This window comes from Stenella coeruleoalba (genome assembly GCF_951394435.1).
Source record: "Stenella coeruleoalba genome assembly, chromosome: 9".
Classification (NCBI taxonomy): Eukaryota; Metazoa; Chordata; class Mammalia; order Artiodactyla; family Delphinidae; genus Stenella; species Stenella coeruleoalba.
Genome location: NC_137155.1, coordinates 2,568,613 through 3,145,328, shown reverse-complemented (window position 1 = coordinate 3,145,328; position 576,716 = coordinate 2,568,613). Strand labels below are relative to the sequence as shown.

Genomic DNA, 576,716 nt, shown 5'->3' with positions numbered 1-576,716 from the left:
AATATAGATATAGAGGATTGTACTTAAGGGCCTCGCACAGTGGTTGTACATCATTGTCAAGTGGAAAGTAATTAGGACAAGGAAGCTGCATACCTGGTTCTACGGGCTGAGTGTTGATAGAAACGCATCCTTGAGCATCTCTAAATCTGAGATGCCTGAGTCCAGCCTCCTGCTGATACATTGCCAGGCACGCTTGATGTTTTAATACAGGTTTTATGATTATTTAGGGTTGGTGGGGTCAGCAAATCAGGAAATGACATCTATTGGTAAGATCGTTTGTTACTCACAAATCCCAAGAGAAGGGGACATTCCACAACACGGGGGGCCACCCAGGGAAGCACCAGGGTTGGTCAGGACACAGAGGAAGTGAGGACAACTGGGGGCAACTCTGACTTCTCCAAGAAAGAATGGGGCGAGGCAGGGTGAGCAAGCTTAGGATTGTCTAGTTCAAATCATTTCAGCGGGTTCTAAGGCATGGGGCTTGTCCCTAGTTGTCTGGTACTTGGCCCTGGGGTGATTAAGGCAGGGGATGGTGGCCCAGAGGGTGAGATCCCAGGGGAAGAGGTGGTGGGGGTGTGGGTTCTGCACTGGTTGATTTGCATATGAAAGGCTTGTATCTCTAGGGCTCCCATATCCCTGGGGTGTGGGGATGGAGCAGTCCCTCCAGGGTCAGCAAGGCCCCAGATGCCAAAGCAACAGAATTTTGAAAATAAAAGACATGATTGATACTCACAGGATGGCTGGTCCACCTTTAACACCTGCAAGCGTGACTTGCAAGTGTCACCCGGGGCCCTTCTACCAGGTGAGGAGGGAGGACCGGTGCTGATGGTAGTGACCAAGCTCTGCAAAGAGCTGATGACCAAAGCAGGACCAGCCTGTTCATCTAAGATACCCAGGGAAGAACCTGTGCTCCTCACCACCAACATGTTTCATTTCCCATTCTTGGTACCTGAAATGCACCAAGGGTGTTCTCTTTAAAAACAATAATGTTGGGCTTCCCTGGTGGCGCGGTAGTTGAGAGTCCGCCTGCCGATGCAGGGGACACAGGTTCGTGCCCCGGTCCGGGAAGATCCCACATGCCGCGGAGCGGCTGGGCCCGTGAGCCATGGCCGCTGAGCCTGCGCGTCCGGAGCCTGTGCTCCGCAACGGGAGAGGCCACAACAGTGAGAAGCCTGCGTACCGCAAAAAAAAAAAAAGTAAAATAAAAAAAATTTTTTAATAAAAAAATAAAAACAATAATGTTGTGTGGATTCTGGAACGTGTACCCACACATAGACCCTTGCTCTCTCTCCCAAACCCCTCCCGAGAGGACTCTCACAGTGTCATAAACTGGAGAGGTGGCTGGAGCCCTCCCCTGCAAGGATCTCCAGAATTTTGAAGCTTAAAGTTCTTGTGAAGACTTGTAGGGCAGGGAAGGAGGCTGCCTTCCCCATTGTCACAGGGTCTGGAGAGACCAAGGGCTCAGCACCCAGAAGGAAGCTGCTCAGCAGAGCTGGTCTAGGATCAGCTCCAGGCTTCCTGAACATCCCAGGAAATGTCCTCTCTTATACTGCACAGACCAGGAGAAACTTGACGCCAACCACAGCCTCTGCCACGGCGCCACTGCAGGGTATTTCTGAAATAGATCCTGCCCCTGCTCCTGCCACTGGGAAAGGACTCTCCCCTGCCATCAGTCACACTTGGAGGACCCCCAAACCTCTGAATCAGAAAGCAAAAATGAACCAAAAAGGCAGCCAATCAGCCCATAAGAGGCTTCCATTTTCCTTCCAGCCTAGGAAGAAAACAAACAAAAATTATCTTTTCCTCCCCCTTGAACCCACCCCTGCCCCAAAGGTCCCAGTGGCCTGAGCAAAGATGCAGAAGGAAAGGAGAAAACCCACATCATATGAGGCTCACTAAACTGAAGGGAGGCAGACACCCAAGAGATTGAAGCAGGTCACAAGGAGGATGCTGCCACCAGGGATGCAGAGCCCCACCCACACCCACCCCTGTCCCGTGAAGCATCTGAGAACACAGGATGCCAGGTCACACCCTCAGGGGTTCTGACTCAGTGGTGTAACTGCAGCCTGAGTGTCCCCCCAGGACTCCAATGTTTAGGCCAAGTCGAGAAGCAAATATATAGGAAGATATTGCAAAACATTATTTCTGATTTTTTTAATGTAATAAAGGAACTGGAAAACAGAATCAACAGCAGTGAATCAGGAATTTGTAATCAGGAGGGCCAAAGGGGTTACTCCCTCACAATAGAACAAAGCATATTGAGAACAACGAATCATTTTCACTTATTTACTAAACGCTTATCTAGCATTTAGCGCGTAAGGCACTGTTATGAGTGCTTTACAAATATTCACTTGATTACACTCGAAATGAGCCTATGGAGGTTGGTCCTACTATTCCGCCTTTGATAGACTAGTGAACGGCTGTTGGTATTGGGTAAAGAACATCTAAATAGTTCAACCTAATTTAAACATCCAAGCAACGTGAAGGAAAAGCTGATACCGCAGAGAGCCGCACCTCAATCTTTAATGTGCACCCGGGGCCCTGGGGTCTTGTTATAAAGCAGATTCTGATTCAGGAGGTGGGGCTGGGGCCTGGGATTCATCGCCTCTCACAAGCTCCCTGGTGCTGCTCCAGAGGGAACAAAGAGAAGCATAATTTGTGAATAACAGTGGTTCAGAGAACAGAACAGAAAAGAGACAAAGAATAGTAAAAGAAACAATAGAAGGAAATGTCCCCGAGCTGAAAAAAGACTTGAATTTTTAATTGAGAAGACTCATTTTCAATTAATCCAAGGATTAAGGAAAATGAGTGTCCCCCACCAGCATCCAGAGTGACTGGACTGCTTACAAAGTAAAAGGCAAGAGGCTGGCGTGGAATGCTGACAGGCCACCAAGGCTGACACTGTCATCAAGAGCTGCTGGAACACACCTGGGGACCTGGGAAGAAACCTTCATTATCCAAACATCCTCTTTCAAGGGAAACGCTGCAGCCTGGCAAGGATTCAGAAAGAAGGGGCTGCTCATTTTCTAGGGAAACTTCCTGTGGAAGTGCTCAGCCCAGGGAATAATATTCATTCAGGACAAGAACCTCAAAGCAAAAGAAACCAGAAAAAGCAGAGAGCTTTAAAAAATAATGAATTTTAAACAGAAAGTCGTAATGACCTGGCTTATTGTAGGCAGTCAATACTTAAATGAAGAAAATTACACTTCGTATTTCAGCAAGAAGGTGAAACGAAGGGGGTAGGTGAAGATGGGAAGGGGTGTCAGGTTTTTATTTTATTTTATTTCATTTTTAATTATTTTTTATTGGAGTATAGTTGATCTACAATGTTGTGTTAGTTTCAGGAGTACAGCAAAGTGAATCAGTTATACATATACATATATCCACTCATTTTTAGATTCCTTTCCCATATAGGCCATTACAGAGTATTGAGTGGAGTTCCCTATTATCTATTATCTATTTTATATACAATAGTGTGTATATGTCAATCCCCATCTCCCAATTTATCTCTTCCCCCCTTTTCCCCCCTTGGTAACCATAAGTTTGTTTTCTACATTTGTGACTCTACTTCTGTTTTGTAGATAAGTTCATTTGTACCACTTTTTTAGATTCCACATATAAGTGATAGGTTTTCAATCGGCACCTTGAGGAGAAGCAGTGTGGCTCACCCAGTAACAGAGGGAAGTCCGAGGTCAGGCCCAGAAAATCAGAGGGCTTGTCTCTTTAGGAGTTTGATGCTGACTGTTTCAGAGGCTCACTCCCTGATGCAGCATGACCTTCCACCCTCTGCTTTATCATCTCAATAGATGCAGAAAAAGCTTTCAATAAAATTCAACATCACTTATGATAAAAAAACTCTCCAAAAAAAAACTCTCCAGAAAATGGGCATAGATGGAACCTACCTCACTATAATAAAGGCCATATATGACCAACCCACAGCTAACATCATACTCAACAGTGAGAAGCTAAGATCAGGAACAAGACAAGGATGTCCACTCTTGCCACATTTATTCCACATAGTTTTGGAAGTCCTAGCCACAGCAATCAGAGAAGAAAAAGAAATAAAAGGAATCCAAATTGAAAAATAAAAGTAAAACTGTCACTGTTTACAAAGGACATGATACTATACATAGAAAATCCTAAAGATGCTACCAGAAAACTACTAGAGCTCATTAAAGAATTTGGTAAAGTTGCAGGATACAAAATGAATACACAGAAGTATGTTGTATTTCTATACACTAATATCTTGTCTTTGGTTTAACTGAGTATGATGGTGAAGGAGAGCTGAGGTCCCTTCACAACGTAGGTTCCCAGCAACCTTCACCTTGCTTTGGAGGAAAGCAATCTTAAGAAGCATTCAGCTAGTAATGGGTCTGACCCCAGTTTTCTGACTGATTCTGGGAATCTGATTTGGTGCTTTGGGAGCTGGGCCCATCCTCATGATACAAAGCATCTCTGTGGCTGGACAAAGAGAGCCAGCAAGAAAGGAGTGGACAGACAGCCTAGGTCACAATATTGTGCCAGTGACACTAAACAAGAATGAACAGAGCTCTATTACCCACAATAATTTTCTTTCTCATATTTTTTCTAATCATAATATTAAAAAATGAAATTTAGAAGTTCACCTGTAGTTCCACTGCTTAGCACAAGAAATAATTTTTATACTTACCTTTAAATGTCTCCACATGTACACGTAGTTTTTCCTTAAGGCATACTGAATTACTTTTGTTTTATTTCACCCCTTTTCAGGTTCTGACCCAGTTATTACATTTAGCACTTTAATGACTATATAATGCGCTATAATTTACTTATCTAAACCCAGGTTACTGAATATTTATACTATTTTCGAAATGGAGTTTTGCTAAGTTGAGAAATGCAGTGACAGAGAATAAAATGCTTTAACTGGAGGATTTTGTTGGTCCTGGGAACAAAGCCAGCACATAGCTGGGAAACCAGTGTAAGAACACTGAACATGAGAGAGCCAGAACCTGGCTGAGGCCCTGTCACAAGAGGCCACATCTAGATGTGGCCAGGTCCTGAGGCCATTGTCAGAGAAAAGCGTGGGTGAGGGAAGGTGTCAGGAACTGGCTTGGGAAAGTTAGAGCAGGGCCCTGAGAGAGTTGGCTGGGCTACGGGGTTGGGTACCTATGAAAATTGATGGTCAGGACGGTAAGCAGTTTAAGCTGGACCAAGTAGCCGGGCCCAGCTGGGCCTTCAACAACACTGTACTTCCTTTGCACCCTGGAGGGCAGGCTGCAAGCCAGATACACAGACACCTGCGCAGACAGCACCCATCAGCAGAGGCGCCCGTGTGTCCACCCTGCAGCAGACGTGAGCACGGCCAGCCCACCCCCGTAGCCCTTACACCAGCCCTGAGGGAGCTCTTTAACTCAGGATTTACCACCATACAGGAGGATTTGTTGAAAACTGCTAAACACACGCAATTGGATAAGAAAACCAGGCAGTTCAGGGTATGTTAACTTCTCTGTGACTATGATAATTCTTTGACATTCACGAAGGTTAGGTCCCAAGACTTATAGAAATCCCCAAGTTTATGAACCCATCAATGCTCGGACTGTCTTCTGATTTTCTCTGGAAACCGATTTCCGTTAAGAGCCATTTATTTCCTGGGAATTGTCTCACACTGCATGCTAACCATCTGTCAACTCTTGTTAAGTTTTATCTCTCACTTAATGAGCACGGGGCAGAGTTGGCTGGAGATCTTCTTCGACAGTTTCACCAATCAGTTGGCTGTCACTCGTGGGCTGGTGGCCAGAGTGAGGCTGGGTCCTGAGTCCTCCCAGCCCTCAAGGCTGGGGCCGTGGGGGTCCTGGCCATTCTGGCAAATGCTTGTGTTGTAGCCCCGATTAGATGAGAGATCCCCACCGCCCAGGCTGAACCCCAGAGAGCAGTCAGACAGGAAATACTGAGTCTGTGTGTGAACAGGAGCTCCCCTAGGACCACAGAGCAGAAAAACAGAATCTACGACAGGATGAAATCTAAGAAGCCGCTTCAGTTCCAGTCAGTACCAAACCCATTCACATAGTTGTTCTTCTTCCCAAATAAGCACAATTCGTGTGTTTTAAATCTGCCAACCCACTTTGAACTTTCTTTTCCTTTTTCACATTGCTTGGAGTAAGGAAGATGGGTAAATTTTGGGAAAATAACTCCTTACCCATGACTGCTGAATTCTTTGCTAAAACACAGGGCTGCCCTCCAGCCAAGATGTGTTCACTGTGTGTATGTAACCACACCCACCAGCCAAGACACACCACCTGGGGGCGTTGGAGACATTGCAAGTGTTCTTGACATGAGACAAAAAGCTTCAAACGAGAAGAACGCCACTCTGCTAAAGGCAGAACGCCCACACACCAGGATGTGGTACCATACTCTGGGAAACCAGCACCCACTTAGAGAGCCAGAGCTGACCCCAGGTAAGCAAAATACCCAATGTCTGGTCCATCCAAACAGGCCTCCTTGCGAAGGATTGCACATCACTACCCTTGCCATTTCCTGGGAAGTCTTAGCCCTGCAACTCTGCAACGTGACCCTCACCCCATGACCCCTCAGACCCTGCAGTGGTCCCTCGGTTAGGTCTGTTGGCCCATTTTGTGCTTGACAGGGAAACACAAGCCGTGGGTGTTTTAGCAGAAGAGGCAGAGTGTGCAGTAACCCCATAACATCATGACACCCAAACTCTCTGCTTCTCAAGGCTTAGCGAGCCTCCGTTATATAATAGCAGATACAATGATAAAATAGTTACTGTTTATTAACTGCTACTTTGGTGTAGTTACTGTTCCTAATATTTTTCATACTTTCATTTATATCTTGATTGTTTATTATGTGGCACATATATATACAATGAAATATTACTCAGCCATAAATAGAAACGAAATTGAGTTATTTGTAGCGAGGTGGATGGACCTAGAGCCTGTCATACAGACTGAAGTAAGTCAGAAAGAGAAAAACAAATACCATATGCTAACACATGTGTATGGAATCTAAAAAATATATATATATTGTACTGATGAACCTAGTGGCAGGGCAGGAATAAAGATGTAGACATAGAGAATGGACTTGAGGATACAGGGCAGGGGAAGGGGAAGCTGGGGCAAAGTGAGAGAGGCGTCGACATACATACACTACCAAATGTGAAATAGTGGGAAGCAGCCGCACAGCACAGGGAGATCAGCTCTGTGCTTTGTGATGACCTAGAGGGATGGGATAGGGAGGGTAGGAGGGAGGCTCAAGAGGGAGGGGATATGAGGATATATGTATACTTATAGCTGATTCACTTTGTTGTACAACAGAAACTAACACAGTATTGTGAAGCAATTATACTCCAGTAAAGATCTATTAAAAATAAATAAATAAATAAACAAATAAATAAGAAAAAAACACAGTAGGAATTAGATTAAGATTACTTAAACATAAAATTACTAAACTTTATTCCTGGGGAGATGGGGGAGGGGTAAATCTTAAAGGACCCAAAGGAGGATTCCTAAAGGTGGAAAAGATACTGATTCCAGGCCTAGGCTGGTGTGGTCAATAGTCCCAATTTTAGGAGGGCGGGGGGACATTGTATTAATTTCAAAACAATATTATGTTACTAAATATGTGTTTAAATAACAGCCACAATGCATATTCCAAGAGTTTTTAGGCCGTTTAATCCAGAACATCTGTTAAAAACAAGAGTTTGGGACTTCCCTGGTGATACAGTGGTTAAGAATCCGCCTGCCAATGCAGGGGACACAGGTTCAGGCCCTGGTCCGGGAAGATCCCACATACCGTGGAGAAACTATGCCCGTGCACCACAACTACCGAGCCTGCGCTCTAGAGCCCGTGAGCCACAACTACTGAAGCCCACTTGCCTAGAGACCATGCTCCACAACAAGAGAAGCCACTGCAACGAGAAGCCCGTACACTGCAGCAAAAAGTAACCCCTGCTCGCCGCAACTAGAGGAAGCCCACGCATAGCAACAAAGACCCAACGCAGCCAAAAATAAATAAATAATAAACAAACAAATAAATAAATAATTGTTTTTAAAAAAGAGAAGAGTTTGATTCCAAACACTGCAGCAGCTCTCCTGGGATTTAATGAGCTCCTGTGGGCCCTCGTTGGACAGTGATGACCAGCACAACATTGTATTGTACGTGTCCTGTGCTGCACAGCCAGAGGGGAAAGCAGAGGTACCTCTATTGATTGTGATTTTGCAGGGTCCTTCTTGGGTTTCCTTCCTCTGCCCTGTTTCAAATACTGTTTTTCCACCAAAGCTATCTCCCAGACACACTTTCTTCTCCATTTAGATGCTCTCCCTAGCTAATCTCATGTCTTCCATGACTTCATATACCAATACTTTGTATGAAAGTACATCCTAAATAAAGAGACACACTCCAGAGCTGTCTCTTGAGCTCCCAACCCTAACATGCAACAACTTAGCGGACATCTCTCTTTGGGTGCTCCATAGGCTTTGCAGTCTCATCACTTTCCCTTGAAAAACCATGACCTTGTTTCTGTCGGGTCCACCTTATTGAATTGTACCCACTTTACTAAGGGTGGAAATCTGGAGTTATTGTTCTCTCCTGCTTTTCTCTACCTCCCACGGTTACCAAAATCTTGCAAATTATACATCTCTCAAAGCTCTGCACTTCTTTGGTCTATTTAAACTGCCCTAGTTCAACTTTTCATCATTTCTCCTTTGTTAACTCCAACAGACTTTTGACATTTCTGCTCTTTTACAACCTTGAGCTCTCCAAATTGCCAGAATGGTGCATTTACTGTATTGCAGATCTACTAGTACACACTTATTTAAAATCCTCCTCTGGAGCCCCAGAGGCTTCAGAATAAAATCTGACATCCTTTGTCTGACACGTTAGAACCTTCAAGATCTTGTCCTGAGATTCTCTGTAGCCTCATCTTTATTGTAGCCCTCCTCCTAAGGGGTTAAGCTCTTTTCATCTTTCAAGACTCAGTTCCTCTCTCTTCCCCCACATCTGCACTGACTTTTCCTCTAATAAGGTGTGGTTATGTCTACTGATGAGCAGTTGAAAGTAATTATGAGCTATGTGGAGCAGAGAAGGGCAGGAAGCAAGTATCCCTGGACCTGAATTACATTTGCCTCTGACTGCCTGACCTGGGCTGCAGAGGATAACAGGGTCAATCCATCAGTTAGACATAAGGATTTTAAACATATATGCACCTAACTACATATCTTCAAAATACATGCAACAAAACTGACAGAAAAGAAGGGAGAAATAAACAATTCATCAATAATTGGAGACGCCAATACTCTGCTTTCAATAATATATACAACAACTAGGTAGAAGGTTAACAAGGCAATAAATATTTGAACAACACAAACCAGCCCAACAGATATCTATAGAACAACAGCAAAATACATGTTCCTCTCAAGTGTACATACAACATACTCCTGGATAGACCATATGTTAGGACATAAAACAAGCCTCCATAGATTTAAAATGTTTGAACCCATAAAATGCATATCCTCTGATGACAGTGGAATTAATTAAAAATTAACAACATAAGAAAATATGGGAAATTTAAAAACATATGAAAATCAATGAGTCAAAGAAGAAACCACAAGGAAAATTAGAAAATACTTTGAAATAAGTGAAAACAAAATAAGACATAGGAATATTTATGGGACTCAACTAAAGCTGTCCTTAAAGGGAAACTTATGGCTGTAAACACTAGTATTAAAAAAGAAGAAAGATCTCAAGTCAATCTCACCACCTATCTTAAGAAAACAGAAAATGAAAAACAAATTAAACTCAAAGCAAGCAGAGAAAGAAAATAATGAAGGTTAGAGAGGAAATAAATAAAATAGATAGTAGTAAACAAGTAGATAGTTATTGAAACTAAAATTGTTTTTGAAATGATCAACAAAATTAAACAACTTTTAGCTAGACTAGAACTAAAGAGAAGACATTTCTAATGTCATAAATGAAATACGAGCCATCACTACTGACCATACATAAATAAAAAGGATCATAAGAGAATACTGTGAGCAGTTGTATGCCAACAAATTAGATGACCTAGATGAAACAAATTCCTTAAAAGACACAAACTACTGAAACAGCCTGAAAAAGATGTGGTTCGTATAAAAAATGGAATATTACTCAGCCATATAAAAGAACAGAATAATGCCATTTGCAGTGACATAAATGGACTTACAGATTCTCATACTGAGTCAAATAAGTCAGATGGAGAAAGACAAATATCATATGATATCACTTATATGTGGAATTTAAAAAAGGGTACAAATGAACTTATCTACATAGAGAAGTAGAGTTACAGATGTAGAAAACAAACTTATGGTTACCAGGGAGGTGGGGGGAAGGATAAAATTGAGATTGACATATACACATACATATATATATACACAGATATATACATTTTATACATAAAATAGGTAACTAATAAGGACCTGCTGTATAGCACAGGAAACACTGCTCGATACTCTGTAATGACTTATATGGGAAAATAATCTAAAAAAGAGTGGATATATGTATATGTATAACTGATTCAGTTTGCTGTACACCTGAAACTAACACAATCTTGTAAATCAACTATACTCCAATAAAAATTAATTTAAAATTTTTTTAAAAAAATAAAAAGGAAATTTGAGGAGATCTACAATAAGTAAAGTGATTAAATTAGTAATTGGAAAAACTAACCACAAAGGTCCAGAACAAAATGTCTTTACTGGTGAATTCTACTAGATGTTTAAAGAATTAACATCATTCTTTTCACAAATTCTTCCCCAAAAAATAGAAGAGGCAGAAGCAATTCTCCACTCATTTTATGAAGTCAGTATTGCCGATACAAAAACCAGGCAAAGACATCACAAGAAAAGAAAACTGCAGAACAATATTCTTTATGAATATAAACACAAATATCTTCACCAAAATACTATCCACTTGTATCCAGCAATATACAGAAAGGATTTCACAACATGACTAACTGGGATCTATCCCAGAAATCCAAGAAAATTTAACATCCAAAAATCCAACATAGTAATTAATGTAAAAAAGAACAAAAGCATTATGTCAACAGACACAGAAACAGCCTTTGAAAAATTCCAACAGCATTCCATAATAAAAGGTTTCAACAAGTTAGGAATAGAGGAATTTTTTCAACCCAATAAGTTCATCTATCTATTAAAAATTAATATCACAATTAGTGATGAAAGGCTGAATGCTTTCCCCTAAGATTTCACCACTTCTATTCAAGACTGTACCAGGCAGGAAAATTAGGCAAGAAAAAGAAATAAAAGGCATTCAGATTACAAAGGAAGTCAAACTCTCTCTATTCACAGCTGGCATAATCTTGTACTCAGAAAACCCTAAGAAATCCACATTTACAGAATTTAAAAAACTATATAACTAATAAATGTGTTCAGCGTGATCGTCAGATAGATCAGTATACAAAAATAGAATACAAGAATATGCAAAAGCCGATTCTACTTTTATGCACCATAAAAGAATAACCTGAAAAGAGTTAAGAAAATTGTACTTATAATAGCATAAAAAAGAATAAAATTAGAAATAAATATTTTTAAGTGCAAAACTTGTACACTGAAAATTACAAACATTGTTGAAAAAATTAAAGATTTAAGTAAATGGGAAGACTTCCAGTTAAATCAGTGAGTCTTGCTGTTTCCTGGTTCCCTTGGAGCTCACAGCTGCCATCAGCCACGGCCAAGGTTTGCTCTGCAGAGCTGTTGCAGCACAGTCAGGTTTGTACCTGCACCTGCATGTGGACAGCGGGGTTTGAACGTGGGACTGGAGTCAGAGCCTTGGCCTTGGCCGTCTTGATACATGAGGGCTTTGAGTAGAAGTTTTAAGGAAGGTCATGTGACGGTTACTGAGTATTTATCATTCAAACAATGAGCAGGTATATTTTTTGAGCGTGGGAATGCCAATAGGTATAACACCACAGCCACTTTAGTGCTGTGAGCATGTGTGGATGAGAATATGCAGGAGGACCAGGCCGATTATGTGGTGTCAAATTAGACTTGGCAGGTCTTTCTAGCCTGACAAGGAGACCATTATATTACCTGAAAGGGCGTGTGTTTACTCAGCGGTTCAGATAATGCAGAATGAACCAGAAGCTGACAGTTAGTAAACAGCACAGTGCTTTCTGCAAGGAAGCTGGCATCATACTAGGATCTAAAAGTAGAAATATAATGTGCAAAACAAATGCCCTGGATCCCAACTCAGAAGCATCTCTGTCTCCCACTCTGCTTCCCGGGACCACTTACTGCCTCAGCCTGGCCCTCCGCCAGCCCTCACCCAGACTGTGGAAACTTGGTAATTGATCCTCCGCCTGCATTTGTAACCCTGACGCTGGTCTTCTTGAGACAGGCTGGGACCTGGGACCCTTTGCTGCAGTGCTTGCACCTGGGAAAACGTCTCCTTGAGCAACAAAATAAGGGACTAAAAATAACTGTGTGCTTATACAGTTGGGGCAAATTCTGGACAACAAGATACAAAGAGACCAAAAAGCCACTTCTGAAGAGCCAAGAGCAAAAACAGCACATTGGGAGCAAAAGCAGGGCACTGCGCACGCCCCTGCACACAGCACCACTAAAGAAGCGGGGCAAAACACGTAAGCCACCCCTCCGGCCAGAACCCTGGGCACACCCCTACCCTCACCCCATGTAAGGAACAAGCTTCCCCCCCCGCCCCCCTGTCAGGGAGCAAGCAAGCCAGGGAACCTGTTGTTTGTTCTCGCTCCCCGCTGCGGCAGCAGGGGCCCCAATAAAGCCTTACCTGAATTTCTTGTCTGGCCTCTGATCAATTTCTATTGCTTAAGGAGGCCAAGAGTGCTGGTAGGTAACATTCTTACAACCTCTAGAGACATCTGCCTAAAAGGAATGGTGTCCATAATCCACAAGATCATGTCTACACCACAGGTGAAGCTCTTGCTCTCGGCATCCCCGTCGGGCCCCCTCGAGATGCTGTCTTGATGACGTCTCTTGCAGCTCTGCAGCTGGTCATTCATTCACTGACCACCGCCAGGCACCATGCGAAAGGGCTTTCATCTTCCCATACTGTCCCACATGACAGGCAGGTTCATGTAGATAGAAGGAGTGGGGCTGTCCCATCCTGTAGCCACACCTGTGCCCTTGGCAGGCATCACACCATCCATCACCTGTGCTCTCTGGGACCCGAGTGACATTGAGCACCCTTGCTCCCCTCCAGATGCATCCAGGCTCCTTCTCTGCCCAGAAAACTCCTTTCGAGGCCCAGCTCAAACGAGCTTTCCTGTGACCCCTCGCTGACCCCACCAAAGCTACAGCTGACCTTCTCCCATGCTTGGATCGTGTCCCCCCACAATCGGGACCACCTCTGTCACCTTGGGTTACATGGGCTCAGAACCTCTGGACCTAGGCCATTTCTTTTTCATCAAAGTGTGACGTGTAGTGGAAATAGAGTAATGTTTTTGGAAGAAGTGAATGAAGAGATCATTCCAACCTCTTATCACTGATGAGATCTTCTTGGAACAGTAGCACTACCTTGAAATTTATAATTTGGAATATGACTTTTTCAGATGAAGGAATTCATGAGTCTTAAAACTGAAATGTACTGTACAGGCCTTATGTATAAATTCCTTTATAAAGCCTCTCAACCTGTTTGAGAATTTCCAAGGATGGGCTACTCTCCATCCCACAGGGCAACTCATTCTATTTTTTAAGTAACTCTGGCATTTTTCAGTTCTTAGAATGCCCTGCACACCTTCCTACTTTGCAGGGATGCCTCCTAAGCCTGAGACCTCCTTCTCCCCATGAGACTCCTCTCAAAGACAACTTGTTCAGGGAAGACTTTCCTGACCTTGTACGCAGGTCAGGAGTCTCCATCACAAGTTCTCAGAGCTCTCTGCGCTCCCACTTCACAGATTTACCACAGAAGCAAACCAATAAAACATGTAAACTTGGTTGATCATTTTGGTTTCACTTAGACTGTAAGCAGGCCCAGGTCGATCTTAACCACCACTGTGTGCCCAGGTCTGAGCACAATGCTTTGCATCCTGTGTTCACTTAATATCTGTTGAATGAAATGAATGACTAGGTAATGTCATCTTTTGAAAGTTGATTCTTATATTGAGCTGGAAACTACTTCCTCTTCAATTCTTACTGTTATGGACTGCATGTCTGCATTCCCCCCAAATCCATACGTTAAAGCCCCAACCCCCAAGGGGATGGTACTAGGAGGTGGGGCCTTTGGGAGGTGATTAGATTTAGATGAGGTCATGAGGGTGGAGCCCCCACGATGGGATTAGTGACCTCGGAAGGTGAGAGACAGATTGGAGCTCTCTCTCTCTCTTTCTCAGTCAAGTGAGGACACAGCCAGGAGCCCGCAGTCTGCAAACAAGCCCACAGTCTGCAAATAAGGAAGAGAGTCTCACCAGGAACTGAATTGACCTGCACCCTTGATCTTGGACTTGAAGCCTCCAGAGCTGTGAGAACTAAGTTCCTGTCCCTTAAGACACTCAGGTTATGGAATCTTGTTATACAGCCTGAACGGACAAGGACACTTACCATTGGTCCTATTTGTCAAATTATCCTCCAACAACAAAGACACCATTACTGGGGAGCTGGCCCTGTTGATTCAGTTTTTGGTGGGGTCAAAGCTGGGAGGGCAAATATGTCTTGTTCTGATTGGAGGGTATGTCACATATTTGATGTGATCTGAGTTCCCACTTGCTTTAATCTGCAGGAATCAGTGTTCCACCCAGGATGTGGTTAACTCAGGATGACACCTCCAGGCCAAGCAGCCCAGAAGACCACACCTCAAACCACTGGCTTTGCCAAGGGAACCAGAGCCAGCTCCAGTGTTCCTGGACATGTAGGCTCATGGAGAGAGGCTCTGAGTGCTGGATCTGTCTCTGATGAAATGGCCCTCATTTAAGGACTGGAGGAGTTTTTCTGGTCAGAAACCAGCAAGATCGAGCTTTCTAGAATGTGTGCAGGCTCTCATTTTTCTCCCAGGATTCTAAAGGCATTGTGGTCAGGTAATAAGTCCTGAAAGAATGCTTACACTAACATTGCACGGAAACAATAAATGTTTATGCTCAACATCGCTAATTATTAGAGAAATGCAAATCAAAACTACAATGAGATATCACCTCACGCCAGTCAGAATGGCCATCATTAAAATGTCTACAAATAGCAAACTCCGGAGAGGGTGTGGAGAAAAGGGGACCCTCCTGCACTGTTGGTGAGAATGTAAGTTGGTGCAGCCACTATGGAAAACTGTATGGATGTTCCTCAGAAAACTAAAAAACTTAAAATAGAACTACCAAATGATCCAGCAATCCCACTCCTAGGCATATATCCAGACAAAACTATAATTCAAAAAGACACATGTGCCCCAATGTTTACTCACCAAGGGCTCTGTCCCCCTCACCTCTCTCTCAAGATGCCCTTCTCTGATGATGCAGTGTGTGCAGCATTTTGGATTTCCTTAACAAGCTCACCACACTGTTACTTCTCAATGTACTACAAACCGTGGCTTTTTATACATTCTTCTGTGTTGCTCCATCTCCCAACTGTAAATCACAGGCACCTCTCTCAAGCCAGCTTTTCCATGATTAGCTGTGTGATCTCGGGGGAATGTCTTGAAGTCTCTGACCTTAACTTTTCTCACCTGTAGAATGGGAATTAGGATACCTCCTTTTCAGGATCCCTGTAAAGATTATGTACATTGATGTTAAATCACTCAGGCCCGTGTGTGGCACGTAGTAGACCCTCAATACCTCAGCTGAACATGATATTCATCAGTTCCTATTTCAAAACAGAAGTTAACACTATGGTCACCCCGGTCCTGATGTCAGTTTTATACTCAGGAGCCTCTCAAAATGATTTAAGTTTTTAAATTCTTAAAAGAATCAAAAGATGAAAAATTCCTGTTTTTAGATGTTAAAAACCCTAAGGACACACCTGGGAACTCATGTGACTGTCAGCTCCCCTGCAGGTTCCAAGGATCTGGTGGGAATCCAGGCCAGGCTGGAAGCGCCAGAAGGGGAGAGCTGGGTATCTCCAGGAGGATGGTTAGAAGGATCGTTCACACTCGCGATTTAAGTCCTATATTCAGCTTTTGTGTGTTCTGAGCAGATGTGGCTTTGTCATTAGGATCTTAGCCTTCTTGTGGTGTCTCCTTCTGAAGGACCTTGGACAGAGGCCATCCTGACGCTCACATCTCTCTTTGCTGTGCTTTAGGCTGGAGGATGACCCAGCGCCAGGAGCATTCCCGGGGGAGGTAGGACAGCACAGCATCCTGGTGGGTCTCAGAACCTGGGGTCGTGGGCGGCCCCTGACAGGGTGCAGGGTCGCAAGGAGGATCAGGAAACTGGGCTTAGGGTTCCAAGCAGCACATCCACAAAGTGGGGTCTGGAAGTCTATGGAGGCTATCCGAATACCGTTTCAAATGTGCATTTCTTAGGAGTATGAAAGTAACATACAACGTTTTAAGTACCTTTGGAAAATACAGAAAAGTGTTTTTAAAAATGCAAAGACCAGGGCTTCCCTGGTGGCGCAGTGGTTGAGAGTCTGCCTGCAGATGCAGGGGACACGGGTTCGTGCCCCGGTCCGGGAGGATCCCACATGCTATGGAGCGTCTGGGCCCGTGAGCCTGCATGTCTGGAGCCTGTGCTCCGCAATGGGAGGGGCCACAGCAGTGAGAGGCCCACATACCGCAAAAAAAAAAAAAAAAAAAATGCAAAGACCAAATGAGACCCACCACCTGGAAATAACCACTGTTAAATTCTACATTTCTTCCCAGTGTGTTTCCTCCTCCCCCCCATCTTCCTCTCCCCACCCTCTTCCCCATCCCCTCCATCCTCCCCCTCCCTCTCCCCCTCCCTCTCTTTCTTCTTCTCTGTGAAGGGAAAGGTTTTCCACTGGACTGCCTCTTCAGCTAGGAAGTTTCTGGTGGCAGTTTTACCTGTCCTGGGGATACTTTTCATGGCTGGAGAGATTTGAGGATGTCAGGGTTGTTGCTGGCATTCACTGGGTAGAGGCCAGGGATGCAGCTGAACATCCTACAGAACACACACGTGCACACACACACATGCGTGTGCATGCATACAGACCAAGGGTTTATCTGGGCCAAATACCAACGGTGCCAAGGTTGAGACCCTCTGTCCTAGACTGTGCATTGGCTTCACCTGGCAGGACTATTAAAGCAAGGCTGCTGGACCCCACCCTAGAATTTCTGGTTCAGTAGGTCTGGCTGGGACACAAGTTTTTCATTTCTGAGCAGCTCCCAAGGGGTGCTGGCAGTGGTGGTACATACTGACTAGTGAGGAAGAGCGCAGGAGGGTAAATTTAGGTTCTTCCTTCAGTTCCCTCCCCAAAGACAGGAGGATAGAACTGCCCTGTGAACAAGTGCGGCATCCAAACATCCACCTTTCTCTACTGGGTGGGGCTGGTGGGTTAGAATCCGCCAGCTTCTGAGGCCGGCCTCCCTCTGCTGCTTCCTGGTCTCCATGGTGTAAGGCATCAGCTCTCCTCTGGCCCAAGTGGAGGTGATGCCGTGCTCTGCAGGTACCACCCATCCAGAGGGTTTTTGTCCCCCCCCCACCTCTGTCAACCTGGGTGCGACGAGGAAGAACCCACCTGACTCAGAGCCCAGCTCGGTTCCCATAGGCCCAGTCCTCCCACCGTGAGCTCACGTCCCCACCTCTTCCAATGTCAGCAGATCTCCCGTGAGTTTCTGAACTCAAGCAGGAACAGGGGCAAGAGGGGTAGGGTTCCCTGTAAGCTTCAACCCAGGGGTTTTTGACTGGAAACTGGTAAATATCCATGCCCATACCCCGAGTTGGATGAGGACATAGGTGGGGAGGTACAGGCCTGATTCTTCAGGGACCTGGAAGGACAGGCTTCACATGGAGCTCAGGGAGCTTTACCCTCCTGCAGGGGCTCCAGCAGCCTGATGGGACCAGAAGCCCTGGTCCCTGGGTATGCCTGTAAGAGGCACCTGCCTGTTTTTAAAAGGTACAAACTTTTAAAACACTGGACAAGCAATTTCTACCAAGACTGAGCCTATGAGGTAAGACAAAAATTAGATTAAAGCTGGACTCAAAACAGACAACAGGCTTTTGAGCCATTGGCATGGGAACTATTTTTGCTCTCTTGAATGTGTTTTTCAGCCAGGGCTGCAGACTCAGGCTTTAAACAGCAGTGGTGGTTCATTGCCAGAAGGTCTGCAGAGACCCAGCTCTGGCCTTCAAATCGCCACATCCCCAGTGCCAATTCCACAGGTGAGCCCCAAACGCCTTCATCACTTCTAAAATGTCTTCGTGTCTAGGGAGGATGCAGCCTCCCCTACCCGCCCCCGTCCTTGGGTTTGTCCACAGACACTTAAAGTCATGCTGGCCTACAAGAGCTCAGCAGGATTGGATTGTTTTTTAAAGAAAAAAACAAATAAATAATATTCTTTGGACCAGTCTTTGGGTTTTAAGGACTCAGACAGCTCAGTCATCAAGGAGTGATAAATGTTGTCGTGGAGCAGATAATGACACAAAGCCTGGATTGTACAGGAGTATGATTTTTTTTTAATAAAGTGAAGTAATCACCAAAAGCTAAAGGAGCTCTGGGGAGAGAGTGTAACTCACACATCTTCTCCAGGAATCCTGCTTCCCCAGGAAACCATGAGAGGCTGGGGTGGGTTGAAACTTGATTTTGTCATTGGAGTCAGGAAAGAAGCAGTCACGGATGAAAGGAAAGGGTCTAATTAAACTGTAGGAAAAAGAGGAGCCCCATGGAGAGAAGGGCTATGAATGCAGGGCAGGCTCCAGGCCCCCCAGAGAAGGAGGAAGCAGGACCCCTCCAACCTGACGGCCATGCTGTTTAAGAATCAGAGACGGGCAGGATGTGGCTGCCTGAGGGCCATCGACAGGAATCCAGCAGAAAAGAGAGATCAGGTCCCAAGGTGAATGAGAATTAAGCCCTCCATGGGACCCCAGGAGGTGGAGTGACTGCCAGTGAGTGTTTCTGTCTCAGGAAAGTCAGGGCAGAGGCGACGGGATTGGTTTGGATGGTGATTGTTTTTGGTAGACCCAGAAATTAATGACTCCATATTTTTTCATCTTGGGGTATCCATAACATAAAGCCTAGAAGGGAAACAAATATCTAGACCTGAAAGCAAAAGGAGGGTTTAAGGGAAGAATAGCACTGCAAGAAACCCACCACCACCATAGCCCTGCAGGAGGGATGGAGTTGGCATGCAGGTGAGGTGGAGAGAGGGCAGGTGACCCCACGGTTTGGCTCCTATGACAGTTTTTCTCCTTAACAGCAGGCTTGAGGGACTGCCCCACTCCCAGCAGAAGGGCTGCTCTCCACGGAGGGACTCAGAGGCCCAGCAATCACCAGAGCTGCAGAAGGGTGTGGAGACAGGATGCCCTGGAGAAGACCACCACTGTTGGGTGATATGACCTCATCCAGGCCACGTCCTCTCCCCACACCAAGTCCCTTAGAACTCACCCAGTACTGCAAGGGAAGGAAATAATTCGGGATTATGTTGGATCTGCAATTCAAGTTTTTAAATGGGTAAGATTAGAATGAGGTACCTGGAAAGCAGGAGGACCTGCCTGGATGAGCAGGGGAGGGTGGTGGCAACTCTGACAGCAAAGACAAAGGGTTTTCATATGTCACCCTGCCAGGTTCTGCTTGTTCAATATGCAGGTGATTCTGGATCAGGAACTACAAGTGTCCTCATCACCTTTCTCATGACATCTTTGGCTGAATGCAGAAGGAAAAGAGGCTAAGACAACACATTAGAAAAGTGCCAGAAGCTTGGAATAGTACCTCAGGGAAGAGGAAATGTAGTGCTTTGTGCTCCGAGAGAATTTGTGCTAACATCAATCAGCGTGGAGACCGAGGTCAACCTGGGCAGGAGTGGAGAGGACAGGGCAGCAGGAGGGAGCTTGGAAGAGCACTCATAACCCAGCCGGTTCTGTCTGGAAAGAAGAGCTAGTTGAAAGTGCTCCTTGAGATTAAGTTTGTTGACCCGGAGCAATTCTAGACCATGATCTGGTCAAAGGTAACCATGGTCCTGCAGGCAGAAGTAAAATAGAGGTGAAAATTGCTGAGTTTAAGTAGGTAAAGAACATGCATTCCCATAGACATTAATGGTGCAGGGTGAGAAGACAGGGGTCCTTTCAGACTCCTTAATAAATGTAGGCAAGTGACTTTAAGGGTGTTTGGTGGCAGGGAGGAGGGAGGGATGGCAGTCCCTGAAATGGGAAGAAAGGGTCTTTTCAGAGGCAGGAAGCACCCTAGAGATTGAAAGGGGAAGCTAGGAGGACACCATGATTCCTACCAGGCTGTGTGTAGATGGGGTGTAGAGAAATGGTCAGACATCTCCAAAGGACCACCAAGAAAGTGGGGTCCTCAAAAGCAGTGCAGTTTCCATCAAGACAAGCGCTGGGAGAAGCATGCAGCTGTTACCCAGCAGGACCCTGTGGGGACCCTTCCAGAGATAGACTGCCCCCCCCACCATACCATCATCCTCCACCTGCATCTTGTTTGTAGAAAAACTTTAGCCTCCTAGACCTTCCCTGGGTCCAAAAAATAAATTTAATGAAAGTGAGAAAATGCAGAAACAAAGGAAAACAGTCAAGCAAGACATAATAATAAGATTTTAGGCATTAAACAAAGTCAAAGACCTTTAGTTCCTCCTCAAAGGCTATAGATAATATCCTGAGCCATATTCTTTGAGTTGTTTTTCAGCTACTGAAACCCCTACTGGGTGGGAAATGTTAACTGCATGCTGTCCACAAGCACATAGACCCCAGACCGGTTGGAACCAGAAGGTTGATGATGTTGACTCCTGATTACCTTACCACCAACCAATCAGAAGAATGTCCATGAGCTTACCAAGCACCCACAACCCTCCTCGTCCATCCTATCTTTAAAAACCTTTCCCAGAAATCCAGCAGGGAGTTCAGGTCTTTTGAGCACCAGCCACCCGGACTCCTTACTTGGTGCCTGCAATAAACGTTGCACTTTCCTTCACCACAACCCGGGGTCAGTAGATTAGCTTTACTGCTCAGCAGTGAGCTGACCCAAGTTTGGTTCAGTAACACAGGGACAAAGATGAAGAGAGAAGAGCGTTGCTGTCATGCACAGTGGCAAGGTCAGCTGTGACAGCATGCATCATATGGAAGAAGTCTGGAAGTGTATGGAAATAAGGGGACAAAGAGGATTGAAGAGCAAAGGAAATTGCATGTGCAGAATCTTCCAAAGATCTGAGGGCTGAAGGGCTAACATGTTATCCACAGGCTCTGAGCTCCACCCCAGACAGGTAGGGCTGGGACCCATCACAGGGAATTGTAACCACGGCACCCTGTCTACTGCCATGGGGGAGAAGGGCTCAGGGTCTATTTTAAGTTCACTCAAAGTTTAAATGGTGGAGATCCTTTTGGCTGGAAGAGTCAGGACATGTTACTTCTCAGTCTGACAGCTCCTTTCTCCCCGGGCTTCTCCCTCTGCAGAGATGGCTGAGCGACATCTTACAGCAGAGTTGAGCAGTTGATGAGTGGAGGTTCATGTTATAAAGGAAACTTCCAGAGTTTAAACTTAGTATGGACAGAAATCATAATAATCACAACTTTTCTCTACCTTTTACCATAGAGACATATATACAACCAGCTTATACACAGCCTATGAATCAAAACACCTTTATGTTTTTTCCTAAGACAGTCTGCCTTTCAGAATTGCTAAGATTGGCAGTACCTTTATATCAGTAGAACAGTGACAGCCCCCATTTACCGAACCTCACAATTATGTCTCAACACTTCACTGTTCAGATGACCCCACAATAACCCCATGAGGTGGGTCTGAGTCTCCCCATTTTACAGGTAAGAAAACTGTCTTATTTTCCACAATCATACAGCTGATGAGTGCCTCCTAACTCAAAACTCTATTACTCCTCTGTTATTTTTCCTCTATATTTCTAAAATGTATTGCCAAGGAACTCTTCCAACTGTAATTTGAAATAAGAAGAAAAAAGTCTTTTTCGTTTGAAATATAGTCTAAGTCCTTGAATGGGTTATGAAAGACATTAACCCTAGGGACAAAGAAATTGATATTCCCCATCTGTTGAATCACCGTCTGGAGGCTGAGTGCACCTTGCCTCCACCTCTTTGTGCCAAGTGTGAGCACAGAATTATGCTTGCAGAGGACAGGAGCCATTCTCCTCCCCTCCCATTAGAAGATATTCACATTCACATTCTCTGCAGATCTGCTCATTTGCAAAAAGTGTCTTTTCAAACCATTGCAGATAGAAGTATCTGTTTCTTTCACAGCCAAGCAATAAAGCCAGATGATATATCTGGAAAAGGCATTTCATTGAAAAGAGAAACAAAGACATTCAGATAGCCCTCAAGCAAGAGGCTCATTTCTAGAATATCTAAGGTTGTGTTTATCCTTCTGGGGTCTATGTGGAAATCACTGACGCAGAAAAAGTGCTACAAAGAAACGCTCTTGGCTTTCTCCTCTGCTTTCCTCTGGCTGGATGACCACAATCGGGGCCTGGTTTCAGCTGTGAAATTTGGTAAAGCCCATTTCACCCTCCTTCATCCTGATTTTCCTGGGATTCCATCCTAATTCTCCAATGTTGTAATTATATACAAGTGCGCTGGCCTGGTAAATTCACTCAATATTTCAGTTAGTGTCACCCGTAGCACAAATCCCTCAGGGACTGAGGTGCAGACCCCCAGCTGACACGCCTGCATGGGCCAGGGAGCCAAAGTCGAGGGAAAAGAGCCAGCAGGCAGCTGTGGGGTGTGCATTCCTGTGAGACCATCTATTCAACCTCCTGTTTCTACTGTGAATGATTTGATTTGGGGGCTCCATCTCCACGACCCCTGGGGGAGCTCCTATGTGCTCCCCACATGGTTGGCTCTTAATAAATATGCATTAAGGATGAACAATGAACAAAAGGACAAAATGTCCACAGTTAATAAAAGGGAGAATTTTTGCCTCTAATGCGACCTTGTGTGGCACAGGCCAGGCCCGGGAGAGGATTGTCCTTCATCTCTGACCCCTGCACCACCGCCCTCCCAGGTCTGCTCTGCGGGGCTCAGAGTCCTCCCCACCAAGCAGTCATCAGGCCCAGCCAATCGCTGGTGAATGTCCTGTCCCTGGCTTTCAGCCATCGATCTTCATTTCAGAGGAACTCATGCATCCCTCAGTAAATGCACCAGTCATAGTCGCCTTGGCCAGACCGTGGGCTGATCTAGGAAGTGGACCGGCCATTCACCTCTGCTTTTTTGAGACATAAAACACGATCTTTAGACTAAATCCTGGTGGTCCCTCTGGCTCTTAATTAAACTAATCCTGATAAAATGGAAAGCCTTTTCCCAATACTCATGAATATTTGTATTTAAAACAATACAATATAAGGTCCCAGGGGCTGGGAAGTGGCAGTCTTTGGGCGTCTCATGGACTGGTGACAGTCACACCTGAGTCACAGGTGGAGGTGGCACTTTTCCAGCATGAATCATCCTCTCCTCAATGTGGCCAGCAAATCCCTGGGACCCTTGTCTCACCTCTTTCAACTGTGAAATACAAAGTGAACTAGAACAACCAACTGGGATTTTGTGCTTGCCCGCTCAGAAAGGACGCTGAGGCAGAGATGACAGAAGCTCTGAAGGAGCTACAGCTGGAAATGGGATTGCGGCTGCCAGGTCTGTCCCCTCCACTCCCTCCCATCCTCTCCCCACCTCTCTTCTCTGATTTTCTCTGCGTGGTGCCATTCCATAAAAAAAATTCTCTCTCCATGTCGTGGTCAAATGGTCCCTAGCAGCTTCTGCATCATTTTATTCCAGATTAGCAGCCCCTTCTAATCATCCTTCAATATCTGTATCCATTTATTTAACAAACAGTCACTGAAAACCTCTGTTCCAGGTGCTTGGACTATGTCAGTAAAGAAGAAAAGGGCAAAAAATAGAACTAAATTTCATGGGATGAGACACATTGGCCTTGTTAGTTTTATTTTTAATTTTTATATCCTTAGCTTTATTGAATCTTTTTAACAGCTCCAAGAATTAAAAACATTGCACCAAGAAGGACAAAAAAGAAAGTTAAAGCAAAGCCAGTGAAGGCCCTTGGGGCCAAACACAGTATGTGTTAGATTAGGATTCTGGGGAGTGTTTCATATGCTCCCTGGCCAATGGACCAGTCCCTTGCTAAGGATGCTGTGATTGGCCAGTCCTGGGACTTATGTCCATCCTTGAGGTGTAAGAATAGAGAGAGTTACTAAGACTCAAAGCCCTACCAGGCACAAGGAATTTGAAAAAAGGAAGTAAAAAATCGAATGTGCCCAGGACATCACATTGTTTCCTAACCCCTCCCCTCCTCCGGGCACCGTGCACCCCTTCCTTGTGTAATTGCACTCACCTTTCCTAGGGCTTGAGCTCCTATCCCCCCTCCCTCCCCCCAACCGTGTGTAACTCCTGCACCCACACAGTTGACGGATGACGCTTGTCTTCAGGACTGCTGGACATCCTTAGACCTGGTCGCCCTTCAGCAGCACTGTACCCCCGTCACTGGACTTGGTTGCAATGCAGAATTGCCTGCTTCACAAGCAGAAAACTGGAAAGCCCAGCCTCTGGCTTCCATCTCCTATCATTTGCACATATCATTCCTATCAGCCTTGTTCTGGGAACTCCACAAAACTTTATCCTAGTTTCCTAATCTCGATAATAGGCCTGGGTTCAGTTGTCAGTGCTATCCAGACTAAACCAGAGGCATCACTGCTGCTCTGCCCAAGAGCACCCATTATGTGCCCAGGTCACCCGCCTGTCCTCTGTGTCTCCCCAAGACTTCTTGGGTATCATGAAGAGACACTGGGACACCCCCTACTTCTTCTCTGCTGTCTCCTGCTCCTTCCCTTCCCCTTCCTTTCCTTCTCCCTCCTCCCTCCCTGTCCCCCCTCCCCCCTCCTCTTCCTTTCCCCTCCCCATCTTCGCCTCCTCCCTCCTTCCTCACTAGGCACTGTGGAAGCCTCACCACGGCCAGTTCTCCAGGCCTGGTGTCCCTCTATCCTCAGTGCCCGCCCTGGGATGGCACTGGACATGACACGCCCCTTAGATAGTTGTCTGCCTGGTGAACCGACCGAAAAGGTAGTGCCCCTCGATTTGTTTTTGTTGTTGTTGTAGTTGTTTTTTCACAATAACTTGTATTTTATCAGGAAAAGCCACTTACAGTCACAGGTATTTCAGAGACTGAAGCAAAGTGTCAAGACAAACACAAAAGACCCCCGGGATGCCAGCAGCTGGCTTCGGCCTCCCGGACACTGGGGAGCCCCTCCATAGCTGACTGGGTTTGCTTGGCATCGGGAGGTCAGGTCTGGGGCCACCTCTAGCACCCCTGTCATTTCAGTGGGCATTCACCTGTTCTCTCTCTCCCTCTCTGGTCATCTCAGCAGAAGCAGCTGAGTCCTCAGCAAGATAATTCCTTTTTGCAAAAGTTCCACTTGTCATGAAAGCCTGATTTCAAAGGAAAGCCACATGCCAGTCCCTGATGAGACAATATTTACAGGCACAAACCTTCAATAAACACATGAGAGGGAAAAGTATACCTGTCTGGCATGACCAAATCAAGCTCACCTGGTTTAGAAGTGGAGTCAAAGGAAAAGAGAAGCTGTTCTCATTCCTGTACTAGGTCTCAGATGCCAGGAATAGACTGCATCTCATGAGTCCAAGAAGGGAGGTGGGCGGGAGGCAGAGAGGGCAGAGCCAGGACCACGGAGGAGCCATGTCCAAGGATGCACTGGACAGCCACAGCTCCACTAAGCTCTGGCACAAAGATATAGGATGAGAAATAATTGGGACTCAAATTTCAGTATTTAATTCTTTGCATTTTGCATCACAACGTTATCAGTCTCCCAGGTGCCCTTGACTTCAAGTATGTTTCCATGGAAGAGTCCGTCAGGAGAGAAACAAGGCAATGAGCCTTCTTCCTCTCTTGATGCAGGATGACCAACCCAGTTAGACCTGGACGTAGACCAGCCCTGCTGCCTTGGCCACCAGCTGCCCCCAACCCTCGCCTCCATCTCCAATCATCCACATCCATGTTTGCTTTCTAAGGCATTTGTTTGGCAAATCTCATGTTCTCTAGACATTTTTAATTGGGTGTAGCAGTGTTGGGATTTCCATACATGCAGGATGAGTTTAAGAACATCACTTCCCCATCTTTAAATAATTTTACCTTCAATGTCTACATCAGCTGTTCCGAATCTGTGTTCCTAGGAATATTAGTGTCAATAGATGCTTTAAGAGAAAGACAGGGAGGGAGGAAACAGGAGGAGAACTGTTTTATAAAAAGGGATTTTATTGTTAACTAAAGACCCTGTCTCTTAGAGACTAGAGAGTCACACTTCTACGTTTGCAAGGTAGAGGCACTAAAAACCCTGTGCTAAAGAAATCTGTTAAGAGTTTACAAGCTGCATAGCACAGGGAGATCAGCTCGGTGCTTTGTGACCACCTAGAGGGGTGGGATAGGGAGGGTGGGAGGGAGACGCGGAGGGAGGAGATATGGGGATATATGTATATGTATGGCTGATTCACTTTGTTATACAGCAGAAACTAACACACCGTTGTAAAGCAATTATACTCCAACAAAGATGTTAAAAAAATTCTTTATTAAAAAAAAAAGGTACCACTTTCTGCTCGCATAACACTTACAAATAGAGGAACAATCACAGACCAATTAAAACCAAAAGGTCCCTGGCATTTGAGGGTAATATGCACTCACCTATCCTTACACAGAGGAGAGAACCATCAGAATTGTGCAGAAACTGAGCTGAAAATACTAAAGAGAACTAAACTTCTGCTGGGTCTTTATAGATCTATGTGGGTACCAAAGAGATTCTCTAATGAGTCTGTTGCTTCTGTACCGCTAGACCCAGGACACAGGCTGAAAATCAGATGAATGTAAGAGATCATCTCTTTTGTGAGTGTTGCAGTTAAGAAAATGATATAATGGTTCCACTCAAACCCTACATATAGTTGTCCCTGGGTGAGGGGTGTGTATATGTGTGTTTGGGGTAGGGGTGTTTGATTCAAAAGTTAGCTATCAGGTGATTTGGAAGGTTGGGGAGCCATATATGCACCTCCTAAAGTCAGGGAACCTCAAAAATGCCCACCTTGAACAAGGTACCAACACCCATGTAGTGCATTATTGTCAACTGGGGCTCAGCAAACTGTTTAAACAAAGAACCAATTAGTACATATGGCTTTGCAAGCCATGTGATTTCTGTTGCAACTACTCAACTTTGATGGTGTAGCACTAAAGAAAATCATACACAAATGAATGAGCATGGTTTTGTTTCAATAAAACTTTATTTACAAAACAGGTAATGGATCAGATTTGGTCTGCCGGCCATCGTTTTCCTCCCACCTGTGGTAGACCAGAGTGGTCCACTAAAATTTTCTGTAATGATGGAAATATTTTCTGTCTGCCCTGTCCAATGTGGTAGTCACTAGCGACCTTAACTATTGATCAGCTGAGGAGCTGAATTTTTAATTTTATTTACTTTTAATTAATTGAAATTCAAATAGTTACATGTAGCTACTGACTGCACTCTTCAATGACCAGTGCAATTTGGGACTGAATAATGTGGTATAAATACTTCCTGTGATCTCTCGTCCCACCAAGGCCTGGACGTGAGAAGACTGAATACTTAGGTTAGAATATCCCCGATAATTAGGAGGAAGATTGTTCAGCACAGGCCTCTGAAGAAGGAAAGGGTCTCTAGGAAGAACCTAGACCTTCAAATAGAGGAGCAAGAATTAAGGTGTTCAGTCAAGTTTCCTTCTAAGGGTTTAACTTGGAACCCATATGAAGAAACAATTCAACTGCTTGTTTGTTTTTTCTTTTACGCTATCATTCCTTTTACTCAAACTCTTCTCTCCCGGGAACCCATATACCCATCACGTCAAACCGTATGATGGTGCTGTGAAGGCCGTAGGGTAGGAAGGTAAAGTGGGGCAGGACCTGCCGCAGTTTACCCCCTTCTGATGGTCACATAAGGGAACAACCTCTGAGAGGGGGAGATCAGAACCCAGGAGCTCTGGCCCGGAGGCTGTGCCGTGTGGACTCTGGACCAGTTGGGGCTGAGAGCAAGTGAAGACGTCACAGTGAGGAGTGACTGGGGAGGGAAGGAGGAGTTAGTTGACAGAGAGCCCAGAGCCTCGTGGAGGCTGATGCTTGGTTTACGTGTCAGGTAACATCCCAAGGTACTGGAGTCCCGAGGAAAATGCTTTGGGCAACACCTCACAGACTCACCTATTACACACTTAGAGTTAGCACCAGGGTCCTTAGGGAGGTGGGAGAGGATATAAAGATCATTTTCCTCTACTTAGTCTTAGAAACTCAAGGTCATTACAAGGACACAAGTGGCCCCACAATACTCCCTTCCACCCTTCTCAAACGCTCTCTCTTTTTTCCCCTGGCTTCTCCCCTCTGGCAAAAAAAAAAAAAAAAAAAAAAAAAAAGGGCAGTGATCACCTCATCTCTGCCAATTACAAAGCCAGTGGAATGTCCAGCGTCTGGAGATGACACATTTCCATCGTAAGCCTGGCACTGCTGTCATCATGTTGGCCTCCCCACAGGGTTCTGGCTTGAAGCTACCCCCGGGGGCCTCGCCCTCTCAGCCCTGCAGAATCCTGAGATCAGTGTGATGTTGTGGCCTCAGCCCTGGAGCATCCTGTCTTCAGTAAATACTTCTCGCGTCCTGCTCTCCTTCCAGCTTGGTCTCTCTTGCCCCTGGATATCAGACTTTGACTCTGCCTCTCAACAGTAAAGACACGTCACCTCCACCCCTAGATGGCTCTGCCATATAAGAAGAAACACACAAACACACAAACAAAAAGCCTCCTTCTTCCCTCAAAAAGTGGAACACGGGTCCCCCGTGAACTGACCCCACGGGCGCCCCACATGCGTGGACCAAAGACACTACAGCACACAGTAGTAGTAGGAAGCCCATGTCTGGAGTGAGATTAGACAAAAACCCTCGTCCCATTTGGTAGGAAGACTTTCCCATGAGCTGGAATTCAATGTTATGCATTTTCACTGCTTTAGTTTTGTTGTTGTTGTTGTTGTTTGTTATTGTTTTTGTTGTTTGGCCGCACAGCTTGCAGGATCTTAGTTCCCCAACAAGGTATTAAACCTGGGGCCCTGGCAGTGAAAGCACCAAGTCCTACCACTGAACTGGCAGGGATTTCCCTGCCTTAGCTTCTTAAAAGCTTTCTACTGGGCTGCATTTAAAGAGAAAAGTTGACTTCAAACCGATGTTGACCCATTCAATTTATGCAGTGAATACTTATTCCGTGTCTACTGGCAGCAGACTCTGGGCACCCAGCAGTGAGAATGACTCCGACCTGCCCCACAAGCAAATGGTAAGAGTGTGAAGTGGGTTCACGTCTTAGGCCACCAGAGTGTGAAGTGGGTTCACGTCTTAGGCCACCAAAGCTAAACTGTATGGTGGTCCATCTGGTGATAACTTATTGAACAAAGAAGCCTAAAGCCAAAGATAAAATAAAGTGTCACAGTTATAATTAATTACAAATAACCTCTGTAGAGTGAGAGGTATAGTTCATTTTGGTTAAAAGTCCTAAATTCAAAGGCTGGCTTCTCCACTAATGGTTATGACTATCATGGTATGTCTCAGAATGGACCATAATAACTCCTAATTCTCAAAGCTGCCATAAACAGTCAGTAAGTCCTGACAATGGATTCTCAAGTTATGTAAAAGGAAAGAAAATCACCAGATTTTTTTTTTGGCTGCACCATGCAGCATGCAGGATCTTAGTTCTCCGACCAGGGATCGAACCTGTGCCCCCTGCAGTGGAAGTGCAGAGTCCCCACCAGGGAATTCCTGAAAATCACCATATTTTAATCATCATGGTAATAATTGATTTAGGCAAATACTGTGATTGAAAACTAAAATAAGATTAGTGGGTGCAAGTTCAATAAAGGAACAGGGAATTTATATAGCCTCAAAATATCTTTAACAAATTACTTAAACAAAAAACAATAAGTAGTACTTTTGAGTGGAGAAACAGGATCAAAATTAACGTCACCAATGTTGGGACAAACCAACGTCATGAGCCCTGTGATATGATACACCGAGAAGGATACAACATCACTTGTGAGATAATCCCGCCCAAACACACACTATCTAAATACCAGGCAAACACACACGGAGAGGGTATTCTAGAAATAACTGGCCTATATCCAAAAATGTCAGTGACATAAAAGACAAAGGCTGATGGCCTTTTCCAGGTTACAGGAGTCTAAAGAGACACGGCAACTCATGGCACTGCATGCATCTGGTGGATCCTGGGCCAGCAGTTAAATTGCTGTAAAAGACATTTTGGGACAATTGCAAAACTGGAGCATGGTTTATACTTTTGATAGTAACATTGTGTCAGTGTTAAAATCCCTAAATTTAATAACTGTACTGTGGTCATGTTAGAAAATGTCCTTGTTCTTGGGAAACACACTGAAGTATTAAAGGATAAATGATGTGATACATGCAACTTACGCTCAAATGGCTTAGGAAAATTAGATAGACTAGATAGAGAGATAAACAGATAGATAGACAGATGATAGATAGGAAAATACATAGATAGATGATAGACAGGTAGATAGATAGATAGATATAGATACATAGACAATAGATACATAGATAATAGATATATAGATAGATGATAGATACATAGAGGATATATAGACATAGATAGATAGAGATAGAAGAAAGATAGATAATGCAAAATACTTACAATGGTGAATCTGTATAAAAGGCACACAGGTGTTCATTATTCTACTATTGCCACTTGTCTATAAGTGAAATTCTTCTATAATTTAAAAGGGAAGGAAAGTGGGACTTCCCTGATGGCACAGTGGTTAAGAATCCACCTGCCAGTGCAGGGGACCCGGGTTTGAGCCCTGGTCCAGGAACATCCCACATGCCGAGGAGCAACTAAGTCTGTGCGCCACAACTACTGAGCCTGCGCACCTAAAGCCCATGCTCCACAACGAGAGAAACCACCGCAATGAGAAGCCCGCACACTGTAAAGAAGAGTACCCCCTGCTTGCTGCAACTAGAGAAAGCCAACATGCAGCAACGAAGACCCAACACAGCCAAAAATAAATTAATTAATTAATAAAAAGTAAGTAAATAAAAGGGAAGGAATGAAAGACTACATGTCAAACATCATAGAACTGGTTCTTATGAAACTGAGTATTTTTTTCTCTCTCTGAGTCTCCGTTGCTCCCATGAGCCCAGTGGGGAAATAATAGCACGCCTCTCCTGGGCTGGTGAGGGGGTTTAGCTGCAACGTGAGAACAAAAATTACAGGGTCTCACACGTAATAATGAGCGTTCAGCAGATGCAAGTTGACTGTAAAATGTTGAGTAATTACCCCCACAACATAAATAAAGGAAAACTGGAGGATTACATGCAGCTCAACCTTTGTTACTAAAAAAAAAAAAGAGTACTGTGCACTCTGACTGTGCTGGTCCAGGTGAGAGAGGTTGTCTTTGCTTTCCCTTGGCTAAGATGTTTCCTATCTTGGCCCAGTTTTATTCTATGTACAAATATGTGTTTGTGCCTAATGCTCACTTCAAGAAGTGTTCAACATGTGAGCAGCCTCTAAATTAAAATAATAACAACAAAACACAGATGTGCCGAGCTTGACGTCGAATCACAGCTATGTAGAAGACGCGACATCAATCCAAACGCCCATGTCCTTGCCAGAAACAGTACCGATGTTTGGAGAATGCATTCTGCCTGGGAGCTTTTAGACAATTAAATAGAGAACAAGATATATTTCTCAAATATGAAGGAGATGAAATACAGCAAGGACCAGCATTACCGGGAGCCGAGATAGGCAGGCAGAAAAGTGAAAGTGACAATTACATAGAGATTTCTGAGTCCAGCACTCGGAAAGGAAAGACCATTCTGAGCCTGATACCTGGGAGGTACGTGGCACACCCACCATACGAGGTGATGCCACTTCCTCATTTTCTAGGTGAGGAAATAATATTCAGTGTTACATCTTTGCTCAAGCCACGATGTTCACTTAAGCAGAGGTCTCCTAGCTTGCAGGGCAGTTTTCTTTTTCTGATGTCAAGGTGAGGTCGCTGAAATCCATGTGCGCTCTAGTTTGAGCTCTGAGCTCACTTCCCCCAGCATCCCTTACCCCTCCTCAGTACTGTATTGCTGATCTGTTTCTGCTCCCAAACAGAAGGTGGCGCTTGGGAAGAATTAGGGACCTATCTCATCCAGGTTGCTTTATTTGCCTCCAACAAGTATTCCTGGAGGTAAGAACCAAATACAGAGAAAATAAGACTTCGATGGATTGGGGAGATTTGAGTTATTGGCCCCAGCTTATGTACCACTGCTGACTTTGTTATCCTACAATGTTGAAGAGCTCTGTCATGTAGTCATTTAACACTTGTATTTCAGAACTGCTAAGGGGTGACATCACTCCAAGTTTCCCCCAAATACCTGGCCCTGAGAAACCCTCTGAGAGCTAAGAAAAAGCAAAAACAAGGTGGTTCTGGACCACATGACCATGAGACAGACCAGAATTCTAGAGCCCAACGTCAAGCCACTGAAGGTTTCCCAGTCACCTGAGTGACACTGTTTCTCATGAGATGGTAGAGTCCTCAGCAGTGGAGAATGAGGGCTGGTGGGTAAAACAGACGAAGAACCGGAAGTTATCCAATTGGAAATGTGACTTGGAATAGTTTTACTGTTCTAATATGCAATGTTAATTCCTTTTGAGAGTCGCAAAAAAATCTTCCGAAACATTCAGGAAGGCTAAGAACATAGTCAATGCACAGCTGTTTTTCGGGACAGAATTAATCCACACGGTGTTTTGCAGGATTCCAAGAGTTTGATTAAACATCAGCTCACTTGTTACTCCCACAGGTAGAAATGACTGCCTTTTATGAGAAAACTCGGGTTAGTAGATCAGGCTCAGAGGCACTCAGCTGGCCAGCCAGAGCCAGTGTTCTGTGTCCATTTCTTTCTCCACTCTTCCTTACTTCCTGGTTCTCTTGAAAGAAACTTTGACTAAGTAAAACTTCAGCTTTGTTCCAAGATAATTTGCCCCAATTGCTGTCTTTATGTTAAATCAAAACATACCTTGGTTGCGTTTTCGACACTCAGGGCAGGATGCTGTCACCCTGTGCCTCCCAGTCTGTCCCTTCTGGAAGAGGTTGGCCACTTCTGTATGAGAAATCTTGTCGTACCTCCACCCCATGACAGCTGCATGTAGAAAAACCGATTACTCCTGTTCCCCCCATTCATTTAAATCCTCTGTGGCATCAAATATTTTTTAACTGACAATAATTGCCCTTTTCAGAATAAAGTAGCAGCCACTGATGGGCTAGGAGGGCAGCAGCTCCCATTCGTTCATTCATCTTGACTAATTAGCCATGAGCAGCAGAAAACAGCCCCATGCAAAAGACTGAGTTTGATGTGTTTCTCAAATTTGATTGAACGCAGAAGCGCAACTTTGAAGTATCCATCTTGTTGTCAAAATGGTAATCATGACACAGGGCTGTCTTATTACACAGAGGCAGTGCCAGGCGGTTACAGACATGCAAATGACGGACTCTACGGATCTTCTCTAAAAATAAGCAATCCACCTGCTGGTGCCACTTACGGTCTGTTTCTCAATGTTCCTGCAGTCTTCTCAAGATGAGCAAAATAAGGTTCCTGAAGCAGTTAGGTGACCCTGATTCCCAAACACAGGTTCCAAATTCCAGATCCAGTGGTAAATTAGACTGTCAGTTCTAAGGTCTGGGTGGATGTGTTGCAAGGCAATAGACAACCAGCCCCTGGGACGGTGTGCTGACAGCTCTGCCCATGGAAATGTCCGCCTGAGGTTGGCAGGGGGTCAGGCAAGTAGATGCAGTGCATCTTAAAGGTGTTCCCTATGGGGCCGGAGGGACCCATGTAAGGGGATGACGCCTCGTGGGTCAGCTCCCTGGGGCTGCAGTAACAAAGCAGCACAGAGCGGGCGGCTTAGACCACAGGGATGCACTGTCTCATGGTCTGGAGCCCAGAAGTTCAAGATTGAGGCCTGAGCAGGGTTGGTCCCTCTGGAGACTGAAAGAAGAGCCTCTCTCCTTGGTGTGTAGATGGTTTTCCTGTCCCCTGTCCTCATGCCGTCTTCCCTCTGTGCTACCTGTGTCCAAGTTTTCCTAGAAGTCATCTTAGATTAAGCCCCCCTAGTGACCTCATTTAATTTGATCTCCAAAGACAGTCACATCCTCAAGTTCTGGGGTGGGTGGGACTTGGACACAGGAGTTTGATGGGACACAATTCGACCCCTATCCTATACCCCTGATGTGCCTGCCTCACTGTTTGGTGAGGGATGGGTGGCCCAGTGAGCAGGCAGCATATTGCGGGAGAGAACCCCCAACCAGTGTCTTAACAACCAGCTACAAGTCCCCTCGGGGACAGGGCTACTCTCTGTAACTATGCCCAGTGAGGGAGAGAGCCTAGGAAGGGACGACAGTCTCTCCATCCCTGTCCTTACAAGCTGGCTTTTGAAACTGATGCCACCATCATACAGGGGTGACATTCACACCTGGAGTCAGAGCCGTGGGTGAGCTGTCTGTGGATGAAGCCCCTTTCCTGTGGTTGGTTGGGTTAAAATCTGCAATACCCTTTCTTCTGTCACAACTGCCCTTCTTGTGAACCCAGAGGCTGTCCTGTGATGACCATCTGCAAAATTTAGAACAAATGTGTGTCTGTGGCTATAGCAATTATTCAAGTGATTAAAAAATAATACACGCTTTGCTGAAAGATCAAACTTGGAGGGAGATCTTTTATTTTTCTTTTATTCACAATTTGCGTTTGAACAGATATAAAGGATTCCAGTCTTTCCCTGATGTCTAAGGGAAGTGAGGGCGCTTGAACATCTGACGTGATTAGATTGCCTTGCAGGTCACCTGCAATTTGGGAGTGTGTGCTTTCCTGCTGGTGGTCAGGGCCTGTTTCCACCAATACTTGAGATTTAAGATGCAGAGCTGGAGACAGTGTAAGAAAAGTGGGTCCTCTGTCCCTTGGCTGCCACCTTCCTCTCAATGGGACTGGAGGTGGAGGACAGCGAGACAGGTTCAAGCATCCACGAGGAGTACAAGAACTATTTCTTGGGCTTCCCTGGTGGCGCAGTGGTTGGGAGTCTGTCTGCTAATGCAGGGGACACGGGTTCGAGCCCTGGTCTGGGAGGATCCCACATGCCGCGGAGCGACTAGGCCCGTGAGCCCCAACTACTGAGCCTGTGTGTCTGGAATCTGTGCTCCGCAACAAGAGAGGCCGTGATAGTGAGAGGCCCACGCACCGCGATGAAGAGTGGCGCCGGCTTGCCACAACTAGAGAAAGCCCTAGCACAGAAACGAAGACCCAATACAGCAAAAATAAATAAATAAACTCCTACCCCCAACATCTTCAAAAAAAAATAATAAAAAATAAAAAAAGAACTATTTCTTTATAAGAGAATATGATAATTCACATAAGCTCAGAGAAAATACTGCAGACCCTAGAAATAGTACAAGATTCGAATAAAATTGTAGTCAAACTTTAGTCCAAATCACAAACAGGTACTCATAAGGAAAGTGACATAATGGAAATGTAGCTTATCCTGGTTGGGTTTCTAAAAACTGGACTGAAACTTGGGGAGAAGTGAGGACCGTTATTCCCGTCTAGTTCTGGTACCTACTAGAGCTGGGGGCCGGAGCCTCACCCAGCATCTCTGGGCCCCAACGTCCTCCCCAGTAGCACAGACGTGGCACTTTGTATGTGACAGGTGTGTGCCAGGAACCAAAAATGCGTTCAAGGAAATCAGTGATCAAAGAAGGGAAACAGCATTCAATCATACATGTAATCAATATCACTGAGTCAAATATTGTTGTAGGCATTGGAATACATGAGGGCACAAAATAAAGATCTTGGGAAGCTTTATAATGCAGTGGCAAAGATGATGGACAGCAAAGCATGGGCCCGAAGAGGACACTGGGTGTTGAAGAGCTGGGGTCCTTCATTCATTCAACTGGCTTCAGCCAGAGCCTGGGAGCCCGCCAAGCCAACTCAGCCCCGTACCGGGGACACAGTGAACAGAGGAAAGACCCTGCTTCTGCCCTGTGGGCCTTAGACTCTAGTCGAGAAGGTAGATAATTAAATAAACAATTAAAGCTAAGTATGAGGGAAGGGATAGTTAGGGAGTTTGGGATGACATGTACACACTGCTATACGTAAAATGGATAACCAACAAGGACCTACTGTATAGCACAGGGAACTCTGCCCAATATTATGTAACAACCTAAATGGGAAAAGAGTTGAAAAAAGAATAGATACATGTGTATGTATAACTGAATCACTTTGCTGTACACCTGAAACTATCACAACATTTTTAATCAACTATACTCCAATATAAAATAAAAAGTTAAAAAAATTTAAAAAACAAAGTATGAATCACAATTCAACTTAATTTTGATGTCAGAAATCATGATACTTAAATGACATGACAAAGCACCTAGCACAGAGGAGGCACTCAGAAAATGCTTGTTATTTTTAATAAACTAAACAGCTTCCCGTGTATGTGGAGAGAACTTATAAACAACAGCAAGGTGTAACGATTTCAGGAGCAAAGCAGGTTAATGCGGGAAGTCATGATGGATCACGTAACCTTGAGTTAAGTACACAATACTTCATTCCCATCTCTGTGGACTCCTATTCGTCCAGCCCAGACTCACTTTTCTCTCCTAATTTCACTGTCTAGGAGAGCTCATTACGAGATTTACCAGATCAGACCAAATGTTTCTTTCCTGAATCCATCTCATTACGTTTCCAGCACCCCGGGTACTGCCCTAAACATTTGAATTTCATCGCTTCCATTAATGCAAATAGAATCTCATCAAGGTCTAAAGAGTCGTAGGAGAGCTGAGATGGAATGTCTTCATGTGAATGCAGAAGACGGCAGCATCCCCTTGGATATTTCCCCATTTACAATGTTTCCTTCTGTCAGAGATGAAATCATCAGTGCCAAGCAAAATGAATGAATCCCTTTCAGATTCTCTAAGCGCCTGAAGGAGCCCGGCTCCCTTAATTCAACTTCAGCCCCGTCCGATGAGATGTTCATGATGAGATGAGGAAGGCGTGGGTAGCAACCTACAGAATTTCTAACTTTCAAATGTAACTGATACTCAAGCCAAAATGAAGAAGCATGAAAGAGAAAAGAGTAATAAACAGGGAGAGATCCCTGTCAAAAGCACAGGATGAGTAAGAAACCTCCGCTACTCCATAAAGGGGCTGCAGAGGTCCAGATTAGAAAGAGTAAATGTGGGTTTGAATACTCGTCTCAGTTTTTACCAGCTGAGAGACCTTGATCAGCATCTCTTTATCTCTGTTCTCCATCTGAAGAACAGGGATAAGAATCCTGTTAAGAGATGCAGGAGGATTGAGTGATGGCAGAATAGATTAATGCTTTGCACAGGACATGGAGAATGGATAAAGTATTATACAAAGAACCAGAGATACCACAGGGATTACATTTGTATTAGAATACACGATGAAACCTTCTGCTAATAAATTCTAAAACTTAAGTGTAATGGACAATTTTTGTAGTAATGCAAGTCAGTACAACTTATCTGAGAAAAAGCAGACGGACAAAATAAGTTAATTATTAAAGAAATTGAAAAGATATTCCAGACTATATATACATTCATATACACTCATACAAACACATACAAGGAGTCAGGAAAGTGTTGATTCGTTTCTTATACGAACTGAAATGAGAATTTTAAAAGGCTAAAAAACACCCAACTCAGCTATTATTATTATTCAGCTATTATCATTATTCAACTATTATGAGCTTAATACAGAATTTAAAAAGATAGTGCAAGAGAACATAATTAGAGGTCAATCTCTTTAGGAGCAAATAGGCGAAAATCCTAAAATAAAATTCACAAATTAGTTTCAGCAATACAATTAATTATATTAAAAAAACATGCTGACCGAGTAGGGTCTCTCTCAAGAACACAAAGATACTTCAACATCCAAATCAATTTCAACAATACTCTCTAATTGCAGATCAGGGGAGAAAAATCTATGATTGTTTCAAATGATGCAAAAACTGGTGACATTTAATGTTTATTTATGATTCAAAATGCACTTTGCAAGCAAGCTGGAAATAAAAGAGATTTCCTTAGCCTGGTAAGTGATCGCTAACAGAAACCCAGAGCAAATACTAATGGGAAAACATTAGATATATTCTATTTAGAGACTAAACAAAAAAAGGATGCAAATTCTCACCACTTCTATTCAACATTGTAGTGGAGATCCTAGTCAATGCAATGACAATTTTTTTAAATAAAAGAAGAATTAGAGATAAATCAAACTGTCTTTATTTGCAAATAACGTATCCTTATTTGTAAATAATATGGCATCTCCAAGAGAGTCAACAAAGAATGTATTAAAACTAGTTAAAAATAAAACAGCAAGATACCTGGATTTGACAAAGATTCTCTCCTTGACCAACCTCTTTGTAGTGTCCCTGAACTTTTTCAACTAGGTCTATTTCCAATTTCCTCTTCGTGTTGTCCAATTTTAGCAAGAGTCCTGATAAGTCCCTTTAACCACCATCCCTCATCCTCCACATCTGACCAACCTCCATGTCTGTTGAATCCCAACCTTCCACTTTACTCCAGGGGACGTCTGATCACCCTTGCCTGTCTTCAGCAAGAATCCTATTAGGTCGTTTTAGCCAGAATCCCGCTTGCCCTTGTGTTTCCTTTTAGTAATTTTCCGTCCACTGACCCCCACTCTGTTCCTTGCCTATAAATTCCGATTTGCCAATGCTGTATTCAGAGTGGAGTCCAATTTCTTTCTCCCACTTCAATACCCTGTTTTGGTGGTCCCTACACCCATCGTGATAACTGCCCTTTGAATCAAATCTGCCTTGCCATGCATTAACAACAAGTGGCATCAAATATTTTTTTCTTTAGCCAATATAAGATCAACATACAAGCATTAGTAGTAGCCCAGTTCACCAAACAAAAGTTAAAACACAATAAAATTCTAAAATACAACTTCATTCACAGGAGCAACAGGAAGTATAAGGCATTTGGAATAAATATTTTAAAGATATTTAGAAATTTAACTTAATTATAAATCTTCTCTGAACAAAAAAGAAAACTTGTAAAAATATACTTATATCTTTATAGCTGTCAGTATAATTATAGAGGTAGACACAGAGGTGGATACAGAGGCAGAGCAGACACAGGACAGAGGCAGTACAGATGTGCAGAGAGATAGATACAGATGCAGATGTGGTATAGGTACAGATGTATATGTAGTTATACGTGTAGATAGATATAATTAAGGGGAACACTAAAAACAATGAAGATATCAATTCTTCCCCCAATTTATCTATACATTAATTACCATTGTGGCCAAAATCCAAAAAGTTAATTTGTGGAATTTGACAAACTAAAATATATAGTAAGTAAAGAGCCAGGATTAGCTAAGATGATTTGAAGAAGAAGCATAAGGCTGTAGGACTTTCCTTATAAACTATCATCTCATTATTACAGTAAAAAAAAAAATGTAGACTAAATCGACAGAAAAACAACACCACCAGAAACACCATAGATATAAAATATTGAGTCATGGTAAAGGTGACCTTACAAGTAAATTGGATAAGGATAATTCAAGAAAGTATGCTGGGAAATTGATATTCAAATAAGAAAATATATAGAGTAACCCACAACATACAGAAAGAAAATTCCATAAAGTCCTACACATGACAAAAAAACCCTCCAAATTGTCAGGAGAAAACAATACCATTGTGACTTCAGGCAGAGAACAATTTCTTTAAAAAGATGCAAAAGGCACAAACCACAAAGAAAAGATGAGTAAATATGATTATACTAAATTTTAAAATCTCTGTTCAGCAAAAGACGAAGTAAGCAAAGTTTTAAAAATAAGTTGCAAACAAGGTTAAAAAGTTTAAAAATCATATATATTGAGAAGAGCTAATGTACAAAATATGTAAATAACTACATGTTACATACAAATTATATCCAAAAGACAAACAACCCAATGAAAAATTGAACAAATGATATTAATCAACAACTGGTAATGAAAAATTGAACAAATGATATTAATCAACAAAAGAAGAAATCCAAATAGCTAATAAACATGAAAAGATGCAGATAATATAAATAATAAGTAAAATAATAATGTACCATTTTACACCCATGAATTTGGCAAAAATTCAAAAAGCCTGGTAATATCTTGGAGAGGATGTGAAGAAAGGATGCTGGTGGGAAAGTAAATCAATGTATCATTTTGGAACCAGTTTGAAGTGATATAACAAAGGTGAATATGCATATGACTTTTACTTTATAATTCCACTTCCAGTATTTATTCCCAAATAACTTTTACCTGTTTGCTCAAGGCAGTATGAAGAATACTATTTTATTTTTTTAATCCAAGTATAGTTGATTTACAATCTTATATTAGTTTCAGGTATACAACATACTATTCATTTTTTATAGAGTATGCTCCATTTAAAGTTATTACAATATAATGGCTATATTTCCTTGTGCTGCACAATATATCCTGGTTGTTTAATTATCTTATACATACTAGTTTTTATCTCTTAACCCCCTACTCCCGTCTTGCCTCTCCCCACTCTCCTCTCCCCACTGGTAATCACCAGTTTGTTCTTTATATCTGAGACTCTGTTTTGTTTTATTCATTCATTTGTTTTATTTTCTAGATTCCACATACAAGTGATAACATAGAGTGTTTGTCTTTCTCTGTTTGACTTACTTCACTTAGCCTAATATCTTCCAAGTCCATCCATGTTGCTGCAAATGGCAAAATTTCACTCTTTTTTATGGTTGAGTAATATTCCTTTGTACATATACACACCACATCTTCTTTATCCGTTAATCTGTCAATGAACATTTAGGTTGCCTTCATATCTTGGGTATTATAAATAATGCTGCATTGAACATTGGGGTGGATGTATCTTTTTGAATTAGTGTTTTTATTTTCTTTGGATATATACCCAGGAGTGGAATTGCTGGGTCATATGGTAGTCCTATTTTTAGTTTTCTGAGAAACCTCTATATTGTTTTCCACAGTGACAGCAATAATTTACATTCCCACCAACAGTGTACAAGTGTTCCCTTTCTCCACATCCTTGCCAACATTTGTCATTTGTAGACATTTCGATGATGGACATTCTGTCTGGTGTAAGGTGATATCTCACTTGTCGTTTTGATTTGCATTTCTCTGATGATTAGTGATTTTTTGTTCGTTTTTTGATATTGAGTTGTATGAGCTCTTTGTGTATTTTGGATATTAACACCTGATCAGTCATATTATTTGAGAATATTTTCTCCCATTCCATAGGTTGTCTTTTCATTTTGTCAGTGGTTTCCTTTGCTGTGCAAAAGGTTTTTATTATTTATTTATTTATTTATTGTTGGCTGCATTGGGTCTTCACTGCTGCACGTGGACTTTCTCTAGTTGCAGCGAGTGGGGGCTACTCTTTTTTGCGATGCACAGGCTTCTCATTGCAGTGGCTTCTCTTGTTGCAGAGCACGGGCTTTATATGTAGACTTCAGTAGTTGTGGCACATGGGCTCAGTAGTTGTGGCTCATGGGCGCTAGAGCACAGGCCCAGTAGCTGTGGTGCACAGGTTTAGTTGCTCTGCAGCATGTGGGATCTTCCCGGACCAGGGCTCGAACCCATGTCCCCTGCATTTGTCAGCGGATTCTTAACCACTGCACCACCAGGGAAGCCCCTGTGCAAAAGCTTTTAAGTTTAGTTAGGGCACATTTGCTTATTTTTGCTTTTGTTTCTTCTTGGGGGACAGATCCAAAAACATATTTCTATAGTTTATGTCAAGGAGTGTTCTGTCTATGTTCTCTTCTAGGAGCTTTATGGTTTCAGGTCTTAGATTTACAGCTTTAGTCAACTTTGAGTTTATTTTTGTATATGGTGTAAGGAAATGTTCTAATCTTACTGTTTTACATGTAGCTGTCCAGTTTTCCCAGCACCACTATTGAAGAGACTGTCTTTTCCCCATTGTACATTCTTGCCTCCTTTGTAGTAGATTAACTGACCATAGATGTCTGAGTTTATTTCTGGGCTCTCTATTCTTTTCTTATTGATCTATGTGTTTGTTTTTGTGCCAGTACCATGCTGGTTTGATTACTGTAGCTTTATGGTATAGTCTGAAGTCAGGGAGCATGATACTTCCAGCTCTGTTCTCTTTCTCAAGAAAGACAAATGCAAGACAGCAACAATGATCAAAGGGAGACTCTCCAGTGCAGGAGGAGGGAAATGCACCATGATTGTTAATAAAAGCAAAATAAGTTATTAGTAAATTAAGGAGAAAAAAAGCACATATCAGCCAGACCTGTATATGATGAGAGGAGGAAAAACAAATAAACAAGGAGATTGATGAATGAATAAAGAAATGGATTATGACAAAGCCAGTGGGGTAAAATGCTAATTGAGGAAAATAAGTACTGGATGTGTGAGTGTGCTGTACAATAATTTCATCTTTTCTGTATGTTTAAACTTCCTTATAATAAAATTTTGAAAATGAAACAAAGAGAGAAATAGGAAGAACATCTAGAATATTTATACTTTCCTGGTAACAAAAATGAGGGCAGCAAAAACAAAATGCTTTTACAATGAGTTGAAATTGTCAGGAGAGAATCCCAGGTCTCTCCTGCCACTGTTCTTACCTGGATAGAAGTGATCTATGCAGCTTCACTACCTGTTTTCCCAGAGCATGATGTTCACCTGTGGCTCAGTTTCAGAGCAGAGACTCTTTTGCTGCCACTATTACCTCTTCATGTCTCTCACCCTTTGGTATCTTAGCCCAGTCAGAGGGCACCAACTGGAGCCCAAGAGGACCTGTCCCTGGAAGGTGCTGAGAATGAATGAGGACATAAGTCAGTGAGAGAGATGATGCCCGACTTTACCATATAGCCTGGGAGCCAGGAACCACAGAGTGGATCTCAGCACAGAGCTAAGCAGGGTATTCAAATCATGGAGATCTGCATGAAACCAGCTGCCTTGGGTGGCGATAGATCTCAGACATGACAGATTCTGTAACAGGGAGAGTGGTTTCATGGATCTGGAAGCTACCATCACCTCGTTTAGACCTACCTCCCTAAGCTGAAATTTTTTCTCTCCTGGGTATTTTGTTTTTGCTTCCACGCCTCTCCTCCTGCTCCTCCCTGTTTCTCCTCCTCCCTCTTCTCCCTCCTGCTCCCTCATCCTCCTTGGGCGTCATCTCCTCACTCTCTCCCTCCTCCTTTGTCCTCACCCCTCACAGTCAGCCCCCTAGCCTGCTCTGCTGCACAGCCCCTTCTTTTCATCTTGTTCATAAAATAATAATGAGAATCACAAACCGAGAAGAGGGAAGGTCTCCAAAGTATTCACAATTCACCGAGAACACAAACACACCAGCAGGTTTGAAGTACGGATGGCAAGACCTTGCATGTTAGTTTGATAGAAAACTCCTATTAACCAAATCCAAGGACAGGGCAGGAGCCCGGAAGGTAATTTTTAATTAAAGGAACTTTATCAAACCTCTCTTCCCAGATGACAGATCCTGAGCCAGAAGCAATTAAAAGATCAGGGGAGGAAAAGCACAGTCCCATAGGAACCCTGGTTTCCTTTCAGAAAAAGGGGTCAGTGTGGTGCATTTGAAATAGGCTGATGCCCTCATAACCATCAGAGTTTGGCTGCTCCACCCCTGGGCCCCAAATAAACAAAGACTCACACCCCTCTCCTGAAGACAGCTCTGAGCCTGGTGGACAACATGACATCCACAGGGTACGTTTTATGTTGTACGTGGGGATCCTGAGGAGAAGGAGACTCACTACAAGCCTCCGTCACAGGCTTCCCTGATGTAAACACTGTGATTCTGGATGCACTTCTGGCATCTGCAAGAATTTCTGTTCCAGTAAATGGGAACTATCAGTTACTATTTGGGGAGGATAGTTATAACTTAAAGGGTGAATGAGTTTGAAGTTTGATACTAGTCCCCTCCCCTCCCTAGCCTGGTCCTTGTCATCACACAGGGTGGGGGTAAATAACATAGAGGGCACTATCGAAAGGTCAAGGGCAATGACAAGGGGGCAGAGGGACGGTGCCTGTAGTGAGAGACACTGGCCACTCCTTTATGACTGTTCGTTCACCTATTTTTTTTTCTTTAACTGAAGTATAGTTGATTTACAATATTTCAGGTGTACAGCAAAGTGATTCAGTTATACATCTATATCTGTATCTATCCTTTTTCAGATTCTTTTCCCTTATAGGTTATCACAGAATATTGAGTGTAGTTCCCTGTGCTATACAGTAGGTTCTTGTTGTTTATCTACTTTATACATATTAGTGTATATATGTTAATCTCAAATTCCCAATATATCCCTCCCTCTCCCTTTCCCCTTTGGTCACCATAAGTTGTTTTTTTTGTTTGTTTGTTTTTTATGTCTGTGAGTCTGTTTCTGTTTTGTAAATAAGTTCATTTGTATCATATTTTAAATTCCAAATGTAACGATATCATATGATATTTGTCTTTCTCTGTCTGACTTACTTCACTTAGTATGGTAATCTCTAGGTCCATCCATGTCGCTGCAAATGGCATTATTTCATTCTTTTTTATGGCTGAGTAATTTTCCATTGTATGTATGTATATATCTTTATTCATTCATCTGTCAGTGGACATTTAGGTTGCTTCCTCATCTTGGCTATTGTAAATAATGCTGCAATGAGCATTGGAGTTCATGTATCTTTTCGAATTAAAGTTTTCATCTTTTTCGGATCACTTACTTTTAACAAAGGAATGTGTGGGGGTGTGTGTGTATGTATTTATATGTCAAACAGGCTCCTGCCCCTATTGTTGAAGTCCAAAGGCGATCACTTACATTTTTTGGTGTTGTTACAATTATAATTCAGAGTTCTTTAAATGTATTGGGTTGGCCAAATGTTTGTCCATAAGATGTTACAGAAAACCCTGAATGAACTTTTTGGCCAACATATACTGTTATTTTTGATGCTTCTGTTTTAAATATTATTCTACTGTGAAGAAGAGGATTTAAATCCCTATTTTTCTGCCCCATAAACACTCACAGAGCTCTCCTTCCACTAGTCCCCCAATGTAGTTATAGCAAAAATTGTGGTTATCCCAGTACCTATTTACTTTTTAATGGATATGTCATTAGTCGCAGCTGAGCCATGGAGTAAGAGTATGATTATGTGTCTTTTCCAGTACAAGTTGTGTCTCCCAAGAGTAATTCTCTCTCTTTCTTCTACTCTAATCCTCTGCTTCTTTCTCTCCTTTTCTCTCACTTGAGAAAAGGAAATTTCTTAGTCTTCTTTGTCCATCATTAAGGTATCCCCCAACTCTCACACAGGAGGACTAGTCCCTTCTCAGTATCCAAGCATCCTTCTATGTGCGTCATCCCTGGGACTCTCTCACAGTCACTTTGAGGATTCCCTTCACCTCCCCTGTGAGGGGTCCCCATGTGTTTCTTGGAGCCTCTGCTGCCCTCATTACTGCTTATGTCCTCGATAATGTGGTAGAACACATCTCCACCAGCTTCCTGAGAAGACATGAAAGCTAACATTTTTGAGATTTATATGCCTGGATATATCTTTAATCTCCTCCCACACCTGTCTGAACACTTGGATCTAAAATTTCTGATTTGGAAGACATTTCCTTCTGAATTTATATGCCATTTCTCACTGTTTCCAACAAATACTTCTGCTAGTTTCCAAGCATTGTTGGGAAGTCTGGTCCCACATCTACCTGAATCTGTGAATGTGAGCTGTATGTGGGCTAGTGAGGATGTGGATGTGTGTGTCTGGGAATTTCCACAGTCACTTTTCTCCAGTGCTCTGAACTGTCACCACCCTGTGACTTGGTGCAAGTCTATCTTCATCCCTTTTGCTGGGCATTCAAACTGAAGACCTATGTCTTTCAGTCTGGAAAGTGCATTGAATCATTTCTTTAAAATGAGTTCTTTCCATTTTCTCTCCACTTTCTCTTTGGAACATCTATTGTTTGGATATTGGACCTCCAGAACTTAAGCTCCAGTTGTTCTTACCTCTTCTGTTTTAGTTCTACTTTTGGGGACAAAAGTCTACCTTTGACTCTATCTTCCAGCTCTTCTACTTCATTTTTCATTTCTGATACATTTTTTCATTTCCTGGAGACTTTTTTGTTGTTCTCTGAATTTTTTAATAACCTCCTGTTTGTATGTCAAAGATGTCATATTTTCTCCTCTCTGAGAATATTATAGATTTTTTTCAGGTTTTCAATTTCCTACATATTTTTTGTTTACTCCAAATTGTCTTTTGTTTGCTATTTGTCTTGTTTTTATGTCTTTCGAGTTAGAGATTTTCTGCAAATATCTGTATCTTCTTGACTGGCTGTTCATATTTATTGGTGAGGGTAAATATCTCATCCAAACTGCCCTCTTTGTGGATGGCATTTATCTTTTGGTGGGTTCACCAAAGAAGACCTGACTTGACCATTTTGGTGGGTGACCTCCATGTGTCAGTGTCTGCAGGGTTTTCTCATTGGTTGATCAGTTTTTCAGGAGAGGAGTTCTTTAATCTCTACAGGGAAATGGGAGTGGTAGAGAGTTTGGTTCTTTGTAACCCTAGGCATTGATGGTTTTCACATTCTGGGAATATCACATTGTTTCCTACAGATTTTCACTTGGCTCCTTCTCCTGCAGTTTCCAGAGCAGTACCTCTGCCTTCAGCAGAGCCTGGGGACCCTGTCCAGAGTCCCCATGACTTATTCTTTTTTTTTGAATTTTATTTTATTTTTATACAGCAGACCTCTGATTTATCCTTTACAGAGCAGCCAAGTCCCATATTCTATAAGGTTAGGGAGAGGTATTTGCCAGGCTCCTTGAGGTGGGAGAAGGATTCTGGAGGTCTAAGTGCCTTTTATACACATTAAAAATTGTCATTTTACCCCACCTCCAGTCCTCAGTTTTGCAAGTGCTTATATTCTGCAAATCCTGAACTCCTGGGATTGTAAAAATGAACTCACTTTTGCTGGGCTTCACCCACTGCTAACTCAGGGTCCAAAGTCTGCAGTCTTGCTAAACTTGTTTCCTCTCATCCTTTACATAAATGCTTTATGTTACTTCTAGTATCTTCTCATCCATTCTCTTAGACCTTGTGGACATGTGCCTTTTAAAACTCAGTTTACCACTACTATGTATAAAATAAATAACTAATAAGGACCTACTTATAGCACAGAGAACTCTACTCAATACTCTGTAATGACCTATATGGGAAAAGAATCTAAAAAAGAAAAAGAGTGGATATATGTGTATATATAACAGATTCACTTTGCTGTACACCTGAAACTAACAGAACATTGTAAATCAACTATACCCCAATAAAAATTTTTAAAAATTAAAATTAAAAGAAAGAAAGAAAATAAAAATAAATAAATAAAAATCAATTCACCATATTGACGGTATAATTTTAGGAGGAAACAGGTAAACCCATGTGTTCACTCACTGTTCAGGAACTACTACTTACTTGATCTGTGTACTTAGTAAAGATTTTTAATCTTTCTGTAACTCAGTTTCCTTATTTCTAAAATGGAGATAATAATAATATTAAACTCTATACAGTGATTTTAAGGATTAGGTGAAGAATACTTATAAAGTACTTGAATAGGAAATTACATAATCTCAGTCACTAGGGCAGAAATGTGGGTCAAACATTCTGAGCCAATCCAGGTAGTTAAAAGACTTCTCAACGCATTTTCCTTCCAATACAAAGGAGGAGGAAGTTTCCAACATTTTTTTTTATTTATGGAAGTTCAGAGGCCTGTGCATGTAAATAGAGGAATAAATACAGAAAAGTATCTCACTTAATATGCACTCTATCTACAACCTGGAGACACATACAAATATTTTATTTTAAATGTGGATGGGAGTCCTAATGTTTCTAGTAACCAAGGGTTATCAAGTGAAAGTTAATGGTGTCACACTCCAGACTTCTAATTGAGCATATATTTTATGGTACCACTGGTCTCTTTATTGGCAAGAGAATAACAAAAAATTCCAGAGCATGGCTCACAACCTAGGTTCAAATCCTTGTTCAGCCATTTACTAGCTCTGTGAGTTTTGGTAAATTACTTCCCTATCTATGCCTCCACTTCACCACACGTAAAACAGCGAGCACTGTAACCCCTGCCTGTAGCCCCTGTGGGGTTACATGAGACAGTCCGCAAAGTTCTCAGAACTCAGCACACAGGAAGCTCTCAAGAGCAATCAAGCTGCAGTGTCATTTCAGTTTAATGACCATAAACAGAATTCTAAAAACATGTATAATTTTCACACAAAACTTTGATTTTCTTAAGTTTATCTGTTCTAGAATGTTCACAGTGTGTCACAAACAGAAGTTCAGGACAATTTATCAATAGGTGGTTTGGAAGGAAATGTGGCATTTTCAGAGGACAGAAATGTGTTCTCTGGTCCTGCAGATGTGGCATGCAGTGGTCAAGGTGGTGATGGAGAAAGTGGATAAATGTGATAAACGTGAGTGAACGGTCCCACGGCAAACACCCGGCCAAGTGAGATGTCGGCTGGACTGGGACTTGGGAATTCTTTCTAAGTTTGTCTTCGTCATAGGAGTAAGTTTATAAAGTTGGACAAGCAGGTGCAGAAGACTCCAAAAAAGGCTTTGGACTCAAAAACACCAAGAGGAATCCATGCTTCTAATTGAGAAAAATGAGACAGAGATTTAGGAAGGATAGATGGAGAACACATGGCACAACATCTTAAATGTTCAGAAAACAACCAATTATAAAAGTGGTTGTCAGACTCTACTCCCAGGGGCACAGGGTCTCTGAGCTGCTCCGAAGCATCCTGCCCCCAGAAGGCAGTAGTAACATTCTTGTCGCTGAGCACCATCACCAGGTTGACCAAATTGTCTTTAAGTTTTCTTCTCCTAACATACTAAAACTTTCTGTGACTCTTCCTGTTTCTCAATTCCAGCCTTCCTGGATGTACCCCCAGAGCCAAAATTAAGCCAAAATTCCACTGAGCACCGGACACAGTCACTAAGCAGCCCTGGCTCAAGGCATAGCTTCCCCCTGCTGCCCACGGCTAGAATCTCATTTCCAGGGCATCTTCACTTTTGTTGCATCTGGGTGGGAAACCCTGCCTTGTTCAAACATCTCTTAATTGACTGACCAAATTTCAAGCTAAAGCTTTCATTTTAACATTTTTGCTTATTTCTTATTATAAAAGTAACACATTGTCATTTTTGAAAAACTGCCAAGTATAGAGAAACACGAAGAAGATTTTCAATCCCCTCCAGAGATAGCCACAGTTAATATTACCTAACTTTCCAGTAATTATTATCTATGTTTTAATTAACTTGGGGTCCTGCTGTGTGTACTTACCATATAATGAACATTTCCTGTGTTTTTTCTCCTACCACACAGCTTCTACTGACCATATAGATCCCATCTTCTGTATATGCCAAAATGTATTTAACGAATCCCTCTACATGGAAATTTCTTATGTTTCAGATATTTCATCATGATGAATAAAGCTGAAATATTTCAATGTCTCCTTTCATGAAGGCAACATCTCCTAGGATTACCCAACACTCCACATCACAGTACACCAAAACACTGTCAATACGCTCCACAGTGGGCGGCATGGAATTGGTTCTTTGGAAATAGTTTATGAAAGAATTAGAACGGTTATGATTTTAAATGGCTAATACTTTTAAAGATGTTTGAAGTAGGGTGAGCTGTATTCATTTACTTGGAAATGTCATTTAAATGAACTTCCTCATTCACAAAAAATGTCAAGGAGTGTTAGGAGCATTTTACTGCACAGTATCCAGTATAAATGAAATTAGTAACTACTAACAAATAAGTTTTTTGGGTTTTTTAAATTTATTTATTTATTTTGGGCTGTGTTGGGTCTTCATTTCTGTGCGAGAGCTTTCTCTAGTTGTGGCGAGCGGGAGCCACTCTTCATTGAGGTGCGCGGGTCTCTCACTGTCGCAGCCTCTCTTGTTGTGGAGCACAGGCTCCAGACATGCAGGCACAGTAGTTGTGGCTCACGGGCCTAGTTGCTCCGCGGCATGTGGAATCTTCCCAGACCAGGGCTCGAACCTGTGTCCCCCTGCATTGGCAGGCAGATTCTCAACCACTATGCCATCAGGGAAGCCCCAACAAATAAGTTTTTTCTTTTTATATTTGTTATTACTTTTACTCTCCAGAAAAAAAAAATTGGGAACAAAAGAAGGTCAACACAGGCATAAGTACATATGGACAGTTGGAGGGCAAAAGTAGTTTATTTCAACCTCTCTCATTAGTCATACAATGAAATTGAGGTTAAAAGAGCAAATGACTTACCCAGGGTCATAGGCAGAAGCACAGCCGAGGTTAGAGCTTCAGACTCCAGTATTTTGAACACAATTTTTATTCTCTATAATGCTGGTTTTGTCAAAACCATGTGCACGCTGACTCCCCAAAAAATCCACCAGAATTAGTATTCATTCATCAAGCAAAGGAAAGTTTATTAGCTCCATTAAGATGAGGGAGGATACCACTTTTCCAGAACTTAAAGGTATCTGAGAAGGAAGTGATCAGGAGAGGATACTTACAGGGTTTGGGGTAGGTCTTTCAAAGTGAGGAATTAACTGTAAAGGGATGTGGTTCATGCTTTAGGATTTTTTTTTTCACTTTTTTCCAAACTTTTATTTTGAACATTTCCAAACATACATAAAAGTAGAAAGAATAATACAATTAATATCCACGTAGCCTTTATGTAAATACATGGATTGTTATATGCTAGGATTGGTGAACACGGGGAGGGAGGATCTTCAGCCCATCTTGATAAGTAAACTATTAGGTGATAAGTAAACTGCTTGCTGAATAGTCTTGAGAGAATAGCTTTTTGCCCAGATGAGCAAGTTCTTTTCGCATAAGAATTGGTTTACAGGAAATTCTCAAGGCAATCTGAATTATTGATTGGCTTACAACCTTATCTTTCCAACATTCCCAAGAATTTCCTGGTGCAAATTGTTGAGTTCCGTGGTCACATGTGGTGGTCATGGTGCTCAGTCCTGAGAGTTAAATTATGTGAATGCATGTGCTTCCAATTCTCAGTCACTTCAGGGAGGAGCCTGTAGTGGAGACTCAGTCTGGTTACTTGGCCATCTTAGGAGAAGGGGTTGCCTCAAATGGAGGAATCTGTCCTAGACAAATATGCAAGTGTCAGAAGAAACTTGTACAGTTTCTGCTACCCCAGCAATTCCTACAGAATCAAAGACTTGGAAGAATACAAAACATGGAAAGGCCGTTTCCTGGAACTGACCTGCCCTTCAGCGATTGTTCGAATCTAGAGGGCAGGATGGAGGCAGTTAAGATGAGTCACAGTCAGTCATGTTCATCTAACCCCTTTCCTCCAAACTCCATTAGTTAAAAAAAATTTTTTTAAGTGTCCACTGAATTTCAAGCACTTAGGTAAGCATTAGGATGTGCCTTACAAGGCTGTGATGTAGTAAAGTGGACAGAAAGATATGTAAATAACTCCATCTCATGGAGGGAAGTCATTAGAAAAGGTCTTACAAAGGAGATGACAGTGTTATGAGCTGAATGTTTGTGTCCACTCAAAATTCATAACTGAAGTCCTAACACTCAAGATGATGGTATTTGGAGATGGGCCTTTGAGAAGAGATTAGAGTTAGATGAGGTCATGAGGGTCAGACCTTCATGATGGGATTGGTGCCTTTATAAGAAGAGGAATATTTTCTCTCTCTCCTCCTTTCCCTTCCCCTCCCCTCCCTCCTTCTTCTCTTCTCTTCTCTTCTTTCTCTTCTCTTCTCTTCTCTTCTTTCTCTTCTCTTCTCTTCTCTTCTCCTCTCCTCTCTTCCCTTCTCTTCCTTTCCCTCCCCTCCCCTCTTCTCCTCTCTCTCTTTCTCCTTTTTCCTCCTCCTCCTCCTCCTCCTCCTCCTCCTCCTCCTCCTCCTCCTCCTTCTCTCCCTCTCTCCCACCCTCCTTCCCCTCTCCCCATGGGCATACACTGAGGAAACGCAGTGTGAATACACAGCAAGAAGGCCGCCATCTACAAGCCAGGAAGTAGTCCCTCACCAGACCCTGAATCTGCTGATCCCTGATCTGGACTTCCCAGCCTTCAGACCTGTGAGAAATGAATTTCTGCCGTTTAAGCCACCCAGTCTATGGTACTCCGTTATAGCAGCTTGAGCTGACTAAGATAACATTCAAACTGGGTCATAAAGGATGATGGATTTTGCCTGGTGAAGATGGAAGGGAAGGTCATTTCACAAAAAGCATATGCAAGTGATCTCCACAAATGATGAATTCTGAGAACACTGTGGAGGATAAAACATGTGATGAGTAGCAGAGCAAGATGAGGTGGGAAAGGTAAGTCTGGACTGTGTCTTTGAGGGGCTTCTATGCTCTCCTAAGGAATTTACTCCTTAAGCAGAAGTGAGATAGTGTCTTTATTGGCATATAATTGCTTTACAATGATGTGTTAGTTTCTGCTTTATAACAAACAAACAGAGAAGAGATAGTGAAGATTTTTAAATCAAGATTTGATCTGAGTTTTATTCTGATGTACTTGGCACCTTGGTGGAGGATTAAATAAAGCAGGGGACAGAAAAATTGCCATTGACCAGAAAACCCAGATGCTTCACAAATGAGGGAATGGGCTGAAATCGACCTCTGATGGATAAAAGAAACAGAGGGGACACCTCAGTCCCCTGAGCCTCAGTCGTTTGGCTGCATTTTGCTGGCACCACATGAGAAGTACGTTAAAACGTCAGTTTCTGACTCAGACGTAGGGGGAAATTTGGTCTTTTAAAAATGCCCTTCAGCACGGTAAATGAGAAAATTAAGAATCAAAACAAATTTTTCTTATGCAACTTGCTTTGTTCCTCAGTGACCTAATGAATTGTTTGTCATTCCTTGCGGAATCACTCATTACATTACTGTTTAGGTCAACCTGACCTTGGATAACAATGTTTCAAGAGTGGGTTCTCATCTTGACAATAAGCAATCGTCCTTTTTATTTAGAGCGAGGCACCATTAGTAGTCACTGAGGTTTAGATCTGGAAATGGGTTAGACTTTTCTGAACCCCGGATTCAAGACTGGCATCTTCCAATAAGCCTGGGATCTACTCAGACTCCTGCCAGTAGAGTGCAGGGTAGTGAGAAACACCAGGAAATTCTGAAGTGAGAGACTCAAATGCAATCAAGAGAAGCTGTTCTAGGCAGTTGACTTAAAGGAGAGAGTCTTCAGTCATCCCTTGTTGAACTATATTCTTGCCTTTGGGTCTCCTGGCTCTTGTAATTTTGCTTCTGAATATGTTGCATGCTCTTCCCATATTCTGCTTGTGATTGGGCTCTAATGAGTCTTCAGTGGATGCTTAAGATTGATGTCATCTTGAAAACATGTTGGATATTCACAAAGACTCGTTGTGGATGTGTCTCCACAGAGATCTCCTCAAGTGAGTCTAACGTGTACTACTGATTAGAAATCTCACCTAATCAATAGCCTTCAAAGGAAGACTTATAGGAAACCCAGACACTGCAGACAGCCCCAGTGTTAATGGGCAGCTGCTATGTCTTACCTACTGTAAGATGTCAAGGAACCACAAGGTAACCCACTGAGATTCCTGAGGACGTATAAATTTCCAGTGAATGCAGGGTCGTATTTTAGTCATAGACTTCCCATTTCTCATAAAAGTGGCCAGCCACTCATGACAGGCTGAGTGCTATCAGAGTAATGGGAGACTCGCTGAACTGGAACTAGGATGTAAAATAATGGGATGGGGGATTCAGGTCTATAAACTGTTGTGCAATTTTAGCTCTTCTAGACTGGTCTTGAGAAGTTCATAGCTTCACTCTGCTGCTTCTGGGCATTATAAGGTCAAGAGTTGTCCAGCTGTCTATCTTCAGTACATTGCCTAAGACCTGGAACAGAGCAGGCTACTAAGCAGAGATGCTGAATGGTTCTGGGGCTGGTATACAACTTTGAGTTTGGACAGCCCTTGATTTGAACTCTTTCTGAAAGATGAACTAATTTTTTTTTTCTTTTTTTTTTTTTTTTTGCGGTACACGGGCCTCTCACTGTTGTGGCCTCTCCCGTTGCAGAGCACAGGCTCCGGACGCGCAGGCTCAGCGGCCATGGCTCATGGGCCCAGCCGCTCCGCAGTATGTGGGATCCTCCCGGACCTGGGCACGAACCCGTGTCCCCTGCATCGGCAGGCGGACTCCTAACCACTGCACCACCAGGGAAGCCGAAGATAAACTTATTTTAACTCTGGGTATTTGACCTAAGACATACCGGTCTCAGTTTACCCACTTATAAAATGGGAATGATATTTTCTACAGAAGTCTTACGAAAGTTACGTATAATGCATGTCAAGTACTTTGAAAAAAGTTAGAATGATTATTTATTGTATTCATTCTAGGCCAGAGAATTTAGCTGAACGACCTGGAGATACCAATTCACTGAAACTGAGGTAGTTTCTGTTTTACAAAATGACTTTTTAAAACAAATATTTTTAAGTTATTCTTCATAACTCTCAATCAGGCACTCAAAAACAATGCAATCAATTTCAATATATGTAAGAGGTTTCTTTGCAGACGGCTCTGTAGTCATCACCCCACCAATATGACTCATATTTTTCTCTGGCAAGCATGTGGTCCAAAATAAAGTCAAATGGACACAAATGTGTCTGGCAACAGAGTGGCCACTGCAGTTTCCAGGATGCAAGGCACTGTAAATACGCTGAATGACCAAGCTAGAATTGCTATCAAGTGTCGTTCAGAATACATGAGCTTATGACTGTTACAAGAAACAAAAAAAGAAACAATAAATCAAAGCCCCTGGGGTAATTGTTTTGGACTTGCTGAGCCCTCAGCACTTGGGGAATGGTCAGCCGTTGGGATAATGCATGGGTTTACCTAAAATTCCAAAGTAGGAGGTTTTACCTCATAGGAATCGATTCGCTCCAGTCTCCTGCCTTTCCAAATAGCATGCTATTGGAAAGATGCAAATAAACTTTTAGAAATTAGGCCCTTGATGACTGAATTTAAATTGAGATATAGCGACAAGATTCTTATCCATTAGCTTCAATTTATTTTGAGAAACCTGGCTTAGAAATGCATAGCTGCAGCCTCCTCTGGCATACAAATAATTGATCTTTTTCTCATCACTAGAGCTGTATATATTATCTGCCTATCATCAAGGAGAAGAGAGAGCTGCAGTTGAAGGGCAATTACTTCTAATGCTGGCACTGGACTTCAGCGGTCAGAACTTCCCACAGCTACTGTGGAGCCTGTGTTTTAAACTCCACCAAGCATGTGCATGTCTTAGTGTGTGAAGTAGGTGGAGCCTTCACCTCTATTGCACAGATGAGCAAAATGTGTCTCTAGGAAGTTAAACAGCTCATCCAAGGTTACTAGAAGCAGTGAACCAAGGAATGCAGACCTGGAGCAAGCTGAATCCTGTTGTTTGGAAGAAGAGCTGCTTGAGACTCAGTGATGAGATGAGAATAAAAGAGCCCAGATGTTGACAGAGCCCTTTGCAACGACAGCTGACGTCAGCATTCTCTCTCCACATATGGGATTGGCTGCTAGTAGGAAACCTCCCAGACGGATCTCAAGTCTAGGACTGGAAATGGATCCAACAGCAAGCCCACCCTTTCTATCTCCTGGGCCCCTAGGAGAACACGTCCTCCACCACACTCTCTCATTTTGGTGGAGAAACAGGATGGAAAATTGTACCCTCCTTTTAACAGTATCCATATTGAGAAGTGCTAGTAGCTGTTTTAGAAATGACTGCATTTATTGGGCTTAGTTAATCCCCCTCTGGGTTCCCTGCAGATGGGAGAAAAGAGCTTCCCTCTGAGGTCACAGAGTGTCAGACGTTTAGAGGTTTTGCCAAGAAAAAAGAACACCAGAATATTTTTCCCCTAATTACCAAAATTACTGTAATTCACAAAATAATCTGAAACAGCTGGTCATCTCTTCAGAAGACAATGTCACATCATCACATAAAATCAATGTGTGCCAGGATCCCTGCATTTGCCTCTTCTTGCCTGCATTAACTCACAGTTGGAACAAATAATAGAAATAATAGATTGTCACCTATGTATGGACCACAGCCTTTCTTTGTCATTTGGTATATTTTACAGCTGGAAATGTTCACAAACTTTTAGCTGGTAAAAGAGAAAAGGCATTTGAAGACTTTCTATATGAAAATATCCACGTCCTCCTGTAACTATGAGAAGACAATTGGTAATTTTTCTCAATTTCTTTAGATCAAGATGATTTGAAAATATTGAATCAGGAAGGATTGTGAGTTTAGGGGAAACGAATCCTGGATCCTGCCCCTTCTGAGGCTCTGGGATATTTCTCGTACCTGGATAAAGGTAAGATGGGGGTGCAACGTAGGCAGCAAGAGAGAAGCAAAGTCCGTTGAACAGAGACCTTCATTCTGGTGTCCTGCAGTAGTTAACTGAGGATTAGAAGATGCTATCTGGACAGACATCTCCATTATAGTCAAAAGCTTTGTTCATGACACCGATAGAAAATGTCAAGAAATAGACTAGAAACTTCTGCCAGCATCACGGGTGCAGTTAGCACTAGCTCAGTCCAGGGAGGCAGAGCGGCAGGACTGCAATTGTAAATATCTCACCAGAAAGATGAAAATCAAACATGCCATGCGAAGCCTCTGCACACAAGTCGCGAGAGAGGGTGCAGGTGAGGGCAGAGCAAGGAGATGGAGCTGCAAGAAACTAAGGGTTTGAAACTCAAGGGAGGTTGGGGGGCCCGGAGGTGAACATATGTTCAGTGTGGTCACACGCTGATGGGACAGGATCATCTGTTGTGGCCACCGGGTACCACTGCCCTCGGGATGAAGCTCAGAACTGCCTAAGCACTCACCTTCCCCCTCCAGGACAGTCACCCCCTCCTGGTCCTGGGCGGGTCACTTCTTACATGCTGCCTGCCCACTGAAGATCAAAGGACCATGTGATTGTTTAATCAAAATCTTTCTCTTGTATGGGTGTCTGAATGGCTATGTGGATCACTTTGGGTTTATACTTGGCCTCACTGAATAACAAAGAAGTACATTTATACTGCAAACACACATTCATGGAAAGGCATACTTCTGCCTCTTGCTTGATCAGTCCACTGAGGTCACTGCCTGGCTGCTGCAGAAGGTGGCCCTTACTTAGTTGCCACAAATAGGGCAGCACCCAACAAAATTGTAGAGAGAATTCACAGGATCCACTATTCCTAGAAGTCTAAACTTTAAGAATCACGGAAACAGCCTACAGGGTTCCCAGAGAAACAGAGTTAGGATGGTTCCAAGGTAAAATTGTCAGATGTAGCAAATAAATGTCCAGATAAAATTTTTTTGAGAATCTAAAATTATCCCTTATTTTATCTTCAATTGATTTTTTATTGAAGTATAGTTGGTTTACAATATTGTGTTAGTTTTAGGTGTACAGTAAAGTGATTCAGTTCTATATTTATATGTATATATCTATATTCTTTTTTATATTCTTTTCCATTATAGTTTGTTACAAGGTATTGAATATAGTTCCATGTGCTATACAGTAAATCCTTGTTGTTTGTTTGTTTTGTTTTGTTTTGTTTTTTTCCGGTACGCGGGCCTCTCACTGCTGTGGCCTCTCCCGTTGCGGAGCACAGGCTCCGGATGCGCAGGCTCAGCGGCCATGGCTCACAGGCCCAGCTACTCCACGGCATGTGGGATCTTCCCGGACCGGAGCATGAACCAGTGTCCTCTGCATTGGCAGGCGGACTCTCAACCACTGCACCACCAGGGAAGCCCTGTTATTTGTTTTATATATGGTAATGTGCATCTGTTAATCCCATATTTATCCCTCCCCCACTTCCCCTTGGTAACTATGTTTGTTTTCTATGTATGTCTATTTCTCTTTTGTATATAAATTCATTTGTACTCTTTTTTAGGTTCCACATATAAATAATATCATATAATATCTGTCTTTCTCTGTCTGACTTACTTCACTTAGTATGATCATCTCTAGGTCCATCCATGTTGCTGCAAATGGCATTATTTCATTTTTTATGGCTGAGTAATATTCCATTATATATATATATATATATATATACATATATATATATATATATATATGTATATATATACCACATCTTCTCAAACAAATCATCTGTTGATGGGTGCTTGAGTTATTTCCATGTCTTTTCTATTGTAAATAGTGCTGCTATGAACATGGGGGTGCACGTATCTTTTCAAATTAGAGTTTTCATCTTTTCCAGATATATGCCCAGGAGGGGGATTGCTGAATCATACGGTAACTCCATTTTTAGTTTTTTAAAGAACCGCCATACTGTTTTCCAGGTAAATGTTAATTTCTGTACACAATTTGCCAGTATAAGTTTGCACTAAATATTCATGAAGCTAAGTGTAAACACACAGTGATGGGCAGCAGCATTGCACACTGTTTTTCATGTGGGAAGCCTATTCCATGGTGACGATTTTGGACACAAAGAACACACACCTCCCCCCCACACCTGGAGACCTGGTTCCCTCATCACTAACCTGGCCAGGGCAGCTCTGCCATCTACCTGTCAGGAGCTACACCAGCGTATCTTCAAACGTGAGCCATGCATAGCTAGCAGTCATGGTGATGCATCTTCAGATGTGACCTTCACCAACTTTTTCAGATTTGACACCCAATTGGAGGGCCCCAAAACGTTCCTGTGGATGGCTGCCAGCCTCAGGTGCCTGATGCGCTGGGATGATGCCTGAAGGACTTGCAAATCGCAAGCACACCCCTATCTATCTTTTGTCCCCTTCATATTCAAGCCAAAGAGCTCCATTTCAAACTTCAAATCTTAAATTCTTTCTTCAAATAAAAAAAAAGAAAGCTTAGCAGAGACAACAGATTCTGAGGGAAAGACTAAGCTAACCAACCATTCCATTCTGAAAATCCTCTGTGCTTTGTGTTTGAACCACTGAGGGCAACAGAAAGCTGCAAATTCTATGTGAACTGGCTCCTGTTCCTTCCAGAGCAAACACACGCACGCACATGTGCACAAACACACACACACACACACACACACACACACACACACACACACACAGGTTTATCCTTGTAGTATCACAACGTAGACAGCATTGGGTCCTCAACTCCATTTTTTTAAATTAATGACCTTTCTATTTTAGAGAAGTTTCAGGTTCACAGCAAGACTGAGCAGGAAGTACGGAAAGTTCTTATACATGACCAGTCCCAGCAAAGCCTCCCTATACTACCAGCATCCCCACTAGAATGGTGCATTTGTTACAATGGATGAACCTACACTGACATGCCTTTGTCATCCAGAGTTTACAGTTTGCACCATCCCTTCCTCCTAACTCCTGGCAACCACTGATTTTTTTTTTTTTTTTTTTTTTACTGTCTCCATCATTTTCCTTTTACAGCATATTGTATACTTGGAACCATAGAGTATGTAGCCTTTTCACACTGGCTTCTTTCTCTTAGAAATATGCATTTAAGGTTAAGTCTTTTCATGACTTGACAGCTCATTTCTTTTGGATGCTGAATAATATTATTGTCTGGATTGACTACAGTTTATTTATCCATTCACCTACTGAAGGGCTTGGTGGCTTCCAAGTTTTGGCAACCACTCATAAAGCTGTTACAAAAATCCACGTGCAGGTTTTTGGGTGGACGTAGTTTTCGATTCATTTGGGCAAATACAAAGGTGCATGATTGCTGGATTGTATGGTAAGAATATGTTTCGTTTTGTAAGAATCTGTCAAATTTTCTTGCAAAGTGGCTGCACTATTTGTAACTCCTGCCAGCAATGAACGAGGGCTCCTGCTGTCCTGTATGCTTGTCAGCATCTGGTGTTGTCAGTGCTTTAGATTTTGGCCATTCTAACTCTTAGTGGTATTTCATTTTTTATTGAAGTATAGTTGCTGTACAATATTATGTAAGTTATAGGTTACAGGTGTACAATATGGTGATTCATAATTTTACTCCATTTATAATTATTATATATAATAATTATGCTCCATTATACTTATACTCCATTTATAATTATATATAAAATATTGCCTTTTTTCCTAGTGTTGTGTAATATATCCTTGTACCTTATTTTATACTTAATAGTTTGTACCTCTTACTTCCCTACCCTATATTTCCCCTCCCCTCTTCCTTCTCCCCACTGGTAACCACTGGTTTGCTCTCTATATCTGTGAGTCTGCTTCTTTTTCATTATATTCACTAGTTTGTTGTATTTTTTAGATTCCACATATAAGTGATATCACACAGTATTAGTCTCTCTCTGTCTGACTTATTTCACTTAGTATAGTGCCCTCCAAGTCCATTCATGTTGCTGCAAGTAGCAAAATTCCATTCTTTTTTATGGCTGAGTAATATTCCATTGTATATTTGTACCACACCTTCTTTATCCATTCATCTGTTGATGGACATTTAGGTTGCTTCCATATCTTGGCTATTGTGAATAGTGCTGCTCTGAACATTGGGGTGCATGTGTCTTTTAGAATTAGTGTTTTTGGCTGTTTTGGATATATACCCAGGAGTGGAATTGCTGGGTCATATGGTGGTTCTATTTTTAGTTTTTTAAGAAACCTCTATACTGATTTCCACAGTGGCTGCACCAATTTACATTCCCACCAACAGTGAACGAGAGTTCCCTTTTCTCCGACATTTGTTATTTATATTCTTTTTGATGACAGACATTCTGACAGGTGTAAGGTGATGTCTCATTGTAGTTTTGATTTGCATTTCCCTGATGGTTAGCAATGTTGAGCATCTTTCCATGTGCCTATTGGCCATCTGCATCTCCTCTTTAGAAAAATGTCTATTCAGTTTTTCTGCCCATTTTGTAACTGAGTCATTTGCTTTTTGATGTTGAGTTGTAAATCTGTTGTATTTCTATACACTAACAACAAACTAGCAGAAAGAGAAATTAAGGAAACAATCCCATTTACCATCACATCAAAAAGAATAAAATACCTAGGAATAAACCTACCAAAGGAGGCAAGAGACCTGTACTCAGAAAACCATAAGACACTGATGAAAGAAATTGAAGAAGACACAAACGGATGGAAAGATATACCATGTTCTTGGATTGGAAGAATCAATATTGTTCAAATGCCCATACTACCCAAGGCAATCTACAGATTCAATGCAATCCATATCAAAATACCATGGTCATTTCTCACAGAATTAAAGCAAATAATTTAAAAATTTGTATGGAAACACAAAAGACCCTAAATAGCTGAAACAATCTTGAGAAAGAAGAACTGAGCTGGATGAATCATGCTCCCTGACTTCAGACTGTACTACAAAGCTACAGTAATCAAAACAATATGGCAATGGCACAAAAACAAATAGATCAGTGGAACAGGCTAGAGAGCTCAGAAATAAACCTATGCACTTATGGTCAATTAATCAAAGGAGGCAAGATTATACAATGGAGAAAAGACAGTCTCTTCAGTAAGTGATGCTGGAAAACTGGATAGCTACATGGAAGAGAATGAAATTAGAACATTCTCTAACCCCAAACACAAAAATGAACTCAAAATGGATTGAAGACCTAAATGTAAGACCAGATACTATAAGAGTCCTAGAGAAAAACATAGGCAGAACACTCTTTGACATAAATCAAAGCAATAGTTTATGGATCTGTTTCCTAAAGTAAAGGAAATAAAAGCAAAAGTAAACAAACTGGACCTAATTAAACTTAAAAGTTTTGCACAACAAAGGAAATCATCGACGAAACAAAAAGATGACCTACTGAATGGGAGAAAACATTTGCAAATGATATGACTGATAAGGGATTAGTATCCAACATACATAAACAGCTCATTTTAAAATTTATTTGCAATTCCCTAATGACATCTGTTGTTGCACATCTTTTCATGTGCTTATTTGCCATCTCTATATCTTCTTCAGTGAAGTGTCTTTTGCCCATTTTTAAAAATGGTTCTTCATTTTCTTATTGTTGAATTTTAAAAGTTCTTTGTATATTTTAGGTAACAGTCCTTTATCAGATTTGTCTTTTGCAAATATATTTTAACATCTTTATTGGAGTATAATTGCTTTACAATGTTGTGTTAGTTTCTGCTGTATAATGAAATGAGTTAGCTATATGTATACATATATCCCTATATCCTCTCCCTCTTGCATCTCCCTCCCACCCTTCCAATCCCACCCCTCTAGGTAGCTACAAAGCACCAAGATGATCTCCCTGTGCTATGCAGCTGCTTCCCACTAGCTATCTATTTTACACTTGGTAGTGTATATATGTCAATGCTACTCTCCCATTTTCTCCCAGTCTGTGACTTGTATTTTCATTCTCTTCACGTCATCTTTCACAGGGCAAAAGTTTTTAATTATAATGAAGTCCAGCTTATCAATTCTTTCTTTCACTAATATTGCCTTCAGTGTTGTATCTGAAAAGTCATTGCCATATATAACCAAGTTCATCTAGGTTTTCTCCTGTGCTATCTTCTAGGAGTTTTATATTTTTGAGTTATACATTTAGGTTTATAAACCATTTTGAGTTAATTTTTGTGAAGAGTGTAAAGTCTGTGTCTGGACTCATTCTTTTGCATGTGGATGTTCAGTTGTTCTGGCACCATTTGCTGAAAAGATTATCTTTGTTCCTTTGTCAAAGATCAGTTGACTATAAATAAGTTCATTTGTATCAGTTTTTTTTAGATTCCACATATAAGCGATATCATATGATATTTCTCTTTCTCGCTCTTCACTGAAACTATCACAACATTGTTAATCAACTCTACTCCAATATAAAATAATTTTTTTAATAAATAAAACACAATCACAAACATCAGTTGACTATATTTATGGCGCTCTATTTCTCAGCTCTCTCTTCAGTTCCATTGATCTGTTTATCTCTGCTTTCCCCAACACCACACTGTCTTAATTACTGTAACTTTATAGTAAATCTTGAAATCCGGTAGTGTCAGTCCTCCAACTTTGTTCTTCTCCTTTAATACTGTGTTCACTTTTCTGGGTCTTTTGCCTCTCCATATAAATTTAGAGTCAGTTTGTTAATATCCACAAAATAATTTGCTGGGATTTTAATAAGGATAGTGTTGAATCTATAAATCAAGTTGGGGAAAACTGACATCTTAACAATATCCAGTCTTCCCATCAATGAACATGGGATAACTTTCCATTAATTTAGTTCTTGTGTAATATCTTTCATCGGAGTTCTATAATTTCCCTTATGTAGATCTTGTATATATTTTGTTAGGTTTATACAGAAGTATTTTCCTTCTTTTTTTTTTTTTTTTGCTTACTAATGTAAATGGTAGTGTGCTTTTTACAATTACAAATTCCACATGTTCATTCATGACATGTAAAAAAGGCAATTGACTTTTGTATATTAACCCTATATTCTGCAACCTTCTGTAACTGCTGATTATTTCTGAGAGTTTGTCTATTCTTACAGATTTTCTACATAGATGGTTATGTCATCTGTGAACAAAGACAGTGTTATTTCTTCCTTCCCAACACATATACCCTTTATTTAGTTTTCTTGTCTTATTGCATTAATTAAACTTTTATTATGTTGTTCAAAATCAGTGGTGAGAAGACTCATTCTTGCCTTGTTCCTAGTATTTATAGGAAAGCTTTGAGTTTATCACCATTAAGTAAGATGTTACATGTACGTTTTTTGTAGATGTTGTTTAACAAATTGAGGAAGTTCCTCTTTATTCCTAGTCTGCTGAGAATTTTTATCATGAATAGGTGTTGGATTTAGCCAAATGCTTTTTCTATTGCGTTGGCCAAAAGTGCCTTCACTTTTTTGGTTATATTTTTAAATTTATTTATTTTATTTATTTATTTTTGGCTGCATTGTGTCTGCGTTGCTTTGCATGGGCTTTCTCTAGTTGTGACAAATGGGAACTACTCTTTGTTGCAGTGCATGTGCTTCTCATTGTGGTGGCTTCTCTTGTCATGGAGCACAGACTTTATGCACGCTGGCTTCAGTAGTTGTGGCTCGCTGGCTCTAGAGCACAGACTCAGTAGTTGTGGTGCAAGGGCTTTGTTGCTCCGCAGCATGTGGGATTTTCCCAGACCGGGGCTCGAACCGATATCCCCTGCACTGGCAGGTGGATTCTTAACCACTGTGCCACCAGGGAAGCCCTATCTTCAGTTTTTAAGGAAAAATAAAAGACACATTTTTCATTTTCACCAAGAATTATATTGAACAATGAATTCACCCTTTTGTTCCACTACCTTCTGCCGGTTTTCAGGCAACTTCATAATTCCATCTTCCCAAAACTTTTTATCTTTTTGAGCAAAGAACTATTCCACGTGCCTTTTACAGTCTTCCGGGGAATTGAATTTTTTTCCATTAAGAAAATTTTATAAAGACCTTTAGGTCTTTATAAAAAAAGACCTTCAGGTGGAAACCTGAAAGTACAATGTCTGGTGAATATGGCAGATGAATCAGAACTTCCCAGACAAGCTGTAACAGTTTTTGCCTGGTCATCAAAAACATGTGGTCTTGCATTATCCTGATGGAAGATTATGCATTTTCTGTTGACTAACTCTGGACACTTTTGTCGAGTGCTGTTTTCAGTTAGTCTATTTGGGAGCAGTACTTGTTGGAATTAATTGTTTGGTTTTCTGGAAGGAGCTCATAATAGAGGACTCCCTTCCAATCCCACCATATACACAACACCACCTTCTCTGGATGAAGACTGGCCTTTGGTGTTGTTGTTGGTGGTTCATTTCGCTTGCCCCAGAATCCCTTCTGTCCCACGTTACGTACAGTATCCACTTTTCATCGCCTGTCACAATTTGTTTTAAAAACAAACATTTTCTTTACATTTAAATAGAGAATCGCATGCAGAAATATTGTCAAGAAGGTTTTTTTTTGCTTAACTTATGTGGAACTCAAACATCAAAGCAATTCACATAAGCTGATGCAAAAGATTTTCGATGTTTGATTTGGATATTTTGAGTATGTCAGCTATCTCTAACATAGTATAATGTTGATTGTTCTCAATTAATGTCTCGATTTGATTGCTATCAACTTCAACTGGTCTACCTGACTGTGGAGCATCATCCAGCAAATCTTCAGCATGAAACTTCCCAAACCACTTTTGACATGTTCAGTCAGTCACAGCACCTTCTCCATAAACTGCACAAATCTTTTTTGCATTTCAGTTGCTTTTTTATCTTTCTTGAAATAATAAAGCATAATATGCCAGAAATGTTGCTTTTTTTCTTCCATCTTCAGTATTAAAATGGCTACACAAAAACTCACCAATTTTGATGTCTTTTTTTAAATGCACACTGATATGACAGCTGTCACATACAATCTAACAAAAGTGTTTCGAATGACGTTAAAGACAGCTAAGTGCTACTAAAGCCATCTTATGGAAAAAAATGAACAAAACTTTTGGCCAAACCCAATACATCTACTGATATAATCATGTGATTTTTACTCTTTAGACTGTTGATATCATGGATTATATTAACTGATTTTCAAATGTTGAAACAACCTTGCATATTTGGGATAATTTCCACCTGGTCTTGGAGTATAATTCTATTTCTACATTTATTGGATTTGATTTCCTAATATTTTGTTGAAGATTTTTGCATCTGTGTCCATGAGAAATATTGGTCTGTAGTTTTCTTGTAATGTCTTTGTCTGATTCTAGTATTAAGGTAATGCTGGCCTCAGAATGAGTTAAAAGTAGTCTTTCTGTTTCTATTTTCTGGAAGATATTATAGAGAATTAACATTGTTTTTTCCTTAAATCTTTGGTAGAATTCACCAAGTAACTCACCTGTCTGGTGCTTTCTGATTTGGAAGGTTATTAATATTAATAAAGTGCCTATTCAGATTTTTTATTTCTTCTTGTGTGACTTTTTGCAGATTGTGTCTTTCAAAAAGTCCATTTCATCTAGGTTATCAAATTTGCGAGCATACAGCTGTTCAGTATAATTTTATTGTCCTTTTAATGTCTGTGAGATCCATAGTGATGTTCCCTCTTTCATTTTTGGCATTAGTAATTTGTATCATTTCTGTATTATTCGTAGTTTTTAGTATGGCTAGAGGCTTATTTCATTGACTTTTTCAAAGATCAGCTTTTGGTTTCATTGATTTTCTTTATTGTGCTCTTATTTTCAAATTCATTGTTTTCTGTTCTGATTTTTATTATTTCTTTTGCTCTGCTTATTTTGGTTTAATTTGCTCTTCTTTTTCTAGTTTCCTATGGTGGAAGCTTAGATTATTGATTTTAGATTATTCTTTCCTTCTAATACAGGCAGTCAATTCTGTAAATTTTCCTCTAAGCAGTGCTCCCTCTGCATCCCACAAATGATATGCTGTATTTTCATTTTTATTGATATTTTCATTTTGTTCAAAATATTTTAAAATTTCTCTTGCAATTTCTTTTTTGACCCATTTAGAAATGTGCTGTTTAATCTCTAAGTATTTTGGAATTTTCCAGGTATTTTTCTGTTATTAATTTTCTAGTTTAATTCCACTGTGGTCTGAGAGCAGACATTGTATGATTTCTATTCTTTTTTAATTTGTTAAGGTGTGTTTTTGACCCAGAATGCAATCTACCTTGGTGATTGTTCCATGTGACTTGACAAAAATGTGTAATCTTCTTTAGTTGGTTGAAGTAGTCAATAGGTGTAAATTATAACCAGTTGATTGATGGTGCTGTTGAGATCAACTATGTCCTTATTTATTTTCTGTCAGCTAGATCTGTCCATTTCTGATAAAGGAGTGTGGAACATTCCAACTGTAATAGTGGAGTCATCTTTTTCTCCTTGCAGTTCTATTAGTTTTTGCCTCACATGTTTTGACACTATGCTATTAAATGCATACACATTAAGGATTATTATATCTTCTTCGAGTGCTGATCCCTTTATTATGTAATGCCTCTCCTTATCCTTGATAACTTTCCTTGCTCTGAAATCTGCTCTGTCTGATATTAATATTGCTACCCTCACTTTCTTTTAGTTAGTGTTAGCATGGTATATCTTTCTGCATACCTTTACTTTTAATCTATCAATATAAGTATCTTAGTATTTATATTAGATTTCTTGTAGACAGCGTATAGTTGGGTCTTGTTTTTCATCCACTCTGACAATCTCTGTCTTTTAATTGGTGATTGAGACCACTGATGTTTAAAGTGATCATTGGTATTGTTGGGTTAATAGTCACCATATTTGTTACTGTTTTCTATTGTAACCCTTGTTCTCTGTTCTTTTTTTTTTCCACCCTCTTCCTTTTATTGTTTTAATTGAGTATTTTCTATAATTTTTATTTTCTCTCCTTTTTTAGCATATCATTTATACTTCTTGTTTTTATTTTTTGTAGTAGTTGCCCTAGATTTTCCAGTATATATTTATGATTAATACAAGTCCACTTTCAAATATTAATCATAAATATATACTTGTATTATATAAACCAAACTTGTATTAATACTGCTTCATTAGTAGTGCAAGTACCTTATAATAACAGAATATTCCTAGTTCCTCCCTCCTACGCCTTGTATAATTGCTGTCATTCATTTAACTTATATATACGCATACATAAGTAAATGTCTATATGCTTATGTGTATATATATGTATGTATATATGAATGTATGCATCTATATGTGTGTATGCATATAATATATACACATAGCCTACATAATCAAACACATTGTTGCTACAATTTTGATCTGTTAAAATAAGAAAAATAAAAGTGTTTATTTTACTTTCACTTATTCATTCTCTGAAGTTTTTCCTTTATTTAAGTAGATCCAAGTTTCTGACCTATTCATTTCCCTTCTCTCTGAAGAACTGCTTTTAATATTTCTTGTAAGGAAGTTCTACTACAAACAAATTCCCCCAGTTTTTGTTTTTCTTAAATAGTCTTCATTTCCCTCAAGATTTGAAGCATAATTTCACAAGATACAGAATTCTACATTGTTGAGGTTATTTTCTCTCAACACGTTAAATATTTCACACTGCTCTCTTCATGCTGCATCGTTTCTGGGGAGACATCAGATGTAATTCTTATCTTTCTCTTCTATAAGTAAGGTGTGTTTTTCCCTCTGGCTCCTTTCAAGATTTTTTCTTTATCATTGATTTTCTGAAGCTTAAATATGATATGCCTAGGTGCAGTTTTGGGGGTTTTGTTTTGTTTTGTTTTGTTTTGTTGTATGTATCCTGTCGGGTATTTTCTGAGTTTCCTGGGTCTGTGGTTTGATGTCTGATATTAACTGGGGGAAACTCTCAATCACTATGGCTTCTGTTTTTTTCTCTCTTCTCCCTCCAAGATATTCCTATTATGATTTTGTTACACTTTTTGTAATTGTCCCACAGCACTTAGACATTCTATTCTTGTTGTTGTTTTCCAGTCTTTTTTCTCTTTGCTTTTCAGTTTTGGATGTTTCTATTGTCATTACCCTCAAACTCAGAGATTCTTTCTTTAGCCATTTCCAGTTCACTAATGAGTCCATGAATTTCCAGTCCATCAAAGGCATTTTTCATTTCTATTCCAGTGTTTTTGGTCTCTAGCTTTTCTTTTTTATTGTTTCTTAGAAGTTCTATCTCTCTGCTTACATTACCCATTTATTCCTGTATGCTGTCTTATTTTTCCATTAAATCTCTTAACATATTAATCATAGTGTTTTTAAATTGTGCTTTGATAATTCCAACACTCCTGCCATATCTGTCTCTGGTTCTGATGTTTGCTTTGTCTCTTCAGACTGTAGAGACTGTGTGTGTATCCTGCCTTTTAGTATGCTTTGTCATTTTCTGTTGAAAAGGGGATATGACATACCAGGTAAAGGCAACTGCAGTAAATAGGCCTTCAGTAATCTGATTAAGTCTCAGTCTCTTGATGACCCTTAGTCCCTGGACTGTGAAATTCACCAGGGCTTCTCAGGTCTTTTGTTTTCCCCCTTAGGTAGGACAGAATGGGGACTGGAGTTGGGTGTTTCCCTTCTCCCAGGTAAGCTAAGCTCTTAGGTTATGATAAAATAGTTTCTTTTGAGGGCAGACCTTGTTCAGGAAATCAGAATGCTCTGATGTATTTCAGAATGATTCCTTTCCCTCTTTCTCTTCTGGGAGCACAAGAGAATTTTTCTCCAGTAATTTACTATTAGGACGTGGTAGAGCTCCTGGCAGTAACAATCATACGATCGTGGGAGCCCCCGTGACTGGGGCCTCCTGGAGTTTTGAACTCTCAGGTTGCTCCCTCTGGTCCTCCAGCAATTCATCACTTACAGTTCACATGTTCCTGCCCCATCCCTGGTGTCCGTGGAGGTTTTAGCTTTGGTAAGTTGTGATTCTCTGTCCCCATGATAGGGACAGAGTAAAGGGACAAAGTAGGTGATTAAATAGTTAATCCCACTAGGGGATTGTAAGTAGAGAGGAAAGTATGGGAGACTCCTGTAGGTTAATGAGCACTCAAGAAAGCAGGCTTGGGAACTTCCCTGGCAGTCCAGTGGTTAAGACTCCATGCTTCTACTGCATGGGGCACGGGTTCGATCCTTGATCAGGGAACTAAGATCTCACATGCTGTGTGACACGGCCAAAAATAAAGAAAAAATAAAAAAAGAAAGCAGGCTTGGTTGGCAATAAAACCAAGCAACAGAAGCATGAGACATACCCCAAAACAATAAAACCATGATGGCATGAGACCTACATCCTGCCCAGTGAGGTCAGTAAGTTAGTGATTCCTAGGACACGCTCTTCTGCACGCACTAAAAACAAAAATATAGGGAATAGGTGACATGATACTGAAACCTGAGATGATTTACCATATTTTAGTATATGTTACTGACTTTTGCTCATTTCCACAGCACCATGAGAGTCCCGGCTGGGCCATATAGAGTCAAAAACTCCCCCGCCCAACGTGTAGGAGGAGTTAATGATGGAAGACCTGAAGAACGAGGAAGAAGGTAGTCTTCTCCCCCTCCCCACTTTTCCTTTGATTATAAAAATGTAGCCCACTAAGTTCTCGGGGCGGCACCCCCCTTGTCTGCCCACTTATACCTCTCACAAACCTCCCATGCTAATAAACTCTTCCCTTACCTGTCACTCTGCCTCTTGCTGAATAATTTCTTTGCCAAGACAGAAGAACCCATGCTCTACTGAGTCCTGAAACATGTCCTGCGGTTTCACCCACCTGTCAGGTCTCTCCAGCTTTGGGGGCAGCCGTTTGCCCTGTGACCTCACTTCTCTGACAGATCTAAGAAGAGTTGCTACTTTTTCTATTTGCTCAGCTTTTTATTTGTTGTTGAAATGGAGTGGTGACTTCTAAGCCGCTTACATGTCAGACCATAAAACAGAAGTCAATTCTTTTTAAGGTTAAAGACTATGTGAAAAAAACTTGTATTAAAAAAAATTCTCTTAAAATATTGATTACTCTGAGGCTCAGGGCGGCCTGTCTAAAGTCTTTAAGAGAGAAAAACTGCTTTGAGCTCAAGCAGGGAAAATTGACTCTTCTGACATCCTTTAGAGGTTCGTTTAATAAAACATGAGAGCTGCCCCATCCTTATGTCTCCATCTTTACATAAACTGCAGGAAACGTAGAGTTAAGTGTCCATTGCATCAAGTAGCTCTTCCTAGGGTGGAATTTCAGGCAGAGGTCTCTCTCCCAGGGTCTCCTTTCAAATGCACTCTTACTTCTTTTCTCCCTGAGGCAATGATTTCCTTCTTATAATTTGCCTCAAGAGTTTTGCTCAAATTGGTCTGGTATAAATACTCATAATCTTTGAAAAAGCCAGTTCTCTTTTTAAGATATTCTCTGGATAAGCTAAGAGTTCTTCAAGAAGATACTTAAATAAACCAGTGGTGCTTCCAGAGACACCAACAGAGAGTTTTCTCTGCTAGTAAGAACCATCAGAAGGCAAGTGTTTCATCCCAGAAATTAAGGTCCACCTAGCTGAGGCTGGGCCACCAATGAGAATATACAGAAAGGAGGGCAAACTCCTTTAGTGCCAAAGCGCTAAGCTGAAAATTTGTATTAACTGACCTTTAAAGAAGAACCTAGCTAACTAAGAACACTTTTCACTAAAAGCCTCAGTGCAGCACCACGAAATTCCATGATCTGGTTCAATCCTCGGCAGGCGCGCTGGGACCTGAGTCCTAACGGACCCTGACAGTGGTGTGAATGTCAATTCTGGTCTCTGGAGAAGCATTTCAGAAAGGGTCCCTCACGAGTCAGAGCTTAAAATAAGCACGGGGAAAGTCAGAGGGCCCCCGTTCTTCTGGGGGCTCCAGAAGGACACACACACAGATTCTAGGCCCCGTGGAGACCTCAACCTGGTTCTAGCTCCTGAGAGAGGCCAGCAGACATGTGGCCTCTGGCTGCCAGCACTGCCTGACACAGCATCCTCAGCTAACCTCAAGCCGGGATTCTACCCAAGACGTGGCCTCTGGCCTGGCCGAAAGACACACGGTCTTTGGAGTTTTAAAGTATAACAGAGGATAAATGAGAAGGACAGAAGGACACCCAGGGGGGATCGTTCTCCGTGTGCAGTTCCCAGACCACCACCTGTTAGAAACGCAAATTCTCCAGCCTCATCCCAGACCTACTGAATCAGGAACACTGGGGGCTGGCACGGAAACTGATGTTCTAACTGTCCTCCAGACGGTTCAGAGCATCTGCCTGGGAAGCCCTGCTCCAGGAAAACCCGCTCTCACCCCTCCATCCTGGGTCTCCCCACCACACCCTGAACCCTGAATGCTCCCCAGAGGGGCAGTTCACTGTGGAGACAACTTGTGAGTCTTCCCCCAGATGGCAGCTCCCCCACTTCCTGGTCAGGGACTTTGGGGTGAGTGTCTCCCCTCTCTGATAGCCGGTTCCTCTGCTGCAAAAGTCAATCCCTAGTGGGGTTACATGGACAGTCATCAAACTAATATAGGCAAAGCTCACTGCATGTAACAGAGGCTCACCTAATGGTCATTATTTCCTTGCATCTAAAAGAACTACACAGCCCCTGTTCTATTCTGACTGTACTATGCATCGTTCAACACCCATCACAAATGCGATTCTTTTTTCCCCTTGAAGATTTCCTAATACTCCAACCAGAATTTATTGCTTCCCTTTTGGGGACCCCGCCCGCCGGAAGGTTTTTTCACTTCTATTAGATCCTACTTGATCTGTTGTCCTGAATGTGGCTCTCCACTTTTGCTCCTCAATGAAAGCACAGCAGAAATGGGAGCCCACCACCTCCAGCCCTGTGGAACCCCGGGGCCTTGACCAGAGCACTCAGCCCAGAGCACAGAGGTGTTCTCTAACACCTGTTAGTTTGCGATATTTGCAGTACAATGTAAAGCCCAGGAAGACACCCGGTTCCTGCTTCAGTCACCTTCCTTCTGGTCGGTGGTAAGGAAAACACGGAGTGTTTGCATACAACTCCTCAGGCACAAATATCTTCCACGTCCCTCTCCAGAATGGGGACGGTTGTCTAGCGAACATGAACCTCTCAACCGAGTACATCACTGCTACGGGCCCGATGTGTCCCCAGATTCATACGCTAAAGTCCTACCCCCTGTATCTCAAAATGCGGCTGTGGATTTAGGGCCTTTAACGGGGTAATTCAGTTAGACTGAGCTCTTTACGTTGGGCCCTAGTCCAATCTGTCTGGTGATTCATAAGAAGAGGAGCTGAGGACACAGACACACACAGAGGGACAACCACGTGGGGACACCGGGAGGAGATGGCCGTCTACACGTTGAGGAGAGAGGCCTAGGGAGAAACCAGCCCTGCCCACACCTGGATCTCAGGCTTCAGCCCCAGGCTGTGAGGAAGTGTGCCTCTGTTTTCAAGCCGCCCCGTCTGTGCCATTTTCTTATGGCAGCCTCAGGGCACTAGTGCAGCTCTGTCTAGGCGCCCAGTGACACCCTGACCAACACAAAAAGCGGGGCCCAGGGACGAAGAGACAAGCCCAAGTCTCCCAGGAGGGAGGATGGAAGTGAAGGAGGTGGGTCTTCCTGATCTGATGAGAGGGAGGAGGGGGCTCAGGGAAGAAACCACCTCTGGGAGGGACTGCCAGCTGCCAGCAGGACGTGGGACCATATCACAAAGGAGCTGGGAAAGAGTGGAAGCTCTGGAGGCTGCTCCATCCAGCTCCAAAATGGACTCCCAACCCTTCCCAAATTCTTATGGTGAAGCCCTAACCCCAGTGTGATGGCATTTGCAGGTGGGGTCTTTGGGAGGTGATCAGGTTTAGGGTGGGCCCCATGTTGGGATTCGTGCCCTTAGAAGGAGATGGAGAGACTGGAGCTCTTTCTCCCTTCCCCGTAAAGACACGGAAAACCAGGAGGCAGGGCTGCACCAGGCTGGATCTGCTAGCACCTTGATCTTGGACTTGCAGCCTCCAGAACCACAAGGATGTCTGAGGTTTAAGCCCCCATCTGTGGGGTTGTTATCACAGCTGAGCTGATGGACGGATTTCTCACCCAGGTCATCACACAGCCCTACCTGTCCTCTCTTGGAGGTTTTACCACACATGTTGTTCAGGGTTTCCTCGAGCTTCAGCGGCCTGCTCTGGACTCAGGTCTGTGCACTGGTGCTGGGGAGAAGGACTGCCTATGCTCAGAGTCGCCCTATTCACTGGTCTTCAAACCAGTGTCCACCCTGTGTCCCCAGAGCTCTGATCAGGGAGGCTCTTTGGTTCCTTGCTGGAGCCCATCCTCATCGTCTGCCTTTTGGACAAATCTTGACACATACAAGGACAGATGAAAAAATCAGTGAGAAGTAAGAACACCCCACTGCATTCCTGTTAGATTCTGTATGCTTTTCTGTGGACTGGTGACAAGGTTACTTAGGACAGGGTGGGGGAGGGGTGCATGGCTGGGGGTGGGATACATTTAACCAATGCTAAGGGAGAAGAAAACTTCTTAGATAATCCCGCCAGTGAGGCCCAGCATGGTCACTCTGGATCACCTGAGAAGAGGGATGTTGGTACGAGGCTGAAAGGGGCAATGAGGCCTTATCTCAGAATCAAAGACTGACCCAAATTTAGCAATATTTTAATCCCTATTATTTCTGTTATCAGAATGGGAGAAAAAGTTCAAACCAAGAGTGCATGGATGGACCTAGAGATTATCATACTAAGTGAAGTAAGTCAGACAGAGAAAGACAAATACCATATGATATCACTTATATGTAAAATTTAAAATACAGCACAAATGCACTTCTATGAAAAAGAAACACACTCACAGACATAGTGAACAGGCTTGTGCTTGCCAAGGGGGAAGGGGGTATGGAAGGGGGTGGATTGGGAGTTTGGGTTTAGAAGATGCAAACTATTATATACAGGATGGATAAACAAGGTCCTACTGTATAGCACAGGGAACTATATTCAGTATCTTGTAATAACCTATAATGGAAAAGAATCTGAAAAAGAATGTATATATATATATACGTACACCCATGTGTTTTGCTGTACACCTGAAACAAATACAACATTGTAAATGAACTATACTTCAATTTTAAAAAAATATTTGATTGTCACGTTCTTGACCTTCCTCATTAAGAAAACAAGCATCACAAGTGTTCAAACTGAGCCCAAGTGCCTGTCTAATTAGGGCACAATCACCAGGCTATATACAGGGAGATTATATATATATAATATATATGTATATTATATATATATATATATACACATATACACACACACACAGAAACACATACAACAGGAAGATATATAGGTATAACTGTGTGTATACATACATATAGACACATAGATAACATACAGGTACGTATATGTTACATATAGGGTATGAATGCACATATCGTAAAAATGGAATATACACTTGGTTAAAAACAATGGAAAGATAAACTTACAGCCTAAGAAGCCTCCGGGGAAGAGCTCCCCAACAGAAGGAAGGAGACATCGTGTGCTGGGCTGATACAAAGGTGACAGGCCCCACAGCAGCACAATGTCACAGACATCCACCTTGGACCTGGCCACCCTCCGCTAGGGAGATTACCTCAGTCACACGGGAGCAGAGGGTGATGGGAGAGTGCACATGGCTCGGATGACAGCAGCCAGTGTCAGGGGCCCGAGAGGATGGCCTGGGTCTGGCCCAAGGATGCGGCGCACCCGCCAAAGGAAGAGTCCCTCTGGATGCGCAGTGTCTGCCCAGGATGGCCATCAAGTCAAAGAATCACACCCTTTTGTGTGAGAGAGGGGTGTGAACACCCACACATACATGTGTGCACACACTAGGCATTGTACGTTACAGGGACACACCCACGCATGCTGCACCTACTCAAAAGCAATGGAAGAGAAGCCAAACTCAGGTCCAGCACAGAGCATCCTTAAGGGAAGGGGGAGCACAGAAGACAGATTCTGAGCACGCCTCCTTTGAGTTTTAACTTTGGAATCATGCAAATATTTTACAAAGCCAGAAAACAAAACTAAATATAAAGAAAGCAATCTCTGAAAATTGGAAAACCACCCCAAACAAATGGAACCTAACTGTAATTGTGATTGGTGGCATAACTATACTGAGAAGAATTATTTCAAATGACTAGAAAACACATTATTTTTGCAGCCTCAGTGGGTTAGCGCCTAAGAATAAGAACTACAAAAAACAGCTTAACATTCACCAACTTTACTGTTAGTAGAAATGTTGATATTTTTTATATTTTATATTCATAACTGTATATATTACGTAGTAGGAAAAAACTATTAAGAACTTTTATCAATATCATTAAAAACCAAAATTCAAGTGAAACAGATTCAATTATAATATCAAAGAAGTAAAATAAAATCCTTGTGATGTTGGGCTTGAGTTGGAAATATTAGGAAGAACTCCTGAGGTTTTCTTCTCCTTCTTTGTGTATTTCCTGGCTCTGTGTGAAAAGCCTGGAAGCAGTGACAACCCAGCATTCGTGAGCCCCTCGGGTGCCCAGATGGTCATCTAGAAACACATTTCTCACTCACAGGAAACCCAGGGGCCTGGAAGAGAGAAATGGCTGGTGCAGGAAATGTATGAAAAAAGCCTGAATGATCTCACTGCATCAGAAAACAAAGATGTTACCAGATAAGTAGGGCCATGTCAAAGGACAGAGACGTTTTCCTGCAGGGGTTCCACTAAGAGACAATGTGAACTATCAAAAGGGATAATAACTGCAATGAATTGGAACACATCAGTTAGGTAAACACACACACACACACACACACACACACACACACACACACATGCACACACATGCACACACATGCTTATATATACACCTCACTTGTTTCTGACCGGAGGCTGCTAGGGCAACAGTTCATCATTACAAAACTGGTAAAGAGAGTCAAGCAAGTATATTGTCTGTCCCAGGCAAATTGTAGTTCAGGGTAACCAGATAATTGTGGAGGAAAAGTCATTCTGTATGGAAGGATGCTACATGGTCATCCAGGATGAAATTTAGAATTTGAAACGTCACCCCTGTGAAACCCCTAGTGGTGTAGACGACCTGGGGCCACTGTCATCCAGAGCTGCTCAAGTCTGATGGAGAGGATGGTCAGGACGCTCATACTATAAATCAGAGTGACACCTGAACCCACCGACCCTTCCCAACATCACCAAAGGGACAAGCAGAGCCTGCGCCTCCAGTGCAACGAGGACACAGCCCTGCCGATGACTCCGTCGCTAGAAGCATCAGCGTCTACACACACCTGTAACCGTCACCACACCTTTATGGGAAACAAGGCTCCAAAGGGCATTTTGCCTAAGATGGGGGGGACCTGGGCTGGATCCTGGCCCAAGCAAACCAAATGCACAGAGACTGTTGTGACATGAGAGAAAACTGAACATGCTGTGAATGTAAAGTTCTACTGAGAAATTGCCATGAAGAGCTGTAGGAGGTGCTGAGGATACACTGAAAGAAAGAAACTTTCTGTCTACTGCAGATTTCTAGTAAGATATTGATTGGTGAGGTTGGTGAGATAACTCTGGGATTTTCTAGCCAAAAAAAAAAAATTGAGGATATCTGAAACAGAAATGGTAACGTTTGCTGCTGGGTATCATTAAAAATCTGCCAAAAATTAAAATTAAAAAATAAAAAACAGAAGAGACAGCCTCAGAGGGAAATGTGTCTCTCGCTAACATTGTCTTCTGGCCGAGACCCTGGACTTCTGGCCAAGGCCTTCAAGGCAAGGGCTTAAGATAAAGGGCAAAATCACACATGGGCACTTTCCTTACCATCTCAGACACTGGGAGGTGCCCACATTGGTTGGGAGGGGCAGGTCACTGTGCCACTTGGACATTCCTTCTCTTGGGACACTGGATAAAAACAGTGTTCTCACCAGCACACTGGACAGGTGGACATCCGGGGCTACACAAAGTGGGCCAGAGGAGACCACACAAGACTTGGGCGGTAAGAGACCCTTGGCAGGTGTCAGACACCCTCTGTGACAGCACGGAGTTCGTGGTGACCACAGTGCTGTGGCATTGAGCCTGTCTATGTTGCTGAGAAATCAGAGGAAGGTTTCTGAAAGGGTGACGTGTAATATAACACCTGAAAGATGAACAAGAGTTCAACAGGACAGGAATGAGGGAGGGGGATCTGGAGAGATGTGTCCGATGGAAAGCAGCTCGGGGTAGCTGAGTCATCTATTTTGAGGTGGAAAGTGACAAAAATCAAGGTTGAATATAAACTATAAGAGATTTTCCATGTCATTCCCCCAAAATGTGAATTTTATAGAGACAACAATGCACAGGCAAGGAAGGTTTGTCATCAGGGGGATAGCAAAGAATCACACCTAAGAAAGATCATTTTTGCTGAAGTGTGGGCAACGGACAGGCTGGCGTGACGGCTGGGGCCAGGGGAGAGCACGGAAGCCGTGCAAGTGAGTGACCTTGGCAGGCGGTGACGGTGGCCAGGTCACAGGAGGAAGATGCAGCTAAGCGGACACACGGGAGCCACAGGAATGCTGTACAGCTCACAGGTGTTCATCCCTTGAATCAGCTCTACGATAACGGATGAATTAGAGAAGAGAATTAATGTTACACGGATAGCTGCCGGTTACAGCATCAATGAACAAGAGGAGACAACTCTGTAAGAAACAAAAGGTGACACTCTAAGAAAAAGCCTTCTGCACCAGCCCCATGCTGCTTTTTTGAGTGGCATTGTTCTTCTTTCATCCTGATGAGCGTGAGTTAAGAAGTCTATGCTGACGATGATGCTGGTGGTGTCAGGAAAACAGAAGCCGTCCTCTTGCTCAAAACTAGATGTATAGTCATTTTCACAATGTGGATTCTTCCAATCCAGGAACATGGTATATCTCTCCATCTGTTTGTATCATCTTTAATTTCTTTCATCAGTGTCTTATAGTTGTATACAGGTCTTTTGTCTCCTTAGGTAGGTTTATTCCTAGGTATTTTATTCTTTTTGTTGCAATGGTAAATGGGAGTGTTTCCTTAATTTCTCTTTCAGATTTTTCATCATTAGTGTATAGGAATGCAAGAGATTTCTGTGCAATAATTTTGCATCCTGCCAGTTTACCAAATTCATTGATTAGCTCTAGTAGTTTTCTGGTAGCGTCTTTAGGATTCTCTGTATATAGTATCATGTCATCTGCAAACAGTGACAGCTTTACTTCTTCTTTTCTGATTTGGATTTCTTTTATTTCTTTCTCTTCTCTGATTGCTGTGGCTAAAACTTCCAAAAGTTTACTGGGAAAGGTTAGTTAGTATGGCAGTAAAAAAGGGATTTCTAAGTCAAAAATTTGAGAAACGCCAGAGATGAAACCCCCATCGTGAAAATTCAAAAAGCACATTAGCCAATGACAGTGTCTAAGAAGCCAAAGCAGAGAAAGATATAAGCCTTTTGAACTTTGTTTGACACAGACTCTCCCAGGCTTCTTTGATTCAAAACGATTTTTCACAAACCATCTATTAGCAACCAGCAGACCCATTTTTTCACAGAACATCAAAAATGCTACCCTGAGATGGAGGAGATTAAGCCATCCGTATGCCCATTTTACAGATGAGAAAATTAAGGCTCAGAGAAGCCACTTGACCAAACTCAATGTCACTTAAGAAATGCTGCTTGGATTCAAGGTTGGAACTCAGGATTTCTGCAACCAAAAATTCTCCCTTCTCTCTACCACAGTATTTTCATGGCCCATGAGTCAATTCTGCAAATTTTTCATACATGAGAATTTGCCACAGAACAGGACAGGAATGAGGGAGGGGGATCTGGAGAGATGTGCCCGATGGAAAGCAGCTCGGGGTAGCTGGGTCATCTATTTTGAGGTGGAAAGTGACAAAAATCAAGGTTGAATATAAACTATAAAAGATTTTCCATGTCATTCCCCACAGGCCTGGTTCCTGGGCCCTCAATCCTTCCACTCACAAAACCGGGACCTCTGGATAGCACCTTGGCCACCCCATAAATAACAGGCTCACTTTTGGCTCATTTGAACCCCCCCTAAGACAGACCAGAGAACCAGGAAACACTAGAGTCACACAAGGGCTCATCACCAAGTTGGGGATGCTGGCCTGGCCTTGGACTTGCTTCCCAGTTGTGACAACTGGGCTTCTGTACTCAGGTGCCAGGGACAGGGCTCTGGCCTCAGAGCCTGGAGCGGATCCTGTACTGATGGCTGGTCCAGAACCCCAGATTCTTATGGAGAGGGTGCTCAGTCTTGCCCTTCCCAGGAACGCTGCCCAGGCATCAGAGCTGAGACCCAGCTCGAGGACGTCACACCAGTGACCAGCCTTCAATCGCTCACCCCAGATTTCTTCAGCCATACTCTCCTATCAGCTGGACCAACCATCATGGACTCTAGGATGTCAGAGATCAAGAGCTTGTCCATGTAGTTAATCGCTACGCCCTCCAGTTATTGTGTTCTCCTGCCCAGCTAAATATTCCTTCCACTTCCTCCAGGATAAGTTGTTTCCCTATGTCCTGACTCAACTGCAAAAGCAAACCTGGAGCCTGCCAATAAAAAGTCCACTCCTCTGTTCAGTGAACAAGGTGCCCAGAGCCAGTCTCTCCTTTAACAAGTGCTGAGCGGTTCCTCTGTCTCAGCACCGATCATTAGAGCGGGGCGGGGGGGCAGAGGCCGGGACCAAGTGCCTGCTCGTATGAATTAACATGTAACAGGAGCTGGAAAGGAAACCCACGCAGGGTGAGGGCAGAGAGAGTGACCGGGATGGACGGGCTGTCTCACGGAGCCAGCGTTTTGAGCAGTGAAAAGATGTGATGTTTCTGAAAGGTCACTTTTTCTGGTATGGACAGAAGGCCTGAGTGACGAGAGGCCTTCGGATCCAGGAAAACCACGAGGGTCCCGGAGTCAGCACTTACGATGGGGAAGGATAAATGGATGGGTGATGCTGCCACGCCTCAACCCAGGAAAGTCCAGCCAGGAGGGGTTGGGGATCCAGGGTTCAGAGAGGACTAGACGTCCAGGAGAAAATGCGGGGCACACTCAAGCTGTTAAAAGATAACCTGAGGCATATTCAAAATTTTAAGAGTTTATTTGAGCAAAAGTGGATTCGAATCAGACAGCACCCAATCTAGCAGATAGGAGGGAGGTCCGAGCTGCTGTTGATTTTATAGACAGAAGGGGGCAGGGACAAGGAATTATACTTGGCAAAAAGCTGGGTGGGTTCTGGCAAGGGGATGGTTCTTCCTTTAGGGGCCTGTGAAGCAGGTGACCTCACCTGTGCTGATGAGGTGATTCCTGATTGGCCGGTTTAAGGTTCCATTTCTGGAAGAGCCGAACTGCAATAAGTCTCAGTCTGGTGACTTGGGGCTTAGCATAAGTGACTCCATTTGGGGCCCGCTGTCTCGTTTTTAATAATCCCAGTTCAGAAGGGAAATTAAGTCAGGGCTAGAGACAGAATTTGGAGGTTCCATGGGAAAGGCATCCTGGGGACTGGCCACTGTGATTCAGGGAGAGACTGAGGATGAAGAAGAGAGCTGACAGGTGAGATGTAAACCCGAGAAGTGCGAGTTCTCAGCAATTACAGGTGATGGGAGAATAAGGAGCCACTCCAGGAGCCTGAGACGGAGCGGTCGAGATGCCAGGAGAGAGCTCGGGGGAATCCAGGGGCGGGGAATGATCAGTGCTGAGCGGGTTCTTGGATCCCTCGTCCATAGTGACGGGACAAAGCAGGAGCCCAGTGGAGGCAAGAAAGAATGGGCGTTGAGGAGGAAAATACAGAAAAAGTTTTCCTGGGAACTGCCGAAACTGAAGGGAAACAGAAAGGCAGGGAGTTCACAGCTGTCTGTGCACCTTTTTGGGGTGGGGGGCGGGCATGTGTCCATGCAGGAGCCAGAGTGGGGTCATTAGCAGACTCATGCTCTCATAGGCCAGAGCCTGTGGTACCCAGAGCATCGGGGCAGTGGTGGGCTTTCCATAGGGAGGGGACCCACGTGGTCACTGCTGAGACAGGCTGGAGCCTGGGACCTGGGACCCTTTGCTGCAGTGCTTGCACCTGAACAGACATCTCCTTGAGCAACAAAATACAAAGAAACTCTAAGGGATTAAAAATAACTGCATGCATGCACAGCTGGGGCAAATTATGGAGAAAAGATACAAAAAGACCAAAAAAACTTAACTGCTGCTTCTGAAAAGCTGGGAGCAAAATCACGGTGTCGGGAGCAAAAGCAGGGTAGTGCACGTGCCCCCTTCACACAACATCACCTAAGGGGTGAGCAAACAACCTAAGCCACCCCTCTGGCCCGACCCCTGGACACACCCCTACCCTCACCCCTGTGTAAGGAACAATCGGGAACCTGTTACTTGTTCTCACACCCCACTGCGGCAGCAGGGGTCCCAATAAAGCCTTGCCTGAGTTTCTTGTCTGGCCTCTGATCAATTTCTATTGCTTAAGGAGGCCCAGAGCCCTGGTTGGTAACACTGTGACCAGAGGGAAAAAGGGCCAGAGGCAGAGGGACAGACTCCACGGTGAGCACATGAAGAGCCCTCTTCCAGCTGATTTTATTTTCTTGTTGAGTGAGGACTGGCTGGAGGTTGGACACAGAAGAGGCTTGAAGCCCTCCCCTCAGGGCTGAATGGGGAGTGGGTAACCCACCTAGGGAGATGGAGGGGGTGACCGCAGGTGCTGAGCCCACCAACCCTTTTGGAACAAGGCACAGGTCTCTCCGTGATCTCAAGAGCATTTTTACCCTAAATGCAAAAAAATACACAAAAGCAACAAGGAAAGATCTTAAGGCCAAAACGTTCGAATTTGTGACAGTGAGGATAAACTCTCTCTGGGTACATTTCCAATAGATGCCCACTGAGCAAATAGAAAGGAAACAAAAACAGCAAACATTTGGCAAATCAAAAGACAACCTAGTCCTGTTTCAGTCTTAATAGCCACCCATTCCTTCTGCGTTCCTTTATCTTTTTCAAAGATTTTGAAATAGAAGACCCTATATCCGGCGTTTTGTTACATTATGACTACAGCTATCCAAGGTGACATGCAAGAGAGCAAGGCATTACAAACACTTAAAAATATGCATCTGTAGCAGGCGAAAGGAAGTCATTTCATTCTTTTCCAGCCTCATAAGAAAGGAGGCACTTGGTTAAAAGGGTCATTCTATCACCAAGGAAACAATAACCTCAGACGTTCTAACGGATACCTGCCTCTCTTCCCAGAGCTCGGAGCACTTGCCCACGTGGTCTAATTTATCAGTGAAATAAGGCAGGAAGGGAAGTTTCAAGTCTGTTTTGCAGATGGAAAATGCATAATGCGAAAGGGCTGGTATCATTAAACGGCCTCTAACTCAGCGACACAGGACGTAAATGTCTGCAGAAGTGGGATTTTGAATCCAAAGCAAACAAAATGAAACGGTCTTTAGCTGGAAACCAATCTTTCACTAGCCATTTAAAATACATATTTCTGTTTTCTTCCTATCTAGATAAGTATTCATATTTTATATTAATCAGGTTTTATTTCCTTATCAGTCACTGTTCTCTACATTCCAGAATTTCCTTGAAGTGACAGACCAACACCATAGAGAAACACTGATTGTGATATGCCTGAAAGGAGTAGGTCCCCAATTCAAAAAGCAATTATTCTCATTGACATCTTATTTGGCAGGAAGCCAGGAGATGGGCTCTTGTCTGCATTAAGAGTCCCTGGTAATGACAGGGCCGAGGGAGAGAGGATGGTCCCCCCCGGAGGCACCAGCAGCCTGGCCCGGGCAAGACAGCCGGCTGCGACTTCAGCCCAACCTTGGCTCTCAAGTCCCAGGCTCCTGACTGTAAACTGAACGTGTGCCTCCAGATCCAGTGTGGTCAGATCTGCCCATTTTTTGAGAGAGAAAAAAGGGAGGAATTTAGGATGACTACATGAAATCTCTACGTTTGTAAGTACTGTCAACAATTTCAATTTCTTTTCAGTTCACTAAAAAGTTCAGTTCGGGTTACATGGAACACGTCTGCAGGCGGAATCTCATGGGGCGCCCAGCTTGCAGACGCTGTGTTAGATCTATGTCCAGATCCAGCACTGATGCTCGTCGAGGTGGTGGTTTTCTTCTAGAATCAGACTCTGGTAAAGGGAGCGATGGTGCCCCCTCATGTGGCATGAGGTGGGACCGGAGAGCTGGCTCCACGGCGAGGCCATGTCACCTGCCACACTGCCACCTGGATTTCAGTGGGCATCCCCATCCCAGGTGGTCTCTGCCCTGAGTGTTGGGGTGGGAAAACGATGCAGAAAAGGAGGCTTGATGGCTCAGATGAATATACTTCCTTTACCTGGTGCTTTAGTTCAGCCCCCTGGCGCGGGCCAAGCTGGCTCCAGCTCAGTGGTTTACTACGAACATCTCATCAACTCTGCTCCACTATAGAAATGCAAGGGGCGTGGGAGGCAAAAGTATCCGAAGCGAGATGGGACCCCTGCAGCCCCAGCCTACCAGAATGGTCCACCTCATATTGTCACACGGATGAAAACGTAGACTCAGAGCAGACCCACCCTCCTGGATTCAGTTTTGCTGACCACCTCCTGGGCGTGGCTCCACCCATGTCTGAGGGTCATTAATTCCTTCCTTCATTCATTTACACAGCCTGGGCCAGCCTCACGGCCGGCGCTCAGAAGGGCTCACGCTCTGTTTAATGTTCTGCTGGCATCACCTTGAAACTGAATAATTTTACCTTCGAACCTGTTTTTTGTAGGTGAAATCCACTGGGGGATTAAACAAGCTCGTGAGCAGAGAAGGTATGAGAAAGGAACAGGCTTCTATGTCTGACCGTTTCACTGCACTTAGCCCTTCCTTTTGAGCAGGACCCACATTTACATTCTGCACTGGCCCAAAAATTAGGGACCAGGTTCCGCCTGCAGAAACTGCCTTGTGACGTTGGTCTCTCTTTATAAACACCTACACAGCCTTTGGGCAGTTCCCGCCATCAACTGTAATTTCATATCCTCCTCCTTGAAAGTGTACATCTCTCTAAAAGACCATTTTAAACCTGAGCTCCCTGACAGCTTTGCTCCGTTCAGGATCAGAAGGTCTCCGTCCTCCCTCTCCCCCACCCACCATTGTGTCCTTCACCTATCCCCGCCCTGGTCAGCGAGACGCTTCAGGGAGTGAAATAGGAGGGGCGGGAGACAGAGGGATCCTCACCACTGGGCAGGATTCAGCCGTCTCTGAAGTTCCTTTTCTTTTCAGAGCCCAGTTCAGAGTGAGTCACAGCAAACTTTTATTCCACGGGCTTCTCGGGTTCCTCCTAGGGCACCTCCACGTGGGTGTGCGGACTTCACGGGGTACCCTTGTTTCCTCCAGACTCCCCTGTGCTGTGTTCTCTGTGTCCAGAGCGGCCTGCACTATTTCTGTTTCCTTTGTATCTCTCAGGAGTCCTGTCCAGGAGCCCGAGCTGTGCGGACAGCCCTCCACATGGCCCTGTCCTCACTCTCGCCATCCATGGTTGAGACAGACACACTGATGGTGAAGAGCCCAATTCAACTCTTGTGTAAGCCAGTAAGTAGATAGATAGATAAATAGATATAGAGAGATAGATTAGATAGATAGATCGATAAAGTTAAATGGGAGAAGAAATGTTTTTTTAAAAAGCCCTGGGCTTCCCTGGTGGCGCAGTGGTTGAGAGTCCGCCTGCCGATGCAGGGGATGCGGGTTCGAGCCCCGGTTTGGGAAGATCCCACATGCCGCGGAGCGGCTGGGCCCGTGAGCCATGGCCGCTGAGCCTGTGCGTCCAGAGCCTGTGCTCCGCAACGGGAGAGGCCGCAGCAGTGAGGCCCGCGTACCGCAAAAAAAAAAAAAAAAAAAGCCCTGAGGTGACCCCTGCCACCGCAGGCCCAGCCATTTCAGTAAGGAGCACCGATCCTACAGCACGTGGACCCAGGAGGTGCTCTACCAAAGAGCCTCGGGGAGCTTGGGACCCCGAAGGTGTGTACAACCTCTGGTATGTATGTGTGTGCGTGTGTGTGTGTGTGTGCACGCACATACACATTTTTCTAGAATCTGATATTACTGAATACCAGGAACGTTCCAGACCCTGGGCTGTGCACAGTCCATGCAGAAAATAAAGGGTGAGCACAAGCCTCAATAAACACGTGCTGACCCAGCCCAGAGGTAGAGAAATCTGGGTACAGAGCCCTGGCTTTATTGTGGTACGCGGGCCTTTCACTGTCGCGACCTCTCCCGTTGCGGAGCACAGGCTCCGGACGCGCAGGCTCAGCGGCCATGGCTCACGGGCCCAGCCGCTCTGCGGCATGTGGGATCTTCCCGGACCGGGGCGCGAACCCACGTCCCCTGCATTGGCAGGCGGACTCTCAACCACTGCGCCACCAGGGAAGCCCTCAGAAGACTCTTATCAGCAGCTCCATGGTTGTGGGAAAGAAAGTCCCATAACTTCTCTCAGGCTGTTTCCCGTTGGTTAAACCGGATGTTAACAAGCATCATAGCCCCTTTGCCTTCCTCCTAGTGAGCTAGCTTCACGCCTGTGATCTCCTGACACCTGCGGTCTCCAGCCGTCCTAGTGGTGACCTTCCTAGGAAAGCGCTGAGGGATGAAATCCTCTAGCCAAGTCGAGCTGCATTTCAGCCAGTAGTGTAGGTGCCTTGTAAGCAGGGCTGCTTCCCCAGAGCCACGCACGGCTCCACCCTCGGTCAGAATCCCTGGGTCCTACCTGCGCCTCCCAGACCACCGGCATCACCTGGAAACTTGCCAGAAACACTAATTCCAGGGGCACAGCTCCGACCAACAGAAACAGAAGCCTGGGGGCTGGGCGTAGAAGCCTTGATTTGAGCCAGTTCTTTCCGCAGTGCTGACATTTGAGGCTCAAACCACAGTTCTGATAAATCTCCTCGCCTCACCCCTGCACATTCTTTGTCTTCCCTCGGGGCTCAGTCAGTACCGCCTTGTTGGAGGCTATCTAGGCCTCCCCAGCCCTGTCGACACTCAGGGAAATCAACCTCTCCCCAAAGCTGCCACTTGGCTCTGAGACCTGAGGACGAGAAAACACTCAGCGCTTCTGAACTGCTTTGTGCCGACCACGCCCCTCGTTCTCAGGGATCCTGTTTCATTTACCTGCCTCACCTTGGTTCAGGAAGGATCTGACACAGCTTACAACGATTTCCATAATAAACGAGAAAATACAGGGTAGCAATTAGGTGCAAAGAGTAGGACAGAAGGAAGAGTAAGGCTGCTCCAGAGCAGGCTGGAGCTGAAGCAGTTTCACACCCAGCGGTATCTGTGGCTGTGGGCAGCCAAGTACCTGGCCCTCATCGTCCTGCAAGTGCCTGGCCTGGAGAGGGCACCGCGATAGGATCGCCAGGGTCTGTCAGCTGCTGGCCTCAGACCCTGGAGAATCTCCTCTGTGGCTCTGGTGAGAGAACACCGTGCAAAATACTTCATCCCTCCTTCCTGTCCTGTGCCCTCACCGCCCAGTTACTGATTCATGCTCTTTCACACTCTTATCTGAAAGTATTAAAATGAGAATAATGAAGTGAGTGGATTTTCTTTTCTCTGCTCCCTGCCTAATTCCATACGCTTTTGATAAATTTCCAGGTTTTAACCTGAAAGTAGATTTTTCAAAATGTACTTCCCGGGACATATCTTTTCAGGCTGAGCCTAAGTTCAGTCTAGACAACGAATGCATTGGGCTTTTAATGAGGAGGCTTTCAGGATTTACGCTTTGTAAGCAAGATGTTCTCTTATTTATAATGCGTGTGGGCATTTTTCTCATACATTATTTCAGTGAAATACACTGTAAAGGAGAAATAATGGAATCCAAGAGATAAAATATGTCCTCTAAGAACCTGCAGGTTAAATGTGGATCTGTACATGTTTGGGTCTTTATTTAAGTGGATTCTTTCAGGCTGATGCATCTCCAAAGCTTCAGTGCTATTTTCTTCTCTCTAATTCCCTCATTCTTCCTTTGGGGTAACTCAACCCCCATGTTGTAATGCGTATACACAATCCACACCTGGAATGGGGTTACGGTACTCATGGGAGGTTTCCACAAGCCAGATAATAAATAATTGAAGGAGTTAATGAATTAAAGATTATTAGTAGGTATCACTTAGAATCATCTTCCTTTATTTTTTGCTTCTTATGTACATTAACTTTTTAGCCCCCAGAGTTAAGGAGTTCCAATAGGGCGTCTACGAAAGAGAATAAGTCTGAAAAATAGAGAAGCAGAAATCACTTTAACTCCCAATCTGTTTACCCACTCCAGAGAAGGAAAGAAAATAAAATACTAATCGTTTTTAAGGTTATGTCTGAATAACGGCCTCCGTGTGAAGACCTGCAGCCCCATGGAGCCTCACCCAGGGACGTACACAAATTTCACCAAACATCCTTCATACAATCAGACTTCCAATCCTTGTAGTTTAGGAAAAGATATTTTTGTTGAACAAGCGATTAAGTATTTCCAAGCGAAACGCTTCTTGAAAACATAATTGTGCTGTGTCCAGGTTTGGGGAAGCCTTTTCAGGATTTCTGTGGTTCAGCAGTGACACCCAGTGGCTAGAGGCACATGTAGGCTGCAGGAATCTCTCCTTTACCCCAAATTAGTGAGAGGAATCACGAAGGGTGAGGATCGAAGACTCCATGGGAAAGAAGGTGACAACTGCAGGCTGGGTAGCAACGTGGGGGGCATAGGGACACTCTGGCCTGAGGACACCGGCACAGGCTTGGTCCATCCCATTGTCAACTTCCCCAGCAAGATCCGGAGAGCGTGGGGCCACAGGAATGATACCTGCCAACTGGGTATAGATGGGACCCTGGCAGGTTGTCAGTCCTGGACCAAACCGCAGCGGTCACCAAGGCAAAGTGAGGTCACGTGACACACACACTGAATCAATCAATGATTCCATGGAGCTGGCACATGGAATCAATCAATGATTCCATGGACCTGGCACAGGTCTCCTAGGCCAGCTGTGTCTCTCCATGACATCAAACACATGACAATAAATTGGAGGGAAGATGAAGGAGTGTGTAGGAAGACGTCAGAGCATGCGCCGATCTTTCTGGAGTTTTAAAACTAATATTGAAATACTTCACACTGAGAACTAACGCAGTCCTACCTGTAACTCACAACAACTTGGAGATAAAATCAAGTGCAAGGAATGGTTTGTTCCTACGCTAAAGTGAGGGTAGAGGCCTGACATTTGGGGCAAATGCTCAGGGGGCTCTGGAAATTCTCAACAGTAGCTGCTAGTTGAGGATAAGCTGTTCTTCCTCAGGAAGATTGACCCCTGACTCAGAGTCAGGAGCGTGGAGTCTCGGCTCCAGCCCCAGGACACGTTCACCGCTCCACACCTCCTCTTAACTTTCAAAAGATGGCCTGGGGCTTCCCTGGTGGTGCAGTGGTTGAGAGTCCGCCTGCCGATGCAGGGGACACGGGTTCGTGCCCCGGTCCGGGAAGATCCCACATGCCGCGGAGCGGCTGGGCCCGTGAGCCATGGACGCTGGGCCCGCACGTCCGGAGCCTGTGCTCCGCAACGGGAGAGGCCACAACAGTGAGAGGCCCACGTACTGCAAAAAAAAAAAAAAAAGATGGCCTGATTTTTTAATCTGCAAAAGGCGAGGCATTGCAGGGGGTGTCGATGTGAGTTCTACTGCCTATTAATTGTGTAAGTTTAGTCAACTTCCTCAAACCTTCTGAAAGCCAGTTTCCTAATATATATTTTAAGATAATAATAATACTTACCTCAAAAAGTGATGCTACACCTAATGATATAAGCAAATTTAAAGTGCCCAGCACTTAATACAGAATTATTTTCATTCTGACATTTTATTACAAAACTTTTCAAACATCCGGAAAAGCTGAAAGCGTTTCACAGTGAACACCCGTATTGATCATCGTCTAGAGTCTGCAGTTCACATTCCACTGTGCTTGCTTTATCACTTACCTCTCCATTGATCACTCCCCTACCCACACACCAGTCCATCTTATTATTTTTTGATGCGTTTAAAAGAAGCAGACTTCAGTCCATTTCCAAATGTCATTCATTAGAGTGCAATATTTATCTGTGGCCCATTTCATTCTTTGGAGGTAAAGTTCACACACAATGAAATGCATACATCCTGAGTATATCATTTAATGGGTTCTAATTAATGCTCACCCCCTAAGCCCAAGCCCCAGTCATGATATGGAATACTGCCATCACCCCAGAAGATTCCCTCATGACGCATTCCAGTAAACCCCTGACCCGCCTGCAAGATGCAGCCACTCTTCTCATTTTCTTGGCCATACATTAGTCTTTCTCCCATCCAAAACTGACCCAAAGTGATCCAGAACCTGTGTCACATAACTAAAGATCTCGTTTCCAGGTGACTTTCATATAATAACGAAGAGTCAAAGGGTTTTATCCCCAAATCTATGCATTTTTCATTATTGTTTGCACCTTGCTTTCTGAGAAACGTCGCATCAATAAAATGACAAGATACATTTGGAACGATCGACCCAAGAATCATTTTGCACCAGCAGTGAAAATTCTCACCACAAGATGGCAGCAGCAGCGCATCATGTTGCTCCACACCTGCCACTGGGACCCACCAGCTTTGGGATTATCAGGCTTGCATTCCGTACTCACAAAGCCCACTTCCGTTAGGAGCAAGGGGCCAACAATGAAGAATAGCACCTGTATTTAGGGACGGCATTTCTAAACAGGTAAATTAAGGGGAACCAAGAAATCCACAAATGAGGCTGGTTAACATATGAGACATCCCTGAGACCAGGCCTCTGGTTACCCCTGGGTCTCTTTGGTCAGCTTCAGGTGGGGCGTAGATGTGTTGATCGAAGCTGCCGATGACACAAATCCAAGCGCTGATTACAGAGCCCCAGTTACAGAATCAGTTACCAAAAGCTGTTGATGTTTAACGGGGATGGAAGAAAAGATCTTCACCGAAGCGTCACAGCTAACTGCCGGCATCCGGACGAGGTGGTGGCCTGCAAACCACCTCTTCATCCTGGCTCTCAAATTCCAATTTGAACGGACAAAGGGATGCGAAGGGCTGAGAAACAGCTTCTGGACTAGAGAGCCAGGAATGGTAGGATCCACGTCCAAAACACACTGAAGAATAATGCAGAGCAGGAAGGTCCTAGGGGCCAATGCAACACTCCCTAAATTTGTAATAAAGTTTGCAGTGTTTTGGAAACCAAGAAAAGGTCATGCCAGTAGCCGACGGCATGACTGCAGAGGAAAGAACTTGAAGAACTAGAGCAAAGGGAATCTACGGAGCGGCCAATGCTGGCTCGGATGTAGAAGGCCTGTCGATGGTTAGAGATAGTGACCAGTGTGAGGGGCACCTGTTCCCCTTTAGTCTGTTGCGTCCCCTTTCCCTGATATGTTCACAGCAGAGACATCCACATGCTGGAGGCAATGTTAAGGAGGAGAATCCAGACGACAGACAATGGTGAGAACTTTGCAAAGTGCGGGACTAGTCACACTCGAGGCTCGCACCACGACTGGGGTAATAAAAAGAGACGACCCAGCAATCCCACTACTGGGCATATACCCTGAGAAAACCATAATTCAAAAAGAGACATGCACCCCAACGTTCATCACAGCACTATTTACAATAGTCAGGTCATGGAAGCAACCTAAGTGTCCATCAACAGATGAATGGGTAAAGACGATGTGGCACATATATACAATGGAATATTACTCAGCCATAAAAAGAAATGAAATTGGGTTATTTGTAGTGAGGTGGATGGACCTAGAGTCTGTCATACAGAGTGAAGTAAGTCAGAAAGAGAAAGACAAATACCGTATGTTAACACATATGTATGGAATTTAAGGAAAAAAATGTCATGAAGAACCTAGGGGTAAGACAGGAATAAAGACACAGACCTACTAGAGAATGGACTTGAGGATATGGGGAGGGGGAAGGGTAAGCTGTGACAAAGTGAGAGAGTGGCATGGACATATATACACTACCAAACGTAAAATAGATAGCTAGTGGGAAGCAGCCACATAGCACAGGGAGATCAGCTCGGTGCTTTGTGACCACCTAGAGGGGTGGGATAGGGAGGGTGGGAGGGAGGGAGACACAAGAGGGAAGAGATATGGGAACATATGTATATGTATAACTGATTCACTTTGTTATAAAGCAGAAACTAACACACCATTGGAAAGCAATTATGCTCCAATAAAGATGTAAAAAAAAAAACAGAGATGATTTCCCGAGGTGCTCAGACATGTAACAATAACACACAGGAACGAGGTTCTTATATTCTTCTACTTATAAAATCCATCAGATGATGATGTATTGCATATTGGAATCGTCTTGCCCAAGGCTTCTTAGAGAGCAAGTCTGTTGAAACTGAAGTCCATTCAAAGTAGCTTGTTCATCCAAAGCCCTGGGGGAGACACATCTCAGCACAAGTGCCCTTTCACCGATGGATACAAACCCTAATTGCTTGCAGCAAGCAGTAGTCAATAATGTTAAAATTACTTTGATTCCTTGGGCTGACGAGATGCACATATTAAAGATCTCGGTAATTAAATATACAATGTCAAGTCAAATAATCATTTGAACGAACAGGGAGCAGTGAGGACCGCTGGCCCTCATCAAACCCTTCCAACTCCGACAGTTCATTAATGAAGACAAGGGACAAACAGATTCAGGGGTAGACAAATGGAATATGTCGTGTTTAGGGCAGAAATCTTTGTAAAGGTGAGAGTTTTCTTCTGCTCTTGTGGAAACCCTCTCTCACTGTGATTTTCACTGCAGCTCCTGACGGTGCGGATTCCTCTGGGAAGTTGGCCGGATTTCCTGGTCTCTCCTCGGCAAGGACCAGCACCGGGGTGGCGTCTCATGGTACCTGCAGCCCGGGAGGGGTGGTCAGCGCCCACGTCACCGAGGAGGAAACAGAGCCCCAGGAGGCTCCTCCTGCCGGCGGTCCTGAGGCCTCCTGATGCCTGACACTGGGCTGGGGACACATCTGCAGCCCCAACCCCCCGACAATAAGAAAGCCCAGGCTGAATGGGAACAGATCTCTCTAAACCACGCAGCCCGCAGAAGGGCCCCAGGCACTTCTTAACTTCAGCTTCCAACCGTGTTGTATTTTTCCTACGAGGTATTACCATCCTTAAACATACTTTGTTCCACTTCTTCCTCTGTACGTCGTACTTTTCACGTGCAAAGTATCCTGCAACGATTATAATAAAATAACCTCCTTTGTTAGGGCTCCAAGTCCCTGCTTTCTCCCTGAAAGTGTCTTGATCATTTTATCCACTCTCCCTTTTCTTCAGCCCTAGGAGAGGTTCCTTGTGAGCCCGGCCCCTGCCGGCCAGCACACTGCAACCCCCTCCTCCCCCCGGGTTCCCATCAGCTCCCTTCAGCACCACTCCACCCAGCACCCTGCCATCTCTCTGTCCTGCTTGCCCACCGTGCCCTAAGCTCTGCTCACCTCTGCCTCGGCAGACTGGCCCCGCGAACCTGCTTCCTCCTCCTGGAACTCACCTAGGCTACATTTGTCACCCCCTTTGCATCTAGGGGGCGTGGGCCCCCAGCTGGCAAGGAGCGGGATGCTGTAGGATTTGCAGTGAAGACGTGCGCGGCCTCCCCAGCCCCGACTTGCCCTCCTGGGGCGGGCGCGGGCCAGGACTTCAAGCATCTCCCGATGGGTCTAGGGGGATGAGGGATGCTGGTTCTGGCCACCAACCCCTCCTGGATGGGACACTGCACTTCCCTCTGTCTCCTCTTTCCTCTTCCGATTGGCTCTTCCTTGTGACACACAAACTTACCAACATCTTTTCATCCTAAGGAGAAAATATCTCCTCTGGATCCTTATTTTCCCTCAAGTTTCTGACTCACTTTTCTTCATTGTCAGCATGAATAAGTTACGAGAAATACCCTCCGAGCAGCTACTTCTGTCTGTTCCCTCCTTAACCCTTTGCCGTCTGGCTTCCATCCAACCCCCTGATGGAGACCCCATAACTTCTCTTTCAAGGGTCTTCCGTGGCCAGGAGGGCCTTGCAGTCCTGATCTTTCTGACCTGCCTGTCACGTCGCACAAGGTCCACCAACCCTTCCCTGAAACGCATGAGGTTCTTCACACCTCACCCGCTCTTGACATCTATTCTCTACGACAGCTTTCTTCTGTCTCATTTTTTTTCTCCCTCCTCTAAGACTTGAAACTTTGAATTCAGATAGATACGGCTCAAGTCCTGGATCCTCCCGGATGTGTTTGACCTTCAGCAAGGTACTTAAATTCTCCGAGCCTCTGTTTCTTCGCCTGGAAACTGGGAAAGATAAGGGAACAGGTATAAAGCCTTCAAGGAGAAAACAAGCAAAATGTGTCGCGGAAGGTATGCGTAGTAAGAAGTTAATTTCCTGCCCATCCATTCCACCTCCATCTCTGTGTCCCACAGACACCCCGGGACAGTGACATTTAGTAAATACGTGTGAACCCACATAGAATCAGGGCTCCTGCATGATGATGAGCTTCTGGCTAAAAGTGGAGAGAACAAAGTACCACTGTGGGAGCCAAGTTTCTCACCAGGCAAATTCCTTGCAGATTTCTCATCTCTAACCCTTCTTCCTTTGCACCACCCTGCCGTACCCCCAGACAGTGTCTGCAATCCTATGTGTTAGCAGGCGATGGAATCCACAGACATGGGAGCTTAAATGGGCTTTTCAAAAACAGCGGACAGCTCAGATGCGCCTGTCAGGGCTAAAGAGGGAAAATCTTGTTGGTCCTGCTTGCAAAAAACAAACAACGAAACAGTTTTAATGAACATTGTATTCTTGTATAAATGGTACAAAGTTGATAATGTTACCGTATTCAGAATTTATAAGTTGTTTTCCTTTGACACAGAATTTACATCCTTGTGTTTAAACCACTGAATCGCCTTGATACTTTGTTATGGCTTGTAGTACAATCTTAGCATTAAGACAGCATCGCAAATTCTTAGAAATCAGGACCACGAACGAGATTGTTCTTAAAAGCTAACTCTGGAAGGAGAAATGACTCACCTTTCATGTTTCTCAAAGTTCAAAACTTGTTTAGTAGCGCTTTTAACACAAGGAAAATTGTGTTCATTTCCAATAAATGTCAATGTTCTCCATTGAAGAACTTGTCCATCTTTAAAATCCTTTTTGAGTTTTATTACACAACAGATGTGAAAGCACCCTGGAGCACTAATAAAAATAACTGTTCACAGTTTTATTGATATATAATTCACATGTAATAAATGTCCCCATTTAAAGCGTACAGTTCAACGGTCCTTAGTATATCCACAGTTGGGCAACCACCGCCACAATCTGATTTTAGAACATTTCATTCACCTCAACATAGACCCATTAGCATTCACTCCCTGTTATAGGTTAAACTGTGTCCCCCCAAAATCGTGTGTGGAAGCCCTAATCCCCAGCACTTCAGAACGTGACCTTATTCGGAAATAGGGTCTTTGCGGTTGTCATTAATTAAACTGAGATATTGTCGTATGTCTGCGCCCTAATCCAACACGACTGGTGTTCTTATGCAAAGGGGAAATTTGGACCCGGGCACACACACAGAGAACCAGGTGAAGAGGAAAGCAAAGATGGGCGTGACGCTTCCACAGGCAAAGAGAAGCCAAAGAGGGCCAGCAAACAACCAGAGACTAGGCCAAGAGCATGAGACAGACGTTCCCGCCCAGCCCTCAGAAGGCAGCAACTCTGCCAACAACTTGAAGTCGGACTTCTAGCCTCCAGAACCATGAGACAATACATTTCTGTTTCTTTTAAGACACTCAGTTTCTGGTACTTTGTTATAGCAGCCCTAGCAAACTAATACCGTCCTCCTTCTGCCTGTACCCCATCCCCACACCAACCCCCGGCACCCCCTAATCTACTTTCTGTCTGTAGTTTTGCCTGTTCTGGACATTTTGTATAAATGGAACTGCATACTATGTCGCCTTTGGGACTGGCCTCTTTAGCACAATGTTTTATGTTATTCAGTAGAATGTTTTCAATCATCATGAACGCTGCAGCACTCCTGTCTTTCTCACTGCCAGGTTATATTACATTGTATGGGTATGCTCACTTTGTTTATGCATTTATCAGTTGATAGACATTCAGTTGTTTTCACATTTTGGCTATTATGAATCAAACTGCTATGATCATTCATGAACAAGTTTTTTGTGCGGACGTGTGTTTTCATTTCCCTTGAGGATATATCTAGGAGTGGAATTTCTGGGCCATATGCTAACTCTTAATATTTTGATGAGCTGCCTTAGTATTTTCCAAAGTAGCTGCACAAAGTTTCCAATTTTTTTCACACCCTCGTCAACATTTCTTATTATCTGTCTTTTATATTTTAGCCATCCTAGTGCATGTGAAGTGGGATCATTGTATTTTTTTTTTTTTTTTTTGCACAATACGCGGGCCTCTCACTGTCGTGGCCTCTCCCGTTGCAGAGCACAGGCTCCGGATGCGCAGGCTCAGTGGCCATGGCTCACGGGCCCAGCCGCTCTGCGGCATGTGGGATCTTCCCAGACCGGGGCACGAACCCATGTCCCCTGCATCGGCAGGCGGACTCTCAACCACTGCACCACCAGGGAAGCCCTCATTGTAGTTTTGATTTGCATTTTCCTATTGACTAATGCTGTTGATCATCTTTTCATGTGATTATTGGCCATCTGAATATCTATCTTCTTGGAGAAATGTCTATTCAAACTCTCTACACAATTTTTATCTGGATAATTTTATTATTGAGTTTTAAGGGCTCTTTATATATTCTGGACATAGATACTTTATCATTTACGTTTTTCAAATATTTTCGCCTAGTCCTGGTGGTGTCTTTTCACTTTCTTGATGGTGTTTTTCGAAGCACAAAAGTTGTTAATTTTTATAAAGTGTAATTGGTCTGTATTTTCTTTTGTTGCTTGTTTTTCATATTGTATCCTAGAAACTTTTGTCTGACCCAAAGTCATGAAGATTTGCTCCTGTGTTTCTTTTAGGAGTTTTATACTTCAAGGAGCTTTCAATGTAAGATGAAAGTTCTTACATTTTGCTCCATAAATCACCTACAGTTAATTTTTGTGTATGGTGTAGGGAAAGAGTTGAAATTCAGTCTTTTGCATATGGATATCCAGTTGTCTCAACACCATTTTTTGAAACAATTGTTCTTTCTCTGATGAGTTTCTTGGCATCATGCTAGAATTCAATTGACCATGAATGGTTGTAAACGGTTTGTTTCTGGACTCTCAGTTCTATTCTATGCCAGCACTACACAGTCTTAGTTACTATAGCTCTATAGTAAGTTTTAAAATTGAGAGACCTCCCTGGTGGTCCAATGGGTAAGACTCCATGCCCCCAATGCAGGGAACCTGGGTTCGATCCCTGGTCGAGGAACTAGATTCCGCACGCATGCCACAACTAAGGGTCTACATGCCATAACAAAGATCCCACGTGCCGCAACTAAGACCCAGCGCGACCAAAACAAATAAATTGTTTTTTAAAAAAACTAGTAACTGTGAGACCTCTATCATTATTCTTCTTTTCAAGATTGTTTTGACTATTGTGGGTCTCCTGCATTTTTATAAGAATTTTAGCACCATTTTCTCATTTTCTGCAGAAAAGCCAGCTGGAATTTTGATACAGATTGCATTGAATCAGTATATCAACTTAAGGATCATTGCCATCTTAAAAATATAAAGTCTTCTGATTCATGTTTTGCAGTTTTTGATGTACAAGTTTTACACATTTTGTTAGATTTATATATAAGTAATTTTTGATGCTACCTAAAATGGAATTTTCTTAATTTCATTTTCAGATTGTTCTCTGCCAGTAAGTAGGAATATAATTGATTTTTTATATTGATCTTATATCCTGCTATTATGTGGAACTTGTTTATCACTTCTAATTGTTTTATATTGGATTCCTTAGGATTTTCCATATAGAAGACGGTGTCATCTGATGTGTAAAAATATAGTTGTTGTTGTTTTTTTCCTTTCCAATGTGAATACTTTTTATTTCTTTTTCTTGACTAATTGGCTGGGCTAGAACCTCCAGTACAATGTTTTACAGAAGTGGTGAGACAACATTCTTGTTATGTTCATGATCTTAGGCAAAAAGCCTTCAGTCTTTCACCATTAAGTATGATGTTAGCTGTGAATTTTTTATAGGTGCCTTTTATCCGGTTGAGGAAATATCTTTCTATTCCTAGTTTGTTGAGTATGTTTATCAATCAGGAATAGGTGATAGATTTTGTCAGATGCTTTTTCTTCATCTGGTGAGGCGATCCTGTGTTTTTTCTCCTTTATTCTGTTAATATCGTGTGTAACACTGACTAATTTTCCATGTTAAACTAACTATGTGGGCACATCAAATTAACCAGCATTGATAATATGCTCTACCTTGTGTATATTTTACCATAATTAAAATTTGTTTAAAGTTAAAAAGTATCAGAGTCTCCAGAGGGGATAGAAAACAACTGAAAGATAAGTGAGGAAAAGTCTATTCCAAGAAGGGAGGAATCAAAGACAAAATGAAATTGTATTTAATATTTTTCTCTGTAACCCAAGACCACACACACTATACTGTAGTTCCATTCCTCCATGATATACTCATGCCTTTCATTGCTTGTTTAATATTCTTTGAAAGGGAAATACAAATTTATGCCACAAGGTTCAAAAGAGGCAGGTGAGTGCAAGGGAAAAACCAAGTCTCCTGCCGACCAACTCCCCCAGCCCAGCCACAGATACCTGTCCTCTCAGAGTTCACTTCCCCAGCTTAGAATCTCGTGGTCAATGCATTTCTCGGTGTGGTGGTCTTCATTCCACTCCCAGGACACTGCTTACCTTTCCTGGAAGATTTTAGTTCCTGGTCCATTGTCCCTCCTTCTGAAAAGATCCTTGGTGACTGTGATATCCACACAGATGCTCTTTCTGTAGGCTCACCTCTCAAGCCCTAGACCTCCTTCCCTCCAGGGGTCCTGTCTTGCACCCCACATAGCACTCACACCCAGGCTGCACTCCTCTGTTCCTGCTGTAGCTGCGGTCCCTCCATCGTGGGTGCCGTCATCACCACCTCTTCCTGCTCAGTCCCTCTGTTTCCTCTCCTGCTGCCCTTGAATGGAGTCCAATGTTCGTTCCAAATCAGAAGCACATGTATACATGAGACACAAAGCACTCGATTCTAATATTGTCTTTCTCCCCACATTGGGTAAGACCATGCACCAGGGACCAGATACTCCCTTAGAAAGGGCGACTGTGGTTTTATTTCTGGAGCTGGCATGTGTATGCATGTGTGTGTGTGTGTGTGTGTGTGATCTTCTGTGACTCTCTTCGGTGAGGCAAGGTGCTGAATGAAGGCATCCATGTCACCATCCCCTTTCCCCATGCCCATGCATCTGTATTTAAAGTCTTGGTTTCTCTTTCTGGAAGGTGTAGCGACTCTTTCAGAGGGAGGGCAGCCTTCCCACATGCAAACTAAAGACTTAGCAGCAGCAGCAACAATAAAAACAAACAAGAAAATGAACAAAAGCACACATTCATATAACAGACTGCCCTGCATTTTTGGAGTTACAGCAAATATGGGATGAACAGGCTCAGACCCACTTGAAGGACATCTGAGCTACCGCAAAGAACCATACAGCTTCATCACCCCTTCCACTGAGTCTAATTGGACCCCACCCTACACGGGCCGAAACACCCCATTTCCCCACCCCCGTTACCCAGAAGGACCAAGTTTCCCCAAATCCTTATTTTGTACCATACACCTATATTACATATATCACCTTGTTCATTTGCATAATTAAAAAGTCTGTTTTCAGCCTGCCAGCACTGTCTGATCCCCTGCAATCCCAGAGCCGCCTAAACCTGTCAGTCCCTTGATTCAACCCAGCCACGTCTTCCTAGTATGCCTAGTATTGTGCGTATTGCTTCCGGGAGTTTGGATTTCATTTGAGAGCCTTACGTGGGTCTGTAAGTCCGGCATGACCCAAACTCTGAGACTCCCAAGAGATCTCCCACCCCTCTACCCTCACTCACTCAATACCAGCCCAGCTGGCCCTTTTCCTGATCTCAAAAGCACCAGACACATCCCATTTTGAGATGGACACCCACAGCAGAAAACTGCAGCCAGCTCTTCTGTCCCTTGGCTTTCTCTCCAGTCAAGTTCTCACTCTGATCTCAGACTAAATTAGCAGACACCCTCCAGCCACCTTCTAGAGCAGTCTCTTGCTTGGTTTCCTTTGAGCACCTAGCAGTGTTTAAAGTTATCCTCTTTGCTTATTAATCTGCTAACTCTCATTCTCCCCTCTAGGAGTTCCATGAGATAAGAGACCTCAGCTATCTTTGATTCCCAAGCATAAAACAGTAGCTTGCATATAGTAATTGTTTAACAAACATTATAGGATGAATGAATGAATGAATGAATCAGTGAATGAAAATGGTAATTTCCAAAGGGAATGAATTGGGAATTTAATTTTTCACGTGAAGAACTACATAAAACTGAAATTGTACTTTGTTTTTCTGGTATCTTTCCTCCCTATCAAGGAGTCAAAGATTCCTCAAAGATTCTAGAACTTTGCGTGATTCACTTATATTTTGCGCTAACAAAGTAGGACTTTGGTAGCTACAGCTATAGAAACACAGGTAATAAAAACTTTGAATTTGGGGTCTGAACTTCGCCCATTGGTGAACTAAGTGACCAAGGATGACCTGCAAGTGATATAAAAATCCGGACATAAACAGGTGTGGTGACCAGAGCTCTGAACTGGTCCCCAGTGACCACACCCCTCTGGAATTTCCTCCCTCAGATCATGGGCAGGACTTGGAACCGCTTTCTAATCATAGAATACAGCATGCAGAGGTCACTCCTGGGATTATGTCTTGTGGCAAAGGTGAAGGTATTTTGCAGGTGTAATTAAGGTCCCTAATCAGATGGCTTTGAGTTAATCAAGAGGTCACCTTGGGGGTCAGAGACTGAGCAGTTGGACTCCCTCTCCTGGTGGACTTGAAGAAGTAAGCCCCCGGGAGTGCCACAGCGGCAAGGAAACGATTCTGTCAACCACCAGTGAGCTTGGAGGAGAAGCCCAGCCTCAGACGAGACCCCAGCCCTGCCAACACCTTGGTCATAGCTTCTGAGATCCTGAGTGGAGCAGCTAAGCCACCTCCGCAGCAGTAGCAGCAATAAACACAAACAAGCTAATAAACAAAAGCATGGACACTTCCGATCCATGGACGCTACCAGCTAGTCAACTTGTGTGGTTGAAGCTGCTACCCTGTGGTAATTTGTCAGCTAACAACAGAGAACTAATGCAAGAGTGGTGAGCGACTCCGTGCCATTACAGCGAGAACAATATTTTAACATCACAAACTCACGTGTGCAACAGTACACGGTTCACAATTCAGCCCCTCCTTCAAGCACCCATCTTGCCCGCTGAAGGGAAATTAATATCTGGACTTTCTTCATCATTTTCAAAGGAAAACTCGGGCACGCTAGATCCCCCAATTTCACCCCAGAGCACCCTAATATTTTCAGGGACTGAGGAAGCGTAATAGATGGAGGTGGGCAATGGGGAGGGGGGATGTCCTGTATCAGTCTGGTCCTGATATCCAATCACACGTGGACCTAGGTGTGCCCACCTCCCCCTGATGGCATCCCCTGGGGGTGTCCTCTTCGTGGGACGTCTAGGCACACCGCCCACCCTGCCTCTCTGACAGCACCCCTGCATCTCTGCACCGAGGCTCACACATGGGAAGCGTGGACCTTCATCTGCGGCCGCAGAGCACCGTCCAGGTCTGCTCCGCCCGCCACACTATCAACCACCCATGCCCACTGCCCCTGGGCATTGCAGGCCCCTTGGGTCCCCTCCCCAGGCACACTGCCCAGCTACCCATGCCTCCTTTGGGAATGAACGTCCTGTGAGTAGGAGATAAAGCCTTTCTTGACCTGCTAATCTTCTCCGTTCCTCTTCAGGTCTCTTGTCTTCCTCAGTCAAGAGAGTAATGTTGATGCCTTTATAAGTACAGAAGGGAAAAAATAACTTACTCAAAAAGTGTTTGTAGTTTTACACCAGACCATAACATTGGAACTTTAAGGACAAAGAATGTGGTGTGGGGCTTCCCTGGTGGCGCGGTGGTTGAGAGTCTGCCTGCCGATGCAGAGGACGCGGGTTCGTGCCCCAGTCCGGGAAGACCCCACATGCCGCGGAGCGGCTGGGCCCGTGAGCCATGGCCATGGAGCCTGCGCGTCCGGAGCCTGTGCTCTGCAAAGGGGGAGGCCACAACAGTGAGAGGCCCGCGTACAGCAAAAAAAAAAAAAAAAAAAAGAATGTGATGTATATATTGTCTGGTCCACCAACTTCAACAACAAACAAAATGCAGCGGCTCAGACACAGCGTGTCTCTCACTGATGTAACATCTGCTGTTAGACATTAATCCAATCGCCCTGGTTGTTCACTGTGCTGACTCAGCATACAGGCAGCCCCACCATCCCCAGCGCCTCACAGGAGCTAGCTCGCACCAGCTTACAAAAGCCAGCTATTAGCATCTCCTCCCAACTCCATATTCAGAGACAACTCATGAGTAGCTTGAAACTGGCCTTGCTGCAAGTGTTGACACCATGAAATTAGCAAATGTCACCAATCATTTTGATGGTGTTCCCCAGAGGGCTGGTTGTTCAACATTTACCAGCATACCCTGACCATCAATTTTCAACATATAGCCTCTGAAGTCACCAGCTCAGAGGAAGATCGATCCAGGGAGAAACACACCAGCTCTTAAAGGATTTGACCTGGAAAAGACACACTGTTCTGGTAACTGGCCACAACTAGTCACATGGCCCCGCCTGACTGCCCAGGATCTGGGGGGCATGGAGGGATATGTGGATATTCGGTGAGAAGCAGGAGCCTCCATCATCCTGTGGAAGAGCAGAGCACAGAGAAAGACCACCAGCTCCGAACAAGAAGTTCCATTCCCTTGCACCATGGGGAGGTCTGCATGGACTTCTACGGAAGCACAGAGGAAGATGCAAATTATCAAGAGACTTAGAAGCTACATCAGCGATTTAAAAATATAGAAAAAAGTGGAGGTTGTTTGTGACAGTTGTTTTAAGAGTTTTAAAGAAATCTCATTTGTACCAAGGATTCGACTTATTATAGAAGACTGATTACAGGGTGAACGAAGGGGGTGTTCAGAGTTGAATTAACTGTTGGGTAACAGCTCAGTGCTGGATGGAGATAGAATAGAAGCAGGGCACAATAGTGGGCAGTGACCAGAGGAAACTAATGTAGGTCAGCTGGTCAAAGAAGGCCTCACCACGCTAACCCATTGTGGGGGAAGCTAGTAAAATAGTCTTGTTTAGACTTCAGAGACAACAGTAGGCCTTTGACTAAACAAAGACCCTGAAAGAGCTACATGCCAAACCGCTAGACTACATGCAGGTCAGCAGAAACGGTGCAAGGAAGTCTTGGGAACCAAAAGATAAAGAAGGGAGTAAGTCATGAAGCTTCCTGGGCCTTGGGAATCTGGCCAGTTCCCAGGGATCAGCCATTCTGAGACTTACAACTAAAGTATCAAAGCGGTTACGATAACAGCCAGAGCTGCATATTTTCACACAAGCTGATAATGATCAGTTTGCGGCTTGGCATTAAAAGCAGGACTCCTTTGGGCGGCACTCTGAATTGTCACCCGTGGGGTGGACGCACCACCCGGTACCTTCCCAGCTGGGGCTCCAGATTGCTGTTCCAGGGACTTCCCAGCTGCTGCTTGGATCTGTAAGTAGGTGTCGGCCCAACTTGGTGATGTATGCCCTGTTATATATTCTGTTAATATTCTTATTCCTTTCCCTCTAATAATTGTATATTGAAATTTATATACTCTATTAATATCCTTATTCCTTTCCTTTTAATGATTGTATGTTGAAATTAAGTTAAATCACCTTCTATTGAAGATTTGATTAAAACTGTTTATTTGTGTGAGACGAGTGGTTATTTTGCCGGCGAATCCCACGAACCTTAAAACAGAAAGCAGGCTTTCGGAAAAACACCCTCGAGTGGTAGGAAAGAGCTAATAGAAAGAAGTTTCATAAGCATGAGTGGACGGGCGTTCTACCACAAGTCATGTCTCTACAGGGTAAATAATGTTATAATAGTTAAAACCATGGGTCTAGCTGGGGTGTCTCCTGCGGTGAGGTTGCAAAGGGGATTCATTGTTTTGTTCAGAGTAGGGACCTGCATCCACAGAGGAGTGGATAAGGAAGAGGTGGTACATATACCCGACGGCATATTACTCAGCCATAAAAAGGAATGAAATCATGCCATTTGCAGCAACATGGACGGACCTAGAGATGATCATACTAAGTGAAGTAAGTCAGACAGAGACAAATATCATACGATATCACTTACATGTGGAATCTAAAAACAATGACACAAATGAACTTATCTACAAAACAGAAACAGACTCACAGACATAGCGAACAGACTTGTGGTTGCCCAGGGGGAGAGGAGGTGGGGGAGGGATGGAGTGGGAGTTTGGTATTACCAGGTGCAAACTGTTATATATAGAACTGTACAGCACAGGGAACTATAGTCAATATTCTGTGATAAACCATAATGGAAAAGAATATGAAAAGGAATATATTTATATATATATATGTATGTATAACTGACTCACTTTGCTGTACAGTACTAATTAACACAACATTGTAAATCAACTATACTTCAATAAAATAAATTAAAGAAAAAAAAAGAGTAGGGACCCAGATATATGGGAGGCTCCAGGCTACCGTGGTCAGCGAAATGGTCATTGTAATTGGGGATAATTGGGGAGGGGGATAGATTTTGGAGATTGGAAAATGGGAAGTTCAGAAAAGAGAAGGGAAAGTGGAGAACATATGGTCGTAGGAGAGATAAAGAGGCAAAAGAAAATCAAGTGTTCAGCCCACAGCCCTGCCCTGCAGTGCACGGAAGGGGACGGGGGCACCCTGAAGCCTCGCTGAGTGTAGCTGAGGATGTCCCGGCAGCCTCACGAGGCCGGGCCGGGAAAGAGGGTGAGAAATAAACTGCTGGTGCCTAGGAATCTTCCCGTCATCAACGCCAAGGTGGTAGAACGACTTCTACTCAAATACACAAACTACTGAAACCTCCTCCTGACCAAACATGGGACGTCTGTGTTTTTGCAGAGTCAGGAAAGGACTGAGGTTAAGACTGATCGTGTAATCAAATAGGTGTAGTTGTATTATTTATGACTCACTTATTGCGTCATCCAAAATAGATTGAAAGTCTCTCACGGTCTATTTGTCCATTGTTTGCTATTGCTTATCCACCACTCCGCTGGTGATTAATGTGTCTTCACGATCCTGGGAACATTAGGTGCTTCCTCTCTCCCAGGGCCCAGAACCACGCGCTTCTGTGACCGGGAGGGAACCCAGCGTCCACGTTGCCCTCCAGGGTTTTCATGCTCAGACGCTGGTGGCCACCCTCACCGGGCCCTTGACCTGGAAGACCGTTAACCCAGGGGAGGACACGGGTAGATTGGCCCTAAGGACCCGGTCCTGGTCCCCCTTCGACAAATGAGATATGACTCCTGGAGAATAAACAGCTAAAGAAAGCAAAGTTAAATAATCATGTAAGAGACAGGAACTCTCTCCATCTGCCAAAGAGATGAAAATCAAACAATCTGAAGATATTTGAACTTATCCCCCCTTGATGGAGTGTTTATTGTCATCTCAGCCAGCTCTGAGCACTGGGGATGCAGTGCTGATCTAAAGCACTGCCGTCTTCGAGCTTACATTTTACGAGGGAGAGAAAAACAATAAATAAGTGTATTAGTTTGCTAGGGCTGGCATAGCAAAGTGTCACAGAGTGGGAGGCTTAAACAACCGAGATTGATTGCCTCAGAATTCTGGACAGCAAAAGTCAGAAATCAACGTATGGGCAGGGCTGGTTTCTCCTGAGGCCTCTCTCAGCTTACAGGGGGCCATCCTCTCCCTGTGCCCTCTGCGTGTGTCAAATGTCCCCTTCTTATAAGGACACCAGTCATATTGGATTAGGGCCCAGCCTTGAGACCTGATTTTTAACCTAATAGCTCTGTAAAGACCCTATCTCCATATACAGTCACCTTCTGACTTCAACATGTGAATTTGAGGGGAAGGTGGACACAGCCCATAAGGATGAGTAAATGTATTAATAATATATCAGATGATGATAAATGCCAAGCAAAAAGTAAAACTGGGGAAGGAGATTAGAGTGCAATTTTCAATATGCTAGCAAGAGAAGATCTCTCCGATAAGGCAGCTGGAAAAAAGAACAGGAACACACACAGAATTGCAGAAGGACTAGCCATGCAAAGGCAGGAGGTGAGAGTACCCCTACTGCTTTCAGGGAAGCGGGAGGACCCCCGTGGCCGAGCTGGGTTCCTGGAGTAGGTGACAGTCACGGGCTGCAGTCTGCCTGCACCAGCCAGCGAGAGCCCACCAGTGAATGTTTTAGGAATTTTGTGTGCAACTTGACACGCCTTGGTAGCTGGGGTCCCCACCCCCCTACCTGGGGAACCAGGTGTGAAACATTCACAGCACAACTGTAGATAAGGCAAGCCTGGTGAGAGGTGCTGCCAGAGAAAGGGCTGGAAGGAGGTGCTGAGGGCTGAAAAGCATGGCAAGGACGTGGGCTTTTATTCTGCGTGAGATGAAGGATTTCTGGAAGGATATGAGTGGAAAGGGGACAGGACTGACTTTAGTCTGGAGCTACCAGCAGTAGCCTATGGGAACCCTCTCCAGGGATGAGCAGGTTCCTGGGGGTAACGGGAGGTGTGAGATGGGCGTTGGATAAATACTTCCGAATTTTAGAAGAGAGGTCCGGATACACTCTATATCAATCACAAGATGCATTGCCTTTAAATGCAGAATAAAACAATGGGACTTTTAATATAAATCAAGATCAGGACATGCTCTGGTGGTTGTGTTTGCCACTATCCATCACTAGAGGGCAGTAGAAAGCAATATTTTCCTACTTGAAGCAAATCTGATAAAATAATGAATATTAGGCTACAGGGCTTCCATTAGTGGCCTGCCAATGCAGGGGCCACGGGTTTGAGCCCTGGTCCAGGAGGATCCCACATGCCGCGGAGCAACTAAGCCCATGCGCCACAACTACTGAGCCTGCGCTCTAGAGCCTGCGAGCCACAACTACTGAAGCCCATGTGCCACAACTACTGAAGCCCGCGCACCTAGAGCCCGTGCTCCGCAACAAGAGAAGCCACCGCAGTGAGAAGCCCACGCACCTCAACGATGAGTAGCCCCCGTTCGCCGTAACTAGAGAAAGCCCGCACGCAGCAACGAAGACCCAGTGCAGCCAAAAATAAATAAATAAAATAAATTTTACAAAATTAAAAAAAAAAAAGGATATTAGCCTACAGAGTCAGGTGCTCTAATGCAGACCGGCTTTTCCCATCAGAGGCTGTGTCAGGTGACCCCGGCACTCTCCATCATGGGGTCATTGATGTCCAGCCACCACAAGGAGGGAGATTTGAAAACCGACATGTTTAAGATAAGAGGAAAGGTCATTCTTTGCTTGAGTTAGACCCACTGTTTACTCACTGTATTTGCCTAAATGGTAAGCAAAATGGTGCCTATTTCTCCGTGAGTTAATGTGCGTGTCTGTAAATGCTAAGGAGCTCAAGGCAAGTACTGTCCCTGTGTCCTTGACATGGGGCGGGGCGAGGTCCCAGCATGACTGAGGCCCTAACTCACCTTTGGAGCTCTTCCCACCTGGTTACAGGTTTCTGGAAAGGACAGAAGGGGCGGAGGAGAGGTGACGTTTTTTCCAGGAGAGCTGTCAGCTCAGAGGCCACATGGAGGGGACGAATACCAGGTCACATCACCAAAGGGGAGAGGGATGGGGTGGGACAAGTTAGGGGTGTAGGATCAACAGATACAAGCTCCTGGGTATAAATAGATAAGCAACAAGGATTTACTGTACAGCACAGGGAGTTACAGCCACTATCTTGCCATAACTTATAATGGAGTATAATCTGCAAAAATACTGAATCACTCTGCTGTACACCTGAAATTATCACAATGTTGTAAATCAACTGTACTTTGATCAAAAAAAAAGAAAGTTCAGCATGAGTGAGGAAAGGAAGCAATGAGGGGAGGAAGTCTTACAATTACAGCGTGATTATCATGTGTGGGAGAACTAAAGGATGAGATTGATTTGACCAAGATCCGGGGTGAGGGCCAATGTCCTGGAAGGGAGAAACCCTGAAAGGCAGGCCCTGCCACCTCCCACTGCAAGCAGCAACCGCAGGCATCACCACGCCCCCTGGTGCCCTGGGACCACCCTCGTGATGAAGGGGAAAGAGAACTGGTTCTCCCAGCCGTGCAGCCCAGACACTAGCCCACCCCCTCGGTGACCTGGGAGGGATGTTTTCTCAGGGAACAAGGGAGAAAAACACACAGTGATGTCCTCCATCCAATCTGAGGGTCTCTGTGCCTGGAACCCAATGCCTGTGCCTACACAATGGTATTTAGTTATTCCTCATAGAAGATGCTAACAGCAAAAGACATATGCATTTTTATAGAGAGAAGATATGTATCTTCATTTTTCTCAAATCCCTGAAAGGTACCAGCAATACTATTAGACAAACACAATGTTTGTTTGCTTTTTACAAACAATCAAAGGCACTGACGCTTCTGTTGTGCTCTGGAAGAAACAAAACTTTGTATCGTTGAATATTTTTTCTTAAGATAGAAGAAGGTACAGATTGCTGTAAGTAAAACATTTAAAAGGTGGTGGATGTGGTATCTATGCGCAGGCATATACAGCAGATTGGAAGGAGCAGAAAAGCACATTATTCATTGTTTCAGGGTTTACAGCTTGTGTAATAACAAACCAGTCTAATTGTTTAAAACCTTTTTCGTAGCAGAAAAGTATATTCTCAAGTGAAATCTTGCCCGGAAGCCCCATGTATGAATTCATAAAAGGTGATGTTGCTTGGACAGGACCAGGGAGGGGCCCGAGTCTCTTGTGTTCAGCTGGTTGTCACCCATCCCCCATCCCACCTGGCTGTTGCTGAGGCTCCAGCTTGCAAACTTTTTTTCCCTTAGACACAACATGTATACTTTGGCTAAAAAAACAAATTTTCTTAATGCCTGCATAATTTTTTTAAGTTTAATCTTGAAAAATATACAGATTATTTCATAGTCCAAACCATCAGAGCCTGGGAGTAAATGAGAAGTGTTTCTGTTCCCATAAGCAGACAGGGATGTCAAGAATTCTACTTCATAGCTGTGGCTCAGCCAACAGTATTGCAAGCTAGCACCTAAAAGCCACACCCTACTAGAGAATGGACTTGAGGACACGGGGAGGGGGAAGAGTAAGCTGGGACGAAGTGAGAGAGTGGCATGGACATATATACACTACCACACGTAAACTAGATAGCCAGTGGGAAGCAGTCACATAGCACAGGGAGATCAGCTCAGTGCTTTGTGACCACCTAGAGGGGTGGGATAGGAAGGGTGGGAGGGAGACACAAGAGGGAGGGGATATGGGGATATTTGTATATGTATGGCTGATTCACTGTGTTATAAAGCAGAAACTAACGCACCATTGTAAAGCAATTATACTCCGATAGAGATGTTAAGAAAAATAAAAATAAAAGCCACACCCAGCATTCCACTGAGATTCCTCATTTCATTTCTGCATACCAGTCACTAAGGTTGTAAATGAACAACCCGTTCTTCTTTCCCAAATCTGTTCACTTCCCGCCAGCATCAGCCTGCCTGCCCTTCTACAGCCCCTCACCACGGGGCTCAGCTGCCCCGTCGCTGGGCTCATCTTACCCACATCCTGAAACGTGGTCCCTATCAAGATGCTCCCTTGCCCTGACGTCTTCAGAGTGCCTGCCTTCTCCAGGGTAGGGTCCAAACTCCTCTGTCCATGGACCAGGCTGTCAATCACATTGCCCGGCCACTCTGAGGTCTCACTAAGGGCCCTCCTGTTTATTTAGACACATCAGCCCAGGTGGAAGGTCAGCAATGTTTCAAAGCCAGAGAAAAGGAGGAGGGGTGTCCCCAGGCTGGGCTGGACCAAGAGAAGTGCTACTCAGTCATATGGGAATGCAGGAAGGAACATGGGTCTCTGAAAGTCTTCTCAAGGGGCCAAGGTCACTGAGGGCAAAAAAACACAGGGAACCAGCTGCAAGGGCAGACAATGGAAACTGAAGAAGGAGGCCAGAGAGGGGAAGGGAGGAGAGGGGCTTAGCACTGAGCCTGCACCTCAGAGCTGGTGTGGCAGGTTGGTACTAAGAATAGAAATGAGGAACCTAAGCAGAATTCAGCCACTATGGGGGGAAACGGGTCCCGAAGGAAGGTGATGGAGCACGGGAAAGTGTCCATACAGTGCAGCGCATTGCCGGAGCCTGCCTGGAGGGACCTGTTGAGAGGGACCGGGGTGCCCTCAGGCCCCAGAAAAATGTGAGCTGCTCCCACCACCCAGGGGACGTGGCTCTCTAATTGTCGCTCGGTTTCAGATCTTCCCCGGTACCAAATTTCCATCAGCTTCCTCAGTGTCTAGACCCAATTAGAACCCTCCAGCCTGCATGGAACCACACCAAAGCATGCCTTCTAAGGGCAGAAACTTCCAGCATTCCACAAGCCAGAGATACATGACATATGAAATGCATCACATCAAAGAAGTTAAATTTTATCTCACCAGATGGGATGTTTGCAGAACCATCCCAGATCTAAGCTAGAGCACAGAGCTCAGGGTTTATCAACCCAAACACGAGCACTAAGCTCCTGAGTATAGGTGTGGAGTAAACGGGGCCAAAGACTGAACCCTGGGGTCCATGGTCAGAGAAGCAGCAGTGAATCAAAAGCCTGTGAGGAAACTAATGAAGAGGGGGCTGGAGAGCGGGGAGATGCGGGACCCGGTCCCACAGACGGTGGGAGCAGAGCACAGGGCAAGAAGCGTCCTCACTGTCCGATGGCCAGGGAGCTGAAGGACACTGAGAATTGGAAACAAAAGCCCAAGGGCCACATGGCTTTCCAGTTTTTGTTTCACGTGTGAATTTTCAGTAGAACAGAGAGGGCTACGTGATAGGGAGGGCTTGGAGAAGGGAAGGATGCACAGAGATAACCAGTCAGTGTCTGGGGACCACATGTTAAAGATGTCAAGCAACAACAGGAAGGCGCTCAGAGGATGGATGTCCAACAGCCAAGCATCGTCCGGGAAGAGAGGGTGTTACACCTGCACGGCAGTGCATGGCTGGCCACTTGTGAGCATCCTCTCTGGGTTACCGTGCTATCAGAGTGTCTTCTCATTCTGGGTTTCATCCTCAGCTCTTCAAGTAGAAGCTCAATGTTTTCTGGGAAAACATTGATCAAGGACAATTTCAAATTCACTAAATTCTCAAGAGCCAGATGTAGAAATCAAGATATCCACGCATGCAGTTATGATGAGCGTGAATCATCAGGAAAGGGCAACTAAACCCACAGTGAGATTCCTCTATAAACACATCAGGATGGTTGAAATTTAGAAGACTAACAGTACGGTGTACGGGCGAGAATGTGGATCTCTCAGATTCTGCTGGTGGGAAGGTAAATTGGTACCGCTTCTTGGAAAACTGTCAGCATCATACCTGAACATATGCCTCCTCTGTGACCCAGCAGTTCTGTTCCCAGATGTAACACTGAGATAAATGCAAGCTCATGTCTCCCCAGACACATGCCCTGGACTGGGCACAGCAGCTTCATTCATAGTAGCCGAAAACTAAAGTCAAGTCAAATGTGAGTCAAGGGGCTTCCCTGGTGGCGCAGTGGTTGAGAGTCTGTCTGCCGATGCAGGGGACACGGGTTCGTGCCCCGGTCCGGGAGGATCCCACATGCCGCGGAGTGGCTGGGCCCGTGAGCCATGGCCGCTGAGCCTGCGCGTCCGGAGCCTGTGCAGTGAGAGTGAGAGGCCCGCGTACCGCAAAAAAAAAAAAAAAAAAAGTGAATCAAGAATAGACTAGATAAGCAAACTGTGGTGTATTCACACATCTGAATACTGCAGAGCAGTACAAAGAATAAATGGCCGTTACTTACAACTCTGGATGAGACACACGACTCCGTGGTCGAATCTCACAGCAGGAAGAAGCCACACACAGAGAATACATAGTGTTTCCTCTGATAGGGAAGGAACACGGAGAGATTACCACAATTCTAGAAGTGTATCTGTTCTATATCTTGGCCTACAGTATGCTACCATAGGTACACACAGTTACAAACACTCACGAAGCTATATATCTAAGAATTGTGCACTTGACAACATGCATGCCGCATAATAAAAATTAAAAGAAAAAAGAAAAGCACTTAATCAGATAGTGAGTAGAATTTGTAGAGTGAAACAAAGATTTTATTAGATGAATGAGATGGATGTTCTCTTTGGAAACAGAAAAACAGAGCACTGAAGAGATGAAGGTGAAAACTCTCTACCGCATCAGAAGCTCCTTTTTGGAGAAGCTATTTCTGATCTAGTCTGATGTTCCCAGTGCCCAGAAGGGTTTCTGGAACATGGCAGGCACTCGGTAAATATGTTGGTAATTAATAAACAGAATTAATAAACCAAAGCTGTTAGAAAGGAATAACTCAAAGCAGCCGCACTTCGAGATGAAGACGTTAGTTGAAACCAATAGTGGAAACAGCAGCAAAATAGTGCCTTGGTAGCGGTCTCTCACTCTCCCCTTCTCTCTTTATATATTTCTTTACATTTTTAATATTTTAATTTTATTGGAGTATGATTGATTTACAATGCTGTGTTAGTTTCAGGTGTACAGCAAAGTGATTCAGTTATACATATACACATATTCATACTTTTTTAGAGTCTTTTCTCACATAGGTTATCACAGAATATTGGGTAGAGTTCCCTGTGCTATACAGTAGGTCCTTCTTGGTTATCCCCTTTTTTTTAATGACTCTACTCTTCGTGGTAGAATTGAGGCTCAAACAGTTTGTTTTAATTTTTATAAGTCTGATACATTTGGGAAACCTTGTAAACTAAGTTTTAATTCAATTAGGAAATCCTGGACTTTTGCCAAAATTGGCAATTCCACAATGAACACTGGTAAACTGAAACTACTGCAGCTGATGGATAAAGGCTGCTTTGTCAAACGTCTCCACCTTAGTGAAACCTGCCTAACAGGTAAAGGGTGGAAACTTGGATGGCAAACACTTGCAAGTTGCCAGTTTCAGGCTGTTACAGAAAATGGTTATTGAAGCCAGTAGAGGTGGAACAGATTCCGAAGTGAGTTTTCCCACATGCTGCTACTTGGGGAAAAAACATCTCATCCAATCCAACAGGCTGTGAAGTGTTGCTTTATGAACTGAACTATTGCCCTGCCATATGCGAAAGCCATTTCTAAATGTTACCTTCATTTTTTACCTTCTTTGGCTTCAGATTCCAATTGTAAAAACTTAGGGAGCACACCTCTCCAGTCCACTCAGGAATAACAGGGACCATCACATAAGGCAGGGAAGTAGGGTTACAAATGGGTCTTTTCTCACGGGACTAGCACAAGAGAAGCATGAGCATCCTTTAGTGGCTGCCTGAAGTGGACACGCCGAGGCTCAGAGCAAATCTTTGCGCAGTGGATGGGTGCTGTCCACAGAAGCAGCAGGGCTAAGGAAACCGCCGCTAGTGCAAAGAGGACCCGCCTAGACTCAGGTAGCATCACGGCTCAGATGAGGGAGGTGGGTAGGCTGGTGTGTGGCCTCACCAACTTCTTTCTCCACCCTAGACTCACCTCAGTGCAGGGTCATATGATCACCCTTTGAGCGGAAAGTTGTATGTGTGTGAACTCAGCACTGATTTGTTTCAGGAAATGGTTCCTTAAACGATGCAGTATTTTGCTCCTGTTAGAAAGCTTCCATACAAAACAAACCACACCCAGAAAAATGGAGTCAGAGGCAGTTGCTGGTTCTGTGAGCGAGGCCACCATTTCTCCCGGAATCTTGAGCCTACTGGTCAGGACCCTTGCCATCTCCACGTGGAGCTGGAGAAATCTGGCCAAATCTGACCTGTGGCGTTCCTTTTCTAGACCCTATGAAGTGCATGCATGCTGCTTGTATTAACCCTTTCCACACAGGTGGGAGAGGCACCAGAGTCTGGTGCATTCAGACGTGTCCAGTCCTGCGGGCAGTTTCTGCAGACACTTGTGTTCACCATTATGTGTTGGTTTTACTTGCTGAACCATCAAGATCTAATTTGCATGCTCTCAGGAGCATCTCGCAGACAGCACCCTCTTTCCTACCCACTATTTCTGGTCTAGGCTGCCACTAACTTGCTAGGGGACCACGGACAAGTCGATTTACTTTTGGACCAAAGCTACGGAATCTATAAGATTTTAGCATATAGGTGAGATTTGGACACCATGCTTTCTGAGCTTACCTGCGATCAGTGATTTCAAGAAGAAAGGAGCCTAAACCTGGTGCATTCTGGTACACAGTAGAGCTGAGGTCTGCACGGAGACCCCTGGAATTGTGGCCGATCCTCTTCTTCAGACAATTCCCTGTGAGCGTTCCACTCAGACTCACCTCAGCTCAGGTACATTGCACATGAGGACATATATATCTTGCCCCACAAAGGTTCCTTAGAGCAGTTTGGCAATTCACAGTTTACAAAACTTACTGCTTCATAACGATTGTATATGGAATTCATTAGTATTGATTTCCATTTCATAGACTGGGAGAAAAAGGAACCTCAGAAGTTGGAGTGATGTGCCCTAGTTTCTGTCTCTGATAATTACAATCTGTGTGTCAAACCAGGAGAATTCAGACTTCCAGCCAGTGCTTTTGCCTGGTAAACAGAGTGCCTGTCCTTAAGTTCCAGTTGCCTGGTCACAATTTACAGGCAATGAAGCCCAATTCATTCAGGTACAAGTCTGCCTTAAATCGTATTAATGGTATGTACAGCAAACACAATTTAACACCAAAAGATACGAATTGCAGCTTAGTGTACATTCTGCATGTGTAACACACAAGTGGGGCTGCCCTGTCCTCGGGAGAGATTTGCTCCTGAACGAGGAATTCCTGCCCAGGTCTCCAAGCATCGCAAGTTTCCGGAAGGGAAAGGATGCCAGGGCAAACCTAACACCAGGGATCCCATCCGTTCTTCCTCGTGAATTGAAACCCAACGCCTGTCTCACCACCCACACCCCACGATCCTTTTCCTTATTTGGGAGGCGCTATCACTGCTCAGGCTGAAACGTGAGCACGTGGCCACTGGACAGGCTGTATTGTGTGTCATGGGAACATCAGATCCAGAAAGCGACCCTCGGTGCTGTATGCCCGCTGTTCTGTGGGCTCAATGGGAAACTCTGACTGGAGGCCGCCGACCTGGTGGAGTTTCAGGGTCCACGTTTGTGGTCATGGGAACAGGGAACGGGTGGTGTTGTTGCAAAGCAGTTATAGCTGAATCATTCAAGAAGCACGAGACGACGTGTTTTTCTCTTTTTCCTTTTAACATCAATGTAAACCAACTGGTTAATTAATAACTGCCTCCGTCCAATCAAATCTATTCCTCTTTTCTTTGGAAACGTGCCTAAACGCACATGCATAAGAGGAATGGAGTTTAATGACCATATCTTTGACCAGAGAAGCCAGAGATCCTATGTCCCCTTATCTTCTCCAATTGCCTTCCACCAAAAGGAAGAGGGAGACAACTTCTAAATATGCCCATTCACAAATATGTCTAAAATAAAAACTGAATGTAAAGATTCGTGATGAAGCATCCTTTTAGTGAAATAACTGCAAGAAACACACATTTCCTTAAGACTATACTTTGGAAAGGATATGCAATCACAAGACCCCACTGGTATCAACCAAAAGATACAACTTCTTATGCTGTAATGGGAAGTGATTGCCCACGTCAGGAATTAGTGGGGTTGAAGTGGGAAAATCTTCCAACATCTGTAAAGAGCTGAGGACAGAAGCTGGGAAACGAGGCAGAGGTCAATGACTGTCACCTGTATGACTTTTTACCTTTTGCTTCCAAGTCAAAATATTTGCTAATACTTTCAGTTATTCATATTTCTTAGGAAAACATTATATTCACATAGTAATTCATGTATAGGTGTACAAAGAATACAAGTGTTCTAACCAAGTCTCTATTATAACTTTATTTTTCAAATTATTCCACCCATCAAGAGTCTTTGCATCTGATTGACCAGCTATGTGAAGGAAGCTAAAATGTCTGTCTCTGATATATGTAGCATAAAACAAGGAATTTTTTGTGTCTTTTATTGCAGGTTCCTTAATTTACCAACATATTCATCAGTATGAACAATACATGTAATCCCAGCGTGAGTCCCTGAGAGCAATGGGTTTATTAGCCCATTTTACAGATGGGACCTGAAGCCACGTGAGTACCTTGCTCAGGCATCCAGGTGATGGGAGCCTTTTATTCACACACACCACCTGCACACACGTGCCCCCGGCTGGGTACAGCCTCACCCTGGAAGTTACACTCAACTGTGCAATCATTCTAAGATTAGTATTTTAGAGGAAAACTATTAATTTGGGGATTCTGCGTATCTCCAGCTACAGTCACTTTCTCGGCCATGAAGCATGCACCCCATGTGAACGATGGAATGAATGAACTTCCAAATAATTGAAGCAGAGATGGGAAAGGAATCATACTTGTTTCTTCAATGTGTTCACTGGAAAATGTCTCTAAAATACACTCACCACCTTTGTTCCTTCACTGAGAAATGAAGAAGGCTGAATCTTCGTTGATATTTTCAAGTAATTTTTAAATAACTTTAATTTTGTAAAAAAAAAAAAAAAAAAAAAAGATACCTAGGCATAATATAGATATCTAACAGTACAATAATTTTTAAAAGTTTAAAATCACCACAAATCTCGCTGTCAGAAGTAAGCACTCTCAACATTAACTCTTTTAAATCTCTCCCTGTGTGTGTGTGTGTACACACGTAGGTAGGTAGGTAAATGTATATATAAAGTTACACACATAGGATCATGCTGTCAACTATAAACTGCACTTTCCATCTCCCTCTAAATCCCTTAAATCATGTGCTGCGGCAGCTGCTGACTTTCAACAACCCCTGGAAGGCGTTCAGGTGGAGAGCAGAAATGAGGCACTGTGCTCTGGGGAAAACTGGAAGAACACATCTTCAGACAGTTAGATTAGTTTCAGGAGAAGATTTTATGAACCTAATTCTTGCACCTCCTCATGTCTAGAAAAGCACTGAAATCCCTCATGGTGATGTCCACTCCTCACGACTAGCAGTAACCTGCACGAGATTAGTGGAAACCTTCTGCAGAAAGTATGTGCTTGAGGGCAGGTACTCCCCCTTCACCAAAATCACACGTTTACTGACCTTCTCCCCTGCCTCTCTGGAGCAGTTTCTCAGAGCTATCTGAGCTGCTATCTCCCAGGCTATAGTCCTCATTTTGTCCCAAATAAAACTTAACTCACAACTCTCACCTTGTACATTTTTTAAGGCGACAATGCTCTTCCAAGTTATTAGAGAGGCATAATAGATATAATATTATAGTATAATATCATTAAAATAATTCAATGAAAGAATTCTGTATGCAAAAAGCCTTATTAAATGGCCAGGTAGTGATCCTATTTCAAAGCTAACAGATTATTTCACCTTGGATTCTAAGGCATGTGCAAATTCTCTAATGGAAATCTATTGCTAAGGCCATAATAACATAATACAACCATTTCAATCTGCAGCTGCCTGTTGGAAGTTGGTTAGAAGTTATATGAGATATTAAAGATTTATCAAAGTGCAGATGTTAAATTAAAAAGGAATAACCTAATATTCTTTAAAAACATCCAAATAGCATAACTGACTAGTGTTAATGAGCTTAAAATACCAGCCTTCGCTGTTTATGAAAGGTCTACGTCAGGCTCCAAGTATGCCTTGTTTCATCCGTACTGATATTTCATAGCAAGAAAGCTTTCTTTTAGAAGGAGAAGCAGCCTAAGTCCTACCTGAAGCCCCTGACTCCCTTTTCTAGTTTTTCTCTCCTTTTATTAAGAGTAGGAAAACTTTGTTTTTATTTTAATTAATTTCCACTCTTTTCAGTGGAGATTATATGGAGAGAGAAACTGGCACATTTTTTTTTTTCATTCTTCCAACTCAGGAGGTCAGGAAGAGGGAGAGGGAGGGCTGGAGGTTGCAAACTATGGAATTATTGCAAACTATGAAAATGCAAATTATGGACAGCTTCTTTGTCAACCTAATGACAGCTGGCACCTTTTTTGTATTTCCATCTAAATAGATCGAAGCTTGGGGAATGGGCTTTACATGTGAAACAGATACAAGAGGACCGTGGGTTCTGAGCGCCTCAGGTGCACAGCACGGGGACCACTGCTTTAGCCCTGGGGTTGGAGCCCCGCCCCCTCACTTGAGGCTCTTCTCCCTTGAGACAGTACTGATCCCCATACCACCCGGTGAACGGCACCGAGGCTGGTAACCAGCTTGCAGGTCTGGAGTCCCCTGGACCATCAACACCTGTCAGATGGCAGCGTACCTGGAAACAAGTAGCTTTTGTAGGTGGGCCCTGCCCCACAGCTGCCATCCACATTCTGTCATTTCCCCCAACAGAGAGCAGGAGAGAAGAGGGCGCTCCGATGTAATCATACAACCAGGCAAAGGGGTTCTTTCCAAGGTGAGAGGGCAGCATCTCCATGGCCAGCAAGGGCAGGACACGGCACCAGATGGCGAGCCCAGGGCAGAGGCTTGGGGAGGAAGACCATCAGGGAGGTTTCTTTCTTTCGCCTGGTTTACTGGAGCTGGACAGCTGCTCCCTCTGCCCCGTCAGTGGGAGCGGTGATGTTTAGCATCAGGCCCTTTTGTACCAACTGGTTTCCTGATGACGTCTGAGAGCTCTGACCTCAGACACTGCTGTCCAGTGAAGTACAGAGAAGTCATCTGCTGATTTGACTATACTGTCCGACTCTGAGAAAACATTTACATTTTACACTGGCCCAGAAAGCTAATGACGCTTTGTTTTCCTGCTTCTGGATTGTTCTTCTCTACGAGTTTACATGGGTCAGCGTTACACCTTCAGAGAACTGACAACAGAACCAAATCACACACGCACGAGGCCTACCATCTTAGGGTATAATCTTAGGGTTATGTCAGACCACATTTCTGCCCTGCCAGAAAGATCAGAATTGATCTTCCTTTCAAAAGGCTTTCTGGGGGAACCTTCATTCCCTACGTTAGCAACTTTTTTTTTTAATTTTATTTTATTTATTGTTTTATACAGCAGGTTCTTATTAGTTATCTATTTTATACACATCAGTGTATACACGTCAATCCCAATCTCCCAATTCATCACACCAACATCACCCACCGTGGCTTTCCCCCCTTGGTGTCCATACGTTTGTTCTCTACATCTGTGTCTCTATTTCTGCCCTGCAAACCAGTTCATCTGTATCATTTTTCTAGGTTCCACATATATGCGTTACTATATGATATTTGATTTTCTCTTTCTGACTTACTTCACTATGTATGAAAGTCTCTAGATGCATCCACATCTCTACAAATGACCCAATTTCATTGCTTTTTATGGCTGAGTAATATTCCATTGTATATATATGTACCATATCATCTTTATCCATTCGTCTGTTGATGGGCATTTAGGTTGCTTCCATGACCTGGCTATTGTAAATAGTGCTGCAATGAACATTGGGGTGCATGTGTCTTTTTGAATTATGGTTTTCTCTGGGTATATGCCCAGTAGTGGGATTGCTGGGTCATATGATAATTCTATTTTTAGTTCTTTAAGGAATCTCCATACTGTTCTTCATAGTGGCTGTATCAATTTACATTCCCACCAACAGTGCAAGAGGGTTCCCTTTTCTCCACACCCTCTCCAGCATTTGTTGTTCGTAGATTTTCTGATGATGCCCATTCTAACTGGTGTGAGGTGATAGCTCATTGTAGTTTTGATTTGCATTTCTCTAATAATTAGTGATGTTGAGCAGCTTTTCATGTGCTTCTTGGCCATCTGTATGTCTCCTCTGGAGAAATGTCTCTTTAGCTCTTCTACCCATTTTTGGATTGGGTTGTTTGTTTTTTTAATATTGAGCTGCATGAGCTGTTTATATATTTTGGAGATTAATCCTTTGCCCATTGATTCATTTGCAAATATTTTCTCCCATTCTGAGGGCTGTCTTTTCATTTTGTTTGTAGTTCCCTTTGCTTTGCAAAAGCTTTTAAGTTTCATTAGGTCCCATTTGTTTATTTTTGTTTTTATTTCCATTACTCTGGGAGGTAGATCAAAAAAGATCTTGCTGCGATTTATGTCAAAGAGTGTTCTTCCTGTGTTTTCCTCTAAGAGTTTATAGTCTCCGGTCTTACATTTAGGTCTCTAATCCATTTTGAGTTTGTTTTTTGTATTGTGCTAGGGAGTGTTCTAATTTCATTCTTTTACATGTAGCTGTCCAGTTTTCCCAGCACCACTTATTGAAGAGACTGTCTTTCCTCCATTGTATATCGTTGCCTCCTTTGTCATAGATTAGTTGGCCATAGGTGCATGGGTTTATCTCTGAGCTTTCTATCCTGTTCCATTGATCTATATTTCTGTTTTTGTGCCAATACCATATTGTCTTGATTACTGTAGCTTTGTAGTATAGTCTGAAGTCAGAGAGTCTGATTCTTACAGCTCTGTTTTTTTTTTCCCTCAGGACTGCTTTGGCTATTCAGGGTCTTTTGTATCTCCATGTAAATTTTAAGACTTCTTGTTCTAGTTCTGTAAAAAATGCCACTGGTAATTTAATAGGGATTGCATTGAATCTGTAGATTGCTTTGGGTGGTATAGACATTTTCACAATATTGATGCTTCCTAGCAACTTTTACAGTTGGGAAATCAGTTGTTCCACAATGCAAATTCTCCACTGTGTTCTGAGTCAAAGCTTTTCTGGTCTCTAAGCTAACCAAATCCAGTTGGTTAATGATTTTGGTGGTTTTCTGCTACCTCATTCATAGGCTAAGAAGTGCTTTAGTCTAACCATTGGCTAAGAAGGATTTTTGAAAGGGTGAACTTTGTGCTCTGTGAATTAGAGCACAATAAAAAAGTACAGAAGAGGACTCCCCCCTGTACACACAACTAATTAATACATAGGAAAATATGTATTTATATAAATATGTAAATATATAAAATCTCCTCTATACACACACACTACTTATTTACTTCCTTGTTTTCTAGTTTATTTGGCTTTCAAAGGAAATATAATGCATATAATGAACATGGCCTCATAGCCATGTCAAGCCTTTTTGTTCTCTTACATGTCATAACTCCCATCTGTAGCTCTCTCTACTTACCCTGCCTGAGTTCTGCATGTTCTATATTTATAATTCACTCTTTATTTATATTGTCATTTACTTTCCACGACGCTAAAGAATTCACTGATTTACTTTGCTCGCTTCTGGTATTTATCTTCCACGGTATTGTTATCCAAACAAACTTGGGTCTGCTTGCCTGCATGCAGTAAAGCCAAGATACGACCCCGGGTTGTGGTGAAGGGAAGTACAGGGCTCTTTGCAGGCGTCCAGCAAAGAGTCAAGGGCGGCTAGTGCTTCAAAGGCCCAAACTCCCTGATTAGTTTCAGGGAGGCATTTTAAAGGCCAGGTGAGGGAGGGAAATAAGTGATCAGCTTGGGCACAATTCTCAGACTGGTGGATGGTGGGGTAACAGGGCAGGGTCACAGGAGTTAACATTATCAGTCCTCAGTCTCTGGTAGGTCTAGGGCTACACCTTCATGGTCATCAAGTAGTTGATTTCTTCCATTTGCTGGGGGTTCTAGTGTCTGTAAAAGAACTCAAAAATATTGTCATGTATATCCCTTGAGGAGGAGCCAGGACCCTGCTTTAATCACTGCATGATTGTTTCTCCTCTGTCTTTCCTTTGTTTCTACATCCCCTCCCTTCCCTGATTAGCAACTGTTTGAATCTGCCCTTTGGAATTCAGGGAAGGTCTAGGAGGCCAAAGCCTTTTTCCTGCAAACAAAAAGCAGGGGACACAGAAAAGCTCTTGCACCCAGGAGGGCCTCACAGGATCCTGCTCTGTGTCAGTATTATTGATGCAAAATCGTGTCCTCGTGCTCAGTACCTCTTGGTTATGTAACCACTCACAAGAAGGGCAGCTCAGTCTGTACCCCTCCTGGACTAATTTTGAGAGGCATGCTGTCCTCTGTCAAGTTGCCACACCTTGCCCCATCCCCCTCCATTCAGCCCCATCACATCCCAGAGTCCGAGCACCTGGGCACAGCTGTGAAGAACCGTCACGTCTGGGATGCTGGGCACACAGCACCAGCTCTCCTGGGCTCTCATCTTTGCTCTGCTCTTGTCTTTGTCCCAGTCAGTTGACAAACTGCTGAAGAACAGGTTGTATTTTGTACATTCTTCATATTTCTCTCTTTCTCTGAGACTCTCCTCTACCCATGGAATCTAATCAATGAACGTGGCCACCATTTGCCAAGGTCAGTTTAAATTATAACGCTCTCTTCTGGGGCCCCGTTTGTCCCCGCCAGCTCTGTATCAGCTACACAGGTACAAAGCATGTTTTTCCATTCCATCTCACCCGGTTCATTGATAAAGATGTTAAACAATACTGGGCCCAGACCCAACCACGGAAGAACAGCTGTTCTGTGCTCCAGGCGTCACTGATCCATTGATAGCCACTCTGGGTACACTGCGACCAGTTGCACCATGTTGCTTGCAATGCATTTTTTTCCCTTGCAACCCGACATACCTATCTGGAAAGAACTGCTTGTTCAAGGGATTTCAGAAGTAAGATACAAGCACGAGTGTGATATAGGTCAATATTTAACAGAACATTCAATAATTTGCCACGTGAAAGAAAAGAACCATAAGCTTTCATTCACGTGTCTTGCACATAAGAGAAAATATGGCCATTAATTGCCCAGCAAGGGCAGAGTGCCAAACAGCCCAATCTTTCCTCTGCGCTATGAACAAGCCCAGGCTTAGTCACCAGCTCCTTGCGACACGCACATCGTGACTTTGAAGGACAGGGCAGAACTGACAGCTGTCACTCACAGATCCTTCACTTTACAGCAGTTTTTGTAGTTGGTACTGCTCACCATCAAGCCACTCATAATTCAACTTGCCTGGCTCAGTGGCATCTTCCCCATTTGAACTCCACCTTAAAATAAAACCAGACGCCAACAGGGCACAAGGCTCGGTGAAGAGAGTTAGGTCCTGGGAGTAAGGATCTTCTGAACAATGTCAGCCAGAGTTTGACTTTTACTTTACGGTTGACTCTGAGTCGCACAGTGGGATGAGGTCTGCCAGTGGTCGATTCACCCTTTCTTGGAGACGTCCAGTCCCGAGAAGGCTCACACACTCCCCAGGAGCCCTCCCCATGGAAAAGCCCATCGGCAGTGCCATCTCCTTCACCCAGAGCTGCCCAGTTGGCCAGGCGCGGCCTCAGGTCCCAACAGCATCCCTGCTGACTGTGTGAACTCCGACAATGATTCAACACCCCGATTTTCTCATCTGTAAAAAGTGAGTAAATCATTACTTCCTGGAAGGGAGTTGAGTAAAGTTAATATGATTTCAAAAATGCTTAGAATGTCATCTGTCACGTATTCATCAGTCAGCTTAAAAATTCCAGAAGTGTTTGGTATTCTTGCGAAAAATGCCTTCATCTAGTTATGAGAAAACATCAGACAAACCTGAACTGAGAAACATTCTACCAAAAAAAATTATAATGGTACTGAGGAGCTGTCCCATTGGAGGAGGCTACAGTGACAGATGCAGCGTGGGAAGCAGATCGGCTCCTGCGATAGAAAAAGGACATCAGGACTTCCCTGGTGGCGCAGTGGTTGAGCGTCCACCTGCCGATGCAGGGGACGCGGGTTCGTGCCCCAGTCCGGGAAGATCCCACATGCCGCGGAGCGGCTGGGCCCGTGAGCCATGGCCGCTGAGCCTGCGCGTCTGGAGCCTGTGCTCCGCAACAGGAGAGGCCACAGCAGTGAGAGGCCCGCGTACTGGGGAAAAAAAAAAAACAGAAAAAGGACATCAGTGGAAGAAGGGTGAATTTCAACTAAAGTCTGTAGTTGAGTTGATAGATTGCGCCAGTGTCAGTTTCCCGGTTTTGCTAATGGTACCATTTTTACATTACATGTTAACCACACGAAACTCTCTGTGCTGTTTTTGTTGTGTTCTTCTAAGTTTTAAATTATCTGAAAACATTTCAAAATGTTATTTTTCAATGTAAAATAATCTTAAAGTTCTAATCAGTTTTTGTAATCTGCATTTGTTCTTGAGACCTTCTTTTACATTTTCATCATTTTAAACACAAACATTTTTAGAGAGGGCTGCATGGGAGAGGAGGCCTGAGTGCTGAGCTCGCTTTGCCCAGAGCAGGTCACTGTGCCCTGGGCGGGGGCAGCTGTCTTGGAGGCCGAGAGCTGCGTGGGGAAGCAGGGTGAGTGTCTGGGGCAGCCAGCGGCGACGACTCGTTCAAGGAGGGTGGTTCCAAGGGAGAGCCGAGCGAAAGGGCTGAAGCAGGATGGGTGCAGTGTTTCATGGACCACATCCTGACCTGTAGGCCTGCTGATTGGAATGGTACAGGACAAGAGGAAATGTGATGATAGAGGGAGAAAGCAGGCAGGAGCAGAGCCCTGGGCAGGAGAGAGGTGGGCCTTGGGAGCCCCAGTGTCCTCTCTAACAGGCTCATAGATACAGAGGCGGCCCATTGAGAGACTGCAGGGGATGAGAAAATGCTTTTCTGATTTCGCGTGTTTCCTCATGAAATGATGAGCAAGGTCATCAACGAGGACAGGAGCAGGGGGTGTTGGGGGAGACTCGGGAGATTCAAAAGGATGCGAAATGGTCCACGGAGGGTGAAATGGTCCACAGCGGGTGGGCAGCGCATCCATCAGGCAGATACAGCATCAGCACCAGGGCTCCCCTGTGGTGCGTGGCCCTAAATTCAAAGGAGTCCATTCTCCCTGGTAGAGGGTTTTCTCCAGCCACTCTCCATTTCTTGAGTGGAGGAGACACAGAGCCAGGGCCCCTGAGGTGGGCGGGCAAGGCCAGGGATGCAGCCCAGGGCAGGAGTGACTCCGGCGCCTATGGATTCAGCTGAGCGCAAAAGGGAGGCTGGCCAGGGTGTCCAGGGCTCAGAGGACACGCGGCCTGGAGCGGCGAGCCTGCTACTTTTTAACTGCAGACATTGGGCTTGCTTTCCCGTCCCCCTCCCCCCACTTCTGATTGGCCACGTGAGTCACACCGAGCATCCTTCACCTGCGAGTCTCAGAACAGGGAGACCAGGTAGGTGGAGACGAGGCAGCACCGAGGCATCAGGTGGGCCATCGGGGGATGGGGGTGGGGCAGCCAGCCCACGTTGCTCCCATCTCTTCACGCACTCCCCGCCTCAGGCCTCGTTCCCCCTCTTCCACCTCATCCCTGGCTCTGGAGACGTGGCTTTTTAGTTCCATCATCTTGGGCACCTCAATCGTATTTCTCCGCCAATTCCTTGGCCTCACAGTTCCATTTCCCAGAGGTTTACACAACTTGGGCTTTTTTCCTCTAGAAACCAGCTTCCAGAACCTACTTTCGGCTTCACAGGTGGGTCCTGGGGGTCTGATATGCTGGGTGACTCACCCACTGCCCCGGCCCCCGCCCCCCTCCCCGCCCCTGTCCACCTTGGGGCAGCCCCGCCCCCTTCGCAGCCCTCCAGAGCCCAGCTCCGCCAGAGCATCTTCCATTTCTTAGGGAGGCCAGACAGAAGCTGACTTTCTTCTGTCCTCTGTGGCAAAATTAAAAAGGAACTTTTAGATTTGTCCTACAATGCGGCGTGGACTCCTAAGGTTGCACTGAGCTCCAGATCTAAAATCCGTTGTGAATGTGTGCCTCATTGTGAGGCTAGCCATTGGTCAAGAAATGATCCAGGCAAGGTGCCCCAGGCTGTTGGGGTCTGTAGCCCCACATGACCCTTAGAATTCCTAAAAAGGACTTCCTTTGTGTGAGGGCAGCAGGATGTGGATACTTTCCTTTGTCTCCCCTTGCTTTCCACAGTCCCTGACATGTAACGGTATTTGTGGTACATTTTTATCGAATAAGCAGAGAAGATGCCAAAAAGGAGCTCATGAATGTATTGTTTGAGCCCATGGCTGGTTCCTACAAAGGGCAGTGAACATGGGATGTCTCTGGCCGATTAAGTCAGGTATAAAGCCTGGGGCTTCTGCAAAGAAAATGTGAAGGAGTGCCAGAGCAGGACACAGATTTAAGGAATTCCAGGAGGCCGCGGTAAAAGCCAAATGAGTCCCCTGAGTTGGAGTGGAAACATTTTCCCCCAAGTGTCCTCTTGCTTAGCTCCATCCATCAGAGACAGCTGGGACAATCACAGGGCAGAGAACGTGGCCACCGTTTCTATGTCCCTGCCCCAGAATCACCCCCAGACCTCAAGCTCACAGGCCCCCTCCCTTGGCTGGAGTTAGGTTGGAGTTAGGGTTAGGGTTGAATGCTTCCAATTCTGTCTCTCCAGCCTCCACGTTGCCACTAAGGTCCACTCAGAGCCACTAGAGTGGGTGTCACTGTCAGCCTGGGGCTCCCCACAGCTGTGCTTACTCCATGCACAGATTCTGAGCTCCGACTTCTAGAGCCGCTTGGGATAAACCCTCTGCAGAACAAGGCCCAAGTTCTTAGAGGCAACAACAGGCATCCCGCAGAAAAGCAGGTACACCCCCTCAGTTTACGTCCGAAGCATTTCACGTCTCTCCTCCTTAAAGCACTTTCACTGTGTTCCCATGGAAACACTGAGAGGTCAGTGGCGATGCCTCCGTCCTCTTAATTCAGAACCTTCATTCTGGTGCCTCCAGACCTGACCGCCTCCAGATGTCTTCCCTATCTCCCAGGGAAGACCAGGGATGCAGGGAATCTGAAGGCCTGTGTAGGGTGGCCTTCCCTTTGGGCCCCGTGCTCGCACAGCCACCCTCTGCTAGACTTCGATGGGACATAGGGAGTGTACCGACACCCCACTGGGCTGAGGGCTGAGGCACAGGGCACACCAAAGGGCCATGTGTCTGTAATAAGGACACACCCAGGGGGAGACCTAAACGGACACTTCAGCCATGAGCGTCACCCACAAATCATCCTCCTGAGACCAGGAGAAGGGCACGTCCTGTAAGCCTCCTCAAAGAAACCTGCCAGGTGTTTCCTCGAGGGACGCATGGGTTGATGCCGCCTAGCTCGCTGCCATCCTTATGGAGACACAGATAGGCAGGTGATCCCCAGATATCACAGGGAGAGCAGCTGGGAGGGGGCAGCCCATGGGGCAAGCCGTCACGCTGTTGGGAACGGGCACACGCAGTCCTGAGTTGAGGTTGAGCCCCAGTTGCGCAGGGCGACAGGAGCAGAGGGGTGGGAAGCTGTGGCAGGCTGGCTGAGACCCTCCAGGGAAGGAGGCGGGCCGCATGTGAGCTAAGCCAGACCACCAAGTTGCTGTCTTCCCTGGGCGCCAAGGCGCAGGAACTTGGTTCTCATTTTTCCTTAAATTCGTGTGGAAACTGTGACCATGTCAGGATTCGAAAATGCCGGCAGGCACCTCACACCCACCCTGGGGCCCCTTGCCCACGTCGCATTTTGCGTGCAGTACGTGGACCCCATCCTCATGTATCCACCAGGAGGCTGAAGCTCGGGACCACTAAGACGCTCCCCTGGATAGAGCCCCAGGCCTGTCTGCTCTCAGTCCAGCAAACAACAAGAAAGGCAGAGCCTGAGCATATGTTAAGCAAAGTACACATGAAATATCAGAAGTGAGTATGAGATCTGGTGCCAACTCAGAGATAAGGGCAGGAAACCTTTGAGCTCTCAGGAGTTGTGAGGGCCCAGGAGGGCTCTCTGGACTTTGATACGAATCTCCTTTTTCTTTCCTTGGTAACAGCAGATTTCCTTTGAGGAGTAGTTTAAACCTACATTTATAATTAGCTGGATATCAGCCCTTTACAGGGGATCGTTGCTCAAGTGAGTCTCAGAACTTGAAGGAAGGGGTGGATGGCGTGTTTGCTCAGTGCCTGGCTTCCTGGGTGCTCTTTCACCGGGGCCACGTGATTTCCCTTGACCTATGCATGGTCACAGGAACCTCTAAAGGGGAACGCTTTTGTCTACAGCATTCTGCTGTCTCAGAGATGAAAACCGGCAGCTTGGGATATATTTCACCTTACAGGAGGGTTTGGTTCAGTCCGTAGAATGTTTTCTTAAACAGCTTTACTGGAGGGTAATTGACACACAATAAACGCATGTGTCTCAAATGTACACTTTGACGAGTTTTGATATATATATACACCCATGAAACCATCACTGTGATCGAGGTGAGGATCTAGCCCATCACCCCTAAAGGCTTCCCCGGCTCCTTCCCCTTTACCTCTCCCACCTCACCTGCTATGTCCAGGCTACCACTCTTCTTACTAACAGTACAGATTGATTTGCATTTTCTAGATTTCTATGTAAATGGGTTCATTCAACGTGTGCTGAGTTTTTTTTTTTTGGGGGGGGGTGGTTCTGTCTTCCTTCACCCAGCATAATTATGTTGAGAGCTTTTTCCATGTTGTAGCATATATAAATAGTAAATTCCTTCTTATTGATAAGTAGTATTCCATTGTGTGAATATACTGTAATCTGTTTTTCCATTTACCTGTGGTGTGGGTTGTTTCCAGGTTGGGGCTGTTACACATAAGGCAGTTTTTTTTTTTAGCATCTTTATTGCAGTATAATTGCTTTACAACAGTGTGTTAGTTTCTGTTTTATAACACAGTGAATCAGCTATACATATAAATATATCCCCATATCCCCTTCCTCTTGCGTCTCCCTCCCACCCTCCCTATCCCACCCCTCTAGATGGTCACAAAGCACCAAGCTGATCTCCCTGTGCTATGCGGGTGCTTCCCACTAGCTATCTGTTTTACATTTGGTAGTGTATATATGTCCATGTCACTCTCTCACTTCGTCCCAACTTACCCTTCCCACTCCCCATGTCCTCAAGTCCATTCTCTACGTCTGCATCTTTATTCCTGTCCTGCCCCTAGGTTTTTGAGAACCCTTTTTTTTTTCTTTTTAGATTCCATATATATGTGTCAGCATACGGTATTTGTTTTTCCCTTTCTTACTTACTTCACTCTGTATGACAGACTCTAGGTCCATCCACCTCACTACAAATAACTCAATTTCATTTCTTTTCATGGCTGAGTAATATTCCATTGTATATATGTGCCACATCTTCTTTATCCATTCATCTGTCAGTGGACACTTAGGTTGCTTCCATGTCCTGGCTATTGTAAATAGAGCTGCAATGAACATTGTGGCACATATGGTCACCTTATCTTTGATAAAGGAGGCAAGAATATACAATGGGGAAAAGACAGCCTCTTCAATAAGTGGTGCTGGGAAAACTGGACAGCTACTTGTAAAAGAATGAAATTAGAACACTCCCTAACACCATACACAAAAATAAACTCAAAATGGATTAAAGACCTAAATGTAAGGTCAGACACTAGAAAACTCTTAGAGGAAAACATAGGCAGAACAGTCTATGACATAAATCACAGCAAGATCCTTTTTGACCCACCTCCTAGAGAAATGGAAATAAAAACAAAAATAAACAAATAGGACCTAATGAAACTTAAAGGCTTTTGCACAGCAAAGGAAAACATAAACAAGACCAAAAGACAACCCTCAGAATGGAGAAAATATTTGCAAGTGAAGCAACTGACAAAGGATTAGTCTCCAAAATTTACAAGCAGCTCATGCAGCTCAATAACAAAAAAACAGACAACCCAATCCAAAAATGGCCAGAAGACCTAAACAGACATTTCTCCAGAGAAGATATACAGATTGCCAACAAACACATGAAAGGATGTCCAACATCACTAATCATTAGAGAAATGCAAATCAAACCTACAATGAGATATCATCTCACACCAGTCAGAATGGCCATCATCAAAATGTCTACAAACAATAAATGCTGGGGAGGGTGTGGAGAACAGGGAACCCTCTTGCATAGTTGATGGGAATGTAAATTGATACAGCCACTGTGGAGAACAGTATGGAGGTTCCTTAAAAACCTAAAAATAGAACTACCATATGACCCAGCGATCCCACTACTGGGCATATACCCTGAGAAAACTATAAGGCAGTTTTAAACACCGGTCTGTAAGTCTTTGTGTTGGCATATGCTTTTATTTCTCTTGGCTAAATACCTAGGTGTGGAAAGCCTGGATCATACAGATCTTTAACTTATCAGTAACTTCCAAACTGCCGTTCTGGTAACTGTATCATTTTACATTCCCACAGGAAGTAGATGAATATTCTAGTTACTCCACATCCTTCCCAATACTTGGTATGGTCAGTCTGTCTAAGCTTTGCTGTTCTAATAATAGGAGTGTAATGGCATTTCATGGTGGTTTTAATTTGTATTGTGGTTCTAATGACTAACATGGATTTTGAGCACCTTTTCATTGCTTATTGTCAATCCAGGTATCTTCTTTTGTGAAATGTCTATTCGAATCTTTTGACTCTATTTTAATGGGATTGTTTATTTTTCCTATTAATGTGTTTTGATATACATATATATAAAATATACTGCATATCAGCTTTTTTTTTTATCAGATACGTCCGTTGCCAGTTTTTTGTCCCAGTCTGCAGTGTGTCATTTCATTCTCCAATGTCTTTGAATAAGTAGACTTTTTTTAAAAGTCCAATTTATATATTTGTCTTTTATGGATCGTGCTTTCGGTGTCATATCTACAAAATCTTTGTCTAACTTAAGGTCGCAAAGATTTTTTTCTGTATATTCTTTCAGAAGTTATGATTTTGGGCCTATGGTCTCCTTTGAGTTAACTTTTATATAGTGCACACGTTTGGATCAAAGTCAACCCTTTTGCATATGCATTCCCACTTGCTCTAGCACATGTGTTGAAAAATCTATCCTTTCTGTACCAAATTGCCCAGTTGTTGAAAATCAGTCGTCCATATACGTGTGGGTATATTTCTGAGATCTTTATTCTGTTCTATTGGTTTGTTTGTCTAGCTTTATACTAATGCAAATGTTTTAGCAGTGTGTCAACTAGAATGTCTTGATGAAATCGGATAGCATTAGTTCTTCAACTTTGTTCTTATTTTTCAAAGGTTTTTTGGATATACTGGGCTCTGGACATTTCCATATGAATTTTAGAATCGGCTTGTCAAATTCTACAAGAAAGCCATTGGAATTTTCATTGGGATTTCACTGAACTTATAGATCAGTCTGGGGAAAATTGACATCTTAAAATCCTAGTCTTCTGATCTCTAACCATGGTATGTATAGCTCTCCATTTATTTAGTTCTTCCTTAAATTCTCTAACTTTTTTTAGATTTCAGTGTTCGGGTCTTGTACCTCTTTTGTCAGATTTCTCTCTAAATATTTCTTATTTTATGCTATTTTAAATGATATTGTTTCACTAATTTCAATTTTTTATATTGTTTGTTGCTAGAATATAGAAAGACTTTTAACTTTTATATTAATCTTGTATCCTGCAACCTTGCTAAGACAACTTTACTAATCGCTTTTCTTATATAGAGTCCATCAGATTTTTTTAACATAATCATGTCTATGAATAAAGACAGTTTTCTTTTTTCCTTTTCAATCTGGATAGCTCTTTTTTCCTTTTCTGCCTTATTAGAATGCTATAGTCTCCAGTACGCCATTGCGTGGAGGAGGATAGAGCAAATGTTCTTGCTTCACTCATGATTCTAGGAGGAAAGTATTCCTTCTTTCATGATTAAGTGTAATGTCACTGCATGTTTTCCACAGAGGCCTTTTATCAGTTAAGTTCTCATCTATTCCTCATTTACTGAGCAGCTTTTTTTAAAAATCTCTAAATGAATGGATGTTTGAATGTGACCACATGCTGTACTAACCGAGATGATCATATGGTTTTTCTTTTTTATTTTATTAATACAGTGAAATACACTGATTGATTTTTTTTAAATTAAACCAACTTTTCATTCTTAGGACAAATCTCTTTGGTAGCTATGTTTTATCATATTACATAGTTTTTTACATGTTATTGAATTCAACTTGCTAAAATTTGGCTATGACTTTTTCTTTTTTTTTTTTTCTGGTACGCAGGTCTCTCACTGTTGTGGCCTCTCCCGTTGCAGAGCACAGGCTCCAGACACGCAGGCTCAGCGGCCATGGCTCACGGGCCCAGCTGCTCCGCGACATGTGGCATCTTCCCGGACCAGGGCACGAACCTGTGTCCTCTGCATTGGCAGGCAGACTCTCAACAACTGCGCCACCAGGGAAGCCCTGGCTATGACTTTTTACATCTATGTTCATGAAGGGTAATGGTTGTAGTTTTCTATCTTTCTTTCTTTCTTCTAAATTCCCTTGTAATATCTTTCTCTAGTTTTGTATTAGGCTCATGCTGGCCTCAGTGAATGAGTTGGGAAATATTTCCTCCTCTTCAATTTTCCAGAGGAGTTTCTGCAGAATTGATATTATTTCTTTCTTAAATGTTTTCTGAAACTCGCCAGTGAAACCATCTGGGCCTGGAATTTTCTTTGTGGGAAAATTTTTAGCTGCAAATTGAATGTCTTTCATAGACGGAGTTTTAGGCTGTTTCTTTCTGAATGTGCTTTGGCAATTTGTATCTTTCGTGAAATTTGCCCACTTTATCTAAGTTGTCAATTCTATTAGGATAAAGTTGTCCTTAGTGTTTATCTCTTAGTATCTGTAGAATCTGTAGTGATGTGACCTCTCTCACTCCTGATATCAATAATTTGTATCTTTTCTTTTTTTTTTTTCCTGATTGGTCTGTCTAGAGGTTGCCAATTTTATTGACCTCAAAGAATCAGCATTTGATCTCATTGATTTTTCTCTAGTTTTGTCTGTGTTCTCTTTTGTTAATTTCTACTTTGATCTTTATTATTTCAACTGCTGAGTTTACATTTGATTTGATTCCCTTTTCCTAGTTTCTCAAGGTAGAAGCCGAGGTCACTATTTCGAGACTTTGTTTCTTATCTGACCCAGGTCTTTGCTGCTATTGTCCTGAAGACTGAGTTAACAGCACCCCACAGAATCTATACAGTGTATCTTTATTCTCATTCGATTCAAAACAGTTTCCCATTTCCCTTTTGTCTTATTTAGATGTGTGGCATTTCGTTTCCAAAATTTGGGGTTTCCCAGATACTGACTTTGTCATTGATTTCCAATTAACTTCTATGTACTCAGAGAACATACTTTGTATGACTGAAAGGTTTTATGTCTTTTGAGACTTCTTTTATGATCCAGACTAGTTTTCATCTTGATAAATATCTCATGTCCACTTGGAAAGAATGTGATCCTACTGTTTTGGGGGAGAGTCCTGTCTTTGACTTGTGATGAGAAGAAAGATTAGGTAGCACATTTTTATCCCCTCCTGGGTGAAAACTGGCCATCTATCATCTGCTGTCTTTGGCCTGCCAATGTGTTTGGTATAGCCCAGACAGTGCTTTAGAATATCTAAATCATTTTAATATTTAAAAATTAGAGTGGATTCTCTGCCAAAATTCTAGCTCCTGGGATTCCAACCCTGAGCCACCATGTTAGCGGAATCCCCTGTCTGGCATATCCAATCCCAATGAAAAGCAAAAGGGAAAAGTGGAGGCCAGGTTTATAATATAATGGGCCTTGCGTGTCACACAATGTTTAGACTTGCCATTTTTTAGGCACTGAAGAGTAGTAAGGGAGAGTGATGTTGGTCGGTAACTTGAGGTAGGACATGTGTCTGGTCAGATCATTCGAAGGGAGGTAGAGAGGTTGTTGGAGAAATTTTGAGTCCTAAAGCCTTGGTCTGAACATCATGAAACGGCTGGGTCATTTTCTGGCCTAGCTCATGGAAGGAGTGGGGGACCCATCATGTCAACTGCCTCTTAGGTGTTAGACAGGTCTGGCAGGTTAAACTGGGCTGATTCCCAATGGCCTCTGGGTTTTTTATTTGCCTCTAAAAGCATCATTCCTCTGTTTATTCTTATCAACTAGAGTGCTAAGTGAACAAAGCGATGAAGAGAGAATAAAGATTAAATTCCAAATTTAGGGGCAGACGACACTGATGCTCTTCTCTCAACTTATAGGACCAAGAAACACAAGTGGACCACCTCCAGAAAGGTTCACAATGGATCACTCACTGCTGGGAGTTTAGGATTTTCCCAGTTATTGGCTCTCTTTTCTTTATATAGTAACCACCATGAAATATGCCAATGTATTTCCTAAACGTATACTCTGAGATGACAAACATTTAAACATACATGTTGTGTGTATGTGTGTGTTTTGATAGTGGTTCCAGACCAGTCATTTAGAGTCCCCACAGCCAGTGGCTTTGTTCTTAGCCACTTAGAGCCTAGATTACAGACAGAGAGGCCATTTCTCCATCTGGGAAATGTGCTTGCATTCCTCCTGGTTCTAGAACTCAAGACATTGCCTAGGGAGCTTTCCTTGCAATCCCTTAAAACTATAGAGCACTTATATTTTGGAAAGGGGTAATTCATCTCTCATTCTTCTTTCAACTCAACTACATACACTCTTGTGCAACACACACACACACACACACACACACACACTCCCTGCCAGAAACTGCACTGATCCAAAAGGTCCAACACTCCTTTGATGAGTAGAGAAGTCATGAGTTCTCCTTCTTTTCTGAAGCATCTGCTGATTTACACGTGCTGGTTAGCTATGTTCCAGCCAGCCACTTCCACTGAAAATTATGTCATAGAGGGAAATCGAAAAATAGGACAACCATAGTTTCTTTTCCATTGGGTTCTTCCTTACTCATCTATTGGTAGAAAGTGTGTGTGTCAGGAAGCAAAATAAAAACAGCAACATTAGTTTTGTTCGACATTTCCACGGCTCTCATATGAAAGAAATACATATGCACGTACAGTTATGGAATACAGATTGTGCCGCTGGACCTGCATATGAGCTAAGTTCTCCTATACTCCCGTTTAAAACTGGCATTGCACAATATAAAGATGAACGGTCAGATCCATGCCAATGCTTTAAAATTTATCATTTTTCTTTATCTAGAATGACAGTAAATAACAAGTGAAAAACACCATGACAAGTTGAGAAAGAGATCCCAGAAAAGGAAAAAGCTTTCAATTTTAGTACCTTTAAGCACATTTTCCCCTGGATTTTATACAAAAGGCCCGGCACTCTGATTTTCCACTGGGCGGCGTGCTGCAGGCCCCTGGGGGCGGGGCGATGCTTTCTGGTGGATGTCGCCGTGTTCTCACTCTCACTGCCTCTCCGCTCAGGTTTTGGTGGCTTGTGGCCCAGCTTTCTCCCATCACCCCGGTGAAGCTCATCAGACCGGGAGGCCCCCAAGCTGCTTGCACGCATCTCTACCAGTGTCAGAGCAGTAGGTCACCCGGCTTGGTGTGACCAAGCATGCCGGCTGCCTCGACCCCGAGTGGGTGTGTGGTTTTCTCCTCTTTAGAGAAGAATGACTGTAGCAATGTTGGCGGTGGCACAGAGCGCCTCAGGGCCAGATCCCCTCACTCCACGCAGAGCCACTCGGTGCTTTCATTCCTTATGCAAATGTGGGACAAGCTGGTCCCTTCGCGCCCAGAAGGGTGACCACAGTGGAACGGCCGTTCTTCCTGTGTCTTCAATCCATCGTCTTGCCGTGGTTGGAATGGAGCTGAGGATGCGTGGAGCCCCTTTGCCCTAGAATCCAGGACTCCACGCAGCTCCCCCCATGCGCTGGGGTCTGGGACGTGCCTGAGAAGAGGCCCTGAAGTTTACTAGAAAGAGCTGCAACCTGGGAAGTGCAAATGCCAACACTGTGATCACGCATCTTTCAGAGAATCCTTGCAGCCCAGCGGGGATCAGCCTGGATCAGAGGCCCGGCATCCATGTGCCGCAGAGCCCCCCAACGCGTCCAGGCTGGCAGCAACCAGTCACGGCACGGGTGGGCTCCAGCTTTCTTTGAGGTTATGATTCAACAGAGGTGGCGGCCTGAAGATGGAGAAGGTTGACTCACTGCCACAGGGGCATGTGACGCTCAAGTGATGGACAGGAAAAAATGAAAGTAATGTGTACAGAGTAGGAAACATTCCAGAGGTGACCTGCAGGTGAGAGATTCGTTAACTCAGATAAATGTCTATTTCTGCACAATTTCAGCCTGTTTTGCGTTGGCACCTGGCCTCTCTGAGAGCTCTCTCCCTATCTTTGCTTTTCTTTCAAGGAGTGAAACAAAAGAAAAGATGGGGTTGTAAAATGGAACACAATAGCCCTGCAGCATCCACTGGTCTGATACTCCATTCTGCCTTTTCGTTTTAAAAAACCCCAGAGGTGTGATTCTGCTGTGCACAAGTGAGAAGCACACAAGAGAACCCCCTGGCAGACAAGGGTGCCCCTGAGGCTGCTGCACCCCAATTGAGCTACGGTGATCTGACTCAGCAGGCAGTACGCAGCTGCTCTCGGGAGGGACGAAAGTTCAGTTCATGTCTGTTTGTGTGTGAAAAATTGCCAGTTAAATAGTGAACTTCTGTTGTGAAGACAGGCACAGGAAGCAGAGGCCCCTCTCCTGAAATGTCATTCTGTAGAAAGCCAGAACCCCGTACCAACATCTTCATCATTATGAATCTCAAGATTTGTTATTTAATGGAGGTTTCTTTTTTTTTGATACAAATAATGATAGCAAACTTTATTGAGTGCTTATTTATGGGTGAGGTAATCTTTTTGTTTTTTCTTTTTCTACTTTTTAAAAATTGAAGTATAGTTGATTTACAATGTCGTGTTAGTTTCAGGGGTACAGCAGAGTGATTCATATATATATATGGATAGATATAGATATATATAGATATATTCCTTTTCAGATTCTTTTCCCTTATAGATAGGTTATTATAAAATATTTAGTAGGGGCTTCCCTGGTGGCGCAGTGGTTGAGAGTCTGCCTACCGATGCAGGGGACACGGGTTCGTGACCAGGTCCAGGAAGATCCCACATGCTGCGGAGCAGCTGGGCCCGTGAGTCATGGCCACTGAGCCTGTGCATCCGGTGCCTGTGCTCCGCAATGGGAGAGGCCACAGCAGTGAGAGGCCCGCGTACCGCAAAAACAAACAAACAAACAAACAAACAAAAAGAATACAGAATGCATTCCATTCTCTCTCTTCTCCTTGATAAATGTAGCCCATAGACACACGAAAAAGATGAAGCTATCCCTTTGGGAAGGAGGCTATGGGTTGGCCCAACAAACTGCTAATATTCGAAACCAAAAATCAGAAATTTAGAAATGTCATTATATTTCTTTGGCTGGATCCCTCCACTCTCGAACTGTGTTAGATAACAGAGTTTTTAATACGCAGAAAAGTATGAAAGAATATGGAATGCTGTTCATCCCAGCTTTGGTTTTTGGAATGACATCAGGATGAATGATACTGAACAAATGTGAAGGATATAGTCTTACCTGTAAACTAGTATGTTCTGAACCTTCAGCTGTGTTAAAACCTGGCCAGTTCTTGAAGGCAAAATCATGTATAATGACAGAACAGACATCGGCCTAGGTCAGAAAATCCTCTTTAGTCAAAACTCCAAAGATGTGTGTCCCGAGGAGGCTCATATTTCTAGAAAACACTGCAAGGAATCCTAAACCCACATGCATAATCCTTGTGTGGCTTGCGGGTGTAGGTGTGATGTTACATAAATTCAGGGGCTGAATATCTCATCCAAGAGACTCAGAGACGCTTCCTCTTGACAAGCCACGAGGGGAAAGCACAGCTCTTAGTATGATCTCACCAGGAGAAAAATTACGACAGCTGGCAGCTAAAATAAAAACGTCGTGACAAAGTGGCAGGAGAGCCAGACCTACACATTCTCTCCATTTGCTGCTTGGCACTGAGTTCTGAACACATTTGCTGACACACAGGAAGGGCGGCAACCGCTTCTGTGTTGAATGGGTCCCAGGGCAATTGGGTGTTGGGCATAGATTAGAAGAATTGCCTTCGCATAACAGCAGAGGACACAGGGTCTTTGGTAAAGTTTCCTGGGCTTGAATCCTTGCTCTGTGCGACCTTCGGCAACTTAGTTAACTCCCCAAATTCTTAGTTTTTTCATCCCTTAAATGGGGACGACAATAGTACCTATCTTTCGGGTCACTTTAAACATCACATAATTAGTGTTGTTAATGAATTGAACACAGTGCTTTGCCCCTAGTAGCTGTCCTTAAATGGTAACTATGAATATGGTTCATAGTTCAGTCAATACATACGTGTTGTCTAACTATTATTAGAAGAGAGAGAAGACAGAAAGATGTGTGTCTTCTGGTAGGTGCCGGAGGCTGGTCCAAGAGAAACAAACCGGGGATGAGGATAGGGTTGAGTCAGCTCCCAGACTTGTGATTTTGGGGCTCAGTGTATACGAACCTCTCCCAGAGACCTCAACCAAGAACAGCCCAGGACCAACCTCCTCATGCCTAATCCAGTCGTGGGCCCATCCCACCTCCCTCGGTTCCTATTCCGGCTCCTATTCCACCAAGGGACTCGTGGTTCAGAGGCAGTATGACCCCCAAATCCCGTCCATCCCTTGAGGGTGGTTTCAGGATTCCTGGGAATCAGAGCCCTGCCCTGCATGAACTCCTTAATTGCTAATACCTGACAGAACTTTGTGGATTCCATGCCTTGGATGAATGTCCGGTAGCTATTCAGATGGAATTAGCCCTGACAAGGAACACCAGACTAGGCTCCAAAGAGCTATTTTCAAGAGCTCCTAATTAAAGAACAGGCTGCAGAAGGAGAGGACCCAAGTCTCTGAAGACACACTAGAGCTACTTCCCAATCTTCCCTGTGCTTGGCCTTACCCATAAACTACTACTTTGGAAAAAATATACTGCTTTTTTAATTTTTTTTTTTTTTGCGGTACGCGGCCCTCTCACCACTGTGGCCTCTCCAATTGCGGAGCACAGGCTCCGGACGCGCAGGCTCCGCGGCCATGGCTCACGGGCCCAGCCGCTCCACAGCATGTGGGATCTTCCCGGACCGGGGCACGAACCCATGTCCCCTGCATCAGCAGGTGGACTCTCAACCACTGTGCCACCAGGGAAGCCCCATACTGCCATTTTTTTAAAGGAGGATTAATACTCTTCAAACAGACCTTAGATTAGGCAATGATTTCTTAGATACGGCACAAGCAACAAGAGAAAAAAGTAAATTAATTGAACTTCATCAAAAATAAAATATTCTGTGCTTCAAAAAACACCATCAAGTGTGTGAAAGAACAGACATAGAAAACGAACTTACAGTTACCAAAGGGGAAAGAGGGTGGAGGAGAGATAAATTAGGAGTTTGAGATTAGCAGATACAAACTATTAGATATAAAATAAACAACAAGGTCCTACTGAACAGCTCAGGGAACTATATTCAATATCCTGTGATAAACCATAATGGAAAAGAATATGAAAAAATGTATATATATGTATAACTGAATCACTTTGCTGTACAGCAGAAATTAACACAACGTTGTAAATCAACTCTACTTCAATTTAAAAAGAAAAGAGTGTGAAACAATAACCCACAAAAGGATAAAATACTTGCAAATCATATATGATAGGGATTTGTATGTAGAATATAAAAAGAACTCTCACAACTTGAAAATATAAACAAGCTGATTTTCAAAACGCACAAAGAACTTGAATCACATTTCTCCAAAGGAGACACACAAATAGCCAAAAAGCACATGAAAAGTTGCTTAATATCATGTCGTTAGGGAAACATAAATCAAAACCACAATGAGAGGGACTTCCCTGGTGGCGCAGTGGTTAAGAATCTGCCTGCCAATGCAGGGCACACAGGTTCAAGCCCTGGTCTGGGAAAATCCCACATGCCGTGGAGCAACTAAGCCCGTGCACCACAACTACTGAGCCTGCACTCTAGAGCCCATGGGCCACAACCACTGAGCCCGTGTGCCACAACTACTGAAGCCCGCGTGCCTAGAGCCCGTGCTCCACAACAAGAGAAGCCTCCGCTTGCCGCAACTAGAGAAAGCCCATGCGCAGCAATGAAGACCCAACACAGCCAAAAATAAATAAATAAATAAATTTATTTAAAAAACCCCAACACAATGAGATACCACTTCATACCCACTAGGATGGCTATGATCAAAGACAGACATTAACAAGTGTTTCCGAGGGTGTGGAGAAACTGGAACTCTCATTCATTGCTGGCGGGGCTGGAAAATGGTGCAGCCACTGTGTAAAAACAGTTTGGAAGTTTCTCATAGGGTTAAACACAGAGTTACCATATGACCCAACAATTCTACTCTTAGGAATATACAAAAGGGGAATGAAAACATGTTCACACAACAACTTGTACAGCTGACCTTTGAACAACACGAATTTGAACTCTTTGGGATTTTTTTCAATAGGAAATGCTACAGTACTACATGATCCACAGTTGGTTGAATCCACATATGCAGAGACTCAGACACAGAGCAACCTTGTGGAAGGTCAACTATAAATTTTACTCAGACTTTCCACCGTAGGAAGGGTTGGTGCCCCTAAGCCCCGCATCATGTGTTGTTCAAGAGTCAACTCTATGTGCATGTTTTATTCATAACAGGCAAAAATTGAAAACCACTTAACATGTTCATCAGTTGATGAATCTATAAACAAAATGTGGTCTATCCATGCAAGGGAATGTTATTTGGCCATAAGAAGGAATTAAGTCCTGTCATACGCTACAACATGGGTGAACCTTGAAAACATTGTCAAAGAATCCAGACACAAAAAGTCACATTATTGTATGAGTGCATTTCTATGAAATGTCCTGAACAGGTGGATCCATGGAAACCTAAAGGTGAGTGATCCTGAGGGGGTGGGGAGACGGAGGAATAGGGAGAAAATGCTTACAGACATAAGGTTTATTTTGGAGGTGATAACCACGCTCTGAATTTAGACAGTGGTGATGGCTGGGCACCTCTATGTATAATCAGACAACTGGATGGCCACTGGAGTGTACACTTGGAAGAGGGGACTCTTGTGGCATATGAATATCTCAATAAAAATCAAGGACTCTACATGAATGTTTTTTTGAGTTACTATTGTCAATTAATAATCTCACATGAAATGCAGTCTAGTTTTAGTAACTTACCAACCTAAAAAAAGTTATTAAATCCTAGCCTAAAGCAAACTTGAAAACTTATGCAGAGAGAGTGAGCTCTGGTGTCTTGTCTTCTTATAAGGACCCTAGTCCTATAGAGCTGGGACCCCACCCTTATGAACTCATGGAACCTAAATTACCCTCTGAAAGGCTCTATTTCCAAATACAGTCCCACTGGGGGTTAAGGCTTCAACTTAGGAATTTGGTGGGGTGGGGGGGTGGGGACACACACAATTCAGTCCATAGTACATTCAAAATAAATATCCATTTTGGTATCTAAATTGGTATTGATCATATGGTACGCTTTTTATTTTTTTTAGTATTTATTACCCTAATTTTTAACATAATTTATCTAATTGTAAGTTTATATAATTTAATTTTATATTGAAGTTTAGTTGATTTACAGTGTTTCAGGTGTACAGCAAAGTGATTCAGTTATACGTGTTTTATATATATATATACACACACACATATATATATATATATATATATATTTTTTTTTTTTTTTTTTTTTGGCCATGCTGCATGGCTTGTGGGATCTTAGTTCCCTTGACCAGGGATTGAACCCGCGCCCTCAGCAGTGAAAGCGCAGAGTCCTAACCACTGGACCACCAGGGAATTCCCTATATATATATATTCTTATATATTCTTTATCAGATTCATTATAGGTTATTACAAGATATTGAATATAGCTCCCTGTGATGGGAGGTATTTAAAATTGCATAATCAGGCCCCGGAAAAACCTGGATTTGCCTCTGATGATTCTTATATTTCAGAGAGGAAACTAAATCTTAGAAAGGAGAAGAACTCACTCTTAGTAATTCCTTTAGCGAGTGGAGAATCAGGCCTGAGGCTAGTGTGTTTGAGCCTAAACCCTAGCTTCCCTGCCTCACTGGGAGCTTGTTAGAAATGCAGGCTCTCAGGTCCCACAGCCCTGGAGCCACGGGACCAAGAGCTGCATTTTAACAAGATCTCCAGAGTGTCTTGTGTGTATTCAAGTTTGGGAAACCCTGCTCTAAGCTGATCTGCCTGGGGGGTGGGTGTGTGTCATGTACATTCCTCCCCTCCTTTTCCCCGGGTGCATGCTGGGTAGCTGGAGGGACTCTGGGCATTGCAGGGACCCCACCTGGAGGCAGGGGCTGAGTGCACAGGCTGAGTGGGGTGCTGAGGGCCTTTGCTGCCCAGCAGAAAGGGGAGGTCTGGGAAGAGAGGGGGCAGCAAAGCGGGGTGTTGGGGTCAGGGCAAGGGAAGGGAGCCCCTGAGGTGGCCTCACACTCTGCTTCTCAGCAGCAGTGACAGCACCCACTCCTTCGGTCAAGGGCTGCATCACGGCCGTCCAGAGCCGTCAGGGCGGGCCAGTGACAGTCGGCACAGGGACACCAAGCATGGTGCCCAGGCCTCAGAGTGGGTGCTGAAAAGGGGCAAAGCTTCAGCTTTCCTGCCACACTTAGGAAGGTGAGACAGGCAGCTGCCAGTGTGTGTGGGAGCCTGGCCCCCACTCTGCCATCAGTGACCTCGAGATGGGTGATGGTCGCTTGAGACAGGCCAGGGTGGGAGCATTCACACAACAAAAGTTGACAAAGTTTGCAAACTGGGGCTTTTTTTTTTGAGCCATTTTAAAAGATGTATCAGCACGTCCCCCAGCACCCCATATAGAGCACTTAATGATAGTTAATATCTGCAAAGGTGCTAGTTTAGTCAGGGAAACTTAAAAGAGTGTGCTGGTAAGGAGCAGCTGGGAACCCCTGTCCCCCAGGATTCAGGTCTCTGCATGCAGGTGTGCATTTGCTGTAGAAGGTCGGTAAGCAAACCCAGGAGAGCTTCCCGCTCAGGACTCCACAAGGGGCAGAGCCCCGCCCTCAGGCTCTCAGCTATCTATTGCGGGCTCCCTATTGCTGGTACCCTGTGGCTGGAAACGCTAAACCCCTGCCTGGTACTTCTGTTTCCCTGGTGTGGCTGCATCTGGGAGGTGGTCAGCTGTTTCCAGCCTGCACACAATGGCTGGCACATAGCAGACACTGGAAAGTATCCATCTAACTGCACAGTTTTGGACCACACCTCTACATGGGTGGGTCTGCAGGGATCCTCACAGTAAGGGAAGTTTGGGTTGCGAACAGAGAAACTGGTTTCCTGCCTCCCAGGCTCTGTGCCCCTCCTTCACAGCTGACCCAGGAGACTGCCAGGCCTGCCACTGGAAGTCTCCCCTGAGGGCCTTGGGAGCTCCACCCACCATTCCGGTGGCAGGTCTGATCCTACCCCCTGCCTCCTTGTGACCTTGTTTTCCGGTCCTTGCCCTCCACCCCACTCCTGGACAGAGGTGCCTGCTGGGTTTCGGGGTCTGAGGTGCCTGGTGGCCCTCCGGGAGTCAGAGGTGTCCAGGCCTCAGGGTCCTTCCGGGCCTCTATCCCATGAGAGCAACTTGAACCTCAGCCTGGAGGTGGGAGACTGCCTCCACCTGTTAATTTTTCTAGGACGTCGACTGTCTGGCTGAGCAGCTACCTGCTCTGACCCCCTTTTCCACGGGGACACTGGGCTAGTCCTCACCCCCACTCCTTCTGCCACAGTCCCAGGCCCGCCAGTCACCTGTGAACCATGAGCGGCACTTCCTCCTGTATCCTCAGCAGGGTCCACTTCCTGGCTCTGGCCCCTCCCAGGCTGCGCTTTCCCATGTGGTGTCCAGAGCAAGGAGGGACTCCTGAGACCCTGGGGAGGAGCCCCTGACCCCCAAACCTAGAGGGGGAAGGAGTCGTGGAGACTCATTCAGTGCACTGGTTATTTTATGGAGCGCCCCCTCCACCTGCCAGGCACTGTCCTAGATGCTGGGGGTCCCGTGATGCATGAAACGGACAACGGCCCAACACTCACTGAGATCAAATTCTAGGGGAGGAGACAGATGGCCAGAAACATGCTGAATATGAGATGTACTTATATATTTATACTGCATTGATTTATAATGTATGCACCCATAATTGTTTATATACTTATATAAATATGAACAAAATTTATAAATACATTCATAGATAAGCAACATTTTGTTTATAATGCAAGCATAAACAGTTCTTTATAAATATAAGCAAACATTTAAATACATGCAGACAACAAATATATACTAAAATATATATACTATTGATATATATACAAACAGAATGATAAATGCTTGGAAGAAAAATAACTCAGGACAAGCAGAGCAATACTAAGTCTGTGCTTTCACACAGAGGGCTCCGGGAGGGCTTCCCTGGGGAGGTGGTATGGTATCTGAGCAGGCACCGCAGGGTGGGACGGTGCAGGCGGGCAATCCCGTGGCAGAGCATCCCATGCAGAGACCTGAGGTGGGCAGAGCCGCAGGGCGCTGGGCTCCGAGGCCGAGCGCAGAGGTAGGAAGAGGCTTCTGGGTGGGCGCCCCGGCCTCAGCACTTAAGGCCTTTCAGGTCCGAGCAAGGACTTCGTATTCTGTGTCTAGACCGCCCCCCGCCTCCGCTTCGTTAATGGGAAAGCTGGAGGGTAGCGGGAGGACCGCTCAGGCTGGCCTCGGGATTCCTCATCCAAGTTTAAGATCCGAAGCAGCACCTCCTCCGACACCGATCCCTGCAGGCTCACTTACTCGCCTTTTAGTCTAGTCGTTGGAACCACAGCAAAGAGTCATTTCTGTTAGTCAGACTTTCGCACTAGCCCAGATCCCTTTTGTGGCCTTGGGGTGGGTTAGGAAGCGTGTGGGGTGAAGCTCGCCAGATCGGGGGCCTCTGGCTGGCTTGCTCTGGGCCCCCCGCGGGCTACCTCTACTGGCATTTCGGCCCGCGGCCAGCACTCGGACCCACCGCGGGGCAGCGCGACCGCGGCGCCTCGAGAACAACTAGACAAAGTCGAGCGCGCGTCCACCCGAGCTCCGGGAGCACCTCCCGGCCGGCTCCAGCGCCCGCAGCTTCCGGCTCAGGACGCCGGGGCGGGGCCCGAATCTGCATTTCTAGCCGGCTCCCAGATGCTGCAGGTCAGGCACCCACTTTGAGACCCACCGCACCAGAGCTCCGTTGCCCGGATGGAGGTTCTGTTGGGTTCCAGGGCAGCGAGCCTGGCACCGCTCTCTCACTCCTCGATCGCCAACCTCAGTCCTCCCACCGGTCCGCCCACCTCGCCCTCGCCGGGCCCCGCCGCTGCCAGGTGCTTCCCCCTCCGCAGCTCCTCCCCGCCGCGGCGCGGCGCGCTCCCGGGGCCCAGAGGTCCGGGGCAAGCGGGCGGCGGCGCGGCGGCGGGCCGGGAATCGCCCCCGGGCGCCGGTGCCGCCGGGCCCCTGTCCCGGACGCGCGCCGCGGGCCGGGTCCGCCGCTCGGGAGGCGCGCGGCGGCGGCGGCGGGGGCGGCGCTCCCGGGGGCGCGGCGCACCTTACTCCCGGCGCCCCCGCCCCGCGCCGGCCCCTCCCCGCGCGGCCCGCGCTCCCGCCCGCGCGGGTCGGTTCCAGCCCCTTCCGTCGTCCCGGCCTCGCCGCTGTCCTCCGCCGGCCCGCGAGGGAGGACGATGGGTCGGCGCGGAAAAAGTGAATGAGGGCGGCGGCGGCGTCTGCGAGCGCCTGACTCGCGGGGCCACAGCGCCGCCCGCGCCCCCCGCCCGCCGGCTTCATGGACGCGCCGCACGCCTCGGCGGCCAAGCCCCCGACCGGGTAAGCGGCTCCGGGCTCCGCTCGGCTCGGACGCCCGCGCCCGCACGGCGCGCACTCGGGACGGGGGCGCCTCTCTCCGGCCCGCGGGCCCGCGCCCCGCGAAGGAAGGGGGTTGTGTACTTTGTGCTCCCGGGTCGTTGCCCGGGTAACAGTGTCAGGCCGAGGCCCGGGCGCTTTTCGCGTGGGTGCGTTTGTGGGCGCGATCCCTTTGGGGGGTCCCCGCGGGCAGAGCCCCACCGAGCCCCGAGCCTTCCTCTGCCACCCGCGAGGGCTCTCCGGGGGTGGGGGGTGGGGTTGGAAGGCAGTGGAGACTCGGCCCCGGCCCCCAGCCCTGTCGCTGACTTGCCCGGTTCCCGCCCGCGTTCCAGTCTGGTCACCCCGCACCCGGCACGGCACCCCGCCCCACCGTCCGCTCTACCTTCCCCCCAAAAGGAAGGGGAACAGGTTCCGGGCCCCCGGAGGCGCCTGGGTGCCGCGGTCTCAGGAGGGCTGTGTAGAGGGCACTGCCCTGGAGGTTCTCCTGACCGCTGCTCCCCCGCCCCGGCAGGCTTTTCGGGGCTCCCCTGCACAGGGCACAGGCGGGGCGGGCCGGGCCCGCGTCAGGGACCCCAGCATCGGAGTATAGTCGGGGCTCCCTTCCCGGCTGGCGTGGTCTTGCCCCTGCCCAAACTTTCGCAGGGTCTGTTTTCCATCCCCACACCTCGCGTGTGTGGATTGCATGTCACGTTCACATTTTACTCGCAGAAAGAGTGACTTCCTTTATACAAGAAAAACAAGCCTGCTCTTTAACCGGATCCTGAGGCGGAATTTGAACCTTGCACGACCCCACGGGGCCTGGCGGCCGCTGCGCTGCAACGTTGCGCGCTCTGCTTGCGGCTGCCTTGCTTCTCCGCGGGGCGCACCCAGGACCTGCGAACTGTCTTACTGGGCCTGGAGCAAATGTGTGATGAGTCCTGCAAATGGAATGAGTGCCTGGGGTGGGCCCTGCACCTGCTTACCGAAGGGGCCCACGTTCCCCTCTAGCAACTGGTCTCCAGCGAGGCAGCTTTGGGGACAACTAATCTCATTTCTTTGCAGTGTATCCCACTGACTCATCCTGCCCGCGTGTGCCCATAGGCCGCGGTGCTGCCCAAGTGCGCAAAAGGTTTTCAAAAACTGGCTTTTTTTTTTTTTAACTCTCCCTTTAATGCCAGGAAAAAGTGAGCCAGGTTAGCAAATCAAATAATCCTGAGGCTAAGGAATGTTAAAAAGAACTTTTTTCTTTTGCAGGGCGCTTAGTGGTTATGTAATTACGTTTGAATAAATAAATCTCCTGCAAAGAAAATACACATGGGAAATCCTTTTTCATGGCAGGGGTCATTGCAAAATGACTTAGAGAAATGTGAAACAGAATTGCCTCTAAACCTGCCGTCTTTGGAGCTTTTTAAATGAGCCTGTTTAAGGAGACGGAATCGTTTTTTGGCAAAACTACCTTAGAAATATATTTGAAGCAGAGAACATTTAAGAGGCCAGTGAAACGGTATCCAAAAACTATCTGTGAGATCCTTTAAAGGAATCTGATTGTAGAAGTGAAACGGGGAGCCCTAAGAATTGGGCCCTCTTTCCAGGCTGGTACTGTGTAAGCAAGAGGGCAGTCACCCTGGGTCTGGTTCACAGTGCTTTGCAGAGTTCTGGTTGGCCTTCATGTCCAAGTCCCCCAGGGAGACTAAGGACTTTTGCTGTGGATATGGTAACAAAAGTGAGATTGTTATCATTGATGCATTTGGTTCTGTCCCCACACTCACATCCAGAACCTCTGATCTGCTTGTTTGAACATCTTTGTCCGAGAAATGTAGACATAGTGCTTTTAAGTCTATTATTCCCAATTACTGTATCATTTGTCATTTGTTTTAGTATATTTTAGTGAAGTCAAGCAATATCAATGTGCTTAAAATCAGAGGAAAGCAATGGTCTTGGGTTTTTTTGAATGTTTTATATGATTTAGGTGTATCGGTTGCTTACCAGAAAGGAAAGACACAGATGTGAAAATTTTGGCTTTGGTACATTAGTGGTGGTAGTCAGCTTCTGTTGGTTCTTCACCGAAATTACAGTCTCGTCTCTCTGACTGGTTCCTATGTTGCCTGAGAATAAGGCAGTGCTTGCCACATACTCCGGGGAATTTGTTTTTCTCTGATACTGCCATGATTGGTTATCCAATCCCACTTTCGGTAAGTTATCACTTCTCTGCACGATAGCAGATAACTGATGTAACGCATTTGTTGTCGTCCACTGAAACTGGCACTTTTCCTGTAATGGGCTGGATGGGGGACAATGAATTAAGGAGATTTCACATTATAAAATACGGTGTGTGACAGCCCTTCTTGAGGATTACTGAAGGGCCAGAGGACTTAGTGAATGGAAACTCACCCATCGTATGTCTGCCTAAATTATTAATGCAGTTATTTGTTATCTTTGTTGAGAACACAAGTATACATTTTAGTTAGATTGAAGTTACAGGTTTTTACTAGTAACTTCATTAAAATCATAACTTAAGATGAACTTAAAACTGTCTGGGGAAAGTATTCTTTTAGGAAAGAAGACATGCAAAAACTAACAGACTTGATGTGACGTTTTAGGAATTTCAGAGCTCAGTTGAGGTATAATAATGGATGGAATATTCTAGAATGCAAGGAAAGGTAAATTACCTTTGGATGAGGTTCTAAAATATCTTTAAGTCCATTTAAGACAAAGTTTATTGGCTTACTTTTAGTTTGAGTATGTGTAAGATCCATCCCAGTAGTTGGTGATGGACACGGGGTTAACTGTCCCACTGGACCCTATATGAATAAGAGACAGGACATTGGTGAGTTTGGTAGGATACTGGTTAATTTTTTTTTTCTATGGCGGAAGCACGTATTTCTGTAGAATAAAATAGTCTCCAGTGACATGAAATGTCTAAACAGCTGGTGCCGTGGACCATTGACTGCATTCAGGCAGTATGCTGATACAAAAATCAGTGAAGTTTTCTAGTCAGTCTCATCAAAACGTGTGCTTCCTGGAGACATAGATGGTAATCCTTCTTCTGCATAAATTCATCTTTATTTAATCAAGTTATTAGAAGAAGAAATATTTGTTTATTTATTTATTTTTGCGGTACGCGTGCCTCTCACTGCTGTGGCTTCTCCCGCTGCGGAGCACAGGCTCCGGACGCGCAGGCTCAGCGGCCATGGCTCACGGGCCCAGCCGCTCCGCGGCATGTGGGATCTTCCCGGACCGGGGCACGAACCCGTGTCCCCTGCATCGGCAGGCGGACTCTCAACCACTGCGCCACCAGGGAAGCCCAAGAAATAAATTTTAAAATATTAATTCAAGTGGGTAACTTGAGCGTCTTGAGTCCTTTCAACACCCAACGTAGCGTTCAGTATAGGAGGCCGCTACTCCCGACCGTAAACTTGGGTGGCCAACTCAGCATTTCCTGCCTCACCTCTCAGGAGCATACAGAGATAATAGAATATTAACAGGTGTGCCCCATAATAACAGGTTTAGGCTTCTAGGCCTTTTCTTTTTTTTTTTTAAGGTTTCTAGGCTTTTGGCCAATGTGTTAGAAAATGTATTTACATCCTTAAAAATGACAGTGTGTCTAATTATTGGCTTCATTAAACTTTTCCCATTTAATTTGAGCTGTATTTTTTAGATGTTATGTTGGCAGTTCATTTAAGAATGTCAAAGTTATTGTTTGATATAAAGTGGAAAGGAAGCCTAGGAATTTTATTCTTTTGTAATTGTAGTTTTTCTTAAAATTTTCTTGACACGTAAGAGGAGTTGGACATTTCCCTGTTACAATAGCAAATAATCTCAGAGCACTGTAAGTACTTCTCAGTGGTTGTATAATGAAGGTGAAGCTAATATACGATTAAATTTGCTGTAATGACGTTTGTACTGTGCTGGGTTCTCCTGACTCTGGGCACGGCGGCCTGCAGCCCCTCCTCTCTCCCTCCCTGCCTGACTTTTCTGGCGCCAGCAGAGTGGATTATTATTGGGTAGGTGCAGGCAAGTGACACCCCCACGTGCATGCAGGTCTGGGTCCAGTGGCCGCTTTAATTTGGGACCTGGGAAGTGAAGTAATTTCTGAACACCCGAGAATGCTTCCTATAATTATTAAGAAAACAGTGATTATAGGCTGTCTGCACAGCAAGGAGCAGTTTAGGTTTCTAGGCCTTTTGTGCTTTGTTATTAAATTTATCATTAAATTTACATTTTTAATTGACCATCAGTTTTAAAAAGTGAGCCGAGATATTTGACACCAAAGTAACGTTTAGACTGAGGATGTGCACATTTAAAACATAGGAGCAGTTGGTTGTGATTTGGACTTGAACTAAATAAAAACATTTAGTGGAGAGGTCATGTATTTATTTTGTGTTTCCCGCACCCCTTTATTCTCTCCCCATCCGCATATAATTGTGGGGTCTGTGCATTGTACGTTTCGGGTAATTTTAGTTGTACATTTTTTTCAGTTGCTTTTTACTATAACAGAATATAGATTTGATATTTCCTGATCCACTGAAGGCTTTTATATATCTTCATCTTTGCATTTTTTTCATGATTTAAGCTATTTAATTTTGATGTATGTTATTGACATAGTGATAATCTGCCTTTTTACTCTTTTATGGTTTCCTTTTAAGCGAATTTTAAATCTCTCCCCTACCCCCCACCACTTTATACCTTTGCTTCCACTTTCACCTTGTCCTGCAGTGTTCACTGTTCAGGACCACTTGCTGGCTTTCAGCCCCTGAGTTGATGGCCGCGTCTTTTATCACTTTTCCTTCATGTTCCCATAGTTCCTTATTTTTTACCTGTCTCTTCCAGTCGTAGTATTCAACTTTTTTTCTGACTTATATCAATACTTTATATGGTTTCATTTGCTTTTATACACAGCTAATGATGGTAATTGTTTTCAAGACCTAATGGTGTTTATCCTAAAGTAGATTTTGCTACGTACTCTGGTGGGTCTCCGGCAGCATCTGCGTTTCCTCCCGTCCATCTCAGGGATGGTCCCCCGCTTCAGAAATGAGGACGCTCACTTCCCCGGCTGAGGGCACACTGCAGCCTTGAGGGTTTTCACAGGCTTCCATCTGTCCCCTAACTAGGCGCTGAGCTGTTGCTTGCCAGGACCGTGTCTTCTACAGGTCAAGTTCAATGAGAATAAATTGCACAGCCAAAATCATTTCTATTTAAAAATTAAAGGAAAAGCTTTTCAAGCAATGGCTAAGATGTATTTTATTGAGGTACATTTGATGAGACAGGTTCTCAGACCACAAACACTTTCTCACAAACCCTGTTGTAGATTCAGTCCCCACCTCTGCCAAACCACATGTTACCTTTTTAAGAGACACTGATTGCTTTAGAAAGATCATGGAAGTCCTTATCCTTTTTGGAAAAAACTGACACAAATTCCCAGAGTTGAGCCAGATAGACCAGGAGTCCTGGTTCATTGCTCTCCCCCTTCCTTCTCACTGTGTTGTCCAAGATCTCAGACGAGGAACCGTTGTCTTAGGGACACTCTCCCCTCCCTCCAGACGAGGGCAGCAGGCTGTCTTTCTCCCTGGACACACGTGGACATGCTCGCACCCTGACTGGGCCAGACGGGTATCTCCCTAATCTAGAATGCCTTGTCCTTGGTCATTAATCCTGTTTGACTTTCTCCTATCAAAGGCAGACAGGCAGGCTTGGTGGAAGGGAAACGGGCTCAGGAATAAGAAGACTTGGGTGCCGGTGTCAGTTGTGCAGGATTAAACTGACCTTCTGAGCCGAGCCTGCTGGCCTGTCCTGGGGTGGCTCCTCCTGTTTCCCAGCCCGGTGCTGTCCCACGAAATTCTGTGAGGGTTAATGATGCTCTGTATCTGTGTCCAGTCCAGGAGCCACTGAGCACTTGAAATGTGGAGCTGAATTTTTCACTTTCTTCAATTTTCATTCATTTAAATGTCAACAGCCAGGTGTGGCCAGTGGCGCCCTAGAGGGCATGCAGTTCCAGTCTCTTCTGTTTTCCCTGCCCCCTTATCCCTCCCGAACCAGACTGTGCCCTGCTTTCTCAGACTTTCTCTCTCCCCGAGGCCCGTGGGCTTTTCTTCTCCTTTCCTAGGTGGTTGCTGCCCCCTCACCCAGCTGCAGCTGGGAACTCCATCGAAGGCCCTCGAGACCCCCCCCTCCAGTCTCGGATGAGAGCCCTGACCTTCGCCTCCTGTGGCAGTGGTGATTCCCCTGTAGGAAACCCTCATGTGGGTTTCCATTTACTCGTCTCTGATCGTCTGACTTACGAGCTCCTGGGGGGCAGGGATGCTACCTGGTGATAAACTGTGTCATAACTTTGTGGCACAGGACACGATGCACAGCTGCACTTCTGTAAATGAGCCCTGCTTCCCCGTGATTCGTGGAGGGTATTGGATAAGATGAGCTCAAGACTCACAAGAGATCTAAAACCATAGGATCAGAAGTGTTCCCAGAAATTATAGACCCTTCTTTTGTCAAAACTGACTTTTTAAAAACTGGCTGCTTCATCCTGCTTTTGCCGGACTATAGGACAACAGAAAGGTCCGTTGTTACGACACCATTCAGCCCGATCCACTCCGACTGGGCTTGCCAGCTGTGCCATCCTGCGTCTGCAGACTTGAGATGTGTTGGACGTCTGATCTTGTGGAACTAGAGTGACAGTATTAGACGATGCAAAGTGATGGTGGCTGAGAGAGGAGATGAAAGTCTGTGGAAGTCCTGCTGTGGTCTGAATGTCTGTGTCCCTCCCAATTGAACATGTTGAATTCCTAACCTCCAAGGTGGTGATATTAGGAGGTGGGCTTCTGGGGTGGGGCCCTCCTAATTGGGATTAGGATTAGTGCCCTTATAAAGAACACCCTGAGCGCTCCCTTGGCCCTCACACCGTGTGGAGGTACAGTGAGGAGTCTGCAACCCGGAATAGGGCCCCCCCGGACCACGCCAGCACCCCGACTTGGGCCTTCCATCCTCCAGAACTGCGAGCAGTACATGACTGTTGCTTAGAAGCCCCCAGCCTGTGGGGCTCTGTCATAGCGGCCCGAACAGGCTAAGCCAAGATGCCGAGTCACAGGGGACCTGCTTCTCCCTGTCTGGGGGCTCTGCCGGGGCCATCTGCCCCAACCCAGCCTGAGGTGGGGGAAGGAAGGGGACGTGCCCTTTACTTTAAGGTGCCCTTTCCCTTCGCTCATGTCTGTTGACCCAGTCTTTGTTTTTATCGTTGTAAAATTTACATGCTATAGCATTTACCATTGGTACAGCTCAGTGGCATTAAGTCCATTCACACTGTTGCGCAGGCGTCACCACCTCCAGCTCCACGATTCTTTTCTGCCCGAACCGAAACTCAGTATCCATTAAACACTCACTCTCCACCCCCTTCCCCCAGCTCCTGGCGCCCACCATCCTACTTTCTGTCTCCGTGGATTTGACTCCTCTAGGGACCTCATATAGGTGGACTCATACAGTATTTCTCTTTCTGTAACTGGCCTATGTAACCTAGCAGAATGTCCTCAAGGTTCATCCATGTGGTAGCAGGTGTCGGAATTTCCTTCCTTTTTAAGGCTGAAAGTGTAATCACAGCACCTGTCAGTGGTCACTTTGGCCTCCACCACTGGCTGCTGTGAAGTATGCTCCTCTGGACGTGAGACTACAGATACCCGTCTCTGCTTTGACTCCCTCCCCCATATCCTCCCAGGAGTGGGATTGCTGGACTGTAGACAGTTCTGTGTTTAACTTTTCGGGAATTGTCGTCCTGCTTTACACAACAGCTGCGCCGTGTGGCATTCCCACCAGCAGCGCCCAGGAGCTCCTGTTTCCAGCATGCTGTCCGCTGGCTGTGTCCTCATCACCTGGTCCTTTACAGTCTTGGGGGAAGAGGGGACGGGACCAGGGAGCTTCCTGGCATCGTTGCTAGTGTGCTCGAGCCTCTGACTGTCTGTGGGGAGTGGGGGGAGCTGAGGTGAAAGTGGGCAGACCAGGCAGGTGTCCCTGCTTCTCCCCCTCCTCCAGGGTCCTGGGAGACCCCCAGTTTCTTCAGACTGGGGGCCCCGGGCGGCTCCTGGGCCTCTGCTGGAAACGTGGCCTTAGTTTGCTGAGCATCCCTCGCAGCCGTGGTGCAGGGCTTCCTCCACAGTGTGGCTGTGGGTCTGTGACAGCACCTGCTGGGCAGCTGGCATCTCTGGATGGCAGTGATACCACCCCCAGGGCCTTCCAGGAGAGCCCCATGCACCAGCCTGGCCCTGACCCCATGGCTTCATTTGGAACAGATCAGGGCACCAACAGTTTGCTTTTTACGATGTCTCTGTTCCTGCTACGGGTGCCCTGCCCACTGTGTCTTGTTCAGAATGGGCACCAGCCTGAAAAGGGGGGGGGGTGGGGGAGGCAGGAGGATTTCCAAGCCTGGGCCCCCGGGGTGGCCGTAGCAGGAGAATCAGGGTTCCCGCCTGGGAAGTTGGGTGGGTTGGGAAAGGGATGGCAGACAGGACGAGGAACCCCTGCAAAGCATTTGTCTCAGCATCTGTGCTCCATTCGGCCTTCAGCTCAGGGAGTGGACCAGACGTGCTGACCCTTCGGTTACGTGGAAGCGGCTTGAATGATGAAATGCTTAGGTAGCAAACTGAGTTAGGAGACTTGGGAAGACGGGCTGTGAGCGCGAGTGCGTGTGCACGCGCGCGTGTGTGTGCAGGGGGCGGGGACGTGATGTTTAAGCGCACTCCCAGCCCTGGGCACAGTAGCAGGCTCCCAAATCAGCTTCTGGCAGTTCTTGCAAACCTGATGTTTAGGGAGTTGAATTTAAAAATAGCTCAGGTGGGAGTGATAATACAGCAAAAGTGTAGACTTGTATTCCCATGGCCAATTCCTGAGACTTCAAACAGTGGTCGTTGTGTTGGCTGGAGCCCTATTAATTAAGAGCAAAATCCACTAATGTTCAATAAACAAGCCATTAGGTTGGAAAGAGACTGATTCACTGTGGCCAGAATCTAGACATTTGCCACTGAGAGTAGCTCCTGCCAGAATTCCCCACCCGTCTGCCCGCCCGTCTGTCTTGCTGCCTATAATTATCCCATGGAGTTGGCTTGAAAACTTTCTCCCTCTGATGCTGTGTCCAAACCCCTTCTTACATCTCAGTGGTTAACAGTGTCTGGACAGCATCACACGCAGGAGGAGTGGTCTGCAGACCTGTCAGTGGATTTAAAAAGTGGTGGTTGCCAAGGGGGAGGGGGGTGGGGGAGGGAAGGATTGGGAGGTTGAGGTGAGCAGATACAAACGATTATATATAGGATGGATAAACAACAAGGTCCTACTGTAGAGCACAGGGAACTGCATTCAATATCCTGTGACAAACCATCATGGAAAAGAATATGAAAAAGAATGTGTATATATATATGTATAACTGAGTCACTTTGCTGTACAGCAGAAATGAACACAACATTGAAAATCAGCTATACTTCAATAAAAAAAAAAAAAGCTTTTAAAGAGAGGTGTTCCTGGGGGTCATGAAGCTGAGTGTCTTTCGTGCCCTACCCGCCCTACATCACCCCCCTGCCCTCCCCCACCACTTCTCAGGTGCCGATGCCTGGTTTCCATGCAGTGACCCACAGATGCAGAGTGTGTCCCGAACGAGGTTAGGGGGGGAATTTTACCACATTCACAAAAGTAATGAAAACTAGTTTGGGAACGAGATGAATTTAAATTGAAAAAGATTTCAGTGTAAAGTATTTCCTTGTTATTCATCAATTCTTTTTTCACTGACCATCATGTTTCACGTTTTTGGAATGCTGCCTTTGCGGTTGGACATTTTTCTCGAAGGAGGAGACAGAAATGCTTTTCGCGAGGACCTGCCTCATTTCAGCCTTTTAGTCCTCCGTGATACTAATGTTTTCCAGCTGACGGGACAGGCGTCACCAGCCCTGCCCCAGGAGGCTGGACCCCCATCGGTGCTCCAAAGTTGGTGGATGTAATTCTCTCTACAGCTTATGGGTGAGATTGTCACATGGCTGAAGACTCCAGGCTGGTGTCCTGCCCCTCACCCTGAGGTCACCCACCACACAGAGTAGAGGCCTGGGACATAGCTTCCAGAGTCCCGTTGGCTAAAGCTACCATCTGGTTTACGCAGGTGATGCCCCTGGACTGTTTCCGAACCACCTGCGTTTCTCAAGGGCATTTTTCTGAAGACACGGTGCGCTTGTCAGCATCCGAGTGGCTTCTGGCTTGTGTGTGGGACCCATGATGTTACCCACCTGATGGCAGCGGTGTTGCTAGGTCTCCAGATGTGCAACCCCGAGTCGCCCGGGTGGGGTGTTGTTTTGGGAGAGGTAGGTGGGGTGGGATCCCAGCTCTTGTGGAGCACAGACAACGTGTTTGTGAATTAACGTGACGCCTCGAATGCAGACTTCTCCCCCAGCAGGACATTCTGCCGATCCTGGCTTAGGAATTCATAGACGTTTCAGCGCCTCCCTGGGCCCAGGGTGTTGACTCAGCTCACTGCGTCTTGTGCCCGTAGGTTTTGGGAAAGTGCAGGGCTCTGCCCTGCCCCACAGACGGGCTGCCCTCAAAGTAGAAGCTACGCAGACTCAGACTCACAGGGCTGGGGGTGTGATTTTCTGTGGGCGGCCTTGGCCGGACCGTGGGTCACGCTGTGAGTGCCACAGTAAGCCTGGCAGCTTTCACCGCCCACCTCCTGCAGGTGGGTGGGCGTCAGAGATGGGGGCTCCTGGGGTTAACGTCCCCCGTCTCTGGCCTCCCGGCACGGAGGAGCTAGGAGGCAGGATATTCCGGGTGGTCCTCAGGGCAGCGCTGTTGCTGCTGTGTCCTGCAGCTGGCGCCAAGGGGCCTCACAGGTGGAAAGGGTCGCCATCATCATCAGGTGGAATTGATTGAGCGCCCACCTGGGGGCACCTTAGTGTCGTGAAGGTCCCTGTACAGGTGCTCGTAGCCCCCCAGGGTCTGTGCCAGCCCATCAGTCCCCGGTGTGTTTTCTTCTTCTTTTTAAGCTTGTTTTTAGTCACACTCACGAAAATAACTTATCATGCTTTATGAAGCTTTACTTAACCTGTGTGGAATCCTTTCCATCTGTCAGTTACAACTGATAAATGACACATCCGGAGTTGGAAGAATATGTCTTTTCTCTCTTTATTTTCACTGTCGGTCAGTGGAAAACATTGCTTTTTAGACAAGACATCTGAATGGCAACCCCAGGGGGGAATTATATGTTTGGAATGTTTTCTTGCTGTTTACTTCTCATTTTCTGAGTTGAAAATGATAGGTATTCGTATGTCAGCATTTAGACTTTACCTGGCAAGATTAATGGGAAGTAATGGATGACTTGTTTTTAAACTGGGCTGGTTTTAATAATACACTCGTGTGCGGGAGGGGTGCACACTTCATTCTCATAACATTGTTATATAGGTAGGGAGTGTTTTTTTTTTTTAATCGAAGTATAGTTGATTTACAATGTTGTGTTAGTTTCAGGTGTACAGCAAAGTGATTCAGTTATACATATACATATTTTTTTCAGATTCTTTTCCCTTATAGGTTATTATAAAATATTGAGTAGAGTTCCCTGTGCTATCCGGTGGGTCTTTGTTTTTTCCATATTTTATATATAATAGTGTGTGTATGTTAATCCCATACTCCTAATTTAACCCTCCCCACCACTTCCCCTAGGGTAACCCTAAGTTTGTTTTCTGTGTCTGTGGGTCTCATTTTGTTTTGCAAATAAGTTCATTTGCATCTTGTTTTTTTTTTTTTTAGTTTCCGCATATAAACGATATCATGACATTTGTCTTTGTCTGACTTACTTCACTTAGCATGATAATCTCTAGGTCCATCCACATTGCTGCAAATGGCATTATTTCATTCTTTTTTATGGCTGAGTAATATTCCATTGTATATATGTACCACATCTTCTTTATCCATTCCTCTGTTGATGGACATTTAAGTTGCTTCCATGTCCTGGCTATTGTAAATAGTGCTGCAATGAACACTGAGGTGCATGTATCTTTTCGAATTAGAGCTTTCTCCAAATACATGTCCCGGAGTGGGATTGCTGGATCATATGTTAGCTCTATTTTTAATTTTTTAAGGAATCCCCAGACTGTTTTCCATAGTGGCTGCACCAATTTACATTCCCACCAACAGTGCAGGACAGTTCCCTTTTTTCCACACCCTCTCCAGCATTTATTATATGTAGACTAGGTAGGGAGTGTTTTTATAATGCTGAATAGGCATTGGCATGGAAACATGTTTTCATTTATTTTCTACGTGCAGAAGTGATATATCATTGGGAGAAAAAGCTTTGCACCAGGTTTCACTTACGTCCCTTTTCTTTTGTCCAAGTGTGGTAGTGACCACCTGTTGCTCTGCAGGAGGTCCTGATGTTGCAGGCTGGGGATTTTGAGGGAGGAGCAAGTGGTTTGCTGCTGTCTGGTCACCTCCATGATGAGGGTGTGGATGTAAAGAATGGCAGGTGGGACAACAAGGTCTTCAACTGCACCCTCTTGGTGCCACTCGGACCTGGGCACCCCTTCATCCTTGCTCTTGTCCTGACTGATGTGGAGATGGTGGAGCAGCCTGTGATCGGATTGGGGTCTCCCGACTGTTGGTCCAGTGAAGGATTTTGGAGGAGGTCTTTGCTCCAAACCTAAGCTGTGTCCAGCATCATTGCATGACATCCTTTACCCATTAAAGAGAATATAAAATAAATAATCTAGGTTCAGCGTGGAACACAGTCAGCGATGTCTCACATGTGTTTGATCAGCTGCTCTGCAGACTCCTCTCTGCGAGATAACACCATAGGATGATTTCCTGCAAAACATATGTTTGGAAACGAGGTAAAATACTGAGCAAGTCTGTAGATCCACTGGGGAAGGTGTCGGGAAATGAAGACACTTGGCTGATTCAAACGGAAAAACCCAGAGGATTTACACATTCCCCGGTAGAGTCAGATTCCGTAGACAATCTAAATTCTGATACGTCTGTCTATGTTTGTCACAGGAAACATCTCAGAGCTTGGTCAACCGCCACTCCAAGCTCATTAGCTTGAGATAAATAGGTGTTCAACAATATTTGTTGTTTTGACAAACTTCCTCTTGACTCTCTTTTTTTGCTACAGGAAAGTAGTGGTAATTGGGAGGTCAAACCGGCCTCTGTGTCTGCTGCTTCTCCAGCCCGGGGTGAGGGGGCTGCCCCACCACCACCTCCCACAGCCCACTGGGCCCTCACTGTGTACACAAAAGCAGATGTGCACCTTGACCTCCCTGTTGGGTTGGGATGATGGCCTTTCCAGCCCACGTTCAGCCGCATGTCCTGTCTCCAGATTCTATAAAAGGGCATAAAAAGTTTTTACATCTCTTCTCCCTGCAAGTGAACGTAAAAGCCTGAACCTGAAATTATGGTCCATTGTGTTAACTGTGTAATGAGGCTTGGGAAAACATCCACTGATGACTATAGTTTCAAACACGCTCGTTTGTGAAGTACAGGGTTGTATCACAGCAGTGGAAACAATAGCTTATTTCGAAGAATGCAGCCTCTGAGTGGTGTATTGTTGTCATAGGTTCGGCACTGCGTTGGGAGCATCGAGCCAATGATTAGGCACATGCCAGAAAATGAGTCACCGTGATGGCCTCAGCTGTCTGTGACCCCCTCTGACAGCCGCGCTCTGGCTCCTGTGTCAGGTCTTCACTTAAAATAGTAGTAAAAGCAGTAGCAGCAGTTCATGACCAGTGAACTGGAGTGAAAATGAACTCAGTTAGGTTCCTAGTTTTGAAAGCACGGTGATCACCAGAATTGGGGCTCTTCAGGAAAAAAAAAATGGTCTTCTCATTTCGCATTAGCAGTAGAACATCTTGGAGTAGCATTTCTCATCCCAGTTGACGGCTGGAAATCACGGCATCCTTGCTTTATTTAGATAACCCCTCCTTGTTCATTATGCTGGCGGCGAGGCCAGATCTTGGCCTGTCTACGTAGCAAACTGCCCACAATTATTTCATAAACATCTCTGAGCACAGGGAAGAGGACTCGGAGGGGACCAGGCCAAGCCAAGACATTGGAGAGCAGCTAAAACCAACATAAAGGAAGGTCTTGCAGCCCTGACTGTAGGAGGGCCTCTGTTTGAAGCCAGGAGATGAGGAAAAGCTGGTCAGATTTGGAGCTGGGTGGAAAAGTGGATCAAGTGTGTCTGGGTGGTGGAAGATGAGGTCCGTGTGCCAGGGGAGGGGCTGCCAGGAGTGAGTGAGGGGCCCGTTCCCACCCCCATGGGGTTAACTGGCAGGCGGACACACCCTGGAGGATGGAAGGGAACAGAGGATGGCGCGTTGAGGTGCCTGAACCATGGGTTGGGACCACAGCGTGTGGTCTGCAGGGCCAGCCCGGGGGTCTGGACTTCATCTTGAAGAACTGGGGGATCGGTCAAAGGGATTTGAGAAGAAGAGCTCCATCCCCATGGACAGAGCTTCTTCTTAGAAGATTCCACCGAGGCCAGCATGGCAGAGAAGCCAGAGAGGAAAGGGGAGTGTCTGGGAACTGGCTGGGTCAGCCAGAGGGACCATGGACCTGGCCCAGGGACCAGGTTGACCTCACCTCCAGCCCTGTGAGTGGAAAGGAAGGCTTGACTCTGGGTGCCCCGGCTCCGGGTGACGAGGCTCTGAACCCCGAGACCTGGGGCGCCGGACCTGGGCGGAGGCGGCAGAGCTGGGCAGAAAGTCACTCACTCACTCACTCACTCACTCACTCAGCTGCTAGTATCGCCTGTGGGTGAGGCTAGAGGGTGGGGGCTGCACGGGGATTGCGACAGCGGCTCAGGGAGGGCACGGGCGGTGGGGTGCTTACCAGGCACCGTTTACAGTGCCGCTGTGTGTCACCCCACTTCATCCTTCCAACAGCCCGGAAGAGGGGCTGCTCTTTCCCCTGGTTTTCATGAGGAAGGTGAGACACAGAGAGGTTAAGGAGTGTGACCAGCTAGGTGACATGGGTAACCCAGGGCCAGATGGGTGGCATGGGTAACCCAGATGTGAACCCAGGGACACAGGGCCTAGTGTAGTTCTTTACCCCTCAGTGCATGGTTCAGATATTTGTGGAAAGGTCGCTGTGGGCGCTGAAGAAAGTTCTAGGTCTCAGGGGAAGATGTGGGGCAGTTTTCTAGGAGGTGTGAGCAGCTGGGTGACGTCAGGCCCGCTGAGAAGACGCAGCTGCTTCAGGAGAAAGGGAGCCTTGGCCGAGGGTGGGCTGGAGCCGGGGCCTCTGGGAGAAGGCGAGCACCCATTTCATCCTCGAGGCAGTGGCCCCAGCCTGCATCCCGCATCACACAGGGGGTGGTAACGGGATTCGGGGAGTCAGGCCCAGGCCTGCCGAGCACGTGCTGCTCTGTCTGGCTTAGCATCAGGACCAGGCCAGCGTGTCGGCCATCTGTGCCTCAGGGTCCACGCCTTTAAGTCTGACTCGAAGGCACATATGACACTTGTAATAACAAAGGAAGAAAGAAGCAAGGCCAGTGACCCGGGGTTTGAGGGCCAGAGTTACCTATCCTGTGTCTGCAGCAGGCCTGAGGCCACTGCTCCTCAGAGCGTGTCTGTGGAGCTGTCTGCAGGGAGGGAAGCATGCAGCCAAGATGGCGTCCAGAAGCGTTCACAGCAGTTTGACCTGCTGGGACATCACAGAAGTGGCCTGGCCAAACCTGGCCACAGACCGGCAGCTCTGGTCTGTGGATGTGGTGTGAGGGTGCCTGCAGGCTTTCTGCTGTGCATTGTGTCATTTACCCCTCTCAATAGACACGTGCGTAGGTACCGTTATTGTCATCATTTCGGGGATGAGGACCCTGAATCCCAGACAGGTTAACCTACCTGCTCAGGGTTACAGACCCCAGGCCTGTGGCCAGGAAGCAACGCAATGTCCCCTCCCTGGGCACTTGCGGCTGTGGACATGTCCTGTCATTCTCGGAGCAGTTCTGCCAGCCTCCTGCTGTCCCCACGCCATCACCCCACCATCAGCAGGGCCCAGGCCCATAGGCTGGTGTTCCTTGAGACCCTCCAGCTGGGTTGGAGAGGTACCAGGCATGCTGCTGGCCAGTGCCCCCAGGAACCTGGGCCCATGGGCAGGGGGGTTATTCCTCCTGCACCCAGTTGGAAACTTGCGACCTTAGGAAGAAAGAGAGAGAGGAGAAAATCAGCAAAATCTGAGTTCCCGTAATTCTCATTGACTTACCTCTTTCCTGCCTCACCGCATTGTCAAGGCTAGGGATTTGCAGAAGTTCTCTGGAATATAGGACTTTCTTAACTGCCAACTCTGCCCCCGCCCCAGGCAGCCAGGCTCCTGGCTCAATCAGTAGGTTTTGAAGGAGCTCCCAGGTGGCTGAGGTGTCCAATCCTGGGTAAAGATTATCCGTCCCTTCATCCATCGCATTGTTCATCCTCCCGTCCAGTGTGAAAGTGAATGGCCTGAATAAAGACACTGTTTCAAGCTCTCAAGGAGCTAAAGTTTTGTTTAGTCTGAAAGAACCACATACATTAGCACGATTAGCACAATTGCTCTAATTGTTGTTACATAATTTCCTCTTCAGAGGCCTTTCTGTCTACGTTTCAATACACTTCACATGGTTTAACCCAGTTGCCTTGGAAAACGCCACTCAGGCCCAGATTGCAGGCAAGCACTCCTGCTATACTTAGCCTCTAGCTGTGAGTCATCGGTAACATCGCAACCTGGAAATGGCTATAAAGCCTTCACAAGCATCCCCCATGAAACAGAAGGCTCTAAAACCCTTGCGGGGTCACTTATCTAGTTGTTTTCCTGCAGAATTACTTGTCTTGAAACATAAATTGTTGATCAAAAAAGACATGAAATATTTAAATGGCGTAAAAAGATTCTTTGGTACAAAACCCAAAACGAAGTAAAGACAAGCTTCATTTAAAAAATGTTTTTCACCAAACATCTTTTTCATCAAACATCTTCCAGCATCTTAGGACAAACTTTTGTTTTTCTGGTCGACTGAAGAAAAACGTAAGACCTAAAAGTTGTGTGTTACGTTTTATTCGGGGATCTTACTGAGGACTATAGCCCAGGAGATCGCCTCTCAGTTCGCTCTGAGGAGCTGCTCCAGAGAAGCCGGGATATATTGGAGCTTTGGCTGGAAAAAAAACATGTAGTCAAACGTCAACAGACTAATGCTAATCACAAAATCCAGACGTCTCACGTTAATGATTTTAGTGTTTTTCCATGTATGGGAAGATGCAAGAGTTTGGGCTCATTGAAATTATTCCTTAGATTCACATCTTTACTATCTAGGAGCCAGTATCTTGTTTTTCTCCATCCTGAATCCCCTCAGGGTGGACCATGGGGGCTGCTGCAGTGGCCTGATCCCTGTGGAACTGGAATGGCAGACAACGTTCCCTGCCCACATACTGGGTGAAAATCATACATGTATGATCTACTCTGCTAAGTTTGTGTTCTGTTACCCTCCCTACAATGGGTGTTTAAAATGAAATGGTCCATTTTTACTGATATAGGACTTTTTTTTTTTTTTTTTTTTTTTTTGTGGTACGCGGGCCTCTCCTGTTGCGGAGCACAGGCTCCGGATGCGCAGGCTCAGCGGCCATGGCTCATGGGCCCAGCCACTCCGCGGCATGTGGGATCTTCCCGGACCGGGGCACGAACCCGTGTCCCCTGCATCGGCAGGCGGACTCTCAACCACTGCGCCACCAGGGAAGCCCTATAGGACCCTTTTAAAGATTTATTCATTTAATCAGCTATGATTTTCTAAGAACAAGAATTCATGAAAACTCATTCATCCGTGGGCTGGCCTCTTGGGTGTGGACAGTTTGTCCCTGACCTGACAGAGCCCACGGAGTAGAAGGAAGGACAGGCCTCTAAATGAGTCATGATGACAAATGCTATGACAGGGGTGTGTATGTACAGAGTGCTGCAGGAACACCCAGAAAAGAAGGAGCAATTAGTCCCGCTTGTAGGGCGGGGCAGAGATCAGGCAGGTTTATTTTTATGAAAGGCCTTCTCAGAAAATGGTTCTGCTGAAGCAGTTCTTAAATATAACAGGCCTCTAGACGCCTCAGCAGCCAGGAGGGAGGAGCTGTAAATATCACACCAAGATTAGTTCAGGTAAATAGACACCCAGAGGTTTATTCAATGGGGAGTTCTCTGTTCCTCATGATCAAAAAGGAGGATAAAGAGGGGTGGAGAAGTGCAGACATCTGGGAGGCTGTCAGGACCGGACACTATTCAGAAGAGTCAACACCAGAGTCCAGGATATCAGTTTGAACTGCAAATTACCTGGCTCTGGTGGCAGCTCTTGGACACGTCGTCCGAGTGGCCCTGCAGGAAGCGCGTGGCACGTGGTAGCCGAGGAGGACCCCGACCTGAGGACCCCGGGAGCGTGCAGGCACCTTGCCACCAAGCTGTCATGTTTGTTTTTCTGGGTGGGCCCTGACCTTGCACAGAAACCCCCGGCAGTCATGTGGTGACAGGGCAGGCCTGCGTCAGCGCTGCCTGCGAGGGCGGGCGCTCATCAGAGTATTTCTCTGGTCCCATTTACTTGGGGCTGTTATTTTTTTTAAAAGGGACAATTTTGATAACTTTAATTGAATAAGGGATACAGGTGAAACTTAATTCTACAGAAACTGAGCACAGACCACGTGCAAGGACAGTGCTAGGTCTGCAGGGGATATAAGAGGATGCATATATCCTGGGCTAGTAAGATCAGATACAGAAAAGATAGCAAACCTTTATTTAGACAAAGTTAGGACTAAGGTAGATCCTCACTGATGGAAAACGTAGGCAAATTGCTCCAGGTGGAGGAGGTGTATTTTATATGCTGAGAACACTGTCCTGACCTCAGACCCTGAACTCAGCAGGGAGTAACTAGCGCTGGAGCCGGTGGCCTCTGGACCTCAGTTACGCATTATCTCACTCACGCTCTTCTTCTCAGTATTTTGAAGACGAGGTTCTTTTTCGGGAATTTATTCTTTTTTCCTCTGTGCGGTTGAGAAGATGTACTGAATTTTATAACTACCGGTTGAGGTATATTTATGTACAGTCCACTGCACGTAATTAAAGCATATGGCTTGATGAATTTTGGTGTATGTTTACACCCTGGAAAACCATCACCACAATCCAGATGCAGGGTTTTTCTTTCACTTTCAAAAGTTTCCTTCTGCCTCTTTGCAACCCATCTCTCCCTCTACCTGTACCTGGTCGGCTTTCTGTCACTATAGGTTAGTTTGCATTTTCTAGAATCTTCTTTACATGGCACTGGGTGGAACACACTCTTTTTTGTCTAGTTTTTCCACTCAGCATAATGGTTTTGTTTGTTTGTTTGTTTGTTTGCGGTAGGCGGGCCTCTCACTGTTGTGGCCTCTCCCGTTGCGGAGCACAGGCTCCGCACGCGCAGGCTCAGCGGCCATGGCTCACGGGCCCAGCCGCTCCGCAGCATGTGGGATCTTCCCGGACTGGGGCACGAACCCGCGTCCCCTGCATCGGCAGGCGGACTCTCAACCACTGCGCCACCAGGGAAGCCCCAGCATAATGGTTTTGATGTTCATTTATATCTTGGTATTTCTGTGGTTTGTTCCTCTGTTGACAGGAGGGTTGTTTCCACTTATTAATTTACAACAATTTGCATGTCCGTTCTCCTGTTGATGGACATTTGGGTTGTTTCCAAGTTTTGGCCACTACAGGTAAAGCTGCTGTGAGCACTCATTTATGGTCTTGGTGTGGACATAGGTCCCTTTTCTGTTGAGTAACAACCTAGGGGTGGAACGGCTGGGTGGGGTGGTAGGTGTGTGGTTACCATTTAAGAAGCCCCCAGCTGTTTTCCAAGCTGCTGAACTGTTCTGCGCCCCACCCGCAGTGGAGGAGAATTACAGTCGCCGAGTCCGTCTTCAGTTTTCACTGTTCTGGTGTGTGCGAAGTTCATTAAATTTTAAATGTAAATTTTTTCCTGGGAGCATCAAATGTGTTAGCAGCTATTTCTTCAGTAATTGTCTTAACTCAGCGGGAAATGGAATCCGTCCAGCCAGGATCACTAGCCTCACCTGCAGGGGTGCCCTGGGCCTGGGGTACGAGGCATCCCTGTGGGGTCCAGGCCCTCTTTACGGGGGTGCAGGTGGAGTGGCTTGCAGGGAGTGTGACTAGTTGGCCCTGAGCAAACCACAGGGTGCCGGGAAGTAGCTGAATAATGCTTTCCCAGCTTCTGATTCAGCAATGTTTTCACATAATCATCATTCCTTTTTAAATAGTATCCACCTTAAAAATAGAAAAAGAGAGGACTTCCCTGGTGGCGCAGCGGTTGAGAGTCCGCCTGCCGATGCAGGGGACACGGGTTCGTGCCCCGGTCCGGGAAGATCCCACATGCCGCGGAGCGGCTGGGCCCGTGAGCCATGGCCACTGAGCCTGCGCGTCCGGAGCCTGTGCTCCGCAACGGGAGAGGCCACAACAGTAAGAGGCCTGCGTACCGCAAAAAAAAAAAAAAAAAAAAAAAGAAAAAGAGAATTTTAGACTAGATCACTTTTCAGGGCACTGCCCTAAATTCAGTAATGAACAGCAATCGATTTGAAGATTCAGCTAATTCCATTCAGTGGATGACTTGGAATGACAAAAATGGAGTATTTCTCCTTTTAAAAAATTTGATGGCAGAATTCAAACATACATAAAAGCAGAGAACAGCATAATGGGTGGGCGCAGGGGGCGGGCCCTACGCAGGTGCCCATTTGTGCCCATTATCGTGCGTTAAAAACTTTAAACTTCTGTATTATTTGGCTCGATTGTTTTATGGGCAAAGCCCTCACTTCCGTTTGCAAATCCTTCTGCGGGCATCACTGACTAATAGACAGGGTGACTTGTTCATGCCCATTATCTCATTATCATGTCTAACAAAACCAACAGTAATTCCCTACTAGCAGTGAACTTCCTGTCCTTACTTCAACTGCCCAGATTGTCTTCAAGGTAACTTGGAACAGTTACAAAAGTGATTCTTAAGCTGAACCTACTGGTTAGGACAACAGGTCAAACAAAGAGTTCGGCTGCAACTGTGTTCATTCTAGCTTATTTCCCCTGGTTCCTTCACGGCAGCATCTTCCTGTCCTTCCTGCCTCTTCTTGTCCCTCCAGCTCCCTGTGTGTGTGTCAGGGTCCCAGCCTCGCAGCTTTCATCAGGGGGTATGTGCTGTGTGCCCACCTGTGCAGGTGAGGGACCCCGGCCTGGCAGAGAGCAGCAAGGGGTGATGGAGCATGTGCTCCAGGGCGCATGGAAGGGAGGCCAGGTGTTCACGTGGACGGAGGGGTGTGGAACGGCTGAACGGGAGCTGCCAGGCATCTTCGGGGAAGTGTGGTCTGGCATTTGGTGTTATCAGTTGAATCATTAATCTGAGAGATTGGGGGGAAGCTGAGGTTGCCAGGGAAGAAGTAGTAGGGATGGCTGCACACCCAGGGCTGTGACGTCTGACCCGTCACCTCGGAGTTTTAGAAAAGGTGACGCCCATGCTTCCAGGATTTGGGGTGCGCTGGCTGCTGGGCTGAGGCAGGCTGGGAGGACAAGCACAGGTCATTCTGTGACTGACCCAGGCACGGTTTTCTCCACATGACGGCCTGAGCTGGGCCCTCTCGGGTTTCAGGGAACCTCTGCCGGGAAGGACTCTGGCCATCAATCTGTCTGCTTTTTTTTTTTTTTTTTTTGGTACGCGGGCCTCTCACCGCCATGGCCTCTCCCGTTGCGGAGCACAGGCTCCGGACGTGCAGGCCCAGCGGCCATGGCTCACGGGCCCAGCCGCTCCGCGGCACGTGGGATCCTCCCAGACCAGGGCACGAACCCACGTCCCCTGCATTGGCAGACGGGCTCTCAACCACTGCGCCACCAGGGAAGCCCAATCTGTCTGCCTTGCCTGTCGCCTTCACAACCCACGTTCCCCATCGACTAACAACCAAGAAAGGTCAGTGAGCCGTGCTGGTGGCCCTCGGTGTCCTGGCATGACTCGGAGTAGGGCACTGGCCAGTGCCACCACCGCTCCTGGATGCCGTGTGCGATCCCGTCGTGTCTGCTCAGTTGCAGGAGTTGGCCTGGCACAAATGCTGCCCCTCTGGTTCGGCTTGAAAACGTGGTCCGTCCCGGTTCCAGCTGCTGCTCCCTGGGACGATCACTTCCCCGCACTTTCTACGGTTGCTCTGACCATCTTGCTGCCCTGCTACGTGCATTTCCTCTGTGTCTCATCAGTTTCCCTGCAGCCTTGGCCTAGGGCCTGTATGCAGGAAGGTTAATGAAAACAGAAAGAGAAAACCAGGCCAGGGGATGCAGAGGGGGGCAGGGGATGCCAGCCATGAAAGCAAGTCTACGTGCAGTGAGGGGGCACGGGCTTTGTCTTTGTGTTTCTGACAAGCTGGGCAGAAAAGGAAGCCCTGATTGCCATAGTTCTCATCACTGAAAGGAAGACAAGCTCTGTTCCTCAGAGGAGGCGTCATTTTTCCTGGCACCGAGAGATCATTAATTACTCGCGGGGGTTAGTTGTGGTCACTGCTGCCCACCTACCTTCCGTGGCTTGCCGGAGATGCTCGCTTCTACCTGACACACGTTGTTAGCACACCTACTGTGTGTGGAGTGTGAGGTCAGTTGCTGGCAGAGTGGAGGAGCCTGTCATGGAGCTGGGTCACCGTGGTTGCCATGTTGTGGGTACCACGTTCCAGGCACGCGCTGACGGGGCTGTGTCTGTGCACCTGGGAGGCCATGGGTAGGAAATGGACGATCGGCCCTTCTGTGCCAGGGGACAGTGGATGGCAGGAGCGAGGCACGGAGGTGTCCGAGAGCACGGCCTGTTTCTGGAAGGACGAGAGACCTGGTTCTCCAGGGAGGAAGGATGGTGGGCTTCGTGCTGCCCATTAGAGCCCGTCCATCTGCGAGGCTGCTGAGGGGGGATGGAAGCTCATCACCTCTGTCAGCAGACAGCCCTGGTGCCATGGGGAGGGAGAGGCTGGGGCGGGAGGCTGAGGTGGGAGCTGCCGTGGAGGCCCAGGTAGAAGAAGAGGTTGTGATCGGAGCCCGTGGACAGGCTGTTGGCGCGGATGGAGACGCGTGTCACAGATAGAACGGATGGACTGGTGAGCAGGTGGGGTGACTTCTCAACAATGAGGAAGAGAACGGTGGACATTTGAGGGGCCCGTTGCCAATCCCTCTGGCCGGCACCGAGTTTCCATTGTCCACGGAGGCCCGTGGGGAGGGCAGGACGGGTCCTACTAGCCTCGTTTCCGTGTGGCTCAGGGAGACGCAGAGAGTCGTTCAGAGTCACACAGCCTCAGGCTGGGCGTCTGACCGTGAGCCTGGGGTGGTGGGCAAAGCACCGTCTGGAGCCATCGCTTTGGAGCAGGACACAAAACAGCAGCTCTCCCTTGGGGTAGGGGTGAGATGAAGGGGCCGAGGAGCCCTGGGCTCTGCACCTGGCGGGGGGGCTGCCTGTAGAGCCCCACCTCTGTGGCCTGATCCTGCTGAGGCCAAGCAAGGGGGGCGTCCCCACGGGCCGACCGCTTCACTTCATACCCACCCGCCTGGGCGGTCCCGAGGGTGCCACGGCCTGGGGGCACCGAGAACCTCTGCGACCTAGGGTTGCCAAATTAAATACGGGATGCCTGTCGTGTGATTTTTCAGATAAACAAGGGATGTATTTTAGTGTGAGTCCCACATCAGCACCGTTTATCTGACGCCCACCTGTAACAGGCAGCTGGCATTTTTCTCTGTTATCCTCCCAGCGTCAGAGAACTGGGATTACAGTCTGTAAAACCAAACCGATTGGTTTTCTGCTGTCACGTGGTACTGCTGTCACCAGGGCCCTGAGAGTGAGTGAGTGAGTGAGTGAGTGTGTGTGTGTGTGTGTGTGTGTGTGTGTGTGTGTGTGTGAAGTGAGGGCAGATGGGGCACCGACACCTGACGCTGGCCTGGAAGGTTCTGGGGGCAGGGTGGGGGAAGAAGGATTTTCCATGGACATCTATCGTGAAGACTGGCAACCTGAATCCAGCTCTTATTTTCTCTTTGTGTTTTCTAAATTTTATTTTTTTAATTCATCAGAGTCAGCTTGACTTCTTTGGTGTCCAGTTCCTTGAATTTTAACCACACGTATAGATCTGCTCAACCAGCCAGCCCTGCAACGAGGATACACAGAACAGTCCCATCACCCCCAAGACCCCCCCAGCCTCCCTTGTAGTCTCCCTGGCAACCACTGATCTGTTGTCCATCACTACCATTCTGTCTTTTGAGGATGCCGTCTAAATGTCCTCATGCAGTGAGTGTCCTTTCGAGAGTAACTTCTTTCAGCGACCGCCTCTGAGATTCGACTTCTTGCGTGTCTCAGCGGCTCATTTAACTTTCACTGCTGAGTCGTGGCCCATTGTGTGGATCCAACCCAGTTTGTTTACCTGTCCATCCATTGAAGGACATCAGGGTTGTTTCCACTGCTTTGTGATTGTGTATTGAGCTGCAATAAACGTTCCTGGACTGGGTCAGAGGGGGTATGTTTAACTTTGTAAGAAACGGCCGAAGTGTTTTCCAGGGTGGTTGTACCATTTTGCATTCCCACCAGCAAGATACGAGACGTCCAATCGCTTTGTATTCGCACCATCTCTTGGTATTTTCAAGACTTTTTTCCTGTAGCCGCTCTCATAGGTGTGGAGTGGAACCACATCATGGTTTTAACTCCCATTTGCCGAATGGCTGGTGATGTTGAGCACTTTTCATGTGTTTATTTGCCATCCATAGATCTTCTTTGGTGAAATCTCTGCTCTGGTCTTTTGACTATTTTTAATTGGATTATTCATTTTCTTTTACTGTGTTTTGAAGAGTCGTCATTTAAGGTGATGCAAATCCTTGCTCAAGTATGTGATTTGCAGGTATTTTTCTCCCTGTGGTTTGTTTTTTTGTTCTTTTAGCAGTGTTTTAGAAGATTAGATGTTTTAAATTGTGAGGAAAACCATTTTTTTGTTTTTTGGGTTTTTTTTTTTACACTTCATGCTTTAGACATGCTTTGGGTGCCATGTCTGAGAGCTGTTGCCTAACCCCAGGTCATGAAGATTTCCTCCCATGTTTTTACTTCTCCATTTAGCTCTGTGATGCATTTTGAGTTAATGTTTATATAAGGCGTTAGATTTAGATGAGTTCTTCTTCCCCTCCTTGTCGTGCTCTCTTCTTTCTCTGGCATAGGGCATCCAGTTGTTCCAACAAAGCTCTTGAAAAGACTGTCATTTGCTCCTTCTTCAAAAATCAGTTGCCCTGGGCTTCCCTGGTGGCACAGTGGCTGAGAGTCCGCCTGCCGATGCAGGGGACACGGGTTCGTGCCCCGGTCCGGGAAGATCCCACATGCCGCGGAGCGGCTGGGCCCGTGAGCCATGGCCGCTGAGCCTGCGCGTCCAGAGCCTGTGCTCCGCAACGGGAGAGGCCACAATAGTGAGAGGCCCGCGTACCGCCGAAAACGAAAACAAAAACAAAACAAAAATCAGTTGCCCATATTTGGGTGGATCCATTTCTTTTTTTAAATTTTTTATTGAAATAGAGTTGATTTACAATGTTGTGTTAGTTTCAGGTATACAACAAAGTGATTCAATTATACTATATATATACGTACATATATACATATATATATACGTGTGTATATACATCGTTTTTCAGATTCTTTTCCATTATAGTTTATTTTAAGATATTGAGTATAGTGTCCTGTGCTATACAGTAGGTCCTTGTTGGTTATCTATTTTATATAGAGTAGTGTGTATCTGTTAATCCCAAACTCCTAATTTATCCCTCTCCCCTCCTTTCCCCTTTGGTAACCATAAGTTTGTTTTCTAAGTCTGTGAGTCTGTTTCTGTTTTGTAACTAAGTTCATTTGTCTCATTGTGGATCTATTTCTTGATTCTTTATCTTTTTTAATTGATTTATACCTGTTCCTTCACCAGTACCATTGAATATTGTAGCTTTGTATTTAGCCTTAAAACAGGGTAATGTGATTCTTCCAGCTTTCTTCTTTTTCAAAACTATTTGGGCTAGTCTCATTTCTCTGCCTTTCCATAAAAATTCTGGAATCAGTTTATCTATGTCTACAAAATAAATCCTGCCTGAAATGTTGTTAAATCCGTAAGTCAATTTGAGTCTTCTGCTCCATGAACATGATATATCTCTTCATTTGTCTAGGTCTTTTTAAATTTCTTTGATGAGTTTCTTGTCATTTTCAGCATATATTGATAGATCTCATCTATGTTGGCTCAATTTAGACCTACATATTTTCCATTTCTGGAACCATCATAAGTGGAATTTGAAACTTCAGTTTCCAATTTTCATTGTTGTGTAGAAATAGAATTGATTTGTGTGTTGACCTTGTCTCCTGTGACCTTGCTGAACTCATTTATTAATTGTATGAGGTTTCTGTTTTGGTTTGATTTTTTGCAGATTCTTCAGGATTGACTATGTATGCCTAGAAAATACATATATTTTTATTCCTTTCTTTCCAATCTTTATGGCTTTCGTTTGTTTATTTTTTCTCTTCTTATTGCACAGTGTAGACTTCTGGCTTGAGGTTGACTAGGAGGACTGAGAGTCTACATCCTTGCCTTGCTCCTGATCGTAGGGAGAAAGCATTCAGCCTTTAGTATTATTTAGTATGATACAACTGGAGGCTTTTTGTAGAGGAAGCTCCCTTTACTCCTAGTTCACTGAGACTTGTTGATGTTGAGTTAGGCCAAATGCTTTTCTTGTTTTAAATTGATATGTTAATGTGGTTTCTCTTCTGTAGATGGTCAATATGGTGAGTTACATTTATTGATTTTAAAATAGTGAACCAGCCTTGTATTCCTGAGATAAAATCCACTTCGTTGTGCTGTATTCTTCTTCTTATATATCCCTGATTCTGTTTGCTAATATTTTTTGAGGATTTTTGCATCTGTGTTCATGAGGGGTATTGGTACTTAGTTTTCTTTTCTTGTGATGTATTTGTCTGGTTTGGGCATTAGTGTAATATTGGCCTCATACAACGATTTGAGATGTGTTTCCTCCTTTTCCATTTTCTGGAAAAGATTTGGTAGAATTGGTATAATTTTTTTTTCCTTAAATGTTAGTAGAATTTGCCAGTGAAGCAATACGGGCCTGAAGATTCCTTTTACATGTTCTTAACTACAAATTCAAATTTTTAAATAAGTATATTTGAATCATCTATTTTATCTTCCGTGAGATTTTGGTAGTTTGTGGTTTGGAGGAACTGGTCCATTTCACGTAAGTTGTTTAATTGTGTGCATGGATCTGTGAAGGGCATTCCCTTACTATTCATTTTAATGTCTTGTGGTTTCTATAGTGATATCTTCTTTATAATTCTTCATATTACTAAGTGGTATCTTCTCTCTTTTCTATCACTCTTGTGATATATTTATCAACTTTGTTTGCTTTACAAATTTATTTTATTTTATTTACAAAGAACCAACTTTTGTTGTCATTTTCTCTATTTCTTTGGGTTTTCTCTGCTCTAATCTTTATTGTTATCTGACTTCTCCATGATTCCGTTTATTTTCTCTTGTTTTAATTTAATTAGGTGGAACTCAGATTATTGATTTCAGACATTTCTTTTCTAAAATAAGCATTTTATACTATAATACGTTTTCTTCTGAGCACTTCCTTGTTATCATCCCATCAATTTTAATTTATTTATTCATTTATGTTCAAGTCCTTGAAACTTCCTTTTTATCCCATGGATTATTTAGAAGCATATTATTTATAATACAAGCAGTTTTCCAAGTGCTTAGAAATGTTATGGTTCTCTTTCTGTTATTGATTCTAGTCAGATTCCAGTATGGTTAGAGAACATATTTTACATGCCTTCAATTCTTTTTGCATCTGGTGAGGTTTGTTTTGTGACCCAGGAGATGTTTTATCTTGGTGAGTGTTCTATGTGCACTAGACAGCTGTTTTCTGCTACAGTTGAATGGAGTTGCAGAAATGTCAATTGGATCTGGTTGGTGGATAGTGTCATTCAGTTCTTCTGTATCCTGTTGACTGTGTATTAGTTATATTGATTACCAAGAGAGGACTGTTGTCTCAAAATTTAGTTGTGGATCTGTCTATCTCTCTGATGAGTTTGGTTAGTTTTTGTTTCATGTATTTCAAAGTGTCTTTGTTTGGTGTGTTGAAGTTTAGGATTCTTATGTCTTCTTGACGAATTGATCCCTTTATTATTATGTAATATCCCTTTTTATCCCTGGTAATTTTCTTGAATTTTCTGACATATTATCTCTAGCTCATATTGACATAACCCTTCCAGCTTTTTTTTGGTTAACATTTGCATGGTATATTTTTTCCATAATACTACTTTAACTACCTATTTCATTATATTTAAAGTAAGTTTCTTGAAGACAGTATATATTTGAATAATCCACCTTTCAGTTGAAGTGTTTAGACCATTCACATTAAATCATAGTATCAACCCATTAAATTCCATTAAACTATTTATATGAATGAAAAACATTGATCTGTAGTTTCTATTGATTTTTTAAAATTTAGGTCAACAATTTAGTTATTTTTTTCCCTTTCTTGCCTGTTTTGCATTCCTGTTTCCCCTTTCCTGACTTCTTTCGAGTTATTTGAAAAAACTTAGTGTCTCAGTCTAATTTTTCTACTGTGGTTTTTAAGTAACTTTTGTTCAATTGTAGGGGATTGAAATTGTATGGATTGAAATATACAAACGTTTCACAGTCTCCCTAGAATCAGTCCTGTATCATTTCATGTGGAATATAGGCATTCTCCATGGTTATGTGTTACATCTGTATTGTAAAAAACTCAAGAAGAGAAGAACCGCCTCTTAATGTTTGCCTACATGTTTATCATTTCTGTTGCCCCTCATGTTCCAAGTTTCCTCCTCATTGTTTTCATTTAATCTGAAGAACTTCCTTTAGCCATTTTTTTAGACCAGTTCTGCTGGCAGTGAATTCTCTTTGCCTTCATTTGAGAATGTCTTTATTTCATCTTCATGCGAGAAGCATATATTTGCTAGATATAGAAATCTGGGCTTATAATTCTTTTCTTTCAGTACTTTAAAGCGCTTTCCCCCACTTCTTTCTAGCTATTATAGTTTCTGTAGTTGTTCAGATCATTCTCATATAAGAAATGAGGATCTGTCTTGTTGCTCTCATGATTTTTTTCCTTATCTTTAAATAGTTTGGTTATAACATCCTCATGGGTAGCTTTGTTTATATTTGTCCTATATGGGGTTTACTGAACTTCTTGAATCTGCAGGCTACGTCTTTTACCAAATTTGGGGAGTTTTCTGCCATTATTTCTTGAAATATTTTCTTCTGCAATGCATTCTTCTCTCCTCCTAGGGGTCTGTTGACACACATATTAGACCTTTTGGTGTTGTCTAATCGGTTCCTGAGTCTGTGTGTACTTTTTGTCAATCATTTCTCTTTATGTTATTCAGATTGGAGAATTTATATGGACAGATACTCAAAATCAGTGAATCTGCTCTTGAGCCCATCCAAGGTGTTTTTAATTTCAGTTATTGTATTTTCAAAGCTAAGATTTCCTTTTCGTTTTCTTTGTATCTTCTGTTCCTTTGCTGAGACGTCCTATGTTTCCATTGATTTCAAGTGTATTTGCTCTTACTTCTTGGAGTGCTTTTGTGACGTTTGCTTTAAAGTCTCTGTGAAACAGCTCCGCTCTACGGATCATCTTGCCGTGGCGTCTGACGGTTGCCTTTCCCCATGTGAATTGAGATGAGTAAATTTGGATAGACTTGTTGAATATTACGTTATGATATTCTGGCTTTTAGTTAAGTCTTATGAGAATGTTGATATTTTTGTTCTATCAGGCAGTTGACTCAATTGAGTTCAGTTTAAATTTCTGCCAAGCTTTCCGTGGTTATTGTTTCAGTGTCAGTTCTGCTTACAAAGCCTTTACGATGCTTTCAGATTTTCCCCACGTTTGTGCCACCCGTGGCCAGTCTGGGCCCCGGGGGACGGTCTGTCTTACAGTCCAGTTCTCAAAGGCTGTGACTGCTGCTAAGGGTCAGATCCACATTGGTGCGGTTTGGAGATGCCACAGGGAGTTCATACGACTTCATGGAGTTTCTTGAGCTCCTCCTTTTCTGCAGTCTCTCCAGGGCTGTCTGCTTCTCTGGGCTTCCCCTTTTGGTGCTCCAGCCAGAAAACGGGGGCTTTATTTACCCGGATCCGAGGTGCAGTTCCTGGGACTGCCCACTTCTGGAGCAAAGCAGCAGAAGAACAGAGAGTGGAAAAAGCAGTGGGGTTTACGCTACCCTCTCAGAAGCACAGCTACTCAGAGTTCCAGGGTCCTTGGGCCCCCACTGTGCCAGCAGCCCTACCACCACGAGACTGCTTGGGACTGGGCTCGCGAGAGCAGGGGTGAGTGTACAGGGGCCTCCCCCATTCTCTCTGAGCACTAGGGCCCCCTCCCCTGCCCTGGGAGCAGGCACTCTGTCCATGCCTTTGTCCTCTGTACGGTTCATGCTGCATTGAGTCAGGACTCGAAAAAATGGTAAACTGAGCACCAGTTTGGTGGTATTGTGAATTCCAGGCTTCATCCCCAGTTCGCCTGTTATAGTTTATGTCTCAGAGTTCTCAAATCGCTGCTCCATGCCTTCCGGCCAGGTGTTACAGCTGCAGTGAGTGGGAGAGACAGGGCATAGAGTGTTTATTCCTTCGGAACCATTTCCTTTTTCTTTTAAGATGTATGTGCCTGGTACATCCAGACAGTGTAATCCTATTCAGCACTAAAAGGAAATGAGCTATGAGGCCATGAAAAGACATGGAAGAACCTTACATGCATTACTAAGTGAAAGAAGTTAATTTGAAAAGGCTACACACTGTATGATGCTAAATATGTGACATTCTGGAAAAGACAAAACTATGGAGAAAATGAAAAGATCAGTGGTTGCCTAGTTAGGGAGTCGGGGAGGAGAGGAGGGATGAACAGGTGGAGCTCAAAGGACTTTTAGTGCAGTGTCACTCCTCTGTGTGATACTACAACAGTGGATACATCATTATACATTTGTCTAAACCCATAAAATCTATAACACCAAGAGTGAACCCTAAAGTAAACTAGGGTTTCTCGGTGATAACGACGCTAATGCAGGTTCATCAGTTATAGCAAAGGTACCACTCTGTTGTGGGCTGTTGATAGTGGGGGAGACTAGGCATGTGTGGGGACAGGGTTACTTGGGAAATCTCTGTACCTTCTGCCGAATTTTGCTGCGAAACTAAAAACAAAGTCTATTGAAAAAGTCATGTGTCAAAGCATCTCCTATCAAAATAATAATTGTAGGGCCTAGTAAATGTAGTTGACATTTCAGGCAGTTTATTTGAAAACAGAGAGGAAATAAAATTATCGAAGAAAGTATAATGCACCCTTGGAAGTACACCCAGTAACGCCACACATTTCATTTCGTTTTTTGTAGTTAGGGCACGGCTGTTCATTCGTTTCTCCCGTACGGTTTCTGGGCTCTATCCCTTATTAGAATTACCTGGGTTTTAGTAAGTAATTTTTAAAACACTAAAACTTTATGATTTCACTAAGAATGTAAAACGTGTGCAGTGCCTTTCACATAAATTTGTTGTGCGGCCTCGCAGTAAATGACTGGGATTTTAAAAAGCTAAGCCCTGTGATCATTAGCCTCCGGGTGCTGGGCTGGTACGCAGGGTGGGGTGTGCTGGTAACCTGAGAGTGACAACAGCTGTACCATTGCTCACAGGCCCGAGTGTCTGGGAAAGGAGTGTTCCCGCAGGCGGCATGCTGCGTGGGCGCAGGGCTTGGTGCAGGGAAGCATATGAAGAGTCAGCAGCCCAGCCGACGCTGAAATCGCCAATCATCCCCATGCTGAAATCGGCAAGGAAAACACATCCCCTGTGGGGGCAGCCTCCCACCCCCAGTGCTACAGATTATAGCTATCGTTTTATTATTTTCGTGGTCACTTGGCTTTTGGAAGAGGAGTGCTTGGAAGAGGCTGAGCCGTGCTCCCTGGCTTCGGTGTCTGGAATCACGGACCCGTCTAAATATAGCACCGTTGTCTCCTGTGGAGCTGAAGGAGGGGACGGGTGGCCATAAATGGGAGTGCTCTCCCTGGGGCTGGTTCTCAGGTTGGCTAAGCTCTGGATCAAGTTCACCCTGTTCAGTGTGTGTGTGTGTGTGTGCGCGCGCGCGTGTGTGTGTGAGTTTCTGTGAATGTGGAGCTTCTAAATTTATTTATCATTTGATATGGGTATTTACGTGCTAGTGTTTGCGGCCACTGTGTTTTTGGTCCAGAGATAGGATTGTCCTTTAGGCGTCCCCAGGGGCTGCGCTTCTTGTTTTGTACATGCCTAGCATGTAGGCGCAGGAAGGAGGTCAGTAAATAACATGAAACTGATCTGCTCTGGTGTGTGGCCAGGGGTTCAAAAAGCATGTCGGAGAAGGGAGATGGCCCATCCGCGGTCCTCTCCTGATGGCTTCTTACATGGCAGCTCTGTGCTGTGTGTGTTTGCAGGACATGAGCACACTGAGTTCTTGTGGCCGCCTGGGACGGTGGCCTTGTTGTCACCTGCGTTTGATGGCACTGGGACTGCAGTGCAGAAAGAATGATGCATCTTCTCTCTGTCCAGCAGTCCATCTGTCCATCCACCTGTCCATTGTCTGTCTGTCCATCTGTTATTTGTTATTAGTTATATCCACATAGGTCCCAGAGGCAAATTAGGATCACAGAAACTTTTTTTAAAATTAAGGATGACTGACCCATAGGGAGAACAAAAGACTATATACAGAGTAAAAAAAATAATTACGTTTTTTTATCCAGAGAGAAAAATTTAAAAATACTCTTTACTCATTATACTTCTAAAATTTAGAAAGTGACCAAAACTGTTATTTAAGAAGAAAATAATAAATTATTATAAAGTTTCTCAAATTCTTTGTAAATGTTTATATCTTATACATCCTAAATAATAAAAGATACACTCTAACTCCTTTTGGAATTGAGTTCTCTATTGGGTAGGTGGGGAGGGAGCAGGAAGGAGAAGGAAAGAAAGAGGGTCAGTCTGTGGAAGGCAGGAAAAAGGAGCAGAGGAGTCTGGAGAAACACGGAGCAGCAGAGACAGAAAAACCAGGAGCCAAGAGACGGGGGAAGGGCTGGGAGGTCGGGGTGTTGGAGAGACTGAGATAGGAGGGGCGAGTGCTGGCTCTCGTGCTGGCTGAAGAATCAGATGGAAATTACCCCCAGTATCCTTTTGCGGTTCGATAGTCCTTTCTCCATTTTCTACCAGTATATTTTTTAATCAGTTATTTTGGAAGGATGTCAAGTTTATAGGAAAGTTGCGCACTTACTACAAAGAATCCCCTTCAGCACTCATCCCAGTTCCCCGGTTATCGATACTTGCATTTGCTCTGACGCGCTCCCTGTTTCCCTCCTCCTACTCACGGGCACATCTTCATACACGCACACGCTGTACCTCCCAGGCTCCCACTCGCCACAGGGCTGACTCCCAGCTCTGACACCAAGAGCCTGGTTTCCAGAACCATCCGTAGATGGACGTACTTACCCCTTTAATGCCCTGCATGTGTCCCACTCCTTCCCCACGCCAGCTGCCTCCTAGGCCATCTAAATCAATACCTTTTCAAGAAAATAAAAGCAAGGAAAGGAAGGGAACAGCACCTTTTTTTTTTTTTTTTTTGCGGTAGGCGGGGCCTCTCACTGTTGTAGCCTCTCCCGTTGTGGAGCACAGGCTCTGAACGCGCAGGCTCAGCAGCCATGGCTCACGGGCCCAGCCGCTCCGCAGCATGCGGGATCATCCCGGACCGGGGCACGAACCCGTGTCCCCTTGCATCGGCAGGCGGACTCTCAACCACTGCGCCACCAGGGAAGCCCAGAAAGAACACCTTTTAAAAAGTCTTATTTTCCAAACGATGAAAGTTGGACACATCAACGAAGGTTCAAGAGATTTTAGAAATTTACTTTGGGACTTTAGAGTTTTAGTGGGTAGAGACTTTACATTGAAATAAACATTCTGTTTCCATAATTTAGAAAATAACGCTTTATTGAGGTATAATTTACATACCATACAGTTCACCCATTTATTTCTGTGAATTGTTGCCGTCCAAGAAGCCCCAGCGATCTCAGGCAGAGGCATGACTTTATGAGCTCAGTTACTGGCTCACTTCCTGCATCAGCGTCCTTGCGGGGGAGAGGGTTCAACATGCACTTCTTGTGGGGGTCTTATTAGTGACCTTGTCCTGGGAAACCAGTCCAGGCAAGCGTGCGTGGACCTGAACGCTGCCTGCCTGCTGACAGTGAACCTGGCCAGCGAGGCGCAGAGGCCCAGCTGCGGACTTCAGGTGCAGTCGCACCCTTCAGGCTGTGGGCAGGGGTCACGGCCTTTCTCAGGCTGAATGACTGGCCCAGACCTTCGCAAGCGCAGACCTGGCAGTTTTTGACTCAGCGCAACGTTTGCTTGGACCAGAGCATCCATGGTTGTCATGGCAGCAGGGAAGCCTCACCCAGGGATCCCCATCCTGCTGGGCCTGTGGTGCGGCCCCACTGCTGCCTTTGCAGCGGTTGGTGATGGGGCCCTGCTGGAGCCATCTGGGGGGCGGGGTCAGCGCTTCTAGACGTGTCCCTGACGCAGGACCAGCCGTTCACCCTCCGCAGCACCCTCTGCTCCACTTCACCGTCCTTATCTGGCCCAGCTTCCTCTTTACTCCTGAGTCTCCGATGACCCCCTCTGCCCTGTGTGCTGGAGGCCACACTCCTTCTAGGGCTGGGGACCTCCACCCCTGCTTTGGCCCCAGGCACCTCAGGGAATGGTCCACACTGCGTCCAGCCCCTGCTTCCCTGCAGACTCACAGAAGGCAGGGGGGGTGAGGCCTGAGGGGCAAGGGCAGGCCACCCCCACTGGGACCCCCTTCCCGCAGGTGCCCTTTCCCGTGGACACTACTGCGGGGGACACTCCAGCCTGCCTACCACAGTGACCTGAGTGAGTAAAGGACATCTTATCACGGGTTGGAATGTGCTGCTCCCGGCTGTTGGCTGTCCAGCCCAGATCCTGAGTTCTAATTCAGATGGATTCCTTAGAATTCCCGCTTTCTTGTCACCAAAACGAGGTGCTGTCCCAGAGTCTGAGTGCACGTCCTCCATTATGAGCTTCACCAGCTGAGCTGCTGGGCGTTTGCTTCTTCGCAGGACACTTCCTCCTGTGTTTATCCCAGTGTCTTATTTGTAGAAACAAAGAGCGTTTCCTAGGAAAAGGAAGGGAGCTGACTGCCCTTGAAGAGTACATAAGAAGGTGATAAGGGCTTCTTTGTTAAAACAGAGAAACCCACAAATCCCTCTGCCATGGGGCGGGGACAGATGAGAGGAAAAAGAAAATACAACTGGGGGGCGGGGGCATGTTGGGCTTCAGCAGGTCATCAGGGTCCATGAACATTCTCGGAAGACAAGGAGACAGTTGCTTTTATTTTCCACGGTGAGGTGACAGCTGGAATTTCTAACCGCTGGATGACTGTTTTTGAATAACTTTGTCCTGGCCTGGGGTTGGAGTAGTGGGGGAGATGCCTGCGGGGCTGGCGGGGAGGGATGCATGCAGAATTCAGGGAGCTCCCAGCTGACTAGGTGCGTCGCAGCTGGACAAGGGCCCCCTCCCAAAGGGACTTGGGTCCCGGCAGCCTGGGCCCCTGGAGTTTTGCAAGTTTCCCACGTGACTCCCATGGGCCCCTCTGCCTGTGCCCCTGCATCTCCCAGGTCTCTGCTTGCCAATCTACTCCCGGATGGTGGGGTACTGGTTTGTTTTTCTCTGACCTTTCCTCGAGAAGAGGCTCGACTCCTTTTCTCTGGTGGAGCCTCACTCCCCAGCCCTCCCTCCCCACAGATCTGCTCTGAAAAGTGGGGAGGCCGATGGACGTGGGAGCCACACGGGCCAGGACCCGGGGGGCAGCCCAGTCCTGTTGGATGTGGCTCTGTCAGCTAGATCTGGAAGTGGGGGTAGGTCCCCCGACAGTCTAAACATTCTCGTTGTGCAAAGGGAGTCCTGTACCTAGATGTTGAGAATGTCCTTTAGCTTCACACAGTGTTACTGCAGAGGCAAATAAACAGAGTTGGTACAAATGCAGCCTTGTTCTGGCATCTCCCGGATGTGCCACCAGGCCTTTCCTGCAGCTGGGCGTGTCCTGGGTCCTGGGGTGGACCTGCCTCCCTGGCCCCTCCCGTGGCCAAGGACTGGCAGTGCCCAGTTGCTGTTATCAATGAAAAAGACAACATTGCTGCCGTATCAGTACACAAAGGGTGTTGCAGCCATCAGGCCGTCACGTTACAGCTTCCTCATCACTGAAGAGGCTCAGGTTGGGAAGAGACGGGACACCGGCCCCAGGTAGCCGAGGTGCCCGTCAAAGGGATGATTTCAGTGAGCCCGGACTCATGCATCTTCCCTTAGATGCATAGAAAAGCGCTAAATTCCTTAACTTGAGATGTCTGGTTTTCTTGAATTAACGGTAATCTTTTGATGTTCCCACTGCCTGGTCTTTGTTGCAAAAACTCCTGGATATCCTGGCTCCCCCCTTGTCTCTTCAGAGCAGTCCCTCAGTGCTACCCGAGAGCCTGCGTGCCAGGCTTAAGTGCTCAGTGCTGTCCGCTGAATAAAAGATAACTCGGCTTTTAGGTTGTGCAGGTTCTTTCGGTCGATGCCGCCATGCACCTGGAGGGTGCACACTTAGCCTCCACTCTCCGCCCCCCGCCCAGGACCCTCTGCCCGCATCACTCCTCACTGTTCTGTCGCTCGGGAATCAAAGGTTCAGGCATTAAAGAGTTGAAGTGCAGCCAGATGATTTTTATTTAATTTGTTAGTATTGGTGTTTCCCATATCAGACAAAACCAGTGCATACACAAATGCAGAGCTGAAAATCAAGTCCAGTTGTCTGCATCAGAGAAGAATTCTTTTCAATACAATTATCTCAGAGGTCCCTTAAAAACCGGACTTTAGAGAGGCAGCAGTGACCATGGACAAGAAGGGGACTGCTGGAGATTCTTGCGAAGGTCTGCTCAGCGGGAGAGGGGGCCCTAAACAGGAGGGGCACAGGCTGGGGGTAACGGTGAAGGAGGCAGTGTTGAGGCCGGGACGTGATGTGACACACAGAGTGGACAGGTGAGGGAGGAGAAGAGGGTCCAGCCAGAATCACTGTCTGGGTAAGATGGTACTTCATGGTGATGGACGTCCAGTTGCTACAGGTGGAGCAAGAGGGCTGGGTCCACGAACCGGGGTGATTCAGTGACCCTTTAAATAGAAATACCTAAAATAGGTTTTGTGAGGTGTTGGAATTCCAGAACCACTGAAGTGTTTAAGTATTTTTGGATTTGATTATTTTTTTAAACTTCACCTATTTATTTTTATTTATTTTTATTTATTCTTGGCTGCGCGGTGCGGCTTGCAGGATCTCAGTTCCCTGACCAGGGACTGAACCCTGGCCGTGGCAGTGAAAGCCTGGAATCCTAACCACTAGACCACCAGGGAACTCCCTGTATTTGGTTATTGAATTAAGTGAGTGAACTATCTTCCAATAGGTAAAATTAGTTTGCCTCTCTGCTGAAACTTCTCATTTGGATGTTAAATGCCAGGTGAGTCCATTCACTATAACTATGCCCATTTGCTTAGGATGCAAGAGCTGCCTGTGGGTGGTAATTTCCCTTCTAAAAGCAGAAGTGAGTGTTGGAAGGTAAGGCGGCCTCAGTACCTGGTTAGGGCTGTCACTGCAGACATGGGCTTATTGTTTTGGTAAAGGGGATTTTAAATAGTGGTGCCTGCCGGATTGCCCCAAACACTTTTGTGACAAGCTAGAATATACATTAAAAATTCACAACGTAGGTTAGCTTTATGTTTTGAGGTTGCATTACAGTTGCGTATGATTTGACTTTTGTTCCCAGAAAAGAGAATTCTGTTGTTGGTGGTGGTGTTTGCTGTGTGTCCCATAGATGCATGCTCAGACGCAGAGGTACAGAGAGGGGGCTCCCCGACTGCCAGACCAAGTTGTGCAGTTTCTTCCTCTAACTGCAGGCAGTGGGGCCACTGAGACCCCTGTTAGCACCCTGCCCACCTGCTTGCCCTGTGGAGACTCCCAAAGTGCAGGCTTTGGGGTGAAAACATCAGAAAACCATCACTTGAGTGGACTCCTCTGGCCCTGGGCTTGAGCGTTCAGATGTCTGAGCACACTTTCACTGACGTGTAGCATCTGGAATGGAACTCTGATAAGTCTCTTTCCTGAGTGTGTTAATTGTCCCTAATCTGAATTTTCCTTTTCAAACTTCCAAATTTAAGTGAATCTTTTTCTTCATAGCCCATGGTGGAGTGTTAGATAGCAAAAATATTTATAAATCTTATAATTTAGAATATCTTTTAGCCCTGGCTTCTCTGGAGTCGGAATCACGGAGTGGTTGAGGATGCTATTTCCCAGAGTCGAGCTGTCTGGGGCTGGACGTAAACGTACCACGTCTCAGCTATGAGACCCGGGCAAGCGACCGAAAGCCAAGCACAGCTCCCTTAGCTGTAGGACGGGGACAGAATTGACCCTGTTGGGAGAAGTTGTCCATGAAACAGCGGGGAGTGTAGGGAACTGCCGGCCTGTGATAGTGGAAACCAGTGATCTGACCGGAGTGGGATCATGATTGATCGCTTAAATGAATGAGTGAGTTGAAACTATGAAATGTTCTAAAGATATGCCTTTACGTGTATTTTGCAATCTTTAGATAGAGGGTCACACCCAGAACTCATTGCTTATGGTTTTCAGCTTCGGATTCTCTAAAACCAGCTAAGAACTTAAAAAGAATTTCGATCAAATCTGAGTGCAGTTTACAAAACAGAAATAGATCCGCAGACGTAGAAAACATACTTATGGTTACCATAGAGGAAAGTGGGGAGGAGGGATAAATTAGGAATTGGGCATTAGTAGATACAAACTACTATATATAAAATAGGTAAGCAACAAGATCCTACTGTACAACACAGGGAATTATATTCAATATCCTGTGATAAACCATAATGGAAAAGAATATGAAACAGAATATATATATATGTTTTGCTGTACACTGGAAACTAACACAACATTAGAAATCAACTTCAATTAAAAAAAAATCTGAGTGCAGAACCCTCCTGGGACTGACACATTTTTTTTTCCTCCTTAGTCCTTAGACTTCGCATCACCTAAGTAAACCAGTCATTCATTCATTCATAGCAACTTAACTTTGTTTTCCTTAAACATCTATCTTAGGTTACACGAAAATAATCATATTTTGTCTCTTTCCACTCATTATGTTCTGTAACGTATTCTTTAAACAACGTGATCAAAATAGTTAGGTCCTGCTGGGATAAGCAGTTTGGGGATAACAGAATCACCTCTTGGGTAGAGTATTCCCGAGCTGGCAGAACCGCAGTGAGCTGCTCACCAGAGGGCAGCCCACCAGCTCCAAGGACAGTCGTGTGTTTCCGAGAAAGTGCTGAGGAAACTGGATGAAGAGGCACCGGGAGAGTGAGGTTATAAAGCTGGCACGTCCAGATCCCGAGGGCTCTGTGCCCTTGAAAGGCTTTTGGATTGTATCCTACAGGTCGGCAGTTGGCACACTTTTCAAAGTAAAAGGGCCAGATAGCACATGTTTTCAGACTGTGTGTCTCTGCGGAGCCCACTCAGCACTGAGCTTACATACATAAGCGTTTAGTATGTAAAAAAACAGGTGTGGCTGGGATCCACTAAAGACGTATTATCCGATAAATAATGGACACTGAAATTTGAATTTCATGTAATTTCTCATGCCATGGAATATTCTTCTTATCTTGCTTTTTTCCCTCAACCATTTAAAAATTGTAGAAAATATTCTTAGCTTGCTGACCACAGGAAAACACAGGGGACAGGAATTTGCTGACCCCTGAGATGGGCTGTCCCTGCCGTCTGCGGCTGGACTTGAACCAGAGGAAGCCAGGTCAAGTCCACTGTTTACGCCCATTGTTAGTGTACCTGTTCCTGGACGTCTTCATCGTAGTCCATCCTTTTTAAGGACCTGGATATAAGTCTCACAGAAGGTAGGCTGAGGTTCACGAAGTTGATCGGGTCACAATACAGAGCTGTCTTTCCACCTTCTTGCCGCTTGCTTCGCCATTGTTGGCTCATGCAAGAGGTTCTCAAAGTCTGCTCAGCGCCAGCCAGGGTGCTTTTTAAATATTCAGGAATCAGACTCTACTAGGGAATCCACATTTATCAGATGCCCTCTAGGTGGTTCATAATTTATACACCAAAGCTTGTGGACCAATGCACTGAACCCCCTGCACGGCCATGAACCAGATCTGATGGGTCATCCCATGAGGATTTCTGGGACGAGGACGTCGCATGGACCATAAAGATAAATGGGATTTAGGTTGGTGCCAAGGAGGCCTGTCTATAGCTAATGAGCTCCCATAGTATCTCTACTGAAATAATTAAATTTTACCAAAAATTAATAAGACTTAAATTTTGGGATCACACATATACACACTTACAGATTTCTCAAATCTGCTAGTCTTCTGGTTTTTTTTTTTTTTTTGCGGTACGCAGGCCTCTCACTGTTGTGGCCTCTCCCACTACGGAGCACAGGCTCCGGACGCGCAGGCTCAGCGGCCATGGCTCACGGGCCCAGCCGCTCCACGGCATGTGGGATCCTCCTGGACCGGGGCACGAACCCGCGTCCCCCGCATCGGCAGGCAGACTCTCAACCACTGCGCCACCAGGGAAGCCCCTGGTGTTTTTTTAAGTTGAACAGTAAAATGCATGGTCGGCACATAGTAGTATTGAGTAAATTGCCATCACTTAATACTGAGGAAGACCTTTGGGGCTCAGATCTCCGTTTGTGTATCTTTCTTTTCTCTATTTATATTTTCCCCTTTCAGCACCCTACTTTCTCTAAAAATACTCTCCCAGTAAACTCCAGTCTCATGACACGATCTGACAACCGTTATGAACTTGACATCAGTATGTTATTTCTCCCCGGAATATTTGCATTTGCATTATCTCTATTTATCCAACGACAAACACTGTCTCTTTTAGAAGTAAGCCAAGTGCGAGCAAGCCACATGTTTCTGTCCGCTGCCAAAAATGCACCCTGCGTTCCCTGACCCCCTTTTCCCCACGAGACTCTGGAGAACGGTACTGGCACACAGTAGGCGCATCGTACCTCTATGAATGAATGAGCATATTGAGGAAGTTCAGTGCTCTAACCAAGAATGTGCGTCTTTGGAGGAGATCTTGTTTGGAAGGCTTTCTGGAACGGAACCACTGCTATTCACCACCTCAGGGCCAGTGCTGGCTCTGAGCTTTGCCACACTGGGGCTGTATAAAGAAGGCTTTCTAGAGAAAATGTTTTCTCTTCCTCTCTTCTTAAAAGGGTGCATTTTATTTTGCTCCAAGGGAGCTGCCTGTGCTCAGACGGGTGTCCAGGGGCAGCTACCATCCACAGGTTATGCTTGGCAACAGTGTTTCTAAGACAACACAGGTGCTTCCAAAGCTAAGTCCATCTCGGAGGGCGTATAAATAGACTTCAGATGGAAGTGTGCGTGTTGGAGATATTTTGGTTCCTGTCTACTTTCCTGATTTGCTGACTTGATTAAATCCAGATGGGGGAAAAGAGAAGCTGCACACCAAGGGGGCTTCTGAGGAACTCCTTCTGTCCTGTGTGGGTACAGCTGTCCACTAGCTTAGGGTTTTCTCTGGGGCTTTTTCCTACCACATCTTCATTCGGGGGCGACAGAGCATACCTTGTTTCTTGACCCAAGATTCTTTGATGGGATGGGCTGGTAGAGCTGTGAACATCTATTTTCTAACTGCATCTCGAAACAAACTAATAGTGTCTATAAAGAAACTATAAAATACTCTCCCTTTTCTGACTCTGGCTTTCACAAAGTCAAGGATTATTATGGCAAACCAGAGTCACAATTACATTTACTGTAGTTTAAGTGAAGTCTTGTCTGTTCGCCTGGAGGAAACCATGAAACAGAGGCGCGTGGAGCTCTGGGGAAGGTCTAGCCAGGTCTCCTGACCCTGAACTCCCATCCTGCCCTGCGCGCGAGCTGCCTGGACAGGTCCTGACCCCCTCCAGATCTGCACGCCTGCTCCCCTTCCTGGCCCAGCTGCTCAGACAAGGGACTCTGTGTGTGACAGCATCTTGTCCCCCATGTCACAAGCACATGACAAGTCCTGGCCTCCCTCCCATACTGAGCATCTCTCTCCTCCTTCCCTGGGGTCACTGATGTAGGACGTGACTTAGGATCCACTTGCTGTGAGGATAAAACTTCCTTCCTCCTGCCCCCTGGGTTGCTGGGAGACACAGGACCAGCCTGAAGTGACACTGAGCAATTAGCTTGTCACCAAGCCACGGGCAGCCGGGTACCCCCTGCTATCTCGTGTCTGTGCCCCTACCCCAGGCTCACTCCGATACCCCCTCACTCTTGCTTCCTTGGGATTTGCACCTAAAGTCAAGCTCTGTTTTGAGGGGAACCTAAGACACCCCATGTTCTTACTTCCTCATCTGGAAAAAGGGGTTATGATACACCTGCTTCTAGAGTTGTGAAGAGCCCATAATTTTTTTTTTTTTTTTGAGAGTTATGTTTTATTCAGCAGGGACTTTTAGGACTTCAGGCCCGGGAGGCAGAATCTCAAGTAACCCTGAGAGAACTTCTCTGAGGAGGTGAGGGGGGAGCCAGGATATATAGGAGTTTTGCAACAAAGAAGAGCCCGTAATTTAAATGTATACAGCACCTCACACACAGTGAACGCTTAACTTGGAGCTATTATTATTAATATTTCTGGTCACTTTGTGAAAGTGTGATAGGAAAGGCTATTTTTGAGGAAGACTGAAAGTTCTGTGCACACTCTGCTATTATTGGTAAATTCAGAGGACACTGCTTGGGCAGAGATGCTGTTTCCTACAGGGAATGGTTACCGTGCTGTAGGCTGTACTTGGTGAATCCTCCTTTTGGACAGACTGCTAGGGATGTTGGTGCTGCGTTCCTCCGTTCCCGGCTCTGTACCCCTTGATTGGACTAAAACCCCTGGTTGCATCCTGGGGGGATGAAGGAAACGTTTCCTTATTGAGGATGGGCAGGGATGATGTCCCAGATGCCACACAGTAGACACCCTGCCCTCTGTGGAGGGAAGCGAGCTGTCCAGGTCATCGTGTCGCTACCACTGATATCACTTGCTCATTCTTAGAGGAGCAGTCTGCAGAGGGTGGGTGTGTGTCCCAGTGGGCCTGCCTCATGATCCATTGGGTTTGGGGAAGGAAGTATTTAATTTATGTCTTATCCTTTCCAAAGTTTTATTTCTGGGCAACTTCTGTAATGTTCACAGTACACTAGTAATGTGTCTCTGTTTATAATAAATGCATATAGAAAAATGGAGCCCCTGCTCCCAGCCTGAGTGGCTTCACCCTTGTGGTTGTCTTGAGCCCACCTTGCATGTGCACATCAGGAGAGGCCGGGTGGACACCCAGACAGGGGCCGGGAGAAGGTCCTTTATGCAGTGATTTACAGCAGGGGACTGGGAAAGTGTACCAGGGTTGGCATCGTTAAAGAGGTAGAAATAGGGGCTTTCCTGGTGGCGCAGTGGTTGAGAGTCCGCCTGCCGATGCAGGGGACGCGGGTTCGCGCCCCGGTCCGGGAAGATCCCACGTGCCGCGGAGCGGCTGGGCCCGAGAGCCGTGGCCGCTGAGCCTGCGCGTCCGGAGCCTGTGCTCCGCAACGGGAGAGGCCACAACAGTGAGAGGCCCGCGTACCGCCAAAAAAAAAAAAAAAAAAAAAAAAGTGAGAAACAGAAGGGGCCCTGATGTTGAGATGTGAGTTAATGGGGAAGATAAAGAAGAGGCTCATTATACAAATTCGCCTTGTGATTCTCCTCCCGAGACAGCTAAGCTGTGGATCCAAGCAAAAAGGGGTATCTCTCTTGGTCTAAGTGTCCGTAAAACTGCAAGTTAGAAAATACATGTATGCTGCTGCCGTCCTAAAACCTCTTCATTTGTTTCTTCCCTGGGGAGTAGGGACTGTCCTTACACATACTGCACTGTTTGTGCAGAAGCGCTTGCAAGTTGCAGCCGAAAAGCCATTTCTCCCTTTGTCATTTAAAATAAGAGCCATTTGATCTTAAGGGAAAATGTCAAACATCCAGTTTGCAAGAGCAGTTTTGCCCAGAATACACAGTTAAGTTTCAGTCTGCATTTTATCGTACATTTCGTTCCCATACAGAGAATGAAATCATTAATCACTTGGTAACTCATTTGCCCACATCTAAGGTGTTTCCCATAAAATGAAAACAGGCTCACGGTATGCACCACTAGTTACATAACAAGTCAAGATTTATCTTTATGTGTAATGAATATTTGTTAAGTATCCTTTTAAATGATCCCCAAGGGAACTTGTCATATTGTATATGACTGTGAAAGAGGGTTGTGAGTCAAATAAAATGCTGGGAAACGTGCCTCCTTTGGGTCACATCTGGCCCTGAGTTTTGTTATGAGTTCAGAGCTGTGTCCTCACGTGGACAGGACACCACGGGGATGGCTGCTTCTTTGGGTGTGTGGGTGTACATACACCTGCGAATCCACACTCCTGTGAATCCACGTGGACCGTCGATCCATGTGACTCTGAACTCCTGGTTGGAAGCAGGGAGCCTGGGCCATGGAGGGAGGGTCACAGGCAGGCTGCCCGGCATAGCCAGCTGTCAGGGAGCCCCACACCCTCCTCGTTTCCGGGGCACTCCAAGGATGCCAGGGTTCTGCACGTGCATTTTTGGTCTTTGCACTGAGATGAGTCCTGTTCCCAGGGCTGGCAAGCAGGACGTCTCTCTTCCACCTGCAAGGAGCCCAGGGGCTCTGCCTGGACCTCGCTGTCCAGCCGCCACCTGGGGTTCCTCCTGCCTTCACCTCTCAGCCGCCCTGCCTGCCCTTTCCCTGTTGGGCCAGCCCAGGGTTTGGGAGAGTGGCCCTGCTCTCCGAGCGCCAATCCCTTAGGTCTCCTCTGCCTTCACAGGGCTGCCTAATCTTTGACCCCTTGTGCCTTGTCTTTGAAGTGGGGGTGGGATTGCAGACGCTGCTGGCGTTGGAAGCTGGCACGGGAGCCTGTGACTGTCAGACCCAGGAAAGTAAAGGGAAGGGTAAGAGGCTCCTCTGAGGTACCCTGCTGGAGATGAACCACACCTGGGTTTCCTGGGTGCTGCCCGCGGTTGTTAGGCACCTGACCAATGTCATGTGCCTTTCCAGGCAACTTCAAGTTAGGCACAAAAGCTGGGATGACCAGCTAGTGACGGAGAGCCCTTCCGTGCACCCCGGGCTTGGAAGGAGATAGGAGAGGCCTCAGGCCATTCCAGCCCCACCGTTGGAAAACAACGTCTGTCTGCCTATCTATCTATAGATCTAATATATTTTTCTATCATCTATCTATGTCTGTCTATCCTTCTGTCTGTCTATCTATCAGAGGGAACAGTTAATGGGCCCATCACGTCCCCTTCAACACAGTGTATTTTGTTTCATCCTATGCCCCATGCACCCCATCTGCAGTGTTTTGATGTTACCAACTCAATGTCCAGTTAAAAAAAAGCATTTGGTTCATTTTGCTTCAAGTTTTAGGAACAGCTTTTTTAAACTGTATTTTCTTTCACAATTATGTGAAACAACGGCCTTCACAGAGAGTGCCCTTGGCCTTGGTCCGGCAGAGGAACTGCAGAGTTCCTCCGCTGCGAGACCCTATCATGGTTTGTTTAAACTGCCTCCTAGGGATGGACATTGAGTTGTTCCTGCTGTCACTGTGATGAGCAGGTCCCCACAGAGCTGCCTTGTGTGCACGTCTCCTCCTGCCCTGCACTTTGATTCTGAGAATCTGAGAACCTGGGGAAGGTGTCATTTAGACCCACAGAGCATCTTAGGGCGGTTGGGCTCAGACAGCCCCGCATGGGAACCCCAGCTCCGTCCTTGACTAGTCATGTTGTCGCTGGACGGCAGTTCACCTCAGTCTCATCTTTTATAAAAATGGGAGTAATGCACCTCCCTGTGGGCTGCTGCGAGGGTGAAACGTGGAGCTGGGTTCCGGGGCCCATGTCACATGGCTCAGCATCCCCTAAACACGGCTCCTCCCCTGGTTTGGAACAGGACAGTGCTTGCTGTGTCAGAGGGCTTCTGCGTAGGGAATCCTTACAGAATGTCTGGTGGTTGCCAAAAAGGCACTCAGTGACACTGGGACTGTGTCACCAGCCGCAGTGCGATCCGGCCAAACTGGTCTGCCCGGTCCTCTCCAGGCCCTTAAACCTTCAGGAAGGCCAGGAGCTGAGACCTGTTACCACACCTGGGGATGTCTTCATCCTCACCATGCTGGGGTTTCACCTGAACGCACAATTTACCGGGAAAGCGGGGACCTCCGGCTGCTGTGTGGAAAGACACTTAGACCAGTTTACCTTAAAAAAAAAAAAGTTTCTTCTTGCCATTATGAACAATTTTTCCCGACTCATTTCCGGCATCAAGCCCCTGTTACCCTTAATCCTTAAACCTCCAAGCAGTTGGAAAACATGCCGAAGTCTTGACTGCATGACTCATTCAAGATGCTCTTGGGGTGGTGACGTGGGCCTGTCTCATGGGGATGGGTCCCCCGTGCAGTGTAGACCTGCAGCAGACAGGAATCTAAGCCGGGGTCTAGGGATGGGGGTGTGGAGATCAACTCTGCCCGCTTCTTCCGTGGCCCAGATATAGAGTGGTGTGTATATATTAATCCCAAACTCCTAATTTATCCCTCCCAACCTTTCCCCATTGTTAACCATAAGTTTGTTTTCTCTGTCTGTGAGTCTGTTTCTGTTTTGTAAATGAGTTCATTTCTATGATTTTTTTAGATTCCACATATAAGTGATATCATATGGTACATGTCTTTCTCTCTGTCTTACTCCACTTAGTATGATAATCTGTAGGTCCATCCACGTTGCTGCAGATGGCATCATTTCATTCCTTTTAATGGCTGAGTAGTATTCCTTTGTCTGTATGTACCACCTCTTCTTTATCCATTCCTCTGTCTGTGGACACTTAGGTTGCTTTCATGTCTTCGCTATTGTGAGTAGTGCTGCAATGAACATTGGGGTGCATGTATCTGTTCGAATTATAGTTTTGTCTGAATATATGCCCAGGAGTGGGATTGCTGGGTCATATGTAGCTCTACTGTTAGTTTTTTGAGGAACCTCCAGACTGTTCTCCATAGTGGCTGCACCAAAGTTACATCTTGAGCTCCAAGGGCACTTGGTGTGACCCTTGGTCATGGCACAAGCCTGTTGTTCTAGTAAGTGTCTGTCTGTTTCCCATTAGCGGGGAACTTGCACCAAGAAGGGACCACATCATCCTTGGTTGGCATTACCCAGATTCTACCCCAGAGACTGACGCATGGAAGAGAAGTAGTGAATGTCATTGGAGTAAAGGAATGAAGAAAAATCAGGCACCCTCTCTCCCTTTTCATTTTTTTTTTTTTTTGCGGTACGCGGGCCTCTCACTGCTGTGGCCTCTCCCGTTGCGGAACACAGACTACGGACGCGCAGGCTCAGTGGCCATGGCTCACGGGCCCAGCCGCTCCGTGGCATGTGGGATCTTCCCGGACCAGGGCATGAACCCATGTCCCCTGCATCGGCAGGCGGACTCTCAACCACTGCGCCACAAAGGAAGCCCTTCAGTTTTCATGCAAATTTTAGATATTACACAGTTCTATAAATAAGATATACAAGAGCCCTTTCTTTTAGTTTCTTTTAGATGTTTGAAAATCCTATATTGGTTTTTAACTGTTTAAAGAATTATACTCTTTAAAATATAACATACTCTCTTCATTTATTTAGGATAATAAATTCTAACTATTTTTATTGAGTAAAAGCAGTGACTGAAAGTGTTGTTTCTAGTTATACAAATACATTTCAAAGAGAGCAATCTTATTTCCAGGAAAAGGAGTTTCAAAATTAGCAAATAAGTACGTTATATTACAGGTAAATAAATAATGCATTTCCTTTGTTATGTCAAATACACAGTGTCCTGAAGGACTAGTTTTAAAGTTTAATTTCATTAATCAACGTGTTTCTCATTGATTATTGAGGCCTAACTGAAAAGCTTTTCTTATAGGAATAGAGAGGGGGAGATTTGATCAGATATGAATGGATTCTTAGTACTTTTGTTAATGTATATATTTTTCTTTAGATCACGTTATTTTGCTAAACACTAAAAATGGCTTCCGTTCCTTTGCTTTCATATTTTGTATAATTAATGCCAAGTATTAGCAACATTTTTAGAAAACATAATTTTAACTGAAATATGTGTTATCTATACGTTTTATACGTGTGTGTACATTATAGATTTATCTATAGTAATCCCAGAATAAATAATTGGTTGAAAGCATATTCAACCCAAATATCAAGTTTATAAGCCTGCCTTTCTTGTAAGGAATAAACCTTTGCATATTGCTTAGAAGTATTCTGGCTTTACCAGATGAATTCCCTATTTCATAAAACGGTGGTGGTGCTTTAGACGTGCCATCTTTTATCCTCCATCAAGCCAACCCAGGAGACAGGTGCATATGAGACTGCCTTGTTTGACTATGCATGGAATTGGACCTTGCTTGGTGTCAAGGTATATATGCTTTAGTGAGGGAAGGAACAGCTGTTGGAAAACTGTTAGGGTGTTTATTCAGTGTGTTGTTAGGGACACAGTTCACTTTCAGCACTGTATTCTCACCATGAGGTCCTGCAGACAAGTGGTCTTCCAGGTCCACCTGATTTGGGACATGGAACTTTCAATCTGGCTGTGCTTGCCATCTTTACTACGCCCACGGGGAAGCTCAGAGCCTTGGCTGGCTACTGTAGAGAGCTGAAAGGGACATGGCATCCTCAGCCTTGTTTAGGTTCTGTTTTTCTGGCCTTCCTCATCCCCTCTTAAAATCCTGTGTGTGTTATGTACAGTATAGTGAGTGAACCAGGAGAGTCAGTGAAGGAAACCTTATCTCTGCTGAGGTCCTGTATGTGGAGTCCCAGGTTGATGAAAAGCAGTGATCCTTCACTTTACACAATAATGCAGGGAAACAGGATGTCAGGAAGGAAATATTTCTGAGTTAAACAAGGCAGTGAAGTAATACAGCTGCTCATTAGAGCACCTATTGTCTTTTTAGCAGTTGGGGACCTTCCTCCAGTCCCATGACGCCTCTGAGCTTTTCCCTTCCCTGCTAGTCTGTGGGGATGGTCCCCACTCCTCCTGGGATCGTCCTGAGCACAGAACACACTGGAAACCAGCTGTGTGCTGGAGAAGGTGCACACAGAAGGGCTCCCTGGGGAGCTGAAAGTGAGTCTGATCCAGGTGGTGCTGCTGCTAGGGGGCCAGCTCCCCTGCTTCCTTTTCCGTGGGATTCTAGCTTCTCCAGAAACACGCAGAACCATGTTGGTGTGGTCACTGCCTTTCCATCATGCTCTAAAATTGGCTGCTGCCTGCGAGACATTGTGTGTGCTGAAAGGCCCAAAGAGTGGGCTTTTCTGACACACAAAGCCTTGCTTGTGGCACAGAGAGCTGGCTTTCAGAGGTCCTGAGGAAAGCATGGCTGGAGGGGGCTCCTGCAGGGAATTTCATGGCAAGACCTTTTGTGCCTCAGCGTCAGCCCTTTGGTTCCTTCCAGTAGATACAGATCGAGAATGCTCGTTTGTTCTGAGTCCTGGAAAGCCATACCCAGGGCGATCTGGAGAGGGAGTCGGTTTGAATGGCTGGAGTCCTGGGTGCGCTGCCTGGGAACACTCCCGCCTTTGTGCTTGGACCCGCTGGACCGCTGCCATGAAATCCCGGGGTCTCAGCTAAGCCGTGCAGCCTTCCAGAGTGCATTTCAGAGATCCTTTTCGCTGCCGGTGTGTCAGAACAAGGAGTAAAGATAGCTGCCAGACCCTGGGGGCGGAGATGGCTACGTGCCGGCGCTGGGGTCCAGGCCACTGGCCGCCTTGATGCTGCAGGGTCTACACAGCATGGGCCGTCCTGCTCTGCAGGAGCTCAGGGGACAGAGCAGGGACTGGGCCAAGATCGGGGCTGGCCAGCTGAGTGACCCTGGCTGAGTGAGGAAACCTCCCAGGCCAGCATTGTTGCCCAGTTGGTGTAGGGACAATCGTGCCCACCTTCACGTGGGGTAAATTTCACCAGGTGACATCCGCCGAGTGCTCCCAGCTGCCAGGTGTGCTGTGAGCCCCTCCGGTCCACCCTGGAACCTGCGGGCCATTTGTCCTTGCAGCAGGGAGGAGGTCTCAGCGGGGGTGGGGTTCCCTGGTCCAGCCCCCGCCATCGCCAGAACAGGCTCAGAATTCTTGTTTGTTCTCTTCCATGGCTGAGCCCGGGCCCCACCAAAGCTCTGGCATGTCACTCCATGGGTCAACCTCGCACGAGGGTGACAGGCAACTGGTCTACCCTCAAATCAGTGCGTCCCTGGACAGTGCCACTTATTACTGTTTTCTGTCGTCTGTCTGGTCGGTAATAACTTGGTGAAGAGGAGATGCAGGAAAGGCCACAGCATGGCTGTGTGACTCTTTTCCCGGAGAATGATGTGTAGAACTCCACTCGAACTGGCTGAATGTTCGCTGTACACCCAGCGGTGTCCCGGGCAATCTTACAGACATTTTCTCCCCTAGTCCTGACTGCAGTATGAGGTAGCTACGATGGTCCCTCTTTTAATTACATCTTGCATCTTAAACATTTATTTTAAAGCAAAAGAATCTGGCATATGCTAAATAGCAGGGTTAGAAATAGAATAAAATATTCAGATTGATTCCGGCTTCACACGTAGGCAGCACTTTAGTTTCTTACTCGTTTTAAGAAATATATGTTTGGCTAACAGCTAGAACTATCCACAGGTGCTTTCTAATTTGGGGCGGGGGGAGAGGTATGGAGAGAGATTGAAGTCAGTTACAAGTAGTAGCCTTTTAAATATGGTTAGAGGGCTTCCCTGGTGGCGCAGTGGTTGAGAGTCCGCCTGCCGATGCAGGGGACATGGGTTCGTGCCCCGGTCTGGGAAGATCCCACATGCCGCGGAGCGGCTATGCCCGTGAGCCATGGCCGCTGAACCTGCGCGTCCGGAGCCTGTGCTCCGCAACGGGAGAGGCCACAGCAGTGAGAGGCCCACGTACCGCAAAAAAAAAAAAAAAAATGGTTAGAGCTTTTAAACATTACTCAAAGGCAGAGAATGTATTAGACCAGCCACCTTTACCGAGGTCTGAGGACAGTCATTAGAAAGTGTAAAACAAATTGAGGTCAGCCTCCCAAGGGCTGGTTGGTGTTTTCGCCTTACATACACCCCCTCATGAGGTCAGATGGTGGCTTTGATGTTTGTGAATGGAACAGGGTCACAGAGATGACTCCGTCTGGCTGACAGACTCATGAGAGCTCAGTAGTACTTTCTGGAGAATTCTAGGCAGTCGGAGTTTCTAGCATCTAATGTGGAAGAGTCATGGAGAGGATAATTTCCACTTGATTCCTCAAAGAAAGGAAAAGGGGGATGGAGGGAAAATGGAAGGAGACCCGGGGTTACACGTGGTATTATTAGCATTCTATTTGAAACTTGGACAGTTAGTTTGTTTTGATTTGACTTAATTCAAGTTGCACATTAGATGTTGAAGTTATTGTTTTGTTTGTGTCTCCATTTACATAAATTAACAGTGTATTTTCTCTTATATACAAGTTTGCGTTTAGTTCCCAGTTTAACACAAATGGTACTTAATTCCACAATGGAAGGATTACAGTTTAATCTCCAGAAATTATATGCCTCCCATCCTGCCCTTTTGTACAAAAAAGTTATTCACAGTCTCACATCATCTATTGAAATTACTTTGCATCAGCACCCGCCCACCCCAAAGAAAAGGAAAGGGAAAAATCATTATGAACTGACATGGAACAATTCCCAGTAATCATAGTGAAATGAAAAAACCCATGGAAACCATTCATGGTGTCCTACCTTTTGTGTAAGAAATAAGGGGAAATGAGGGTACACATACATTTGCTTTCTTTGCAAAAAATTAAAATAGCAGGAAGGATGGAGGTATGTGGGGATGAAGTGGGTAACATAAAAGCAGGAGTGAGACTTTGTGAATGTTCCTTTTTATCTGGATTTGATTATGAACCACAGAGTGTTTTATGTATTCAGAGAACAAACTAGTATCAAAGAGGAAAGAAGGACATCGTAAAGTCAAATACAAACAGAAACGAATGAGCCTAACTCCATAACTTTGATAACACAACCACCCAGAATAAAGACTTTATTCTGATAATTTTTGAACAGAGTTTTCTGACTCTACGTCTTTAGTGAAATATATATTAAGAACAAAAGAAGTGGCAAAAAACTTGGGGCTTTAGCTAGTTCAGTTATAGTTGATAGTGGTGTTGCTTTTGTAATTCTGAAATGATTTTGTAGCTATTGCAGGACAGCGCAGAAAAATCAAATGTATTGATGTTAGTGGGCACTGAGTTTGTAAGTGAAGGAGGAGAGGGCTACATGTGGTATGAATATTCTCTCCCTCTCTCTCTCTCTCTCTCCATATATATATATATGTACATACATACATACATGTATACATCACTGTTTTTACAAATACATATGTATTTATATGCATAGGTATATGTAACAGTTACACTAACTGTACTTTCCAACAGTTACACTGTACTTTCCTGCAGAGATCCGTGGAGCAACAAATTGTTACAGTTGTTAAACAGGATAATCTTGTGCCAGAAAGCAAGAAAGTAGTCAAAGACGTATGGAACTATGTCAAAAAAGACCCAGAGTTGGCTTGATGGACCTTCTACTGACAAGAATAATTATAGTAATAGATGACAATGTATGCGATTTAAAAAATTCCTAAGTTCACAGTGTTACTCGAGGAAGAGAGAAGGGAGAAATGTCAGCTGAATAAATTCAGAAGAAACAATGCATTTAAACCATCTCCGTTTTGCCACTTTGAAGCAGGTAAGGATCACGAGGGGATGCTAAAATTGCTGGGTGAAAGTTTGTGGGACAGTTGGGTGTGCACACATCCTCCGCCTGGCCCCGCCAATTGCCTGCTACTTACAAAGGATAAAGCGTCACTTTGCAATGGAGCAGTCTGGGGACGAGGCCCTTAACCTGGTGCTCGTAACGCAACGGCTCCAGTACTGGGACAACCTGACATCATGTGCCTCTCGTGTAATGCCATGGGAAATGATCAATACTCCTCTGGACCATTTTTGCCAGGACAGTTTTTCATCTGAATCTCATGAGGAGGAAACAATAGGACATACTGAGAACATTCTTCAAACAACTGCAGCGAAGTCCTCTGCAGAATTCAATGTCATAATTCTAAAAGTCATGTGGAAATGCAGGGGACCCAGAATAGACAAAACAATCTTGAAAAAGAAGGACAAAGTTGGAGGACTCACACTTTCCAATTTCAAAACCTACCACAAAACTCCAGTAATCAAGCCAACGTAGTCAGACACGCGGATAGACTTAGAGCAATGGAACAGAATTCAGAGTGCAGAAGTAAACCCTTACATTTATGGTCAGTTGATTTTTGAAAAGGGTACCAGGTCCATTCAATGAGGAAAGAATAGTTTTTCAACAAGTGGTATTGGAATAACTGGATAACATGCAAAAGAACAAAGGGGGATCCCTTACTTACATGACACACAAAAATTAACTCTAAGTGGATCATACAACCAAATGAAAGAGCTAAAACTATTAAACTCTTAGAAGAAAACATAGGAGTAAATCGTTATTGGTCTTCGGTTAGGTAAAGCCTTTTTAGAAATGACACCAAAAGCACAAGCAAAAAAAATAAAATTAGATAAATTAGGTTTCATAAAAATTTTAAAAATCTGTGCTTCAAAGACTACCATCAAGAAAGTGAGATGACAACCCACAGAATAGGGGAAAATATTTGCAGATCATATAGTTGAGAAGGACTTGAATCGAACATACATGGAGAAATCTTACAACTCAACTATAAAAAGATAAATAACCCAGTTGAAAAATGGCCAGAGAATATCTGCAGACATTTCTCCAGAAAAGATGTCCAAATGGCCAATAGGCACATGAAAAGATGCTCAGTGTCATGAGCTCTTAGGAAAATGCAAACCCAAACCACAATGAGATGCCACTTCACATTCCCTGGGATGGTTGTAATAAAGACAGACAACAACAAGTGTTACAGACATGGAGAAACTGGAACCTTCAGACATTGCTGATAGGGGTGTAAAATGTTGCAGCCACATCGAAAAATGGTTTGGCAGTTCTTCAAAATGTTAAACATGGATTGAGCATCTGACACAGCAATTCCAATCCTAGGTGGGAACATAGGAAACCATATGTCCACACGAAAAAATGGACGCAAATGTTCATGGCAGCATTCTTCATCATAATCAAAAAGGAGCAGTGATACATTTGTAGGCACAAACTGCTTTGCTCTGGTCATCGTTAAAGCCACCTGGGGGGAGAAGTTCTCTGAGTGTGTATCCCCCTGTCACCTGCTGGCTGGATACAGGCTGGTGCTCTTTGGAAGGGGACAGCTTTGTGCATCAGCCTGCCAGTCCGTGGAGGCTTATGAAGGGAGTGTCGACTCTGCATTTCATTTTATTTTAATTTAATTTTGTTTTGTTTTACTCTATTCTATTTTACTTTATATTACTTTACTTATTTACTTTACTATTTTATTTTAATTAAAAATTTTAATGTAATGACTTTGTGTTATTTTATTTGAGCTATGATTGACATGCAACATTGTATTCGTTTTACGTGTACAACATAAGGATTTGATATATGTACACATATTGTGAAATGATCACAATAATGAGTCTAGTTAACAGCCGTCACTGCACGTCAGTATCATTTTGTTTCTTGTGATGAGAATGTTTACGATCTACTGTCTTAGCAGCAGTTCTGCATTTTACCTGATGGATGTGTTCCTCTTCTGGCTGGTGGAGGGCAAGGTGCAGGTCTGGTGACCGGGCAGTGATGCCTTGGAGCCCCATCGTTGGCTTTCTGATGAGTGGAGGAACCTCATCAGGGCAGCGACAAGGGGACAATAAATTAAAGTTCTTACTGAGGGCAAAAGTCAGAGCATAGAAAGGGAGAATCAGAGCACATAAGGTGGTGAAGAAATGTGCTCTGCTTTCAGCAGGAAGTTACCAACTTTATTACTTTAGGAAAACAGTGTAAAAGGAGTGGCATTGGAATCCTGTATGATGTAGTTCAGATGATCTGCCGTTGAAGAATTTAAGAAAAATTCATCTCAGGAGCCCTCGCTCCACCCTCTGATAAAGCATGACTCTTTGTGTAAAAATGCATTTGCGCTGTTGCCCACACCTAAGTTGAGACTATTTCTAAAATAAAGATAATAACCTTTATCAAATTTGTCTGCAATATTTTTCAGAGTTTGCATGGGAACATCAACTATTTTTGTTGTCAAACTTAAATTTCAGGAATTTACATAATATTTACACTGAATTCACATTCAGCTTTTTGGGCATCTGTCCTGCTGGAAGGGTGATGACGGAATTTCCAGGATGCCTTGTACTTTTCTTGTTTGCTGTTTTCACCTCACTCCCTTCCCTGTCAAAGGCTAGGGCTTCCCTGGTGGCGCAGTGGTTGAGAGTCCGCCTGCCGATGCAGGGGACACGGGTTCGTGCCCCGGTCCGGGAAGATCCCACATGCCGCGGAGCGGCTGGGCCCGTGAGCCATGGCCGCTGAGCCTGCGCATCCGGAGCCTGTGCTCCGCAACGGGAGAGGCCGCAACAGTGAGAGGCCTGCGTACCGCAAAAAACAAAACAAAACAAAAAAAACAAAACCCAAGCTCCTTTGGTTTTGACCCAATTTACTCAGCAAATGAATTCACACAGTTCAAGCTTCTTCAACATCTGTATACATCTTATATAGAACATGGGTTGCAGTTCGCTCTGTTCGGAGGTGGTATTTTTGGTGTCGTCAATTAAAGACAGCATCCGGAACCATGCCATGGTGGTGTGTTTTGGTGGTGTTTCGCTTGGTGTTGCGGACCCTGTCTGGGAGGTGGATGGTGTTGGAAGAAAGCCCAGCTTCCCGTGACTTTGGTGGTGCGTGCATGCATCCTGCTAGCCCGCCTGGGCCGGGCAGGCCCAGCTCTCCGGACGGTTAGCTGTCCACTTGGGGAAGAGGAACCAAGGAAGGTGCCCGGCCAGGAAGGGACCAGGCCTGCAGCAGCCTCGCCGGGTGCCGGGTGCAGGAGTGGGGAACACGAGGTCCCCTGGGCCAGTGAACTGGCAGTCGGAGGAGGGAGGGGAACGTTGCCTTTACCAGTGGGAGTGTCAGTGCTTGGTTGCTGTGCTGGGATTAAAATGATTCCCAAAGAAACTGGTGCGTCTGCCGGGAAATAAGCAAGAGCTGTGTGTGAAACGTGCGCTGAGCTTTGAACAAGCCCGTGAGTCACGCACACAAATGATGGAGTGTCTTTAGGCCTGTGCTGTGGCCCCGCTTCCAACGGGTCAGCTCCCCCAAGAAGGGAGCCTGTGGGGCTGGGCGTCCAGCAGAGCTGCCCTGTGCCCAGCCCTGGGAGAATTTGGTTCAGCAGCCCTTTCCGGGGGTGTGTCCTCTCACACTCTGTGGAAACACACCCGCGCGCGTGCACGCACACACTCACACGGGTAGAGTCCTAGGGAAAAGCCTAGAAGGAGGGCAAACATCTGGTTATTTCTGAGGAAGTGGATCGGGGACAGTGAGAATAGGACAGTTTGGTGTGTGTGTGCTGTGTTCTCTTTCATACTGTTTACATTTGTATGACGAGCATATAGTTAAACTTCCAAGAGATCCGATGATTGCAGCCCCTACGTATTTTGGGTGGTTTGCAGTTCACGTGTGTAATGCTCCCGACCCTGGGAGAGGGGTGACTCCCGCCACCCCTGTCACCCCTACATAGCCTCTGTGAACCCGAGGCCCAGGGTGGTGGAGGTGGAGTGACTCCCAGGCCACCGAGCCAGTGGGCGGGGCAAAACCAGAGCCGTGGGCTCCAGGGCCCGCATCACTCTGCTGCTTCTCAGGGTTTGTACCACAAAGGGTCAAAACCCTTCACCTTGGGGACAGCTTCCCGCTGGCTCCTCTGCGCTCTGCTGGCCTTGCGCCGACATCAGTTTCAGCCATGCTTTGACCATCTGTCCTCAGTGGGACCAAGCGAACTGTCCGTGCATCCTGGCAGCGTCTCCCCGGGCACAGCTGTCCGCACTTGACCTGGGCAGCCCTGGTCCCGTGCTTTCCTGTCGCTCACTCCTGGGGCCTGGTGAACTGGGGCTGCTTCCTGGGCTCTGGACTCCCCTTTGTAGCCGTCACCAGGGCATCCTCTGTGCTGGGCGTCCTGTTGGATGAGTCGGTCCACGCAGAGGTGTTAAGGCCTCAGACAAGGGCTCCTGGAGAGGAGGGGCCTCAGAAAGACCCCGGGTGCAGGGTCAGGGCCCAGGGTCGGGGCACAGCCCTCTCCCTGCCGTCAAGGGGGTCAACTGCGGGTGTCACCTCTGTGCACCTGTGCCATGAAATCCAGTCACCAGTGTCTACAAAACGCACTGGCTTAGGTCCTGGCAGGGTTTCAGCCACGTTCAAACCCCAAGTTGATGTTTTTTGTTTGTTTCTGGATCTCAGGAACCTTAAGATCATAAAATTAAAGAGCAGCAAGGGGTGGCTCTGAAATGTCATTGTGTGATTTCACAGGAGGTGCAGAGGGGGCGTGGCCAGCCCGCACCAGCCTGCACGTGAACGCAGCTGCCCAGTTCACGGCCACTCTAGAACTTTCTGGCACCTTCTCTATACTGTTCATTGTGGAGGGGAATTCAGCCAGGGCAGCCTGTGGTATCCCATGAGAGGGAGTCAGGCCCTGAAGGACTACAGGACATGACAGGGAAACCTCATGAGAACCAGCAAATGAGGGCAGTGAGGCTTCAGGGCCTCACTGTTACCTTTCCGAAATGTGTGGAATGAGGAAATATTTATTTTATACATGACGGTGTGACTGCCAGACTGTTGAACCTCTTTCTTTCTCTCCTTGTCATAATCTTACTTTGTCAGGTGTCCAGACTTCCATTTCAGAAGGCGTCTAATTTCATACTTATTTTTATGCAACATTATTATTTTTTAAATAGGAAATTAGCTTATTTCTCTGCGTCCTTGAGCAGGAACCAATTACTTAAAATGCCAATCAGAAGTTATGGAAATATAGCCAAGAAGCTGTGAACATAAAGTCACTCGGTGATCACAGATGCTTTTGTTATTTTGTTAATTTGCGGAACCCTTGAACCCACACGGGCACTCCGTGGTTGCGTTGATGGACAAGTGTAGTTCTGAGTGAATGTTGATGGACATTTTCATTTCCAACAAGAAAGACAAAGATGAAACAATGAATGCTGGAATTTCACACTTGCCTCAGTGGTGTGAGACTTCCTTGCTGAATTGGATGGAGTCTATGAATTCTACCAGAAACTTTCCTTGAACTGTTACGCTATCCACAGTGTAAAGGCTACACACAGAACACCCTTTTGTCTAATAGGCATCATGAAGATTTTCTCCATCATTTTCTTAATAAGTTTAGACTAGAGGTTGGCAAACTATGGCCAAGGGGCTGGATCCTCTTTTGGGACAGCCTGCAATCTAAGGATGTCCTTGAAATTTTTAAATGAGTTTTGAAAAAACAAAAGGTGAGTAATATTTTGTGACACAGGAAAGCTATATGAAATCCAAGTTCAGTGTCCATAAAGGAAGTTTTATGGGAACACAAATTATTCATTTCCGTGTGGTTCTCAAGCCGGGAGAGCCGTGGAGTAAAGCAATTGCAGCAAAGACCAAACGGCCCACAGAGACCCAAATATTTACTATCTGGCTGTTTCTGGAGAATGTTTGCTGACCCCGGGTCTGGACCGTCAACAGAGCAGCAAAGGGCACCCTTATCTGTAGCATTTGCCCGTTTCCGTGGTGAAGACAAGAGAGCATGGCTGTTTCTGAACGCACAGCGGGAGGAGGGGCAGCAGCCACCATCCGCAGTGGCTGCAATTCTGTGAACAACCTCAAGGGCACAGATGACAGTAAAACAGTTAGGGGGCCGTAAGTGCTGAGTGTTTCTTGCCCTTGTTTCTAATATAGTTTATTGAATCATAAGCGATAAAAATTTAATGTCTAATAATGAGTGACTGCTGGAGGCAGCCCCCGGGCACCCCTGGGGAGGGGCGCCCCCGGGATGGAGGGAGGCCGGGTGGAGGTGTGGCTCCCTCCGCCTGGGATCCTTCATGGGAGAAGGATTTCCCGGATCTTTAGGGACAAGGCAGAGATGCCGGGGATGAGAGGGGAGAGTTCTCTGCAGAGGAAAGCGTGGTGGTAAGTGATGGCCCACGGATTCAGGGTCCTGGACTGGAGCCTGGCGGCTGGGGGGCTGGGGGCTGCTGGATGCTCCCCAAACTGGATCCTTGAGTAGGAAACACAGAAAAGACTGGCTGGTGTGTATTTAAAGCCGACATATTCTTTTTCTTTGCTTTAACTTAACAAGATAGAGCATTTCAGTTTGCGGAGAGATATGGCATGAGTGTGACCCCAAATGGGTGCCCTGGTCCTCTCGCTCTGTCTCTGCAGCTGAGGGTCAGGGCTGATAGATTCTCATCCTCTGGCCATGTCGGCCTGCCAGCCTCCAGCATTTGCTGGTGTCCTGCTCTCAGGAAAATTGGAAGAAACCGAGCGTTTCCCCCCGCCTTCCCCCGAGGATAAGAAAGGTCCTGGAAAGCTGAGTTGGATGCTGTGCTTTTTTCAGCGCTGGAGGGCAAAGAATGACCCCTGTGTAGGTTACAGCTGTCTGCCCTGGGATGCAGCTTTGAGACTGAAAAGGGGCTTTGGCGTGGAAAGTGAGAAATCCGCCCCCTCTCGTTAGAGGGGCTTTCCCGGGAAGGTGCACGTGCTGAGGGCCTCTTAGAGAAACCCCAGCAAGGGCAGGGTCTTGGTCTGATGGGGCCGGGCTTGGGAGGGGGCTGAAGGGCAAGGCCCACGGAGAGGTCCAGCTGTCCCTGCTCCAGAGGAAGGACCCTCACTGCCCGAAACTTGCCAACTGTGAACGTTAGTCACAGGGCTTTCGTGTGGGTAAATGTTAGGTGACCTACCTGGGGAGCCAGGGAGGCTCTCAAAGCCGGCTGGTCATGGCTATGTGGACTCTGCCCTCACGGGGAAGTCTGACCCCCGACCTGGGCAGGGAACAGGGCCTGGAGTCCGTCCACTGTCAGCTTCGTGACCACCTAGGTGGGTGGAATTTCTTCCTCCTGCCTGACTCCCATGTGTCTGTGGTCCTGGAGGGGAGTCAGGCAGGAGTCCTGGCAGCCTGAGGTGTCAACAAAGGCACCTGTGACATCAGCCATCCCTCCCTGGGCTGCACGTTGGGGTCTTAGCAGACTACCCACAGCTTTGAAACAGAAGATGACCCTCAATCTTCTAGGACTTAACTCCTCCTTGGGGACCTGGTCATTACCTAAAGCACCCTGTAAATATTGCCCTATTCTAATACATCTTTTGTTTTCTTTGCTAACATGTTAATGTTTCTGAAAGAACGGCAGCTCTTGAAAGTTAATTCTTTTTCCCTAGGTGTCCCAGAATGGACAAAATACAATGATAATTCTATATGTTTTGGTAATACCACATTCAGGTTTCAGAAGCTAGTGACAGAATTGTGGGGATGTACAGCATAATTTGTTACTACAGCCTTTTCTATTCTATAAGTGGCAACAATGATAGAGGGACTTAGTTGATCTCCATATAGTTTAGGTGTATTGACATCAGCAAAGCTGAACTGTGAATTCAGCTGAAACATCTTAGCTGAGTTCATTTTTCAGCATTATTGCTAGCTGCATTTTAAGTGGTTTTTGTAAATTTTCAGTGTAACTTTCTGTTGAACATAGTGGGAAAACTGTGGACAAATCGTTGTGAGGATGTAGAGAAGGGTGTAGCTTTGTTCAAAAGCTTTATTTTTCCTATTAACAGGTTGGAATCAAGCTGGAAAGCATATTAAGTTTTAACTTCTAAGAGTCACTAACGAGTGCCAATTGGCTTCGCTGAGATCTGGGTAAACACTGACGAGGCTGTGGGGATTGGATGGGGGATTCTGGACCCCAGGGAAGGAGAGCTCCGCCGAGCTTTAGGTTACAAAAGACTTCGGGCTCCAGGCACCCAGCTGGACCTCTTGCTTCCTCATTTCGGTTTTGATTTGAAAGGAGCAAAGGGCAAGGAATAGCGGTTGTCGGAACTGGGGGAAGGGGCTCCTCCCAGGACCAGCTCGGAGGCCAGGTGGGCAGCCAGTATAGCGTTGGTGCCGACCCAGTGTGCGGGACAGAATGAGGTGGTCCCCAGCCCAGCACATCCCTGGCGGGCTCAGACTTCAAGAGGGAGCCGCTGCCACCCTGAGTCAGGAAGTGAGTCCAGGCTGGGGAGGGGCTTGGGGTTGGGGGGCGGGACTGGCTGCCATGGGGCTGGATCATGAGACAGGTGCGAGGTGGGCTTGTATCCCCGAGTGCGTCCGTGTGCCAGATGCCTCGGTCACTTTATTTTACGTGCTGTGCCCCTCACTGCGGGGCGGGGTGGGGGGGAGCTGCCCCTGGTCCTCTTCCCAGGAGAGGCATCTGAGCTGCAGGGGGACAGCTGGTGTGGAGCCGACCCGGGACCCAAGCGGCGCCCCGCCCCCCACCCCCAGTGCCCACATTCCTTTGTGTGGCGCTGTCTGAACTGAGGCTCGTCCGAGGGGCTGCGAGCTTGCATCTGCTACACGACAGGGTGTCAGCTGTCAGTCCCGAGCTGCTTTGTTCGGAAGGGGACAGGTGTCTAGGTTCTTTCAAGCCTGCTCGCCCGGGAGGGCAGTCCCCACCCAGCACCACTGCTCCCCTCCCTGGGGGGGCCCCCTCCAGTCCTCCCCATAAGCCTGCCGACTGCAGCCACTGGCTGAGGTTCTCTGTGCTGGAAGAATTCATCGTCTCTTCCTCTGCACATCTCATAAGATCCTGCTTTCTCCGTCTGTAATCCCCCCACGTCTGAATCCCCCGTTGTATTTTGAGTCCTTTGCAAACAGGAACCGGGTTTTCTCATTTGTAGACCTTCCCACACTCCCTGTGAGGCCTCTGCACCCCACTGGGCAGGAGGGTGAGTCCTGACTGGTCTCTGTGGACGGCCTGGCAGGTTGGAAGTTTGGATTTCAGGAAGCACCCCTTTTCTTCTCTCAGAAGACAAACCGAGCAGACTAGGCCCCGCTTACTTGAAAGAGGCCCTTGCCTGCTGGAGAGGGCAGTTCCTAGTTTGGGGAGACACCTGAGTTTCTGCTAAGTTTCTCCTTGATGCTTAGAAAGTCAAAGGCTTTTTGTTCAGCCAGACTGACGTGTTCTGGCTTTGGGGTGGGCCTGGGTGTGGAATGGTGGCCGGAAGAGCCCAGAGCAGGGGTAGCTGGGCTGGGGAGGCTGGCCGGCCCCCTACCCTGGCAGGCCCCAGGGGCTGGACCGTCAGGGCTGCCCGTGTTTGGCCGTGACCGACTTCTGTAGTGTGCTCTCCGGTCTCTCTCTTAAAGAAGGGGTCCCACACTGTGGGCCCTCCAACCAGGCTCTGCCCCAGGCCCGTGGTTTGGGAGGCTGGGAGCTGTCCTAGGTGGTGGGCAGAGGGACAGCTTTTCGAGGTCAGACATCAAAGACTCCCTTTCAGGTGCTTGGCTTTGAGTCGAGGGGATGTGATTGCTCCCTGGAAAACACGGACTTGCAGTAAAAATTCTGGTGTCCACCCCAGCTTTTCGATCTGGCGTTTGAGGTGGATGGAGGCTAAAGGCGGGACCAAGACAGATCCCCTCAGAGGTGGGAGGAGGGCGGTGGGCTAGTTCAGCGACGCAAAGGAGGACCTGCCTCCCCACTTCCTTTCCACAAGGGGACGAGACCCCAGAGGCCCCCGTCCAGCGCTGGGTGGATGGGCCATTAGCCCTGGGTTCCACAAGCATGGCGTTTCCCCACCGTCTCTGCTTCGGACCCTGGGTGTCAGGGGGCAGGCCTGGCCCCTCAGCTCTGCACCCGCCAGCGGGTGGTGCAGGCCTGAAGGTGCCAGTTGTGCGGCCTGGGAGGGGCTGATCCAGCAGAGCGTGGAGGCTCCCAGCTCAGCTTTCCCAGCGCAGGGATCGGCCGCGGGGCCCAGGCCCTATTTTGAGAAACAGTTCACAAGGAGGTTATCAAGTGTCACACTTTCAAAGGAGAATTAAAGGCACCCAGCGCTTAGCTCTGAACCCAGGAAAGGTCCCTATAAGAAACAAACTGACCCCTGGCCTCTATTTCTTTTTAAACTTTATCAAAAGTATTTTATTTTTTTTACTGTAAGTTAACAGTTTTTGTGGTAATATCTAGCCCCTAAATTTCCAAATTTAAGACCAGTCTTAATTGATATGAGCATGGTGCCCAAGTGTCACTGACATGGGTAATGCCCAGTGGACCTTCTTGGTTTTTTGTACTGCTCTCTTCCTCACAGTTAAAAATCAAGAAGCCGGCCTCTATTTCTGCCTGTGCTTTCCTGCCTTCATTCTCTGCTGTCTTTACTGAAGGCGTCTTTGAAAATAAAATAATGTCAGCCTAAAGAAAGTGCTATTTCCTTGTATTGTGGGCAGTGAAAATTCTATTTATAACAGCGGCAGACCTAAGACCGCGAGGTGAGTACAGTTGAGGTAGCAGGTACACACTTTAGGCGTTTTTATAGCAAATCTGCAGTTTGTCTGCGGGAACCTCCCAATGATAATGAAGGCGTGAAGACTCAGGCCCAGAGATCAGAGCTTCTCTGGGAGGCAGACATCAGGCGAGGGGCATCGGCGACCATGGTTGGGTGAGTTAGTGGACTCCAGTGAAGGGAGTCGGGTTCGTTTTCCCGAGAAATTCTCAGGGCTCTATTCCGTCCCAATCAGTTAGTAGCTGTGCTGAAAGCTGGCTCATCGGATTTCACTGCTTTTCAGTTATTTACAAAAGTAAGTAGAAACGGAGCAGTCGTATCAGCAAGCCAAGGGATGCATTTCAGAGCGTGTGGCGTCCCAGCTAGCTTCTTGCTCTGCCTTTTTTATCTCAGGATTCCTACTCAGTTTCGCTCTTTTTTTTCACACTTTGCCGGGAGGAACTTAATACCGACCTGCTCCTTTTTTTTCCCCACTGAAGGGAAAAAACATAGCCGTATGGCTTGTTGAAAGCCAATCACTGTCTACTTGTGACGGATGGCGTATTGGTATTTCCTGCCCCTTGCCAGCTCTGTCAGTGAATCGGGAGGAAAACCATAGGTTTTGCCATAGGTCTTTCGAGCTGAAATCAGTGCTGATTTGGCCAGCGTGTGCTTTTGGAGGCTGGTGTGAAACCAAGGGGTTTTCTGTCACGACAGATAATTAGATGTCTGTTGTAACCCCCCAAATGTGCTTAAACCATGAAGAGTTTTTTTGTTTTTGCGGTACGCGGGTCTCTCACTGTTGTGGCCTCTCCCGTTGCGGAGCACAGGCTCCGGACGCGCAGGCTCAGCGGCCATGGCTCACGGGCCCAGCCGCTCCGCGGCATGTGGGAACTTCCCAGACCAGGACACGAACCCGTGTCCCCTGCATCGGCAGGCAGGGGACACTCAACCACTGCGCCACCAGGGACGCCCAAGAGTTTTGTTTTAATTAATGTTTGTCATCGTTTATTCTGCATATTCAGTAATGGAATTGCTGTTTGTATTTATATTCTCTGATAGCTCTTGTGTCATAGACTATTTGCCGTTTCCATAGTGACGTGTTGTATAATTTATCCTGATCATCTCTGTAATTACCTGTTACGTATCACCTTGATCACTGAACTTGCACACAGCCTACCTGGTAGTTTCACAGGATATGGCTACTAATGGCCAGACAGCCCAGGAAGAAATTTAATAAACATGTAGGAGAAAGTCATAAAAATCTCTGCTGGTTTTATCCTTTGGGAAATAAGAATAGCCGTGCTACCAGACCTCGGGGACGTGCTGGGTGGTGCCGGGTTGCTGCTGGGCTCAGCTGTCCAGACCCTCAGTATGGCTCCTCCCCGATCCTTCCAGAACCACATTCAGGTGGGTGTTGGCAAATTCCAAATTCTGCTCTCCAGGAAGAAACTAGGTCTTCATGACGGTCCTTTACTTTCTTTCTTTTTTTTTTTACTGCTCTCCTTCCTTCTCATTTTTGGCCCATTCCCATTTTTTTACGAAGAAAACGATGATGGGGCTTCCCTGGTGGCGCAGTGGTTGAGAGTCCGCCTGCCGATGCAGGGGACACGGGTTCGTGCCCCGGTTCGGGAAGATCCCACGTGCCGCGGAGCGGCTAGGCCCGTGAGCCGTGGCCGCTGAGCCTGCGCGTCCGGAGCCTGTGCTCCGCAACGGGAGAGGCCCGCGTACCACAAAAAAAAAAAAAAGAAAACGATGATGAAGATGAGGGTGTGCAGCCCGTTTCTGGAACAGGTCGGACCCGTGAACATCGTATGGAATCCATCAGTCAGCGCGTGTCAGGCCTCTGCCATCCTCTCCTCCTGGACTATGTCTCGGGCAGGTCCCATAGCCTCTAGTCTTGTCGCCCACCAGAACGGTCTCATTTGTCAGATGTTAAGAAATGCAGTTCCGTAGCCCCTCACCCTGGCCTCCCCACTCACCGTGGCACCACTGGGGAGGCCGCTGCCCCGTCCACTGTCAGGCTCCTCTTCGGGCCCCTGGGTGCTGCCCCATGGCCTGGGTGCGGGGCAGACAGTAGAGGAAGAAGCCGGCACTTGTCCCTCCTGGGTGCTCTGTGCTCTTCCCTTGCTACCCGGTCAGTGCACCCTTGGGTGCAGCAGGCACCCTGCTGCCCTGTTCTCCTGTGGGGCTCATCTGTGAGTGTCCAGGGACTTTGGCCCTTCAGCTCCTGCTTCGTGGGCCCCAGCCCTGGTGGGCAGCTCCACGTCCAGGTTCCTCCCTCTGGGGGGTCGAGCCCTGCAGCATCCACCTGCCCCAGGAACTGGGAGTCCAGTCCGTAGGCTCCGACCAGTGGGACTGCAGGTTGCCCATCATTGACCCTCTCTGTCACCTGCTGACCTGGCAGCTCCGGCCAGCCTCCCTCCCAATCTCGTGAGGCAGCAAACAGGCATCATTTTTGGTTCCTGAACTTCCCCAGCCCCAGGGACATGCATCCCAGCGCTCCCGGGCAGCCCCAGGCCTGCAATTCTGCAGCTCCACGCGCGTCGGCCCCCAGCCCAGCCCTGTGGGTGGCTCTGTGGTTTGAGGCGGAGTAGCCAAGCGCCGGATGGTGGGTAGTGGGTAGGGCGCAGTGATGTCCCACTAGCCTGCCACGCTGGCGATAGAGACCCTTTGTTTCCTGGTGACATCTCTCTTCTCTGTGGAGGGGGGATGGGCAGCAGGTGGGATTTCCTCTATGCCAGGACCTGCAGGGGGACCAGAGGGTGGGGTCCTCATCCCAGTGTGAGGCATCGTGGTGGTGTGAGATCGGGAGGGTCCCACCCTGCACTATGATGGTTACCAGCTGGGGGCGCAGACACCAGGCCCTGAGCTCGGGCCTGCAGAGAGTGAGTCACTGCATCTTTATATGAGCCCGTTATTGGAGGAGGAGATGGACGCTGCATACCCTGTGCAAGGTCACGTGGTGAGCGGTGATGCTGAGATGTGAGCCTGGGTGCTGTCCACCCTCTCCCTGTCATTCCTTTGGGGTCCTCTCTCCCACTCACCCCTTCGACTCCCACCCCCACCCTGGCCACGGGCACGGTTGAGTCCTGTGACTCTCCTTCTCAACCTCACTCGTGCACTCGCCAGTGAGGGACTCACGGATGGGACGGCCTGGGTGGGGAACCTCAGCCTGTGTGCGGAGCACCAAGGTTCAGGTAAGCCCAGTGAGGGTGACCTGGGGGCGTGGCAGAAACAGTGCTGGGATGGAGGCATCGCAGGTGGAGAAGTCTGGGGTTAACCCAGCAGGCAGTGGGGACCGCTGAGGGCTTTGCACCAGGAGGGTGGTTGGAAGGAGCTGTCCTTGAGGAAGGCTCCTCTCAGACTGTGGGGATGGGACTCAAGGTGTGCAGGGCAGGTGAAGGAGGAGATTCCTTAGTGTCTACGGTAAGAGTCCCCGAGAGAGGACAGTGACCTGAGTAAGGATGCAGCAGGAGGAGACAGGCTGAGCCTGGCCAAGAGGGAGCTTGGCACAGCCTTTGGGAGAGTAGAAGGAGGAGAGGAGGGGGAGGGGAGGGGAGGAGAGGAGGGGGAGGAGAGGAAGAAGGAGGGGAGGAGGGGGAGAGGAGGGGGAGGGGAGGAAGAAGGAGGAAAGGGGGAGGGGAGGAGGGGGAGGGGAGGAGGGGGAGAAGAGGAGGGGGAGGAGGGGAAGGGGAGGAAGAAAGAGGAGAGGAGGGGGAGGGGAGGAGGGGAAGGGGAGGAGGGGGAGGGGAGGAAGAAGGAGGAGAGGAGAGGGAGAGGAGGAGGGGAGGAGGGGGAGGGGAGGAAGGAGGAGGAGAGGAGGGGGAGAGGAGGGGAAGGGGAGGAAGAAAGAGGAGAGGAGGGGGAGGGGAGGAGGGGAAGGGGAGGAGGGGGAGGGGAGGAAGAAGGAGGAGAGGAGAGGGAGAGGAGGAGGGGAGGAGGGGGAGGGGAGGAAGGAGGAGGAGAGGAGGGGGAGAGGAGGGGAAGGGGAGGAAGAAAGAGGAGAGGAGGGGGAGGGGAGGAGGGGAAGGGGAGGAGGGGGAGGGGAGGAGAGGAGGAAGGAGGAGAGGAGCGGGGAGAGGAGGGAGAGAGGAGAGGGAGGAGAGGAGGGGGGAGAGGAGGGGGTGGAGAGGAGGGGGAGGGGAGGAGGGGGAGGAGAGGAAGAAGGAGGAGAGGAGGGGGAGGGGAGGAGGGGGAGGGGAGGAGGAGGGGAGGAAGAAGGAGGAGAGGAAGAGGAGGAGAGGAAGAAGGAGGAGAGGAGGGGAGGAGAGGAGAGGAGGGGGAGAGGAGGGGGAGGAGATGACAATGCAGTAGAAGATAATGAAGCACTAACCTACAAGGAGAGGTGGCAGAGAAAGTGTTGCCTGGAGGGGCTCTTTGTCGGGCTTCTAATGTCTAGAAGCCAGCAGACTTGCACAGTCTCTGGAGGTGGTGGGTGTGAGATGGTGGCAGGTGTGGATGAGGCCTCACTGCAGTGCGGAAGCTCAGAGGACATGGCGTCTCACTGGGGGGCTCCTGGGGGGCGGCACACTCCTTGCTTCCTTGGAGCTGTGCTGCACTGGCTGTGCCTCCCCTTGCGGGGAAGGAAGTCGACCAGAACAATGGGGGCTGCTGGCCGGAGGCAGGAAGCTCAGGTGACTTTGCAGCTCAGGCAGAGCTGACTGTGGGGTCCCGAAGCGGGAGGGTGTTGTCCTGACAGCCAGATCCCTTCATCCAAGCCCACTGCCCCCTCGCTGGGACCCTTGGGCGCTGCGGCCTCGTGGCGCGTCTGCCACCTTATCTGTTTGGCAGCTCGTCTGTGATCCTGGGACAGTGATATTTGGTAGAAACTGAATATGGCCTTCAAGCCTGAGAAGCCTCACTACCGCACGGAGTGTGGCTGCAGGAACACAGCGAGCTTCTGACGACGTAGCTTTTGGGGGGAAGAAAAGAAAAAGAAAGACTCTTCAGCCAGAGAAGGTGCTGAATCGTGCCTGGGACATGGGAAGGCTTGCTTCAGGCAGAGTCAGCAAATGCTTGGTCGCACAAGGTTGGTGAGCCACGGTGAGGGTCTGACTTGTGTCTCAAAGAATAATTACGCTTCTCCCCGACGGACCACCTGCGATGTCCGTGCCGGCAGCTCCGAGAAGGTGGTGGGCGTGCTTTGTCGGAAGGAAGCGGGTAGCTGCCAGGCATCCTTGCTGAAGACACAGCTCTGCTCTTCCTCCCAGATCGTTCGGTCCTTTTCAGTTTGTTTTCTGGATTAGAAGGGTCAAGCCTGGGACCAGGTGAGCCAAGGCAAATTGATTTTGCTCCTGGCGGGGGACTCAGGAGCACCGTTTTAGCTGGCAGGCGTGGCACCGCGGGCTTGCTTGGGAGGAAGCCCTGCATTGGGTGGCACCTTAATGAATAAGTCACAGGCTGGTTGGATCAGAGGCCTCTGCATGTCCTCACAGCTCTGCTTCTCCCCTGCGCTCCCGTCCGGGGAAGCTCCAGGGACGGGCTCTTGCCTTGAGCTGTTGGGACCGCGCTGGCCGTGAGATAAGGTGCCCCCTGCTCCTTGTAAAGGGGCAAAGCAAAGCCTCCAGGAGGGGCCGGCACAGCTTGGGATGTGTGCGCACATCGCCAGGTGGTTTGGGAACCAGTAAGTTTTCTCCTCGGATCTGTTTCCTTTCATTTGATAAGAATGTTCAAACCTCAGTAAACTGGTGCAGACTATTTTTTGGAAGGAGAGATCCTTTTTCTATAACACTTAGCGATGCAGTCACTCGTGGTTTTATCTGATTCTCGGGGCGTGAGTTGCTCTGCGCAGCTCCATCGTGCAGTCCTGGCCGCCGGCTAAGTGATCCACACCCACGGGCTCTTTCTTAACTTACTGGGGGTTGGGTAACCGCTGTGGGATTCAGCTCTCAAATGCTGCTCTTTGAATATGTACTTGATGTGCACTGAGATAGCCATGTTCCCATGTACACGGGCCCGCGTGTCAAGTTTGCTGAGTGTTACGGATAGCTTTTGCTATTGTGTCTTTGAGAACCCCATCAAGAAAGCTAATCGTTTCATTTTGGGTTACTGAAAGCTTCTCCCAGCCCCAGGTCACGACGGTGAAAGTCTCTTGTGAGTAGGGGTTCTTGGTTGGTTTTGAATGCGTTTGCTGCACAAATGAGCTTTCATGGGGCACCTAGAGGAGTCAGCTTCTCCTCTGCCCTTGTTAGAGGCAGGAGGCTTGTTTTTTTGTCCCAAAGAGTAAACCTGCTAATAACAGTAAAAGCCGTTTTAACAGCTATAGTCACTGAGTGCCCTGCAAGAAACTTCCTGAGTCATCTTGTCTAATCCTCACGTGAACCCCATAATAAACACTGAAATCATTCTCCGTTTGGCTCCTGGGGAAACTGAGGCCGACAAGTGGCAGTACTTGCCCAGACAGGGTCGTCTGCTGTGGGACACACAGCCGGTAATATCTTCGCCAGATCCGCCTACAGCAGAGTGTATCACGGGGCTGGCAGGTGCTTTGCAGCTATGAAAGGGTGTTCTGGGGCAGAATTCCAAAGGACGGTGTCTCTCCGTTGCCCTGAAAAGCAGTGTTTTTACGGGAAGCCCATTTCCCCCTGGTTTACTGGGACTCTGGTGTTCCTCTCTTGATGCAGTTTCTCCTTCAGGCTGCCGCTTGAAGATGGCCTCTTCATTTGAGAATTCCGTGGGTACATGTATCTGGATCTTTCGTTGACTGTTTCCCTTGTCCTGAGTTTTGTTTTTAAAGGCAAACATGGTAGGGAAAGCATCAGAGGGACTGGCCTCATTCCTCCTTCATTAGAAAGGACTCTTGTCTAGGAAGGAATAGTACCCTGATGACGCGAGGTACTTACTGAACCCTGAGAGAAGGCATCACCGGGGTTCGAACCTGGGGCCCCCATGACTCACAGCGGTCTGCAGAAATCGCGTGCACATACGTGAAGGTGTCTTGTTGCATCGTGCCCTCATCAGATCCTGATCCCAAAGGCTCGGAGAGCCCTGAGGATTGACCTGGAACCTTCCCGCCGTCAGCCAGTCTGCCCATCTCTCCGGGACTCTGCCTCATCCTCTGTTCCATGAGGATGTTGGACACAGCCTGTGATTCGTGTGTCCTCAGCACTGAAGGACGTCCGCGGGGGCTCTATTAGACGAGGCTGGTCCGGACCCCACATCACAGCAGACTGTGCCAGGAACCTTTCCCAGCGGGGGCCTCCCGACCCACCCCCTCAACTCAGTGGCCCCTGCGGGATGCCCACCCTCTAGCACATGGCACAGAGCCTGGGCGGTTCAGCATTGGCTGCTGGATACCCTGGGGTTTTTTGTTTTCAGGAAATAACTAGGGAGAGGGCCGGGGGTGCATAGTGGCTCAGGAGGACCCGTGGCAGTGTGAACCCGAGAGAGTCCCTTACCTGTCGGATCCTCAGTCTTCCCGTCTGTACAGTGGGGAGAGTAACCCTGCATGTGCCCTTGTTGTGAGGACTGAACGTATGCATGCCAAGTGCTTGGGACTTGGCTGGCTTGTACGTCCAGAAACTGAGAGCTAAAAACCCCGGTTACTGCTGGGCTCAGAGGCGTGGGAGCTGTTACTGGAGGTTGGGGAGGGCTCGCTACCCCCTCGCACCCATCCTGCCCGCCCTCCGCAGTGCCGTGCCGTCCCCGGGTGTTGGCCTGGGTTTTGGGACGTCCACCTTCTCTTAGATGCTCGCACAACAGGGCAGTGACATGCAGCTGAATCACAGCAGAGGGGAGCTGACTCACTTGTACAGCAAGTAGTCTCTGAGTTACCTTCTCTGCTGGGACCAAGAGAGTCGTGGGGTTAGAGTCTAGAGTCGTGGCTGGTCCGTGGTCTGGTCCAAGTCCTGTGAGTGCCGACTGGGAGAAGCGCTGTGAGAGACCCTGGCCGGATGCTCTGCTGGAGAACATTCTACGGGGTCGCAGTAGGGATGGGGGAGAGAACGTTCTGAGGAGCGCGCCTTCCAGGGTGAGGAGAGGCGACAGCAGGGAACAGTGTGTGAAGCCCTCGACGAGGGAGAGCTTGCTGGTTCAAGGCAGCAAAGGAGGAGGCGTGGGGGGACCGAGGAGACGGGGACAGACAAGGTGGGTGTGCTTGCGCCGCAGCGCTGGGGGGACGTAAGCGAGGACGTGGTGGCTACTGCGATCTGTGATTTAAATGATGGCTTGAGCGTAGAATCTAGCAGAGGGAGAAGGGGTGAGGGGTGGGAAGGGGCCCACGGGAATCACGTGGAGGGGGATTTTGTCCAATTGGGATTCTATCCCAGACCACCCCAAACTTTCTGGAACTGCTCTCTTTGTGTCCCAGCCAGAAGGCGGGTCTTGTTAGCAGTGGTGTCCTTGTCCCTTGCCCCTGGCCGGGGTGGCAGGGGGGACACGCCCTTGCTCTGTGCCCTTTTGCTTCAGGTGTTGACGACCGTTGTGAAGACCACTCTTTCCTGCCCTTGCTGCCTCCACGGTATGTTTTCCCCTCATTTCTAACAACCCTATTAGCCTATATTTGGCGTCATCTTTGGGGTCTGATGTCTGGGTTCCACTTTCTCCTGGGATCTCCTGACCCATGAAAGGATAAACAGAAGGATGTTGTCGGTAGCAGCGGAAGGCCCTTCTTCTGGCCGATGCCCAGAGCTCACCTGGGCTCCGCCAACGCAGGTACTTGATGTGTTTAAACTTTCACTGAATTTCCTGAGAAAACTGTAGAATATACCTTGCAGAAGGGAAACTCCACCTACTGGGTGAATACGTTTACAAAAGAGAAGCAGTCCATCGCTTCCCTCATGCTGACCCCCTTCAAGGCTCTTTCTCGGGTGTGACCCAAGTCCCTCCCCTAAATCCAGTTCCTGAGTGGGTGAGGCTGACAGGGGTCGCGCAGAGGAAGGAGCAGCGCCAGGGACACCCCCGGGACAGGGACAGGCACTGCGGGACATGGGATGCTGAGGAGACAGGCTTGGAACCAGGCTTCTTGCCCTGTAGCCCTCGCTCTGAATCACGGCTCTCACTCCCATTCTGTGGCTGAAATCCAGCTGAAACCGCCAACATTCCATTTAAATGTGAAAAGTTAAACCTTTGTATTTCGGCTTCTTATTGTGCACATCAATCTTCTGGCTTTAAGAGGATGACCATCCTTTACATAGACACCATCTTCATGATTGCTTTCATTTATTTATTTAAAATTTTCCTTGGAGTAGAGTTGATTCACAATACTGTGTTACTCTCTGCTGTACAGCAAAGTGAATCAGTTACATATATCCAGTCTTTCTTCAGATTGTTTTCCCATATAGGCCATTACGGAGTATTGAGTAGAGTTCCCTGTGCTGTACAGCAGGTCCTTGCTGTTTATCGACTTTATATATAGTGGTGTGTATATGTCAATCCCAGTCTCCCAATTTATCCCTCCCCCCTCCTGCACCCTGGTAACCGTAAGTTTGTTTTCTACATCTGTAACTCTGTTTCTATTTTGTAGATAAGTTCATTTGTAGCCTTCTTTTAGATTCCACGTATAAGTGATATCACATGGTATTTGCCTTTGTCTGACTCATGGCTTTTATTTTTAATGCAAATAACTTAAACAGATGCCATTAATCTGCTGGATACATTTCATAATGCACCCAAACATGAAACTAAAGAGCAGTTACATGAAATCGTCCTCATTGCCTGTTGAACAGTACACACAGCTAATTAAAAGGCCAGGGTCTTCATGTCGTTCTCAGACAACAAAGAAAAAGCTAGTTGGTACTGAAGCGATGCAGGGCTTGGTCCCTTACCCCTCATGGTACAGGGGACAGAAGTCCTTCATTCTCTGTTGCTGGCATGTCCCCAGCCCCACCCGGCCCTGGTGGGGAGCAGTGTGGCAGTGAGTAGAATGCAGATGACCTCATGTAGGCTACTACTAATTTTAAAAAAATTGAAATGATTACACGTGTCAAAAAAAAATATTCTGCACTTTGGGCTGCCAATGAATCCCTTTGTAGATCTTCAGGGATTGGTATACTTTAGTTTTTAAAAAAAAAGTGTTATAGAGACAAATTTTCTTGCACAGAAGTTTTACTTAAAAATTCAAGAATTATCTCAAAAATCTGTGAAGTGTCTGTTTAAGAAGAAATAAACAGGCATCCTCAAGCACATTCTGCCCTCATCTTGTTTCTGTGCAGCCGTTGTGTGCCTTCCGGCTAGAAATGAACTTAGCACAGTACTAAGTCCGTCGCAGATTTCTTCATCAGTCAGATACCCTCTTTGGGGCGTGAGAGCCTGTACGGACACGTGACCTCTTGGGGGCACCTGCCCCTCACCGGGTCCTGGGCCAGTCATCTTACGTATGTTACCTAGTTCAAGCCTCACAACAGCGAGACCACAACATCTGCGGCTGGTCCCGGCCTCCTGGGCAGATCCCGGAGTGTTTGCTAGGCCCGCCCCTTGTGAGTGTTCAGTGCCTTCCTTGGAAAAGCCTTGGCGTATGCGTTCACACTTCCTAGGCTGCTGTGTCCACGAGCGGGCAGCTCTGAAACCAGCACTGTCAGTGTCACGAAGTCAGGTTTCTTCTGCCAGAAAGCAGGGCAGAAGCACTGACTCGGTTCCCTTTCGTGCTGAGCATGTGCTGAGTCCTCGCTGCGTGGGTAGCTGCAGGTGTAGACCCTGAGGGCCTCGCGAGCACAGATGCACGTGCTGCCTCCGCCCACACCTGCCTGCATGTCCTCACCTTCACCCCCCGCCAGCCCGGCTCACAGACATATGGGCTTAAAGGGAAATAAAGTGTCCACCCTCAGACCCCACCGGAGACCGCTGGGGACGGGACGGCCTTCCCTTTAGGGTGGGATGTAGGGGAGTGTGTGTCCCCTGGGGCTGTCTGCACACCTCACCCTTTAGGTGCGTTTCCACCAGGTAGGCCAGCACCCTAGTCTTCATCTCGGCCAGGGTGCTGACGCCAGGCACACGGGATCCTCGCCCAGGTGGAGCCGTTCTCAGAACGTCTCCGACCTTCCCGCAGTCCTGCTTCCGTAGATCTTTCTGCCCCTGATTCTGTCTGACCCCTGCCCCTCTCTTGTTTCTCATGAGGGTGGGATTTCTCCTTTGGGTCTGATGGTCAGCTGCCTTAAATTTGCACTTGTTTGTGAACTTGCCTTCCAGAGCTGTGTGTGTACATGTGTGCACGTGTGGGTGCGTGTGCACGTGTGAATCATGTGCCTTGCGAGAAGAGCCTGTTTTGTTCTTCAGCGTTCATAGGAGATGCCCGACGTCTCCCCCTCCGCACACCCAGGGTCCCTCCCTAACCCAGTCTGTGCGCATCCCCCTGCCTCACCACATGCCAGCCTTCCTGGAATGTGCCCACATCCCGGGCCCCTCCCCACCTTGGTGCCGTCAGGATGACCGTCCTTGCTGGGGACAGCCTCAGGCCCACGCTTGTCCTTACCACCTCCGTCTGATTGCTCATGTCACCACTCACACATCATCTCCTGCAACTTTGTGAACTCAGCCTAAATCAAGAGCCCTTACCAGTCCCTGCGGAGCACTCTTGCCTTCCGTGCCCTTGTGGCTGTACCATCCTTCTTCCTGTGTCACGTGAGCTGATGCCCAGCCTTGGGGACCGTGATCCCGTGGAGGGTGACTTACAGCTGTGGTCATCGATCTTAGGATGGGATGTGATGAGACCACCACATATTTGTTTAGTGGAAGACTGTCTTCCCAGACACGTGTGGCACTGCTCGTAGGAGAAGTTAAGTCTTTAGGTGTGAAGGATAATGTTTGTGATAGTATGATTAAAAGCCTGTCATTCCTGCCCGCCTTTCTCTGATGCTTCCTCCAAACCAGTGATTCCCAGATCACTGAATTCTTTGCTGCACCCACGACTCCCAAGGAGGTGACTCAATTCAGAGTCAGATTCAGGAGGCCGGCCGGCCGGCCGGGGCATTTGCCCAGAACCCCAGGCCTCCTGCACTGACTCTCAGCGGAAGTGCCTGGCAGCCTCGGGGCTGCTCCCTCCCTGGGGATGAGCAGAGACCTCGCGTCCAAGAGCTGGAGGAGAATCCAGGTGACCCTGGAAGTGACCTGACCCTGAGAACCAGGGCAGCTCGTGTCCAATTTTCTGACTCTTCGGAGAGGAAGCAAACTTCTGCTTGGGAAGACTCTTAGAAGAGAACGGTGACCCCTTCTGCCTGCAGCGCCAACAGACCCACCAAGCCAGAGCTTGCTTCACCGGCGGATCAGAACCACGAGTAGCCTGGTCTGGTTTTTCTTTGAAATTTGGGCGGGCTTCAAATTTCTTTGCACTTTGAAATTCCCTTCCAGGAGACGCTGTTCACCCCGCTTCCTGCCCGGGCTGCCAGCATGGTAAATGGGCGGGGATCCTGCAGGCTGCTCGTTCGGCGGAACGGGCACCAGCCTCGGCATCCGTGGAGAGTCACACTAGAGAGCAGAGCGCCCTTGGGACTGTGCTCAGGGAAGTAGAGAGCTGTGTGGACGTTCTCTTCTCAGGCTGCAGCCCTGCCTGCCCGGGCCCCTCCAGCTTGGCTGGGTGCCAGCCACGGCCTGGAGGTCGGTTTTCATTCAGCCGCCTGGACCCGGCCCTGGGATTTGCGCTCACTGAGCCCAGACGGTGTCAGACGCACAGCCCACACCGTCTTGGATCGGCTGCCTTTCGTTGGGGCAGCGTCTCCGCCTCCTGATTCACACTGAAGGGCTCTGGGCGGAAAAAGCCGTCTGGCAGTGCCCCCGCTGATGTGGTAACTAGCAGACATGGCCCTGACATTTGGGTCAGAACTATGTGATGGTTTTAAGATAAAACCGTGTGGAGCTCTGACTGATGCTGTTTGAAATGCCAGAAATGTTTTTACGTGATGGTGTTAAGATGGATTACCTTTGAGATGCCAGGAATGTTTTTATTTTTATTCTTTTCATCTGCTAAGTCCTTCCTGCCCGGGCACTCCCACCTGCTTTCCTGGAGGGAGCAGAGGGCAGGTGAGTGGCTTGCTCAGCAGCTCATGCCCTGAAGAGCCTCCCGGGGTGTGCCCAGGAGGGGCCAGGCCCTGGGTCCCTGCCCGGTGGGTCCTCAGACTGGGGCACAAACCTGGCCCTTTGACGGCCACACGCTCCCAGACTCAGGTGACCCCAAACGCCCGACACCCGCACAGACCTTCCAAGGTCAGCACCTCGGCTTCCCTGGACCGAGTGAAGGTAGTCCGAAGTGGTCCCTCCGGGCAGAGGAGGTCAGTGGTGCTGCGACCACGTCGTGTGGAGATGCTGCTCATAAGCGGAGGGGCCTGGGGGGTCCGTGCACCTGGGCAGCTTCTGCTCTTGAACTGGCCCGCGGTTACACCCTGGAACACACAGCCTGAGGTGTTGTGATGCTCCTGGGGTGCAGGAGGATGGGGGGGCAGCAGAGATGCCTCGCTGCCCTCGGGCCCTGCTCCCTTCAGGGCTCCCTCCCCTGGGCGGATGCAGCCTCACCCCTTCCTTCCCTTTCCTCTAAGGGGCCCATGAGCCTCCACCCCCGTCAGGTCCTGCATCTTCCGCCTTGCCCCCCAGCCAGAGAAGCTTCTCGTGGGTGGTGGGACAGAGGCTGAGGGGCCCCAAAGAAGGAGCGAGCCCTGGCAGTAAGACTCACAGTACCAGCTGATCCCATTACTAGGATGAAACGATTTCATTAGGATGAAGTCTAATTTTATTAGGATGAAAACTTAATTTTATTAGGAGGCAATGATTAAATTGTGATAAAATCACATGACGTAAAGTGTACCATTTTTGACCCGTGTTGAAGCATACAGTTCGGTGATGTTAAGCACATTCACGTTGTTGTGCAACCTCTCCAGAACGTTTTTCCGTCTGGAACCATTCAGCGAACGGAACTCTGTTAAACAAAAACTCTGTTAAACCCATCAAACAAAACTACCCGTCTCCCCCTCCCCCAGCCGCTGGTAACCACCCTTCTATTTCCTGCCCCCGTGTGAACTTGGCTGCCCTCCGGAACTCCTATAAGTGGAATCAGGCAATAGGGGTCCTTCTGTGCCTGGCTTGTTCGCTTGGCTTTATGTCCTCAAGGTTCATCCGTCTTATGGCCGGTGTCAGAATTTGCTTCCTTTCTAAGGCTGAATAATATTCCACAGTGTGTATCATCTGTTGATAGACTCTGGTTGTTTCCACCTTTTGGCTATTGTGAATGATGCTGCTCTGAACATGGGTGTACAAGTATCTTTCTGAGTCTTTACTTTCAATTCTTTGGGGTATGTACCCAGGAGTGGAATTGCTGGGTCGCATGGTAGTTCTATTTTTAATTTTTTGAGGCCCCTCCGTACTGTTTTCCGTAGTGGCTGCACCAATTCACGTTCCCACCTGCAGTGGGCAAGGGTGCTCATTTCTCCATGTCTTAGCCATTATTTGTTATTTTCTGATTTTTTTGATCGTGGCCACCCCAGTCCTGACTGCAGCTTAATTTAATGTAATATGATGGTGGTAGTTTGGGTTTATATTTTTCTGTGACTTAGTCTATTAGAACTGGAAGCCCCCAGTTTCACCGACCTGGAGACTGAGGTCCAGGAAGGAAACTCCCCTGAGACAACACAGGTGAACACACAGGACCACCTAAGAGATGCTCTTTTCTGCTGTGGCCAGGTGTGGCCTCAGAGCCAGGTCAGCCCCTGTCCAGGTGTGAGGACCAGTCACAGTGGACTGAGGGGAAACGGAGGATGGGGATTGGCCTTCCCACCTGAGACCAGGAGGCGCCCAGGTTCAGGCCACAACTGAGTTCTCAGTGCCCCTGTCCCTCCTGGCAGCCCCATCCTAAATCTGCAGACCCGTCACCCTGCAGATTGCATGCACTAACACCGCTTCCAGGGCTTCTCAGTGGCTGGGACCACAGGGGTGCCTGGTCTGAGAGCGAGGACCCCAGAGTGTCCTGAGAGAGGTCTTCAGTTGCTCCTTTCCCTCTGCCCGTACTCACTCCACTTAACACTGGGAGTGTCACTGTCATCTCGAACTCCATCCATGGGAAGCCGATTGCTGGCCGACCCCCAGGATGCATCCTCTGTGGGGCTTTGTGGAGCCTCCTGCAGGAGTCTGGGTGACGTGCAGTGGCCTCCCCACGACCCCAGCCCATCTTCTCCCTCATGGCGTCTGTGTCCGGGCATCCTCTCTCCACCCCACCTGTCCTCCACTTCAGCCCTCGCGCTGTGGACCTGGGGCTGTACCTGCTGCCTCTCCAGGCTTGCTTCTCCAACTGTTTCCCCGGATGCTGCCTCCCTCACCTAACTCCTGACTTCCCCTCCCAAGGCCTCAGGGACCCCGCTGGCTGCAGGGTCAGCCAGGTCCTCAGCGGCGTCCCACCTGGGAACTTCCTCCCGCAGTAGCTGGGCCCCTCCTCCAGACAAAACAGACACAAAACCATCCTCTGGTCCCGACCTCTTTCTTGGGGACCTTGAAAGAAGTAATTTAGGCACTCCCCAAGTATCTGTGGGATACCTGTTTGTTTAGAACCCACCTGTGCACAGTTCCCCCAACTGTAAAATGAGAGCTGGAGATCTTATCCTTTAGACTATGAGGGTCAGATGAGACAAAGTATTTATTTATTTATTTATTTATTGCTGTTGAAGTATAGTTGATATACAATATCATGTTAGTTTCGGGTGTACAGTATAGAGATTCAGTTTCATATATATATATACACACACACACACACATATATATATATTCTTTTTCAGATTCTTTTCCCTTATAGATAGGTTATTACAAAATATTAAGTTTAGTTCTCTGTGCTATACAGTAGGTCCTTGTCGGTTATCTATTTTATATATAGCAGTGTGTGTATGTTAATCCCAAACTCCTAGTTTATCCCTCTCACCCTTTCTTCATTGGTAACCATAAGTTTGTTTTCTATGTCTGTGAGTCTGTTTCTGTTTTGGAAATAAGTTCATTTGTATCTTTTTTCTGATTCCACATGTAAGTGATATGATGTTTGTCTTTCTCTGTCTGACTTACTTCACTTAGCATGATCATCTTTAGATCCATCCATGTAGCTGCAAATGGCATGATTTCATTCTTTTTTATGGTTGAGTAAGAGATAAGGCATATTTGGAAAACCCACAGCACTCTGGTACACTGTCTGGCAGTATAGTCAGCCCATCAATGCTGTTTGACATCTCGTTCTGTGATGTGCATTACAGTATTTTTTCCTCCCCCACCATACACGTTTTTTGCTCCCTCATCTCCAAAGTCTGCACATCCTCAGGGTTGCTCACAGCCTCCTCTGTAGGTGGACACCCCACCACTGCGGTCCATGCAGAGTTCTTCAATTTCATTGTTGTCTCAAGATTTTATAAGTCTGCTGAGTTCCTTGTAGGCTGAAACTGATATAATTTCACTGTTGCCAACATCAATATCAATGAGCATTTTTAAGAACCTACAAATATGAAGAGCAGTGGGCTAAATATTGAGCGTACAGACAGCCTTCGTACAGCACCTGCTGCCTTCTGGAGATATTAACTAATAGTGGAAGAAATGAGGTTCTTGTTTGCCTCATAAAGAGATTAATCACAGTGCGGGTGGGACCTCTGCGTCCAGGATCTTAGGCTGGCGACAGGCAGCTTTCCCAGCCTGGGGTCTGTACATTCGCGGACACACACGAAGCTCTGAAGCGGGTCTGATGCTGAAAACTCAGCCTCTATGGACTGGTGCCGAATCAAATCTTAGAGACAGAGTTTTGGGTGAAGTAGAAAAGAATAGGTTTATTGCTTTGCCAGGCACAGGGGGACACAGCAGGCTGGTACCCCTCAGAACTGTGTGTCCCAACCCGAGGGCATCTGGTGAGGAGTTTTATAATGACGGTTCAAGGGCGGGGGTTGCTGATCAAGATCAGGGTGTGTGCGGGGCCTGCATTCCTTAAACTGGCCTCAGGCCGGCTCTATCCTAATGGGCTTCTCTGGTTACTTTAATCTGCTCTCAGGTGGTCTCTTGATGAGATCTTCTCTGGAATGAAGAATGCTAATATCTTCCATTTTGGGGGGGTTTTAGTTCTATAAAGAGCTTAAAGATATTGTTCTGTGTATCCCTTGAGGGGGACCCAGGACCCTGCCCCAAGGCTACACTGTTGTTTCTTGACTGCTCCTCCCTTGTCTCTGCATCCCCTCCCTTCCCTGATTAGCAACTGTTTGAACCTGCCCTTTGGAACTCAGGGAAGGGCATGGAGGCTGGAGTCTGTCCCCTAAAAACAAGGCTTCCGTGCCCAGGAGCCCCACAGGGTCCTGCTTGGTTTCAGGTCCACAAATCCATCTGCACCCCAGGCAGTCACTTTTGGTGTGAAATTTTCCACGTGCACTTCTGAAAATCTGCAAATGTTATTCTGTGAAATAAAAACAGATTCGTGAAGTTATGAACATATATATTAACTGTATATTTTTCTATCAGTTGCTTTTATCAAATGATACAAAATCACAGCTAAAACCATATGCCATTTCCGTGTCAAGACAGGAGCCTCTGTTCTAAAGAGATGTGATCGTTAACATAAACCAGCTCTCAGAGACTCAGATTTGATTGGTTCGTGGTGGCAGGTAAACACTTTTTAAGCTTTCCAGGTGCTTCTGCATGCAGGTAGAGACCCCTGGGCTCAGCCATGTGTGTCTGGAGGCCAGAAGCACCTGGAGCTTTCTCAGGAGACATGGTTTCGAGCTGTGTCTTCAAGGGATCAAAACCTCCAAGGCAGATGGTGAGGCAGAGGCAAGGGGGGACTTCCGTGCTTCCAGGACCAGGGACCAGTGTCCTGTTACCAGCCAAGTGGGGGAGATCCAAGAGGGGCCGGGACTGAGGGTCCGTGGAGAGCCTGATTTTCAGGCACCGCTGTGGTTTGGATGGTGTGACAGCTGCACAGGGGACAGGTGTGTGATGGCCCGGAGTCTACGGGTCCAGATGGCCACACACAGCTGGGTTTTGCTGTGAAGGTGTTCAGAGCCCAATCAGATCTTTGATTTTTAATTTTTTCAAAAAAAGCCAGAAATTCATTGTGTTCTTGTGAAACATTCTAGTTTTTTCAGTGTTGGCCAACTGACACATGCACACATGTGCACTCACACATGGGCACATGACACAGCACTGGACCCACAGAAGCCTTCCTGGGCATCCGTGCAGCCCGCAGGGAGCATCGTGGTTTCTGTGTGGCCGCCGGGAGCGTCTTGGTCTCTGTGTGGCCGGGGCTGCTATGTACAGAGCAAAGCGTGAGAAGATGAAGGGCATCCATGGTGGCGCTCAGTGCGTGTTTGTGGAATGAGGGGGTCACAGTAGGATTGGGTGGCAGGAGGCTGGGGTGTAGGAAGAGACTGCATTTGTGCAGACGTTAGTGATGAGGGCTTGGGGGTGCAGCAGTAGACATGGGGAGGAGGTGGGGATGGAAACAGTGTCCCAAAGCTGACTCTGGGTGGTGGGGACAGCATTTATTTGGAAAAATCTGGGGCAGTAGACATTTCTTCTGCCTCTTTTGCCCCCATCGCAGTGCTGGCTGAATGAACAAATGCCTCCTTTTCTATTCAGCATGTTCTGAAGGAGTTCAAGCCTTCAAGCCAGCTTTTTTTCTTTTTTTATTGGGATATAGTTGATTTACAATCTTGTGTTAGTTTCAGGTGTACAGCAAAGTGATTCAGTTATATATATACATATATCTATTCTTTTTCAGATTCTTTTCTCATTTAGGTTATTGCAGAGTACTGAGTATAGTTCCCTGTGCTCTACAGTAAATCCTTGTTGTTTATCTTTTTATATATATTAGTGTGCATATGTTAATCCCAACCTCCTAATTTACGCCTCCCCCTCACCTTTCCCCTTTGGTAACCACAAGACTGTTCTCTGTCTGTCAGTCTGTTTCTGTTTCTTAGATAAGTTCATTTGCATCATATTTTAGATTCCACATAGAAGTGATATCATATGATATTTGTCTTTGTCTGACTTACTTCACTTAGTATGATAATTTCTAGGTTCATCCATGTTGCTGCAAATGGCATTATTTCATTCTTTTTTATGGCTGAGTAATATTCCATTGTAAAGCCAGCTTTATTAGTACCCAGAAATAAAATGTAGTTTACTTGGAGAGTATATTTATTTCCTAAAAATGATTTTTTCCTGAAAGTGCTTCTGGGAGGTAATGCTAATGGCAGGTGGACTGCTCAGAGACTGGGCTTCTAGCCGAGACCTATGGTTGATTAATGAAGGAACACATAACCAGTCTCTCTGCCTTGACTTTTCCATCTGTATAATGGGCTGATATCTGGTCTTCCTAATAGAGGTTGAAGGATGCACTGGTTAAAACTTCAGGCTCTGGAAACAAATTGTCTGTAATCTGAGAAAGGTGTGCCCAGACTCCTTATCTATAAAACGGGAATGGCAGTCCCTCCTCACAGTGTTATTGTGAGGAATAAATGAATTAATACTACACAGTCCTTAGACCAGTGCAATATATGTTCCCTACTTCATCTTTATTTCTATAAGTTTAAAGGAAAAAATATATAATGAATAAGAATAAAGCATAAAAATTATAAAAAATATGATGTAGGTATAAGGTTTTTAATAAGAAAAAAAGAGAATTAATTTATGTCTACTTATCAGGGTAGAGGATGAAACCCAGGTGTCATTCCTAAGTCTTGTGTTGGCCAGTGAAGTGAACAGTGATGGTTTGAGGCCTCATCTGAACCCTATTTGCTGTTTTTCCCCACTTTAAATGACCTCTTTCATTTTACAACTAATGCGTAGAGAGGTGATATTATAGAAAAAATTAGGAAATGCATAGAAGTGAAAATAGCAAAACAAATGTCATGGTACCCATCACCCAGAGATCATTGTTACTAATTCTTTGCCTTGTCTTTCTAGACTATTTTGTGATCTATTGCTGTAATGCATACTTCTCTTATAAACGGTATTTCTCAAAACAAATAATATTTCAAAGTTTGTTTTCTTAAAATGTCTGTATTGAGCATTTTGGAACATCAACTTATATACATTTAAAATATATTTATTCTTTTACATGTAGCTGTCCAGTTTTTCCAGCACCATTTATTGAAGAGACTGTCTTTTCTCCATTGTATAGTCTTGCCTCCTTTGTTGTAGATTAATTGACCATAGGTGTGTGGGTTTATTTCTGGGCTTTCTATCCTGTTCCATTGGTCTATATTTCTGTTTTTTTGTGCCAGTACCACACTGTTTTTTTGTTTTTTTTTTTTTTTTTTAAATTTTATTTATTTACTTTTGGCTGCCTTGGGTCTTCCTTGCTGCACGTGGGCTTTCTCTAGTTGAGGTGAGCGAGGGCTACTCTTCCTTGTGGTGCGCAGGCTTCTCATTGTAGTGGCTTCTCTTGCTGCAGAGCACAGGCTCTAGGCGCCCGGGCTCCAGGCATCCGGGCTTCGGGAGTTGTGGCTCTCGGGCTCTGGAGCGCAGGCTCAGTAGTTGTGGTGCACGGGCTTAGTTGCTCTGCGGCATGTGGGATCTTCCCGGACCAGGGCTCAAACCCGTGTCCCCTGCATTGGCAGGCGGATTCTTAACCACTGCGCCACCAGGGAAGCCCCATACTGTTTTGATTACTGAGCTTTGTAGTATAGTCTGAGGTCAGAGAACCAGATTCCTCCAGCTCTGTTTTTCTTTCTCAAGATTGCTTTGGCTATTTGGGGTCTTTTGTGTCTCCATACAAATTTTAAAATTATTTGTTATAGTTCTGTGAAAAATGCCACTGGTAATTTGATAGGGATTGCATTGAATCTGTAGGTTGCCTTGGGTAGTATAATCATTTTGACAATATTGATTCTTCTTAATAACCTAAATAGGAAAAGAATTTGAAAAAGAATATATATATATGTATAACTGAAACACTTTGCTGTATACCTGAAACCAATACAGCATTGTAAATCAACTATAGTCAAATATAAAATAAAAATTGCTTTTAAAAAGTATATTTAACCAGTACTGGTATAACATTGTTTTAGTACCATCATTTATTGAAATTCTCTCTTTCTGACCTGCGGTTAGAATATCTTACATACGTTTGCCATTATAAATTGCATTGTACTGAGTATCTTTGAACTTCCCACAATGCATTCCTGTGGGGTTGTTTCTTTAGGATAAATTCCTAGAAATGGAATTCTGGTGTCTGATGCTTTGGGCCAGAGTGCCCCAGCACATTGCTCTGCAGGAGAAGTTCAAAGTTGAGGGCTCACGTGGCCTCTCTGTGGCTCCTCGCTCTGGAAGAGGGCAGGCGGGAGCACAGCGAGGTGGGGAGGGGCAAGGCCCTGGGAGCCAGACACACCTGTTCTGCATCCCTGCTCCGGGCTTCGGGGGAGCTAGGATCTTACTGACACTCAGTGTTCTCAACTGCAAAATATTTTCAATGAAGTGAGCTTCCTAAGCGTATTATTAGCATAGGTCCTGATGCTGAGTAAATGCCAGTTCTTGTTATATAATGCCCAGGGCCTCTGTAAAATAAGATTCTTATATATAAATAAGAAACATATAAATAAATGTGTGCATGTATACACATACACATCACATGCACATGCACATACGTACACATATATGTACTTGTACATAAAACACCGATGTACCTAAATATAAAATAAAACACCTACACAAAGTAAGGTCCGTTGCCTCCCCTGAATAATGTGGAGGAGACAAGAATTTCTAAAAATGTTCATCAGAGTGGGTGATTTATTGACAGGTGTTTAGAAATCTACAAGGTGAATTGAGAATTCAAAGCACAGTCGGAAATAAGGTGAAAACAGAGGGGGAGCAGGTGTCGTGCTAAAATACCATCACTTGTAGCCCCTGCCACTAAACTGCCACCTCCGTCCACAGCGCCCGTGTCTGCGGGTGTTGGTCTGGTGGATTTTCTGGCTTATTTAGTACCTCCTGATGTAGTCCTGTCGCATCCTCAATACCGTGGACCCATGGGCTCCAGATTCTCAGCTGGTGGTGGATCCAGCGGTTTCAGCTAGAGCAATGCAGACCCCTTAATTAGCTGGGATTTGTAACCCAGTCAATGGTTCAGAAAGGACTGGTCCAAGCAAACTCTGCTGCCCCAGCCCACTCCCAGGAGGGGAACACATTTTAGGCTGTTTCTTTCCAGGAACGCTTACTTTCAAAAATGCGTCCTCCATAGACCATAGACTGGCGGTTGCCGAGGGGGAGGGGGTGGGGGAGGGATGGAGTGGGAGTTTGGGCTTAGCAGATGCAAGCTTTTATATAGAGAACAGATCAACAGCAAGGTCCTACTGCATAGCACAGGGAACGATATTCAATATCTTGTGATAAACCATAATGGAAAGAATATAAAAAAGGAATGTATATATACGTATCACTGAATCACTTTGCTGTACAGCAGAAATTAACACAACATCGTAAATCAACTCTACTTCAATTAAAAAAAATGATGCGTCCTCTACTTTTCTTAGTTGTCCATTTTCTCTATGTTGAAGAGTGCTAATATATTGATTTTTTTAATTGAAGTAGAGTTGATTTACAATGTTTCAGGTGTACAGCAAAGTGATTCAGTTATACACACACATACACATATATGTGTGTGTGTATATATATATATATATATATATATATATATATATATATATTCTTTTTCAGATTCTTTTCCATTTTAGGTTATTACAAGATACTGAATATAGTTCCCAGTGCTATGCAGTAGGTCCTTGTTGTAATATATTGATTTTTAAAAGTTTGTGCAACTCAGAAGGCCTTAAGCACTTATAAGACTGGACAATTAGGAGGAAAGGTCCTTAGGAGCTGCTGGCCATCGACAAGTGATTTGCTAACTTTGGGTTGGAAGCTGCCACCTCATTCAGTCCTTCTCGTTCTCACCTTTCAAGGAGGAAGATGAAGGCTCGTGCTCCGCCCCCTCCCGGGGGGCCCACCACCCCCAACGTGCACAGAGGACAGAGACCTTCCCGTGATGCGTCCCCCAGCCCCCCGCAGAACCTGCTCAGCAGGAAGGAGACGCTGGACGGCAGGGTGGTGGCCATGACCGTGGTGCTGCCTAGCGGGCTGGAGAAGAAGAGTGTGGTCAACGGGAGGTAAGGGCCTGGGCGCGGCGAGGAGGGCCCTGCCGTCCAGTTTGCAGATCCAGCGAGACCTGAGGAGTGGGCGCATCCTCCCGCGTTGGGCTGGACCAGGGCCTTGGGGTGTAAATCTGGGCCTAGAGACAACCTGCAGTGTCACAGGCGGCCCGGCTGCATGCCAGCTGGGCCACCACACACACCCTCATCCTTAGGACTGCAGCTCACTCCTGTTAGAGGTGGGCTCAGAAGGAAGGGGGCTCTCAGGCCCATAAGCACCTCCGAGTAGGTGACCACCACCACAGGTGGGGCCGGCATCCTTGGCCCTGAAGTTGCACAGCCCGGGGGCAGCCCCCCGAGTGACCATCCTCGGGCCACTTACGGACTGACTCTCGGAAGTATGAGTACCGTCAGTTATCAATCTTCCGAATGGAAACAATGCAGGTTTAGATTAAGGAATAAAATCCGACCCGTGGAGTTGACACTGATGGGAATCAATTTCCAGACCCTCGATTCCCACCCGCACCCTCATTTGGAGCTGATCTGCCTGTGAAGGTACCTGTGGCCGAGCTCACATGCTGGTTCTTCTTCCCGTCCCTTCCCAGCCGTAAGAGGCAGGACGGAAGCACTGGTAATACTCCACTAAGAGTATGAAGGGTGTTATTACCGATAGAATTTCTAACTTGATGTTTGATACTTATCAAAATAGATCGTAATTATACTGTTTGAGCAATTCCGCACTACTGTTAGTAGCTCAATCCATAATAAAAAGTTTTAACAAAATCACAGAAAACAATTCCATTTACATGTTTAGACATTTTATTGTGCAGAATATGATAGAGTGATCAATTATAAAAACATTCAAGCATAAAAATAGTTTTGTATAATTCTGAGGCAGGAGTGAATGGGAGTCGTATTTCTAGGAAGCCAAGGAAGGTAAGAAATGATATGAAATATTTAAATCTTAAAAAAAGTTTGCTCGAGTCTTTTAAAAATGGATAATGGTGGAAATCACATCACTCTGCGTGTTTCTATTCTTGTGGGTACGTTGAAAATAGTGATACAACAGTTTTATGTTAAAATCTTAGTATTCTGATTCTACCTGATATTACATCCTTGGCAACTATTAAATTTTATAAGGAAAATTCCAGGTGACAATTTACTGGCAAAGGGGTACATAAGTTTTAAAAATTATTTTATGGGCTGTGTGTACAAAAAGTTAAGGAATGTTTCTCCAGGCATTGATATGTACCTAGGATACAACATCTTCAACTGTAAAAGGGGTGCCAAGCAGCTTTCCAGAGTGTTCCCAGCAGGGTGCACCAGGGTGTGCTCCTCTGTGGGGCTTCTCCTTGTGGCCACCACCCCACCAGCAGAAGGCTCTGGACCCCAAAGTTAGGACTTACCTTGATCCCTGTGGCCTAGCGCCCACAGAAGGCAGTAGCTCCTGTGGGCAGGGTTCACGCAAGAGACATTCAGGTTTCTAAAGTGTCTGTATTTCTTGTTTTACAGAGGGGTCTTTGTTCTAAATACGCTTTTCCCACTTAACTTTAACTTGAGAAGCAGGCCATATTTGCATAGGTTTACAAACTACTTTAATAGACGAGTGTAATTTTATTAGTGACTATATTCAGTTGACTCACCATTCTTATATTTTTGGCCCAATTTCTAGTTACATTTATAAATAAACACTTTAGTGAAGTGCGATTAACATATAAAAACTGTCCATATTTCATGTATACAGCTTGAGTTTGTGGCTAAGTATACACCTGTGAAACCATGGCTTCTTTGTCTAGTTACATATCTTTTAAGAAAATGGACTCATGGGTCGTGTCTTAAATAATACACAGGTCCGAGCTTACAAGTGCATGAGGAGAGATAGAATGCCCACTTGTAAATTAAAAATATTATTTTGAAAAATGTTTTCAAGTTGAACACATTCTTCCAATTTTAATTTTCTTTTTCTTTCAGAGTAGAAGTTATCACTGTGCCATTTTGCAATGCGGCTGTGAGAATAGGTTCAGCTGTAGAGATTAAGTATTAAAATACTTTTCTATTTTCTAAGAGGTAAATACTCATCCCTTCCCCAAGGGTTTCCCGCAGCAACCTGTGGGCTCCCTTAGCGGCTTGCAACTTGCTGACGCTGCAGCTTCTTGCTCTGGGAATTGGTTTTATGTGTCCTGCTCTTCAATAATACAAGAGTGGGCCCAAGTCACATTCCTGACCCTTGCTGAAACCAGATCTACTAATCGTTTATCAGTGTGGTTTCTCTCTTCCATTTTATCAGAGAACATGTCCACCTTTCCGCAGGATAAGCAAGTCGTTTATAATTTACAGTCAGCACCTTAACTACCTTTCCAAACATGAAAGATTCTCACAAGGAAAACACATTAGTACTTGGAGTCTGATGATTCCATTCTGCATATGACAGTGATTTTTCTTTCTCTCTTTTTTTAAAGTTTCCTTTGGATTTAGAAACGTAAGTAAAAGTCTCAGTATGTTCTTAGATGAGACATGGGAACGGGTGTTCTGGAACTTTCTTAAGGAAGAAGCTCTGGTGCCCTTTTAGGAAGGGTGCTACCAGCACTGCTCAGAGCCACTGCCAGGAGACCGCTGGTCCCATCACTCTAACTGGGGGACAAGTAAAGAGAAGGGCTTTGAAGAGAAAATGCCCTTTGCCAAAAGGGAGCTTCATAGATGGCGTCAAGCAATCGAGATTTGGGTCCATGTCATTCTGATGTGGTAAATTAACTCACGTCCAGTTGGCATGCGAGCCCGAGGGGCCCAGGACAGGAGAAGGCAAGCATTTCCCTCGCAGGAGAGAGGAAATCTCTCTCAATGTTTAGTCCTGCCTCTGTGGGCTGTCAGACCCCATTTATAATAGCCAAGTTTACAACCGTGCATGGATTTGCAGGTTCCCGGCCTTGTAAAACAACACAGGACTCCCATGGCACAGGTATCGTCCTCCGAATCCCTTCTGGAGAGAGTTCACCTGTTCCGAGATAAAGGGGAGGGGAGGGGTGAGCGAGCCCAACCCTGGTCTGTCCTGCATCACCTGCCCATCAAGGTACTGGCCACGCTCCCTACAGAGAAAGCAAGTGTGTGGTTGGCTTGCAGCTTCAGCAAGGCCCCGTGGCCTGAACCCTGCTCCCTGTGAGCTCGTGGCTCCGGGGCCTGAAGGAAGCTGGTTCTTCTCCAGCACCAGTGTGTGAAGGGGGTGAAGCTGGAAAGGGCAGTTTTGATGCTGGGGATGCTGCCAGAAGAGGACCATTCTCCAAATAATAGGCTTGGTTTAACTTGATTTACATTTTCACTTAAAGGATACTGTTTTTTAAAAGACTTTATTTTTCAGGGCAGTTTTAAGTTCACAGCAAAATTGAGAGGAAAGCAGCAATATTTCCCATATACCCCCTGCCCCTAGATACACCCAACCTGCCCCGTTATCCACCTCCCCCGCCAGAGTGGTACCTCTGTTCTAATCGATGAACCTACACTGACACGTCATCATCACCCAAAGCCCATGGCTTACGTCAGGGTTCAGTCACGGTGTTTTACATTCTCTGGGTCTGGACAGATGTATCATGACACGTATCTACCATTCTAGTATCACGCAGAGTATTTTCACTGCCTTAAAAATCCCTTAATTTTCATCAACAGCCTCCAGTTACTAAGTTCCTTTATAAGCATCTTTCCTGTGAGGAAGTAGCCTGGTTAAGGGGCAGACCATCGGTTATCAACTCCTTGCCTATCCTGTGAAAAGGTGCTGTTACGGTTTTGGATGTGGTGCTAAACCCGTCCTCCCGAGAGGCAGTCTCCTTTGTGGGATCCCGAGAGACTAAAAAAATGAAAATGATCATTTCTTCATTGAGCAAAATACATATTGAACACTTAGCTTTCATGAGACCCTGGGAGGAGGACGTCCCAGCAACTAGAAGGAAATAAATAGCATTCGCAAAAGGACCAGTTTGTGCAAGAAGGCGGAAGTGTACTGCTGCTGGAACCCGGATTGGGAAGGGGAGATGCGCGGCCTGGACACGAGGGCTGGCCGGGTCCCAGCGTGTATCCTGGAAGCCATCCTAGGCTCCACTTGCCGCTGACAAGACTGCACGTGCCTCTGGGGATGCAAGGTTCCTCCCCAGCGCTAGGCAAGTCAGGAGAAAGCTGGTGCATCTGAGCGTTCATTTAACTCACACACAGTGAACAATAGTTCTACATTAAAGGTAGCATGCAAATGTTACGTGCATTTTAAAAATAAGCACTGACAGGGAACTTTAAAGCTATCCAGGCTGTGTTCCAGGTCCCCCAGGGGGCTGGTTGACTTACCTGCCAAGTGAGAAGCACACAGAAAAACCTGCTCCCGTATGACCTGGATACAGGAGGCTCTAGATTCTCAAGTCAGATGTCAAGATAGAGGTCAAAGATGCTGAGGTTGGAGTTAAGGAAAACACAAGTTTCCGTGGCCAGAACCTAACCAGAAGGCACCGCCTTTTGAGATGGCCCGTCCACACCTGTCCAGACAGCCGCTCACGACATCCCATGCAGCGAGGATAACTGTCAAGCTCCATCCTCTGAAATCCCTCTCTCCAGGTCAGGGTGTTCCAACTAGCAGTGTGTTTTCAACAGTTTTACAAGTCGAACGCCTTTGGAGAAGGCATGTCCCTCCAATCGGCATAACTCCCTCTCTCCCTGGTCACATACTCAGACCCCCTGCAGGCTGGGGCAGCTGCCTGGCCCCGGTGACATTTCGGTTTTGTGAGGATGTGACCAACTCTCTGATTTGGTGCCGTCGTCCCGATGACCGGGCTTCTGACGTGTGCCTGAGACGCAGGCCCCCCTGGTCATTTTGCTGCGGCCTGTTCCCCCGTGCCTTGTTGATGGGCTCAGGACCTAAGCGGCCATAAGACTGGATTTTTGCCCGTGACCCTGGCCTCAAACCCAGAGCCCAGCCTCTGGGCAACAGACCCACTCTGGGCAGGCCCTGCTAGCATCTTGCCATGTCCCGCTTCTGTGTTACCAGGTGAAGCTGCCACACTGGACTTGCTCTGACTCTGTAACACCAGAGTCTGCCTTACCCAGGGCTCGGGCACCTGCTGGCCTCGATCCCGCACGAGAACCTAGGCCCATTCAACCAGTCTGTGATTTGACAGTGCACGCAGATTGTTTTAACGTTATATCTGGAAGTAGCGACCTTAACGTGATTTGTACAGTTGACACCGTGGCACCTTTTAATCCAGTCATTGCTAGGTACTGAATGCTCATTTCATGAGTACCGAGGGTGCAGTCGTTTTTCAGTGTGGCCCCAGACCAAGAGCCGCTGCATCACCTGGGAACTTCTGAGAAATGCAAATTTCCTGCCCAGACCTAGCGAATCAGAAACCCCGGGGTGGGACCAGCGATCTGGGCTTGAACACGCTTGAACTTCCGGAACACGTGTTAGACTCTGAGAACCCCTGCTGCCGTGCGTGCCGTGGCCCTGCCAGACGTCAGCGTATCCGGGTGAGCTCGGGATCCCTGAGAGTGAGCCCAGGGTCTCGCCGGCACGATGGCAGCAAGCGGGAGTTGTAGGTGAGTGTAAGCACCTCAGTGAGCCCCAGCAGCCTGGCCAAGGCAAGCTTTGTGATTTAGATGGAAGCGCCCTCCCTTGGAGAAGGAAGAGGTCCATCCGTCAGCCCTGCCGGACGGAAATGGGCCTTGGCCTCTCTGACTCCCATGTGGTCCCCAGACAGCCTGGTCCCCACGTGCCCTCTGCATTTGGGGAGCGCAGGATTGGCATGGGCTGTTCCTCGACCTGTCCAGCGCTCTGCCAGGATTTCAAAAAGAACCACACCTGAAAGAAGACCAGGTTCTTCTTATTGAAACCACCGACTCACGCAAACCATTTTTTGGAAATCTCCACATATTTGTAAAGTAATATTTTTTAAAGAGAGAGCTAGAAAAATTCTACTCACTTTCTAAATTTAAAAATAAATTTGATAACTTAAAAATAATAGAGGAGGGAAATCCCTTTTTCTGCTGTAAGAATAGTGTTTTGTTTAGATTTAAACCCAAGTTATCTTTCTCTTTAAGTTTGAAGTATCATTATAACGTAATCGATAAATATCCAAAGTGAAGGATAACATTTGAAATTATTCCCATCTGTTTTCTTTGTGCTATTGATGTCAAGTACTGCAGAAGGAATACCGAAGTTGCTCGGGATGGGCAGAAATTACCTGTAGATATGTTCAGTGTTGAATTTTTGAATGTGTAATGCTCAAGGAAGGCTGCAATCTGCATGTTCTTTTCATCACCCTTAAAAATGTGAAATCTTTTGGATAGACCAAATGAGAATTAGAGCTATATTTTATTTCCTTTGAATCCCCACAGCTGGGCACACAGTAGGACCTAATGTCTAAGTGAATGGGTGAATGAGTGAGCAAAAGAAGCTTAGATACTGTATAAAAGACTTTTTTGCGCCTAAAAAACAAACAAATGCTGAAAAATAAATTTCATCCTTACATTGGGAGCACTTAAGATTCATTCGGGGAACAGAGATTAAAAAGTTGGAACAAGGGCTTCCCTGGTGGCGCAGTGGTTGAGAGTCCACCTGCCGATGCAGGGGACACGGGTTCGTGCCCCGGTCTGGGAAGATCCCACATGCCGCGGAGCGGCTGATCCCGTGAGCCATGGCCGCTGAGCCTGCACGTCCGGAGCCTGTGCTCCGCAACGGGAGAGGCCACAGCAGTGAGAGGCCCGCGTACTGCAGAAAAAAAAAAAAAAAGTTGGAACGAAAAGGATATTTGAGGAGCAATGGAGAGAAACCCCAAAGATCAGTGTCATTACCCACCCACCACCCCTGTTACTGTGGTTTGGGGTAACCAGTCCTCTTTGTTACTACCTTTTACTCTTCCCTTGAACTTGGGATTACAGAGAGGGAGGCAGAGACCCTGATAATGGTGTCTGTCTTTGTCTTAGTTCAGGCGGTCTTAAAAATGCCACAGATGGGGCAGCCTGAACACAGACATTTACTCCCCACAATCTGGAGGCTGGAAGCCCAAGGTCAAGGTGACGGCAGGTGATTTCATGCTGAGACCTCTTCCTGGTCCGAGGCGGCCACTGTCCTGCTCTGTGCTCACACGACCTCCTCTTGGTGGGGTTACAGGGAGAGCGAGCTCTCTGTGTCCCTTCTTCTGAGGACACAAATCCCATCAGATTAGCGCCCACCCTTATGACCTCATTTAACCCTAATTGCGTCCTTGGAGGCCCCATGTCCAGACACGGTCACACTGGGAGTTGGGGGATCAGTGTGAATGTGGGGGGAGATGATTTTGTTCATAGCATCATTCATACAGGGGGACCACTGAGACCAGAGGGCGTGCTTGGGGTCCTTAGCGATGATGGTGTAGTCAGTTTCTTTAATCCACCTGAGTCTTTCTCGACACTCTGAGAGTGTCTGATTGCCTAGTGTTCTTCTTTGTAAGAAACTCTATGGGGCAATCCCCTGAGGGTGCTGCTTTAAAGGAGTATATCTTGCTACCTGCTGAGAGCCGGATGGAGTCCAGCCACATCCCGGCAGAGATGCTCTGCCCTGAGCCAGGGAAAACGTCTCATACACACAACCACAAGTAGCAAAGACAGGATCCAATTCACTCGTTTATTCAGCAGACACTTCTCACTCACCATGTGCCTGGCGCTGTGCTCAGTGACTTAGGGGTGACTTAAGACTCGCTGGTGGATGGACAATCCTTTTGCACTCACCGAGGAGGAAACCGGGGCAGAGAGGCAGGTCTGAGCAGTGGTGAGGGTGGCCCTAGGATGCCTCTGGAGTCCCTTCATTAAACCAGCTTCGGAGGGAAAGATGCCCGACCCCTCATCAAAGGGCCAGCGGATCAGAGGCGGTGCTGGTACTCCTGTGGGCAGGTGGGAGTCACCTGGGGAGTCCGGCTCAGGAGGTAATGAGAGTGTGCAGGGATAACCAGGCAGCCACCTTCAGTCTCCGGAAAGTCCTCTCCTGTGTGGCCCCGGGACCTGCTGAGGCCCTGTGGAGGGCACGCAGGGACGCCTGGCTAGAAGTTCTCATCCTCTGCAGGCTGAGGTCCGGTGAATCCAAACCCCCGGGGACCAGACAGCAGCTCGGTTCCTCCGTGACTGCCATCGGGTGCTGCCACGGTGCTGTGGTTTCCTCTTCCTTCTGGGTGACTTTTTCCAGTAGCATCAAAGACAGAACTGGCTGGCTGTTTTGGAGTTTGGTGACTTAAAATACCAGCCAATAGCCACTTCCATGGTGCGATGGAAGTGGCAGAGAAGCCGGCCAACTCTCACCCCGTTTTCTGAGGACACCGTCCAGAAACGCTTGTGCTGGAAAGTAGTTCCTCAGATCATGCTTTAAATGGGCCTGGGGAGGAATCACTCGAGTGGGAGGCCCTGCAGGAAACGCGAGATGAGCTCATGCTTCTGGACCCAGGTCCTCACATCAGGCCTTGTGCTGTGTATCCAGCTTCTTAGATGCGGCCCAGGTCAGTCTGCATTAGGATACGGTGTCTGTCACTCTCTGTAGCCACAGAGAGAGGCCTGCAGAACAGACAGCTCTCAAAGCCTGAGTTCTCCTCATCTCCTAAACCTCCTTGCTCTCCTGCAGAAACCCTCTGTCCTGGCTTGGGTTCCAGCCCCGGGAAGAGATGCTGTCCCTTTGGCTGAAGCGGTAATGGCCTCTGTGCCCTTTGAACAATTTAAGCACATACCATGACGGGTATGGTGTTGAGTTTTATTATCACGGTCTTACAGTGGTTTGGTTTTTTTTGCGCTTCCCCCTTCCCCAAATGGTCAATTTGAGGAAATAGGCCTCCAGCATCATAGAATTTTCTGCTTGGGACTTCCTTCCCTTCCCTACTCCCCCCAAACATTTTGTTGAGAAACGCTTCCACCCTCCAGTGTTGAAAACGTCACTGCAGCTTCATCATTAAAGAGCTTTCGCTGGGCAGAGCCGAGTCCTACGTTAGGGTCACAGAAGAGTGAGGGCAGCAGGGTGGGTGCCGATCGGCCAGTTGCGGAGGAGATCCACTCGATACATAGGGTAGATTCTTAATCCGGACGGGAACCAAGTACAATTCTTTATCCGGACGGGAACCAAGTACTACATCACTCCTCGGCGAGTCCACGCGAGAATAAGTCCCAGCTTCTGTTAATGGCAAGGAGAGTTTATTCTCTGTGATGCAGGAAAACCCCTCCAGCCCGAGCTGGCCTGCTCCCTTGCAGGAGGTCAAATTTGATATTTCAAACATGTTACCAAGGGCTTCCCTGGTGGTGCAGTGGTTGAGAGTCTGCCAATGCAGGGGACATAGGTTCGTGCCCTGGTCCGGGAAGATCCCACATGCTGTGGAGCAGCTGGGCCCGTGAGCCATGGCCGCTCAGCCTGCGCGTCCGGAGCCTGTGCTCCGCAACGGGAGAGGCCACAACAGTGAGAGGCCCACATACCGCAAAAAAGAAAAACAAAAAACCCCAAAAAAACATGTTACCAATTATTGAATTAGAAGAACAGAAGGTTACATCACTAGCTTTGGTGTCCTTTGTGGTTTACATTCTAGGATTAATTCAAATCTTTGTTGGAGAATTTATCCTTTTTGGTTTACTTGGTGGCAGTAGACTGTGGGTGGAGATAAGAGAGGGGAAGTGACAGTCAACATCGTATGGGACCAGGGTCCCAACCCCAGCTCCACCCCCTCATGGGAACTGGGGGATAACGGTCCCCACCCCCCAGGCTTGGTGAGGGTAAGTGGGAACAGTGTGACCTGCACAGAATGGCTCTGGGCCATGGAGGAAACATAGTACGTGGTAACAAGTAACAGGTCGTTATTTTAGCATCGTTAGAAGTCTGTTTTCTGTGCTGAGGCTTTTCCATGGAGTTTCGTGTCTTGGAGTCTTTGGTGATGTTGCTTGCCTGTTCTGACGCATTATGCTTGTCGTTGAGAGAAAGATGATTTTTATCCCGGAGCCAAGGGAATCAGAGCTGACAGCGTCATTAGCCTGCACGCCCACCAGCGTGGCCCACGTGAGGGTTAGCGCTGCCCTGTCCCCACCGCATGTCCTTTCAGAGTCCCCAGGAGCCAGGGGGGTAATGAGCCTCTTAAACGTCCCAGGTGATTCCAGGGTCCCCTGGTTAAGACATAGGCTGTTACCTAATTACTTCCTGGATATCGGGTGGGAGGAAGTATTGTCATGGAGATGGCTGGGAAATGTTCTGTATCCACTAGAATATTATTGATATTTTTAACAAGTGAATGGGAAATAGGGTACTTTGCAGCTTTGCCTGTGGTTTCACAGTTCAGTGTCAGGGCCCCCGCAGCTCACAGCCCTCAAGGTGAGTGATGACCGAATGGTGGGCAGAAGCTGGCACCTGTGCCTTTACAGGTGCGCCATGAGTCCCAGGTCTACACACCCCTGGGCGCCAGACACCTGGAAAGCATCACTATGACCTGAAATTATTGCCGTGCCAGTTCCTGATTAAGAAGTAGATCACAGGAGAGGACCTACGCTTTCGTGAGGTGTTTATGCCGCACTGCTCAGGAAATGTGTAGGAAAAGAGAGGTCAGCTTGAAATATACAAACATTCCACCAGGTGAATATAAATGATGGAAATGAGATTATTTCATTCTTTGGGACAAGCTGAGTTGTTATTTGGCTCCCTTGGTAAATAATGATCTGTGATGGGAGACATTATAAAAATTATTAAAAATTTTAAAATTTAGAAATTATAAAAATTCAAATAAGGTAATTTTCTTCATTTTTGGTCTTTAAAAAGCATACTTTTTAGCTAAAAAGAAAGCTGTTGTCTTCAACTTAAAATTTCAGTGTTTAAGATACACTATATTTGTGAATAACTGAAAATTTAATGCCTTATGCCCATACGTTAATATCATTTGTGCTGACCTTATTGGATTCAGGTCAACATATCCATGGGTTTAACTAGAAATGTAACTATTTTCCCAGCTATTCTGATTCTGATGGTGCTTTCAGTAGTGTTGTTTATTAGTATTGAAAGTGTTAAGATATCACTGTGCAGTCATGCTTGAGGAATTAACGAGAAGCTGTTTTCTTTCTTCGTACTGACGGCCAATTTGCTTATTCACCCACTGGTTCATTTGTCTTAACCCACTCAGCTAGCAGAAGGGAGAATGCAAACATTCCCCATGACCGTGATTTGTTTCTCTTTCAGCCACGCGATGATGGACCTACTGGTTGAACTTTGCCTTCAGAACCACCTGAACCCGTCCAACCATGCCTTGGAGATCCGGTCTTCAGAAACTCAACAGCCTTTGAATTTTAAGCCAAATACTTTGGTTGGGACCCTGAATGCGCATACCGTATTTCTGAAAGAAAAAGTTCCTGAAGCGAAGGTTAAGGCTGGCCCCGCTAAGGTGCCTGAGGTCAGTAGCACGAGGGACCCTTTGTCGTATAAGGCCATATGCAGTTCCCTGTGACCCAGGGTGCTGGAGCTGCTGAGGAGAGGCCGGCGGAGCCCCTGCTGTATAAGTAACGCACGCGGTGGTTGAGGTTTCCACTTGTGTGGTGGGCTAAGTTAGACCCTAAACTGAGTTTACTTTAGGAGACCGAAGTTCACGCATTGAATAACATTTGTTGTGTAGCATTTCTCCTTTCCATACCAGAGAAGAGGAGCCAGCCTAGAGCAGAACTATCCACCAGAACTTTCTGCAAAGATGGAAATGGTCTATAATTCTGCCCTCGGCAAGGTGACAGCCACTGATGACATGTAGCTGCTGAGCATGCGAAATGCAGCTAGTGTGATCGAAAAACAACTTTTCATTTCTTAATTTTCATTGAAATAACCACAGGTAGCCAATGTCTACCCTCTTGGCCTAGTCCTAAAGGTTCTAGCTGAGTTCTGGAGGCCTTCCTGTCCACGGCAGAGGTTGGAATATGTAGACGATGTAAACAGCTTCCTAGAGAGAGGAAACAGAAAGGGGTTCCCTTTTGAAATACTAATGTCAGAAATACTCATTGCAATTTGGATAATATTTTATGCATAGATTCCAGGCTTTTGAGTATTGATTAAAGGTAACTCCAGCTGCTTATTGTAATTTTTTTTTTTGCGGTACACAGGCCTCTCACTGTTGTGGCCTCTCCCGTTGCGGAGCACAGGCTCCAGACGCGCAGGCTCAGCGGCCATGGCTCACGGGCCTAGCCGCTCTGCGGCATGTGGGATCTTCCCGGAGCGGGGCACGAACCCGTGTTCCCTGCATCGGCAGGCGGACTCTCAACCCCTGCGCCACCAGGGAAGCCCTATTGTACTTTTTAATAAGGCTTTGCTGTGGATCTTTCCTCTCCAGTTGAAAGCAATGCTATTTCATTCTTTTAGATTATTGTAATACCTACTAAATTTCCCTATTTTTTTTTTTTTTTCCCGTTGCGGAGCACCGGCTCCGGACGCGCAGGCCCAGCGGCCATGGCTTACGGGCCCAGCCACTCCGCGGCATGTGGGATCCTCCCGGACTGGGGCACGAACCCGCGTCCCCTGCATCAGCAGGCAGACTCCCAACCACTGCGCCACCAGGGAAGCCCTAAATTTCCCTATTTTTAAACATGGTAATTTGGCCAACAGGTCATGTCCTCTAGGTTTGGTTGGTTAATAACTTTTAATTGGTGGTATCTATACTTTGAGTTTTCCCTAATTCTTCAATTAAAATCACTGCTTAAGGAAATAAACCCTTTTTATATCTATATTCTGTGGCTTTTCTTGCCGTCTTGAACCCCAGCTGCAAATCCCAGGGGCAGGTGAGCCCAAGTGTATATATGACTCCAGTTTAAGAAGCATGGAAAAGATCCATGATTCCATTTTTCCTCCTAAAATTCATCAAACCCTGGCACTCAGACTGGAAAGGGGTGAGATAAATCTCAGTCCGTTTTTGTTTATTCAGTACACATTTACTGTGTCCACTCCCCAGGATCTTAGAACAACGTGGGTGATCAGTAAAGACCAAACAGAAGTTGACTGCATGAGACTTCAGCCTATTGCATTTTTGACGGGTCACTTTATCTGTAGACGTGTATAATCAGCTTTAGTCAAATTGATTTTTTTTTCTGATTATGATGTCTATTATTATATGCCTATTATATCTGTATGTCTAGTGTATGTTATATTTTTCTAGCTTAAAATACATATGTGTGTAGTGTATCTGTGTCAATATTCATATAAATATATGATACTAGATATTAATATATTTATGTGGGTATTTTGTCTTCTTAAACAAAAATGTGATGTCTTGTTTTCTGAGGGTTTTTTTTTTCCTTTAAATTGGATTGTTCACAAGAATTCCAAACCACTTCCCTTTAAGAAACGTATTAGTGCCTTGCATTCAGGTCTGTTTAGAATCCTTGAAAGACAGTGTGTATATTAGATTCCAAATTGAGACCCTCACTGCTGTCCATTTCCCCATGTTGGTAGCAGTTTGTTCATTAGCAAAAGAGATTGGAAGGTAAGTTCATTTTTCCAGGCATTTGCTATTCCTATTCAGTGTGCCCTTTCCCCCATGACCCACTGAATTTTGGAAGAAAGACCCGGTCCACACAAAATCATGCCCTGCTGCATTCTAGTATAAACACAGCTGTGCAAAGATGCGCTCACGGAATTCTGCCTGCCGTGTTTTCCAGAAGACGGTGCGCCTGGTGGTGAACTACCTGCGCACACAGAAGGCGGTGGTGCGCGTGAGCCCCGAGGTTCCCCTGCAGAGCATCCTCCCAGTCATCTGCGCCAAGTGCGACGTCAGCCCGGAGCACGTGGTGCTCCTCAGGGACAACGTGGCCGGTGAGGAGCTGGAGCTCTCCAAGTCCCTGAACGAGCTGGGGATAAAGGAGCTCTACGCCTGGGACAACAAGAGAGGTGAGGCCACCCAGCGTCTCAGACGCGGCGCCGCTGGCCCTCCGCGCATGCGTCGTAGCACAGAGCGATGGGGATGGGCGTTTGCAGGCCTCTCCAATTTTGTCCAACCAGAACGGGAGTGGGCGGGAAATACAATACATGGATTGCAGTTATACCTCTTTCCCCCAGTCGTGAGCATGCTCGTTACCCCTTGTCTCCCGTGAGCTTCCATGAGATACGTAAAAAGGGGAAAGGTGAGAATACTGGCGCTTCTGCTCTAAGAGAACTTCTCAGAAGCCACGTGTGAACCGTATTCTCCTGGATTTCCTTTTCAGTTGCCATTAAATACTCCCAGGTCTCAAACGTTGCTCCTAATCGAAACCAGTGGCAGAATGCAGTGAGCTGTTCCCTAAACCTGCCCAAATGCAGTTCAGTCCCTGGAGACAACACGTGCTGCTTCCCCTCTATCCTTCTCCTCCCGTGAAGGTGGTACCAGCCTGAGATCACAGTTAGTAAGAGGCTCTGGCTTGAGCGACACCTCGAGGCCAATGTTGGTACAAAGACTGTTGTGTAAGCAGAGTTCCCTGATTGACACAGGGGCTGACTGTTTTTGAACAACTGTGAGACCAAAAAAAAAAATATATATATATATATATATATATATATATATATAGAGTTAATATTCCTTGACTTTAGAATTATTAAAATGGGCTTCACAAAGTGTCTATTTTAATGAGCTCATTTGATATCCGTTGGCTTTTATTTCACAAATATTGACCAGGTTGGGCTTTTAAAATACACACATATTCAAGTTTTCATGTTTTTCTACAGTTTTTTAAAAATTTTTCCCAATTAAAAAAATCTGTATTTTCTTATTACCAAACTGTAATGGTCACAGTGGAACCTCCCCTTCCCCCAGATCTCCTCCTGAAGGTTCTGGACCCTGGGTCTCATTTGACATTCAAGAAAGAGTTTTAGCTCAGTCATGTACAAGAACATAGACTATTTATTCCTTCAAAAAAAAGTGTTCTGGCATTTGAGAGTAATGCATCTTGTGTTTTATCCGGTATGTTTTTAAAACACAGAGAAGATGATTCTCAGCACCTTCTGCACGGGCCTGGATGTTGCCGCTGTGTCTGTCTCGTTATATCGGCCCTATTTAAATTTGGTTTCTGGGAATCTTTGGAAACAGAGCTTTCATTTGGAAAGACAGAAAAAGAGAACGAAAGACAAAAGAAACATTGCCCCACATTTAAGCATGTGAAAGGAAAAGTCTTCTGCAAACGAGTATTTCTGTTATGTGCTAATCAATCGGAATATCTTGAAAGGTAGCTGTAGAATCTAATACCTGGGAAAAGCGTATGAAACCAGCCTTTGCATTAAGGAGGGGGCCCAGCAAGCCCGTGGGTGGTCTTCTGGGCACACGGGTGAGGCGGAGAGAGCGGGAACTGCCCTAAGTCTGGACCTCCCTCTTCTGGCCCCGGCGCAGGGCAGGGCAGGCTGTTGCACGCGGAGAAATAGCTGTCCCCCAGCCCCTGAGTCCTCCTCTGCACTGCCTCGGGCACCCTCCTGGGGACCCTCGTCCTGGGACCCCGGCAGCCTCCCCAGACAAATAAAGGAGCATCACCTGGCATGGCGAGGATGTGCCCTGCCTGTGGCCAACATCCTTTTCGTCTGGACCATAAGGTGCCATGTGGGCTGTGAAATATTTGATTGTCATCCTTGCCAAACGCCTCCATCCCATCCTACTGACAGTCAGACATTTGAGTAGAGAAGAGAACATTTCTGTCCGTGAGGAGCGCTCTTCTTTGCCCCTCTTGGGTTGCGCCCCCTCCCAGCTGGCAGCTGCTTGGGGAAGGGTAAAGGCCACGGGCAGGAGATGTGTTGTAGGCAGAGGCCCGCCCTGTCTGGAATTCCTGGCGGCGGCAGCTTGAGAAAGCGGAGGGCTTTGCTGCCACCTGCTTCCAGGATGGCGCTTAGCAGCCAGACAGCTGCGGGATTCTAGGGGATCCAGGCCAGGGATGCAGGCCTGCTTTGCACTTGGCCTTCTCCTGCGGGGCACAGCAGCCTCAGTCCAGGCTGACACAGGGACCAAGGCCTCGTCAGGTGCTGCCGTGGGTCAAGAAGCCTGTCTTCACTCTCTGTTGCCTGCCTTTTCCAGTTCTTCTGACCAAAACACAGTCGGAGCCTTCCCTGAGCTGCCGAGGTACAGTGAGCCCAGCGCTGCCCCGCCAGCTGCACCTTGCATGGCTCTGGGCTAGGACGATGCACGGGGTGACCTGAGGGGATGCAGGGCAGCACCTCTGGGGGCGTCTGGCCAGGCTGAACTGAGGTTGTGGCTTGGTTTCTTGACTCCCTGGTTGACTAAGAGAAGAACGTCCCTTGGGCAAGGGTTCGTTGTGTGGTTCTGATTGGTGAACAGTGAGGGAGCTGTTTGTAGAAAACGGCCCTTTATGAACACAGAACTTCAGGGCAGGGCAGAAGTGGTCCATGCAGGAGAGGCCCCGTGCCCTTCTCACCTGTGCTTACCTGCCCTCAGGGTCCATCCTGCCTGCGGCAGAATCTGGGGCAGTGTGGGTTGTGAAATCTGACCTTTTCTGTCATAGACAAGTATGTAAATGACTGGTCCAAATTTTGCATTCATTTCTTATAAATTATATATATATATGTATGTATTATGTATAATACATACATCCACATGCATGCACATACGTACATAGGCGTGTATGCACACACATTTGTATTGGGACTTATATAAATCTTTTGGACTACACACACACACACAACACACACACACACTCCAAGAGAGTCATTAAACTCCCAATGAGTGTTTGGATTTTATAGAAATTTCTGTCCATGTTCGGTAAAGTGTTTGACATTAGACTTTGTTTCAAAGAGAAAAAATGCAGAAAATCTGGGCTTTGTTCTGGAGCCACAGACCAGGTGTCGTGTCTGACAGTGGTCTCCCTTCATGTTCCTCACCTGTTACCTCCTCCGTCATACGGGGCGGAGGGATGCTACAAAGAGAGGGACTCTCTTTTAAGAAGCACCACAGACACTTCTCCAAAGAAGACATACAGATGGCCAACAGGCACATGAAAAGATGCTCAGTATCACTAATTAGTAGAGAGATGCCAATCAAAACTATGATGAGGTATCACCTCACACCAGACAGAACGGTCATCATTAAAAAGTCTGCAAATAACAGCAAATGCTGGAGAGGATGTGGAGAAAAGGGAACCCTCTTACACTGTTGGTGGGATTGGTGCAGCCACTATGGAGAACAGTATGGGGGGTCCTTTAAAAAGCTAAAAATAGAATTACCATATGATCCAGCAATCCCACTCCTAGGCATATATCTGGAGAAAACTCTACTTTGAGAAGATACATGCACCCCTATGTTCATAGCAGCACTATTTGCAACAGCTAAGACACAGAAGCAACCTAAGTGTCCATTGACAGACGAATGGGTAAAGATGAGGTACATATATACAAAGGAATATTACTCAGTCATAAAAAAGAATGAAATAATGCCATTTGTAGGAACATGGATGGACCTAGAGATTATCATACTAAGTGAAGTAAGTCAAAGACAAATACCATGTGATATATCACTTATATGTGGAATCTAAAAAAAAAATGATACAAATGAACTTACTTACAAAACAGAAACAGACTCACAGACATAGAAAACAAACTCAAGGTTACCAAAGGGGAAGGGTGGAGGGGATAAATTAGGAGTTTGGGACTAACAGATACACATACTACTATTTATAAAATAGATGACCTGTTGTATAGCACAGGGAACTATACTCAATATCTTGTAATAACCTATAATGGAAAAGAATCTGAAAAAGAATATATCACTCTATATATCTGTATCTATCAATCAATCTAGCTAGCTAGCTAGCTAACTGAAACTAACACAACGTTTTAAATCAGCTATACTCCAATTAAAAAAAGAAGCACCATGAATAGATAGTTGGTTTGAGCAGAAAACTCATATATATGAAGGCTTGATCAGTTCTGAGTGATCTGATCTGGGGATATTGTAAGGCTGAGGGCAGTGGGGAAGGTGAATCAGAGCTCTTTTGACTGTTCTTTTACGACCCCCATGATGGGGATGGTCACGTACAAACGTGCACATTTCCCTGCGATGCAGACCCAGTTTCCCCTCTTGCATGTACAAGCTTGGTGACCCTGATCTGGCCCCCGACGGCTTGCTCCATTTCTGCATCCGGAAAAGTGGACGTTTTCAATGAGCCAGTCCTCAAGGGCCCCTGCAGCGTCCTCCATCCGTCCACACCCCTCAGCTCATCCGTATCACCTTCCAGATCACATCCAAACGGATGAGACACAACCTCCCCTGTGTTTTTATTCATATCTAAGTCGTAGTAAATGAGAGTAAATTGAAACAAAATAAACTCCACGCTCAAATTGCCATCCACTTAGAACCACGGCTTCTAGGTCTTAACTGGCGTGTTTTCTCCAGGCCTGGCTGCGACCCAGGCGGGGCACCTTGGGGGTCTTGGCTGATGGGAACACGGTCAGGAAAACCAAGTGATCTTGCCCTGCCCTGCAGCCCATCCTTCCGCAGTGCCTGCCAGTCTCAAACCTCACAGAAGGCCCCATCGGTCCAGAATCTCCGAGCCTCACCTTTGAGATTAGACCGTCTGGTTGGGGCCCAGCTCAGAGCCGGGCAGCTGTGGGCTGTGGCCTCTCGGTCCCCTTGGGGCGGCTCTGTGCCCCGAGCCCGAGCCTCAGTCCTGGGGCTGGTGACCAGCCACTCCCCCTGTCCAGGAAGAGAAACGAGAGGCTGAATCTCCGATCCAGTCTCACCGTGGTGTGGCTGGCACAACGGCCTGTGTGCCAGTGATGTGTTCTCGCTCCCTCATCTCTCAGGCACTGTCATATCCTGCACTTGCTACATCTGTGTCACATAGCAGTCAATTCTAGAAACATCAGAGGCACAAACATACACGTTGGTGCATACTTTTGTCCACATATAGCTTTACTCTGCGGCACAGAATATTTTGCTACAGGCTCTGGGCCTAACAGAGGGTTTTGGTGCAATTAACTGTGAACCCTACGTGCACGCGTGTTTCCGGGGGGATGCATGTCTCACCACTGAAGCCGGTCCCCTCGCTGGTTTGGATGTCATGTGATGTGGGGACCGCTGATTGGCCTGGCTGAGCCACCTGCATGAAGCTGAGAGGCCTGGTTCCTGGGACTAAAACCGGAGCCTTTGCCACTGACAGAATGCAGGGATTCAGGGGCTTGGTTTTTGCTTCACTGGGAGGACAGTATTACGTTAATGCATGTCACAAAGGCTCCGACTTCCGCGCCTGCCTTCTCGAGTTGGAATATGAAATTCTTGCTTAGCAGATGAGCAGCCCACCGATATTTACCTGGTTTGGGTTGGTATCTTGGTGGCAGAGTTTGTAAAATCCAGTCCACATTTTTCCACCAGTGGTTTGGTGGTCCAGCAGTTGGCAGCAGTGTGGGGAAATTAATTTTTCAGTCCTTCAGCAACACCTCAACATCTTCTCTTCTGGCCGTATCTGTGTGCCTTGGAAGACAAGAACAGGATGAGCGGATGACAAAGGCCTTCGGAGTGTCATCGATCCATGAATAATGGTCACAATGGTTGTGGTGGCACTGAGGGTGCCAGGCTTGGTCATCTGAGTCATCTTCAATCTGCAGATGGGGAAACTGAGGCCCAGTACGCTCCCATGATGGCATCCTTAAACTCTACTCTGCTGGCTCTCAAGTGTGGTCCCCACAGCTTAAGCATCCCAGGGTGGGGGGTGCTTGTTGAGTGGGGAGTGCTGGGCCCCATGCCCAGAGTCTCCCATATGGGCGTCTGGTGCGGCCCGAGGTCCCAGGGATGCCGCTGCCGCCAGTTCTGCCTTGCCCTGGAGACCGTGGCCCTTGGCTGCGTCGTCACCATCCCGACTGGCCTGGGCTTTGGTGCCCCATCGGGAACTCCAGAACATCCTTTCTAGCTCGAAAATCCCGCTGAAGAAAACCCCAGGAAATGGAGAAGATTGAGGATTTAGAAGTCAAGAATAAAAAAAAACAATAGAAGAAAAAACAGGTCCCCTAGAGAATGTAATGAAAAAGGAAAACATCCTGTTTGAGGTAGAGAAGAAAAATCGGGGGACATGGGTCATGGAGGAGCTGACTTGGTCATTTCAGATGTCCCCTGGGTAAACCATCACTGTTACTCCACGTTCTGGAAAGGAGTGGGCTCCTCAAGCCGGGAAGCTGTTGATGTAGTTTATTTAGTTTGCGTTTTTACCGCCACCCTCGTAATTCTTAAAGCAGATGTTTAGCACAGATGTCGCAGTCCCGAGAGCCGTGCTGTCCAGTCTGATGGTCACAAACCAGGCATGGCCGTCAGGCACGAGGCATGTGGCCGGTGCAAGCTGAGATGTGCCGTGATGTGCACAGTGCATTTTGAAGGCTTAGTACCAAAACGAATGTAAAACACCTCATTAATAATGTTATATGGATTATGTGATGGAATACTAATATTTTAGATCTATTGGGTTAAATAAAACATTATTAAAATCAATTTCACCTGGTTCTTTTTGGTGCAGCTGTTGGAAAATGCAAAATTACGTATGTAGTCCCTTTAATTTTTGTTGCACAATACTGCCCTAGAACTTCTGGATTTATTCGGGGTTTTTTTGTTTTGTTTTGTTTTGTTTTTACAATACTAAAGATTATAAGAACCTTTAGAGATTTCCTAAACCCAACTGGAGGCTCTGGGTGGCTCAGAACGCTTTGAGAGAAATAGTTTTGCTCTCTTATAAGAACTAAAGTTTGAGACTAGAGTAAAAAAAAATCATTTGTTGATATTTTTAAAGTACTTAATCTAATGTTTCATATGCTGAAAAATAACTTAGTACTTTTTTTTTTTCCCCCAGAAACCTTTAGAAAATCATCACTTGGCAACGGTGAGACAGATAAAGAGAAGAAAAAAATTCTGGGATTTTTCAAAGTTAATAAAAGAAGCGATAGTAAGGTAATTGATTCAGTATCAAATATCAATCAAATTGACATATGATTCTGCATTCTGTACAGACAGTTTCTTGAGATGTTTGTCCTCAGCCTCTCTTGGAATTTATCTAAATACACGTAGGAGTCCTCACTCCTTCAGGGAGTAGGGTGCGTGTCGTGTCAGTATGCACAAGTGCCTCTCATATCCCACACTTGGTTCCTAAAACAGTGGTCTTGGGTGATGGTGTTTAATTCACCAGCAGAACACGAAACCATGCACCCTCTCTGCTGGTACCTGCACAGTCCTGGAAGGAGGTTGAAGCTCAGTAAACAGCCTCTGGATGGATGGATAAGTGAATGCATGGTACGGTTAAGTTTATATAAATACCCAGTATCCCAAATGAACCAAATCTTCAGAACTTGTACAACCTGGGGCAGCCTCAAGGAGCTGCCCAGGGGCCGCTTTGTGGAGAAGAACATGAGTTGTTGAGTGGGTCCATTTGCCAGTAAATTTTAGATGTTCCCTGCTCCTCCCCATCTGATTTGGGAACATGCTGAATAAGTTAATTTTATTGATCTGGTTGGTCTTAGTTAATAAATCCTAAAACCGTAATTTGGGTACAGTGTTATAAAGTCATAGTACAGAGAGTAAAAATGAACACGTTTAAAATCATCTTTGAACCCTCAAGCTATACAGGCCTTCTAACTACCAAGAAAGGAAAATGCTTGTGATCTCTATTGTGTTGGTTGAAAAAGGTTTATTTTGCTGGGTCAAGTATTTTCTCTTAACTAGTAGATGGCACTAAAAAAGACAGAACCATCGTGGGGAACGTTAGTCTTTAATCCGCCAGCCGGGTTTGGAAGCGTCCGCCGTCCACGGAGCGGTAGAAGAGGCGTGAGTAGGGTGGACGCACGTTGGTCCAGAGCCCTCCCTGCCCATTGCATGGCCCTTGCATCTGTGCACCAGCCTGCACGTGTCCTGACCTTCCGGAGCCCACGGGGTCAGAATTACCATCCACCCCGTGTCCCTGATGAGGACGCTGGGGCCCAAAGAAATAAACTTGCTCAGGGTCCTGGGGTTAGATCCCGGGTCAGCTTGTGGTTCGGAGATGAGAGGTCAGTGAGAACGCTGGGTGAAAGCTGGCAGCCCAGAGAGGAGTCGCCACCTGAACTAGTGAGAGGTCCCTGCCCTCAGGAATCTCTGCCAAACTCCAGTGAATTGCTCTTGACCACCTGATGCTTTGATAGTGGATTCTTCATTCTCTGTCTTATTACTGATTGTGTGTGTTTCCCCCTGCTTCCATGTGTCCTTTGAAAATCTCTGCTCCGTGTGTGTCTCTACTTAAGATCTTCTGTGCCCTCACCCCACCATCCTGTCCCCCTCCTCTTCCCTCCTCCCCCATCCTTTCCTTTCCTGCCAGAATTCCTTGAAATTACAGATTCAGTTTCACATTTGAATTTCCCTTCACTCTATTAATGTTGGGTTCCTGGTTCCTGTCATCTTTTAAAAAATATTTTATTGAAGTATAGTTGATTTACAGTGCTGTGTTAATTTCTGCTGTACAGCAAAGTGACTCAGTTATATATACATATATTCTGTTTCATATTCTTTCCCATTATGGTTTATCCCAGGATATTGAATATAGTTCCCTGTGCTGTACAGTAGGACCTTGTTATTTATCCATCCTATATAATATAGTTTGCATCTGCTAATCCCAAACTCCCACTGCATCCTTCCCCCACCCCTTGGCAACCACAAGTCTGTTCTCTATGTCTGTGAGGCTGTTTCTGTTTCATAGATAGGTTGGTTTGTATCATACTTTAGATGCCACGTATAAGCGATATCATATGATATTTGTCTCTGTCTGACTTACTTCACTTAGTATGATAATCTCTAGGTCCATCCATGTTGCTGCAAATGGCATTATTTCATTCTATTTTATGGCTGAGTAGTATTCCATTGTATATGTGTACCACATATTCTTTTTGATGGCGGGGTAATATGCTTCCTGACATTTGAGGTCAGTTTGCTGGGACTGCAGGCACCGCTGGCCTCTTGGGTTCTCACTATTCTAATTCACAGAAAATCTACCCTTTCCTCACACCAAGATCTCAAGAGCCCTTCTTCTTGTATCTTCCTGCTTTTGAGACATGAAACTGCCAGCGCAGTCAGTAGGAAATCTAGAAATGCCTTTGTTTCAAGCAGCATAAGAGCCGAGTGCATGTGATGGTCTAGCAGAGCATTCTCCAGGAGAGTCTGAAACACCTGTGAAAACGCCACAGATGGTGAGGAAGCCTGGTCTGGGGGTCCCAGGGGCTTTCCCTCCGCCCTACCTCATCTTTCTTCGGTCTTAGACTGGCTAGAAGTGTTTTTCCTTTCTCATACACCTCATCTTTCCCTCTCATTTATTTTATTTTATTTTGCCCTCAGCTGCCCTTCTACAGTCGTAACCTTCCTGGATTATTTGTTGTTTGGGGCGTTAACCTTTTCCTTCCTTGTTTCTCTCTGTTTTTATTGTTGGAGGTGCTGTGCTAAACGCACCCTCCTTTCATCTTCTATAAACCCGGCGAGAGAGGCCTTATCAACCCCATTGTACAGGTGAGGAAGCCCAGGCTGCACATTCTGAGCAAATCCCAGGGCTAGTGTTGCCAGAATTCGGACCCGCCTGTCCTTCCAGAGCCGTGGCTCTCACCGTCCACACACTGTACGCTGCCTGGCAAGCCTGGGTCTCAGGTTTTCTTCATTAATAGCAGGAGGGTTTGGAGTAAATTGTTTCTTTTATTTTTAAAAGTTTTATAAATGTGTTTATTTGTTTTTGGCTGCGTTGGGTCTTTGTTGCTGCGTGCAGGCTTTCTCTAGTTGCGGTGAGCGGGGGCTACTCTTCGTTGCGGTGCGTGGGCTTCTCACTGTGGTGGCTTCTCTTGTTGCGGAGCACGGGCTCTAGGCGCGCGGGCGTCAGTAGTTGTGACGCGGAGACTCAGTAGTTGTGGCTTGCGGACTTAGTTGCTCCGTGGCATGTGGGATCATCCCAGACCAGGGCTCGAACCCATGTCCCCTGCATTGGCAGGTGGATTCCTTCCCTGGAAGGCCACCAGGGAAGTCCTGAGTAAATCATTTTTTAAATGATTTCTAAAATCCTGTAATGCCAAATAGTCTATACATGTCTGAGAGCAAAATACTAAGAATGGAGACATTTAAAGTTAAAGTGGGTCTTTATTATCTACTTAAAAGAAAAAACATGCATATGTGTGTGTGAAATCTCAACAGAGAATACGCTTAAAAAGATATCATTTTGGCTGAAGTCAATGAGGGAAGGTATCCTTCCTTGTTTTAAAACTTTGGTATTTTAATGTTCTTTCAACGTGATAACTTTGTTTCATTTTGACATTATTTATTCTCCTAACCAAGTAGTTCTGAAAATACCTTAGAATCACCTTAAGATCTAGTGTAACAATTGGATTCTTGGGTCACATCCCCAAAGATCCTCATTTGGGAGGGCAGGGTGTGGCCCAGAGCTGTATTTTCCAGGGCACCTGGTGGTTCTCTGTCTGGAGGTCACCACACCATCAAGGGAAACCTTCTTTTAAACCATGAAGTGAGATGTCATTATTGTTCACCTTTTATGGATAGGGAGTGAGGTACCTGGTGAGTTATTTTGATGTGTATCCAGTCGATCAGCAATGCAGTGGTAAACTGAATTTAAAACGTAGAAATCCTCAAAACCTACTGAATTAATTGGTTTTCGGAGCTAATTGATCAGCTCAGACCCACTGCTGTTTTCATATTGCATCTCTTCTAAGCAAAAGAGATGCTCTGGGGAAAAAGACAAAATGGAAACTCACACTCCATGAGTCATGAATTCCAAAACTGTGGTTGTCAGATCTGTGAGCACTGCTTAGGGACTATTTTAGAACAGCTTTCAGGTTCCTAAGAATCGTGGCCGTGGATTACAGCTGTTTATGCAGATGCTGCTGCCCTGCGGGACGGCCAGGCTGGCGTGGTTTGCTTTAATAATTGCTAAGGACAACTGTTCTGTGTGATGCTGCTGTCACCTGGAGATGACGGGGGTCCTGCTTCTGTTCCAGGCAGAGCAACTCAGGCAGCCGGGGGCAGACAGCGATGAGGATGCCTCCAAGTCCACACTGGGAAGGGGCTCGAACGTGAGTACTAACACCGCAGGGGCTTCGCGCTAACCTCGTGGGGCTTCTGGCAGCTTTGCACCGCCTTCCGGGAAATGAAATTATAGATTAGTTTAGTTGTTTTTTGTTTTGTGGGTTTTTATAAACTAGATAGTTGCACAAAGCTCATGTGGCTTCCTTGTTAGTTGCCCGTGGTGCATTCAGAAGATGAGGAATGTGTTACTTTCCGAATGTGTTAGTTTCCAGTTCTCCAGCCCCCGCCGGCGTGATCGGGAGGGCCCTTCATTAGCGTAACTGAGTTACACCGTCTGAAACCACTTCCCTGCATTCTCAGGAGCAGCTGATGGTTTTGGACCCACACAGCCTGTTTCCTAAATTCTGCAGCCCTACGTTGAAAGAATTTTTTAAAACTTTCTGGGCCCTCGCATTTCAAAGCTGGCATACAAAAAGCTTCTTCATAATTTTAAATACTTGAAGGAAAATATTTCATAGCATCTTATAAATATTGACATTTTAAATGTATCTAATAAAGTTTGATACGATCACTTTAAAAATCACATAGATACATAGACAAATCACAGAGACAAACTCTTCTATAACAATAAAACATGTTGCATTATTCTTCTTTTTTCTTGACTTCACATTTCCGCACTGGTCCCATGTAAAATTGTATTCTATTCAACATATATTTTGTTTTTAAAAGTCTGTTTTAAATAGTTGAAATGAAATGTGGTACAAAACAAGAATGTCTATCTAAATTAGGTTTTTAAATTTCATGTGATCATAAAACTGTGGGTAGGAAAATACTCTTCTAGATTGCGTTCTTATTACAATTGCAAATAAATATAAACAATATAAATATATTAACAACTGCTGATATATAATTGTTAAGCGTGAAAAGGAAATCTTTCTTGAAAAGATACCTTTTAATAAGATGAAAGGTAATTTTTAAATGTATTCCATATACCCATGAATGAACATCATTTATGGATAAAACCAGAAAAGCTTCAACATTAATTGTGTAACTCTTTCTGTTTTTATTGGTTTAAACCCTGAGGAAATATTTTGCATAAATAAGTACAAGAGGATGAAAAAGTTTACTGCTATAACAGTGCCTTTCAATTCTTTGAAGTCCTTCTGGTCAATCACATAGTGATCTATTATCAGATATTATTTTGATTGATCTTTTATCTGTACCTGACTAGGTTCTCATTTAATTGGTCAATAGCCAAGATTTGGAAGCCATTTGACTTGCCAGGGGGATTGTTACTCAATCACACGAAAGTTATTGACATCTGGGAGGTATAAGAAAAACACTTTATCAAGATTTCTCAGATAATAATTACACACATTACTCAGAGGCACTTTGTCTTTTTTAAAAATAATGTTTGAAGACATCTCTCCCAAAGGAACAAATACAGTAGAAATCCAATAATATATGTTGTGAAAAAAATTTTTTATTCATAAAGTATAATATACATATAAAGAAGTACTATCATTAAGTGTGATATAGTTTCTGAAATTGTATAAATTGTCTCTAGACACTTAAAGTAAATCAAAATGAGCAATTTGACATCATAACTCTTCTTTTCATTCATGTTATATTTTTCAGAAGTCTCAAGTTAGAATTACATGTGTCCCAGCTACTGATTTTACTAACATGTTTATCTGAGCTAAGGGATAGCAAAGCTGACCATTTTTAAAAATTGAGATATAATCAACATACAACATTGTATTAGTTTTAGACATACAACATAATGATTTGATGTATGTATACATTGCAAAAGGATTACCACAATTAAGTTTAGTTAACATCCATCCACCCAAAAAAAAAAAGTGTGACTGTGTGTGCTGATGGATGTCACAGGCACTTTCTAAACCTAATATATCATCAATAAGTTTTGAGGAAAATGACATATTGTCAGTTTTCACTGAGGAAATTGACATATTGTCAGTTTTCACTCACTTTTGCCAAAATAGTGTTTTTTAGTGAATGTTAAAAATCTCATCCCAGGGCTTCCCTGGTGGCGCAGTGGTTGAGAGTCCGCCTGCCGATGCAGGGGACACGGGTTCGTGCCCCGGTCTGGGAAGATCCCACATGCCGCGGAGCGGCTGGGCCCGTGAGCCATGGCCGCTGAGCCTGCGCGTCAGGAGCCTGTGCTCCACAATCGGAGAGGCCACAACAGTGAGAGGCCCGCGTACCGCAAAAAAAAAAAAAAAAAAAAAATCATCCCAAACTTTAAGTCTATTTTTGTCAGGATCTTAGGTTTATAGATTTAGCCCATTCGATTTATGGAGAATGTCTGCCATATAAATTAATTAGCAAAATGGGCCCTTATTGTCCAATCAAAAAGCCAAATCACATTTACTTTTGGTTAAAAAAAAAAAGTCAAGTCATATTTTTAGTTTGAGTGTGTTAATATGTATCCTCCTGACAATTATCAACCTCAGTTCTGAATCTAAAGGTAGCAACTGTGGATTCTCAGTTTCTCATCCATCACTTTAAAAACACAGGAGTTTAATGCCCTGGACTTGACGCTGTTTTCCCTTTTGATTTCCATATTTTAATGCTCTTTGAAAATCAGCTCTCAATTTTCCTGACAACCAAATCTTGATGGTTTCCAATAAGAAGGATTTAACTTGTGGTGGGAACTCAGGCCGGGCTGGAGCCTGGGGTGACCGCAGCTCGTCCATAGAAACGCATGTGACCAGTATTCTCATCTGACCCCAAATTAACCTGAGTACAATTACGTAATGAGAAGGTCTCTTCTTCAGCTGTATAATCTTCAGCAAGTCTTTCCTTACCATAACCACATCAGCAATGCTGCTTCTTTGCTATAAAACAGACTTAAATCCACTGAGGATGGTTTAAAATGTCCGTGGACTCAATTAGTCTGTAAGGCTTATCTTTTGTCAGCCTCAATTTTGGCCACAGATTGTTGGAAAATGTCTTCTAATATTTCACACACTCTGCCAGCAAACTTTGTGTCTGAGTAGAGGATCTGTTCAACTACCCTGAAGGGCTTGACCCCTCACGCCTCTTTGGTTATTACAACGTGCCAGGAGTTATTGCTTTTTCTACAGCGATGGATGGTAGCATAAGTGGGCATTGCTAATTTGTGTGAGATTTTTTTCTTACAAATGCAGCCTAAGAACACATTCATGACATGATAGATAGATAGATAGATAGATAGATAGATAGGTAAACCTAGGCCAAAAGTCCATAGGAAATACCCAAAGCATTTATGAGGAAAATCATAAAATTCTACAAATACACACAAAAGTAGAGTGGTGCAAATGGAAAGACGGGCCATATTCTTAGACATGAAGACTCCACATCATTATGTCATCAGGTTTGTTGTAGAGCTAAGTGAACTGGTTACACAGAGCGGTTTAAGGGAAGCAGGAAAATCATTGAATACAGATATGGAGTGTTCTCTAGGGGGTTTGTTTGTTTTTTTCATGTTTTAAAATCACGTGTGACTTTTACTAGAAATCAAAGTCAATCAAGGAATCTGCAGTGTGGTAGATTAACTATTCACCTGGAAATAAGAGTTTACTGGGTTTGAAGGCCTAGGGCAGGATAGCACTTAATAAAATAATGCTGGCCAAAGAGGACGATGCCCACAGCTGCCACTACCTGCCTGCCTGTGCCAGGCCCGTGCTTAGTTCAATTATCTCATTTCATCCTCCCCACATCGCTGGTGCAGCCTTCCTTACACAGACGCAGAAATTCCCAGCTTCCGGAGGCCAAGTGGCTGGTCAAATCCGCTGATGTCTGCTTATGTTTCCCAGTGTTTTATGTTCGTGTTTATATTTCTTCACGTCTGTGATGTCTGATCTATGTTTGAGATCATGCTTTCTTTTATCAAGCAAGTTGGTGATGTAACATTTCTTCAGAGCGCTGCTCCTGTTTTTATAAATTTCCCCAAGCCCTTGACTCCTAGCTGAGTGCAGGCATCTGCCCTTGGGCTGTAGAGCTGAGCTTTTATTCCCAGGCAGCAGAGGGGGCCTCTCTGTCTCCCCTTTCTTCATCTGTATGACGGGCATCACGCCATCCACCCTGCAGCACCCTTGTAAGGATTAGCAATTATAGAGCTCGGCTAATAACTTTAGGAAGCACTCTGAAATGGTGAGTAAACTGGATCAGAGCTTCATTAGAAACTTTCCAGATAGTATTGTTATTTTTCCTTGAGAAAATGCAACTAGTTTCTTATATTTGTAACCTGAAGAGTCGGAAGAGAATAGATCCGCATTTAAAAAAAAAATTATCCTAAGGTATGTAGGTAGTCAGATAGTAGTCAGATCTTTCCTGGAAAGATTAATTTTATGTAAACTAACGTTTAGTCTATTCCAAGATACATTTTCATTTTCTTAATCAAAGGACCCTTGAATCAGAGTGAATATAAACACCTCACGAATAATTTCAAGCAGTTTTCCTGGAATTTGGCATTTTCCGGGAAACTGTCCCTTCTCTGAGCATGCGTGACATCCTACAGATCTGGACCCTGAGACACATGGAGGGAACGTGGTCAGGGTCCACAGGATGTGATTGGCGGCGAGGTGGGAATGGTCCTCAGGCCTCCGTCTCCATCCTCTGCTCTTTTCCTAAGTCACATAGACAGCAGTATGAACTCTGCACCAGATGCAAAGACACCTGAGCTCCTTTGTAATCCAGCGCACAGAAATGCCACACGCGCAGAATACGGTAGCATCTGGTAAGGTGGTCAGTAATGCTCTGGTGGAGGAAGAGGAGGACCCGAGTTCTTAATCTGCTTCTGTTATTAACTCTGGGATTTGGGGCAAATTGTAAAACGAACTGTAGTGACTGACCTTTTATAGGCCCCTGGCCTTCATTTACATGCTATAAATTTGACCAATCTAAAAATGTATCAACGTGAGCCATACCAGATACCATTGTGTTGCTTATTACCATTGTTCTAAAATCTTCTGGTGAATGATTTTTAAAAAGCATTGCCTCAATTTAAAAAAATCATCTGGGGCCATGTTTCCCCTGTTCAGGCAGTTATGGAAGGTTTCTATCATCCTAGGAGTTGCTCACCACGTTCTGAAGTGATTCTCGACCCAAAGCCTGAATAAGCTTTTGGGGTCCAGGTTGAAATGTCCCCGCAGAGTCATCTGGCCAGGATGGCGACGGCTGCTGTATTGAAGTCCTGCCCTTAGGAGCCCAAGAAGTTGAGAGGGATGCCCATCAGTAACATGACACTTTCCGAAAAAGTTATTAAAAAGTAAGTTGTAAAGCAAGCTCCATAATTTAGTGCCCTGAGCCCCATGCTCATCAGAGATCCTGTATTTCTCCCCAGCTCGCACGGGCCTGTTAAGAATCCCGTCCCAAGTGGATGATAAAGAGCTGGCCCCTCCAAATGCGTGTCGTCAGAGCCGCCACAAGGGGGCAGTGTTTGTCCAGACACAGCGAGCCCTGCTGAAACCCCTGGCCTGACAAAGCTAAAATTTGCTGTTTTTTGAGCATTCACAAAATCGAGGGATATAGAACTAATTTTTGTTATACATCCATTTTGAAGAGATATTTTAAAAGTCTAGTGTATACCTTTCAAAAACGGTTTATATTCAAGATTATAAAATAAGTACCATATGGAAAGTTTTAAATGGGGAGTGAGGGAGTCACGTGGAATGCCAACAGCCCAACACCATTTCTCGTCACTTTGTCTGTTCTCTTGAGCCTTTCTGGTGCCTAAGGCCAACTGTGATGTACACAGTGCTGTGCTTTTTTCCTTTAGCATCATGTCATTTACAATTCGCTCTGGTACAACAATGGTCTTTTAACTTTTTAAAGGTTGTATATGATCATCCAGGAAGAGGGGAAAGTGTGGCTTTTGTTTCTGTTTGCTTGAATCTGGATTCTGCCTTTAGCACGTACAACTCTGTGACCTTTACAGCCTCCCCTCCCCCGTGTGTGCAATGGGTTTGTCATCGTCACTCCCAGGGCTCCTGGCACTCGCTAAGCTGCATCACTCTGCCCCGTTACTTGTTGCTTTTTTTTCTCTGGAACTATAAATAATGAGAGGACCGTCTTCGTCCCCAGAGCCCATATTCATCTGGGGACTTTTCCTTATAATAGAGACTTGCAAAGGTATTAGGGAATCAGAGGGTGAGACAGTTTTATGGCTTTCAAGACAACATATGTTTCCACGTTGCTTCCCCAGAGGGTGGTACCACCAGCAACAAATAACAGTACTTATAGCCACTCAGGTTTTCATTTCAGATCCAGTGTCTTGGATATGAAACTTCTATCAAAGAGTGGAAAGGGCGCAGACCCAAAAATGTAATTTAGAAAAATGATCCTAAACTTCTTTGCATACCTGTTTGCCCATTTGCAGTAGTTTTTAAAGTTTTCATGTCACGTGCTGTCCAGTGCAAATCTGGAAACTGTCAGAGGAAGGTTTTGTTTTTAAAGCCTCAAGGAATTTTTATCCGAAACACTGGATTCTTAGAATGGGAATACTATATTCTAACTAGAGCCTAAAAGGTTGATTGAAGGGCCTCATGCCAATACTTCGTTCTCAAAGTGAAAAGAAGAAATGTAGACATTTAACCTCTTAGCTGAGGATTCAATGTTTGTAGGGAATGAGCGGTAAAAAACGTCCCTTTCAAAATACTGATTTTCCTTATTTCCCTTAAAGCATGAGTATCTGTTTTTTCCTAATGTCTGTATTTCCTCTGTGACCTCCTGCGCTTGGATGGACAAGCAGAGATCCGTAGAATTGCAGTTGCCTGCACATGGCTTGGTTGAGTGAATGGCATTCAAGTTGCTTCTCAGACTAGGTAGCAGAGAGAAGCAGACCCCTGGTCCCTCCGTGCCCTCTCCACTTGGGGAAAGGCAGCTTGTCATCCCAGTGGCTTAGCCCCAAACCTTGGAGGCCCCCTTTGCTTCCTCCGTTCTCCACGCTCCATCTGCTATCCAGCTCAAAGCCCACCTGCTACCTTCAGAACACCTCCCGAATCCCACTGCCTCCCTCTTCCCCGTGGTCACTTCTCCTGCTGGCCTCCCCGTGGCCTCTCTCCCAGCCTCGTCCACGGCCTCCTTTCTGGCCTCACTGCTTTGGGTGCAGCCTTGTGCACTTAGCAGGCAGAGCGAGGCTTTGTGAAGGGGGATCCTGGCCAGACGCCTGATGACCACTGTGGTGGTGGCCTCGCCTCACTCAGCCTGAGACCGTCCTCCACAGCCTGCCACCCCCAGACACTCTCCCCGCCTCCTCTCATCCGGGGAGCATCCCCCGGGATTCCAGACAGGGCATTCTGGAGTCTCAGCCCAGACTGACAAGTGGTGAGCCTGGAGCCTCTCCGGGTGTGTGCATTCACCTTCTCTCAGCTCCTTGCCCACCTGCTTCATTGCATCCGCCCCAGCGCTGTGCTTCGTCTTCTTCCTGAGCATCTCTTGGCCCCTGAGCTCCATGCTCTTCTTTTCCAGCTTCTCCCAGTTCTTACAGGCGATGGCAGTGCAGCTGGGGCTGCCACCTGCCACGCCCCCTCTGTTCCAAGCACAGCAGGCCGCTTGCCTCTCTCCATCTGTTCGCCGTGCATCCTCCAACGACCGCACGTATGTTCGAGGCCCTGCCCCAAGGGGACCTGTATCGGATGCCCCCCGGCCTGGTTTGCCCGCCCTGGAGCCTGGGGTCCTCCTGAAGGCCCCACTCCTGGCCTCCTTCTCTCCTGGTGTGGTTTGGGCTGGATTTCTTCTCCCTTCACTGTGGCCTTTGCTGCCTCTTCCCATCTTGTCATATTTTCTTGATGTCTCCATCTGAAATGTGCCCCAGTTGACCTCGATTCCTTCCTTTACTTCCTGCAGAGCTGATTACAGGTCTGCACTCCTAGTGGTAGTGGGGAGGCCCTAACTTCCCTCTGCTGCACAGGTCAAGGCTCGCCCCTTAGACACAGAACCCGCTGTCAGGGCCTCTCCCCTTTGCAAAATGTTGGTATAGTTCCAATTTATAAAAGTTGCAAAATAAAATAAATAGTCATGAGTCAACCACCCACGATTAACAGATGTTCACGTTTAGCCCAATTTGTCTCATGTCTTTTTGAGAATTTCTAAGAAATATGACAAATGGAGACACAACTGCCTCTAGAACCATAGCAGACCCCTTTCCCTTTTCCTTCCCCAGGGATAACAGCCCTTTTGAAGCTTTTATATTTTAAAAATACAGTAAATGGTTATATGTTCATAAACAGTGCACAGTATGTCTGTCTGTTTTAGCGATGTATGTAATGATTTATTTTCCCAGGTCTGAATTTTTTTAAAAATTGTATTGAAGTATAGTTGATTCTCAATGTTTTCTTTAATTTCTGCTGTACAGCAAAGTGACTCAGTTACACATATTATCTATTCTTTTTCGTATTCTTTTCCATTGTGGTTTATCACAGGATGTTGAATACAGTTCCCTGTGCTCTACAGTAGGACCCTGTTGTTTTTCCATCCTATATATACTAGTTTGCATCTACTAACTAACCCCAAACTCCCGATCCTTCCCTCTCTCTCCCTCACTCCCCCTTTGGCACCAAAAGTCTGATCTCTGTGTCTGTGAGTCTGTTTCTCTTCGGTAAATAAGTTTATTTGTGTCATATTTAGGATTCCACATATAAGTGATATCATATGGTATTTGTCTTTCTCTGTCTGACTTACTTCACTTAGTGTGATCATCTCTAGATCCATCCATGTTGCTGCAAATGGCGTGATTTCATTCTGTTTGTGGATGAGTAGTATTCCATTGTCTATATGTACCACACCTTCCCAAAGTCTGAATCTTCACTCATAGAATAAGAAAGGTTAATGTTGAGAAAAAAACAGACAAGGAAGGACAGACGGGAGGGACGGGGCGGGGGGAAGCAAAGGAAGAAGATGCAGGGCGCCTCACACAGTAATCCCTCGCCCCTCTGCCCCTGCCCGAGCCCCTCTCTGGGCAGATTTCACCAAGGCTCTGCGGTAGGAGACCAGGGGGCCACCGGACACTTGGGCTACAGCAAGGAGCCAGGCTACGCCCTGCGTTCAGGAGAGACACACACAGGGGTGCCCCCCACCCTGCGCTGCTCAGACTCCAAGCGCAAGGGCATCGCGGGGTCTTGTGAGAATTCTGATTTAGGGGGGCCAGGGATGGGGCCTGTGATTTGGCGTTTCTAAGGAGCTCCCAGGTGAAGCTCTGTGCTCAGAGCCAAGGCCCCGAGCCCTGGCTCCTGGGTGGAGAGGTGGAGTCGGGCTTAGAGAGAAGCACACAGAGCGGAGGGACAAGTAGGGTCTGCTCTGGGACCAAGTCTGTGAGCTGGTCCACAGGGGACGTGGGGAGGTTGTGCTGCCCGCAGAGGGGAGGGGCCGGGGGCTGCCGGGCGTGTGCGTGTGCAGGTGTGCGCGCGTCAAGGGCAGTTTGCAATGGCTCTAGATTGGAAACACACTGAATATATGACTTCCTGCTTCTCAGTGTCTGACCCTCAGTCTGGGGTGAGAAGGACCAGAGCTTTCTTCTCATCTTGCGGTCGGAATGATGCCCATATTTACCTGGTGAAGAACGTTTGCTGCCCAGATGACACGTTGTGCGTCTATAATTACATCGTAAGCGTAACTCTTGAAGGACAGCCTCCAGTGAAGCCTAAGGCTTGCTCGTGACGTTTCCTGCTGGGTGACCCTAGTGAGCTTGGCATCTCCTTTTGGAGGAGACGCTGAGATCAGCCTTCAGCAGGCACCGTTCAGGAATGTCGGCACCGAGCTTCAGACTGAGTTAATTTGATAAACTTGGACAGTACCTACTGATTGGATATGGGAGATAGAAAAGGGAGAAAAACTAAGAAAAATAAAAAGGTGAGAAAGGAATGTTTTGCCTCCCTGGCTCACATAAAATATATGATGTAGATATTGATAGATATTTGATCAGAGTATTTGGTTAAACTATAAAAATACATATTTAGTGATCTTTCCTAAGTGGTTTGTCTTTGATATTTGTTTCCTTTAGCATGGTGGATTTCTGTCATATATTGTCTGGATGATTTTCTAGCTTTTTATAACAAAGATACAAGCAAATCATAAATGCAGATGGTTATGAAGGTTGTTTCTTTGAAAATACCATGATTTACAGAAAAAAAAAATGTGATTTTCACCTGCATCTGAACCTCCTTGCCATCTCTGTCTTGGTGTGAGGTGAATCCCATGTGGTTGAGTGGAGGTTGGCAGAGTGGATGCTAGCATCTTCATTACAGGTGACACAGGCCCTCCTCCATGTAAGTCACCATCATGGGACCTAGAACAGATTCTAAACAACTCATGGAGTAAAACTTAACTAGTACCAAGCAGCTGTAATGTTCCTCCATTCAGGCTCCCTAAGTCAGGCGTTTACTGGTCTTACTTGCCAGTCTGTTCAACACACACTACGTCTCAGGTATCTGGCTCTGAGTATTAATTTATGGGGAAAGAGGTTGAAATCTGTACAAATGAAGCTGAGAGCACATATGAACCGTGCAGTCTTTTCATTACCAAGGAGAGCTGTCTTTAAGCTCTATGAGGGCAAGAGCCATTTATCATTATTATTATTATAATATTTTCATGACTCTATCCCTAGCAACTAGGGCGGTGCCTGGAACCAAGAGGAAGGACCTCATATGTGCCCGCTGAGCGTGTGCATGACATGTTCAGAGTACAGCCAAAGAAAACTGATTTCTGGTTCATTTTGTTACTAGAGACAAACATTTAGTATAAGCAGAGGCAAGTTACACACAGAAAAAAGCAAGTTATTAATGCTGAAGTTTTTTTGTTTTTTTCCCCCCTTGTAAATAACTTTCAATAAGCTGGCCAATACAAGAACTTTGTTTTTTTTTAAACCCCACATGTGTTTATTTATTTATTTTTGCTGTGTTGGGTCTTCGTTTCTGTGCGAGGACTTTCTCTAGTTGTGGCAAGCGGGGGCCACTCTTCATCGCGGTGCTCGGGCCTCTCACTATCGCGGCCTCTCCTGTTGCAGAGCACAGGCTCCAGACGCGCAGGCTCAGTAGTTGTGGCTCACAGGCCCAGCTGCTCCGCAGCATGTGGGATCCTCCCGGACCAGGGCTGGAACCCGTGTCCCCTGCATTAGCAGGCAGATTCTCAACCACTGCGCCACCAGGGAAGCCCAGTGCTGAAGTTTATATCCCAAGTTGTGCAGCACTATAAGTTTTATGCAAAGATTTTGAATGATTCCCTCCCTGGAAAGAGGAGAGTAGAAAGAATTTCAGAGTAAGAGATGATGTTCCACACTTCTCTTGACAGTTTTGGAGAATTGTTGCTGCCCCCTCCTCTCCTTGACCTGCACGTGTCGGTCAGGGATTGGGAGAACCTGGCAGGCATGCCCATGGCCACCTTTCCAAACACCTGCCAGACACCAGCGCTGCCCCCGGCCCAGCCTGTTCTATGACACACTGTGTCGGAGAGGAGGGTGGGTGCTCCACGGCCCATGTGAGTCCCTAAGGCAGAGGTGAGACAGGAACTTCACTTTAACGTTGCTGATGAGTCACAACAGTCTGGATTGTTTGGTTAAACAACGTCGTGCTGAGGTTTTGCTTCTTCCTGTGGAGTAGCGCCTGCCCCACGGGAACTGTGAATGACGTCAGCTGTATGGTACCTGTCATCTGACGCTCTCAAAGCCCCTTCCTATCTTGGCCCCCGTGACGCTACCCAGGGAGCAGCAGTAGCCCCTGCAGGTCCCCAGAGGTGAGGAGAACTCTGCTGTGCTCTCAGGTGCTGTGCCGAGACCGGCATCCCCCGCCGTCTTGAGGATGTCGTGCTCTACCCAGGCTGACATCTGAGGAGCGAGGTAGAAATAGCATTGGGGGGATTTACTTTAGTCTTGAGAAACTGAGACTAGAAGTTAGGGTGCTGTGGTTACAGATGAGAAGATGCGGACCATGTGCGTATCGATTTGCTGTCAGATAATTCTTGGAAATCATCCTCTGGATGATGCAGAGTCAGCAGGACCCATGAGTCAGGTGAGCTGAGGGAGGTTGAGTCTATTGCCTTGTTCCAGAGTAGAATAAAGCTACAGAGCCATTTCTGAGCTGATGTGGAGGCAGATTATGACCCGGGGTCAAGGGTTAGGAGGTCTGAAAGGCTAGCTGTGGCCACTCCCATTAAGGGGAAGGGTCTGTTGCAGTGCGGGGCATAACACATTGGTCTCTACTTGTTCTACATTGTTAGATCCAAACAGTCACCTTCTCAGATTTTCTACTTAAGACTACTGTTTAAAACGGTAGGGAGTCCAACACACAAAAGTCCAGGACCAATCGGCTTCACTGGGGAATTCTATCAGACATTCAAAGAAGAATTACACCAATCCTTCTCAAATTGTTCCAAAAAATAAAAGAGGAGGGGACACTTCCAAACTCAGTTTACAAGACCAGCATTACCCTGATTCAGATAAAGACACCAACAAGAAAAGAAAATTACAGGCCAATATCCGTGATGAACATGGATGCAAAAATCTTTGACAAAATATTAGCAACAATACATTAAAAGGATCGTGTACCATGATCAAGTAGGATTTATTCCAGGGATGCAAGGAGGGTTCAACGTCAGCAAATCAATCAATGTGCTACAGCAGATTAACAAAATGAAGGATAAAAATCATATGATCATCATAATAGATGCAGAGAAGGCATTTGGCAAAATTCAACATCCATTTATGATTAAAAAAACTCTCAACAAAGTGGGTATAGAGGAAACATACCTCAATATAAAAAAGGCCATATATGACAAGCCCACAGCAAACATCAAACTCAAGGGTAGAACTGAAAGCTTTTCTTCTAAGATCAGGAATAAGACAAGGATGTCCCCCTCAGTACTCTTATTCAACATATTATTAGAAATCCTCATCAGAGCAGTTTAGCAAGAAAAAGAAATGAAAGGCATCCAAATAAGAAAGGAAGAAGTAAAACTGTCACTATTTGCAGATGACATGATACGATATATAGAAAACTGTAGAGACTCCACCAAAGAACTGTGAGAATAAATGAATTCAGTAAATTTGCAGGATACAAAGTCAACATACAGAAATCTGTTGTATTTCTATATATTACTAATAGCAAACTATCAGGAAGAGAAATTAAGAAAACCTATTTACTAATTGCGTGTTAAAGAATAAAATACCTAGGAATAAATTTAACCAAGGATGTGAAAGACCTGTACACTGAAAACTGTCAGACATTGAAGAGAGAAATTGAAGAAGACAAAATAAATTGAAAGATGTTCCATGCTCATGGACTGGAAGAATTAATACGGTTAAAATACCCATACTACCCAAAGCAACAGACGGATTTATTGCAATCCTTATCAAAATTCCAATTGGCATTTCACATAGAAATGGAAAAAGCAATCCTAAAATTTGTACGTGACCACAAAAGACCCTGAATAGCCAAAGCAATCCTGAGAAAGAAGAACAAAGCTGAAAGCTTCATGCTCCGTGATTTCAAACCATATCACAAAGCTATAGTAATCAAAATATTATAGCATTGGCATGAAAACAGACAAACAGAGCAATGGAATAGAACAGAGAGCCTATTAATAAACCCACTCATATGTGGTCAATTAATTTATGACTAAAGAGTCAAAAATATGCAGAAAGAATAGTCTCTTCAATAAATGGTGTTGGGAAAACTGCAGAGCCGCATGCAAAAGAGTGAAACTGGACCCACTATCTTACACTGTGTATAAAAATGAACTCAAAATGGATTAAAGACTTGAATGTAAGACCTGAAACCATGAAATGCCTAGAAGAAAAATGGGTGGTAAGCTCCTTGACATCAGTCTTGATGATGACTTTTTGGATTTGACACCAAAAACATAGGTGACAAAAGCAAAAATAAATAAGTGGGACTACATCAAACTAAAAAGCTTCTGCACAGCAAAGGAGACCATCAACAAAATGAAAAGGCGACCTACTGAATGAGAGAAAATTTTTGCAAATCATATGTTCAGTAATGGGTTAGTATCCAAAATACATAAAGAACTCATACAACTTGATAGCAAAGAAACCCCAAACAATTCCATTAAAAAGTGGGAACAGGATCTGAATAGACATTTCTTCAAAGAAGACATAGAAATCACCAACAGACACATGAAAAGATGCTCTGCATCACTAATCATCAGGGAAATGAAAATCAAAACCACAATGAGTTATCATGTCACACCTGATAGGATGGCTTTTATCAAGAAAATAAGAGATAACAAGTGCTAATGAGGTTATGGAGAAAAGGGAACCCTCATGTACTGTCCGTGGGAATGTAAATTGGTGCAGCCACTGTGGAAAAGAGCATGGAGGTTTCTCAAAAAATTAAAAGTAGAACTACCATATGACCCAAAAATACCACTTCTTGGTATTTATCCAAAGAAAACAAAAATACTAACTTGAAAACATATATGTGCTTCCATGTTCATTGCAGTATTGCTTATAATAGCCAAAATATGGAAACAACCTAAGTGTCCATCAGTGTATAAATGGATAAAGAAAATGTGGTACATATATTCAATGGAACATTATTCAGCCATGAAAAAGAATGAAATCTTGCCATTTGCAAGAACACGGATGATGGACTTTGAGGGCATTATGCTAAGTGACATAAGTCAGACAAAAAAGACAAATACCATATGATCTCACTTATACGTGGAATCTAAGTAAATAAGTAAACATACAAATGAGCTCATAGATTCAGGGAATGGATTGATGGTTACCAGAGCATGGGGTGGGGAGTGGATGAAATGGGTAAAGAGAGTCAAAAGGTACAAACTAACAGTTATAAAAGTTATAAAATTAATGTCATGGGGATGTCACGTACAGCATGGGAACTATAGTTAATAATGCTGTAATGTATATTTGAAATTTGCTAAGAGAGCAGATCTTAAATGTTCTCATCACAAGAAAAACATTCTGTAACTGTGTGTGGTGACAGATGTTAATTAGATTTACTGTGATCATTTTACAATATATACAAATGTTGGATCAATTTTAAAAAAATAAATAAAACAGTAGCATATTTTCCCATCTGTCTGCACGAATTCAGGGCTTTTACTGTCTAAGATCAATGGCACGCACATCTTTTGAGGACAGCCACCAAGTTATAAGGGTAGGCTGAGGTGCTGTAACAAGTGGGTCCCCAGATTCAGAGGCTTGGATCGGAAGTTCTCGATTCTGCCCATGGGCCTTCCAGGACTGGAGTTGTCCAGGGATGGAGACCCTAACCTTTCAAGGACACAAGAGTCCAGATGCCCACCATCATCTCCCTGTCCATCTATTTGAAGGAATGACGGTGAAAAGAGGTTTCCACTGGCCAGTCTGGAGTTTGCTTGGACATCACGTCCACTCACGTTTTATTCGTGAAAATGTAATGACGAGGCCACGGACAGCGGCAAGGAGCCTGGGAAGTAGGTCTTGGCTGGCTACCATGTGACAGCACTTGGCTTGAAATCAAAGAAGGGAGACTGGGTTTTGCTGGAAGCTGGTTCTCCCTGATGTTACCCCTGAAGTGGGACCAAGAATTGGGCCTTCCTCCCAAGGCTGCCTCGCTCTCTGCTCTTTCCCTTGACAGGACGAAGGGGGAAGCTGTCAGCAAACGGTCTGAGTTCAAATTAACTTGCTGTTTGCAGCACTTTACTCATTTACTTTGTAAGAGAATGTAAGCATCTATGTGAGATTTTAGGTAATGGAAAATGCGTAAACCGAAAACAGAAGCAACAGCAGAACCTTTATCAATTTAAATTTGGTGACACATGTTAAATGTGTTCATTTTTAATTAATACAATTTCAGTAATGAAGTTACTGAAGTTAATTATATTTCAGTAATAAGATATTAATGTTACTTAAAATATTAATTTTCAATTCAATTTCTGATTTTCATTGATGAAGTGGAAATAATACTTAATATTAATTAAATAAAATTCATTCAGTGATGAAATAATACTATACAAGTAAGTTTGGGTGGGGGGATTATGTTTACATTTGTTTTAGCATAAGTTTATGGATGATTCCTTCTTTCTTGTTATTCTAGTTATTTGAAAATGATTTGCTACATATCTTGTGACTGTATATATTTAAATATCAGCTGTAATAGTTGGCAGCAATAAAGCAAAATTAACAGTGAAATATTATCAAAGAGCGAGAATGGCAACATTTGAAAGCCTGCTCCACTTACGTTTAGCCTAAGTGATGTGCTCATAAAAGGGCATCCTGCATCTGTGGGCTTCTCACTGGAGACAGCGTGTGTTTGAGAAGAACTTGACAGTCCCCCGTGGCAGCCAGGAACCACCCAAGAGGACAGAACTGGGACCTAGGGTCAACTGTAGCAATGTTGGAGTTTAATCTTTTTTTTTTTTTTTTTGCGGTACGTGGGCCCCTCACCGTTGTGGCCTCTCCCATTGCGGAGCACTGGCTCCGGACATGCAGGCTTAGTGGCCATGGCTCACGGGCCCAGCCGCTCCGTGGCATATGGGATCTTCCCGGACCGGGGCATGAACCCGTGTCCCCTGCATCGGCAGACGGACTCTCAACCACTGCGCCACCGGGGAAGCCCGGAGTTTAATCTTATAAAACAAAATAGCGGTAACTCCCTGGCAGGCGGGTAGTGGTCCTCAACCAATTGTGTGCCTAAGAGTCTTGGTACCTGAAAGCAGGCCTACGGTTCTGGTTTCATTCGGTCCATCACTGTGGATCCCTGAGCCTGGTCTGAGTTAGAGGATGCCCACACTGGAGCAGTCAGAGCATCCCCATCTCAGGCCTGAGAAATAGAAATGCCGCAGAGACCTTTACAAATCACCCGAAAAGGATGAGAGGAGATGCTGTTTCCAAGCAGACTTGTACTGCCGATGACTTTGTGCAGGAAACTGCTTTTGATTTTGGAATGATGTCTGCCTTTGCCAACTCAGAAAGTGTAGGCAGGGCCCCGTGAAAACACTCACGGTGATGGGTTTCCAAAAAGGGAGGGGCTACCTGGGAACCTTAACCTTAGTATTAATTAGTAGTTTATTCCAAGTTCTTTCTCTTGCATTTGGTCTGATAAATGTGCTAACAAGAGATGCTGGGCCAAGACGGTGTCTATAAACATGCAGACAGCCCTGCAAGCGTGAATGCTGGAGCGGCTGGTGTGCAGGCTGCCTGCGGCCCTGGAGGTGGGGAGAAGAGTGAGGTGTGGTCCCAGCTCCACAGGACGGGCACTGGAGTGAGAGTCCATGCTTGGCAGCAAGCTACAGGTACAGGACTTTGCCGGCAAGGCCAAGTGATTGCTCTTATTTGACTTACAAGTAACTCGGTGCCGTGTTCTTCAATTCTTTCTCAAATCACCATTAAACAGGGATCACTTATGTCTGCTTGGCGTTTGTCTGGGGCTCTGACAGCCCTTCCTGGCATGTTTCTCTTGTAGCCTTTGAGAGCCGTGATATTTCAGCATCCCCTTTAATCCTACTCACATCTTTATGATGTAATATAGTGTGTGCATTAAAAATGACTTGAATTTTTTAAATTGAAGTACCGTTGATTTACAATATCGTGTACATTTCAGGTGTACAGCACAGTGATTCAGTTATATATATATATTTTCAGATTCTTTTCCCTTATAGATTATTACATCATATTGAGTAGAGTTCCCAGTGCTGTACAGTAGGTCCTTGTTGGTTATCTATTTTATATACAGTAGTATGTATACGTTAATCCCAATCTCCTAATTTATCCCGTCCCCCCACTTTCCCCTCTGGTAATCATAGATTGTTTTCTATGTCTGTGAGCCTATTTCTGTTTTATAAATAAGTTCATTTCTATCATTTGTTTTTAGATTCCTCATCAAAGTGACATCATATGTTTTTCTCTGTCTGACTTGCTTCACTTAGTATGACAATCTCTAGGTCCATCCATGTTGCTGCAAATGGCATTTTTTCATTCTTTTTTTATGGCTGAGCAATATTCCACAGTATACATCTTTTAAATAAGAATGTATTTTGTCCTGAGATCACACAATATATGAGTTACAGGTGGCTGTTAAATAGTCAGACCGTTAAGGCCCTTCCACACCTGAGGTAAGGAATGGCCACAGGCTGTTGGGGAGCAAGTGGTGAAATTATGCTAGGGTGTCCGCTGGGGACCTCCCAGGGTGCTGCTAGGCTTAGCTCTTGGACCCCTTTCCACTCTTGAAGCCACATTTCAGAGTGCTGTGCTGTGCTGATGAGTGAACTGGGAAATTGCCCCACCATATTTTGCTGGTCTGATTGCCTTTCAGCTTGTTTCCAGGCTTGTGACCCCTCTTGGCTGAGAAATTACCCATTGCTGCAATACAGTGATTGGCCTTTCTCTCCTGTATCATTTCATAAGCATATCCTAGCATGAACAAGATACTCTGAGTTCTTAAGGCTTAGGTCTCTGTTAAAAAATCAGCACATTTATTTCTCACTTGTTTCTCCTTCCTCAGCCACATCAGTCATTGGTCAGCATCCTATGGAGACTCTGAGAAGGGCAGGCAAGGCCCAGTAGGTGACAGCTGTCCCCATTAGGCATTGGGTTTCTGACCTCTGGTGTCTGTAGGAGAGGTGTCCATGGCATCCCAGACACAGGAACGTATGTACTTACCTGCCACTCAGAAGAAGACTTTTCAGACTGTAGGTAACACAGAACTGGGTGGCATAGCGGCTGACACGTGAAATTTGTACAGAGCTTGGTTGTCTGTCATGCAGGGCTGCAGAACTTAAACATGAATGAATGAATTTAGGTTGAAAAATTTTGCATGCGTATCGCAGCCTAGGTGAGACCAGATTCTATTGTAGTTCATGTGAGATGGAGCTGAAGATTTTAGTTGGTTGCAAGGTCAACATTCTGAGAGATCTGCATTGTTTCTGTCTACTTCTCTGAGCACTGGTCCTTCCTAGACTCATTCGGTTTTGCTGTGATATAATCAGGTCAATACTGGGAGGAGTTGTTGGTGGCCACGGTTCAGGGCTGGGGGTGGGTGACTCTCACCTCTAAGGTGGGGGCTTTGTTTCCCACCCAAAAGCTGACTGAGCATCTCTAAGTTTACAGATGGACTCATATCTGGGTGAGAGGTGGCCATCCCAACCCTAAGACCCTGTAATTTTGCATTGGAAAAAATAGAGCACTTTCTCCAAAAAGCCAGAAGGAGACACTTAACCCTTTGAGTTGTGGAGCTTGCTGTCTCTGTCCAGCCTTGAGTAGCCACAGGTGGCCTTCATCTGGATAATGACATCAACCAGAATCATCTTCTGCAAGTGGCCATATGTTCTGTCACCCTCATCTCATCATCCAGGCTGAAAAGAGGCCTGCTTTCTCCTGGAGGATTGGAGAATTACCTGTCCTCTGCAGTTTCTCCGGGAAATTTGAACATTTATGCTGAAGACAATCAGAATACAAAAAGAAGGATGCGACCATTTAAAAATAATTTTAATAATCTGTGTCAGCTCTGTGTATTGGGGGTGTTCCCTGGAATGCTGACTCAAGGTTTCTGTGGTTGACCACTGAGGCTGGGCTTTGTGTGGACTGAGCAGGAGAGACTTGCCATGTGCCTTGCCTGTTCCTGGTTGACCAGATGTCCGGGTTTCACTGCTGTAGCATCACTGGGCACATGGGCCACTTGGCTGATGGCTGGGCCAAAGCATGACCCTTCTGCACTGTGGCAGGGCTTGGCTCCCCTTCTGTACTTCCAAGCCTGTGGCTTCTGTGGAAGCAATAAGTACTTTGTTCCATGGTTGTGTGTGTGTGTGTGTGTGTGCGTGTGTGTGCACAGCCGTGCATGGCGTGCACACACATGCATAGAAGTGCCTCTCTAGGGAAATGCCAACTGCCAACTTTTTAAATGGAAAGAAAGGAATGTGAGAAGGTCTAAAGTAAATGATGACTTTTGTATCCGTATCCCAGACGTTCCAAGGAAAACAGTGAAACACATTTGTCAGAGACTCACATCTGTGAACCAGCAAATCCACCAAACACCCTAGAAACAAGAAAAATCGGTTGATTCACTCATTTCAGAAAATGGACCAGCCAGTTAAAAATTTACTCATAGGAGAGACCTTCAAGATGGCAGAGGAGTAAGACAAGGACATCACCTTCCTTCACACAAATACATCAGAAATACATCTACATGCGGAACAACTCCTACAGAACACCTACTGAACGCTGGCAGAAGACCTCAGGCCTCCCAAAAGCTGTGTGGCTGACAGGGCCTTGGTGCTCCGGCTGGGTAACAGGCCTGTGCCTCTGAGGTGGGAGAGGCGAGTTCAGTACATTGGTCCACCAGAGACCTCCCAGCTCCATGTAATATCAAACAGTGAAAACTCTCCTAGAGATCTCCATATCAATGCTAAGATGCAGCTTGACTCAACGACCAGCAAGCTACAGTGCTGGACACCCTATGCCAAACAACTAGCAAGGCAGGACCAAAACCCCACCCATTAGCAGAGAGGCTGCCTAAAATCATAATAAGGTCACAGGCACCCCAAAACACACCACCAGACATGGTCCTGCCCACCAGAAAGACAAGATCCAGCCTCATCCACCAGAATACAGGCACCAGTCCCCTCCACGAGGAAGCCTACACAACCCACTGAACCAACCTTAGCCACTGGGGGCAGACACCAAAAAACAATGGGAACTACGAACCTGCAGTCTGTGAAAAGGAGACCCCAAACACAGTAAGTTAAGCAAAATGAGAAGATAGAGAAACACACAGCAGATGAAGGAGCAAGGTAAAAACCCACCAGACAAAATAAATGAAGAGGAAATAGGCAGGCTACATGAAAAAGAATTCAGAGTAATGATAGTAAAGATGATCCAAAATCTTGGAAATAGAATGCAGAAAATACAAGACATGTTTAACAAGGACCTAGAAGAACTAAAGATGAAACAAACAATGATGAACAGCATGATAAATGAAATTTAAAATTCTCTAGAAGGAATCAATAGCAGAATAACTGAGGCAGAAGAACGGATAAGTAACCTGGAAGATAAAATAGTGGAAATAACTACCACAGAGCAGAATAAAGAAAAAAAGAATGAAAAGAAGTGAGGACAGTCTCAGAGACCTCTGGGACACCATTAAACACACCAACATTCGAATTATAGGGGTCCCAGAACAAGAAAAGAAAAAGAAAGGGACTGAGAAAATATTTGAAGAGATTATAGTTGAAATTTTCCCTAATATGGGAAAGGAAATAGTCAAGTCCAGGAAGCACAGACAGTCCCATACAGGATAAATCCAAGGAGAAACATGCCAAGATACATATTAATCAAACTATCAAAAATAAAATATGAAGAAAAAATATTAAAAGTAGCAAGGGAAAAACAACAAATAACACACAAGGGAATCCCCATAAGGTTAACAGCTGATCTTTCAGCAGAAACTCTGCAAGCCAGAAGGGAGTGGCAAGACATATTTAAAGTGATGAAACAGAGAAACCTATAATGGAGATTACCCAGCAAGGGCCTCATTCAGATTTGACGGAGAAATTAAAACCTTTACAGACAAGGAAAAGCTGAGAGAATGCTTTTACATTTTACAGCAAATGCTAAAGGAACTTCTTTCAGCAGGAAAAACAAGAGGAGGAAAAGACCTACAATAACAAACCCAAAACAATTAAAAAAATGGGAATAGGAACATACATATCGATAATTACCTTAAATGTCAACGGATTGAATGCTCCCAGCAAAAGACATAGACTGGCTGAATGGATACAAACACAAGACCCATATATATGCTGTCTACAAGAGACCCACTTCTGACCTAGGGACACATACAGACTGAAAGTGAGGGGATGGAAAAAGATATTCCATGCAAATGGAAATCAACAGAAAGCTGGAGTAGCAATTCTCATATCAGACAAAATAGACTTTAAAATAAAGGCTATTACAAGAGACAAAGAAGGACACCACATAATGATCAAGGGATCAACCCAAGAAGAAGATATAACAATTGTAAATATTTATGTAACCAACATTGGAGCACCTCAGTACATAAGGCAAATGCAAACAGCCATAAAAGGGGAAATCGACAGTAACACAATCACAGTAGGGGACTTTAACACCCCACTTTCACCAATGGACAGATCATCCAAAATGAAAATAAATAAGGAAACACAACCTTTAAATGATACATTAAACAAGATGGACTTAATTGATATTTATAGGACATTCCATCCAAAAATAATAGAATACACTTTCTTCTCAAGTGCCCATGGAACATTCTCCAGTATAGATCAAATCTGGGGTCACAAATCAAGCCTTGGTAAATTTAAGAAAATTGAAATTGTATCAAGTATCTTTTCCAACCACAATGCTATGAGACTAGATATCAATTACAGGAAAAAATCTGTAAAAAATACAGACACATGGAGGCTAAACAATACACTATTAAATAACCAAGAGATCACTGAAGAAATCAAAGAGGAAATAAAAAATATCTAGAAACAAATGACATTGAAATCACGATGACCCAAACCCTATGGGATTCAGCAAAAGCAATTCTAAGAGGGAAGTTTATAGCAATACAATCCTACCTCAAGAAACAAGAAACATCTCAAAGAAACAATGTAACCTTGCACCTAAAGCAATTAGAGAAAGAAGAACAAAAAAACCCAAAGTTAGCAGAAGGAAAGAAATCATAAAGTACAGATCAGAAATAAATGAAAAAGAAATGAAGGAAACAATAGCAAAGATCAGTAAAACTAAAAGCTGGTTCTTTGAAAAGATAAACAAAATTGATAAACCATTAGCCAGACTCATCAAGAAAAAAGGGAGAACACTCAATTCAATAGAATTAGAAATGAAAAAGGAGAAGTAACAATGGACACTGCAGTAATACAAAGGATCATGACAGATTACTAAAAGCAACTATATGCCAATAAAATGGACAACCTGGAAGAAATGGAAAAATTCTTAGAAAAGCACAACCTTCCGAGACTGAACTGGGAAGAAACAGAAAATATAAACAAACCAATCACAAGCACTGAAATTGAGGCTGTGATTAAAAATCTTCCAACAAACAAAAGCCCGGAACTAGATGGCTTCACAGACAAAGTCTATCAAATATTTAGAGAAGAGTTAAAACCTATCCTTCTCAAACTCTTCCCAAATATAGCAGAAGGAGAAATGCTCCCAAACTCATTCTACAAGGCCACCATCACACTGAGACCAAAACCAGACAAAGATGTCACAAAGAAAGGAAACTACAGGCCAATATCACTGATGAACATAGATGCAAAAGTCCTTAACAAAATACTAGCAAATAGAATCCAACAGCACGTTAAAAGGTTATACACCATGATCAAGTGTGGTTTATCCCAGGCATGCAAGGATTCTTCAATATATGCAAATCAAACAATGTGATACACCATATTAACAAATTGAAGGAGAAAAAACATATGATCATCTCAATAGATGCAGAAAAAGCTTTTGAAAAAATTCAACGCCGAGTTATGATAAAAACCCTCCAGAAAATAGGCATAGAGGGAACTTACCTCAACATAATAAAGGCCATATATGACAGACCCACAGCCAACTTCGTTCTCAATGGTGAAAAACTGAAGCCATTTCCACAAAGATCAGGAACAAGACAAGGTTGCTCACTCTCACCACTATTATTCAACATAGTTTTGGAAGTTGTAGCCACAGCAGTCGGAGAAGAAAAAGAAATAAAAGGAATCCAAATCAGAAAAGAAGAAGTAAAGCTATCACTGTTTGCAGATGACATGATACTATACATAGAGAATCCTAAAGACACTAACAGAAAACTGCTAGAGCTAATCAAGGAATTTGGTAAAGTAGCAGGATACAAAATTAATGCACAGAAATCTCTTGCATTCCTATACACTAATGATGAAAAATCTGAAAGAGAAATTAAGGAAACACTCCCATTTACCATTGCAGCAAAAAGAATAAAATACCTAGGAATCAACCTTCCTAAGGACAGAAAAGACTGTATGTGAAAAACTTTAAGACATTATGAAAGAAATTAAAGATGATACAAACAGATGGAGAGATATACCATGTTATTGGATTGGAAGAATCAACATTGCGAAATGATAATACCACCCAAAGTAATTTACAGATTCAATGCAAACCCTATCACACTACCAATGGCATTTTTCACAGAATTATAAGAAAAATTTCACAATTGGTATGGAAACACAAAAGATCCCATATAGCCAAAGCAATCTTGAGAAATAAAAATGGACCTGGAGGAGTCAGGCTCCCTGACTTCAGACTATACTACAGAGCTACAGTAATCAAGACAGTATGGTACTGGCACAAAAACAGAAATACAGATCAATGGAACAGGATAGAAAGCCCAGAGATAAATCTATGCACATATGTTCACCTTATTTTTGACAAAGGAGGCAAGAATATACAATGGAGAAAAGACAGCCTCTTCAATAAGTGGTGCTGGGAAAACTGGACAGCTACATGTAAAAGAATGAAATAAGAACACTCCCTGACACCATTCACAGAAATAAATTCAAAATGGATTAAAGACCTAAATGTAAGGCTAGACACTAGAAAACTCTTAGAGGAAAACATAGGCAGAACACTCTGTGAAATAAATCACAGCAAGATCCTTTTTGACCCAGATCCTAGACAAATGGAAGTAAAAACAAAAATAAACAAATGGGACCTAATGAAACTTAAAAGCTTCTGCACAGCAAAGGAAACCATAACATAAACAAGACCAAAAGACAACCCTCAGAATGGGAGAAAATATTTGCAAATGAAGCAACTGACAAAGGATTAATCTCCAAAATTTACAAGCAGCTCATGCAGCTCAATATCAAAAAACACAAACAGCCCAATCCAAAAATGGGCAGAAGACCTAAATAGACATTTCTCCAAAGAAGACATACAGATTGCCAACAAACATATGAAAGGATGCTCAACATCACTAATCATTAGAGAAATGCAATCAAAACTACAGTGAGGTATCACCTCACACCAGTCAGAATGGGCATCATCAAAAAATCTACAAACAGTGCTTCCCTGGTGGCACAGTGGTTGAGAGTCTGCCTGCCTATGCAGGGGACACGGGTTCGTGCCCTGGTCCGGGAGGATCCCACATGCCACAGAGCGGCTGGGCCCGTGAGCCATGGCTGCTGAGCCTGCGCGTCTGAAGCCTGTGCTCCGCGACAGGAGAGGCCACAACAGTGAGAAGCCCGTGTACCGAAAAAAAAAAAAATCTACAAACAATAAATGCTGGAGAGGGTGTGGAGAACAGGGAACCCTCTTGCACTGTTGGTGGGAATGTTAATTGGTACAGCCACTATGGAGAACAGTATAGAGTTTCCTTAAAAAACTAAAAATAGAGCTATCATATGACCCAGCAATCCCATTACCTGGCATATACCCAGAGAAAACCGTAAATCAAAAAGAGTCATGTACCACAATATTCACTGCAGCTCTATTTACAATAGCCAGGACATGGAAACAACCTAAGTGTCCATTGACAGATGAATGGATAAAGAAGACGTGGCACATATACACAATGGAATATTACTCAGCCATAAAAAGAAACAAAATTGAGTTATTTGTAGTGAGGTGGATGGACCTAGAGTGTGTCATACAGAGTGAAGTAAGTCAGAAAGAGAAAAACAAATACCATATGCTAACACATATATATGGAATCTAAAAAAGAAAAAGTGTTTCTGAAAAACCTAGGGGCAGGACAGAAATAAAGACACAGACGTAGAGAATGGACTTGAGGACACGGGGAGTGGGAAGGGTAAGCTGGGACGAAGTGAGAGAGTGGCATAGACATATATACACTACCAACTGTAAAATCGATAGCTAGTGGGAAGCACCCGCATAGCACAGGGAGATCAGCTCGGTGCTTTGTGACCACCTAGAGGGGTGGGATAAGGAGGGTGGGAGGGAGACGCAAGAGGGAGGAGATATGGGGATATATGTATATGTATAGCTGATTCACCTCGTTATACAACAGAAACTGACACACCATTGTAAAGCAATTATACTCCAATAATGATGTTAAAAATATATATATTTATTCATAAAGTGAGAGCTAAAACGTAACCAGAGTGTGTGAGGGGATTGCCTATGGGATGAGATCCTTACTGGAACATGGGACTTTTGAAGGAAGTGGGATTCGAGAAGGAGCCCGCAGCCTGGACACACCAGCTTGTGACCCTGAAGAGGGGAAGGTGCCAGGGGAGCTGCCTGTGACTGACATTAGTGGGGGGAATTGTCCCCCGCCCATGGTGGAGTTCAGAACCCGGGCACTTGCGATCTTGCCGACAATCTTCCAGAGAGGTGCAGACCTTGGCTTTTCACACTGACTCACAGAGGAGTAAGGAAACAGTGCGCCCCAGGCAGGAAGCCCTCTGGACGACGCCCAGCCCTCAGGCTTGGATACAGGGCATGGGATGCGGGGGCTTGTGGGTGCCTGTTCGATAAGGTGGGATGGCCAGCCGTGCGCAGCCCCGGCCAGGGGACCTGGCACAGGGAAAGTAAGCCTTGTCTCAGGCAGTTGGAAAATAATCCAAAAACAGAGGCTGAGGTTTCTGTGTTAAAATCAGAAATGAGGGCTTGAGTATTTACGTGATAATAAATAGATTTTTAATTATATTATTATATAATATACATTATATAATACATTATTATATATTAGTGTATTATATTAGTATATATTACGTTATATATGTTGATATGTATTATATATTATAGCATATTATATAATATATAATATGCTACTATATATATTATAATATAATAATACGTTATGTATCATATATGTGTGTGAGTGTGTGTACATATTCACACAACACGCACTCACACCCTGAATGGGGGATGGGGTGCCGTCGGTTGGAGACCCACTGGAGCTATGGTTCCCTGCAGGACGGGGTGCTGCGGGCAGTCCTGGCGGGAGCTCCAGTAGCCCAGGACGTCCTCTGCTGGGTTCTGGAAAGCCCACTCTCCGCACTCACCCCTTGGCCTCCTGTAGGCCTGTTCCTGAGGCATTGCTAGGGGAGCAGATCCCAGGCAGCTGTGGGCCAGAACCAAGAGGGCATTTGGGGAGGACGGCAGGACTCCCGGGGAGGATGCTTTTTAGAGCTGGGGTGCTGATGGGGGCCCGAGAGGAGAGAGGCTGAACACAGCCTCACAGGTGACAGTCTCCGGCCTCAGAAGCAGCTGCATCTGAGAGAGAAGAGGAAAGGCAGTGGGGCTCCGGCAGGCAGGTCAGGAGGGTACGTCCACTTGGGAAGAGCACCCATACTTTTGCTTAAAGCTCGTGAAGTTGCCCCTTCGCATCCAGCTGGGGAGACTGATGCTAACAGGGGCCCAAGGCGGAGTCTGAGTCCTGAGAGAAGAAAAGAGAAGGGAAGGGGACTCTCTCCGTTCCCTTCTGGGCCCCCCATCACTCTTGCTGCCCTCCCCTCTGCCCCGCCCCACACGGCCCAGGATAGAGAGAGGCAGCCGTGCCCACTGGCCTGTAAGCCCCTAGGTGAGGTGGCCCCAGAGGCAGGGCTGCCGCAGGCTGCGGTCGGGACTCAGCTCTGAGTGGGACGGCCTTTCTCCTCCCCTTCCGAGTACCTCCTGCTGTCAGGCCTGGACAGAAGGCCTGCCCTGCTGGTTTATTGAACAGGCGTCCCGCTAGCTCCCCACATGCCACCAGAAAGAGGAGAACATTGCACCTCTCCCAGGATTGCAAACATAGCAACAGGGAGATCGGCTTCCCAGTTTCCTGATGCGTTGTAGCAACCATGTTCAGTAACTGTTGTGGTGGTCCGGTTTTCCTCCTTGCTTGTTCGCCTGGGACTGGAAAGATTGGACGGAATCCCTCGGATGTCCCTTGGTGTCCCCGCTCTGTTACCTGCTTTCGGGTGGGAAAACCTGCATCTCCCTCTCACGGCCCCTCTTCTAACCCTGCTCTTCGCTGGACCTCTGGGCTGGCTCCACCCCTGCAGTTCCCCTGCAGTCACCATTTTCCTTCCCCTCGTTTTATTTCCAGCAAGTGTTAATGTCTTAAAGGGAGAATGCAGAGTGGGCACAGGTCAGAAGAACTGCAGAATCTTGTCCCTAAAAATCAGGCTCACAGGCAAGCGTGGGGCTCCATGAGCAGATCACAGGAAAACCTGAAGAAACCTGCAAGGTTTTACATGCGAACATCACAGGTGACCTGGGGCCTGTGTGTGCGCTGAGGTCCCCTCTCTGGGGCCAGGCTGGCATGCACTGGATCAGCTGTGTGTCTTATGGGGCAGTGGAGCCTCAGAGAGGGGTCGGGGTGGGGTGCTTTGTTAGTTAATAGTAAAGTTGCAAAATTTATGAATGATTTACTTAAAACAGAAGGAGGCTGTTCAAGGTTCCCCTGGAAAAACATTGTCCTTCACTTCCTAATACGCTTTTCTGAGGGAAAGTGTGAGGGGCAGAGATCTTGTACAGATGCTCCCTGTGGAGGTTTCTCATGCACGGGAACCCCTGCCACCATGGGGCTGGGGACCAGAAATGAATGTCGGAGGCTGATGCTCTAAGGTCTGTCCTGAGGGAGAAGGAAAAATGAGCCACCTCTGCCCCAGGCAGCGGGAGTGGTGTGATGCTTTCGGGGAGGAATCTGCAGCAGTGGCTCTTCACCTTGACTTTCAAAGCAGACGCCTAACAGCCAGCGAGCCCATGGAAGGACGCCCAGGTCGTGATGAGCTAGAAATATGCAAACCCAAACCTCAGTGAGATGCCGCTTCGCACCCGCTAAGATGGCTATCAGTTTTACAAAAGGAAAAATAACAAATAAGTGTTGGCGAGGACATGGAGAAATTGGAACCTTCCTTCATTGCTAGTGGAAAGGTAAAACGGTGCAGCTGCCGGGGAGAGTGAAGCGTAGACCCGGCAAGTCTGCTCCTAGGTGCCCACAAAACTCGAGGGCAGAGTTTCCAGCCAACACCTCTAGGCAGATGTTCACAGCAGCTCTGGTCACAAAAGCCAAAAGGCGAAAACAACCCGCGTGTCCGTCCCCAGATGAATGGGCGAACAGAATGTGGACTCTCCAGTGCGAGGAAGGGTTATTCAGCCATGAGGAGAAAGGATGCTCTGACACAGGCTGAGTACGGAGGAACCTTGAAATCTTCACGCTGAGTGAAAGAAGCCAGGCCTGGAAACCGTGTGTTGTTTGACTCCGTTCATGTGAAGGAACCAGGACAGTCCATCCAGAGTCAGAAAGCAGATGGGTGGTTGCCACGGGAGATGGGATGAGCAGTGGCTGCTGAATGGACCGAGGGTTTCCTTTTAGGGGGATGAGAAGTTCCAGAACTAGATGGTGGTGGCTGGACAACACGGGGAAGGTACTTCATGCCTCTGAACTGTACACTTTAAAATGGTTAAAATGGTAAATCATATGTTACACGTATTTTGACACAATAATTTTTCTTTTAAAAGAAAAACAGCAGATGCCTGGTCCCATCCCAGAGTTTCTGCTGAAGTTGGTCTGGGTGTGGCTGGCCTTTCCCATCTTTAAAAAGCTCCGGGGTGAGGGGGAGTCCTGATGTGTGACTAAGTTCTAGAACCTCTGATCCAGTGCCGGCCTGCCTGGCTCTTCCACGGTCTGGATGTGGCCCCAGGCACCCGCTCTCTCTGCCTCAGTTTCCTTCCCTGTGAAAGGGGGTCCTGCGATTACCTACCTCAGAGAGCTGTCCCATGATCAGATGGGTTGACGTGTGGAGGCTCAGGACCCCCTCACGTATCTGTCGTTCTGCCTGAGTCTGGGGATGAGACCCCCTTCTTCACCGGCAGCGCTGGTTCTCTGCTCTCAGCCAGTGTCCACTCAGACTCCCTTCTGGAAGGGGGGACCACCCTTCTCTGTTTGTCCAGGACAATCTTCAAAATGCTTTTGCCCTGGGCTTCCCTGGTTGTCCAGTGGTTAAAACTTCACCTTCCAATGCACGGGGTGCGAGTTCAATCCTGGTTGTCCAGTGGTTAAAACTTCACCTTCCAATGCACGGGGTGCGAGTTCAATCCCTGGTCAGGGAGCTAATATCCCACATGCCTCGTGGTCAAAAAACCAAAACTTACAAAACAGAAGCAATATTGTAACAAATTCAATAAAGACTTTAAAACTGGTTCACATCAAAAGCATCTTTGAAAGAAAGAAGGCTGTTGCCCCATGTTCTTTCCAGTTGGGCCTTTTTCCTGGGCCACGTGGATAAGGGTCCCACTTTGGATACTGAAATTTGTGATTGCTGTTCTACGGTACGATGCCTGTAGATAGCAAAGGATGATGGATGTCTTTGCAGGTGAGAGGGGGGCGCTTGGACAGTGGAGGGCTGGACTCCTCAACTGAGAGACGATTGAGTCACACGTACGCTTCCTGCTTCTTAAAAAACCCTCCTCTTTTACTTGAAGATGAATTTGCCGGATTCCTCCACCTAACGACTCGGTTACCTAGAGTTAGGGAGAAGCCTTCCTGATCTGATCCAAGAGTTAGAAATCACCTGGTTTCTGGCCGAGAGATTCGTTCTCAGTTTAGTTTTGTTTCTATATGGGGATGAGGCGTCTTTCCCGTCAGCCCTGAAACCCCGCCAGTACCAACCGGCAGCCAGGCCCTCATTGCCTCCCCTCATCCAGCCCAGGTATCCGTGAAATGCACAGGAGCCGCTTGACATGCGAGGCCTGATGCCCTTTGGAGGAATCCATTGATCTCCACTGTGGCTGTGTAGGAAATCTCACTCCTGATGCATTTTAGTAAACCACTTATAGATCAATATTCAAAACCTGCTACTGTACAGATTTGGGGAAATGTCGCACATTTTAAAGGGAAACCTTTGTTATTAAGGTTTTATTGTTCGTGTGAATTAGCACCATCTCCCCCCGCTGCCACCAAAATTGTGCTTAATTGAGTTTGCCTCCTTCGAAGTCTCACCTAGAGCCACAGCAAGCCAGCACACACACACACACACACACACACACACACACACACACACACACGTGTGTGGAGCCCTGACCCCCCTCATTCTTCTGCTCCCCACGCGTCATGCTCACCACCCCTGACTCACCATCACGCCACCTCCCTCAGAGTTCTTCCTCTCCTCTCCCCCTCCACACCCCCCGTGGAGCCTGCACACTGACCCCTGGGGCCCCTGCGCCCTCCCCGGCAGGATCATGGCCTTCCTGGGGCTGGGCATCACGTGTTCTCCATCTCTGAATTACACCAAGACTCGTTTCCTTTTCATTCACAAGCTTTTCAGAAATGTCTGGCTTTCTAAAATGGTCCTGGTGAAAGTGGCCCGTTATGAATAATCCGCATATCCCAAGCATTCCCATCTTCGCTAACAGGTTTTGCTTTTCAGGAGGTCCTCCAGCAGAAGGTTCGGACTAATCCAGCTCACCTTCAGTTTCTCCCCTGAGTTTTGTTACAAGAAAGATACTACCAGTTGGATGCCCTGGCACGCTTACCTTTTCCTGTAAGTTCAGGAAAAATCCTGCCAGTGGAGAAACGATCTGAAATTGTTCTGATGCTCGTAACCGTCAGAGAGCTTCTACGACACAGTATTTTGTTGGCCAGATAGCTTCTGCAACTTATCTTCTATAGACATGCGTTTCCTCAGGCATCCTCTCGAGGCACTTGGCACAGAGAATGGCCTTTTCCCACTCACATCGCAGAGTAGAAACTAGATTCACAAGTTCCGTTTCTCTGCCCATCATGGGGATTCGTTCTCACGAAGCTGGTGGGCTTCAGCCCCTTGGTTTGCCCTTAACTCTGAATTGATGCCAGATTTCCAGGGCGTGGGAAGACTTGGTGTCCTCTGGCCGAGGGATGCAGCCATGGGTGTGTCCATCAGGAAGGCTGTTCTCCTAGGATAAGAAAAAGCAGGCAGAGCACACCCTTGAGGAAGGGAACTTTACCTGGCCCAGTGTCCAGGATGGTGCCAGCAGCCGCGGGGTGGGAGCGATGTTCTCTGGGCTGCTCTGCCCAGCAGATCCCTGTGAGTGTGGGCGGTCCATCCATGCCATCTGGTTTCTGTCGTGTGGTCCTGCCTTAGATCCCTGCCAAAACCTGGGTCCGAAGAAAAGGCGACGTGGGTAACAGGTCTGACTGCAATTTCTCTCCCACTTGATTCTTTGACCAAGAAGAAAGGAAGGAAGGAAGAAAGGGAAGGAAGGAAGGCAGGAAGGAAGGAAGGATGGAAGGAAGGAAAGAGAGAGGGAGGGAGGAAGGAAGGGAGAAAAGGAAGAAAGGGAGGGAGGAGGGAAGGGAGGGAGGGAGGGGGGAAGAAGAAAGGAAGGAAGGAAAGAAAAAGAAATGAAAGAGAGAAAGGAAAAAGCAAAGCTGTATGAAATCCTTTGAGAGGGGGCCAGTGTGGTGGAAGGAGACGGGGGATGCAGGTCAGCTTGGGAACTGACTAGTTGAATCCCATCCCCAGGGGCTCAGGCATCCTGAGGAGCTCAGTTCATTTCCTTGGGCCTCAGTTTTTCTCACTGTTAAAACTCTAAAGCCATCCTGAAAGCATCTGGTCTAATTCAGAAGCATCTGATGCTGAAAGGATTGTTGATGGTTATTTTAGACTGTACTTACTGTAATCAAAATATTTCCCTCAATATTTAGACCAAAACCTCTACCTGAATTCCTCACCAACCACGTCAAAAGGTCCACTTGATCATGTGATGGGTTCTCACAAGATAGTCTTTTTTTTTGCCAGAATGAACAGTTTTGAGAAATGGGAACAAAATAACTCTTCGTCCTTATGTTTTTTTGGAATCCATGTAAACAGAAAGGTTTCAAGTACAGCATTGACCCATTTGTCTCCGGAAGCATATTCTAGCCAGTGTTCACAGCTGCCTTACTGTCTATAGGGACAGATGACTCCCCTTCGGCTGTGACGTGGGTGCTGGTAGAGCCGCCTGGTGCAGACAACATCAGGACCTCCAGCAGAGGACACACACGGGGCAGCTGGGCTCCTGTGGAAAGAGTGATACCCACCTTGGGCACACTCGGTGTCCTGCCTGGTACTGATCTCTGATCGGTTACAAGCCAATGATAAAGGAGAGAAGCTGCTCTTTGCGGTGCCTGTGCACCCCAGAATCATTCTAGGGAGACCCAGGGCTCCCAGAGCTTTCCCTGGGGTTGTAAGGAGCTGTAACAGCTGTGCCCTCTGCCTGTAGTGCTGGCCCCGCAGAGACCACTGTGCCTGCAGTGACGCTCCCAATGGGTTAGAGTCAGAGCTAATTCCAAAGGCCAAGCCCACGGTCACCCACCCAGCCCACTTCCCAGCTCAGCTCCTTGGGAAGCCCCCCGGGTCTGTGCATCTCCCCACAGAGAAGCTCAGGTCGTTTGTGTCAATGAAAACATTCTTGCTGCCGTAACAATGGGTGTTGCAACCATCAAGCCATCACATTACAGCTGCCCTGACGGTGAGCCCTGAGGGAACTCAGGACGGAAACAGGATGCCTGCCATCACGCCATCAGCCACTGCAGCCACCAACCCCCACCCCCACCCCCACCCCCGCCCCCTGCACTGAAGGTGCACCCTGAGGGGATTCAGGATGAGAAAGCATAGGACACTGGCCCCAGATAGGTGAGGTGCACATCAAAGGGGTGGTTTCAGTGAGCCCAGACTCTTGCATCTTCCCATACATTGATAAGAGCTAAATTCCTTAACTTGAGATGTCTGGTTTTCTTTCATTAACAGTAATCTTTTGATGTTCTGGCTACCTGGTCTTTTTTGCAAAAACTCCTATACATCCTGGTTCCCCCCTTGCCTCTTCGGAGCAGTCCCTCAGAGCAATCCGAGAGGCTGCATCCCGGGTTTAAGTCCTCAGTTTTGTCCACTGAATATAACATAATTCTCAACTTTTAGGTTGTGCATTTTTTTTCAGTCGACATTTGCAAAGTGGCTGTGGTGACAACCAGCTAGAAGGAGATCGGGACTTGCTGAGAGAATGAGTGCATCTCAAATGGAAACAATCAATTATACATTTTTTCATTTAAAATTTGAGATCTCTGGCAAGATCAACCGTCCCAGGTGATGTTGGTCTCTTCTCAGGCTGACACCCAGATCCTGAAATTGTTTCCTAGCTCTCCACTCCCAGCTGTGTGTGTGAGATGGGATCAAGTTATCATTTTATACTGAATGTAATAAATGCCAGGGCTGTCAGCAGTGATACAGTTACACCGAGTTTAGTACTGTTTCCCATCCCGCCAGCCCTCCAGGGACAGCAGGGGAGGTGTACACCCCGCCGTCTGAAGTCCCACGAGCTCTGGGTGAAAAAGGTTGGGTTTGCTTTTTCCCCTTTTCATTATCCATTGCTTTTTCTTAATGATTTATTGGGCTTCACTCGCAGGAGAAAAACTCCTGAGAAAATCTGGTGTGACTGTGAGAGCCAGAATCTGTGGATTTTGTTGCCAACCTTTGTAGAAAGGCATGACTCACTTCCCTACCAGAAAAGGACTTGATATTAAAAAAATGTTATTGACCAGTTTGGACAGGAGAAGGAAATGAGATCCCTCCCGCAGGTAAGCCGTGGTCTGTCCCCAATGGAACTTGGCCACTCTGTAGCAGGAGAGAACCCTGAAACTGGAATAGGAGATCATGGACTGGGCTGTCTGGACACCAGGCTACATGGACCACACTCTTGGTTTACCATTTTGTTTCATGTTGGTGTGAATGAGCATCTTAAAGGACATCCGATACTTAACAGTGTTTTCATCCAAATTATTCTGTGGGTTTTTTTCTACATTCTGTGTACAAATTCCAGGAGTGGGAAACGAAGGAAACAGGAGTCAAACCACAAATATTCTCTGGGCAGCCGAAATGTTTTGGCTTCCCATGGGTTGAAGGTTGAGAAACACTCTTGTGTTTCAGCATTGAGAGGGGCTGGTGAACCAAGGTCCAGGGGACCCTGACATTGGAGGGGTAGGGGGCGGGGATAGGGGTGGGGAGAGATGTTTGTGTGTTCTCTAGAGCATTTTTGGCTAAAAAACCTCTTGTGTCAAAATTCACTTCTGTTCCAGAGACACAGATAATGGATCGAGTGCAGCCCATCACCCGGGATAACAGGTGTCAGGACTTGCAGGGGGACCTGGATGGGTGGCTCTGGGGTCCAGTTTTCTGCTGCCCAAGGCCATCTCACTGTGGCCCTGATGAGGTCATTCTTACCAAAAATACTTATCAGAAGAGAAGGAAACCACATAGGTGGGACATCTCTAATGTGACAGAAACATGCTAGGTGCTGACCACAACTTTGAAATAAATGGAATGCCCCCAATTTTAAAGATGGAGACATTCCTGCCTGTGTATGCATGGTGGGTGCTGGGTCAGCCCCTCACCTCAAGAAGGAGTTGACAATCTCAGATGTCACAGTGCTCTAAGGGCTGCAGGATGACAGAGGTAGAACCTGAAATAGATACAAAGTGGATGAGCTGTGAAGTGCTTTTAAGGGAATGTCCTCACAGAGCTGGGAAAATGCTCAGGGCACTTAAAGGACTGAGGTGAGTTCAGAGTGGTGCAGAGGGGTCCGCCAGGCTTGCATAATTGTGGTGAGGACTGAAGCAAGTGGGATTGGAAGTTCCCAGTCTAGACAGGGTTGAGGGAGGAAAATCAATTAGTATCAGAGGTGTAAAATGCATTGTCGCAAACAGCTTGTTTATGGGATGCCGCATGGGCCCAGGCACACTCCAGAGATGCAGGCAGTGGGTGGAGTTCTCCGCTGTATTTCACAAGTTTTAACAAACCTCCATGGCATGAGTTTGTACCCCCTTGAATGTGGGGCGGCGTTTGAGCGATCCAGCCACCCAGTGCAACACTTCCCCAGCTCCAGACTTGGACCAGTCAAGCCCTTGCTCTGGTTTGCTTCATTTGCTTCATTTTATCATGTGGACCCTGCGTCTCTGAGTGAATTTAAGTTCTTGTGTCTCCTTGCATGTTCATGGTTGCTATGGAGGTAGAAGTAAGGCAGAGAAAAGTATTTAAGAGTTCATTTTGCATTGGCTTGTTTGCTTAGTAACGAGTCTAATGTCTGCAGAACTCAAGGATTGGGAGAAACATTGACATTTTTTCTTTACATTTTTTCTATGGGAGCCTCGGCAGGGGTTGATGGGTTTTCTGGGTGTTGGGCTATTTCCTGTGGATCCCTCCCCTATTCCTTATGGGGATTCTGCATTTGATGAGCAGGGCATTTGATGGTCAGTGTCTCACAAGGAAGCATGAATCGGCATAAAAAGCAACCTTCAGGGATTGGGTTTTCCTTTGATATTAATATTTAAGTACAAGAAAATCTGAGTCTCCTGGATAAAGAAGAAGTGACACATATATACAATGGAATATTACTCAGCCGTAAAAAGAAACGAAATCGAGTTATTTGTAGTGAGGTGGCTGGACCTAGAGTCTGTCATACAGAGTGAAGTAAGTCAGAAAGAGAAAAACAAATACCGTATGCTAACACATATATATGGAATCTTAAAAAACAAACAAAAAAAGGTTCTGAAGAACCTAGGGGCAGGACAGGAATGAAGATGCAGACCTACTAGAGAATGGACTTGAGGACATGGGGAGGGGGAAGGGTAAGCTGGGACAAAGTGAGAGTGTGGCATGGACATATATACACTACCAAACGTAAAATCGATAGCTAGTGGGAAGCAGCCACATAGCACAGGGAGATCAGCTCGGTGTTTTGTGACCACCTAGAGGGGTGGGATAGGGAGGGTGGGAGGGAGACGCAAGAGGGAGGGGATATGGGAACATATGTATATGTATAGATGATTCACTGTGTTATACAGCAGGAACTAACACACCATTGTAAAGCAATTATATTCCAATAATGATGTTAAAAAATAAATAAAAACCACCTAAAAAAAAAAAAAGAAGAAAATCTGAGTCTCAAAAATCTTCTCAGGAAACTGAATGATAGTATAATTGGCAGAACGGAATAGAATTTGAGGCTGAGGGCAGGTAATGCGGGGCTGTTGCTGAATGCGATGAGTTTCCTGTCTGTATTTGTTTCCAATGTGGTGAACCAATGGTTCAGATGAAAGCTCACCCACAAGTTCATTGTGTGAAACGTGAGGGCAGGGTTGCCCACCCACTCATTTCTGCAAATGTGGACTCAAGGGCCCTCCGGTTACCAGGAGATGCTAGGAACCAGGGACACAGCCACGGGTGCAGACGGGGAATAATTGCTGTCTTCATGGGCTCACATTTACATGATAACTATAAGAGCACATATCAGATGCTTCCTTTGTGCCTAGAACTCTCTAAGGCTCTTTCATCTGTCCTAACCCTTTCAGTTCTCACAATTTCTTTGTGATGGAGGTGCTGTTATTGACCTCAATTTTACAGGAGATAAACTGAGGCAGAGAGAAGTTAAGAAACCTGTCCAAGGTCACACAGCTTATCAGCGGCAAAGCCGGGAATTGAGTCCAGGCAGTGTGTCCCCCTCATCTGTGGGCTGACCACTACACTGCACTGGCATCGGTGTGGACTACACCGGGCTGGGCCTCCAGTGCTGGGGAGGGATGGGGCAGGGCAGAGGGCACAGCAGGGCAAGGGGTGAGCTCCGTTTCAGTTTTAATTTGGAATTAGACGGCTATTCTCTAAATGCCCTTCCTGCAACTAACACTCATGTGATTCTATTAAGCAGGACCTAGGGGGAAAAACTGGAAAAATATCTATGTGCCTTTAGTCTGCTCCCTGGATATAGACCTTGCTCCTTGGGAACAATTAATTAGTGTGTTAGGCTGAATTTATTTTCAGTTGATTAGGGATCAGTCATGAAGTACTGCATTCGGTGGTCACGTCAAGTCTTCACAGCAGGCTGTTTATACTACCCGACCACTTGTTTGAAACTTCTCAAAGTTAGAAGAAACCTAAGCCCCTCCCTGGCAGCGGGTGAAATACTTCTCGAAATGGCAAAGACGGGCTTCTTCTCCAGCAGAAATATACTTCTTGATCGGTTCCTTCCTCTTTTCAGCATCTAAGTGCTCACTCTGATGACAGGTTAAACATTTAAGGAGGTTAATTCACCACTGCAGGTGGGTTGAGAATCTTGCATGATTCTAGCTGGTAAGAATTCCTCTTAGAGGTTTAAAAAGTCTGCTGTTTCCTTCATGATTAGGAAAATAAACCTCACCCCAGGAGGTGTGTCCTGCCATGGGGTCTGTGATCATTTTCCCAGGAGAGTGAAAATAAGAGTTTTGCTCCAGCCATTCAAGCTGCCCGTGGAAATGATGATGGGAGAAGTTCAGGTGGGTGGTGGGCGCTGGGCTTTGGTGTCTGAGCATTCGTATGCCGAGAAGCATCTCAGAGTGATGAGGTTTTATGTTTGCCTCTTCCCCCGACAGGGCTGCTTGACGACCCCAAACTCCCCGTCCGTGAATCCCCGTTCCACTACACTGGGTCCATCGCTCTCCCTTGGCAGCATCTCAGGGGTGTCGGTCAAGTCAGACCTGAAGAAGCGCCGAGCGCCTCCCCCTCCGTCCCTGCCCCGCGCGGAACCACCCGTGCAAGACAAGACGTCGGAAAAGGTAGGGAGAGGGCGCCGCTCGGGACCAGGGCCCCTGCTAAATGAACCCATGAATTCTCTGGAAGGTGTCTGTGCGCCCTGTCATCCTTCAAGCTTGTGGCTTTAGCAACGAGATGGTTCAGGGTGAAAAGTTAAGCTTTATTCAGAAGTCGAGGTGAGATGCTGCATCGCTTCATTTAGGGAAGATCGGAAACTATTTTTGTGCCTTCAGCCCTTAAAGGCTTAGGCTTGTTGATTAACGTTTATTTTATCTTTAGCTTTGAAATGTGGGGCACCATTGCTTAATGAGGAAATTGCAGGCACTGTAAGAAGTCTGGAGCGTGCATAAGATGGGGATGACACGTAATACAATATAGGTGCCCCAATAAACCGCGTTCACAGGACAGCTGAGAAGGTGTTTGCACGTGAAGTTGGTTTCTATGTGACATAACATCTATTTAGGGAGGCCTCGTATCTGGGGAGCCTTCAGAGCAGAGGAATGGCTTTGCACGTGACTGTCCCGTGGTGACCAGGCAGAGCCAGCGTCCCTAGCGGCTGGCCCCTTACTCTGGGCTTCTTCCTTCATCTGCCTGATGATTGGCCTTGAAACACTATTTGACATGCCAGGCCCTCATTTTCCAGAGGCCAGGACGCTCTCTGACAGTTTTTCTGGCTTAAAATGTGACACTGAAAAAAATTATTTGGGTGGGATGTGACAAGGATGACACCCAAGGGTGGCCAGGACGGACGATGTGCTCTGGGTGCTTTTAGAAGCCAGACTCTCCTGGGCAGCAACAGGAGTGCTCCGCAGAGACCCTGAGATGCGGGTCAGCCTGCAGTGTAAGGAGAAGGACCCACTGTTCCTCACTGAGCTGAGATGGTTCCCAGCAACTTGCCTGGTAGCCTCCTGGCGGATACCACCCCACAACTAGGAACATCTATGTGGAGCCCCTTTAAGCCCAGCTCTCCTCTGGTAGGAGCTGACTCTCCTGACACTTTTCTCCTGCTGTGGTGTTGCTTGGCTGGCCCGTGTCTGCTTCATGGGGCCCATAGCATCACACCCTGCTGGGCTTGAGGCCCGGCCCTTTTGTGCTTATTCATAAACTGACTTTCCTTAAGATAACCTAGAAACCGTGTCTGTACCTTTCAGACGGGAGGCTTGGCCCCTGTATCGCGGTTAGCAGTCACGTTAGTGGCTCCGTGGCAGTGTGAGGTGGCATGACACCTCACTTCCTTTCCTTTCCGGCCTGGTCATCTGTCTGGCCGTGTATCTGTCTGGCCGTGTATCTGTCTGTTCATCGGTCACCTTTCTCGGTCCCTCCAGGGCTGTTCTTTATCCCTGGTCTAGAGACACCCCGGTTCCCATCTAACGGTCTCTCCATACCCAGTCCTCGCAGTCTGTCTGAAAAGCCTGTAATGCAACAATTTTACAAGAAAACTTTTGATTTTTATGTTTCTTAAACAGTTTCTAATAGTACTAATTTATTTTGAGTTTTCCATCATATTTTCACTGTCTTTTGATAAAAGAAATGTAGGCACAAACCAAACTGGCATTGTTTCACTGTACACATGCCCAACTACACAGCGCAGACTCATGAACACAGAGCTGCTTCCCGTGGGGGTCTGCAGTGCGTTTCACCCCTTATTTGGTGGGGAGTTAGATTTTGAACTTTCTCATGACACAGGGCATTCTTACAGCATTTAGCAATTTTCAACCACCTACCTCTGGGGGCGTCTTGTTGCTTTTGATGGGGAGGGGTATTTCTTTAGTGGTGAAAAGTGTGAGTTCCAGTATCAGTATAATTTAAGCTTTATTTCAAAAGAATTGCATTTGCCTAATGTTATAGAATGTAGATGCTATACTGCATCGGTATTTTTAAAAATTTTATTGAAGTATAGTTGATTTACAATGTGGTGTTTAATTTCTGCTGTATAGCAATGACTCAGTTATATATATATATATATATATATATTCTTTTTCATATTCATTTCCATTATGGTTTATCACAGGATATTGACTATAGTTCTCTGTGCTCTACAGTAGGCCCTTGTCGTATATCCATTCTATGTATAACAGTTTGCGTTTGCTCATCCCAAACTCCCCATCCATCCCTTCCTGACCCCCCACCCCCTTGGCAACCACAAGTCTGTTCTCTATGTCTGTGAATCTGGTTTTATTTTGTAGATAAGTTCATTTGTGTCCTATTTTAGATTCCACATATAAGTGATATCATATGGTATTTGTCTTTCTCTTTCTGACTTACTTTGCTTAGTATGACCATCTCTAGGTCCATCCATGTTGCTGCAAATGGCATTATTTCATTCTTTTTTATAGCTGAGTAGTATTCCATTGTATATATATACCACATCCTTATGTGTTCCTCTGTCGATGGACATTTAGGTTGCTTCCATGTCTCGGCTATTCTAAACAGTGCTGCAGTGAACGTTGGGGTGCATGTATCCTTTCGAAGCTTGTTTTTCTCCGGACATATGTCCCAAAGTGGGATTGCTGGATCATATGGTAGCTGCACCAATTTACACTCCCACCAACAGTGCAGGAGAGTTCCCCCCTTTTCTCTATACCTTCTCCAGCATTTATTGTTCGTAGACTTTTTAATGATGGCCATTCTGACCAGTGTGGGGTGATAGCTCATTGTAGTTTTGATTTGCATTTCTCTGATAATTAGAGATATTGAGCATCTTTTCATGTGCCTCTTGGCCATCTGTATGTCTTCTTTGGAGAAATGTCTATTTAGGTCTTCTGCCCATTTTTCGATTGGGTTGTTTGTTTTTTGGTATTGAATTGTAGGAGCTGTTCGTATATTTTAGAAATTAAGCCCTTGTCAGTCGCACCATTTGCAAATATTTTCTCCCAGTTCATAGGTTGTCTTCTCGTTTTGTTTATGGTGTCCTTTGCTGTGCTGCATCAGCACTTTAAAAATTCCTTCTATCCAGAGAAGTTACGTTTTTCAGATTTTTATGTGCTTTTCCAGAGTGGATAAAGTCGGCTTGAGTGGGAAAATGTATATTAAGTAGAGAATTGGGAATTCTGAATGAAAAATAAATAGTACCGTATACACTGCAGAATGAATAGAGCCCCCTCTGAGGCAATAAAAGCTTCTTTACTGAAATCCGTTTTATTTGGCACAGAATGAGTGGAGAAATTGACTCACAGCAACCATCTCCTTTCTTAAGAACATGAATGGCATATGGATTCGATTTAAGCATTTGCTATGACCGTGCTTTTTTTTTTTTTTTTCCTTTCTAAATGAAAGGTATTTTGTTATTTACTAATTTCTGGGAAAGGAACCCAAAAATGTATTGTCGTCGTTGGGGAAGAACGTCAATTCCTTCTTCCTGAACTTCCTCCCATATAAAGATAAGATGTTTGTTTGGAAAGCCTTATTTATAGGCAACTGTTACTAACACGAATATCCTGAATCAGGAGGAAAGGATTATTTTCAAGGCCGTGACTAGTTTATAGGAAAATGGGAATGCTTAGATTTTCTTCTTTTAAAAGGCTTTTTTCTTATCAACTGGTATTAAAAATTCAGTACAGTAGCCCCTTCCTATCTGTGGGTTTCCCCATCCTCGGATTCAACCAATCATGGATCAAAAAGAGTCAGAAAAAAATAATCCCAGAAAATTTCAGAAAGCAAAACTTGAGTTTGCTGGCAACTATCTACATAGCATTTACATTGTATTAAGTATTATAAGTCACCTAGAGATGATTTAAAGTACACAGGAGAACACGGGTCGATTATGTGCGGGTACTGCCCCATGTTACAGATGGGCCTCAGCGCCTGAGGATTTTGGTATCTGAGGGGGTCCTGGAAACATCTCCCACTGAGACTGAGGGGAGACTCTATGTACTTTTTCAGGTCTTAAAGGCAAAATAATTTCAGCCATCTTCCAGGTCATCTGAAACTTTTAAAAACTGTAACCTTTGTCTCAGAATTTGCAACCTGCTTCTATACTCGTGATTTGAGTATTTGTTATTTCTAAAAGTGCTTTTCAAGAAGATTTTTCCAGAGGCGTTTGAGCCAGTGAGAGAAACGGGTGGCATCCTTGTACCAGCCCTGCGACAGAGGGGTCAGTGAGACAAGGGAAGCCACGTGCCATTTTCAGAAAAAGGTGGAACTGCTCTCTGCCTCAGACCTTCACCTCTCGTCCCAGTGCCTTGAATGAAGTTTTAATTACGTGGAACGTTCAGACAGGAATGATCTATACATTAGGGCACCGTGTGCTAAGTCAGTATTTTTCAAGCTTGAGTGAGCGTCAGAATCCCCCCAAAGGGCTTGTGAAAACACACTCACCTTGGTTCCACACTGAGGGTTTCTGATTCCGTAGGTCTGGGGCCAGGCCTGAGAACTCGGGCTTCGGCAAGTTCCCAGACAAACCCCACTTTGAGAACCACCACCCCACAGACCTCTACCTGCCCCATCTGCCCGCCCAGAATTTGGACTAATCAGATGTGAGAGCAGCAGGTCTACTTTGTATAAATATTTTTAACAGATCTGGAGAGATTCTTTGGCAGAAACGTTACCACCATCATGCACCGTTAGCTGAGGACTAAAGCTATCTATTAAGAGAAATGAGTAGGTCCCACTTCTTCTCACTGGGACCTGGGGAAAAGGACAGAGGAAATGCCTGTTCCAGACGGGATCTTTCTCCCTCTTTCATCTTGGAGGGGCCACACTGTCCTCTCCCCACCTTGCTCCGTGCTGAGATGACCCCTTGCCTTGTCCTTAGCCCTGCACAAGGGCTTGCTGCATCTGTGTTTGTGTCAGAGCCCCCTTTATACAACAGGTCTTAGCCACGGACCCCAAGGAGACTCGCCTGCCTGTCATTTGCACACATCTCTCCCCCTGGGGCTGCTCTTGGGTCAGCATTCAGGTCATGAATAGGGGCAGAGGACACAGGTGCCTGGGTGGACAGCCCTCCACTCACTTGCTGGTCCTCAGTTTCCTCCTCTACAAAATGGGAATGATCAAAGCAGCCTCCCCAGGTCCACAGGGTAGAGGTCAGAGCAAGGCCCCTGGAGCCGCTTCCTGGATTCAGATGCCAGCAGCTCTGTCATTCCTGGGAACACGATCTTGGCAAGTTGCTCCACTTCTGAGACTTGTTTTCTTAGGTGTGCAGACTGTACTGTGGAGTGGAGGTGAGAGCTGGCCCCAGGGCCCTTGGGGAGTGGAGGGGCCAGGGTGCGGGGGGTCCGGCCAGGGTCCTGCATTAACCAAGTGGAAGATTGTATTTAAAGATCAAACCCTTTATTGCTAGAAACACCAAATGTATAACGAGAAGTTGCCCAGCCCCTGGAGCAGGCTTATTCTGTTCAAGGATGCCTGCTTATCTCGGTGGCATTTTCCCCTCTGGGCACAGAGCTCAAAGAACCTACTCACTAGTCCACACCTTCAGAGGAGTGTGGGGGAGAAAGCAGTGGGTCATCCCTTTGGAGCCCCTGTTTGAGACCAAGAGACTAGAATACCGTCAAGTCATCCTTCCTCAGGGGACTCAATTCACCCATTAAAGACGGACAATCCCGTGAACCGCATCGGCCGACATCGCATTGGTACGACCCCTGTCAGGTTAACGAGCAGCGTACTTCACTCTTCATCTCTGTCCATTGATTAAAAGTAACTTGTGGAAATCTGCTAGACAATGCTGTGTCTAATTTCAGCCGTCATCATCCACAGATATGGAATAAACAGCTAGCCGTTCATCTATTCAGTCCATATCCAGTTGTTATACCCCTGCTTTAGTGGCGGTTGCAGCTGTGCATCGTTTTTTTATTGTAAGTAGAAGTAATTCAAAAAATATACTAGTTATTGAGGCGTTCTTTTGTCCTATTTTATTTGAATTTTTGTGTTCGTTACGTTCAGCTCCAGATAATTCCAACATGACAGTGCATTTGTACATTATCTCCAGTTTATTGCATTGAGATGAAAATAGCTCGTGATGTCGGCTATTATAATGAGAGATGACGGAGGCGTGTTATGATCAGTTATTAGTATAAGCCAAAATGGAACTTTCTATGAAATATATGCTTGTGTAGTCAACAGATAGTTTGAAGAGCTGCTATATGCAAGGCCCTGCACTTGAAAACACCAATTGATATTCATTACTGTAATATCTCAGTACAATGTACACTTAAGAACACAGTATCTCCTTTTGTGTAAATAAGCAGGATAATTGGGGAATGTTGGGAATTTCGCGGAAAGCACTACTACTTGCAAGTTCCACTTTCTGGATCATCACGAGAGTTAGGTAATTAGAATATTACAGGAAATCATACAACTCTGCTGTCCGGACTCCCAAAGACACGTTTCATCAAGAACGGGGGTGTGCACGTGGCCCTGGTCAAGGTGGACTTCTGTGGCCATGGTTCTGGGCCTGCTGGCCTGTTTCTGATGCGCTCTGCTTCCCGGGCCAGGGCAGAAGGAAGCCCTGGTGGCCCTGGTTCCAGGGAATCTGCAGGGAGCAGGACCGTGGACCGGGGGCGATCAGGCCACGCGGCCAGCAGGACCAGATCCTGTCTCCTCTCCCGTTAGGACTGACATTTTTTGCTTATTGGAACGAACGTCCAGAAGATGCTGGGGTCGAAGTGATTCTGACTTTGTAGTCATTGCTTGTCACCCCTGGGCCTCCTGGGGTGAGGTCCACTCCATTTCCTATCACACACCTCTTGGTTGTTCTTTTGTTTCTGGAAAGGTGGTTGATGCTTGCAGACGTTTTAGAATTTATTTTTCATAATAACGAAAGGCTTTTGGCTACGGCTGGCGTGTCGGCTTCCTGCAGTGCCGGGCTGAGCAGGGGGGAGCTGGGCTGGACGGGGCTCGGCAGACAGGAGTGGTCCTGCAATTCACCTTGTGCATCAGACGAGGCTCCCCCGGACCCCGCCCCATGTGAGGGATGAAGGGGACACGGTCTCGGATGCACAGGGCGCTCTCTCTCTCTCACGTTACATCCCACCTGTCAGGGAATCTCGATCCGAATCCAGGTCCTCCCACTGTGCCCTACCGCCCCCCACCTCAGGGCCCTGGTGCAGTCCCAGGACATAACTCCTCACTGGTCCCTGCATCTGCTCCTGTCCCTCCCCCTCGGCCTCCTCTTTATTCCATACTCGACACAACAGAAGGAGGATCCTGTCTTTTCTTGAAGCCTCGGGGGCTTCACCTCCCCCTGGGCCCCCGTGATCTGGGCCAGCCGCTGCCTGTGCTCTCAGCCCTCTCCACAGGCCCTCCCGTGCTCCCTGCCCCGACCCTGCTCCGTGTCCCTTCCGAGACCCTCTGCCCTCTGTCAGTCTCTGCGTCCTTCCCCTGTTCCGTTTTTCTTGTAGCTGCTAACCCGTCCGCCTGGGGAAGGAGGTTTTGCTTCTTTATTCACTAACCTCTCCCCAGTGTCTCCCACCGAGCCGTTCCGTCAGTAAACGTTTATATTAAATTCGTTCCTATGTACATCATTCCTGTGTCAAGCACCTATTGATGGCTCCTGTCGAAGTGAAAGCACCGGTTTCAGAATTTATGTGGAAATAGCTAAAGAATTGCTTTGCTCCAGAGCCAATGTAGAGAGGGCAGCTCCTCTGGACCATGCCTGCAGGATTCGCTCATCCCTGAGGGACAGGAGCTAAGAGTAGTTGCAGAGCTGGAAATGACCTCGTGCTGTGGGCGGAAGCAGGTGCAGGGACCGTGGGGGGCGGGCGGCAGGTGGGCGGTGTGAGACCAGAGCAGCTGCTGCGAGGGGTCCTTGAGGAATGGGCGGCCCTCTGAGATGAGAAGGGTCCATCTCTGCTTCCGCGTCCATCGCAGGAAGAGCAGAACGCGGCACGTGGCACGGACATCACTGCCCAAAGGAGCCTAGAGAGCAGTGGGCTGACGCGGAGGGGCTGGGCGGGGCCGGCAGGGGTGTGGCCGACGCTGGGCCCGCCCTTCGGTGCACCCCCTGCTCATCTGTTCTGTGGGTGCAGACACACCGCGAGGGTGCGGATGGATCGCCAGCACAGCAAAGCTCTCAGTTTCTTCTCTCCCTTCCCCCCACCCTCCATGTCTTCCCCCTTCTCTCTCCTCTTCTTGTTAAGTCTTTTTCTGCAACCCAGGTTTTTCTCCCTTTTGATCCGTATATCCTGTGAAATTCCCTTCTGTCCGTTTGGTCTTCCAAAGCCTGTCAACCATGTTTCTTCAGAATGATAACGTATACGTGTGTGTGCCACTGTTTTCAATATTTGGAAAGTACACTTCCCCATAGATGGTCGGATTTCACCCTCACAGCGGTCCTGGCAGGTTTGCTGACTCTGAAGGCCCTTCTTCAGGTGAATGGAGGAAACTTGGCGGCCCCGCAGCCCAGAATGGTGGAGCTGACTCAGCCCCGCTCCGCCTCCTGTGGCACCGCTGGGCGTCCCCCCTGCGGGTTGCCCCCATAACCAGAGGAGGACCTGGCCCTCCTTCACCTGGAGACGCTTTCCCTCTGCCGCTGTTTGTAAGAGATGAACCAGAGCTGGGAGAGGAAGAGGGTGTCCGCGTGAAGGAGGGGTCCTCTGTCTCCAGGGTCTGGTCCTGGAACTGGAATAGACCCCCCACTGCACACCGGGGCCAGCTGTGGGGACTTCCTCTGAGATGTGGCAGGAGTCCCCCCATCCCCCAGCGAACTTGACCGCACCCTTAAGCGTCAGTCCACAGATCCCCGGGAGGGCTGTTTCCTTTCCGTTTTGCAGTGCCCATCCCTCTGGTGAAGGTCAAGGGCAGGGCAGGTAGTACGTTTTGTGTCCAGCTGGAGGTCAGCACCTAACAACACGGCTTCCGCAGAGGAGCTGAGCGGACCCGGGTCCCTCTCCTGGCCCCCCAGGGCCCAGCCCGTAAGTCCCCTTGCTCTGCGTGCTCCAGCCCCCGCCCACCCTTGCTCCCCGCGTGGATGGGCAGGAAGGGAGGCCTCCATCCCAGCATCTCACGCCGGCAGACCTTTTGGCTCTTTCTGTGTGTTGTCTCTGGGCCTTTGGGGAACGTTTCTTGCTTTTGAAGAGCCTTACCCCAGCCAAGATGTGCCTGGCACTCTCTTCCCACCGCAGGGCCTCGCTCTGGATTTTTGGTCCCAGGCAGGATGCAACAAGTGACTTCCCGCCAGAAGTAATCGCGCTTTTCCCCACTGCATCCACTCCCATTAGCAGAGTGCAAAATCTCCCTGATTTGCTGGGTGCAGTGCATTGCGCTCTGTGTGGCTCTGTCCCTGTCCGTTGGAGGAGGAGCTGGTCCAAGACACTGTGACATGGAATGCGTTTTGCAGCGTGTGTGATTTTCCGGTTCAGTGTCCTTGTAGGACAACCCTTGCTCTCAGCTGTTCTCCGAGAAATCCTCAGCAGAGGTCGGTTATGTGCCACTAGGTAGAGGGAGCACTGGTGACAGAGTCCAGACAGGCCCATAGCACCGTCTCAGTGCCACAGTCTCAGCATACAGCTTGGAATTGCTGTGCACTGGACCGCTCCCCGGCCTGGGACAGTGCCGTGTTCCTCGTTAGGCCCCAGGCTCCACGCACAGTACCTGGCAGGCAGCAGACGCCCTGCGAGCACTATCAGGAGACTCGGGTGAGACTGCGTAACCTTGTCTCCCATCGGGGTGGATGAGTCATCTGTCTGGGCGGAGCTCTCGGGCCACAAGTCCAGGGAGGGTGGGCCTTGTTTTAATCATTAACTCAAATGAGTGATTCGGCTGGAGGTTCAGGTAGATGAAAGTAGGTGGACAGGAGGGTCTGTCAGGGCCCCGAGTGACCAGTAGGCTGAGCAGGTCTTCAGTGGGGGGGCATTCGGGCTGAGTTGGGGCTCTAGTGGCCCCAAGATGAGTCACTCCTGTGATCCCTGCGCTGTCGGTCCTGGACAAGAGGGTCCCCAGGTCCCATTCTACCCCTCCTTTTTCTGCAATCCAAGGCTGACCCGGGGCCCCTAGGTTTCCAGGGCCAGAACGCCCGAGGGAAGGGTGCTGGTGTTTGGGTGGCATGGGCACCCAGGTGAGGCTGTGCAGAGTTTCCAGCACCCTGAGCTCCACCAGCCCCAGTGTGATAGAGGGAGGGACTGCAGCCGATTAGGCCTGCGCCTGGGTAGCCGTGTGTCCAGGCCACATCGTAAGAGACGAAAACTAAAGGTGCCCAGAGGAGAACATTATGGGAGTTGATGAGTCTGGAAATTGCCACCCCTTATTTTTAAAATAGCAGAAGTTAGAATATTTTAAAATATTAGAATATTGAGAGAAGGAAAGGCTGACTGGGACGTGACAGCCCCATTCAGATATTTGAGTCCCTATCCTGAGGCCCCAGAGGACAGGATGGGAAGCAGCAAGTGGACACTCTAGAAATGTTTCGTTTAGTGGAACAGAGGAAAGAATTTTTCTGTGGGGCAGAGTCAGGGGAGGGAGCAGTGAGTATGTGGGCAAAACACCTCGTGGCAGTTAGATTTAGTGTTTGCTGACGTTATCTTGTAACACGATGCTGCTGCATGGTCTTCCATTGTCTCACGCGCTCTTCTGGGGACAGGGTCTCCTCTTACGGCTCCCGGGGCCCACGAAGCGTAAGTGACTTGCTCAAGGTCACGGCAGTGAGAACAGTTAAAGAGTAAAGGCTGAAGCGCTGTCTGAGCACAGCCTCGTGGCCTCCAAAGTCTGAATTTTTACCACGAATAGTGCCTGCCGACCAGCTAAGTTAAAAGGCGACCAGTCTGCTCAGGCTGGCCTGACAAAACGCCACCATGGGGCTTAAACACAGACCGGTTTCTCACAGTCCCAGAGGCTCAAGTCTGAGATCAAGGTGTCTGCAGGGTCGGTTCTCCTGAGGCCTCTCTCGTGGCCTGTAGATGGCCATCTTCCTGCTGTGTCCTCACGCGGCCTTCCCTCCATGTGTGTGGGTGTGTGTGTGTGTGTGTGTGTGTGTGTGTGTGTTCTCACTGTCTCTTCCTCTTCTATGAGGACACCAGTCATATTGGGTTAGGGGCCACCCCAATGGCCTCGTTTTAACTTGATCTCCTCTTTAAAGGCTCCATCTCCAAATAGAGTCACATTCCGAGGCCCTAAGGGTTAGGACTTCAACATACGGATTTTGTGGAGACAGAATTCAGTCCATAACAAAGGGATACTGAGTTTCTGTTTCTGTGCAAAGCAGTTTTCTTGGCCATAAGGAGTTCAAGGACAAATAACACACAGTCTTTTCAAAGCTCTTAATATTTAATTGGTGCAGAAATTCTGTGCCTCCGAAATACCAGAGAATGGCCCTTGTCTGCGGAGAATGTGGCATGGGGTCCAATACAGCGACAGCAGCCGACCCCACGGGAAGCTCCCACATGCACTGTTGCTTTTCACGATTCCACCTGATCCCCTTCCCTGGAAAATGATCAGCATTGATCCGATCGGGGGCCAGCGGCTAGACTGGGTGAAGGCGTCACTTCTGACTTCCTTCCTGGTGCGTGGTACATTGGATCACGGGTCAAGTCCTAGTGGAGAAACATTGTCCAGCCCGGCTAGGAGCGTTGAATGTTAAACCAACCAAGGGCGAAAGGCCGTGGCGTCATACCGACCACAGGCAGCGGTCCGCTCACCAGCACAAAGCCTTTCTGTGGCTCCTGGGCAGAGGTCCCGTCCCCAGCCAACTGGTCCCAAGGCCACGTGAAACAATTATAAAGACCAACACCGGTTCAGTGCTTGCTGTGTTTCAGCTGCAATGCTCACACCTTACGTAATCATCTCATTTAACTTCATCTTTACAACGTCTCATGAAGTCGGCGCTGTTCTTATCTTCGTTGGACAAGTGAGGACACCAAGGTTCACCGAGGGGAAGTGGGGTCAGAGTGTATCCCAGGGCCCTCGGGCATCTCTCCTGCAGGGAGCTCTCCCGCATGGGCGCCAAGTGGGGTCAGAGGGAACCGTGCGGCCGTCAGGGGGCACTGTGCTGGAGTGGAATGTGCAGACTGGAATCCCACTCTGCAGGCTCTGCAGTACGGAGTAGCGGGGGCGGGGGGGACAGCAGGTGCTGAGGTATCTTCCTCCTGTGCTCCGTGGTCACCTCTGATGCAGCGATTCTCAAATGGATGGAGCATTTGAAATGCAAGAGCTCACTTATTTACTCATCATTGGCAGGGAAGTCACGTGTTTGCTGTTGGAGAACCAAACCTCAAGGATGAAAACCATTCTAAAGATCTTCTTGAAGGGAGCACGTATCATGCTCCATTGCGTACTGCACTTTCCTAGTGCTCGGAGCTCCCGGGACCCTTTCTCAGCGGCCCGCTCTGCTTGTCATGGAAGTGATGCTACAGTTGAAATATCTGGCGGAATCAGGATAGAATCAGTTCACCTCCATACATGCCCTTTGGCAAGGAAATTAAGCCAAACTGGCAAGTGACTGATGGGAAAGGCTGGGCTCCTGTCCTTGTGTAATCCTGTTCTCTGGGTAGAAACTGCTGGATAAACGGGGTTAATTTCACCTGACCCACCAGGGCCAGAAGTATATAAACCTGACCCATATATAAGTCTGAAACCCATATTAAACTCATAGTAAAAGAGATGATGTGTGAAGCCTTTACTGAAGCCATGGCCAAACCCTGAAAATAGATCAACCAATACTGCTCAAAGGTGGATATCTGCTGATTTTTTGAGATGCCTCCTCTATTTGCTGGTTCCCCACAATTAACAGAAGTCTGTTTATCTGCTCATACAATATGTTATGGGACTTCAAAGGTCTTGACAGGAATGAGGCATAAAACGAATGGGGCTGTGTAAAGTTCTTTTGGACCTAGCCAAACTGCCTTTGAGTTTATATTTTAAAAAATAATGTTCGCTTAGCCTTCAAGTGTTCCGAATATGAAGTATATCTGCCTGTTTAGTGCATGAACAGACTACGGCAAAACTAAATAATGGATTGACACTAATTGTTTTTGTAATAAACAGCCAGTATAGGTTTCGTTTATATCCTAAAATATGGGAAAGCAAACCCAAAACGTATTATGGTACAGAACGATCTTTTTAAAAATGTTGGGGGTAATATTCCATCATGTATGGGGACAGAGTTTCAGTTTAGGAAGGTGAAAAATTCAGGAGAGGGATGACGGTGAGAGTTGCACAACAGTGTGAATGTACTTAGTGCCACTGAACTGTACAGTTAAATAGGGTTAAAATAGTATGTTTTATATTCTGTGACTTTTACCACAGTAAAAAACATTAAAAAGTGTTGGGGGAAGGGGAAAGGCTGAGGATGTCCCCTCTTGTGTCGGGATGTTTCCTTTTCCCCTGGAAGCAGCAAAGAAGATGAGGGCTGCAGTGTGTTTAGAGGACGTCCAGCTCCTTCGCCAAAACAAACATCCCTGTGAGACTGTGTGGTTCATCACAGAGGCTGTGAAAACAGTCGTGCGGCCAAGGAACTTCCTTGGGTGGAGATGGCAGGTCCTCCATGACGAGAGTTTGCAGAGAAAGGAACCAGGAGCTATTTTTGCTGTTTCGTGCCTACCTTTTGTTCTGGATCGTTTCCTCCCTGACACTTCAGCTAAAGAAGCCAGTGTTTGTTGGAAGAAGATTCGATTCTTGCGTATTTTTAGCTGTCGTTCGAGTCTGACGTTTTAGGGAGGCGTCTTTGATAAAAATCAAAATGAAAAGCGAGCTGGCTATTCTACACGTTGACATTTGAGTGACACAGGAAATTAAAAGCTGGGCTTTGTGTTACAGAGTCACACGGTTTAAATATCCCCTGTTTAAATGTGCCGTTCTTACCTCATTCTTTGTCCTTTCGTCACTTTGTTTTTGCCTATCAATCATGTCAACAGTTCATATGTTTCTCATTATAAAGGGCATTTGCTAAAATTGTGACTTCATTATTTTTCCTACCTTTACATTTTGCTTCTTCCTATCCAAGCATTTTCATGATTCTTTCCAATCACTTTGGTAATCAACAATCAGAAAAGTGGGTTTTAGAATAGAAATCAATATTTCAAATTTAAAATGGAAAAGACCCTAATTCCTTTCTTTGAGGCATCATTCAGCCTTCAGAACCCTGGACCAGTTTAGACCTTCTACCCAAGCCCCATCTTGTCTTGAACCTCCATCCCCACCTCAGCCTCGCCTGGTCTGGGTTCACTGTGGTTAATTGACCTTCATGTTTAGAAACATTTGATTTACTGCCCAGCCAAGTTCACAGTTTCAGTCTCCGTGAAGCTTTTGCTTCTGTGCCTCAAAAGACACAACCAACGGAGTCAAAGACAACATATAAAACGGGAGAAAATACTTGCAAATCATATATCTTATAAAGGGTTCATATCCGGTATATATAAAGAACTCCTATAACTCAACAGCAAAAAATAAACAACCTGATTAAACAAGGGCAAAGGACTTGAATAGTGATTTCTCTAAAGAAAACACACAAAGAGCCAGTTAGCACATGAAAAGATGTTCAACATCACTTAACATGAGGGAAATGCAAGTCAAAACCAAAATGAGACACCACCTCACACCCCTTAGGGTGAGTCCTTCTCAAAAGGACAACAACAATAACAACAAAACCCAGAAAATAACAAACGTGGTCAAGGATGTGAGAAATTGGAACTTCTGTGCACTGTTGGTGGGAATGTAAAATGGTGCAGCCACCATGGAGAACAGTATGGCAGTTCTTCAAAAAGTTAAAAGTAGAGTTTCCGCATGATCCAGCAATTCCACTTCTGGGTGTATAACCAACAGAACTGACAGCGGAGTCTCAAGATATTTACCTATCCATGTTAGTGGCAGTATTATTTACAAAGGCTGAAGCAGACCAAGTGTCTGTCAGGGGATAAATGGACAACAAAATGTGGTCTATACGTACCCTGGAATATTAACAGCCTTAAAAAGGAAGGAAATTCTGACACATGCTATAACATGGATGAACCTTATGCTTGTAAGGGAAGGACATTATGCCCGTAACGAAAAGACAAACACTGTCTGATTCCACCTCTGTGAGTACATTGGGTAGTCAGATTCACAGAGACAGAGAGCAGAATGGTGGTTGCAGAAGCCCTGTTGGTGACTTCGCCACAAACATCTTTGTACCAAGCAGTTTCGCTTGCACGATAAATCGGCCATAAGGCAGCTTTGCCATAAAAATTCAAACGCCTGTAATTCACAACAGTCTTCAAGAGCATTCGTGATCGATCGATCCTCTGGCTAATTTAGGCACGACATCTTGTTCCCTCTTGCCACCTTTATCGGATTTATCACGCAGTATTAGAAGTTGGAGGCAAAAGAAGAATCAAGCTCGTCCTGTGCCCCCAAAAAGAAATGGTTACGTGATTCCTGATGAGTATAAGTTTCTTGAAAATGGTGAACATTTTTTGCTATTTGTTAGTGGAGAACATGATGCAGACAGAATTTTGGTATTTGGCACAGAATCTGGCTTAGATTATTTGGTGAAATGTAAGGACTGAGCTTGTGATGGAACATTTTAAATGTAGCCTGGATATGGGCTACCAGGCATGTACATTACATATATTGACAAGAAATAGCAGCATCTCCCGTCTGTTCACTTTATTTCCAGGGAAATAAGAAGAGATTTAGAGCACATTTTTTTATATTGTGAATAGCTTATGTCCAATATTAAATCCTGAATCTTTAATGATCAACTTTGAGAAAGGAGGTATCATTGCTTTCTCAAAGACATGCCTGAGTGTAACTGTAACCATGAATCTACACATATTTTAAATGTATTCCAATATTTTTTATTTTCATTTTCACAATAAAATCTTTTTTAAATTTTGCTATTCATGTTCATATTGCATTATGTCTTTGTTAATTTTATTTTTTTAATCTAGATTTTTATTTTATTTTGTTATTTTATCTTTCATGACAAAATTGTCTTATGGTCAGTTAGGTGTGCAGCAAAACTGCTTGTGGCAAAGATTCCTAGGGCAAAAATACCTAGAACCGTCGGCAACTGGGGGAAGGGGGGAGGAGAGTTGTTTAAGGGGTGTAGAGGTTCAATTTTGCAAGATAAACAGATTTCCGGAGATTGTAAAACTATCTGAATGCACTTACTACTGAAGTGTAGACTTAAAAATGGTGAAGATGGTTAAGTTTTATGTTGTGTGTATTTTACTGCAAATAAAAATAATGATTCGCCACTTATTGATGAATAAGTGATTCACCATTTCCTTCAAAACGTAAATCTTAACTGAAATATTTTTACTTAAATACGGAAAATATACTTTCCCCAAATGCCTTACTTGTAGCATATTTTTGGGTAAAATATTTTTAATGACCCTAAGAAAGTTCACTGATGCCGTAAACATTTTTAGTGGGTAGATTTATTTGACAGCGAAATAACTTGGGTTTTAGTCTTTCCTTTTCCCCTCATGCACTTTCTCTCTCCTACATGTCACACCATTGTGACAACACTGTCTTGTCCCTCTGAGCTGCTCAGGCTGGCGTTATAAAGGGCTCTGTGGTTTTCTCTTTCTTTTTTATATGACTGTACTTATTTACAGTGTTTACTTCCTCTCATATCTTAACGCCACCAAAATAGGACTCCAGCAGGAAATCTGAAAGCATGTAGCATGGCTTTGCAGAGACAGCAAGCAGTGAAACAGCAACAACTTGTACTTAAGTGAGATCCAGACATTTAGAGATCATGTGGCCTTTCTCATCCACTTACTGTCTGTACAGCTTTGGACCAGGATCTCAGAAGGAGTTGCCAATCAACCTTTCTGATTTATGTTTCCTGAGAAATAAAATAAGAATAACTCCTGTGCCTGTCTGCGTAACCAAGGCTGTTTTGAAAGGCTAATATATTCATAGGACTTGTAAGAGTACTTACAAGATCAGCAAGGATTTTCAAGTATATAAAGCCCTATATGGATGAATATTCATTTCAAGTGAACAACCTTTGGGAAACATCTAAATAAAACCTGACTGTTGCCATTACCCCTGTTTATGTGGGGGTCACATGGGGTTTTCTGCAAAGACTTTAGTTCAACAGACAGTTGACCTCTATGAGTGCTACAAAATCTTAATTTTTCCCTTAGAAACTTTTCTTAATTCCCAGTTTCCATATTAACATAGGAAGGCTTAAGGTGCAGTTTCTAATTTTAGAGGTGAAAGGACCTTTCAGCTCAAGAACACAACTTAGCTCTCTCCCCCTTTTACTTTATGAACAAAGGCCCACGGTTAATAGACTTGCCCATGCCAGCCAGCTGGTGAGTTTCAGTTTCTCCAAAAGACCTTGGTTCTCATGGTTCTCAGATGGATGCTTTTACAACTGTTATTTATGAAACTAATATTTCCATTGGTATTGAGCTACTTCTTGATATAAACTATTAGAAATGTGTTACCATACATATCATTAGGATTACAACAGATCCAAGACTACAGAGCCTGAATACCGTGGTAATTTAAGAGAGAAAATAAAATCACCAGAGACACTTAATGGATAACAAAACTAAGAGAATCAGTCTTTGCCAGATAATGTTGCTATAACTCTGATAGGTGTATTTTAACATTTTGGTTTCTCTGAATCAAATTGTGTCATCTGTTGGACATTCTGGTACTGTAATCTCTGGTGACTTTAATTATAGAAGAGGAAATAAAACACTTTCAGCAACTCTGGGACGTAGGAAACTAATTTTGTGTTTGAGAGTTCTGAGTCGCAGATACAGCTGAGATTTCACATGACTCCAGAGAGACTGGAGAGCATTGATTTGCAGATGGCGTATTTCTTTTATTGATGCCTCTCTGAGCTGAATCCAGACTGCTCCCACAATGTAGAGCATAGGTTTGCTTGTTTGATGTATGCAGCATGCCAGGAGGATGCAGGCTTTGCCTGGATTTGAATGTGAGGCTCTACCAGCACTGACCTTTGCAACTTTGGAGAAGTTATGGTACCTTCAAGGGCCCAAATTATAAGACTGTAAAATATACTTTTGGCCCTGGTGGCCAACATATCCTAACGTGTTTCCCAGAGATTCACATCCTTGGATGAACCCCTCTCCTTGGGTTCACTGGAACCTACAACATGCTTCTGACCTATAGAGTATATGGTAAAGGTGATGGGCTATCACTTCCTTGGCTAGGTTACATTATATGGTAAAGATGATGGAATGTCTCTCCCTTGGATACATTTTGTTATATAAGATTCCGTCTTAGCAGAATGGGGAGATTCCTCTGCTGACCTCAAAGAAGCAAACACACATGACATGAACTGCCTTTGAAGGGAACCTAGGCCTCTAGGACCTAAAGATGGCCCCCAGTCCATAGTAAGTGGCCAGGTCCTCAGGCATACAGCTGCAAGGGAAGGAACTTGTCCAACAACCTCAATGAGCTTGAAAGTAGATATTCCAGGTGGGAATACAGCCTGATGACACCTTGTTAAACCCTGAACAGAGGACCCAACGAAGCTGTGCTTAGACTGCTGACCAAAAGAAACTGTGAGATAACAAACAAGTGTGTCTAAACTCCTAAGTCTAGGTTAATTTCCTATGCAGCAATAGAAAATTAGATGTAGACTCAAGAAAGTAATCCATGATCCCCAGTCTTCCTGGCCTGAAAAACCAGGACCGAAATTCAGGGCAACCATCAGCCACTGGAAATTGAGGGAAGAACACCAGAAAGGAGAAAGCCAGAGAGCCATAAATTCTGTGCACACATTCGGCTCAAGTCTCTGGCTGATGGAATCATGAATACGAGAGATAAGGACCAAGCAGCCTAGCTATGGGTGAGAGAACTTGAATGGCCAGTTTTCAGAATTTTCATTGTGAGTCCATTCAGCTTATTATCTCTTAAAACAAAAGAAGTAACACTCTTTGTAGGAATATAAGAGAATCCAGCATCTTGTAAGCAAAACATTCACAATGTCCAGGAAACAAGCCAAAATTATTCAACATATGATGAACCAGGGAAATGTGACCTGTTTCCAAGAAAAAAAGGCAATCAACAGAAACCAACCAGGAGATGACCGGATGTTGGAATTAGTGGACAAAAAACTTACTGCAGCTTTTTAATATGCTTAATGACAGAGTGGAAAAGGTGCTTATAGTGAATGAAAAAATGGAAAAAAATTTCAGAAGATTAATAAGAAATATAAAAAGAGAACCAAATGGAAATTCTAAAATGGAAAAACACAATGTCTTAAATAAAAATTTCACTGGATGGGCTTAACAACATAATGAAGGTAACAAAAGAAAAAGGCAGTGAAGTTGAAGACAGATCAATAGAAACTATCCAATTTGAAGAAAAGAGAGAAAAAACTTTGAAATAAAAATAGAACTTCAAAGATGGGTGGAATACTACCAAAATGTCAGTGTCAATAGAATCCCAAAAGAAAAGAGAAAAAAATTGTTTAAGTAACAAGGGCCAAATGTTTCCCAAATTTTGTAAAAGAAACACATTTTCAGATTTTAAAAGTTCAGTGAATCCAAACCAAAATAAATAAAAACAAAACTATGCCTAGGTACATTATAATGAAAATGCTTGAAAACAGACTTCATGAGAAAAATCTTATAAACAACTAGAGAAAAATAACATATGTTTTGAAACAGCATTTGGGTAACGGTGTTTTGAACAGGGTAACGGTGTTTTGAAAACTGCTCAGTTTATCATCAAAAGCAGTGGAAGCCAGTTAAGACTGTAGCAACATTTTAAAGTGCTGAGATACATAATCATGTCAATTCAGAATTCTATATCCTTTAAGAATGAAGGCAAAAGAAAGGTGTTTTCAGATAAAAGATAAAAAATGTATTGTCATCAGACCTACACAGAAGAAACATTTCAGACTGAAGGGAAGTAATACCAGATGGAAGCCTGGAATATTGGAAGGGAAATGGTAAATATCTGAGTAAATATAAAAGGCTGGTTTTGCCCTTAATTTCTTCTAAATATATACGATTATTTAAAGCAACAATTATAATATTGTCTCTGAGATTTATAACATAGGTAAATCTTATACATATGACAAGTAAAGCATAAAATAGACCCGTTTGATTGCAAGGTATCTACATTTTATGTAAAGTATTATATACTTAATCTAGGTGTACTGAAAAAGTTAGGGAGATATATTTTAATCCTCAGGACAGCCATTAAAAGCAAATAATGCAAAGAGTACAGCTAAAAACCCAATGGATAAATTTTCCCCCCACCTGAGTTGTGCTGTTTTCCAGTAAGATTGTGGATTTGTCTGTTTCTCCCTCTAATTCTGTCAATTTTTGCTTTGTGCATTTTGAAGCTCTGTTGTTAGGCATATACATAGACATATATGATTATTAGACTTTCCTGATCCATTGACTCCTTTTTCATTATGAAACATACATCTTTAACTCCAGAAATACTCTTTCTTAAAGCCTATCTGCTCTTCATGTAGCCATGCCAGCTTTCTTATGCTCACTGTTTACAGGATATCTTTTTTATACATTCTCCTTTAATAAACCTAGAGTTGGTTAAAAACATATTTAAAACAGGCAGCATTTTATCTATTCTGACAATCTAGAGATTGTCCTTTAACTGTAATGTGCAGTCTGTGAACATTTAATATAATTATTGATACGGCCAGGTTTCATTATACAATTTATTACTTATTTTATGGTTGTTCCTTCTATTTTTTGTTCCTACTTTACTTTGAATTTTAAAATGTGTTCACTCCAATAATAAATAGGAAGATTAAACCAGTAATCCAAAAAACCTCCCAAAAAACCACCCAGGACCAGATGGTTCCATGGGTGAATTCCACCAAACATTCAAAGAAGAATACCAATACTTCTTAAACTCTTACAAAAAAGTAGAATAGAGAACGCTTTCAGACTTATTTTCTGAGGCTAGCATCATCCTGATACCAAAGCCAGACAAAGACACTACAGAAGAGAAAACTACAGGCCCATATCCTTGATGAATATAGATGCAAAATTCCTCAATAAAATACTAGCAAATAGAATTCAAAAGCACATTAAAAAGTTTATAAATCATATCTAAGTGGAATTTACCCCTGGGGTACGAGGATAGTTCAACATATGCAAAACAATCAATATGATACATTACATTAACAAAATGAAAGGAAAAAAGCACATGGTTCTCCCTATAGATGTAGAAAACACATTTGACAAGGTTCAACACCCATTCATGATTGAAACTCTCAGCAAAATAGGTGAAGAAGGAACTTAGGTCAACATAATAAAGGCCATGTATGAAAAGCCCACAACTAACATCAGAGTCAGCATAGGAAATCTGAAAACTTTCCCTCTAAGATCCAGTTCAAGGCAAGGATGCTAGATTTTACGTAACTTCTATTCAACAAAGAAGTTCTAGCCAAAGAAATCAGACAAGAAAAAGAAATGAAAGGCATCCAGATCAAAAAGGAAGGAGCAAAATTTTCTTTTTGCAAATGATGTGATCATATATGTATGAAACTCAAGACTCAACAAAAAACTGTTAGAACTAATAAATGAATTTAGTAAAGCTGCAGGATACAAAATCAACATACAAAGTCAGTCATGTTTCTATACACAATGAACTATCCAAAATGGAAATTAAGGAAACAATCCCATTCACAATAGCACCAAGAATAATAACATACTTAGGGATAAACTTCATCAAAGAAATGAAAGACTTGCACACTGAAAATCATCATACTGATGAAAGAAAGAAGACACAGGAATATGGAAAGACACCCTGTGTTCATGGATTGGAAAAATTAATATTGTTAAATGTCCATACTACCCAAATGAGCTAGGGGTAAATGTACTGCAAACCCGATCAAAATCCCAGTGTCATTCTTTGTAGAAATAGGAAAAAACATGCTAAAATTCATATGGAATCACAAAAGACTGAAGAGCCAAAGCAATCTTGAGAAAAAAAGGAAAAATCTGGAGGTGTCACACTTCCTGATTTCAAGATATATTACAAAGCAACAGTAATCAAAACAGTATAGTAATGGCATAAAAACAGACATGTAGACCAGTGGAACAGAATGGAGAGCCCTGAAGTAAATCCAATATCTGCTGTCAACTGACCTTCGACAAAGGTGCCAAGAACACACAGTGGGGAAAAGATAGTCTCTTCAATAAATGGTGCTGGGAAAACAGGGTGTCCACATACAGAAGAATGAAATTTGACATTTATCTAATACCATACACAAGAATGAACTAAAAATATATTAAAGACTTACGTTGATAAGACCTGGAACCATAAAACTACTAAACGAAAACAGGCTCCTTGGCATTGGTCTGGGCAAAGATTTTGTTCGTTATGACACCAAAAGCACAGGTGACAAAAGCAAACATAATTAAGTGGGATTTCATCAAACTAAAAAGCTTCCACACAGCAAAGGAAACAATCAACAGAGTGAAAAGGCAACGTACAGAATGGGGGTAAATATTTGCAAATAATATATCTAATGGGGGTTAATATCTAAAATACATAAGGAATTCATACAGCTCAATAGCAAAATAATAATAATCCAACTAAAAAATGGGCAAAGGACTTGCATAGACATTAATCCTAAGATATACGAATGGCCAACAGGTTTATTAAAAGTGCTCAACATCACTAATTATCAGTGAAGCAAAAATGAAAACAGCAATGAAATACTACCTCACATCTGCTAGAAAAAGCTGTTATCAAAAAGACAAGAGATTAAAAGTGCTGGCAGGCATGTGAAGACAGAACCCTCCTACATTGTTGGTGGGAATGTAAATTGGTGCAGCTACTATGGAAAACAGTATGCAGTTTCTTCAAATAATTAAAAAGAGAACTACCATATGATCCAGCAATCCCACTTCTGGGTACATATCTAAAAAAAATGAAATCAAGATTTCGAAAAAATATCTGCACCCCCGTGATCATCACAACACTAGTTACAATGACCAAGACATAGAAGCAAGCTAAGTGTCCATCGATGGAATGGATAAAGAAAATGTGGTATATGTATATACAATGAAATATTTTTCAGCCATAAAAAAAGAAGGAAATCCTGCCATTTGGGCCAACATGATGAAACTGGAGGGCATTATGTTAGGTAAAATACCAGACAGAGAAAGACAGATACTGTAGGATCTCACTTACATGTGGAATCTAAAAATAAAAACCCACCAAACTCACTAAAACAGTAGATTGGTGGTTGCCAGGGGTGAGGGTGTGAGAGTATGGGAAATGGGTGAAGTTGGACAAATGATAAAAAATTCCAGTACAGCACGGTGACTATAGTTAACAATACTGTATTATATACTCGAAAGTCGCTGAGAGTAGAACTTAAATGTTCTTGCCAAAAAAGAAAAAAAATGGAAACTATGTGAAGTGAAGGATGAATTACCGAACCTTATTGTGGCAAGCATTTCACAATATATATGCATATCCAATCATCATATTGTATACCTTAACTTATACAATGTTATATATCAATTATATCTCAATAATATAGAAAAAATAATGATCTAAGTCAACAAAGAAGCAACAAAGGAAATTTTGAACTGAATAAAATCAAAAATACAGCATATTAAAATTTGTGGCATGCAGCTAAGCAATCCTCATAGGGAACTTTATAACTTTGAGTGTTTATATTAGAAAAGAAGAAAGGTTAAAAATCAAAGATTTAAGGTTCTCTCTTAAGCTGCTAGAAAAAGTAGAACAAAACAAATCCAAAGAAAAAAGAGAGACATAAAAAAGAGCAGAAGTCAAAGAAACCAAAAGCAGAAAGGTAATAGAAAAAATCAATGAAACCAAAGCTTTCCTTGAAATAATCAGTGGAATGATCAACTCATATCTAGATTGATCTAAGAAAAAAAGAAAACATAAATCACTGATACCAAGAATGAAAGACGATGACACTTTGCTGTACAGCAGAAACTCACACAACATTGTAAATCAACTATACTCCAATAAAAATTAATTTTAAAAATAATGAAAGATGTATCACTCTTACCAACATTAAAAAGATAGTATGAAAATGGTGTCAACTTTATCCCAACAATTTCGAAAACTGAAATAGGCAAATTTGTTGAAAACTACAACTTACCAAAATTGACACATGCTAAAACAGCACAGAGTATTCTGGTAATGGCAACTCTAGTAAATATTGATCATTATAGGGTATGTCTTCTTCATCTAGCCTCATGTTTTGAGAACCTGCTGTGTGCTTACAGAGAGAGCAAAATACTCCAATGGAGCTTGTGTTGGGAGATAAAAAAAGTTGGTAAACAAATACACAAAAAGCTATAAGTGAGTACAATGAGGACATTAACAACATGATAAAGATGGATGTGACAGGGTGGCTAATCAGAAGTTGGGGAACTGCTCTCTGTACCAAATGCCTAAAAGGAACCAGCCATCTGACCATCTAGGAGACGCAAATTCCAGGCACAGGGATGTCTGTTGCAAAGGCTCTGAGTCAGCACACACTTTACTGATACTTTTTTCTCCCCCATCTCTAATAAAAATGAACTTCACACACACTTAATGCTGTAGCAAGAGGAGGGCTACCTGGAAAGCTCATTCTGGTGATCTTTAGTGACTGTCGATGTCACTGATACAGACTTGGGTCCAGGAATTGTTCTTTAGGGAGATGGGACAAGTTAAGCCCTGGTCCATTGCACTCTTTTTTTTTTTTTTTTTAGATGCATTAGTAGTATTTTTTTTGTTGAAATATAGTTGATTTACAATGTTGTGTTAATTTCTGTCTTTTTTAAATATTCTCTTCTATTATGGTTTATCATAAGATATTGACTATAGTTCCCTGTGCTCCATAGTAGGACCTTGCTGTTTATCCATCCTTTTAACAAAAGCTTACATCTGCTAACCCCAACCTCCCACTCCAACCCTCCCCCAGCTCCCTCCCTCTTGGCAACCACAAGTCTGTTCTCTATGTCTGTGAGTCTGTTTCTGTTTCATAGATAAGTTTACTAACACTGCAGAAATACAAAGGATCATGAGCGATTCCTATAAGCAACAATGTGTCACATTTTAGATTCCACACGTAAGTGATACCATATAGTATTTGTCTTTCCCTTTCTGACTTACTTCATTTAGCATGATAATCTCTAGGTCCATCCATGTTGCTGCAAATGGCATGGTTTCATTCTCTTATACGGCTGAGTAATATTCCATTGTATATATGTACCACATCTTCTTTATCCATTCATCTGTTGATGGACACTTAGGTTTCTTCCATGTCTTGGCTATTGTGAGTAGTGATGCTATGATTTTTCTTTTTATGTTGAATGCCCAATTCAAAACACGTCTTCTTTCTACATTTGGAACACACAGGAACAGCGATTGGGCCTTAAGTCTATGTACCAGTGAGAAGAGGACAGCTACGTGGAGATGGGGACCAGCTGGCCCCATGGGGGTTGTTGTTTTGTGACAGGGCACCCCCTGCGGCAGTGCTAGCTGAGCATGTCTCTTGCAACACGTGGTAAACCCAGACCCTCTATTCGCTTCTTGCCAACTAGCTCCCTGTGGATGGCGAGCTGGAGGTGTCCCATGGGGACCCAGAGTCTCGGTCCGGACAACAGTTTCACAGCCGTTTGGAGTGTGGCCACACTCTGAATCCATCTGATTGGGGGGGGTGGGAGGATTGGACAGAATAACCCAGAAGATGTGCACAGTGGCCAGGAAGGCAAAGAGTGATGTGTGTGTGGGGATTTAGGTCATGTGGAAGTCAACGGCCCTTGGTTACTTTTAGACAATATAAAAGAAGCAATCTTAGGTTCTATGAAGAGAGCCACGCTTAATTTCCTCAAGTTCAAGTTTGTTTCATATTTCCAGCAAACTAATATGATTAAGTGCTGAGAGCAGCAAATAACACATTTCTGGTACGGGAGAGAAATGACTCTGAACAGTATTGAAAAAGGACTGATTTCTATATAAAGGACTCATTCAACCATAGCAAGTGGTTTGTTGGGTTTTTTTTTTTTCCAAAATCTATTGTTTCAGTAGATAATTACCACAAAACAAGGGCACTATCCTTTGTGTTGTTCTTTGTGTGTTTCTGTTTAGCTTTCCATGTTTGCCAAGGGACGAACATTCAAGAAGCATGTTAGCCATTTTAGTCCCAGGAGGTGGTGACAGTCAAGTCTTCCAGTCACTAAAGACCCTTTAACAAAGAGTGTTTTGTAAGGGGAGATACAGTTATTGGAGGGAGAAGAGACCAAAATAGGACTGTGGTTTCTTAATGGAAATTTAGACACAATAGCAGTGGTAGTTCGCAAAAGCCTGACTTTTCATTACGTAGTTCTAATAGCCAATAGAATGATAAAGCCTGATTAAGTCTTCATTATTTATGTGCTTTATATTTTATTTTTGTTACATATTCTGAGTGTTGGTTTACACTTGGTGCATTTGCTTGTAGCTTCGGAATACGGCTGGAATCCTAGCCCTAAAATCAGCAAAACCAGTGATGAAGCGTAGACACGATGGTGTTGTGGTATCTCATTAATACCAAGTACTATGGTGTTGTGGTATCTCGTTATTTTAATTTGCATTTCCCTAATGACATATGATATGGGGCACCTTTCCATATGCTTATTTGCCCCCTGGATATTTTCTTTGGGGAGGTGTCTGTTAAAGTCTGTGGCCCATTTTTAATCGGGTTGTTTTCTATTGTTGAGTTTTAAGGGTTTTTGTTATGTTTTGGATAACAGAATTTTATCAGATGTATCTTTTGCAGATATTTCCTCCCAGCCCATGGCTTGTGTTCTCATTTTTTGACAGCGTCTTTTGCAGAGCAGGATTTTAACTTTAATGAAGTTCAGCTTATCAATTATTTCTTTTATGGATCATGCCTTTGGTGTCGTATCTCAGAAGTCATCGCCAAACCCAAGGTCATTTGGATTTTCTCCAGTATTATCTTCCAGGAGTTGTATAGCTTTACATTTAATATTTTGGGTCTGTGATCCACTTTGAGTTACTCTTTGAAAAGGGTGTAGGGACTGTGTCTAGATTCATTTTTTTTTGCGTGTGGATGTCCTGTTGTTCCGGAGCCATTTGCTGAAAGGCTGTTTTCTCCATTGCCCCTTTGTCCTTTGCTCCTCTGTCAAAGATCAGTCGACTATATTTGTGGAATCTATTTCAGAACATACTTTTTAAACCCACCCTATAGCATTTCTGTCTTTCTCTCTAATGCTTTTGCAAGCTTTACTTAAGTTGTATCCAAGCCTATGCATGTGTATGCATGTGTGTGTGAGAGAGAGAGTATTTGGCGAAAATGGCAATGGATGCCCACCTGAAAATCTCTGTGGGATGCTGGCTAATGCACCTGAGCCTGTTCGGAATGGTCCCAGTACAGGTGAACAGGATATGGCCATGACCTCACATCTTCCTGGGACGTGCTTGCTCTGTGTCCCTGTGGATAAGTGGGAAGAGAGGTACAAATACACGGCGTTACGTAGGCAGGATCTTTACCATTCAGAAATGCACCTGCTTAGTTTCCTACCTGCCAAAACGTGTTGGGGGCTGTTGCCTGTCCTGCCTGGAGCCAGACTCAGGTGCTGAGCAACACAGGTGGACAAGCTTCACCCCTGGTTTCGAGGAGGCCTCAGTCCAGGGGGAAGTCAGGCATGCGTGACAGGGCAGCCACAGCAGGTGCAAGTGTCCTGGGGTGTGCGAGAGGCAGATGTTTATGTTTGGTGGGGATGGGACATTGCACTGGGGTCTTGAAGGGTGGATAGGAGTCTGCTAGATGCAAGACAGGATGACGCAGGTGGAGGGGACCCCGTGGTGGTGTTGGAGGCTGAGGTGTGTGAGGCCTGCTGGGGGGTGAGATGAGACAGGAAGAATTGCCCCCCACCCCCCGAGGAGCTGGGTGGCTGCTGCAGGCATCATTTGGGCTTGATCCTACTTACAGTTTTAAGGAGGGAGTGACACCGAATAAAGCCAAGCTTCTTTCCGAGGCCAGGAGCGCCATGCAGGGCCTCTGACCGCAGTGGCCTCCCTGTCCTATTGTAATGGCAACGAAGCCAAGCGGCTCCCACCCTCTCCTGTCCTCGCTTGTAATATTCTCCTGTTCATCATCATTCAAGGCAGATGTCCGCCTCCTCAGAGAGGGCTTTCTTGACCCTCCTGTTTAATTGCTCAGGTGAGCCCTCCATCCTCAGCCCACAAAAGCACGTTTCTGTCGTAAATAAGATGGGTCACCACCTAAAATGATCCAGGTGTTTCTTCCTGTTGTCCCCGCACCAGGAGGTGAGCTTGGGAGTCGAGGGAAGGAATTTGTCTTCGTTGAGGCTCTCTCCACTCACGTGGGACAGTGTCTGGCGCTTAGTCGGTATTTAGGGAAGTTTTGAGTAAATAAGTGATCCCCGTGCGCCTGGCGCACTGTGGAAACGGACTCAGAGAAGGGAGAGAGGGAGCCCGGACCGTGAGGTGAGACACCTTTAAAGGAATCCAGACAGGGATGCCCTGGGCCTGAGACTCGGCAGCAGCAGAAGAGAGGGAGACACCGTTTTGAGAGACTCAGGAAAAGACCCGAAGCCCTTCATGAGCAATGCGGTGAGGGAAGTGTGCCAGCAGGAGGGGTCCCAGCACCTGGGACGCACCCAACATCCAAAGGTACGGGAAGGGGACAGGTCGGAGGGGACTGTAGGTTCAGGTGATGATTTGGGACCTGTGTCTTCAGGAGACGCGCAGGGGAAGCCACTTGATGATTGTCCGTGGAGCTCCAAGGTGGGGAGAAGGGGGTGGTCACACTGGGCAGTCTGAGAATTATCTGCGTGTAGGGGATGGCTGGGAATAGAGGAGTGGGTAAGACACGAAAGGGGAGGAGGACAGAGGAGCCGGGGGAGCAGCAGAGGAAGGAGAGCAGCTGGGGCAGAAAGCGGAGCGTACTTCCAGGACCGCGGGGCTGTGGGAAGGTGGTGAGGAGGCCGCTGCCACCTGGATTCAGGGGAAGCCAGGGAGGGAGCCGGGGTTTAGAGACTCAGAGAGGCCGCGGTCAAAGGAGGCTCTTAATTTTGCTCTGAAGACAAGATCTCGGTTTTGGCCGAGGGACCAGCTGGCCAAAGTGGGGTGGTGGACCATGGTACTAATGCTGGCAGGGGAAGAAGAAATGATGTGCTGTTTGCTGGTGGGGGTCCATCCCGAGGACAGGGGCGTCATCTGCTCGAGGGTTGAGGCTGTCACCTGCTTAACCTGCCTGTCGTCACCTCTGCTTGTCAGGGGAGCCCCTGCTGGGCCTGCATCCTGTATTACCTACCAGTGCTTCTTTCTAATTCTTACTCCCCCCGTCTCCTGTCCTATCTGTGGGTCGTGGGTGGGATGGACCCTGTTTTGTTCCTCTGCCAGAGTCCCGGGCTCTGCTGAGAACACGGGAAGCATTGGCAGAGGTGAGGGGTTGCCCGTGGCATGCCGATGCCAGGGAGTGGCAACTTTCCTGAATGCCTGAGTGTGAAATTTTAAAAGAAGAAATTTTTCTGCCAGTACTTTAAACATAAAAACGATTATATTTGAAAAGATACCTGCGCTATTCACAACAGCCAAGACATGAAAGCAACCTAAGTGTCCACCGAAAGATGAATGGATAAAGAAGACGTGGTACATACATACAATGGAGTATTACTCAGCCATGAAAAAAGAATGAAATAATGCCATTTCCAACAACATGGATGGACCTAGAGATTGTCATGCTGAGTGAAGTAAACCAGACAGAGAAAGACAAATATCATATGATATCACTTATATGTGGAATCTAAGAAAAAGATAGGAATTAACTTTTTTACAAAACAGAATTAGACCCACAGACATAGAAAACAAACTTGTGGTTACCAGAGGGGAAAGGGGGAGAGAGATAAATTAGGAGTTTGGGACTAACAGATTCACATGGCTATATACCTGGTCGGCCAAAAGGTTCATTTGGATTTTTACGAAAGATGTTACGGAAAACCCGAATGAACTTTTTGGCCAGCCCAATATAAAATAGATAATCAACAAGGACCTATTGCATAGCACAGAGAACTATACTCGATATTTTGTAATAACCTATAAGGGAAAAGAATGAAAAATAATATATATATGTACATATGTATAACTGAATCACTGTGCTGTACAACTGAAACTAACCTGACATTGTAAATCAAGTATACTCTAATAAAATTAAAAATTACGAAAAGAAAAGCAAGCCAGAAAAAATTAAAATAAAAACAAAAAGATTGTAAACCTACAGAGAACTATCTCTGCACAGATTTCTGGCTGATGCAATTTTAGAAGAAAACTTAACCCTTCATAAATGTCTGTTGAAGTGGTGTAAGAGTCTTTGGTACACACTGGGAAATAGGAAGGAAAATCAGACTTGAGGATTCCATGTTAAAAATCTCTATTTAAAAACCAAAAGCTCATAATCAGATTCTGTTTTAGGGCATTTTGTTCTAACTGAGGTAGAAAGAAAGTGCTGGAATAGCAACTTTTGTTTTTTCTCATAACTTTCCATGAAGCATGCCCAGTGTTTTTCTTTCTGGAATTACCAAAGATGGTGATGATAGAAATTGTTTTCCCTGGCAGCATGCCTGCTCCCACCTGTGAAGAGGGCTTTAATTTTAGCTGATGGAATATAAACAACCAAAGGGAGTCATTTAGTTGACCTGAGGCATCAGGGTTTGGGTAGAGTCTTCTCAGCCTTTCTTTCTTTCTTTTCTTAAGGTTTTGTTTAAATTTATTTTTTGAACTGGTAATACTGTTACATGTTTCAAAATTCCAAAACTATCAAAAGATATCGAGTGAAAATTATTCCTCATCCTTTTCCCCCTCACTTCTCCTCCCCAAGAACAAGTAGTATAGTAATATGTACGGCCACTCTGTACCCTTCAGATATAGTGTGTGTGTGTGTGTGTGTGTGTGTGTGTGTGTGTGTGTGTGTGTGTGTCTGTGCATAAGCAATGGCTTCCTCTTTACACAAATGGAAACATACCATGCAAACTGTTTTATACCTTTTCGCTTAACAATGTATCTTGGGGCTCTTTTCCACAGGAGTTCATAAATATAGTCCCCATTTTAAGGGCTGTGTAAAAGCCAGCCAGTCCACCATAAAGCACTTAGCCAGTTCCGTGTGGTAGACACTGAGGCTGTTTCCAAATGTTTACTTTTAAGATCTCAGCCTTTCTTAGTAGCCTAAGAATAAAGCAGAATCCCAAAACATTGGCTGGATACCGGAATTTCCGTGGCCAAAACTATGGTGACTTTAGTCATCTAATGGTAGCAAATAACTGATAAAAATTCCCCACACCTTGGGCATAGGTCTATGATGTATGGCTTGCATAGTTCCTAGAAGGGCTCATTTTAGGGGTGAAATGGTTACATATCAGTTCAGTTAGAATTTGTGCCAACCATCTGCCCAGGTAACACCCAGCCAGGGTAATGCTTTCATCAGGTATGATGTTCACTCACACAGAATCAATGCTGCTTTATTTAGAGTGACCAAAATTAAATGGTGGGATATCCTCTGACAGCAAGATAAACTTTTGAAATTAAGACTGTACAAGGAAATCTAAGATTCAGGGTCCCCACATTTTATGTCATTGGTGATGGGGTGGATGTACTCTTTACCGTGGGATTTAGGGACCCCTGTAAAATCAGGATATGATGTCACCATCTCCTTGACTACCCTCCCCAAATTCCCAGAAGGAAAGTCACACATTAGTACTAATACCTGAGCCCTGGTTCCCCAAGGGCTGTCTCACCTGGGGAGGGGTCTAGAGGGCAGGTGTTTAGACACCCCTGGAGGACAGATCGGCTCAGCAGACTGGAGCTGAGGGCTGTGTCTCCGGGTGCATTGGAAGGGAAGCATCCTTGAGAGAAGCACGGCTAAATAAATAAGTAAACAAGAACAAACAAGTAAATCCCAACGGAAACATGCCCTCGGGGTGTCGACTGAAAAATAGCGCACAACCTAAAATTTGAGAATTATGTTATATGTGGCAGACAAAACTGAGGACTGAAACCCAGGGCGCAGCCTGTCAGGTTGCTCTGAGGGACTGCTCCAAAGAGGTAAGCGGGGAGCCAGGATATATAGGAATTCTTGCAACAAAGACCAGGTAGTGGGAACATCAAAAGATTACTGTTAATGAAAGAAAACAGGCATCTCAAGTTAAGGAATTTAGAAATTTTCTATGTATGGGAAGATGCAAGAGTCTGGGCTCACTGACATCATCCCTTTGTTCTGCACCTCAGCCATCTGGGGCTGTGTTTTCTCATCCTGAGTCCCCTCAGGGTGCACCGCTGGGGTGGGCTGCAGTGGCTGACGGCTGGATTGAGGGCATCCTGCTTCCATCCTGAGTTCCCTCAGGGCTCACCGTCAGGGCCGCTGTAACGTGATGGCTTGATGGCTGCAACATCCTTTGTGTACTGATACGGCAGCGACATTTCTTCCCTCGCAGGGGCCAGCCACGGCCAGCTCTGGGGCTTGCTCATTCCTCGAGTGGCGCTCTTTGACCTAAAGCCCCAGACTTGGAACTCTGCTTCCTCCTTGGATACTCCCTCCCCTTCCTCCCCTCAAAGGCACTGGCCGTGGCCAGCATCATTGCTGTCTGTCTGGGTTCTTGCACAATCTCTGTAGGTGCCCAGAACAGAGCTGGGCCAGCGCAGCTGTGGGTGCGCTCAGCTCCATCCCCTGGCCAGCAGGTTGGAGCCCCTCCAGGTGCCAGCCTGGTCCACACCGACCCGCAGGTCTGCTCTACGGCAGATCTCACAGCAGAGGTTGCCTCTCCCCAGAGCTCACTCTCCACTCCCATCCAGTTACCTCGGCTGCTTCTGCCAGAGGATTTTACTTTCATTTTCATCGAAATCTATTTGACGTATAACATTGTGCACATTTAAGGTGCCCCACGTGCAGATTTGATACATTTATGTACTGTAATCTGATTGTAGCAACGGTCGGCACTTGCGTCCCATCACATAATTATCATTTCTCTTTTTCTTGTGGGAATAATCGAGATCTAGTGTCTTAGCAAGTTTGATGATTATTGTACAATATTGTTGTCTATGATCGCTGCACTGGGTACTAGGTCTCCAGGGCTTATTCATCTACGCTCTGCAGGTTTGTTTCCTGAAACTACCTCTTTCCTGTCTCCTCACCTCTCAGCCCCTGGTAGCTACCTTGTTACTGTTTTCACAAGTTTGGCTTTTTTAGATTCCTTATATTCTCTGTCTGATTTATCTCACCTAGCATAATGCCCTCAAGGTCCTACCGTGTTGTTACAAGTGGCATCCAAACGGCCAACAGACACACGAAAAGATGCTCCACATCTGTCATCGTCAGGGAAATGCAAATCAAAACCACAACGAGTATCACCTCACACCCGTCAGAATGGCTTTTATCAAAAAGACAGGAAATAACAAATGTTGGCCAGGATGTGGGGAAAAGGGAGCCCTCCTGCACTGCTGGTGGGAACGTAAATTGGTGCAGCCACTGTGGAGAGCAGTATGGAGATTACTCTAAATATTAAAAATAGAGCTACCATATGACCTAGCAGTTCCACTTCTTGGTATGTTCCCAAAGGAAATGACATCAGTATCTTGAGGAGGTGTCTGCCCTCGCATGTTAATTGCAGGCAGGACATGGGACTGGAGGCACTTGCAGACTTTTGAGCGGAGCGTGGCTGGCTTTCCATGTGGAAGGGTCTGGGGCGGGCGCAGGGAGGCCAGGGAGGGACTGCCACACTTGTTCAGGTGAGAGATGAGCGTGGCTTCAAGCGAGTGGTGACAGGGACACGGAGAAAGACCCGCCTGTTGAAGGGGTGTGGGCTCCTCCAGAACGCCTGGGCCATCCGGCCCTGAACCGCTAGAAACAGGGAGTGACCATTACCCTGGGGGAGGAGCGGGTTTGGGGAGAGAAGCAAGGGGTCGGTTGGGGACATGCGGAGATGCCCATGTCCAGGTGCTGTTGTCAGCAAGCATTTAAGTGTGTGGCCCTGGAGCTCAGGGGAGGAATTCAGGCTGAGCTGTGAATCTGGGAGTCTCTGCACAAAGGTGGCATTAAAGGCATTGAATCTGGAAGGAATCAGCTTGAAAATTCTCTGGGGTAAAAGGAAGTGGCCCAAGGACCGCCTCTGGGGCTGGCTCAGGTCCCAGGAGCCCGAGGAGGAATGTGCAGGCAAAAGGCCCCCGTGAGTGAGCCCCCAGCCCCTCGCCGGTCCCCCTGCTGCCCCATCTCATCCTTGTCACACCCCCTGCCGCGGCACACCACCCCGGGCTGCCCGCCCAGCCCATCTGGCTCTTCCGTGCTGCTCTGCTCTGGGTGCCCCGTTCCCCCCAGGCCCAGCTCCCCCTGCGTGATGGCGTTCTACACCCCTACCCTGCCCGAGCTCGGCAGGCTCTGACCCTCCCGGTCACTTCCTGCGCTACATTGCTGAGCCCCTCGGCTTGCTTCCAACTCTCCAGCGGCCTTCCAGAATCTTCCATCCTAAAGCAGCCCCAGGAAAGTTAGACCGTCTTAGGGTTGTATTTTCCCTTCCTCCCCAACGTTCTTCTCGAGAAGTCCCATTCGTGCTTCGCTTCGGTGCCGCGGCCATGCGAGTGTCTGGTGGGATCCCTCCAGCCCGCCCACCAGAAAGCTCCACAGGCCTCGTCTTCCCCCTAAACTGGTTCTCCAGGGGTGTCCCGTGTGGCAAGGACTGTCCACGAGGCGTCTGGTCATCACCCACGTCCCTTCCAATAAAACCAGCCCCGAGGTCCTGTCTGTCTTGCTCACCTCTTGTTCTCAGTGCCAAGTCAGTATCTGACACGTAATAGGCACTTAGAAAGTCACCCAATGAGCGTACCCGTCCTAAGGGAAAAACATTTCATCATACGGATGCTTTTGGTAACAGCATTGACTCAGTTGAGGGATGTTTAGTGAGCGCCCAAAATACGCCAAGGACATTTCCCAGTGCTAGTGAGACAGCAGCAAATCAAGCAAACCGTCCACCTTCAAGGCAGAGCGTTATGCGGGAGACCATGGGCCAGCCCACTGTGTCCCCCCCCCCCCCGCTTTTGTAAGCAGGTGGCACAGAGAAGTGTCAGACAGCAGTCAGCTCTGCGGCCTTCAGCAGGTAACACAGCCCCTCCAAGCTCACTTCCCTTTTCTGGACAGTGAGAGGTGGTTTTGATAATTAAACAAGATCATGGGGCTGCATAGGAGAGCCTCGGCACGGCTCCTTCCTCCCAGCACATAAGCTGGGAAGCATCATCGCTCTCTCTTTCATTAATCAAGGTGAGTCAGGTGGAGTCGGTCTTGAAAACATCATTCAACGTCTGGTCCTCTGCTTTCTCATGTGTAAAATAAGAGTTGGAATTCCAGCTGTAAGATTTTGTGTTCTTTGATGTTATTCCACTCGACTCCTGTTTCTTGAGCAAACAGGTATATATCACTTTCTAGCAGCACTTCAAGCTGCTGGAGCTATTTCTGAGCACACATTTAATGCTTACGTGACGCCTCGTGGTGCCCTGTGGGGTGGGCACTACTATTGTTCCATTTAAAAGTGGAAAGTGAGGCACAGAGACCTTGGCATCTGAGCGAGCGTGTGCAGCTGGCTTAGATTTTGTGCTACTCGCAGCTCCCAGGGCGGCCACACTGTTCTGCAGGGTGGTACTGTCAGCGCATGTAACCTCCGGAAACCTAACTAGGAAGGCAGAGCTTGACTGTGTTCTCCGAGGACCCCGCCATTCCCTGTAAGAGCTGAAACCAAGACTTGGGTCCAGCCAGGTCTGGTTCTGGGGTGACCTCCAGCTGTCCGGGGACCCACTGCATTGTCTGCCATTGACTCGGAGGGTGATGAGGAGGATAAGAAGGTGAAAGATCTTGGTAGAAGCTGCCCAGCAGTGAGGACAGCATCCTGTGTACTTTTCATGATATGACTCACTTAATCTTCCCAGTCACCAAAAGAGACGGTAACTATTTTCATCCCTGTTTTACCAGTGGAGAAATTGAGGCACAGAGAGGTTAAGCAACTTATCCAATATTACACAGCTCATGGTGGAAGCAAAACTCTAACCTGGCTTTCTGCCTCCAGGGTCCAAGCACAACCACCGTGCTACGCTGTCATAGCACGCTGTCATCTTGCTGATATATTTTTCTAGGCTGTTCTTGTTCATAATCCTCGTGCTCATTCTCTTAAAAGTACAAGTGTATTTAAAGGAAAATTAGATGGAATAATCACCATGTAAAAGGAATAGTTGAAAATGTAGGTTTAAATTTTAATCCGGAGCAACCTCATTATACTATAAAGTTGGCATCCTGGTGTCCCTGGAGAATGAGAACATGATAAAGAAATAACTGACTTAGATGACTAAGGATTTATCCCTTAAAGTATAAGTCTCTTTTCTGTAGAAGTTATTTAAGCAGTACAGAGGGAAATCTTTCTAGACAGCATCACCAATTTTTCTGAATTCTCAGATCTGACACTGACTCTTCCCAGGAAACTCTGGGTTTATTGTTTTGTGGAGGTAAAATCAGGTGACTCGAGGGACAGAGCTTAGGCAGGAGCCTGGCAGGGGCGGCAGGGCAGGAGCCTCCTGCAGCTGACCCCGGACGTGAGCTGGCAGCCCAGTTCTGCATGGTTCTGGTCTGGGCTCTGAAGAGGTGAGATTCCCAGCAGGCCAGCTTCTTGCTGCATGAGATGCTTCGGGGACGAAAGGAAACATCAGTCACAACACCAGTGTTTCGCACCTCATTCTGTGTGTGATATTATTGAATTTTGTTTTACGATAATGTAGGTGGCTGCAGATTTATAAACTAGTTGTCATTTGTGCTGTAAGCGCGTTTAATCACTTTGGGGGAAATGAAGAGCGTGTAAAAAGTTAAGCCCAGGTTGATTTAAAATAAAAGTGTGGGGCTTCCCTGGTGGTGCAGTGGTTGAGAGTCCGCCTGCCGATGCAGGGGACACGGGTTCGTGCCCCGGTCCAGGACGATCCCACATACCGCGGAGCGGCTGGGCCCGTGAACCATGGCCGCTGAGCCTGCGCGTCCGGAGCCTGTGCTCCGCAACGGGAGAGGCCACAACAGTGAGAGGCCCACGTACCGCAATAAAATAAAATAAAATAAAAGTGTGAAAAAGTAAGCCAGGAAACTCCATTAAAATAATAGGGACTTTTAGATTTTGAAATCAGGAAGCCCTTTCTTAGTATGGCACAGGGTCAGAAACAGAAAAAGAAGGGGGCACCTGACAGATTGAATTAGATAAACTTTCACACTCCAAAAAAAGTAAAAAAAAGCAGAACATTAAAAGGCCATAAGGAACTAGGGAAAATATTCACAACATATTTGTATTTCACGTACATATTGATATTATTAAGAAAAGGCTAACACCACAGTTGACAGAAAAAGCTTAATGGATAGAACTACAAATTCTTTCTCTCACACAGACAAAAGTAAACATTAAAAAATCATTTTAATCATTAAAAATGCTAATCCTAGCATTTAAAGAATCTCAATTTAAAAAGTTATTAGGCATTAGAGAAATGCAAATCAAAACTACAATGAGGTATCACCTCACACCAGTCAGAATGGGCATCATCAAAAAATCTACAAACAATAAATGCTGGAGAGGGTGTGGAGAACAGGGAACCCTCTTGCACTGTTGGTGGGAATGTAAATTGATACAGCCACTATGGAGAACAGTATGGAGGTTCCTTAAAAAACTAAAAATAGAACTACCATACGACCCAGCAATCCCGCTACTGGGCATATACCCTGACAAAACCATAATTCAAAAAGAGTCATGTACCACAATGTTCATTGCAGCACTATTTACAATAGCCAGGACATGGAAGCAACCTAAGTGTCCATTGACAAATGAATGGGTAAAGAAGATGTAGCACAGATATACAATGGAATATTACTCAGCCATAAAAAGAACCAAAATTGAGTTATTTGTAGTGAGGTAGATGGACCTAGAGTCTGTCATATAGAGTGAAGTAAGTCAGAAAGAGAAAAACAAATACCGTATGCTAACACATATATATGGAATCTAAAAAAAAAAAAAAATGGTTCTGAAGAACCTAGGGGCAGGACAGGAATAAAGAATATTTGAAAGAGCAATGAATTGGAAATAACAGAAATGTCAAACCTTGAGGACAGGTAAATATGGGTGGTCCATGCAGGGGTGGGCCCTTCCCGTCCTCAGGACTTTGGAGAGATCCACACCCAACAATGGACAGCATCACAGGAGAAAAGAGCAGTTGTCATCAAGAGAGCATGTCCTCATTTCTGTAAATATTCACATATATAGACACACAGAAAACACACTGAGGGGACACACATCAAGCTGAACAGAGGTTATCTTTCGGGGCTAGAGGTGAGGTAGGAGTTTCACTTAGTACTTTATATGCCCCTTTATTATTTGAACTGTTTTTAGTGCGCATATGTGACTTTCATTTGTCAGAGTAAAAACAATAGAGTATTTTCATTTTGCACAACACAGAAATGAGAATACAGGGCCAGGGCTGTGTTGTGCTTACAGGCTCTCATATTTGTCAATTCCTTCCATAACATGCTCCATTTATATAAAATGCCTGCTTCATTCTTTCTTGTATTCAACAGACATTTGATTCCTAAAGCGCAAAAGCCCTAGGCTAGGAATTGTGGAAGTTCCGAGACTAATAAGTCATGCCCTTTGCTGTGCAGAGCTCCCAGGCTAACAGGGGAGCTGGGCATGGCAGCAGTGAGCTCAAACCAAGGGAGGGGCAGCTAAGGATGGTCCTCCGAGTAATGCTGCCCTCCTGCATCCGGGCAGGAAGAGGGGCTGACTAACGGCCACCTGCACTTCTGGGGTCTCCTCTGAGAAGTAGCATTAAAGAGCGAGGGAGATTTCAGCAGGGGCAGAAGATTGATAGAAGCGTTGGGAAAGGAAGGGCATTCCAGGCTGAAGGAGCAGCTTGAGGAAAGGCAAGGAAGCAGGGACCCAGTAGAGCACAGTCAAGCCCACATGAGCCGTCCGTTCAATGGGGCTGAAAGAAATGCCCCTGGTTTTCCTTCTTTCACTTCTGTGTGCCTGGTGCCTAGCATGGAGCTCGGTACCAAGTACCCATGTGCTTGGAAGGATGGATGGATGGATGGATGGATGGATGGATGGATGGAGGAATGCATGGAGGAAAGAATGAACTAAAGGACAAATGAACACATAAGTCGATGCAAAGTGCTGAAAACCATACTTATTTTATTTCATAACATAGACAGACCCTCAAATCTAGTGATGTGTCTTCTGTAGCTAAACGCTTGAAACCTAGAGGAATATGTCCTCTTCCTCCAAGAATAATGTGAAAATGTGTGTGCATGTAGATGAGAACTATAAAGGAGCGTGGAAAATACACACACACACACACGCATATACACAGACACCCACACACACACACACACACACTGTCATTCAGTCACTTTTGATTATGTTCCTACCAAGTGCTTCACCCTGAGCAAGGTTCAGAAGCCAAGGTGGGGACAGTGGCCCTGGGTTTCATGGTAAGAGTCCTACTCAATCTCTTTACATCAGCACTTCCCTTCCCTCTTAAACAATTTTCTGAGTCTAGTCACATTACACGTGACCGACACAATGAGATTCAGAGACCAAAGCAGCCACCGTGGAACGGATGCTTTCTAAAAAAACCCAAGATATCCAGGGCTCTGGTTCTGCCATTGGGGAACGCTTCCTGGCTACTGGTCACCAGAGGGGATGGAGGGTAAAAGTAACCCTGCCTGAACAAAAGTGGCCATGGCATGTGGTTCTAAGAAGGAAAACAGTGGTAGGTACCAGTTCTAGAAAGTCAGCAGGACTAGGTTTCAAGTGCTCCTCAAAGGATGTGCTGAAGATAGGCGTTGGGCCTTACAGTAAAGCACAGGTTGGCTTCTGATGTATCCAGCAGGTGGGTACTGTACCACGTGGAACAGTGAGGATTCCTCGGGCTTCAGTTCTTATGGAATCCTAGGAATGGACATTTCTACTCAAAACTGAAGGAGTTATTTCTTCCACACCTGAGGAGAATGGTTTAAACCCGTGTCGAATCTCCACTCTGCCCACTTGTTAGCTGTCTGACCTTGGGCAAGAAATTTTCTACAAGCTTTACTTTCTTCCTTTGTAAAACAGAGGTAGTGAAATTACCTCGCTGAGGTAGTCGTACGAGATACTGTTGGCACCCTTAGTAAATGTTTAATAAGTCTCCGTTGCTGCCCATGTTAACAATATTTTATAGAAGTCTGTAAATACATCCACCAGAACACTTTTGTTTAAAACCTTAAACTAACAGAAGCTGCAGAAAAAAACTTTTGCCCATTAGATCGTGTCTTGATTGGAGTCTCAGACTTTGCCAAAACACTTAGCAAAGACATTCCCTTAATTGATCAGAAATAGCCTTAATTGATCAGAAATAGCCGTGTGCCGGGAAAACACAGCGTCTCCAGCCATTGTTTGTCGAGTGGCTGTGATTATCTCTGGGAAAGTGACAGCCAGGGGCAAAGCTGGGCCGTCTTGGCAAAGGCTTGAGGGTCTTGATGTTTCTCCAAATCTTGTAACAAGGAGTGAGCCAGAACTTTCTTTCAACGGGTAAAACTGCTTTTCCAAGCTGGTGAGCCAGAATTGCTTCCGTGATCCATTTGTTTCTTCAGTTCTCTCCCACTTGACGTTGGCACTCGGCAGAATCCGGAGCACGTCATTATTATACAGACGTCAGTGCGAGCTTAGCGGGCGCTGATCAACCAGCGTGAACTCACAGAGGAAGCCACGTCCCCACGTCAGCCCCCAATTACAGCTCTTGGCGGTGTCTCCAGCCAAAAGAAGATCATGTAATGTTATAGAATTCTCTCTCCTTCATTCGATGGTGGACATCAGTGTGAGGTCAGGAACTTTATCTGTCTTTGAATCCACTGTCATTCCTGTCACAGCATAAGGAATCAACAGTGGCTTGTTGGTTAATGGAAAGAGCAAGTGAACAAATGATGAAGTCTCTCACCGTCTTTTAAGACGAGATTGAGAAACGTGTACAAGAAAATAATACAGGCAGGCAGATGCATAGCATTTGAGCGTCATGATGAATGAATGGATGGATGTTACCCCTGAACGAAGAAACCCAGGTACCAGAGCCGAGGCTCTCTGCCTTTCAACATCATCATCCGCAGACGGATAAAAGGGGGAGACGGGGTTATGACAGGTGGAGATAAGAGCAGGCGGCCCACCCCTGACCAGGGTCCCCCCCGAGCAGGGTATCCCAAGAGCTCATCCACACACCCCCTGGGCACCCAGGCCCCAGTGAGAACCAAGGACCAGGGTAGTGCACAGATGCTAACAGAAAAGTGGAAAGTTTTGACAACCATTTATTTCAAAAACTCCTGGTGACTTTAATCCCGAGCTCAGTGCGAGGTAACCACGTGACGAGGATTCTTAACACTGGGAAACAGTTTTTGAATCTGATTTTCCTCCAGCCTTACATGTTCCTTACCTCAGAGGTTGCAGTCAAGAAATGTATTGGAAACTCAAAAAAGGAAAAGAGGAGAAAGAAAAAGACATATGGGAAAGATAAAGGAGGTCTACAAAGTTTAATCTGTCATAGCCAAAACCACAGTCTTAATATCCCACCAAAGAAAGAGGGGGTGAATTGAATGAACTGTGGCTGGAGGAATCCATGCAGTACTGGGCAGCCTTTAAAAGCTATGGGAAAACGTGGCTGATGGAACGAGCTAGTCTAGCTCTCTCCTCTCAAAACCCCATTAAAATGAATAAAAAACATTAGTCCACGGCGGCAAAGAGAAGGGGAGAAGGAACAAGGACGTTGTCAGTAGACACTTGGAACTAGAATGAGTGGATGGTGCTAAATTCCTGGCAGAGCAGAAGCAGTTGAGAGGTGCAGGCTGGGTGGAGAGGCCATCGGAAGAGGCCCGGCCTCCACGAGGCTCAGGACAGTGGGTGCGAGTCCTCTGCACAGCAGTGGGCAGGAGAGCTGCTGACCAAGGACGGGCTGTCTGGCTGGGAAGCAGCAAGGCCTCCAGGCCCCACCCTGCCATGGGCAGCCGCAGGTCTGCCCATGAACTCCAGACAAGAAAGAAGGAGAGAGACTGACTCTAGGACGTCAGGGAGCCCTGAAGCCCCGCGCTACATGAGAGCCCAGGCCTTCCCACTGGACCCTACTCTGCAAGGCCAGCTGCCACCTGCCGGCAGGAGGTTGGAAGAGAGGATCCTACCAATATGGATGTTTGGGGATCCCCCAGTGAGCTCACCAGATCTCTTCCCAGGTGCCCACACGGAATCCCATGAGTGTCCACAGACCCTGTCCACAGAAACACACTTAATTAGGATCAGTTGGCCAAGCATCACCAGAAACTGAGGCAAGGTCAGGATGTGACGGACAAGAGGCCAAGCCAAAGAGAGAAAAAAGGAACTTGGAGAAAAAGTGTGTATAACAAAAGAAAATGAAAATAAAGACACTTCCTATTGAAGTATAGTTGATTTACAATGTTGTGAAGGTTTCAGGTGTACGGCAAAGTGATTCAGTTATATATATTTTTTCCAGATTCTTTTCCCATATAAGTTATTACAAAATATTGGGTATAGTTCCCTTGTTGTTTATCTATTTTATATGTAGTAGTGTGTGTACGTTACTCCCAAATTCCTACTTTATCCCTCCCCACCACCTTTCCCCTTTGGTAACTGTAAGTTTCTTTTCTATGTCTGTGAGTCTGTTTCTGTTTCGTAAATAAGTTCATTTGTATCATTTTCTTAGTTTCCACATATAAGCAATATCATATGGTATTTGTCTTTCTCTAACTTACTTCACTTAGTATGACAATCCCTAGGTCCATCCATGTTGCTGCAAATGGCATTATTTCATTCTTTTTTACGGCTGAGTAGAAAGACATATTTTTAAAGATATAAATTAGCCTCAGAGAGAAAAGAGAAGAGAATGTATCCAGGAAACGTACATGAAGCTATTTCAAAAAATATATAACAAGAAAGAGCACTTGGAAATTAAAAATATAGTAACTGAAAATTTAAAAGCCAGAAGAGTTGGATAATGAAATAAAGGGCATTTCTAAGAGAGGAGGGAAAAATGTTAATTAGTCAAGAATATTCAAATATGACACAAATGAACCCATCTATGAAACAGAAACAGACGCAAAGGCATAGAGAACAGACTTGTGGTTGCCAAGGGGATGGGCAGGGAGAGGGATGGCCTGGGAGTTTGGGATTAGCAGATGGAAACTAGTATATATAGGATGGATAAACAACAAGGTCCTACTGTATAGCACGGGGAAATATATTCAGTATCCTCTGATAAGCCATAATGGAAAAAGAACATAGAAAAGAATGTATATATAACTGAATCACTTTGCTGTCCAGCAGAAATTAACACATTGTAAATCAACTGTATTTCAATTAAAGCAAAGACTATTGAAGAAAAATTAGAAAATTGATTTAGAACTTGCAGAGTTCAACTAATTGGAATCCAGAAAGAAAGGAGAAAAGAGAAGGAAGAAAAAAATGTTTGAGGAAGAGTACTAGAACATTCTGCAGAATCGCAGGATGTACAGATGGCCAGGGTCCGTGGATGACCCAGCAGAGGGTGAAAGCACCTTCACCCAGGGCATGGCAGGATGGTCCAGGGCTCAAGGAGTGAGAAGATGCTCAAGCCTGTGGAAGGAAGGAGACAGCCAGCCAGCCTGGGGTTGGGATGGGGGCGGCTGTCCCCACTGCAGGGTTGCAGGCTGGAAGACAGTGGAGTGAGAGCCGCGCATCCTGAGAGAGCTTTCCGGTACCATGCTGACTGCTCAGTGTAAGAGAACACAAACATTTTTAGGTTTTCAAGATCTCAGAATTTTACCCCATACGCATCTTGTCTCAGAAAGCTGGTAGAAAGTGCCCCCTAAAATGAAGAAGTGAATTTTAAAAAGGCATAGGACCCAGGAAGCAAAGGCTAAAAAATCTGGGCAAAGGAATTTCCAGGAAACTCAGTGAGAAGAAAAAGTGAGAAGACACATCAGTTATCAAGTTCACAGTAAACGAAAGTTCATCTAGGAAGAAAATGTCGTCAACATACACATAGGTCTCGGCCGCAGAAAGTTGCTCTTGAAGAAAATTTCTGTTTTCATAATTATAATATCTATTATAACTATGTGGATAACTAAATAGTGAATGTTAATTTGAATATTGTGCTCTAACTTTTTTTCAAAGACTGGGGAGGGAAAGTATGTGTGGGGTCGTGTGTCTGTGTGTATGCCTGCGTCTCAAAGAACTTCTGGAGCAGGAAGCCAAAACCTAACATGGGAAAAGCCAAGAAACAGCAGAATAAGCTCTTCATGTGGACAAACGGAGTAAATGCTGGACGAAAAGTAGTCTGAAGTGGCTGCTGTTGGAGTGGGCTAGGAGCTGTGGGTTTGACTCTAAGCCTTGTGGAACTGTTTGCCTTTTCATGTCCATGTTTTTCATAAAACATGGAATTTTAAAGGTATAGGAGGTGGTCATAATGTATTGTGGTAGAAGGATAGAAAAAATATGACTTTTAAAAGGAAACAGAAAGACCAGAAAAAATGTATGCCAATTGTTAGGAGTTAACTGAGTGTCAAGGGATTTTTTTTCTTCCTTTTATAATAAAAAAAAATTGCAATAGATATGTATTACCGATGAAGTTGTAAAAGACCTTTTACACACACACACACACACACACACACACACACACACACACACACACACACACACACACACACACACACACACACCAGGTCCGGCCCAGCAGAGGAGGTTCCCCTCCTTGGGAGGAGGAGACACGCTCTCCATCCACTGTGAACCTGAGCTGATAAACCAAGGAGCTCCAAGAGAAGGACTTGAGGCCCAACAGGTGGTGTTGGCAGCACCCCTCCCAGGACGAGCGTTTGAAGGACCAGGGCCTCCTTGGGCTTGGAGGTCCGAGGCTGCTGTAAGCCCCCCAGGGCAGGAACCAAGCGCAGGCATCTTGCCGGCCCTTGCACATCCTCTGCAGGTGGCGCAGTGCTCTTCCCATGCAGTCCCATTGGAGGGTGGAGGCAGGAAAGCTTCGTCTGTAGTGCAGAGGAGAGGAACAGTTTGCGCTCTTTCGGGAACAGAGACCTGGAATCAGTGAATCCAGCCTTGCAGACAGAACGGATTTCCCCTTCAACAGTGAGACCTGCTCGATCCTAACAAGCCGCCGTTAGCAGCTGTGCATCTGTCACTGTTGAGTCTCCCAGAGGAGCTGGGTTTCCGTGCTGGGGGGGAGCGTGGTGTCCCATATGCCCGTGTCCCATGGGCTGGCAAATCCATTGCGGTTCTGGGTGCGGGGCGGTCGGCCTGTGGACAGTTGCTGTCCTGGCTGAAGGGGCAGGAGAGCGAGAGAAAGGCCAAGGGTAAGGCCAGAGATGCCCTCTGTCCTTCCTCTGCAGGGGCCCTTGGTAAAGCTTCCAGAAGGAATAGTTCTTCTTTGCATTTAAGTGAGAGCTCAGGATCCCCTTTCTCATAGTTATGCTGAGGAGAGATTTCCAAGTCTTCTGATTTGCCTGGAGCCCCTAGGAAATACGGGGCAGAGCCCCCGCCCCCTGCCACCTAGGGGTCTTGGGGGGCATCTCTGAGCATCCCCAGACCCCCTCAGGGCCACTCCCGGGCAACCAGCAAGCCCTCACACCCATATGCCTCCACCACCTGCCCAGGAGCCCCAGAAGGGGGACCGGCAACCTGCCAGCCCTCCTTGGGGTACCCGTCACGCCGGCCAGCTCGCTCCCTCACGTGCACAGCCGCCCTCACGCTGACTGTTTGTCCTCCCTTGTGCTTCGCAGGTGTCTCTGGGGTCACAGATGGACTTACAGAAGAAGAAGAGGCGTGCACCAGCTCCCCCTGCACCCCAGCCCCCGCCGTCCAGCCCGCTGGTGCCCCCCCGCACGGAGGGCAGGGAGGAGGACAGGAAGGGCAGGACGGGTGAGTGATGGCGTCCGCGCGCCTCTGGGTGCTTGGCCTGCATCTCAGCGCTGCTTCTCACCCCTGCCCTGGCTTCCTCTGCGATGGCATTAACTCGGAAAGCATTTAGGCTAAAGAAAGAAAGTCTGGAAATGAACGGCTGTGAGTCAAGGACATCCTACAGGCATAGTTTCTGGGGGTGGTGCGGGCGTTGAGAAGGTGGGAAAGGCGTGCTGGTCAAGAGGCTCGGGAGAGTGCGAGTGATGGAGAGCTGGTGAGTGTGGCTGGGGGACGGCGCCTCCCTGACCGAAGGGGGTGAGTCCCAGGATGGCGCCCACGGATGCTGGTGTGGAAGACGTCTCGACCGCAGGGCGTTTATACAATAGGTCATGTGACAACAGTTCAGTCATCTTTTGAGCACCTGTTTGAAACTGATCTCCACTTATGGAGCTTTCCTATATGGTATTCTCTGAGAAAAAGAGAAGCCAGAGTAAAGAGGGTGCAATCCTGGTGTCTGTGAGCAGAGACGTATTCAACCATGATACCTAGTCCCTCATGTTACAAGGGAGAGAAGAGATGGGGGTCTCTAGGTCCACCAGCCAGGGATGGCCAATTTTATTCTAAAATCATTCAGTGTTTGTTGTTTCATTTATGTAGGGACCGAGATAAGCCCCTGACACAAGTGCTCCAGTCATCACAGGAGCGCCATTCAGTCCCCCGGGCAGCGTCACATTTTGCCGTTGATCTCATGGCTGCAGCCCCCAAAGGGAACAGACGCCCAGGGAGAAGTGGTCGCACTGTTGCTCCCTGAACCTTTCATAAGAGCTCCTGGGCCGTTGGTCAGCATTTTCCCCCGGCCAATACCTCGATTTTAACGTCTTAGCATTTCACAGACTGGGAATCGATTTTGCTGAGGAGATACAGCCAGTATTTCACGTCAGTCCATCATCGTTCCCAAAGGAGAAACTATCTGATTTGAAGGAAATGTGATCAGAAGCTCTTTCAGATAAACCTGGTTTTCTTTTTTTCTTTTCCCATAATGAGACTCCCATTCCGCCTTCCAAGCTTTCTCCCCACTCTTTTCATAAGTGGATGAAGAACGCAGATTGAGAGTCCTTATTGAAATTCTAAGACGCATCCGTGGTTAGGGTAGTGTAGATGTGGTGACTCCTGCCAACCTCCAGGCCAGGGAGCCCATTTTAACCCCTGGAACGACCTCCCGATTCAGCCTTGAAGGACCAAGGTCTGTGTGCAACGAGTTTGGAGAGCCTGGCCTGGGGGTGGGCAGCTGGTACTCACAGGGGTCTCAGAAAAAGAGAGAAGGGCATTTTAAAGTGAAAACTGTAGGGACAGTTCCCTCTCTAAGGAACATGCGCAAAGAGGAGGTATGCATGGTAGTAACTGCTGTGGGTCTCTCTCTGGTCCATCGACTTCTGTTTTGTGGATTAAGGAGGAGGCCAGAAGCTCCCTTCCTCCCGTCAATAACTTTGAATATTTTTTGAGGTCAGCGGTCTTGGTGGCCATTTCAAAGCAGACTTCCATCCCCATCAGAAACCCCCATGAGTTAAAAGTACAGTAACGGCACTACAGCAGGACTTTGAACCAAAGTCTTGGCTTTAGGTTAAAAGATAATAATTTTGAAAAAGTAGCCCAAACCACAACAGAATACGCTGAGCTTCTCTGTGTGTTCAGACAGCTGCAGATAGAAATTGAAAGTGTTTCTGGAACTTGCACTAAAGCAGTATGGCCGCCGGCTGGATTTGGGTCCTGACCGAAATTCCTTGGTAAACAAAAGGAAGCCTTCTGGTAGAGAGGGTATTCTTCTACCTGCCTTGCCCTTGGGGTTGCCTTGCCATGTCAGGTGCTTACCTGGGCCAAGCAAACCACACTCATTCAGACGCCTTGCCTTATGTGCACTTTGAGGGAGGAAATGATGTGTATATGAGGAAATTAATATTTTTCCAAGTCTAAAGAACTATAAGCAAGAGAAGGAATAATGGATATATTTCTTGATGAAGAAATGATGTCTTAATATTTTTATTAATAGTCTGATGAAGGGCATGAAGTGTAGACTCTATTAGTTACTAGAAGATTCTAAACTTTAGAGCTTGAAGACAGTATTTTTTAAAGAAATAATCATGAGCACAGTTTATGACACTAGTAACTCCTATCATTCGTTATATTGTCATTAACTTTCAAAAACTTTATTAGCAGAAGATAACCATTTCTATAGAAAATGGTAACTAGGTTCCCAATGTGAACAGATCAGAGAGGGCTGCTCGGTTGGTCTGAGAGGTAGACTGGCCTGGGGGACATCCCCACCCTTTCTCCAGCCCAGGATCCTTTTCAAAACAAAGTTTAAAAACCGTTACCGCAAACAATGGAAGAGGTTGACGGTATAAATGGGCTTAAAGAGGTAGATCAAATTAGGGGTTATTGGATCTGTAATAGGTAATAATAGATGTAAGCAACAAGAATAAGCTAAAAACCCTGTGAACCTGAAAAAGACTAACGTGAAGAAAAAGAGTTCCTTTGAAGTTGACAGAGCTGTTTAGGGACCTCTTAATAATAATTTCAGCCTTTAAAAATACTTGTGCCTTTCAGAAACAAATGGCAGTACATTCAAATTAACCCAAGGATAGGACCCCACGTATGTAAAATGCTAACACTTTCGAGAGGTGGGATTTGCTGCTGGGTGTGTTTGGATTTGGTTCCAGGTGTGGCTGCATTTGGTGACGGGTGAGGTTGGATTGATGTCGGGTGAGGTTGGGCTTAGTGCAGGTGTGTCTGCATCTGGAGCTGTGAGGCGCTCTCGGTGTGGCTGAGTGATGGTGACGTACCTTCCGCTGGAGACAGAGGGCCTCTGGGCTTAACCTTCTGAAGTAATCCCTGTTGATTCCACGTAGGTGTCGGACGACAGGTGCCACAGAAGCCTCCCAGAGGCACTGCTCGGGGGCCCCCCCAGTTAGTGCTTCCCCCACCCCCACCCTACCCTCCTCCTGACACAGACGTGGCAGAGCCTCTCGGCTTTCCTGGGGAAGGCGCTGTTTCCGAGGCCTCGGACCTGAGACCCACACGTACGTGCCTCTCGTTTCGTCTGTGTCGACGCCTCACCTCTCTGGTCTCTGGTGTCGGCGCTGGGTTTCCAGACTTTCCATTCTTGCCTGGGGATGTGTGTGCCTCTTCCCTGCAGCTTTCCTCTCTCAACGCTCAACGCAGTGTGTCCAGCTAACAGTGAATGCACTCCGAATGCCAGCCAGGTACCCGTGAAGAATGATTTAACCCATTAATCATTCATGTTGTGGTTAGACTTAAGCCAGAATTGCATCGTGTGGGTGGAGACAGCAGCTAGGAACAAATAAATGTCCCTCAAATTAGAACTGTCCTCGCAGTGCCCACAGGTGGCCCACTCAGCACAGCACAGCACAGCAACGATGCGATCGTATAGGCTGTATTGCTAAGCTCGCTCAGGCCAGCTGTGAATGCCCAGGCGGCTGTGCTCCAGAGCTGGGGGGACTTAATGGACTAGAATCTTTGAACCCTACAGCCAGTGGCCAAGCTCCCGCAGAAGGGGAGACTGAGGTACCAGAAGGGGAAACAGCTTAATTTGAGTCTAGCAACAGCCACAATTAAAGGCTCGTTTTGTTTCTGTTCTTGTCACACCCTGTCTGAGATCAGGCTTTCTTCGTTGTTTCCTGGGATTTCTTTTGGACTTTAATAAGCACCATGTATAGCACTCCCACCTCCAGGTGGATATTAGCTCTGTGTATTTCACTGTACACACACACACACACGCACACACACACAGGACATCAAGCCTGGGTGCGTCCCTCCATCAGGATGCCTGAGCTGTGCTGGGCTATTGCCTTATGAAGCAGGTACCATCCAGGACTGCATTTTCCCGATGGTGAAACGTCTCTATGCATTCAGCCTGGGGAACAGCTGGCGCCCACATGAGATATGCAGCCCTCTGGTTAGGAAGTCCATCCTTTTCCACCATCGAACCACTTGATCTTTTTCTGTCTTCTTTGGAAATGACAGCTAGCTCCCTGCCAGCTTCTGGGGAAAGAAGATAATCGTGGGATTTCTTACCAACTTTCTCTAGGCAAAATAATCCTGATTCATTTGATCTCTTTTCACAAAGACTTCTTTTCCATCCTCAAAATCTGTTTGATCATCTTGACGTTGGACATGCTTCCGAATGCAAATGAAATTCGTAGGGGATTCAGAAATGGAGGATTAGACAGATGAGTCGGAAAGATGACACCGAGGCTTAGACAGCTCTGGAGCTGTGTCATCTCTGAAGAGAGTGGATTTGCAGCCCCACAGGCCAAGGCCGTGAGCTTTGAGTGGCCGCTCACGTGGTCCTCACCGGGGATTGTCCCCCCTGGAGAGCCCATGAGGGAGGAAGGGCTGAGGGGAGAGGGTGGCCCTTGGCAGGGAGGAGTGGCCACAGCCCAGGAGCTCAGGGGGCCTAACAGGACGGGACAGCCAGGCCCACGGACTGCCCTACACTTGGCCTTATGTAAACCCTCAGACCCCAGCTTCCCCCGGGCCCCTGCCTGGGTTTGGGGGGACAGTGTGCGGCATCTGCTGGGGAGACCGAGGACAAGATTTAGCAGCTGCCTTTTTTTTTTGGCCGCGCGGCACGCCATGCGGGATCTTAGTTCCCCAACCGGGGATGGAACCCGCACCCCCTGCAGTGGAAGCTCAGAGTCCTAACCACTGGACCGCCAGGAAGGTCCTCAGCTTTTAAAGGCCTGCATCAGCCTGGAGAAGAAGAGCTTCCCCCTGGGTCTCTCCAGCGCTGAGGAAATACATCCCATCCCTGCCCTTGGGAGGCTTTCCAACAAAGGTCTGCGTAGAGAATGAACAAGCCTCAGACAGAACAGGAGGCTCCCTGCCTTCTTGCCTGGAGGCTCCCGTCTCCTTCTCCTGTCCCGGGACAATTCTCCCCATGTCTTCCTCTCCCCACGTGCATGTCCGAGGACCTTCCCCTGCCCTGGACATAACTCACCTGCCCTCCTTCCCTCTCATCCCCTCTCACACACCCACAGGAACGCCAGGAAGAGAGCACAGAAGCACAGGGGGAACAGAGCGGGGCCCCGTGAGTGTTAGGACCACGGAGAGCCTGGCCCGGGCATAGCAGGACCCCTCCTGTCCCCTAGCCCTGTCCTCCTGACCACGTGTGCACCAGGGGTTAACGCATCCAGCTTGGAGCTTTTATTTAGCAGGACCGTCCCGGGCATTGTTCACAGCAGGAAAAACTAGGATCTCCTGCCCAGCCAGGCAGAAAGCAGTTCACCTGCTTTGATTCAGGTCTTTAAAAAAGTGAGGGAAAACGACTCCTTTGTTGTCATTTGTTTCACTTCTTACACCACGTTGAGATCTGGGTACTGCTCTCCCTTGTCTCTGGGGAGCTATGGACTGTCGGCATGTAGAGTGCCGGGTGTGATTTCCGCCCCTTGTGGGCGTGTGCATCTCACCTGCATGCCCATCGAACTTGCACCTGTTTGTAGCCATGGGAGCTCAGCAGGCACTTTCATCTGCCAGCCGTAAGCTCTTGTGTGTCTCCTCGTGTGTTCAGCCGCAGTTAGACCTGTGTTCTCTGTCTAAGAAACGATGTGTTAGTGGTGGAAATCAGACCTGAGTCCCTGGAGGCCGGGCGAGTTCTCGCTCCACCCTCGCTGGGGAGACGCTGAGCCAGAAGCAGCTGCATCACTGGCCCCTGGTCTCACTGCGGAATGCGTCCGGCAGGAATCGACATTATGGCGTCTTTGACCTTCAGCCTCTGCCTGCCCCCAGCCCGAACGTTCCTCCCACTATGCCAGAGACTGCCACTGGGCACCTTTGGCTGTGCGCCTTCTTTGTGATTTGTACCACAGGTGGCATGTCCCACTTAGGTCACTACAAAGAGGTAAGATACATTGTCTTGAAAACCAGTCAGCACAGCCAAAGATAAGATGGAAAGACTTAGGTAGCAGTGAATTAATAGTAACTGGATTTGTACGCAGATGTGAGAAGGTGGCAGAGAAGACATGAAACAGGTCCTCATACCACACCTCCTATTTTGATCTCTCCCATTCCAGAACCTTCTGTTCCAGCCATCCCCCTGTCCCTGAGCCTTGCCTCTGCAGAATCTTGGTTCCCGTCCTGGTGGCTCTGCTGGTGTTCCCGTTATGGCTTCCAACCCTCCTTTCTGTCCCAGGCCTTCTGCCAGCTGACCTGGGCACCAGGTGGGCCCCAAGCCCTGACCCAAGGGCAAGCCCTCTTTCCTATTTTTATGCTGTAAGTGTTAGCAGCGCTTGGCTCGTGGCCATTAAGACCATGTTGACCTGGAACAGAAGCAAACAGGAGGAGACTTGTGTTCCAGGTCAGTGCCACATCTATCTGCATCTCCTGAGCTCTTTTTGAACCAATGTACAGTTTGTAGTCGGAAGAGGTAGAATGACCATCCCCTCGTGCATCTGCTCAGCTCCAAGAGGCCACCTTCCACGGCCAGCCCTTGCGCCAGATCTGGGGGGACCCAGCCTGGATGTCAGATGGATGTGATCTCCACATACTCTCGCACAGTCAGGGGCGGGGGTCTCTGTGCTCACCCTGCTCCAGCCTAGGAGCCCTTTGGTCTTTGGCATGGCTACCCCTCCCTCCTGTTGTCCTCTAGGTGTTCCTCCACTTCTCACCGTACTCGTTGCACAGGCCTGTGTGTGCTACCCCACTAGTTGAAGCTACTCGGAGGCTGTACCGGTCTTAAAGGGCATCCAGCGCCGGCACTGTGGTCTGTCTATAGGATGTTCCCATGGTGTCAGCACTGCATCGGAGACCTTGGCGGTCACACCTTTAGCATCCCAGCCCAGGCCTCCATTCCTCAGTTGTCTCCTGGTCAGGTCTGTCTGTCAAGACGCCCTGTGGTACCCTGGCTCCCGATGACCCCCACCTCCAGTGTTCACCCTCTTATGTAGCCCTCCCCTTGAACATAGACTCGTGTCTAATGAGTAGAATGTGGCAGCAGCAGTGGAAGTCACTTGTCACCTCTGAGACTAGGTGGAAACAGTCTGTGGGTTCCATCTGGAGCCTCTCACCTGCTCACCCCGAGGAAAGCCAGCTGCCGGGCTGAGATCTGCTCTAGGGAGGGTCCACGGGGCAAGGACCGAGGGAGTCTCCAGCCAGCAGCCCTCAGTCCACTGACCATGAGAGCTGAGTCCTGCCATGGCCACTGAGTGACACTGGAAGCAAAGCTTCCCCAGTAGAGCCTGCAGGTGAGACCGCAGCTCTGGTCCACACAATTGCACACAGCTGAGCCATCCCAGATTCCAGACCCACACAGACTATGAGATAAATCCTTATGCTTTGAAGCCTCTAAGTTTTGAGGTCATTTGATCTGTAGCAATAGATAATCAATACAGGTTGCAAAACTCCCTTCTCAAACCTACTCAGTTAGGGAATCTCTTATCTCATTAGGAATCCCGGTGGGACAGACTTCAGTGCTGAATCTGAGGCCTCGAGTTGCCATCAAGGCTTTCCCTAGATCATCTTTGGGGTTGGCTTCCTCCTCCGGCCGGGCGCCATGGCTGTTCCCTGCATCCCATCCAGGCACCGGAAGTCTCGGGGAGGAAGAGAGACCATCTTTTCTAATAGTTTCATAGGAAAAGGGAACCTTTCCCAGAAACGCCCAGCTGCAGAGTTCCTCTCATGTCTCATGGCCCAGGGTTGGGTCTGGGGCTGACCCAGTCCCTGGGTGAGGATGGAATCCCCGGAGGTGAGTCAGGTGCATCCTGACAGCTGGGGTGGGGTCAGCTTTCCCTGCGATTGTGGGAGTAGCTGGTCAGTACAGGAACTCTGCTCGCTGGGAAACGTGGAGTATGCACACTGCCTCAACAGCCAGCAGTGTTCACCACACACGGGCTGTAGCCTGAGGTTTCCTTCCTGTGTCTGGAGAACATAAGATGCGTCGTGAGCAAGTGCAGAGGGATGATTGGGTGCCGGCAGTGACTCAAAGCAGTGTGACCATACACCTGAAAGTCAGAAGTCACCAGGGCACCGTCCTCCTTCGGGGACAGTTTCAGTTCAGGCCTGGCCTCCACCTACATTTCCCATTTCCTGCTTTGACAAACCAAAGGAACTACTAGAAATGCTCCTGACATTAGAAGGTGCTCACTTAGAGCCCAGAGACTAAAGGGTTTGGTTTCTTGATCATCTTAGTAGCCAAGAGGATAACAGAATAGGGTTAGTGAAGTTGGGTGTTCAACCAATCAATCTTTGGAATCCTGTATCTCATTTAAACTCACTTTCTGCTCTAAGAAGCATCATTTTCTCTCTTCCAAGGTGAGCTTAGCTTAGGATAGACAAAATGCAGCCTCTTCAAAGTTGGCTAGGGCAAGTGTGAAGCTGGGTGGACTTGGCCTCTGCATCGCCTGGTGCAGGACTGAGGTCCCTTGGCCTGGTCCAGGCTGTCACTCTCTCCCTGGCAGCCATGGCCAGCCCAGCCTGTGGAGTCTGAGGTGGTGAATGCTTGGTGCACACATGGGAGAAGAACGGTTAGGCTGGGTGATGTCTCAGCCTCATGGCACAAAGGTCACCGTGAATGAGGCTTTGGTGATGTGTTTGAGCTTTTGTTGCATAATTGTAACAACAGTAAATAGTAATTCCTTGGCCTATGCTCTTCAATCTTTTTGTTTCTTATTAATAAGCTTTCACATTAACTTTTAGATATCTAATCAAGTACACAGGTGCATGTCTAAACCAGTATAATTGTGCCTGTGGATTTCCCCCCATAACTTTCTAACCAGCTTGCTCTCTGATTTCAGTTTTAGTTGAACCTTCGTTGTGAATCATGATGGTAGAGTCTATCCCATTAGTTGCACTGAATTATTTTTTTACAAGATTTGCAGTACTAGTTATGATTAAGTTGTTAACAAGTTATTAGCTACTTATTTTAATGACAAGACCCTGGGGATTTTAAAACACAATGCACAGAGAGCTCCTCAATTTGTCTTATATTTTTTAAATTAAACTGTCCAGTGACTGTCGTTTTCTTATACATTTTCCTACACCAGGCTTGAGGAAATCAGCCTTCCCTTGGGCATACTTTTCTAAGGTAATTGGCAAAGGATTTTAAAGGCAGGGAGGGAAAAAGGGCCATTGTCTCCTGTTCTAAATGACATGTAAGGTTAAAGCACCACTGTGACAACCATTGCGATGTTTCTAGCTGATTGGTTTTCAATTTGTGAACAAGTGTCCCATTCTAAAGAACTTTAAGGAAGTTCTAAATTAGGGGAATAAAATGGGAGAAATAAACTATCCATTCGCAATTAGAAGATAGTAATTTCCTCAATATAAAATGAATAATAATAACAATAATTGGCATTTTAGGCAGTGTGACTCAGCAGAAGATCTGAAAATCTAGAAATATTTGGGGCCCAGCTCTGTGGTTTACTGGCAAAATGGCTATAATCAGATCCCCACACTCCCAGACGAGAGCCTCACTAATGGCTGTGCCGCGTGGCATGCGGGATCTCAGTTCCCCGACCATGAGCTGGCCTGAGCGGAGAGCTTAGAGAGGACAGGACAGGAGCTTCACTGATGCTCCTTATGTCGGGACCAATAGCCTTTCAAGTCACCTAACATCTTACTTTACAACTGGAACCAACACTTGGCCCCTTTCCAAACAAAGTAGTTAATCTTGACGCTTGTGACACAAACACAGTTCTGGGAGTCTCGTTTGTCATGGAAGCACCCTTGCAACCCTACAGGTGTGTGGACTTCAGAGCAAGGCCAGGGAAGCACTCTCGCCTTGCCTTGGGTTTACTCGCCGCTTTCCTTCTGTGGCGAGAGAACCAGCCACGCAGCTGCTCCTGCTGCCATGGGAAAGGGCACGGTATCCAGCAAAACAGGAACTGGGTGGTGAGCAAATGGCCCGTCTCATAAAAGGAAGGAAGTCGGTGACTATGGGAGCAGAGTCTGTCCCTGCTCAGAATACATTTTGAAAATGGACTGAATTGTTAGCCTGTTATTATGGTACCTTGAAAACCATTAAATCTACCCGATATGAACTAAAGAGTGAATACTACGTAGAAGCAAAGCAATGAGAATCATGATAGAGTTATATACAGTATTTTTAAAAACACTATGAACACATTTCCTTTTGCTAATGACCTTTTAGCCCTTTATTTACAAGCTACCATGTCCCTGACTTGAGAGAGAATTGAAGAACTAAGTGACAACTCAGGGAGCAGGTATGCACTGGACCTGGCTCACACCAGCTGGTGAGAGCAGGTTGTTGAAATTTTAGGAATTTTGCAAGCCAATTGCTAAGTAGAACCATTATTAAAAAGTAAAGTATGTAAGCTTACAATTAAATAATGTTAAAAACAGAGGTAACAGATATTAAAAACTCACCACTTTCTAATTATTTTACTACATTTTACTATTTCTGTGTTCTTGAGGTTATGTACTTTGAATCAATATGATTCAATAATATGCAACAGTGAAAGTGCCATATAACAGCACGCCACTGCACACCTCTTCCCAGCACCACATTCACTGACTGATGAGGTCTGGAAATCAACCAAGGAAGGAGCGTTTACACCATGGACATTGGCAAAGGCTATACAAATCAGGGCTGGATTTATTGTGTGCTCATTGCCCAGGTGTAGGATGTAACATTGGGAAATGTTAATAATGCAGGTTAATTATAAAAGCATATTATCAACAGCCAATGCATTGTGAAAAGCACCACCCTACCCCATGCCGCCAAAGTTGAAGAATGGTTCCTCCATTTTCCAAAAACCACTATTCAGTTCAACAAGGTCATTCACGTGATTGACAAAGAAGCCAAATTCCAATATCTGTCTTCATGGTTTCATGTTCATCTAACTGCTTAACGTAAAGTGATCAATCCACAGTTGTGTCAAAAAGACACGTGTTTGTCAATGGTAATAATAGGCTGACTACAGATAAAATAATTTGACAAAAATTAATAAAAGGATTCTGTGAGAATCAATTGGTCATATAGAATTTACGACAAAGACTATTGTATATTTTATTATTACTTGTAAATTTTGTGCTACCCATCCTTTGTATCAGTAAAACTTTATCTGTCTGTTTATCCCTTTTACTTTTTCCAGAGAGCTGGTGACTAACCGTTTACCAGCCTCCCACTGCAAAGGAATAACATATAAATAGGAATGCTGAAAGGGAGTAAAATTATTTAGTTAAGAAAACAGATGGCGATATTATTTTTTATTTTCCTAATTCACTGCTCAAGCTGTGAGTTGACACAAATAATCAAACAGGTTTCTGTGTCTCTGAGAGTTTTAATTTGCAGGCTAAGTTCAGGTTTGGCGTCAGAACCAACTTTTTAACATCAAGAGTTATAAGAACTTCTTTCTGGGTTCACATGTATTTCAGTTCTTCCTGGAAGTAAGGAATGGACAGCTTGATTTTTCAAGAATGGTTTGAGATTCTTAATAAATATCATTATTTTATTTTATTAGTTAAAAAGTGAATAGGGATTATAAACCCATCATTTCTTTACCGACAGTAGTCTTCTAACCTGTTGTCGTAAGGATTTTTATGAGATAAATAAATTTCTATGCATTTAGGCATGGCTGTCCTTTGTTTTAATCCCTAACCCTCGAGGCCTTCAGGGCCTCAAGCTACTCCAGGCAACCGATGGCCCTTCATCAGAGGGTCCGTCTCTCACTGCGGAAAAGAGCAAAACCCAGGAGACGTTTGCTCCTTGAAAACAATGGTCAACATGCATATGCAGTTGATGCCTGTCTCCAGCTCAGTAAGTCAGTCAGTATTTTCTGAGTTTATGCTTGAGCCCTGCTTAGTATCCACATTGTCGAGGCTGGATTGATTGATCTGCTGCTGAGGGCATTGGGAAGCAATGTTATCTGTTTTTTCCCTAGAGCTCTGAAAGCCACTTAGACTTCTTTCCAGGAGCTTTCCTACCAGCTGGTCACTGTCTCTGCCTGCAAGGACCTTAAGGTTTTGTATCAAATCCATATCATTTTATTAGAAAACCTCCAAGACAACAGTGAGTGCCGTGATGCTGATGATATAACTCTCCCAAGGACAGAATTGTGTATGTTGGATCAACAGGCCCTTTGAATAACTGACATAGTCAAAGACTGAAAGGAAGTGGTAGATACAAATGAACTTATATACAAAACAGAAACAGACCCACAGACAGAGAAAACAAAGGGGAGGGCGGGGAGGGATAAATTAGGAGTTTGAGATTAACATATACACACTACTATATATAAAATAGGTAAACAACAGGAACCTACTGTATAGTACAGGGAACTCCACTCAGTATTTTGTAATAACCTATAAGAGAAAAGAATCTGAAAAAGAACATATATATATACACACACACACACACGTATATACATCTCAACCACTTTGCTGTACACCTGAAACTGACACAGCATTGTAAATCAACTATACTTCAATTAAAAACAATAAATTAAATTTTTTTGTGTGTGTGTGTGTGGTATGCGGGCCTCTCACTGTTGTGGCCTCTCCCGCTGCGGAGCACAGGCTCCGGACGCGCAGGCTCAGCGGCCATGGCCCACGGGCCCAGCCGCTCCGCCGCACGTGGGCGCCGCACGAACCCGCGTCCCCCGCATCGGCAGGCGGACTCTCAACAACTGCGCCACCAGGGAAGCCCAATAAATTAAATTTTTTAAAAAAGAAAGGAAGAGGAGGAAACATTAGTAATATGATGATTTGCCGACACCTCACTCTCTATGCAGTGCTGAATCCCCAGGGCCTTGACGATGATGAGAAGGGTGACATTTATTCTGCCAGAGTTTGCGTTCATCTTTTACTGTTTATTTTCCCCCCCGCAGTTTATTGCTGTGCATCATTCCCTACCCATGCCAAGCGCTTCTGACGGACGGCCCCTTCCTGGAGCTCCGTACCTCTGACTTTTCCCTGTGCCTCTGCTGTCCTGACTCTGATTCTCCTGTTGATCTTCCATCTGTCAGCATAAAAGAGCTCATTTGTACACCCGCAACTTACTTTCTTTAGAATTTACATATAAATGCGTAAGCAACAGAGATTTGTCTGACCGAGGTTCACATTTCCTTGTAGGAGGTAAAGACTTCTATATGTAAATTCTAGGTTGATTTATATTGACCTGTCTGAAATTCCCCTTTCATTGATACGTGGATATGTTTTTATTAAGAACCTTGCTTTATTTGAATTCATTATTAATTCATATTTTTCTTGTTTGATAGTCGGCTACATAATTTCTTCTCCATTTTCCTTTCAACTAGATGGTGTCCATAAATTGACCAGCAAGGGCAATGTGGATAGAACTGAAATAGTCTACCTTCCTGGTAAAACTAAGTGCGTAAGCCCAGGAACTATGAATATAACCTGTAGGGACCCACCACTCATGATCTATAGGTATCCATTCGGGATATGTAGGATATAACATTTTTGTAGATGTTTTCCAGGTTTTCCTATTACTGTGTCCCCTGCCATTTAGAGAGTTTGTGAGAAGAAAACAGAGGAAGAGGAACATGTGTCTCGCTTTGTTGATTCACCAAACACGGGGTACTTGCTTGATGCTTTGGGGGCTGTTAGAGTGAGTAGCACATGACCTCTGCCCACGGCTTCTACTTACCATGACTCGCTTGAGAAAAGAAGTAGCGATGGGTCCACTTGATAAATGCTAGTCCGGAGGTTTGTACGAGTGGAACATATGCCCGAGGGTGTAGTTACCATGTCCACGTAGGGGTGTTGCCTGCTCTTCCTAGAGACTAAGGTCCTTCTCCCATCTTGAGAAAACCGACGCAGTCACTGAGAACTGTTCACCGCAGCAGTCCTAAGACAGAGCAGGTGAAAATACTCATGTGAAGACTCACGGCTTAGGGAAAAAAGACTTGCTTGCTTTGATAAATTTTTATTACTGTGCAAAGCTACATTTGAATTGGAGAAGCTTATCATGTTTCTCTCCAAAAGGTTTTTTAAATGTTATTGCTCAAAGTGAGAAAAAAAATGAGTGTTTTTTACTTGTATGACTGTTGTCTGCTTGATCACAACGAGAAGGGTAGCGATAACTGATGTAGGAAATATCGCAGCTGATACTGGTATTACTAGTAAATATAAGCTAGAACTTCTAGAAATATATAGCTAGAGCTGCGTATAACCAATCTAGTGCCATGTGTTGGTGAGAAAAACAGAAATTACTCAGGAGGAATCATAGAACAAGTTAGAAAGTGCTTTTCTTTTGCATTGAAATAAAGAACTTTTGTCTGATAAGTAGCAGTCATTTGACCTTAAATCATTAATTGGGGAAAGTCTAAACAAGAAAAGGTAGTGTTTACCTAAATGTTGGGGAAAGCATCAGGATTTATGGCCCAGACATTAAAGATTGTAGAAGATTGTATATAATTACAGCAAGAAGCATTTGTGTAAGAAGTAGCTATTACGCTGAAGAAAGATGGCAGTAGGAAGTCTTAAGGCAAAAAGTTAGGAGAAGAACAGGAGAAAATGATATTGTTCATTGAATTATTGGTTGGGGGACAGAAAATGTAATACAAAAAATGTATCAAACTCTATGAAAAACAGAGGACACAGATGTTGGGGGTGGGAAGGAACAAACTCAGTGGAGATCGACCGAATTATGTGACAAATGGAATGTGACCAGGGCACCCCTGATATCCTGGATCACGAAGTTAGCCAAAGACACAGATTTTTTTTTTTTTTGCGGTACACGGGCCTCTCACTGCTGTGGCCTCTCCCGTTGCAGAGCACAGGCTCCGAACGCGCAGGCTCAGCGGCCATGGCTCACAGACCCAGCCGCTCCGCGGCACGTGGGATCCTCCCGGACCGGGGCATCGGCAGGCGGACTCTCAACCACCGTGCCACCAGGAAAGCCCCAAAGACACAGGTTTCTGACAACACCTTAGGGTTCTCTGTCACCAAGGTGGTCTCTCACACAGCTGGGTAAGATTCAGGACAATTCGATAAACAAGTTTTAGAGATCCACGTGTGTCATGACACCGTGCTTACCCAGCATCAGAATCTTCTAGGAACCGTACAAAATAATTTGCTTAAATATTTTTTTCTCGAGGCACTTGCATTTCTGAGAGGTTTCCATTTCTGGCTCAGCCCAGAATCCATCCCTCTTTGTGGGTCATCTCTTCTCCTTTTAAGCCAATAGGAGAACCGTCTGTTTCTTGTCTCCATAATGTTACACGTACTGTCAAGAGTCGAACTAAAAGAAAAACAGATTTGTGAGCGTTCACATTTTCTAGCCAGAGAGACACAAATCAAGCAGCCCTAGTGACTGACGAGCCTTGACTAGCCATGCAGGTTCCCAGGAACGCCCTCAGGGGGCACCAGCCCTATAACAAGTGCCAAGGCACACAGAAATTATATTATTTTTCAGCAGCAATTGGCTTAAACTCTTCCATTTCCACCGTAGAGACAGTGTCAGCAGTGGGCAGTGGGACACGCTGTAATTTCTAAACTGCATTAGATGAGAATGTTTGCCATCTCACTTCACCGGTACTTTTGACCTTTTCCTGTGAAAATTCGGAGATTATTTTGCGGTGAATAAATACTCCTAGTACTACAGATGAAAGAATTTGGAGACTCTTACTCCAGTTTCCTCACTGGTATTGTATTTTCTCACCCATTATAACCAACCACGCATTACATCTGTGTTTGCAATGCTTATCAACTGCTAATTTTCAGTTTCCATGTTAATTTGGTCCATCATAAGACACTGTTTGTTCACAACTCTCGTAATTCATGTAGTCTGATGCAAAACATGTCCATATGCAGACTGACATTTTCCACAGCAAAACAAACTTTTCTGTAACAGAGATAGGATTACATCTTCCAAATCTTATGCGGGGAGGAAGAGCCCCTCCACACACGTATTGAAGGCACGACCGATTGTCTAGGAATTAATCCACTCACAGAGTACTTACTTCTTCTCTCCCCTCTGAATTGTGCGTGTGCATGCGAGCACACGTGTGTGTTTTTAACTATTTCATCCTCAAACCCAAGGAACGTAGAGCAGGAGAAAAACTCAAAATAGTTTTGCTGCTTATTAGTTGCCATGGTAAAGCAACAAGAAGCAAACTTCAAACACTGGTGAAAATGCAAGTCCAAGTGTGAAATGAAATGAGACTTGGAGTTATCTGCGGGCTGAGTTCCCATGCTTTACTTGTCACCGATAGCAACACAGAACACTTCTGTCAAAAACTCTTCACAGGAAACTGTGAGATTAACTTTATCATCACTTTCTGTGTTTATTCTGCCCTTAAATGCTTTATATAATCCATCTTCTTAAGAAAATAATAAACTTTTTATTACTATGAGCAGAGCCGTGTAAAACTCAGAAGGTTGTGTCTGCCTCCAGCAAAGAAAACATGTTCTTCAGTGAAGAAAAAACAATACAATTAAAAACAAACCAAAGAGGTGAGAACTATTGAGATTATTTAGGCTGGCTACATTGTTTCCGGGGTGATAAATCTACCCTCCGGTTTTCAAGGAGGAAAATGAGGGGGAAAGTGACCAAACGTGTAACCTAAATCAGAACACAACAGCCAGTGTATCTCATATGTTTTTCTTTGGTGTGTGAGGAACTAGGGTTAAAGAGAAAATAGATCCTCATATCTTTCGTATGAATAAGACGTGGTAATGAGGAATATAAAGACTTCCTAATAGCACACATCCTAAGCCAGATGGCAGATGGCCAATGTCTGGCCCACAGATGTGTCCTCGTTGCCAGGTAAAGTTGCCAATATTAAGTCATATTGGCCTTGCAATTCTGTCTCCTCTGGAATGTGTAAGAACGCTCATGCCTTCGGGGCCCGGAGCTCAATGGGCACCATGCCCCCCACCATCTCCATGGCCCAGCCGGGAATTCCTTTGCTATGGTTATTCTTGAGCTATGGTTTTTCCAGTCAGAGGATGGAGGGGAAAGTGATGAAGTCTTGCCATCAGGCTCCTGACTGGAGTGGACAAAAGTGGGAAAATGAAGTCTAAACTATAGGGCTGCAGTCTCAATGAAAGGGGGTTAAAGTTCAGTTCTGGCTGGAAGTAGGGAGTATTCGCACCTCTGGGTGGTTTCTCTCATGGACGTTTCTGCCTAACCCTTGGAGCCTTTGATGTACGACCTCTCTCTCAATCTTTTCTCCCCCCCCCAGTGGCAGGCACACCCCAAATCTGCACCCACAGAGGGGTTACTGACAGAGCCAGGAAGGGGATGCCCGGGGTAGGGGGGATCTGCCTTTCCACCCCCGTCCCATCACAGCTGTCACACAAGTAAGGTAGAGTGTGACCCTGCTGAGGGCAGCATGTGCCAAGCCTGAACAGCCGCTCCCTGGACAAATGGCCTGCATTAGGGCCCTGGGGCTCGAGGACAGAAATAGTGTACATGAAGACGGAGTTCATGAAGTCCCATGAATATCAAATAATAGCAAATGGTTTTAAATTGAGATTTTTCTTATCTAGTAGTGGATTGTAAGTTTCCTTTTACTATTGCAAGTTGAAATATGGGAATCAAATTGATGGGAATTAGCAGTTTTTATCTTTTAAGCGTATTACTGATGTATAATTGGCACACAAAAGCCCTACATGTGTGTAAAGAAAGTATATCCTTCAATAAGTGTTGACACTTGTACACACCCATGAAACCATCACCACACCATCAAGATAGTAAACATATATAGCACCTTCAAAGGTTTCCTCATCTCTCTGTAATCATTTTTAGCGTGTGTGTGTGTGTGTATGAACACATGAAACATTATACATGTAGCTAGATAGGTTACCTTACGACAGTACTATAAATCTAATGGGGAAAGCTAGAAAAACAATTTTTAATAACCAAAATTCTAAATTAATTGAGAAGTAAAGCTCTGTTGCAACTAATTAGGAAAGTGTTAGACGTGACGACTGTAATGATAAAGTTGAACGTTGGTCTGCGGAGAGGGAAAACCAGTCACAACATTTTCAGCCAGAGCAGTACCTTGGACGCGGTATCGGTGAAACGCAACCACGCACGTGCTTCTGCACACACGGGCCATGGAGCCATCTCTCCTCTATCCAGGTTTTCAAGAGGAAAGGAAAGATTGTTCTCCGTGGCATCACTTTCTCCTGCCAAAGAGGCGTGAGCGGGTGCAGAAAGCTGAGTTTGCTGAAAAGTTCACTGAAAGGAGGTCAGCCGCATCCTCCGCTCTCACCAACCTCAGACCTGCTGGTCCAGGCAGGACCCTGGCTGCCACCTGGAGGGCGGGGTCGGGGTGCCAGGGCAGCACACTGGGCTCCTCTGCAGGGGCAGCGCCCTCTCCCCGCCCCTCCCAGCTGCCCCATCTAGCAGCTGAAGAGGCGGCTTATTAACAGGGCTGGAAGTGCCTGGATAAACAGTCTCTCCCCACTGCCCACTCCTTTCAAACACCAGGAAACCCTGATTATCCCACTGATGGCCCATCTCAAGGAGAATTTTTCTGTACAAAAGTACAGAAAATAAACATCAGGGCTTTGAGTTTATGCCAATATTATGTTGCAGCCGGTCACACAAATAGCTGGCTCGAGCGACTGCATTCCTAGGGTCAAGCCCCCTCTGTTTACAAAGAAAGGAAAGTGAGGCCAGAAAAGTAGAGTGCCTTTTGTCTAAGGCCACACAGCTAGAGAGGGCTGTGCTCAGATGGGCAGACTCTCCATCCACTGTTGCTGGTGTAACCAGAGATCTAAAAAGGAAAGCAGGTGCAGTATGGGGGTGTGTGTGGGTGTGTGTGTGTGACTATCTATATATCAACGCATCTCCATATCAGTGTATCTGTATCTGTATCTCTGTCGATCTGTCTGGCATCTGTAGGTCTGAGGTCAGACAGTTTGCAGTGACAGTCACTGCCTTGCAGGTCAGTCCACACTCACACATGTTCCTGACCCTGGTGCCTGGCCCCTCGGCACACTCTGGCAGGGCTGTGAACCTGACCATTAGCCCTCCCAGAAATGATTGTCAGGCCCCCTCTCCAGCGCCTAACTGAGCACACGGTTAAGGGGAACCTGCTCAATCTGCCGTTAAAATTCGCAGTCCTCCCATGTGGGTGACACAGCTCGGGTGAGCGGCAGCCCCCTGCCTCTCCTGCTCTCACATGGGTGCCCGTCTGGCTGCAGAGCAGGCTGGCTCCACCCAGGGGTGCTGATGCAGGAAGGGTCACCCGTGCAGGGGGCTCAGTCTCCACTAATCCCCCACGAAGGAGGGGACGGGCTGAACAACCCCCTGCACGGTCTGTGGATGAACGCTTTTGCCTTTACTGCCACTCGGTGAGGTCAGTGCTGTTGCTACCATCCTCATTTTATGACGAGAAAACCAAGGCACAGAAAGGAGATGTTTTTCCGAGGCCAAAGGCAGGAGCGAGTTAACATTAAGGCAGGACTTGAAGCCTGGTGGTCAGGGCCGCACATCCACAAAGGCCAGTAGGACCTGCTGTTTGCCCTGGGGTGGGCTTCTCTCTTTCTAGAAGCCCACCCCAAGGGGCCAACGGCTGTGAGCTGAGCCATTTGATAAAACCTCAGCTGTGAGCCTGAGCGAGGTTGCACAAAACCCAGGAGACTGGAGGGCAGAGTACATGGTAGGCTCGTGTTAACGGCTCTCGGGCCCAGAGACAGCCCTGGAGGTGCCATTGCTTCAGTGCTTTCCTCCCCAGGAAGGTGCTCTGGCCTATCATTCCACTCAGGCTGCATCACCAACCCCTGTAGTCCTCGGGGCCTAAATGCATACGAGGCAGTTATTTCTCACCGTCCTGGAGGCTGGATGTCTCAGATCGAGGTGGCGGCAGGGCTGGCTCCCTGTGAGGCCTCACTCCTCGGCTTGCAGAAGGCCGCCTGCCCACTCGGTCCTCACGTGGTCTCCTCTGTGTGCAGCCATCCTGGCGTCTCTTCCTCTTCCTACAGGGACACCCGACACATTGGATTGAGACCCATCCTGACGGCCTCATTTTAACTTAATCATTATTTAAAGACTTTATCCAAATTCAGTCACATTCTGAGGTATGGGGGGGGTCAGGACTTCAACATATGAATTTGGGGGTCACCACTCAGCCCACAACAGCTGGTGTTTATTACCCCCATTTTCTGATGGGAAGACAGGGGCATCAGAGCCCACGCTGGGCCCGCAGCTGGAGCTCGGGGAGCACCCAGGCTCCGACTCCAGGCTGGACCCTGCCGCCTCCCTGTCCAGCTGTGGTTAATTTTGCCCACAGCTGGCCATGGCCCACACTGTCCTGTGCATGTGTGTCCTATCATTGCCCTGGCTTTGAATTCCATCCCTCCGCAGTTGACAGAGTGTCTGCAGCTCTGATCAGACTCCTGCACTTGACTCTGAGCATGTGCACAAAGGCAGGGCCAGGCCCAGAGTCCTGGTGAGACCTTCCACCACGTAAGGGCTGGCCTGCAGCTTTCCCCGCAATCCCAGTGTCAAATGTGCCTGCTCCCTTTCCTCTTCCTCCTGCCCTGTACTCCTCTCAGCCTTCACTTAGCTCTTTAGAGCATTTGTCAAGTGCGCGTGTGCACACACGCTTACCCGTCTTGTCTCTTAGCCACCTTGGCAACATCGGGGCTTTGCAGAGAATTCATAATAAACTCAGTGCATCCCTCTTGTTTTCTGTGTGTGTGTTAGCCTGCTGTGAAGACCTTGCCTGTGTGCCACCTTCTACAGGTTGCTCCTGAAATGAGTGTTATTCATGTGGTGCTCATGTGGTGAATTCTGTCAATCCCAGAATTTACCATGTTGTCAGTGGCTTCTATAGGGCCCACATGTTAACCAGGGAGGTTATAGACTGGGCTGCAGGCTTTCCTGGCAGAAGGACCAGGCTCTGCTCTAAGGCCTGGCAGCCTCTGTGCTTTGCTTTGACAGGTTTTGATCAGCCTATGCAGGGCTTCTTCAACTGTTTGAATCAGCTGCTGAATCAGTAAGTAAACTTTTTCTTTTTTAACTCTGATTAAAAAAAAAAAAGCTACAACAACATTTAACATGATCGTAACCATCTTTAATGGTTCTAACTGAACTGTACAGTTCAGTGACATTAAGTATATTTGTATCACTGTGAAATAGATCTCCAGAACTTCATCGTCATGCGAATCCAAAACTACACCCATTCCACGTCAGCTCCCCCTGCCCCCTCCCCCAGCTCCTGGCACCCACCATGCTACTTTCTATCTCTATGAATTTGACTACTCTAGGAATGCATATAAGCAGAATCATACACTATTTGTCATTTTGTGACTGACATTTCATTTAGCAGAATGTCCTCAAGGTTCATCCACTTTGTAGCACGCAACAGGATTCCCTTCCCCTTTTGTAAGGCTGAATAATATTCCGTTATACATATCTACCATATTTTGTTTATCCATTCATCTGTCGATAGGCTTTTGTGTTGCTTCTACCTCTTGGCTACTACTGCTGCAGTGCACAGATCACTTTGAGGTCCTGCTTTCTGTTCTTTTGGATGTAATCCCAGAAGGGCATTGCTGGTGACTCATTTAGTATGCTTCGCCTTGCAGACCAGGCAACTCAAACTGGTGTGATCCACAAGGAAATGTACAGGTTCCTGCAAGTCTAGAGGTTGGGCAGGCTCTTAACCCACACTCAGTCACGTGACAGTTCTGAACCAATCACTGTGGCCCGGGGAGAGCCACGCACCCATTGGCTGCAGCTAGAAGGCACAGACCAATGACCAGCAAGGAGGATTGGGTCACCAAGTTTGACTGGATGGTCAGGAGCCATCTCCCAGGAAACCTGGATGTAGAGGAAATCCGACCTTGTCCCCTGAAGTCAAGCACTGGGCTTAGGAGCATAGAACAGAGCCGGTGACCTTGGGCCACTTATCCAGTTCTCTTTGCCTGAGTTTCTCTATTTTGATAGCAAAGTCAGTTTTGAGAATTATACATGTGAGTACCTATAATGCATTTAGAACGATGGCCAGCTCTCCACAGATTTTAACTATTATGGAAGAAGTGGCCAGCATTTAAATGCGGGAAACTGTGCCTTAAAATCTTGATTTCTGCCTTTTCAGAAAAATTAGAGGCGGCAGCAGCAGTGTTCATCATGAAAGAAACTGTCAGGCTCAGCAGTAGATGCCCATTTTAGAGGGACATAGACTGTCCCCTGTGCCCTGCCCCCCACGCCTGGCCTCACTCCATCTCTCACAGACGTCCCTTGGCCCTTGTAGGCACGTCAGTTTGGGTCAAACTGGAGAGATGAAGTAACTGAAGCCCTCGGTTTTAAAAATTAGAAAAATGTAAAGATTCTGTTGTCACATAAACCTCAAATGAGGTGTTTGATTTTCTTCTTCATATGCTCACACAGATGATGCAGGGCTGTTTCTCTCTTCCTCCTTTGTCTTAGGCTATTAAATGACTATACAAACTGTCTTTGAAGAGACTTACCTTTTTCGCTTTTTACTTTTTAATTTTTGTACAATTTTTAAAGGTTACTTTCCATTTACAGTTATTACAAAATATTGGCTATACTCCCCATGTTGTACGACACATCCTTGTAGCCTGTCTTACACCCAGTCGTCTGTACTTTCCACTCCCCACCCCTATCCTGCCCCTCCCCCTTCCCTCTCCCCACTGGTAACCACTAGTTTGTTCTCTACATCTGTGAGTCTGCTTCTCTTATGTTATATTCACTAGTTTGTTGTACTTTTTAGATTTCACTTATAAATGATATCACACAGTATTTGTCTTTCTCTGTCTGACTTATTTCACTAAGCATAATGCCCTCCAGGTCCATCCATGTTGCTGCAGATGGCAAAAGTTCATTCTTTTTTATGGCTGTGTGGTATTCCATTGTATCTATGTACCACATCTTTTTTTATCCATTCATCTGTCGGTGGACACTTAGGTTGTTTCCATGTCTTGGCTATTGTGAATAGTGCTGCTATGAACATAGGGGTGCATGTATCTTTTCAAATTAGTGTTTCCGCTTCTTTCAGATATATACCCAGGAGTGAAATTGCTGGGTCATATGGTAGTTCTATTTTTAGCTTTTTAAGGAACCTCCATACTGTTTTCCACAGTGGCTGCACCAATTTACATTCCCACCAACAGCGCATGAGGGTTTCCTTTTCCCCACATCCTCGCCAGTGTTTGTTATTTGTGTTCTTTTTGATGATGGCCATTCTGACCGGTGTGAGGTGATGTCTCGTTGTGGTTTTCATTTGCATTTCTCGGATGATTTAGCGATGTTGAGCATCTTTTCATGTGCCTATTGGCCAGCTACATTTCCTCTTTGGAAAAATGTCTGTTCGGTTTTTCTGCCCATTTTTTAATCAGGTTGTTTGGTTTTTCTGACATTGAGTTGTATGAGCTGTTTATACATGTTGGATATTAATCCCTCATTGGTCATATCGTTCGCAAATACCTTCTCCCATTCAGTAGGTTGTCTTTTCATTTTGTCAGTGGTTTCCTTTGCTGTGCAAAAGCTTTGAAGTTGAATGAAGAGGCTTCTTACAGTGTGAAGTGTCCTGCCCGGTCAGGGGGCTCTGCAGGTGGGCACGTCCTCTCCACTTGTCTTTAAACAGCTGCTGGGTGACTCACAGCCCAGACGGGGGTGGGTGAGAACAGCGTTGGGGTTACTTCCGCATGTGCCCACAGCTCTCCCCTGGTGTGCAGGGCTCCCTAGGAGGTAAGGCTGGGCCTGGGCCCCTCAGGATGGCCGAGCCATGACACCACAGCCCCACCTCCCCAGGACGGAGGCCCCGGTGCCGGCCAGGCTAAGGGCTGCCTCCCAGGACATGCTGAGCTGTGCCTGAAGCTGACAGGCGAACGATCATGTTTCCATGTGGTGATGAAACCCAGAAGTAAACAGGCTGTGGTGTCATCTGGGTTCACTTGAGCTGGTCTCACACTGGCCTAGTTGAGTGGAGGCTCTTGGAATGGTGGCCCAAGTGCCACCAGCTGTGACGGTGCTGTAGTAACCACTGTGCTAACCGGAAGCCTCCCTCTGAGTCTCGGCAGGCAGCCCCGGGGCCTGGACACCAGGGCTCTGACTTAAGCCTTTGCCCCTCGGTTTCTCTGTGCCTCAGGATTCCAAAGCGAGGGCTCACGGAGGCATCAGAGGCAGCCTTCACACCAGTGTCCCTGCATTCATCTGCCCACCCCTTCTCACGGGCACAGGGCACTCAAGCAGAAAGACAATCAGGGCGAGCTGCACCAGACATCTACACTGGCTATGCTGGTGCAGTTGTATCCATCCAGCAGAGCTGCTCCCTGGGAAAGCTACTTGTACAGACTTAAAGTACTGGATGAGGCAGTTGCTAAACGTGTGTTTTACTTTTGAGAACAATTTCAAAGCATGTGAAAAGTAACGAAGCTTTTTATAAAATCAGGACTATTTCAGTCCTCTGTACTGTTTAGCCCTGATGGAACATAGATCCTCCAAGCTATAACGTAAACGTGTCTGTCTTAGCCTAGTGGAAAACGGCAGTTCAGAATGAAAACGCACGTACTGATCACCTAATATGTGCCCAGAACCAGCAGAACGGAGTCACCCGGTCTGGAGGGATTAAAAAGCTGGAAGAACTTGCGCCTTACAGGGAAAAGAATTAGCTCTCCACTTTTCACCAACCCCAGAGAGGGTCAGCCTGGAAAATGCACTGAGGAGGGTCTGTTTGACACCTTAGGGAATCCTGTCGTCAGGAAACCAGTGAACCAATGAGGAGGGAAACGGGCCAAAGGGGATGTTAGATTGTCAGCTCAGACATGCTAAAATTTCCTGCTAGAATCTCAGGAACGCCTTCACCTGTCAGCTGGAAGGGCCGGTGTCCTGCCCTCCACTTAGGGACCGAGACACCAAGAGCGGGCTGTCCCCACGGTCACATCACTCAGAGAAGAGAGAAGTTCCAAACGGGGCCCCCAGGCAGCTGGTGCCACTGACCCTGATGCAGGGGCACCTGGGGACCATTTGGCCGGATCAGAGACCCCCCGCCCCAGTCCTCCCACCTCTCCACCCCCAGCAGCCTTTTTGATCAGCAAATAATTTCCACATCCTCTGCTTCCTGGGTGTCCCTTCTGGGAACCCCCTTGTCAGGGACCCCCTCATTCCTCCTGCACATCTGGGCCTGGGGCTGGGAGACATGCCATCCTTGGGGAAAGTCTTCAGGCTGCACTTGCTGAAACCCCCATGCGATGGAGGCTGTTCTTAGACCTGCCAGCTTTGGAGAGACCACGCCCATGAATGATTACATCTGCCTGGAGACTGACTGACGACGGGTCAAAATAACACAGCGTCATCATAAGAGCTACATCTGCTGAGGCTTGCGTGTGTGCCAGGCCTGTCCTCAGACTTGACCTGCATGCAGTCTCCTGGTGGCTCCTTGCATAAGGGACGATGGTGCTCAGCCCCATTTCCAGGTGAGAAAGTCAACGCCTGTAGGGACTAATCTTCTCAAGGCCACGGTTGAATCAGCCCCCAGATGTTTAAACTGGTACAAGCTGAGAACACAAACGTGATGGTGGAGTGTGCATCTGCTTGTCGTCCCATATGTAAGAAGCTTTGTTATACGTTTATCCTAAAAGCTTCTAAAAAATAAAGACGAGGAATCCTGGGGATGAGTGATTACTTCCTAACCATTGTCTGTGTTTTCCGGACTTGCTATACTAAAGGAAAAGAAAATAAACTTTATTTTAAAACTCAAAAGAATCCTAATAGAAAAACTCGGGTAGAGTGCAGCTGTTGGGGGAACGTCTCCAAGACCAAGTGGGGTGGAAGAGAAGGGTGTGGAGGTGGGTGTGGAGATGAGGTGCTTTACTTCCCAGGGGGCAGCTCCCAGCTTGGACTCTGGGGCAGGTGAGGAAAACTGAGGCTGGAGCCCAGCATCTCCTAGGAGGTTATTCTGGGTACTGGTAGGTTTTGCTGAGGCCAATGCTTTCTGGCCCATAAAGCCAAATTATTTGGGGGCCACTGTAATTGTGAGTTAGACAGGTGGTCTGCGTGTGAAAGGTTTCATTTACTGGCTGTGGTCTGTTGGCCGTGGACAAGGCTGGAAACAATTCTGTACAGGTTTCCTAAAATGACGGGCTCTGACACTGATCTCACTTTTGTTACAAGACGATGCCATTTCCAAGGCAGGCGGGACTCTGGCGCGGAGGCTCGGGGGGAAATCACGGTGTCACTTGTCATTATCTGTATGCTCACTGGTCTGTACTGTGTCTGAGTGGCTTTGAGGTAGCGATTTTGCTACATGTGTGCGTAGTGTCCAGAGGAGCACAGCACACCAGCATTGTTATTAGTCACTCAGCTTTTCCTTACTCACTTTTGCTGGCATATTAGCATTTTATGATTTCCAAAATTTGTATACAGAATGTATCTTGAAACCAGCACCTATCAGAGTCTCTTCAATATTTAAAAATGTTGGTACAGCCACTATGGAGAACAGTATGGAGGTTCCTTAGTAAGCTAAAAATAGAGCTACCATATGATCCAGCAATCCCACTCCTGGGCATATATCTGCAGAAAACCACAATTCCAAAAGATACATGCACCACAACGTTTATTGCAGCGCTATTTACAATAGCCAGCACATGGAAGCAACCTAAATGTCCATTGACAGATGAATGGATAAAGAAGATGTGGTACTTGCATACAATGGAATATTACTCAGCCATTAAAAAGAATGAAATAATACCATTTGCAGCAACATGGATGGACCTAGAGACTATCATGCTAAGTGAAGAAAGAGAAAAATAAATATCATATGGTATCACTTATAGGTGGAATCTGAAAAAAAATGATACAAATGAACATATTTACAAAACAGAAACAGACTCACCGTCATGGAAAACAAACTTATGGTTACCAAAAAGGAAGGGTGAGGGTAAGGGATAAGTTAGGCATATGGGATTAACAGATACACCCTACTGTATCTAAAACAGATAATCAAGAGGGGCCTGCTATACAGCACAGGAACCTGTACTCAGTACCCTACATTAAGCCATAATGGAAAATAATATGAAAAAGAATATATATATATAAATATATATGTGTACACATATGTATAACTGAATGACTTCGCTGTACACCTGAAACTAACACAACACTGTAAATCAACTATACTTCAATAATAAATAAAACTAAAAATAATTAATAAATAAATAAAAATATGTTTGCTACATTAGTCCAGACCCAGGTGACATTTTGAAGACACCACCTTCACATCTATGCTATTCAGTCGGTCCCAAACATCAGGCAACCTATACAGATAGTTAATGAGGCAAAAATAACTGCATCGTCTGGCTAAGCTGGCAGGGCTGAGGCGTGGGGACGACGTGCAGATGCAGGGACCACAGCCCTGTAGACTCAGGCTTTTGCTCCATCATTGCGAGGGCCTCTGCTCCCCAGGTGACTTTTGGAGGTGCCTCCCCCTAGCTCTGTGACAGCCTTTGGACACAGCAACCTGTGGGTCTCGTTGCTGCCTTGCGTCTGCGTTCCCCAGCATCTCCAGACCCCATCTCGTGTGCTCTGCGTGTGAGATGCCTTCTGCCTCAAAGCAGGACACCGGGAGTCCTGCCTGCTCCCCCGCCCCCAGAGTTAGTCCTTTCCTTCTCGTCTTGGGCGTATTTTACAAGCATTTGGGATGTTTTGTGTCACTTCCTCACTCTGCCTTTCTGAAACTGTTCTAATACAGTTTCCACAAGTAGTTATGTTTGCTCTGCTGTCTTGAGGAAAATGTCACGTTTAACTCTGCTGAGGGCATCCTGTGGTGCCTTCCCATGAAACGGGAGACACAGGAAGGGCATTGAGACAGAAAGTAGAGTCTAACAGTTTAGAAAGAGAAGGACACTCAGAATGCAGGGACTGAATGTCTGTTTTGAAAAATGGTCTGTTCAGTAACTCCAGGGCCCTTGTTGGAGAAGCCGCTGTCTTTGGAGCAAAGCAATGAAGGGGTTTTGGTCTGAGGAGGGTGGGGTGATACACAGGCTTGCAGATTGCCCTCAGCTGGCCGGGCAGCCCTGGCGAGGTGTTCAGGGAAGGGCTTCCCCCAGTGTAGACCTCTACCGGTGGCTTCAGCACCACCTGGGAACATGTGAGAAATGCTGTTCTCAGCCCCGAGCCCGAACCACTGAATCAGAAACTCCTTGGGGAGAGGGGTCACTGGGCAAGCCATCTTAACCGAGCCAGACATTCAGGTGGTTGTGTGGGTGCAGGACCCCTGGGCTGGGGAGCCCAGTGTGGGGCTCGGACCCCACCACCTTTGAGCTGTGATATTCTTCCCATTTGTGAGTCGCCAGCCCAGGGGTGTGGGTTCTGACTTTACTACATCTCCACCCCTCCTGCCCATCTCATTGTGGTGCCTTCTTTGTATCTTTAGTTGTGGAAAATTTTTTCTGCTAGTCTGCAGGTTGTTCTCACAAATGCTTGCTCTGTAGGTAATTGCAATCTTGGTGTGCCTGTGGAGAGAGGTGGACTCAGGGTCTTTGTAGTCCAGCATCTTGGCCACCTCCCCAATACTTCTTATTTTAAATAACTCAAAATAATAAAAAGATATTGTCTATTTTATATTATATAATTATATGTGTGTATAACATATACATACCTATGTACGTGTGTGTGTGTGTGTATATATATATATATATAAATGCTATTTTAAAAATCCTTATTTCCTAAAGTGGTTAAGAATAAACACCAAGAGAGCTTAGAGGTATATGTGATGGGAAGAGCAGGATGTGTGGGGTAGAACCCATGCAAAGGTCCTAGTAAAGACTAACTATGTTTCTGACCCTCCTGGGCACCAAGGCAGAAAAGCGAGGTGGGCAGACACGCAGCCAAATAGCAGGCATTCATTTCACCAAAAGGGGGGGAAGGAAGATCTAAATTTTAGGACAAATTAAAGTGGATGCTTCTATAAAGGACACTGAGTACTATGATAGATAATATCTGCAACAGCAGTTCTACATAAGATACGAAAATGTTCTTCATTTGGTCATTTTAAGTCAGTAGCAATGGCTGAACAGTGCATTACAGAAAACTAAGCAAAAGTGGGCCACATACTTTGTTCTCTAGAGTTCTAATGATAAAGGGATAGGACTTGAGGGAATCTAGCAGAGAAACAGACGATATTTTTCCTGGATTGCCTGCCTCAGAAGGCAGGGGGCTCACCTGTACTTCATGACAGACCTGAATCGTAGCTCATTCAGTTTAGTAACTTGGCAAGTCCCTAAATGTCACCTTTTCTGAGCTGTTGATTAAACACAGCTCCCATGCTTTAATATGCTAGACAACCTGGAGCCAGGGTTTCTATTTTGATGAAGCGAACTGAAGCATCAGCTTTGTTCCTGACAACGGAAACTATCCTGATCCCCAGAGTGAGGCCCCAGAAATACATATGTAAGAGAGGGCTGGCTTTTTTTCTCAAAAATATTTTAGAATATATTGAAATCTCTGGACAAATGGAACCAAGATTTGTTCCATAGGACATGGAAGACAATCTTTTGGTGTAGAAAAATGTAAATGTAGGTATTCTCAGCAAGATTCATTTCACATTTTCTTGGCGCAAGAACCTCAAATTGACTTTTGCTTAGGATGTGTTTTTGTGTGATTTTGAATAGACTTGTCCTGTTTATGGGCCTGGCAAAGTATGTTTCTGTAACACATACTATCAGGGATACATGAAATCATTTGTTGGCTGGGACTTCTTTTATAATTTGCAAAATAGGAATAATTATTTTCATACTGCAGAGGACACTGGATAAATAAGGAGTTATTTGGACATTGCAGAATATCAAAAACGCAACTACCATTATATGGTTTCAAATATTGATGTTGAACTGTATATCTGATCGTTGTTAGCCAGTGGTCTAATATCTTAGGCTACTCTTAAAACCGTGACATCAGCGTGGAGGAGGAATTCTTTTAGCTCTTTGCTAAATAAAATAGGCACATGAAAATAATATGAAACGTCAGTTTCAACGTGGCGGAACTGGGTCTAAGAACCGTCAACCAAAGTCAGCATTGTGGCCGCTGAGAGATACTGGCCACCGCATCCAGGCGTAGTCTTCCCCAGAAAGCAACATTCCTCCCTGCAGATTCCCTGTGGGAATCTGCTCAGCCCAATCTGCCGTAAGGCTTTCTGCTCTCTCCTAAGGCAACAGTGATGGTCACGTGTACAAAAGAAATCTAGTTCCTGACATTACTGACACCATCATTTAGCACAGTCAAGAATCACTAAACAAAATTTTTTTTCAGTGTGTGGAGGAAGGACCACAAACTGATTAGAGGAACTAACTCCAAAGGAAGTAGGGCTAATTTAGGCAATAGAGCAGAACTTTAAATATTTGTTGTTATTGCTTCAGAAAATGTTAACAGATTATTACATACATAAAACAAGAGCAAGCTGGTATTGAAAAACACATGAAAAAAAGAACTTCCAAAAGTTCTTGGAAATTAATACATATCCTCAGAGACATACAAAATTAGACACATTTTGGTGAATTTTTTGATATCCATGGGTAAAGAGGAAAATCTTACTAGCTTCTAGAGATAAGGTTATTTATAGTTGGAAAGAATCATGCTAGCGTTTGGGTTCTCATCTGTGAGGCGGGATGCCAGACAACAGTGGTGCTGAGAATTCAATCTTGAGGAAGAAGGATTTTGATCTGAATCTGACTTCATTTTAGCCATACTGACAGTGAAGGATTAAATGCAGACAACCTTGTGAAGACACAAGAGGGCTTAGAGAGTAAACTGGATCCTAAACCAGATTATTCCGAAAATAGAATTACTCAAATGTGTAATCTGAATAATGGAAGATAAATCCAGGAAAGGGAAACATGATATGCAGCTGTCACCTTTAATATATTTTTTAAAATAAAAGTTCCTGTCATGGAAACACCATAATATGAAACTCTGTGTGTGTGTGCACTTCATGCCGAAATCAGGGCAATTTAGACATTTGTTAGACAAGACTATCTAATTCCAAGAAACATGTATTGAACGAGTTACAAAAGAATGGGTTTTGTGAGATTTTTTTTTTTTTTTGCTCACATACCTGGGAATTTTAAGAGATGAATCCTTATTACGGACATGGTGGGGTCCCCATGCCCAAGCGCTGTCTTAGGTCTGTGCTCTTCTCTGTCTGTGGACAAGCCCTCTCCACGCGCTGGTCCAGAAGACTGTCATTTATCCAGGACCCCTCCTACTCCATGGATTTCAGCCCAAGGAGACCACCTGCCCAGTATCTCTGGCCAGAAGACCCCAAGAAAGGCCTTGATTGGTCCAGCTTAGGACACGTGCCCATCTTTGGACCACGGTATCAACTGACCATGTTTGGGTCACATCCATGACCCACATCTCACATCCGTGCCCTGTGGCCAGGAGTAGTGAGGGGGCAGTTAGACTGGCCCAGCTGTTGAGAACTAGGTTAGCTCCCGGAAGGAGGAACTCACGTAGCACAAACAGGGAGGGGGCAGTGCAGATGGATAGAAGCAGCAGCTGTTTTCTATATATGTTTTCAAAGAATGGCAAGCGGAGAGTAGGCTTATCTTCACACGGGTGAAACTGGGATTTTCTCTGTGTCTCTAACAGGCACGTTAGGATGCTAGGATTAGGGTTATGGTTCAGGCTTTGGAGAAATATAGATTGATTGAGGCCAAGAGTACCTTACTAGGCTCTCTTAACTTTTTTTTTTTTTTTTTTTTTTTTTTTTTGCGCGGTACGCGGGCCTCTCACTGTTGTGGCCTCTCCCGTTGCGGAGCACAGGCTCCGGACGCGCAGGCCCAGCGGCCACGGCTCACGGGCGCAGCCACTCCGCGGCACGAACCCGTGTCCCCTGCATCGGCAGGCGGACTCTCAACCACTGCGCCACCAGGGAAACCCCTCATGGCTTTTTTTTTTTTTTTTTTTTTTTTTTTTGAGGTTAGTCTTTCGATGAGACATTTTCTCTGGGCGGATAAGCCTGGGGAAACTGACTCTTGACAAATCTCCCTTCATAATGACCAGCAAATAAACAATATCATATCATACAAGATCTTTCATTTGCATTTAATAAACTAATAAAAATGAATCCATTACCAAAATACCCAGAAGATATTTACATTTGGTGTTAGAAATTGTCTTTGGTGACTTTGTAAAAGAAAAACTCAATGCCAAACTGAAATGATTGTGTTCAACCTGAGGAATTAGTAGCCTTCAGTTAGCACTTTCTTCTTCTTTCTGCTTTACGCCTGAGCTCGAGAATTTTTGCTCTCATTTAGCTGTAATGGCGTTTGAGCCATGGGATTATGTAATTCAGGTGGAGAACAATGGAAGCGTTAATATTCTGGACTCGTGGCTGTTTATCTGGAAGAGAATGTAATCGTGAATTTATATTTGGCATCTGCTAAAGACAAATTGTGTTTTTCCACATTTGCAAAAATCCCGCAATAATAACCCTTCAGTTCAAAAAGGTTGTTCACGCCTTAAGAGAAGAGCGAACTTGCCAACGCATTAATCAACTCAAAAAGAGCGACGTACTCTTAGGGGTGACGGAAAATAGCAGAGAGGAAAAAAGGCCATGCTTTTTTTCTTTTAAGATTCCTAATTAGTCACCAGTCAACTGTCAAAAATGTTTACATCCTCTCTTTGGATTTGGAATTTCAAAGGATAGAATTCTAGAAGGGATGTCATGCTTATTTTACAGAAACGGGAAAGGGTTGTTCAAAGTTCTGAGTAGAAACTGGACCGGGCTCTGGGATTCAGGCTGGGTCCCTGGACCACTGGCTTGGTGGAAACCCTCAGGGGCTGAGTGAGGCTAGAAAGTGGGCTGCACAGAAGGATCTGCAGGACAGGACATGAGGCCAAGCAGCTCCAAGTTTTCCTTTTGTGTCTTAGGCTTCTGTTTAGAATCAATAAAGAAAAAGCAGTTTCCTGCTCCATCATCTCAAACAGAAATTGTCAAAACATGTTATAGTTCATGAGGTTAATAATAGGAACCAGTGGAAAAGAGAAAAGATAATAAGGGAGCAGATGGGGATGTCTGATTCCAAGCAAAAGAGTCTCAGGCTGACAGCGCAGACTGCGGAGAGAATCAGAAACGGCCTGAAAACAAACAAACTAACACTGACCCAGGTACAGAGCCTCGTGGGGATGTCCATTCCCATCTTCAAATCCGTGCTGGATTTGACAGCACTCTCGGAAGTGGTTCGCAGGAGGCTTGCGCCTTAGCACGAGCTCATCTCTCTTACTAGCTGGTAGACCTGCCCGGTGCTCCGAGCATCCTTCCATCCTCCCTCCCTCCTGCCCTCTCTGGATGGCAGGAGCGTCCAGGAGTGACATCTCCAGCAGAGTCGCTGGCTGTGTGGACAGAGTAGCCAGCACACAACATCCGAGGTGTGACAGCTTCTCAGCAGACCCACGCAGAAAAGGCTTGGGTGGTATTAATCCATAGGCAGTGTTTCTTCTCCGGATTTGCCCTCTAATTAAGAGTCTTGCAACAAAAGCCAGGAAGAAAGCTAGAAGAAAGAGGTCATTGTTCAGAAGCATTCACTGCATTCAGACACATTGCCTTGTGCCTCTGCTTCTCTAAACAATTCCTCCCTTGTTTCTGATCTTTATTTGTGAGCTCTTTTGTGAAATGTCTGGTTCCTTTGTTTCTGTTTTTTTGATCTTGTCCTTTTATTTTACTGTTTGGGATCTCCAAGAAACCAGCAGCTCCGGGAATTTTCTCCTCGGTGCTCTTTTGGTTTTGTTAACTCTGTGTCTCTAGTCTGCTGTCCAGTTAACGGTGTTGAGTGTGTATTGACGGTGTTATGATGCCACTTGTCTATCAGGGCATGAGTCTGTGGAGTTTGCACTCGGCATGTGTGTAGCCTTTATTCATTTCAGGCATCCAGCAATTTACCTATTGGAGGAGCGCTTTTCAAACAAAACACACTGAAACTACAGCACAACACAGTCCTTATTTCCTGCATGGCCATAAGCAGTGCTTAGATCCTATGCCTTGAGGTTTAAAATCTATATCTACATTCAATTTAAAAAAACACCTCTGGTCTGAGGCTGGTCCAGAGTTCTATATTCCTGTCCTACCACCTCAATATTAGGGTCATTCTTCTCCAGGCATGGAGTTTTCAACCTCAAAGCCCAGTAAGGGGGACACTGGTGCCCACACTCTCCTAACACTTACTGTCCCTTGGAATAGCTGGACAGATGTGACGCGTGGCCGCAGTGCCCCGTCGTCACGATTAGAGCCTGAGGAAATGAACTCGGGCCTCCGCAGTAAGTTACAATCGGTGCATCCTATGCCGTCTGCTGCCCTGAACCACAGTCAGTGCTCAGGGCACAGTGACCTCATCCAAGAACACTTTTGTTCTCACTCTTCTACATTTTACTTGCGGGTTCTCTTCTACGAGCATCTCTTATTTAAACCAGATCGAACTCTCACATGTAAAAATAAAGAGAAAGCCAGATGCTGGCAATGACTGTCATTAATATTTAAAGCCAAATTGTACATGTTCCTGGGAAGTTAGAAGTTCCCGAACAAGATGAGTTTTTTCAAAGTTTGTTTCTATTTTGAAAACCCCTAGTTTCTCCAAAGAACTCATTTTCAAACAACTTCTGTTAAACCAAGGGTCAGACTAGAGACAATTGCATTCACCATGTCGTTAGTTTGAATTTTTTAATGTTGTTTGCTTGTAGTCACGTACAGGGTAACAATTCCAAAGGTTAATTCAAAATAGGCTGATTTTTTTAGGGAAAATGTTGCTCTCAGTCACATATGCACGTAACTCCTTCCAAGTTAAAGTGTGTCCAGAGGGAAGTGGTGTGTGTGAGGGGTCCTCCCTCACACCCCAAATTCCAGATTTCAGATGAGTCAGGCAGTGGGGAAGTCACTGGAGCGTTGCCTGACCTGCCCTTGTGTGTCTCGTCCAGTGAGCCTGCCCCTGGGGCCTGGCGGTCCCTGCGCTGTGGACGGGGTCCCTCCACTGCCGTCGGAGGCCGAGGAGACTGTGTCTGTTGGTAGCTGCTTTGCCTCAGAGGACACAACAGAGGACTCGGGAGTGATGAGTTCCCCCTCGGACATCGTGTCCCTGGATTCCCAACACGACAGCACGAAGTCCAAAGACAAGTGGGCCACAGACCAGGAAGACTGCAGTGACCAGGACCTGGCTGGGACCCCAGAACTGGGCCCCCAGAAGAGCCCCTCGTGGGAGAGGAGTGGCCCTGGGAACTGGCATCTGAGGTGAGTCATGGACGGAGGGAGGTCTTTCGTCCTGGTGACCCAACCGATACTTGTGAGGTCACTGCACCCTGGCTGGGGACTTGTTCTCCATAGTTCTGTCTTCATGCTCTTTCTAGCTCTGCAGGTATTTACAAATAATACATAGTATTGGCTTGTTTGTTTGTACCTTTTATATAGATGGTACCATACTCTGAGTGTAGTTTTCCATTCGATATCATGTGTTGAAGATTTATCCCTGATGACGTATGTGTTATTAGTTCACTTATGTATCCATTTCTTAATGAATGGACACTTGGGTTGCTCTGGTTTTTCACCACTGGAATCAATAAGCACGTCATACATAGGTCTCCACTTATACACAGAGCTTTTCGAGAAGAGAAATTATTAGACCTTCAGAGAAAACTCACCTGCAACTTTTTGGAATATTGGCAGATTGCTCTCCAAAATGGTGACCTGGTGTCCACGTCCTGCAGCCGTCCCGTCTGTAGTGGCCTGCCACTCCACATCCACCGATACGGGGATTAATGGGCGTTGTAGTCATACAGGTGCCCAATGGCATTTCGTGTGGCTTTAAGATACAATACCCTGATCAGTAAGGATGAGCATCTTGTCACGTGTGTATGACCAGTTCAGTTTCCTCTTCTATGAATTGTCTTTTCATAGCCTTCTTTTTTTTTTAAATTGGGACATTACTTTTTTTTTAATCGTTAATTTCTCTTTAGACAGTTATTTACACACAAAGAATCTCTAAGACGGTGGCTTGAATTCAACTGTTTTATTTTGTTGTATGAAAATTGCTTTTTGATTTGAATAGTGTTGAATTTGTCCTTTTTCTCCTGAACGTATATGATATTTGAATATTTGAGAGATCCTTCTCATACCACAAAGGACTAAAGAGTATCTGAATTTCTTGTAAAAGTTTTAGCGTTGCTTTCTGACATTTGGGCTTCTTGTCTACCTGGAGTTTATTTTTGGGCGTGGTGTCAAGAAGGGATCTATTTTTCCCACTGGTTCCTGGTTCCACGTTGGTCCTCTGTCCAGTTTCCGTATACACGTCAGTCTGTTGCTTGCACTCATTCCATAGACTGGTTACTCTGTCTCTGCACCAGAACCAGTCTGTCGTAATTCCTTTCTTCATTCTTAGTTAGAAAGGCAGGTTAATTCCTGGCAGCTCGTCCTTCTTTTTTGTGTTACTGTTGAAGTATAGTTGATTTACAATATCATGTTAGTTTCAGGTGTATAGCACAGTGATTCATTCATACATATATCTATTCTTTTTCAGATTCTTTTCGCTTATAGGTTATTACAAAATATTGAGTAGAGTTCCCTGTACTATACAGTAAGTCCTTGTTGTTTATCTATTTTATACACAGTGGTCTGTACATGTTAATCCCAACCTCCTAATTGATCCCTCCCCCCACTTCCCTTTCCCCTTTGGTAAACATAAGTTTGTCTTCTATGTCTGTAAGTCTCTTTCTGTTTTGGAAATAAGTTTATTTGTATCTTTTTTCTTCTTTTAGATTCCACATATAAGTGATATCATGTGATATTTGTCTTTCTCTGTCTGGCTTACTTCACTTAGTATGATAATCTCCTTTTTCTTACCTTTTAGATAATTTTAAGAACCAGTCACGCAATGTTTTAGAAACGTTAATAGAAATAAAGTAGATTTTTTTTTTAAAAAAAGCATAAGTTGATCACCAAAATGAATGAATGCCTTTGTATTTTTCATGTTTTTTTCAGCTTTGTCTAAATGAACACACAAGTCTCTGTCTGGTTAATGTAACTGTAGTGTCAATACTATTCTATTTTGGTTTATTTTTAGCTAACAGTTTATCACGAGCATTTCCCCAGGTGGTTGTATACACCCTCTAGTAATGTTCAAGTACAGCTCTTCAATCTTAAGGACAATTCCAAGACCAAGTTCATATTTTATTAGACAGAAAATTAGAAGGTGACAGTTGGTCCATTTTGCCTCTGCCCCAAACAGGGTGCATTGAGCTGAGGTTGGCCTGTTTGCAGAGAAAAACTAGGGCATTTCCTTCAGAGTCCACCTACACATAAAGGAAAGGAGCTTCACAGTAATCCTCAGGTCTGTTCAGTTGGTTTGCATTGGGATTGCACACCCTGAGCTCTACATCTGAAACTAATCAGACATGTTACCTCGGTGCCCCAGGGATGCTCCTACAAAAGTCCCAGTGGATTTTGCTGGTGTTGACCAGATGTAAAATCTTGCTGATTTCTGTTCAAGTATGGTACTGTTGTCTGCAGGCACAGCCAGGATAATCACGGGGTCTTGGAACCTGACGCTTTATCCAAACAGGGAGCAGGTCATGTTTTTCTGCCCTCGTCTCTGGGGTGCCACTGAATTTGAGAGTAGTGTGGAGGGGAGGGCGGGGACTCTGGGCCCTGACCGACCCACGTGGAATCCCACCACCACTAACTAGCTGCTTGGCCTTCGAGGGTCCTCCTAACTTTGCTGAGCCTCGAGTTTTGCTTATATCTGTGCAGATAACGCCTCCTACCTGTCACAGGTGTGGGAGCCACTGGGTACCTGTGCACATGCTCAGTGCCTCTTGAATAGCCATTGGGTGGGACCCATTGACTAAGTCACACAGTTAGTTTAGGGACCAGAGCACCGTGAATTTTCATGGCACACCAACTTGCCTTTTTTGGGCTTTAGAGTCAAAGGAAGTTGAAGATGATCGCTGAACTCCTCAGTCCTGTCTGTGCTGTTCCATTATTTTCCTCAGAAATGGGATCAATTCTCTGCCCATGATTTTTCATGGAATATCTGTAGGTTTTTCTTTTTCAACAAGAGTTGTCTCCATTACCAATTAGACATACTCAGAGACTTCAGCATGGTGTATCACATCTTTATGTCCAAATGCATAACTTTCAATAAATTTCAGGATTACTTAAAATCCGTGCCTACTGTGGAAAGCAGGGGTTACAAACTCAGAGGCCACAGAGCATGGGGCAAAGCACAAGTTTTCTCTAAAGAGGGCAGCCCCACAGCTTCCTTACGGTTGTTGCCCTGAGGAATTTACAGACCCAGTGTGGCCAGCGTTGGAAGAGAAGACAGAAATCTAGATTTTTATGTGAGGTCTCCCCAGTTTTTTTTTTAAAGGCTATAAGTGTTAATTGCTTTAATTTCTTTTTTCTCTGATTCCCATTGTAGCTGAGCTTTCCCCATATGTTTGTCAACCAGGTACATTTCCAGTTTTGGAAAGACTCTGTTTATGGGAGGAATAGTCTTAAAGTTAGAATTTGAAAAACATTCAGATGCAAGAAATGAAGATGGGAACTAGAAAGCAGGTAGCAGACGCAGAGATTGTCCCCCGAAAGCTGATTTCACGTCCCTCCTTGGATACAAACGGTACTGATGCACTGCGGTGGGCACTGGGTCTAGGATGGGACAGGAGCTGGAAAGACGAAAAGATGGACAAGGTCCCCACGTGGAGACGGCCCTTATGTTGTAGCCGGGAGGATGGGTGGTTCATCAAGGGCTGTGACCCACCTGCCATCCAGAATCCAGTCCCCTCCCCATTTGAGAGATTTAGGCCTCCCAAATTTTAAATCTTGGCAACCAATTCAGACTTTCAGGGCCAAAAAAAACGCATCTACATGCTGGGCAGGCCAGTCCCAGATGTGCGCTCCACTGACGGCTGGATGCCTTGGTCCGTCCTCCTCTGCGCACTCATTTGCCAACTTTGGAATCGCTACAATTACTCGGGTATCTCCTGGGATGTATCTCTTGAAAAATATCACTTCACAATATATTTGGGAAGTTCCACATTCTTCTCTTGGAAGAGGAGAGTATAAAGTCGCTTACAAATTCTGCAGCAAAGCAACGTGTAAATTTTCCCCTCTGCCTGCCTCTTAATATCCTTTAGAATGAGTGTTCCACTGAGGACCATTTGGGAGATGCTGTCCTAGGTCATCCCCCTTCTGCACTGTCACACTTCCGGCATTTACAAATACGCACCTCAGATACATGGTTAGAGAGAGAGAGAATACACTGCTTCTGGTGAACATGGTGCATTCCAGTGATGTGCTCTGAGGCCCTGTCTGAGAATAGGGCATTGAGAGTTGGGACAGCAAAAAGCCTGAAGGGGAAGGGGAAGGTGGGGAGAGTCTTCAGGGGCCGACCGGTCCTGGCCCAGAGAGCAAGTCTGCAAAATTTGTGTGATCCACAATGGAGCAGATGACTGCAGGTGTCCAGACTGGCCCAGGGTCAAGTTCAATGAGATGATAAACTGTGCTTGGGGGTTGGTAGCCCAGAATCAAGCTGAAATGTCCTGAGAGCAGAGCCCACCACTGTTCATGGAGGTGTGGTCTTGACCTTGGCCACCTGGAAAGGGCCCCGGAGCGGAACACTGCCCAGGCGCACACGAGTTCAGTGAGTAAGAGAAACAGTAACAAAGAACGTGGTTTCTGATACCCTGCTGTCCCAGGAGAGGACAGGCCTGGTGACAAGGGCAGATGTGTACTCAGTCAGCCTGCCAGCTCTTCCCTTCCTGTGCCGTGAGATGGATGCCCCTGGACCACATTTAGAAAGGGAGGCCGCTTGAAGGGGCTGGTACCCTGGTCTTGGTGCTACTGCTGGGCCCTGAGTCCACCTCCCGGCTCTGCCCAGCATTGATGCTGACACCTGGATTCTGCAGCTCATCCTAAGGTGGCATTTGTGTTCCCAGGAGGGGTGTTCTTCCTGTGATGATCCAGGACCTGGCTATGGCAGTGAGGCCTCTCCACCCTTGGAATGCCAGACGCCAGAGGCTCCGGAGCATAAGTTACCCTTTGCCATGATGGGCATGGCTTGGTCTCTGCACATGGGACACGGGTTCTGACGGATGGTGAAGCTGTCCCCAACAGTCTCAGACACCCTCAGCTTGCAGAATCTCCACTGTGGCGCCAGTTCCCAGGGGAAATAAGGAGTGTTTGTGGTTTTCAACTTTGCCAGGGTGCCCCGTACTATCGCCACCCCTCTGATACTCGGAGATGCATTCAGTATTGGAGGGAAGAGTGGAAGAACCTTTGTGACCTGCAAAGGCCCCAGTTTGTAAGGTCTGTAAAGTTCTAGTTTGCTGGGCTGTTTCTCCTCTCTCTGCCGTCTGCTATTCTGCAGATAGCAAATTCGTCCAGACTTCTTTGGCTGGAATTGCCTGGGGTCCCCCTTTGACAAATTGGAGGCAAGGACTCTTTGCACCAGAGCTCCTGCAGCCTGTCCAAAGAGCGTCTGTGGGGTTGGCTTCAGCTGAAAGCGTTTTTCTTAAACTATTCGGTCTAGTGGCAAAGTGCACGTCTCCTGCTCATGCACTGAATTTGGAGGCTCTGCTCCTCGCTGCCACGGCTCCAGCTTCCTCAAGGGCAGCGCTGGCTGGGCTCCATCGAATGCCCTGACAGCCAAGATTTTGAATTGAAAAGTCTCAAGGATAAATACCAGTCTTCTAAAGGGAGCAAGGGTGAAGGCTTGGGAACGATTAGCGTGTGCTTTGTGTGCTGTGATCTGAAAATGGTATGTTTTCCATCAAGTCATTCGATTCGATCCAATTATAGTTTTCATTGCAAAATAAATCTATGCCCTCAATTCAAACTTGACCCTGTAAGTGGGACATCCAATTCCAAGAGTCTTCCTCTAAATTTAGCACAGCCAGTAAATAATCTCCTTCAGGAAGAATTCGGCCCATGTGGGGATTGCCCCTCATGGTGAGGACACCTAGGAGTGGCTTCCACACAGTCCTGCCCTGGGTGGGAGTTGTGTCACCCATGAAAGATCTCCTTCCAGCTGCATCTTTCCTTCGTGTATGACCCAGGCCAACTCTCCTAATACTTAAAGAGCAACACGATGTGAAGACTGCCTGGCCTCATATCTGCCCTGCCTATTACTGGTGATGGTGCCCTGGGCCAATGACTTGACCTCTCACTTCTTTTTTTTAAATTGAAGTATAGTTGATTTACAATGTTGTGTTAGTTTCAGGTGCCCAACAAAGTGATACATATATATATATATATATATATATTCTTTTTTTTAATTTATTTATTTTATTTTTGGCTGCGTTGGGTCTTTGTTCCTGCACGTGGGCTTTCTCTAGTTGCGGTGAGCAGGGGCTACTCTTCGTTTCAGTGCACGTGCTTCTCTTTGTCGTGGCTTCTCTTGTTGCAGAGCATGGGCCCTAGACATGCGGGCTTCAGTAGCTGTGGCACATGGGCTCAGTAGTTGTGGCTCGTGGGCTCTAGAGCATAGGCTCAGTAGTTGTGGCACTCAGGCTTAGCTGCTCCACAGCATGTGGGATCTTTCTGGACCAAGGATTGAACCCATGTCCCCTGCATTGGTAGGGGGATGCTTAACTGCTGCACCACAGGGGAAGTCCATATATATGTGTGTGTGTGTATATATATATATATATATATATATATATATATATATATATATATTCTTTTTCATAGTCTTTTCCCTTATAGGTTACTATTAAAATATTATTAAAATATTGAGTGTAGTTCTGTGTTCTATATAGTAGGTCCTTGTTGGTTATCTGTTTTAAATATAGTAGCGTGTATCTGTTAATCTGAAACTCCTAATTTATCCCTCCCCCCTTTACCATCTTGGTAACCACAAGTTTGTTTTCTATATCTTTGGTTCTATTTCTGTTTTGCATATAAGTTCATTTATATCATTTTTTTTCTTAGATTCCACTTATAAGTGATATCATGAGATCTTTGGCTAACTTCACTTAGCATGATAATCTCTAGGTCCATCCATGTTGCTACAAATGGCATTATTTCATTTTCTTTTTGTGGCTGAGTAATATTGCATGGTATATATGTACCACATCTTCTTTATCCATTCATCTGTCAACAGACATTTAGGTTGCTTCCAAGTCTTAGCTATTGCGAATAGTGCTGCTATGAACATAGGGGTGCATGTATCTTTTCAAATTATGTTTTTCTCCAGATACATGCCCAGGAGTGGGATTGCAGGATTATATGGTAATTCTATTTTTAGTTTTTTTAAGGAACCTCCATACTGTTTTCCACAATGGCTGCACCAATTTACATTGTCACTAACAGAGCAGGAAGGTTCCCTTTTCTCCACACCCTCTCCAGCACTTGTTATTTGTAGAATTTTTGATGATGTCCATTCTGACTAGTGTGAGGTGATACCTCACTGTAGTTTGGGGGATTGACCTCTCACTTCTACTTTCTTGTCAGTACAATCGAGATCTGCAGTACCATCCCCTAGAACACTGCCTAACATATTGCCAGCCTTCAGAAATTGGCGGCTGGTGTTATTATTGTTGTTGTTGATGTTGTTTATTTAAAACTGCCTGAGGAAGGATAGAAACTTGATTTGTTGGAAATCCTTATAACCTGTGTCTACCTCTGACCATCTGCCTCATTAAACTATTTATAACATCTTTGTTTGAAAAGAACATATGCATATGTTTGAAAAGTACACATTTGTGTACCGATAGATAGATGGGGGAGAGGCTAGCACTATTTCTAAACTCTCGAATCCTGAAGGCAATCTTGCTGTAATCAGGCAACTTATCCATCTGTGTATCATACTATGTGCGATCAGTACTGTGAAGCTCTCAGTCCTGGGATCCCTTTGGGGGACACTAGTTCCGCAGAAATTCTGTAAGGAGTCAATGAGACAGATTGGGTAAGTGGGTTGCAGGCTCTGTTTTTTTTTAACAGTAGAACCACACTGAAATCATGCATAGAGCCTCAAAAGACAGAAACTGTAGCTTCTCCAGGGGAAGGGCGTCTCCCTGTATTGTCCGCTGCCTGCCCACCTTCTGCCTGGCAATCCGTAAGCTCCTTCTCCTCCCCCACCTGTCCGTGAGTGGTGGACGTGAGGGCTGTGGAAGCGAGAAGCTGTGCCTCTCTTATCTGCAGGGCTGAGGATTTCAAGATGCTTATGGAACTGAGAACGCGCAGGTCATGGGTGGAGGAGCTGGGCTCCTGTCCTGGCTTTTCAGCCCTGGAACTTTGTAACTAGAGGAGCTCTGTGACCTAGGAGCGTTTAGAGGTGTTTTATACCTTCTAGACCTCTGCAGCTTTGTAGTTATAGGAAGGAACTTTGTGACTCTAGCATCATTTAGAAACATTTTATATATTCTAGATCCTGAAACTTTGTAACTATGAGAACTTTGTGACCACAGAAACATTTAGAAATAGTTTATGCCTTCTAGAACCCTGCAATTTTGTAACTATAGGAACTTTGTGCCCACGTGAGCATTTAGAAACATTTAATACCTTTCAGAACACTGAAACTTTGTAACTGCACTAACAGAGGAGTATTTACAAACATTAAGATCTTGGAGAACTATGCTGTAGGTACAGTAGCCACCAGCTAACTTTGGCTCCTGAGCCCGCCGGATGGGTAGCCCAAGTTGAGATGTGCTGTGAGAGTGCAATTGCACCAAACATATGAAAAAATGAACTTTTTAATATTAATTATATGGAAATGATGATAATAATTTGGGTTAAATGTTGAGTTAGAGTGTACTAATTTAAGTTAAGGAAAATTAACATTATTTAATGAAAAAATAATCTTGCTTACTTTTTACCTTTTTAATGTGACTACAAAAAGATTTTAAATTACATGTGTAGCTCACATGACATTTCTGTTGGACCCCGTTGTTCTAGAACTCTGAAGCTTTATAAATACAGGACCATTTGTACATGGAATGGGGAAGTTAAGCACATATTACTGTCATCAGCCATCTCTTTTCCCAGGCTTCTTACCTTTAGTTTATCAAGTAACTGTTTTGAAATCGCATGGGTTGGTTTGGTTGTTGTCAGCCGTTGAACCTGAAAAGGACATCTTTTTCCTCTCAGACTTCGCTTGTTTTCTGCGACTGGGTCAATTACCTAAAGAAACTTTCCTAGCCACATCAAAAACAAAAATGACTTGATGTGCCGGAATGGGGCAGAATCAGCCCGTGCTTTCTTCTTTCTCATATAAAATTTTTTAAAAACTGAAAAAGCACCTGTTTGCCCAGGTACTGATTCCTCGTGACTGCCGTTAGTCTCCCATGGGAGTGGGTGGGGCCATCGCCAGACCCCGCCCCTGAGGCTGCTCCACTTCCGGGAAGACTCCCGCTTGAGGCCGGCTGAGCCTCAGACGTTAGGCAGCGGTGGCTCGTCCGTGGCTGTGGCCTTGGCAGAGTGACCCACCGTGGGAGGCAAGGCTCCCGGTGAGGTTTCTCCAACACGTGCAGCTGGTATCGGAATGCCTGTGCTGCTTGTTTGCCCTTCATTTCCTTGGTCTTAAGCCAAAACAAACTGTCCATAAGAAACTGTCTATCTTAGAGTGGGGTGTGTGTTGGGCGTAAGGAATGATGCCTGGGAAAGGAACATCTGCACAGCTGACTTTCAGCTAAAAAGAGGTGCTAATGCTTCTGGCCAACTGTGATTCTTCAGGGGCACGCAGGAGGGCCCTCCTGCTGAGCCCACAGAAGCTGCCCTCCAAGCCCAGGGACCAAGGGCTCCCAGCTGGCTGTTACAGGGAGAGAGGAATAGCTGTAATCCATCAGCGGCCCTTTGAGGAGAAGTGGATGGGGTGGGTGAGGAAGGAAAAGCAAATTCTGCTAAGTCTCCCCCTCCTGAAGCTGTACATTGCAAAGCATAATACATACATCACACTGGTTTGGGCTTTTGCCAGATGAACCATTCACCCAGAATCCAGAGCGTGGCGGGTCCTATCCCGCATCAGGAGAGGCACCGGCTGCAGAAGCCAAGTGGTCCACAGGCCTGGCCTTGCCCCGCCCCGAAGGTGCTCGGCAGCCTTGGGAAGAGCACCGGCCGAGGACCTGGGCTCCTCCCTCCACAGCGCTCCCAAGGCCGGTGGCTTCTGTCATGTGTCCACTCTCTCCTCCTGGACAGGCAAGGCCCCGGTGAACCAGGTCCACCCTGGGGCGTCAAGAGCAAAGTCAGGTGAGAGGTGGGTGGGATGTGTCAGCGGAGTGTGGAGCTGAGCATCTGGGACAAACCTGGGACATGTACAAGAGGCAGACGGAGGAAAGGGGCGGGCAGGCAGGCCAGGTGGAAGGCAGGTGGAAGGCAGAGGACGCGGTGTAGGGACCCCGGACTTCACAGGGGGCCTGACGGGAGGTGAGACGGGCAGGCGGAGAACAGGTCTGAAGCCCTGAGCTTGGCCGCTGATGGTTAGACCAGGCAGCTCAGGCCGGAGCATGGGTGGGAGGAGCGTGGGGAAGGGCTGGCTCAGGCCTTGCTGCAGTGCCTCCTTAAGGAGTAAGGATTGTCACACACTGGTTTAGGATCATCTCAGGGATTGCTGGGTACTCAGGAACAAAATAAAATTATAAACACAACATGCCACGTGTATTGGACATGGTATCACACACGTGTAAATGGCTTTTCATAAAAGAATTAGTACTCATTAGAGGACCAAAGGATCATTTTAGACGTTGCCCATTTCAAACATTGCCTTATCAATCAAGCTGCTTTGTACCAAAATGAGCATACTTCAAAAAAAAAAGTATGAAATATTTGCCGTAATCCATCCATTTCAACAAATCACACTGGTCGGCGATGGTGCCTAGGTTTCTGCCTCACCCTTGTCCACAGACACAGGTTACTTTTCGATCATCATGACCATCCTGTGTGGAGTTGCATATCTTGATTTCTTCACGTGACATGCCAGCTTAAGCAGCGATCTGTTTCCACCTCCATGGCATGGTCATCATAGGATGCACTGACGGGGGGCACTCCCTGCTGCCGGAAGCTGTAGAGACCTCGCCATGAATATGATGAACATGCTGGTGTTTATGTTTTGCCTTCCATAACATTGTTTTCTTAAGGCAAATTCTCAAAAGTGAGGCTAATGAACCAAAGTTCCTGCAGAGTCAAAGCTATGCTTTTGCTTCTTGATGTACACATTCCCATTGCTTTCCAGGTAACACCAGGAGCAACAAGTTGAGAGTCTCAGATCATGGAGTTGTGGTCAGTCTGGGGTGGTCTTCTTTCTCCAGTGTACGCTTTATGAAATAATATCATCAGTGGAACTTCTAAATTACTTTTTAATTCTTTTTCTTCAAAGGGTGCATTATTTTAGTTTAGTTTAGTTTTTATTGAAGTATAGTTGATTTACCATGTTGTATTAATTTCAGGTATACAACTAAGTGAATATGTACATATATGCATACACATATATATATATTCTTTTTCAGATTCTTTTCCCTTATTGGTTGTTACAAAATACTGAGTATAGTTCCCTGTGCTATAGTTTTTAATTCTTATTAATATCATTCTGTTCCCATGGAACAGTGTGATTTTGCATACTTTGAAGGAAAGGCAAATACTTTGAAGGAAAAGTATAGACATAATTTTGTTTGGCTGGACTTTAAACAACTTAAAGTAGGAGGCAGCATTTGAAAAGTGCTCTGTTTTCCATTTCAAACACTGTTTTATAGAGCCCTTTCCATTTTTTTCTCTGCCGTACACTTTATTGAATATTTAAATGAGATTTATTTAAACCACCACATTCCGTGAAAGAGAAAAACACAAGTTTAGTAAATGCATTCAATTAAGTCTTGGGGCAAAAGCAACAGGAAACGCAGCCTTGAGCCTCCCGGGGTCGTTGTTAGTTGGTCCACAGCCACACAGATCTCGGCCAACGCTCTTTGTTTGCCGTGTCAGAGGACATTAGCTGAGACGGGTCTGGAAGCCACTTCCTGGCTCCAAAGGGACACGATCACCAAGTAAGAAAGGCTCATTTATCAGAACACAAACTTTGCTACGTAAGTGAGGATGGTACAAAGCATATTTCAAGCATCATTATCTCGGCCTGATTAGTAATGATGGAAATCGGTCCTCGATTTTAACGGTCAGCGGGAAAGACCTTCAGCTTTCACTGAAGAGTGACAATCACCCCATATGTGTCTCTGTTCTTGGCACAGCAAGAAAACGGAGACAAGAGCCTTTGCAAAGGCTGCTTTCAAATTGCTTTGGCAGCCGTTGTCTTGTGGATGCCGCTGTCCAGGGACACAGATAAGGAACGTCCAGTTCTCCTTGGGGGGATGGGGGGACATCTCCCTGGATGCCCGGGTGGCAGCACCACGCGGCACCTCTGGATACATACGTGGCCAGCCCTCCCCGGTTCTGGAACCCCTGTGAGCTTGGGCTGCGCCATCCTGAGCTCACGCGGTTGCCTCTCTGTGAAGCAGCGATAAGGACCTCGCCTGCTTTATATCTGCATGTGAGGTTTATCATAGGATGATCTGGGCAGAAAAGCCCCAAGTAGGTCCCCGCGTGGGAAGGCTGCATGAGGCACTGGAGGGCACTGTGTGGCCCCCCGCTGTGGGCATTTCCCCCATCCAGTTAAAACCCTGAGGGGCCTGGGGAGGGGGATGGGCTGGGGAGGCTGTCACCAGTGTCACTGCTGCCCTGAGGTTTGCTGTAGTCGTGGTGTTCACTGTGCACCACACACACACACACACACACACACACACACACACCCCATCTGCGGCCCAGTAGGTCCAAGGGCAGCAGTGGTCCAATGCCTTTGGAACTGCAAGAAGTTGACTATGAGTTGTACCTTCTTCGGATATTTCCAGAAAAGAGTGAATTACGTAAATAATGAGATAAACGAATGCTCTCCCTTTCTGCTTGGTCTTCCCTAGAAGTGGAAGAGTTGCTCCAGCCTCACATGAGGATGAAGACCTATTCATGACCGGCCAGTTCCAGAAAACCCTTGCAGAACTGGACGAAGAGCTGGAAGGTAAGCAGCGCGGGCTCCTGCTTGGACCTTTGCCCTGTGTGGCCGGCGCTCTGAGGGTTATCTTCTCTGGCTGAACTTTATCGCATCACACGGGGAAGATGTCTGCAGAGGGAACGCAGCTCCGTGTGAGGAAGGCCCGGACTGGGGGCTGAGCACATAGGTGAGCACAGCTCCCTGGAGGGGACCTTGCATCTGGGCTGCTGAACAGTCCCGAGGAAACGTCTGAGCAGCTGCTTAAAACCTCCTCTGAGTAATACTGATTTTGCACATTAAAAAGTCTTCCATACACATGAACAGAAAAAAAGTTCTCCAGTCCTCAAATGAGTTAGGGAAACACTGGGTGCCACACAGGCAAACAGGGCTGTTTATTAAACCTCCAACCCTGTTACTTGCTAATATGGGGGCTGACTTTCAAAGGGAAACGCAGAACACAGCGTGTTGACAGGGACCCCTCTTAGAGCGGGGCATCCCACAGCACTGCGATTCTGTGCATATATCGGAGAAATAATAGTGTAAGGCCGAAGCAGATGCAAATCAGCTCAGTCAAAACTGGAAATCTTTCAAACGAAGGCACAGAGTGAAAACCAACTAGGAAGTAGATATTGGCTGTGCCCTCAAAGAAAACAAAACAAGAAGAAGGAGACAGACTCCAGAGCTGGCCCGGAGTTTTGTCTGACTTGCTTTTCAGTGTTCCGTCCTCAGATGGGGCTGACAGGGCTGAGAAACCTTCATCGGCCTTAGCGTGTCCTCTGGCTCTGCCCGCAGGGCTCACTGCGTCCTTTAGGGCTAATTCTGATGGGCTCGGGGCTCAGTCATCTGCCTCTTAATAAGCAAAGCAAGATCAAGTTGTCCCATAGACTTTGTGGTGCTCCTGGTGAACAAGAGTAAAAGGTGAAAGTCAAAACCCCCCAGTCCACCTTCCCACCCTGCCCTGAGGTGGTGTATATGGAGGGCTTGGACTTAGAGATCAGTCTGTAAGTGAAGATACCGGCAAAATGTCGTATGATACCTCAAGGCGTCACAGATCGGCAGACAGGTCCTCTGTTGAGTCATGCAAGCTGAGACTGCTTCCAGGCATGTGTAGATGACAACCCAAGATGACACGTTAAATAACTTACACCAGAGGCACCCCAGAGAAATCAAAGTCGGGGTGCAATTTCACTGAATAAGGGGCACAGGAGTTGTCCGAGTGGTGCCCACCCGTGACCTGTGTTGTGCTTCTTTGCAGAGATCGAAGAAAGCTATGAAACCGACTCGAGCTTCCTCACCAACTGCATACACAGCATGTCCGGTCGCTGCCCGCAAGGCACCATCATCCCCGACGGCGATACCGAGGCAATCCCGGTGACATTCATAGGGGAGGTTCTCGATGATCCCGTGGACTCGGTGGCATTTACCAACAGAAACAACAACGCTGGCTCTTTCGATGCTGGGAGCACAGCCAGCAAGAAGGCCCAGCTGCCACCGTGCCAGGCCGAGCACAGCCAGCAGCACGGGCAGAGGCGGGCGGCGGGGCCTGGCTCACCGGCTCCTTCCCAGGACCCTGGGAGAGAAGTCATAGCGGCCTCGACCAGCACCTGGAAGGATGTGACTCCCAGTAAAATGGCGCCCAAGGCAACTTCTGCTTCAGCGCTTCACACGCACGACCTGAATGCGAAGGAGGAACGCAAGGTGGCCGGCTCTGCTCATGGCGGGAGGACCCTGGCCACCAGGAGGGTGAGCGCGCAGCCAGGGAAGGAGAAGGAAGGAGATGATAAAAGTGACGTCTGGACACTACCGCCGTGGTTTCGAGACCAACACCCAGGGGGGAGTTACGGGCTTAAATATGGCCTCACAACGTATAAAATCGTCCCTCCAAAGTCAGAGATGAAATGTTATGACCGGGGGGCATCCCTCTCCACGGGTGCCATCGAGATCGACGAGCTGGGGAACCTGGTGAGTCCCCACACGAACGCCGGCAGGACCATAGTCCCGACGCCACCCGCTCTGGAAGCAGAAGCCCCGCCCATCGGAAAAGTCAAAGAGTTCTGGAGGTCCGACTCTATAGAAAAACACTCTGGCCGGCCCGCAGAGGGGGCCAAGAGGACCTCTACCCCCACCACGCCCACGAATCCGCAACCTCAAGAAAGCAGACTCAGAGCGGAGCCCACTTCCCCAGACCCCAAAGCGACATTGCCCCGGCCCCGGTCCCCCAACCCAGAAGATGGGAGACCTCTGGAGGAGGGCAGAAGCTGGCCGCTCCCAGCAGCTGCTTGTCCCCTGAAAGTTCCAGCAGCTAACACCGCAGAAGTCCCGTTTCTCAAGCCTCAGAGAAGAACATCCAGCCAGTACGTGGCCTCTGCCATTGCCAAGCGGATAGGGACCCCGAAAGCCCACACTGACGTGGGGAGGAAGCCTGGGAATGCCCAGAAGACATGTGAAGAGCCAGACCCACCTGGACGACCTCCCATGGTGAAGGATGGTACCACCCCCAGCCTGTACCCAGAGACAGGCGCGCGTCACAGTGGGGACAGATCGGCAGCAGGAGCGCATCCCGGAGGGCAAATCAGCAGCCCTTATGGGAAGCTGTCTACTCAAAACGGTCCCACTGGCATCCACAGAACTTCCCATGGACCACTCATCACAGCTGCCCAGAGGGGTCAGGCTTCCGTGGGACAGAGCTGTGGTCTCAGTGGAAAGCAAAGCCCAGGGAAACACAGGACCAGCTCGTCATCTGATCCCAAGTGCCAGCCGGCCGGCACGAGCCCCCCACCCGCTCGCTCGGGAGGTGATCCGACTCCAGGCAGTGCCCTGGTGAATGGCTCCAGGTGGGTCTCCGTCCACAAAGAGCCTCTCCACTCTCCGAGAGTGTCTGATACAAGTAGCCACGCTGGACAGGAGCCCCCTGAATGGGAGGAAAAGCCGGGTTTGTCAAGCACAGATGTACCTGAAGCCGATGGTACCCTGCCAGCCAGTATCTTTGGGCCAAAGAAGAAATTCAGACCCGTGGTCCAGAGGCCAGCCCCGAAAGACACATCCCTGCACAGCGCCCTGATGGAGGCCATCCACTCGGCGGGAGGGAAGGACAGGCTTCGCAAGGTGAAGTCATCAGCGGGCTCCTGCCTCAGGGATGGGCCCTTCCCCACAGCCACCCAGACACAGACTTTAAGGTGGCATCGGAGGAGGGAGTGCCGGGCTGGGGATGCGGGTGAATGCACAGGTTTAATTTTACCTGGATTTCTGTCTCCTTGCCTACAGAGTTGTTTGAATAGAACCATTAAGGGGCCAAAACTGATGGGTTTGGGCTCGTCCACACTGCCTTTAAGGCTCTTGACTGCCCTGGGGAAAGATGTCGCCAGTACATGGCCCTTGCCTGGTCGCAGGGGAGTGGAGAGGAGGCGGGTGGGGCAGGGGGAATCATCCACAACTCGTCCTTGAGCCTGGAGGGGCAGATGGAGGGTCAGGCTGGGATCCCCGTCACCCTGCGTTTTCAGCAGTGCTGGGCTGTCATTCTCCAGTAACCTTGGGGACAGTTTTATCACACCTGCCCCCACGTAGGCATTTATCATCCTGCAAATGTTATTTAATAGCTACACCAACACGGATGATTGGGAACTGTGTCCTCCATTTTGCCCTTGAGAAAACTGGGGGTCACCCTGCCAGCTAGTGGGGACCCAGGCCCCTCATCCAGGTCTGCAGGACTTCAAGGCACATATCTGCTCAGGAAAGCTAGGACCGGTAACAGGAGGGATAGGACATTCAGGGGCGATCATCCTGTGCTACCCCACATAGATCACCTTTGATTTTTGTATAGTGTGAGCTCAATCCAGAATCTCAACCTGATAATTTTACCTTCTAACAGACAGAGACTGTGAAACTGACCCTGTAGGTCTGAACTGATAACTGTGGTTTTTCTCTGCACTACCTACCGTCAGCATTCCCCCATCTCCTGAGTGACATGTGTTGACATCGTTAATAAATATTCTAGACTCCGGAACCCGGCTCAGAGGGAGGTCTGAAGAAACCGTCCTACACAGAGACAGACAGCGAGCGCTCAGCCCTGCTGGCAGCCATCCGTGGGCACAGCGGCACCTGCAGCCTGAGGAAGGTAAGAGGGGCCTCCACAGCTGCCCCCCCCGCAGTGATCCCGGGGATGCTGCAACAGCCAGGGCAACCCCCGATTGTGTAAGCGATGCTAAGTCATCATCGGAGTAACCAGACCAACCGCAGGAGAGGCATTGAGGGGCCGCCCCTGCACAGAAACTCTCCCTCTCTCTCCCAGACGAGTAAGTCCTCCCTGCATATGTAGCTCTGTGCACTTCCCCAAATTCCGGGACGCTGAGCCTGGCTTCAGGGCTTAGATCACCCAGCAGTGGGAGGCGGCAGCGTCTCAACTCAGGGATGGAGTTGCTGGTCTGGCACAGCTGCAGGACCACCTGGACTGGAGCTCGGGGACAGAGGGTCATCCAGCTTCCAGAGCCAGAAGCCAAGGAAAAGCGGAACGGACACCTTCTCTTCCGTGTTTGGAGGAGGGGTCATCCGCATTGGTTGGTCGTTGGTGTGTGGCCTTGGGGTCTGTCCAGACACGCCACGATGAGGCAGGAGGGCAGGGGTCTCAGTAGGACCAGACTGACAGCCCTCCTCCCTGCCATCAGTCACTGCCACCACCACCCCCGGCCCCCAGGAAAGCCCAGGGATGGGAAGCAGACACGCCCCCTGGGCTGGCTGCACGGTCAGATACCCTGTGCCGCCTCTTGGAAAGGACATTTGGGACACTGTCATTTAACCGTCTCGTTGCTAGGTGACGTCCTCCGCCTCTGAGGAGCTCCAGAGCCTCCGCGATGCCATGCTGTCTGCACATGGGGCAGAACCCCCAGGGCTAGAAGACCTTGGGATCCAGTCCCCACCCGCCCTGCCGCCGCCATCGCCCCCATCCCCTCCAGTCACCCAGGCTCCCACCGCATCCCGGACGGCGTCCAGGTCCAGCTCGGGCCCCCTCAGCAACCCGGTGGACGCCAGGCAGGCCTTGATGGACGCCATCCGCTCAGGCACAGGGGCCGCGCGGTTGAGAAAGGTGAGGATGCGTGACTGCGCGTGCGCGCTCCCGTGGGTGAGAGGACAGGAGAAGAATGCCCCTGCGCAGACGCGCCCTCAGCGTGGTGGGAAGTCATGCCAAACTCGCTCCTGGGATGCAGCGAGGGCTCCAGTGCACTCCTAACCCCTGAGCGCGGTTCCACCACCCACGGCTGCCTGTGATCCAGGACGGCCACCTGTGACGCATCCTGAAGGGCCTGCACCACGCTCATGGCCTTCGGCCGGGGTCCAGGCGACAGCATGATTGGTTAATTAGTTCATCGTTCTCTCTTTCCTTCTTTCTTTCGGAATTTATTTTTCTTTTGCCAGCATACATTTTGAACATTATTGCATGTGGCGTCTCTTGGGCAGAGCACCCGCTTCTGGTTTTTCTACAGCTTCTCCTCTATCTGGTCTCACGCTGGTCTGTACACTTATGCCCACCTAGTCCCCGAAAGCAGTGGAATTTGTGGCGCCCAAAGTAGGATTCCCAAATTGAAAGGGCCTTTGGGCCGGATGGATTTTGAGATCTCCTTTAACTCCAGAATGATGCTGTGCATGGACTGACCCTCTCTTCCTGCCTGTTTCTAGTGGGTGGAGGAGTCAGGCTAATAATAGGGAAGTGGTGACAGGTATTATTTTCTGAGAGATTATGTCCAGACCCTAAGCTTAAGTTCTCACACGTACCTGAAGAGGTCAGTACTAAGATTATCCTCATTTTACACAGAAAGTGAATGAGGCTCAGAAAACAGGAGTAACTTGCCCTTGTTCACATAGGGCTGGACCCAGACAGGGGTCAGTCTGGGCACAGAATGGCCACTCTGCACTGCTCTGCAAGAGAGCAGCTGGCCCACGAGACTGCTGGGCCACTTCCACAGAGGGCGGCAGGCTTTGCTGAAGAGGTTTCCCACCCAGGAGCCTAGGGCCTAGAAGGTAGTCCTCGCTGAAGCCGGGACGCCCAGCGGTGCCACCCTGGGCAGGAGCGGTCTGAACACCACTGACTGGGAGCGTTCCTGGGGCCACGGCCACGGCTCCCGGGTCAGCCCCAGAGCGTGTCCGTGTGATGGAGAGGCATCAATCTGTGTGCTGTGGCCCCGACGGGGACCCAAGACATCACGTAGGGAGGATGCTGAGGGCAATTCATCACGGAAAGCACAGCCCAGCCTCAGGATGCTGGGAAAAGGAAGTGTGCTTAACCACGTGGCACTGGATGGCGGCCAGTTTCGCACTTTCTCCTCTGGATGGGGGGGCGAGGGGAGGGCAGTTAAAAATTATGGAGGGCTTTTGGGTTTTCTTTACTTGTTTTTTCATTTCTGTAGAATTTATATATTTATGAACTTAGAACGTTTATTACATAGAATGAGGGAAAGGTGAAGAAATTGGGGTGCATGGCTAAATAAGTGTCCTAATAAATGGACCATGTGGATTCTGATGAAGACAGCTCTGGAATTCAACCCTGAGACAACCTCTTTCCTCCAAGCACATTGCAATATCAATTGAAAGGAAGTGCCTGTCCTCCGGTCAGAACGGCCATCATCAAAAAGTCTACAAATAATGAAAGCTGGAGAAGGTGGGAATGTAAATTGGTGCAGCCACTATGGGGAACAGTACGGAGGTTCCTTAAAAAACTAAAAATAGAGTTACCATGTAATCCTGCAATCCCTCTCCTGGGCACATATCTGGAGAAAACTCTAATTTGAGAAGATACGTGCACCCCAGTGTTCATTGCAGCACTACTTACAATAGCCAGGACATGGAAACAACCTAAATGTCCATCGACAGATGAATGGATAAAGAAGATGTGGTACATATATACAATGGAATATTACTCGGCCATAAAAAAGAACAAAATAATGCCATTTGCAGCAACATGGATGGACCTAGAGATTACCATACTGAGTGAAGTAAGTCAGACAGAGAAAGACAAACATCATATGATATCATCTATATGTGGAATCTGAAAAAAATGATACAAATGAACTTATTTATGAAACAGAAACAGACTCTTGACATAGAAAACAAACTCATGGTGCCAAAGGGGAAAGATTGGGGGAGGATAAATTAGGAATTTGGTATTAACAGTTACACACTACCATATATTAAATAGATAATCAATAAGGACCTACTGTATAGCCCAGGGAACTCTACTCAATATCTTGTAATAACCTGTAGTGGAAAAGAACCTGAAAAAGAATACCTGTATAGTATAGATATACATGCATCCATATTTAACGGAATCCCTTGGCTGTACTCCTGAAACTAACACAGTATTGTAAATCAACTACAGTTCAGTTAAAAAAAAAAGAAGAAAAAGAAAGGACGTGTCGGTCGTTCTCAGAGAATCCAAGGCAGCACAGCCGGTTATCAACCTCGATGGTCTGGCTGGTCTGAGGGGACGATTTTGAGTCTCTAAAACACTGTTTCAAAGTGAGAACCACAGGACATCTACATGCTGAGTCAGATTTTCAGGGCTTTGAGCCTACTCCTCTGCAATTTTCTAGTATTTATCAAGGCACTTTACTTTGAGGTTTGAGATAATTATCCATGTCCTTTGAGCTTTTGATGCAGTTTGAGTAATGCTGACTGTAATTATATGAAGGCTGTACTCATTTCTCGTATACATCATCTCACTGGCTGGTTTGGGGTCATTTCAAATAGCTGTTACTCTGTCCACCTCGCAGGAGTCACGTGGATCAGGGGCCCAGAGAGAAAAGCCTGCCTGGGCTTGCACAACGGGGGAGAGGCCACCACTGCAACCTTGAACCTCAGGCTTTCTCTCTCTTAGAACGTGTGCCCATGCCTTCCAGAAAATAATTTTAAAAAACAAGTTTGGGAACTGTCCAAAGGAGCAGAGGAAGCTGTTTGTGCCCCAAGAAAGAAAGTGGGGAGAAACACAAGGACAGTGGTAGGAAGGGCCGGGACCTGCTGGCCAGTGGGTGGCGGGCCACAGACGTGTGTGTGTGTGTGTGTGTGTGTGTGTGTGTGTGTGTGTGTATCCACACAGCGGGCAGCGCGGCCCTGGCAGTGCCTGCAGGAAAGGTCCGGGGGGCTGAGGCCAGGCCGTTGCTCATCCGGATCTCAGCTTTGTGGCGGCAGCTTCACATGGCAGGTCAAAAGCCCACGTTTGGACTGTTTCTTGGATTAATCTAAGTGTTGGGACCTGCGTTACCCATCCTGGCAACGGTGAGGCAGTGAGTCTGGCGCGTCTGAGGTTTCGATGCCCTTGGGCTGTAAGCTGGGCCCGAGTGAGCACGATGAGGGTGCCCTGGGAGACCCTGTCGCTTTGTCTACCCAATGCACCACATCTTACCTAGAGGCCTAAGGGCTGAGCGACAGGACTGTGTCACTGCTCTACACAGCGACCCAGACCCCCTCCCCTCCCCCCTGCTTACACTCTGCGTCTCAGGGCCACGTAAAACCTGCCGAAGGACACGTGACTTCGGAGGCCAGGACCTGGACCTTCCACCCAGAAGCCTCAGCTCAGCCTCCATCAGGGACACCCAGGTGCGGCCAGGCCAGCGTCACCTGGAACCTGGAGGTGTGCACCTGACCTCGTTTTCGACTGCCTCGCCCTCCCTATTGGTGTGGAACAGCAGACCTGTGACACCAGGGGACACACGTGCGATCCGGGTGACCAGGGCCAACTGTGCCTTCCCTGAGGAGTCTCGTTAGGCGGCCCTTGTCTGCGGGGCCCTGGCCGTGGATGTCTCCGTGGCTTCGCAGCAGATGCAGCTTGGGGTGTGTTACGGCGTCTGCACCTCGAGTCGCTTGAGCTTTGCCTCTGTAGCTTTCTTTCACCTTTTGGGCTTTTAAAGCTGCATCACCTCAAGGAAAGGGAGCGAAGTGTGGGACTCCTGGATCCCAGCAGTGTGGGCTGCGCTGTCTGTGGATCCTCAACACGAGCAGAGGCCCCTTCATCCTTGGTGTTCAGTGACGCTCCGGGATGCGTGTAGCCAGGATAGCGTCCCGGACTGCGGGGTGTTCCCGGCTCTCCCGGGGGGCGTGAGGGGCTGCAGTGCGTGAGTCCTCCAGGCATCTTCCTCCAGGAGAAGCAGGGCGTCCGGCTGTCCCGGGAGAGCTGGCAGAGGTGAGGGACTCTCGCTGCTAAGGCGGGCACAGTTACTCACCCTTCCCTGAACACACACGTTTTGCGTCGGTGACGATGCTGCTTATGATTAAAGACCAGAGGGTCGATTTGATGTAGGAGGAATCATCACCTTAAAAGTGAGTTGGCCGCTTTTCAGGGCGATTGGAAGTCTGTTTGCCTCCCTCCACAGTGCGAATTGAACGCCCCGCCTCTGTGTTTGCGGTGGTCAGAGACTTTGCCCACTCTGTGTCTTCCGTCCAGCCCCAGATAACAGCATCCTCAGCTCTGCTCTGTCTGCTGCCCCTTCCGCAGTGGACACTGCCCTCCCTTGCTGGGGGCAGGGCTCAAACGGACCCCAGAATCCGCTTCTGCCTTCCACTCCATCCTGCATTCTTATTCATGGCGAAACTGTGTGCGTTGGACAGCCTTTGTCGGTCTGTGTTAAATGCATTGTTTCAGAGGGCCTGGAATGGACACCAAGTGCCCTTTAATCCGTGTTTATATTTAACACATTCACACGTCCGGCCATTCATTTCGCAAGCATTTCCTGAGAACCCACCAGGGTCCAGGGACTGTGGTAGCTGCTTGAGATGGAGAGATGAATGAAGCATTGTCTGCGCCCCCTGGGGACTCTCAGCCAGGAGAGGAAGAAGGGATTGGGGGTTTGTCCTTGGCCTTAGGGACATCTCACAGAGTTAGAGACCTGGTGAAAGCCCCAAGACCTTTTCCTCATGTGTCCTAGCTTCGCTCCGAGGAGGGCAGAGAGCAAGCATCTCCTGTGTCCAGACCTTCCTGGACTGAAAGTCTGCAGCTTCCATTCCACAGATGGGAAAGGGGGGCACAGATGTCCTGAGGGCCTCGTCCTGGCCGTAACTAGGTCAGTGCCGCTGCCCAGCCAGACTCCGCGTCAGCCCGGCACGGGCGGACGCCTCTGGGAAATGCCTCATTAAGCCCCATGGTGGGCACGCCGCGGCTGGGCCCTCCCAGGTGTACGTTTTCCCACCACAGGAATTAACTGATTCAGATCACACGTGTGTCCCGGCGCTTGGCCTTGGCAGGAGACCCTGTGAGAAGTGATTAGACACGTGACACCATCGCCATCAAAGCCCAGGGAGCCCCTGAGCCAGGACAGAAAAGAGCTGCAGCAGCGACTCTAGGCCATGCTGGGCTCGGCAACGCACAGTGTAGACCTTTGATGTGTTTCAGTGAAGTTGGGGGAGTTCAGAGGCACAGACGGGTTATTTCTGTCTTTGCTGCCTGTGACCATCCTGCCTATACAGACCTTCCATGTGACCTGTTTTTCCTGCAGGTGGAAACCAGGGATGCCTGTCACCACTGCAGTGACCCCTCAGGGCCCTCATGGGTGCAGTTCCCTATTCCTGGAAGGAAAACGTTTCACCTCCTAGTGTTACCAGCTAATCCCCAGTCGTCCTGCATGTTCCTGGATTAACCTCAAGCCCCCAGAAAGTCTCCCCCAGCCCCCAGGCTGGAGGAGGTTCCCCAACAGAGCATCACCTCCTTTTCCCCCATAACCACATCTCAGCCCAATTTCAGCAGTGATCTGTGTAACTCCTGTGTGGGCTTTGCCCTCCTGCCACACCGTGAGCTCCGGCAGGTCCCAGCGCCTTGCACAGCCCCAGACACAGAGTGGGTGCTCAGTAACTATCTTTTGGGGGAAGGGAGAGAGGGCGCCCATTCTTTGCCACCATATTGCCTGGCTCTCCAGACCAGTGGCCGAGTGCAACTTGGGGTCCCCGTGCTCAGAACTCGTCTATTTCATAAGCGTGATAAACTTGCCAAGAATCCACTTCACACTGTAAGAAACCACCTTCTTTTCCTTTGCAGAATAAGGTAAGTTCCGGACATCTCCAGTCTTCTGCCAACGGTCCCACTCCCGTTCTGCAAAGCTGGCTGACAGCTGCATGGCTGGGTCCCCTGGGAGTCCGTTAGCCGCCGCCCCCCCCCAGGAACTCATCTGTCTGGGTGGAAAAAAGGGACCTGAAACAGAGAATCCTGTCGCTCCCTGACAACTTCTTTCCTTCCCCTGGACACCAGCCCTCTGTCACCACTGTTCATTTTACCTTTTTCCATATAAACATCATCTTCCTTGGCAGGTGGGGAAACAGAATTAAACTTGGATATTTTTACAGCTTTCTGACTTGGCCTCAAACTGCAAGCTTTGTCCCTTCATTGATTTTCTTCTTGTCCAACCAAAATAAGAAAGAATCTTTCAGGAAGCTTGAAACCTTTGGGATGCCAGGAACCCTTCCAGTGTTTTTCTTCCAAGCTGCGCCTTGCAGCACGCCCTCCTCCCCCGGGGGGTGCCCTCTGTCCTCCTTGCCCACCTGAATTTGGTCACACCCATCCCGGGGCAGGTCCACTGGTCCCTTACCAGTGTGGCTTTAAGCTTGGGTTGACACTAATGGCCATCAGTGTGGTTTATGCTACCTTGTGGCCAATTCCATCACCAAGCTGTCTTTGTTGAATTGTCCAAGTCAGAGCTTTTTAAGGCTGTCCTTCTTCAGTTCCCTTCTTGACACCAAAGTTTAGGAGTTCTCCTTTTCCTTCCTAGATATTTTCTTAGTTTACTGAGAACTTTTACAATCTGCATGCAGCCATCGTTGTTGCTATTAGTGGTGATGAGAGCACCTTCTAGGTCTCAACCAGCCAGGGATTCAAATAGCCCCCAGCCCGGGTCTTCTGCACCAGCGACACGCAGGCTAGAGTGAAGCAGGCTCACTGCCAGGAGAGCAGGTGATGTCCAGCCCCTGCTTCCTTCACTCGCCTGCCCTGTAGCTCCCCTCACTGGGTCACAGTCCCACCTACTACCCCTCTGTGTCCTGGGAAGTTTACCTTAGCAACTTGGAACCGCCTTCTGAAAGTGGCTTCTCCCAGTCGGGCCAGGCTTTAGGTGACCAAGGCGTGCAGGATGTCTCCTGCCTCACCCCCAAACCTCCGTTCAGTTGTCATCTCATCCCGGCCACCAGGACGCTGGTGCTGGGATGAGACGAAGTGATGGTGGTGCTGGTGACAACGCAACGAGGTATACCTCGAGCCTCACCGGGTGGGTCTGTAGTGCAAATCCCATCATCCCCATTTACCGGGGAAGGAGGGGGCACCCGCTGCCTGAGACTCGCCCAGCCCAGATGCAGAGTCAGTGTATCCATACAATGAATTACTACCCAGCAATGAAAGGAATGTACACGCAACAACATCGATGAATGGCAAAATAATTCTGCTGAGTGAAAGAAGCCAGGCCAAAAATAAAGCCAGACCAAAAAATAAATAAATATATGTCAAAACATATCAAGTTTTACACTTTAAATGTGTGCAGTTTATCATGTATCAATTAATTTGTTAAAACAATAACAGTAAAGATACCTTTTAAAAATCCCTCCCCCTCCCATGGACCCGACCCCACCACTGCCTAGCTCTGCTTCCCTTCACTGTAGCTTCCAGATGTCCTGCCCACTTGTGCTGCTCCATTTCCCCAGCACCCATCCCCCACCGGCCTCCTCCTGGCCGCTCTCAGAACCGCCCTCGTCAAGGTCACAATGCTGCTAGTACCCTTGGATGCAAGAATAGCGCCCTTTATTCTCCTGACCCTTTTCAGAGGTCAGGAAATGGGATAAACGTACTGTTAACAGGATACTGGCTGCATTTTCCAATAACAGGCTCAATCTGTTCTTCTCGGCCCAACACACACACTCTTCTCCCCGTGTCTTGGACATTCTGTAGCAAACTGATTTTGCTTTTCCAAACTGACAATTAAAATCTTTGTTTTGAAGTTAGAGGTGGCTCACTTCTCAAGGTGTCTAGGGTTTGAAGAAAAACCCATTGAAAACGTAACTAACATAATGTTCAAACATAAGCTCATCTGTGTTTCCCACCCTTGGGGCCCGCTGGTTCCTGTTGCACCGTTTGCTGTCACCACGTGCATCCTTGTGGACGCGCACTCCCCGCGGCTCGGCAAGCGCGCTGCACGTTTCCCCTGCCCCCCTGGCCACGTTCTGAGTCTCCTCTGCCCAAGGCTGCATGCGGCCCTGGAGAGAGTCCCAAGACCCCTTGTCTTCCAAATCTCCTCACTCTCCCGGGCGGACCCTTCACCGTCCAGACCGCTGGCCCCCAATCCCACCCCCATCCTAAGCTGCCCTGTGCATCGGACACGAATCTTCAGTGCCCTCCCTGACGTCCACCGTGTGTGTCCCATGGGCTCCATCCAAATCAGCAGGTCCAGTCTCCTCCCTCCACGCCCCCAAACTCCACATCTCATCCCGTTTCGTTTCTCAGCTGGTGTGGACGCCGCTACAGCCAAGGAGACACTGATGGGCGGGTGTGCTCGTAAGAAACGAGCGGGTGGAACCCTGCAGTCGTGGTCGTGGCCTGGGGCCATGTTCTCTTCTCAGATGAGCCCGCTGGGGACCGCTATTTACTAGTATTTGGTCCAGGCCGAGAGAGCACTCTACACCCCGGTTCTCCCATCTTTATATTGGAGGCAGCACCCACAGTGATAACAACGGCAATAACGCCTCAGTGATTGAGTTGAGCTGAAGTTTTAATGAGATGAGACTCATGGAGGGCTCGAAATGGTACCTGACACGCTGTAAGCGCACAGGAAATATTCCAGGTGGTGTGTGTTGTTGGCGTTATGAGAAATCTGCTTGGGTCCTTGGATGTTCGCTCTGATAACGCACTGAGAAGTAGGACGAGATGCCCAGCTCCCAGCGCCGTTCCAGTTCGAATGTGCTGAGCTCGGTGGAACCACGGTGAGAAACCCAGTGCTCCTTTCACATGGTTTCACGTGAATCTGTCGCTTTTCTTAAAAATGCTGTTCACCTTGGCCTTCAGAGGCATGGAACTGTTTCCTTCAAGATTCGGCCGTCACATTTTCTGCACTTGGGCATCCCAGGAGCGTGCAGGGCTGGGCTCAGAGTGGCAGGGTGAGCTCACGCGTCGAGTGGGCTGGGAACGTGTGGGTTTGCAGTCGCCCCTTGGAGCCGCCCCCACTCACTGGCACCCAGCAAGTCCTGCGCCCGGGGACGGGGTGGGGATGGATGCCGTGGTTCCAGCCCCAGAGTCCCCACACCAGCAGTGACAGACACAGCTGCTGGGAGACCACGGCGGGCGAGGGGGCGATCGGATCTGCCCGCCCAGGACTGGAAGCAGGAATGCCTTCGGCCAAGAGATGGTGTGAACGCTTCTTGAAGAAGGAGTCCTCGTTTTCCAGCAGGAAAGGGGCATCCCCGAAGGAGAAACCCCACATGCAGAGACCAGCCCAGAAGAGGAACGGACCCCTAACAGACTCAGAGACTGGGAGGGAGCTCAGAGAAGGCGGGGGCTGGGGCTGGCTGACGGCTCTGGGAGAAGCTCAGGGACCTGCAGACACATCTTAGACCCTCCAGCAGTTCCCGATGTTTTTTCCTGAAGGCTGTAGCCAGTCACTGAAAGCATTCAGGCATGTTGTTTGTGTTTCTGAGAGTTTTCTCCTTGGGGCTAAACGTTTGATGGGTACAGCGTAAACACTCATTGCGTTGGGAAAGGAATATTGCAGGGAGGGGTTGGCACACAGGTCCTCAGCGCCCAGATACCTGCACCCTGGGCTCCGCCTCACGCCCTGAGTAACTGTGGTTCTTTCTTCACTGCAGGTGCCCTTGCTCGTGTGAATCAGCAACAAGATGCGATCGTGGCAGAAACCCCCCTGCAGGATGCTCTCCACTCACGAGCGCCACCCGGCAAGGGATATAGGGGTCTGGTGGCTTCCTGGTCTCCAGGCCAAAACTCGCCCCGTTGACTTTCAGTCTATATCACGGTTCAAAGGGACGGGGATGCCACTCTGCCACGCGGCTTGTGCCAAGGAAATGTATTTGCCTCTGAATATTTAAAGTTGCCAATAAACTGTTCTTGTTGGCAGGTTAATGAGACTATAAACGCTGGAGCCCAACACACTTAATTACATCGATAGACAAAGTGGAAAGAATCATGCCTTAGACCGATTTTGGACCTTGGAGACTTACCACATGTAGATGGTTAAAACCATTTAGTTGTTGAAAATCTTTCTGAATTCTAGGGAAAATATATAAATCAATTGAAACAATCTGAATGTCATATGCTACTTGATGTAAGAAAAAAGAGTTGGGAGGCCTTTTCAAAGGTGACTTCACTGAGTAATGAAAGTATTGGATCCTTATTCCTCAAACATTTGGGGTGAAAACCTCATGGAGGGTGGCAGACCACGGTCTGTCCAGCTAAGCTATTAAAAATCAACCATGATCGCCCAGAATAACAATCAAACGTGACGTATGAACATGGCAGGTCTGAGTTCTCCTGGGGTGTTGGCTGAGATCAGAAGGACGTTGGAGGGGATGGCAGTGCCCACTTGGAATGCTGTCCCCCGGCAGGCTGTGATGTAGCGCAGCCCTCCCCGACCGAGGGCTGAGCACGGAGCCCGGAGGCTGCCCTAGGAGCCTTAGAAATCCTCCGCGGGGCAGAAGCGTGGATGCCGGGTCTGGATCAGATCAAAATCGTGCTGGTGTTTCACAGTGCGGGTTTGGTCTCCATGCTTGTGCCCGGCAAGTGAATGGCCGCTGTGGGTCACGTGGCAGCCTTCTCATAGCGCACAGCACCCAGTCTCTGGTATTTATCTCAGAGGTCAACTACGGCTGTAGGAAAAGCTCTTTACGAGATGACTAGAAATCAAGAGGAATTCCTGAAATTAAATTTCTGTCTTAATGAAGCAACAGATATGGCGGGATCCTTCGAACGTTTCACGATTTCAGAGCCGGGCGTCACGTAGGACGGAAACTGCTCTGCGTTGTCTGATGAATGCCACTCACCTTCCCCAGGGCGGCCAGGGCATCCAGCCAATCGCTCTCACTGTCTCTACTGTTGGTCTTTTAGTGCCACAAATAAAAGAAAATGAAAGTGTAGCCTTCGTGTGGATTTCATGACTTCAGACCCCAGTTCGTTTAGATACCCTATGCCCCAAACAGAAAGGAGACATTCGTTTATTCAACTGGTACTTAGGACTGCTTGCTACCCTCTCCCGGGCACTTGTTACAGCAGATGCCAAAACAGACGGGAATCCCTGCCTTCGTGGCATTTAAATCGTGGTGGAGGAGACAGACCATAAGCGAAATAAGTGAATAATATACCGAGTATACTTAGGTGCTGGTAAATGATTAGGAGAAAAACATGAAAAGGGATGAAGCCTAAATAGGGAGTTGAAGAAAGGCCTCTTGCTACAGAGGCATTTTAGTAAAAACCTGGAGGAAAGGAGAGGGCCAAGCATGGGCGGACGCCTAGCTGGCAGGGAAGAGAGAAGGTACCAAGGTCCTGAGGCAGGATTTTGCCTGCTGTGCTGGCGGAATGAGAGGAGGATAGTGTAGACGTGTGTGTGTGTGAGTGGGGTCCGTACAGTTTCCCTGGCCTCTGGCCCCTGGTTCTCACACACGACCTGGCGCCCCGTCGCCCAGAGCAGCCTTGTTCCCCAGCAGACCAGGAGAGCAGCAGGTGTGAGGGGAGCAGAAGCGCGCCCTGAGGACGAGAAGGGCGGCCCCTTGAGTGCACAGCCACCTCAAATTGCTCACAAGGCGGGGGACCAACCTGATACCAAATTTACACCTTGTTGCGTTACGTTATGTTCTGCACCCCGCACTGGGTTTGGGCTGCGCATGCGGGACAGGGCAGCCTTCTGCATCGTGCTTTTGCCTTTTTGCAGAGTGTTTCCCAGTTGTGCTTGGCGGTTCTCAGGTTCAGTGGTGGTGAGGCACCATTTTCCAGACGAGGATACTGAGTCCAGGAAGACAAAGCACCTGATGAAGCAGCTTCATCGCGTTATCCTCGTTCTTAAGTCAGTGCTTCTAGGACCCCTGTTCCTGCAGAATCAAATCTGAACTCCTAAGCCTGTAAGCCCCCCTCCCCAGTCCGAGGCCTCAGCCTCAGCTCTTACCCACATGGAACCGCCGCCAGGGCACTGACGCATCCCGAGGGCGCGTAGCACGCCCCTCACCCCTTGCGCACTTCCCCTGCCAGAAATGTGCAGCTCCCCTCACCGCGCACCCCACCAACTGGGAAACCCAGCCCTGTGCTCACGACGCTGCCCCGCCCCCCAGCCCGTGTGCTCCTGCGGCCAGGCCTCCTCGCTGCCCCTGGAAGCTCACTTCTGCCGTCAAAGCCACCCTTCCCCACACATCACTCCTCAAGCCAGCCCCTCACCTGCCTTTCTGCCCACAGTGCGTCAGCCTCAGGGCAGGAAGCAGGTCAGAATGAGCTTTCCGGGCCCAGAACACATGGCCCTGTGTGCCAGGAAAAGGCCTGGTTTACACAGCGTAACTACTAATCATGTCTCTTCTTTCTCCCCGAAGGTCCCAGTGTAGACACGACACTCAGTGGTCTCCCTCACTGTCAGGTCCAGATGAGGTGTTCAGTGAGTGCTCAGGGAGAGAGTGCACATCCTGAGAAGTGAGATTGGAGCCCAGGTGTCCTGTGTCCAGCCCAGGGTTTTCCCCATTTTCGCTCTGCCTTCTGTCGGAAGGACCAGAGGATGACCCCCAGGGTTCCAGGCGGTTGAGAGGCTCTCAGAAGGAGCCGAGAGAAGGGCCTTCAGGGAAGCCTTCCCACCCCTGGCTCTCGCCTCAGCCTCGGATCGGGCCCTGGAATCACCTGCCTTCTTCGGTGCTGAGAGCCCAGGACCACTTTCCCAGTCTTCCCGGACCACGTTATCTCCTCATCCCTGCAGCAGGCCTCGGGGCAGAGAAGTAGCAGTTCTGCCTCTCTGTATCTTTAGAGCAGCAACCTACTTACTAAGAAGTCCATCCGTAAAAGGGGTTCGGGCCAGGCTGGGTGACCCTGCGGCTGCCCCACTGCCTCCAGGGGGACCCCATGATGGATGGTGAGCCCAGGACTGTGGGCTCGACCTAGTGACTGATTCTGGGCGGAGCCTGCGTTTCTGGATCTGGTCTGCTGGTCGTGGCCCTCCCTCTGCCCTGCTCAGCCTGGAGACAGTGAAACAGGTCTCCCCGGGGAGAAAATTCCAGAAGGACCTGCTTAGTCAATGGCTGATGGGCAAATGCCCAGCTGTGGGGTGGAAGGGAGATTTCCTAGGAGACAGATGGCTGTGAGCGGCTGGAAAGCCTTTGAGTTGCAGTGAAGGGGAGGGCAGGGAGGGAGAGTGGGATTATCCTCAGGGTCCGGTCTGCAGCCGGAGGGCACGGCTGGCCAAGCCCAGGCCTGAGGGCAGGCGACAAGCAAGGTGGTGGCATTTGGGAGATCAGGAGTCGGCTGAAAAGGGACTCAAAATGTGGCGTGATGAGCAGCTCAGAAGCAAGGCAGTGTGAGCTGAGAGCCACTGGCCACCCTATAGAGAACACGCCTGGCTTTCACGTGCCAGTGGAACTTAAACAGTGACGATATTTTAGGACACACAGAAACATCTGCACAGGCCTGCGGCCGGCCTGTGTTTTGCAGCAGGTCTGAGCAGGGGAACCAGCCCCTGTCCTGTGACCTGGTGTCACACCAGCATCTACCAAGGACAGCTCGGGGCCTGTGGGTGATGTCATCCTTCTTGCTTCTTTGGGCAGCCTGTGAGTCCTAAGCAGGACTCAGAGAACCAGGAATGACAGATGTAATTTCCCGGTGAGCAATCGCAGGACCCCGTCCAAACATTTCTTGGCGCCAAGGATTAGCCACGAGGGCTCCCACAGAACTCGAGCCACAGAGAAACTCACGGGAAGTCAGGGCGGGGACCTGGCTCCAAAAGGTAACCCTTGGGGGTCCCTGGGCGCCACTGGTCCCGTCTGAGCTGGGGCTTCCCACATGGGGCGGGGTGCTGTCTCTGCTGCCCTGGAGACTGTGGCTCTGAGTCACCTGTCACCCGACCATTCTCTGATGAGACACTCTGCAGGGAGAAGATGGGTAGAGAGAGGAGGCCGGGTGCCTGGCTTGTGCCCGGCAGGAATCCAGCTGTCGTGAGACCACGCACTGTGAAATGCTTAGACCCGTCGGGCAAATTTATTCTGCCCCTCGTCCAGAGGAGGAAACTGGAGCATAGGAAAACCACAGTCATTTGCCGAGATGACGCAGCCGGCGAGGGTCTGAGCGAGAGCCAGTGTGTGTGCTGGAGGCCTATGTCCTCTCCTGCTGCTCTCAGGGTGCCCAGTGGCCCACAGCCAGCAGGACCCAGTGTGGCCCCAAGGGGACGCAGCAGTGGACTCCGGATGGGTCCCACCTGGAACATCTACCCTGACACAGGTTTCCCAGACCACAGGCTCCTGGGGCGAACGTGGCACCCAGTCCTGAGCTGAGAGGATTTATTTTCTCTTCTCCACTTGCTCGTTTTTACCAGATGCTTTTTTTTACCTCTTTATTGGAGTATAATTGCTTTACAATGGTGTGCTAGTTTCTGCTGTATAACACAGTGAATCAGCTATATATATCCCCATATCTCCCCCCTCTTGCATCTCCCTCCCTCCCACCCTCCCTATCCCACCCCTCTAGGTGGTCACAAAGCACCGAGCTGATCTCCCTGTGCTATGCGGCTGTTTTCTTTCTTAAGCAAGTACTCATTTGATTGTTTCAAAATTAGGCATGGCCAGTCGCTGTACGTGACACTGAGGCTGCCTGGGAGACGAATAAGGCTGTTGGCTGGGCCATGTCTAAACGCTCCTGGTTTCCCCGGTCCCTGGTTCCCATGATCTTCAAGTTCCCCAGTTCTGACTCTGGACTCCAGCCTGGCTCCCAACCCTAGGGGCCACCCTCTGAGCATCTCCCAGTGACTTCCCCATAGCAGTTGTGGCTGTCAGCCTACAGCCCTTGTTTTCTGTGGGCTCCTGCCAGAGAAGGGCAAACTTTCTGGGATGATCTATCCCATCAGAACACTGTTTCAACTTTGGTGAATCACTGAATGGTGCTATCGGTGGGAACTGCACACCTGCCTGCAGAATGAACGATTCATGCCCTTGCTGCCCTCCCAGCAGCTCTCTGGATTAAGCAGCCTTGGCATTTGGCCTGGCCATTTAGACATTGCTCTGGTTTCAGATCCAACCCCCACGGGTACTGGTAAGCAGGTACTGGTAAGAGGCATGTTACAGGGTGGTTAGGATGTGACTCTGGAATCAGAAAGCCCCAGACGTGAATCTCAGCCCTGTCACACACACGCCCAGGCCACATGATGGGGACGAGTGATTTAACCTCTGAGTTTCCTCACCTACAGCATCAGCAAAAGTCGTTTTGATAGCTAACAATGATAAATGTAGGTGCTGAGCACAGAGCCCGGCACACAGGAAGCCCTCAGTAAAAGCTAATTAATATGGTATTGGAGATACTGTTTATTAATAAACAAGTTCATTTATTAGTTCTAACAATTTCTTGATGGAGTCTTTAGGATTTTCTACATATAGTATCATGTCATCTGCAAACAGTGACAGTTTTACTTTTCTGTTCCAATTTGGATTCCTTTTATTTCTTTTTCTTGTCTGATTGCTGTGGCTAGGACTTTTTATAAAACTATGTCTAATGAAAGTGATGAGAGTGGACATCCTTGTCTTGTTCCTGATCTTAGAGAAAAAGCTTTCAGCTTTTCACTGCTGAGTATGATGTTAGCTGTGGGTTGGTCATATATGGGCTTTATTATGATGAGGTATGTTCCCTCTATACCCATTTTGTTGACAGTTTTTATCATAAATGGATTTTTAAAATTTAATTTATTTTTTATACAGCAGGTTCTTATTAGTTATCCATTTTATACATATTAGTGTATAAATGGATGTTGAAGTTTGTCAGAAGCTTTTTCTGCATCTATTGAGATGATCATAATATTTTTATCCTTCCTTTGTTAATGTGATGTATCACATTTACTAATTTGCGGATATTGAACCATCCTTGCACCCCTGGAATAAATCCCACTTGATCAGGGTGTATTATCCTTTTAATATATTGCTGAATTAATTTTGCTAATATTTTGTTCAGGGCTTTTGCATCTATGTTCGTCAGGGGTGTTGGCCTATAATTTTTTTTCTTGAAGCATCCCTGTTTAATCCATGCTGAGGAGGTCTGAAGAGAGCATTGGTCTGAAAAGACAAGATCCGTGGATTCTAGTTTCAGGCTATGTCATGCATGGCTGTGTGGCATCAAGCAAGTCACCCTTTCTCTCTGATCTGCAGACTCTTGTAAAGCGAAGGACTTGGAGTAAATGATTTCTGGGCACCTGGTGTCCTAGAATTATGCTTCTCAGCCAAAAAAATTTCTGTTGCTCGTGTCAGCCAGTGTCTCAGGAAACAAAGTCTTATTCGAATGATTTAAGGAAATTTTAAAGCAAAGGTTATTAAGCAAAGTGAGGGCAGGGTTTAGGGAAAGTAATAAACCCAGGGCAAGCAACAGGGAGGGTCCTTACCATTCCTCAGTCTGTAAAGGCAAGGGAAGGGGCAGTTACTGCAAGCTGGCAGGAGTTCTCGGTGTAGCTGAAGGTGGCTGGACAGGAGATGTGACCTTAGAGAGAGAAACACAGCTACTGCCAAACCATGGCCGGTCAGAAATAATAAATACCCCGGACTCTCTCTTCTGCCCTCCTGCCTCTTCCAGTGCGTCCCACTGTCCAAATCCAACGAAAACTCACAGGCAAGAGAACTTGTTGATGCAATCCATGTCTGCTCAGCCTCCAGGAGTAGACAGTAAGGTGGGGAAGAATAGAAAGAAGTTTTGGAAAGGCAAATGAAATATCCATCCCAATTCCTAATGAGGAAAATTCAAAACAAAATCTCAGTACCTCATCAGAACAGTGATGTTTTAAAGAAAATGTAGAATATGGCTTTGAACTAACACCACCAATAAATATCTGAATTCAGTTGGAATTTGTACTTCTTCCAAGGGAAACAGGGTTTAATTTTTCTCTATACCAATTGGAAGTCTGCCACCTCCTTTTTCCTCTTACGTTATTATTAAAGAGGAAATGTGTCTTCATTTCTCTCATTTACCAAAAGTAACCATTCATTCATTTCCCTTCCTAAATAATGCAGGTGGCCAAAAAGTCCAAAACTGCTCCAAGTTTACCTTGCAATTAATAAGCTTTTCTGAATGTGAAGATAAAAAGATAGGGTCTCCTGTTTTGATTATTGTTTCAGCAAGCTACTTTATCCCTGTCTCTTCAGGGCCCGAGATGAGCCAACTCCAAGGAGAAAAGAAATTCTTAAGAAATTAGACAGTACTGATGAATTACAGATTTATTAAAAAGGATAGTGATTCACTGGGAATGTGAAATGTCCAAGGACCCAAATGCGATAAGCTGGAAGGTGCCGGCAATATAAATTAGGCACCGGCAATTTCCAACTAGTCATTGCCTGGCCATGTGACAAATACATCAGCTCTGGAACTCCCAGGAGATTTAGAGACTGAAGAGGGAAGAGAACAGGTCTTGAGCAAAATCAGACAGGAATGAGCATGAGTAGGGCTGGGACCTTCCTCCTTCTCAAGCTCAGCAACGACCGAAGGCCATTATGTGCCGGACGTGGGCTACAGGCTGGAGACCAGTAACGTCAGGACCACGGTTCCTCCCCAGAGGGGGCTCTGCCTTGTGGGAAGACAGGAAGGCGAGGCAAGGCATACATTACGAGGAGTGCAAGCACCACTGTAGACACCTGGAAGGTCGGTCCCAAACCACAGCCAGGATGCCAAAGAAGCTTCCCAGAGCAGGTGACATCTAGATGATGACCAAAGAGTAAGGAGTTAGCTAGTCATTCTGGACAGAGGAAGTGTGCAGTAACACCAGAGCCAAGCAGAGCAAGGTGGGAAGTTTCAGAAAGCAGGGCTTCAAAATGCTGTGGTGCTTTCTAAGCCACAAGTGTAGACTTTATCCTAAAGGCCATGGGGATTCTTTGAAGGGTGTTTAAGGAGGGAGTAGCAAGACTGATTCACAAACGTCACTCTAACTACAGAATGGTTGATGGAGCAGAGAAGCCAGAGGGGAGGAAGTAAAACCAGTTAGGAAGTGGGCACTAGCAATCCACGCCAGCGCGGAGAGAGGGGGAGCTAAGGGGCTCTTCCTGGCTACCCACAAGATCAAGCAGAGAGTTCCAGAAAGTGTCAGAAGCTGAAAACAGGCAAATGCTTGCCAAGACATCCCATACCTGACTCAGAAATTAAACATGTCAGTAACCGTAGATGTGGTGAATAAAATGTGATAAACTGAGGACCCACAAGATTTCCCATCATTCACATGCAATCAGCACAGTTAGCACAATGATAGGTTACATTGTGCTTTCTGTTATTGCAGGGTTTTTTTAATGGTAATAATGATGAGAGCTTTTTCTGCATTCCCAGTATTCCATCGGTAACTAGTAATGAACGCTATGCACCATAACTACCTGTGTTACCTTGTGCCACCCACCCATCACACGAACCAGAAACCCAAGAGGCATCCTCTCCCCGATCCCCAGAGCCAAGCCATCAGGACAGCGGTCCACTTTGCTTCATTAAAACCAAGAATAACTTTGTTCTGTGCACCTTTTTCTCCTCTACTGCCAGCTCCCTAAATGTCCATATGCGACTGGCTCTGTTTCTGAATTTCTTCTTCTGTTTTCTTGTCTGTCTACATGCATGAATAACACAGTTTTCATCATGGAGTCTTACTAACGATTATTATGTTTTAATGTATAAAACGGCTAGCCCTCCAAAATTGCTCTTCATTTAATGTCATTTATTTAGGTCTTCATTCTAGATCGTTTATTCTTCCAAATCAAATTGAAAATCAACTTGCTTAACCTCAGAAAAAAATATGGTATTTTTATTGAGATATCAATGAATTATAAATTAAATCTGAGAAAGTCAACATAATACACATACATGTATATATATATATATATACATGTGGATATTTATTTGTCCAGTTTTTGTTTTGTTTTGTTTTTTGTGTTACGCAGGCCTCTCACTGTTGCGGCCTCTCCCGTTGCGGAGCACAGGCTCCGGATGCGCAGGCTCAGCGGCCATGGCTCACAGGCCCAGCCGCTCCGCGGCATGTGGGATCCTCCCGGACCGGGGCACGAACCCGTGTCCCCTGCATCAGCAGGCGGACTCTCAACCACTGTGCCACCAGGGAAGCCCTATTTGTCCAGTTTTGTTTTATGGTTTTCCTCATGTGGGTTTTGCACTTTTTGGATAGGTTTATTCCCAGCTATTTTATTAAAATTTTGATGTTGTAATTACATATATTTGCTGTTTCATCATATCTGCTAAAAGACTAGTTTGTATATACAAGATTGTTGATCCTACCGTATAAATCGTTCTATGGTTTGTAGTAGTATTTTCCAACAATTGCTTTTGTTTTGCAGACATACATGACGTCACTCGTAAACCCCTTTCCAATTTTTTGTGCTTCTAATTGCATTGTTTTAGTGCCTCCAATGCAATGTTAAACAGTAATGGAGATAGTAGACATCCTTGGTGGAAATGCCTCTAAAGTTTCCCCATGAAATAAGAAGTGGCTTTTTTTTTAATTGAAGTACAGTTGATTTACAACGTTGTGTTAATTTCTGCTGTACAGCAAAGTGACTCAGTTATACACATATATACACCCTTTTTTGTATTCTTTTCCATTATGGTTTGTCACAGGATATTGAATAGAGTTCCCTGTGCTCTACAGTAGGACCTTGTTGTTTATCCATCCTATATATACTAGTTTGCATCTGCTAATCCCAAACTCCCAGTCCATCCCCCACCGACCCTTGGCAACCACAAGTCTGTTCTCTATGTCTGTGAGTCTGTTTCTGTTTTGTAGATAAGTTCATTTGTGCCATATTTTAGATTCCATTTATAAGCTATATCATGTGGTATTTGTCTTTGTCTGACTTATTCACTTAGTATGATAATCTCTAGGTACATTCATGTTGCTGCAAATGGCATTATTTCATTCTATTTTATGGCTGAGTAATATTCCATTGTATATATGTACCACATCTTCTTTATCCATTCATCTGTTGATGGACACTTAGGTTGTTTCCATGTCTTGGCTATTGTGAATGGTGCTGCTATGAACAAAGGGGTGCATGTATCTTTTTGAATTATAGTTTTTTCTGGGTATATGCCCAGGAGTGGGATTGCTGGGTCAAATGGTAATTCTATTTTTAGTTTTCTGAGGGTTCCTCAGAAAACCTTCATACTGTTCTCCATAGTGGCTGCACCAATTTACATTTCACCAACAGTGTGGGAGGGTTCCCTTTTCTCCACACCCTCTCCAGCATTTGTTATTTGCAGACTTTGATGATGGCCATTCTGACTGGTGTGAGGTGGTACCTCACTGTAGTTTTGATTTACATTTCTCTAATAATCAGTAATCTTGAGCATCTTTTCATGTGCCTACCGGCCATCTTTCTGTAAGAAGCTGCCTTTTGATATGAGTTATTAATCCATCTTAAGTTTTTTTAATCACAAATGGGTACTGAATTGTGTTAACACCTTTTTGGCATCTATCAAAAGAATAGAATTTTTCTGCTTAGATCTATTAACATACTGAGTTATATTAATAGATTCCCTAGTATTGAATCACTTTTGCATTTCTGAAATATGCACCATTCGTGCATATTTCAGTGAATTCATATTTACGTGAGCTATTGGATTCTATTTACCATTATTTTATTTAATATTTTTGCATTGAAATTCATGTGTGAGATTGGGCTGTAATTACTTTTTCAGATTGTATTTGTCCAGGTTTGGTATCCATATCATACTTGCTTCATGTCCTTCTGTTTTAAAGCTCTGGAATCTTTTAAGTAGCGCTGCAATTATCTGATTTTTAATGATTTTGCAGGATTTTCCTAAGAAAGCATCTAGTCATGGTGCTTATTTGTAAGGAAGAATTTTCACTACTTTTTCTGTTTCTTCTATGGGAATTGGTCTGATTATCCTTTCTATGCCTATGGGAGTCAGCTTTGGTAAATTATATTTCCTAAAAAGTCACCCATCTAAGTTGTCAAACTTATTTGCAGAACATTCTGCTCAATGTATAATTTCCTTTTATTTCCTCCTTTGATGACTGTTTTCCTGTAGTCATCTTTTATTTTGTGTACTTGTGCTTTCTCTCATTCTTCATTTATTTTATTAAGCTGGCTAATGGCTTGTCAATTTTGTTGCTATTCTTTTCAGAGAGCAAGCTTTATATTTTCTTATTAAATTCTGCTGTGGATTTTATTTCCAAATCTTTAATTTCTACTTTACTGTGATCGATTGCTTCTTTCTTTCCACTCACTTTGTTGCCCTCTCCAGTTTTTTGACTTGTCAAATCATTTGTACAGATTCATTTTTTGTAGAGTATTCACTGCTATGAATTTTAGACTCTGATGTATTGCATTTCTATTATTGTGATTTTCTAGAAGTTCTGAAACTTAGTTTTGTATTTCCCCTTGGAGCCAAGAGTTGTTTAATAGCCAATGGCTGCTTAGTGAAATGATCCCCGACAGAAAGAAAACAAGGACAGGAGTCCTGCAGCTGCCCTGGCTAACTGCCTTGAGCTGGTTTCCAAATTTTTGGAGGGCCCTTTAAAATGTGTTGTTAATTTTTATATTATTGCACTACAGTCATAAATCCTGTTCATATTATTTTATTTTAAGGAGCTACTGAAGATGTTTTCACATACCTTAAAATATGGTCAGTTTTTAAGTTCCACTCACACGTGAAAAGCAGGTGTATTCTCTATAGCCGGGTTTTACAACCCTATGTGTCTCTGTAAAACTTAACCCACTGATTTTGCTGCCTAGGCATTTTGTGTTCTTATTAACTGTTTTGTCTGCTTGACCTGTCTTCAACTGAGAAGAACTTTCCTGTTATGAATGTGTCGTGGTCTCTTTCTCCTCTGGTTTCTGCTTCATAAAAGTTATTGCTCTGTTGTTGAATGCATAGGCATCCATAATTCTTCCATTTTCTTTACAAATTTTTTATCATTGCATTATTGATGTTTGGATTTGTTGTGTTTTAATTTGCTTGGAGGGCTTGGATTCTACCTTTTCTGTACCTTGGATTCTACCTTTTCTCTTCATTTGGGTTGCCTTATGTAAATCCTGAGATGAGGGTTCAGATGCAAGTGGTTTATTTGAGAAGTGAAGAAAACACTGGTGAGGCTGGGAAGGGTGTCAGGGGTGGGTGAACAGCCCAGAAGTGGTGGTTATAAAGCCATTTACTGCCCTGCCTCCAGAGCTTTATTCCCCTTGGCAATCCTAGCTGTCAGTGCCTCAGGGTTATGCTGTCCAAGGAGAGAGGGTGCTGGTAAATATACATGTATACCAACCTCCATCACTGATTCATTGCAGACCCATCCCAGAGGGTATTAATCCTCCAGCACTCAGGCCTGCCACACAGGTAACAAAAACCCTGAATCCAGAGAAAGCCACCGTGCAAAGAAATGATGCACTGGAACTGTGGCTGGTGAGCAGTGAAGTGGAAAGAATGAGAGATGGGAGCAGGAGCCGCCATGTCCGTTCCCACAATCGAGACCTTAAATCCTGCTTTCTTGCTATTTGTATTGACCTGGCATATCTTTGTCTATAACCTCGACTTCGAATTTTCTGACTCTCTTTATTCCAGCTTCTGTCTTATAAACAGCAGAGAGTTGGATTTTGCTCTGTTGGGCCACCCAATAATCTTTTTCTGTTACTGTGTGAGTTAAGCCAAGGTACCTTTATTAATTTAGCCAAAATGTCTGGCCCATGATATCGCTTATGCTATATTTCAATATGTAAGTGTCTCACATGTCGTCAAAATGAAGCTATAGGAAATAGATTTACCCTCATACCTGAAATAACCAAAAAAAAAGAACATCTGGCAATTAGGTGACCCATCACAGAAAGAAAACCAAGACGTGAGCCCTACAACAGCTGGGCTTCTGGCTTTGGGAGAGTTTCCAGGGGGAGGTGCGGGAGTGGGAGCCCAGGCAGAGCCCAGCAGAGCAGATGCAGCCAGGAGTCAAGGAGAACATGGCAGAGAGAGTCAACAGAAAGTGAACTTGGGAAGAAGTGCTGCACAGGGAAGCGCCAGTCTGCAGAGGGTCCCCCTTGAATATTCAGCTAAGTGCTGATCAGTGAGTGTACGTAGGAAATTAGCAGAGGCAGGAGCACACACCATCCCAAAGGACTGGAAGGAAGTAGCTACAGCTGACACTCATACAAGGCTGGGAACAGTACCCGTCCCATTGTAGGCTGGACGTCCTGTCTCGTGGGGCATTGGGTCAAGGATGCAGAAGGGTCTGGCTTCAGCTGTGTGGAATCACTAGCCTAGGAATTTCAAACAAATTCACTTGAAATGGATCATCAACCTAAATGTAAGATCCTGATGGAAACTTTCATGCAGCAAACAACTTTGATGCTGTTAAAAACCAAAATTCAACTGAGTAAATTTTAAAGGTCTTATTGGCTTTATTCAATGATTCATGAGTCAGGCAGCATCCCTTCAAGCAGATGGAAGGAGCTCCAAGGAGCTGTACAGAATGAAAGACTTTGATAGGCAGAAGGGGGCAGGACAAGGAAGTGACTAGCAAAGAGCGAATCCTTGGTGGCAAGGTCACCTTCCTCTAAGGGACCTCAGGGGTCTGGTGGATGACCTCACCAGTGCTGACCAGGTGATTCCAGATGGACTGGTTTAAGATTCGACTCCTGGGGGAGGCTGAAACTGTAATTAAATATAGGTATTAAGTCTCAGTTTGTTGATGTGGGCTTAGCACAAATGACTCCATTTGGGGCCTGTTGTCTCTTTTTTAACAATTCCCCCTTTTGATGAGACTCTCAGCTTAACTGAAAGATGTGATCAAAATGTAAGACCTTAGTGTCACTCCCAGATCCTGTTCTGAAGTTCTCACAACTTTTGGTCGTCCTTGTGTGGTAGTCACAGGTCATGATTTTTTTGCTGAATCGTTGTTTTGATAAATCCCAACTACAGGTTTACATTTTTTTTTTAATTGGTCATTCTGTTCATTCATTTTCTGATGTTCCAGACCTAGGAGATTATTTCTTTGGTGGCTAGTGGCTGTAAACAAGTTTGGAAGTCTTTGAGACAATACAGTGCACCAGGGAGACTATTATGATTATTATAAGCAGGATAATTCCCAATGTCTGGAGTGCACTTTGGAACCATGGCCCCAGGACCCAAACCAATCAAAGCATGTAAGTCAAAGGAAGACCATTGAAGGAGTCACGTTCTTAAGCCAAATGACCTGTTCAGTGGTCTTACGGAGCTGAGTCTCAACTTCCCCAGAAATGTCACTCCAAGTGCAGCAGGTGGTAATGGCCACAGCACAGACACCTCCTTCTTCAGCTAAAATATAACAAGGGCTGTCCTAGTGTCAGAACAGCCTTGCCCAGGGAGTCTAAGAATCTTCGTTGGCAGATTCTGAAATATCTTCAAGAGTTAAGGAGAGTTTCCTGATCACAGCCTCATTCGCACTTACTCACAGCCAGGGAACGGGGACCTGCCCGCGGAAGCAAATTCTGAGTCATGAAGGCCTCCAGGGAAGTCCTTTCTAACTGGACAGTGTCGATCCAAGGGAGTTGACCAATGAGGGGTCTCACGTTGATGATCGACAGTTAGGGGCGTGGTTAGATCACCTACGAGTCATGGCCTGATCATGTGCCAGCACTTAGGCATTCGTAGGTCCGAGGGGAATGATAACCACACAGAACAGGATAAATCCTGTCTGGGCACAAATCACTCCCACTAAGGTGGCTCTGGATTCATTTGCAGGGATTGTTGCATTTGCCCGTTCAAGCCAGGGATCAGTTAGGTCTTCAGTGCATCCGGAAGGTAAACCTCCTAACCTGAATTAAAGAGCTATTCTAAGTTCCTTGAAAAGTTGGGAGCTGCTGGTGAGATCTTTTCATAACTGGGGGAAGATTTGATTTAGAGAATCATGAGGACATGGGAGTGTAAATGTACTAAGATTACGTAGGTATATGTGTAGGTATTTACGTGGGTATTTGGGCAAGTGCTGTTAAAATAGAACAGAGGTAGAAACAAGGCACTAGATGTTCTGACCATAAAAGTCAGACTCTGTGAGTGACTTTGAAGGGGTGGGTGTTGATTATAGTTTACAGCGACATTGGGAATAGAAGAGAAATTGATCACAGGAAGGACCAGGGAGTCCTTAGCATTATGGACAGATCAGACTCTTTGATGACAAATCCAGCGGTCTGAAAGGCTTCTGCCCTTAGCGATGGCCAGGGAGATATAGATGAGGGTGTTATTTTTCCAGGCTAATGACAGAGTAAAGGAAAGAAAGAGAAGAAGAAAGGGTTTCATGGTTAGTTAAGGTATGAAACCCTGATTTGACATTTGGGTCAAAGCAGTCTACCTCGATATTGGCTGCTTCTCTTCCAGTAAATATGACTCAGAAATCTCTAGCATCTGCACGGGTCTGAGGTGGAGCCTTATTTAGCTGTGAGATATGTACCAAGGCTCAATGCCCTCTAGTTTCACAGCAACGTCAGGGGTCAGGACCACTTGGTCAGGTCCTTTCCAATGAGGTTTGAGGGCTGTCTTCCTCTGATGATGTTTCCAGGATACCTCGTCACCAGGCTCCAGATTGTGACTAACAAGATACTTTGAATTGGGATCTGGAAAAGTGTCTTTAACTTGTTGATGATAAGCTTTAGCATAAAACATTAAAGACTTACAGTGGCTGGTCATCCTAGCATGAGACAGCAAGAGATCAGCAGAAGGTTGTACACCAACAGACACAGTCTGCTGGTGACGACCTCGTGTGGAGTGAGTTTATGTTTCCTACAGAGGGTACTGTGAACAGTCAGCAAGACCACAGGCAGTACTTAGGCCAAGGGAGTCTGGTAGTTTTAGCAAGTTTAGAGATATTGTTTGAGGATCCCGTTAGTTCTCACGACCTTGCCTGATGACTGTGGGTGATAGGGACAGTGGTAGTTCCAAGAAGTGTGCAAAGAATTTGCCCAGACTTGTATGATCTGCCCAGTGAAGTGGGTGTCTTGATCACTGGAGACTGTAGAAGGGACACCCCAAGTGGAAAGCACGTTTTCTAACAATTTCTTTGCCACTGTGAGAGCATCAGCCTTGCAGCAGGGGAAGGCTTCAACCCATCCAGGAGACTTACACACAATAACAAGAACATATTGCTAACCCGTCCTGAGTGACATTCGAATGAATCCAGCTGCAGATGCTCTGAGGGTCCAGAGGGAGGAGATCTGAGGCCTCTGGGGACAAAAATAGATTTTCCAGGATTATGGCCCAGACAGGTCAGATATTGGTCATAAATTACTTTTGCAATTTTATAGAAGTCTCCCCACCAATGTTTATTCATAATTTGAGTCATCTCACTTGCACCATGGTGTGTGAAGGAAGGCAAAAACAAGAACAAAAATAATGGGGTTTGCCAGGGAGCCAGGAAGAATCAAGTGGCCCTGACTGTTCATTGAATTTACAACCATTGTTTGCCCATCTTGGCTTCCCCAATTTGGGAGACTGTTGCCATGTTACAAGGACGTAAAGATGGCAAAAGTCTGGCAAAAAGGGGTCGATTTTTGCAGAAGCAGGATGGACTTCATCCACATGGGCCACCACATTTATAGATTATGTTGCTACTGCCTTTGCACGCAGCCAGGGCGATGCCCTCATAGTCAAGTTCAAGTCTTCTTAATGTGAGCCTCGATTTTTATGAAGGCAATTTCGGAAAACAAAAGAACAGTAGTAAGAAGGCTTTTTTGCCTGCTGCCTATTTTTGATTGGGGTCCCAGAGGATGAAAGAAAAGCCCTTTATTTCCATAGCATCTCCAAATCATGGTTGATCCCAAAGGCATACAGGCTGTCAGTATAAACATTGACAGCGTGTTCTTCTGCTAACAGGTGGGCTCAGTGAAGGGTGTGCAGCTCTGCCCGTTGGGCTAATTGAGCTTGTGGGAGATTTCCCCTCTCATACAGTTCATGTTGGCTAATAACAGCCCAAACAGCTTGGAAATTCCCTTGTTCATTTTTACAGAATGACCCATCAACAGACAAAATTAGATCAGGGTTAGTCTCATAAATCAGGACACGGTGTCACGAGATGGGACATTATTGCTTCACAGTCCAGGGACTTGCCTTTGTCAGGAAGAGGTAGTAACATAGCAGGATTAAGAATGCTGCAACGTTTCAGATGCAGATTGTAGGTGGTGAAAGCAGAAGGATCCCAGAGGAGTTTAATCTGCTGGCAGAGAAATGTTGATGAATTCAGTTCATTATTAAGAAGACTTTGGGCAGCGCGTGGAGTTTGTAAATCAACGTCACTTCCTAGGGTCCAATCCACTGAGGTTGCCACTAGCTCTGCTCTGGCACCATAACGCAGGTGGACAGGCCCAAGGAACTGAATCCAGTTGTGTGCTGTAATAGGCAAAGGGTTTGTGTTTATTGCCACGCTCCTGTGTGAGCATCCCCAGGGCTTGGTTATCTCTTTTATGCCCTAAAAAGGTGAACAGTTGTGAATAGCTGGGTAGCCCTAGGGCAGGCAGTTCTTGTTGTGCCTCTTGGTCTTATAAAGATCAGCTCGTGTTTATCTTTCCAAGGAAAGTTCGTAGGGAAAATTAGGAACCCACAGTCTCCAATAGCCAGACAGGCCTAAGAAGCCGTGAAGCTGTCACTGAGTTGTGGGCATACAGACTTCTTGGATTAGCTTAATTCTTTTTGCAGATGGCTGGATTCCTTCAGCACTTAGATGATGACCTAGCTAATGAACACTGTCTAGAGATCATTGTAGTTTTCCCTTAGGGACTTTATGTCCTTTTTCAGCCGTCTCAGCAAATAAGTGAAATCCGTAAATGGGCATCTCTTTGGTAACTGAGCATAGCAGAGAGCATCCACGTGCTGTAGGAGGGTTGATTTCCCAGGGTCTGGAGGGTGCTTACATCTTGGTGGAGCTCTTGGGAGAAATGAGGAGGGGCCTCGGTGAACCTTTGAGGCGTGACTGGCCACGTACATTGTTGATTGTTCCAAGCAAAGGCAAACAGATCTTGGCTGTTGGGAACCACAGGGATGCTCAGCAAGACTGAACAAAGGCCTGAAACTGGGAACCACTCTGATGCTGGTGGAAATGGTGACAAAGGACTGTTTGGTTTGGAACAACTGGAAAATGGGGAACAACTATCTTGTTAATTGCTCTCAAATCCCCACCCATTAGGTGTCCAGACTGGTAAGGTCAGTGTGTTACAGGGACTAATACAGGGAAAGATTAGCCCCTGGGTGACTAGGGCTTCTACCATTGGTGTGAGGCCATGGGTTTTTAATGGATATTGAGGCGGTTTGAAAAAGGTTACGTTATGTCTATCAGGATTTTAATAGGTTCTGCACTTTTTATTCTCTCAGTGTCAGTAGCCCACAGAGTTTCAGGCACTGTGGTTAAATTAGGGATCTTTTCCTGGAGTTCCTCCTCTCCTATGTCAAGAACAGATTGTAAGGAACATAAAAGATCAAGTTCAGGTTGGTCAGGATATTCTAAGGTGAGGTCTCCATTGGAAGTAAAGCATATTCACCCTCTTGGTTTAGAAAGGACATTTCTGCTTCGTAGATTGACTGGTGCTGTGTTACACAGCAAAAGAGAATGCTTTTCAGTGAAAGGTCCCTGAGCCATTTGTACTGGTTGAGATAGAAACTCCCTCTGAATTTTATTACCCCACTATGGAAACTTCTTTTTCACTCTGCAGGATCTGTTCTAAGAGAGTGAGTTTTAGAGTAAAGAGTGTAGCTCTGGTATCTAACAGAATTTGGCAAGATTTTCCACTGACTTTGATTTTAGTTTCCCCTTGACTGGTTAAGGGCATCTCTGGTAGCCGTTTACAGGACAAGCCCTCAGAGTCTCGACAGTTCTGAGAGTGACCCATATGGGGCCTCTTTTGGGGACAGATATAGGGTATTAGAGTTGGTGTTGAGAGATCTGCATAAGACCTTTGAGGACTATCGTTTTTCCAGTGTCCCAGTGGATTACAAATGAGACATCAATCCCTGGACCAGCACTTTGATGGTGGACCCCTTGGAGGGTATAATGCTCCCAAGTGTCGTTTTCGGTCCCTGGTCTCCAAGCTGTCGCAGCTGTAAAGTTAATAACTTGGCAGGCTTTTGTTTATGGTCTCATTCCAAAGTCCTTTCAAAGTGCTCAGTCAGACTGGTGGCTTCCCATCCTATTTTCTGCCTTTTTATCAATCCATGAATCTCAGGTGATAATCCTGGAGTAAGTTAGGTGACATCATCTATTGCATGGAACCCAGCTCCAAGGAGATGTACAAAATAAAGGACTTTTATAAGGCAGAAAGGGACAGGACAAGGAAGCTATACTAACAAAGAATGAAGTTTGTGGTCTTCCTTTAGGGGATGACAGGGTTATATCAGGGAGGTTACCTCACTAGTGCCGACCATATGATTCTAAATTGACTGGTTTAAGACTCCACTCCTGGGAGAGGTTGAAACATAATTCTTGGTTTCTGAATGTAGGGCTTAGCACAAGTGACTCCATTTTGAGCCTGTTGTTTCTTTTTAAACAATACTCATCTATGATGTAGCATGTATAAATAGTTTGTTGGTTTTTATTGTTTTTCCTCTCAGCATCTAATTGAACATGCAAACCTTTCTTTCCCAGTTTATCACTATGCACCAATCAGCAATCATTCTATTTTTCATAAACTCTCTGCCCTTTTTGGCCCGTCTTTGTAGCTGTAATACATTCATTGAGTCAGACTACAAAATATATCTAAATACTATTCTGTCCTATTTTTCACTCTTATTTTATCTTATCCTGTAGTTAAATAAATGCTTGCCACCAGGACTTTGTTGATGTTTCAATGATTTCTTGATGATCTCAACCTCATTCTCAACTTAATTCCACAGGATTTTGTGACACCAACTGGATGTCCTACCATTTAATTTAGACACTATAGGGTCAGATCCCACAGGACTGCCCCCCCTTCAGATGCCAGTCACAAATCCAGGTTGTCGCCTGTGCTTCTGACCAAATGGCCATGAATCTGAGGTTCCCATGACCCCCTGCTCAGGTTCAATTAATTTGCTAGAGTAGATCACGAAACTCAAAGAAACATTTTATTTACTAGATCACCAGTTTATTATAAAAAAATATATATAACTCAGGAACAGCCAGACGGAAGAGATGCACAGGCAAAGTATGGGGAAAGAGCACAGAGCTTCCGTGCCCTCCAGATGTGCCACTCTCCCAGCACTTCCACATGTTCACCAAACCCAGAAGCTGTCTGATCCCCATCCTTCTGGGGTTTTTATAAGGCTTCACTACACAGGCATGGTTGATTAAATTATTAGCCAATGGTGTCGGGACTCAATCTCCAGCTGCTCTCCCCTCCCTGGAGGTGGGGGTGGGGTTGAAAGTTCCAACCCTCTAATCACTCGGTTGGTTGCCTGGCAACAAGTCCCCCCACCCTTAGGGGCTTTCCCAAAGTTATCTCATTAACATAAACTGAGGTGTGGTTGAAAGGAACTTCTTCTGTCAAAGATAAAAGACACCCATTTCACCATTATCACTCTGAAGCTGTCTCAGGAACTGGGAACAAAACTAAATATTACAACAAAAGATCCCCCTCTGCTCTTGTAGAGAAAATTACAAGGGTTTTAGGAGCTCTGTGCAGGAACAGTGGATGAAGACCAACTATGTATTTCTCATTTTATCAATAAATTACAGCACCACATCTACAAAACTCTATAATTTGATTAGAAGAAGAAAAAATGAGAGCATACGTCTGAATTCTCACGGAATAGTGTTCAGTATCATATTCTTTACCAAAATGAGGCCTTTCTCTTCGCTCACAAATGTCAGAAATGTACATTTTTACCCAGAATCTTTCCCTCTGGATCTCCTGTGAGCAATTGTTATGTCGTGCAAAATACTTCATTTGAAACCTCTAATTACATATGTGGATTCCAAATTAAGTAACATAAGAAAAAATCCTGTTTTTTTAATAGAGTTATGGATGTCTGACTCAGCTAAAAATAATTGAACAAAAAGGCTAACGCTGGCAGACAATTTTTCCTGAACGTGAAAATTAAGGAAGTGATACTTAATGGAAATCAATAAAGTGATTAGTTTTTTTATGTTGCTGTTATTCTGAGCACATACAGCAGGCTATATTTATTACCTAAATGTTACCTATATTTAAAATGTCATTTCAGTTGACTGCCACCAAGAATCCACTCATGGATGAAATATATTTTCAACCTGAGAAACTACATCAAGAAGAGGATTAAAATGGAAATTTAATTGTTTATTAAGTAAGATCTGCTTCAAATGTTGCCATAGCATATTCCATTTTTGCCCTTAGAGGGAAAGGATTAGATTTTTTTCTTTTTTTTTTCTTTCTGGCGAATTGTTTTCCTCTGTCACGCAGCATTTCAAAGTAAAGTAAAAACTATGGGATGTTGGCTATGGAAAACCAAGCAGAGGCTTTTAAACACATGAGACCGGTGCTCTAGGTTTAGTGATGAGCATGCCACCTTTGCTGTGCCGTAAGGTTGTAGCAAAGCTCATTCTCTGCCCAAAGGTAATGATAAAAATACGCAACACATCACATAATATTCAGATTAAAAAGGAACACGTGTGCAAAAGGCCCCCCATCACAAACCTATGAAACAGTGGTAAATCCTGAAGGGCTGCCAGACCCAAACTCTGGGCATTTTCCCCAGCTCATCTTTCACACTGTCCCTTCAGTCAACAGACAGAGTGAGCATGTGCTTTGCTTCACTGGAGCAAAGAAGCAAGGCCAGTCGCGGGCCCTGGAGTTCAGACACCAGGAGAAGCTCTGTTGCCCTCAGTGGGATACCGGCGCTCTGATCCTCCACTGACCCAGAGCAAGCTGCCCCCGGAAGCACCTGACAGAGTCTGAAGGACAAAGTCATCATTTTACATCTTCCGGATGGGGCTCACTTCCCACCCCCAGTTAAATACCAGCTACACGAATAAACAACTGTAACCAAGGGGATGCCAGTGGTTCTGGGGGAAAAAGTGTCCTCAACTGATAAAAAGAGAAGCTGGACTCTGAGAAAGGATGTGAAAGGCAGTTATGGGCCCCACTGAAGGGAGGCCGGCTGGCAGAGGCGTCAGGTGGCAGAGGGCAGGTGGTCTTAAGAGGGCGGATATAGAGGAGCCTGCATGGGGGCAGTGGCAGATGGCAGGACAGAGACTGAGGTCTCTATTTCAGGATGTGTCTCTTCCCTTCCCCTCTTAGACCACAGACGTTTTGTGGACAGGGTTGCCATTGCTGTGCCCCCAAGCATGCCAACGTGGTGAGCGGCAGGCGTATTGCAAAAGTGTGCTGATTTGGGTGTCCGTGTCTATTCCCCAAATGGATTCTTTGCTCCTGGAGAGAATGAATTTGTAGAAATGGTTTGTTGAGAGAGACCCCAGAGCAAATAAAATTTTCATTCATTCATTCACTTGGGTGTTAATCTCACCCCAAAACACTCTCACAGAAACATCCAGAATAATGCTTGCCTACTTATCTGAGAAGGATGGCCCAGCCAAGTTGACACATAAAATTAACCATCTCAGTCTTTTACATTTTAGCCATTAAGTAAGTATGTAGTGGTATTTCACTGTGGTTTTAATTTACATTTTCATAATAACTAATAATTTTCTTATTAGTGAGTTTGAGAATTATTTACATATTCTGGATATAAATCCTTTATCACGTAGAGGATTTGCAGATATTTTTCCCAATCTGTGTCTTGTCTTTTCATTCTCGTCTCTTTGGAAGAGCAGAAGTTTTAAATTTTGATGAAATCCAATTTATCAATTTTTCATTTTTTAGATTATGCTTTGGTGTTATTATATCTAAGAGATCTTTGCCTGATCTAAATCACAAAAATTTTCTCCTGCTTTTCATCTAGAAGTTTTACAGTGTTAGGTTGTACAATTAAGTCTATGACCCATTTCATGTTAATTGCTGCATTTGAGTAAAGATATGGTTTGATGTTCTTTTTTCCTTTTTTTTTTATAACATAGTGATATCCAATTATTCCAGCACCACTTATTGAGAAGACTATTCTTTCTCCACTGCATTGCCTTTGCACCTTCATCAAAAATTAGTCTCCAAACATGTGTGTATCTATTTCTGGATACTCCATTCTGTTCCATTGATCTATTTGTCTATCACTGATTATAGTAAGTTTATAATGAATCGAGTTCAGATAGTGTTATTACTCCAACTTTTTTCTCTTTCAAAAAACTGTTTTTTGTTTCGGTTATTTTAAGTCCTTTGATGTGCTGTATAAATTTTAGAGTGAGCTTGTCAATTTCTACAAAAATGTCTGCAGAGATTATTATTAGTATTATTTTGAAACTATTGATCAATCTTTGCAATATCGAGTGCCCCAAACTATGAGCACAGTGTATTTCTCAATTTGGGTAACCTTTATTTCTGTGAGTTTCAGCAATTCTTCTGTGGGTATGGGTCGTTAGATCTGTCGTTGGATTTGTCCCCAAGTATTTCATATTTTTGTTACTATTATAAATAATATTTTAAAATTTCTATTTCTGCTTATTCATTGCTAGTGTACAGAAATACAGTTGGTTGTTGTATATCACTCTTGTTTCCTGCAAGATTGCTAACTCGCTTATCAGGTCTGGTGGCTCTCTCTGTAGATTCTCCTATTTTTTACATAGCTGATCACGATATCCATGAATAAAGACAGTTTTATTTCTCTCATTCCAATCTGGATGTTTTTTATTTCTATATCTTGCTTATTTTACTGACTATTCCTTCAGTTCAGAGTTGGATCAAAGGACTGTGAATGGATATACTTGTTTCTTATCTTAGGGACAAGCATTCAAGCATTCAGTCTTAATAAGTGTGATGTTAGCAGTAGGTTTGTCATAGATGCCCTTCATCAAGTTGAGGGTATTCCCCTCTATTCCCACATTGATGATAAAATTTATCAGGTTGCATGTCTATATTGCAATGACCACGTGGTGTTTCTTTCTTAACTTGTTAATAGGATGCATTATATTGATTACTTGGCAAATGTTAAAGCAGTCTTACATTCCTGGGATAAAGCCTGCTTGGTTACGGTGTATTATCCTTTTTATATATTGCTGAATTTGATTTGTTAAAACTGGCTTTAGAATTGTTATGTCTGTGTTCATGACTGATACTTGTCTGTCTTCTTGTAATGTCTTTGGTTTTGGTATCAAGGAAACACTCATGGCGTGAGTTGGAAATTTTCCCTCCTTTTGAATTTTCTGTAAGAGTTATGGCAGTATTGATATTATTTCTTCCTTAAATGATTGGAAGTGAAGTCATCTGTCTCCCTAGTTTTCTTCTGGGAAAGTGTTTTATCTGTAAATTTGATTTTTAATACATATAGAGCTATTTAGATTAGATATTTTCTATAAACTTTGATAACTTTATATGTTTCAAAGATTGGTGAATTTTACTTATGTTGTCAAATTTACAGCATAAAGTTGTTCACAGCATTCCCTTAGTATTCTTTTAATATCTATAGAATCTATAGTGATGACACTACACTCGTATCTGAGATTTGTAATTTGTGTTCTCTCTTTCTGTATCTGTCTAAAAGCAGCCATTTTGGGGTTCATTAATTTCCTCTATTGTTTTTCTATTTCATTTTTTCACTCAAATGTTTATTATTTTTTGTTTTCTTTTTATGTTTGGTTTATTTTACTAGTTCCACCTTAGGTGGAAACTGAGGTCATTGATTTTAACTTTTAATATAGTTCTTTAGTGCTATAAAATTTCCTCTAGAAGCATCCAAAATTTTTATGTTGTGTTTTTATTTTCGTTTAGTTCAAAATACTTTTTAATTTCACTTTTGATTTCTTTGTCCTAGGTTTTATTTAGAAGTGTGTTACATCATTTTCAAATATTTGGTAACTTTCCTTTCATAAATTTCTAAGTTAATTCCATTATGGACAGAGAACATAAGTTGTATGATTTGAATCCTTTTAAACTTATTGAGGCTTGTCTTCTGACCCAGAATATTGTCTGTCTTGGTAAATGTTCCATGTGCACTTGAAAAGAATGTGTATTCTGCTGTCGTTACGTGGAATGTTTTATAAACATCAATTAGGTCATTAAATATTCTAGGTCCTTTCTCATTTTTTTCCATATGTTCTATCAATTTTTGAGAGAGAAACTCAATTGCAATTTCTTTCTTGGAATTCCCTCATTCTCTCTCTGAAGCTTTCTAATCTATGGCACCCAGCAATTAGTAAATCTAGATTCCTAAAAGGAAGTTCTTTAGGCTACTTCCATCTTTTCCCTTCCATCCTTTTTCTTATTCTTGTCATATAGTTCAATCTTGCACATGCTATCAACCCCACACTGCATTGTTATTATTTTTTAAACAGTTAATTATCTTTTCAAGAGACTTAAATCGTAAGGGAAAAAATACTTTTGAGGTATAATTGACAAATAAAATTGTAAAATATTTAAAATGTACACTAAGGTGACTTAATATATACATATACAGAAAATTGTGTTTATTTAGTTGCCACTTCCAGAACTTTTCATTCAATTATATAGATCTGCTTTTCCTTCTGGTATTAACTTCCTTTTGCCTAATGAACTTCCTTTAAAATTTCTCATAATGCATGTTTTCTGGTGGTGAATTCTTTCAGTTTCATTATGTTTGAGAAAGATTTCATTTTGCTTTAGTCTTTTTTTTTTTTTTTTTTTTGCGGTACGCGGGCCTCTCACTGTTGTGGCCTCTCCCGTTGCGGAGCAAGGCTCCGGACGCGCAGGCTCAGCGGCCGTGGCTCACGGGCCCAGCCGCTCCGCGGCATGTGGGATCTTCCCGGACTGGGGCACAAACCCATGTCCCCTGCATCGGTAGGCGGACTCTCAACCACTGCGCCACCAGGGAAGCCCTGCTTTAGTCTTTGAAAGATATTTTCACTGGGAATAAAAGTTCATAGTTTTTTTTTTTTTTTTTTCCTCTCAGTACTTCCATACACTATCTTCTTGTTCCCATAGTTTCTGATGAGAAATCTGCTGTTATCTGTATATTTGTTTCCCTATACAAATGTCTTTTTCCCCTGATTGCTTTTAGGTTTTCTTTTATCACTGGTTTTCATCTGTCTTGATATAGTTTTCTTCATGGAAACTATTGTGAAGTTGGTGTTCCTGGAGCTTTTTGAATCTGTGGATTAACAGGTGGGTGGGTAGCAAAAGGCAACACAAGTAGTTGCATTGCCTAGTGTCCATTCCTAGTCACCTTTGGAATGTGGGGCATGCAGAAAAATCTCCCTTATCATAGTTACAATTTTAAAAAGCCTGCAATAATGGGAAAAATCCAGTCATTATTTCTTCAAAGATCTTTTCGGTCCCCACTCTCTCCTCTTTCTCAGGACTCCAATTGCACATATATTATGCATCTTGAAGTTGTCTCGCAATTCACTATGTTCATTGTATTCACTCACTTTTCTCTGTGTATTTCTTTCTGTATTTCATTGTGGATAGTTTCTATCACTCTGTCTTCAAGTTCACTAAGATTTCCTTCTGCAATGTCCAGTTTGTCACCCTACCCATAAAGTTCTCATCTTACACACTCTAATTTTTATCTCTAGAATTTTTATTTGAATATTTTCTCTATTTTCCATGTTTCTACTTAACTTTCCAACATATAAAGTACAGTTTTAGTTACTATTTAAGAAGCCTGTCTGCTCATTCTAGCATTTGTACCAATCTGGGTTAGTTTTGATCCATTGACTTATATCATTTTTGTGAGATAAAGTTTAGTTACTCAGACACTGTTGGATAGATCCTTTCAGGTCTTTCTTTTAAAATTGGTTAGATGGGACTGGAGCAGTACTCGGTATAGCATTAAGGATTTTCTCCTACCTGGGTAAGACCCTTCTGCTTGTTTACCTAATTGCCCATGGATATTGGGGTTTCTAGTCTACAGGTGGAAACAGGTACTAGTCCCTGACCTATGTGAGCTGCTCCCTTTAACCCTTTTGGGTGGTTCTTTCCCTAGCCTCAGATAATTTCCTCATACACGGTACTCAGCTGAATACTCAAATTGGACCCTCTGCAGATCTTGGATCTCTCTCTCTCTCTCTTCAGCTTTCTAACCTATGGCGCCCAGCAATTAGTAACTCTAGCTTCTGGGTCCACCCTCACTCTCTTCTCAACTTCCTCATGTCAGGGTGTCTTCTGAGATCTCTCTGAATTCCCCTCCATGCACTGGGGCTTGGAAATACTCTCAGTGCAGTAAGTTGGGGACATTGTAAGTCTCCCGTTGTTTGTTTCCAACTTTCAGGGGTTACTACCCTTCATTGCCAGGTTTCCAGTGTCTTGAAATCCAATGTTTCATCTACTTTGCCTTGTTTTGCTAGTTTCAGGGAGGAGGTCAAATCCAGTCTCTTTTTGTTTATCCTGGAAGGAAATGCAAGTCCCAGATACTATTTTAACAAACAGCAACAGGGTAACCAAGGATTTGAGAGGAAGAAATTGTAAAGGTTGAAACCTTTAAATAATCCAATAACCCAGGGGTAAGAGGGTCCCAAACTCGGTGATTCCCACCATCATAATAACCCCAAGGTTGTTCAGCCTCGGGAAGGAGAACCCGAGGTATCAGCAACAATGGAGGCAGCTGTCAGAGAATCATTAGATGTAGAGCCCGTGTTTCCATCTTTCCTGTGCTTCCTTTCTGACCCCTTTCTGTACCACTTACCCCAGCACGAGCCTACAAACAGCACACATTCACACATCAGAAGGCTCAGGGTCTTTCTCTCTCTTTCCAACTCTCATCGAAATGAACCAGCTCTGTCCCACTCTTTTTTTTTTAAATTAATTAATTAATTTATTAATTTATTTATTTATTTAGGGCTGTGTTGGGTCTTCGTTTCTGTGCGAGGGCTTTCTCTAATTGTGGCAAGCGGGGGCCACTCTTCATCGCGGTGCGCGGGCCTCTCACTATCGGGGCCTCTCGTTGCGGAGCACAGGCTCCAGACGCGCAGGCTCAGTAGTTGTGGCTCAGGGGCCCAGTTGCTCCACAGCATGTGGGATCTTCCCAGACCAGGGCTCGAACCCGTGTCCCCTGCATTGGCAGGCAGATTCTCAACCACTGCACCACCAGGGAAGCCCTGTCCCACTCTTTAAAAGGCTCACATGTGATTTATTTATTCAACAAAAAGATGAACTGAAATGTGCAAAGCAAGGAGTGGGACAGAAGAGCCTATGGTGTTCTGCCTCCCAGGAAACTCAGCAGGCTTCTCAAGGTCCACAGCACCCAGCTCACGATGGGATGATGGCAGTGGGATGGTGGAGTGGGGACTGGCTGGAGCCGGTAGGTCTGCAGAAATAACTAGTTATTTCCCTTAAAGACCAGATCTCTGTATCTGTACATTTTTACAGCAGGACCCAAGGAACCCAGTTTTCTTCCCTTTTTCTGCCTTTCTTGATGAACCAGGCTTCAAAGACTAAAGACTTAAGTGAATCTGAACAGATATTTGAGATTAAAAGAGATTAAGGAGGAACAGATAGAGCCTCATTGGCTCTGCAGTCACAGTCAAAAGCTGGACTTCAGGCTTGACCCTATTCCACTGTCAGTTCAACTTTCCATAACACTGGCCTTACTCATGGGTTGGGCATTTCCTACACACATAGCAGGCAGGCTAACTAGGTGTAGCAGTGTTAGAGGATAACCACATGACTGAGTGACATCTGCAGATGCCCAAGGACACCATCTCATGGACAAATTTCCTCTTTCACTCAGGAGTTTATCTGCTCACGATGTCACTGGAGGCTTGGAGGTCTGCAGAATCATCAGCATGACCCCATTCACCAACCAGATGGAACCACGGAGTTGGGGGGAGCTGTCCTCAAAGGCACCGCATTCTCACACTAAAGCCCCAGTTGGTTACACCAGGAGATGGCTACTGCATCATTTTCTACAAAAACCAAACTCTCTCATGCCATTTTATTGTCAATCAGTGTTTGCAGATGATTAAGACTGTTAATTCTTGCACAAAGTGTAATTCAGGGGCTTAATTATGCCTGCATGGAGTCAGGGGTCTCAGCAGGACCTGGGGCAGAGAATCACCTAGGGAGCTAGGTGATTCAAAATGCAAATTCCCTGCTTCTTGCCCTAATCAGTGGGTCTGGGTGGGGTTCAAGAAGCTGCATGTTTGTCTACAGGTAATTCTTGTGCGTTTGTCTGTGATGCCATGTTGAGAAACACTTGTCTAATAGGAACCGAATTTGAAGGCAGAAAAGACCTGCACAGTAGAGACATCTCCACAGCTGCCCATTAGTGTGGCCTAGGCAAGCGTGCCAAGGGGGATGAAAAGATTCCCTGTAGTAAATACCCAGTGAAGTGGTGCCTTTGAAAACACAGTGCTTTGTAAACCTACCAAAGCCTTGGTCTGTTGATCCTTAGCATAAGTCCAATGCCAAGTGCTAGGTGTTCCCTAATCCTTCCAACATTTTTACATATGAGGTCAATTTTATGACCCCCACTGTACAGAAGAGGAAACCAAGGCTTAGGGAGGATAAATAATTCTGTCAGGATCACATAGATGTTCCATTACTACAGAGAGAAGTCACTGTAGTAGTCAAGGGTTCTCCAGAGAAACAGAATCAACATGGTGTGTGTGTGTGTGTGTGTGTGTGTGTACTAATTTATTTTAAGAAACTGGGGACTTCCCTGGTGGTCCAGTGGATAAGACTCTGCACTTCCAAGGCAGGGTGCACAAGTTCGATCCCTGGTCAGGGAACTAAGATCCTGCATGCCACATGGTGTGGCCAAAAACTAAAAAAAGAAAAGAAACTGACTCACGTGATTATGGAGAAGTCCAGAACCAGCAGAGTAGGGTAGAGTGTAATTTCATGCCAAGTCCAAAGACCTGGGAAGCAGGAGAGCTGATGGTGTAAGTTCCAGTCTGAATCCGAGTCCAAAAGCAGGAGAAGACGGATGTCCCAGCTTTAAAGACACTGAGGCAGAGAGAAGGGATTCTCTCTTACTCGGTCTTCCATTCTAGTCAGACTTTCAGTGGATTGGATGAGGCCTACTCACACTGGGGAGGGCCATCAGCTTTACTCAATTCAAATGTTAATTGCATCCAGAAACACCCAAACAGACACACCCAGAGCAAAGTGTAACCAAATATCTGGGTGCCCCGTGACCCAGGCAAGTTGACACGTAAACTGTCACAGTCACCCAATGGGACATTTGTTATTCAGCATCCCACTCTGGGGGTATCACGATCATGTGTGGGCTCCTTCTTTTCTTGTCTCCCTATGTTTATGGATCACCCACTGCTTGTGGATTTGGGGGTAGGGACAGAGGCAGAGGGAGCTGCAGTGGATGGGATTTGAGCCTAGGAGTGGACACCCCCAGTCTCACCACAGTTGGCAACTTTTGAGCAGGGCCTGAGGGGCTCGCCCTTCTTGCCATCTCCTCAGGCCCTGTAAGGCAGATATGTCCACACCTGCCGCTCTGGAAACTGCAGAGGCCATGAGCACTGGAGGGGTTCTGGTCCAGGTAAAGCTTTGGGGGAGGGGGAGGGGGGAGCAGGAACCATACATTCAGACCTTCAGTCCACACTCCTCACTCCTGGGGAAGGAAATGGACCCAGCCCTGTGCACAGGCTAGTTTGCTCTAAGAACAGGAGAAAAAGAAGGCAGCAGATGGTCATTTGATTCTTTGCTACTATTGTTGATAATATTATAACCGTATACAGGGTGTCTTCATGCAGTCTGCACCTCTGACGCCCAGAAAAATCCAGAGCAGTAAGCGCTAGTACCTGTCTTTTGCAGATAAGGAAACTGGGGCACCGGGAAGCTAAGTGACACTGTGACACAGGCATTAAATAGTAAAGACAGAGCACAAGTTTGCATTGTCTACACACTCCAAATCTCATCCTTTCTTGTGGGAACCCGAGACTCACGAGAACAGAGGTGCAGGCCTTGTTCAGATGCCTGGAATGTCATCTTTAGAATTCAACAAAGTTAGAATTCAATTGCATAGAAAATCTGCAGAATGATGGGAACTATTTGTTAGAAGTTAAAGGAACACTGCTCAGCAGTCAGATGATGAGTCCCGTTTCCGGCAAGTGCTGGAAATGAGGTGGATTCTGGGGATGACATAGCTGTGTTGACAGATGTGACGGTGGGGAGCTCGGTGGAGTGACAGCAGGCAGAGATGCATGGTGGGGGGCCTGGGGAGTCAGCTCAGGCGTGCATCCTTCACCCAGACTTGGAGTTCCACCAAGATGTCAACACTAAGTGGTGACAGCCATCAGGAGGGAGGCCAGGTCCCGGGACGTGTCAAGGATCTGGGATGACCAAAGGTGTGCAAGCATTCCGGTACCACCTGGACAGGAAGCAGGACAGCTGAGAAGAGCGGGAGACCGCTGCTGGAACTCAAGAGCTGTTTGAGGGGATTCTAGGTGGCCGAAGACTGCAGGTTGTAACACTTGGTTCTCTGGAGCCTGAAGAAAATGCGAAGCAAAACAACAGTGAGTGTCATAGCAGCACTACCTACGGCAGCCAGGACAGGGACACAACCTAAATGTCCTTCAACAGATGAACGGATAAAGAAGATGTGGTACGCATATACCATGGAATACCACTAAGCCATAAAAAAGAATGAAATGATGCCATTTGCAGCAACCTGGATGGACCTAGAGATTGTCATATTAAGTGAAGTAACTCAGACAGAGAAAGACAAATATCATGTATCATTTATATGTGGAATCTAAACTATGACACAAATGAACTTATCTATGAAATAGAAACAGAATCACAGACATAGAAAACAAACTTGTGGTTGCCAAAGGGAAAGATGGGGGAGGGATAAATTGGAGTTTGGGATTAATAGATACACACTACTATTTTAATAGATAAAATAGATAATCAACAAGGAACTACTGTATAGCACAGGGAACTCTACTCAATATCTTGTAATAACCTATAAAGGAAAAGAATCTGAGAGAGAATGAACACATGTATATGTATTACTGAATCAGTTTGCTGTACACTTGAAACTAACACAACATTTTAAATCAACTATACTTCAATAAAAATAAGTTTAAAAAAACAACAGTAGCAAATATTGTCATCTTTAAAATTATCAAAGGCAAAAATATATATCCAGGGGCTTCCCTGGTGGCGCAGTGGTTGAGAGTCTGCCTGCCGATGCAGGGGACGCGGGTTCGTGCCCCGGTCCGTGAAGATCCCACAGGCCGCGGAGCGGCTGGGCCCGTGAGCCATGGCCGCTGAGCCTGCGCGTCCGGAGCCTGTGCTCCGCAACGGGAGAGGCCACAGCAGTGAGAGGCCCGCGTACCGCAAAAAATATATATATATATATATATATATCCTGAAGAAGGTGTTGGACAAGGAGCTCTCTCATGCAGCTACTGGTGAAAATAAACTTATTACAGTGCTTTCAGAAATGATTTGGAGATACAGACATACATAGATAGTCTTAATTAAGAAAACATTCATACCTGTCGAGTCAGTTTTTACTTCTGGAATCTATCTTAGGAATCAAGCATGTCATGCAGCTGGGCAATTCTGTGACTAAGGGTTCAGCATCTGGAGTTGCAAAGGCTGCACCGCTTGTGGGCTGTGGAGGGCACAGAATTTAACCTCTCCAAGCCTCTAGTTCTTCATCTGTAAGACGAGAACAATAACAGTACCTGACTCGGAGGTGTTTGGAATTAAATAAGACATGAAACATAAATGAGCTAAACTACATGATAAGTACTCCATAAATTGTATTTCCTTTCCAAGACATCCCTCAAAGTATGACTTATACCCTCAAAATATCAGAATGATCTCAGGGTCATGCAACAAAAATCAGTTAACGAAAGCTGTGGGAAAGCCTAAATAGACAATTTTACACTCCTTAAAAGAAATGTTTTCACTGTGATGGGAAAGTAAGTTAAGAAAAATAATTACAGGTGTAGAGAGATGGACACCGTCTCATGTAGCTACAGGTGATAATAGAAATTATTACAATGCTCCCATGGGATGATTTGAAGATCTACTGCAACCTTACCATGGGCACACTTTTAATTCAGAATTCCTTATTCTCAGAATTCAGTGTAAGTGAAGAGGTGGACAGGAAAACCTTCAATAACAGAGTTAGTAAAATAAATTATTGTTTCGCTCTACGAAAGAAAAATCTGTAGCCACCGAAAATGGTGTTGTTTAAATGGATGCTATTAAAAATACAAAGTGAAAAAGGAAATTAGAAAACGCTATATGTTATGTTATAATTATATCTATCTGAGCAAAATAGTTCCCTCAGTAAATTTATTCAAACCAATTAACAATAGCTAAGCATGACATTAATGTCTGCTGTAGACTGTGGTCTTCAACAGGATAGCAAAGATGGTGACAGCACTCAGAATCTTGCAGAATCCGCAAGTGACACCACAAGGCCCTTCAGTGTCATCCGAAGGAAGATGACAGTGCTGACAGCTGTGCCCCTCCGGGTTCCAGGAGATGAGTTAGGTTGTGGTCCTGCGCACAGATCCCCACACCCTCGTGTCTGTTCTGACCTTTCCTTTTCCTTTACTTTGTTTTCACTCTGCTTTCAGTTGACAGTGAGTGGGTTGAACACGGGGCATTGCTGACATCAAGTCTATGCAGCCAGTGCCCCACATTGGAACTCCCAGCCCATGGGGTCCCTTGTGAACGGAAAGTCCCAGTAATGCTGACCACGGCCTGTAACCCAGTGGAAGCAATCCACTTCCAAAGAAATTCCACCTGCCTGGATTTTCTTTAAAACCTGGAGACAGCGTCAGCAAACTGAATGTCATATTTTATGACAACATTGGGCCACCTTAACAATACTGTAGGTAAAATCCCATAAATATTGGGAAGAACAAATAGCTCATGCTGTCACTGGGTGACACTGAATTCCCCTCCTCCTAATTCTTACTTGGCTAACAAGTGGCAGCTGCTAATTACACAGTACTGGAGAAAATGTGCACGTAGTTGAGGAGGGCGTTCCCAACAGATTCCTTTTCAAATTTCTTTGTCTCCAAAAACCATAACTCTGTGGGACCCGGGAATAGAGTATAGAGGCCTAGATTATTAGGGCGTGCAAAGAGCAAGGGTGCGCACACATGGCAGTGTCCCCAGCGTGTCTGGGTTCCTCTGACAGTATCTCGAGCTCAGCAGGGTTCTGAGGCCGAAGCTTCAGAAAGCCTGGTCAGCCTCAGAAAGCACCAGGCGTGGTCGTGGACTGGGAGAGTTGATATCTCTCCTACCGGAGGGGTGCAGAACACTTAGTCAAACCGTATTAACCAAGCACTTGTCAGTGTCATTGACTTTAAGATGAGGTGGCGATGGAGCTCAGAGTTCTCATAATATCATGTCTTTAAATGTTGGCCTCATCTGCTATGGCTTCTTAAATTGCTAGGAAGAAGCAGAAAGACCCTCTGACGTTCCAGCAGCTCTCGGTGGACTCAGGAGTGCTGTGGGACCCTGGGGTTTCTCACAGATTCAACTATGATGTCCAAGAGAGCAGGCAGCCACGATCGAAAGCTGTGTGTTTGCCAGCATCTAGGCCAGGACCATCCTGCTCCCTCCTGATTCCATTTAAGGACTGGGTCACGTTGATAATATACTTTCTGTTAAGAAAATATTTGTGCCCTATGCTTAAAGACTTGTTTTTTGTTAATCAACTATACTTCAGTAAAAAAAAATTTAAAAAAGGACGTTTGATTATTCATTTATTTAGTTTTCCACTGTGGTTTTAAATACATACATGGCAATGTCCCTATTTTGCTCTTCTTGGCCTGTATCCTTCCCTCTTTCTGCTAACAGCGCCCTTTTTCCTTTAAGAAACCACCAGCCTCCTACCTGAGATGTGGGCTGTGACACCCCATGCCCCCCTCCCACACACGGCCACACATGCCCCAGCTGGTCAGTCTGAGAGCCCTGTCCATGCACAGGCTGTGGCCTGAGCACAGGAATTCCTCAGTCTCTCTGTCAGTTGAGCTAAACTTTAAAAGGAGCTTGGAAAACTTTTTCTCTAAAGGGCCAAATGGTAAATAGTTTAGGCTTTGCGGGCAAAGTGGTCTCTGTTGTGTGACTCAGCGCTGCCATTGAACCAAGGAAGCCATAGACAATGTCAACCTCTAGGCATGGTTGTGTTCCAATAAAACTTTATTTATAAAAGCGGGCAGTGGGCCAAGTTTGGCTCATGGGCCATACTTTGCCAACCCTGGGTTTAGAGTATTCATTTTCAACTTACACTCTGAAAAAACTCCTCAGGAAGGACAAAGAATGGGTGTGGGGGGGGTGGTATCTCCCACCCTCCTCACTGCACCTCCTAGGGAGTCAGGGCAGCCCCTGTTTCCTCTGTTTATACATTGAGGATCCATTTACAATATTATGTGAAAATGACATTCATCAATTCATAAAAGTTTTGAAAATCAGTGACAGGGTAATAAAGGATGTGAGTTATTAATTATTTAACTTTGTTTCCAGGCTCCGAGAGGGAGGCACCACGTTGGGTCACGTATAACGTCTCAGGTCCCTCAGAGAATCCCGTATGGGAGTGAGCCAGACCCTCTGGCTTGTACACACATCACTTCATGACTTGTGTGTACCGTCAGCTTTGTTGAAACTTTTATCAACATGGTCTAACCGCATCATTTGAAATTTTTATTTAGTCTTCACTGAATATTGTAGGAAAACTGATATGCTAGGATGGCAAGGCAAAACAAATACTAATATATGTGCTTTTAATATGCCTATTGTTGAAAAAGAGAGAAGGAGAAAATTATCTTATGGATGTAGACATAATTTTGTATTTTAAAAAGTCTTTCACGTGGAGAATTTGGAATCTGTGCACTGCTGGTGGGAATGTGGTCCGCTGTGGCCGCTACGGGATCGCAGAATAAATAGGTGGAGAGATGGGTGGTGGACTGAGCTTCACACCTTCCTGTTAGAAAAACCAGCTGGAGCATTTCCTGTTCAAAACCCTCCTGTGGGTTTGATGTAGAATTCCATGCTTGTGGGCAGTATGTGATGACAAGATATCACCTCTCAACTGAAATCAGGGCCGCCAATTGGAAAATAGGCTCGTTGGAGACAAATCAGGTTTATGAATGTGTGCAAAGCAAGCTTTGTTCTAGGCTATGACAGCTTATTTGCCAAATCTGGGTGATTCTAGAGGAACTCTGATGGTGCTGTTATGACTGGACCTGACAACCTTCTAGAATGTTTGATAGACTCGAGGTAGGCGGGTGATATCGGGCACACCGAGAGAACAGCAAACGTAAGGTCACCTCCCAACCCTGAGAACTGTGCACTGGTGGTTCCAGCCAGGAAACAGACCCGTGTGACAGCATCGATCTCAGTGGGAAACAGATCCAGCGGCCGTGCCCCACATGACTGTAATACTGCAGGACAAAGCCAGCGACAGTAGTTCCTTCTGAGCACCAGGTTTTCTATTGGATAACAGAGTGCCTTCTGCACAAAGAACCTCTCTGTGGGTCTGTGACCGCCAGGGGGGCAGGCCCATCATCACACCACACCTGCACTTCCCTGTGGTTCTCCAACTTGGTTGCTTCAATTCTTTGCGAATTAGTATCAAACTAGTAATAATTTTGGAACAATGTTCGTATTTCAGGTGTATCATATTTCTTTTTTTTTTAATTGTCCAAAGGAAAAGATAAGATTTATTGGGCATGAGGACATTAACAGAAAAATGCTCCTCTACCCTACCCCCTGACAATTTGTTAATATTTTACATTAATTTCAAACTAAGGACATACACCATATTTTCCGATCCTGAAAAAAAATCAACATAGTAATAAAATCTGATTTCAGCGGCCAGTGGCTATTGTACTTTCCACTGCGTAATTCCATTCTATTCATTATTTTAGCCTCTGCTCTCTAAGTTGTCACATTGATTTGAAACTCAATGAAAATCTCATTAAAAATATGATTGGAGGGCTTCCCTGGTGTCACAGTGGTTGAGAGTCCGCCTGCCGATGCAGGGGACACGGGTTCGTGCCCCGGTCCAGGAGGATCCCACATGCCGCAGAGCGGCTGGGCCCGTAAGCCATGGCTGCTGAGCCTGCACGTCCGGAGACTGTGCTCCACGACGGGAGAGGCCGCAACAGTAAGAAGCCCGCGTACCGCAAAAAAAAAAAAAAAAAAAATATGATTGGAGGCAACCCAGAGAGGGAGGAGAGAATGCCTGGTGGTCTAGGAGACACTGGATGTGATGCTGATGTGGAATCACTTTTCTGAACACAACTGTCCCTGATCCGTAATTTATGCACCATATTTCGTACTGTAACTATTTAATTTGTTGTTTAATTTCTCCCTGTCTATGTGGGGTGTGTAGCAGTGGCAGGGGGAGAATTGCAAAGGGATCCTGACTCTTGTTAGCTTTTGTTGTGCAGATGAACCATCCTGAAATTATGTTTGATGTATAATAGGACTGAGCAAGTGGGTGACCGCGCGTTGATAGAGCTATAGGGTCCCGTTGTGGAGGACAGGTCGCACACCTACGAAATGGGGACAGGGAGAGAGACTGTGGACTGGACTTGGAGGGCCTAGCTCTGTCCACAAGGAGATCAAGAAGAACCTGCCCCCACCGCCCCACCGCCCCAGCAGTATTGACACACTTAGGGCCCAATCTCGGTCTCTAAGGGAACTGCTCCTGGAGAAACGGTGGATTCCAGGTTGGAGCAAAGTAGGATGAGCCCAGAACAGCTTATTTGGCTCCAGAAAGGACAGGGAGTGTCACAAGGACATGGAACCCGCTCGAAGGGTGCCCGCCCACCAGGCCTGAGTCACTGATGGGAGTGCCACAGCGACCAGGGGCAACGACGAATTACAAACCTGGGGGAAGATGGGACTCAGAAGAGTCCATACCAACAATCAGTACATTGATTAATCACGTCATCCATGGGGGAAGATGCTGGACCAGCAGTAAGTGCTGAGAGACGCCTGATGTGTCATCACAAGGAAACAACGGGTGAAGCCCAAAGGAGCGGTGCCCTAATAAAAGAGGAGACAGGGGTGGAGGTGGGGGGAGACTGGAAATGTTCCAGATGAAACCAGGCTAAAGAGACAAGACAAGAAAATGTGATGCCTGACCCCAGATGCTGTTGGAGGGGGAAATGCTGAAATAGATGTGCTGGGTGAGATGACGAAATGGACCACAAGCCACAGATGTGTTGTATCCATTTACCTGTACTGAGGTGGATCCTGGGCTGTGGTTTAGGATGGGAGCGCCCCTGGTCCTCGGAAACGCACAGGTGGCGTTTGGGGCCGTGATATGCATGTGACCCACTCTCCACAGGCTCAGAAAGTAGAAGGAGGAGAACCAGGCCAGCAGCAGGTGACCCCGGGTGAAGCCACACACGTGTTCTTCACGCTGTTTGACTTTCCCAACTTTCCTTTAAGTTTGAAATTAATGATTTCCCCATTTCTCTTCCTAAGTCCTTCTGCTTCGCCTACTGAATTGGCTTCGGGTACACGGGTGTTACACACACTGTGGAGGGCTGTCGTGGTGAGTGCAGAGGCCTTTGCTCACGCACGAGAAAGGCCTGTGCTCCCAGCTTGTTCAGAAGACCTGGGTTCAGGATCCTTCAACCCCTGACAAAATCCACATTGGTGGAATCTTATTCAAGGAAAAAAACCCTGATAGTTTCATGGACACTAAGACATCAATAACCGAAGAAAACTCATTGTATCCTCCATTCTTTGGGGACCCCTTGAAGCAAAAATGCTTTATCCTGAAGGATGTCACCTCCAGTGGGGGATTTCCAAGTCCTGGGGACTCATGGGGGCCTGGGACCCTTCCTGGGCTGTTTGAATCCTACTGTGGAGGTGACAAGTGCCCTTCAGTTGTGTTTGCCCTTGTTTTATGGGTTGCTTGCTCCTGCAGGGAACATTCCAGCAACTTCTCTTCAAAAGTTGTGTTTTTACTGCCAGCAATGTTCCTTAACTCAATTCTGCTATTAGGAGACACAGCATCTCCAACTTCAGGGCCTTTGTACAGAATTACCTTGCTTTAAGTGTGATTGGAAACATTATAGAGACTCATTGGGGGAAACCTGGGAAATACAAAGATGTGTAGGGAAAAATAATGACTCATCATCCTGTGAACCTGGTCTCAGGTGGCCTCAGCCTGCAGCGGTTTGAAGCAGGGTTTCGGTTCCTGGCCAGAGATTGAAGTCAGTCCAAGACAGTGGGAGCACTGAATCCAAGCCACTAAACCACCAGGGACAGAGACAAGGGATGAGGCCCTGGCCCTGTAGAAATGAATTCCCACAAAGACAGAAAGTAGTGAAATAAAAAGTATTTATTAGGAAGAAAAAGAGTACGTGAGGATAGACACACAGGAGGGCTCAGAGAGAGAGTCACGCCCTCGTGGTGGTTTGAATCACTTACATGGGGCATTGCTTCCAGGTTTCCTCTGGCCAATCATCTTGCTTTGCCTGGTTCTGAGTCCATATTTGGTTTATCTCAGGATCTTCCCTGGTGGGCGCGCATCTCTTCGCCAAGATGGATTCCAGCAAAGAGGCCGGTGAGTAGATTGACATCACTCCCCTTTTGACCTCCAAGGAGCCTCTCTGTGCATGAGCAGTTGGGAAGGTCTCCTTGACCTCGAGAATGAGGAAGAGGTGGTCTCTTTATCTCTTATCTGGGCAGGCTCAGCCTCTCCTATTACCCTCCTGCTATTAACTTTGTCTTGGAGTATTTGTCCACAGGGGACAAACTCCAGGGGCTCAGCCTGGGGCCCATCTGTCTCCTGCCTCAATCTGGGAATAACTGTAACAAGGACAGCTAAATCAGACTCCATATTCTATCTGTTTCTTTGACTTTAACCTTTGCTTTTGTTATTATAAACATACAGAATGGCCTGCCTCTGGGAACCCTGCCCCTCTGCCTGAAAGTTAAAGTGTCTCTGTTCAGCTCACAGGGAGACAATCTGACCCTGTCCACCTGTGGATGGCTGCAGAAAAGAAGAAGTGAACACATCCCCTCCCTGAGGCCGGCCATTCCAGGGGATATCTGCAAAACGTATGGCCTTTTCACTTTACTTCCTCATCTCCTCCCCCTCTGCGCTATCAAAGAAAGTGGCATCCAAACCCCGTAAGGTGGCTTTTCAGAGCCACTAGTCTGCCGTCTTTTTGGTCTGCCGGCTTCCCGAGTAAAGTCGTGTTCTGTGCCTCAACACCTCGTCTCCGATTCAATGGCCCGTCGTGCAGCGAGCAGAGCGGGCTTGGACTCGGTAATATAACCTGTGATAAACCTGGTGCTTTTTCCTTTAAGCCTGCTATCCTACGTATGACAGAGGAGGGGGAACAAGCCACCTTAAATTGAACCTCAGGTTTCCCTTCCGGGCCTGTGTGTGGCTCAGGGCCCAGTGCGGTCTTGGATTCCCAAAGACAGACCTGAGCCCGGTTTTCAGGAAGGTGATGGGAGCCAGGGGGTTTGCAGGAGCAGATGTGGGAATCTGCATTTCGCTGGGAGGGAGAAGGTTGAGGGGCAGGAGAGGAGGGGTCTGCAGGTGTCAGCTGCTCTGTGGGGAGGGAGGGACGGAAACACACTCCTCTGGACAAACACTCTGAGAGGTGGTGGGCGTGGGTGGTACAGGGGCCACCCCCAGTTAGGATTCCATCTGCTGCAGGGCCCCAGGCTCTGAGCGCCCCCTGACACCCCACCTGCAGCCTATCCACGGAGCAGACCACCATGGGGACCCAGCCCCTTCCCCCACCCATCCCCAAACTTCCCTCACCTGTCCATGGTCTGGGAGGCACCTTCCCCAGGGGTGGCTAAGGCATCGTCGGGGGGAGGGGGACCCCCCAAAGGGGAGGCGAGAGTAAAGGAGGAGATGGAAAGTGAGTTAAGGGCCTACACAACACACATTTCCATATGTGACTGCAGGGGCCTCTGAGCAGGCCCAGCGGCGCTGGGGCATCAGCACAGGTGCTGGGGGGTGGGGGCAGCCCCTTCAGGAGGTGACGCTCAGGCAGGAAAGGGCTGGGAGGTGGGAAGAAATGTGATGTGTTCGACAATTAACCCAAACCCAGCCTCGCTGGGGCCTGTGAGCCACGGGGCGGGCGGCTGACAATAAAAGACCACAGTCTCTGGGCAGCTGAAACGGTAGAAATTTCCCTCTCAGGGTTCTGGGGGCTGGAGCCCCAGATCGGAGTTGTTGCCAGCCTCTTCCCAGAGCCTTCATGCTGTGTCCCTGGGTGGTGGACAGACAGTGGTCTCTCTCCTCCTTTGTCTGATAAAGTCACAAACTCCATCCTGGGCCCTCGCCCTCTGACCTCACTGGGCCCTTATCACCCCCCAAAGGTCCCACCTCCTAGTACCGTCACCTCGGAGCTTAGGGCTTCAACCTATGACCTCCGAGGGGGACACAGTTCAGTCCACAGGAGGTTAAGTTTTGTTCCTCAATTGGTGGGTGTGGGTCCATAGCTCAGGTTCTGAGAAGAAAGGCTGGTTTGCCCTGGAATCTGCGGCAGGCTCCTCCCCTGACCTTTGCCCTCGGGGTTTTGGAAACTTCCCTCAGGCTGACGTCCACAGGGTAAGAAAGCCAGTGGCCAGTGTTGGTCAGACTCTGACACCAGGCGTTTTGCACCCTTCCTGCTCAGTCTGTCCGTGTGGAAACTCTGTAACTCTATTCCCACCTCACAGAGGTGGAGAGAGAGGCTTGGAGCTATGCCCAGACTCACAGTTTTTGCAACATAATAGGGTAAACATTTTCAAATCTCCATTTGAAAAGGTTACTCTTTCTGCTAACAATGGGGGAATCTGGATAAAGAAGGGGTGATCCTTGCAGAGTTCTTAGTTCCATAATTTCTCTAGCTTGGACATTATTTCCAAACGAAACTTGCTTCAAGAGTGTGATCAGGTCAGCCTGTGCGCTCCAGGCTTCCCACCCATCACCCGCGGTCCTCCCATGCGCCTGGCCCAGGACTGGTCCCCTCCACGCGTGGAGAAGCGTCCCCGTGGACCCGAGCCCGGGGCTGTGACTCCCCTGCCCCCTTGAGCTGCCTCTGAGGCCTGTCCTCTAAGATCGGTCATGAGGTTTTAGGAGAGCATCCACTGTCTGGCTCTCAGCCCTCCTTGTCTGCAGAGACACAACGCCTACCCCGACCCCGCTGGCAGCTGCAGGGGGAAGGAGGCACACGGAGGGACTGTGGTGACAAAGAGGCAGCTGGGGGCGCCCTGCAGAGAGCAGAGCCCCGGGGGCAAAGAGTGGACACCGGCCAGAGGCAGCGAGACCCCAGAGCTGAGAAGCAATTAAAACTCAGCTGGACCTGGGCCCCCGGGGCGGGCATCTCGGTAGGTCCCGGAGATGACTCAGCACAGCCCAGGACGGGCACCTCTCCCTGCTGGCCCCTGCCAGGGAGGGGGAGTGGGGGAGGGCATCGGGATGAGGGCAGACTGGAGGGGCTGCAGGGACGGGGGAAACACCCATGTAACACGACTGAAATCTCTCCTCCATAGAAGCCAGTTTTTAAATCTCCCCTTAGTGGATCACGTCTGCTTCTGTTAATAAATGCTGACACTCCACCAGCTTTATGTTCTGCCCGCAGCCTTGCGTGGACGATGGGGACGTGATGTTCCCGTGTTGAAATGAGACTCAGGTCCTTTAATAATTTCCCAAGGCTGTGGAGCGAAGAGAAGATGAAGCTGGGGTTCGCACACGTCTACCTGATACCTGGCTCCGTGTCTTCGACCTCTGCCGGTCCTGCGGCTGGCGTCTGTCCCTCTGCCGGGCGCAGTCCAGGTGACCACGAAGCAGCCCTTCCCCTCCTGCTGGTGGCCTCTCGATCCTTTTCCAGCCCACTCTGGGGCTGTCTCAGTGACCTTGCCTGTCACTCGCAAACACTTCTCAAAGCGGGTACCCAGACCAGCAGTACCAGCATCACCTGGGGTGGGTGGGGGGGTCTCTTATTGTGGGAGATCCCCACAATATGGTGGGACCCCGTAGGGCTACCTCCTGTGAGCCACAGTGAGCCAGGGGGGCAGAACCTGGGGGAACCAGAGTACAGGTTTGGGTCAGTTTGTGGACCTGGTTTCTTTAAAGATTTGGCCTTGGTGCAATGTGATCTTAGGTTAGCAGGCTCCCCAAACACCCTTAAACACCAGTCCTTTCTAAGGGAGCTGCTTTATCCTTTCCTCCTATTAATTCAGCAAATAATTTTGCAAACAGAGTGAGCAGCACACAAAGCTGACCCTACAGATGTGGAGACTGGACTCCATGAGGGAGAACAAACCAGAACAGGTATAACAGAAACACGTGCAAGGATGGGCGGGATTGGATTATTGGACAGAGATTATAAAAGCTTCTTTTGACTGTGCTAAAGCTTTAAGACAGATTGAAGGATGTGAGCAGGGAAGAGGAAACAGTAAGGAAGTGTCAGGGCAGATTTGGCAAAAACAAGCCCAGAACTCTCAAAATGAAAACTACAATAGCCAACATGGAAAACTCCATGGATAGCTTTCCCAGCAGATTAGACACAGCTAAAGATAGAATCGACAACCCGGTAAGAGGGAAATCATTCTGAGCAGCACAGGAGACAAAAGATGAACAACACAAGAGAGAGGAAGAGCCCCTGGGGTAGGTGAGAAGGACCAGGCGTAATGAGAGGCCCCGCAGGAAGGGAGAGGCAGCGAGGCTGGATTCATTTTTAAAGAGATAACCACTGAACATTTTCCCGAATCACCAAGAGACACGGTATTTGTTTCCTGGGGCTGCACACAGAGCGCCACAAACTTGGTGGCTTCAAACAACAGAAAAGTACCTTCTCACAGTCTGGAGGCTGGAAGCCTGAAACGCAGGTGTCGGCAGGGCTCACTCCCTCTGGAGCCTCGAGGGAGGGTCCCTCCTGCCTCTTCCAGCTCCTGGTGGCTCCTGGGGGTCCATGACATTCCATCTACCTAACTTTCTTCCTCAGTTTATCTCCTTCCTCTCCCATTTTACTCTAAAGATATGCCCACAACACATGGCTTGGAAACCTCCTCAGCTAAATACCCAAGTTGCTCACCAAGTTCTACTTTCCACGGAAGATACAGGCTCAACATAAGCTGAGCTGTTCCTAACTAATGATGCTAGGGAAAACCCCCTATTTTCAAATAAGGTAATAATCTGAAGTTCCAGGAGAACATGAATTTGTTGCGGGGGTGGGGGGTACAATTGTACCCAGTATAAGCATTAATCCACCCACTCCAGAATCCCCAGCAGGAAAATCAAGGAGGTGCACGTTTAGACAAATCATAGAGAAAGCCAAAGATAAAGTGTCTTAGAAGCACGAGACATAGGTCCGAAATGATCAAATCAAGTGTAAAGTTTTTGCAGATGCATAAAGCATGATTGGAAACATACAGCTAAAATGTGTTCCAAGTTGTTCACTGCTCTGAGGTGAAAAAGCTGCCTGGAATGTGGTGACGGGGGAGGGTGGTCCCCACCCTGTGATCCCGTACACTTCTGGAGCCTGTCTCCTCATCCGCAGAACACAGGGCTGGGCAAACTCACTCTAACGTCACTTCTAACAAAATGGTTCTACCATCACTTCCAGAACAAAGACCCCAGCACCCTCAGACCCGGCGGTGTGATGATGACACAGTAGAAGTGTCCCACCTCCTGCTCCTTCTGCTTCCTCTCGCTGCTCAGCTGTGAAAGCTCAAGTCTGGGGGCTCAGGGTTTAGAAGTGCTGGGAAAGGCAGAGCCACAGTTGCACTGGGGACCTGGTGCAGCAGCAGCGACCTGTGGCTTGTGCTCCTCGCTTGTTCTAGATTCACTGAATCAGTGATTCTGCGTTGATTTTTTCCTCTCTCTCTGGCTTCTCATCCCCTCTGATCTTCCTCTGTGGGGAAGTTTCCATGTCCTGCGGTGTTGGGCACACCCTGAAATCCAAGGCAGAGCTCTCCTTCCCTCCTCCTCCATTTCCTGCTTCGGGACAGATGCCTGACCCACGCTCAGGCCAAAGGACCCGTCCCACCCCACCCACACAGGCCTGCAGACTTGCAGCCTGAAGCCAGGAGAGGAATGCCTTCCTGGACTGCTTCTGCCACTGCCACCAGCCAGCACCCCTGCAACCACCACCCAGCACCCCTGTAGCCACCAGCCAGCATCCCTGTAGCCACCACCCAGCACCCCTGCAACCACCACCCAGCACCCCTGTAGCCACCAGCCAGCATCCCTGTAGCCACCACCCAGCACCCCTGCAGCCACCAGCCACCACCCCTGCAACCACCAGCCAGCACCCCTGCAGCCACCACCCAGCACCCCTGCAACCACCACCCAGCACCCCTGCAGCCACCACCCAGCACCCCTGCAACCACCAGCCAGCACCCCTGCAGCCACCAGCCAGCACCCCTGTAGCCACCACCCAGCACCTCGGCAGCCACCACCCAGCACCCCTGCAGCCACCACCCAGCACCCCTGCAGCCACCACCCAGCACCCCTGCAGCCAGGAGCCATCCATCTTTCCCCACCCCCTGCTTTCTGCCCCTTGGTAGAAGACAGTGGTCTTCCTCTCAGGCCCCAAGACCATATCAGTTCCTACCCACACTGAGCCTCGTTCCCCCACTGGTGTCCCCATGCCATGCACTGTCTGCCTTGTCACTGTGACTTGCAACCAAGGCACCTCCCAGAGATAACATGCTCCCAGCACACTCGTGCCCGGTGCCCAGCACTGAGGAACCATCACAACACAAAGGGACCCTGCTGGGAGCAAACTCCCCTTAGCCACCTTTCCCTGAAATCCCATCCTGTCGTAGACACTCAGGTACTCATCTGCAGCTCTCCACCTAGAGGTGCGCGGTCACTCACACATGTGAGCAAAAGAGATCTGAATGGACATGAACCTCAGAATAAAAACCCAGATGCATCCACACTCATGCTGGGATACGTGGTGAAAGTCTTACCGGACCGCAATACCCAGAACTCACACTATTCTTTACTAAGAAACATTTCCTTCTCTTGTCCCGCCTGGTTAATATTTACTATACCTTCATTGTTTTCACCAGAATTTTGTTGCCTCTTCAGAGTCTCCCAAACTCATGGGGGATGGAAAGGCACAGAATTTGTGCTAGGATTCTGAAAGAGCATGTGATTAAAAGCTCAATTTCATTTCTTTTTATGGCTGAGTAATATTCCATTGTATATATGTGCCACGCACACATATATATGGAATCTAAAAAAAAAGGTTCTGATGAACCTAGGGGCAGGACAGGAATAAAGATGCAGACCTACTAGAGAATGGACTTGAGGACACAGGGAGGGGGAAGGGTAAGCTGTGACAAAGCGAGAGAGAGGCATGGACGTATATACGCTACCAAATGTAAAATAGATAGCTAGTGGGAAGCAGCCGCATAGCACAGGGAGATCAGCTCGGTGCTTTGTGACCGCCTGGAGGGGTGGGATAGGGAGGGTGGGAGGGAGGGAGACGCAAGACTGGAAGAGATATGGGAACATATGTATATGTATAGCTGATTCACTCTGTTATAAAGCAGAAACTAACACACCATTGTAAAGCAATTATACTCCAATAAAGATCTATTAAAAAAAACATTAAAAATCCGTGTATAATCCAAACCACTTGGACATACGGAAAGAATAACTTTCAACAATGTGCTGAAAGAATTTTAAATTCTCATTTATTTTTCACAGAAAAAGAGTGCGCTTTGCCTGCCAAACTTCTAGTACATGTGAATTGAATCCCCTTCATCACTCTGAGATCAGGGTGGGTTGTTTTTTGCCATTTCAGACTGTGCAGGGCTCAATCTTTCCTTTAGCCGTAAGTGTGAATTGTGACCCAGGTCCTCTACACCACATGTGTGCAACCACCGGCTTGATCTTCCTATCACCGCCTCCTTACTGAAAACTCTTCAGCTCACCCTGCACCAGCGCGAGCGCTGCCCTCCTGTTCAGGACACAGGCCACAGGCCAGAGTGGCCCGTTCTTGGCTCACCCTGGACTCCTTTGGGGTTTGCGCATTGGTTGGGTTTGCCTACCATCCTGGCCGTCTTGGTCGGTCTTACAGGCACACGTGGCATCAGTCGGAGAGCAGACTCAGAGAACTTCCTGCTGCCCTGGTGCTGGCGTGGACACAACTGGGCATTTGGCCTTTCTGGTTACATCTCTGTCCTGCCCCTGGACCAGACCTGCAACCTCCTGTGGCCATTAGATGGATCCCCACAGAAGGTTCCTGGCTGGCTTCCTTCTCAGAATTGGGGGTTTAGTGTTGTAGAATACCTCGGCAATGCAGGTAAGATTACCAGCACTAATGAAAGAGCCGACGCTCGGCACGGCTGAGGACCGAGAGCCACTGAACCTTGGAACGACTCACATCTTACAGATGAGACTTAGAGAGATGAGGCCCATCCACCAGTCTGCTCGGCGTGAGGGGAGCTGGCACGCAGACGCGGGGTGCATGGCCCCAAGGCTGGCACCTAAACGCCCCTGCCACTTGTTGTCCTGCAGACCGCCTGTGACACTCACCTAACGGGCGTGTGATGACCGCCAAACTCCCCAAAGGCGTTCTGAGATGTTTAGGTTTAAGCGTTCTTTCCTTATCCACCTGTTTCTTTCCATGAAGAAAGTAAGAAATCATTTTCTACCTAATGTCAAAATAAAACTCATGGACTGAGGTCTTCTTCAGAGAAGCGTTGGCTCAAGTGTGCTCCTTTAGCTCCAACACAAAATTTACCAGGAAAGGGTCAGGGAAGACCTTGCTTTCCCATCGGGGCTTGCTGTCCACTCGGCAGGGACAGGAAAGCAGGTGAGGGTGAAGCGGCTGGCCTGAGGTTCACGGCCACAGCAGCCCTGTGGGTGCAAGGGCAAGGAGCCGGAGTCCAGCCCAACTTGGTCTCCATCACTCACCAAACAGGGCCTGGGACAAGCCACGGAAGCCACGGGGCCAGTATCCTGACCTGCAACAGCCACTCCTCGCTTGCTGTGTGTTAATTCGGTCTAACTGTGTGACCCATGGGGACCCGGAGGAACCCTCAGAGCTCCTCCTGCGAAGCACACCCTCCCACCACCTGTGCCATTGCTTAGGACCAAAGGGCAGGATTTTAGGTTTGCTCCTGAAGTTTACAAAACCATCTTTCCCAGTACCCAGCCGGCTCCTCCAGGCCTTAGAGGACCCACTGTCACCTGCCCACCCTACAGCCATCGTGTGATCATGACCAGCTTCCATCCTGTCACTGGGGGGCGTCACAGGCAGGACTGGGGTCCCCCCGACGGGCCTCCGTGCAGGCTTACCACACCCCCCGCCATCGTCGTCTGAGCGAGGCCACACTGCCCTCTGTTAAACTGCCAAGGTCACGGCCGCATGTGTGGTCATCACGTTCTTGCTGGTACCCTGCCCCCTGCTTCCCACTGATGCAACAGTGCACTGGAGCATCATGGGCTTAATGTTCCCAAAGAATTGCCCAAGTGGCTACCGCTTTGGACAACTTTTGATTTATGTTATCTGCGCAAGGCAAGTGGCAAGGCCCTCACACACTCTGGGGGTCCATACAGTCCTGGTGGTGCAAGGAGGCTGAGGCTGGACACTTGGGCTGGGCAGCGGGTGGAGAACAGGAGGGGACCGTCCCTTCTGCCAGCCAGTGAGCCTGGTAGAGGGAATTGGTGGAAACCAGGGTCTCCTCAGGGGCTTCCTTCGTGGGTCTATCCCCAGATGACTCCCTCTCTGTAAAGGTTTCCTAATTGTGCCTGAGAAAACCCTGTGTCCTCACCAAATGCCCTGTGCAGTGTGGGGAGTTGCCTGTCTTCTATGCCCTACCATGCATCGTGGGAAGCCTGCAGCACCCCCTTCCAGCTGGCATCACAGAGATGATTTTTACAAGAAAAATTAAACTACCAGTCTGCGTTCCAATTTGCAAGAATGTTCTTTTTCCTATGCTGCCAGGAAAGGATGCGTTTCCAAATGAGCTCGGCAGTAATTAACATAGGATGACACCTCTCACCAAGGACTCCTCACCGCGTTGTTAAGAGCTGCACAGAGATTCCAGCTGGGAGCAGGTGACAGCCTTGCCTCCACCAGGAAGGCCCCCATGCCTGCCTCAGCACCCTGGATGCCAGCTCTCCAAAGAGCCCCTGACTGCTCGCTACCTAAAGAGGCCCTTTTTAACAGCGAAAGCCTGCCCTGGGCTTTCGGGATTATCAGAGTACAAACAATAGGGAACAGAGAAGGGAGTACCGAGACTTTATTCAGCTGGAAACTTCTCAGGCGGGCTTGGCTGTGGGCACACGGGGAGTCCTTGGCAGGCAGGTCAAAGAGGAAGCAAAGAGGCAAGCAACAATGCTGGCCTGAATTCCTGCCACACCAAAGGCTCCACCAGGTAGTTATGCCCAAGGCATCCCGGTTCAATCCCCTGCAGGACAGGCTTACTACCTGCACTGAAAATATCTTGGTGCGAGAGGCTTCTTTGCCCCTTGGTTCTCTACGAGATAAGCAGCGGTAGATACTGTCCCCATTTCACAGATGCGGAAACACGGAGAAAGTAAATACTGCCCACCACTGCCCTCCAGGTTAGAGGCAAAGCTGGAGGCGACCCCTGCCCACCCAGTTCCAAAGCCTGTATTTTCTTTGTGAGGACGCTCTTCAGATGTCACACTGCTGCCCACGAGACTGAGCTTTTTCTTCCAGAAAAGGACTGTTTGCCCTCAGAACTGATTTCCTAACTGGGGAAAATCATTTGCTGCCGTAGAGGTGCTATATAGTCACACCAAGGAATCCATTCATTGTGGGGATGAGAATTTCACAGACTATCTTTTTAGTAGATAGTTCTGGAAAATCAGACGAGAGCCTTTGAAGAGGTTCTTCTTCTTCCATCTCTTTACCTCTGTCTGCACTCACCAGGCGGAACTTGGGGAAAGGCAGAGAAGCTGCAGAAACAGCTCAGAGAACGTAGTAGGACGTGTGTTTCTTGTTAGCACAGACATCATGGCAAGGACCACATTTTGCACTTAGACAAGAGATCATACGAGTTCTTTTTTTGCATATGTTGTTTTAAAAATTATTTCTACCTGGTTTGATGTATAGTTTGGATTCTTATGGCTATTATAGCTATATTTATAACTCTAAGCAAGAGCAACTCATTTTAACGTTTTTATCAGACTATTCTATTATTGTAATTCCCTCTACACTCATTTTACCTAGAAAAGCATGGGGATATGATGAACACAGAACAAAGATGATTGATGAAATAGATAATAACAGGTCACATTTATTTGGATAGAAAGAAAAAAGAGGTAATGACTTTATCGTAGTATCGAGAATATACGAAGACAAACTCAGATGGCCCAAGTGAAAAGGACGGGAAATACCACGATGTCCTCACAAAGGAGCCAAGCCTTTTATAAGAGCAGCATCAAAATCATCCTCCACGTGGTGACGGGGCACAGCACAGGAGTGAAGGTCTGCGGAGTCCGTGGCCAGTCTCACCACGTGCTGAGCTGCACACACAGACTGTCTTAGAGACCACAGGTTTCCACAGGTGAAAGCAAACAGAAAATGGATTTTGTAAAGTACACCATGGAGAGATTCTTTTGCTGGTCTTGAATTGCTTAGCAGTCAAGTGTCGAGGCCACGAGGAGACATCAGGAGCCTCACAAGGTTGAGAACAGCCCCTGCCTACAAGCCAGCAAGAAAACCTCAGCCCTATGACAGCAGGAGACTGGATTTGAAGTTTGCCAACCACCAAGTGAGCCAGGGAGAGGACCAGAAAGAAAGGTTCCAGAGAGTCAGGCAACCTTGCCGACACCTGGAGGGCTACCCAAAGAGACTCAGCAGAAGACCCAGCCACGCTGGGCTTGGCTTCGTGACCCACAGAAACTGGGAGGTAACGAGGATGCATTTTAAGCCAGTGTAAAAAACAAAAACAAAAACAGAATTCACAGTATTTTTGATCCACTTAAGATTCTCCTTCCATAACAATCATCATCAACACTGATGGACATCTTGCGCAGTACTCTGTAAAAACTTTGTGGTATTAACATATTCTAAAGTACCATTGATTTAGGAGACCTTCCTAATGTCCTTCGGGACATTCAAAGCAGGCCAGTTCTGCGTTGTGCGGGAGAGAATTGAGAGTGGCAGGAGGCCTAATATCTCTTCCCTCTCTGCTGAAAGGCCAGAATTCTCAAAGAGCCCCATTTTCCCAGAAGGCCCACTGGGGTGTGGCAGTCTCCGAGAAGCAACGGCAGTCTGCGTGCAGCTGATTTTTCACGCTCCTTTAATGCGAAAGGAACTCCCTTCAGACCACCATCTGGTTGCTCCTGTCTGGTGGAGCAACCCTCAGTCCCTGCAGGAGCGGACGCCCCCAGCCAAGCTGGCCAGATCTTTGCAAACCCAGAGAGCAGTACCCAGCCCCTCAACCTTGCTCCACTCTGCACTGCTTTGCGTCGCTGGTTTTGTTCTCTTTTCTTGTTCGTGAAAATGTTTATCCTGGTTTTGATTTTGGGTACCTTAGTTTCCCATTTCTTTTTGTTTTTTTAATTAATTAATTAATTAATTTTAATTTTTGACCACACCACGTGGCTTGCGGGATCTTAGCTCCCTGACCAGGGATTGAACCCTGAGCCCTAGCAGTGAAAGTGCTGAGTCCTAACCACTGGACCGCCAGGGAATTCCCGGTTTCTTCTTTCTATACTTCATTGATCATTTTTACGTGTTTGGAACATAATGGGTTGGGTCATGGGATGTACTTATTGGGTCAGCATGAATGAATGTCCTGCATCCCTCCCCCGTCCCTCCAAAAAAACCATCAGCAATGTGTGGCCCATGCAAGAAATCCAGCAGATTGTTTTTTTATAGATAAAGGTTTATTGGAGCTAAAACTCCCTTCTTACACCCAACACTTATCATTTGTGGTTCTCCCTCTCCCTCTTTCTCTCTCTCTCTCTCTCTCACTCTCTCTCCCTCCTGCTCCTTCCCTCTGTCTTTCCCTCCTTTCTTCAGTTTTATTATCAAACTTGCCAGCGGTTTTCCTATTTTTCTGATCTTTTCAAAGAATCCACTTACAACTTTCTTGATCAAGTCTAATGTATATTTACTCTTTTCTTTCATTACGTGTGCACTTGTGACTTTGTTTTATCTTTTTGTTCATTTCATTGCCCCTTGAGTCGTTTGCTAACTTGCCTTCAGTCTTTTACAACTGTCAGATAAATAAGGCTCTATTACTCTCTCCCATCCCCCCTTGGCCCCATCTCTTTATGTACGACTTTTTCACTTCCATGTAGTGCTTCATTGTCACTTCCTTGCTTCTAAATGGTCTTGATACCACTTTATTCCCTCTTTATTCCAAGAAATTTTCAGAACTCTGCTCTCAAAAACTCTAAGTGGACAGATTTTGTTTATTTGTTTTCCTTTTGTTCCTTAATTTCCAGTTTCATTGCAATGTCCTCGGAGAATGTAACTCTTTTGATTTCTGCTTTCTGGAGTTTATTGAGCTTTCCTTGGTGACTTAAGTTTTTACAAATAGTCTAAGGGCGTGTTCTTTCTCTGTTGTATTGTGTTCTGGAAATATGTGTGATGTAAATATAATAGTTTATATTCTGTATCCACTTAGTTTTTGAACTCACAGTTTTGGAGTTATACAGACTTCAGTGCCATTGTATTAAGTGAATAAAGTTTTATTCAGTGGTGGAGCGTTGATTTCATCAATAGAAAAGATGTCTCATTGTCCCATGTAATGTCTTTAGCTGAATCCTACTTTTCATAGTCATATAACTCTTAAAGCTTTATTTGTTTGACATTTGCTCTTATCTCTTTGCCCGCCCCCATTTTCAACCCTTCTGTGTAACTTAATTTGGGTATTTATTTTATCTGAGAACATCATTAGAGTGTTTTCAAACCAAATTTGTGAGTTTTGTTTTATGCTTACTTCCAACATTTTTAAGAAACCTATTTAAGACCATACTTTATGTTCAACATTGGGAATCAATCATAATCGATCACTTCCTTCACCCTCCAAGCAACATAAGAAGCTGAGAAAAGAGGGAGGAAAAGAGCCATGAGACAGAGATCCTTCCCATGGTACCCAGTGCACTTTCCTGTGATCCGAGACCATCCTGGCCCCATGTTGGGTCCGGGAAGAGGGCTGGGGAGGGCCCATGACTAGAGTAGATATTTGTAAGAACTCAAGACTACACGCAACAGAGCTGGAAGGTTCAGGCCTGTGTCCATCCCCCCTGCAGCCCCTTACTGAAGACAGCGAGCTGGGGTTGCCCTGATCCAAGTCTCCTCCCCAGAAGCCTGTGCCGGGGTTCACAGCTGCCGAACACGTGGCCACATTCTCGACTCTGAAGATAAAATAACAGGCGAGGCTTTTGTGTCTTTGCTATTTCGAAGGTTGCAAATGCCCTGAAGGCTTCTCTCTGTTAAGAGTGGGAGCAGGGATCCCCTGAAATCGTTACTGATCTGAAGGTGTGATGGCCATAAAATAACAAGGGGAAAGGGACCAAAGGATCCGGAAAGAAAGTGGCCTGGGGGGGTCGTAAGAATCAGCAGGTTTTCTGAGAACAAGATCCCATAACATGCAGCCCCGAGGAAGCCACGGGAAGCTGAGGGCTCCATGAACCTTCCATCTCCTTCACCCCCTAAGAAAGGACCCTTCATCACCAGAGGTCCAAAGCTCCCTCATCCTCCATCTGCTCCCCCCACCCACCTGCCTCAGGGTCCTCTGTGTATCCCCCTGTTCCTACCCCAATTTACTCTCTAGGTGGGAAGAGAGGAAAGGTCTCTGAGAGGCTGGAAAAGTGACCGCTCCCTGTGCAAACAGCACCTGCAGAAACAGAAATCACACAGGAGAGTGGGGACAGGAGACTTTGAATTTCCACTCCCACTCAGCGGCCCTGTGCCCTGGGATCGTATCCTGAAGCAGATTTGAATACACGGAGGGCGAATTCAGGGTGATTTTGCGAAACGTTTTCTTTAAAAATGGCAAGTTCACCAAGAATTATGAGGCTTCTTTCCTCTGTAGCAGTGCGATTTACATGCAACTGTTTGGAAACATTTTGGATGAAACGAGCGCATTTATGGAACGTCTTTAAGTATCCCTGGGGACTCTCCTAGGCATCCGCCCCTCCTCTGCCTGACCTCCGCTCTCCAGGGGTCTCCACCTACAGCAGCAGTCCCTGCAGACACCGACCTCCAGGACAGAACCACCACCCCTCCCACCCCTCCCCACGCAAGCTCCCGGGCCAGACCGTCTCCTCCAAGGCTTCTAAACAAGGCTCCCCTTGGCCTTCACCACCTCCAGGGTCAAGGCGCACCCATGATGCTCCACAGCTGTTACAACCGGCTGACACGCCTCCACGCAGAGTCAGATTTCACGTCTGCGGTCTGGAAAGCAGCTGGGCAGCGGGACTCAGGGTCAGGCAGCCACAGAAACTTGAAAATAGTTGCACATGATCACTGATGCCTTAAAACACCGGCTCTTGTCACATGCACGAAGGTCCCTTTCAAGTGATGAGATTCAACCTCCGCGCCTCCTGGGGAGAAACCAGCGGGGCGCTTCCAAAGCCATGGGCCTCTGGCAGACCCAGGAAGAGTGGACTTTCAAATCCTGGGGCCCTTGCTATACACGGCCTCATTTTTATAAACGTGGAGGCTCAATGGAGTGGTGTTTTCTTTCTAAATTAAATCTTACCTTATCCTCTAAAACAACAGTTTTGGGTTTTAAAAAATACAAGCTGAGGGTAAACTTTCTTTCTCCTTCTGGTTCCCAGTGACAGATACCACCTGTGGGAAGACAAACTCATTTCTCAGTCCCTCATACTCACTTTTTCCCTTGTATACCTTCTGAAATGGGGTAGTTAATCATTTCTTTAAAAATGAGAGGGAAAAATTCCAGGTAACATGTCTTAGAAGGGGAAGTTCAATTAAATTCCAACATTTGGAACAAAACTGCTCCTGGAGATTCATTCCTTGATGCATGTTTTGCTTTTTGCTTTTTTGTTTTTTAATAAATTTATTTATTTATTTATGGATGCGTTGGATCTTTGTCGCTGTGTGCAGGCTTTCGCTAGTTGTGGTGAGCGGGGGCCACTCTTTCACTGCGGTGCGCAGGCTTCTCATTTGCGGTGGCTTCTCTTGTTGTGGAGCATGGGCTCTAGGTGCATGGGCTTCAGTAGTTGTGGCTCACGGGCTCTAGAGCGCAGGCTCAGTAGTTGTGGCTCACAGGCTCAGTTGCTCTGCGGCATGTGGGATCTTCCCGGACCAGGGCTCGAACCCCTGTCCCCTGCATTGGCAGGCAGATTCCTAACCACTGTGCCACCAGGGAAGCCCTGTTTTGTTTTTAAATCAAGTTATTGGGAATTTCCTGGTGGTCCAGTGGTTAGGACTCTGAGCTTTCACTGCCAAGGGCCCGGGTTCAACCTCTGGTTGGGGAACTAAGATCCTGCAAGCCATGCCACGTGGCCAAAAAAAAAGATCAAGGTATCTCCCCATAAGAAAAAAACAGAAAGATGTTAGTGAAATTGTTGATGCCAGCTATAATCAATAATCACTTGCAATATGTTGTTAGAAACAAAGACCAATGTAAAGCAAAGTGATAAAAGCGTCGAATAACAACTGTCTGAAACCAGGGCTTAGTCTGGGCCTCCTTCAGACAGGAGTGACCTGCACTCCCTCCCCAGGGATGAACTATCCCTCATCATCTCTCAGGACCACAGGCTCTCCCTACATTTCAAATAGACCCCAACCTAGGGCCATAAACCTCGCCCTCTTCAACCCACTAAACATCACTTTGATGCCAGTTGTTCTAGACTTGGGAGTTCATCAAATCAACTTCACTGCCGGCAGACCTCTGATATCTGTGCAGGAGACCTGGGGCCTTAGCATGTTTGTGCTCTCCTGGAGCCTCTTTCCCCTGTCCGGAAAGACTCTCTGAACCTTTGGTCCAGCACTCACATAAGAAGACATGATTTTATCTGCCTTAAGGATTCTATGCACCTGTAAAAATACCCTAAGAGTAAATGATTCTTAACAGTCATTTACACATGAGTAAGAATTAGTTGGCTTGAGCTATTCCTAATACCTGGTCCTGAATAGGGGACCAGGAAAAGAGTAAGTGGATGTTCACAGTGTGAAGAGAAAAAAGCAGAGTGACACCTAAGGGGGAAAGAGAATATTGAGGGCATTGCTGGAATCACAGAACAAACTTTATTTCTTTGCAAATTAGAGAGAGAGAGAGACACTGAATGACGTTTAGTTTCCATTATCCTTGGTTTTCTCTAAATCATATGAGCCCCAGAACGTCTATTGCCAATCTGCAAATATTTTGAGGTCCTGGAATGATAGTATGAGGGGGCAAAGTGTCCCATTGAAACCAAGCAAGACCCTGTGGGGCTCCTGGGCATGGAAGCCTTTCTGTGTCCCCTGTTTCTCATTTGTAGGGAATAGACCACAGCCTCCATGACCTTCCCTGAGTTCCAAGGGGCAGGTTCAAACAGTTGCTAATCAGGGAAGGGAGGGGATGCAGAGACAAGGGAGGAGCAGTCAGGAAACAATAGTGCAGCCTTGGGGCAGCGTCCTGGTTCCCCCTCAAGGGATACACAGAACAATATATTTGAGCTCTTTTGCAGAGGCTGAAACCCCCACCATGTGGGAGAAGTTAACTGTCTGCTGCCCACAAGCACGTAGACCCCAGACCGATTGGAACCAGAAGGTTGATGATGCCGACTCCCACTTACCTCACCACCAACCAATCAGAAGAATGTTCATGAGCTGATCACACCCCCTTTGAACCATTCCTATAAAACTCCTCACTACCCGCTCCAGGTCGGGACACACAGTTTTGAGGGCATTAACCTGGTGGCTCCCTTTGCCTGGCAAAGCAATAAAGCTATTCTTTTCTACTTCACCCAAAACTCTGTCTCTGAGATTTAATTCGGTGTTGGGGTACAGAGGCTGGATTTGGCATCAACATCTGGACATGCAGACTTGACCCTCCCCTGTGGCTCAGGTGAACCCTTAGAAAGCCTTCCTGACCCCCACCCCCTGCAGGGTTAGGTGCCGTATGCATTGTGACAGCCTCTTATCATATTTGATTCTGTCAATTCTCTCGTGGGTCTCTTCTCCCCAGCACCCAGGACTGTGTTTGATATCAGAGTTTAAGAGTTGAGGAATTGATTGCAAGGTGGGCAGGATGAAGGTGGTGGGAAGGAGGGCAGCAACAGGAAAGAGAGAAAACAGAATAAAGCACATCATCTAAGTATTCCAGTCACCTCAAAATCTCAGCAGACAACAGGCAGATGCAGCTTTTAAAAACCAGAACCTTGGGAATTTTAATTATATCCAATCAAATATGTATCTTCAGCATCCTTCATTATTTATAACAGCTAAAAACAATCCTTCAAAAACCAAATTGCACCCTGACATTCTGTAATTTGTACTTGGATCTCTCTCCAAAGTGGATTTATATTAACAATCACTCCGAAATCACAGCCCAAGCCATGCCGTGAATCTTAAGGCGAATGTAATTGAATGATTGTATTATCAAAATTCATCTTTGAGGCATGTGGTTGAATGTGAACTAGAAACTTTTGGCAGCTGTACAGACAAGATGCATAAAATCAGATATTCCTGTCAAATCATGATAATCCTCCCCAATAATAAGGAAGGAGATGAGAAAGCCTGAATCTTTCAGGTTACTGAGTGTGTGTGAAAGGACGAACGCACCATCAAATTAGAGAAGCCACATGTAGCTGGGAAATAACTAATTATACCCGTGCTTTTAACACATTTGGAAAGGCTATACATTCAAATATTTTTAATATTTACAAAATGGTTTGAGAGGGCTCTTTGCCCAGGCGAAAGTGCAGTGGCCCCTGGGGCATGTCCCAGGTCTTCCTGAGGACACATGTTCACCTGCTCAGTTCAGGTACAAGTGATAGAGAGGAAAAGGTCCACTTACCCATCTGGCTCCCACCTCACCCTGGAGGGTGAGACCATCCCATTCCAGGCTGTTGGCCCAGCTCAGGGATGAGCATCAGGGTAAGAGGAAAGTCAGAGGTCTGAGGTTCTAGACCCACTTGGGCCACCCCTGAACCTGTCATGGGTCATCATTAACATGCAGAGTCCCTGATTTATGAAATGTAAAGCTAGAGCCATGAGACACTAGAGACCCTCAGGGTTTTATCCAGCTGTCATTGTCCACGTTCGGTGACCCTTTTTAGTGGCCTGAACAACCTGACAACAGTTCACAGCAGACAGGCGTGTTCTCAGCCCCTAGACACTGACTTAACACCCACAGCAACGCTATGGGCAGGTTCTCTTATTATACCAGATGAGGAAACAAAGGCACAGGGGAGCTAAGTAATTCATCCAAGTCACACAGCTATTAAATAGCAATGCTAAAATTTGAACCAGCTGTGCATACACTTTGTCACTGCTTCAGGAATCCATTCAGGAGTTAAATATCTATGGAACATCCAACGTATACAATGCACTCTGCTAGGTCCTGGTTACACCGTGGTGAACAAAACACACAGATCCCTTCTGTCATGGAGATTAAGGTCTATCAAATGTGCCAACATTCAACCTGACAGCTACGGAAATTATTACATACAGTAGGAGTCCACTGTAGCTCCTTAAGAGAATCCCATAACCAGGACCGGCTTTCAGGGAAGAGTTCCTGAACAAATGACACTTTATCTGAAACCTGACCTTAGTGAAACAGGTAAAGAGGTAAAGGAAGGGTGTCTGGACATAGGGGCGTATGCACAAGAACCTGGAGTGCAAGGCTGTTATGCCTCTTAGGGCCCCAAAGATGGACATGATGATTGGAAAGCAGTGACCAGGGAGAAAGTGGTCCTGTTTTTGTTTTTTTTTTAATGGTTGAGAGGGCTTTTGATAGAAGTAGGAAGGCCCAGCACAAGAGCTGCTGATGTGCCTTCATGACTGGCAGTGGATATTTTTTGTTTGGTTCCTTAGCACACATGCCCTGTGCTCTAGAAAAAGCTCTGAGTCCGCACGAGGAGTGGAGCATGGAACCAACCCCAAGTCAAGCAAAGCATTGCAGTGCTGTAGCCACAGTGATTCTTTTAGAGATAAGTGCACCATCTAAGCCAACAGTCAGAGTGAACCTCAAAAATATTTCCTGAAAATCTTGGGTCAAAGATTCATTGCAACTCACAGAAAATTTTAACCTAGAAGGATATGGCCCTTAAATTGTCTGTTGAGAATATACTGATGGTAGATTTTTTTAAAAAAACAGGTCTGAATCATGTTAACCAATAATATCCATTTATTAACACTGGCAAAAACATAGTATGGTTTCTACTTCATCACCTGAAGAAGTACCCGACTACTCTTTTATTATAAACAATTAGAAAACTGGACAAAATATATGAAGCAATTTTTTGGACATTGGGCAACAAGTGGCACAGAATTATGGTCCCTGAGAGAAGGGGAGAAATAAGACAGATCCTATGATTACCCTGTTTTTCTCTGTGGAGGGAATGATTAGATTGTAGCAAACAATCTACAGAACTTAAACAGTGCCTGGGAGTCTCACTGAGCAGATGAAACAAATTAAAGTTCAATGAGGCTAAAGCAGCTACAATCTGCAGATCACAGTTCAAGAAAGAGGTGAGTTAAACAGAGAAAGAATCCAGTAATGTAGAGTTAAGGAGTTAAGTCTTTGTCATAATACAAATTCAGGTATGCATAAACTTCAGAAGACTGGCAAAGAACCACCACTGGGGAAAGAAGTGGGTAGCTATACACCAAACAACTCTCAGAATCCACACTGTGCTTAATTCCCATCAGCCAGAGCAGAGACCTTGATGAATACATGGAACATTCAGTAGTGACTCTGAAAGATTCATGATGTAGAAATAGAACAAAGTTTCACATGTCCAGAATCTAATAAAAACTGACTAGGCACACAGAGAAGCACAAAGCCATGAACTATAACCTGCCTATAGAAACAGAACCAGAAATGACCAAAAAGTCCTGAAATTAGCAGACAAGAACCCTAAAATAGCTATTGAAAATTTTTCAAATATGCTCAAAGATGTAAAGAAAAACATGAACACAATTAAGAAAAATAGATGACATACAAAAGAACTAAATGGAACATCTATAGCAAAAAATATAATTAAAAAAATCACTAGCTGAGATTAAAAGCAAATTAAACACTGAAGAAATAAAGATCAATAAACTTGAAATAGCAAAATAAACTACTGAAACTAAAACAAAGGAAAAAAGATGACAGAAAAGGATAAGAGAAAGAAAGAGAAAAAAGCTTATGTGACCTTTGGAACAACAGCAAATGGTGTAAAATATGTGTCACTGGCATTCCAGAAAGAAAGAAGAGAGAGAAAGGAACAAAAAATATTTGAAAACTTTTCCAACTTTGATGAAAACTATATTCCATAGATCCAAGAAGCTCAATCAACCCCAAATCAGATAAACACACACACACACACACATACATAATACACACACACACACACACACACACACCAAGTACACCATAATTAAATTGATAAAATTATTGACATAAAAATCTTAACACATCCAGAAAAAAATATATGTAGAAAAAAAAAAGAATTATTACAAATTTCCTATCAGAATCTATTCAAGTCAGAAGATGATGTAATGACATCTTTAAAATGCTTAAAAGAAAAACAATCCATCATTCTAGAATACCATACTCAGTGAAAATACATTTCTAAATTAAAAGTGAAATCCTGTTGCAGGTAAATAAAATCTGAGAGAATTTAAAGGACATTCTTCAGACAAAATGAAAATGATACTAGATGGAAATATAGATCTACACAAAGAAAGAAACTGTTAGAAATTTTATTTTTTCATTTCAATTTTTCTCTTATTTAAAAATTTTTAAAAGTAAATTGACCATTTAAAGGAAAAATTATAGCAATATCTCTTGGGATTTATAACATATGTAGAATAAAATGTCTAATAATTTAGCATAAAAAACAGAAGGAGAGTAAAAGATTATACTGCTATAAGACACTTAATTATATAGTATTATTTAAAAGTTGACTGTGATAAGATATACATGTATATTGTTAAACCTAGAGATAAGGTTCTCAACCTTTAGCATAAACCAGAATTATGTGAAGTTTTTAGTTTAGTAGGTCTAGGGTATACCCCAATAATTTCTGTTTCCAACAAATCAAGGATGTCAGACTGCATTAAAAAATCAATATCTAACTATGTTATTCACAAGAAACCAATTTTAAATACAAAGACACAGATACATTAAAAGTGAAAATGATATAAAATGATATGCCATGCATGCACTGATCATGAGGAAGCTGAAGTAACTATATTTATATTCAACAAGGTAGATTTTAGAACTAGGAATAATATGAGAAGCCAAGCAATGACATTACAGAGTAATAAGGGATAAATTTATCAAGAAGGCATAGAAATCTTAAATATATATGCACCCGATAACAGAGTTTCAAAACATATAAAGCAAACTAAAGGTAAAAATAGACAAATCCACAATCACAGTTGGAGATTTCATCAATCTTCTCTCAAAAATTTGTAGAACAAGTAGCCATAAATCATTAAAATATAGAAAACGTGAAAGACACTATAAACTAAATATGCCTTTTACAAAAGGTAAAGAATCAAAATGACATTGACTCCTAAACAGCAACCTCAGAGACTAAAAGATCAAATTCTGTAAAATTCACTAGAATTAACTTCTATCTGTGATGAAATAACTGGATTAGAACAAACTATCCTACCAAAACGAACAAACAAACAAAAAACCACCTTTTGAAAGTACTGGAGAATAACAAAAGGAGTCAGCATTTGAGAGCATGAGATCTTTACAAAAGGAAGAAAAGATTGAGGTGAGACCTTATTTACCACAGTATTCCCTCACAGATGGGGAATAGCAGCAAAAAGTTTAACCAAACATGATGTCCTAGAACTTACTGCAGACCATTGGGCAGGGAGACACAAGACCTGGGGTTCAAGGTTACCAAGGAGACAAGGTTTTAGTGAGGTGAGCTCCTAGACAAAAGGGAATCAAAAAGAAATGAGTTTGATATTCCACATGTGAGTTCCTCTAAAGGCATTTGCCAACTCCTAAGTTGTGCATTGTAGGACAAAGCAGGTAAAACCAGAACAGTGGCTTCAAAATCAAAGAATTTGGAGGTCTCATCATGCTAGGGAGACAAAAATTGGATTTTAGGGCTTGCCAAGGAGAAAGAACACTGGTAAGCACTCTAGAGTTTCAAATAAGACTCAAGAAGAGTTGCACCCTAGCGGTTAGGGCAGTAGGGAAACAGCCCAGTCTATTTCAAGGTGACGTGTTCATATATTAGGGGACTAATATGTGAACTTCTCTAAGTGGGAAAAACAAGAGAAAAAAGGACCTACAAAAGCAAACCCAAAACAATTAAGAAAATGGTAATAGGAACATACATAACGATAATTACCTTAAATGTAAATGAATTAAATACCTCAACCGAAAGACACAGGTTTGCTGAATGGATACAAAATCAAGACCCATATATATGCTGTCTTCAAGAGACACACTTCAGGGAATGCCCTGGTGGTGCAGTGGTTAAGAATCCACCTGCCAATGCAGGGGACATGTGTTCAAGCCCTGGTCCAGGAAGATCCCACATACTGAGGAGCAACTAAACCCGTGTGCCACAACTACTGAACCTGTGTGCCACAACTACTGCAGCCTGCATGCCTAGAGCCTGTGCTCCATAACAAAGAGAAGCCACCACAAAGAGAAGCCCACACACAGCAACAAAGAGTAGCCCTCCTCGCCACAACTAGAGAAAGCCTGCGCACAGCGGCAAAGACCCAATGCAGCCAAAAATAAATAAATAAATAAATTAATTAATTAATTGTTTTTTAAAAGAGAGACACACTTCAGACCTAGGGACACATACAGACTGAAAGTGAGGGAATGGAAAAAGATATTCCATGCAAACAGAAATCAAAAGAAAGCTGGAGTAGCAATACTCATATCAGATGAAATAAACTTTAAAATAAAGAATGTTACAAGAGACAAGGAAGGACCCTACATAATGATAAAGGATCAATCTAAGAAGATATAACAATTATAAATATATATGCACCCAATAAAGGAGCACCTCAATACATAAGGCAAATGCTAACAGCTATAAAAGAGGAAATCAACAGTAACACAATAATAGTGGGGGACTTGAACACCTCGCTTAAACCAATGGACAGATCATGCAGACAGAAAATTAATAAGGAAACACAAGCTTTAAATGACACAATAGACCACATAGATTTAATTGACGTTTATAGGACATTCCATCTGAAAACAGCAGATTACACTTCCTTCTCAAGTGCACATGTAATATTCTTCAGGATAGATCACATTTTGGGTCACAAAACAAGCCTCGGTAAATTTAAGAAAAATTGAAATCATATCAAGCATCTTTTCCTACCACAATGCTATGAGATTAGAAATCAATTACAGAGAAAAAAACATAAAAAACTCAAACACATGGAGGCTAAACAATGTGTTACTAAATAGCCAAGAGATCACTGAAGAAATCAAAGAGGAAATCAAAAAATACCTACAGACAAATGACAATGAAAACACGACAATCCAAAATCTATGGAATGCAGCAAAAGCAGTTCTAAGAGGGAAGTTTATAGCAATAAAATCCTACCTCAAGAAACAAGAAAAATCTCAAATAAACAATCTAACCTTACACCTAAAGGAACTAGAGAAAGAAGAACTAACAAAACCCGAAGTTAGTAGAAGGAAAGAAATCATAAAGATCAGAGCAGAAGTAAGTGAAATAGAAACAAAGAAAACAATAGCAAAGATCAATAAAACTGAAAGCTGGAACTTTGAGAAGATAAACAAAATTGATAAACCTTTAGCCAGACTTATCAAGAAAAAGAGGAAGAGGACTCAAATCAATAAAGTTAGAAATGAAAAAGGAGAAGTTACAACAGACATCACAGAAATACAAAGCATCATAAGAGAGTACTAAAAACAACTCTATGCCAATAAAATAGACAACCTGGAAGAAATGGACAAATTCTTAGAAAGCTATAACCTTCCAATGCTGAACCATGAAGAAATAGAAAATATGAACAGACAAATCAAAAGTAATGAAATTGAAACTGCGATTAAAAATCTTCCAACAAACAAAAGTCCAGGACCAGATGGCTTCACAGGTGAATTCTATCAAGAATTTACAGAAGAGTTACCGACCATCCTTCTCAAACTCTTCCAAAAAATTGCAGAGGAAAGAACACTTCCAAACTCATACTAGGAGGCCCCATAACCCTGACACCAAAACCAGACAAAGGTACTACAAAAAAAGAAAACTACAGACCAATATCACTGATGAATATAGATGCAAAAATCCTCAACAAAATACTAGCAAACAGAATCCAACAACACATTAAAAGGATCATACACCATGATCAAGTGTGATTTATCCCAGGTATACAAGGATTCTTCAATATCCACAAATCAATCAATGTGATACACCATATTAACAAATTGAAGAATAAAAACCATATGATCACCTCAACAGAATCAGAAAAAGCTTTTGACAGAATTCAACACCCATTTATGATTAAAAAAAAAAACTCTCCAGAAAGTGAGCATAGAGGGAACTTCCCTCAACATAATAAAGGCCATATACAAAAAACCCACAGCAAACATCATTCTCAAGGGTGAAAAACTGAAATCATTTCCTCTAAGATCAGGAACAAGACAAGGATGTCTACTCTCACCACTCTTATTCACATAGTTTGGAAGTCCTAGCCATGGCAATCAGAGAAGGAAAAGAAGTAAAAAGAATACAAATGGGGAAGGAAGAAGTAAAACTGTCACTGCTTGCAGATGACATGATACTATACATAGAGAATCCTAAAGATGTCACCAGAAAACTACTAGAGCTAATCAATGAATTTGGTAAAGTTGCAGGATACAAAATTAATGCACAGAAATCTCTTGCATGCCTGTACACTAACAATGAAAGAGAAGAAAGAAAAATTAAGGAAACATCCCAATAGCTTCAAGATGGCGAGGAGTAAGACGTGGAGATCACCTTCCTCCCCACAAATACATCAAAAATACATCTACATGTGGAACAGCTCTTACAGAGCACCTACTGAACGCTGGCAGAAAACCTCAGACTTCCCAAAAGGCAAGAAACTCCCCATGTACCTGGGTATGGCAAAAGAAAAAACAGAGATAAAAGAATAGGGACGGGACTCGCACCACTGGGAGGGAGTTATCAAGGAGGAAAAGTTTCCACAAACTAGGAGGCCCCTTCACTGGCAGAGATGGGGTGTGGACAGGGGGAAGCTTTGGAGCCATGGAGGACAGCACAGCACCAGGGGTGCAGAGGGCAAAGTGGAGAGATTTCCACACAGAGGATAGGTGCCAACCAGCACTCACCAGCCTGAGAGGCTTGTCTGCTCACCCACCGGGACGGGCAGGGCTGGGAGCTGAGGTTTGAGCTTCAGAGTTCAGATCCCAGGTAGAGGACTGGGGTTGACTGTGTGAACACAGCCTGAAGGAGGCTAGTGTGCCATAGCTAGCTGGTAGGGAGTCCAGGAAAATGTCTGGACCTGCCTAAGAGGCAAGACACAATTGTTTCAGGGTGTACGAGAGGAGGGGATTCAGAGCACTGCCTAAACGATCTCCAGAGACGGGCGCAAGCCGTGACTATCAGTGTGGAAATAAGAGACTGGCATGATATGCTACGGCTGCTGCTGCAGCCATCAAGCGCAGGTGCAAGCGTGCAAGCACAGGTCACTATCCACACCTCCCCTCCCAGGAGCCTGTGCAGCCTGCCACTGCCAGGGTCCCGTGATCCAGGGAAAGCTTCCTGGGGAGAACACACATTGTGCCTCAAGGTGTTGCAACGTCACTCCAGTGTCTGCCACCCCAGGTTCACCCCGCATTCCATACCCTTCCCTCTCCCCCGCCTGAATGAGTCAGAGCCCCCTAATCAGCTGCTCCTTTAACCCCGTCCTGTCTGGGAGGGGAACAGACACCCTCAGGAGACCTGCATGCAGAGGTGGGGCCAAATCCAAAGCTGAACCCCAGGAGCTGTGTGAACAAAGAAGAGAAAGGGAAATCTCTCCCAGCATCCTCAGGAGCAGCAGATTAAAGCTTCACAATCAACTTGATGTACCTGCACCTGTGGAATACATGAATAGACAATGAATCATCCCAAATTGAGGTGGTGGACTTTGGGAGCAACTGTAAACTTGGGGTTTGCTTTCTGCATCTAATTTGTTTCTGGTTTTATGTTTATCTTAGTTTAATACTTAGAGCTTACTATCATTAATAGATTTGTTTATCGATTTGGTTGCTCTCTTGCTTTTTTTTTAATATATATATTTTTTTCCTTGTTCTCCTTTTCTGAGTGTGTATGTGTATGCTTCTTTGTGTGATTTTGTCTGTAATGCTTTGTTTTTACCATTTGTCTTAGGGTTCTGTCGGTCCATTTCTTTCTTTTTTTTTTTCCAGTATGCAGACGTCTCACCACTGCAGCCTCTCCTGTTGCGGAGCACAGGCGCCGGATGCGCAGGCTCAGTGGTCATGGCTCACAGGCCCAGCCACTCCGCGGCACATGGGATCTTCCCGGACCGGGGCACGAACCCACGTCCCCTGCATCGGCAGGCGGACTCTCAACCACTGCACCACCAGGGAAGCCCCTGTCCGTTTCTTTTTGTTTGTTTTTGTTAGTATAGTTTTTAGCACTTGTTATCATTGGTGGATTTGCTTTTTGGTTTGGTTGCTCTCTTCTTTCTTTTTTTTTAATTACGTTTTTATTTTTAAAAATATTTTTTATTTTAATTGTTTTATTTTATTTTATTTGGGTTTTTTCATTCTTTCTTTCTTTCTTCTTCTCCCTTTTCTTCTGACCATTTGGCTGACAGGGTCTTGTTGCTTCAGCCAGGTGTCAGACCTGAGCCTCTGAGGTGGGAGAGCTGAGTTCAGGACATTGGTCCACCAGAGACCTCTGGGCCCCATGTAATATCAAACAGCGGAAGCTCTCTCAGAGATCTCCGACTCAATGAAAAGACCCAGGTCCACTCAATGACCAGCAAGCTACAGTGCTGGACACCCTATGCCAAACAACTAGCAAGACAGGACACAACACCACCCATTAGCAGAGAGGCGGCCTAAAATCACAATAAGGTCACAGGCACCCCAAAACACACCACCAAACATGGTCCTGCCCACCAGAAAGACAAGATCCAGCCTCATCCACCAGAACACAGGCACCAGTCCCCTCCACGAGGAAGCCTACACAACCCACTGAACCAACTGTAGCCACTGGGGGCAGACACCAAAAAACAATGGGAACTACGAACATGCAGTCTGTGAAAAGGAGACCCCAACCACAGTAAGTTAAGCAAAATGAGAAGATAGAGTAACACACAGCAGATGAAGGAGCAAGGTAAAAACCCACCAGACCAAATAAATGAAGAGGAAATAGGCAGGCTACCTGAAAAAGAATTCAGAGTAATGATAGTAAAGATGATCCAAAATCTTAGAAATAGAATGGAGAAAACAGAAGAAATGTTTAACAAGGACCTAGAAGAACTAAAGATCAAACAAACAATGATGAACAACACAATAAATGAAATTTAAAATTCTCTAGAAGGAATCAATAGAAGAATAACTGAGGCAGAAGAATGGATAAGTGACCTGGAAGATAAAATACTGGAAAAAACGACTACAAAGCAGAATAAAGAAAAAAGAATGAAAGGAATTGAGCACAGTTTCAGAGACATCAGGGACAACATTAAATGCACCAACATTAGAATTACATGGGTCTCAGAAGAAGAAAAAAAAAGGGAAGGGGACTGAGAAAATATTTGAAGAAATTATAGTTGAAAAATTCCCTAATAGGGAAAAGGAAATAGTCTGTAAAATCCAGGAAGAGCATAGAGTTCCATACAGGATAAATCCAAGGAGAAAAATGCCAAGACACGTATTAATCAAACTACCAAAAATGAAATACAAAGAAAAAATATCAAAAGCAACAATGGGAAAGCAACAAATAATATACAAGGGAATCCCCATGAGGTTAGCAGCTGATCTTTCAGCAGAAACTCTGCATGCAAGAAGGGAGTGGCAGGACATATTTAAAGTGATGAAAGGGAAAAACCTACAACCAAGATTACTCTCCCCAGCAAGAATCTCATTCAGATTTGACAGAGAAATTAAAACCTTTACAGACAAACCAAAGCTAAGAGAATTCAGCACCACCAAACCAGCTTCACAACAAATGCTAAAGGAACTTCTCTAGGCAGGAAACACAAGAGAAGGCAAAGACCTACAGTAAAAAACCCAAAACAATTAAGAAAATGGTAATAGGAACACACATATTGATAACCATCTTAAATGTAAATGGATCAAATGCTCCAACTAAAAGACATAGACTGGCTGAATGGATACAAAAACAAGACCTGTATATATGCTGTCTACAAGAGACCCACTTCAGACCTAGGGACACATACAGACTGAAAGTGAGGGGATGTAAAAAGATATTCCATGCAAATGGAAATCAAAAGAAAGTTGGAGTAGCAATTCTCATATCAGACAAAATAGACTTTAAAACAAAGACTATTACAAGAGAAAAAGAAGGACACTACATAACAATCAAGGGATCAATCCAAGAAGAAGATATAACAACTATAAATATTTATGCACCCAACATAGGAGCACCTCAATACATAAGGCAAATGCTAACAGCTATGAAAGGGGAAATTGACAGTAACACAATCATAGTAGGGGACTTTAACACCCCACTTTCACCAATGGACAGATTATCCAAAATGAAAATAATTAAGGAAACACAAGCTTTAAATGATACATTAAACAAGATGGGCTTAGTTGATATTTATAGAACATTCCATCCAAAAACAAAAGAATACACTTTCTTCTCAAGTGCTCATGGAACATCCTCCAGGATAGATCATATCTTGTGTCACAAATCAATCCTTGGTAAATTTAAGAAAATTGAAATCATATCAAGTATCTTTTCCAGCCACACCACTATTAGACTAGATATCAATTACTGGAAAAAAATCTGTAAGAAATACAAACACATGGAGGCTAAACAATACACTACTAAATAACGAAGAGATTGCTGAAGAAATCAAAGAAGAAGTCAAAAAAAAATACCTAGAAACAAATGAAAATGAAAAGATGACACTCCCAAACCTGTGGAATGCAGCAAAAGCATTTCTAAGAGGGAAGTTTATAGCAATACAATCCTACCTCAAGAAGCAAGAAACATCTCAAATAAGCAACCTAACCTTGCACCTAAAGCAATTAAAGAAAGAACCCAAAAACCCAAAAGTTAGCAGAAGGAAAGAAATCATAAAGATCAGATCAGAAATAAATGAAGGAAACAATAGCTAAGATCAATAAAACTAAAAGCTGGTTCTTTGAGAAGATAAACAAAATTGATAAACCACTAGCCAGACTCATCATGAGAAAAAGGGAGAAGACTCAAATCAATAAAATTAGAAATGAAAGAGGAGAAGTAACAACTGACAGTGCAGAAACACAAAGGATCATGAGAGATTACTACAAGCAACTATATGCAAATAAAATGGACAACCTGGAAGAAATGGATAAATTCTTAGAAAACCACAACTTCCCGAGACTGAACCAGAAAGAAATAGAAAAATCTGAAAAAGAAATTAAGGAAACACTCTCATTTACCATTACAACAAAAAGAATAAAATACCTAAGAATAAACCTACCTGAGGAGACAAAAGACCTGTATGCAGAAAACTGTAAGACATTGATGAAAGAAATTAAAGATGATACAAACAGATGGGAGGATATACCATGTTCTTGGATTGGAAGAATTAACATTGTGAAAATGACTATACTACCTAAAGCAATCAACAGATTCATTGCAATACCTATCCAACTACCACTGGCATTTTTCACAGAACTAGAACAAAAAATTTCATAATTTGTATGGAAACACAAAAGACACCAGATAGCCAAAGCAATCTTGAGAAAGAAAAATGGAGCTGGAGGAATCAGCCTCCTTGACTTCAGACTATACTACAAAGCTACAGTAATCAAGACAGTATGGTACTGGCACAAAAACAGAAATACAGATCAATGGAACAGGATAGAAAGCCCAGAGTTAAACCCATGAACCTATGGTCACCTTATCTTTGATAAAAGAGGCAAGAATATGCAATGGAGAAAAGAAAGCCTCTTCAATACGTGGTGCTAGGAAACTGGACAACTACATGTAAAAGAATGAAATTAGAACACTCCCTAACACCATACACAGCAATAAAATCAAAATAGATTAGAGACGTAAATGTAGGGCCAGACGCTATAAAACTCTTAGACGAAAACATAGGCAGAGCACTCTATGACATACATAACAGCAAGGTCCTTTTTGACCCACCTCCTAGGGAAATGGAAAAAAAAAACAAAAATAAACAAATGGCACCTAATGAAACTTAAATGCTTTTGCACAGCAAAGAAAACCATAAACAAGATGAAAAGACATCCCTCAGAATGGGAGAAAATATTTGCAAACAAAGAAACTGACAGAGGATTAATCTCCAAAATATACAGGCAGCTCATGCAGCTCAATGTGAAACTAAGAAAACAACTCAATCCAAAAATGGGCAGAAGACCTAAATAGACATTTCCCCAAAGAAGATATACAGATTGCCAACAAACACATGAAAGAATTCTCAACATCATTAATCATTAGAGAAATGCAAATCAAAACTACATTGAGATATCATCTCACACAGGTCAGAATGGCCATCATCAAAAAATCTACAAACAATAAATGCTGGAGAAGGTGTGGAGAAAAGGGAACCCTCTTGCACTGTTGGTGGGAATGTAAATTGATACAGCCACTATGGAGAACAGTATGGAGGTTCCTTAAAAAACTAAACATAGAACTGCCATATGACCCAGCAATCCCACTACTGGGCATATACCCTGAGAAAACCATAATTCAAAGAGTCATGTACCACAATGTTCACTGCAGCTCTATTTACAGTAGCCCAGAGATGGAAGCAACCTAAGTGTCCATCGACAGATGAATGGATAAAGAAGATGTGGCACATATATACAATGGAATATTATTCAGCCATAAAAAGAAACAAAATTAAGTTATTTGTAGTGAGGTGGATGGACCTAGAGAGTATCATACAGAGTGAAGTAAGTCAGAAAGAGAAAAACAAATACCGTATGCTAACACATATATATGGAATCTAAAACAACAAACAAAATGGTTCTGAAGAACCTAGGGGCAGGACAGGAATAAAGATGCTGATGTAGAGAATAGACTTGAGGACACAAGGAGGGGGAAGGGTAAGCTGGGACGAAGTGAGAGAGTAGCATGGTCACACATACACTACCAAGTGTAAAATTGATAGCTAATGTGAAGCAGCAGTGAGAAGAATAGAAGAGGTTGTACAGGAAAAACAGAAATGATTAATAAAATGTTAGATTAAAACCCAAATATATTAGGAATTACATTAAATATAAGTGGAACAATTGCTACAAATAAAATAATAAGATTGTCAGACTGGATTTTTAAAAACCTATGATAGTATCAGAAGACACACCTTAAATTATAAGAAAGGTTAAAAGTAAAAGAAAGAAAAAGATATGTTGTACAAATGCTAGGTAAAGCAAGATGGTATATCTATGCTAATTTCACACAATGCAGGCTTCTATACCTAAGTATTAAAGAAATTTTTAAAAGCTTACAAATGTAGAACAATTCTAAATGTGTATGTACCTAATAGGATCAAAATATATAAATCAAAAAATAATAGTACTAAAAGAAGAACTCACAATCACCTTTGGAGATTTCAAACACATCTTCTCAGTAAAGTTTAGAAAAAACTCAAACATTAACAAAACATGTGCAAACCTCTACACAGAAACAGACTCAAGTTTGCCAAGAAAAACTAAAGATCCAGATTTACAGGGGGGAATGATCCAGGACATGGAAGCAACCTAAGTGTCCATCAACAGAGGAATGGATAAAGAAGACGTGGTACATACATACAATGGAATATTACCCAGCTCTAAAAAAGAAAGAAATTCTGCCGTTTTCAGCAACATGGATGGACCTATAGGGTATTATGCTTAGAAATAAGTCAGAGAAAGACAAATACTCTGTGATATCACTTACATGTGGAATCTAAAAAATAAAGCAAATGAATGTATATAACAAAACAGAGACAGACCCTCAGATACATAGAGCAAACCAGTGGTTGCCAGTAGGGACAGGGAAGGGAGGAGGGGAAAGATGAGGATAGAGGATGAAGAGATATAAACTACTATGTATAAAATAGGTAAGCAAAAAGGATGTATTGCACAGCACGGGGAATTATACCCATTATTTTCTAATAACTTTAAATGGAGTATAATCTATAAAAATATTGAATCACTATGTTGTACACCTGAAACTAATATATTATGGTAAATCGACCATACTTCAGTTTTTTTTTTTAAGTCAAAAAGTCAAATTTACAGTGGGAAATACAACCGATTCTTGTTGTTCGCAGTACTTATGTTCTATGATGTCTGCAAACACTGGATCAGTGAATACTGACCGTTGCTCCCCGGGGAAACCTGAGGTTAGATTCCTGCAAACCTCTGGTCACAACATTTTGACAAGCACCTTATTTAATGTATGCTATTGATTAATTAACATCGAACTCCCGACCAACACCATTATAATCCATGACTAAACACAGCTCCTCTAACACGTGTATTTTATCCACAAGGCACATCATAACCTTCTTGTGCTGAGCATCCCTAGGCATCACCACATTTTAAACAGAAAAATCGCCAACAAAAGGCACAAAACTTTGAAAACTGTGGCACTAAATTAACCGTGAAAAGGACGCTTGTTTACCACTAGTGTGAGAGCTGAAACAAGAAAGCGGGGCTCGCCTTGCTCTATCTCAGCTGCAAACGTGTCCACCAGGCAACCTGAAATCGTCACCACTCTAATCATACCCACAACGACCCCCAAATGCCACAGGTATCGATTTGGGGATACAAATTTTAACAAGCAGGATAATTTGGAAATACAGATTTCACAAATCATAAGGACTGGGAGACTAAAACAGAAATCAATTCTCCTCGAAGTGATCTATATATTCAGTGAAATCTCAGCTGGTATCCCAGTGGACTTTTGGTGGAAACTGATAAGGCTATTCTAAAATTCAAAGGAATGGAAATAACAAAGATAGTTCTGAAGAAGATGACGTTGGAGCACTTACACCACCAGCTAGAAAGACTTGTCTAAAGCTGTATTGGTTAAAATATTGTGATACTGATGCAAAGATAGAAAACCAAACCAGTGGAACAGACCCACACATAAATACGGCCACCTAATTTCCAACAAATATGTCATTTCAATTCATCACCCCAAATCAACAAAAAAAGATAAGTAACTCAGTTAAAAATGGGCAAATACTGTCTAGATCCTTCACAAAAAAGGATATCCAAATGATCAATAGCATATGCTAAGGAACTCAACATTACTGACCAGCAGAAAAATGCAAAATAAAACCAACAAGATACAAAACACACCCATCAGAATGAATAAAATCTTTTAAAGACCATACCTAGTGTTGGGAGGATGTAGATCAACTGGAAGGCTCATAAGTTGCTGATGGACATATAAATTTGAACTATCACTTTGGAAGACAATTTAGCAGCGTCCACTAAGCTGTGTAAGTGTGACCCTGTCCCTCAGAAATTCCTGTTAGGTACCTAATAAAAATGCCTGAAAATTCACTCAGTCACATCCAAGAATGCTTATAACAGCTCTATTCATTATAGCCCCAAACTGGAAACAACCCAGATGTCCATCAAAAATAGAAAGGAAAAATAAAGTCTGATTTATTCATACAATGAAATGCTGTACAGCATAGAGCAAGCACAGCACAACCACGAGGATGAATCTAACAAATGTTTTATTCAGAAAATGTAGACAGACACAAAATACTGTGTGATTCCATTAATACAAGTTTCTATAAGAGGCAAAACAACATTACAGTGACAAAGTCAGAATAAAGGTCACCTTTGAGGGGAGGGTAATGACATGGTGGGGACTGTAGGATGGCTCCTGGGTCCTGGGAATATTCTAGATCTTGATTTGAATGATGGCTACGTAAGTGTGAATGTTTTATAAATATTTGTTATATTTTACTGTATAATTACTTCAATAAAATGTTTATTGAAGGTTCCTGAGATAAATTACTTTTTTTAACCTAGAATTCTCTATCCAGCCAACCCAGCAATTGTACAGTTGTCCCTTGAACACTGCAGGGGTTAGGGGCTCCCACCTACCCCCAAACAGTCAAGGAATCTGGCAACTGCTATCTCTGCCTCTAAAACCGAGGAATTGATAAATGATTCATCTAAAGGCAGGAAGCTGATACAGTCTGGATGGAATCGGGACTCAAACCCTAGTTCTTTTGATTCCACGTATTGTGATCTCTCATGGAACACAAACTATTCCCCACGCTTAGTTCGTTTAAAGATCTGTACAATGAAAATACAGGCACTATATATATGGAAAAACAAATCTGCATGTAAGTTGGCCTGGGCAGCTCAAATCCATGTTGTTCAAGGGTCAACTGTCGTTGAAAATAGAAAATAAGATATTTCAGGCCTACAAAGTCTCAAACATCTTTATATTCTTCCCTGTAACCTTTTGGAAATAGATGAGGTACGTTGACACAAGGATAGAGTAAATGAAGGTCTGGCAAACTTTTTTGTTAAGGACCAGATAGTAAATATCTTAGGCTTTGAGGCTGTGTTGTCTGTCTCCACACTCGGCTATCATTGTAGCCTGAAAGCAGCCATGGACAACACACAGGTAAATGGGCATGGTTGTGCCCCAGAAAAACTTGATTAAGAAAAAAAAAAAAACCAAAAACTATGTCTGGGGGCCATAGTTTTCTGAGCTTTGGACTCAACCAAGAAAGAGAAGGGCATGAGGGACAGGAGAGAAAAAAATGGGAATCCTCGGAATATGGGAAAGGGAAATCCCAAGATGGAGTCTGTGTAATAAATGTAGCCATTGATCAATGCACATTGGAGCAGTCCAGGGGCAAACTAGACAAGAAAAGCAGTAACTCCAGTAAGCAAGAATAAGGAAAGGAAAAGTGATTAGTGTGTACTACACAGCTCAGCTGTCCATAACAGTTATAAAATCGTGATAGTGGGACCACTAAATACTTATCCAACTAAAGTGATGATGTAGATGTTGGGTGGATAGAGGCATAGGAACTTACACGTATGGGGCTCTAGGCTGAGAAGTAAGCTAAGTCCTCATCTTCCGTGGTGGGAAACTAGTAGATGACATCTAAGGCCGAAGTCAGCAAGCAGCAATGTGTGCCGTTATTTACAGACATGAATGTATGTATTTAAAAAATTGGTGGAGAATTTAAAGGTCATTTCCTGCAGGGAGGAAGAAACGATGGCAGCAGAGACAGTGAACATACTCATAATTTGCGTAGGAAGTCTTGTAGAAGGATCATAGTGTTTAAACCATATGCATACACAGTCTTGATAAAAACAAAAAAACAAACTTAGAAAGCAGAAAATGAATGGGTACCCAAGACTCAACTAAACTGAAATCAAACCCCACATGGGTTGACATAGCTTGAAATGGTCTTGAACTTTCATCTTAAAAATTCAATGCTATGTTGCATTCTACTTCATGATATTTGCCTTTTCATAGATTTAACCTTTATGTCCCAGACCTCACACACCTGTCATTACAAAATATTATGCCTTTCAGTTTTCCTTTTTGTTATTTTCCATGTATTTTTTCCAAAATTTTTGTTGTTCTAAAAGACACACGTGAAATATGCCATCTTAATCATTTGTCAGCGTACAGTTCAGCGGCATTAAATACGTTCACACTCCTGTGCCACCATGACCACCACTGGATCTCATCAGTTCCGACATATTTTAAAGTATGTGTCGTCGCACTCTGACACTGCCCTGCACAGACCACCATCTCCCAGCTCAGCTGCCATGGCAGCGTTCAGTCGGTCGGAGTTTGATGTCATTTGTCGGTAAGACCTTTACACTGCTGTTTACTTGCGATCGGATGATTTCAGGAACAGACCAGTTGTTTCGAAGCTTTGTTTTGACCCCTGAACACTCAGAGTTCTCTTTATAACACGAACAGCACCTGAATAAACCTGGCACCTTGCTATGTGAAGTGAACCCCACATCAAAGACTGGGTTGAAATTACTGCTTAAATCTCCAGGTGGGTTTCTCATGAATCAATCCACAATGGCTTTCCAGAGCTTATTTTCAGTGCTTCCCACCTTTTTACCACAAAAATTGTCTTCTTATTCTCTCCTGGTTTTCACTTTTCTGTTTCACATGCTGTCTGATAGGGAAACTTCGGGATTTTTCAACTCCTTTCTCCTATGGAGGGAAAATCACCCTGCTTTGACGGAAATATCTCTAGTTTCCAATAGTCAGCCTCAGCCCACATCTTGCATTTTGTAACCAGTTAGAGGCTGCAAAGATGGATTTTCATACATCCTAATAATAGCACCTTGTCTAAAAATCTGGACTCAGATCTATTTATCTATGCTCTGGGTAAACATATAGGGAAATCAGGAGATGAAATCACGGCAGAAGGTAATTTTCTTGTGATGCTAAAGCCTGGGCAGTGAACCTTTTACAATTCATATTACTGACATCACAAATGAACTGAAATGGGATTTAATGATCAAAAGTGAGATGATTAAAAACTCTTATGGCTCAGGTCTATTATACTGATATTAATATTTAATGGAAAATGAGACATGGTTTGTTTCATGAAACAGTCTGCGAGTCTTGAATAGATAAACTCTGAAGGTAGAATGAAGGACGAAGCGCCAGTGAATTGGAGAAAAGATCAACAACCTTGGAAAAAATGGGAAGATGAAAGGACATTTCTGAAGAAAGCAGAAAAGCATTTGCAATGGATGTGAAAAATGATTTAGAAAGACAGTGATTGCCTTTCTTCCTGCCTGATGCTTGCAATTGCCTAGAAAAAACTCTTCTAACTGAAGAAAAATGCAGCCAAGGGTGCTGACCCTGCCCTGTGGCTTTGACGTTGACCGCTGTGAGAGCCAGCCCAGAAGGGGCCCGGGCACCAGGCAGGCAGGGCTGCTCCAGGCTGCGTGGCAGAGCTAGGGCACCCCCCACCCAGGTCAAGGTTTGTGGAGCCAGAGGGGGACCAGGTGAAGGACTTACTCTCTTCAGGTGATCCGAGTGGGCGGCCAAGGTTAAAGCTACGGAAGGGGACAGACTGGCTTTGCCGGTTGGACCATCTGTGGGAACTCGGGCCATTGGCTGACCTCCTGCAACCTCAACTTTCTCAACTGCAAAGTGGGGTAATAACAGCACTTATCTGACTGCGAGATGGTGACAAGAGCTTAGACACTGTGTCCAGCAGCTGTAAAAGCCAGGGAAGCACCACCTGTGATTGTTACCATTGACACCACCCCTGGCTTTGGGAATCTGGAGGTAGGGAAGGTCACCACACCCCAGGCGGTGACAGCATCTCCTTAGTGACCAAAGCCACTGCCAGAGACCGCAGGCTCGTGCAGGTGTGGATAGCGGGGCGAGGCCCCGGAGAGGCCCCAGCAGGGCCCATTCAGCCATGTGCAGGTTCTCTGTGGGTCCCCAAGTTCCCAGGACAGCAACCCAATGTCATCAGGGCCTCAGGGGACAGGCCTGGCTCCTCAGCCACACCTCAGTTTGCTTTCAACTCCAAATAAAGTCAGATGAAGAGACCGTTGGAAAACTCTAGGCCACACTTCACTAAGGACAAAAGGACACAGGCTTTCCCTCCCACGCTGACCGGTCAGACAGGCCTGGCTCCAGCCCTGCCATTCGAGTGTCACCCGTGTCCTACCTGGTCCCCATATCGATGTCTGAGACCCACCTGCTGCCCTCCCGTGTTGGTGCCGGGCTCAGCCAGCCTCTGCCCACCCCAGGCCCCACTGAACACACAGCACTGGAGACCACGTAGGTCTCCTGTTACCCCCATCACCCTGGATGGTCTTTTCCACCCCACATGGTGCAAACATGCCTTGGATTTGTGACTTGGCCAAAGGGACCCCCTCTGAGAACACATCCTGCAAAAATGCTCTATGACTAGCTCTTCTCTGTGGGAAAGGGCCTGGGGCCCCTGTAGCCGCAGAGGAGGAGGGTCCTTTCTGCTCCATTGTCCTGCAAAGCTTCCCCTCATTGCTCAGCGACCTTGACCTTTCTCCCACTGTCATCATTCCCCCACAGACACAAACCAGGATGGAAATTGATGGGTTTGTTGCCAACAAAGTTTCCGTGTTTTTTCCCCCTCATTCTCACCTTCCACGTGAATTATACAAACTCGTACCAGATTTGTGAATTCTAAGGGTCAAAGCAGGGATCAAGGCTTATGGGTTTGAGAGAAGTAAGTGTGGCCTAAATAAAAGGTAGCTCTCCTTTCACTGTTAGGAAGCGGGAGACGGAGATTCACAGAGAGCACATGGGGCTCCAGCACGGCAGCCCAGTGACCACAGACCCGACCTCAGCGTGGCCGCTCTTGGGACAGAGGAGGAACCTGAGGCTCAGAGAGACGACATGACTTGCCAGTTTCTCGCGCAAGATGGGATTTCCCATCACATATGCCTGACTTCACCCTCCGTGGTCCTTCCGCCCTACCCCTTCCTCCCACAGGGGAAAGGATGGAAATGCGTACGGTCACAGACAGCGTTGTACGATAAGTATTAAGGAAATCGGGCTCCTTGTCCTGGTGGGACTGTACTCCGAGGGGCCGCTGGTGCCCACAGCCCCTCCAAGGACAATCCTGGAGCCACATCTTCTGCTGAGAAGCTGCACGAGGGGACCGTGTTCCTTCCACCCCCCGACACCTAGCCTAGACTTAGGCGTCTGGGCCTCGGCACAGGAGTCATTCTGGGGCAGGGTTCAGGGAGTCCTGCAGTCCTTCCAGGCTGCTAGAACAGAGTACCCTGGACCGGGGCTTACAAACAACAGACATTTTCGTCTCAGAGCTCTGGAGGCTGGAAGTCCAAGATCAAGACCCCAGCAGACCTGGTGTCTGGTGAGGCCCCCTTCCTGGTTCACAGACGGCTGTCTTCTCACTGTGCTGTCACATGGTGGGAGGGGGAAGGGCTTCTAGAGTTTCTTTTATGAGGACAGTAATGCCAGCAGGACGGCTCCACCCTCACGACTTAAGCTGCTCCCTAAAGCCCCACCTCCAAAGACCATCGCCTTGGGGGCCAGGTTTCACCTCACGAATTTGGGGGGGACACGGCCATTCAGTCTGTATCTAGGAGTGAGGTCCTAAACCAGAGGCAGAGGGTCTCTTGTGTAGCTGTTTCCAGTTTGCACAGGGCTCCGAATCACGTTAATGTCTCAAAGGGACCAGTCGCTCAATCCCAGATATTAAGCAGAAGTTCTGTCACCTGCCTTTCTCCCTTGCTTCCCATAAGAAAGGATTTATGGGGCACTCAGCCTGTGCTTTGTGTTTTGCAGGGGACTTGTGACTTTACATCTGAATGGGACATGGATTATGACCTCATAAGGATCACCACTGAACCAGCAAGATAAACAATTGAATAATCCAAATACAGAGCTCTAGATGGATAGACTGCGGTCCCAGGCACGACACGTGGAAATAAAGCTCCCCAGGGGATGGAATCAGAGATGGCTTAAAAGCCCAGGAGGTCATTTACCTGGGGAAGAGTGGCATTGTATCAAGGTCCTTTGATGAAGTTATTAAGTCCCTGAACTAGTCAACCCTGAGGCCCTCCTGCCCCCTCCTCTCTTGTCAGATAAAATAATAAATCCCCTTTGTTTAAGCAAGTTCAGTTGAGGTTTTCTGTTACACAGAGCTGAAAGAATCTTACCTGACTTAGGACAGAAAAAATAAACACAAACATGAAATTCTCCAAGAAACGCCAGTGCCCAGGGACCTACTTCTGTAACACTTTTTCATAAGCCCAAGAATTTCAGCCCCAATATACACAGTGTGACTCACTGCTACCAGGAGCAGTTAGGAAGGGGACTGGGGTTGGGAGGCAAAAGCAGCGGAGCCCCAGGCAAGAGGCGTTAGAAATGAGCTTAGAAGAGATCAATGAAAATGCAGGCAAGAAGGCGCAGCTCTTGGATTACACTTTTTTTTTCTAGCAGAGGAAAATAGCTGAGATGATTACATGAGATGTTTTCCCACAGAACTGAGGCTACACCAGGCTGCTCGTCATGATGAATCATTACCAGAGCCTGGCTGGAGCCCTGGGAGCACACCATGCTCATCACCCAAAAGGAGCCTGTCATTTCCTCCACTTTACTGGTTAGAACACTAAGGCTGACTTACCTCGCTTAGTGTGATCATCTCTAGGTCCATCCATGTTGCTGCAAGTGGCATTATTTCATGCATTTATATGGCTGAGTAATATTCCATGGTATATATGTACCACATCTTCTTTATCCATTCCTCTGTCAATAGACATTTAGCTTCCATGTCTTGGCTATTGTGAATACTACTACTATGAACATAAGGGTGGGTGTAACTTTTTGAACTGTGGTTTTTTTCCAGATATATCCCCAGGAGTGGGATTGCTGGATCATATGGTAGCTCTAATTTTAGTTTTTTGAGGAACCTCCATACTATTTTCCATAGGAATGGGAGTTTAGGATTAGCAGAGGCAAACTATTATATATAGGATGGAAAAACAACAAGGTCCTACTGTATAGCTCAGGGAACTACATTCAATATTCTGTAACAAACCATAATGGAAAAGAATATGAAAAAGAATATATATATATATAAAAATTGAGTCACTTTGCTGTACAGAAGACATTAATACAACATTGTAAAGCAACTATACTTCAATAAAATTTAAAAAAAAAGGAAACTAAGGCTATTAAGCCCTTGGCTAAGGAAGTGCAGCGGTGGGTGCAGCTGTCAGGACACCATGTTGTCACCTCTAGGACGTGGAGATTAAGAAGCACCCACAAAGCAAGGCTGAGAGCATTGGGAAACACTCAAGGCCATTCCCACATCAAATATGCAAACACCAGGCCTCCAGAAGGGCCCCAGGACCAGGATTCAATAATTCTGACTCACAACACCAGAAAGATATTGGATGTTTTGCTGCTAGACCATACACATAAGCAAGACTGTCTCCAACCATGTATTATCACCTGCATCAGAGCAAAAATAGAGATAAACATCTTATTGAAATCCCTGGGACAGGGTTTGCAGCATTGCTGGCAAGTAAGGATTGGTGAGAAAGTAATTTTACAAAACTGCTTGTTACTCATTTAAAATGGGAACTATCGTTTGTCATCCTTTTCCGCATTCTGTTTTCTTAGTGAACATAGTTAATATTTATGGACTCTATTTTTTCTCTGGCTTTTAAGAATGTCAGTTGCAAATTCTCTCCTCATCAAGTTTTCACTAACTTGCCTTTACCGTGAGGGACAGATTCTTGTACAACAAAAGAGAAGCAAAATAAACAGAAGCCATATCTTTAGAAACAGGATAGAGTGACACTTGCATAGGAATTATTAGATAGATTAAGCCAGTAGGAGACCTGTGGAATTATTTCTATAAGGATGCCTGTTGCAGGTGAAATGGAGATAACAAACCAAAGGAATTGTCTGAATCAGCTGAGAATTTAACTCACAACAGAATTAAGCATAGAAACATCGACATGGTTGTGTAGGTCTTGGTGCAGGTCAGGGGGTTGGGGATGCGGCCTCTCTTGTCTGGAAGTGCCCTCTTCCTGATGAGGAGGTGATGCTTGGCTCCTGTTTCTGAAGATGAAAAGACAGATACTTTTAAATGTCATGGATATGGGACCTGTGAAAGTCCCAAACATTAGTTGGTGACCTTAAAGTGCATCTTACCAAGATTACAAAATTAATCACATAAGTATAGTTTATGTGCTCAATACACACACTACAAACCCCTTGAAGGCAGGGATTATTTTGTCTTCCTGGCAATCACTGCAATGACCTACACATCAGAGACACTTAGTAAAAGTGTGCTGACCAAAACTGAGCACAGAGAATGGAACGAGAATCATTAGGTTCAATAATAGTGATGACTTTTTGGATATTGCCCCCTGGATGGTCAACGGGTCTGTGTACCAGGATTTCAGGAAGACCCTGGAACAAGTACATCATACCTCTCTAGACACAACTGGAATGAATGGCTTGGAGATGGCCCTGTTATGTGGATTAGTAACTGCTTGAAAATACACGCTCAGAGGGTGAAAACTGATGACTGTAAACACGTGTGAGGTCTCCAGAGACCTGTGTTCAGTCCCAGTTGGTTTTTTTTTTGACATTTTATCCTTCACACTGATGAGAAAAAATGTACATTATTTCTGCTCTAGATCATGCAGTAAATATGGTTTCAGGTTTACTAGAATTTTTAATAGGAATATAATTCCTTGCTTAATTAAACTCCATAATTTTTAAAATGTGTTCAGTTTTCAATACAACATTGTTAACCATTGTAGGGTCATGTCATAATTAAATTCAACTCTTTTCATTTTTTTATCGTGGTAAAATATGCATGACATGTCATTTACCATTTTAACCATTTTTAATTGTAGAGTTCTGTGGCGTAAAATACACTCACGTTGTTGTGTGTCCATCACCGCCAACCATCTCCAGTACATTTTCCCCTTTCCCAACCTGAAGCTCCATCTCCATTAAACAATAAATTCCCATTCCCTCCCTCTACCAAACCCCAGGCAACCACCATAATGCAAGAGATTTAAACAGTCAATGTACCACTCTTAAATGATGAATAGCATATAGAAAGAGACAATTTAAAAAAACATAGCTGGGCTCAAAAATGCGATAAACCTTCCTATGGAACAGAAATGAAACAGTAGTAATGCAGGAAAGAGTATGCAGCCCATTAGTCTGATGGGTTGTGAGCCTACAGACAGGCCATGCTGACCAAAAGTTTGGTGCCTGTTGGATACTAAAGAAGAAAATTCCTCCCTGAGGACAGAGACCAGAGTCAGGCTCAGTACTGGAACTCACTGCCCAGGACAGCACGCACACTGCACATCAGAACCCAAACATGCTGGCTGGTGTGTGTTACCCACATATCATGGAGACACAGCTCCAAACCTATATGTGAGCTGGTCTCTTCTAGGGACATGTGGGTGACAGATAAAATCAACAACAATATCTTTGAGAAGAAAGTAAGCATGAAAAAGGAAGGAATAAATATCTCCTACTCAAATGAGGCTCCAAACCAAAATAAAGGAATGTAATACTAAAAAAAAGAGGAAAATTTTTAAATGGTTTAATAAAGAATATATTGTGAATATGCATATGATGCTCCACGAGTTAAGTGAAGGAAGAGCAAACATCAAATATCAAGTGAACAGTGAATTGTGAAGTAAAGACAGAGAGCACTTCCAAGACCTATTATAACTGAGGAAAATCCCAGGGACCGACTTTCTCCCAGAAGACAATTGTCTACTCTGGACCTGGAGGCCCTGGAGATGGAACAGAAACTGGTGGATTCCAGTGGGGAGCCCACCCTCTTGTGTGTCTCCTGCATTCACAGGCAGGATGGCATAAGGTGGCAGAAGTGCAGGGGGAAAACCAGAGTCTGAGAAGCCCAGTGAACAAGAGAGCTGAGTGTGGACATCCATGGCTGATGGAAGAGGGAGGTAGACCGTGGAAGCCTGGAAGGAAAATTGTCAGAAAGGAGATCTGTCATTTCTTCCTGCCCACATCTCTTTCTGACCCCTGACATACACAGGGAACAGAATGAAAATACCGCACAAGAAAGAGAATGCGACCAAGTTAATTCCTGGCTACAACAAAAGAAACTACACTTATCAGAGAAAAATAACATATTTCCAACTCTCCACAGCTTAACAGTCATGATATTTAAGATAAAAAACAAAATTACCCAACAAAGAATCAGGAATATAGGATGAATTATTTTTTTAAAAGGAAAAGAAGACAATCAACAGATATCAGATGAGTGAGATTCAACTAGGCTGGTCTTCCCACAGAGAACAATTCTATACTATGCATGTCATAAAAAAGGATATCCTGAATGCACTGCTCAAGACTGTCAGCACTTTAGCCTTCCTAATGTTTGTAGAATACCACATCTAACAGCAAAATGCACATTTTTCATTGTGCATGGTTAAGTTCAACAGAGTGGGCCATAAAAGAAGTCTAAATAAATTCATAAAGACTGAAATCTTACAGGGTATATTCTCTTTCCACAACAGAATTAAAAACCAATAACTATAAGATAGAGAAAATCCCAACTATTTGGAAGTTAAGCAACATACTTCTAAATAATCCATTGATCAAGATAGAAAACATAAAGGGAATTACACAATATTTTTAACTAAATAATAATGAAATATATCACACAAAGTTTATGTGATACATCTTTAAGAAAAAAGCTTAGAAGAAAATTGTGCTTATATAGGAAGATCTAAAATCAATGATTTAAACTTCCATCTTAAGAAGTTGGAAAAAGAAGAGAAATTAAAGTCAAAGTAAGTAGAAATAAAGAAATTTTAAAAAAAATAAGAGCATGGATCAATTAATAACAAAAACAAGAGAAGATAATGAAAAATAGCAATAGAGGGAAAAAAGTTCGTTCTTTAGAAAAATTTTAAAAGTCCTGAATAAATGGAGGGAGATACCATATTCATGAATTGGAAGACTTAATATGGTTGCAATATCAATTCTTTTCAAATTGACACATAGATTTAATGCAATCCCAGTCAAAATTCTATCAAGTTTTTCTGAAGAAATTGACAAGTTGATTTAAAAATTTATATGGAAATTCAAAGTACCTAGAATAGCCAAAACATTTTTTTATATTTTTCCCTTTTTATTTATTTCTTAAAAAGAAGTTTTAAGTTCACACTAAAATTGAACAGAAAGTACAGAGTTCCTATACAGCATCCCTGCCACACACATACACAGTCCCCCCACTATCAACATCCCCCACCAGAGGGTACATTTGTTACAATCAGTGAACCTACATTGACACTTCAATTTCACCCAAAGTCCATACTTTAAGTTTCACTCTTGGTGTTGTACTTTCTACAAGTTTAGATAAATGTATGATGACTTGTATTCATCCTTATATAGAGTATCATACAGAATAGTTTCACTGCCTTAAAAATCCTCTCTGCTCTGCCTATTTATCCCTCCCCACCAACCCCTGATCCTTTTACTGTCTCCATAGTTTTGCCTCTTCCAGAATGTCATAGAGTTGGTATCACAGAGTATGCAGCCTTTTCTAATAGGCTTCTTTCACTTGGTAATATCCACTTAAGATTCCTACTTGTCTGTTCATGAATGATAGCTCATTTCTTTTCAGCACTGAATAATATTCCATTTATTATCCATCTGTTGTCTGGATGGACCACAGTTTAATTATTTACCTATTAAAAGACATCTTGGTGGCTTCCAAGTTTGGAAAATTATGAATAAATCTGCTGTAAACATCCATGTGTAGGTTTTTGTGTGGACGTATGCTTTCAACTCCTATGGGTAAATACCAAGGAGCACAATTGCTGGATCATGTGGTATGAATATGTGTAGTTTTGTAAGAAACTGCCAAGTTTTTTCCAAGGTGGCTGTACTATTCTGTATTGCTGTCAGCAATGAATGAGAGTTCCTGTCACTCCACATCCTCACCAGCATTTTGTGTTGTCAGTGCTCCAGATTTTGGCCAATATAAATAGGTCTATAGTGGTATCTCATTGGTGTTTTAATTTGTAATCCCCTAATGACATATGATTTTAAGCCCTTTTCATATGATTATTAATTTTTAAAAAGAAGAAAAATGTGGAGGACTTGTACTATGTAATTTCAAAACTTAAGTACAGAATTCAAGGCAATGTGGAACTGATATATTGACATACATCTGGACCAATGGAACAAAATGGAAAATGTCTGGAAATAGAGCTTTGCTTATATGGCCAAGTGATTCATGACCAAAAAGGATAATCTTTACCCATATTGCTCCTGGTACAACTGGATATTTGTATGAAAATAAATGAACCTCAATCTTTACTTCATAAAACACTAAAAATAAACTTAATTTTATCATAGACCTAAATGTAACAGATAAATTATAAAACTTCCAGAAGAATACACTGGAGAAAATCATTGTGACTTTGTGTTAGGCAGTGATGATTACAGGATACAAAAAGTCAAACCACAGAGCAAAATATTGGTAAAATGAACTTCATCAAACTTACATATTTTGCTCTTTAAAAGAACATTAAGAAAATGAAAAAACAAGCCACAGAGTGGAGAAAAACATTTGAAAAGCATATACCTGACAAAAATTTATATCCAGAACATATATTACCAATAAATATGTTAATACATGTACAACATTGTTAGTTGTCAGGAAAATATATATTAGAACCACAATGAGATACACAGGCACTAGAGTGGCTAAAATTTAAAAGACTGACAATATCGAATGTTGACAAGGATGTGGAGCAAATGGAAATCTCATATCCTGTTTAGAATGTAAAATGATACAGCAACTTTGGAAAACAGTTTAGCAGTGTTTTATAAGGTTAAACATATATTTACTGCATAATTCAACTATTCCATTCCTATTCACCCAAGAGAAATGAAAACATGTCTGCACCAAATATAAGTGAATGTTCATAGCAATACTACTATTTATAACAGCCAAAAGTTGGGAACATCCCATGATTCCATCAATGAATGAATGAATAAACAAATGATATCTATACCATAGAATACCACTCAGCAGCTAAAAGAAATAAACCATCAATACATGCAACAACATGGATAAATCATTAAAATGTTATACTAAGTGAAGGAAGTTAAAAGCAAAAGACTACATAATGTAGGATTCCTTCTATCTGAAGTTCTAGAAAAGGTAAAAGCAGAAGAGCTATTGCCCAAGGCTAGGAGCCTAGGGAGGATTAACTGCAAAGGTACAAGAGGGAGCTTTTGGGGGTAATGAAATGCTTGGTATCTTGCTTGTGAGGGTGGTTACAAGACTTCACAATCACCAAAAACTCAAAAAAAAAATGAGAAGTAAACTGGAAAAAAAAGTGTAAAAAAAAAACCAGTCTTAGAAATAAAATATAGAAATATTCTTAGAATATTTTTTTCTTAGAAAAAAAATTTTCTTAGAAAATTTTTTCTTGGAAATAAAAATATAGACACTAAAATTTGATAAATCAAAAGACTGAATGAATTCTAAAATAGATGCAAAAACTGAATTTGTGAGCTGAAACAGAATTAATTCAAAACTCAAACTAGAGAAACAAAGATTTGTTTAATGAAAGAACAGTTAAGATATATAAAGAATAAATTTAGAGGCCACATATATTTTTAAGGAATTTAATAAAAAGAGCAGAAAGGAAATAACAGAAAATAAATATTTCATGGGATAATCACTGAGAATTTTCTGGAAATGTAGAAAGACACGATCTTTCAGGCAATTCACTCTGAGTTCTAACCAGAGCAAATAAAAATAAAATCTCACCCCCACACACAGCTGTGAAATGGCAGAACATCAAGAATAAAGAGAGCATCTTCGAGCTAACACAGAAAAAAGACAGATTACCACAGAGCTAGAACACGCTGCCAGCCGACTCCTAATCAGCAAGAATGAAGCATTATCTTCAAAGTAACAGGGAAAAACAATGGTCAACTCTGAACTTTGAACATGCTCATTCTTCTAATGAGAGTGAGAAATAAAGGCATTTTCTGATTTTCAGATACTAAAAGAGTTTACCAACTACAGGTCACTAAAAATACAAATTAAGAATGTTCTCTGTAACAGAAAAGGAAACTCAGAGGAAAAGACTGGGATAAGGAAACATAAGCATAGAAATAGGTCATTCAATTTAATTAGACATTGACTGTGAAAAATGACTGTTCTATGTTTTAAAATAAAAGTTTTCACAATGAACAGGGGTGGGTGTGTCTCCTGGTCTGGAGGACAAACACAGAATGATGTTAGACTCTGGAAACATTTATACTGATGCATGTCACAAAAGGCAAAAATAACACCTGCCCACCACAAATTTCGATATGTGAGAAATCAAATATGGCCAAGCCTATGAATTCTATGAAATTTTGGCTCTCCTCCAGCTTTTTTCCATCTAGATGAGGGGTCTCTGTGTAATCCACCCACCCGAGTCAGAGGTCCTTATTAACGTGATACTTTTCTTTGATGCCTAAATTCTTTCCCACACTAATTGAAGGCTTTGGATATGAGATATAAAACTGGATGGTGGAATTCCTGTTTAGTATATAGTGGGAGTTTAGGTATTGTTGCTGTATTAGAAATACGAGTGTGACTGCCTTTTACCTACACAATCTGCACTCTCCCGCCTCTGTGGCAGAATCACTTTTTAAAAATTATTTTTGCCGATGTTGTTGTTGTTGTGTCTTATTGGTTTCCCTGTTTCTTAATTTTTTACTGAATATCACGCATAAAAATGAGAAGTCAGAACATAAATATTTCAGCTCAACTAATTACCACGTAGTGAGCATAATCATGTAACCACCTCCCAGTTCTAGAAATAGACGATCCCCACCCAAGAAACCACTGTGTGGCTCCTCCCTCCTCTCAAAGTGTTGCAAACCCTTACTTCCGTCACTGTAGTTTAAATTTGCCTCTGTTTGTATTTTCCATATGTGCAATCTTATACCATATGTTCCTCTACATCTGGCTTTTTTTTCCACTTAAAAATATGTTTGTGAGATGCATCCATATTGCTGTGTATTTGTTTATTTTTGTTTCTACATAGTACTATATTGTATGAATATCCCATAGACTACCCAGTCTTCTGCTGGAGAATTGCACACATTTTTGGTGAAAGTCAATTGCACTTCTATAGGGTGTGTAACTAAAAGTAGAATTTCTCTGTCATCGGGTACACATATAATCAGATTTAGGAGATAATGTCAGTTTTTCAAAAGTGGTTTTTGCCAGTACTTCCACCCACCAGCAATATCTGAGAGGTCCTCTCGCTCTACATTTACCCCGAGATTGGTTACGCCCGCCATTTTAGAGGTTGTGCAGAGTTATCTAAGGTTTTCATCTCATTTCTCTCATTACTAGTAAGGTTGAGTCCTTTTTCATATTTTTAATGGCCAGTTGAGTATCCTCTTCTTTGAAATGCCTCAAAGTTTCTTGCCCTTCTATTATGTTGTTTTTCTTTTTTTCTTAATTTGAAAGAGTTCTTTATACATTCTGGAAACAAGCTCTTTGTCAGTTATATGCACAGTAAATATCTTTTCCCTCTGTGTTGTTTTAAGACCTTTCAATCATTTCTGGTCATTTTTCAAAACTTTTAAATTCAAAATAATATCAGGTTTACAGAAAAGGTGCAATGATCCAAAGAATTCTCTTATGCCCTTTACCGATTACATATATGTTGATATATAACTATTTTTTTCTTTCATTCTTTTCTCTTTTTCCAAATCATTTGAGAGCATTTATTTTATCCCTAAATACTTCATGTGTATTTCCTAAAAATCAAAGGCATTCTCTTATGTAACCATAGTACAAATGAAGATCAGAAAGTTTACGTGAATTCTGTACTGTTATCTACACATCTTATTCAAATGTCACCAGTTGTTGTAATAATGTTCTTTATAGCAAAAGAGAAAATACGTTTCTGGTCCTAGTTCTGATTCAGGATCATCATGCCTTATATTTAATTACCATGTCTTTAGTCTCCTTTAATTTTAATTCCTCATGCTTTATATTTCATGACAGTAAAAAATGTTTAAGCAATTAAAACTGGCTTTTTTGATAGACTGTCCCTTGAGTGGATATAACTGATGTTCCTTTATAATTCGATTCAAATCATCCTTTTGCAGCCGTAGTAACACAGAAGTGATAGTGTATTATTTTCATGGCATCATATCACGAGGCACATGATAAATTGTCCCCTAACTAGTGATGTTAACTTTGATCACACTGACTAAGGAGTGTACTGGCAGTTTTCTCTACTGTAAAGTTGCAGGTTTTTTTTGTAATTAGTAACTATTTGATGGGGAGATAGTTTGAAACTATGTAAATATCCTGTTTCTCAAAAACCTTTTACTCACTAGATTTAGCCACTGATGAATCTTGGCTGAATCAATTTTACTACAATTGTTGCCCAATGACAGTTTTCAAAAGAATAACAGAATTATTCCTTTGGAATGGAATTGTTTCTTCTACATTTATTGATTGGTATTCTGTTGTAAGAAATATTTTTCCATTCTCCCATTCATTTATTCATTTCTGTTGGTATGAACTTATGGATTCTGATTTTCTTCAATAGGTTAAAATCCATTACTAGCATTGACTTTGAGTCTCAAATTGTTCTAGACCTTGCCAATGGAGTCCCTTCACCTGGCTCTGTATCCTTTTGAAATATTTCCATCATTCTTTTAGCAGTTCCTTACTTTCTTAAATAGTAAGATGTTCTGGATTTGCCTTGTGTTTTTCCAGTACCAGATCTGGAATGAACTTACTTATCCAAGGAGTCTTCTTTCTTTTTAACGGAAAATATATTTAGAAATCAAGATCTTGGCAATATGTGTGTTCATAGCTGCTCAGTGTAATTGCTTTCGGCTCTTGGGCAGAGCTAGGAAAAATAGAGAAAATGGATAGATAGATAGATAGATAGATAGATAGATAGATAGATAGATAGATATCATGAGTTCTTACTGACTCCTCCAATTACATGCCAATACCCAATTATGCTCCAATAACACAAAGTTTATTCCAACTTTCCCTATACTCACACTTGCAATTACCTTCTCTAACAGTGAGTAAACGTGTTCCCATTTTCCATCATATATTTACTTATTACTTAATCTTATAATATACTAGAATGTAAAAAAGTACTTTCAGAATTGCTAGGTCACACCAAACCTCCCACCTAAAATTTAATAAATTGTAAATAAATACAAGTTTTTGTGTTCAGCCTGAGTATACACAGTCAAAAAGTATTTGAAAATTACTTGAGTTTATTTTTTTCCATTTGATGTGGTTCTATTATTCCTTTGAAATATAGATAAGTTCATTTGTTTTGTATACATTTGAAGGCTTTCTTTCAACATCTTTGTTGATTTTTTAAATGTATTGCATATGTGAAACATTAACATGGTTCCAGAAGTCCAAATTACAGGAAAAATAGCACTCAGAAAAGGGTCACTACCCTATTACAGTTTCTAGTTTTTCTTTCCATGTTTCTTTATGAAAAATAAGTTGCTTTATGTATATCTCTTATTTACCTTCATTTTTACAGAGCAGGAAACATACCATAGCTATTCTTTCTCCCTTTGTTTTTTAAATTTAACAAACTGTCTAGGAACTTACTCCAAATCATTCACAGACCTCTTCTGCATTCTTTTTTTTTAATGGCTGCATATTACTCCATTGTGTAAATGGCCATAGATTACTCAACAGCTCTCCTGTGCATGTGGTTTCATATATTTTGCCATTGCAAACAATGCTTCATAAATAACCTTGTGCATGTTTATTTTTTGCATTGTTGGAGATGTATCTTCCAGGTAAATTCTTACAGTTCGAATTGCTGGTTTAAAAGAGAAGCGTCATATAGTTTTTTTAGATATTGCCAGAGTTCCCTCCAGAATAATTGCACCAATTAAATCCCCACTAGCAATGAATGAAAGTACCCCACAGCTTCATGCACAGAAAGTGTTGTCCTCAGTTTTAACTCCTGTCAACCTGATAAGTGAGAAATGATATATCCGTGTTGTTTTACTCTACAATTCTCTTATTCTGAGTAAGATGGTACACGGTCCCTATATTTGGTAGAACTCGGATGAAAAACCTCTGCAAAAGCCTGCTGCTTTTTTATTGGGTAGTACCTTTAAAACTGATGAGTGAATCTTTCTATTTCCAATGGGTACAATTTTGATAAACTAGTTTTTTCCTAGAGAATTATCAATATCATCCAGGTTTCAAACTTTCTTTTCATGGAGGTCTGTAAAATAATAGTTTGAGTTTTAAAAATTTCTCCTTTTTCAATGTTATTTTCCCTCCTGAAATTTCATATTTTGTACATTTATCCTCTCTCCCTCTTTCCTTGATTAAGCTAGCTAATGCTTTGTCTATTTGTTCATTTTTTACATAAAGATTTTGATGTTTTAATTGAATTTACTGTTTTTCTATTTTCTGCCTCATTAATTTATGCTTTTATCTTTATTTTTCCTTTCTTTTGTCCCCGCATTTAGTTGACTTTATTATTGTTTTTCTATCTTTTGGAGTTGAAAGTTTAGTCCATTTTCATTCTTTCTTTTTTATTCATGTGTTTTTAAGGAATTTTCCTTGGATAACTGTCTTAAATGTATCCTATAGATTCTAATACATAGTGTTTCCATTATCAATAACTTTTAGAAATTATGTAGTTTCTGTTTGTATTTCCTCTTTTGGCCAATAATTGTTTAATAGGAGTTTTTATTTTTTAAATTTCAGGTGAATGGGAGAAGGGTCTTTATTTTGTGATATATTTCTAATTTTATTACCTTGTGATCAGAGAGTGTGGTAATAATTCTACTTTATAGAAATCTATGATGTTTTCTAATATATTAATATGATCATTTTTGGTCAATATTGCATGTGTGGTTAATAAAAGATGTATTCTATATTATAAGGTTGTAAATGACATGTAAACCATAAGATCCACCTTACTGATTGTGTTATTCAGATCTTCTATTTTCTTACTTATTGTTTCTACTTGGGTCTGCCTTTTATTAAGAATGGGTATTAAATTTTGCCATTATTAAGGTGTTTCTATGTCTCCTTGCATTTCATGCAGTTTCTATTTTATAAAGATGTTTGCTATGTTACTTGGTGCATAGAGTTTATAACTGCTATGTCTTCTTTGTGAGTGGTGGTGTCCTTTCTCGATAAGTGTCTTTAGTACTAAAAAGTGTCCTTCCTAGTCAAGTTTAATGCTTTTTGACTTGAATTATACTTTGCTGATACCATGATTGCAACCTCTGCACATTTTTTAAATTGTGGTATAGTTGATTCACAATATTATATTAGTTACAGATGTACAACTTAGTGATTCAAACTCTTTGTAGATTATACTTATTTAAAGTTACTATAAAATATTGACTATATTCCCTGTGCTGTACAATAGCAATCTCTGTACTCCTTTTTTCTGTTTTTTTTCTGGTAGAAAAATCCCTTTATTTTTCTTGAAGAACTTTTGGTCCTTGAAATTTGGTCCACTCCAAAATGTCCATGAGTATATTTGATCCATGCCAAATGGCTTTGGACAGGACCTAATATCAAGGACCTTTTGGCATGGACCAAATGTCTCCATAGATGTTTGGACAAGACCAAATACGACCAAATATCAAAGACATTTTGGCATGGACCAAATGTCTTATGGATGTTTTGGACAAGACCAAATGTCTGCTAATCCTTTATTTTTAGCCTTTCTGACTCACTCACTATTTTGGTGGTAAGGGAGGGGTTCTTGTAGACCAGAATTGTATCTTGTTTTGTGAGCCATGTTTAAAATATTTTTTAAAGAGTCAATTAAACCCACTCACATTTATTAATATGACAATTATGTTTGGTCACAACTCTGTCAAATTATTTTTGTTATAATTACACTGTGTTTTATATTTGCTGTTCCTTTACATGATATATTTTTCTTCATAGCTTTACTTTTAAACGATTTTATTTAAGAAGATTTGTACTTTTGTGCTTAAACTTTTATTAACTGCTTGATTCAGTTTTTAACCATCCCATTTGACTCCCATGAACTTAATAATTAAAGAGCCGATTGTACTTTCGTCTTTCACTCCCCCTTCGTCAGTGCCTTTGATTCAGGCTTAGGTCTACAGCTAAGAATGTATTAAATGCTCTCACCTGACAGTTTAGTAAAGTCTTTCTTGGTTGCTACCTTCTGGCTGGATGAAGCTTATCTTGTCATAAATTGGTCAGGAAGGCCTCATGGGTATAGTACTCCCTGATTCCTGCACGCAAAAAGCTTTTTCTACAACTTTTCTACTTGAGAAATAACTTGGTTTAATATAAAATATTTGGTTTGCATTTTCCTTCCTTGATTTCTTAAAAATGCTGCTCCATTATTGCTTTGCTTTAAATTTTTTTTTTTTTTTGAGCAGCATGATACCACTCCAATTTTGTTGTCTTGAAGTTATTTAATCTTCTTGCCTGAAGGCTTTGGGATTTTTAATTTTTTTTTAAGTCTAATAATTTTATTAGAGTATGTCTCAGAGTTGATGGTTTTGGATCAACTTTCACAACTACCTGTTGGGTCTTTTCAGTATGTAGATCCAGCTCTAATTTCTAGAAACTTTTATTGGATTCGAGTTTAACTATTAATCCTTTTCCATTGTTTTGGGATTCAAATTGTGTATAAGTTGCATCTTCTTTGCTGTCTGCCATTTCAATGACTTTCTATCTGACCTTTTTTCTACTTTATCTCATTTTCATTATCTTTGGTTTTGTCTTGCTTTTCTTCTTTGTCCTTATTCAGTTTTTTGCTTGAATCTCTTCTTCCTTGGGAACTTAATTGCATCTTCGTCTCTGATATGTTGTGTGTCATATTTTTCTTTTTTTCTTTTTCTGAAAATTTCATTTCTTCCAATTTTCTGTCCATTTGTGTTCTTAGCACTTAAATTTTTGATTCAAGGTGGATTTTTTTCACAACCCAAATACTTCTTTAGGGATATTTAATTCAGTTTGGAGTGTTAAAATACTTTCTTCTTCTTCAGGGTTAATGTAGGCAGAGGAGTGCATTTTCATCAGCTTAAGTATTTAATTTTCCTGCTCCATTTTCTTCTTAGAGTGACATTGTAGAGATGAAAACTCTTACACCTCTACACTCAATGAACAGGGCTGGTGGTTTGGGGTGCTTGGAACATTCCTAGTTCAAGACATTTTCTTTTCTTGGTGTATCAATGTGTGATTTCTTTTCTGGGTGACTGTTCTTAGGAAGCAATGATGGGAGTGGTTACGTGACCCTGGAGTTTTTTTTTGGCTTTGCTTTTTGTTTGTTTTGTCCTGTAGGATCCAAACTTTCTGCTTATTGCTTATTCTGTCCTTCAAAACTCAGCTTCCAGAGTTTTCCAGAGTTTTTAGTCTCTCATCACTAGAAGTGTTGCCTTTCCAAGATGTCTCTTTAGATCTCCCAGGCCCCTCTGGTCCCTTCCCTGAGCACACTGCTCTGAAATACCAGTACTCCTTTTCAGGTTTGGGGTTTTTCTTTTTGTTTTTTTTGGGGGGGGGGATTTTTTACTTATTGTTGACTCTTTGGAGATGGCTTTGGGTCAGGCATGGTTTCCCTCTTCTTGCCTCTGTGCAGACTTTTGAGACCCTTGTTCTCTGCAAAGTCTTGGGATGAAAGCTCAAGAAAATAGTTCCACTGTCAATCAGTGCTTCTGTTTATGAATTTGTAGTAATTTCTGTTGATAAAAGTGTAGAAGGTGTGGAAGTTATGTGGTTTTGGTTCCTGTTGATCTGTATTGTTTAGGGAGGATTGTGGAGAGATTACAATTTAGGCAGGTGTTCCGGCCGTGTAATGGTCACATCCCTTCCCTGAGTGCTCTAGACAAGAGACGGGGTCTTTATCCCATTTTCTGTGATTTCCTGTGATAACAGGACCTACATTCTGAGGCCACCAGGGCACCAGTGGCTGTTCTTCAGACCAGACAAGGAATAAACCCAATTTTTTAGGGACCTAGAGGCTGTCTGAACTCTACAACCACTTTTATTTATCCTCTATTGTTAGAGATACGTGTCCTTGGAAAGATGAGAGGAGGTCAGGTAACATCCCTACTTTTATTTCACCCATCCCTGCGATTCTGTGTTCTTTGTAAAAGCCATCACCCTCAGAAGTTCTAGCTTTGGACAAATAAGTCAGTTTTTAACTAAACCAACACAACCACTGACCCTTTCTAGTTAAGAAAATGTCTTATTTCAATAACTGAAGCAAGCATTCCCTTGACTTTCAAAATGATAAGACTTTTGCCGCCATGGGTTCCAGAATATAAGCAGGTGGTCCCCGAGGCTCTGCATACTCTATTCTTGCCTAATATCCACACTAAATCCATTCTTTCTTTAGAGAGAAATGTTGAAATTGGATGATTTTATGCAAATATTTTTATAATTTGGCAAAAGAGTCACTCAGGTTCCTTCAACTCTACTCATCTTTATCTGCAGTTTGCAGTGTCAATATTCTGTGTTTGTGACTTTGGATCAACAGGCAGAATATTCTTTTTGAAAGTTAGAATTCACATAACCAAATCCTTAGAGGGAGAAAAAATTGCTTAAAGTAAATTGTGCTCAATAGTGTCTCTTGTAATTTTGCTTTCACATGTGGGCCATTACAGACGCATTTGATATACATTTTTTCTTTTTTGGCCATGCCCCGAGGTATGTGGGATCTTAATTACCCGACCAGGGATCAAACCCATGCCCCCTGCATTGGAAGCTCAGAGTCTTAACCACTGGACTGTCAGGGAAGTCCTGATATACTTTAAAAGCCAGTGCCAGTGGATAGAATTCATGGGATGGTGAATATTCATCCTGGCAAAACAAACCAGGAATCTAGGTGGTAAGGATACAATTCTACAAGCACCACCTCTACATGGCCTAGCACATTGATTTGATTTTCTGTGTCTTTTCTTACGATCTATGTCTGTCTGTTTTTCTGTCTCTGTCTCTCTGTCTCAGTGTGTATATATCTCTCTCTTTCTTTGTCTATCTAATCTCTCTCATTTTCTTACCCTCTGTGTATTTTAATATGTACCATTTTAACATCAGCTAAATGATATGATAAAATTGTGTAAAGTAGAGGATTTTTATAAGGATCGTAAAGTATTTTCAGACATTAGCTGGTGACTCTTAACTTCCTGATAAGCTTTCTCCACAATAAAAACAAAAACGCAAAGAGATGGGAGAAATACCTAGAACTTGACAAATCACCTCGTATCAAATTAAATATGAATTCAAGCTCAGGGTACATATGACAGAAATCTTATTTTCTTAATCTAGTCAATTTGAGGCTCAAAAAAGTATAAAGATGAAACTATATTCTACATTAAATAAATTGTCTTTATCATAAAAAAATTAATAGAATTACAAAGGAAATGCCGATGTTCAAAATAAATGTTTAGCAATATTAATGATTAAAAAGTCATTTAAAAAGTAATAAACTTTGAATATAGGAAACATATTCAATCTCCTGTGATAAATCATAATGGAAAAGAATATGAAAAAGAATATATATATGTATAACTGAGTCACTTTGATGTACAGCAGAAATTAACACAACATTGTAAATCAACTATACTTCAATAAAATTATTTTTAAAGTAATAAGCTATTATTTGCTTAACACACTGACAAAATGCTAATACTGTTGTCAGCAGGTGGGAAAACAGGCCCCCTCACAAGTGGGTGGTGGCAGAGCTGACGGCCCAGGCCACTCAGGTGGATGGCTGACAAGCTGTGCCGTGTTGCATGTAGCTGCACCAAGTAATTCCATTCTAGGCTTTTGTCTTAAAGAAATAATCACGAACGTGAACAAAGACTTAGCGAACAGCACGTTCATTACACATTGCTACTGATAGCAATAAGCAAGGAAGTAAGCAAGTAGTAAAAACAATCCCAAACCCCCTCCCTCCAAAAAGGGAAAATAATTCAATATCCAAGCACACTGTGCTTGTAGGTTTTGGGGTTTTTTGGGGGGGCACATTGCCAGCTGAGTTCCTCCAAGGACCTGGGTGGTACTCTTCTGTCCCTGCATCAACACCACAGCTTAGAGATGCCCACCTGCCAACTTGCCAGCAAGTCTACCCCTCACGTCCCCACATTCATGCTCACCATTTCAGGGGAGGCGACCTCTGTCCCAGTCCTGGGAAAGTGAACCCATGGGAACTGCCCTTCCTCTTGCTCCATCCCCTCCACTCACACCCCACCATGGACCTCTGCTAAACTCAGCTGTGTTGCATGAAATTGCCAATATTCAACTGTTTTTTATCCAGAAAAACAGCAATTTTGTGAAGTTGAACCTGACAGAAAATTTTCCGTTATTCCTGCCCCAATTCCCATCAGACACTCCGTGTTGGGTTGTCAGTCAATCTGATTGACACTAACATTTGTCTTTTGCTGTGAAATGTTTGCTTTGCTGATAACTCCTCAGCGCACAGCACAGCACAGAAAAGAGTGCTGAACCAAGACCAGATCAGGGAGTCACAGGAAGCAGGTGCAAGAACGGCCAGGAGTGTAGACAGAGGGCTGAAAGCGAGGGTGCTGTGCCCACATAGGACAGAAGGATGTGCTGCCTGTGAGATGAGTCTGTGCTGGACCACAGGTGAGGAGTTGTCAGGTGAAGAATGACAGAGGAATTAAGATGCTGGGATGAGGAATTTAGATGTGACAGATTTTTCAACACAGAGGAGAAATAAGGGGGAGGGCGTTTCATTACATTTTGGTGCAAAGTTAATGAGACCAGAACAGGCTCCAGTTAAGAGAACATGACAAAATTGGGGTATAAAGGTTTGAGGGTCTGTATGAGGCTGGAGAGTGTGGGATTGGAGAAAGCTCGAATGAGTGATAAATCTCAGGAAAATCCACAGGAATTGTTGACTACTTGAAAATTACAGTGGAGGAACCAGGAAGAGAAAAACTAATCCAAGAAAGAGGAATTCTGGTGGAGCCACTGATATAAACACTGGTATAGCCACTGATATAACATTCTTACCCCAGTAAGAATGTTATTTTACAGGAGCTGATAAGCATTCTTGCTAAACCAGACGTGATGTCTGTACGTCAACTTGGCTACGTGCTGATCCCAGTTATTCCATCAAGCCTTCATCTAGGCATATCAGTGAAGGTATTTAGTAAATGTGATTAGTATCTATAATCAGCTGACTCTGTCTAAAGATTATCCTAGATAACCTGGGGGGAGACAGGGGCTTATCTAATCAGTTGAAAGGCTTTAAAGTGAAGAAATAAAGTTTCCTTATAGAAGAAGAAGAAATCCCACTTGTGGACTTTCCAGTCTGCCTTTCCTGAAGGTCCATCATACAGACTTCAGACCTGCCTAGCCAGCGTCAGCCCTCAAGTAAGACTTCCAATATATCTATGTATCTATGTATCTATATCTGTCTCTCTATATCTATCTATCTATCATCTATATCTGTCTATCTATATCTATCATCTATCTATCTATCTATCTGTCTATATCTGTATCTCTCTATCATCTATACCTGTCTCTCTATGTCTATCTCTGTCTCTCTATGTCTATCTCTCAACCTATAATCTATCTGTATCCATCTATCTATCTGTCTAGCTAGCTAGCTAGCTAGCTAGCTAACTATCCTAGTTCTCTCTCTCTGATGGGACACTGACTGACATACCAGGTTCAATTATTTGGGACAAATTCAGGTCCTTTCCTCTTTCACAGAGAAAATACCACGTTGCTCCCCCTTCCGGCTTCCCTGGTGGTTCTCTGTGCGACTGTCCATGGAACCCCTTCCTATGCCCAAGGCTTCTGACAATCCCCATAGCTGTGAGCTCCTGGTGGAATTCCCTCCATTCTAATCCATGAAAATCACGCTGACGAGGTTGCTCTCGACCTTCATTTGTCATATGTATCACCAGGCAATCGGGCTCTGATCTCAGGAAACTCGTGATCAGCTTCACAGTGTGTGCTTCATTTTAGGCAAAGGCTGAATGACACTGCGTTTTGTCTCCATCCCCCATTAGAACACGGGAAGATGGGAAGAGTAACATTTTAATGGCTTGGAAACCATTCCCAACAGAATGATCTGAGAGAAAATTTTTCGAGGGTTACATCACTAAATGACCAAACAAAGACACAGTGTCTGGCTGCTGCCCACATGACTCCACCGTGAGCCGTACTTTCACACCCATGTGGCAGCATCAGACACACCTCTTTTCTAAGTGGTAGAAGGAATAGTAGCACAGAAATGAAAACCTCAACCTCAGAGCTAGGAAGCCAGCAAAGAAGCTTAAAAATGGAGTAAACCCTATTTCTGTGGTTTGTTCTTAATAATAATAATAATAGCTGAAACAGTTTGGGCGTTATGCACATAACATGCATTACCTCATATGACCCTCCTAAGAGCCCAGCGGGATGAGTCTTATTGTTATATGTCCTGGTTTTACACAGGGGGACACTGGAGGCTGAAAGAGACTTTGACCAGCTATGGAAGGGAGATGTGGGGATGTGTCCCAGGTGCATGTCACTCTAAATTCCCTTCTCTTAGCTGTCAATCCTGATTAAGCAAAACTGCGTTAATTAAAGGCTGAAGTACAGAAAGTAGACCGTCAGCCAAGTACTGTCACATTTCTCCACGAATGATATGCATATCTGGGATTTTTAAAGTGTCACCTTTAAGTTTTTAAAAAGCCCTTTTAGGTAAAGAGAAGTGATTTGAATGAAACATAATTTGGTTGTCTTTAAGGGTATTTACAAGGGTTTTGTTTCTTTAATGGGTTACATATTCTGCAGAGCTGTCTCCCGCTGACCCGACTTAGCAAAGAAGTCCCCATTTCCACTGAAGGAACCAGAGCTGAATGAGAGAAAGCTCATCTTTGGAGCCAGATTTGTGATTTGTTCTCCTGTCTTCTCCTTGGCTACCTTGTGAATGAGCCCTGTCTTTTCTGTAAACCTCGGATACCTCAGCATTTTGGCTTGCTGTGTTTCTGACAAAGCGAACCTGGCTCAGATAAATCACCCAGCAAAGAAAAATCCAACATAGCAGTCAGATCGTTACCAAAATTGTCTGCGCTATGTGGCTGACAGGGTCTTGGTGCCCCGGCCAGGTGTCAGGTCTGAGCCTCTGAGGTGGGAGAGCCGAGTTCAGGACACTGGACCACCAGAGAGCTCATGGCCCCATGTAATATCAATCAGCGAGAGCTCTCCCAGAGGTCTCCATCTCAATGCTAAGACCCAGCTTCACTCAATGACCAGCAAGCACCAGTGCTGGACACTCCAGGCTAAACAACTAGCAAGACAGGAACACAAACCCACCCATTAGCAGAGAGGCTGCCTAAAATCATACTACGTTCACACACACCCCAAAACACACCACTGGATGCAGTCCTCACCAGAAACACAAGATCCAGTCTCATCCACCAGAACACAGGCAGCAGTCCTCTCCACCAGGAAGCCTACACAACCCACCAAACCAATCTCACCCACTGGGGGCAGACACCAAAAACAACGGGAACTATGTACCTGCAGCCTGCAAAAAGAAGACCCCAAACACAGTAAGTTAAGCAAAATCAGAAGACAGAGGAATATGCATCAGATGAAGGACAAAAGTAAAAACCCACCAGACCAAACAAATGAAGAGGAAATAGGCAGTCTACCTGAAAAAGAATTCAGAGTAATGATAGTAAAGATGATCCAAAATCTTGGACATAAAATAGAGAAAACACAAGAAATGTTTAACAAGGACCTAGAAGAAGTAAAGACCAAACAAACAATGATGAACAACACAATAAATGAAATTAAAAATTATCTAGAAGGAATCAACAGCAGAATAACTGAGGTAGGAAAACAGATAAGTGACTTGGAAGATAAAAGAATGGAAATAACTACCACAGAGCAGAATAAAGAAAAAAGAATGAAAACAATTGAGGATAGTCTTAGAGACCTCTGGGACAACATTAAATGCACCAACATTTGAATTATAGGGGTCCCAGAAGAAGAAGAGAAAAAAAAAAAGGAGACTGAGAAAATATTTAAAGGGATTATAGTTGAAAACTTCCCTAATATGGAAAAGGAAATAGTCAAGTCCAGGAAGCACAGAGAGTCCCATGCAGGATAAATCCAAGGAGAAAAATGCCAAGAAATATGTTAATCAAACTACCAAAAATTAAATACAAAGAAAAGATATTAAAGGCAACAAGGGAAAAACAACAAATAACATAGAAGGGAATCCCCATAAGGTTATCAGCTGATTTTTCAGCAGAAACTCTTCAAGACAGAAGGGAGTGGCAGGACATATTTAAAGTGATGAAAGGGAAAAACCTACAACCAAGATTACTCTACCCAGCAAGGATCTCATTCAGATTTGACAGAAAAATTAAAACCTTTACAGACAAGCAAAAGCTAAGAGAATTCAGCACCACCAAACCAGCTTTACAACAAATGCTAAAGGAACTTCTCTAGGCAGGAAACACAAGAGAAGGCAAAGACCTACAATAAAAAACCCAAAACAATTAAGAAAATGATAATAGGGACATATATATCAATAATTACCTTAAATGTAAATGGATTAAATGTTCCAACTAAAAGACATAGACTGGCTGAATGGACACAAAAACAAGACCTATATATATGCTGTCTACAAGAGACCCACTTCTGACCTAGGGACACATACAGATGGAAAGTGAGGGGATGGAAAGAAATATTCCATGCAAATGGAAATCAAAACAAAGTTGGAGTAACAATTCTTATACCAGACAAAATAAGCTAAAATAAAGACTATTACAAGAGACAAAGAAGGACACTACATAATGATCAAGGAATCAATCCAAGAAGAAGATATAACAATTGTAAATATTTCAGAAACCAACATAGGAACATCTCAATACATAAGGCAAATACTAACAGCCATAAAAGGGGAAATCGACAGTAACACAATCATAGTACGGGACTTTAACACCCCACTTTCAACAATGGACAGATCAACCAATATGAAAATAAATAAGAAAACACAAGCATTAAATGATACATTAAACAAGAGGGACTTAATTGATATTTTAGGACATCCCATCCAAAAAACAATAGAATACACTTTCTTTTTAAGTGCTCATGGAACATTCTCCAGGATAGACCAAATCTTGGGTCACAAATTAAGCCTCGGTAAATTTAAGAAAATTAAAATTGTATCAAGTATCTTATCTGACCACAATACTGTGAGACTAGATATAAATTACAGAAAAAGTCTGTAAAAAATACAAACACATGGAGGCTGAACAATACACTATTAAATAACCAAGAGATCACTGAAGAAATCAAAGAGGATATTAAAAATATCTAGAAACAAATGACAAGGAAAACATGATGACCCAAAACCTATGGCATGCAGCAAAGGCAGTTCTAAGAGGGAAGTTTATAGCAATACAATCCTGCCTCAAGAAACAAGAAACATCTCAAATAAACAACCTAACCTTACACCTAAAGTAATTAGAGAAAGAAAAACAAAAAAATCGCAAAGTTAGCAGAAGGAAAGAAATCATAAATATCAGATCAGAAATAAATGAAAAAGAAATGAAGAGCAACGATCAAAAAATCTGGTTCTTTGAGAAGATAAAAAAAATGATAAACCACTTGCCAGACTCATCAAGAAAAAAGACAGAAGACTCAAATCAACAGAATTAGAAATGAAAGAGGAGAAGTAACAACTGACAGTGCAGAAACACAAAGGATCATGAGAGATTACTACAAGCAACTATATGTGAATAAAATGGACAATCTGGAAAAAACGAACAAATTCTTAGAAAGCACAACCTTCTGAGACTGAACCAGGAAGAAATAGAAAATATAAACAGACAAATCATAAGAACTGTAATTGAAACTGTGATTAAAAATGTTCCAACAGGGACTTCCCTGGTGGTGCAGTGGTTGGGAGTCTGCCCGCCGATGCAGGGGACACGGGTTCGTGCCCCGGTCTGGGAAGATCCCACATGCCGTGGAGCGGTTGGGTCCATAAGCCATGACCGCTGAGCCTGTGCGTCAGGAGCCTGTGCTCCGCAACGGGAGAGGCCACAACAGTGAGAGGCCCGCGTACCGCAAAAAAAAAAAAAAAAAAATGTTCCAACAAACAAAAGCCCAGGACCAGATGGCTTCACAGGCAAATTCTATCAAACATTTAGAGAAGAGCTAACACCTACCCTTCTCAAACTCTTTCAAAATATACCAGAGGGAAGAACACTCCCAAACACTTTCTACGAGGCCACCATCACCCTGATACCGAAACCAGACAAAGATGTCACAAAGAAAGAAAACTACAGGCAAATATCACTGATGAACATAGATGCAAAAATCCTCAACAAAATACTAACAAACAGAACCCAGCAGCACATTAAAAGGATCATACACCATGATCAAGTGGGGTTTATCCCAGGAATGCAAGGATTCTTTGATATATGCAAATCAATCAATGTGATACACCATATTAACCAACTGAAGGAGAAAAACCATATGATCATCTCAGTAGATGCAGAAAAAGCGTTCAAAAAAATTCAACACCGATTTATGATAAAAACTTTCCACAAAGTAGGCATAGAGGGAACTTACCTCAACATAATAATGGCCGTCTATGACAAACTCACAGCCAACATCATTCTCAATGGTGAAAAACTGAAACCATTTCCACTGAGACCTAGAACAAGACAAGGTTGCCCGCTCTCACCACTATTATTTAACATAGTTTTGGAAGTTTTAGCCACAGCAATCAGAGACGAAAAAGAAGTAAAAGGAATCCACATCAGAAAGGATGTAAAACTGTCACTGTTTGCAGATGACCTGATACTATACATAGAGATACCTAAAGATGTTACCAGAAAACTACTAGAGCTAATCAGTGAATTTGGTAAAGTAGCAGGATATAAAATTAATGCACAGAAATCTCTTGCATTCCTATACACTAATGATGAAAGATCTGAAAGAGAAATTAAGGAAACACTCCCATGTACCACTGCAACAACAAAAAATAAAATATCTAGGAATAAACCTAACTAAGGAGACAAAAGACCTGTATGCAGAAAACTATAAGACACTGATGAAAGAAATTAAAGATGATGCAAACAGATGGAGAGATATACCATGTTCTTAGATTGGAAGAATCAACATTGTGAAAATGACTATACTACCCAAAGCAATCTACAGATTCAATGCAATCCCTATTAAACTACCAATGACATTTTTCACAGACCTAAAACAAAAAATTTCACAATTTGTATGGAAACACAAAAGACCCCGAATAGCCAAAGCAATCTTGAAAAAGAAAAACGGAGCTGGAGGAATCAGGCTCCCTGACTTCAGACTATACTACAAAGCTACAGTAATCAAAACAGTATGGTACTGGGACAAAAACAGAAATATAGATCAATGGAACAGGATAGAAAGCCCAGAGAAAAACCCATGAACCTATGGTCACCTTATCTGTGATAAAGTAGGCAAGAATATGCAATGGAGAAAAGATAGCCTCTTCAATATGTGGTGCTAGGAAACTGGACAGCTACATGTAAAAGAATGAAATTAGAACACTCCCTAACACCATACAGAGCAATAAACTCAAAATGGATTAGAGACGTAAATGTAAGGCCAGACACTATAAAACTCTTAGAAGAAAACATAGGCAGAACACTCTATGACATAAATCACAGCAAGATCCTTTTTGACCCACCTCCTAGAGAAATGGAAATAAAAACAAAAATAAACAAATGGGTCCTAATGAAACTTAAAAGCTTTTGCACAGCAAAAGAAACCATAAACAAGATGAAAAGACAACCCTCAGAACGGGAGAAAATATTTGCAAACAAAGCAACTGACAAAGGATTAATCTTCAAAATATGCAAGCAGCTCCTGCAGCTCAACATGAAAAAAACAAACAACCCAATCCAACAATGGGCAGAAGACCTAAATAGACATTTCTCCAAAGAAGATATACAGATTGCCAACAAACACATGAAAGGATGCTCAACATCACTAATCATTAGAGAAATGCAAATCAAAACTACAGTGAGGTATCTCCTCACACCGGTCAGAATGGCCTCATCAAAAAATCTACAAACAATAAGTGCTGGAGAGGGTGTGGAGAAAAGGAACCCTCTTGCACTGTTAGTGGGAAAGTAAATTGATACAGCCACTATGGGGAACAGTATGGAGGTTCCTTAAAAAGCTAAAAATAGAACTACCATATGACCCAGCAATCCCACTATTGGGCATATACCCTGAGAAAACCATAGTTCAAAAAGAGTCATGTACCACAATGTTCATTGCAGCTCTTATTTACAATAGCCAGGACATGGAATCAACCTAAATGTCCATCGACGGATGAATGGATAAAGCAGATGTGGCACATGTATACAATGGAATATTACTCGCCATAAAAAGAAACGAAATTGAGTTATTTCTAGTGAGGTGGTTGGATCTAGTGACTGTCATACAGAGTGAAGTAAGTCAGAAAGAGAAAAACAAATACCGAATGCTAACACATATATATGGAATCTAAAAAAAAAAAAATGGTTCTGAAGAACCTGGGAGCAGGACAGGAATAAAGACACAGTCATAGATAATTGACTTGAGGACATGGGGAGAGGGAAGGCTAAGCTGAGATGAAGTGAGAGAGTGGCATGGACATATATACACTACCAAATGTAGAATAGATCGCCAGGGGGAAGCAGCCACATAGCACAGGGAAATCAGCTCGGTGCTTTGTGACCACCTAGAGGGGTGGGATAGGGAGTGTGGGAGGGAGGGAGATGCAAGAGGGAGGAGATATGGGGATGTATGTAAATGTATAGCTGATTCACTTTGTTATACATCAGCAACTAAGACAACAATGTAAAGCAATTATACTTTAATAAAGATTTTTAAAGAAAGAAAGAAAGAAAGAAAGAAAGAAAGAAAGAAAGAAAGAAAGAAAGAAAGAAAGAAAGAAAGAAAGAAAAGAAAGCAAGCTTGTCTTTGGCCCCATCTGCTTCCACCCCTTCCTCCTGCCACCTGGAGTGTCCCTCCTGCCCATCCTCAGGGTGTGGGGAGGGTGAAACAATTAACAACAAGGTGGCTGATGGGGCCTCCAAATGGACTCCACCTTCTGGGTGCAGGAGCGCAGGACCACAGACACCTGGCAAATGTCCCTAACCCCCCAGGGACCTGGCAGTGAAGTCACTGTCTGAGACACACAAATGCACAAGCCCCCTCTGGAATAACCTGTGGCTTCAGCCAATTTCACATCTTTCACTCACGTCTTTTACAAGACAATTTTGTATCTCGTTCTGGATGGCTCCATTAGATTCACTTCTCCTCACATACTCTAAGCCCAGTTACACCAAATGTGTTGCTGTTCCCTGACACTGCAGTGCTGCTTCACACCCACGTGCCTTTGCCGTCCCCTCTGCAGAGACTAGCCATCCCTCTTCACCTCTGGCTCCTCCCTCAGGGCCCTGGGAAATGGCCGACCCAGTAGATTCTGGCAAGAACGTATTGTCCACTAGTAGGGAGTGGGAGAAAGGTTCAAAGTACCCACAGTGACTCCATAACATATTTATTATTAATTTCCAAATTATGTGGGTCCGACGGGCAATGTGGGATATTTTGTCCCACGTTGGAAGAGAAAGTGGATTTAGACCCATGCATCATGGAACCCAGGGTCTTCGAGGTCAGACACCAGCACTAGAGAGATGGAGGTCTGGCCCCATGGGGACCGGGATGCATGAGCTTCTGCACTGCAAACTCAAGCTCACACAACCTGTCACCTGCACCTGCACCTGCCCCTCTGCCTCAGTCCCCATCGCATCTGGGGTACCTGGGAACGACTGCCATGCACACATGCTCAAATAGCATGGAGCCTCAGCCTCAATCACGCGTTTAGACACAGACAGTCATCCTAGAAACTCTTCATCCCAACAGCCACACCTTGCCAACGGGGTTGGAGAAGCCAGGCCAGCCGGGACTTGGAACCCACGTCACCACGCTCACTGTCACTGGTGCTGAACTCCGCGCTGGTCCATTTTAAATGAGGAAGCAAGAGGGGAAAGAGAAGAACCCACGGGTTGGAGTTTATAGCGTTTCTGAAACCATGGCAACCGAGGTGATATTTGTCTTTTCTTGTTATACGATGCAACTGATGGGGGCATATGTGATATAATTTAAAAGGGAACCCAAAAATTGGCGGTGGGGGAGGTTTAAGGCAGAATCTGTTCCCACCCTCATACCTGCTGAGTCTGAACACACCAAGGACAATGGCTGGACCATAAATAAAAATAGAACTCTGACCCACGACCTGTGAGATGAATATTCAAAGTGTTCGGAAACTTTCAGAGCAATGATGTTGTATCTCTTCTAATTATAGCCATTGAAACCTAACTTTATGTCTATTGAATCTAATAATAAAAATTGGGGGTTTATTGTTTGTATGTCTTTTTTCTTTCTTTTTTCATAAATTCATTTCTATTGTATCTATGAAAATGTTGGCCTGCAATGGATCAAAAAAATAAAAAGAAAATGAAAACTGATCTTCACTACAGAGAGACGGAGACTCACTGTTCTATCCTGCTCTATTCCCTTTCAGCAGTGAATAAATAAACAAATGTTAATTGAATGTGAGAATAAATCATTATTTATTCAATCCACATGAGGTCAGTGTGATTTTAAGAGGTGAAGATTCCTATTCCAAGTTTCCCAAGGGAACCCAAGCCCTCTGTGCTATAGGTTTTTGAGCCATAGAGCGATGCTCTTAAGAGCTAGAAAGTGCGTCACATTAAAACCTAAACCAAAAGCAAATTGGCCTGCACACGACAGCAGTAGATAGCAGTAAATTACTTACTGAACAAGTGAGATTTGAATGACATTTCTTTTTTTTTTTTGAGTATATCTTTTTTTTTAATGTTACCTTTTGACAATGCTTCCTGTGTAATATAATATACCAAATATACCAAATACGCATAATTAAGTCTCTCTCTTCGAGATGCTTCAGGACAATATCACTTCATTTTCCCTTAATAAAATCCATTTCCTTTCTTCATAACTCTTTTGTTTTTTACATCTTTATTGGACTATAATTATTTTACAATGGTGTGTTAGTTTCTGTTTTATAACAAAGTGAATCAGTTATACATATACATACATACGTTTCTGGGAATAAAATAGTAACAGAAATACAGAGAAATCAAAGGTATTAGTATTTTGTTAGGTATTAGACTATTTGTAATTCAAAACAACTGTTTTAAAGGACAGCATCTAGTTTTCATATACTAGAATCCACTGGGGCCACTCTCCATGGATGTGGGAAACATTTCCTCAGGATCCATCTTATTCAAAGGGCTGGTTTGGCAAGTAAATACGTCTAGAAACAGCCTTGGAAAGTCCCATTCCTGCACCTGCGAAAGTGCACACTTTTATCAATCTCAGGTCGAATTTCAGAAGTTGCTTCACTGTTATTCCCATAGCCAACAGAACATTGACAAAAATAGTCATGATAATTAGCATTATTGTGAGAAACGCTCTGCCCCAAACCAACACTGTCCAAGTATCCTACTAGATAAAAGTACAATAGACCCTTGTTCGTGTGCCCTGATCACCTGTTCAGTCACGAAGAAAACAACACTCGTGACCCTAAACCAATGGTTCTTGACCATTCATCCACTTTGGCACATGTGACTAATGGGGCTTCCTTACGGGACACAGCCCCTTGGGCAATATGACATTAACCGCATTCCAGAGACGGCAGCTGTAACTCAAGAACATGTAACAGGATGCAGGTCCATGACGGGATGCTGTGAAAGGGCTAAATATTAGTACATCCCCTGCAGACTTTGTTACATCACCAGTAGCAAACTTTGACACCCCTCACAGATGGGGTACAGCCCACCAGCATGTCACAGCTCCGGGGTGGAAACCTTATCTACAATCACGGTGGCATATTTCATCAGGCCCTGGGGGTGACCAGAGCAATGGAGCCATACTCGCCCAAGCATTCACTTCGTAAACACATACTCCATTGAGAAAGCCATTAGGACACAGAAGTCGGATAAACCTAGGAACTCTGTCCTCGAGCAGCTCATAGCCAGTGGGAAAGCCTGCTAAGGATGCCACTGACACCTGTGGGTGCAGAAGTGATGAAGGATGAAGACGCGGGACGCAGGGGTCTTTGGAGACAAGCATCTCAGCTGTGATGTTTGGTACTTGGAAGCAGAATGTGATTGGAAAGTCTGGCCATGCCACACATGATCATTTTCTTAGTTTCATTTTAATTATATATGTACCCTTCAACCCCTAAAGCACAGAGGATCTAATTAAGGTCTTTAAAGGATATCTGGGATTTGTTTAATCAAGCATTGTAAGACACGCAGATATGGAAATGACTGCCACGCGGGAAGAAGTCTGTACTCACAGTTCCCTAGAAGCAGGAGCGTCCAGAGAAGCGCCAGGATTAGGCAGGAGGTGGCGGGGGTGGGGGAGGAAGACGGGCGAGAGCCTTGATGGTGAAGGAGCAGACGAAACAGGGCCAGCAGGTTTAGAGCTAGCTAGTTGGAATCATTTCACTGTCGTGCCCTTGGGCCTGGGATGAATAGGGCAGGTGCGTAGAGGCCCAGCCCAGCGTGTGAGAGCCCGGTAAAGACGGTGTTCTGGATGGGTTGGCTGGCATATGGGAAATGTGTTTGGAGACAAGTCCTTCACTACCTCTAGGAACTGGCTGCCCTGGGAGAGGCAGGGCCTCCAGGTTCAGCAAGGCCCCAGATGTCAAAGCATCAAAAATACAGGAAACAAAAAGACATCACGAATATCAGAGGCAGGTGCCCCTCAGCACCGTGTCACGGTTACTCCCCTGCCCGCCTGAGTCACAGGAAACCTGCAAGTTGGAAAACTCACAAAAGCCTTTGGCCACCTTGGAGGACACACACGTACACAGTGTCCTAAATATCGGATCCCATCAGACACTGTGAGGTCCTAAATATGAGACCAGAGAATGTATTCTTTCAGCTAAGCTCGGTAGGAACTAAAGGGTAAACTTGGAAAGCTAACCCCCACAAGCATCACCCCTGGAAATGTTGAGGGGATTTGGGAGGGAGCTTCATCTCCTGGCAGTAGACTCCCAAGCCTCACTCCCCACTAACTCCCCCTCTTCGCTGACATATCAGCACCACCCATCCGCCTTGTCGAAGGCCACGTGGGCCCTCCACTCTGCTAGAAACGTTCTGTGTACTCTGGCATCTGACCCTCACAGCCCCTCGGGAGGGAGGAATTGTGCTTACTTCCAGAGGAGGAAAATGAGAGTAAAAGGCTTAAATAACATACCCGAAGCCACACAGCTGGGAGTTAGTGCAGCCAGCTCGTCGCGACTGTCTGACTCCCACTGTCCTCCCGCCCAGCCTCTCACCACCGTCCCAGGTGGGCGCCTCTGAGCAAGCCGAGGCGGTTCCCCCGGGCGTCTTCCCGGTCCCTTGTGATGCCTCGTGGTCTCCGAAATGGAAAAGAAGCATTGAATCTGCCCCACTGGGGGCTCAGCCAGCTCAGCCCACAGAGCTGCCCTGTTCTGTCTGAGCCATTTTCCTGCAGGATCATTGAGAGGGCTCATCTCGGGCTGACAGTAAAGGAGCATTTACTTGGCATGTCCCAGGCAATGGACTCTAAGCGATTATAATCAGCTCATCTTTACAATAATGCTGCAAGATGTAACCTCTGAGAAGTCACCCTTCTTCTGCCCGCACTCTCTACCTACAATCAAGGCTTGCTCCTTGACAATTTCGGCCCCACTCCTATTTGAGGAAGGGTGTTAATAGTTCTTTAAGTCATGTATGTGCGCCAGGAGCTTTACATACCCGTGGGGGAGGAAAAATAATTTCCCCTCTACCCTTCTAGGTTCTCAGCTGAGAGCCTCCTGTCATAAAAGGCAGAGTGACTGGAGAAAACGAACAGAAGTTTACCAATACGTATACCTCCTTTGTACACAGAAGATACCTAGGAAGACTGAATAACTCCCAGAAATGTCCCACACCATCACCTTAAATGCCATCTGCAGCTAAAGACAAAAGAAGATACTGGGGGTGGGGTGTGGCCAGTTACAAGTGACCAGGAGAACACAGTGAACAAGGATGAGGATGCGATGCAGCAGGTTTAAGACTTGCCTTCTCTACTGATGAGAGTTTCGAGAGATTTTGTCGTCCTTTTCTTCCTGGTCCAGAGGGGAGATACCCTTACAGGAGGAGATTTCCTTTACAAAGGTAAAAGTCTCCTTTAGAAGGGTAACTTCTACTTGGTTTTCATAGACTGTCCTATGTCCACTGTTTCCTAAAAATAATATTCTAAAGATAATCCTTACACCAAAGAGGCGTAATATTTTGGGGTGCATGTTCGGCTCTCCTTCCCACACCGTCTCCTTAGTGCCCACCTCAGATCCATGAAGATGGCCCAGATGAGAGTGGCTAAGACGCTTGCCGGGGGTCATGTGGCCCATAAGGGTTACACGCCGGATTCTCACCCAGAAGGATCGGGTTAGAAAAACCCAGTCTCTCCATGCACAATATCCTAGGCTTTGGCAGAAGGCAAACCCAGCTGCCTGGAGCCCCACCACTGGTCCTTCTCGACTTCTGCTGCCAGTTGCCCCATGGGTCCCAGACAGGCTGTGGAGAGACCCCAGCCGGCTTTCTCACCCCCACTTCTGGAGCTAGACAATAGCCCTCCGCAGAGGCCCAGAGGTAGAGCCTCTTCCCTCAGCATTCCTGCCTCACACCTGCTTAAGGGAGGATTTTCTCAACTTCCAGACGAGGAAGGTACTGGTGTCACCAACGTTTCTGCTGGAAACAGTGTCCTGGAAGCCTGGGTGGGGACCAGGGAGAAGGGAGTGGCCGAGGTTGGTGGGGAGGGAGATGAACGAGCCAGTAACGGGATGCCCCCTCAGAATGTTCCTCCCGAAATAGCAGTTTAGTATGGAGGTGAAGAAAATGTGACTTTATGTAAATAAAATTTCTGACTTACTCACCCTGCAGAGCGTGGAGTCCCTCTCCTGTGCAGCCTCTCCCGACGCAGGCATGTGCCTTCCACCCTTTTATATGCTCCTGCCTAAGTCCCAGAGGAAGCAGATGCTTGTGGGTTTGAGATCGTGCTTAGGGGAGGCCAGCGCCGGAGGACAGACAGGAGATGCATTCCCAGACTGGCCACGACCTGGCCTCAAGGGCAATGGCTCACTCGGTGTCCAGACGGTCCTCAGAGTGGCAGCGGGGAGCACCGGGTCTCAGGAGCATCCATCTGGGGGGGTAGAATTGGCTGCCAGCTCCCGTCCCCAGTGGCTCAAACATTCTTCCGATGGGAGTCAGTATCCCAGTCACCTTCCTCCCCGGAGCTGGGGTTTGGCAGCCGCCTGAGTTTGTAACCGTCACCCTGGGAAGCGACTCCACAGAGATGGTCAGTTCGTGTTTCCTGGTGAGTCCACTGAAGCCAAAAATGGCCCTTTTCCAATTGCCATGGGCTCCTTCCTGTGTCCTGTCCCCAGGCATGTCCACACTCGAACCAGGATCTCCAACCGGGCAGACGTCTAGAGGGGCAGGAAGCACAGACTCCCAGGGGTGCCTGGAAGATACCATGAAAGGGTTAATCATGCCTCCCCCTCACTTCCTTCCCAGATGTGCACATTCTCACCCTATAGACCAGCCGTCGGTGAACACATCGATGCATCAGTGTTGCATGAAAGAAGCTTCACGCATCAGTCTTGTGTGAAAGCACCCCGTTCAGTCAGGGCCCTGCCCCTCAGCTGAACTTGTCACAGGCCATTCCACGGTCCCATCCGGCTGGACGCTTCTGGGTGGAGGGTCCAGGGTAAGATCATGGATCGTGGCTATTGCAAACTGTGGCCTTTCTTTTGCCATGAAATGGGTGCCTTGGTGTATTTGTCCTGCAGGGATTCCCTAACCAAGTAAACGGGATGGTTTCAAACAACAGAATTTTATTCACTCTCCGATCTGGAGGTGAAAAGTCCGAAACACAGATACCAACAGGCTGACTCTTTCGGGAAGGTCTGGGGGAGAATCTGCTCCTAGTCGCCCTCCCCGCTCCTGGCGGCTGCCCGCCACCCTGCTGCTGCCAGGCGTGGCTACATACCCCCGCGGCCTCTGCCACTGTCCTCACGTGGCATCTCCCCACACTCCCCGACTGTGTCTGAGCCCCTTCTCTTCTTACAAAGACACTTGTCACATTGGATTAAGGCCCCCCCTGCTCTAGGGTGACCTTTTAGCTTGATTATGTCTGCAAAGATCCTTTTCCAAATAAGGTCACATTCAGACGCTGGGGTTAGGCCTTCAACGTATGTGTCAGGGGGACACAATTCCACCTGTGGCGCTGGGCACAGGATGTCCTGTCGAACTGTAGACAGAGACGCTCTGTAGGTCTTGTATCGGGGGTGCCGGTGGGGACACGGGGACGGGGGTCAGACTCACGTTCACTGCAGCGACACATTGATTGTCCCTCCCGGGTAGGAGGTGGCCATGTCTCTGACCCTTTATACTTAATACTGCCTGATCAATATTTGAAATATACGTTGACTTGATCAACTGTGCACTAATGATCATTACGAGGCTTATGTCTTCAAGCCAGAAGAAATGTTCTTTCTAAACATTTGTTTATCAAAAATGTTTACATTTCAATTATAGACATTCCAAATGCTAAAGAAGAGCTTGCAGTGTCCGTTGGCTTTTTCACAGATAACAGTCAGTATCAGATCATCTGTGTATTTATAGTCCATGGTTACATTTTTTAAAGTGATGAAACAATTTTAATCTAAAATGTCTGTGTTCGCGTATTGATATCAGCAACGTCCTGGGCAACTGTTGAAACTTTTATGAAAACCTGCAGACAGATGTCAACTTAACAGTGCACGAGGAAGAGACACGGTTTTTCAAGTTCATCTTGGCGGTAGATAGGTGTGAGGCCCCCTGTCCTAGGGGGGCCCGGAGATGGCGGGGGAGGGGAGGCAGAGTCTAGCTGGCTTCCCCCTGCTCCTCCCGGGTCTCCCGGGGGGAGTGGGGACTCAAAGGGGGTGGGGCAATGGGGTGACGGTTCCTGTCTCTCAGGCTGGGGGCAAAGGTGGATGAGAGGGGCAGACCTCTACCCTTTGATCCCCCAAAGGCGTATGGGCAGAGAAGAGAGTTCCTGAAAGCAGCAGGCAGACCAACAGGGAGCTGCCTCCTCCCAACAGGCACTTACAACCTACCCCTCCCCATTGCACACCCTCCCACCATCCCCCCAGGCTCAGCTCATCCTTCGTCTCAGGTTCCCCAAGGGTTTCAGTGACCCGCACACCCGCAGGAGGAAGCCTACACCCCTTTATTGAAATTCAAGGTCACTGCAGACAGGCTGCTCATCTCCCATCAGTCGCACTGTTGGCTGGCCAGCCTCCCCAGCCCCAGACCCCCGCATCTCCTGTCCCCCAACCCACCCCGCCTCATGCAGCAGGGAACACCCTCCCTGGGCCACATGCTCCCCACAGGGCTCAGTTCAAGCACCCTCTATTCCCGGAAGTTGTCTGGATCCCTGGAGAACAAGAGTTCAGAGTCAGAACACACAGAGTCTTAAAAGTGCCGGCCCTGAAGGAGCGGGGAAGGTGGGGACTGTCACTCGAGGGGAGGCCAGGGGGAGGGGGCAGGTACCCAAGAGGCACCTGGCACTCCGTGCGGGGAGCGGGGGGTTAGGCTACGTCTTCTCCTTTAAACCTTAAAAACCCCATTGCTCCAAACAGCATCAACTTTCACATCTTCCCCGACGTCCGGCAAACTTCCTGAGAGCACATAGAGCTGCAGAACCGCAGAGATGGATACGGCGCAGCCTCTGTCCTAAAGAGCCCGTGCCAAATAAGGGAGATGGATCACCAGACACAGTCTCTCCTGTCTGCACCCACTGCTCTTGGGGCAAAGGTGAGTGACAGAGAACCCTGTGGCCACTTCTTCCCCTGCCAAAGTGACTTCTGGGCGGAGGTAGCAGAAGCCAGGCAGTGACTCTGCATTTGAGCTTCAGTGCAGCCTGGATCCCCGTGTCCCCGGCCATCATCAGAACAGGAGCCGTGTCCTGTCCATCATTTTGATGTTTGTTGACAGCCGACTGGTGAAACACACCCAGGAAGGTACGTGAATGGGGTGAAGGAGCAGAGAGCGTGGCTGGGGGCTTCTCTGTAAGCAAAACACATAGAATGTCCATCGGTTCCTCGGATGGGGAAACTGAGACCATCCTTCTTTTTTTTTTTTTTTTTTTGTGGTATGTGGGCCTCTCACTGTTGTGGCCTCTCCCGTTGTGGAGAACAGGCTCCGGACGCGCAGGCTCAGCGGCCATGGCTCACGGGCCCAGCCGCTCCGCAGCACGTGGGATCTTCCCGGACCGGGGCACGAACCCGTGTCCCCTGCATCGGCAGGCAGACTCCCAACCAATGCACCACCAGGGAAGCCCGAGACCATCCTTCTTAAGTGACCCAATATTAAGTTGAATGTGATGAAGCTTTGATTTAAAAAAAACTTGAGAGTAAATACACCAGATCGGTCAAGGCCGCGGGATTATTTTATGGCTGCTCCCTTACTTTTCTTTCAAATTTAAACATAGTGTTTAATGGAATATTTTTTAAGAGAAATAATGGAGGCTACATAGGAACAGGACTATTTCTACTACAAAGAGAGCGATGAAGGTGATCACTAGGTAACCCCCTCTCTGGCCCATCCCCACGCGCTGCGGCTCCTGACACCCCCAGCCCCTGCCCCTCCATCACCAGACGGGACCCCTGGACCCCTCCTGGGCGCTCAGCCCCCATCAGCCAGGGGGCGCCCCAGAGGGCTTCTCCCTGTGCATGACTCAGAGTCTCTGCCAGGCCAGTCCAGCCCCTGGGGAAAGCTGCCTCTTCAAGAATGATTCTCCAGCACCCCACGAGGTGCTGGCGACTCACCTCGTCCCGCCCAGACCCTCCCAGTCCCCCTGCAGCCTGCAAGCTCTCTCCCTCCCTCCTTCCCGCCCGAAGGCAGCATCCCCTTTCCCTTAACCTCTGGAGCTACCTGCACTCAGGCTGGGGGGCTCACCCTGCTCAGTGGAGAGTCACCCACCCAGCCACAGCTCTGTGTCCTTCTAGCCCACTTCCTGCCCGAACCTGGGTGGGCAGGTCACAGCTGTGCCATTCCCAAGACTAAGGTCCACAGAGGGAGCTGGGAGTCACCCCTGCTTTCTCCCAGCCTGCTGACAGGTCATAAAGGCAACGCCTCACCTGCTCCCTGTTAATAGTTCTCTGATTTATTAATCCCTGTAGGGAAAGAGGGAGGGGCTGGCTTCCCCGGAGCTTGGCCGCGTCCACCCACAGGGCTGCATCTCCGCCCGCTGAATAACACACACCCGTCTCAGCCCTTGGACCCTGCTATGACCTCTGTTCCTCCACCTTGGAAACCCAGTCCCAAAGCTGCCCACCTCTCACTACTTCCTGCCCAGCTCAGAGGACCTCCCTTCACCCCCATCTCTCCCCCATGTCTCCATCCTCCGGGCTCCACTTCTCCCATCGTTTGCTGTCTTGACCTGCATCCTCTCCAGAACCTTGGATTCCCTCAAACACACACCCAAGCCCCACCCTTCCGGATGTGTGGACAAGGGTGCCACCCCTGCCCTCAGCCGCGTCCCCGCCCATGTGAGCACGTCCCCCGCACTGGACTCTGGTTGATTCTCAGCCCTCCCTGTGCTGGACCTCAGTCTCTTACTGTCGGGGTGGGGGTCAGCCCCCTCTCAGTTCCCACGACAGCATCTACCAGACTTGGCCAAAGTTTTCAAACGTGCCCTTCCTCCACCTTCTTCCCTCCCCGCCGAGGACCCCGCTCCAACTTAACGAGACAGTAGAGGCCACTCCTGCAAAGCCCTGGACCCTCACCCTCTCCCTCCACCCTCCCCTCCTTCTATTTCAAAGACACAGGATGTCCCCCCCGTTCAGTTGGGACCCACAACCCTGCTTCGCAGACCCTGGCTCCCTTCCCCTTTTCTTTGCTTTTCACCTTCATCCTTAACCTCCTCCTGCCTACTGTCTGTCCCATTCTCTTTAACAAACAACCCAAACAATCTTCTGGCTCCAATTTCCCCATCTGCCCTGTATGCCCCCTTCCCTTCCCACCAAGCATCCAGAAAACTGGATTTGGGACTGTCTTCACTCCCCCCCACCACATTCAGAAGCCCCCTGGGCTCAGGGTCATGGCCTCCTGCAGCTCTGACACCACTGTCAGAAATCACCTGGGCCACCACACCCAAACCCACCACGGCTCAGAACTTGTCCTTCTCCAACTCCCACACTGGGCTTTAATCGACAGTTTGCCCCTTCTACAACAGAGACAGTCTGCTTTATTCACCGTCCAATTTGGGGGCCACTCACAGTGCCTGAAACATCTATCGAATGAATGCAGGAATCAACGCACATGTGCCACGGCCTTGTTCTTGAAACCCTTTCCTCCCTCAGTTTCTCTAATATTATTCCCTTCTGGATTTTCTCTGCTGTTTCTCCCCAGGTCCCTTCAGGGCATCCTCTAGTGTCTGTTCAGGGTTCTGTCCACAGCCTCCTTTCCCACCTCTCTGCCGGCAGATGTCGGCACAGTGGCCACGAACAGACCTTTCAGAGCCAGACAGAGCTGGGCTCAGATCTCCGCTCCCACATGGCCTTGCAGGGATGACTCAGCCAGTTACTAAGCAATGCTGAGACTGTCTCTTTTTCAGAAAAATGGAGATAAGGCTGCCCATCACGTAAGACGGTGGTAAGAAAATGAAGTAATGATAAAAAGTACAATGCCAAGCTATTGTGGTGTCTAAATAAATGGTGATGAAGAAGATGACAAAGCAGTGTCCCCAGATGAGCTCAGGCCCTCCCAACACTTGGCCACTCCTGTGGTTTGATAGCTCCCAAATATTCGTGTTTAGCACAGACCTCACCTCTGAGCTCCAGACCTGCATCCAAAGTTTACACTGCTATACATAAAAGGGATAAACAACAAGGACCTACCGTATAGCACAGGGGACTACATTCAATATCTTGTAATAACCTATAATGGAAAAGAATCTGAAAAAGAATATATATATGTATAACTGAATCACTTTGCTGTACATGTGAATCATTCTAAATCAACTATACTTCAATAAAAATTGTTTTCATTCAAAAAATAGAACTCCTCACTTTCCTCCTCAAAATTTGCTCTTCCTTGGGCTTCCCTGGTGGCGAAGTGGTTGAGAGTCCGCCTGCCAATACAGGGGCCACGGGTTCATGCCCCGGTCTGGGGAGATCCCACATGCCGCGGAGCGTCTGGGCCCGTGAGCCATGGCCACTTAGCCTGCGCGTCTGGAGCCTGTGCTCCGCAACAGGAGGGGTCACAACAGTGAGAGGCCCGCGTACCACAAAAAAAAAAAAAAAAAAAAAAAAAAATTTGCTCTTCCTCCTATGTTGCCATTCTTAGTGAATTATGCTGTGGTCTACCAAGTTCATTGCCAGAGTGGATAGTAAGAAGAAAAAAAAAACAAACAGAAAGCAGCTTTAGTTCACTTGTTGAAGAATGATCAAAATAGCTATGAAGGACATTTTAGAGACAGTTGGGGAAATTTCCTTATGAACTAGATGTCAAATTATATTGAAGAATTATTGTCAATTTTCTTGTGTGTGTTGGTAGCACAGTGGTCATATAGGAGATTGCCCTGGTTCTTAGCAGATGCTGGCTGAGGTGTGTAGGGATGAAATGCATTGATGTCTGCAAAATCTACTTTCAAGTGGTTTGGAAAAAGTTTGTACGCAATATACATACACACTCACACATACATATACATATATATAGTCTCACATACACATACATGAATGGATAAAGCAAATGTGGCAAATGTTTAAAAATTGTTGAATATATGAGTTCATCATAGTACACTTCCAAATTCTCTGTTTGAAGATTTTCTAATAAAAAGTTGGAACGAAAAGCAGAATAAAAATGTTTGAAAGGAGTGGCTGGGTGGTGGTTGCACTATGTCCCCAGTGGACTGGGACTTCTCCTCAGTCTAGATTTTACTAAAGAGCAGATTTGCATTTTTGGCAGCCGAGTCATTACTGCTTACTGCTTGCTCTGATCTAAACCCTAGCGTTCTCCTTTCTCATGTACCGCTTACTACTTGCTCTGATCTAAACCCTAGTGTTCTCCTTTCCCATGTACCGCTCCACTGCCCAGCTACCCCAGCCCCCAGGGGACAGCGAGGTTAGGACTCCAGTCCCTGGAGGATTCCACTTTGAATGGCTTGACTCTCCACCCCAGCATTGTGTGTTATTAAAAATTTTTATCGAAGTATAGTTGATTTACAATGTTGTGTTAATTTCTGCTATATAGCAAAGTGGTTCAGTTATACATACATATATTCTTTTTCATATTCTTTTCCATTATGGTTTATCACAGGAGTTGAGTAGAGTTTCCTGTGCTGTACAGTAGGACCTTGGTGCTCATCCATTTTATATATAATAGTTTGCATCTGCTAGTCCCAAACTCCCAGTCCTTCCCTCCCCCACCCCCTCACCCTTGGCAACCACAAGCCTGTTCTCTATGTCTGTGTGTCTGTTTCTGTTTCATAGATATGTTCATTTGTGTCATATTTTAGATTGCATATATAAGTGATATTATATGGTATTTGTCTTTCTCTTTCTGACTTAGTATGATAATCTCTAGGTCCATCCATGTTGCTGCAAATGGCATTATTTCATTCTTTTTTATGGCTGAGTAGTATTCCATTGTATATGTGTACCACATCTTCTTTATCCATTCATCTGACAGTGGACATTTAGGTTTTTTCTGTGACTTGGCTATTGTAAATCATGCTGCTATGAACATAGGGGTGTTTTATGCATTTTTTGATCATTTTAACTTATTTATCTTTACCCAAATAATGGAGAAAAAAGGTAAGAAGAAGGTCAGGTTTGAGGATAACGTCCTTGCCATGGTCCTAGACACTATACTCCGGAATCATCCTTTGAAGCTTGTTACAAACACTCATTGTATTACCTCCCAGTGCATCTCTCTAGCTTGTCCATAGAATTTCTCTCTCTTTTTTTCAGTATTGCAATAATACTGCTCACTTCCAGTCTCATAGCATCAATGTGGTGTTCTAGGATTCCCCCCAGCTCCCCCACAGAAGTTCAGTGTTGTCATTAGGAGGTCCTCAGGCCCTGGATCCAGGAGGCGTGAGCTGAACTTGAGCCACTCTGTCAGGGGTCACAGAGTCAAGTGTCTGTAAGAGCCAGGTGGGGTGGAGAGAGCAAAGGTCAGAGGGATGGGGTACCCATCTGAGGTCAGCAGGCTGCTCAGAATTCACCATCTAGGAACAAGGGTCCACTGGCCAAATTTTCAAATGTTGCAATAGACACCAGAATTGCAAGGAGTTTTAAGGAGAAATATGCAGATTTAAAGATTTTTGATTCCCACTTTTAATAGGAGATTCCATGCAGGACAAAAAAAAAACCATCAGCGGAACATCTGACGGCGGCTCCTGGGAGGCAGGCATCTGGACCCTCCCACACGCCCACGTGGCTTCATGCTGGCGCTAGTACCGGCTGCTGCTTGACGCAGGAACAAAGAGCCAGTTTACTGCGATTGTTGCCATCATTTGGTTTCTGTCTGTCTGTCAGTGTCTGCCATCCATCATAATGCCACAAGCCGCAGGCCTGCTTCAGCCCGGTTCTTTGGTCTGAGCTCTTTTGTTGCTTTAGGGATTCCTGTGACCACCGCCCCACCCCAGCACACATTAAGCCCTTTCCTCCCTGACGCTATTCTTATAAACGCAGGCTTCTCTCATAGCCCCTGTGGGATGTGATGCCATTTTTCTATCTTCTATTGCTGTGGTGTTTAAATCTGAGCTCGCTAGAGCTCCTTAGGGGCTTTGCCATTTTCTCTACTTGCGAGCCCTGCCCCTGATCGTCTAAGTGATTCTTTTTTTTTTCTTTTATTAAGTGCTGAGAGCATTTAACATGAGATCTACCTTCCTAACACATCTTTAAGTGCACTACACAGTAGTGTTGACCACAGTCACACTGTTGTCCAGGTGGGCTCCAGGACTTCCCACCTTGAATAACTGATACTCAGAACAGCCCTGCCCCATTTTCCCGACCCCCGGCCTCTGGCAATCACCCCTCTGTCCCTGTGCATTTGATTGTTTTAGATTCCTCATATAACTGGGCTCTTGCAGGATTTGTCCTTCTGCGTCTGGCTTATGTGACTCAGCACAAAGTCCTCCAGGTTCATCCGTGTCTTCAAGTGATTCTGACTTGGGCTCAGGAGCCAGTAGGAGATGGCATTCCAGGGAAAACCTCGGGACCTGCTCCACCCCCCACCCCCACCCCATCTCCTTTTTGTTCCTAAACTCTGTTTTCTTTGTCCTTATTTCTACCTGACTCTGAGCTCCCTCATCCAGCCCTTACGTGTGTGTCTGGCCCCTTGGGATTTAGCATTAACCTGGTCCTGCCGGCCCGTTTTGAACTTGGCTCTCTCTGATGGCTTCTGTCTTGACTCATTGCTTTAGCGCCCAGTCACTTTGGAAGGAACGTCATATCCTCTTCCCGCTTCCTGAGAAAGGCAAGCCCTGAATGACTCCCAACTTCCACCTGGCAAGACAAGTCCCGTGCCTTTCTTCCCTGTTTGGTTTGAAAGGAGGAGACGAAGGATTCATATTACATCCCCCTCCTTTACCCTCTTTAAAGGGCACAGTAAGAATAGATACCTCATTGAGAAAAGTCCGTAGTTTACATTAGGGTTCACTCTTGGTGGTGTACAGTCTATGGGTTTGGACAAATGTATAATGACACGTATCCATCATTTTCACAGCCCTAAAAATTCTCTGTATTTCCCCTATTCATCCCTTCTCCCAACACCCAACCTGTGGCAACATCTGATCTTTTTTTACTCTCTCCATAGTTTTGTCTTTTTCAGAATATAGATGGAATCATAGAGCCTTTTCATATTGGTTTCTTTCACTTTTAATATGCAATTCAAGTTCCTCCAAGTCTTTTCAGGCCTTGGTAGCTTATTTTTTCAGAGCTGAATAATATTTCATTGTCTGGCTATACCAGACACTGTTTATCAATTTACCTACAAGAGGGCATCTTGGTTGCTTCCAAATTTTGGTAATTCTGAATAAAGCTGCTATACACATCGCTATACAGGTTTTTGTGTGGATGTAAGTTTTCACCTCATTTGGGTAAATACCAAGAAGCACAGTTGCTGGATCATATGGTAAGAATATGTTTACCTTTGTAAGAAACTGTCAAACTGTCTTCCAAAGTGGCTGCACCACTTTTTCATCCCCATCAGCAATGAATTCCTGTTGCTCCACCACCTCACCAGCATTTGGTGTTGGTGTTGTCAGTGTTCCGGATTTTGACTTTCCCTAATGACATATGACATGGAACATCTTTTCACATACTTTCTTGCCACCTGTATATCTTCTCTGATAACATTATCTTTTTTGATAAGTTTAAGGTCTTTGGCCAATTTTTAATTGAGTTGTTTGTTTCCTTACTGTTGAGTTTTAAGAGTTCTTTGTATATTTTGGATTAACAGTTCTTTATCAGATGACAGTGCCATTTGCAAATACTTTTTTCCCAGTGTGCGGGTTGTCTTCTCTTCCTCTTGACCTTATCTTTCACGGGACAGAAATTTTTTACCTTAATGAAGTCTAGTTTATCAATTATTTCTCTCGTGAATTGTGCCTCTAAACGTCCTTGCCATACCCAGGTTTTCTCCTATGTTAGCTTCTAGGAGTTTTACGGTTTTGCATTCTACATTTAGGTCTGTGATCCATTTTGAGTTAGTTTTTGTGGAAGGGTATCTAGATTTTCTTTTTTTCTTACATGGGGATGCCCAGTTGTTTCAGCATCATTTGTTGAAGAGACTATCTTTGCTCCATTGTGTGGTGTTTGCCCCCTTTCACAGATCAGTTGACCATATTTCTTTGGTTTTATTTCCAGGCTCTCTACTCTCTTCTATTGATCTCTTTGTGTGCTCTCTCACCGACACAGCATTGTTGGATTACTGTAGCTTTATGATCAGTCTTGACGTCAGGGAGTGTGAGTCTTCAACTTTGTTCTTATTCAACATTGTGTTGGCAGTTCTGGGTCTTTTACTTCTCCACACAAGCCCTACTATATAAGGTACACCATATGGTACACCTCTCCATATCAACTTTAGGATCAGTTTGTCGATATCCACAAAATAACTTTCTGGGATTTTGATTTGGGCTGCATTGTATCTATAGACCAAGTTGGGAAGAACTGACATCTTAACAATATTGAGTCTTCCTATCCTTGAACATGAATATCTCTTCACTTATTTAGTTCTTTGACTTTGTTCATCAGAATTTTATTCTTTTCCTCATATAGATCTTATACAAAGTTTGTTAGATTTATACCTAAGTATTTCATTTTTAGGGTGCTAATCTAAATGGCATTACATTTTAAATTTCCAATTCCACTTGTTCATTGCTGATATATAGAAAATCAATTGACTTTTGCATATGAACTTTGTATCCTGCAACCTCACTATAACCACTATTAGTGGTTATAACCACTTATTAGTTCTAGGATTTTTGTTGTTGTTGTTGATTCTTTCAGATTTTTACATAGACTATCATGTCATCTGTGAACAAAGTTTTATATCTTCCTTCCCAATCCATATACGTTTTATTTCCTTTTCTTATCTTATTGCATTAGCTAGGGCTTCCAGTACAACACTGAAAAGGAGTGCTGAGAGGGGGAAACGTTTGTTTTGTACCTCATCTTAATGACAAAACTTCAAGTTTCTCATCATTAAGTATGAAGTTAACTTTAGGTTTTTTGTAGATATTCTTTACCAAGTTGAGGAGGTTCCTCTTTATTCCCAGTTTACTGAGAGTTTTTCAGCCAAATGGTAAAGTCTGATTTTTAACATGTACCTATAAATATTAATTATACATGACATGTCAGGATTTGTGCTGATAATGGGAACAGACCCAGGCTTCTTTCCCACGCAGTGGTTAAGTCATTGTGAAATTTCCTTCACACACACTCACACACATGTGCTGCACGTGCTCCACTCAGAGGGACTGCCTGCTTCCATTCAGGTTCCAATGGATTCATACCAGGTAGTTTCATTTTCATGGTTCTTTTTAATGATGTCCAAGAATTTCTTGTCCAACAGTAATGTTATGGTTTTTCTTTCGGGGTCTTGCTTCTGTGACATCACCATTTTTAATTTTGCAAGTTTTCTTTTCCATAAATGTGTACTCAGGGATCTCTTGACAGATCTTGCACTCCTTTCATTTATTCCTAACCCTGGCCCATGAGTACACATTGAATTGTTAGTTTCCTGACACATTATTAATATGATGATTACCACTATAGTTTCCCAATAAATAGCTCCAGTTACTTTTGCCTGGGGACAACTTCTTGCTGTAATAGAGACAATTTAACATAAGTATGGGGCTCAGATAAACATCACAGGCTTGACTACAGTTGGACGGACTAGGGCAGGTTGGGACTGCCATCCTCTTCCCTCCCAAAACATTGATTTATTCATTTCATTCTAATACTTTTGGTTGCTCTATGTGCCAGGAATACTGGGGATACAGCAACAAAAGATGGATAAGAAAGTAAAACATCTCTACCTTTAAAGAGTTTATTTTCAAGGCAGAAGAAGTTACAAAAAACAAGGTGAAAAGGTACAGAAATAAAATACCAGATATGTTAGCTGGTGATAAGTGCTGTGGTTGAATATAAATGAGGAAATGGGGACAGGGCTGGGGACTTACAGAGAAGGTGACATTTGAGTAAAGACCCAGAGGTAGTAAGGGAGTGAGTTTGTCATCATTTATGGGGGATAATCAGAAGACGAGGGAAGAGCAAGAGTAGAAGTAAGTGATGGAGCTTGCCCGGCACACCCCATGCATAGCAGTGGGGAGAGATACGGTCAGAGAGGTCAAGGGGATGAGATGGGGAGGGACTCACAGGCCACCATAAAGACTTTGGCATCAACTCAATATGAAGGGATGCCATCAGAGTTCTAATGGAGAGGAGACAGGCTGTAACTCACATTTCAGCAGGACCACTCTGGGGCCATGTAGAGAGTGGATGAAGGGAGAGCAGGCGTGGAAGTAGGTGAGCACTCATTCTCCCTAACCCACTGGCTCCTCCTCCATGTTTTCTGCTACACACAACTTGGGAATGGAGCCCAGTCTGGGGTCCCACCACCAGGTGGTGTCTCCTGTCAAACACAGGTCACGGGATTTCAAAGTCAAGTCCCTTTTCTTCCTCTAAGTTTGCACCTCCAGATGCTAGGCAGACCTGTCCCAAAACAAAACTGTGGGCAGGGTCTATAGAACACCAAAGAGAAATCCTCCTGGATAGACAGAGGGAAGGGGCTCACAGTGCAGCATCTACCATATGGCAGCTTAGGCAAGTTCTAGGCACTTGACATATGTGATTTGATTAACCATCACAACAACCTGTAAGATTCAGAATTGCTGGGGGTTCAAGGTGGACTTTGGTGAGCAATTTCCTCCCTTTACCTCTTTCTCCCTCCCGGAGTCTCACTGATCTGAAAAAAAGTGTGGCAAATAATTAACTTGATTATGAAAAGTAGGTAGCTCCCTGGAGAGGTAGATTAGAGGGAACAGTGGACTTCACAATTCAGTCTCCAGCTGAGGCCTCAGGAGCTCACAAACCCAAGATTACACATTTGGTCCCAGGCTAAATGAAGCCCTACCTCAGGGAGCTAACTGTAAGATAAAGGTGGAGCACGCATAAGCTGAAACTTGAAGCCATTAAAACTGTGCACTGAAGGCTGTCACCATTTTCCCCCTACTGAGGAAGAATGAGTAAAGGTTAAGGAGGAAGAGCTAGACCTTCCTCTTGCTGGATTACCTGGGGCAGGTGGGGGAGACAGAGGTGAATGAGTGAGGTTGGGTTGGAGGGACATACTTGCGTTGCCTTAAATGCCCATCCGGTCTGGGAGACCCCACCCCTTGTCTTTGAGGTGCTCAAACTTTCATGTGAACGTGTGAGGAAGAAGAGGGGTTCTATCATTCCCACTGTCCTCCACAGGAAGCATTAACTGAAGGTCAGGACAAGATGTGCCTCAGCTGTTGACTGATCCCAGAGGCTGTGAGGGCCAATGACAGGCAGACACATTCTTCCAGCAACAGAGAGATGTGACCAGAGACCTAGGGTCCAGGGTCTGAACTCCCAGACAGGGGAGAATAACTCAGGACCGTGATGACTCACGCACCTTGAATGAGCTCTGGGAGATGGAACATCAGGCCACCCACAGGGGTGCTGAGGTCACTATTAGGATCTAAATGGTCTCCAAAATTCATTTGTTGAAATGCTAACCCTCAGTAACTCAGAGTGTGACTGTATTTGGAAATAGAGTCTTTAAAGAGGTAGTTAAATTAAAATGAGTTTATTAGGGTGGGTCCCAACTGAATAGGACACTAGGACACGGACAGGCACAGAGGAAAGACCATGTGAGGACACGGGGAGAGGACAGCTATTCCAGCCAAGGAGGGAGGGCTCAGGAGGAACCAGCCCTGCAGACACCTTAATCTCGGACTTCCAGTCTCCAGAACTGTGAGAGAATAAATGATGCTTAAGCCACCCCATCTGAGATATTTTTTTATGGCAGCCCTAGCAGACTAGTACAGCTGCCTTGACAATGATACTGGCTCCTTTGGGTCTCTAAGCAGCATTATGGCTCTAATGCCCCAAAAGAGATGGAGCCTTGCATCAACGTGACTCAGAAATAGAGTTGTGTTTGTGAACAGGATTGCGAACACCCTTGCTGCAATTCTGGTCCTGTGACCTCCACATCTGTTGCCTCCTTCCATCAGCTTCTTCACCCTCTGCCAGGCCACACCCGTCTCCTCCATCATCAGGACTCTAGTTGGGTTCCCCTCCACCCCCTCATCACTGCACATCAAACACGCCATGGCATGACTTCCCTGCAACATGCTGACCCAGCAACACGGTGAAAAGCCTGCCCTTATTCCAAGATTTTGGCAGAATCTCTTTCTCTGGGGCGTGTTCCTTCACTCTTCCCTGGCACTCACGTTTGGATCCTCTTCCATCTGTTAGAACCTGCGCTCCCACGTTTTCTGTTTGTGTTCACACAGTCAGAATGGCACATGAGCAGAAGCTGTGCCGCTCCTGTATTCTGCACCCACAGCAGACATTACTAGGTGATCGGTCACTCCCAGCCATTCAGTTCATTCAGGCATGAAAACTGTTCTCCATGCGTCTTTAGGTGGCGACGCCGATGGATAGAGCAGTGAAGAAGAGAGAAGATGATCAGCCTGTGAGAAGACAGTTGCTGCCCGTGGGTTTCATCTTCTCCTTTAGCAGGAACGCAGACTGCAGACACGTACACGCACACACACGCAGATGAGCCTTGCCTCCAGCGGGAAGACGGGCATATTTACTGCTTGCTGGTCCCTGGACTTGTTGACTGACCTTACACACGTCTCCCTTACGTCTGGATTGCCAAGTGAAATTCTACCCTTCGATCGCTCCCTTTGGAAATTCCCTAATTGCCACAGTAAAAACCTCCCTTCCCTCCCCAGCTCTGCTGGCCCTCAGCCTTGAGATTTCCTAATGGAAACCGCTCACTTCTCCTGGACTCCCAGGGGGTAATTAGGAGTCTGGGACTACAGCTCCCTTGCTCTCCGAAGTATGAAGGCAAAGCCATTGCCAAAACTGCTGTCGATGTCAACGCATCCCTTCCTTGAAGAGAGCATACGAAGGGGTTGTTTCATGTTGACTGTCTCTGTATATTTATTGACTGAAACATTTGCGCTGTTGATTTTCACATTTGTAATTTTAGACCACAGATGCCGAGCATGTTTAATCATAGAGCAAAGCTCACATTTAATGAGAAAAATGTCAAGTATATTGTTATCCACCATAAAAGCTGTGAAAAATATCTCTGCCATCTGCAATGTGCCTTCTGCTGTTGCATCTAAGAATTTTACTAGTAACAATGTGAAATTAACAGTAGGGCAAACATTTAAAAATGGAAACGTGCTGAACTTCCTCCTACAAAACCAGAAAGAAGTACAGACCATCCCTCAAACTCATGTCCGTATCCCTTGCCCAGATTCCTGCAATAACCTGTGACTGGATCTCTTGGCACCCTGTTCCCCCAAATGCATCTTCAACATTGCTGCCAGAATGATTTTCTAAATCCTAGACCTGGCTGTCTACTCAAACACTTTATATGGTATTTCCTTTCCCCAGCACTGCCAGCTCTGTGACCCAGCTCCTGGCTGTCCTTCCAGCCTCCATAACCACACCCTCATGTTGCCCAGGCCAAGTCACTGATCACTGACTGACCTCACCATACCACGTTGTCTCTGATGGGACACGTTTGACCTCAAATGTCACCCCCTCTGTGACGCCTGCGGGCAGAATCAATTGGTTTTCTCTTTGTGTGCAGGGAGCAACATATGTCCACCTCTATAGGAGGACTTGTCATGTGAAATCCTAACCCTAAGACCAGCGTCTTCCCAGTTCAACTCTGAGCTCCTCTGTTGCAGGGACAGTCTTTCCTCTACGGTCACTGTCCAGCCCAGTCCAGCCCAGCCCCTGCCGCCATGACGCAAGCTTCTATGTTTTGAATTGACTTGGATGATAACAAAGTCACTGTAAAAGGGGCAGGAGAAGTGGATGAGGTTTCCTCCCCAGGAACTTGCTCTTTTGACTCTGGCAATACAAAACCTTGCCATTATGCCGCCCGTGTTTATTTCTAGGGTTTCTCTCTGTATTTTAGCTCTCTCTCGTACTGAAAGAAATGACAGCCCTGTCAGTCAGAGAGCAACTGATCGTGATAAAAATTCTCCTTTTAGACAGTGAGTTCACTTGTTCTTAGGTCATTCTTCACCACAAACTGCAGGCTCATTATACGAGGGGACTGTGGTATCTCTGTGAAGCCACACGCTTAGAAGTTTATAATTTGCCTCGACAGATGACTCAGGTCTGGAGATTTCACTGCTTATTTGAGCGTGGCTTGGGTGGGGACGTGAGGGTAAACATGGCCTCATCTTGCACACTGGCACGGACCTGTAGATTCCAGGGAGCAATACCTGTTCTCGGGAAAGATGCCTGCTTCTTGTTTGGGTGCTGGCGAGAAGGAGCAGTTCTCTCCTCTGGGACAGACACCTGCCCGCTCAGCATGTATCAGCCAGCTCTGTTCCTGACACCCCACCCTCCCTCCCTCTGAGTCCCACCAAGACTTCAGTTGCAAGAGATAAACTCACCTTACGTGATTTTCAGCAAGAAAAATGGAACTTTGGTAGGATATTGGGTTATCTCAGGAAACCCAGAGAAAGGACGCATTGGCAGGCTTCACGTGGAAGTGGAACCAGGAAATAGCAGGAAATGAACTCCAGGCAGGCTTTCCCTCTCCACCCTCACCCCAGGTCCCACTCTGGAAAACAGGGCCAGCTCTGAGGTCATAGGTTCACAGAACTCCGTTCAGAGACCAACCAGGTCCTCCCAATCTTCTGATCTCCCAGCATGAACCTAGTTTCTGCCAGGAATCTGATTTCCCAGGAGATAGATGCATGTGATATGCAGAGAGCCTGTCCCTGCAGGGGAAAGGGTGTGGACCGCATGGACACCCAAGACGATGGTGGCAATCCATCCCCTCCTATCCTTGCCTTGTACCAAATCTTCTGGAGCAAATAACGGGCAGGTTGACAGGGGAGAACATCTACTCCCACCTGCTCTCCATATCAGTCATGTGGTCTGGCTTGGGGTGAACTGTATCCCCTCAAAAGATGTTGGAGTCCCAACTCCCAGTATCTCATTTGGAAATGAGGTCTTTCCAGATGAGGTCAAGTTAAGATAAGGTCTTCCAGTTGGGACTTAATATGACTGACGTCCTTATAAAAAGAGGGAATGTGCAAACCAAGCATGATTTATGCTTGGTTATGCTGTCAGACATGTTCCACTAAAATTCTAAAAAGGAAAAAAGCCCTGGAAACAATTCCAGAATAAGCTATATATTATGAATGTGATTAATAATGGTGAGAATGCAAAACTAATTGAGTTGAGGAGACATGGTTCTTTCCTTTTATGGTCAACGTGCAAAACGTTGTGGTGCCTCACCAGATAAACGTTAAGCCCATTATTACACACACACACACACACACACACACACACACACACACACACACACAAAGAGGAAATGTGGGCACAGAGTGACATGCACTTGCAGAAACCACGTGAGCGTGAAGGCAGATGTCAGCAGAGGGATGCCAGAGATCACCAGCAAACAGCCAGCAGCTAAGGGACAGGCATGAGACAGGTCCTCATCACAGAAGGAAGGAAGCAACTCTGCCAGCACCTTGATCCCAGACTTCCGGCCTCCAGAACTGAGACAGCACATTTCTGTTGCCTAAGCCACTCAGTCTGTGGAGATTTGTTATGGCAGCCCTAGCAAACCAACACACGGCCCTTCACAAAAAAAGAGCCAGGCTGGGCGGGGTTAAGGTGATCTTTCTGTTGCCCTCAACTTGGAAGGGGTGAGAATGACTTGGGCACTACCACTGAGGCCATAACTTATCCTCAACACGGATGGTCCCTGAATTGGAGATTTTCCCTATAGGCAGGTCAAGAGGGTTGAGTTTAAGTGTTCAATTACCATATATATATTATATATAATATATGTGTAATATAATATATATATATATATATACACATAAAGTATAGACTGAATGATTCCCCTTAAAATTCATACATAGAAATTCTAACTCTAAGGTGATGGTATTTGGAGATGGGGCCTTTGACAGTTGATTAGGTCATGAGGATGAAGCCCTCGTGATGGGGTTAATGCCATTATAAAAGAGACCCCAGAGAGCTAGACACAGTGAGAAGATGGACATCTAAGAACCAGGAAGCAGATCCTCACCAGACACTGAATCTGCAAGAGTCATGATCTTGGACTTCCATCTTCCAGAACTGTGATAAATAAATGGTGTATTTATATATAATATATGTATGTATATTTACCAGAGAAGTCACATAGAAATAGAGAACTTCAAAATCAAAGAAAGCTTTCTGTTTTGAGGAAATACTTTTCTTTTGACCATTTGTATTATTCCTTTTACCCACTGTTCTCTTAGGCTCAGTAGTGGATTTTTATTTGAGACATTTTTCTTTTTGGCAAAATTATTGGTTGGAACTGTTGGTGGAATTCTCTCTTTTTCTGGAAATCAACTAAAAACCCAGGTTGAGAACTGCTCATCTATTAAGCATAATTCAGGCTGAAAGAGGAAAGGGCTGGGTCTGTCCACCATGCCTGGAACTGTGCTGTCCAAGGTGGCAGCCAATGGCCACGTGTGGCTTTCAGTTACAATTAGTTAAAATTGAATGGACTTCCTCAGGCACACCAGTCAGGTGCTCATCAGCCACAGGTGGCTGCCTCATCACAGAGCTTAGCTGTAGAGTGTTTTTGTCCTTGAGGACAGCTCTGTCATGCAGTACTTACTGCTCAGGAGAAGCAAATGCTGGAGTACAAAGACATGACCTTCCAATTCCAGCTCTGCAATTTCCTGATCATTTGCCTCACCTGAGGCAAAGTGTTCTCTGTTTTTGAGCTTTTTATTCCCTTCCTACTAAAAGAGAAAGAAAAACAGCTTTTTCCCCTAATGGACTTGACTTGGGATTGAAAGGAAATGGATGAAATTGGTTTAGTGCAACAGATATGAACCAGGCATTGTAGACAAAGACATAACACATCCTCCTAGCCTCATGGGGCTTGCAGCCACATAGAGACAGACAAGGTTTTAAAAGAATTCTAATACAGGCAATAACAAATATGTGTGAGATATTAAGATAGGATGAAATGATGACACAAAGATGGAAGGATTCCTTGGAGGGCTGTGCAGGCATTTGCAGAAGACTCCAGCTAGGAAGTGTTTCTAAAAGAGACAGTGTTGAGGATTAATAGGAGTTTGACAGGCAGATAAGGTGCCCCCTAGTTTTCTGGTATGGAATACATACAGTAAAATCTAGATCTCTCCTTTCCTACACTATTCCTTTCCTGTGTTTATGGATCTAATTAAGGAAGCATTCAAACTTTGTTTTCCAGAACACACTATTCAAACAACATCTTGAATGAAAATGTGATATATAAAAAAAATGTTAAAAAGATGCTGGGGATTCTACTTCTGGCCAACACGGGGTAACAGATGTCGTATTTATCCTCCTGACTGGAAAAAAAATAACAAAAGTTAAGAAATAACAGTTTTCAAGATACCTGACAACACTTAAGAAAAGACAGTGATCACCAAGAAACAGGAAACAGATTAGATGAGACCTGAAATTGTAGCAGCACACAGGGAGTGACCCAGGAGCCAGAAGACTCCATAATTTGAGGAGACAGAGCTGAGAGGCCAGTTTGTTAGGCAGTCAGAGTTCACAGGTCAGAGTGCAGGAGGGAGAGAGAGAGAGATCTGCAAAGGTTCCCCTAGGAGTATTCACAAGTACTGATCTCTGAATTAATGTGAAGACATTACCTGAGGCCAGGGTTAAGAACCCAGTAATCCCGGTAATGATCATGGGGAACACTACTGGAACTCACACACCAACCAGATGGGAAACTTCAAATATCACGGGGGTAGAGTAGTCAGAAGGATGTGCCAGGGTCCAGCACATGTGGGCTCTGCTCTGGTCCATGCCCTGGCTGGGAGGGGCCAGCCTGAGGTCACATGCACAGGCCCTGGTGGTCAGCAGCATGCCATCCTTCCTTGGTCCTGCCTAAAAAAAAAAAAATTAAATAATTTTAGTTTTCAAGCAGCTCAACTTTTTCCTAGAAGAAACTTGCAGAATATTTATGAGAATACAAAAATATCCAGTCCTCAACAAGGTAAAATTCACAATGGCTGCACTGTGAACAAGATTCCCAGGCATTCAGAGATGTCAGAAAATACCTAATAAGGAGGAAACACCACCAGTGAGAATGGACCCAGAAAGGACACACATGTAAGAATTATCAGACAAAGATATTAAAAGCTATTATAATTGTGTTCTGTATGTTCAAAAACTTAGAGCAAAATATGACAGGTATTCCAAAGACACAAGCTGAATTACTGGAGATGGAAACTGTAACATCTGAGACTGATGATGCACCGCATGGAATTAATGGCATACTAGGCATTGTGGAAGAAAAGATGAGTGAACTTAAAGATGAAGAAATAGAAATTTTCCAAAATAAAACATATAGAGAAAAAAGAATAATAATAAAGAGATGAAGGGAGGCTCAGTGCACTGTGACACGAGCCCAAGCAGCCTAATAGAGATGTCCTTGGATTCCTCAAACGACAGAGGAGAAAGTAGCTGAAAGTTTTCCTAATTCGTTGTCTTTATAAAGTCATATATCTAAGAAGCTCAATGAACTTCAAGTACCAAAAAACGTGAAAAATAATTAAGTCAAGGTACATCATACTCAAAATACTCAAAACCAATGATATAGAAAAAAATCTTAAAAGCAGTCAGTGGGGGAGAAAAACTATTGCATAAAGAGCAACAAAGTTAAGCAAGACAGCAGAATTCTTGTTAGAAAAGAGTAAGCGACTAGAGAGTGGAGTAACATTTTTAAAGTATATTTTTAAAAAATCCTGTCAATCTAGATTTCTATACCTAACAAAGATAATTACTGAAAAGCAAACAAAATAAATAACTTTTCAGTTATAGAGACCTGCAAAAGAAAAATGATACCAGATAGAAATCTATATCTACACATAATAATGAACCTCACCAGAAATCATAAATATGTGTGTAAATTAAAAATGACTTTTGGGCTTCCCTGGTGGCACAGTGGTTAAGAGTCCACCTGCCAGTGCAGGGGACATGGATTCGACCCCTGGTTCGAGAAGATCCCACATGCCGCGGAGCAACTAAACCCATGTGCCACAACTACTGAGTCTGTGCTCTAGAGCCCATGAGACACAACTACTGTGCACGCACACCACAACTACTGAAGCCCTCATGCCTACAGTTTGTGCTCCACAACAAGAGAAGCCACAGCAATGAGAAGCCCACGCACCGCAACAAAGAGTAGCCCCCACTCGCCACAACTAGAGAAAGCCCGCACACAGCAATAAAGACCCAATGCAGCCAAAAATAAATTAATTAATTAATTTTAAAAGATGATTTAAAAAAATTTTTTTAAACATCTCTAAAAGGTAATTGACCACTTAAGCTAAAATAATAACAATGTAGTGAGGGGTTTATAACATATGTAGAAGTAAAACATATGACAAGAATAGCATGAAGAGCTAATAACAATAATATTAGTATCAGAAAAATAGAATTTAAGACCAAAATTGCTACTAAACACAAAAGGGATATTTTATAATAACAAAAGGATCAATCCACCAAAAATATATAACAGGTAAATATAAACACATATAAACCTAACCAAAGAACCCTATAATACATAAAGAAAAGACTGAAAGAATTGAAGGGAGAAATAGACAATTCAACAATAAGAACTGGGGACTTCAGTACTCTACTTTCAATAATGGATTAAACAACTTGACAAGATAAACAATGAAAAAGAAGATTAAACTACACTCTAAAGCAACCAGACCTCACAGACATCTCATGAATCCTCTACCCAACAACCACCCCAGACATGTTCTTCTCAAGTGCCTGTGAACATTCTCCAGGGCAGACCACAAGTTAGGCTACAAAATAAATCTAAATAGAATTTAAAGGCTTGAAGTCGTGCAAAGTATACTCTCTGACCAAAAGAGAATGCAATTAGAAATGAGAAACAAATGGGAATTTGAGAAATTCACAAATATGTGGAAAAGTGTTTTAATTTTAGATTTACAGAGAAGTTGCCAAGATAACACAGGGACTTCCTATACACCCTTCACTGAGTTTCCCCAAGTTGTTAAACTCTTTCACAACTATGGGATGTTAGTCACAACCAGGAAGTTAGCATTGGGACAAACCTATTAATGACACTGCAGACATCATTTGGATTTCATCAATTTTTCCACCAGTGTCCTTTTTCTGTCCCATGATTCCACCTGGCTTTCAGTCTCCTTAGTTCCTCCCATCTGTGAGAGTTTCTCAGCCTTTCCTTGTTTTTTAAGACCATCAATCACACTTTTGAAGAGTGCTGGTCAGGAATTTTGGATGATGGCCATCGAGTTGAGTTTGTCTAATGTTTTTCATGATTAGGCCGGGGCTGTGTTTTTTGGAATGAATCCCACAGAAGTGAAGTGTCCTTCTCACTCGTCCTGTCAGGGGTCCCTGACATCAACATGACGTGTCACTGCTGAGGTTGACCTTGACCTGGGTTAGGGTGGGGCCTGCCAGGTTTGTCCACTGGAAAGTTACCATGTTTCCCTTTCCATACTCTCTCAGAGGAGGTGAGTCCCTAAGTCCACCCATACTTAAGGGGAGGGGAATTAGGCTCCACCTACATCTTAGAGCGGGCAGTATCTACACAGACACCCCCTCTACTGTTTGTAGTTCTTCAGTAAGGAGGGCTCATCTCTTCTCCCTTATGTATTTACTTTTTCACTCATTTTTTGCATCAGCGCAGACTCATGGATTGTTCTGGCTTTGGCCATGGGGCACTCTTTCAGGATGGTTCCTATGCCCTTTTGACATGTTCCCATCCTTCTTTTATTTTCCAAATGTGTCTTTACCTTCAGCGGGCAGATATAATGGTTTCCACTTTTCTGCAGCTCCACCAGTTTCTGCAGAGGGTTGAGCGTGTGCTGTCGTTACTGCTTACTCTGGTTCACACTCTACTGTGTGCGCGTTCCCTAGTCAGTGACCGATAAAAGCTCACTGATGGATTGAAAACAAAAAGGCGGAAGAGGGAGCAGATCCCTTGCTGCTTCTCTGCCACATGCCACCAGGGCCCTGTGTTTGTTTGTTTTCCTTCAGCTTTGCTAGAATTTCTTCATTGCAAATACAAGAAAGTAACTATCTTTTGTCCCATTATAGAGCAGTTGTCAGGAATATATCGGCTTCTTCTGCCACTTGTTTAGGGTGAGAAGATCTTGATTCTTCATGCTTAGAATAAGAAAAAATAGAGGACACGTACCAGTCCTTTGGGCTTTGTTTCCAATGAACAAATCAAGGATCCCATCACAGTGAAACTGGGCTGCCTGGTGAGTTTCACGGTGGTGAACAGGATGTGTTCTTACTGAACCCCGATCTCCGTCTCTTGTCAATAGTAATTTTTAAAAAGCTACTCTCGTGGTCACGATGGAGAGATTTACAGATGTTCCAGGAAAGCTCTTCGTCTGGAATTTATGCAGCAAAGCACATATTGACTTTGTGTCCCTCAGAGCACCAGGATTTATTATTCCTGAAGATGTAGTAGCCCTGACTTTGGCTTGGTCAATATTTATCTCATGAGTCGATAAATCTGCCATAAATTTCAACAAAAGCCAACAGCTTCTGATCCTGGACTGTGCTCTGCAGAGACCCACACACACATTCTGGCTCTTTTTCGTAGCGAACCACTGGTGAAACCTGTGAAGTATTCTCAGGGATGCTTTATTTTTAGTGAATTCGGTCTGGTTATGACAGCAGAGTCTTATCCAAATAATGTGGGTGGAAATTATAGACTCTGAATCTTTTTGTCTTTTTTTCAGTCGTTTTGACCAAAGGATCTTCTGCTTAGCGCAGTTTTTTCAAAAGCTGATCTAAATGCCAACCTCAGCCCAGCCAGGGAAGGTGACATGTGACCTCTCATTCCTGTGCCCGTCACTCAAGGCTTAATCTTAGTTGCCCTTTTTTAATTTTACCAGGGCGTGATCTCCTACTAGCCTTCCATGAGCTGAAAATCCTGGTTCGGTGTTTGTTGGTTGAATAGTTTGTCACCGTTTAAAACTACAGAGTGCCCCAGGGGCAGCCAAAGAGCCTGTCTCCTCTACCTGGAAGTGACCTGGTGGTCGTGTCGCCAGATGACTCCTCCTCTAGAGCTTGAAAGGACCTCTCCCCACGATGAGGCCCCGCGCAGCTCCCCTCGGGTGGAATACGTAGTACAGTGTGTAAGTTTGTAGACACCAGCACTCCTGGTTGTGTGCTGTGTTCTGCCTACCCTTCACAGAGCACCGACATGGGGATGCCCGCTTGCCACACAATTGCTGGACTTTACCATGTGGTTTTACTGGGGCCCAAAGGGGCCTGACTCACAGAGAAAACAATTTAAATTTTTAAAAAATTGTAACTATTTCTTTGAATTTTAAAATTGCTTTCCAGGTTTACTGAGATGTAATTAACATATAACATTGTGTAACTTAAGGTGTACCACGGGATGACTTGATATACATTCATATTGTGAAATGAAGACCACGATAAGGTTAGTTGACAGACATCTGCTCACATAGTTGCCATTGATGTGTGTGTATCTTTTGCTGTTGCTTTTGCTTGTTTTATTAGCCTAGATTTCTGGAAACGTTAAGGTGGCATTCCCTGTTCTGTCTTTCACAGTAAGTCATCAAAACGTGAAACAGTCCCTAATGAAGGCAATCTCTCACCTTCAAGTGTCAGAGTAAGCATACAACAGAAAGTCTCTCAATCTAGGGCAGCGCGACTGTGACTGCTAGTTGGAAAAGGCAGGTGTTTCCAATCTTTCTTTGAAAACAAAGTATTGGACTTCGAGACGAGAAAGCTCTGCTTTGCCTCACAGAGAAGATGCTTTAAAGTCCACTCGGTGTTATCCTGCCCTGAAGAGAGCTGTTTTGATGTGTCAACAGGTGAATCTCTACAGAAGGTTTGCTTTCCACGTTCCACCATAGATCTCCACCTCATGGAGATCTTAGGAAAAGATTTTTCTGCTGCCCAGGTCACGTTTTCATTCATCAAGAAGACCTTGTGGTGGTGGTGGCAATGGTGGTGGCGGTCGTCTTTTGGAGGGGTTTTTGGAAGGGAGGGGTGGGTTTATTTATTTTATTTTGCTTTGTTGCCTGAACTGCTAGAGAAGTTAGGTTGTTGATGGAATACTGTACTCTATAAAACCTAAGACGTAGGCCTGTCAAAATGACCTCAAACAATTACTCAAGCATTCAGTGTAGCAAAAGTACTTCCCAGGTAGTAGGGTATGTCTTTTCTAATATTTATGTTGGGGGGCCGTAGTAGATGAAAGCAAGGATTCTGGAGCCAGGCCACCTGGATTTGGATCCAGTTTCTCCCACTTACCTGCTGGCTGATTTGGGGGAAAGTAATTTTCTCTTTGTGCCTGTTTCCTCATAAGTAAAACTGAGATTGTTGTAGTACTCTGACTGGCATTGTTATGAGAATTAATTGAGTTCATATTTGCAAAGCACTTACAATAGTGTAGGGCATACGGTAAATACTACCTTCTGTTTTATAAATACGCTGGAATCTTAAAACGATAATGGCTTTTGTTTAATAAACACCTGCAGTCAGCCAGTGTCTTCATGCACTTGGTCACATTTAACCCTCACAACAAGGGTTGTTTTACTTTACAGATGTAGAACCAGACCTAAAAGAGAGCAGGTGCTTTGCATCAGGTGCCTGGGCAAGTGGAAAGATGTAGGATTTGAATTCAGGTCTTTTGAGTCAAAAACCCTGACAGTACTTTCATTATAACATTGCCTCTCATAAGACTCAAAAGCTACATTAGTTGAGCAATTATTATGTACCTGCCACCTTCACATATGTTATCTCAATGACTGCAACAAACCCACTGAGTTTCTTGCTCCCATTTCAAGGCAGGACGTGGGGATCATAGAAATGAAGTTGTGTGTGTGTGTGTGTGTGTGTGTGTAGTAGACCCAGGGTTCAAATCCAGGTCTTCTGTGACAGGGCACCAGCCACCACACCCCCAAAACCACAAGGACTCACCTGTGTTGAACAGGCATTCTGAGCAGCTCTCACAATGCTATCCTCCCATACCCTGGCTTTTTGATTTGAAATTTTTCAGGCCTACAGAGATGTTGAAAGAATTAGACAGTGAATATCTGATTATCCTTCAACTAGGTTCAAAAATTATTGTTATTGGAAGAGTTTTGCAACATATAGAAAAGTTGCAAAGAAATATTAAGTGGGCCAAGGAAGGCCACTTTTCAATAAATAATAAGTATATAAAGGGTAAAACACACAAGATACAGCTGTGTTGAATAGGTATGCACCAGATAACATACCACCAAAACTCATAAAGCAACTACCATAGACGTTACTATGAGAACAAACAGAAACACACCCAGAGGATGACTTTAATCCATTTCTCTCCACCCATAAAACATTAAATAAGGACACCAAACATACATAAACCCTAAATAATAAGTGGTGCTCAAAGAAGCAGTGGGATCCCAGAGGGAGGGACCTGCTCCAGGGTGGCAGGACAGCCAGCCAGGGCAGGAGGAGGGCACACCAGTCAGAGATATCTCTTTGTGACCATACCTACAGCCGGGGGGAGGCCTCAAACCCCAAACTGCTACGTGGCAAGATAAAAACCACAGCCCTTGAAGAAAAATGGGGACAGGAGTCCTTCCTCCCTCTGCCTAACTACAAAAACAAACGGACTCCCTTCGCGTGAAGCTCTTCCTTTGGCGACTCACTCATCAAAGCAGCCTCTGCTTAGGTGGCCGGGGACAGAGGTCCTCAGAAGCCAGGTGGTAGCTGTGTAGAAAGCAAGGGAGCAGTCGAGTTGCCTGCATCGAAAGTGCAAGCTCTTCCGGGGCATTTTTTTGAGCACCGTGCAGACCACACGGCATCCCTCTCCAAGGGCACCAGTTTTTCTCTCTTGATTTGTACCTAAGGCGATCTTACTTCCCGTCCCTGGCCCAAAGTCTGAGACTGGGATTTTTTGAGATGGTTTACTGCATCTGTCAAGAAGGAGCTGTTTAAGGATGCATCTTGCGTAAGGGCAGGGGTGCCAAGGCCTGAACGGGCTGCAGGTCTGTTGGCAAAAACTCTAGGCATCTCTAGCTCCTCCTAATTCTCATCCAGAGTTTTCTTCATATTCAAGTGATAAATAAATATTTTATTTATATTAAACATTATACTAAAGTGTAACAAGGATATTAGACACCCAAATCAGACATAAGTACCAAATAGTATCTTCCGTTTGGGTGGGTTTTATGATTTTCACATGCTTTGGTGTAGATTGTTCTCTCTAAGAGTCTCACATTCATGCCTCATGGGACCTTCAGCCAACTGTGTCCAGGTGACACAGGTGGGATGAGGGTATGAGGGAGACCAAATCCTCAGTATTTCAGAAACAGGCTGGAACCGTGAAAGAAGGGGAATCATGACAGGTAAGCCACTATTACATTTTTTTCGTGACCGTGTACAAATCATAACAATTTCCACCAATAGTGGAGTAAGATAAGTCTTGAAATATTAATCTCTGTGCTTTTCTCTTCCCACTTCCCTGCAGGCGACCTCCTTCCAGTGGGTTGGGAACATCCACAGGGCTTCCAGGAGGAACAGAACTGTTCCAGAGAAGAAGGAAGGGAGCGAGGGATGGAGGGGGGAGAGAGGAAGGGAAGCAGGAAGGGTGAAAAGAGAGAGAGAGCTAATATTCATTTATCTGCGTGTGTGTGTTGACTATTAACAGGGGTCTGAGACGCAAAGGGAAGGCTTCAGGGGAGTAAGGAGGAAGGTGTAAACAGCCAGCAGAGGCCACTCTGGCCGGCTTGGGTGTTAGGCAGCTCACGGCTTCTCTGGGAAGCAGAAGAGCCAGGTCTGCAACGGCCACAGGAGCATCAGCCATTCCTGCTCCTCTGCGGGCATGGCCCCCTCCTGCCACACCAGCCTCAAAAGGCAGTACCCTGCTTGCTGCTCTGAGAAGCAACCCGATCATGGGGTCTGCAGAGGACCTGACACCGTTCCTCCTTCACATTACGGTCTCCTGCAAGTGTATGGGATCGGCAGAGCCCAGGTCTACCTGAACCTGCAGGTCTACACCCCGGCTGTAGGTTGGGGAAGTGAGTCCTGGCTTCTGTCCTGGGGGCGGGACTCATAACATGGAAAGTTACCCCCACACGGGACAGGTGTTCCGGGGGTTGTCCACCACCCCAAAGAGGAAAAGTGGAACCAGGATGGAGAGAGAATTCAACAGCCTCCCCTGCTCAGGCACAGCCTCTACCCCGGGGAAAAGGTAAGAAGGAGGAGAGTGGGGGCAGGGAAGGAGAGCCACCGGTCCTGTAGGACTGCAGAGGGGGACTCGGGTCCTCAAAAGGAAATGGCCACGCATCCATTGTGCCTGGCACTTGGTGCCCACGTGGCAGAGGGACGTGGACAAGTCACTCACTGCAGGTCAAGAGAGCATCCAGGGCCGCCTCCGCGCAGCGGCAGGGCTGCAGGGCCTGGGCTCTGCTCTGAGACCCGTCGGTGACACGCACTCCCCGTCTTCCAGCGAGGGATGCCTGCCTGGGCCTTCGGGCGTGTCCAGCCCCATCCCGACAACCTCATGTGGACCCTCTCCCCTTGAGTAGCCCAGGAGCAAACAGAGAACAGGGGCCTCAGCATCCCGAGGGGTGGGCGTGTGGTGGGAAAAGAAGCTGTCCCAGAACTAGGGGGGAACTCACATGTGATGAAGCCAACCCCCACTGCATCCTAAGGAGATAGACTATTTTTGCAAATAGGTTATCGTTTGGAAGCCAGGCTCTGCTGAGACAAGGAAAACACAAGAGCTCAGGAGAGAGCACAGGCACGAGCAAGCAAGAAAGTATCAATAGAATATTTATATATCCTCCAAGGTTCCTCCCACAGGACACTTGTTGATTACAGAGGGAAAATGATAACTTTACAGTGGGAAACATGGTTGAGGTCATCTTAATGAAGTGGTCCGACATCACGGTACTCCTGACAGGATGCTCTGAGAAGAATAAACATTTCTGGGGTATTCTTGCCAAAAATGTACAACCTAACCCTAGTCGGGAGGAGACATGAGACGAACCCTAAATGAAGGACATTCTAGGAAATAACTGACCAGCACTCTGCAAAAGGATCAAGGTCGCGAGAGACAAAGAAAGACTCAGGCACTGACAAAACATAGCAAATAACTGTAACGTGCCACCATGGGTTGTTTCCTGGACCTGAAAAAAGATATTAGTGGGAGGGGTTTTGAAATGTAAGTAAGGCTGTAGATTATTAGTCGTGTTGCATCAGTGTTAATTTCATGATTTTGATAAGTGGTCTGTGGTTATATAAGGTTTAGGGAAGCTCAGTGAAAAGCGTATGGGAATTCTAGGTATGATTTTTGGCAACTTTATTGTAAGTCTGGGTTTATTTCAAAATGCGAAGTTGAAATTAATGAAATTGTATGAATTGGTATAGAGAAGGAGGAGGGGAAGGAGGAGTAAGAAAGAACAGTTTGCAAATGTCTTTACAGAGCAGCAACCAGGTCTGGATGACTCTGTTCATGGTTCCTGAGAGTGGGTAGAGAAGACTGCCCTCTGCCTACGACAACTTACCCACTGAGGAGAGAAGGACAGGACTGAGAAACAGGTATATCAGAAGTACTTAGTCTGGGGCTTCCCTGGTGGCACAGTGGTTGAGAGTCCGCCTGCCGATGCAGGGGACAGGGGTTCGTGCCCCGGTCCAGGAAGATCCCACATGCCGCGGAGCGGCTGGGCCCGTGAGCCATGGCCGCTGAGCCTGCACGTCCGGAGCCTGTGCTCCGCAACGGGAGAGGCCACAGCAGTGAGAGGCCCGCGTACCACCCCCCCCCACACACACACAAAAGAAGTACTTAGTCTAGTACAGGACTGTAAGTTCTCTGGTTAAGTCAGCACCAAGTCTTCTTCCTTATTTCTCTCTAGACTGAACCTCCAGGGTGACACAGTGGGTATGACTGTCACCCAAATAGGCATGTTCGAACCCCAAACACTGGTGCTATTGGCAGGGCTGAGCAAATGCACTAGTTGGGGAGTTTGTCCAGGGAAGGCTATACATTCCTGCCTGCAGGAGAGCCTGCCTGTGGGCACCACAACCACAACAGCAGCAGGTGTGTGGACAGGTGAGCTCGTGGCACTTCTCCCAGCTGCCTGTGGCTCATTTGGTGCACACAGTGTCCGAGTACCCAAGTGAGAGAGGGAAATGCTGCAAGTGTCAATAACTTGGCAGGGGCATGGGTCATGTAAAAGGTCACTGCTGATGGACATTTGAAATTGAGGAAAGGATTTCAGCTTCAGGCTAAGATGGAATAGCAGGGGCCAGATTCGCCCTCCCACCTGAAACAAGTAAGCAAATGGACAAGACACATGAAACAGTGGTTTTCCAACACTGGACATCAGGCAGCACAAGACAGGAACCCCAAAGTGGGGAAGGAAGGAGGTGAGCTCCATGGTGGCTGCAGGACCCTCCTTGGAGAGCTTCCAGGGGTCAGCGCAGGGAGGGAGTCCTCAGGCCAAGCCCAACAGTCCCCGAGAGGAGGGGCAGGGACACCATGGTGGTTACGGTGCACAGAATGCAGAACCAGAGAGGAGAGTCTGCAGAGAGGGAGGGAAGCTCTGAAAATCTGATCCTATACACCAAGCAGAACACATGGATAGAAACTGAACCAAAGCTGGAACCACCCAAAGCTGCAGAGGAAACAACACCTCCCATTGACACAGAAGCAGGGATAGTTCCTACTCCCACAAGTCAGAGGGGGACACTTCTTGGGTAGAGTACCCAGAAGATGTCTCAAAAATAAAGCAGCATGAGCTCTAGACAAAAGGTTGCTTTGGACCTAACCAAGCTTTCAAGCAAGTCTCAAAAGTATCAAACTGGTTCCAAGTAATTTAGTGGCATGACAGAACACAGACCAAAAACATTTACAGGAATAAAAAAAAATATGGAGAACACAAAACCAATATGTAATTCACAATATCTGCATCCAATCAAAAATTATTACTCACACAAAGAATCCTAAAGATACATCCCAAGATGATGATAAAAATCAATTAGTAGAAACAGACCTGTAATGACACAGACAATGTAATGAGTATACAAAACCATTAAAAGAGTTAACAGTTACTAAAACTCATTCTATGTGTTCAAGAAAGTAGAACAAGGTTGAGCATGTTAAGGAGAGACATAGAAGATATTTTAAAGAATCAAATCAAATTCTGGAGATGAGAAAACTCTGGAGAGGATTAGACACTGCAGAAGAGAAGCCTCGTGAATCTGAAAACACAGTAAGGGGACCTATCCAAAATGAAACACAGAGATGCAGAAAACAGGGAAGGAGCACCCATGAGCTGCAGGACAACTCCACAAGTCTAATGTGTGCATAACTGAAGTCAGTGAAAGGGTGGAGAGGGGGCCGAGGGGAGAAAAAATAACTGAAGAACAAAGGGCTGAACATTCTTCCAAATCTGGTGGAAACTATTGATATAAAACCATAGACCCAAGAGCCTCAAAGAACCCCAAACAAGAAATATGAAGAAAATTATGCTAAGGCATATGTACAAATTAATAAACAGAAACATTAATTGAAATGGAGTTGGGGGGTGAGAAGGGAAAGCTCTCATGCCCCATGATGACAGCAGAGCCCAGCAGGAAGAAGAGAGACTCCTCTTATTGCCTGGCAAGAGCATGGCCAACAAGAGACGGTCACAACCCAGCCAATGAGAAGCCTCTCTACTTGGAACTCTCACTTCCTCCAGTGGACTCTATTGACCACAGCCCTCCCACCTCCCTCTTCCCCTCTTTAAAAGAGCTCTCCTCTCCTTGCTATGGGGGGACTTGAATGTGTCTCACGACGGCTGTAGATTTCAAATTGCAATTCTTTGTTGATCCCCCCAAAAATCATTTTTCTGGAGAAATAACTGGCAGTCTATCAGTTGTAGATCGACATTTTGTGGCTCCTACAGGGATCCAGAGAAGACTGCTGACCTTTCCGAGGCTGGTGAGGGAACAGGTGCATTACCCACCTTGAGCCCATTGGTGCTCCCTGCTTTTTTCACCAATCCGGGGGTTTAAAGGTAAGTGTTTCTCCTGAATCTGAGCTTCTGCCCTGTTTGCATTTTGAAGCTCTCCAGGTTTTATTTGGAATCTATTTTTAAAGGTTTTTCCTTTCTAGATCAAGGCCTTGTTCCGTATAAGTGTACTCGTTGGCACTTGGCCCTGACTCCTCTGAAAACAGGCTGTTCCAAGTGGAACTGGCAAGCCTCACACCATTCCTTTGGGAAGAGGGTCTGATTCATTGGAACTGCACAGATAAGCCTTTGGCCTGACTCCTTCAGGACTGGGCTACCTCATTAGAGCCGAGCTGAGCATCCTTCAGCCTGGCTCTTTTGGGAGCAGACTCTTCCCTTAGAACTCACTGGTATTAGGTCTAGGGTTGTTTGAGCTGTTTAAGCTGTTTCAGCTGGTTAGACTGTTTTGGAAATTGTTCTTTTATTCTAGAGAAAAACCCTGAGAAATGGGACCCCAGTTATCTAAATATTTTAAGGGCACACACAAACACACAGGAACCCCAACTGATTTTACGTTTAAAAACTGTGGTCCTTCCTCATATGCATTTGTAAATAAACATATTGACTTAGCCAAACACAATTCAGAACATCAACAGCCATTATGGGGAACTTTTGAAATCCCTAAACACCTCTTAAAACTGGATAATCGTAGCTCTAAAATTTCCAAAATTGAATGGAATATCTATTTTGATTGGTATTTTGAGGTTTCCAAATGTTATCAGGAGCCTAAAATTGCCTCTCTGCAAAACAAGATTTAAAGATTCACTGAGGCATTTAGGTTGCTTCCATGCCTTAGCTACTGTAAATAGTGCTGCTATGAACATTGGGGTGCATGTGTCTTTTAGAAATAGAGTTTTCTCTGGATATATGCCCAGGAGTGGGATTGCTGGATCATATGGTAACTCTATGTTTAGTTTTCTGAGGAACCTCCATACTGTTCTCCATAGTGGCTGCACCAATTTACACTCCCACCAACAGTGTAGGGTTCTCTTTTCTCCACACCCTCTCCAGCATTTATTGTTTGTAGACCTTTTAATGATGGTCATTCTTACTGGTATGAGGTGATACCTCATTATAGTTTCAATTTGCGTTTCTCTAATAATTAGTGATATAGAGCATCTTCTCATGACCTATTGACCATCTATAATTCTTCTTTGGAGAAATGTCTATTTAGGTCTTCTGCCCATTTTTTTGACTGGGTTGTTTTTTCTTTTTTTATATTAAGCTGTATGAGCTGTTTGTATATTTTGGAAATTAATCCCTTGTCAGTAGCATTATTTGCAAATATTTTCTCCCATTCCATAGTTTGTCTTTTCATTTTGTTTATCGTTTCTTTTGCTGTGCAAAAGCTTTTAAGACATGGAAGCAACCTACATGTCCATCAATAGATGAAAGGATGAAGAAGATGTGGTGTGTATACACACACACACACACACACACACACACAGACACAATGGAATACTACTCAGCCATAAAAAAGGATGAAATAATGCCATTTGAAGCAACAAGGATGGACCTAGAGATTATCATACGAAGTGAAGTAAGTCAGTTAGAGAAAGACAAATACATATGATATCACTTATAGGTGAAATCTAAAATAATGATACAAATGAACTTATTTACAAAACAGAAATAGACTCACAGACATAAAAACAAATTTTGGTTACCAAAGGGGACAGGGGGGTAAGGAATAAATTAGGGATTTGGGATTAACAGATACACACTACCATATATAAAATAGATAAACAACAAGGACCTACTGTATAGCACAGGGAACTATATTCAACGTAATAACCTGTAATGAAAAAGAATCTGAAAATGTATATATATGGATTAACTGAGGCAAGCAAATGATTAAAGAAAGATAAGGTGGCATCTGAAGCCTCAGGTTCCTCTTGCCTGGCTCCTTTGCCTCAGACTCCATCTCCAGTACCATCTTCCTCCTTCCCTTCTATACCGCCTATACCTACACTATACTCTCAATTGCCTGACACTAATTCTTTTGCCGAACTTCTTTTCTTCTCTGGAACTCTCCTCACCCCCTTTTCTTCTGAACTTGTCAGAACCTGTCCCTTTAAAATTAAGCCTTCTGAGGACCCAGAGGCTAAACCCTTAATTTCTTACATTCCCTGGACTAAAACAGAACTGTGAGCCATAGTCAGAGATTTTCCCAAAGTAACTAGAAATCCTCACTGATTTGCTGAAGAATTTAATACAGTCATTCAAACTTACCAACTTGATTTCTATGACTTATATCAGCTGGTTTACATGCTTGTCAGTGAAGGCCAGGCACAGCATTGGATAAAAACCACTAACTGGAAAAGTCCTGAAAGGTCTCTAGGATTACAACTGGGATACCAGCCCACTGACTTATTATACAATCAGGCTCAGGCAATTGCTCGCTGACTTCACTCAGCAATCCCTGGGGCTTTTCTAAAACCTCTTGATTGGAACAAAATTCAGTCTTGTGTACAAAAATCTGATCAACCTGTTCATGACTATTATAATCAACTTCAGGTTGTTTTTAAAGAAAATTCTAGGGACTTCCCTGGGGGTCCAGGGGTTAAGATTCTGCACTTCCACTGCAGGGGGCACGGGTTCGATCCCTGGTCAGGGAACTAAGATCCCGCATGCAGTGTGGCCAGAAAAAAGAAAAAGAAAATTCTGGTCTTCCTTTAGATGTTGATCTCACCTGCGTTGCTTTTAACTCTGTGTTTATTAATGGGGTGAACAAAGACCTTTTCACTCTAATAAAAATGACCAGGATGGAAAGGGAAACCATGTCCTCTCCAGGTCTGGTTACTCTGGCAAACCAGCTCTCTCATTCCAGATGAGTCATCTCGAAAGAAGACCACCAAAGTTCCTAATCTTCAACTCCCTCAAAGGAAGGTTCCTAAACAAAACTAAAACCCTCCTAGTTTCTGCTATTATTGTAAAGAGCCAGGACATTGGAAAAGAGATTGTTACAAATCTATAAACTCTTCAGGTGCCTTCAGCCCTCTAACCAGCCTTTCCAAGTCCCCCCAGTTTTCAAAGATGGGGCTCTGAAGAGCTATGGGAGCTCTTTCTAATCCTGCCTCTTTTTTGAGAAACACTTCTCCAGATGGGGGATGAATCTCTTCCAGTCCTAACTGACCCCAGAGCCACACTCTCAGTGCTCAGCCCCACTACTATAGAGCAGCCCCTGCGTCAGAGGACTAAAACAGCGCAAGCAGTGGGGAATCTCCATTGAACCTCAGGAGGTTCCTGTCTCCGAATCTATTCCTTTTTGTTTAGACGCTTTGAGAGATACACATCCTTTTCTCCTTGGTTCCTCCACCCCTACCCATTTATGAGGCTGAGACTTCTTAGAGAAATATCATGCTAGAATTTATTTCTCCCCAAAGGGGGAAATGATTCTAGAATTTGACAGTAGTCATCCAAGTAACCCACCACATGAATTAAATGACCCTTTGACATCTTTTATTTCCTCTGTCTCTCACAGTACTAGAGCTCATTCTGGAAGCACTTTATCATCGGTCCCTGTTGAGTCAGCTACCACCCTCCTTATGGACAAATATCAAACTGATGTTGGAAAAATTTAATTTTAATGCCTTAAAGGGTTTGATGAACCCACCTGCCTTGGGTATCCCAATTATCATATTCCCTTTTTCCTTTTTGTATATGAAAAGGAAGGGAATGCCCTTCAGTCCTCACCCAAAACAGGGGGGCCGGCCACCATCGACCCATAGGGTATAATAGCCGGTAAACGGACCCTGTGGCATGGGGATAACCCCTTGCCTTAGAGCCATTACGACCACTGCCTTTTTGGTTAAGGCCACCAAGAAAACCACTGTGGGACCCCCTTAGCGATCTTTGTACCGCATGCAATAGAAGCCCTCCTGAATTCTCATCACACTCAGCATCTCTGTCATCTGCCTCAATTCCTATGAAATCTTTCTGTCAACTGCTCCTCACATAACTCTTTTACATTATAACATAGTAACATTGTGTTCTAATAACATTAACCCAGCTGCTCTTCTCCCCTCCATCACTTACGAAGTCCCTCATGGCTTAGCACTGACGGACTACCTCCTGACTCCTCATAACGATCTGCAGGAAATTCCTCTGGGTGATGCTGACTTCTCATGGTTCACTAACAGGTGGCGATGGCAAATGCCGTGCTGGGTATGCTATTGCAACTCCTTTTGATGTTGTTGAGGTAGCACTTCTACCTATGGCTACTTCAGCCATCGGGCTGGAGTTTACACTCTTAGATGGGCTTGTACTTTAGCCAGCAACAAAACTGCTAATATTTACACTGATAGTAGACACACTTTCAGAGTATCTCATGATTTTGGAATGTTGTGTAAGCAACGTGGCTTCCTTACTTCCAGTGGAAATAAAATTTAAAATGGCCCCTACGTTCCGAAATTGGATGTAATACTCTTACCTGCCACTTTAGCTGTTATTAACATTCCAGGGCATTCTAAACTTGACTCTCTGAGAGCTAAGGGAAATTACTTTGCTAATATTTCTGCAAAGGAATATTGCCCTTAAAGAGACCAAGAGCAGCCAAACCTCCATCATGGTCCAAAGGGATATTTCCCCAAATGATAACTTAGAAAAACTGGTTAGAGAAGCCCAAAAACTGGCCTCAGGAAAGAGAAGACAAGATTGGAAATTCAGCAATTGTTGGTACAATAAAAAGAGAAAGCTCTGGTTCAGACCAAATAACAACACACTTCTACAGGAGTATCTAAAATTTCCATTCCTCACCACCGTATTTTGCATTGTCATCAGTCTACTGACAAAATGATAGCCATCACGAATCAATACTGGCGAAAAACATTAACAAGGCTACAAAATGTGCCTCCCTCACTGGTCTCACTTGTCCACAATACAAGCCAGGGAAGCCTGTACTGTTCCCGGACATTTTAAACTGCCTGATGGACCATTTGAGGTCTGGCAAATGGATTTCACCAGCTTCCATCATCTCATGGATGTAAATACGTTTAGTCATGGTCTGTATGTCTTCACACTGGACTGAAGCTTTCCCTTGTAGACAGGCTACTGCCTTTTCAGTGGCTAAAGTCCTTTCGGGTGGCTTGCTGTGGTTGCAGACCCCAAATTGCAACTCTTTGTTCATCTCAAGTAAACCCATTTATGTTGTAGAAATAACTGTAGTCTATTTGTTTTAGGTCAACACACATCATAATCAAATTGCTTCAAACCAATAATAAAGAATCTTAAACGCAGCAAGAGAAGAAAGAACACATCACATACAGAGAAGCAAAGCAGACCGTAGACTGCTTGCCAGAAACGCGCAGAAGTAAATCAGACAGAGAAAGACAAACACAGGCAGACTTTGTTTTGTTGTGCTTCACTTTACTGTGTTTCACAAATATTGCGTTTTTTACAAATTAAAGCTTTGTGGCAACCCTGCATTGAGCAAGTCTATGGGCACCATTTTTCCAAGAGCAGATTCACAGTACAAAAAAATGTCCTTCCTTCAGGCAGAAGGAAAATGACACCAAATGGAAATCTACACATAGGTATAAAGGATATCAGATGCAAATATGTGGGTAAACAAAAGATCTCTTTTTCTGGTTTTTAAAAAGTCTCTAAAATATAATTGACTGTTTAAATCACTCCAAATACAGATGTCTTGTGGGGTTTATAACACATGTAGATGTAGAAGGCAGGACAATGATGCCCAGAGGCCAGGAGAGGAACTGGAGTGCCCTGGGGGCAGGTTCGTGGAGTGACATGAGAGGTGCCCTACCACCTCATACCCACGTCTTCCTGCACTTGGACTTGGGGAGCTAGTTGGAAATCCTGGTTTCCTTCTGAGCTTTGAGAGACTATGGGAAGGTCCACTAATGTTTCTGAACCTCGTTTTTTTTCTTCTAGCGAAAAGGGATAGAGATTTTTGTCATTGCTACTCATGTGGTTCACAAGAATTTTAGAAATTCAGAATCTCGGGTCCTACCCCAAACCTACTGAACCAGGATTTTCATTTTAGCAAGCTTCTCATATGACTCATACACAGCAAAGAATCAACGCGAGAGGACCCAGCTGGTGGAGAGCAGAAGCACATTCTTCACATGCACACACTGCTTCCCTGGACAGTGATACGGCTGCCAAAACACAGGCCCCCAGGCATGCATCCCGCACTAACGGCCAGCGTGATTTCAAGACCGACCGATGATGTCAGAGCCATTTTTAGACTTTGCTAACAGGCCCTGTAGGTGAGAGGGAAGTGCCGGTTGTGCGTACCACAGCTACAGCAGAGGAAAGTGCTGCTGGTGTCCAGCGGTGAGGGGCGTCAGGCAGGGCTTGCTCCCTGGCCCAGGACAGTGTCCTGCCAGGTCCCACTGTCACACCAGAATGCCGGTCCAGGCTTTGAGGGACGCTTGGCTTCATACGTGTCCGAAGCTCTTTGGTGGACAGCTTTTTGCCTATCATCTTGTAAACCCGTGGACAGCAACTTCTGTAAATGTATAGGAATGTTTGCCTCCTCATCAGCGGGAGAGTGCATTTCCTGCTGGCAGGGGATCAGGGCAGGGCCTTCCTCTGTGTGGGGGGAGCAAAAGGGGAGGCACCAGCTTCTCTTCTCAGGAGGTACCAGGTCCTTCTCTTGTTTGGGGCCGCTGAGTTCAGCCCCATAGGGTCTGGAACTTGGCAGTGAGGTGCTGCAAGGCTGCAGGTGGGTATTTAAGCATCTCTGTTTCTTTCTGTAGCACAAGACGGAGGGCAGTCCTGTTGTCTTTCCCGTCCTGAGAGAAGGACAAGTGGCCCCTGGTCACCTGAGGGCTTAGGCTCAGGGCCAAGGGTTGTGAGTTTCTTAGTATGTGTGTGTGTGTGTGGGGGGGGACCTGGTCTGGGGTTCCCACTGCCTTATCCTCCTTGACGTGTGGACGGGCAATCTGGCTCCAGTAGCCAGTTGGAAGTGAGCTCTTTGCAGTTGGATATTTATTCGTGTTGTCATCTTCTCAGCCACTGGCTATGGGTCCCTTGCCTCTACAATGAGGGGTCCAATTCCACAGTTTGGGGTGGGGTTCAAGAATCTATTTTTAGGGGAGGGATCACAATGGCAGAGTAAGAGGATACGGAGCTCACCTCCCCTCACAAACACATCCAAAATACATCTACACATGGAATAATTCTCACTGAAAACTAACTGGAAACTGGCAGGATGACTCCTGTACAAGCTAGACTGTAGGAAAGGTACACCTGTAATCTGGTAGGAAGGGAAGAAAAGCATCAAGACCTGTGTCCCTGGGAGGGGACCCAGACGAAAAGGGAGATTACGTGGGTGGAGATCCTCCCTGGGGAGTGAATGGCTCAAGCCACAGACTGTGGTCCTACATGGGGGAGACAGTCCCCTTGGCTGGCTGGAGGACCACGGGGACAGATAGAAGGGCTGTGGGGAGCCTGGACTCCACTTGTGAGGAGCGAGCGCGCTGGCTGACCCTAGAGGCAGGGTGGAGACAAGTCCGCTCTAGTGGCTGCTGGGGTTAGTGGGTTTAGGTCTGCTCTAGTGGCTGCCTCTGTGACCACCTCGCTGTGTGCCTCAGTCCAAGCCAAGCAAATGCTCTGGCCTCCCTCATTCCCCGTCGCAGCGTGGCACTGGACCTGGGGCAGCCAGGACTGGGGAAAAGACTCAACAGCGGGACGCAAGGTGACCCAGTCCCAGGATGGAGCCTGGGTGTTGGTGGCCATTGTCAGGCGCTGCCCCAGAAGCTGCCCAGACCTCTGACAGTGGCCCTGACACAGATACGCGCTGAGAGTCCATGCAGGTCCCACCTGCCCGGGAGTGTGGCGCCACAACAGGGGGAAAGTGGCAGAGGCTGGGGGCACTGACCAGCTGTGAGGGACAAAGGGGACTTGCACGCGACGCTGCATCTGAGCGTTGCCTTGGGCTCCTACACAGGGAGTGCATCAGACCTCCGTCTGTGCATGGGCCACACTTGCTTCAACACTCCTCTTCTCTGGGGCAAAGGTCCTGGTGCAGGAAGAGGGGGAACACGCACACTTAAAAGGAACAGAGCCAGCCTGTGCCTGACCCTCAGGGTTTCTGCTCCAGCAACCTGGGATCAGACCCTGCCCCTGAAAGGGCGGTGACACCCACTGAGCAGAGAGGAAGTTCCACCTCACACCTGGCTCTAGCTCTAGCCCCTTCATCCCCAGCCCCATCCCCTACCAAGGTGAGAGTGGCCAGCACACCCCGAGGAAGAACATGACTGATGTCCAGGTGAAATCCAGCCCTCCCGCCAAAGGCGCTGGGCACGTGCAGTCTGTATAGGCACGCTTCCCCGTGAAAACACCCCTTCAAGACCGCAGTAGGTAACCGTTTCAGCTAAATTCATACAGGCAGAGAGAGTCAAACAAAATGAGGAGACAGAGGAAATAGTCTCACGGGAAAGAGAAAGAGAAAAGATAACCCCTGAAAAAATAAATAATGAAGCAGAAATAAACAATTTACAAGGTAAAGAATTTAAAACTTTGCTAATAAAAATGTTAACTGAATTAGGGAAAATAATTGATGCAAACAGTGAACACTTTAGGAAGGACCTAGAAAATATAAAAAAGACCCAATTCGAAATATAAAAAAGACTCCATAAGAAATGAAGAATTCAATAGCTGAAGAAAAAGACACACTGGAAGGAATGAGAGCAGAATAAATGATACAGAAGGATGCATGAGTGATCTGGAAGCTAGAATAATGGAAATCACCCAATCAGAACAGCCGACAGAAAGATAAATTTTAAAAATGGAAAGCAATTTAAGAGATCTCTGAGAAAACATTAAGCATACCAATATTTGCATGCTAGGGGTCCAAGAAGAACGGAGAAACCAGCACAAAGATTAAAGACAAAAAATTATAAAAGCAATTATAACTACAATAAACAGTTAAGGGATAAACATGAAGCTGTGAAAAATAATTTCTTTGTGTCATCTTCAGAACACTTCCAAATTCATTCTACAAGGCAACCATTACCCTGATACCCAAACCAGACAAAGATGGTACCAAAATTATGAAATTACAGGCCAATATTTTTGATGAATACAGATACAAAAATCCTCAACAAAATATTAGCAAACCAAATCCAATGATATTTAAAAGGACCATAAACCATGATCAAGTTGGATTTATTCCAACTGATCTGAACTGATGGTTCCATATTTGCATATCAATCATTGTGATACACCACCTTAACAAAAGGAAAGATAAAAATCACATAATCATCTCAATAGAAGCAGAAAAAAACATTTGACAAAATTCAACATCTCTTTCATGATAAAAACTCTCATCAAAGTGGGTGCAGAGGGAACATATCTCAACATAATAAAGGCCATTTATGACAAACCCACAGTTAACATCATACTCAATGGTGAAGAGCTGAAAGCCTTCCCTCAGGAAAATTCAGAAACAAGACAAGGGTGCCCACTTCACCACTTCTATTTAACATTGTATTGGAAGTCCTACCCACAGCCATCAGACAAGAAAAATAAATAAAAGGCATCCAAAATGGAGGGAAGAAGTAAAACTGTCACTATTTACAGACAACGTGATACTATCTATAGAAAACCCTAAAGCCTATACCAAAAAACTACTAGAACTGAGAAATGAATCAGCACGGTTGCAGGATACAAGATTAACACAGAGAGAAACCTGTTGCATTTCTATACACCAGTAATGAGTTATCAGAAAGAGTAATTTTAAAAATCCCATTTAAAATTGCATCAAAAAGAATAAAATACCCAGGAATAAACTTGACCAAGGAGGTGCAAGACCCATACTCTGAAAACTATAAAACACTGATGAAGGAAACCGAAGATGATACAAAGAAATTGAAAGCTGTCCCATGCTCTTGGACCGGAACAATTAATACTGTTAAAACGGCCACACTGCCCAAAGGCATCTACAGGTTTAATGCAATCCCTGTCAAATTACTCATGACATTTTTCACAGGACTAGAACATATAATCCTAAAATTCATATGGAACCATAAAAGACCCTGAATTGCCAAAGCAATCTTGAGAAAAAAGAACAAAGCTGGAGGTATCACCCTCCAAAATCCACACTTTACCTACAAAGCCACAGTGATCAACACAGCATGGCAGGCCCAAAAACAGACACACAGATCAATGGAACAGGATAGACAGCCCAGAAATAAACCCACGCACCTATGGTCAATTAATCTACGACGAAGGAGGCAAGAATATACAATGGAGAAAAGATGGTCTTTTCAATAAGTGGTGCTGGGAAAACTGTACAGCTACATGTAAAGGAATGAAATTAGAACAATTTCCTCACACCATACACAAAAATAAACTCAAAATGGATTAAAGACCTGAAACCATAAAACTCCTAGAAGAGAACATAGGTAGAACATCCTTTGACATAAATTGTAGCAATATTTTTTTTGATCTGTCTCCTAATGCAAAAGAAATAAAAGCAAAAATAAACAAATGGGACCTAATTAAACTTAAAAGCTCTTGCACAGCATAGGAAACCATTGACAAAATGTAAGGACAACCTACAGAATGAGGGAAAATATTTGCAAATGATATGACAAAAAAAGAGTTAATATCCAAAATATATAAACAGTTCATACAGCTCAATAACAAAAAAACAAACAACCCAATCAAAAAATGGGCAGAAGACCTGATTAGACACTTTTTTAAAGATGATATATGGATGGCCAACAGGCACATGGAAAGATGCTTAGCATCTGTAATTATTAGAGAAATGCAAACAAAACAACAAGGAAATATCACCTCACACCTGTCAGAATGGCTATCATCAAAAAGTTGATAAATAACAAATGTTGGCGAGGACGTGGAGAAATTGAAACCCTCCTACAGGACTTCCCTGGTGGCACAGTGGTTAAGAATCCACCTGCCAATGCAGGGGACATGGGTTCGAGCCCTAGTTCGGGAAGATCCCACATGCTGTGGAGCAACTAAGCCTGTGCGCCACAACTACTGAGCCTGCACTCTAGAGCCCGCGAGCCACAACTACTGAGCTCACGCACCACAACTGCTGAAGCCCACACACCTAGAGCCCATGCTCTGCAACAAGAGAAGCCACCGCAATGAGAAGCCCGTGCACCGCAACGAAGAGTAGCCCCCACTCGCTGCAACAAAGACCCAAAGCAGACAAAAATAAAATGTAAATAAATAAATTAATTTAAAGAAAAAAAGAAACACTTCTACACTGCTGGTGGGAATGTAAATTTGTGTAGCCACTATGGAAAACAATATGGAGTTTCCTCAAAAAAAATAAAACTAGAACTACCATATGATCTAGGAATTCCATTCCTGGGTATATGTCCAGAAAAAAATGAAAATACTAATTTGAAAAGATATATGCACCCCAATGTTCATAGCAACACTATTCACAATAGCCAAGACACAGAAGCAACCCAAGTGCCCATCCACAGATGAATGGATAAAGAAGGAGTGGTACATATATACAATGGAATATTACTCAGCCCTAAAAAAGAATGAAGTAATGCCATTTGCAACAACATGGATGGACCTAGAGAATATTATACTTAGTGAAGTAAGTCTGACAGAGAAAGGCAAATACTGTATGACAGCACTTAGATGTAGAATCTAAAAAATAATACAAACAGATGTGTATAGCAAAACAGAAACAGACTCACATAGAAAACAAGGCAGTGGTTACCAGTGGGGAGAAGGAAAGGAGGAGGGGAAGTTAGGGGTGGGATTAAGAGATACAAACTACTGGGCTTCCCTGGTGGCGCAGTGGTTGAGAGTCCGCCTGCCGATGCTAGGGGACACGGGTTCGTACCCCGGTCCGGGAAGATCCCACAGGCCGCGGAGCGGCTGGGCCCGTGAGCCATGGCCGCTGAGCCTGCGCGTCCGGAGCCTGTGCTCCGCAACGGGAGAGGCCACAACAGTGAGAGGCCCGCGTACCGCAAAAAAACAAACAAACAAAAAAAAGAGATACACTACTATGTATAAAATAGATAAGCAACAAGGATCTATTGTATGACACAGGGAATTATAGCCATTCTCTTATAATAACTTTAATGGAGTATAATCTGTAAAAATACTGAATCACTATGCCATACACCTGAACCTAACATAATATTGTAAATAATATATGCTTCATTTAAAAAAGAACCTATTTTTCACTACTGCCCCAGGTCACATTCACTATCAAGGAAACTGGTGAAATATTTTGCAGAACATTTGATTCCCACAAAACAAAACCTACAGCTCCTTTTGAAGTCTGGGGAGAGCCGCCATGAGACTCCTGGAGGGCTCCTTAGAGAGAGATCACTGCCCCGTTCCCAGTCAGGAGGTCCGGGCAGGGCCCAGGCCCCCAAGCAATGCTGATCTTGCTGATGAGAAATCTCACTTTGAAAACACCGACTTAGGCAGTACTTCACAGTTTACAAAGCCCTTTCATGCATTCTAAGTCACTGAACCCAAGCTACTAAAGAATTGCTAAGTCAAAGCTGCTTGGATTTCAGGAGTCCTGTGGGTAACACTGGGGAATTGCGACACAGCTGACAGGGCCAGGACCTCGAAGAGATTTTAACTGAGCACATCTTTGCTCCAGGCACTGGTCACCATTGGTTCAGAGAAGTGAAGTCACCTGTCCAAGGTTGAGCAGCTCGAAAGGAGAAGTCAGATTTGAACCCAGGCAGTGGCACTGCCTTTCCTACACATGACGAGAAAGTACTTGGTGTTCAAAAATACTTGTGATACATGCCGCGGAGCGGCTGGGCCCATGAGCCATGGCCGCTGAGCCTGCGCGTCCGTTGCCTGTGCTCTGCAACGGGAGACGCCACAGCAGTGAGAGGCCCGCGTACCGCAAAAAAAAAACAAAAAAAAAAAACTTGTGATGTGAAGCCTAGGTACCGGATCCTGGGTTAGCCCGCTTCCTCTGGTTTTATAGAACGGAGGCTCAGTCAGTGCACTGCCCCACACTGGGACGCTGCAGAGCCAAGAGCCTCTGTGCTTCACGTCCCGCCTCCGTCTGTCAGCAGGGACTCCTTTCCCTGGGGTACCTTGGCCTCCCAGCAAATCTCCATTTTCCGCTGTCCATCACTTGGTTTCTACTGCTGATTCACGTATGATCTCATGGCCTTGTCTTGCTGCTACCTCACCGTGAACTGGGTCAGTGTGTCCTTATTTCCCAAACAGATGCTCTCAGGCGGGAACTGGAGGTGGGCCCTCAGTCGTGCCAGGCTACCTCATCAGTCACCACTAGCCTCTGATTGGCTACTGGGGGTCAGGTGACCATCTGGGGCCCTACCCCTGGGCAGGGGAGAGAGGCGTGGCCTCATCTCAGGAATCAGAGCCCACGGCGTGAGCAGTGTCTGTCCACTAAATGAGTTAGCATGATGGTGACCTAAGAAAAACGTCGAGAGATGCCAAGAGTATCTGGTTACAGCTAAATCACACAGATTTCCGCTAAGCCATCTTCTGCTTGCCACGGCGCCTTGGGCCGTTTCCGCAGAGCTGGGCATGGGAGAGGCTCCCAGGGACTCTGCCCAGGTAGGGGGGCTACGGGGCCACCATCCCGGGCTGAGTGCTGTCGCCCGGAGTCATGTCCTCTGGGGCCGAGACAGCCTGCACAGCACACCTAACGTTTTTAAATGGGTGTAAATGTGGTTTAAATAAATGTCAGAGGCGATTTTACTCAACAGAATCTGTAGCAGGAAATGCACTGAGCACCCAGGAGGTGGGGGCTGCAGGGAGCCAGCTGACATCTCCTTCCTTCAGCAGTAGCTCCACCAAAGGGGGGCCTGGAGACTGGTCCCATTCTTCTCATCCATCAGGACATCTCTGACACTGGGCTGCTCATGGAATCAATGCCACGACAGCAGCTCGTTTCAACAAAACGCACGTGAGCCCCACTCCACGCTGGACACAGAAAGCACAGGTATAAACAGTGAGAGGAACCAAGGGGCCCCTGTGGTCTGATGGACAGAAAGCAAGGACCCACTGGTAAGAGTAAAAACAAGGGGGCACAAAGCTTTGGAGTCAAGATCCGGAGTGTCTGTATGGAGTCTTCCCGCCTCTAAGCCAGTGGTTCCCTAAGGCCGGCATGCCAGGCTTGCCCACCCCCAGGGTCTGATCCAGTCGGCCCGGGTGAGGCCCAGAATCTGCATTTCTAACAGGCTTGCGGGAGGTGCAGACACTGCTGGCCAGGGGACTACACTTAGAGCTCTGCTCGACGTAGCTGCGGAAGATCCCTCTGTGTCTTGCCAGGCAACTGGGGAGGCAGGGACGGCGCTCCAGCCCGTGAGAAGAAAGTGGGGAGCAGGTCGGGTCCCCCCACTCGTAATGGCAAGTTCCGTACTGGACCTGCCGAGACAGGTCTGTGGGTTGAGAACGTGAGTCAGCTGAGGACATGCTGCCCTGCAGTCATCGGCCAGTCGGTGAAAAAGGGGAGTCGTGGAGGCGGATGGGAGGCTGAGACAAGGAGGATGGAGACGGCCAACAAACACAAGAGAAGATGCTCTGCTTCGCTAATGATTAGAGAAATGCAAACCAAAACTACAATGAGGTATCACTTCACTCTAGTCAGAATGGCCATCATCAAAAAAATCTACAAACAATAAATGCTGGAGAGGGCGTGGAGAAAAGGGCACCCTCCTACACTGTTGGTGGGAATGTAAGTTAGTGCAGCCACTATGGTGAACAATATGGAGGGTCCTTAAAAAACGAAACATGGAGTTACCATATGATCCTGCAGTCCCACTCCTGGGCATAAACCAAAGAAAACTCTAATTCAAAAGGATTCATGCACCCCAGTGTTCATAGCAGTACTATTTACAATAGTCAAGACAAGGAAGCAACCTAAATGTCCATCAACAGATGAATGGATAAAGAAGATGTGGTGCCTGTATACAGTGGAATATTACTCAGCCATAAAAAGGAACAAAATAGTGTCATTTGCAGAGACATGGACGGACCTAGAGACTGTCATACAGAGTGAAGTAAGTCAGACAAAGACAAATATCATATAATATCACTTATATGTGGAATCTAGAAAAATGGTACAGATGAACTTATTCGCAAGAAAGTAATACAGACACAGATGTAGAGATCAAACTTATGATTATCAAGGGGGGAAGGAGGGTGGGATGAATTGGGAGATTGGGATTGACATATATATATACTATTGATACTATGTATAAAATAGATAACTAATGAGAACCTACTGTAGAGCACAGGGACCTCTACTCAGTGCTCTGTGGTGACCTAGATGGGAAGGAAATCCAAAAAAGAGCAGATCTATGTATACGTATAACTGATTCACTTTGCTGTAGAGCAGAAAGTAACACAACATTGTAAAGCAACTATACTCCAATAAAAATTAATTTAAAGAAAAGAAGAAAAGAAAAGGAGGACGGCTGCCCGGAGAGCCAGACAACCTCATCCTCCTGTTCTCCCCTCCCTCCTTCCGCCACTCCCCACTACCGGCTACTCCCCTTCCCTTTCCCTCCTTTCTCTCTCCCTCCCTCTCTGTCTATCCCTCCCAGACACACGCCTTGACAGTCTACCTCCCTAGTCTGCATTTACCATGTTCACATGAGCTTTGACAGCACTTAGCCTGTGGACGGGTCAGGCGTCCATGTACTTGCTCCAGTTCTCTTCATAAGGCCCACCCTGAGCTCACACCTAGTCTGGCCTGTGGGTGACCTTCCTGGAGGCTCTCAGTCCCGGGCCAGCCCAGCACCCGCCCTTGAGGTCCTCAGCCTTGGTTTCTGGGGGAGGGGGCAGTGCTAGAACCTAGGAGAACAAGGGACGAGACGGTGGCAGCGAGGATGCAGGCCATAAAGAAGCCAAGGCGTGCCCCGCAGAGGGCTGAGGCTGGCCTTAATTAAGAACGTGTCCTAAAGGCCTCTGGTGGAGAGGAGTGTTATGAGGGTCAGCACACATGGGGCCAAGGGGCTCTGTTTAGGTGGAGGGGAAGTAAAAAACTCTCCTTATTCCATAATCACACCTTATATTCCAGCTGGGAGCCAACCTGCCCTCTGACCACAGCTGCAGGACTGACCCCAGGCGAGGCCACGGGAAAACCTCTCTCCCAGTCCAAGTCAGCGCCCAGAAAATCGTGAGGCAAGAAGATGCTGATGGTTTCTGGATGCTGAGTTGCGTGAGTGGCCTGTGAAATTCCTTTGGAGACAAAAGCAAACTAAATGTGGTGCTCTCTACGGCCAGCCTGCCCCGTCACACCCCCTCCCAGGACCTGCAGCCTCGTGTAGATGATGCAACTCCTCACCTATGAGTATGAACCATGGCATCTCAGAAGGGGCTGCTGGCAATGGAAGAGGGGCTGTAGGGTGATTTATCGGCCAGCGCTGACGGAGCCGTGACAACCTGAAGGAGGCCCGGTCAGGAGAAGCAGACACTGCGGGGCAGGTGCTGGCCAGCAGGCGGGAGGGCAGGGAGAGGCCAGGGCGTCCAGAGCTGATGCCCCTTCCTCCTACTCCCGGCCCATCCCCAGAGCAGCCTCTCCTGGGTGACGTAAGTGAACCTCCTGATGAGCGAAGGGAAGGAAGACTGCAATATTCTAAGAGATATGTAAAGGAATTAAAAAAAAAAAAAAGCAGCTTGCCCAAAGGTGTTTATTGCAGTGCTGTTCACAGCAGCAAAAAAAATCGGAAAGGGCTGAAATGCCCCCTCCCCCGACCCCAAGAGGAGCCTGGGGAGGGGCGATGCCTGCAAGCAGCTTGGAAGAAAACTGCAAACTCCCTCCCAGCACGTGGAGATGGAGACCCGCACATCATGATGCTTGGGAAAAGGCAAAAGGTTATATAAATAGTTGACATTTTCAACTGTTCCTGTAAACTTGTGAATATCAGGGAAATTCACATGAAAGGAAAGCTCTTCTTTCACAGGAGGCTATAAAAAGAGACGCTCTGTGCTGACCAGCATCCTCTTTCTCTTTTCCTTTCCTCAGCGCATCTCTGCCAGCCACTCCCTCCCCTGTCTGTTGCGACTGGTGTCTCCAGGGCTGTGTGAGCACCCCTCAGGGGAGGAGGGGTCAGAGGGCTCAGCTCACATGCGGCCCTGCCGGCCCTTCGGAGGACCTGTGAACACAAGAGGGCAGGGATGCCACAGGCCGTCTTGTCCCAGGCAGGAGGCAGAGAAGTGCTTTCCTGCGAACACTGTCGTCTGACTCATGAGTGTTGTTCAAAGTCTCTTCCTCCCCCAGAAGGAAGGCAGCAAGGCTTGTACCAGGTCGGGCCATCCTTCTGGCAGGAGAAGCACAAAGAGTAATGTTCTTGGGGGCTGTGTGGATCCCCAGCGTTTACTGACGGCTCCCCACCTGTGTGCTATTACTTCCCCCGGGTTCCAGGTGGGGAAAGAGGGCCGAGGAAGTGCCACAGCAAGCACCAGAGCAGGACGGCACCTGCTTCAGGTGTGGCTGATCTGAGCATCACCGCGGTGCCTCGCAGGTAACAGTTCCAATAAACGCACTGATGCAGCACACGCCCTGGGTCGGGACCTGGTTGGGGACTCTAGGTGCTTTATCTAATCAGTTTCATCCCACTGTGAGTGATCCTGCCTTATGTCTGGGACACCGAGACTCAGTGCGATTGGGTGAGCTGCCCAAGGCCCCAATTAAGTGAAATCTGTGCTCGTCACCATAACAGCTCTCAGCGGCTTTTCTGGAAGAAGGAGCTGTCCTCTGTGTTGTTGGAATGGGCACACCGTCCTCGAAAGACCCTAACGTGGGTTCAGCGAGAGCGCCAACTCTTGGGTTGGGTGGGGGCCCTGCGCAGGTGTCTTTTGCAGTTAGTGAGGGCATTTGGCATGCTCTGGGACATGTGATTCGGATGCCAGCAACAGATGTGGGTGACCTTATTCCCTAGAAAGTTCCCCAAAGCAAAGTGTTATTGTGCATCTTCTATACCTTTTTCAAAGACGATACAAATAGAGCATAGCAGAATGCCAAGGGCATCTTCTGGAAGCACCTCGGCTCTGTTGCAGCCAGAGTTTTCCCACAGGATCTGGGGGATAAGGTGACAGCCCTGAGTCTCAGGAGAGGGCTGGTCCTTTTCCAGCCCGGCCGGCGTGTGCAGCTTCCCACGCAATCCCTGGGCAGGGAGTGTGCTCCGTAGATGATGTGGTCCTGGAGCCCTACCTTACGCGTGAAGGTCTGGAGTAGCTTTGCTGCCAGGACAGAAGAGCAGAGGCTTCTGGGCAGAAAGGTGCCGCTGTGATGCTGCTTCTCTTTAGTGGGTGTCTTCTCTGCGCCCTCTGAGTGGGCATCTCTATCCCTCATGGTGCTTGGAGCTGTGAAGAAAAACAGCAGTTGGAAATCTCCACGGTGAGGACATGCGCTGGCTCTTGGGACCAGAAGCCCAGGGCTGGGTGGTCCAAGAGGACTTCACGGCTGCGTTCCCTCCGCTGCTCCACTGGGAGGTCCACGGGCGGGCTTCCTCCTCAGCCGGCCCCCTGGAGCCAGGAGGGCTGCCAGAGCGATGGGGACACCCTGCTTTCCTGTTCACAACCCGTGGCCCACAGAGAAAGGACCCCATGTGGTTTTGTCCAAAGGGACACCTGAAGGGGCCCCATGGAGGAGCTCAGGACACAGACCTCACGTAGATGTGTGTCCAGGTTTTCTGGCCTTGGGGCATCTGCATTTTACCCACAGCTCTTGACTTCCCAACTCACTCCCTGCTGGACCGAAGCCCTGTCTTGTCCTTGGCCGGGCACTGAGGACCTGCCATGGACTTCTGCCAGTGACTGCACCTGGCAGCCACCTCCATCCCCTTGCCCTACGATGGATGCTCAAATGCCACCTGGCATCTCATCATCAGGAGGGTCACCCACTTGCAAGGGTCCTACCTCCTGTGGACTTTCGGGTTTGCTACCTGGCTGCATTTGCTCCAGCCGCCTTCTGTCTTCTCTAGGGATGGCTCCTCCCATGGCCTATTTCTGGGTCTGCCCACCTGTGGGTGCCTCTGGTCTCAGATGGTCAGAATTCTCAAGCTGGCATCCAGGCCAAGTTCTCAAACTCCCTAAAAGCTGGTGCGGGGGGAGCTTTGCAGGTCAAAATCCCGAACTTGAAAAAAAAAGATGTCCTATCTTCCTCCGCACTGGACTCAGGGCCACAAAGAAAGGAGATCACGTTTTATAATCCCCAACACAGATGACAGCCCTTTTCCTGAAGGGAGAGAAGTTCACTATATTGAAATCTAATTGCAGAATTTTACCCAAAGAAATCTCACTAGGTCACACATTTAAATAACCCATTATGTGGAAAATAATAAAATGATGAGAAATGACAGTGGACACAGCTGGGAAAGGAGGACAGGGGTGGGACTTGGGTGAGAAAAGTGTGGCTTTAAACCCTAGAGCTGTCATTTACTGGCTAGGTGACCTTGAGAAGTCAGCTAGCTTCCCTGAGTCAGCTCTCTGAACTATAAAGTTGGGAGGATAGTTGGTGGTAATGTATATTGGTACGGCCACTATGGAAAACAGTATGGAGGTTCCTTAAAAAGCTAGAAATAGAGGTATCTTATGATCCAGCAATCCCATTCCTGGGCATATATCCAGAGAAACTCTAATTCTAAAAGATACATGCACCCTAATGTTCATAGCAGCACTATCTACAATAGCCATGACCTGGAAGCAACCTAAATGTCCATCAACAGGTGAATGGATAAAGAAGATGTGGCAAAAAAAAAAAAAAAAAAAAAAGATGTGGTACATATATATCATGGAATATTACTCAGCCATAAAAAAGAATGAAATAATGCCACTCGCAGCAACATGGATGTACAAGAGATTATTATACTAAGTGAAGTAGGTCAGAAAGAGAAAAACAAATACTATATGATATCACTTATATGTGGAATCTAAAAACATAATACAAGTGAACTTATTTACAAAACAGAAACAGACTCACAGACATAGAAAATAAACTTATGGTTACCAAAGGGGAAAGGTTGGGGGTGGGGGAGGGATAAATTAGGAGTTTGGGTTTAACAGATGCAAGCTACTATATAAAATAGATAAACAACAAGGACCTACTGTATAGCAAAGGGAACTATATTCAATATCTTGTAATAAACCATAATGGAAAAGAATATATATATATATATATGTTTAACTAAATCATTTTGCTGTACACCTGAAACATTGTAAATCAACTACACTTCAATAGAAAAAAATAGCACCGTAAACCACTAAATAAACACTTATTAAATGTGAAAAGAAAGATTGGAAGGATAATATTTACCTCAAAATGTATTGCTAGGATTAACTGAAATAGGTATATATATACATATAAAGTATGGTGTATAGTGTGAGGTATGCCTCATAGTTCTCGCCTGCCAGCCTAGGCAGCTGCTTAAGAAACAGGGCTTGTTTTGAGGACAACGAAAAAGGAGGAGAAGATGAAATAAAAGGTAAGGGGAAGAAGAAGAGGAAATACTGAGTTTCTCCTGAAAAAATCTATCACAGAGTCCCTCAATCTTTAAATCTTATGAGTTCTAAACAATAATGGTCCTGGGTGACACCTCTGCACAAAGAAGAAAGACTTTGCACGTTATCATAAAACACGATTCTCCTCTGTGCAGCTGACACCTGCACACGTGCCCAGCAGAAGCACCGGCCCCAGGATGGTCGCCCACACTCCCCTGATCCCTGTCCGCCTGGGTGGGGCTTCTTCTTCAACAGCGAGGGCTGGTTGCGGGATGCTTATCAGCTACATCTCCAGGATTAGTTGTTCTATTTTCTGTGAGTCTCACACCACTTGCTGGCAGATTAATCCTCTTAAAGAATGACTAACTGAAGGGGTTTCTGGTTTTAGCAATTTAAACATTAAGATGCTGCTTCAGGGCTTCCCTGGTGGTGCAGTGGTTAAGAATCCGCCTGCCAATGGAGGGGACACGGGCTCGAGCCCTGGTCTGGGAAGATCCCACATGTCACGGAGTAACTAAGCCCGCGAGCCACAACTACTGAGCCCATGAGCCACAACTATTGAGCCCGCGCGCCTACAGCCCGTGCTCCGCAGCAAGAGAAGCCACCGCAGTGAGAAGCCCACACATCACAATGAAGAGTAGCCCCCGCTCGCCGCAACTAGAGAAAGCCCGCGCACAGCAATGAAGACCCAACGCAGCCAAAAATAAAATAAATAAAATAAATATATTAAAAAAAAGATGCTGCCTTAAAATCACAGTCACTACCCTTCTCACACACCACACCAGCTACGCTTGCGCATACAAAATCTTCCATCGCTCTAGATCAATTTCACCAATTAAATAGTTCTGTGCTTATTTTAGATTCTCCTATTAGCTCTTGAACGTTGGTTATTAAAACCATAAAGTGTACTGGGCTGAAAATCTATTTCATTAAGGAAAGTTTGTACACTATTAGTGGTTAATTAACTTCTAATTCAGTGAAGGGGCTGACTTGACTTTTGTTTTAAGTAGTTGAAAAGGAGCTCCTGATTTAGAAGCATGAGCTAGCCTACTTAGGGATTCAGAACTGTATGTCATCCCCCAGATCCTAATTCCCAGGACTCTTCTTCTACAGGAGGTGGGGTCTTGGCTTTCCACTGCCACAAGGGCCACGTCCTTTTGTCTAGAGGTGGCTGGCTGTCCATTTACCAGCCACCCTTCTGAACCTTCTTTCTTGTTAGGTTAAAAGTGCCCAGTGCTCACTCACCTTTTTACCTTTTGCTGCCAGGGCGTGGGCCCGAGACCACATTCTGGCCACATGAGAAGAAACCTCCTGGAGCCTTCTGGAAGGAGGCAAGGGAGGAGAAGTGTCCCCGTCCTGCTTGTGAACACAGCTATAAGGAGCAGCAATGTCCAGAGCTAGACCTCTACACCAGAGGCACCGTGACCTCTACGTCAAGGGTGACCAGGGCCCGGGTCATGATGACGGTGGCAGGCCCTGCTCTGTTCCCTGCAGCCCAGAGCATCCTGAGGGGCGCGGCATTCTTTCAGCTAAGATGGAGATGACTCAGAATGAGCACGGGAGGCGGGGTGCAAAGGCTCCCTGTCCACGCCAGCCACAGGCCACGCTGATGGATCAGCAGAGCTGCCCTCTCTGCGAGCCGGGCACCGTGCTCACTGCTGCCCGTGGTCTCCACCGCCGCCAGAGGGGCTGCCTGAGAAACTCAGCCTGGAGGAAATGTGTGGCTCACGGGAGGGCATCTACGGCTTTCTCCACAGCCACGAGACACCGATGGAAGCAGGATTCCCAGGCAGCTCGGTGGACCCGCGGCTTTGCGCTCTCCCCCGCGGCAGGGCCATGGCCTTGGCAAAGCGGCAAAGCAGCCCGGGGGGGAACCTACACGGCCCGCAGCCAGGCTCGGGGGCCCCGGAAATGGCTGCCACTTGGGAACGGGGACCGCTTTTGCTGTCTGTGCTGAGTTTTCAAGGCACGCTAAGACTGTGATTTTAGGCAAAAGATTCAGACTTTTAACCCTATTCTAAACATTTTAAGCACAGTAGAGACCACCCCCTTTCTCTCCTCTCCCAAGCCCACCAAAAATGCATTGACCACAGTCAGCTCGTGCTCGGCTGCCTGCGGGAGTTTCCTGCACTTCCTCTCCCTCCCCAGCTCCTCTTCCGCTCTGCCAGGAACCTCCAGCCCCACCCACGGCCTTCAAATGCCTGCCTCCAAGAGAAACTCTTGTCCTCTCCGTCACAGGCCACCAGCAGAAGCCCCCCAGCAGGTCTCCTGGCACCACAGTGAAGCCAGGTGGAGCCAGGACACAGCTGGGATCCTCCAAGTCTTGCAAGTCACCCAGTGGAGCAGGTAGACATCTGTATGCAAAACAAAACAAAACCTTGACCCGCACCTCCCGTCATCTATAAAAACTAACTCATAAAACTTAAAGCTTAAAAACTGTAAAACTTCTAGGAGAAAACATAGGAGAAACTTGTTGCAACCCTGGGTTAGGGAAGAATTTCTTAGATGGGATACAAAAAAAATGCAAAAGGATAAATTGATAACTTTTACCCAAAAAATGAAAAACTTCTGTTCTTTGAAAGATACTGTTAAAAAATGAAAAAGTCTGGGAGAATATATTTGCAAAACACATATCTGCTAAAGTCCAGGTATGCAGAATATATAAAGAATGCTCAGAACTCAATGATAAGAAAACAAACTGTAAAAAAAAAAATGGGCCAGAGATCTGTACTTCAGAAAAGAATGTAAATGTATAGCAAGTAAGCACATGAAGAAGTGCTCCATGTTATCTGCCATGAGGAAAACGTGAATTAAAATCAGAATGAGACATCATTACACACCAGTCAGGATGGCTAAAATTAAAAAGGCTGACAACACCAAGTGCTGATCAAGACACAGAACAACTGAAACACATGTTTTTTGGTGCAGATGCAAATGGCACAGTCACTTTGAAAACAGCCTGTCAATTTCTTACAAACTTAAACACATTTCATTTGACCCCGAGATCTCGCTCCTACTTACGTTCCCAGAAAAACCCACATAGCCTTTTTATTCATAATTGTCCCAAACTGGGACTAGCCCAAATGTCCATCAGCTAGTGAATGGATGAACAAATTGAGGAACATTGAAAAGGAACAAGCTGTTGGTTCACGGATCGACATGGATGAATCCAAAGGCTGCATACTGTGTGATTCCATTCACGTGACCATCTTGAAAAGGCAAATCGTTAGGACAGAAAGCAGCTCAGTGGCTTCTGGGTGTGGGGAAGGGGCACGAGGGAACCTTTGCGGGAGATGAAATTGTTCTACATCTTCACCGATGTCATGGTAACACAACCGTATACCTTTACAAAACGCTGCAAAATACGAATTTTTCTGAAGGCAAATTGAATCTCAATAAAAACCAGACTTAAGAAACATCCTTCAGGTGACTACCTGGTTGTAAAGTCATCTGATTCAAGCTTCCTCAGGAAAAGGAGAGTTTTCTATATTAAGACATCATAAGGAAAATGGGTTTCATGGAAATTTGACACAAGAGGTACAGGAGCCCAGGCTCAGGGAGACAGGAGAAAGAGGGTGTCTGTCTGGGGCTGACTTTCAGCCTCTCCCTTCACAGACTAAGCCTGGAGCAGTCAGTTGTTCCTCACCTGGTCTCTGGGGCCAGACCCCCTGCGGATCCTAGGTGCAGACATCTGGCTGGCCCGTCCTTCCACCCACCAGCAAACACACACCTTGGGCCAAGTGTCATCAATTGCTGTGTAGGGGCCAAAGAAGGGTGTGGGTATTGGGGGACTATGGACAGTTCCACATGGGGGGAAACTGTGCCGGTGGACCCCAAACAGACAGATCAGACCCTCCCACCACCTTTGGGATAAAGCAGAAACGCCAGAGCATGATGAAGTCCCTTCTTACCTTTGCATCCTGGTGTCTCGTCAAGCCTCCTGACGCCCTCGTTTGCTCTGGCCTGGTATTTTATGATGAAATGCAACTACTTGGTAAGTTCCTTCTTGGCTCTGGTAGGGCCCGGAAGTCTCCCTCCATCTGAGAGGCCTTTTCTTTGGGTCCCTCTTTGTGGAACTGACCATCTTGGATACTCCGGGACTCGCTGGGGCACTGCTGCCTCTAGGAAGTCTTCCTGGAATGCTGCCAGGCTCCCCACCTCTGTATGCCAGGGGCAGCCTGTATTTCTTATTCTGACTGCAGGTGGGTCCCGCCCCCACCAGTCCTTACCGCTGACCACCGGTTTCCAGCACTCCCTGCCTGGTGCACCCGCCTGTGTCCAGTGGGGCCATAGGCCTGGCCTCCCCCCACAGGAGCGGGAGTGAGGCCGGGCCACTCTGGCCAGAGCATTTCACTGTCAGGGTGCCATTCGCCTCATTCTCTTTTCCTTCATCAAGGCCGTTGGCAATGTTTGAGCCGGAGCCCGGGCCCCAGGGCGCAGCATTCGTGTCCTCCATTCATTTGCTCTGCTGATGCATTCACCTGCAGGATTTGGCTTCCCAGCGACGGATGACATTCCCCCAGAGCGCCCACTGAGCGCCAGGCACTGCCCCTGCTGGGATGGCACCTGGTTATCCTTGTCCCATGCCCACAGCCAACAGGGGAGAAGGTATTAATCAATTCCTTCCTAATTATAATTAGTCTATCAAATTCTCTACTTCCAGCTGAAGGAGCCTCCAGCACATCCTTGGATAATTGAACTCCTCATGATCACGAAATCCCGTTTTCTGTCCTGACGCCTAACTGCTACCAGTGCATTTCCCTCAAGTGAAGCTCTTGAGCCCAAAGCCACACCGCGTGGCTGGTTCTCCAGGGTAATGGGCATCCCACGTGGCTGTACCGTACGGTGGCGGCTTCCATCCTAGCGAACAGGAGCACGCGGCCCCGGGGGCGTTTAGAATTTGCAGCAGGAGAAGGCACTAAGCTGCAGTCTGCCCACGGGACCGGCTGGCCCGGGTCGCCACACAGGGGACAGCTGCAGCTTCTACAGCCATAACCAGAGTGACAAGTTCATGAACTTGGATCACGTAGTGGCGCTGAGTGGGCCCTGCCCAGAAGGACCATGCAAGGTCTACGCGGAGCTGGGAAATGTGGGGAATGAGGGCCTGTCCTAGGAATTCTGGGGGTTGCTGTCACCATGAAAACACTTGAGGACATTTATTTTCATCCCTTCTCAGTGAAGAGTAATGTTTGAAAACCCATACGTTTTCAGACAGCTAAATACGATACCTGACCCTACAGTGGAGGTTCTTGGGATGGAGGGGAAAGAAATACTATAAAAGACATGGTCAGACCAACTGGCAAAACTGGAATATGGACCAAGAATAGATACACATATTTTATCAATATAAAGCTACGAATTTGGTAACTGTACTGTGATTATGTAAGATAACATCCCTACTCGTAGGAAAGACATATCAAAATATACAGGGGTAAGGGGTTATAATAGGGTGTGGAACTTACCTACAAATGATTCAGGAAAAAATGTCTATGCATAAAGTGCTTTTCAAATATCTGTTAAAGCCCGCTGAGTATCAGCCTTTCCGGCTGGTGCAGGCTCTCCTTGCTCATTGGAGCCTTTGGCAAAGCTGTAAAGAGTCAAAGCTCATACAACTTTCGAGAAGTGGCCCAACTCTTTCTTACTCTTCTTTAATTTGCTCTGGATCCTTTGTCTACAACAGGAGTCTTTGTGCTCAGTTTGGTTCTTCCAGAAACTAAGCTCCTTCCCATTATTCCCTCTAGATTTTCATCCTTGGGGTTTTCTGAACTTGGACCAATGGGGAGATATTTTCTGGAGGCTTATTTCAGTTACAAGAAAGGATGAACTTTCATGGATAAATCAGGCCAAAGGTGGGAAAAACAAGAGCTATAAAAAGTGCCCTAAAGGGTTTTGGCAGAATCCTTATTCTGCACTTACCAGTTACTTGACCGGCGGCAAGTTATCTAACCTCTGGGAGATTTGGTTTCCTAGTCTGTGCAGTGGGCATCTCCTAGTAACAAGTTCAGAGGGTTAAATAAGAGGATTAGTGAAAGTTGGGCACAAAACGCATGCTCAGTAAAGGTAAGCCGTTACTGCGGCTGCTTTTATAACATCAAACCCCAGAAAGACATAATTATTATCATCCTATTTGTATTATAATTTTGATTCAGTAGAGATTAATAATCATATTAATGACAATGGTTTC

The 576,716-nt window shown here is 45.5% G+C and overlaps 1 protein-coding gene across 10 annotated transcripts; it reads left to right on the top strand.

Moving 5' to 3' along the window:
- The first annotated feature begins 144,481 nt into the window (after window positions 1-144,481).
- On the top strand, window positions 144,482-405,291 carry COBL (cordon-bleu WH2 repeat protein). Of its 10 annotated transcripts, XM_079932337.1 has the most exons (15): window positions 144,482-144,851; window positions 231,872-232,075; window positions 243,246-243,456; window positions 245,699-245,927; window positions 252,839-252,936; window positions 256,998-257,072; window positions 295,347-295,529; window positions 341,189-341,327; window positions 344,213-344,383; window positions 376,195-376,504; window positions 389,158-389,255; window positions 390,484-392,333; window positions 393,223-393,342; window positions 394,036-394,308; window positions 404,040-405,291. In XM_079932337.1, exons 1-15 carry the CDS (start codon window positions 144,730-144,732, stop codon window positions 404,055-404,057), a joined length of 4,101 nt encoding a protein of 1,366 aa, XP_079788463.1. In that variant the 5' UTR covers window positions 144,482-144,729; the 3' UTR covers window positions 404,058-405,291. The 10 variants fall into 10 exon arrangements, with proteins under 10 accessions (XP_079788463.1, XP_079788459.1, XP_079788461.1 ...); XM_079932333.1 differs by lacking the exon at window positions 404,040-405,291 and having other exon boundaries at window positions 394,036-394,520; XM_079932336.1 differs by lacking the exon at window positions 404,040-405,291 and having other exon boundaries at window positions 144,772-145,347; window positions 394,036-394,520.
- The last annotated feature ends 171,425 nt before the right edge of the window (window positions 405,292-576,716 follow it).

Coding starts and splice junctions, on each gene's coding strand:
- COBL (XM_079932333.1), top strand. CDS start 144,730: ATGGAGGTTCTGTTGGGTTCCAGGGCAGCGAGCCTGGCACCGCTCTCT. Junction 344,384..376,194: donor CTCGGACCTGAGACCCACAC/GTACGTGCCTCT, acceptor TGTCTCGTCCAG/TGAGCCTGCCCCTGGGGCCT. Junction 376,505..389,157: donor CCTGGGAACTGGCATCTGAG/GTGAGTCATGGA, acceptor GGTCTTCCCTAG/AAGTGGAAGAGTTGCTCCAG.